Here is a 523279-nt window from a genome sequence, read left to right on the forward strand (position 1 = left end):
TTCTTTTGGAAGGCTTGTGCATCTAGGCAAACTGCAGGGGGTCCAGTGATGTCCTTCAGGTGGCTCAACACTAGCCTCTCAAAGGGTTTCATGACCACTGATGTCAGGGCGACATGTCTATAAACATTCAAACCTCCTCCACTTTGGCATCCGCGAGTTGTTCAGACTTTAAGTCTCTCAAAGTACCATATTTTCCACACTATAAGGCGCACCGGACTATAAGGCGCACCTTCAATGAATGGCCCATTTTAAAACTTTGTCCATATATAAGGCGCACCTTCAATGAATGGCCCATTTTAAAACTTAATCCATATATACATTTGGCCCGCAGGCCGGACTTTGGACACCTGCTGTAGTGGCTCAATATTGGTCCATATAAGGCACACCTGATAAGGCGCACTGTTGGCTTTTGAGAAAATTTGGTTTTTAGGTGCACCTTATAGTGCGGAAACTACAGTGATTAAGATGGTGGATTTGCAAAACAGTTTGGCCACACCCATTACCTTGCTTTGTAGTCCTGCACCAAATGTGACAAATTAGAACAGAGAAAACTGAATAGAGTAAAAAAAAAAAAAAAAAAAATCAGAAAAGTATTTCTGCAACACTTTTAAGGATAGATGACAATCTTTAAGATTGCAAGTGCATAAAATAGAAAAGCAAAAAATGTGGATTGACTATATTTTGTCTACACAATAACTTTAGTTACTCTGTGAAGATGCTTGTCCAATTTTTGTGACTTCATTTTAAGTAAATCATATTAACTGTCACATTAAAGCCAAGATACTACAACAAGACTAAATTAGGAATTACTCCGGTTGATGCATTGCAGTTTTACAAAATCTTCCACGAAAATAAAAGCACCAACTACAATCCTATTGCAGTTTAAACGGTCAATAAAATGAGGCATTGCAACACAAATTTGTTTAAGAATCTTTATTCAGAATTAAAGAGGTGAATTGGTCCAGTTGAAATCTTCCTTGGCTGAGTTGAATCTGCTCTTTGTGCTGAGGAAGATAACATAGTAAACATGTTGCAGAATAATTTGATTGCTAAAGACTCACCTCTTTTCATTCCTTGGATCCCATGAAAACCAGAAATGCCATTACGACGTGGACATTGACCTTTGCAGACATCTTCTGATTTGTCATTTGTGTTGCATACCATTGCATTACAGTGCATGTACATCTGAAATTGATGAGATACATTAATCTGCTGCAAATGCTTGTTTTAGATACTGTCGAGATACCTCATTTTTAAGAATCTCATATTCTTTGGTAAAGGTGAACATCTTGAGAGAGAAACGCTTGAGGTGGGATGGAATGTGGACCCTGTTGTCAGCTGCAACCGGATGGAAAAGTGTAACATAGCTGTCTTCTTGGTTCCCGCAACTGTTGATTCAAAAATAAGACATTAAATCAGTGGAGAGGGGGGAGAAGAGGCATTCAAAACTCCTCACGTGTTCACAATGATATCCCAACTGGGCTGAGAACTTGAGTCTTCATGAGCAGTGGCCCAGCAGCTTTCCAAGATGAGCTCCAGGGAAGGATCATTGGAATGAGTCAGCTCTACCTCGAAGTAGACAGGCTGCCTGAGGTGTTTCACGACTGGGTAATCTTCAGCTTTGTAGAAGTAGTTAAAGGTGTCATCTATGGGGGGGGGGGGAGGAGGAGGAGAATTAAATACTTGCTATTGTACCAAATATTGCATGTTTTTAATACTTACCATGAGCTAGCCTCATTTGCACATTAAGCTGCCCCTGTCCGATTTCAGCCGAGGGGTAAATGCTGCGAGTTTTGTAGCCGAATGAAATAGTCTGAGTGTCATTGACCATGTAGTAGCAGTTGACAGTTTGTCTGGAAGAAATATAATTCATGATTCAGCTGAATTGTTTAGTAAAAAAAGTGCATTAGACATTTTGCCAAACTTGCCTATATTCGGGATCAGAAGCTGACGTGAAAGAAGTTCCTCTGGTGTTGTAATAGAGGCTAATCTCATTTTGGTACTGTATGTAGTTGTCAAAGAACTGGAGACAACACAAGGGTTAAGACTCCAAATTATACAAAGTCAGGAGAAAAAAAAAAACCTTACTGTTCTTGTAGTTCCGCAGCTGTTAGCACTGAACGAGAAATAAGCAAAGCGGTCATCACTGAAGAATGGTTTGCAGGACTTGTCCTTGAGTGTGAGCCAGCTTGGGATGAGGTTAGGAACAGACTCCACCTTGACAGCCAAAGCAGTTATGGTTCCATTGGGGTAGCACACTGAGGACACAAGGGATGTCAAAGGTCAACCAATTTATTGACAGTGAACTAGTTTGCCATACCAGTGGTGGTCAAAGGGAAGTTGCAGGTCAAGTGGAGATCAGCAAGCATCCAGTTGTTGGTAGTCTCCCAAAGAAGCACGTCAAGTCTTGCTCGGACTGAATCTGAAGTTATGCGCTGTGGAAATAAGACGTTTAAAAAAAAAAAAAAAAGGTGGAAGTCTTTTGTATCATAGCGCTTACCTCAAAAACGATCTGCTTGGCAAGAAAAGAAACCACAAGGGTGAGGTGCGTTTCATTCCCTTGCAGTCTGAAAGCTTGCTCCAGCTCAGGAGTTAGTGGCTTGTATCCAACCAGAGTCTCAAAGTTCTTGCCTTGACTGCCAAACGTCACTTCAACGTAGAACATACTCTGATCACAAGTGCCTCTGATTGTAGGAAGTACTTAAGGAGGAAAAGAGTTGAATCAACCTCATGTTATAAATGCAAAACAGAAAAAAAAATGTCTTACCAACATCCTGTAGAGAAGCAGTGACCTCCACAGGGTGAGCAAAAGGAATTGCTTCAGGCTGAATCAAGAAGCCAAAGACTAATGCGAGTGTGTAGGTTGTAACCAAGGGCTCAGAATTCTGCAGATATGGAAAAATTAATCATCTACATAACCCATCTAGAGAAACTAGTCCACATACATGTTTGAGGACTTCAGCGACAGCAAAAGGAACTTTCAGAGCGAAGCTTTTTGTGCCACCAGGATGTCTGCGCTCTTGCACAACAAAGCCTTTCGCTCCAAACTCTTCCACAGAGTACGTGCCGGTAGCGACTGTGAGGTTCTTGAGCTCCACATCATCCAGGAAGGTGCCCACATGGATGGTGAATAACCTCTCTTCCGCATCGGTCACTAGGAAAGTGTTAATTAGTAAAGATACTCTTCACTAAAACTTTTGGAAATGGAGTCTTACAGTCAACAGCTTGAGGTGACCTGGGCATAAGAGGTGTGGTGATGGGGAAGAGAATCGTATATCTTGTTTCTTCATTAGATCTTTCAGCCCGCCACAGGACTTCAAGCATTGGCTCGACTGTGTAGGTGATGTGGTACTGGTAATCTGGGGCATGACTCTGCAATTAAATAGCACTTTTTAAATAAGTCATAGAGTCATAAAAGGGGCGCAGCACTCCGAACCTTGTTGTAGCCATCAGGGGAACCCACGGGGAGCTCAACAACGATGTGAAAGTCCGTAGCGGACAGAGCGTAGCCCCGTCCGGCCATCTGACGGCGATCCATACGCTGTCCGTTGATGCCCATGGACATCTCGAGAATCTTCATGCTACCATCTAGAAGTGGAGTCACACGGCGAGGGACGTGCCATGAGATCATATCTTCGGTGAAGAGTACGCCACCTGTCAAAAAAAAAAGTTATTACACTGAAGGGGGAGATTTTCTTTTTATTAAACTCACCTGTAGGGCAAGCAGCCGCCATGTTCATCACAGTCACACCTTCAGGTGTTTCATGGTAGGTGCTAACTTTGAGAATCTCCATTGGGACTCCAGCCACCTTAAAAAAAAACAAAAAATGTTATTCCAGAGTCATTTACATCTAAGGTTTAGTTTACCACTTACATCTTCAGCGTAAGTTTCTGCTGTACTATAAGGGCTTCGCACAACAAGACGGCTCACTGAGGTCATGACACTGTACCCAGCTTGTTCAGCTTCACCCTTCAGCATCACTACCGGCTCAGGAGTGTAGAACGTCATCTTCCAGATCCCAGACTGACTGGAGGCCTATTAAAGAGATTTACTTTAATTGCAATATTAAGCTCACAGCCAGTTAACAATGTTCTAATCCACATACACTAGGGATAGTATTCTTCAAATAGTCATCTTGATGAAGTGGCGCCATGTACTTTGACACCTAGAGGGAACAAACTCATTAAACGTGAAATTTTCCATGCAGTAGTTGCAAAAGCCACCTACTTCCATGTAGTTTCTGTCACAAAGAATCTCTCTAGAGGCCCAGCGGGTGTAGCTGCAAGTCTTCATCACATTATGGGAAACTACATTTGAGGGTCTATTGCTGTACATTCGCAGTCTGAGGCCGACATTAAAGGTCTTGTCATCCTATGAACAACAGATGCTGATTTGTTAGACTAAAATTTGGTTGTTAGACTGAAATGAGCCAATATGATCAAAATACTTTGTTGTCCACAAAGCAGCCCATCAGTGATGTGTAGATTCTGGTGTTGCCCCATGGGTCAGACTCCATGCTGTAGCCACACTGAGCAGCCAAGGCAGGTGTTAGCACAATGTGTCGTGAACCATCTAGAAGGGTGAAGGCAACCATTTTTGTTTAAATAAATTATCAAACCTGAGACATTTCCAAAAGAAGTTAACTAGACATACTGATGGCCTCCACTTCCAGTTGGTTTCCTACAGCCAGGGCTTTGTCCAGCGAGAGCCTCATCAGATTCCCCACACAATCAGATCTTAAACCACCTGAGGTAGAAGACACTTATTAGACACAAAAAGGATTAAAAACTACTCACCAACTAACTCACTTGGATCTGTGTGACTTTTAGAGTTCAGCTTTGCTTGACTCAAGGTGATTACCACAGCCAGCAGGCTCCATATCAGTCTTCAAGAATAAACATATTAGACACAAGAACACAGCGCAAAGAAAAAAACTGATATACTTACATATTTAGCATTTTGCAATCAGTCTGAGTACAGCCAAAAACCAACACCATCACAGGAAAAGAAATGCTTGCGGAGCTTGGCACTCAAAGACCAGCATGCCCCACCAAGTCTGAAGTGAAGAAGGGGCTGACTGCTCAAGTTAGGCCCAACTACCCTTTTTATATTACTCGCAATTATGATGCACAGGTGAGCTGCATCACTAACCAAGTCCCCACCCCAAAGACAGACACGCCCACACCTACACAAAATACATTAAAAAAAAAAAACAGCAGTTACACAAAATTATTTAATTTTCGACAAAAATATGGACATAAAGTCATTCCAAGAGTCTCACAAAATATTTTTCATTCATGTTTTAATAAGTTATGTACATAAACAACACTGGTTGGACACAAATGTTCACAAACATCAATATCCTCTCTTCGTTTTGTCCTGTTGGTCCAACAGAGTCCGCCGAAGGCCGACTTTGGCGTCTTCAAAGGCTTCATTGAGCTTTAAAGCTTGTTGGAAATCCTTAATGGCGTTCTCAAAAAACCCTGTAAGACATAAAGAGGAAAGGAAGTGGATGCTTTTTAAAGGGTTGAATCAGCATTTGCAAGTTCTCAGAAGGGTTTGGCTTTGTAAATACATAGCGCCATCTAGTGTCCTCAGGAATCCAACAATGTTGAAAATAGATGGAAATGTTTAACCTGTACCTATATTCTAATTATGAGTCTACATGTTAGTAGCATTTTTAATGACAAATTATCCATATCTAGGATTATAATTCACATGAATACAATTAAGCCTCAATTTATTCATTCATTGAGGTAAATAGTTCTAACAATTTAGACACGGACAGGGACGTACAAGTACGTATGATATTTAAATATTGTATTTTTGACGTTTTTCTAAAACGCCGTATTGTATAATTATTATACTATTATACTATAATAGTTCCTAAGGTGATTTATTTTGAAGGCCGTTGTTAGAAACCGGAAGTGGTTGAAGTTTACCACGTCAAGCGTCTGCTCTTACCCAGTCTATAATGTATTAGTCCTCTATTGTAGAACGCTACTTCAAACTTGTCGTCCGCCTTTATGGCTGAGGTGTAATCCTCGAGCGCTTCGTCAAAATCCACTCGCAAATACTTTATTTGGCCGCGGTTGTTGTAAGCGGTCGCCAAACAAGAAGCTTCACATTCCCTGTGAAAACAAGGTGAAAGCATTACATTCGATTGCTAAGTGTCAGAAATCTTAATTACCCTAATTAGTCAACAAACAACAACCTGGAATGTAGGCAGGACGAAATGAACTTGTTATAAAGCTCTTCTGCCATTTTGAAATTCTGTTTTTTAAACTCTACGTTGGCATTTTGGAATATTTGTAAACACTCGTCCGCCATTGTTGTCGGATGTGACGTTGGCCAATAGCATTAACATCCGTCTTTTAGTGGGCGTGGCTAAATGCTACTAGGGCGCAATAACAATAACAAACTCTATCCCTAATGTGCTGAATATTAATTATATTTTATTAATATTAATTAATATTAAGAGTCTTCACTGTGTTCATTACAAATGTGTGTGTGTGTGTGTGTGTGTGTAATTGTCACAGTTTTTGTTCCTTATGTAACCCCCCCTGTTTAATTTCAATTTATCAATTTTCGCCTATCCTTAATTGTTTCTATAGTGTGGAGCTAGAGGCCATCCCATCTGACTGACTTCACATCATCACTGAGTGGGACTTGATGTCACTGCACTGAGGTCACGCAAGAAAACCACTACAAGGTCAATAACTGGTCTTCAAGGCTTTATTTTACAGCCATCACTTTTTCTTTCCTTCTTATTATTAGGGTAGCGGGTGAGTAGGAGCTCACTCCAGACAAAATTCAGACTACACCCTAACTATACTATACAAATAACTATTCCAGTTTAGTTTAGGTGGGTTTTATTGCAACTGTGAGACATCCTCACCCAATTTTCACAGTGAAGCTAACAGCTGTTGGGGTAAAATGCAGAGGTCAACTGGCGGCCATGCGTGCGCTTCCTTTTTGTGCTTCATTTATCTCCACACTGTGTGAAGCCCAAGGTTGGACTTATAGTCCTGGAAGGTAATGACTGTTGCTTATTTTTCTGTGAAAAGGAAAATAATCTGCTAAACCAAAGATCCATATTTTCCAAAGGTTGTATTTTTTTTATTGTAGTTATTTATTCTTGTTTTGTTGTTGAAGCCATCTTTAAAGTCAGTACTTTAATAGGAAACACAATGCAAACTAAATTTATAATAGAGTGACAATGTTACAATATTATAAGATACATTATAAAGGTACAAAAACAGAGTTTAAATTTGTAATCAGACAACAGATGTAACATAATTGTCTTTAAAGACAAGTGGAGTAAATATAGTATATATATATATATTTTCCTAGTTAATGCATGTTTTCCCTCATAATCAAATAGATGCGCTTTTCCATTTGTTTCAATGAGATGTTATGTTCTGGGCTGGCTCAATTTCTACTGAAGCGAAGGATTTACTTGGAAGACATGACGCCACATGAACTTGAAGTAAACGTTGTCCGGCGCGCAGCTGTGAAACTGACACTGCCGCTCAGTGCCTTAAATGTATCTCTGTGCTGCGGTATGCAGTTGAGAGACTTGACACAAAGTGTTCAAGTCCAAACGCACCCATCCATCACGTGCTGTCAGTCAGTCAGTCAGCCCTTTTATTCTTTACCTATAAATAATTTACAGTTGAGCATAATATTCATTTGCTCTAAAATTCTTGAATAGTTTTTTTTTTATTATTGGCTGAGGGTTGAAATAATACATCCTTATACCTGTAAAAAAATTTCCCTCATGGATACAAACACCTAAATCAATTTTTCTGTATGCGTTCGTTGTTTTTCCCTTTCCCGGAACTCCTTGCCTGGAGTCTTTACGATATCTTTTCCACTTCGCGGAGACATGCCAGTCACATTCGTCTTATCCCTGTGTGTGATAAAAATGAAAGCCGGCGAGGTGGCAAACAAACAGAAAGTAGCTGTCTAGTAAAAGAGGAGACACGAGTAGACTGGAGGTAAATGTTGACTCGCGAGGGCGCACACAGAAGACGCTCTGTGTCCGACAAACAAGCCTACCTGTCCCGGGGCTCACCTTTGACCCCTGAAGATTGCATAGAGCAACATTCAAGGTGCTAACAGTGCATGGTGATGAAAACATGTTGTTCTTGTCAGATGAGCGCAACATCACATATTAGCACTGATGACGAGGCGTTGAATTACGAGTAAAACAGTAGATGATAATGTTTTCCGACAAGTCAAAATATTTATATCACACGCCCAAAAAAGCTCCCACCTCTTGCGTTCTCACTCACACAAAGTAGCATTATCCTAAAGAAATTCACCATTAATGCTACCCAAGAAAGATATAGTGTACAATATTGTTTTTATTCATCGATTATTAGTTGGCAATTTGTGACCATCCACCCATTATATTAATCTTTGTATAGTTTTGATTATTTAAAAAGTCTGTTCCACTAAATGTAGATTTTTCTGAAGCTTGTTTTAGGCTAAAAATTTGGCAAGCTACACAAAGGAAAATCTGTTGTCTTCTGTCATTGTTCAAGTTTATTTAAGTTCATTCTTTAAAAAGACAAAATATTCCTGGTGAGCTTATCGTGTTTTTTTATTCAAACAAAAGACACATTGTATGTATCAGCTCATAATATTAATTGACCAGCTTTAATATACATTTAAAAATAGAATAGTGTTACCGTTAGCATAAAAAATAGCACAGTTTAAATGCAAATATATATATATATATATATATACCACAACGTGCAGGCATTTTTATAATATCGAAACAAAAGCAAAACAAACCATAATGCACACGTGTGCAGTTGAGGTCACATAATGTTATTGCAGATTTGACTTGTCTGTGGCGTTTCAGTAACGATGAACGGTAGACGTGATTAGTTTCTCCACGCTCCACAAATGCTTGACATCCATCCAGCAGCTATGGAGCAGCACATGTGCGCCTTGCAGCGGTCCATGTCTCCGACACCCCACTGTGCATGTAAAGCAAATAAATGGAAAGGGTCACACTGTCTTTCACTGAGCGTCGACACTAACCCCTTTGTCGAGCGTCACACACGGCCCAGCGCCTCCTCAAGGCGTTCTATTCTCCCTGCTACGTCAGCGAGTGGCCTCTGAAGTCAAGGAAAGTCTGCAAATGCTTTTACTAGTACTGTATTTTCCGCACTATAAGGCGCAACTAAAAACCTCAAATTTTCTCAAAAGCCGCCTTATAATCAGGTGCGCCTTATATATGGACCAATATTGAGCCACTACAGCAGGCGTGTCCAAAGTCCGGCCCGCGGGCCAAATGTATATTTCTTATAAATGGACAAAGTTTTAAAATGGGCCATTCATTGAAGGTGCGCCTTATAATGCGGTGCGCCTTATATATGGACAAAGTTTTCAAATGGGCCATTCATTGAAGGTGCGCCTTATAATCCGGTGCGCCTTATAGTGCGGAAAATACGGTACATTAGATTGTAAAGTGCAGATTCTAACAAGAAGGATATGCTTGGCAGTAAGCTGCTGCATGGTAACCTGCGTCTGCTTCTGGAAAGCCAGTCTGGCTTCACACTTGCATGGATCCACAACCACCGCCTTCACCTCTGCATCACAATCAAGACATTGTGTTACGTTATTCAGAGTTATCTTACGTTTTATGATATTATCAGCTTACGTTTCAGGGAACATGTTCTCTGGTCGGCATTGAGGATATAACCGGTGCGGCACTTGCAGTAATAGGAGGCAACGTTGTTGACACAAATGTGCTCGCAGTCGTTTCCGGTGCTGCAGGGGTCCATACCTAGACCGGGATTAAAGGAAGGGCATACTAAACAAAAACATATATAAGTACGATATGAACTCTTTAAAAAAGTTTAAAGCTTTTTTGAGCCTCAAATTTTTTTTGGTATTAATTGTGGAGTTCTAATCAGGTTCTAGTGCTGACATCTGCAGTCCATATCGGGGTTTTTTTTTCTTTTAAATTTATTCTGGTTTGGAAAAGATCCTAAGCGTAGAATTCCCCCTCGTTAGACTGTAGGTGTCTCCGAGTGTGCCACTAGAAAAGGGGTTAATGGTAGACCAAGATCTCTGGGGGTGCCGTCTTTGTCCTACCACACAGGGTCTCCCGAAACTTGGAGGCGAGCTTCTCAATAACACCGTAGGTCTCCACGTAGAAGACGTGGTCTTCCAGAGGCAAGCTGGCCATCTGCTTCAGAGACGCCATGTCGGCGCGGTCCACCCCGATAGCGTAGATCTCGATGCCTTGGGCGCGGGCCGTGGCGGAGATCTCCTCCACGTGGTCCTGAGGCCTCCCGTCCGTCACGATGATTGCCACTTTGGCAATGTTCCGAGAATGAGGCCGGGCTCCGGACTCCTCGGTGAAAGCTTCCTTGACGGCCGTCTCGATGGCCAGGCCCGTCATGGTGCCGGCGGCCAGGGGCTCGATGCGGGAGATGGCTTTCTTCATGTCGGCCTTGTTGAAGTGGTCTTTAAGCAGGAACTCGATCTTGACCGTGCTGGCGTAGTTGACCACGGCCAATCTGGTGGCGTCCGTGCCAACCACCAACGTGTCGACCATAAGCGCCAGGAACGTCTTGACCTTCTCAAAATCACTGGGGCGGATGCTCCGTGAGCTGTCAATGATGAAGACCAGGTCCAAGAGGCGGCTCGTGCACTCAGACTCTGGTGACTCTGGTGATCAACATGGCAGCATTAAGGCTATCTCAGTGTTACGTGGGTAGTTCTCGGCTCAGATACAAGCATTGTGGCTCAAACATTGGAAAGAGCGACCAACACATTGAACCATGAGGAACTGACTTTTCATCCTGTTTGAGATGCACAGAGAACATTCTGGCTTTGTGCATCGTCTCCAGAAGATTGTCAAATGATTCATTCATTTCACATTGGTCTTATCCTTTCATCCTGAATGAAAAGGATACCAGACAAAAAAAAAAAAAGACGTCACATGTTAAGATGGACTTGGAATTTTTGCTCCTCCCAGTCACATACATTCAAACATTTGGACGTACCATCAAATCCAGCTACATACATCTTAGCTCCTATTCTCCAAGCGACAACTGGTGTGGCTTGATTTATGTCATGGAAAATGTGAGCAAGTGATGCATTTGTAGTTTTGTTAGGGTTCCATGCAAGTTAAACATTTATTTAATGGCGTCAAATATATTTTGGGAGAGAAATTAAAATAATAATATTTCAGTTACGTGGTCTACCATTTTTTAATATATATTTAAAAAAAAATAATCATTCGAATATTACCATTCAATATGAGTGGCATTAACTACAAATGCAAAAAGAAATCAACTTTGATGATTAAGCAAACCTGACTTGGTAATAGTCTACCTGTCTTCACAGGACTGGTGGTGAAGCCGCTTTGGGTACTGACCGGTGCTCTCCACTGGTGCCAAAGTGGTGCTCGCTGCTGGCGTGGTGCTTGCGGTCGTCGTCGGCGGCACAGTCGGTGCCGTCGTGGTTAGTCGTTGGGTTGGAGGGACGGTTGAGAGATCTACCAAAGGTTTAGTTGCCACCGTGGATCTGGTCGGACACGGGATTTTGGGGTAATAATAACCTTTGGGTATATGTTGAGGGTGGTGCACTACAGGTGGGGTAAGACCATGGGGCACCTGTAGATGCCCTTTGAATTTGTGCGGATAGGACCACATAGGGACCGAGGGTCTGTGGTAAGTCACTGGAGGAGATAATGGAAAAGGTCGATACACTACCGGTGGAGAGATCCTCGGTGGCTGGTAGTGGTAGTGATAATCTCCTCTATACGTGTAGTCACCTCTGTGAACTACAGGGCCACCAAAGAGGAGATCATTAGTAGGTCAAAAAGAAGATTGTGTAAGTTGACATGGTCAAACACCAAAGCCGCATTCCATTGTTCAGTTCGCGAGAAGATCTTGATCAGGTTTCCATTGAAAGAACTGATCTGCACTACATGGTGGAAATGAGGCTTTAGTAACTTTCAGTGACTTTAAAGTACAAAAATGTTACTCCACCACAAGCTTTGTTGTTTTAATAACGTTAGGTAATCATTATTACTTTGCTAATGGTGGCTTAAGACTTTTGCTGGCAAACTAAACAAAAGTGAAGAATTTTTGGTTTGTGTGCTGGCAGGATTACTTCATTAGCAATTTATCGGTGCAGGACATGGAAAATAGTTTTGTGAAGTCCCAGTTTTTTAAGTAATCCAGCTAACACATAAAGAACTTTAGTGGTGGTAGCAACCACTTTCTCAAAGATTAGTGGAATTAGGAACGTACGTTGTTTGCAACAAGTTAAGACTTAATACAAAACTTTGCTGCCCAATCAACAGCAATCTAATAATTCTTTTTCATGTAATTTTTTTTTTTAAATTGGACAGCGATGAAAAGTACATTTAATGCTGTGCACAAGACATACCGAATTTATTTAATTTTTTTACATTACTGGATATACAGTATGTTCTTTGTGACGATTAGTTAGAACTGCTTTTCAATGAAAATACTGCACACGTATTCAGATAATACCTATTTGACTTTCATTATAATAATTGCATCCTGCATCATTTTCTTTAGATGGAGAGCTGAACATACTTGCTGGGTCGAGCGTCCTCGTGGGTGGTCGTCCATTGTTTCTGCTGTGCGCAAAGCTCTGTGCATTCATCTGGTAGGTGGCCAACACGTCGCCGAGCATTAAGGAGGTGCCGCACACAAGACCCCACAGCCAGTACTTCATCATCCTCATCACAATTGGCACGGGTGGTCTCCTCTCCGGGTCCCGAAGCTCCTCATATGAGGAGGCCCGAGGGCAACACGTCACAAATACGTTTCGGTGAGGGGGCTGGGTCACATGACCTCCTGGCCTCTGTGAAGGATGGCATGCAGGGTGGTCGAACTAACAGTAGCAAGTTGTCAAATGCAATCCAGCAAAGAGGGTCACGTCAAGGTCATACAATTAACAAAAGTCGATATTTGCATTTATATGTTGTTCTGTGAAGCGGCACACTCGGAGCTAACTAACAGGCATCGATTAGGAGTAAGGCTTTTATTTATTGGATTCCATAATGGTACTTTATTACAGTTTGCAACCTAACTCCAAGTTAATACAAAGGACAGCTTAGACAGGATGGGTTTCCCCAAATTAACACTGACAAATAGTCAAAAGTATGGTCTCAACTCTTTATTGAAGACAAATATAATAAAGTGGGTATAATGGAATGGAACAAAAGAAACTTGGTTAAGTAATGGGAGGGCATGCAACAACAAATGTTTCACGACAGATGAGTTGAACGTCAAGCTGGTGGCAAAGCAACTTTCTTTCTCCCTCCCTCATTGCTGGAAAACTAGCTGGCAGCAGAATGTGATGTAAACATCGGCGCTGGTGGTAGTGATGGTAGTGAACCACAGCAAAGCTAAATAAATAACCCCAAAAAATAGTGCTGTGGCGTGCTTCCCGAAACCGAGACGCGACTGTTCTTAAGTCTTAACAAGATCAACGACTAAAGAGCTACAATAAGTGGGTTGTCAGTCTACATGAGGATGATGCTGGATTGTTGACTGCATTGGATTGAAACATTAAATGAAAGTCATCTTTGCGGAAAATATGGAAGTAGATAACAGGTGGAGAGGGTTAGTGAGGGAATGTAGAAATGCATTTGGCGGCTTGTGTTGTCCACAGTGGGCTGGTCCTTAAGACATGGGCATGTAAGGCGGAGGAGGGTCCTTGTCGGGCATGTTTACTGCCATCTCGTAGGTGGGCAGATCCGACTGCGTGGAATACAGAAAGACAAATGCAAGTCATGACAGGTCAGTTCGTGCATTTATTATTTTATTTGGAAAAAAAATCTTGCTGAGTCCTTAAATCACAGGTGTAAATGTCAATCTCTATTTCATATTGTTTGTTAGAAGGGTACAGAAAAGTGCATGATTGTGATTAGGCTGCCCCCTGCTGGCCAAGCCTGCACATAACAAATGACGCAGGAATTAAATATAATTCCGTCATTTGGAAACACAATAGTATTGTTGTGCGACAGATGCGTGCTCACAAACCTGGGCCTCATTCTCAAAGGAGAGGAAAACGGCGACATCCGGTTTGTTCCTGTTGTTGATGTACTTGTAGCAGTTCCACACACAGTTCATCAAATAGGCCTGCAAAAAAAAAAAAAAAAAATCAATACATAAATGAGACTTCGATCATCTCAACTACAGTAAATACCCGATGTGATCAGTGGTTCCTAAAATCTTCACCCCGACTGACAAGCGCTATAGAAAAATGGATGGCACTTTTACCTTGAGGACAATAAGGAAGGTGAACAGGATGAGCACGAAGAAAAACAGGAACCGAGAATCCAGAGACAGGAGGTTATCCTTGTACGGGAAATCCGGCTGAGGAAATAGTGAGGGGGAAAATCAATTAGTTTCAAAGGTAAATTCACATACTGTCAAGAACTAGTGGAGACTAACCAGCTGGTCCAGGTACTCCTGTATCCGAGGCAAATAGGTGAGAGAGCTGCAGGCCACCAGGCAGCTTAACGCAAAGTCGAACATCTGGTAGCAGAAGAACGGGATGAGAAGCCCACTGCGATGCTGGAGACAAAACAAGAACATTTGTCTTGTGACAATTTTCAGGCCGACTAAATAAATGTGGACTTACTGTAATGGCGCCATACAGCAACATAGCACTAATAGTGACCATCAGCAGAGAAATGGCCAATCCGGCACCGGCATTACCTGGTTGAAAACAAGAGAGAGCATTTTTAATATGGCATTTCCCAACTTTTATTGAGTAATCACACATTTACAAATCATTCTATTTCTGACTTTACCACTACATTGAGTTATTGATTAACTACAGTGTGTTCCAGTTGCAGTTCAAATCCAGGTCACCTCACCACAGGAATGAAACACTGGCCTAAATAGAGAAACCCCTTTATCAAACTGATACTGGTTAGTAGTCCAGCAATTGAACCTACCTGACATCCTGTCAGATGTTAAGTAATGGTCAATAACTGCATACTGTAAGTTGACAGAGGGAACGCTTTCCGGATGAGTTGCGGCAACCGTTAGCAGGATCCCCATCAACAAGTTGATCACCTGCGGAGGGAACAATTCAAATCACGATTAGCAATAACATCAACAATCTGCTTGGTGTACAGTACAGAACACGAAATCGTTATCGGTTGCTTCAACTTGCTAGCTATGACGTTAAACGACCTACATAACCGGTTACCCTTCTGCGATTACTAGTGTTGTTATCAATACATTCCACATCATGTTTTTTTTTATTTTTTATACAGCGATGTTAAAAGATAACGCTTAAATTGGGACAATTGTTTGCTAACGTTAGCATTTACGGCTAACATGAGATTCATCCTTTGTTTGGAAAGATCAAGGCCATTTTCGGAATAAATAACCGAGAATATCTGTTACACATGACACGAATCGTTTCGAAGATAAGCTTTGAATCAATCTATCGATTTTTATTACGTACCATGTACCATGTTCCGAGGATGATCGTCCCCGTCCGGACATGACAACAACCGCAGCATCTGGTGCTGTACAGTTTGTCTCGACTGAGTTTAAAGTGCTGCATTTCCACTGTAGTATCGGTAGAGAGTCCCCAATATATGTATGTAAAAAAATATTCTACAGTGAAGCGGGGAAAGAAAGCCTCCCCTTGACAGTTCCACTTCCACCTCTCTCTGGATGAAAACAAACACCCGGAAGTGGAAATATGTATGGCACGTCAGAAAGGTCGAAATATATTGCATCGCAATCACACTAGATTACGAACATTACGAAATTTCGGAACAGATCATTTATCATTGCAACAATGCGTTTAAGATTACAACGTAATTTACATAATAATGATGTGTTAATTTTGCACAGGACCCAAATATGCTGACTTGTTTTTAATTGCATGGCAAACATATTGTTATGGGAAAATAATCATTACATTAAAATTAGTAAAGATTAACGCACATTGATCCAAATGCACTCAAACAGACAAATTCGGTGCTGTTATTATCAAAAACATTATATGGAGAATTGGAAAATTTCAACTTCCGGGTGACACGGGAACGCAGCACAGGCACTCCGATGGAACGTGAATGAGAAGCTAAGCTTGTTTACATAGCTGACCGAGCTACAATGCTTATAAGAATAACGTTATGTTTGCCAAATATCTACCAATTAAGACGAAAATAGCTTGTGAGGGAAAAGCACCGTCATACCTAATGCTCGGTGACCGTCAATTAAGGCAATATTCCTAAATGAGCTCAAGAGGCCTTTGAATCCGCGGTGTTTGGGTGAGTCCGAGGATTAAGGTGATAACACCTTGCAGATCCCGGATCATTGTACAGCCTTGTAAGGCGAGCTTGTCCATTATTCTGACGGCTGGGAGCTAACCATGTCACAATTGGGACCCCCTCCCCGATGGCGGAATTGTCCCAGAAGAGGACAACCAGTGGCAGGTAACAGCCGATCTCCAATAAGCCTCATTTACATGACCAAGTTTATGCAGCTCGTCACGTTGCATTGTCTACATTTGTTATAGTTTGCTGTTTGTGAAATTATACATGTTTTCACTCTCTGAGGTACTATTGCATTTAACATCAATTAAAAAAATATCGTAACAAAGAGGCACTTGTCCTGTGTCGTTGCACGCTAGCATCACAACATGCTAACATTTGCGAGCAGTTGCGTTTGGAAAACAGGAGTTTTGAGTGATTGCTCTGAGGCACGGTAAAACCATGCATTTTGGCCACCCGATGCTAATATTATCAATTTTAATTGATCACGTTGTTGGTTGTGTTTGGGTATTTTGATAACGCCTTTTAAAAAGGCTAGATGCTATTGCTACTTGCAGCATTGTCCGTCTCACGTGTCAAAACAAACCGAGTCCACGCATGCGCACAATGTGGTTTACGTTGCTTTGTGTACATTATGCGTAAAAAAATAGAATTAATCGTCCATCATTATGCGTTTATTAACTGTACGAATGTCACAACGTCTTCTAAATAAATGTTGCCCCTTTCTTACATTTTCTGTTTTCTATGTGTGTACTTTAACTTTGTATTGAGATGGCCTGGTCATCATTAGGGTTGCACAGGGAGAACATGCAAACTCCACACACTGTGGCAGACATGTTTACCAATTGTCCACCATGCTGCCCTTTTTATTTGTTTTCACCAGGTAAATTCTTGCCTATGAAAACTATGCTGGGTCCCCGATATGATGACCAAGTTGCAGAGGAGAACCGATTTTACCCAAGCATGCTGTCTAACTACTTGAAGAGTCTAAATGTAAGGAACCTTTAAATCACTACTTTTTGTCACTGATATTCATAACAAACAATTTTTTGTTCCACTTTAGGTAAAAATGGGTTTGCTCGTGGATTTGACGAACACGACTCGCTTCTACGACCGCAACGACATTGAAAAGGATGGGGTCAAATACTTTAAACTACAGTGTAAAGGGTACGTGATGATTTATTGCATTGTTTGTCAATATGTAACCTGGGATTGGCTGATGACCAATTCAGGGTCAGCTAGAATAGAGTCCAGCTTCTCCGCAGCCCTAATCAGGACAACAGTTATAGAAAATGGAGTACAGTACAACGAGGTAACGGTTACCGTATTTTCCGCACTATAGGGCGCACTTAAAAGCTTATAATTTACAGCTCCATCTAGTGGATGCAGAACACAACCCTAGTCAACCCCAGTTTAATACAGTAGCTTCTATTCTATGCGCCTTTTAATCCGGTGCGCCCTATATATGAAAAAAAAATTAGAATAAAAATTCTGCCTTATAGTGCAGAAAATACTGTAGCATATCTGCCTAACAGTATAAAGGGTTTTTGGTTCGAATCTCCACTCTGACCTTCCTGGTGGCGTTTCCTTCCCCATTCCAAAAACATTGCATGTTAAGTATGGGAAGATTCTAAATTGTCTACTCTAAATGTATGAATATGACACTCGTGAAAAATGTGCTAATGAAAATGCATGATTCTGTAGTATTGTACGCTTTCCACCTCGTTTTTCCCCAGTCACGGAGAATGTCCTTCTACAGAGACGACTGCTACGTTCGTCCGACTCTGTGAACATTTCATAGAGAAGAATTCCACGGACCTAATAGGTGAGGATTGAGACGGTAGTATTGTTAGCAAAGTTTGAAATACTAAATAATATAATAAATCCCTGCGTGGTTCAGATTTTTATTGAAAATGCAGCCAGACAGAACAAGAATTGTGCAGGGACCGAGATTTTTCCGCCCAGTGAGCTGACCTGATCATAAACACAGTGAAAGGTTCACTTTCAGCCAATAGGGGGCTCTCTTCCTCCTTTTTAGAGCACCTTGAAATGAAAGCCCACCAGATTGATTTTAACAAACCCCTGTGTGCCTTCTACACAAACTGCTTCAACATAAGCTGCATGTGAGTGTGTCCAATCTTTAGTTCCCTGGTGATTATGCTTTTTTTTTTTTTTTTTTTCCTGTCCAGAACAGACAGCGCAATTTGGCACTCGAGTCAGTTCATTAACGTATAAAGTAGGGAGCGACGTTGCCGGGTAAACCTTTTGCGCACAGGGCGTGCAGTATAAAGACTGTCCTTTGGGATATTGTACGTGTAAGAGGGCAATTCAAGTTTAATATAGCTCGAAATGATGTATTGCTCAACCCCGCCTCCTTCCCAGTGGACTTCAATTTAGCTTTCAAGACCAGCTAGACTTCTCTGCTGCGAACAGTTAAAACAATCTGAGTGGTACTTGCTTATAGATGCCACAAGATGGCGACAAATAAACTTTTGTCTAAATGAAGCGCCTCAGGTCTCTTCAACATAGTTCCTTGACACCAAATTGCCACAAGTGTTGTTTTGTCATGCCTTCTCCTACAAGTGCTTTATTAATAATACTCTAATTTGTGTTGTTCTGACTTTATTCCTGAGTATTCCTTGTTAATGAAGCCATTCATATTTGATTATTGTGCTGTTTCCTTGATGTTCCAAAGGTGTCCACTGCACTCATGGGTTCAATCGGACCGGCTTTTTGATATGTGCTTATCTGGTGGAGAAGATGGATTGGAGGTAAGCGGGAAAGGCCATTTATTGAACACTAGGATGCCTCCCACCAAGCCCCGCCCCTTAAAGGCATCAACCAGATCGACACAACAATTCTTACAGTATTTTCTATACATTCTGTACATGTAATATGTCACAGTTGTTTGCCATGTGTTTAAATATTGTGTTTTGGTCAATTTGATTGGTTCCACCCACAATCTGGTTGCAAAAGCTCTTCCGTGACACGCATACAGTGTTTTCCAATCCTCTTTCATCAACCAGTTCTCCTCTCTCAATTATTACCGTATGTCCGACGAGACTAAAACGTCACTATCAATCAACGCAGGCAACCGGCAAGCAGACCTGTTAGCAGAGCTTATCGCTGTCATGCCAAATATTTTTTATGTCTCATCGTGGTGGGTGGGATGGAGGGGGCGGGGGGTGGGGTCTTTAGACAGAGGTGGGGCAGGTCGACTGAGAATGCCTGGAAGCTGCTGTAGACCATGTAGGCCGATGAAACCCTCCCACCACCCACTATTTCCTGAGTAATGAATATTCCCAAAGCATTAGGCTCATCCTGTGTGTTGACAGATAATGCGACTATCAGATGAACTTCTCGCAGGCTGATTTTCTCCACCCCTCCATTTGTAGCCGCCAAGTATGACTAAATAGTATCATTTACAAAAGTCATCCATCATTGATTCACATTTCTTGCCTCAAATGTTACACATATACATGTTTTATAAAGTCAACTCGTGAAGTTCAAATACCCAATCCAGCTCTTGTTCATTGTACAGCTTCTGGTCAGTGTGCGAGTCGAAATAGATAATCCCGCCTGCGTTTACTCTTATCAGTGTGGAAGCAGCCGTCGCAGCTTTCGCCCAGGCCCGGGCCCCCGGGATCTACAAGGGTGACTACCTCAAAGAGCTTTACCGTCGTTACGGCGATGAGGAGGACGCGCCCGCCGCCCCGACGCTGCCCGAGTGGTGCTTTGAGGACGACGCCGGGGAATCGGATGACGACGGCAACGCGCCGAAGCAGGAGTCCGGGCCCAGCTCGTCCGGGTCGACGCCCGGGAAGAGAAAGAAGGAGAAGCTCAAACTGGTAACAAAATACAAGAATGTTGATGATGTTTTCCAGACACTAAGAACAACCGCTTGGCACGGTAAAACTCGGTGTGGGAGGGAGAGGTTGCGACACACGTTTCTTTCTTTCATCCATCCTCCCAGGGCGCTGTATTCCTCGAAGGCGTCACGGTGAAAGGTGTCACACAGGTCACCACGCAGCCCAAACTAGGCGAGATCCAAAGAATGTGTCAAGAGATGGCCGAGTGGAACAAGTAAGTCCTTTTCTTTTGTTCTCCTCCCGCGGCTGCCCCTCCTGGGAAAAGGTGTGTTGCACACAGTATGTGGGTGTATTGTGAGAATCTCATTTCTCTTCAGTCACCATTTTTTTTATTTTTTTTCTCCCCTTAATCCTGACACTTTGAAACAGGCGAGAGAGTCAGGAATAGATTTTCCTTATGACAAAAAAAATGCAGCTGCAGCTTTTTAATGAAATGGCAGAGACGGAAGGAACAGTCAACATTATCTCCAGTTTTTTGCTCTCTTCAAAGTTATTTTACCTGTATGGATGTTATTAAACAACTGTGAGAATAAAGTTACACATATAATGTTTATGTCAGCATAAACTGAGAAGATTCTTTGTTCTCTTCACCCATTATCTTCTTGACAGTGGCCTGAAATAAAACATGGCTGACACAGTGTGTTCCTTTTGCTTGCAGGTCTGGTTTTCCTGGTGCTCAGCCTGTGTCAATGGATCGGCAAAACCTTAGTTTCCTCGAGCAGCGTCCTTACAAAGTCAGCTGGAAAGCTGACGGAACCCGGTGAGTCTTGACAATATGAAATTTGCTTGATTTTGGAAATATTTGAGTTGATGGAGTCTTACCTCAAACCATGAATTCATATTTGCTTGCAGAGAGGGTGTACGAAAATATTTAAAATGCTAGTTAACCATGATTGTTGGGGTGTCTGGTAATGAATGGCAAGGAACAAATGTCTTGTTTACTGTCACATAACCAAGTAAATCTGGTTTTATGTCTCTGTTGCAAGTGCAGAGAAAGTTTTTTTTTTTTTTTTTTAGTACAATATATTCTGTCTTGCAGGTGAAATGTGCTTGCTGCTTGTGAATGTTTCATGACCTCAGAATTATATTGATGCTTTAATTTCCAGGAGGAGAGACAGAATAGCTATGAGTGAGACCGCTAGCTACAAGTGTCAGTAAATGAAAGTTTGGGCTTTTTAAAAGTCTCCTCAAATTATTCTGCGTTCCTCCTCTGTGGCCTGATTTTCCTCCGGCATCCTCAAAGACTAAAACAAGAATATCTCAATTAATCAAAGAGCAGCCTAACAGGCTGAATACAAAATGAGTCAACACTCAGCACATAGTTATATAAAAAGTCTACACACCCTGGTAGGTTTTTGTGATGTGCAAAAAATGAGGCCAAGGTAAAACTGTGTCAAAACTTTTGTGCCTTTAATATGACATAACCTGTGCAACTCCATGTTTTTAGGGGGAGGATAAAAATAAAAAGTGTAGATAACCTGGTTGCATAAATATGAGACGCCTCCAATTTTTGTTGCAGCATTATCCTTTTTGGGTTGGAGAGGTTACTGGTCGAAATAAATGGACTGGACAGGAACGACAATGTTTGCAGGATGTCACAGTTGATCTATTTCCGAGCATTTTGGGAAAATCCCACATAAGAGAGCAGTCTTGCACGTTGCTGCACTGGTAATGAAGAGCAAAGCTCTTAGATCTCAGCCCCCCCCCATGCTCATCTGTCAGCGGACTTGACAATGGTAAGATGACACGATGGTCGTCGGCGGCTCATTAGGGCTCAAGTGCAATGGGATGGCGGCTTGAAGATTGAAGAGGGAGGGACACCAAATCGGGTCTTATCACGAAGAATATTTTCACCTATTATCAGATGTTACGAACATTCTGTCGACAGATCGATGTGAATAAGGTGAAAGCTTAATGAAGAGGACCACAAGGCACGAATGGTCTCCCCTCTACATGAAAATGACAAAGTGGCCCAATTAGACAACGGCTTCTGCTCACTGCATATATGTTTGCCTTTGGAGCAGATACTAGAGAGTCTCTGTTTGATACTCAGACTGGTCCTTTTTAAGAACCCGTCGCACTCGAGCGCCTCTGTGTCAGCGTGCATCATTATTAGTCAGAACTTTTCAAACCTCCTCCTGAGCACAGTCTGCAACTCGGCATCGCGTTTTCATCTTTTGGATGTTTTGATCGTGTTTCTACTCCCACCTCAAGCACCTTTTTCTTGAAAAATATATATATATATAGCTAGCCAACGCTCCCTAGACACTGTTGTTTCTTTACCCTCCCACGTTTTTTGGTTTCTCTCTGCTCTTTCCAGAAGAAAATTAGAAAAGAATTCAAGGAGTAAAATTGGCTTTTTAATTACTTGGATATAAATAGTCGGTTCATTTGCATGAAAGACGACCTCCCCCCTAAAAATAATCTAATTTCAAGGAGGCAAAAGTAGAGTGTAATAATCCTTGGGATTATTGACAAAAATGTGAATGTCTCCCATTATGCATGTTCAATTTATTTCAGGGGCTTTTCAACTCCACCACTTTCTATTACAACGATAACTCTCCACCTCTACAGAAAAACAATCTAATGTTTTGCAGTGGTGCCAATCAGCGTCTCAGAATAACCCGTGTTGACAAAAGTACGCAATTTTTGTCAGCTCATTAATGAAAATAAGAGTCATACATCAGTCAAAGCATGATTAAATGATCATCTGGTGTGGTATTTGATGCCGGGCTCATCCTTGGCGGCTTGTCAAGTTTCCCCCCTCTTGGAACCATCTGGTATTGATATTTATCACATCTCATCCTTTTTGTGGAAACGATAGGGAGGCACAGCAGGTACGAGCGATCCATATCATCACCGGGGATGTCATTTGAAATCGATCACAGCTTTGTGACCTTGTTTTCCCGACGGGAGCGCATTTTGACATCCTGTTTTCTCTCTTGAGTGTAAATATCTTCAATGTTCATGTCACAAATCCCCTCCAAATTTTTAAGAAGCAAATAATTAGTCTCTATTTTGGAGTGCATTGGTTACGCTACTTAACCTTTGAAAAAAAATGTTGCTTGTTATGCTTTATTTCTAATCCTTGCTTTATTACTGCGTGGGATTTGCTTTTGTTAAAGAGCAGCAGCCAGGCTTGGAATACTAATGGAATTTTTAAGAGGTGTGCAATGAAGCCACCATATTGTTTAACATTTGGGAGACATTTTAAAGTCAAGTCAGGCTCACCGTGACTGTGTTCTTTCCCCGCATCAACTTCGCTCAAAAGACTTTACAGGCTATTCAAATCGGAGGGAAATTGACAAGTCATTATTTCGACACGATTTACTCTTTTATGGATCGGAAAAGCTGCAAGTCAAAATTGAATGCTGCTGTTTGCATCTCGGAGTCTTATCCTTGAATTTCCTGTTGATTTTGATTTGTTAGCCTGTCAAGTTTTCATGGTCCCCTAATAAATTAAATTTTGCTCTATGCAGAGGTTTAATTTTGGAAAGTTATTATACACGTGTACTTATTTCTGTAGGGACTGGCAATTGAGTAATGACTGCTGTGTGGCTGAATTTGAAATATTATATATATATAGTATATATATATATATTTAAATATTATATATATATATATATATAAATATTTTATATATATATATTTAAATATATATATATTTATATTTAAATATTTTATATATATATATATATTTAAATATATATATATAAATATTTAAGGCGCCATCTTGAGGCCATGTTGGAAAGTCTGTAGTGTCTTTATGCAGTAATTCTCCCTTTGCTGTGTTGCAGATCAGCGTGTCAGCAAAGTCTTAATGTCTTAATTGAGATTTTCCCAAATTAAAGCCTTTGTTATCCTCCAAACTGACACTTAATCCTCAATGGCATTGCTTAAGCATCCACAAACAATGCAAGATTTGGAAATATTTCGAGAGAATATCATGCCTATCCCATCCATGCAAGTACCGTATTTTCCGGGCTATAAGTCGCTCCGGAGTACAAATCGCACCAGCTATAAAATGCATAATAAAGGAAAAAAAAAACATGGAAAAGTCATATCGGAATACAAGTCGCACTTTTGGGGGGGACTTTATTTGACAAAATCCAACACCAAGAACAGACATGAAAAGGCAACAACAGGCTAAACGATACGGTATGCTAAGACTGCCACTCACAACGGCGCCATACCCAAAAAAAAAAGTATATATAAGCGTGATTATAAGTCGCATCCCTGGCCAAACTATGAAAAAACCTGCGATTTATAGTCCGGGAAATATGGTACTCATAATCCAATCTCCTCCCAACAGGTACATGATGGTGATCAACGGGCGAGATGAAGTTTTCATGATTGACAGAGACAATACGGTCTTCCACATAGCCAATTTAGAGTTTCCTTTCCGGAAAGATCTACGTGTCCATCTTGCAAATACTCTTTTGGATGGGGTAAGTTTTCCTTTTTCATCATATTTGCTATTCTTTGTCATAATTGTATTCCACGCAATGTCAACGCTGCTTCAGAAAATTCGATCAGTCTGTGTGTGGGGACTGGAACAGCATCACTAACCCTTCATAACCTTACCATCCTGTCCGTGCTGCTCACTGTTGCAGATAATTGATGTGGGTTTCTAAAACCTCGGGCCAAAGATGTTGCAGTGTGCCAGTTGAGCCTCTCACATATATATAGCTGAAATAGAAATCATCCTCCCATGTCCTGGGGGAACGTCTAATGGAAGACTTCCTGCTACTGATTCCTTTTTCTTTTGTCCTCGATGTTGTCGCGATGTGATGCTACGAGGTGTGACCTCACCCTACGATACCAAGCTTTCGTAGGGAACCAATTTTTGTACTGATTGCTGGTAAGCTTGCGCATGACTAATCGAGTCATTAATTAACGGTTGATAATTGGTGCTTTGCCTTGATGATGAAGCACTTGGGGCTCAGTCGGGGGTCCATTTATTTAACTCTTGAAACGGCGTCATCGGCAGTCGCATCTTGGTGCCAGTGACCCTGTTGAATTGAGTACCGTATTTTCCGCACTATAAGGCGCACCTAAAAACCTCAAATTTTCTCAAAAGCCGACAGTGCGGCTTATAATCAGGTGCGCCTTATATATGGACCAATATTGAGCCACTACAGCAGGCGTGTCCAAAGTCCGGCCCATGGGCCAAATGTCTTATATATGGACAAAGTTTTAAAATGGGCCATTCATTGAAGGTGCGCCTTATAATCCAGTGCGCCTTATATATGGACAAAGTTTTAAAATGGGCCATTCATTGAAGGTGCGCCTTACAATCCGGTGCGCCTTATAGTGCAGAAAATACGGTAGCTTAATTTAGACAAAAGTAGTCTTTTACCACCGTCTTGTAGCATTTATAGGCAATTATTTCGGAATAATTCTGTACATTCTAGTTGGACCTATCTGATGCATTTATCTGTTCACGTTTCTGTCATGTCCCCTTAAGCCCAGGTGTGTTGAGATTGCTCTAAGAACCGTTTGACTCTTGTGTATTTGTATCTGTTTATGCTTCTGGCTCTTTGTTCCCAGAGAGAGGATGTGTTTTTCCTATTTATAGTGAGCAATGTTCAAGTCCTGCTGCTTTCTCTGATAGGTTTCGTCTTCCCCCGCAGGCATTGGTCTTTGTTTACCGTCTGTTTTTGTCTCTTTACCAACCGTAGTCCAATTTCATAACTGGATGGCAACATAATGGCAGCTTCCATTGGTCACGCTAATGTCCATAGCGATGCTTCATTGAGCCAGATGTTTAGTGATGGCTCTTCTCGCATCGTTTCACACTTTGCCAGCCACACCCACAAATCACGTCACAAAGCGCATATCCCATTCATTTCCCTGTCCGCTGTCAAATGAGATGCACAATCTCGTTAACCGGAGGGATGGATACCACCGATCGCTCTTTACGTTTCGAATCTGAAGAAGCGGACACTGACACATATCGGGAAAGTATTGCCACACCTCTGAGCCAGAGTTCTACTGAGAGAATTGAATCGAATAGTCTTATCTGTGCAGTGTGCTTTCCTCCAACGAAGGGCGAAAGACTATATTTCCAAAGAACTTAATTCGTCCTTTGCCGGACCGCCGAAATATATTGTCTGATTTCAAACCACAAACAAACACATTAATCCTGGATATGTGCTGTGAGATTATTCATGTGAGGCTCAGTTTTTGTCAGCCATGGCAAGTCTGCTACCTTTTTTTTTTCTTTCATTGAAGTCTGCAATTTCAGGAGGAAAAAAAAAGTTGGAAGCATTAATATTTCATGAGCTCAGAACACGTCCTGGCTAAGTCTGCAATTCCTGCAAATCCATCCTCGGTGGTCATCACGCCGTTGCGAACGAGTTTTGAACACACCGATGGTCTGTCTGCTCAGAGCTTTGCATAATTGATACTTTGTGCTATTTCCGTCTCATGTCCCTCTTCGGTCTGACATCACCCCATGCACATGCTCAATATTTTCCAGTAATGCACTCTTCGATACATCTCTATCTCATCACTGGAGTCTTTTGTCTTTTCTTCGCAGGAGATGATCATTGACAAGGTGAATGGTCAGCCCGTCCCTCGCTATCTGATATATGACATCATCAAATTCAACGTGAGTAGTCGAATAAGAATCCCTCATCTTTTCTTTGCCATTTTTATGCTGAGATCCAGCTGCATTAAAGCCCTAACAAGACAAAGAAGAGAGGCTCCATCAGTTGGCTAATTAAAGATGCGGTGACATCAGTGGAGGAAATGTCAACAATGTGGCATTCACTTACACACAGCTATCTAGTCTTGGGATATTTTTGTGTCGGTGCCGTCGTCGACACACAGAAAAAAACAATTTTTAAAAGATTTTTTTATGGTGTATTGAATTCACAAATGATGCAAGAGTGCTATAAGCCGGTGTCCTAAAACAGGAAACAAAGCAATCAGTTTGATTTCTTAGCCGCTCAGGGCAGAGCTGTTCATTCCAATGAGCTCTGCATTATTTGACGCAGTCTACAGTTTGCCTGCTGGGTCTCAACTCCGCAACACACACACACACACACACACACACACTCACACACTTTACACCCCTGTCGAATCATTGTCAACTTTTAAGTGTAGCCGTTTGACTTTGCAGCTTTTAGTTCATTACTTCAAATACTGTATTTTCCGGACTATAAGGCGCACCTTCAATGAATGGCCCATTTTAAAACTGTGTCCTTATATAAGGCGCACCGGACTATAAGGCGCACCATTAATGCACCATGTCGGATTTTTAATCCAAATCATTCTCCATTTTATCTTTTTTATTTCAACTTCAGACACAACAAATGACTTTATAATGACAAAATAATGATCCATAGTCTTTTTGATTCATGATTCATAGTCTTCAGCGGGCCACTTATGATTGATTTCATGACACAATGCTCCAGGCCAGTTTAAATTTAGGAATTTGGTCCATATATAAGGCGCACCGGACTATAAGGCTTTTAAGAAAAGTTTAGGTTTTTAGGTGCGCCTTATAGTCCGGAAAATACGGTAGTCAAATATGAATTGAAACCTATGATCATGCAGCCATTAGTTTGCTCCTACTATATTTGTCACAATCTATTCCCTCTTGAGGACATTACGGGGCTGGCAACACAACCTCCCTAGCTGTAAACGAATTCATCTACCAGGCTGATCTGTATTCTGCTAACAGCAATCAGGCTGGCACTGAAACAAACAAGCTTACAATTATCAAGCTTAACCAAGCGACGACTCCTTTCCACTTCGAAAGACTCAAAATGACCCAAAAGGAACAGGAAGCGGAGAAGGTAGCTTTGACCGTTTATTTCTGTCCGCCGCTCCCATCTGCCCATCCATCACCTCAGCAAGTGACTCAATGAAGACACCGGCAATGTCTTTTGTAGGATGTTTGGCAGCAGTTAGTAGCTCCACATGACTGCACCAAGCTAGCGCTCGAGCGCTGTTGTTATTGATCTGAGTTTGCCATCATTAGCCTTCTTCCTTATCTGTAGCAGGGTGCCCCTTGGCGCTGAGGCCTCATTTTAAGTGTATTCAAAGGAACATGAAGACCACCTGCTTGGTCCGTGGTCTAATGTAAAACTCAAGTCGTTTGCAACGGCAGGCCTGCCGGAGCCCTGGGATTCTTTTGATTAACGTATAATTGTGAGTGCGTGCTCTCACGCTACCTTAGGATCGTTCTGATTTCCTCATACATTTCAGGAGAAATAAATGTTGCCGGTATACTTCATCTGTGATATTTCCCACACACAATAAATGCAGTCATCATTCATTAAAATGTTCAAATCTTTCAAAATAAGTCATGAGTCAGTAAATATAAAATAGCATTGATCCCGGAGTTGTATTTTTCGACATGTAATGACTAAACCTTAATTAAAGCAACCCTTGTATTAAAAAATAAATAAAATCCAAAACAATATTAAGGAAAATTCATCTATTATTGATGGTGCATTGCTGTTTCTAGTGCAATGTCTCTATGATAAAACCTGCACTTTACTCCCTTGACTAGTTTGAGCACATATTGCATCACCATTGCTAAACTGCCCATAATACTGTGCACCTGTCAGTCAAAAGAACTTTGAACTCAAACACAAAAAAAAAAATTCTTAGCTTATTTTCAAGTTCTTACTTGTTGGGGCAGTTTCAGTGTATTACTGTTGCATTCAAAGTCATCTATCGTATTTTCCGCACTATAAGACGCACCGGATTATAAGGCGCACCTTCAATGAATGGCCCATTTTAAAACTTTGTTCATATATATAAGGCGCACCGGATTATAAAGCGCTTAGAATAAATAACTCAACGTTGCTCAAACGTTATTGCAATCACAATATAGTAACACTCGAAATAGTGAAAACAATAACAGTATATCAATAACTCAACGTTGCTCAAACGTTAATATCACACAACACACAAAATAAACACGTAAAGCTTACTTTAATAAGTTAGTCCTCATCCAATCCATATTGGTCCATATATAAGGCGCACCTGATTATAAGGCGCACTGTCAGCTTTTGAGAAAATTGGAGGATTTTAGGTGCGCCTTATAGTGCGGAAAATACGGTACTTTGTTTTTAAATGTTGCAAATTTAAAGCGAATTTGATGGACCGGATTTTATTGCGATTTGGGTCATTCTTATGTAGAACCCTGCTTACTTTAAGTCTTGTATTTTAAGATTGCAATAATCAATTATTCAAACTAGCAATCTTTAACCTCTGCCGGATTTGAAGACCAGTCTGCTCCATTTTGTGTGTAGCTCAGGCGCCTTGACTCAACCACACTTACATCTTGCACTGTCCTTATGACACCGCTGTGGGACACCCAACCAGCTTTTCCTCAGTATTTCCGCATTTATCGACATCCCAAACAACATGCCACACATTCATAAATTTTATGAATTATGATTGTCTGTGGAAATTGATTCATTTTCCAGTGGAATCAAAGCAGGGTTTTTTTTTTGTAAACATGAGTTTGGCACACCAGACAACCCATCGAATTATAACATCTAATTCTAAATGATGATTGGCCACCCACCTCTGCTTGCACAGTCAACAAACATCGCTTTCCTTCTTCACTCTCCAATGATTACTTCTAAAGCTCTTGAGTAGTGACCTTTTATGCAGGTACCAAGCAGAATACTAATACAAGCAACACTCTACCGTCCTGCTCTCTGTGCCCTGATATAGATATTGAGCCAAGTTCCTGGTAAATAGTCGAGTTCAGATAAGTTACGTAATAAGAAGTGCAATACAGTCGATTCAGTTGGTGATTGTCACCAAAACAAACTGCAAAGATGCAAATGTAAGGAAACTTGATGGGATGGACGAACGAAAAGATAGGATGTCACTGGGACCTTGTCAGGAAGTGTAGTGCATCTGTTAAATTGAAATTCGGCATGAAGGAAGGAAGAGAAGATGTAATACGGTTTTATGGTGGCTATTCCTGGATTGGCAGCTGCATATTGAAACAACTCTAAATTATTTACAGCAGCAGGACAGGAGCATATTTAGATGGAATGACAATGATCTGGCTCAAGGGAGGTGCCGAAATGTTGTTACCAAATGTTCGGATCGCCATCTGTAGCCAATACTGCAAGGAACATGTTGTCATGGTAACCAAACAAACTCGATTTCACAGCACTGGTTTTTTTGCGGTGTATGTTTAAAACATGTATTTAATGTCAAGTTGGAAGAATTTCAATATTGATTCAGCTGCTTTTTGTCTTTGACATACTTTGTCAAGATGTTCTTAATTTGATGGTTTTTCGACCTTGATTGAAATTTTCTATGTTTCAGGGACAAAGCGTGGGTCAGTGTGATTTCAATAGACGCTTGCTATGCATGGAAAAAGAGATCATTTCTCCACGGATGGAAAAGATGAAGACCGGACAGATTGACAAAACGAAGGAGCCCTTCAGTGTTCGAAATAAGCCGTTCTTCGACATTCAGGCATCACGCAAGGTAAATAATTCAGGGCTTTTTTTTTCACCATATACTTCCATCCTTTTTTTTTTTCTCTTTGACATGCAAGCACAAACTTGAGATACAGTGCCAGTGAACTCAACTCACAAGCAGCACTTTGTTAATAATTCTAATCATCACATATGTATCTTAGCCTTTAGTCTGTTCGATTAGTGTTAATAATAACAAATAAGAAGAAGAGAAGCACGTATGTAATATTCCTTTGACCTACTCACGGTCATATATTCTTTATCCTCAGCAAGGAACAGAGAAAATCCATGAGTTAATCTTTTCAACTTGTCAAGGCGTCATTGTGCAATGTTTTAGATGCAATTGGTGCTACCTGAAAAAATGGGCAGACAACAGAGGTATTTGAAATAAATACACCATGGGGAGAGAAAAGTAAACAAAAAAGTTTTTCGTCTCTGTTTGGAGTTGATGAATTACCCTCGGGGGTTATTTCTGGGGAGAGAATAGCTAAAACCCGCCAGGGTCCACCAAAGGTGAGTTGTGTTTGATGGTGAGATAAAATTGTTGGTCTTTTCCGACCAAGAGATGAAAGCGGACTCTAAACCAGCTTGTGTTGCTACTCGAATTTGTCGGAAAGATATATGGTTCAGGCAAGGAGAGCAATTTCCGACAACGGAGCAGAGTAACTCTTGCGCAACACCTAATTAGGGTGTCAATAATAATAAACACGGAGGCATGTCATTTACATTTCTGTCGAGAATTTTGAAAAAGTGGTCGGTTGAAAGTGTACTTTTCATTAGAAGCTCTTTACTCTGTGTCATGTCAGTGAGATTATATTGGCATAATGTTGAAATGATCATTTCCAAAGAGACAATCGCAGCCCGACAAACCGGAGGCAGCAGATTTGATTTACGACGTTGTTGCCTTCACCTGCTTCATTTGAATAATTTATAAATAATCTCTGATTCTTCCTCAGAAAGCAATTAGGGTTTGTCTGCTGTATTTCCTTCTTTTATCTTGGTTTTTGTCCAATAAATATTCTTCCCATTCTTGGTCTCAGTCGGGCTGTGCCTTTGGGGAAAGTCCGAATGCAGCTTTGAAACCCTCTCCAACACATTTGAGCCATTTTCAAAGTTGTACTTGTGCTCTTACATCAGGTCTTGGAGAGGTCAGAGCGTAATTTATTTTGTGTTTTGCTGGAGCCGAGATCGATCGGAAAACTTCGGCCCTGCATTTCTGCTAATACTGAGGATTTGCGGACAGGGTGAGATTGGGAGAAGCGTCGCTCGCTGCGCCGAGACTGATACCGAAACCTTTTGAACCATTTCGACTTGTACCTCTGAATGGTTTTGTTATCTGTATTATAATATGAGAGGGGGGGGGGGGGGGGTCGCATCCCTCCCACCCTTTTCGGATCACTGGAGCGTTTTAAGCTCTTTTGTGTTTATCAGTGGCCATCTGGTTGCCATACAGCCATATCTCTGTTATGTGGGATGTTAATGTCGGGGGGGGGAGCTGGTCTCTGGTTCTCATTCATAGTAGCACAATCCTCCACTTTATGATATATTTACAGCAGATTCCGGTTTGGGGGGGCAATTCAGAGTTGTGTGCTGGCCTTTGTCTGTTGCTAGGTTGATGTTTTTTCATGGCTGGACACTTCAAGTCCTCGTTTCCCTTCCAAATGACTCCCCTTTCTTCTTTTTTGCTTCTTCCGCTCACCCAATTATCGTTTGGTATACAGGATTCCCACATTTGCACAGCGGTGATATATTTTTGGGGGGGGGTTGAATAGAATTGCTGCTCAGGAAATGAAAGTTGGACTGGCGAAATAATTGAAAAAGCAATCGGGAGCCAAGACTTGGAAAAAGAGGGCATTGGTTATAGGGTAAAAATTTATTTTATTTTTTTCCCTTTGGATAGTTTGTCAAATCTTCTGTTTGTTGCTGTTAATTGCGTAATACTCACTCACCATCTGGTCTCGGTTGTACTTGCTTCCTGAACTGTAGCCTTGGCAAAGATTTGGATCGTCCCAAGTTTATTGTCTAGCTGTGCTAGCGGCATCGCTCGCATGCCATCTGTTGCAAGTAAAGTAATACAATGACCGTTATGGGATTTTATGCACACAGTAGTAGCTGACCAATTTGTAGAAAAATAAACACAAATTTGTTGCAGAAGTGAAACGTAGGTTGACTTCACAATAAGCAGCCGCAAATATTCCAAAACGATGATTAATGTTATGTTTGGTAGCTGTCCGCTGCCTTTATTTATTTATTTTAAATGGAATATTAAGTCTTGATTCTATCTGGCTGTATAAAGTTGTTTTCATATTGCTCATAAGGGGACTGAGCAACCTCTGTGCCCTTTTTTTCATTTTCCCCCTGAATATTTTTTAAAATGACTGGTGGTAGTAGTTAGACAGCATCTTCACCCAGAGGTTCTTTGTGATGTTATCTCTTTTTAATAACAAATAAAAAAAAAGACTGATGGTGTCTTTGATTTTAATAAAGACAAAATTTGGGCGTTAGCAACTTATCCATAAATTGCAATGTTAATTTGTCTTCAATAACCTGTTCATTTATCACGATTAATTAAATGACCTTTGATTATTAAATGACCCATGTTCTGTATTGAGAGAAAAACTTCAAAATTAGCACCAGAGATGCTAATGGCCTGATCCATTTCTTCTCGCCAACACAATCGTGACACACGGAAGCTTTTGACACCTCTGTGTCGACTTATTATTTTTTCACACGTGAGTCCAAATCTTCTTCTTCTCCTGCCAAATCTGGTGATTTGTATTAGCCAAAAAGACATCAATTACCCCTTTCGGGCATGTCTCATTACCTGAGTGTGATCTGTCTGCAGCTTCCTCGTGACTTCACTGACCTCACACTCGTGCTGTCAAGCCTTTTGCTAGAGGAGATGAGAAAAGCCAGACCTGTGGCAAGACCTTACAGTCATATAATAAACATCCCTCTTCACCTGAATTTAATATCTGCACCCACTCACAGAAGGACATTACGCAGTTAATGAAGCACGAACATACATATTTTTGCAAAAGGTGAATACTCCACGTCTCATCAGCAATATACTTTGGTGATTTCTATTATTGCTTTATTATTCCCATTATGCACATTTTCCCTTTTCCTTGCCACAAAAATTGCCGCGCAATACTATATGTGCTGAATTTATTCCGAAAGTTAATTCATCGAAAGAAATGGCTAGCGACTTTTACAGACTGCATAACAGAATTAAAATCCAGCGCTTTGGTAACCCTGCATACACTCTACGACTTTTTATTTATTTAACAAACAACTACACTGGATTTGCAGGGCCGTTCACAATAAGCCCGAGAGTAGCGTCGAGCAACAACCGCCCTGTAGCTTGACTGGAATATCAATCCATCCTCTCCGCCTTTGATTCAACCTCCCCACACATAAGCCACCCCTGAGCAGAAGAGGAACAGACAGCGCAAGGACACGACAACACAAGAGACTCGAGGAATAGAGACTGCAAAGTAGCAGTTGACGTGGGTGCTTCTCGGGCACGGGAAATTAGCCTTTGTAATAAATCCCTGTAGGGGAAGTAGAGTTTAATGCAATGATCCCACTTTGATTGGCTATTAAAAAATCTTGAGGAGGATTGACTAGTACTGGAGGTGAATGGCATCGCTTCATTGTGTGCACTGTTGGCAACTACTGTATTTTCCGGACTATAAGGCGCACCTAAAAGCCTAGAATTTTCTCAAAAGTCTCGCTTTATAGTCCGGTGCGCCTTATATATGGACCAAATTCCTAAATTTAAACTGGCCCGAAGCATTGTGTCATGAAATCAATCATAAGTGGCCCGCTGAAGCCTATGAATCATGAATCAAAAAGACGATGGATCATTATTTTGTGATGATAAAGTAATTTGTTGCGTCTGACGTTGAAATAAAAAAGATAAAATGGAGAATGATTTGATTTGGATTAAAAATCTGACATGATGCATTAATGGTGCGCCTTATAGTCCGGTGCGCCTTATATAAGGACAAAATTCTGAAATGGGCCATTCATTGAAATTGCGCCTTATAGTCCAGTGCGCCTTATAGTCCGGAAAATACGGTAGTGTAAAAGTAATGGAGACTAAATTTGGAAAATGAAATGCTTCTATTTTTCTTCCCAAAGAGCTTTAACGTGAAAGCAGTTCCACTGCCCTCCCTCTTCTCCACTTAATCCTTTCAAGAAGCTAGGGCTTTGAGTGGAAGTCTTCTTTTTGCTCTTCTCTCCATCCAAGTTCACCGTGTGGAGCCAAAGTGGTGGGTGGGTGTGCTAAGATGGCAAGAGAAGTGAAATGGAACCCCGAGATCTCACCGCCCACTTGCCAGTCCCGCTCAAAGACGGCATTTCTTTTGAGTCTGCCTCTCTTGCCTTCTCCGTGTCAGCGAGATTGTCAAGTTTGCTGTGATCACTTGGGACTTATTCATCGGTTTCAAGAGCGCCACTGTGGCTTCTACAAATTCACAACATAATTGAGTTGCCGTTTAAGTGTATGCAGCAGGTCACGGTCTTCATTTTCTCTAATCTAAAAATGTCTTGAAAGCATTTTCTATATAGTCCTCCCCACCATAGAACCTCAGCTTTTGTCTTTGATAAGAAAAGACATGATTTGTCAGGAATACCGTATTTTCCGCACTATAAGGCGCACTGGATTATAAGGCGTCCCTTCAATGAATGGCCCATTTTAAAACTTTGTCCATATATCAGGCGCACCGGATTATAAAGCGCACCTTCAATGAATGGCCCATTTGAAAACTTTGTCCATATATAAGATATATACATTTGGCCCGCGGGCTGGACTTTGGACACGCCTGCTGTAGTGGCTCAATATTGGTCCATATATAAGGCGCACCTGATTATAAGGCGCTCTGTCGGCTTTTGAGAAAATTGGAGGTTTTCAGGTGCGCCTTATAGTGCGGAAAATACGGTACATTAAATCCAAATGCGGTTACACGATGCCATGATTTGTGGTTCTTGCGACTGAGGTTATTAGTTTGTCTGGCTTGGTTCAGAGACAGGATGGATGATGATCCGTCTTCTCCTGCATGTTAAGTGTCTCTCTATATCTGATGAAACCAGCGAGTCCACGTGCTCTCGATGACTCCCTTGATTGAAATGTCAGCCATGTACAAGAGTGGAGGCATGCTGATTAATTTATGTTAATGTTTTTTGTCTTGACGACTCACTTCGTTATTCAGTTATTGAGTCGTGGTGAGTAAAGAAGCAAGTCTGCTTTATTGTCGATTTCTTCACATGCCAAGACACACAAAGAAATCGAAATTACGTTCCCGCTATCCCACGGTGACAAGACACAGTACGCAATATACATACAAGTAAACGACACAAAAAAATAAAAACAAGAAGGCACAAACAATCAATAAATAAGAGTGATGAATAAATAATAAATAAACAAATAACATAATAAGTAAGAGGAGCAAAAATGGAGACGCTCTCAATGGTGCCACGGTAGAATGTAGTCATGACGGCCGGAGGAGCACTTGCTCGCCTGAGTTTCCGCAGGAAGTACAGGCGGCGCTGAGCCTTCTTCGCCAGTGATGCGGTGTTGGTGGACCAGGAGAGATCCTGGTGCTGCTCACTCTCTCCACCACAGCACCGTCGATGGTCAGCGGCAGGTGTTGGGTGTGACCCTTCCGGAGGTCAACAACGATCTCCTTGGTCTTGTTGACGTTCAGCAGGAAGTTGTTGTCCCTGCACCACGTGGTCAGAAGGTCCCAAGTTTGGAGCTAGTAAAGGAGATGATATCCTGGTTAAATATCAGGTGCCTTGCCCGAGGTGTCATTTTTTGCCTTAACTCATTATGATCGCCCGAGGTTAGACATGATACCTGCTGCTTTGTGGATGAATGCATTTCATGTTTATTGATCAAAGCAATTTCCTGGTTGTCTAAACTTTGCTTCTTGAATACATAAAAGCAGAATTTCCACATTGTATGTCATCAGAATCAACTCTAATATGATTTTTTACATGTGTTTTGTAATAGTCTTCCCTTTTTTGTTGGAGTTGTTCCGCTGCATTTATTGTTTGCCCTTTAAAGTGGATTTTATCGGATGCCGTCTCGTGATGTGCAATCATATATTGGAGTGGCTATTTCGTTTCATATTACAGGCGAGACTTTTCCAAGGCATATGATACTGTTTGAGATTGATTTTCTATCCCCCTTTGCAGCAGCAGCAGTACGCTTCTCCTCATACCACTACTGTTTCCGATTTTTAATTCATCCCTAACATTTGTCACACAGTGTCATCGTTTTTTTTTTCTTCCTGGCTAGTAAAACAATTGATTGGAACAACCCTCCCCTAAAATATTAGTTTTTCAACTGTTGTTTGCAAAGTCATTTTCCTCATTCCTGTTTTCACTCTTCAGTGTTTTCGATTTTTATTTTTTTTCTGGAGCTTTATAACGCTATGCTGTGTTTACGCTTCACGTTTCAGATAATGTGTTGTTATTGTACAATATTGCGGCTTTCCCGGAGGCTGCTAGTGTCTTCTTCATACATAGATTCCTTTTTCTCGGCTTTGCAAAAGGAATGAAATACGTTCCTTGCATGCATCAGTCGTCGGTTATCTGTCAAGGTTTGTCATTTATAAAGACAATGAATCCGTTTTCTCCGAAGGCTGGCTCTTTCACAAGTTCCAAATAAAACCTTTTGTGTCCTTTGTTGTAGAGAAGTCAGATTGATTTATCTTTTTATTTTTTATTTTTTAGCTCTTGGAAGGCAGTTTTACATCGCAGGTCAGCCACGAAGTTGATGGCCTCATCTTCCAGCCGTGCGGGGTAAGTAAGACCTCCTCGAGAGTCGGGTGATAATGCAGGTGCACTACTTTTGCCTTGTTATTCTTACTGTTATTATAAATAAATTGAAATAACTACAGTAACACCAGCCCACAGTTTATGACTTAACATTTTTTTGCATTTACAGTAATTACCGTATTTTCCGCACTATAAGGCGCACCGGATTATAAGGCGCACCTTCAATGAATGGCCCATTTTAAAACGTTGTCCATAAATAAGTCCATATATTTGGACACGCCTGCTGTAGTGGCTCAATATTGGTCCATATAAAAGGCGCACCTGATTATAAGGCGCACTGTCGGCTTTTGAGAAAATTGGAGGGTTTTATGTGCGCCTTATAGTGCGGAAAATACGGTAAACCTAATTCTTGGTCTAGTGGCTGCCTCACTCAGACAATTTTGACCGAGGTCAGTTTCAGTTCAGTGAAAACACATGTTTGTTTTGTTGCATTATTTACCAGCTCCAATGATTTGCTTTATTATCCGAGCAAGTTGCCATCTGGTTTCCGTTGCAGTGATTGTATCCATCACGGTGTCAAAACGAAATGAATAACGCGTCGAGTGCGAAATCACCGCATGATATCAACGCAACGTTGTTCATCGCCTGTGACCTTTGTTTATATATTAATACTAAACCGTGATGGATTCCATAAATCATGATACATTCCAAAAACCGGTCCAAATATTCCCTTGCCTATCATGACCGTGCGCAGTTTGTATCTGAAAATTGTAAAGTTAAGCAAGGACATGGCCATCGTCTCTACTGTGCGCTCAAGACAGGCCACGAGATGAAACAGTTTCTCTTGCGCCGTATTGAATTTACAAACTCCGCTCAATCCTAAAAAGAAATTGCTTTTGGATTTAGAAGAGTGGTGGGACTTTTGTGCTGCCAGTTATTGATTTGAGGGCTTATTTTCACTGATGGTTCCGTGGATTTGGATTGATCAAGTCTGGCCAATAGAGGAAGCTGTTGCAAACGCTCCAGCTGCACCATTTTCATCAGCATTAAATGTCAGTCAGCCTCTGAAAAAGAGAAAAATATAGAATTTGAGTGTAAATAGCTGGTCTGGTCCAAATCATATCGCAGCCTTGGAGGCTTTCTGCCAATTTACATTAGGAAACACAATTTTGTCTCACTCAATAAATCCTCTCATTAAAACGCATTTATTTTTCTGACCTTTTCGCTTCAACACGTGGCTTATTGATTGACACAGAGGGGACTCATTCGTCAGATTCCCAAGTTGATTTGTAAATAACATTTTACAGTCAGTACAGTACCGTTGCGAAGCTTATCGGGTTTTTTTTCCCCCTCACTCTTTCCTGCAAGTGAAAACTAAAGAGCTCTGTCTCATCCGGTGCAAATATGGATTGTAAAGGATCAAATAGAGGCAAGCTATTTCAGGACTTAAAAGGGGGTAGCAAATCTCTGATCTGCAGCTTGTCACCTTCTCTGTTTGCTGCACTCTCCAGCTTCTACTATAGTCGCCCCCCCTATGTAATTTATCTCCCCATAGTGACTTCAAGGAAAAGGGGGTATGGTTTGGTCGCGCCGACAATATGGGATTTACCGTCGTGACCACAAAATGGAGTCAACGATGTTAATGTTGTTTACGTGGCACATATCCATCCACGCTGACATAACGCTGCCTATGAATTCATTCAGTGGCGCAATTGTCCCTCATGCATAACGTTCTGTTTTGCACCGAGGTGCAAAATGCCCGGCAACGAAAGCTCGTAATGGGAATTAGGTTGGATTTACATAACTTGCGTATTCTAATTGAACAACAAATGAACAGAATAAAATTACACATGCATTTGATTATTTCTAATATGTAACAGATAAGCAAACCTTTGAACCGAACGTGTCATTAAAAGAGGCAATTTGAATCCCACCGCGATTGGTTTGAAAGAAAAGCGTTAGCCATGATGTCATAGGTGTCAGCAAAAGGTGCTATTTATAGGGTCTATTTTCTCAGGAGCTTAAAGCGTTTTTATTTGCCTGCAGTGAGTTACTATGACACATCAGATTTGCTTGGACTTCATATTGCCAGCTCCGTTCCATTCCTAGGATCTCCTGAGAAATCCTGTCTGGTTTGCAGACATCTTTCCTCGGAGTATACTTTTGTTACCGGGCAACCTGACAGTGATAGAATCTGATCATCTCATCCCGCCTCCACTCACAGTGCCTTTACATTTCTCATTATTCCGCTGCTCATCATAAATGTCACACGAATAATCAAGGATGTGAAGGCAAGGCTGCTGAAGCACATTCAAGATGACTGAAAAGACTTTTGTTTTATGTTCTGATACAACTCTGCAGTTTTATAATAATGTCCACTATATATATATATATATATATATATATTTATTTATTTATAAATATATATAAAAATATATATAAAAATATATATATATTTTTTTTCAACCAATCATGTTGTATATAAAAAATATATATGTATATAAATATATATAAAAAAATATATATATATTTTTTTCAACCAATCATGTTGTCGGCAGAGGTACAAGCCCGGCAGGTGTGATGACATCTTGAAATGGAAGCCCCCAAACCTCAACTCGGTGGACTTTCGCCTCAAGATCACAAAAGTCGGAGGAGAAGGGTACGTAAGCCTTCCATTCATCCGAAATTGAATTGTCATTCATCTTCCCTGTGTCTGTTTCTCACACTTAACCCCCACCGTCTTTCTTTTCCCATCGCCTCGGGGGAACAATTCCACTGCGATAATGCACAGAATTGCGTATTTTCACCGAATATTTACTTTTAAAAAGCTTTACGTGCACAGAGCACGGCTACCCTTCGCGTTTTCTCTTATTTTGTGGTCATCATTCTCTGCAAAATGAATTATTCAGGTGCACTGGTGCTTATCTTTGAGTCCCCCGCCCGCCCTTAAAAAGACTTTCCTGTGCTGTAAAAGGCAATCATTCCCTTGCAGGTGATTAGAGGCTTTCCATGTTTCTTGTAGGCATTAATAGAAAGGTTGCAAATCGGAAGTGGAAGGTTTCATTTTGTTGCAATAACCTGAATCGGAGTTTCGACTGTGTTTTCAAATGATTCCGAGTAGAATTATTCCTCTCTTCTTCCACGTTGATATTGTAGGCTGAAAAAAATAGTACTTTGTTTTTACAGATTTACCAACGTTGTGCATGCAAAAGTAAGAGTAAATCAATTTAATAAATAAGTGATAAAATCAATAATAAATAAATAATAAAAGTAATATAAATAAAGAAATAAAAGAAATAAAAGAAATAAAATGAATAAAATAAATAAAATAAATGAAATAAACAAAAGAAATAACGTTTCAATCTCATTCTAAACATCCTTGAGGAGTAGTAAAGTTAAAATAAATTCCGACAAATCAACTCTACTTTTGGCTGTACATGATAATTATCACATGTTGCCATTTTATGATGTTAAATAGTGCGCGGAAAGTCCAGCTGTGTCTAGCCACGATGAGACAAATAATAGCTGGCGGGGGTTTTCTTTTTTTTTTTTTTTTTTTTTTTTTTTTTTTGTTCTCTCCTGCGTGTCTGGTCTCGGCGCTCGGCTGTGCCACAATGTGCGAGTGCCCTCACGCAGTCCCATCGTGGCAGACTTGACGGTCACGCAGCCGCCTCCTCCGAGAGCCAGGTGACCTCACCGAGCCCCTGCCATCATTCATTGCCAACAGATTGGCCGCTCGTTCCGCCATCAAAGTCGAATCGTGCGTGCTGAGCGCGGGAGAACACAGAGCGCAATCGAGAGTCGTGAGGAATTCATCGGCAGACGCCCTCATCAGACCTGGCTCCATCTTGGACTTTCAAGTCTCTCCTCAGTTACCATCCGAGCGAAACATAGAGACAGACAGACGTGTTTTTCGTCAGCCCACACAATCGATCCTTGAGCCACGTCCTGCCTTGCAGGCTTTGTCGTCATCTAGACGCTGGCACAAAAAGGCAGGCTCTTATTTTTGTATAGCAGGAGGAATGGATCATGCGAAGCAGCCGCGATTCAAACGGGAATCCGGCAAGTCCCTCAAGTCTTGCGTGAACCGATGGATAGCGGCGTTTTGTCCATGGAGGCCATGACTAACAGTTACGTCAATGTGCAATAGGTGTGCAGTGTTTTCAAAATGGATCTGGTTAACCGGCCCATGAGAGGCTTCTTGTTACCATTTGCTTGATTGCGGGGGGAACTCGGGTGACATTACGTCATTTCAATCCATACTTGTGTAAATAACGGATCCACCCTCTGCATAACCTCATCAACGTTAACCACTTTTTTGGGTATTTAACTTTGCCTTGGGTATTCTCATCATTTATTCCAGCTCGGGGTGGCTTGTTTAAAGTTTTATGTACCATAAAAAGCTGCTGACCTTGCCTTTTTTTCCCCCTCACCGTCACCCACGGAGTTGTTAGAGTTGCTTAGCTACTAAAAAAAATGAATACAAATCTGATGTTTTCAAGGTTTGAACAAAAATGTTTTAATCTTGAGTGTGCTTCAAATGTTTTCTTTCATCACAAATCGATCAGACTTTGTTCGATAGAGATGTCATAAAATAAGGATGGACTGCACTCCATTCAAATTGTGTATTTTACCTTTGAATGTTGGCCTTTCGATAGTTGTGTGCTTTTCTTCAAATATTAAGTTGCCTTTTTTCTTTTCCCCCTGCACCAGTAACAACAGCTTTATATTCCATTCCAATCAGGATTTTAACGGTGTCATTTATTTCACTCCAACCCGAAGTTGAGGTGCAATAAAATGAGCCATTCTTGTTTTTTCCGGCACAAATTTGTTATTCAGTTGTATTAATAGAGCAATGACGAGAAAGTACAGATGCATGGGTCCATTACTGCAGCAGGGCCATTTAGCTCTTTTAATGTCCGTCCTTCCTCTCCGTGTTTGCTATTATTACACAGAAAAAGGGGGGGGGGGGGGGTTCTCTTATTTCTTCTCAGCCTTTCGAAGGGGAGTCGCACTGTAGTTTGAGCCATCACTTAGTCACAATACCCCCCTTTGTTTCCGCTCCATGGATGGTTAACGAAAATAAAATAGAAGCCTGCTCTTGAATCTTCGATCCTAATAGAGCTTTGAGTGTCTGCAAATAACAGGCTGATGAGGGAGGATGGTGAGGACTGGAGCAGTGTGTGATTAAGACATCTGTTGGGCTCCATCTCCAAGACGAGACACAAATACGGCACAGACACTTCCATCATACTCGCAAATAAAACTCGCCGAGGTGCGAATGAACTCCGCCGATGGCTCGCGTTGTACTTCTTTTAGATTCTGTACCTTTTTCTCTGATTTACCTCGGCCTTGGATTGTCGACATAATGTCGTTTTCTCTCCGCACGGAGACAGAAGGGCTCACGGGGGGGGTGCAATATCACATTCCCTGCCATTCTGTTACTAGCTGCAAAATGAAAGCAGCGTGATGATGTCTTCGCACCACTCAAGATACTCTTGCACCGTATCTTTTGCGTGGTGTTAAGTACGGTCCGTTTTTGTCTTCGCAGGCTGCTGCCTCAGACCGTCGGCTTGCTTTACGTCGGCAACTACGATCGGCCCTTTGCAAAGATGAAGGTGAGAGAAAGTGTTGCGTGTACTTTCAGTTTAGTTTGTTCCATGACAAAGCTCGTCAACTCAGTCAATCAAATCACATTTTCCCATTGAAATGAATTGAAATGTCGATAATCTGTTCCAGTCCTCTCCCAAAAAATTTTCATGTGCAAACTGCAGCATAAATGTGTTGAGTGTGTGCCCTTAAAGGGCTAACCAGGTAAGTTTTGTGCGTTTCTTTGTTTTTTTTTTCATCATTTTTATAATCGTTTTCAAAATCCTATGCAGAGTGCATACAGTGCCATTTCATCATCAAATTTATAATCATTGAATCACTTGGCATCTTGTTATCTGTTTCATATCAATAGTCAAAGTGGTGACTTGGGTATTTTTTTCAAATTAGCCGCAGAAAGAATAAGACATTTAATCGAGCTTTATATGACACGGGCTGTATTCTTTTTCAATTAACTAGTTTGTTTTTGTTACATTTTAATACGCCAATTCCTGCCTTTACTATTTCCTTATTGAAGCAGTCATTTGCTATTTTTGGGAAAATGTTTGTCATCAAATTCCTGGCGGAAAGCACGGTAGCACGCTTAATTTCCCTGAAGGCATAGATGACGTTCGTGACATTTCCTCATAATGGATTTCATTTGCTATAACATGCCGTCAATTTAAATGGATACACCATTAATTAAATGTTGCCATTCGTCATCTTCTGAACACCGAAGCATATAATTAGGAACGTAATGTCATTTACTGTATTTAATTGTAATTGAAATTAGATGTCACGCTAAAAATCTCCGCCTCATGTGTTTTGCCTTACTTGACTTTTGACCTAACTTAAAGAACCTTTAATCTTAGAATGCAATTCAGAAACGTTGTCTGTTGACTATAAACCCATTTGGTTAGAGAGGATTTTAAGATTTATGAATTATCTGTTTTCTTCAGACTAAATTTCTCCTCAAACAAAAACCTCCATTCTAATAGAGGTCTTATTTTTTCATACCGGACTTCATGAACATCACTCGTGGATATTCAAACGATATCGAGAGGATCTTGCGTCATTAACTTCCTAGTCATCTCTTTGCCTGCCCCAGTGTTAGTTATGTCCATCCATATTTATAAATCAATGTGTTTACGAGCGCCCAGGCTAATTTTATTTCTCATTAGTTATACTGATTAATGTCCTTTGATTTTAAGTTCCATTTTTTAAGCAGACCACACACAAGTACTGGATATGAAACATGTTTGAAATACTCTAATATTGCTATTCACACGATATAATGTAATAAATCTCTCTTTGACACCTATAGGAAGAAATACAAAATATGATAATCCTATTCGAGCTGACTTACCGCCATCATACTTTTGACATGCATTGCCTCGCCTATGCTAATGAGCGTCCGGGAAAGTTGTGTCAATTATTGTTCTTGCTAATGATTCATACTCCTCCTACTTTGGTTCTACTCCCATTTCCTGTTGCACAGCTTCTTAAAGTCTTCAGCTGAAATGGAGTCATTTTTCTAAAGCCCATTTGAACTGATTCTGACCGAGCTCAATTCAACTTTAATAATCTGGCTGACAGACCTTGTCATCAGAAATCAAGTCCGACTTTGAATTTCTTGTTGAACAGCATATTTTTCATACAGGACCTGAATGATCATTGCTTGGAAATCTTCTCTGTGAACTTGATGAATTATTGCATCTCAGCCTGGTTTGCTTTTCAGTATAGAACGCAAAAAATGAATCGAAACATACCCACGACCCAATTAAGGAGCCAATAAGTCACTCATTGTTTGTTCATAACATTTAAATGTAATGAAAACAAGTCACACAAGTTTCCACTTCAATATTTGGACTAATCTTCCTCTCTTTGAATTTCCATGTCCAGTGAGAGCTCAATAAAAATTAAATCCCCCTTCTAAACTCCCCCTCTGAAGTATGATGCCTCTTTTGATGGTGCAAACCCATTTTGTGATCTGCAGTAATGCAACAGCAATAAAATAAAAATTGTCTGCCAAGCTCTCCACTCACTATTAACACACATGCGCTGCCATAAAAAAACAGGTCTGGACAGACGAAGCACCAGGGGTTGTCGAAAAAGTGTCAGCCAACATGTCCACCTGTGCCAGCAGGAAAGACTTCACTTGTCTGCCAGCATGCTGTGCAGAGCTTTCGGAGCTTTGGGTTTCTTCTTCATTCTAGGGCTCAGTTTAAAAAAAAAATCACCCCTCACGTGCATATCAAATCCACAAGTGAACCTTGTTAATTTGTATATCCAAAGCACACTTGATGGAACTTGGCTCTGTGGCTTGTGTTCTCCATCTTCCTCCCTCACACTCATCCTTGCTTCCTGTGTGATATTTGTGGCGCCCCCGCTGTCAGCCCAGATGCCCCACACTCCATGAAGGATGAAGGCCTCGTGTAGAATTCCAGGTTCTGGCCAAACTTGGCTGTTTTTCCTTCGCGTGACCTTTGCTGAATGTCAGTGCGAACCTGGACAACATGCTGTTCCATGGTCTTTGTTGGCATTGCGTTCCCTTTGTGTACCATGACAAAGATAATCGTTTTATTCGGCGTTCGATAATCGTTGGCCATGTTTTGTCGCTCATATCAAATCTCTGAGTGGCACATGATGGGAGAGCTCATCTGTTGTTTGTTTGTTGCATCATCCCAGCGCATTAAATAGTGCCACAACTGAGAAGTCTGTTTTGTTTGATTATGCATTAAAGATTGCCTTTTAAAAACGACGCAAAATCCCTACATGGCAAGATGGCCTCTAGAATACAACGGCTCTATTTGTGGCGGAGTTCTTCCGGCAGGTTGAAGAGGTATCGTAAAAACACGTCGATGCTAAGCAAGGACGTCTAAGAAAAATGAGATGTGGCAGCGGCGTTGACAGTGACGGGCTCTGTTTCAAGCGCTTGAAATGGATCAGATAAGTGAATGAATCATTGTGATTCCAGCCTGAGGTACAAAAAAAAAGCTAATGATGTGAAATTCTGTCCTGCATCCTCTCTGGTTTCATCAATGTCCCTGGCATTGCTTGAGAGTTTGCTTCTGTTCAGCCGGTCGGGCCGATACCATCTCGCCTTCACACAATTGCTTCGTGTAGCCAGGCAACTGACTGGATGTTGTTTTCCTGCGTCGGAGTGTTTGACCTTCACGAAGGTGGGCACGTGCCTTCATGGAGGTGGTCAATGCTGTCATCATGGTTGAGAATGTGACAATGCCTGTTGCTTCCTTATACAGATTGAAGTCTGCAGTTTTTCACATTTCATCAAAACACTTTTTTTTTGCGCTGTCATAGCAAGTCAGGTTTTCAAATTTCAAGACATTTTGAACTCGATGTGTACTCGCTCGCTGAATCGTAGCTGCCAGCCCATGAGCAGTTTCTCAAAGTTGAATAGCGGCTGCCTGCGCCAATATCATCTTTTATGGTAATGAGTATTTAATGTGTTTTTAACACCATGGTCATTGCAGTTAGTGAATTACACAGTCAGATGTGATGCCTTGTCCTCCAAGCCAGATGCAGAATGCTAATACGTAGAAACGGCAAGTCATATTTCAATATTGTCATCCCCCGACCTGCGAAAGTAAAAAGCGGCTGTGTCGTCTGTCGTACGCGCACAGGCCACGAAAGAGCTCAAACTGTACGACAACAAGATCATCGAGTGCAACTTTGCCAACAACAGCTGGGTGTTCATGAGGCAGAGGATAGACAAGAGCTTCCCCAACTCCTACGACACAGCCATGGGTGAGTTATCTTTGTTCTTGCTAAGTGAGCAGCTGTTGTGTAAAATCACATCGAAGAAACTACAAAAGGTAAGTCCAGATTGTGACGTTCTGTTTTACTTCTCAGATTCATTCAGTATCTGTCTGTGGTTTGAAAGATCTGTTCTCTTCATTCATCCGTTATTGTCCTTCAACATTGTTCATTTTCATTCACCTGAACAGATTTAGTACCGTATTTTCCGCACTATAAGGCGCACCTAAAGACCTCCAATTTTCTTAAAAGCCGACAGTGCGCCTTATAATCCGGTGCGCCTTCTATATGGACCAATATGGATTCGTGGATGAGGACTAATTTATTAAAGTAAGCTTTATGTGTTTATTTTGTGTGTTGTGTGATATTAACATTTGAGCAACGTTGAGTTATTTATTCTATGCGCCTTATAATCCGGTGCGCCTTATATATGGACAACATTTTAAAATGGGCCATTCATTGAAGGTGCGCTTTATAATCCAGCGCGCCTTATAGTGCGGAAAATACGGTATTTTCTGGTTGAATGTCAAAGCTCAGCAGTGGTCCACTGAACACACATTCACTGCCAACCCGTCTCCTTCATCCATCGCTTTTTCTTGCCACACTGAAAGTATCCACGTGCTGACTTTACACATGCCAGTACGTACTGATACATTGAAAGGATGACTTGATTGAAGAGGATAAGAAAGCAGGCCTTATTGAGTCTTATGTCTTCAGGCTGCCCGGTGTGCTGATCTAAGAACCTGTAGCAGCTTTTATCTCAAGATAAGAGCGATCGCGCTGCAATTCTGCCCGCTCCATCTAATAATAGGCAGACCATTACAGTCGTCTCCAGCATTTGCTTAGCTGCAACCACGTTTGACATCTTTATGAACAAGTCTGTTCCTGTGCAACTAGCAGGATGTCTTTCAACATAAGCTGGTGGACTCTAAAACACGTGCACAAGCTACAATGTCGGTAATGACCACCGTATTTTCCGCACTATAAGGCGCACCTAAAAACCTCCAATTTTCTCAAAAGCCGACAGTGCGCCTTATAATCCGGTGCGCCTTATATATGGACTAATATTGAGCCACTACAGCAGGCGTGTCCAAAGTCCGGCCCGCAGGCCAAATGTATATATCTTATATATGGACTAAGTTTTAAAATGGGCCATTCATTGAAGGTGAGCCTTATAATCCGGTGCGCCTTATATATGGGCAAAGTTTTAAAATGGGCCATTCATTGAAGGTGCGCCTTATAATCCGGTGCGCCTTATAGTGCGGAAAATACGGTAGTTAGCTCAAGACGATTTACCTGGCCCTCACTATTTACACTAGAATAGGCTAATTGGTATAGAATCGTTAGAATAATCGTAATAGACTAAACGTTAACACCATCAAGACTTGCCATGTCATATTTGGACTGGCAGTAATTAGCCTTTTCATTGTAAGCATTCCAGAATGGCAAGAATGTCTTTCAAATGTCTTTCCACTCCACTGCATGTTTGATTATATGTTTTTTTTGTGTGTGTGTGTGTGTGTGTGTGTGTATTATTTTGTTGCCAAGTGAAATAAGTCACTTCTCTAGAAGTCAACCTCTTGTTACGCCGAAAACAAACTGGAACAAATCCCAAAAGAAGAGCTTTCAATGAAGGCCAAATGCTCATCTGTCACTCATTGTTATCCCGGCTGCTATTGGTTGTCGCCACTCCAGTTAATCTCATTCACCGCCAGCCGTTTTCGATCTTTTGGAGTGATCCGTGACAATACAGTAGTAGAAGCCCTGAAATGTACCTAAAGATTCTTCCTTCATTCCCAAATATAAACCACAGCGAATGAGTTCATAATAGCTCCCACGCAGCGTCGACAAGAATTTCCTCAAGCCGCTCCTTGACGGTTATTCCTCCCACCCCTTGTTTTTTTCCCAGCGGTATGCAAAAGCATCCAGGAACCCGTCACCAAGAAAATCTTGTTGGAATACGTGGACCGTTGCCCTCAAGCAGTCCAAGCCCAAACCCGCAAACACCAAACAGACCCGGATTCTGAGCTAATGCCCCCTCCCCCTCCGAAGAGGCCCAACCGGTCCATCCAATAGACTCTACTGTAGTGAACCAGGTCTGGCCGCTCTGGACTTTTCTACAACCATTGATCATCTTTATCACCAGCCACCACCTGCCTAATGGAAAATCATATTTTAAGGCGTCCATATCCACCCACCAACCTGTCTGTGTGATTACATTTAATTGACCTTGTTTTATTGTTTGTAGTTTTATTTGCTGGCGTCTTGTTCAAATAAACCAAGAAAAAAAAAAAAAACATGTTGAATTTAATTCTGAGCCATTTGCGAAGGTGGTTGATTGCCTTTTTTGTATTTGATTTGCTTTGAAATTTTTATTAACGTTATTAAAAAAAAAGATGTCACTTTGTTTCTGCCACTGCAAGGTTTCGATTTTTCCAACGAAAAGGAGAGCACAAAACAGATCTGGCTCGGATGTGAAGACTCCAAGTTGTCCAAATGAAGGCCATCTGTAGATTTAAAGGCTACACAGATGGGCGGGGATGTAACACAGTGATGACACACACTTCACAGACAGGACGAGTGGAAAATCAATCTGCTCCCCCCAAAAAAAAAAAAAAAAACTACAGCAGAATCTGCTTTTATTTATTTATTTTTTTATCTGAAATGGAGTTTCTTTATTTGACACCGGATGGATTGATTTGACCATTGGTGATTATTATAAATGATATTGTATTTTTTGATGAATTTGAATGAAAATGAAAAAGTCTTTGGTGTAATGGAAATGATGTCTTCACTTTTGTAAGACACGTTTCGTGATGATGAGTAGGAAGTCAATCGTAATGTTTACATGAGACACCGCAATCAAAACTTGTGATCCGAGTCGGAAGATGATGTCACCAAGAATGCTAATCCAGCGAGACTTGTTGGAGAAACAGAATAAATCTGCCCAGATGAGGTGTGCCATCAAATTGATTTAGCGCGACTTCCCCATAGCAAATGTCATTTTTCCTTCGACAGCTAACCATTTGAGACTGAATGAAGTAGTATGCTCCATATTTCCTCACTTGCTTCAAGATGCAATGAATCAACAGTTTTAACATACATTTAGGGGGGGGGGTTGTCTTCTTCACCTACTGATATATTGGCGATGGCCACTCTTTATTCCTTCCGCCTTCCTTATCCAGATCCCCAAAGTAACGTATTTTCCGGACTATAAGGCGCACCGGACTATAAGGCGCACCTTCAATGAATGGCCCATTTTAAAACTGTGTCCTTATATAAGGCGCACCGGACTATAAGGCGCACCATTAATGCATCATGTCAGATTTTTAAATCCAAATCAAATCATTCTCCATTTTATCTTTTTATTTCAACTTCAGACGCAACAAATGACTTTATAATCACAAAATAATGATCTATAGTCTTTTTGATTCATAGTCTTCAGCGGGCCACTTATGATTGATTTCATGACACAATGCTTCGGGCCAGTTTAAATTTAGGAATTTGGTCCATATATAAGGCGCACCGGACTACAAGGCGCACTGTCGGCTTTTGAGAAAGGTTTAGGTTTTTAGGTGCGCCTTATAGTCCGGAAAATACGGTACATTTAGGGGATTGTCTTCTTCACCTACTGATATATTCCGCTGAGTGGAGAAAAAAAAAAAATCTGTTGACCTACTTGATGTAGTCAATACAATTACCTTGAATATTTCTATTTGCATGTAAAGAAAAAAGATGCAGAAATAGGTTTGAAATCTGCGTCTCCAGCACAGATGTTATTTTCTGTCTTTTTTGGGGAGCAGAATGTGTGTTTATTTTGAGACGGAGGCTGACGCAGTTGGGTTTAGTCACGCCGTGTGCAGGATGTAGTGAATGTAAGTCATTGGAGTGGAGGCTGGAACAAATCAAGTGTGCATGTGTTTTAAGGCCCTGCCACAGGCGGACTGTTGTTGTAATAGCGGAGATGGATGAGATGCACTCGCGAGGTGGCCCGACCCCTTCCGGGCTGCACTTGGAAGTTAGCTGACTCTCATCACCTTCACCTTTTTTGCAGTGACAATGCTTCACTGGGAATATCCTTAGCATTAATAACGCCAAGTGGTTTCTCAGGCTGTGATGTGAACATGGAAACACAACCGGGTGAGCGCAGGTGGCACCGCCGACATTATGAGACTCGGCGTTCTCTCTCGGTTAGGGCGCCGCAACCCGTGAAGCACATATTAAATCATCTTTCTTAATCTACATGCTCAATATGTTGTCGGTCAGGGAAGATGGCCAAGCAGTCATTGGTCGTCATTGCTCCGTAAACTAGCACATTGTGTCCTTTATCAGGTGGCTTGTAATAACACGTTTGATGCGATTAATACGCTTAGATTGGAAATTTAATTGCAGACATTTTTTCCAGGCTTTATTCAGGGAGTCAGGGCACCACTAATCTATTATCACATATTGCTCCTCGCAGTCCCATTTGAGGGAAAAGGTGATAACGCCACTGATGTGGAGGGGGAGGAGGTGAGCAATTAGGAGGTGGTGGTTTGTCTCCATCATTTTCCGCATTGTTTCCATGGATATGTTAATGCCCATTTGGACTCACAGCTTTTAACAACAACACGACACGTATTATATTAGGTCTTGAGCCACTGAGTCCCAAGTACCATGGCGCACAACTGTGTAACTTATAAATAAAAATGTTATGGTGCGGAGTTTGATCTTGGAAGAAATGAACGCAATATGTTGAAATTAGAACAAATTGGTATTGTGTGGGTGTGTATATTCTGGAGAATGTTAATTTGTTAGAAAGAGCAAAAATGATTTTTTTAAAAAGTTATCAAATAAATTAATTAAATTAATTATGAGAGATATTTTAATCAAGCTAAACATAGTCTATTAACGCAAGAAAGACATCTTCAAACGTTTAATTTCACAGTAGCTGCACAGCAGTAAAAATTGCAATTTTCATTTTTGATAGACCTCCTATTTGTAGCTGTGGGCATTTGCTTCTATTAATTATGACTTCATGCATGTCAAAGTAATTGAGGAAATGGCCCACGCAGGCCACAAAAGCAATCGCTGGACTAAATTGATTGTAAACAACTCACAAAGTAAACGCCATATTTTTGGAGAACAAAAGTGGAAAGTCATTTATTGCCAACACCCACCCCGACAATAGGTTTTGTATGGAACTATGGTTCTTACACGCACTCAAGTTAATAGAGTAAAGAAAAAGGTTGAATAGCATTTTGCTTTTTCCACCCTTTCCATCTCCGCTTGCAGGATGCTAACAAAATTGCTTCGCACCAAATTTGAAGGTGGACGTGCAACAAATTTTGATTTAAGGGTGATGACGTAAAGTGCCTGTGTGTTATTTTCTTCAGACTAACATGAAACATTCAAATTAAATAGCAAATATGCTGAATTTGTTTTCTTATATGAATTTCTTAATTATTTAAATAACTATGGTGACTACAATTTTTAATACTGGTGGACAAGCCAGGACACATCTCATATTATATTGTCCAGGCTAGCTTTTTGTTTTGTTGACTACGCATATTTACAGCTGTTAATTTGTAGTTACTGCAGGAGCTTAAAAGTAAATTAAATTACATCTGGGGGCCTTTAAGGCAATGTAAAATGTAATTATTGCTTTTAAGATGCCGATCTGCAGTCACTCAAGTAAAGAGGAGACTGATTTCATTTCATTGGATTTCAGTGATGAAAGGAGACATTTATGTTTTTATGGGCTAAAGCTTCAAGAAAATGAAGTGGACTTTCCTTGGAAAGCATCACCATGATTTTCTTGAGTGTTTCGTATAACAGCGGCATCTTTGGGAAGCCATGTCGATATCAATTTTATAATTCAGACTGTTCGAATCTCTTACTGTCCGTCATCCACAAAAGACCAACTTCTCTTTGCTAAAAGAAAATATTCAAGCTTTTTGTCCCATTTTATATGACATTTACTGTACTGAGTTTCATCACTATGTCCGGGAGGGAAACAATAACTGCCGTGCATGTCCCACAATGGAAACAAGTTTGACACTACTGTTGTACAGTGTTAAAATGAAATACACTGAAACCTCAAAGGTCAAAAGCAATCCGTTCTACAACACTGCTGACCTCTCATTTTCAAATACAATTTCCCCCCAAGTAAATAACAGAAACGGTCACCATTATAGAACTGTACTGGCAGTGTCCCATACAATTCCTCGATGTACACAAAAAATAAATTACAGCACACTATAGCATTCACTTATCACACTGGTTGAAATCAGTCTGGATTTTTTTAGGCAAATGCAGTTTACAATTTGTTTTTTAAGCAATGAGCAACAATTTGTACTTGTATGGGGTGTGTGGTGATATACTGTAAAAAAATAATCTGTTGCAAATTAGTAAACGTGGTTTTACACCTCAACATTTGCAATTATTAGCCCGCTGCCGCTAGTAATTATTCCATTTGCCATCATGTGAAGGTGACAGATGAAAACATGAAGAGCAAACATTTGGTTTTTTTACTCAGTTGACTGCTTGCAGAAAATAACCCTGTGAGATTTGTAGTGATGAAGTCTTCAAACATGCAGGTCAAGCTTTTGAGGACACACCATGAAAAATACATTTTGTTCATCCTCTTGGCAATGTGCATCAGGGAAAATAAGCAGCTTTATAGATGCCAGTCATGCCTGTTAAGCCATATCTGATTTTAGATTGGGGAAGGAACATTTCACACTAAACCTTGTTTTTTTTAAATGTAGAACCTTTTGTTGTTCACAATATAGTTTGTAAAAAATGTAGGCTATACATCACACACGTCATTATGGTTGTAATACACACTAAAGTAAGTTAGGTTATTTTGTTTTTCATGTCCTCTTGCTAACAATAATTGTCCCTGCAGGTAATGAAGCTTGAAGTCTGGAATCACCTAAAATTGGTCATCAACACCTGCAGACTATAAAAAAAAAATTAGATTTTTGTAGTAAAATCTGTTCTGACAACAACAAAAAAACTAATCTATTAAATTGTTGTTTTTCTACATCCCCGGAAATGTATTCTAAACAAGAAATCTTCACATTCAACTCAGCAGTCATGCTCACAACCGGAACAAATGCTCCGGCACTAAAGTGTGTCGTGAAATTGCAAAACTAATCGCAAATGGCCACATTTTTAAATTAGAATTCGAATGGTCTAAGCTCTCTTTGACAATTGGACATAAGGTTGACGTTTTTCTTCTCTCATCCTGTATGCATGGGTGTCAAAGTGCTGTTCGTCAAATTGACAATCTACACTCAAGGTCAGGTTTGACGGCTCGGTCCGAATGTAAAAAACACCCCCCCCAACCCCTTTTAGTGAAAATGTTTCTCATTCATGGCAGTAATTTGCCTTCTTTGTCATTAGAACCCATTAGAGATAATAGAACATCTAAAAACGGGCACATCATGGCTGAGAGAACACTCGCGCCGACATCCTGTTTTGTATTTCAATGATTCTCATATCAAACCAGAATTCAGATTGGCTGAGGGTTTTCCAACCAAAACTGACCCCTAGCTATCTGTAAAGGTTTTAAACATCATTAGAAAATCATAAAAACCTGTTGTGAAATAACCAAGCTGCAGAATGAATATTGAATATGTGACAAAAGTTAAATCCATGCCATAATAGTGTGAGATCCCCAAAATATTCTCAGCTCAATATTGGACCATTAACAAAATGCACCAGAGGAAGCAAAGGGCAGATTTATTAATACTTTCTTTAGATTCAGATGATATTTTTACCATTAAAGGAAATGCTAAATTCGAAATGGCAAACCGTTTTTGATTTCTTTTCCAATGTCACTTGGCTCAAAGCGCCGTTAATGTCACAGCAGAACTTTTTTTTGAACAGGTTCCTGCTGTCCCCCTCTACGGGAATGCTTTTGATTTCTGTCAGGCAAACCTCTCCTCGGCTTCCAGACACACTAATGACACGGCCTGGAGTCATTGGCGGGCTCTTTGATACACGACGGTGAGCTGAGAAATGCCAGGCTTCATTCAGCCCTAAGCGTTTTGCCTTTTACTTTTTTTTCTAGGCCTTTTTTTATTGATTGCGGCAGTTTTGAAAAAGATAAAAATAGATTATCCCCCCGCCATTCCCAAAAAAATTTAATATGTAGTTGCTGCATAGGGACAATTCAGTAGGCTATCATACAAAGCTCATTTTTCCTCCATATTATTTTAAAATAACCTGTACAAATCATTTAAGAGAGAGTATGGTGCCCTGAGCAGGGTTATACATTTTTTATTTTTTATTATATATTTTTTATTATAGGACAATATGTTCTCTCTTTTAGCTTTTTTTTTTTTTTTTCAAATGCCTATTTGTTTTTATTTTCTTTCATTGACGAAACAGGTTATCCAATTTTTGTTATTTCGTATCTAGTTTTTATTAACTATAATAACCTTGGAGACCAATATTGGGGTTCCGGAAAGAGATGCCCAGACGTGAGTTGAGCGCATTACGTAAGCTTTGTGGTGGGAAGAACCTAAGAGGGAACAGCATTAAGTGGAGTGAGACTGTGAATGTCCTCCAGCAGGTCATTTTTCGAGACAAATGGTCAAACATGACAAGCAAAATGAACCGAAATCACCTCATCTGTCATCTATCGTGAATCACTCGAAAATGTCTGGCCTCAGTTTATGATGTCGGACAATTTTGGCTCCAAGACATGATCTCTAATCGGCTTGAATGCAAAAAAAGAAAAAAAAATATGGACCCCGGCTTGTTCTTTGTAATGATTATGGACAAAACGCTGCATATGGCACCAGGATGGAATATTTTAACATTTTGCTTAATTTCCCAATGAATAATGCATGGCTCTTTGTACTAAAGGTCAGGCATATGCCACGAGTTCATGCTTGGCTAAAATCTATAATACTTTTTATCCAAAGCCTGCTCAGCCTATAATTGTGAATTTGAACTTTTCCTAATACATATTTAAACATTTGCGAACATTGCCACCATTTGCAGTATAGTCCAATGTGTTTGAATTAAGGACGGGAGTATTCATTTGTGTTTATTTTCCTCCTGTCCATTGGACAAGCCAAAATACCGTATTTTCCGGACTATAAGGCGCACCGGACTATAAGGCGCACCTTCAATGAATGGCCCATTTTAATCCAAATCAAATCATTCTCCATTTTATCTTTTTTATTTCAACTTCAGACGCAACAAATTACTTTATAATCACAAAATAAGGATCCAGTCTTTTTGATTCATGATTCATAGTCTTCAGCAGGCCACTTCTGATTGATTTCATGACACAATGCTTTGGGCCAGTTTAAATTTAGGAATTTGGTCCATATATAAGGCGCACCGGACTATAAGGCGCACTGTCGGCTTTTGAGAAAATTTTAGGTTTTTAGATGCGCCTTATAGTCCGGAAAATACGGTAATGGAAAAAAAATCTGAAATTAATTGCATAGTTCATGATTAAATTAGTCGACTGTAAATGCTGTACATCTTGAACGAATTCTTTGTTGGTGATGTATAAATGCTACTGGTCTATTCATGTCCATCCAAACTCTTAAGGCTAATCTGAATCTCTCGCTCTTGAAAATGCCCAATGTAGGTAGCAAAGAGCATTTTTCTTTTCCATGTAATCTTTCCTGATGCGGTAACCCCCCCCCCCCCCCCCCTTTGTTTTCCATTTACTGTGCACAAATAAGCACCCTTCAACATGCCGCCTTGTCAATTTCGTCACACCTCCTCCTCAACCATCAAAAGTTTGCCAAAGTTTCCATGCATACATTAAGGCAAGACGTGGAAAATGACAGCCTTTCCACCCTTTTTTCAGCTTGTCTACCACCTAATTTCCAACAAACTAGACAACAACCTGTATTATAAATGATGTGGTTGCGCAAGTGTGCACACCCTCTTATAAACGCCAACGTGGCTGCAATCACATTTCAACTCATGTTAAATGGGAGTCAGCATGTACATACCTGCTCGAATTTAACGGACCTCTGATTAACCCCAAATCAATTTCAGTTGTCTTCTATTCCTGACATTTTTGGGATTTTGGTCCAATTTCTTAAAGTCACACAATCCTGGGATTTCAACAGGGGTGTGTAGACTTTATATACCCGGCCGGCTCCACTTGGATCAATCAAAATACCGTATTTTCCGCACTATAAGGCGCACCGGATTATAAGGCGCACCTTCAATGAATGGCCCATTTTAAAACTTTGTCCATATATAAGGCGCACCAGATTATAAGGCGCACCTTCAATGAATGGCCCATTTGAAAACTTTGTCCATATATAAGATATATACATTTGGCCCGCGGGCCGGACTTTGGACACGCCTGCTGTAGTGGCTCAATATTGGTCCATATATAAGGTGCACCTGATTATAAGGCGCACTGTCGGCTTTTGATAAAATGGGAGGTTTTTAGGTGCGCCTTATCGTGCGGAAAATACGGTAGCTACTTTTCTACAAAATACTCTTCTTTCATACCCACTTATAAACTGCCCTCCATTTGTCCCCACCTATTTACGTACCTTCCTCCCTCCCAATCAGTCCATACCCATCTATTTACCCACCCATTAATCTTCTATCCCACCAATCTTATTTCCTACCTGCCCAATCGGCTGACCTGCTTCCCTTACTACTTGCATGTCAACTGTCCCATATCTCTTCGTAAAGGTACTATATTCTGTCTCATGTACATTAGACAGTGAATTGTGTTCTCCATCCCTGAGGAACAGTGGCAAGTCGCCCTGGATTGATTTGGATCTTGTGTAAGTGCTTTAGGCAACGAAAGCAACTGGAAATTAATCATGTACTGTATATTTTTAGCTGTTGGAGGAAACTGGAGCAAGACCCACAAATACATGGGAAAACACGCAGGACAACTTTCTTGCTGGGAAGCACTTTTGTTAACCACCGTTTTCCTCGGAAAGCTTCTCCTAACTTACCTGTTTATCTACATCTAAAATCTAGTCACTGATTTCATTTCCCCTTTGTTCATTCGATTAGATCCTTACAGAGGGAGCTGCCGTAATTACAAACTATTATGAATTAAAAAGGAAATGTCAACTTTGTTAACCACTATTGGTCTGAATAATGGCTTTGATTAAACATTACAACTTCACGATTGCAATCGTGTTTCTTTCGGCCATTTTAATTAGAAAAACAATTTTGTGATGAAAGTGAACCCCAGCTGAAATATTAAAGGGAAGCCACATATATTATAAGAGTGAAGTTTAAGGAAGCTTAACTTAAGAGAGAATGGTAAACAGTTGAGGGAAGTGACATGAATCACAATTAGTTGCATCAGAGCTTTAAAGTTGAGCTGCTGTGTTCACCTGGAGTCTGGTTTGCACACTGAACAGAGGTAAAACTCTCCAAGCAGACATTAGTATGCACTTTGCGTCTAGACGCCCCGATGTAATCGACAAAAGGAACATTTACCTTCTGCAATTTTTTCTTTTTTTTTCTTTTGATGAGATGCAGAGGAGGGTGAGACTTTAATTACTGTTCACGGGGATCTGGGACACCACAGCAAAAACAGTCCCAGTCACATGATTTTAAAAAAAAAGTAGAATTTAATGAGACTAGAGAAAATACATTTTGGCCTTAAACTAATGCAGGATTTTAGAAGAATTTTTAGTCGTTGGAAGTTATACCGAAAAAAAAATCTATTGAACAATGAAGCAATGTAGAGAGCACAGACTGTCATTGATGGGCCTGTCTGTCTTTATTTAAAGCCATCCAAATGTGCGAATGTACAAGTACAGCGTGTGAATGTTCTAGTATGTAACACATTGCGCAAAACGCACAAATCCACGTCTGCCCATTATTTTTACATCGCAGCGGGAAATCTTGCTCACTAATTAAGTCCGGCCCAAGTGCATATGTGCGTTTATATCTATCTATCTATTTCCATTGTCCCTTCTCAATATAATTATAAGTGACTCCTGCAGACTTAGACTCGACTGGCAATGCGGCTTTAATAAGTGGTGGGTTTGTTTATGAGGGTCTCCTGACCGTGAAGCTCAGATCCCCGTGACCATGTACGACAAGGAGGCCTGCTATTATGCAGGAAGCCGTAGCACCACTTATTGGAAGTGGATGTTGTTGCCATGACGCCAGAGCTTCAGAAGTGTTAAACGGAGCAGATGTTAACTGTTTTCCACACCTTTTTTTCCTTTTGAAGGCCGTGTCCTCGCCTCGGTCTTCATCATGCCTGCACCTCCCAGTCATCGGCGTTTGCTGATGCGGAATCGGCTTCCTCGTACCTATTCGCATCTCCTTGGGATAATTGGCTGAGAACATTTTGTTATTATTTGCCGCCTTCTTCCTCTGTTGTCAAATCCATCCCTGTGGATGAAATGATGATGTTCTGCTTTTGTTTGCGCTCAACCTTGGCTGTGTCATTTAGATCCCCTCCGTAGTTGTCATGCCAACGGCATATCTAAGGCCGTCGTGCCGATTCGACGGAGGGTTGGGAACGGTTGCGCTTCACAGACGGGCAGGTACGCGCAGCCGCTCGGTCCACGCGTTGTCGTCTTTTGGCAAGATTTGGTAACGACAGATTGCAAAGAGATGCTCAAATTATGTATCGAGAGCGAAATGACTGACAAACAGTGCCAAGTTCCATTTCATTTATGGATAGACATCAATTTGTGCCTGGAGCACATTACAAATACCGGATGAAAGAAATTAGGCCGGTTAATTAGGTGAAATGACTGCATGTATTAGAAGATAGGACATCCGTGCATATTTAAAAAATAAATGGCACTATACATACAGTAACTGTAACAGACAATTTTTGGGGGCCCCAAATTCCTGGAAAACCTGCATCATACTATGCAAGTACAATTTACATCCTCTGAAGATAAAGTACAAGAACATAAAAATCACTTCAGATACACGGTTGCATAAATTACTGTACTTTCCCGAGTATGTCCATTACCCAAGGGGTTGTTTTTCAAATAAAAATGAAGCTGACTATACCATTTTTATAGCATCTTATAACGGTCGACAATAACGTTGTCTCCCTTGTTGCTAGAGAGATGTGACTTAATGAATTCCTGGACAGATGGAACCGCCCGTCCGTCCTTTTCCACTGCAAGGTCGGCCGTCCTGGTCTCACACCTCATGCAGGATGTGTTACACCGGGACATCCAGGCCATCTGCACCCCCTTCTGCCTCCCCCCCCAAAATCCCAAACCAAGGTGATCTCACACTGGTCCTCAGCCCCCTCCCTTCACCAAAATTGCTTTTAAGAAAGCTCAAAGTCACTCAACCTTTTCAAACTATCAAATATAAATGTTCATACAGAAGTTCCTAGACGAAATAGTTTTAGGGCACCTCCTTGAGTGGTGATAAATATTCTGTTTAGTCAAAGCCAGTCGTATTCCCAAAATGGCTGTCAAAAATGGAAAGAAATGTCACTGCAGTTGGAGATAAGGTTTATCACTCCTGCAAGGTGCCTTACTGAGTTATTGTCCATCTGAAAAGCTGCCGTTAATTTAACTGGTACGTGAATGGGCCAGGCTTGATTCAATACAGAAAGAAACTTTGAAGTTACTAAAGCTATTCAGCTCCGTCACAATGTTGCGGTGGACCGAGGAGACGAGGCCCTCTCGGAGGAGAAGGCGCCAATAGAAAATGGAAATGAAGTAGAAAGAGGAAATAAACACGGATAAGGAAGAAAGATGGCGGACGACGTTTCTTTCCGAAGGGTTCAAGTCGACCCAGAAGATGGGCAACCTTTAAATTGGTTGCCAGAATACATTTACTGAGAACTGAAGCACCAGCTGCATTGTTCTTCCAAATAGGTTCTATCAGGCAAGATAGCTCCTTCTCACTTGGCAACTGGACTAACACTCCAGACAAGTTTAGACTTGCACTAAGATTATTTCTGCCACTTTCCGGTCCAGGATGAAATGGCAGACAGGAGGAAAGTAGGACCAAAAAGCAAATAAAGGACAAAAGATGCCAGGACTGTATTTATTTTGATCATTATCATCTAACACCAGATCGTCCAAAAAACTCTAATAATCCAAACAAGCTTGTTTTTAATAACTTCATTATTAGAGTCGCATTGTGCTTTATTAGCAAGGATGACTGACGTGTGATTCTCATTTTATGAGCTAGTCACCATGGAGTTATCACAGGAAAGTCAATCCAAGTCTAGTTTGATTTCCTTGGCTGCCAAGAAATCAATGGAATTGATTGGTAACTGCTGCCACAGGATATTTAGTGACTGATGTAAATGGGAGGAGATTGTCCTTCAACAAAGACCAGTGCTTGGTCAAGATCACAGAAAATATGCAAATGAAATGATTCACTTTTGAAATGACTGATTATTGTGGTTGTTAGTGACAAAGATGTTTAAAGTGATTGTTTTCATCCCAAAAAAATGCTGTTTTTTTTTCATGTAACATGCCAGACAAGCTGGCAACTTTATTTATTTTGCCTTCTTGCATTTGCCATATTTGCACAAATGGTGGCCAAGCCTGCTTATTTACTCAACTGCAGATGGAGGGGACTTCTGCTAGGGGGGGGTTAACATCCAACTGCTTGCAGTTCCTTACGAACGCGCTTTGTCTCATCAGTTTCTTCTCCCGCCATGTCGAGTACTATACGCCTTTGATTGGCGGCAAATCAAGCACTTTTGAGGTCCAACCTCGCGCCAGACTTGCACAGAAATAGAGCCCTGCTGCCTCCACACAAGGTAAGCTCATTAATACTTCACAATTACTGTAAGTTTCCAATCATTTCAGCCTGCTTATGCAATTCGGTAGGTACTCCTGTTTTGGTTAGCAACTGAAATGGAAATCTTCTGAATTGAAACAAAGACCTTTTTTTTTTTTTCTTTCAGTAATAGGCACACTGTGAAATACCTATTAGCACATCTGCTTCAAATTTCACTAAACTATGACGATGACCTTATCTCAATTGACTCCTGATGCTTTGTGCGAACATACACAAGTTGGAGCGTCTGTCACCTTGCAACAAACATCGATGCTACCCATGCACAGACGGCCTTTATTGGCTGGTTGGATTTAATTAAATCCCTCCATCACCAACGCTAATAGAAGTTCATTAATCGCAGTACGAACCAACCGATGGTGCAGCTGTTCCAATATGGACGCTTTACTCATTTCACTCGTGTGCTTGCATCGTTCTCAACGATAAAAAACACAGAATTAGGAGAAAGGACTGAGCTTTTTCATGAAATGCATGTCAAGTATTTCCAGGCACATTTGACACGTGAAACCCTTAATCACCAATTTAGCCTGAAAACCTTAATCACCAGTTTAGCCTATTTGGAAAAATGCTAATCTTCAGATCAGCAAAATACCAATAGGAGTAAAGATTAATGCCATGTTCTGTTTCTCCCTCAGAGTCACGGTGTGTGCTCCAACGAGGCTTAAAAACCCCCGAAGGGAAGATGTAAAAAAGTCACCGACCAAATTCAGTGTCACGTTAATGTGAGGCCAGAGGCGGGGAAGGAAGCACTTAACACGTCACATATTAACCTCTGGATTACATTCCATTAATTAGTGGCCTAAGCTTCCTCCAATGCTCAGACCAAACACATTACGCAGAAGTTTTGTGTATTCCTACGACAGACTTAACTGTATTGTTTTTGCTTTTCCTCTCTTCTCACTGATAGATGGATCCAGAGTGAGTCAGTGGAGGACAAAATGTTATGTAGCACAGATGGCCAGAAGCTTTTGCCTGAGCCACCGCTTATTGCTCACTAACAGGTTAGGATGCCAAAGGAATGAGTGGAAACTGTCACAACGTTTGGGGGGGCTGCAAATGATCGTCTATTAAATGTAACTTTTGAGTTGGGCAGTGCGCAGGTTGTTTGCTAAGCAGATGCAGCGATTTGCATTTTTTAAATAACATCAATGGAAAAGAACTCCACTGCTGTTAATTAGATTCAAATAATTAACATTCATTATTTAACAAATGACAAATTAATTGGGATGGGATATTTATCGACGTACTCTGGTGCATGTGAATGGCAACAAACTACCCAAGAAGGTGCTGGAGAAATTGCGGCGTGCTGAATTTACATGCTGTGAGTCAGAAAGAGACACGATTTCAACATCGATAGATGTGATGGTCCTTTTTACCATGCATGAGGATCACTACTGAGTCATGGCCAAAAAAAACTTTTTTTACTCATTAAAATTTGTACTCAGCTGAATGACAATTGTACAACAAAGGCCATGTTTGCCCGTTTTCCAAAACGCTAATTCAGCCCTTGTGTCAAAAACAAAAAAGGCTGACATGACTTTGTGATGTTTGCCAAATAAACACATGGAAATCAGATGCTTAGAGATTTGCAAAGCCACTTGACAAAGGTTAATTGGTCACTTAACACACGCACGTACGACCGCCCGCACACACACACACACACACTGTTGAAAAGAATTTTATTTGTCTTGTTCCAAATTGACTTCAGCACTGATGGCAAAAATTAAGTTGGCCAATTAACTTTTTTTTTTTTTTTTATTTCAAGATGGCAGCCCCCAGCAAAGTTATCAACTCATTACCATATTGGCCCGAATATAAGATGAGGTTTTTTTCATTGAAATAAAACTGAAAAAGGGGGGGTCGTCTTATAATTGGGGTCGTCTTATATTCGGGCCAATACGGTAATTGGTTTGTCTGACATTGCCTTATTGAATTTAAATGAAAGTAAGGTCAATTATGAAGTATTGTAAATTCCTCAGTGAAAATGACATCAATATGGGTAGAGGTGAGTCATTCTTTTTAATTATTTTTTTTTCCCCATCGCTATGTGGCAACTAGTAGCAGGACTGGAGCTAAACCAATCATTTCATTGGCTGTTTTGACGTGTTCTGGTTTCAATTCTATTAAAAGCTTGCAAGCCCCCAACCCCCATAGTCAGGCTTCTAATTTTAATGTAATTTTTTTTGTATTTGATGCTTTATTTGTCTGAACTCGGCGATCTGCATTGAAGAAAGCAGCCTGGGAATTCAAGTAGGATTTCTGTGCGTGTGCACTGACTGGCCGGCCAGCTTGGAAAGTGGATGCAGGCACGTGACGTAGCTTAGAGGGAGCGACGCCTTATAAAAAGTGAGAGGACTGTGGAGAGCACAGAGGAGCCGCGCTCGCATCCTCCAACAGGAGAACCACTTCAACGCGCACACTAAAACTAGTCGAATTTGCATGAAAAATGGCAACCAAGCTTCCTTTGTATTAAACCACACTTTGTTTTTGCTTCTTTTGACCAAATCTTAGAAAAGGCTGGATGTTGCGCTTCTGCCTTGGATTAACGCGCAAAGATAAAAGGGCGGATCTGTGCACCGGAGGGAATTATGTAAGGTAAAACATCATTTGAATCTTTTGGTGCTTTTTTTTTTCTTCATCTCATTTATATTTGTTTTGATTATTCTAATGCATTAGCGGGGGTTTCTACATTAAAGTACATTATGTTTCCACAATTTTGGAACTAATTACTAAATGGCATCAGTAAGTGCCATACTGAAGTTTGTTCTTTAAAATCTTTAAAATAATGCACGAGATTTTAGTGAGGTTTTAAGCCTGACAGAAATGCATGTATATAAATCTAATATCAGGGAAAAAAATGCTGATCATATATCAAATAGAAAAAGTGTGAAATTTGTTGAAATGTTTGTTACTCAAAAGCAATGCTGCCCCCCCCCCCCCCTCTTGCTGCAATTATTGTATACTACTCAAAACATTAGATATACTGTACCTGCAAAAAAATATTTAGATAGATAAATGTTTTTAAGCCCCCCAGCATCAAATGTACACACGGATGTGTTATGTGCATGGAGAGCAGCGTCCTCATGGGAGAAAAATGAACCTCACCAAGATATTGACTCAAATTGATTTTTTAAACTACATAATTCCATTTGATTTGTAGTAATGCATTAATGTAAATGTTGTTTATTGGGTCTCAGAAGTACTGCTGCAGCCCCCTATTAAAAATACATCTACTGACCAAAACATTAGGTACACCTGCACAAAAATTCCATTTGTATGCAAGAGGTGTGTCTAATATTTTAAATGAGATCCACAATAACAAGCATATAACATCAGGTATGTTATTTATTTATTTTCTTTAAATATTCAAATAAAAATAACGGCAGGTGTTAAAATGTATAGTTTTTTTTTTTTTCCCCCGTTCTGCTGCATCCCCCGTTTGGAAAAACATCTACAGGCATTAAATGCACGTCAATGCCTGCCATCTAGTGGTGATTGGTGATATTACAACTTAAAACTAAAGTCGAACCTTGCATAATGATGACAAATGCGATTCAAAAAAGTGGATCAATCATTCGTGGTGTTCCTAATGTGATCACCCCGACCATGTCTGAGACAAATGTCCGTCCGTTTCCAGGTTGGTGTAGGTTGGTCCTCTCGTCTCTCCCAGCAACATGCAGTCCGTGCTGGATGCTGTGGCCGACACCACCTTCCGGACTATCACCTCTGGTTTACAATATCTGGGTTCCAATGACGCCAACTACGATGAGGCCGCCAGTGAAGTGGACTTCAAGGGCGTGTTCTCCCTGCAGAAGCCCTTGTCCTCCTTCCGCAGCAACGCCTTCCCTGACAAGATCCCCCCTGACGAGGAGCTGATCCTCAGGGGATTCTACCCCACCAATGCCACAGAGCTCCTGTCCAACCGGACCACGTTCCGGGACGAGGGCAATAACATCCAATGCGGGGAGAACTTCATGGACATGGAGTGCTTCATGATTCTGACGCCCAGTCAGCAGCTGGCCGTGGCCGTCATGTCGCTCACCCTTGGGACCTTCACGGTCCTGGAGAACCTGGTGGTGCTCTGCGTGATCCTGCAGTCGCGCACCCTCCGCTGCAGGCCCTCCTACCACTTCATCGGCAGCCTGGCCGTGGCCGACCTGCTGGGCAGCGTCATCTTCGTCTACAGCTTCTTGGACTTCCACGTGTTCCACCGGAAAGACAGCCCCAACGTGTTTCTCTTCAAGCTGGGCGGAGTGACGGCGTCGTTCACCGCGTCTGTCGGCAGCCTCTTCCTCACCGCCATCGACCGCTACATCTCCATCCACCGACCTTTGGCCTACAGGCGTATCGTGACCCGGACCAAGGCGGTCATCGCCTTTTGCATGATGTGGACCATCTCCATCGTCATCGCCGTGCTACCTCTGTTGGGCTGGAACTGTAAGCGCCTCAAGTCCGTGTGCTCCGACATATTCCCCCTCATCGACGAGAACTACCTGCTCTTCTGGATCGGGGTGACCAGCGTGCTGGTTCTTTTCATCATCTACGCCTACATCTACATCCTGTGGAAAGCCCATCACCACGCCGTGCGCATGCTGAGCCGCACCTCCCAGAAGAGCCTGGTGGTGTACTCGGCGGACGGCACCAAGGTTCAGACCACGCGCCCCGAGCAGGCCCGCATGGACATACGCCTGGCCAAGACTCTGGTGCTCATTCTGGCGGTGCTGATCATCTGCTGGGGTCCCGTGCTGGCCATCATGGTCTACGACCTCTTCTGGAGGATGGACGACGACATCAAGACGGTGTTTGCTTTCTGCAGCATGCTCTGCCTGCTCAACTCCACCGTCAACCCCATCATCTACGCCCTGAGGAGCAAGGACCTGAGGCACGCCTTCCTCAGCTCGTGTCACGCCTGCCGGGGCAGCGGCCAGCAGCTGGACAACAGCCTCGAATCGGACTGCCAGAACCGCAACATCTCGGCCAACAGGGCCGCCGAGAGCTGCGTGAAGACCACTGTGAAAATAGCCAAAGTAACAATGTCAGTGTCCACGGAGACATCTGCCGAAGCCGTGTAACTGGCTGCCCAGATTCGAGGAAAGTGGGGAAACCAGATTTGAAAAAAAGGATCATTTTGCGTTGTAGTAGAGCAGACAATCCTTCGTTTGATGACTCGCGTGTGAAATTTGGCAGAAATACTCACTGCGAGGCTTACTTTAACAAAAAAGGCGCTAGCCACCTGTTTTCTTGATATCTGTCCATATCAATTGATTTTTTTTTTTTAGGACTATTTCAAAACATTTGTTCAAAGAATTACTGGGTGAAAACGATGACTGCAGTGGTTCAGTTTCCACTTCCGTGCAAATGGGAGTTTGAATGGTTCTTTTTTCTTAAATTGTGACTTACAGACACCAAATTTCATTCATTTCTTTATCATCAACTGAATGATTCTGGCCTGAAAAGAAATAAATCTAGCATTGTTAGTGTGTGAGCACAATGTGTGCCCAAGTGCCAAAATGGTGTTACAAGGTCAGACTGGAAAGAATTCTTCAGTTGACTTTCATGATAGTCCAATTAGTGAATGCATTTTATATTTTTGTACTGTGACTTCAGGTTTTGAAAACAATGTATTGTCACGTTGGGAACAAGGGGCTACTGACATTTTGAATTCCACACGGCTTACTGTGTGCCATTTGCACCATGAATACAAGAAATAGTCACTTTCTTTTCCTCTCTCTTTCTCTCTCTCTCTGGCCTTGAGTTTCTCACAGGCGTTTATGTACATACATTCTCACTCTCTTTTTATACTTCTGACAACACTCAGTGAGTGGCAAGTGTGCAAGGGAGTGTGTGAAATGAATGGTGAGGTGTGCAATGTGGGGGGAAAAAAGCGCTTCTAACTCGACAAAAAAATAAATAAATGCAGCTTTTTTTTTCAATATGTGGTAAGAACTATTTTTTTTAATGAATGGTGGTGAGCACCATTGTATAATTGTATCTATTTGTTTATTTGCTCGCCGTTGGAGATTGTAGAGTGTTACAATCAGCAAGTGCACAGTGTTATAATGCAAGAATAGTGTCGCAATTAGGGATGGGCATTTTTACAAGAATGTTTTTGAAATATACAGTTTATTAGATCCAATCTTTGAATGTTCTGAACTCCTATGCCCAGACCAGACTCATATAGAGCTGAAAAAAAGGGGACATGACAATCAATCAATTGATTATCTATTGCCCATCCCTAATTGAAATCCTAACGCTCAGCTATTTGTGTGGGCAAATATTTTGAACAATAAAAATGGGCGAGGGCGCAGTGTGCTGGTCACAACTGTGCGAGCTGCTTTCATCTCATGTCTGCTTTTACTAGATTGTATGTGTGTAATATTTTGTGACTTGGTGATGTAGTTCCAACCCAAAGCCTTTAAAGAATCATTCCAGTGAGTTGTATCCAGTGCTACTGTCGCAGCAGGTCATTTTTGTTGTTTGTTGCGTAAAGCCACCCATACTCTGGCCTCTAGTGAAGTAATCTTAGCGTAATGGAATTATTGTCTGCTGTTCATTTTATGTGTAGAAATAAAATGGATGAGGGGTGTTGGCACTTACAAAAGAATGACAGAATTTCCCCAAATAAGCAATGTAGTGCTTTTTATTCTAGGAAATTGACAGCACAATTGTTTTTCTGTAGGTTTTTCTATTGATGTGACGCTATCCATAACAGCTCTGTACCAGTAAATGCTTCTGCTGCTTCTTGTATTCTTGAATAGTGAAGACTAAAAAAAAATGTCAACTGTCAAGTGACTTTCTGTACAGTGGTGGGAACGTGAAGAATCCTCAAAACTACAAAAAAAAAGTCACAATCGCTCAAGTGTTTTTAATATTCCTGTTTCAATAAAGTCACAGCTAATTGTCATTGTCTGAAGCTATTTGATCATTTCAAAATGATAAACATCAGGGTTGCATCAAAGAAGTGAAAAGCATAAGTATGAACAGTTGTTTGTCTGTAAATATGATTTCTTATTACCTTCACGGTCTACTCTGCTCTATCTTACACACAGCCATTATAAGGACAAAGTAAAAGGAGGGATGGATGGAGAATCTTCAGAATGTACGATTTTAGCGCCATCTAGTGGTTCTTTTTATGTATTATTGCTCAGCCATAGATAGATAGCGATTGGTATATATTCATATATATATATATATATGTGCTTTAGTTTAAATTGTACAGTATAGAGTACTGTACACAGTACTCCTAGTACATGTAAGAATAGTTAAATTATTACCAATTCAATTGGCAAATTAGTTTGTTTTTAATTATTTTCAAATCATTTCGAAAAACTTTCTTTAAAACGTAGAGGAAGTGTATTTCACTGATATTGATTGTTTATTAAGAAAATCGTTCACCAACTTCTCCCCGCGGGGTTTGTTGCCAAACAACTACAGTACAATATTTTTAAAAGAAGGCGTCGACGGAGTTGTCGGGAAATGTAGTATTCAAATGCGCAAAGCACAAACGATCACGAGTTCTAAAAACTACACTTCCCAGCATTTGGGGCGGCTTCTCGCGCATGCGCAGTACAGTGATGAAAACTACACGACGCGAAGCCGGCCGACCGTTGAACCGTCGTGTTTATCTTCCATAGCGTCGAAATATCTGCTTTCATCTGACGATACGCTGTAGCTAAGACGTTTCGTTGTGTCTGCTTTGTTTCAAAACACGTTTATTCATCTAAATCAAGTACCATCGGTCAACAAAAAGAAGCGAGAGACGAGAAAGTTGCAATTTATCATCACACCCAGTAGCTGGAGAAGGAGAGCTAGCAGCAGCGGCGTCGTCTCATATCCGGATCGTCACAAAACGGGAAGATTCGAGCTTCTTGTGTCTTGTTGGGGGTTTAGAGTTTAGCGAAATGGCGTGTGGGGCTACGCTGAAGAGGACTCTGGATTTTGACCCATTAATGATCCAGGCTTCCCCCAAGAGGAGGAGGTGCGCCCCGATACGGTCTCCCGTCACCTCGCCTCAGAAGTACCTCCGTCTGGAGCCTTCGCCGTTCGGACAAGTGTCGTCCAGACTCACCACAGGTTTGTCTTTTTATGCCTTCAAAAGTGTTTCATTTGACAGAGTTAGACTCCTAACTGTTGCCAATGATGAGCTTGAGATAGCAAGCTGTGGTATGCTGAAATGGACTCCAATCTCATTGACAATTGAAATCTGTTATTGATTTTGTCTTACGCGTTGACTCTAAAGTGAATCGTGGTTTTGTTTCCGTCACAGAGCAAATTCTGCACAACATCAAACAGGAGTATAAGCGGCTCAAACGGCGAAACTTGGACACGTATTTCCAACAAGTAGACGGCTTCTCGACTCTGGATCTTCTCAATGTCCCCAGTGCATCTTCCCCATCAGGTAACAGTTGAACTCTTAGGGTGGATTTACACTATAAAGTCCAAGTGGCCCAATTCTGGATTGTCATGACACTGCAGAATTAGTTTGATTATATATAGAGCAGCAATAGAATAATCAATTTAAAAAAACAACCTCTATTTACAGCTAGGCTGCAAAATAATCATGCCCCATTATACGGCATTCCAAATTATGCAAATAATTTACTCTGATTTCTACAAATGCAATTGGCATCATTTTCAAGTCATCAAAAGTTATGAGAATAATTTAAAATGTTTTCAAACAAACCTCCCAATGGTAACTATTCATTTCCCCAAATTAAAATGGAGTTTCTGTTCTTTTCATAATCTGACTGTTCTCTCTTGTCTGGATCTTTTGATTTTGTATTAACTGTGAGATTTCTTCTCCGGACAGGTTCTTGCTCAGGTGCGTCCTCCCCCACCAAGAAGGAGCAGCCTTTATTTTCCCTTCGGCAAGTTGGAATGATCTGTGAAAGACTACTAAAGGAGCGCGAGGATAACATTCGAGAGGAGTATGATGAGATTCTGACCACAAAATTAGCAGGTATGATGAACACAGTATTTCCTCACAATGAGAGTCATGTTAACTTTTTTTTTTTTTTTTTAACAAACAGAGCAGTATGATGCCTTTGTCAAGTTCACGCATGATCAGCTCATGCGAAGGTTTGGAGAACAACCTGCCAGCTGTGAGTTTTCTTTTTCCTTTCACGTTTCTCTATGAAATTGCATTTCACGTAACATATCAGGACGTATATACTCCATATGTATAATTTGTGGCATTCAGTTAACTGAATAAAACATCCTCTGGTGTTGTCGCCCATCACTAGATGTTTCTTGAGTGGACATGGAGAATAATTGAATCTGCTGGATGCTGGAGTGGTCCATTTGGACTTTGTCCCAGCTGTGCCATATCGCCTCCCAGTGGACTTGATGGACTAGTCTGTGGCTTTTACGTTTCTGCTGTTGCTGCTGCCGTTTAGGAGGACTCCCCTGCTGTTGTTGTGTCTGACCTTCCGTGACTTCCCAAAGTGGCCTCGCAACATTTCTTTGGCTTTCTTCTCTGGAGGCCTTCACATATTCAAGGGCAACTGCCACCGTAATTCAATTCTGTTCTCAGTTGTTCTTGTTTTACAAATGGAAATTTAGTTTGTACTTTTTGAAAAAGGGATTAGATCCTGTCAAAGGGAGCTTTCACACTAGACTCGATGGATTAGAGAATGATTTTTTTTTTTTTTTACACCAGACAACAGGCATTTATTGCATCTGCATTACACTGACTTTTACTCAAAACACCAAAACATTTGCTTGTTGTAATAGAGGAGGGGGTCTTAAAATCTCAAGAACTAATAAACTGTTTTTACAGTCACGTCTTTGTGATTACCTGGTTTCAATGGAGGTATTGAACACAAATTTGTTTGACCACATTATTTTCCAGCACACACTGCAAATTTTTTTTTATTATTGGATTATCATGGTCAGCTGACAGAGATAAAAAAAATGAATTTTACAAGCACCTTGGTATTTTTCTCTTTAGAAATTGACTTGAGCCCTTAGGCTATTAGGCTAAGGATGTATATTTCACAAATAATATGTAGAAATATTGGGAGTATCCATTTTAAGTCAAGTCAACAATTCATTTAACAATCTGCACAATATTCATCAGAATGTGCTTTCTTGTTTTTAGCACCAGACATTTAAAATTCATGTATATCCAATTCTTTCCAAAACACAAGAAATGGGTTTTGAAATGCCAATCTAACATTGTTTTTTCATCGAACATTTTACAACAATACAGAATAAAAGGTCTACAAATAGAAATGTGATCATCGAACTCCGCGCATGCGCACTTTGACGTCACGGTAACACGGCCTCTGATTGGGCGAGATACCGGAAAACATTTAATTAACAGGACGCGTTTGTTCTCTAACCATGTGAAAGGCACCATGAGCCTATTAGTGTAGTCGTCTTTTCTAATCATGTGAAGGCACCATGTGCATATTCGTGTAATTATTACATGCATGCTTTTAATTTTAGAACTGTAGAGTTCACAACCTAGGATATGGCTTCTTTTTTCGGACGAGCATAGCAGCGAAGGTAATGAGAACAGGTGACACTGCTTGGAAACATAACATTTCTTCAGGGGAAAGTTAAATGTAGTTGAATTGTATTGTTCTCTATAAAAAAAATAAAAATCTTGTATGTACTTGTTTTTACTTTGTGTGCAGCTGGGCAGGACACTGCATCAGTCTGATGACCTCTTCATACCGGCTCTTTCGGCTGTCCCAGTCTTTAAGAAACAGTAAAGCGTTTTCTATTTGCCCTCCACACTCTTTACAGTTGAACCTTTCAACACATTTTCTAAAGCTTTGTGTAACTTTTCTTTTTAGGCAGACTGCTGACTTGAGGCTATCAATTAGCATTTTAAGAACGAATGGGGCTTTACCAGCAAGTGGGGACATCCAGATGCAAACAGAACACTTGGCTAAGCAGGTAGGATTGATCAGCCACAGAACAAATAAGATAATTCGTATCATATTTTCCCTCCAATAACAATAGAGCAATTTAATATTTTGTGGCGGACCTCAGGACCAGGCCTGCAGTTAGTGGGATAATATATTTGTCCTTTGTGATGTTTTGTTTTTGATGACTTGTATCTAGTGACAGTTATTGGCAGACAGTCATGGAATAAAGTGTGTTCCTCACTTCTGCCACAATGTTTTTTTTTTGTTTTTTTTGCGTCCTACACACACATGCACACTTGAGTGGTATGTGGTTGCTGTTTTCTTGGGTACTCAGACCCAACTAGTAAATGTGTGCCTTTTCTAGATCCAAGTCAAAAACATGCAATCGGCCTTTTTTCTACTAAGTCCTTAATTCTCCAATATAATTTTCAGTTAAAGCGAGACAGCTTGGTGGAGGATATAGCGATAGGAAGTGCTGTAATCAACTTCACAATTAACCGCAAACTTCTTGCTCAGGTTTGTATTATTGTTATTATTTACCAGTATTATTGACTATGTCTCGTGTTCCTAACCCGTCACCTCTGTCCTTTTTCTGTTCTAGAAAATACTGGAACCGTTAGGAACGGGACACCACGGCAAAATTGAGCTTCACAGTGAACTTTTTAATTCTCTTAAGAAGGGAACGACATTAGTAGAGTACAGGTATGTTTTCCAATATAACACATGTAATGTCTCATAGTTTCTCAGCAAACAGTGATACACGTATGTGTTGTAGCTCTCCAAACATTGCCAAAAAGTTCCACGCAGGACACTTGCGATCTACAATTATAGGTGAATTATAATATAAGCACAATAATAAAAATGAAAATCAGATGAGGGTAGCTCAGACTCTTTGTGCAGGGAACTTCATTGCCAACTTGAAGGAGTCTCTTGGGAACAAAGTTATTCGAATGAACTACCTTGTAGACTGGGGAATGCAGTTTGGTGAGTGATTATGATGGAAAAGAAATGAAGTGCTGAACACATGTTTTTGCTGGTTTAATCAAATCCTTCACTGTTGTGGAAATTTGCCGTACTTGTTCTCCTCAACCTTTTTTTTTTCCAGGTTTGCTGGGAGCTGGATTCAGCCAGTTTGGCAGCAAGGAGCAATTAAAAGAAAATCCTTTACAGCATTTATTCGAGGTGAAAATTCATATTCTGTAAACAGTAAATGTTTTTGTTTCTTTTGTTTTTTTGTTTTTATAGTATAATCAGGGTTCCCTTGATACCTTAAAAATTTCAAGACATTGAATTCATAAATAAGAACCACCCTAAAAACAATGCCTTAGTTGGTTTTAAATAAATACACACAAAAGTGTTAAAAAATGCAAACACATGACAAATATGATATTGTAATTACTGGTTGTCTTACAAGATGAAACTTTGGCACCATCTTGTGGCATCTTGGTGCCAAACAACTGCAGCATCTTTCCCTAACAGCTCGACTGAACTTTGCATGTCAGGTTTAAGCTAATTTTAGCCATTTTACTTTCCAAACACAAATATTTCTTTTCAAGGATCACATATATTGTATGTTTTGCAGGTATATGTAAAGGTCAACAAAGAAGCAGAGCACAACGAGGAAACCATGCTGGCGGCCAGGGACTTCTATCGGCAGCTGGAGCAGAACGAGACTCGCGCCGTGTCACTATGGCAACAGTTCAGGGACATCACTGTGAGCGAGTATCAGCATGTTTACCAGGTACAACCCGGTGCTCCGTCTCTTGTTGTGTAGCCCAGCGTCATATTGATGATGTTTTTGGACTGTCAGCGGTTAGGGGTCCACTTTGATGTCTACTCGGGGGAGTCCTTTCACCAGGAGAGAGTCCAGGAGGTGGTACGGCAGTTGCAGAACAGAGGCCTGTTAAAGACCACAGAGTATGTGGATCAGTAATCGCTAATATGCATTTGTTTCATGGCGATAGTCAGCCAATTGATGAGTAAAAGTTTTGCAGGAAGGGGACCGGCATAGTGGATCTCTCAGTCGGAGACCTGAGCAACGTGTGTACTGTCCTTCGCAGCGACGGCACAAGCCTCTACATCACCAGGTTGCTGCCGTTCGTAACAAATTCAGATGGAGAAAGTTCAACCCAGTGAAACTTACAATTTGCCACATAGCATAAAATGTAACACTTGGTCCTTGAAAGCAGTCGACAGCTCATGGATGAAATTGTGATTTCATCAGTGGAATGTTGTGAATTTCAATACCTCTCGCTTTTGGTTATTACATGGCCATTGGAGGAGTCCACTGATTTGTTTTTGTTTCAGGGACATTGCAGCAGCCATTGACCGGGAAGAAAAGTACCATTTTGATGAGATGATTTATGTGGTAAGGACATTTTTTTTTTTTTTTTTTTTAAACTAATTATAGTGTTAACTCAGGCCAGATTATTTTATAATAGTATATATGACCTCTTTTAAAATCAGCAAAAAAAAAAAAAAAAAAAAAATTTCCTGCACATATTACAATGCAACACAAAAAAAAGAAGAGAAAATAAAGCTTTTTTTTTCTCTCTCAATGTTTCTTGTTGTAAAGTTAAAACAAGTTCTTCCTACAATTTGATCTGGTTTGACTTGAGGTCATTCTCTTTTGTAGACAAAATGTAGTTTGTCTACTGGCTTTTTCTGGTATCTCACTGATGCCTGTCAAACACAGATCTAGCTGTATAGATTAGTTATGCAAACATGGCACCCAGTACATGTTTTGTTAAAGGGCGTCAAGCGCAAATGCAAGTCAGCATGCTAACGATGACATTGTTTGTCATTTTTCAAGACAGATAAAAGTCAAACACATCACTTTCAGCAGTTGTTCCAGATCTTGCAAGTGATGGGACATTCCTGGGCTGACAGGTAGATGGACACACACTCACACACAAAAGAAGCTACTCTATGTTATCTTAGCATTTAGAACTTCTTCAACAAGTCTAGCGTTTGCACAGGTGTCATCATGTGCCCTTCGGCCTGGTGAAGGGCATGAAGACCCGGACCGGAGAGGTGGTCTTCTTAGAGGACATTCTGGACGAGGCTCGTGCCAGAATGTTGAACAATATGAGCCATTCAAAAAGTACAACTGCCTCTTTTGGTTGCATCTTATTTTCCTGTCAAATCTTGTGTCAAGGTTTCCTCATTCATGTCTTGCAGTGACAAAGGAAATGGACGATCCGGAAGACACCGCGCAGAAAGTGGGAATTAGTGCGTTAATAGTCCAGGTGAACGACAACGTGTCGAGCCTTTACTGTGGTGGGTCTACTTATTTTCAAAATGAATGAAGATAAAAATAACCCCATAAATGTGTTTTAGGATTTCAAAGGTCCACTGCAGGGGGACTACAAGTTTGACTGGGACAAGATGCTGCAGGCTCAGGGAGACACGGGCGTTTTCCTCCAGTACACGCATGCACGCCTCTGCAGGTGCGTTAACAGACATTGAGATGTTTGTCGCTAATCAAAACAGCAGCACCGATTGAGGCATGTAAGGTCTCTCAAGTGGAATGTGGAACTAGATCTCCAGAGCTTTGTGAATCTTTCGAATTGTTTCAAGCAGTTGAGAAATGTGGACTGAGGTATACGTAAATACTCCTCTTGATGCAGTTTAATACGCATGAATGACGACATCGACGCCGCGACATTCGACGCGTCGCTTCTAAGCGAGCAGTCGGGCGTCTCCGTTCTTCAGCATCTCCTCCGGTAAGTTCAACAACTTGCCATTCTTATTCAGAGTTTCCCCATCAAAACACGGCCCTTGTGTCTTCCCACAGCTATGATGAGGTGTTGTACCAGTCGGCGCAGCATCTGCAACCCAAACACTTACTCAACTTCCTGTTGAAGCTGTGGTAAGGCCCAACGAGGATGTTATGGTGTGAGATGTTTGGAGACTGGTGGATTCTCAAACAAGGAGTATTGCTCTCTTGCAGCCACCTGACCGCCTCGGCACACAGAGACCTGCCAGTCAAAGGGAGCCCGCAGCAGGTCGCTCAGGTAAAAAAAAAAAAAAAAAAAAAAAGGTTAATTCTATCTACCTGGTTGTGCAAAACCATCGGAAAATCTATCCATCCATAGCTTCTTTCAGAGGGCCATTATGACTGTCAACCCAAATAAATGTATGAGCACCGCATATTATATACAGTAAAGGCTACAAAACAAACCGACAAATAACTCGTTTTCAAATCAGACGAGAAGAAACTGGTCAAATATTAAAAAAAAAATAAAATGTTAAAAATGAAGACAATTTGTAATTCTAGTAATGATACGAATTTGATGCACAATTTGTCTTCGCGGGCCACATAAAATGTTGTAGCGGGCCGTATCTGGCCCTAGGCCTTGGGTATGACACCTATGATTTAAACCCTAGTTTGAAACCCTAACTCTAGTATGAACCCTAGTTTGAAACCCTAACCCTAGCTTTAAACCCTACTTTGAAACTGTAACCCTAGTTTTAAACCCTATTTTGAAACCATAACCCTAGCTTTAAAGCCTACTTTGAAACGCTAACTCCAGTATGAAACCCTATTCTGAAGCCCCTGAGCCTGGCTTTAAAGCCCTTTGAAACCCTAACTCCAGTATGAAACCCTACTCTGAAGCCCCTGAGCCTGGCTTTAAAGCCTACTTTGAAACCCTAACTCCAGTATGAAACCCTACTCTGAAGCCCCTGAGCCTGGCTTTAAAGCCTACTTTGAAACCCTAACTCCAGTATGAAACCCTACTCTGAAGCCCCTGAGCCTGGCTTTACAGCCTACTTTGAAACCCTAACTCCAGTATGAAACCCTACTCTGAAGCCCCTGAGCCTGGCTTTAAAGCCTACTTTGAAACCCTAACTCCTGTATGAAACCCTACTCTGAAGAGCCTGGCTTTAAAGCCTACTTTGAAACCCTAACCCTACTCTGAAGCCCCTGAGCCTGGCTTTAAAGCCTACTTTGAAACCCTAACTCCAGTATGAAACCCTACTCTGAAGCCCCTGAGCCTGGCTTTAAAGCCTACTTTGAAACCCTAACTCCAGTATGAAACCCTACTCTGAAGCCCCTGAGCCTGGCTTTAAAGCCTACTTTGAAACCCTAACTCCAGTATGAAACCCTACTCTGAAGCCCCTGAGCCTGGCTTTACAGCCTACTTTGAAACCCTAACTCCAGTATGAAACCCTACTCTGAAGCCCCTGAGCCTGGCTTTAAAGCCTACTTTGAAACCCTAACTCCTGTATGAAACCCTACTCTGAAGAGCCTGGCTTTAAAGCCTACTTTGAAACCCTAACCCTACTCTGAAGCCCCTGAGCCTGGCTTTAAAGCCTACTTTGAAACCCTAACTCCAGTATGAAACCCTACTCTGAAGCCCCTGAGCCTGGCTTTAAAGCCTACTTTGAAACCCTAACTCCAGTATGAAACCCTACTCTGAAGCCCCTGAGCCTGGCTTTAAAGCCTACTTTGAAACCCTAACCCTACTCTGAAGCCCCTGAGCCTGGCCTTAAAGCCTACTTTGAAACCCTAACTCCTGTATGAAACCCTACTCTGAAGCCCCTGAGCCTGGCCTTAAACCCTAATTTGAAACCCTACTCTGAAGCCCCTGAGCCTGGCTTTAAAGCCTACTTTGAAACCCTAACTCCAGTATGAAACCCTACTCTGAAGCCCCTGAGCCTAGCTTTAAAGCCTACTTTGAAACCCTAACTCCAGTATGAAACCCTACTCTGAAGCCCTGAGCCTGGCTTTAAAGCCTACTTTGAAACCCTAACTGCTGTATGAAACCCTACTCTGAAGCCCCTGAGCCTGGCTTTAAAGCCTACTTTGAAACCCTAACTCCAGTATGAAACCCGACTCTGAAGCCCCTGAGCCTGGCTTTAAAGCCTACTTTGAAACCCTAACCCTACTCTGAAGCCCCTGAGCCTGGCTTTAAAGCCTACTTTGAAACCCTAACTCCAGTATGAAACCCTACTCTGAAGCCCCTGAGCCTGGCTTTAAAGCCTACTTTGAAACCCTAACCCTACGCTGAAGCCCCTGAGCCTGGCCTTAAAGCCTACTTTGAAACCCTAACTCCAGTATGAAACCCTACTCTGAAGCCCCTGAGCCTGGCTTTAAAGCCTACTTTGAAACCCTAACTCCAGTATGAAACCCTACTCTGAAGCCCCTGAGCCTGGCTTTAAAGCCTACTTTGAAACCCTAACTCCAGTATGAAACCCTACTCTGAAGCCCCTGAGCCTGGCTGTAAAGCCTACTTTGAAACCCTAACCCTACTCTGAAGCCCCTGAGCCTGGCCTTAAAGCCTACTTTGAAACCCTAACTCCTGTATGAAACCCTACTCTGAAGCCCCTGAGCCTGGCCTTAAAGCCTACTTTGAAACCCTACTCTGAAGCCCCTGAGCCTGGCTTTAAAGCCTACTTTGAAACCCTAACTCCAGTATGAAACCCTACTCTGAAGCCCCTGAGCCTAGCTTTAAAGCCTACTTTGAAACCCTACTCCAGTATGAAACCCTACTCTGAAGCCCTGAGCCTGGCTTTAAAGCCTACTTTGAAACCCTAACTGCTGTATGAACCCCTACTCTGAAGCCCCTGAGCCTGGCTTTAAAGCCTACTTTGAAACCCTAACTCCAGTATGAAACCCGACTCTGAAGCCCCTGAGCCTGGCTTTAAAGCCTACTTTGAAACCCTAACCCTACTCTGAAGCCCCTGAGCCTGGCTTTAAAGCCTACTTTGAAACCCTAACTCCAGTATGAAACCCTACTCTGAAGCCCCTGAGCCTGGCTTTAAAGCCTACTTTGAAACCCTAACCCTACGCTGAAGCCCCTGAGCCTGGCCTTAAAGCCTACTTTGAAACCCTAACTCCAGTATGAAACCCTACTCTGAAGCCCCTGAGCCTGGCTTTAAAGCCTACTTTGAAACCCTAACTCCAGTATGAAACCCTACTCTGAAGCCCCTGAGCCTGGCTTTAAAGCCTACTTTGAAACCCTAACTCCAGTATGAAACCCTACTCTGAAGCCCCTGAGCCTGGCTTTAAAGCCTACTTTGAAACCCTAACCCTACTCTGAAGCCCCTGAGCCTGGCCTTAAAGCCTACTTTGAAACCCTAACTCCTGTATGAAACCCTACTCTGAAGCCCCTGAGCCTGGCCTTAAAGCCTACTTTGAAACCCTACTCTGAAGCCCCTGAGCCTGGCTTTAAAGCCTACTTTGAAACCCTAACTCCAGTATGAAACCCTACTCTGAAGCCCCTGAGCCTGGCTTTAAAGCCTACTTTGAAACCCTAACTCCAGTATGAAACCCTACTCTGAAGCCCTGAGCCTGGCTTTAAAGCCTACTTTGAAACCCTAACTCCAGTATGAAACCCTACTCTGAAGCCCTGAGCCTGGCTTTAAAGCCTACTTTGAAACCCTAACTGCTGTATGAAACCCTACTCTGAAGCCCCTGAGCCTGGCTTTAAAGCCTACTTTGAAACCCTAACCCTACTCTGAAGCCCCTGAGCCTGGCTTTAAAGCCTACTTTGAAACCCCAACTCCAGTATGAAACCCTACTCTGAAGCCCCTGAGCCTGGCTTTAAAGCCTACTTTGAAACCCTAACCCTACTCTGAAGCCCCTGAGCCTGGCTTTAAAGCCTACTTTGAAACCCTAACTCCGGTATGAAACCCTACTCTGAAGCCCCTGAGCCTGGCTTTAAAGCCTACTTTGAAACCCTAACTCCGGTATGAAACCCTACTCTGAAGCCCCTGAGCCTGGCTTTAAAGCCTACTTTGAAACCCTAACTCCAGTATGAAACCCTACTCTGGAGCCCCTGAGCCTAGCGTTAAAGCCTACTTTGAAACCCTAACTCCAGTATGAAACCCTACTCTGGAGCCCCTGAGCACAGCTTTAAACCCTACTTTGAAACCCTAACTCTAGATGACTGTAAAAAGTAACAGTACTTGCATTTTGATATTTGTTTCCTACCTTATTAAAACAATTAAGATTCTAAATAAATAAATAAAAATAATAATTCACAACTTAGTCATATTTACAAAGGGTGGAGTATAAACTAATCTGTGTCTTTTTGGAATGCTCACAGGCAAGGAAGAGACTATTCAGCGGGACCTGCTCAGTACTAGCCAACGGGATGAGAATCCTTGGCATCATCCCAGTGGATAAGATGTAAACATTCAACTTAATCGCAACTTCCATTATTAGTTATTTCCAAACTACAAGACTGTCCCTCTGTACATTAGGAATACAATTCCAAACTTTGTCTCGTTGTAAATGCGTGCACTCCAATTTGGCATTTTACTGACACAAAATAGAAAACACAGGTGATGACATCTCCACTGTGTGATGTGCTCTTGTCATTTCAAGTATGAAAACAATTCTGTACATTCATAATCAAGTGGTACACAAGTTGGAGGGGGGAAAAACATCGAAATCAATGACAGGTGCAGTTGTTGGTCCTTATGTTTTTCTAACAGTGCGACCTCTGACATTTTAACAAATGATAAGCTATGTACACAAGTTTTCAGTTTATGACCCCGCCCCCAAAAAATCACTTTGCATTGCTTCACTTACCCTTTGCACAGACAGAATCCACATAATGGGATTCTTATAGAATGATTAAAAGAAAAACACAAAGAAAATAGTTTATTGGCTCGGGTGGTGGCAGGACTTCTCCTCCTCAGTCCATGTGGAAGAGGGACCCGATAGTGAGTGGGCCAAGTCACACAGTAACCAGATTCTGTTTGGACTCTCCGTTGGCCTGTTCCTGTCTGAGTGTGGACGTGTCCTGCTTTGGAAGGCCGTACAAATAGATGGACAGGCACACCAGGGTGGCACCCAACATGAATGTGGTTGCTGTTGGAGAAGCCAGAACATCAGGAAGTTAAATTCAACAGCCTAAACACACTGTACATATTGACAATGATCAAAAAAGTACCTCGATTATTTCCTAATGGTCAGACTTAGGGCTTTTATTTTGTTGCATAATTTTGGGGAGTGGTTCTAATGTTCCTATGTTGAATCTGTATTGTATTTGCATTTTGAATTCAACAGCTGAAAGAAATGAACTTTTGTAACCCTCAATGAAGCAATACTTCAGGGTGCAAGCCTAAAAGTTCATCTCTGACCCAGTACGTGACTTGTAGATGTTCGACACCTGCATGGCTTAACAAGAAAACATACTGAAGAGCAACAATAGGAAGGAGGATTATCTTACTTATGTGCAATCCAAACAAGAAGACGGACGCCAAGGTGGAAAGGACGATGGCGGCCGCCGCCGAGAAGCCCTTCATGATGTTGTCGGTGTACTTGACCACGACGGACGTGTACAGGCCTCCCACGCTCGCCAGGACTGCCAGAGAGATGAAGTCAAGCACAGCCAAGAAAGGTGGCCCACAAAGTCTCTGCCATTATTATACTCACAAACGACAAAGCACACCCAGGGCGTGTATCCAAAAAAGAAGCCTTTTTCTAGGACCTTCTCGCCGTCCGTCACCACCACGCCCATGAAGGTAATGGCGATACCCGACACGTACATCTGGATGTTCCTCACCCACAGCGACGTGTCGGAGCTCTTCAGCACCTTCTCAAAGTACACACCTGAAGCACAGTTAGATGGAGTTACAACAGAGCCGAAGAAAGTCATGTGGCTGGTCGGTGGCTACCTGCAAAGCCGGAGCACACTACAGCGATAATGATGGCAATGAAGCCAACAAGACGGTTTTGCTCAATCTGGACAGAAGAAGATGTGAAGAAGGCTGTGTTCAGAATCACTAGTATCGACTTAATGGGGAAAAAAAAAAATCTGAAAAGACAGCTGTGGTAAGTTAAAAAGTTTGCTAGTGAAAGTTTATATCATAAAATTGAACAACGATATAATATTTCAAAAATTATACTGATTGAACAAATGGAGTTGGAGACATACTTGGACTTCGGCGGCATCTCCGGGTTTCCATTGCACGAGGATAACCCCCATTAACAGCAAAAAGATGGCCACACACTGCCTCTTGCTGAGGGTCCGGTTCAGCATCAAGAACATGCACAGTGCCGTGCATGGGATCTTCAGCTGATAAGTCACCTGCACACAGAAACATGGCAAGTGATCAGGTTGTGGACTTTTTGTATGATCTGATCAATTGGAGTATGACTGACTGATTGTTGCAATTCGTGTGATCTTTTCTTCAAGCAGGTTCTTCCAGGTTGACCTTACCTGATAAATTGCAGCATCAAGGTTGCTCAATGCCAGGAATGCCATGTTGTTCTGGACCGCGTACACCACAGATGGTACACTCAGCTTCAGCAACCCTCTCGGGTTGCACAGTACGTACTCCTTGATGGCACCCAGCAGCTTTCCTGGGCTTCTGGTTTCTCTGAGAAGTCAATTGAATGGGTGCAGGGGAAAATCTCAATCGCTCTCTTCCGGGATGCAGACTGGTCGTTCGAGATCACTTACCTTGCTAACATCCCAATGCTCAGTACTAGTTTGATAACTTCGGTGAGACACACGGCGGTGGTGGAAAAGTACAAAACCTCGGACGAGAAAGTCCTCGTGTAGCGGAGAGTGACCGTGTATGCGGCCGCCACCAGAGTCATCACAGTCAGGCAGTACAGCTTGAAAACCAGGCTCCCATTCTCTGAGAGGCGGACGGAAGTGTTATTAACTCGTCATTACAGTCACTGGCTAAAAGTAACATGTCAGTAAAGTACAACTAGTGTCTTAAGTCTTCCTGTAATTTCCATTATTGTGATCGGATCGCGATGGTTAGCTTTCACCGGTTAGCTAAATGTGTGCGTGTGGGTGAAACTCACCGCCGCCCATTGTTGTTGTGATGTGTCCGTCCGCGTTGGAAGGTTAAATCATCTTTTTTTGTCGTGAAAAAGTAGCAAGTCGGTGGGAAAACATACGCTTTAAAGCGTTTCCGATACAATCACAGGTATATTTTGGGCTGCACTTCAAAACGGGACGAGGACGGCCCACCATGACGATGGCGTCGTCACCGGAAGTAGTGTTGGCTTGTGAGTGAACGATTCGTTCAAAAGAACAAATCTTTTCAGTTCATATGACTTCAACCAGTAGGTGTCGGTAATGCTCATTGTAGCTGGTGCCACCTCGCCGTAAAACAAAACGAAGAAGAAAGACATTAGATTGCTGGTTTGAAATGTACTTTTATTATTATTTTAATAAACATTTATGTTGAAACCTGTCTGGTGTTTTATTCCTTGTTTTTATTTTTTTGGACATGAAAACATAAAAATCTGACATTTGGTTAACTGCTGTATATGACAATATGTACATGTTTTACATTGTGTAATATGTGTTGGTGTCCCCCAAAATAAAGAGCAAGTAGTCAAATACACATTCTTGACACATACAAAATGCATAAAGTTATTAGGTACACCTGAAAATGGCGGTGTACCTAATGGAGTGTCTGTGTGATGTCACCGATCAAACAGCCAATCAGAAAGTGGGGGTGAGGGCGGGTGTGGCACTTTTCACTTTCAGTTAAGCTTTGGCCAAGAATTTTCCCTAATGAAGTGGCCTCTTATTAGGTACACCTGAAAATGGCGGTGTACCTAATGGCGTGTCCAAGTGACGTCACAGATCAACCAGCCAATCAGAAAGTGGGGGTGAGGGCGGGTGTGGCACTTTTCATTTAAACCAAGGGTGTCGACCTCCAGTCCTCGAGGGGCCGCGTTCCAATATGTTTTCCAAGTGACCCTCGTTAAGCGCACCTGCGTGAAAAGTTTTAGCTCATTTCACGTTCCGCAGGAGCTAAAACTTTTCACGCAGGTGCACTTAACGAGGGAATCACACGGACACTCCATTAGGTACACCGCCATTTTCAAGTGTACCTAATAACAGGCCACTTTCATGGTCAAAGGTCACCGGTGTCAAGCGCTAGTCCTCGGGGCCGCGTTCCAACATGTTTTCCAAGTGACCCTCGTTAAGCGCACCTGCGTGAAAAGTTTTAGCTACTTTCATGTTCTGCAGGAGCTAAAACTTTTCACGCAGGTGCACTTAACGAGGGAATCACACGGACACTCCATTAGGTACACCGCCATTTTCAAGTGTACCTAATAACAGGCCACTTTATTAGGGAAATATCATGGTCAAAGGTCACAGGTGTCAAGCTCTAGTCCTCGGGGCCGCGTTCCAACATGTTTGCCAAGTGACCCTCGTTAAGCGCACCTGCGTGAAAAGTTTTAGCTACTTTCATGTTCTGCAGGAGCTAAAACTTTTCACGCAGGTGCACTTAACGAGGGAATCACACGGACACTCCATTAGGTACACCGCCATTTTCAAGTGTACCTAATAACAGGCCACTTTATTAGGGATATATCATGGTCAAAGGTCACAGGTGTCAAGCTGTAGTCCTCGGGGCCGCGTTCCAACATGTTTTCCAAGTGACCCTCGTTAAGCGCACCTGCGTGAAAAGTTTTTGGTCACTTTCACGTTCCGCAGGAGCTAAAACTTTTCACGCAGGTGCACTTAACGAGGTAATCACACGGACACTCCATTAGGTACACCGCCATTTTCAAGTGTACCTAATAACAGGCCACTTTATTAGGGAAATATCATGGTCAAAGGTCACAGGTGTCAAGCTCTAGTCCTCGGGGCCGCGTTCCAACATGTTTGCCAAGTGACCCTCGTTAAGCGCACCTGCGTGAAAAGTTTTAGCTACTTTCATGTTCTGCAGGAGCTAAAACTTTTCACGCAGGTGCACTTAACGAGGGAATCACACGGACACTCCATTAGGTACACCGCCATTTTCAAGTGTACCGAATAACAGGCCACTTTATTAGGGATATATCATGGTCAAAGGTCACAGGTGTCAAGCTGTAGTCCTCGGGGCCGCGTTCCAACATGTTTTCCAAGTGACCCTCGTTAAACACACCTGCGTGAAAAGTTTTAGCTACTTTCATGTTCTGCAGGAGCTAAAACTTTTCACGCAGGTGCACTTAACGAGGGAATCTTGGAAAACATGTTGGAATGCGGCCCCGAGGACTGGAGTTTGACACCTGTGACCTTTGACCATAATAATTCCCTAATAAAGTGGCCTGTTATTAGGTACACTTGAAAATGGCGGTGTACCTAATGGAGTGTCCGAGTGACGTCACAGATCAAACAGCCAATCAGAAAGTGGGGGTGAGGGCGGGTGTGGCACTTTTCACTTTCAGTTAAGCTTTGGCCGTGACACTTCCCTAATGAAGTGGCCTCTTATTAGGTACACCTCATGGACACTTTAATAGGTACACACGAGGTAAAAAAAAAAAAAAAAGTGTAGCTGAATAAATAGGAAAGTGCAGCTAACGATTCGGTGAACGATTCTAAAGATTCCATTCACTTAAAAGAACTGGAATGCACATCACTAACCGGAAGTGTATTGACTGCCATCTTGCGTTGCCACTTGCTAAGTGCGCTCGCTCTTTCCTCAGTGAAAATGCCACAGTGTCGTGTACGGTTGCAACAATAAATATGGAAGGAATTTTAGATGTACCCTGTTGTGCTTTTTATGTCATCAAAATGAGGTATTCAGACGTATGACTTTATTATGCCAAATATACAGTCCATCAACTTGTCAACAGGAATCAATTATACATATGATATCAGGGGGCAACTTAAGTTGAACTGTCATGAAAAAATATCAAGTCACCAGATAACCAAGTGACAGCATCAAGGTGAAATAAAATAATTTCTTAAGTGACCCAAAATATACTCTCCACAGAAACATCAGCAAACGTCACTGTTGAACATGGTCGTTTCTTTCAGATGCACCTTCTCGGTAATGTCTGTTGAATATGATGAAATTCAAAGCATTCTAAAGAGAAATGGAAGCCATGGTGTTGTTACACTTTTCACAAGCACCTCCTCATGTTTGAACCTCTCCTTCAAACTGTGATGTTTAGGTTGCTGTTGTCGGGACTCCCCCAGCATGCTGACTTTGCAGCACACTCTCACGAGTTGACCGTGGGCCCGTGCTCAAAGCCCTCGCTCTCCCTCACCAAGGCCCTCTCCAGGATGACTCGGCCCTCCTTGTATCGCTGACTTTCCTCTGTGGCAAATTCATACATCCAGCCCAGCTTGCTGTTGCAGTTTTTGCAGCTGACGTCACGCACCATGTGTCTTCCCGTCAGCATGACCCTGTCTTGAACCTCACTGTGCTGTAGATTTACAACCTGGGTACAGAACAGAAAACATTCTACAATTTCAGAGCTGAATCCCCCCCCAAAACGATCAGATGGCAGCTCTGCCTCCACAAGGGAACACCTTGTTGAACAAAAAGGCCCGACCAGTAGCTCCAGTGAAGCGAGTGGAGATCAGCTCGGCTCGGTTGGTCAGAATAGTGTCACAGTTGGCACAGGAGAACAGGCAAATGCCTCCAATGTGGTCCAAGAAGATGCGGCCCATCGTGCACTTCATCAAACAACACAAGATGAGAAGATGCAACACACAGACACACGAGCCATTCATGGTTAATGCATTTTTTGAGTGACACATTTCTAAATGAACATATGAACACTTTCCTGACTTTTGCAGCTTCAATCATTTTGGCGAAATAATGCATTTGACGGCTACGACGCCAGCAAAGATGAAAGATCCAGGAGGACATTTAAGCTTGAACACTGAGTCGAGTTAGGTCTAAATTGTAGCCGATAGCAGCCGATAGCAGCTCTGTTATAAATGTGTCATCCTTGACCACGTCAAAAAATAAAATAAATAATATTACCTGTATGTTTACAGAGTCAGGCAACGACAAACGGGAAGGACGTGCAACATTTCCTACCTTCCTTGCAAGATATTTAAAGAAGAGATACGATTGAGTGAGCTTTTTGAAACGTTGCAAAATCGATTTCGTTTTGTGCTCAATGTCAACAAAACCGACGTTTAAAAGGGAGTGAGGGAGTCACGAGGGCGTTTGTTGACGTCCTCCATTTCCTTCTTCGTTCCTGGCAGACTATGTGACGCACAATCTCTGCAGATTCATGAAACGGTGTTTCGTGTTGTCGCCGTCTTGTGGACAACTGTAGTAAATACACGTATGCAATTCAAAATTGGCTAAGTATACAAATAAAACTAATGTACGCCTGCACAAGCTAAATATTAACGCTATTTTCTGAATGAGTTAGAATAAAAAAAAACGTTGCAAATCGATTTCGTTTTGTGCTCAATGTCAACAAAACCGACGTTTAAAAGGGAGTGAGGGAGTCACGAGGGCGTTTGTTGACGTCCTCCGTTTTCTTCTTCGTTCCTGGCAGACTATGTGACGCACAATCTCTGCAGATTCATGAAACGGTGTTTCGTGTTGTCGCCGTCTTGTGGACAACTGTAGTAAATATACGTATGCCATTTAAAATTGGCTAAGTATACAAATAAAACTAATGTACGCTTGCACAAGCTAAATATTAAAGCTATTTTCTGAATGAGTTAGAATTAAAAAAAAAACCTTTTAAACTGCTCGTTATCAAAAAATATGGAAAAATCAAATGCAGTCTAAATTTGATGTGTAGACATACATACATAAATGTCTCTAATTTTGGGGGTAAGATTTTGTTGCACTTTTATCATTGATGGTTTTATAAAGAGTCTTAAAATAATTCTTTGACTTCAATGATGTCCGTTGAACAAGAGAATCAGGCCCACCCCCTTTGGACGTATTTATGATACCTATCATCGACTATAGTCTGGTACAACTGATAATAGACATTTAGCACCTTACTGCCTGATAGAGTCGACTCAGAAGAAGGACTTCAGGAGAGACGAACAATAAAAATAATTTTTTGGAAAAAAAAAAGGGGATTTTTGATGAAGATGATTCCACTGTTTTTTGCAGCCACCTTCCTCAAGTTCTCCTCATGGGCAACAGGTCTGTTAAAAAGAGAAAGACAAAAACTTATATAGTCATAAAAATATATATTCTTTTTTTTTTTTTTTTTTAGTAAATGGTCTGCCTTGTGATCAGATGCTCCAATCTCAGCAACCTCCACTGAACGGTATGAAGAGCACATTATGGAGTGTATGGAGTTGATGCATAATCCAAAATAATTTTGTTTCTTAAATAGTAAACAGTGTAAAGCCTGCAGACATAGCGGTTTTAGCCTCGATTGGACTGCACATGCACAGGTGACCTTTATTTTTGACTTTTTTTTTCATCATTATTATTTAATTGATGCGTATTTTATTTGCCTTCAGCACCGGGTTATCCACTGTCGTATCAAAACTTCAAGGTGAATTTTCAACCTTTATACATTTTACATTGCTTAGAAGATTTGTACTGATACTGAACAGTGGTTGACCGAATTACACTTGACACCAAAAAATACAATTTTTTTTTTTTTTTTTAATGAACATTTGAGTCTTTTTTCCCCCCACTATCAGAATTGATGAGCATGTACAATCCTGCACTGATTGATACTTATTTGGAGGAAGCAGATATGACTGGAGCCAGGTAAACCTGTTTCTCTAAAATCATATGACAATTGCTTACAATTTGAAGTTGAAATGTTCTTGTAGCACACTAGTGGAGCAAGCAGAAGAGGCATCACTCCATCTCCAGAACAATCAGGTATATTTCAGATCCAATCCAATGCAATTCATACTTCATCTAATGAGCATTTGAAAATTCGGATTATTTCAATTTCAGCATTCTTGGAAGCTGGTGCTTCTTTTTGTGCAAGTGGACCAGCTCTGTGCACGTGACCAACAGGAGGTGACGACCACAGCTCTGCAATAATGTCAATCAAATTGGCAATCCAATTCCGAGATTCGATAAGAATGCATTTGACTTAACAATCAAAACATTACACTGCATTCAAAGCTTCTGAATATAAATGACGTTGAGTTACACCTCCTTGAATGAAGTTTAGCGTGTAACCTGCAACCTCAGCTTTCACAAGAACTTTCTGTCCATGCTGCTTTCTACTTTGACAGTCGAGTCAGCACTTTTGGAGACATGAAGCAAGCCGTACCATAAAAACAGGGCTCATGGTGATGCGTGCTGAGATAAAGGAAAAGGTTCACGGCGTCTCTGCGCACGTTGTGCTTGTTCTTACAGGTCGAGGCTGTTATCAGATCAGTGCGTGGTGAGGTGGACGCTGCTTTACAGCTGCTGCATGCTCAGGTTGGCTTTACATGATATCTTCTATCTCATCTTCTTGTTATCGCCATCCTGATTTCTTCATTTTGTCTGATTGTCCAATTGTGCTGCAGATGAAGCGGACTCTGGTCAGTGTTGCGTTATGGGATGGAGAGAGCTACACTTTCCAAAGAAAGTATGTGCTTAGCAAATGATTGAAAGCGAGTACACGCCTCGCATATTTATGATCATTCTCACCTTCATTTCTGTTGTTGATCAAATCAGATTTTCCTCTCATGCATGATCCGATGTATTTATTCTTATGGATGAATTCATTTTGCCCTCAAAGGTTATGCCCAGGTCTGGAAGAAAATCAAGGTGGAGAGGTCAGACTTTTAAAAGCCATGCTGACTCATGCCTTGCAGGTTCGTGTCATTCTCTGTTTGGCTCTTTACTCGAGTACTACAAAATTAAACGACTGTATACATTTTATTTGTAACATTTTCCAAGACGACAACGGAACTTTGCTGCAGCAAGTCACTTGCATGATTTGTTTCAGGCATCTCTGTATGAGCTCATGACAGAGAGAAACTGGGACAGAGAAGACTTCAGTGTTATCGTGCAGGATAAACCTCTTGTCAGACACCTCGCTTCTGCTAACGTGAGTACTTTCATTTCTGGGTTACTAAGCAACCATTGATTGATTTGGTTCTATTGATTGTGTGGAGGTATTCCTATTTGTTTTTTCTTGTGGGAAATTACACTCATGTTATTTTGTATGAAATTCCTTTCACCAAGTATTCTTGGATTGTAGTTTAGTCGTGGCAGAATAAAATGAAATAAAATGAAATAAAATGAAATAAAATGAAATAAAATGAAATAAAATGAAATAAAATGAAATTCTTGGATTGTAGTTTAGTCGTGGTAGAATATAATAAAATAAAATTCTTGGATTGTAGTTTAGTGGTGGTAGAATAAAATGAAATAAAATGAAATTCTTGTATTGTAGTTTAGTCGTGGTAGAATAAAATAAAATACAATTCTTAGATTGTAGTTTCGTCGTGGTAGAATAAAATAAAATAAAATAGTGAGTAGCAATCCATGAAACGAATGTTTGGTTCCTGACAAATTGGAGAGCGAGCAACTGCTAAGAGTGACAAAAAATGTTGAACATGACATTTTGTGACAATCACTTCTAGTACCACAATGTTCATTGTTGTCCTCGGTGCAGAGCGGGAAGTCACAAGCGTCCCATGAAACTGATAAACTGATGGTGCAGTTGTGGACAAACCTGGTGAGGCCTAACCCAAACGTCAGCGATGCGCCTTCCTTCCTTCCATCCATCCATCCGGCCGCACTCAGCCATTGTCAAACGTGTCTTTCAGCTGCAGCCTGCGAGCGACAAACAGAACACCGATGACAACGGAAACATCATTACGTTGCAATGTCCAACTATCGTGAGTACATGTACATCCACACTTTTGATTAGTCAGGTCAAATGTATTGCAAATTTCTCCCGCCCTTAAAGGACCGGCCCTTCCTGAGGACAGAGGGGAACTCTCCTACAAATGACAGCAGCAAGACTTCTCCTCTCATTTCTCCTGTAAGTCGCCTTTTTGTGTTAACTTGAAGCCAAATGGGAGCTTTTGAGGCAGCGTTGTGCGTTTCTTGTTTGGTTCTCACTCTGGATGTGCTGCGTGCGTGCGCCCAGGATATGGGCACAACCATGCATTGTGAGGACATCGGCCCTTCCGTCTCCACACCCAACTCTGGTAAATGTTGATTTCATATAGGTTGCTTAATTGTGTGGAACTGTAGTAATTGTGGCTTTTTGTGTTTTATCAGTGCATGAGCTAAGGCCAGGCGATATACGGGTGGTGGCTGCTGTTGGAGACTCTCTGACAGTGAGTGACAAAAATGATGAAGATGGAAAATATTTGATAAACTATTTAAGTATGGTTGTCAATTAGTGCCATCTGATAAGAATGGAAAGAACAATTTAGTTAAATGTAATATTTTTGTGCTAGGCAGGGAATGGAATAGCATCCAGCCCAACAAACGTCCTGGATGTCCTGACTCAATATCGAGGTTTATCTTGGAGGTGCCTTACTCTTGACTACTTGAATTAACATTTTTCAAATTCCTCTTTTTAGTCTGCCAATTAACATGTTTCAATCTCTGCAGTGTTGGTGGAGACGAAAACCTCACGACCGTAACAACTCTGCCCAGTGAGTGAATTCTTAACTTGCATTGCACATCAAGCTGCATTAAAACCTTTCCGTTTTGTTTTAATAGATATATTAAAGCATTTTAATGCCAACGTGACGGGTTTCTCTGTTGGCCGGGGGAAACAATCCACGCCTCAGGCTTTTCTCAACCAGGCTGTGGCTGGAGCAAAAAGCAAGTAAGTCCTCCCTGACTTCATTATTTGGCACTTTATACTTATCAATTACATTGTTAAATGTGCTTTTTTCTAATCATTCTTGTTTTTTTAAAAATTTGTATTAAATAGGGACGTGCCATCTCAAGTGCGCACCCTTGTGGCGCGGATGAAGAATGACTCCGTAAGTCTTACTGCTGTATAAATTGTACAATTATAAACGGCTAACATTTAATACGCCTTTGATATTTGCTTCCCATGCAGAGCATCAACTTCAAATCCGACTGGAAAGTGATCACTTTGTTTGTAGGTGGGAACGACATCTGTGACTACTGCTACAATTCGGTGAGTACCTTCTGTCAATGAAGCCCAAAAAAAAAAAAGCACATACAAAAAGCTTCACTCTTCTTCATTTACAGCTCTTCTTCTCAGTGGAAAATTATGTCAAAAATGTCAGAGAAAGCCTGGATTATCTACACAAAGAGGTAAACTAGACACAGCGCCGCTGGAGTTTCAGTGTTTTGACGGCAAGCGTCTCCTGCAGGTTCCACGAGCTCTTGTCAACTTAATCGAACCCCTGGACATTATCCCCTTGAGAAAAATGCACGTGGACGCCTCATTGAAATGCCCTACCTGGCTCGTCAAGTGAGTATCACAGCATGTGTCACCATGACGACCACCAATCATCTGTCCTTTTGCAGTTTTCTGTGCCCTTGTGTCATCTTACCAAAGCCCACCTCGACCTCACTGGAAAAACTGGAGAACCTAAACAGACAATATCAGGTAAGACGGAGCAGAAAGCCAAACTGGAACATCGACGACAATGTTTTTCTCCGACTCACAGCTGATGCTGAACGAACTGGTGGAGTCCAATCGTTACGACACCCGGCCGGACTTCACTGTGGTCATTCAGCCTTTTTTCAGAGAAATCATGGTTCCCATATTACCAGTCAGTATTCCTGCAAATATGGTGAAGATTGCATGATTAGATTAGGTCTCAGTTAAACGCTCTGTCACAGGACGGCCGCCCCGATCGCTCGTACTTCAGTGCCGACTGTTTCCACCTGAGCCAGAAGGCCCACACTCAGATGGCTCGCTCCTTGTGGAACAACATGGTAGCAATCAAACTGACCATATCTTCCATAATGTGCACATCTGAATGCATTTCGCAATTTGATTGTATCCAGAATGGCTTTACAACACCAATACTGAAATATTTGAATATTGTTCCTCTTGATCTGTTTTTCCAGCTGGAACCACTAGGAAATAAAACATCCTTTCAAGATTTTCGCAAAGACATTCAACTGAAATGTCCCTCAAAGGTAGGCCAGTTTAATCCGTGCCATGAGATTTTTTTTTTTTTCCTCCCGTGCTTTGCTTCAATTAAGGTTAGGAAACTAAGATTACAGATTAAATTGTTTGTTCACAGACTTCCCCATTTATCCGCACTTATCGCAACAGCAACTACACGTACGCTCCTCCTCCACCAACACCAGCACCTAATACAGTAAGCAATAATGAATGGAAATTTCAATCAACAGTTGAGGGTTAATAACGACTATTTGCTTTGGTCTCCAGAACTGGGGAAGTGATTTCTCCTGTGTGGACCTTGCTCCATCTCCCTCTGTGCCAACATCAGGTGCATGCATACGGCGTGAAATGATATCAGTCAATATGTGATAATAAGCTACCAGGAAATACTCAACACAACCTTCTATTATGTCCATAGTTCACAAGCTCAGACCAGCGGACATCAAGGTGGTGGCGGCAGTGGGAGACTCGACAACGGTTGGTGTCCAAATGAATAAATGACTGTAACAATAAAGTTCATAACCTCAGCAATTACTTGTCATTGAGCTAGTAAAGACTCTCATAAATTTGTTATCAGCTCACACTTGTTATCAGTCCCGTTCATTTCTCCACAGGCTGGCACGGGGGCTAAAGCCAAGAATCTGTTGGAGCTCAGTCGGGAATATAAAGGCGTGTCTTGGAGGTAGAGTAAACCAAATCATCAATTTTGAAAGACAGCTATGCTTACAACTGACGTGTTGTTGTTCACCCGTAGCATTGGAGGAGACCGCACACTGGACACCGTAACAACACTACCAAGTATGTTGATAAGGACTGACTAGAATGTCTTCTTGAAGACATTGACACACCTTCCTGTCCTTTCATTTCACAAATCATCCTCACAGACATCCTAAGAAAGTTCAACTCAGCCCTCAAAGGCTTCTCCAAAGGTCAAGGTTCAAGACAGAATGGCTTCAACATGGCCACAACAGGAGCCAAAACCTCGTATGTGACGATATTTACTTCTTTTTAATAACCGGGTTCTTAAAGGTGCATTCAGGAACCTGTGAAGAATCAGACTAAAGTGTTTATGGTTGTCGTCGCCTTAGCTCATTTTTACATCTGGCCTGTCATAGGGACATCCAAATGCAAATCCAAATTCTCATAAAGGCCATGCGAGAACACAAGGTGAGAACTCTTATAAGTTGTTGTTATGGCGCTCTAATGGTTTGTGGCCATACAGGAGGTGAACTTTGACAAGGACTGGAAACTTCTCACAATATTTGTAGGGGCGAAAGACCTTTGCCAATACTGCACTGACCAAGTAAGTGTTGAAGGAAACACGATTTGCCTTCGAAAAATATACAATTATTTCACACTATTGTCCACAGATTCAAATAAACTATGAAACAGTTGCTAACCAACTGACAGTCTCTCTTAGATTACAGGATGTTGCTAATAAATTTGTCTTGATGTTTTCTCCAGAACAATCTGTCACCGAGTAATTACAGTCACAATCTAATGCTCGCGTTGGACGAACTTTACCAAGAGGTGAGTGGAATGAATTCAACATGTCTTGGTGTTTCCAAACAGCACTAACATTTGTGTCTGTGCAGGTACCCAGGCTGTTGGTCAATCTAGTGGGGATAATGCAAATGGACACGATAAAGCAAGTCAAGAAAAACACTCTGGGATGCTCCTTGCTGCAGAGGTTTGTTTTGAACATTTACATTCAGATTTCCTTTCAGCAAATAGAGTGTTTTTCTTTTTGCAGAACAATCTGCCCTTGTGTTATCAACCCAACTGAAAACTCCCCAGAGATAAAGGAGATAAAACAAATCAACCTTGAATACCAGGTAATACCCCCCCTCCCCTCAACTCCTTAAAAACACTCATTGCTATTGTTTCATCATAGGCTGAAATCCATAATCTTATTTCTGGATCTCGTTATGATGGGAAAGAAGATTTTGCTGTTGTTCTTCAGCCATTTTTACACAATTTCTTCATCCCTAATATAGGGGTAAGTAAATGGGGGGGGGAAAAAAAAAAACCCTAATGAGAATCAATCCAAATTGTGACTTTGGTGTTTTTTTTTCTAAGGAAGGGGAGGTAGACACCACTTTCTTCTCTGTGGACTGTTTTCAAATCAGTGAGCGAACTCATGCAGAGATGGCCATCGGGCTCTGGAATAACATGGCGAGTAATCCAGTCATCCACTTTTCTTTAAATGGATGGAATTTTGTTCTAAATGTATGTTGTTATTTTTTTACAGTTGGAGCCTGTAGGTAGGAAACAAGCTTACAACAACTTCACCTATGACCGCTCCAAGATTCACTGTCCCACGGAGGTACTGTATGAGCGCAAAGCAAAATCAGATGGCATAGGTCAGGTAGATTCTGATAGCAACAGATAACGGCTATAAACATTGATTACATCGCATATCACACAGCAAACGGGATGATCGAAGAATAAAAAGTATATAAAGCAATAATGTTTCATTGTAAAAGCCAGGTAATATATTCAAAATGGCTGTGCCATGTGCAGAATATTATTATAGTGGCAATAGTAATAGAAAGTTAAGATGAAGACTTTCAGTAGGGGGAATAATTTGGAGCTCCATTTAAATTTAATTTTTGATTTTTTTTTAAAAAAGTTGTACTTGATTAATAGTTATATAAGTATAATTAGTTTGACAGTAAAATCAATTAAAAAAAGTCTAGTGCACTTATTTAATGCCACAGTTTCCCAATTTTTATTATTTCCCCAACAGGCTAGTCCCTTCATCTTCACCAAAGTCAACAGCGCGTCTCCTCCAACTTGGACAACCACGACGGCCGCCTCCCATCCCACGACCTCGCCAAACAGTACGGCAACCGGGTTTGTGCCCCTGTGCGCGACCCCCCAGCCGCTGTGGCTTCCAATTGTAGTGGGAGTTGTTAGCTTACTGGTGGGAATCACTTCTGCCTGGTTCGTGTGCTCTTTCATACTAGCTAAAAGACACAAGACAGAGTGCCAGGTAGAATTGCGAGCAGTAGCATTGTAATGCAATTAAATACTATTAGCATTGTGATAAGCAGGACATGCACCCAATTAGCTACAAATGATCAAGCCCCCAGTCTAACTCTCTGCTGCTATATTTTAAAGCACTGACTCCAAACTACTCTGCAGCGAGAGCTCATGTACTAAAATAAATAAAAATACATAAATAATATGAAATATTGAAATCTTTTGTATGTATCTTTCCTTAGTTTATCATTGACTTGATATTTAAATGTTTTATATTTTGTATGATTAATGTACAGTGTTAATAAAAACTCGATGTAACTTACTGTATTTTTTTGTAATTTCCATGTTTGTTCTATGGGTGAAAGATACATTTTTACATGACACGAACCATTGAAATTTATTCCGGCAACCGAATTCCCCTGATGTTTGTTGAGTGTATCTGAACAAACACATGAAAATACAAAGTAGTACAGTATACAGATTGAGAATAATAATTTATTCATCCAAATTGAGTTGACTTACTACTCTACATTAAATACGAAATACATATTAAAGAGTGACAACTTTCTTTTGGGCATCAGCCTAATTTTTCCTTTTAAATCTTGATTAAATTGACTCTGGTGTAAGTACAACATATCATTTATGATATTAGCATATGTGATGCATGTGACGCTACATACGAACGTCAGTCGGACTTGAGGGCTTGCAGCACCGACTGAGGCACTCTGCTGACGTAGTGCTCGTGGTTTCTGAGCGTGGCAAGAACGCCGCCGGAGTTTACGCGCTTCACATCGGCGTCGTAGCGGTACGGATTATTATGCACGTCCGTCAGCTTACCTGGTAGACAAAAAAAAAAAAAAGAGAACACATGAATGAGTGGAGCTGAATGAATGAAGTGTTGAATCCAAAGTGATCTTTCGTGCCTCCAACGCAGTGCAGAAGAACTTCGGGAGCACACGTGTCCCATTTCTTGGTTCCTGGACTTGCAAAGACGTAAGCGGATGCTTTTCCCTCAATAAGCTGGATGATCTGGAAACAAATAACAAATAATCACATTTTGTCAAAACAGAAAGACATCCAAATGGCAAAATGTTATTTCAAAGTTGAAAGTCAAGGACATCTTACCTTGTTTCCTGCACCACCGACTCGTAAAACCTCATGAGGTTCCATGGCATTGACGCAGTCTGTTATAAGCTTGCTGCTATGAGAACGGGTGGTGGTCACAATGCGTTTGTTGTCCGGAACTTCTTGCAGCTGAAATCCAAAGGCACCCAGGCCCAGCATTGCCCACATGGTTCTTCCCAAACACGCCCCTGGCCCAAGCTGACAAGAGAGAAGCGTCTTGAGTCAAGTGTCACCAAAAGCGAGAAGCATTGGCAATTGATTTTGGTCAGAACCTGGTAATTGTAGAAAGGCTGGTTGATGACACCTGCGATGGCTCTGCCTGCATAGGCAATTCCGATCAACACCGTGACATTATCCAGAAGACCTGAAGAACATGCAATATATTATGACTGATAGACATTTAGAGCAAACTACAACATTAACACTAATAAATACTAACTAAATGATTTAACAACTTACAGTAACTATTCTAAAAAATAGGTGTGCAAATCAAAAATTGAAATCAAGTTAGTCAAGAACAACCTAAAATGTGAATCTAATAAATGTGTGGTCTTTGAAAAAAAATAAAAAATACTACACTTACATTTAATTCTGTTAATTCAACGTTGTGAAATGCAATGACTTTCTAAGTGGTCATAAAAATTGCATTAAGTTTCAACATACTGTATCTGCCAACAGTACAAATAATCACCCTTTGCTTATCAATAACTAAAGGTAATAGAGTATTTGTAGAAAGTGAACTCACCTTCAGTGTACTCCTTTGTGCCATCTACTGGATCCACCCACACAACTAGCTAATATTTTGAGAAGACACAAACGGAAAAAAAAAACACCTAAGGTTGAATTAAGTTCGATATACCGCAAGAGGTATTTGGACAACGGCTGACTTCGAAAAATAATCCACAGAACTTCTGTAACAGAAGTAAATAATATTCTGAAGGAATTGAATATTCTTCAGATGTCAAAATTACAGAAGTAATTGGCCAAACGTGACAAAGTGAAGTTACCGCAGTAACTGACCCAGAGTTTAAGTTACCTCTCTTTCTGGAACGGATAACTCAGAGTTTCCCTCATTTCAGGGTTAATTTTCACATAACCCTTTTCTGGAATACCCCTCTGGGCTGACTATACATTTAAATAATAACATGGCTGCAAATAGTTTCAAAACATACAGGTTGTTACCTCCTCCTCTTTCACTCCACTATATTCAGCTGGACAAACATTCAGAAGGATTTCTTCTGCCTGGCCATTTTCTATCAGGTCCTCCGTAACCTCCTCAGCTGGGAGTTCCTGCATGGAGTCGTTTGTTTATAAATCCATCCATTATCTTTGTGCATTATAGCCTATGATTAATGTAACATTCAGATTTTGGGAAGACACAAAACGAAATGCACTCACCTCCTCGGCAATGATAGTAATTTTAGGGAAGCGTCTGGACAGTGAAGCACATATGCTCCGCTGTGCAAGTCTATCAGCAAGTGTCTGCAGATCATGGGCTCCCTCCTTCAAGCAAATGGGGAAACAAATGAGTCTCGTTTTTGACACATTCATGGACATCCCTCACCTTCTCCACTATGCCGAGTTCTCCGCGTTGAAGTACTTTTCTCACTATTTCTCCAGCTTTCTCGGCCACAGTGTAAGCCGACGCCACCAAACGAAGTAGCACAGCTGGACTCCCTGACATTGCTTAAGGAACAATACAGCGAAAAAGACACGCTAAAAGTCTGTCTATAATATCGTTGCATTACATTTATAATAGACAACAAACGACGGACAGTTGTTCACTTTAAAGAGAAGCTAGCATGCAGAAATACTAACGATTGCTACAGAAATACACGAGAAATAAGTAGCAATGCAGAAGGAATACTTACTGGTGTAGGCAAATTCACAAGGAAAAGCTTTCAATTATCGTAAATGAATTTGAAATGGAGCCAGCAAACATTCGTCCAATGTAGTTCCAGCCGGGCAAAAGCACTCCCTAACAGATGGGCGTCTCTCTTGTGCAATAAAGTACTTTAAATTAAATAAACCACCACTATTTCATGTTGTGAAAATCAATTATGACAGCATGATTTTTATCACGGCTCTATAACAACATTAACATTGCGGAATCGTCGATAAACTAAACCCGGAAGTGGGAGTCGCTGTAAATGTGTGAGTATTGACCCAAAGAAAACAAACAAAAAAACCTTAACCCGGAAGTGAAATCGGGTATGTCTTCCGCGTTTAGTACGTAAGAATGCAACACTGCCTTTGGTGGACGTTTGATGAACTTCAATTCCCCATGCTATAAACCTTAAAAAAGTAATTTTAAGTATCTCTCCTTTCAGCAAAAATGACACATATTACGGAAATGTGAAACAGTCATTTAAATAGCAGCCAACAGACAAATTACATTCATTGACATTACTGTTTCAAGTCAAGATTCACGGGCAATGCATTTCATCTATTTGCAAGGGGCCTATAGCCCATTTCTGCTTCCATCTGCTCTGCAGTGAGAGCGCCCGGCAGCGGCTCACAGTTCGGATTGAAGACAGAATATGCGCTCATCTCCTCAGGCTCCCGATCCTCCGGGTCACGAAGTCCCTCGTACATCCAGTAGAAAAGGGAGATGACGAAAAATGCCCAGCCGAACTCCAGCTCCACAAAAAAGCTGAGCAGCATCACCCAGATCAGGACTTTGAGTAGGGTGATGTTGGAGCAGTGAAATCTTCTTGTGGACAGCCATCTCCCCCACGAGCTGTCCAGCATCCAGTCCCCACAGGGCTGTGGGAACACAAGAATCCTCTTATTTCAGTCTTTCAACAATAAAGTCACATTTCTGCAGTCCTTCGTGGATGCAAATGGATTATTATTGCATTGTTTCAAAGTAAGACATTTGCAAACACCTGGTTTTAATTTGGTAAACAATACTTATGCCAATTTACTGACAAGGTACTGATCAAAAGTCTCAAATAATGACAACCAAAGCTTGTTTAGATATGGAGAGCTAAGTACGGGCAAGCTTGTCGCCATAGTAACGAAATGTTTGAGTACGGAGTTCAGCAAGGGAAGAAAGTGTGTAAAATAAATACAATTCCTTATCCTTGGTTTATTTTGACACAAGCACACGGTTTCAAGCAGTCCAAGTAGCTCTTATTTGTGAAGAGCTACTTGGACTGCTTGAAACGCTTTAAAAACACAATTATTCACCTCATCTTGGGAGCTCTGGTTTGGATTTTGCTCATCAAGTGGAGTTGACGCCGCTTCCGCGATTGTTGGGGGAATACCGGTGCCTTGCTCCCGACCGGAACCCCTTTTAGACTGCCGCCGAGCCCTGAAATCTGCAAGCTTCCGCTCCATTTGGAAAATAAACTGTCACGATTTTGTCAGCAGACGCTGAAGTTCATCCATCAAGCTCGTCGACACCTTCAACGTTCAAATGTGCTTTGACTGCCACGTATCGACGTCTTAGTGACATTTCCGTGTGACCACTCTGACGTTGTTTACTTTAGCCAGCTCGTTTGCCTGAAAGCAGGATTTGCTGTCGTAAAACGCCTGTCGCTAACCTGTACCGTCGTCGCACGAAGCTATTTTGCTTGCTTTGTTTTGTTTTCATCGTTGTGGTGAGTTGGATCCTAAAATACTACATTTGCAGATTTATTATTTTTATTATCAGTTATGTGTTTTGTAGAAGAACTTGGGGTTAACGAGACATCGTCGATACGTCAACTCCAACCACACCTAATTCACGTCAACTATTCCACACTATTTTATTTATCACGATAAATTTTACAGTTTGCGTTAGTCTGACGTATGGCAGTCAAGCATAATAGATACGTGATGTGACGTTTTGCACGGAACAGATGACAACTCGATATCGTCATTAACCTTAAGATATCGACCGAATTCAATCCATATGACTGCTTCTCCTTTTACGTCGGGTTATTATGTGTGCGACAATACAGAATAATTGCAATCGTGTGTTTCGTCAGTCTCTTTCCAGACATGGCCTCTGCACCAGCACAGCAGCCTACCCTGACTGTGGAGCAGACAAGAGGTAAGTATATTATATTATATCATACATACATACATGCATAGTACAGTTGTTCCACTTCACTGAGGTATGCATTACTTAGGCATAGTAACTTACTATGGGTTTTTGTGTTTGTGTCCTAGTGGTACTCAGCGAGGTGATACAGGCTTTCTCTGTTCCGGAAAACGCGGTGAGGATGGAAGAGGCGAGGGAGAGCGCATGCAACGACATGGGCAAGATGCTGCAGCTGGTGCTCCCCGTGGCCACGCTCATTCAACAGGAAGTCATCAAAGCGTACGGCTTCAACAATGAAGGAGAAGGTGACGTCAAAATGCAGGTGGTCCTCGGTTTACGTTGATTCGTTCCTACGCGGCAACGGAAACCGAATTTCGGTGCAAGTCGGAACAATAAAAATGGACTTTAAATATACGAAACGTGTGTCTGGAGACCGTCGTAAACCGAGGACCCCCTGAAATTGAAAATCCACGACACACTAGTTCTGCAGGCCCATTATGTGAGGCTTGGAATGTTGTGGATTGGTCAAGAAAGATAAAGAAAGGGCTATAAAATTGGAAATTCTGTGAAAATGTGCTAATGTTTGGGTAAAGTTTAAATAATTGGGATTTGTAGAGAAATTTCAAAGTAGTCCAAAAAGTGTTTTAACCTCAGATCTGAATTTCATTTAAGGTGTCCTGAAGTTTGCCCGATTGGTCAAGATTTATGAAACCCAGGATCCTGAAATAGCAGCCATGTCAACCAAACTCAAGTCTCTCCTCCTGCCACCTCTGTCCACACCACCCATAGGTGGCGCCATTCCAGCCTCATAAGAATGATACTAATCCAGAGGCTCAGTGTCAATGTCACTTTCTTTGAAAGGAAACATACATTATGAAAAACTTGTGTGACACCATTGTCATTTCATGAACTATATATATATACTGCGTATTTATCACATTTCCATGAACCAAATTTCCACATGACTTTGTATACCATGCCATATGCAAATAAATGTCATTGTTTTTATGTATTCTGAGAGTTTCTTTAACACAATTGTGCACACAATTAAACATTAGTGCATCTAAAATCTACCCCATCCTTTATATGTATGTATTCATAATAGTTGCTTTTATTTCCAGTACCCAATTCATAAAATTTAAAAGGTAATAGTTTTATGCAGACAAATTAGACCTTTATTTTTGCATTAAGTCTCAGGCAACAACTTGACAACTTTAAAAAAAATAAAAATAAACACTGACCCTGACATGTTCCTCAGACAAATAGGATTAAAAACAATATTCAGTTTATGTCTAAGTTTGGCAGGCAATGAATGTGACCATTACAAACAAACATGATGAGGCTTAACGGCCAAGATAAATAATGCTAGTGTCCCTATAGTCACCTTTAAAGTGCTCATTTTCTTCAAAAAGAAATTCAGTGCAAACCAGTAGTTCAAAGCCCACCAAAGTTCTGTGAGATTTATGGATTTATCATTAAAAAAAAAAAAAAATGGTTGTGCAGTCAGTGCAACAAACCTGCTTGCTTATCTTACCCAGCGTGAGCAACGCCGTTAGAGAAACTACTACTGGGGACTTGCAAGGCAACACGGAGCGTAAAAAATAATCGCAGAGTCATGTTACAGTCACACAGTCGACACTATAGGTAGTGGCTACCTCCATCTCAAAGTGACGAAATATGCTTTCGACATAACGTAGTACTTTATGCCAGTCTGGACCTTCATCCGTCAGCATCTCGTCCACCGACTGCCGCACGGTAACCATGAAAGTGCAAAATAAACATTAGCAGGGTCAAAACAATATTAATGAGGATAATCCCTCACCAGAGTAGCTTTGATCCCAATGGACTCTCCTGTCCGAAAAGCAAGATTTAAATTTTCTTTCTGGAGGGAGGAATAAATGGCATTGGAGAAGAAAAGCAGCTTTTACAAAAATGTCAACCATCTTGTGTTACTCCTACCTTTTCTGCCGGGTTGAGACTGTTGTAAGGGATACGAGAAGGCAGATAGTTATGATACAAAGCACAGAAGGCCAAACCGTCCACCCAACAAGTGCTGAAGTTTGTGATCTCAATGTACTGGAAATGAAAATGCTCATTTGAGTATGCATGAACACTCCCAAACACTCATTTGCAATCTCCAACCTGATAGCCTCTGGTGCGACTTTGACATTGGTTCAACATGACCTGTCTTGTGCTGCAGTGACGTCGCGGCGGAGCGCGTGTCGATTCCGGAGGTCTGGAAAAGAAGTCAAATGTGCTTCCGACTTTGCTTACTGTTCGATTCATTCAAAGCCGTACTCACTTGATAACAACATCTGAGTGTGGGTTTTCTTCCTGTTTTCCTGCAACATATAAAAACAAAAGTTGGTGTTCAAATTGTTTGGTCTCAGGGGCAGTTGGGGTACAAATTACCCAGAAGTGGCTTTGTGTATGCGGCTTCCATTTGACGTTTGGACGCATAGGAGAGGACATTTGCTTTGGATGAAGTCTCCGAATCTCCAACAGTCTTCACTAACACTGTAAGAGTTTTTTTTGAGGGGGAAATTGGATATTCTTTTGGCTATACCGCAACTTAATGTGAAGTACACTGCTAATATATTGTGCTTGCATCTCAAAATAATGAAGTTAAAAATCTTTTGCGTCAGTCTTAGTATTACCTGTCTGACAACCTGACAAGTTGTCCTGCCGCTTTAAAAGATGAGACAGCTTCCTCCCTCGCGTTGGCTCTTCTTTCTGCCAATTAAAAAAATATATATAATAATAATAATTCTAATTAACATGAGCAATTTTTTTTTTACATTAAATGGGTTCTGTATGAACTCCATGCACTGTACCTTCGGTAATGGCAATGTGGATCTTGTTTTTATCGAGTTATTGTTATGAGAGTCAAGAGGCAATTGGAGACGGGGCACATTCCTGAGGGAGAAAAGTAAATATGAAAAAGTGCAAGCATGAAATCCAATACAAGACAGATTGGGAACTTACAAAGACCTTTCAGATGACATCAAGGTCTTCTTTGGATCACTCGCACCTCCATTTTTTTTCTGCAGAGCATCCACGTACGCCTTTCCTCTACCCCTTGCTGTCAGCTGCGTGCTTGCTGACTTTGGGGCATCCTTCTCATCAGAAGCTTCATGCTCCTCTTGTTTTTTCACACTTCCCACGTCAACCTTCGCCATAAAATTGCTCAATTTCATCTCATGTCGCCCCGCAGGGTTGCTTTTGTCTTCTGTGAACCTTCCATCCATTTTCTCCTGCTTTTTTTCCAGTGAGGACAGTTGAAATGACTTGTCCGTGTGTTTGGAGCGTAGACGTTGCAGCTCCCGCTGAGTCTCTTGCAGCTTTTCGTGGGTCTGGGCCAGCTGCTGCTGCAAACATCTGCGGTCCTCCTGGAGCTCGATGAGGGCCTGATCCGATTCCGTCCGCATCCGCTCAGCCGCGGAAACAGTCACCAGCAGGTCCAACTGGAATTGCTCCCACTCTGACTTCTCATTCTGTAGAACAAAAATAAATAAATTCCAAGGCCTTACAAAATTCAACAAGTTTGCAGAGGGGACTCACCTTTAGAGTCTCCTGCAGGATGTTCACGTCCTCAGCCAGTTTGTCTCTCTCTGTTATCAGATGTCTGACCAGTTCTGACAAGATAAAGAAAATGTCAAATTAATGTTAATGAGAATAAATGCTGATGAATGTCTAGCGAGGGTTTTTTATTTTTTTATGTGCTGCCATCTTGTGGAATCAATTGTAATTTTTAGACTAACAACACCACACGAGCAGGATTCGAATCCCAATCCCAGTGTCCAAGGTCACATTAAATCTGAGCCAACCAACAAGACTGGGAGCTAAAAAGACGTGGCCTACCTACAGCTTCCGTGGTGGCATCCGTGCTGAGGTTGAGGCCCAGCATGGTGCGGTGAGGCTCCATCAGGCCCGGCAAGGCTTGACTCAGCTCCTCTCCGGACGTCTCGGCCGCAGCCTGGGGCTCCAGCCCGCTGTCGTTCTCCAGCCCGCTGTCGTTCTCCTGCCAGCTCTGCTCTAACGGCCATACCCTGGACGAATGCTCCGATGTCAGGCTGCAAAGATTGATGGCCGGGGCCTCGTCGTGGCTCGCCACTTCGCCTCTCTCATCCGAAGAATTTTCGTTGCTCAAAACGGCCCATTCGGAGGGTTGTGTCACTGCCAAGCTGGTACCCAGGGAGGCGTCGGCGGCCATTTTGAGCGAGGGTGTTTGCGACTTGTTGGCGAAGCTTGCGGAGGACATGGCCAGGGCTGCCAGATCCGTCTCAGAGGGCATTGCGAGAGCTTGGAAGAACTCCAAAGGAGAACCTGAGTGCAGGGAAAGGAAGGTTAAAGGTTAAAAGGAGTGTAGCAAACGTCCACGTTATAACGTGCTCACTAACACTCACGCTCATTCACTCCAAAAAATACCCAATCATTATTTCGTTCACTCATTTGTAATGTGTAATTTTGTTTTAGAGTGTGTGCATTAAAAACATTTATTTAAAACAAATATTGTGTGGAGTCAGATATCTCCATCATCTCACTGGCTTGCAAGAAAACAAATCTGACAAAACATTTTAAAGGATAGACTGATTTAATTTTTAATTTGGGAAAGTTACTTAGGAAAAATCAGACTAAAATATTGTGTGGGACTTTTCTGGAGAACGTTATGCACCTGCTGAGGAGCTGTAGTTCATATTCCCCATTTTGATGCAGGATTAGATGATGTCTGGACAAGAGGGAGGCAATCTAAAAGGGAAAAATAAAAAAAGATGACTTTGAACAGTGCATATATATATATAAATATATATATATATATTTTAGCAATACAAGTATTACAAGATTCTGCATTATTAAAAACATGGCAACTCTGAAGCGACAGCAAAATGACAATCAACTAGAATCCTTTCCATTTCCAATGTCCTTGATTGACCTCATAGTGTGACGTTGGCGACATATTAAACGTGTCAACATTCATCGGCTGCAATGACGCGCTGGTGTGAGAATTGCTCCTTTTCAAAACCGATTCGGACTTTTGCAGGAATCTTAGTGTGAAAATGGAGTGGCTCCAGAGAGCACAAACTCCTCGTCCCAAAACTACATTTTAATGATTAAATACGCAACAGTGAGACATTCACACACACTCGTACCTTTGCACGTTTTTCACTTCCTGGGCCGGTTCAAGCCAAGCGTCCACGCCTGCAGATCTATCTCCGGCCCCTCCTCGAAATCCACGAAAATGACGTGCATGGTTGCTCTAATGTGCATAGAGCTTTAGATATGCAGGCGCCATTCCGAAGTTAATGCGGACTCTGAAGCTGCACGGTCAGCACTCCAAAACTGCTACTTCCTCGTCAAAAAAAAAAAAAAAAAAAAAGACGGAGGAACAGGCGCAGCAATGCAGTTCGGTTTTTATGATAAAACGATCAGGGGAAACGGTCAAATTAGTAAGTCTGAATAAATACGCACTATTTTTTTTCTTAACACGTATTATTGAAAAAGCTACAACAAATAAGTAAATAGCTTCAACAAAATATTACCTGTGCAACGTATATAACTTACCCAGAACATTTCGGACGTGTTTCTTTTATTTACAGGTAGAGTTCAACACCTGACAATGAAACAAAGGAAATCAGAAGCCTGAAAAACGTCACATCCGGAAAATTGAATCACGAAAAGTGTTTCGGTAAAAGGAATTACATGGGTAGCTTGAGAGTGAGATGTTACTCCTGAATATCACATATAAATGTAGGTTTAAAAAATAAATAACCATAAATGGTACGTAAAAAGCAAAAATAAATAAATGAAGGAATAAATACAAAGTCCAATCACACTTTGCAAGGCGTATTGAAATGAATTAGAATATTGTAGAAAAGTGCATTTGTTAAACTAGTAAAAAACAACTGAATTAATCTATATTTTGTAGATTAACATATATTTTATAGCTCGCCATTTCTGACCTATTTTCTACATAAATGATTTTTCGTAGGCTTTAAGATTTAAATAATCGAAATTCGAAAACATAATTGAAAAAAGAACTATATATATTTTTTCTACTTTAAGTCAAATCCAAATGGTGTTAAAAGAAGAAGCTATATTTGTTCTGCCCACCCCCAATTATCGACATAATAGCAAAGAAGCTGGTAAGAGTCATCGAATGTTTTGTGATTGTCCTACAGTACCATGGACAGCGAAAGCGGCAACAGTGGTGAAATGTTGCCATCTAGCGGCCAATCCTTAACACGCACAAGAACGTAAACTGCTAATTATGAGCAAGACAATTTACACATAAAAGACGATTTTAACTTTTTAGATCACATTTTATTTGCAAAATGTAACGTTTATACAAATAGGGAATGTTTAGTTATTTAATGAGAAAGGAAATTTGTGTTTAGTAAATAATTTATCTGCTTTAACTGCTTTGTGGCAGTATAATGAAAAAGTCGGTTTACTATCCTTTTAAACGACGCCACATTTATGAAACCATATATTTGTGTTTTGTATCTTGTTTGGTGGTGTGGATAATTTAAATAGAAAGAAACAAGACATATTGGCAATTTAACAATGCATTGATTCAAGCGTGAGTCGAGTTTGGAGGAACCATCCACAACCACAACAGAATGGCACCTCCTCCTCATGCTGGTCAGCAGCCTGCTCACATGCTGTTGTGGGAGGCCATCCCATTCTTCAACCACAATTTGTCAGCTTGTGGGGCAAGTGGTGTCCTTTGGAGGCTGGCTTTCAGTCCCAGACTGAAGAGGCCTAAGTGCTCCGGACGCTGTGCAGAATCGGACCCTGTTGGCGTCTCGTCTCCTTGTTTTGATATTTTAATTTGATTTATTCTATAATTTTATTATTGTGCAAGTCCACCTAACCCTAACAATTAAATTCAAATGAGGTGGCATTTAATTTCTATCCAACATCAAAATGACGATTTCGTTCACACAGAGGCGTTTTAGTGCGTCTGTCTATTTATAGAAGTTGCTAAGAAGTTGTGACTGCATCACAACATCCTTGCAAGTGTGCTTGCAGACTTTAGAGGGGTGGGAATAAAAATGGCGTCAGACGCGATCGGGAGCGTTACACCGCATCTGGACGAGTTCTGCACACATCCATGCACGCAAGATGCCTCGAGACTCTCGCCACCTCCTCGCGACGTGGAATCACGCGCACGTTCCCCGTGGGAATAACTGACCATCGCGGACATGATTGCCGCTCGCCGGTGGTGGAAGAACCTCGTCAGAAAGTGACCTTCGCCGTGAAAGGAACATGTCAGCCATGAAGAAGGTAACGAACCTGCAGCCAAAGCGTGTTTTTCCTGATAGATCACGTGGGCATGCACACCAGAGGGTGGAAAATAAAAAGTTGTGCAAAAATCTCAATGGTGTGAGTGTGAATGGATGGCATCAAGTACAGGTATCTCCACTATGAATTGAGCGTCCCCCCCATTAAGCCAATGTTTACTGTACTGAAGTGACTCAGCCGTATTGAACACATGTCTTTGTGTCACAGGTGTTGCCATGGTTACTCCAGACTCACTGCTGCCTTTTCGTGGACAAAGATTCAGGTAAGATGTAGTGTTTCTTTCAGCAACGCAGTCTTGATAGATACATTTGGTGATTTTTTTTTTTTTTTTCATGGGATTTTGACCAATTTGATAAATGTGAGAGACTCCACACATGCACATGATTGTTTTCAGCCGAGGTCACAGAAAGTTCGGAAGCATGGATAGAAACAAGGCAAGGGATGTGCTCCTGCTCTGACTTCTTTTGCTTGGCCGCTTATTAGATTCTGTATTTTGTATTTGAAGTACGAGGATGAAAGGTTAAGAGTTCAGATGTGGTCATTTTTTAACAGTACACCGCCACAATGTAGTACCACTAAGTGGCAGTGTTTTCCTGAATAACATAGGACTGCATCGTTTTTAACCACATCTGCCAAGACACTTTCAATATCTGAATTCCCAACATCATTTCAGCATAGTGTATGACAACTCGAAATGTGTCAAGCGAAAGAAAGGATCCTCGATTTTAATGGAACAATGATGCTCCTTTACAGTTTAAGTTTGCATCGATTCCACACTTAATTTTTTAGGCTTTCGTCTCAAACATTTTAGTATGGATTTTATGTTCATCGTTATCATCTCATTGTTTAACACAAAAGTCACTATTGTGAGCAAAAGTATTTTTTTTTTTTACCCAAATATTGATTTCATTCATCATGAAGGATTAACTCCCATTTCTCTGTTGGCCTTGTGTTGTCCTTGTGTCTTCGATCTGCCTTCGTTTACTCCTCAAGAGAACAACGCTCGCATTTCTCTTGAGCACGACCTGCACTCAATGGGAATGCCAATGAGCTGCACTCATGGCTTCAAATCAACCCAAAAAAGATATTTGTGCCATTTTCATATTGTCTCTTGACCCCAAAGTTCTGCTGTGCTGCGGGGCACAAAAGAGGCTGATTAAGTAAAAGAAATGTTAGACTGGGTGGACTTTCAAGTTCTAGTTTGGAAAAGGATTGGTCAAGGTATAACAATGAACAACAATGGGACTGAGTAGAGCAAAGATCTCTAAAAAAGTTGTGGGCATCCTTTTAGAAGAAAACAAAATTGGATATGTCAGAATTTTGTCATTCGGTGAAAAAAAAAAATAAAAAAAAAAAATAAAAATAATAATGCCATAATCAGCATACCAAGTGCAAAACATATATATATTATTCAGATTTGTAGCAAAATGAAAGTGTCCGTTCCTTGGCATAACACCAAATCGTTGACAGAGATGAAGTAGTTGTTACAGAATCCAGCTCATTACCATGAAACAAACTTGCATAGCAATCAGTGGAGCAACAAACTCTGCCAAAGTCCAACAATCCCAATTTGGATCACTTCCAAATGATGCATTTTTTATATAAAACTTTAGAATAAAAGACACAATTGGTGGATCCTTGATAAATATCCACCCAATGTCCATCAGCTCCCACAAATCAAATACCCCAAATTTAGAGGACATAAATTGAGACATTTTTTTTTTTTTTACTTGTTTAAATATAGATTTTTGTCACCTCTTCCAGCCATGTATGCTATAGTTATTACGGAGTGCTTTTAAAAATAGATACATAGATAATAATAATTCATTGAATGAATTAATTTCAGAGATTTACTGATGTCATTTTTATTAACAAAAAAAACCCAATGACATCCACACATCTGGAAAGCTCAGAATCAGCCACCAAAATTGTGGTGCACCACATTTTAGACCTGCTCTTAGTTAGTCTAAATTCTGTCACCAAATTGTCAGGCCATGAAAAAAACTTCCATTTCATTTGACTGGTTGTGACGTCATCTTGGCGACAGTGACGATAGGTGATGTTGGCCGAGGCTTTAAGGAGCTTGACGTTTGGTAACATACACTAGTCAGAGATTATCACCTGTGACTCATCAAGTGCTAACAAACCACCACCACCGCCTGGACACAAGCGAGGAGAAGGTTTAAATGCAGACTGTGAGGAAGGGATGTCAGCATGCATGCTGATGGGGCTCCAAGCAAGCGCATGGTGCAACAGCGCTGCAGAATCCTGAATCCAGCGCCTTGGAGAATCCGCGTCCTTGTTTTGCGGTGATGTGCGGGAGCCTGTGAAACAAGCAGCTCACACTACTGCAGTGGAGGAGTAAATGCGGAGCCCAACAGTGCTCCAGGTGATCCACAGCAGCCCAGCCCGGCACGCTGCTGTCTCCTCTTGCCTTCCCTCTCCTCCTCCTCCTCCTCCTTCCCCCTCCCCCTCCTCCTCCTTCTCCTCCTCCGTCTATGCTCCGTTCGTCTGAGGGCTTTGCAAAAAAAACCAAAAAAAAAACGGAGCAGAATAGCAGAGGAGAAACCCCGCTTGCCCATCTCTGATGTGAAACACCTTCTCGGCTGGCGGCAGCTTCCCAGTCATCGTGTGATGACACACAGCGTATGTGCTCCAATGCCTCGGCAACATAGGCTCGCTGCACGGTAAGACGGCTCCTCCACATTATTTATTTTTTTCCCCACAAAACTGTTGCATTGTGAATTGGTAGATGAGAAGTTGCTATGTCTGCATGTCCTTAGCATCTGTAGCTTTTGATTTGGGTGAAGAGGCTCCTCCACTCATTCACAATGTTCAGGTGTGTGTCCATACGCAGTATCTGTGTGTGACAGAATCCAAAAAAGGATGGGGAGGGATTGCCCCTCATCCATGCTTTTCCGTGAGCAACAAGGGGATTTTTATCTCAACTATCTGACCAAACAGCTTAACATCATTCACACTGCGACTTTTTTTTTGTGCTCCAAATTATTTAATGATATTGGATTCAACATTTCTATTGATTTGGTTGGCGCCAGAGGGGAGCTGAATAACCTAACATCTCAATACATTGTGATTTGACAAAGTGACTTTAAGGAGAGGTGAGAGGGGGCTAAAGGAATACCAAGTCGCCATTTGTCCGATTTTGGGAATTCTGCTGGTCAGCTCAAAGCCTGACGTGACCTCATGAAGGTTCAGCCTATATTCTCGCATCCAAATTAGTTCTGGCTAATAAACTTGATGCTGCAGTGATATCAAAAATCCAACCCCCTGCTGTTTGAGAGGGCTTCAGGCGTTTTGGATTCCTGCGGGTGAGTGGGTGTCTAAGCTAAAACACTTGTGCTATAATTATGTACAAACTGGGCGCAAAAGAAAAGTCAAGCTGCATTGCTCATGAACTGAAGGCACCATAAAACCTGGATGGAAAACTATTAGTTTGTGGTTATATCCCGTTACGTATGTTATGGGACTACTGCCCTCGTTTAAACTTCTGACTGCTGTGGTAAAAGGCACGAAGATTCAAAAGTGATGTACTGTATTACGCAAGAAGTCGATTTTGAGATTATTTATTGATTTGCCATGTTTTGGCTCTACCAAGTTCTATGGCGGTTGATATTTGGTTTGCTATGTGAGTTTTGGAGGCAATCAAAAATTGATTGTGTTTAATCCCAATTAACTGCATTTTACAATGTACATGCTCAAATGTTTTTTTTTTGGCTCGGTGGTCTTTCAAAGTGTGTTCGAATGGTCTGAGAATAACCGCAATCCTACTTTTCCATTTTTAATCCTCACAAGTGCTTCTTTGGAACATGACCATGTTAGGTAGTGAGCAAGGCTTGTGTGGGGGTGTACGAGTGAGTGGAAGGGTGAGTTTGAGAGTATTCAGAGAAGTCCGCTTCAGCATAACTTATGATGGATATGTGTGTTGACAACATAAACGGACGTTATGTCTTCTTTGTGTATACGCTAAAGTATCAACCTGGCCCAAGCTTGAATTTCCCACTGCACCATTTATTTCTTGGCACCAGACCGACTCTGTCATTGTCACCAAAGCATCTGCCGATAAAAGGGCTTTTCCATCATGACACCTCTGCTTGTAGCACACGACCGACACAAATCGACAAACCCATTCAACTCCCAAGCTTGTACGTTACGTCACATATTATTACGTCAGATCAACTTTTACACACGTAAAAATACAATCAACTTCGGAGCTTCCGGAGGAAAACCCTTCAGCGGGTGCGTGCTGTAGGTAAAAAAAAAATAAATGTTGCAGTTATTAGTACAATCACCCTCCTGGTGTGTGGTGCTATGGTTTGGCTTCCCTAATGAGGACTAGATTCATCTTCAGTCTCTGACAGTATGCTGAGCGGGAAATGTTGCTCTCCAGCCTGTTTCCATGGAGATGCTCACGGTGCTGTAGCACCCCACCACACAACCAAACCACTCCCCCCCACCACCCCGCTTCTGCTGTACATTCCAGCAAAGAGTGCCGCTTCATAAGACGGATCTGGGCCAGTGTGTGTGTGTGTTTGTGCGGGGGGGGGGGGGGGGGGGGGATAATAACGGTGTGTTCAAGTGCTGCATATTTCCACATGTGTTTTGTTGTTTGCTGTCAGTGAGTGTGTTGTCTCTCATGCTGTCAGTCATACTCTTTTAACATGGGTGGGTGTGTCATCAAGGCTGAATTACCAAGCAATCGTCAATATTGACAAACCGTAAAAGCTAATGTACTGTGTGTCCTATATATATATATGTGTGTGTGTGTGTGTGTGTGTGTGTGTGTGTGAGCAAGACACATTGTGAGTCAGAGGAACAGAGCGAGGCGAGGGTGGAGAGTGCCATCGGGAGAGTGAGAGGGTGAAGAAGGTCAGAAGCGGAGACGACCAATGACAAAAAGACCCTTCGTGTAATGGATGCCCAAAATGGTCGTTAAGCTTTCACGTGGATAGTTTAAAGTCTTTTAAGATTTATAGGTACTTGATTTTTGCTTGCAAGTCCTTGACATAAAAAAAAGAAGTCTCCACCATTGCAGTAATTTAGATCAATTTAAAGAATAGCATAGACATTGCACAAGTAAGTAAGATACAAAATTTTATTGCCACTAATTACACTGTCGCATTAAATGATGGGTATTGCAGATTAAACACTAAATTTCCTCTCACGCATTTAGAGACCAAAATAATCACGTATTGCTACAATAAGGACAACGCAGATATTGTACTTTAACGAAAAGCAATGTTTCCAAAACTTTCTTTCCTTTCTGCATTCTCTGCATACAAAGGCAATAATAGCGAATTAATTGTCTTGTGAAATACAAAAACGAAACACAGCCACTCTGCGTGATGGGAAAAATGATCGGACTGCCTTCCTCCATGTTTTGTAACACTCTCATGTGTTTGTTGTTTTTTTGGGAACAGAGTCTGCAAATCGTGATAGGGGCTCATCTCATTACAAAGATGTACTCTGCATTTTCTTTTCGAGTGTGTGTGAGTTGACATTACCAGATGGCTTTGACTCCTCTTTAGTGTCATGCTACTCGCTGCGTGTTAATAGTCAAAGTGCTCTGATTCACACTGGGTACAAGCACCTACCAGGTGCTATGTGTCCACATGGAGAACTTAGAGCGCTAATGTTATTGTGCTAAATCCCAATTTGCTTGTTCAGGCAAGTTTTTATTTTTTTTGGTCCACAAGCCATATAAAGACTGAGCTGTGTATTATTTTGCATTACATTTAAAATGGGCACTTGGACATTGTAAATAAAGATGCCACTCGTCAGTGTGTAGCATCACTTTCCGCTCCTGCTCGTCATTCATTGAGATCACGTAAAGGTTGTTTGGAGATTAATAAAAAGGGAGGCACGGTCTGGCGGATGATGGAATAACCACGGTTGCCTGGATACTGTGAGACAGCAGAGAAAACACTCCAGCCGGGTCGTATTGTCTTGCGAAAGCAACCGAATGCTTTTTGAAGGACATTTGTCAACAGGTTGGTTTGTGAAGCTTGAGTCACATCATGTCCTTGTAGAGTTTCCTACAACCTGAGTGACTATGTAAATATGTCTAAATTATTACAGCAACTTTTGGTGACATTATTCTAAAGATGGATGTGTCGTGACGGGCCCTTCTTTGTGCTTCTGTGATTCCTGGGCTCTTTGAGAGACTGACTGTGACCTTGGGAGGAAGCCAAAGTGACTGGGCCTGTCCGGATGACACGGACACTTGCAGCCAGCTGTCCCTTAGTTTGGGAGCAGCACCCGTTAATGAGTCAGCCACTTCAAATCGAGTGGCGTGATCAAGTTATCTGCCTCATTTTTGGGTTGCCAAAAGAGGCAATTCAAGTTGTTGCAGCTTCATTCGCCTTATGGAGTAGGATCTTAGCTTTTTCAAATGGCACAGTTGAAGGCTTAATCCCCTCAAGTTCCGACTTGTAGTAACCATTGAGACCAATGTCTGAATGCACTTATGATGTTCTATGATACTATTTTTTACACCCTTTCATTACACAGTCAAACTCATTTTTGGCGCGGGCTGCAACATAGTCAATGTACCGTATTTTCCGCACTATAAGGCGTACCTAAAAACCTCAAATTTCTCAAAAGCCAACGGTGCGCCTTATATATGGACCAATATTGAGCCACTACAGCAGGCGTGTCCAAAGTCCGGCCCGCAGGCCAAATGTATATATCTTACGTATGGACAAAGTTTTAAAATGGGCCATTCATTGAAGGTACGCCTTATAATCCGGTGCGCATTATCTATGGACAAAGTTTTAAAATGGGCCATTCATTGAAGGTACGCCTTATAATCCGGTGCGCTTTATAGTGCGGAAAATACAGTAGTCACTATGACTGTCAATGCCTTCTATTATGTCTTATAGGCTACACAACAAACTGCTAACTAGTTTTGAAATCAGAGAATAGTAAAAATTCCTCAAATATTTAAAAAAATATGAATGGTAAAAAAAATTGCTAGTAATATCTCTATTTTTTTTAAACGTGAAGACAATTCGTATTGACACATGAAGTCGATGCACAATTTGTCTTTGAGAGACACATAAAATGATGTGGTGGGCCGTGTCTGGCCCCCGGGCCACAAGTTTGACACCGATGCATTACATCGTCAGGAAGTTATTTTGTTTTCCAACAAGGTATAATTTAGCCTGTAATGTTGAAAGATAAAATTGAATTAAAAACATGACACATCAAGACACCACTGCAGGTTAATACGGAAATTTAAAATCATATTGTCCATAAATACCCAGTGAAACGGGTAATGAATCACAGCACTAAATATATGAATAATAAAAGTGCTTTGTCAGTTTCTCTGGCTCATAGCTGTGCCGCTGTGGTAGCCATTTAGTCATGGTCGATCTGTTTAAAAGCCGGCAAAGACAAGGGAATTAGCAATGAGAGAAGGGCATGGATTGTTTCAGCTTGCCTGCCAAAATATGCAAATGGTGTCACAGGAGATCTGAATGTCACCTCAAAAGACGACGGTCTCCATTCACGCGTATGTGAGTGACCAGCCAAGGTGTGTTTGTCGTCTGCGTGTGTTTTGATTTATCTCAAACTCGCATGCCTGAAGGTAAATTGGACACCGCAGAAGCACACTTGAGATGTATTTTGGCACAGTTAGAAGCAGAGTCACACAAATTGCAAAGCCGGTTTTATAATATTCGTCGCCACTTTAGAGCGAATCTCTAAATCAATGTGAATATTCAATTATGTGACCTACCGTATTTTCCGCACTATAAGGCGCACCTAGAAACCTCCAAAAGCCGCCAGTGCGCCTTATAATCAGGTGCGCCTTATATATGGACCAATATTGAGCCACTACAGCAGGCGTGTCCAAAGTCCAGCCCGCGGGCCAAATGTATATATCTTATATATGGACAAAGTTTTCAAATGGGCCATTCATTGAAGGTGCGCCTTATAATCCGGTGCGCCTTATATATGGACAAAGTTTTAAAATGGGCCATTCATTGAAGGTGCGCTTTATAATCCGGTGCGCCTTATAGTGCGGAAAATATGGTAATTCAGTTTATTTGCTTTCTGGCTTTAGTCTCATTGTGAAACAGCCTCGGCCCAATTAATTAAAGCAAGCTAACCCAGAGTAACATATGGCCACCATACTGACCGTCTCATTACTTGTCATGACCAAAATGTAAAAGTAATCACCGTCGCAGTCTAATAACATGATAATGGATTCAGAACAACAGCTGATGGTGTCATTATCACAGCATCCTGTTTTTACCTTCATTAGCAGCCTGCCTTGGTGTGCTAACAGAAAGCTAGAGGAGAGAATTCTGCAATTGTCCTTTCACTCCGAGCAAAAATGGAGATAAGTGTGTATATGGAGTGTATGTTTATAGACCTATCGAAATAAACAAAAGCAGAGTTGCCATATAATTTATGCACTTGTTGCCCAGCTTCTTCAAATTGTTCAGATAAATCACTTTCCCTGCGGGAAAATCAATGTGCGGCACACTCGGGCATGAAGCAAACACAGCTATTGGCCCACCAATGAAAACAGAGTTCCCTCACTTAAGGCATAATGTGTTTATGAATGATGCATTAAGGTACAGTCTGTTTAAAACTGTAATTTACTTTCTTTAAAATGAACTGATGTAAGGGTTGGCATATTAGATATAAATATTATTATAAATATACCATTTTGACATATTCAGACTATTTGTTGCTTGGACGACCCAGGCAGCAACGGTACTTTGCACTGAGACTGCGTCTTAATGACGATGGGCACGTGCAACCTATTAAAACTAACAGCTCTCCAAAGTCTTTATGGGAATTATAGTAATGTGCTGTTTCAAATGAATCCGGTTGTGGTAATTGTGGATTTATTTTAATAACGGCAAGAATCGGAGGTGCGGTACTAACTTCACTATGTCAGCAATTAGAGAAAATAATGATGCAATATTGCAATTGCAGGGATCAGAATTTTCTAACACGGATTTAGACTATGAAAGGTAATTAAAGGTTTCGAGGATGAATTGCTCACCTTTACCCCCTGACGCTAACTGTGGCAGTTGTTTGTTATCAGACGTTTAACAGACTAAGTTGGCGACCGAATACAGAAATATTTATATATAAAGAAACTACCAGGATATAATGCTAATTGTGGTTTACAATGAACAATAAATCCCCTTCGGGAATATATATGTACCTCTAAATCCACACAAATCTTGTTTGTACTATGTGATATACGGCTTCCGCATTAAATTTCAGGATAAACCTAAATTGCCCCATCATGTTGCGCAATCCCTTTTATTCATTTCCTCTTATTCTCACCAATGAAGATGCTTGCTAGTTATTTTCGGCTGTGAAATGAAAGTCTTTCAGGCTTTTGCTACTTTTAAAGACTCTCCTAAATGAATTGTGAACTGCATGGCGACAATGTGTTGTGACCATTTCTGGTGATTTTGGAATTTCAGGCCAATCTGCCTTTGTGTGTAAAAGGGAGGCTTTACGGGTGACTAGTGATAAACGACGAGATCCTTATTTGGCCATTTCTTCTGTGTTAGGATGGAGAGAAAAGGAGAGTGTCCAAAAGTGTGAAGCATCACTGTAGCATCAGTCAGTGTCTGCCTTCTGCAACAAGAACAGCGGTAGGCTGAAGTGGGCGGAAAGGAAACGGAATCGGGCCTCTGCTGCAAACTCCCTAACCATTTGAATATGATGTTGCAAGATGGAGCGCTCGTTCCTCTTATATATAACATTTACCGCAATCCTTGTGTATGCATGAGCGCAGGCGACTACTTTTTTTGAGAAGCCGTATTGATTGTTTGTCTTGGTGATGATACACGATATGGAAAGGGGGAATTGGAAAAAAAAGTCATCTGCCTTTTCAGTACATTTTTGATTAAACGGCTTTGTATCAAGGTTAAAACTCATTTGACTGATCACCTGTCAATCACAGAGCTGAGACAGACCCAGGAAACTAATCACATATTTAATCACACATGCGGGGCAATTTAGAATCTTCAATTGGCCTCTATGAAATTGTATAATTGAGATGATGTTTTCACTTTCAGCGTTGGCGGACCGGACCCTTCCCACCTGCCCAATATTGTGCTTCCCTTCGTATTATATTGGCTGATTCAACCGTGTTGTAATGTGTTGCTATTTTGTGTGCAAGACTAATCTGAAGCTTATGCTCGGTCCACAGCAATAAAAAAAAAAAAAACACATGGAGAAAGCATTTTTCACTGCAGTGATTCATGCTCTACAGTTTAGCTGCCTGTTGCTCCGTACGTCCCTGTGGCATTTAGCTAGCTGTGTATTGGTGTGGAGGAGGAAAGCTTCATTTATGCCAAGTTATGCAACCATCTTGGGAAATGCATGGACATGAGATGACTGTAGCAAGGCTGCACGGTTTTAGTTATAGCTAAGCAGCTGGCAGCATGAAGTCAAAAAGCAGAGCATGCAAGTGAGGCTTTCCCCTCTTTTTTTTTTTTTTCTTCTTTCCCCCACTGGCCCTCCCCTCCATGTGTGACATCTTTCTCAGGATGAAAGTGGGTTACAAGCTGCATCAGGTGCTGACAAAAGCAGATTTAAGGTAGTGAGGAAATAGCCTGTGGCGCTTACAACACAATAATGGTTGCCAAAGCTGCAAGGCAAGAAAACTCACCTCTGCATCTCACATGCATTTAGCGCGTGTTCTGGAAATGACGGCGTGTAATTGGAAATGTCAAGTACATTATAGTGGACAAAACATTGGGACACTTGCAGAAAGTAAAAATGGGACCAAATGTGGTTTTGCTGTAGCATTCAGTTCTAGTGTATAAACTGAAATGGAAAATCATTGGGACTACCGTATTTTACGGACTATAAGGCGCACCGGACTATAAGGTGCACCTTCAATGAACGGCCCATTTGAAAACGTTGTCCTGATATAAGGCGCACCGGACTATAAGGCGCACCATTAATGTGTCATGTCAGATTTTTAATCCAAATCAAATCATTCTCCATTTTATCTTTTTTATTTCAACTTCAGATGCAACAAATTACTTTATAATCACAAAATAATGAGCCATAGTCTTTTTGATTCATGATTCATAGTCTTCAGCGGGCCACCTATGATTGATTTCATGACACAATGCTTCGGGCCAGTTTAAATTTAGGAATTTAGTCCATGTATAAGGCGCACCGGACTCTAAGGTCGGCTTTTGAGAAAATTTTAGGTTTTTAGGTGCGCCGGAAAGTCCGGAAAATACGGTAATTATTAAATCATTTCGAGCTACGTCAAAGGTCAGATGTAGAGGGAAGGAGAGATTTTTTGCACCCAGTCTAGTTCATCCCAAAGGTGGAGATGATGTCAGCTATTGAATATTGTCTTCATAAAATAAGGACTTATGATCTCATCCTTGGGATGTTTTAAATCTCTGAATAAGGTCAAAGTGCAAGTCTGTTCAGACCATAACAGTTCAAGCAAATATAAAAGAGAAACATCTCGTCTGTAGGTGTCCCCGGAGTTTTAAATTGGGCAGCCAGATAGAAGTTTGCTCAGACACAAATAGGTCAATCCGGGGTTGACGATCGAGGCTAACTCTCCTCCTATATATCCGCTATTGCAAAGAGAGTGGGCGATATTGTCCGAGCTGAGTTCAGAAACTCATCCTCCCCCTCTACTACTGCCTGCAGAGAATTCAGTGCGATGACACAATAAGTTTGTTTTCTCCCAGTTTGTTGAGCCTGCCAGGATCTTCTGCCTTGATGTCACCTCCCACACATGTGCAAAACTGTACACTGACCACTCGGCTTTGGCCGATAGTGCAGAGCAGTCTGCTGCACGTATTGGATGACCTGAACCTTCAGGGGCTTGTTTATGCTCTTACTTGAGATGAATTTTTTTGAACAAGTTTCCTATAATTCAACAAAATCTTTTTGTCCTCAGCCTTTTGCAGAACCCGCTTAGGGCTTATTGCGTTCTCTAGTATGAGTTTAGTGGTAGCGGGATAATAAATGCAGAAATTTGTTGTTTCTAGATAGATATTGATTAAGAGTTTTACTTTGCTCAATCCTGTCAAGTTGATTGATGAGCGCCCTGGTTGATGAAGTCATTACAGTATGTTCCCAAAACTACATTACAGTGTAAACATGAATCTACACATTCTCATTAGATGTCTGAGCATGTATTGCTTGTCTGCTTTCATTTGATTTAATTTGTAGCCCTAGCAACGCGCTGATGTCAACCACGCTTGAAGGAGTGTGACGCTGACGGACTTCCGGACAGAGATGATGAGTGCAGTGGAAGCAAAAAAGAGAATGCTGCTCACTGAGTTTTCCCAAAAGTAAACCCAGACGTTTCCTTAAAAAAAAAATTGGAACTGCTCAATGTACCATGCTATGCTCTAGTAGCTTTGTCACAATACACACACTACGCGTTCTCAGCCTTTTCTCCGTGGCTCGGATCCACCCAAAACAACCTTGAAAATCCCGGTTACAGAACCTAGGTTTTTCAGCAGCCGTTGCCATGACAACTGTGCAATTTATTTTTGGCTCTTTTCAAATGGTGTGTGAGATCAGAGATCCCGAGTATTATGTAAGAAGGAGTGCACGGTTCTACACTGGGGTTTCCTGCTGCATAGGAGAGTAGTGATTAATGAGCTCAGGGTGCAGGTAAAACGCTGGAAAGTTGGAAAATAGCTCATTCGCCTTTACTACCCACATTGTAACCACTCGACAGTGTCTGAATTTCCTCCTCCTGATTAACAATGTGAGATGATACCAAGAAATGCATCGCATGGTTGCAGGAGGTGCATTTTTAAATTTCTAAAATACCTTTCTTTCTTTTCCTTCACAACAGAGCAGACACCTTGGTCCCGGTCTGGGAAATTCAATGAAGCCAGACGCCTCCCTCCGGCCAGGAACATGAAGGGCTTATCGGGCAGCCGCTCCCAACACCAGATCCCTTTACCCCATGGGCTCGACTACGACCCCTACGTGCATGACTTCCACACGCACCATGGCTCGGACACCCGCCACACCTCCTACCTGCTCAGCCCGACAGAGAGCTGCCCTATGGACTTCCAACATCGCTACTCACCGCGGAGCTCCATTCACTCCGACTGTATGATGATGTCCCCGGTCGTGATGCCTCCCGTCGCCGTGTCCGACCACATCTCCAGCAGCACCTTCCCCCGGATGCACTACAGCTCTCCGTATTATGATTCGGCCACACGGGACGACTGCGTCGCCATAACAGCCTCTGCCACCTCGCCGGCCGTCGCCGCTGCTGCAGCCGCGGCCGCCGCCTCCTCGCACCACGCCGGCACCAAGAGCAATCGCCTCCCCGCCAATCTCTTGGATCAATTTGAGAAGCAAATGCCACTACACCGCGATGGCTTCCACACCTTACAGTACCAGCGTACATCCACCGCCGCCGAACAACGCAGCGAGAGTCCCGGCCGCATCAGACACCTTGTTCATTCGGTCCAGAAGCTCTTCACAAAGTCCCACTCCCTGGAGGGATCGTCCAAGATGAACGGCACAAAAGGCGGCGACATTATAGGAAGCGGATCAGGGAGTTACCATCACCACGGCCATCAGCCTAACAAACACGGCAGCAAGAGGAGCAAGAGCAAAGAACGCAAGCACCGGTCCGGCGGCTGGTGGAGCTCTGACGACAATCTGGATAGTGACAGCACCTACCGTACTCCCAGCGTCATGTCCCGACACCACGGGGAACACATCGCCCATTGTTACCCAGATCCCATACACGGACACCACTTTGGAGAGCTGTCACTCAAGACCTCGAAGAGTAACAACGACGTCAAGTGCATAGCCTGTGACAGTATGGCAATGGCGCCCGAAGGCAAATTCATGAAGCGGAGCTCCTGGTCTACGCTGACAGTTAGCCAGGCAAAGGAGGCCTATAGGAAGTCATCACTCAACCTAGAGAAAACCATGATGCACACCGAGCATAAGCCTTCGCGGACCTGTCACTATCTACAGGTTAGTAAGACGAAAGGATCAAATGTAGCAAAAGTGGTCCGAATATCTGGACGCACAAGCAACTCCCAAGCAGCAGCTGTTGAAAGGGTGTCAATACAGCAGCTCTCTGACTGGCGTTTAACAAGCTTATGAGTCAGCTGGCAGAATCCCTGCAGCTGCCACCTGGCCGCATTGAGCATGTTCTCATGAGAATTCCTTAGGAAGTCACAAAAAATCATTCGTTTTCACAAGCGGCATTGGCAACGAGCAGAAATTTTCAGCCCATTTTTGCGGTCAACTTAGTTTATTTTCCCCGCAATAATAATAATAATAATAATAAATGTGATTGAACGTCTTCGTCTCAAAATGAAATACTGCAGCCTTACCACTTAAAGATTATGTTCACCGAAAAGCAGTCGGCTAAAATGCTAACGTATTAACGAGAGCTTCATTTCTTGGGAGGAAACAACAGACATTTCCCTTCTGTTTTGTGCTTGCTAAGCTATTTAATGACCTGGAAAGTGCATTATTACATTTGGAGATAGAAGCTGAAGTAGACTGGATCTAACTCCCATGGGGGTGTGCTGTGTATCACTTAAATGCCGTCTTTACTTCGGTAGAAGCGAGAGCTTAGGCAACGCTCGTTTAGCTAATTGGGCCCTGTTGTCCTTGTAAATAACTGAAATGTGAAGGCTTTTTTCTTGCCCACAAGGTACCTCAAGACGAGTGGGGAGGATACCCCGGCGAGAAGGATGACGAGATCCCGTGTCGGCGGATGAGGAGCAGTAGCTATGTGAAAGCCATGGGAGAGGTGGACGATGATAGCGGCGATTCCGAAAGCCCCAAGACCTCCCCGCAGAAAAGCGTTCGACCCGATGCGCTGGTCCTCAAGTCAGCCATGCAGAGACCCCATTTCGACACCCATAGGTAGGTCTGGTTTAATGTACCAGTTTGATCATTTTCAGATAACCAGAGCAATCATTTGAGTCATTGAAAGTTTCCTCACAAACTAGAAAGTTCTATAGAATCACATCCCACCCGTCCCTGTTGCTGCGTACGTTTTTATTGCTCTCCATGAGTGTTTGCAGGCAGTGTGAAACAAAGCCAAAATGTGAGAAGGCAGGGAGGCGTCACGCATCTGCCACCCTTCAACCACTTTGCGTCTATTTTCGTTGCTGCGGTCACAGCGGGGTTCTGATTACTCCTACTTTAATTCAAACATACTTCTTTTGTTGTGTTAGAGGGCAATCTCGCTATGGCATATGGTCCAAGGGAAATCGACATATATTCGAATCTATCTAATCAAGTCGATGTGTAACGTCTTATCTCTCAGCCCGGGCTACCGGTTGCACACCATGAGAGAAATGCGGGCCCACCCAAGCGTGACGCTGGACCCGGCCACCACCTTTCATCCGCCGCCCTTCCGCTCTCGCAACCAGAGCTACATGCGCGCTGTCAGCACCCTCAGTCAAGCTAGCTGCGTCAGTCAGGTGAGTGGCAACATGGTAATGCAAATAGATTTATTTTCGATTGTATCTTTAGACGGGTGTGACATTGAGCTAGTCTTATTGGAGGGCGACAGCTAATTGTGTTCTATAGACTGAGATAAATAAGCGTCAATTACCGTATTTTTCGAACTATAAGGCGCGCTTAAAATCTTTTCATTTTCTCAAAAATGCACCTTATAACTAGCCACGCCTTATGTATGAATGTCGAATTTAAGTCGATAAAGTTCGGCTTATTTCTACGAATTTGTTTTCTTTAATTTACAGTAATGCACCTTATACATTGCGCCCTATAGTCCGAAAAAAAATCCTATTTTTTACATGATTGAACTACACTTGAAATTCAATTTTGTCTCAGAATTATGCACACACACAAACAAGCATTCAATGTTCATTTTTGAGTTAACCTACAATTTCATCAGAAAGCCAATCTGCATGTCTTTGATATCTAACTCACTTGTCATCTTGGTCTACCAATGACCTAACTTCCTGACATACCAAATAGCAGACTGCTACTTAGGTCACAAGATTAGCGGCTAGGCACAGGGGCTGTGAGACAAAGCATCATAATTAACCACACATCAACATTTCCAGGTATTTCCCTTTTCATACACCGCTATCAGTTGTGCGAGTCTGTTCTGGAGCTGCTTTGGACCCTGGTGGTTGCCGCAGTAAAATGATTTGTTGAAGTCCGTTAATGGAGAACAAGTAAGAGGAGGGAAAATGTGTTTTTGTCCCAAATCTCAAAGAAGCATCTAAATCATCTTAATATTGACTTGATTAAAAAAGTGAAACATGTAAGTTTACATAAATTATTATTATCAGTATAGGACACTGTGGCAAGAGCAAATACGCCACTTTGAAGCTGAATTTATTTATTTTAGAAATGACTATTAAATGTACCTACTTTGGGGGGGGGCGGGGTTACGGAAGATGAAAAAAAAAAAAATGCTGTGCACTACCAAGCTAACATATTATGTGTGACTGTGTTTTTTTTATTTGATGTTGCCTTTCATGCAGTTTGAAGTTGGTCGGGAATTGTCAGTGGCCATGTCCTTATGCTAACACTCCTTCATATTTGCTGTGCAAAGGGGAAGAATCAAAGTGAGAAAGAGAAAGGAAGAGGAAAAATTAAGGACTGCTATTCCTGTTTTTGTCTCTCAGGTGAGTGAGACTGAGATCAATGGCCAGTTTGAGTCAGTTTGCGAGTCCGTTTTTAGCGAAGTAGAATCCCAGGCTATGGAGGCCTTGGACCTGCCGGGTTCGTTCCGCACTCGAAGCCACAGTTACCTCCGTGCAATACAGGCTGGTTATTCCCAAGATGACGACTGCTTGCCTTCAATGACATCCTCCACTGTCACTTCAACTCTCAGATCCACAACAGGTAAAACAATAACCCGCTAACTGAGAGAGGGCCTAGATTACATAACCTCATGCATCACATGCACAAACTTGACATACCTACATATGTACAGTGGGGAACCCTTGAATTTCTTTTGAGTTTTTTTTTTTAGAGGTTTTTGCATCACCCTGAATGTTTCGATGGATTTGCTTACATGTCTCCATGCATATCTGGATTGCTTAGTTTTTGGGGTGGGAGGGGTCGAGTGCACTCATCACCACACAACAGCACAGCTACATTACATGGCATGTCTACAAAAAAAAAAAAATACAAAAAGGGCCCCGCGCATGTGAAACTGTGGTGTTCTATGTTTACAACAGATGTGTTGTCAGAAGGGCATGGGCAAGGGGTCAGGGAATGGTAGGCTTTTAGAAAATATTTGGGTCAAGACAAACAACTGCTCTGATTGGCTAAAAACTAGAACCATATGATCACATTAAGGTAAGTCGACAAACAAATATATATTCCCTGGCCAGTTGCATTTGCTGTTTACCGTAAAGAGTAAAGCTATGAACCCTATTGAAACATTTTTTTCTTTAAATATGTGCTCACTATAGCCAGCTTTTTTTGTACTTTCCTTTTCTGTCAATTTCAAATGGAAACCGATGTGTGTGTTTATTTTTATTTTTTTGGTTTGTTTCCTGTTCAATTTGGAATTATGTATTTTATTTGAACCGACCAACTTCAGTTTGGTTTCCATCTACAATTTCAGAAGCACTGAGGATACGATAGATGAGTACTCTCCAATCCCACCGTCTTATTTGCTGAACTTGAATTGGCAAATTTACAGCTAACATTTTGGAAGGGCTCCCCTGGTGGTGATTAGCCATCTCCTATCCAAGCTTATCTCTCCTAGGATGCAATATTTACACTGTTCCGAGGAAATAGCGGCCGAGAAATTGTTACTGGGGATTCCTTCAATGAATTTTTTTGACGCTAGCAAACGCTTAGTTTATGTCCGAATTTGATCCCGTGTGGTGCTCTGTAAGGGCAGACGAGCTGCCAACCCCCCCCTCTCCATTTGACCAACCATCTCTTGGGAAAAGAACAACTGGAAGCATCAGTGATGATTGTTGCAGGTATTTTATTAATCCTGAAGCATACATATATCTATGTATATGTGTTTGCACTGCCTTCTCAGTGATTAAAATAGCCGTTAATCGGGTAAACAACTCACTCGATTTGTGACGACAGAAGCAACGCTGACTTTTGTGAGTTGTTTGCAATGTCGCTATTAAGTGTGCGTTAGATATCTGTAAATGGAAATATTTGTATACTTCCCAAAACTTCAACTGCTTTCATTTTTTTTGCATAAAATCGCCACTGTCTCAGATGTATCATACATATGTGAACGTCTTTTTTTCTTTTTTTTTTTCTTCTTCTTCTTCCCATCAAAGTGTGGCTTCTTGTTAAAAAGCGGCGAAGTCTACCCTTTTGGCATTGAGTGTCAGCTGTCTTTGACTGTGGGATTGCAGCCATGAAGTTGGAAGTAGAAGGTCAAATTAGACACCTTGGACCAAATATGTTCAATAGGGTTCATAACTGTTTCTTGGTCCAGTGGCTTGTGGATCGATCACTCTCTTAACATCTTTTCGTTTTGCACTAAATGGCACAAAACTAAAACCTTTTTTTTTTTGGATGAATCCATTCTCAAGTAAGCAAATGCTGATTTGATGATGATTGATGTGTTTGACCCCTTTTCTGTGCTGTGCAGTAAAAAAAAAAAAAAAAAAGATGGCAAGACGCTTGTTATTCTTTGACATGACTGAGAAGGCAGTGTAAAACGTGAAAAGCCTACAGTATGTGAGTTCCGTGACACAATTTTAGATGGTTAAACAGCAAAAGAAAAAGAAGAATACTGAAAAAACATCACAATTGAGTTGTCCGGAATTGCCTGCTGCTGACTCACATACCGTATGCTTGTCATAGATATCTGTAGAAGACTCCAGTTGAGAACCTCAATCCGATCCCACTCCAGCTGTTCCTTTCACCTTGCATATTCAAATTTTTCTTCCAGAGGGATATGATGTTGTGGATGAGACCTCTTTTCTAAATGACGACATGATAGAGGACGATGATGGTGCCAGCTCCTCTGCCTATGCAGAGCTGGAGAGGCTGGAGAGGGAGACGGTGGCCGCTCGCAGCCAGCACAGTACTAGCTCCACCGTAACGGCCATCTCAGTGCCCCCGGCGACACCGCCGTCATACAGGGTCCCCAGTGCCTCACCCATGGCCACAACTGAGCCACCGGTCCCTCAAGCCATCCAGGCCTTCAAGGAATCGGCAAATATGGTGGCCGCCTTCAACATGCAGTGGAAGGATGAGATCTCGGCCATGCGCTACGAGCTAGCCGAGCTCCGGCGAGATGTCTGCGGGGAGCTGAAGACTTTCAACAGCAATTTCTTCAACTTCACTCAGTGCTACAATATGTGGACATTGTGTCGTGAGCCGTGCAGCGACGGCACCACGCAAACGCAAGATCGAGTCTCCGTCGGAATCCAAGCGGGATCCAGCTGGTCCATTCGGCAGCACACGCAGGACAAATCAGTCATGTGTCAACCTGAACCGGCGCCGTTTAGCATCATGGATTTAATGAACCCGCCCCGCATTGAGATCATAGAGGGAACCCCCGAGAGCACACCCGAGGGCTCGGGCAGTCCCGCCAGCCCGCTTCCCATGGAGGACTTCCCGTGGGAGATCAACAAAAAGCAAAGGGTCCCCAAACCGCAAGAAATGTGTGGCCACACAGGCGGTCACAGAAGTGCCAGTCTTGAACTGTGGTGCAGGAAGTACACCAGCGGGCCCATGTCATATATGTCTATGTCATTCTAATCACGCTCATCCGTCACTATCAAGAACCAGGTGAGGTAGCCATGGGAAAACCGATTGAACATCCATAGGCTGTTGTTAGTCCCTTTACTCTCTGTCAGCTGTCAAACAGGTTCCAAAAGTTCTTTTAACAGCCTCCACCTTCAGACTGAGCTGTGAATGTGAGCGAGATGGTAGCTGATCTATAGATCAACAAGTGCCAACAAGAGCAGCATTGTCTTTCCTCAATTGTCTTTTTAAAAAAAAATTTGACTCGAGCAAACATGAGCGACGTAATATCTGACGGTCAGCTGATGAAGTTGGTTTGTCCCTGCACAACGCGGATCTTAACTCGTGTTCATTTCCGTTTCTCCATGTCGAGACTTAACTCCACCGCCTGCGTATACTGTGAATAACTTTATAAACCCTCAAAATTATTTTGTAAAGAATGCATCTATATTTAATTGAAGTTATTTTCATCAAAGCGTCCGTCACACGTCAACCTTTGCTTACTTTTTAAGCCAATTTTGAATATTTCAACACAATAAAGTTGATGTGGGGTTGACCACCAAAATTAGAAACTGTTATCTTTCAAGAAAGTGAAAAAGGACAGTTTGGTTTACAATCCAGTGTAGCTTGCGGTTATGAACCTTCAAATGAAAAGGTCTCACAACATGCAAATGAGGAAAAACAATCAAATGATCACGTAGAACAAATGGTAATGGCTTCAAAAGTTCCATTTAACTTCCTGTCATGTTTGTATATAATGTGTACAATTTTGTATAGATATATCAAATATATTCAAATATTTACTGTACTGGTTGTACTGGTTGCAGGTCAAACATACTGTGTTGGATGAGCAGTTGAGATCGGTTAGTAAAGAATCGTTAACTTTGGTTGGAAACCAAACACAGCACCTTTTTCCAAGTCTTTGAGGTCATTTATTTCTTCATGTCCATCACTTGGGTGGTAGCAATGGTCACTGAAAGTTGATTGCCTCAACAGTCTAAAAAAAAAATCCCAGTTTGAGTTGGTAAAAGTTTGGACAAAATAAAAAGTCCCCCAAATGTAGACAATCAGAGGTGCAGTATGGTACCGGTGAATGTACTGAAACCGCCTCACTAGTGATGGCCAAGCTGGGCTCCTGACTGATCTTAATGGGTAGGAGCCGCTGGTTGACTTTGTCGGTCATGACTTTGGAAATGATAGTAGCCCGTTAGCCGCTAGCATTCCCGATCTTGTTGTCCCGAGATACAGATCGCTGGAGAATTGTGATGTATCACAGCCCTGACTTAAATGTGAACCTGCCAATGGGGACTACTGTGCTGAGTGAGAATGGAGCTTCTTTCCACTTTGTGCAACCAAAAGGCAATCGTTGCAGCAATTCCATCCAAATTTTAATAACATTTTTTTAAAGCAATTTTGTAACATAAAAAAAGCACTAATAAATGACGGTGAGCCTGTTCACATTAAACAAAACAAAAAAAAGTTGTCGCTTTTTCGCTAATTCCATCAAATACATAACAAAAATACAGCAGACTGGCTATTTGCTTCCCATTAAACTCCTATAACTTCCTACAATTGACTTTGCAAGGATGCAACTAGTCAAAACTGACCCAACAGCGCCTCTGCTGGTTGCAGTTGAGTACAGCACACCATTCACCCCCCCCCCCCATCAGTTTCAAATGATCAACAGAATAACTCCAAATGATCTGCTCATCCCCAGCAGTAATAAATTGTTACGCAGAATAATTTTCTTTTGGGTACCGGAACGCATATTTTACAGCAGAACTATGAAATAAAGGGTGATAGATGGCTAAAAGCTCAAATTCATTGTTGCTATAGCCCAAATGTGCAATACTGACAATTTTCTGTTCTATAAATGTCAAATAAAAAGCAGGTTTATCACTATGTCATTGAAGGCACATGACTGTGAAATATATAGCTAATAAAGACTTATGTGTATACAGTATATTGAAAAAAACAAGACATTATTTGAGGGAATTGCAATGGCATTTCTCAACAATATTTTCTCCTTTGCTGGGGGAATGCAAGGTGATTTTAAGGTGCTGGCCAATCATGATGTCTCCAATCTGTATTCATTCATTCTATGCAAATTCTTGGTTCTTTGGTGTATTTTTGGAAGGTTAAGTCATATTGAGTTGCTTGTGATAGAATGGTCTTTTCTTTTTGCTGGCATTTTCTTTTCAAATTATATTGTAGTAAGATAAATGTATTATTTGCAGTTCTTATCACAATCACATCTTTTGCTGGTGAACTTATTTTGTAGTAGCATTATGTACTCACAAGTAGTTTTAAATTGTTGATTTGAAATACAGTCATATTTTTGTATAAAAAAAAAGAAAGAAAGAAAAAGAAAGGAAAAAAAATCAGCCAACCGATTATGATTTATCTTGAGTTTCATCTTAATTTCATCATTTTTCCAAAGATTGTACTCTCGATTTAAAAAAAGAAATGTAGCAACAACATTGGTCTATAAATGAGAATCAGAATAAAAATAGGGAGGAAATCGGGATAGAGAATCTTTTTTTTTTTTAAATTAAATATATAATTGCCTGTTTGTTTATTTATCCCAATACATTTGTTTGAATATTCTGTTGAGGATATGTTGTCACCCAGAGATCTAACAAAATAACTGTGCCAAATGTATTACATACACTTATTAGGACTTATTAAGCTTCTTTTTTTTTCTTCTTTTGGTTCTCTGCTGACTTTCAGGGATTTCACACTGGAATGTTTCATGAATCAGATTCAGTCCATGTTCCAAAACAACATCCCACCCTTTTGAATACAATGGCTTTCGCTTGCATTCGTTAACTCGTGCTTATATTTTGTAAATGAATGAATCATGGATGTAATACTCTTGCTTTCAATTTCCGTTTGCTTACTGTGGTGTTTTTGTGAATTTTTATTCCAAATTTTCTTGGCCTTATGTATTTTTCATAAATTGATATAAAAGATGGAATTAAAAATGCTTACAATGTTTATGCTGATGCTAATTTAATGGGGGTCATAGCTTTACATCCGACAAAACAACACACAACCAGTTGTTTACCCTAAAACACATTAAAAGAGCTCTTCTTAGTCTTTTTTTTTGCTTTTTTTTAAGGAAAGCTGTCATTTTTTGGGTTGGTTATTATTTCCTTTTTCTTTTATTCCCCATTTTAGGCGCCCGTAGCTTAGCTGGGGGGCGTAGAGAGTACGGTAGGTCTGGTAGGGAACAGTTTTATTCTTTCTTTCTTTTATATGTTTCATACATTTTGTCCGACCCATTGACATTTTTCACTTGGTAGGAATGAAAATAATGTCATGTTGTCATGCTAGTGTATTTTAATTGTCTTCATTTTTCTCACCTTCAAGTCAGTGGAACGTTTGTTTAGCAGTAATTGATAAAGGAATAAAAAGAAGTACTGTAGTTGCCATTTTGTTAGCGGTAGCACATTGTATTGATTTATGTTGACAACTTTTCAAAGGATAACTTAAAAGAATGATTTTTTTTCCATAGATTTAGTTTTTATCAGATTATTTTCATTTCTTTAAAATTTACAGTCATCAATTTGAACACTAACGCATCCTCTTTGGTTTAACCATTGAACAGAATTGATTGTGGCGACTATCTTTGTCTTTTAAATAGACTGGCATGCAGTGAGGCAGGTTACGATCAAATAAACAGCTTTGTTCTACAAACCAGCACAAATCAATGCTCTTATTAAAGCCCTGAATAATCATAATAATAGTTTCACTGTTGAAAATCTCAGGTTTGACAAATCACATTGCGTGTGTTAAATTAATTTCTTTCACTCTATGGCCCTTATCGTCATAATTTTGCTCCCTGGCTAATTTTTTGAGTACAGCTTGACAATCTTAAAATTTCTTGCAATCAACACACGCTGATCATTTTAATGTGCAGCAAGGTTAGTATGAGCAACACACACATTACAACATGACAAGTCCAAACAACATGAAATCACATAAACCTAATTTAAGAAAAAATATCTACAAATATACCTCGTTGACACTGATTTGTATTGGTTTGTTGTGAGACTATCATACATGTAAGGTTGCATCCATGGGGGCATCACCACTGTATGTATCTATGTATGTGGCAACCAAACAACATGCTTGTGCAAACCTCTATTTACATTACAGTCAATATATACATAAAAAAAAAAACAGCCTACCTTGTAGAAGAAGTCGAAAATCCAACGGCAGAATCATCAGGTGTCCGAGATGTCCTCTGTCAGATCACTCATACATCTCTTCATCTTCTCACCCATCTTCATCAACCGGCCCTCACGCTCGAGAGAACATGGCGATAATACAGCCAGTGACATGCAGATGCACAAAATAGATATAAGGAACACAATTGGAGGGTGTATATTTTTAGGAACACAACAATCAATAACTTCAATGTTACTGGAGAAAACCCAGCCAGCCATTTTGTTTCTTGAGTTGCAGGTGAGCTGGAGACGATCCCAGCTGACTTTGGAGCAAACAGTAGACTGTTTGCCAACCATGGAGCGACCTTATTGCTCTTATTAAAAAATGCATTTGTGTTGACTGTAATCACCCTCTTTAGGTTTCGACCAAGCAGTAGTTTATTTACCGTGTTTTCCGCACTATAAGGCGCACCTAAAAACCTCCAATTTTCTCAAAAGCCGACAGTGCGCCTTATAATCAGGTGCGCCTTATATATGGACCAATATTGAGCCACTACAGCAGGCGTGTCCAAAGTCCGGCCCGCGGGCCAAATGTATATATCTTATATATGGACAAAGTTTTCAAATGGGCCATTCATTGAAGGTGCGCCTTATAATCCGGTGCGCCTTATAGTGCGGAAAATACGGTAGTTGCATTCTTTACAGTGTTCACATCTTACCGGGTCTCAACATATCCAATCAGTGGCCTAGTGGTAGAGTGTCCGCCCTGAGACTGGAAGGTTGTGGGTTCAAACCCCGGCCGGGTCATACCAAAGACTAAAAAAATGGGACCCATTGCCTCCCTGCTTGGCACTCAGCATTAAGGGTTGGAATTGGGGGGTTAGATCACCAACTGATTCCCGAGCGCGGCACCGCTGCTGCTCACTGCTCCCCTCTCCCCCAGGGGATGGATTAAAATCACACGGGGATGGGTTAAATGCAGAGGACAAATTTCACCACACCCAGGTGTGTGTGTGACGATCATTGGGACTTTAATCTTAATCTTTAATCTTTAAGTACTGCCCAATACGGCTAAGATGACCCCAGGAATCAATTTTTATCTCTTGACTAGGCACAATATTAAAAAGAGGTTGAATTACCATTTATTTGTCAATCAAAATTGATACTATTTTGTTTTGGTTAGGTTCTTTTCCCTCGCAAGGACATAAAGTCACCGCTAAGCAAACGCGCAAAGATGAAATGTTTACCGTCAAACGATTGTTTTTTTTGTGGCTTCGAGGCTTTCGAAGACTACTATTTATTCTAATCTCAATGAACGTATAATTGTCCCCGCAAAGATGAAATGAGGCAGGATTAGCATCACACGCACACCACACAATCACTCTGTTCCATCTCCAGCCCCCATGCTCATGCACAGCTCGTCAGTCATTGCACGTCATTAAGCACCAAGCCGCCCTGATCTGCGTCAGAGCGGCCTCTCACCAGCCTCTCTGCCAGCCCTACATCGCAACTGTGGCAAAGGCGGCGGCGTCTGGCGCGAGTGGACCGGGTCGCACGGCGGGCGGGGAGTGACTATTTCAATTGTTGCGACCATCATTTTGTCCAGATCACCAAAAAATGGACAGTATTTCGTATATGGTCCGTTCTAGTCATACTTAATATCGAGACCTTGTCTGTCATTGTGTCAAATTGTACTCTACATGCTGTAATACAGCAAGTAATGATGTAAAAAGAAACAAAATGAAGGCACTCAGATTTGTCTTTGTTTAAATCCTAATTAGCTGATCTGATGCAACGCGAAATTCCCAAAATTGGATTCTTGTCTCGTGAATATGTGTATGTATTGTACATGAAGATAACATGTCTGTTTTTGACATTATGCATGCGTAGTATGATATCATGATACATGGGCAACATAGATTTTAATTCAGCATTTTGTCGAGCATTTAGATTTTTTTTTAAGGCAGTATTTGAAAGCCGACAGCTAAAATAAAAAATTGTTTTGTCTGAAATATTTGCCCACTGTATGATGACGTTGGAAATTGTAAAAGAAACACAGGTAAAAAAATGGACAACCAGAGCTATTTCATATTAGCAGTATTAAAATGTCACCAATCAAGCTCAGTCAATCCAGAATAACTGTGTTCCTTTCCTGACCGATGTAACAAATGCAAGGAAAACACGTCAATAATTGCTTTGGAATTCAGTCTGCTTTGCTATGTAAATGTAGTCCGCGAGCGTTTTTATCTGTGTCACACTTGGCCGAGTCTCCAATAACTGGCTCTGCTTGGCTCTTGCAGGCATTCAGTTTCGTCTCCCTACTTCGTGCAGTGTGGACCGTGCTCAGCCACCGCAAGGTACCAGTCAGTCGTCATCATTTAGATCTGATCCAGTGTAGGAAGGTTATTTTTCTTTTCTTGCTTTGAGTCAGTTAGTCCGAAATCATTTTTAATGAATTCTAAAAAAAGAAAATCCAGTCGCTGTGCTCTTTCGTTTGCAGTCTTTCAGCTGATGGCCAAGTCTGTATGTAAGATGCTCAGTGTTGAAAATGAAGTCAGATGGCTCCAAAGTGTATAAATAGACAATGTGGTGTTTCAATATTGCCTGAGTCACAAAGCTTCCATTTGGAAGCCACCCACAGTCTCCTGCAGCACTGCAGCCTCTTCAAGTTGGAAGGAAGTCAAGTCTGTGATGGGATTTGTCTTAACAGAATTCCGCTGGTTTTGTTGCACTTAATTAGCTCTCAGCCAAGTAGTCTGAGTGTGTGTGTGTGTGTGTGTGCTGTGACTACAATTGTTAACATTGATGTGTGTTTTAGCAGGCAACAGATCGCCTTGCGTTATCTCAACTTAATGAATTTTAACCATTTCTGAGCTCCCATTGTGCTTTTTAGTCGCTTGCCTTTGGTGATGTTTTTTTTCTCCTCCCATTAAGTTTGGCTTGTATTCATTTTTCCATCCTTCTTTTGCCTTTTCCTCGTCCTGTCATCCTGCTTGTGCTATCCAGCGGTGTCATATCCTCCTAGTTACAAGAAGACCCCACCTCCCGTGCCCCCGCGCGCCACCACCAAGCCTCTTATCTCTGTGACAGCCCAGAGCAGCACTGAATCCACCCAAGATGCCTACCAGGACGGGAGGCAACCCCGAGGCGGTCTGTGGGCCACCGACAGCCTCGGACGTCCCATCTACAGCTCCATGGACAGCCTGGACAGCTCCAAAGCCGTCACGATGGCCATGGAGTCTGCGGCGCCCAAGAGGCACGCATCTTTGGGCAGCCACAGCTCCATCCAGACTTGCGACAAAGCCGTGTTGGTATCCAAGGCGGAAGAGTACCTCAAAACTCCAAGATCCTCCATCGGGATACAGGCACGTACAGCATAACCACGAAACTACAATCGTCTTGAATCTCAATCGACTGTCAATTTGCGGCGGGTCTTCAACAGGTGGAAACTGCGACAGAATCCGAGACTGAAAGCAAAGGTCTTCCTCAGTTTCACTCTATAGGTATCCAGGTGGAGGATCACAAAAGGTATGTGGTGCCACCACTTTGACATTTCATCACGTCCAGGAGTTGCACGTCAATTCTAATCACATGACCTCCGCACGTTTAGGCGAGGTCGGGTGAAGCGGTCCAACAGCGTTACCACCGCCGTGCAAGCCGACATGGAGCTAGAGGGCTTCCCCTCCATGGAGGACAAGGGTCTGCAGTTCGGTGGCGCTTTTGGGCGCCACTCTGAGCCGAGCACCCCCACGCAGTACGGGGCCATCCGTACAGTGCGCACACAAGGCCTGTTTAGCTACAGGGAGGACTACCGGACCTCCAGCGGGCCCCCCAGCCCGCAGCCTGCACCCTGGCTTGTTGAACCCAGCCTGGAGGCCAGCGAGACGGGTCGAGTGTCTCCTCTTCGCAGGGACGGCAGCTGGTTCATGCAGCTTCTTCACAATGAATCCAAAAGGATGGAGGGATGGTGTAAAGAGATGGAGGGGGAGGCGGAGGAACACGATCTGACGGAGGAGAGTGAGCATCTTTTTGGTTTTCTCTTCAATCTGACTGGAGTTGATTGTGTCTTGAATATCTCTACGTTTGCAGTTCTAGGAAAAATCCGGAGTGCGGTGGGAAGCGCTCAGCTGCTCATGTCCCAAAAGTTTCAGCAGTTTTACTGGCTATGTCAGCAAAATCTGGTGAGTGATGGACAACAAAACCTTGATGTACTATTGACAAGCCCCCCCATGCTTTTAATTTGCTTCTTAGAGAGTTGCATTATGGGAAAACATATCCTTCTCTGCCTGAGCTTTGACAATCTGGTTCGCCCTCCAGCAATAGACCGCAGCAATCGATAGAGGAACAGTCCCTTCGCCGCTGTCGAGCCATCTGAAAACGAAAGGGGAATTCCAATCGGAAGCATTTGAGCCCTTCCATTAATGCACAAAGGCAGCAGTTTGAAATTGAGCCTTAGACTCGGAATAATGGACTGCCACTGTATTCTTTGTCCTCAAGTCCACAGTGGCTACAGAGCACACACTGACCGCAACGTTATGACCACCTGACACAATCCATTATCATCAGAAGGGTAAAATAAATAAAAGAATAATTATCTACATTTATAGAGACAATAAAATCGAATTTGCCCAATGAGCACAAATCATCAACAGGTGTCCATGAAGTAGCCACAGCACATCATTTCAAACGACTGCAAATGGACCATAAAAATAAACTAATATGAACAGTTTAATGAATAAAAATACTCACCGAGACAAAGTCCATCATTTTATGTCTTTACGAGGTTTAATTAGATTAAAATCTCGTGTTGCATGTATGTGTGTGACAGATAATTCATCGATTTATGTCTCTTGCTCGTTGAAGCTCTTTCATACCTGTTTGAGGCAACAATGACCATAAAATACATAAATTCGTAACAGAATAAAAATAAAAACATTCAAAATAAGCACAAAAAAAAGCATAAAATAGCCAGGCGTTTGAGAAAGTTTACCTGTGCATTTTCTTCTTGACGTAATGCATGACGTGAAGTGGCACGATTGGTGCTTTACTGCCTCCTAGTGGCAGTCAAGGTAAAAAGGCTTGTTTGTTGGTTTGACTATGAACTGAGTTGATTGACGCAAAATATAGCCACTAAAGTGTGTGTTGCTCTCTTCTTTCCTTCTTTCCCTATTTCTTTTTTGTTTTCTCTTCTTTTCTTAAAACAAGGACCCAAGCGCCATGCCCAGACCCACATCTCAGGACCTGGCCGGATTCTGGGACCTCTTGCAGCTTTCCATTGAAGACGTCACTGCCAAATTTGAAGAGCTGCAGCAGATCAAGAGCAACAAGTGGCAACTGCTGGGGAGTCCTGAGAAGAAGGTATCGAAAATTGGAACTCCATAACCGTTTCCATGGAGATGTGTTTCATATCTTCTTGTCTTTCCAAAGGATCGAAAGTGGATTCCCCCTCTGACCAGGAGGCCCAGCAGGGGCCGTGGCGGGGTCATGCGAGAGCGATCGCTGGATCTCCAGGACCGCCAGCGCCAGGAGGCCCGCAGACGGCTCATGGCCGCCAAGCGAGCGGCTTCGTTCAGACAGAACTCAGCTACCGAGCGAGCCGACAGCATCGAGATCTACATCCCGGAAGCTCAGACGAGGCTTTGAGGTCCACGGATTCATCCTTGATTTTCTCTTTGCTCATTTTTTGGTTTCTTCATTCAACACCAGCTCCCGGCATCACATCTTGCTTCCGTCGCCCACTTTAAGATGTGTTGCCATTCTTTCGATTCTTACGCTTCTAGATTTTTTTTCAAAATTCAGCCTCCAAATCAATTCAACTCCTAATTCTGAGGAGTGTGGTGCTTGCAGCAAGCTCAAACGTTCCAACTTTAGCCTTTTAGAGCTGCTATTGCCCCAAATCAACACCTGATTTCAATATTTTCTGTACTTTCAATAATATTTGGTACACTGAGAGTTTGTTAGTCAAGTTGTAATTGTTCCTCTCTCTAAAAAAAAAATCACTTTCAACTTCAGTTCTTTCAACCTTCATCCATTTGATTCATGGAACTCATTTTGCTGCTGGATGCGTTCACGTTGCAGAACACATTCGTCTACGAACTCGAGAGATTGCGCAAGAGGGGAGTACAGAACAGCATTTTTTGCGCCTTACGATATTCATGTTTGTATTTCCAAGGGAAATGTAGTTTATGGAGCTCACGTGATAATGTTGCAGTTGAATTGCAAAGGACGGTTGATGGTTTTTTTTTTTTTTTTCCCTCCATGCCATTCTATTCGGATATTGTGACAAATTGCAAATTTGCATTTGGTATTGACGGGATTGTTGGTTGATTTAACAGAGCATTTGTATGGGTTGATTAGGGCATGCTCCCACGCTGCAACCTTTAGCTCAGATTACGCACACACACACACACACACACACAAAACATCATTTAGTCAACAAAGGGTGCAAATGACACTTTAACACTCGTCAGTTACTCTAGTCAACGGTGCTGCTTTTTACTCTCCAAGTGTTGTCCTTAACCCGGGCCTATGCGCGCACAGACACACTCAAGGACTTTTTAAAACAGAGATTTATCAACATGGTGCCCGTTTGTCTCTGCGCTGGTTGTGTGTGTGTGTGCTCCAATGTGACGTTAGGAAGGATCATCTTTGCAATGCGTTTGCCCAAAATAGTCTTTCGGTTTCTATAATAATGGCAGAAAAGCTCTCATGCTATGTTAGCACTAGCCTATCCAGTAAACTAAATGTACCTATAAAGTGACAGCTTCATAATCCTTAAGATTGTTCACTTGTAATTAGGTGAGTTGTGCCGTTTGTTCCCATGGCAACCACAGAGCCCTCACTTACTTCAGTAGTTTGTGGTTGGTGGACCAGCCAGGACAAGGAAATAAAAAAAAAGATTGGGATTGCCACAAATCTTAGCTGTAGTTCTTGCCAAAGGTGTCTCGTGGTATATAGGTCAGGGTTCTCAGTCAAGTTCTTCCACACCAAACTCATAAGAGCGTGCCAGACAAGGACTTTTCTCATAACCTCCCACAAAAGTGTCCAAAATGTCTTCTTGGTGTGCTTGGAGGAGAAAAAAAAAAAAGACGGATGGGCCACTAAGGAGCCCAGTACCATTTCTTAATACAACATTAATGAATTTAAATCATAGAACATAGAGACCATATAGATTTTGCCTATTTCACTGAATTCCATACTAACAACATAAAATGATAAAATATTTAATTGATCTGGTTGAATTGTTTTGGGTTTTGTAAATCAGTCACAATAATGCATGTGAATTTCCCGATGAAAATCAGCTTCTGAATTTTGATTAGTGGATGGAGGGAAGGTTGGCAGTGTGTGTTCTAAACATCGGCGAGTTCTTTCCTGCATCACACACACACACAGCAATTGTAGGACAACAACTACCTATTCAAGCATAGGTGTGTGTGTGTTTGTGTATTTGTAGTGTTGTGTAGTGAGGAATTTACAGGGTTTTAGATAGTGGGGTTAAAAAGACGTGCACCATGTGACTTGCACACAGTAACTGGTATCATGCGGGGCTATTAGTACATATTAAATAATCATGATATCATATATGTGCATAAGCCAAAAATATTTGCTATAATGGGGCTTGGGCAACTATGTACATGACAATTCCTCAGGTGCCTTATGGCGTTGTGCATGTTGATGGTTACCGCTGCTGCTGCGACTTCTTCTTAGCGTTATAAAGGGCTGTAAACTGGTTCGAGTCAGATTTAAGTCGGAGGCACTGCAACATTCAAATCCACACTTCATCATGTGTTATAAGAGCGCGAGAGGAAAAGCATCAGGGTTTTCCTAGAGTGATTTTAAAATATTTCAAATATATCTTTATAGTTTTAGAGTGCAAGGGAGAGAGGGAATAAGACCTTTGCAAACATTTGCTCTTACTTTGAATGACCATCAGTCTTCTGTGATATCGCTTAACTGTTGTTTGGGTGGTTTTTAAATCACTAAATTCTCAATAAACAAAAACAACTGGTTAACAGTAATCGGGGATAAATGTTTTTGATACACCAATGCAAATAACATTTTATCCGATTGATTAATGTAATAATCGATAAAATAATCTAAACATATTGACAGCCCTAGAGAAGGACAATTTAAAAATGTAACTTAAAATTAAATTTGAAAGTAATCGGGGATAAATGTTTTAAATACACTAATGCAAATAACATTTTATCCGATTATTCGATTCATTAATGTTATAATCGATAAAATAATCTAAACATATTAAAAAATGACAGCCCCAGAGTAGGACAATTTTAAAATGTAACTTAAATTTAAATTTGAAAGTAATCGGGGATAAATGTTTTAAATGCACTAATGCAAATATTTTATCCGATTATTCGATTCATTTATGTAATAATCGATAAAATAATCTTAACATATTAAAAAAATGACAGCCCTAGAGTAGGACAATTTAAAAATGCAACAAATTTAAAATTAAATTTATCTGCTGTGATTGTTTTTTTTTTTATACGGACAACAGGAACGTGAAACGCTAATAGGCTCGTCTTGTTACCTCACTGCATGGTCATAGAGGGCTCGTGGCAAACTCGGCAGGTGGGCTTGGAGGCCAAGTCTGCGTACTATGCACCATTAGTATGTTTGTGTTTTCGGGAGGACAGTGGAGGTTACGATTTAACTTTTAAATCGACCTACTTTGACGCGCCAACTGAATCAGTGAACATCAAAAAGTTGAAACTGGTGCTCAATGTATGTTTTTTAGGTTCATTCAGACAATCGACACACTCACACACACTAACCCCAACTGATTGATCTTTAATTGAGAAGCATTTACTAGTTTTGTGCACTGCAAAGATGTCCTTCACTTGTCGTGCTCTCTCTTCTTATAAAATCATGGATGACATCACCCCATCGTCGACACCCGGCTTTATCTGCTCCTCAAGCAATAAGCTTAGTTTACATGCTTAATAGCTGGGTGGTACTTCAATTTCTTTTTCATTTTTCAATCATCCCACACTCTGCTTTTCAGAACAATATTGATATGATTATGTCACCGCTTCCAGAAGCCCACTTGAACCCACTCACAAGCATTGTTAGTATATATATTTTTTATATAATAATTTCATTATGAGGAGAGAGAGCAGTCACACTGTTGTTTGCCTTTGATGGAGAAGTGTGTCGTGTTGTGGACGTTGGTAGAAAAAAAAATGATTTAATTTAAAAAAAAAAAAAGGCCTTTTAAAGGGTTTTGGAATTATAAGAAATGTGATGGCATAAAGATGGTAATTGTAATTCTATTTTGAAATGTTGAGAAAAATGGATATAAATGCCAAATATTCTGTATTTGTACAAAAACTATATACATATATAAATATATATATAATATATGCCTAATTTGAATGGAACTATTTTACGCGCTTGACCATGTTTTTGTTGTTTCAAGGAGTTCTTTTTTGTCCACATGATTTTATAGGCTCTTCAGATAGCATGCAGGGTAGTGAAAATGAATGTATTATTTAGTGTTTGATTGCTGCTCACTATTACAGCATTCTACAGATTGGTTAGTGTTTATAAGATTCTTTTCAAAATGAATATTTCCTTTAAGAGGTTTCTTTACCCCGGGCACATTTACCGTACATTTTGGATCCAACAATTCATTTTTTTTTTTTCCTTCTTGCTTTGTGTTTAAAAGTATAATTTGAGTCTTTAAAACTACTGCCGTCCACCGTGTGTAAATAAAGATGCAAATTAAACTTTTTGAAGAAAACATGGGGGTTGTGCGGCATTTGCTTGTAATTATAAACATTCCAACCTTCCCTGTTGTCATAGTAACAGGTCGGCTCTTTTCAAAAGTTATTTTTACTGTACAGTGAACCTGTATGCCTTTTTTTTTTTTTGGTGGAAATGTTTTGCTGTGGGAGGCCACCAGGACAAGATAGAAGTCATCAATCAGGAATTGGTTCACCTTCTGGGGAAGAGATGCAACTCACCTATGGTCAAGCAGAAGATCTGAAGAAATGCATTTTCTTGATGATCTCCCGGCTGGCCTGGGATCTCTCCGAATGTGGATCAGTGGATGAAAATGGAGGGATGAAAGAAGAGTCCGGAAAAGGTCAGTTACAAATAACATCAATGAAGTGATTGTCGGTGTGATTATTTAAACTAGAGTCTTTTTGAAAGCAGTGATCTGTTTTTATTTTATTACAGCAAAGAAGCCAAACATTACAGACAATAACTATGAATATTGACTTTATAATCAGACTGGCTTGGCAGCAAACGTCACTCATTGTTGACCGTGGTTGTCACTCTAATTGCGCCCTTTCACTATTGCTTGACATCCTTTTTTTTTTTTTTTTTTTTTTTTTTTTAAACGGAAAAAAAATATATACCAGGAACATAAAAACAATTCCGATTCCATCGAGAGAATTAACATTAAACATTTGTTTGTACAAAGTGTAACATTTTGTCCGTCCGATAAATCTCAACATTAGAGCCTTACTAGTATGTATAGGATGCAACCTCACTAGAGCCAAAAAAATCTTATATTCTATATACAAACTTTTTTTTTTTTTTTTTTTGCCTCAATGGAGCTTGTGCAAAACAGAAACACATCAGTCACCACAAGTCAACATCGTATCGGTTAAGCGAGGATGCATTCGACAAAGTCTGCTCTCCATCCAGGATGCCGCTTGAAACAATAACTCCAAAAAAAAAAAAAATGTTTAGGCACAAGCGTCGCTTTCGCTGCTGGCGGGACAGAAAACAGCACATCCCATTCGGACCTTGAGCTCAAATACTGCACTGAGCACGACGGGGGGTGGGGGGGGGGGCTGAATTTTTTTTTTTTCTTCACCAAATAAAGCACAATAACGTCACAGGCTCATTTTGAATCAAAACAAGACAATACTACAGAGTAAATACTTAAAAACAAAAAAAACTAGCGTACCTCTAATGCTCCGATATACAGCTTGTTCTTACACTCTCCGCTCACTGGTTGGCCCGTTACATCGTGGCGCTTGACGGTGTTGGCGAAGCGAAGAATGATTGTTCTCAGAAGCAAGTAAACAATAAATACGAACAATGTGCTTCAACCGTATACACATATTTACAACAAGTCTTTGGCTTATGAATAAAACATCCGCGGCGACATAACGAGAGAGAAAATGTCGCTTAGGCCGCCAGTGCACAAAGTAAACGAAGCCAAGGGATACCGCTAATGCTCCAAGTGAACCAATCAGACTGCGGCGCTAATTACTAATTACTCCTTCTCTCTCCAAGGACCTCCATTGTGATAAATTGAAAGCGTGTTGGGCCCAGCCCTGGAGTACAATGCAATAAAAACTCAAATGTGCTTTAAAATAAAAAATCAGTCCAAATAAGAAAAAAAACCCCGACACAAATAAAAATAAAAATCACATTTCTTTTGACTACAAGTTTTTCTTCATGACGTGAAAAAATAAAAATAAAAAAAGCCTAATAATACTCAACATGTAAACTATCTTTTGAGTCAGTCTCTCGAAGTGATCTTTCGGTTAGTTAACGCGTTTAAGGGACTGATTCTGTTTGCTCCAAAAGAGCTTCAAGAGAACATTGTGATGATGGTGATCATCTCAAGCTGGTGGCAGTTACGGAGCGTGGAGAGAGACTAAACATCGTTTTGACTTGTGGGCCCCTCACATCCAGGGGGCTCACTGGCACTCAAGAAGCTGTACAATTTCAGCATAAAGGAGCTTTCAAAGTCTCCTCGGCACACATCCATAAGACTGACTTGGTCTGGAAGGACTAGCCAGGGTTTTCCTGCTCTCCTTCGCCATCTTCCCACTTGTTTAAGAGGACTCGATGAACTCCAGTGCAAGGTCGTAGCAGAACCTGTACTGCTCCTGTAGACACACCACAAACGTCAGATTTGTGTATTCCCATCTAAAATGTGTTTTTTAATGTTTTGGCCTTACCGGAGCGTCCACCATGTTGGGTTTGCTGTTCCTTAATGTTTTGACGGCGTGGAAGACGTCAACCACGCTCTGCCTCTTGGCCATCTCGCACACAATGCTGCTGGCACAGAACACGCCACTGCGCCCGCCGCCGTTTCTTCACAAACACAACAAGGAAGTTAGTTTTGGTTTGTGTTCTCCATCAATTGACTCCAAAATAATCAATTCAATTCTATAGTTCATTCAAGTTTGAGCAGTTATTATTGCGTCATGTTTCCCCGAATACGCAAAAACGTGAATTAGGAAGGGTTACGTGTGCTCCCCTAGTGGTAGGCTAAGAAATGAACCGCCATTCGCCAACGTTGAATCTTTGCCAAGCGCTTACTCACAGGCAATGGACGATGGTTCTTCCCTCCCCCTCCTCTCCCTCATGCTGCCACTGGTCCACCTGCAGGATGAGCTTCAGGAAGGACCTCTTGGAGGCCGGGACCTCCCTGTGACCCGCCCAGCCCAAGTACTGGAACTGACGAACCATCAAGTAGCCTTCCTGAGGCTAACACATCAATGGATAGCGACGGTTAGGTGGGTGTGACATGTGACTACAGCGTTTGAATACTCACTCTTGTGAGGTTGCAGACTCTGAACAGCCTGCTGATCACATCACAGTCCATCGAGCAGGACATACATTCGACCTGGACGGGCCCGTAACGCAACATGCCTTCTTCCGGCCAGTACTGGGGACAGCCCTGTGGAGACAACTCAGCATTAGATTTGAAAAACACACACTTAGGTAATTTTTGGACTATAAGCCGCACTGGACTATAAGCCGCACCAGCTAAAACCCGTGATTCCGGGTTCAAAAGTCGCGCTTTATAGTCGGAGATTTACGGTACTCTGCAGTCACCAGTGTCCCAACGTACCTGCGCTAGGTCAATCTCATTGAGCATCACCAGACTGGTGCATCCGTAGTCGTACACCAGGCGCCAAAAGTCTTTGACCGTATTGGGCAGCGGGTGCTGGGTGACGATGAAGGCGGCCGGCTGTCTGTAGCTCTGAAGGTAAACAACAAAGAAAGAAAAAAAAATGTCCGGTCATAATAGGTGACACGCAAACAGGGTAGCTTAATCATCTAGATGTTTGATCATGCAGGGGTGGTGGTGAGTAGCATGCGCCACATAAACATCGACGAGGGTCCACTTGATATTCCGTCGACATAAAACGTGTCGTAATGAACCGACGCTATACAGCCAGCCAATGGTAGTGGGGGGGGGCATGTGAACTCGGGCGTTTATGGCAAGACATTGAACGTGGTGGAAAGACAGCAAAGCCATGAAACAAATCCAGTATTGGAATATTTGAAGTGAAATCCCATTACCTGGAACTCCTCTGACAGCTTGGTTAGAGAGAGGCCAAAGGCAAGTTTAACTAAGACGCAAATACTACAAACTCAAGTCCATCAGATTGAATCACAATCCTACTACGTTGGCCCTGAAAGTTGGGTTTTCATTACTCACCATGAAAATAGAACCATGCAGCCATTAGCAAGTCCTCACCTCACAAGTCACACTATCAAAAATATTCATGAGAATTTAATAGGATGGCAGAGGAAAAGAACGACTGGATATTTGACATAAAAAAATGATTGTTTTTGTATCGAAGCAAGTTTTAGACTCCATAATACTAAAATCACTTTAGAGTTCTTTCCTAATGGCAGTGGATTGCTTTCCATCGACATCCTTCTAATTTCTCATGTAAACAAGCCGCACTATGTCACTCCCAAGAAACTGCACAATAAATATTTCGTTTTTTTTTTAATTGAAACCTGGATTTGTCTCTAGCTTTCTTGTGTGCTTAAACCACAAACACAGCATCACACAAACAGGGAGGGGAGACTGTATGTGTGAATAATAAACACATGCATCGATATCTTTGCATGTTTTCTACTGGTCAAAAGTTTTAGAACAACCTCCATTTCTCAGTTAGGCATTTTTAGGTATGCAGATTTTTTTTAGGCTTCTAAAATGTTTGACCAGTGGTGTCTTCATGAAGTATTCTACCTTTTACTTATCAAACAGTGTTAAGGCACTATATCGTACAATGTCCAACGGAATGTATTGTTCGTGGGAACTTACATCCATGAGCGCCGCGTTGATGTAATTGCTACTTTCGCCATCGATCGTGATGAGGAAGGGCAGACATCTGTCAGGCGGAAGTCCGTCCATGAAGCGGTTCTTATCTTGGTTCCTAGGCAACAACGCGATGCTGCAGTCTTCAGGCTGAGGCTGAGGAGTCACTGAGTTTAAAGTCTGGAGGACAAAATCATTCATATGAGTTCATTGTGTTCCAAACAAAAGGGCAAAATATGTGCATGGGTGAGTGAGTTGAGTCATTTTGAAGAAAGAAACATTACTTGAAATTCGTCCTTCAGGTGGGACGAGTTGGTCTGGGAGTCGATACGGATGAGCTCATAGAAAGCTGCTTTGAACTCACAGACGGGAATGGCCGTTTCCCCGCAGAGACACGCCTCTAAGATGGCATCGTGGATGAATATGTACTGCTCCTGGAGAATGCACGAGACGCCCGTGTTTTACCATCACACACGCGTGCACACACGTTTTGAAGAAAACAATAATCGCTGACTGCGACAACTTGTTGGGGGTGAGAAAACATACAGTGAGTGAGGTGGAGTGGATGGCGGGTGGAATTATGGAGATGATCAACGAAGACTCAAATTAACATTTTCCAAGTCACTTCTAAAATGAATTTCGAAAGGTAAAGTATTTACTAATCGAAGTGTTCCAATGAGGGTTTAAAAAATATAAATTTCAGCATTACAAAATTGGGTCTAAAAGATAGCTGTAAAATGTAAATAAAAAAGTTTTGTCTGGCAATGCCAATATAGGATTAATTTATCTTTATCAATTCTATTTCAAGAAAGCAGTAATCAGATTGTAAACAACTGCTGTTTTTAAGCTACCACTAGATGGCAGTAAATGACTAATCAAAAGCTAATCCAAATCAAGTTGGGAATTTTTAGCTCTAAAACTGGAAAATAACTTGACCTCTATGGCTTTTTTTGGTCATCTTTTTGACCTTCATGACACTGGTGTGAGTGCACATCACAAACAAAGAGATGAAAGATGTTATGGATGTGGTCGTCCCTTCAGCCTGTACCGTTGCGTGTCCCGAGTCCAACAGTGCGTTGTTTACCGTGTCTGCCCCTAGCATGTTGATGCGGATGGATGATGGGTAATGCAGTCACCTCAGTCTGTACCATGTTGATCCTCCTGGACCGAAGCGCCTTGACGCAGTTGTAGATGTCCACCACGCCTTCCCTCTCTGCCATGTCCAACATGATGTCAATGACTATGAAGCAGCCTGTGCGTCCTGCCCCGGCACTGTACATGGACCACAAAAAATTAATTTCTATTCTCACATTTGAACGGATGTCGAGTTTTTTTATTTATTTTTTTTTACCTGCAGTGGACCACAATAGGCCCGGCAGAGGGTGGATTGGAAATTTTAACCCTACGGATGAAGGAAAGCAATCCCGTGGCGTGATACGGAACACCGTGATCGGGCCAGCCTGTGAAGTGGAACTGCTTGACTTCTCGCACTTCGTTGAATCCACGCTAAGGAGAAAAAAAAAAAAAGAATGATGAAAATGTGATCGTTTCAAATCATTCCCTATCTAGTGCCTTCGACTCACCCTCTCCAATGTGAACGTGCGGACCACATATTCAGCAAGCGGCTCCACTTCCACAAAGGTCACCTTGAAGTCACCGTACACCTCGGCATCATCTGGCCAGTACTTGTAACACTTCACCTGTCCAACAAAAAACCAAGCACACAAAACTAGTATCAACTGTCCGAAAGATATTTTTAATCACCGAGAAGAGAAAGAGCAACTTACCCTTCCGACCTCGACCAGATTGGTCACCATGACGATACAGGCCGACTGTTCTTGCCACACCATCCTCCAGAAGTCATACACGGTCTCGTGCACGGGGCCTGCAAATGCAAACCATCTTTAGGACATTATAACATCTTCTAACATGACTTTGTATTGTTATAAATATCATTTGCTCACCCTGAGTAGCAATGTAGTGGCTTGGTCTCTGATAACCCTGGAAAAAAAGGTGAATTTTAGTCACATTTCAACGAGATTGTCAAATAAAATAGCAGCTTAGGTTTCTCCCAGCCAACATTAAGAGCATCATCTCCAAGATTTACATCTAGGCATTTATTATGTGGTTAAAAGGAAAGGGATGAGTATTTAAGATTCAATCATTGCTGATATATTTAACAGATGAAAAACGTGTCACCTTTACAACATGAGACACAAAAAGGGAGTAGCGATAGTGGTGCAAAGAGAGGGAAGAAAAAAAAAAAAGTAGCACGAGATGAGGTGAAATCTCTCCAAAACGTGAAAAGTGGAGACAAGAGCTTGGCCTTGAGCATTTGACGACTTGGTGCATGGATGGATGTAAATGAATGGAAGAGTCCACAGTGATACTTACATCCCTGTACAGCCAAATCTACAGGCCAAGCCACAGGCAGAAAGAACGAGTGGAAGAAAGGAAGGAAGGAAGCAAGGAAAGAAAGAGAGCACAATCATGTCAGTGAGCGTCAACCAGAAACAGAAAAGTTGCATTGACATGACATGTGGATGGACATGAAAAGACAAAACACACAAAAAAAAACTAGAATTAGATGAAATAGAAAGGACAATTTTTTTTTTTTATTCATAAAATTCTGAGATCGCTGTCTTAATTATAAATTTGAAGCATCAGGAAGTGCCCAGTCTATAAATTCTACTTCTAGAGTGGCAAGCAAGCAATCTTATAACAAGATTTTACAGAACATAACCAAAACAAGTTGTTGTAAAGGTGACTGCAGGTGAAATGAAAATGGTTGAAGATGATGGATGGAAAAACAAAAAAAAAAGGTTTGATTTCAGTTACTTGTCCAGCGTGGTGAATGTAATCAAAATAATCAATACTTTTATCTGCTAAATAAACAAATGTTATACATCCAAATACATTTTTCAAAGAATACATTCTGAGATGCGTGAAAATGGGAGCAATGGGATGTCTTGGAGATGCAATTAAAGGTAGAGAGGCCTGACATACGAGCGAGGGAGTGTGGTTTCGTTGGTTTCGTTGGGAGCCAATAGTAGCATTCGGAGCGTTTCCACTTACATCGATGTAGTTGGCGTTGATGTAGTCGGAGGAGGGGTCATCTTCCATGGGCTGGAGAATAACCCGTGAATGATCATCTGGAGATAGAGACAGAAGGACACAATGGAAAGGAGGAGATATGGAAAGAGAAAAAAAAAAAAGTGAGATGGATGAAAAGAAACAACCATCAATACATGTTGTGTATCTTTTTCTATTGTGTTGCTCCATTTCTTCTTTTCTCCAATTCATTCTCCTGGAATTTAAAAAATTATGCAATATTGATTTCTTTTTTTTTGCTCACAGGCTATTATGTTGCCATATCGGTTCTTGGTGCGGTTTTGCTCTTTCTTTGCCACGTCCCAGGTTGCTGACTGGCCTTCGAAAAAACTCTGCATCACCAACAACACACACAAAATAGAAAACATGATTTACAAATATAAATACAACAGCAAATTTGATTTTCCTGCGGACTTACTTCGTACTCCTCCTTAAAGCCATAGCTGTCGGACGTCTTCATCAAGTTAATGTGCTGCAAGAGGTCGGCCACTCTGATGGCGGGGTGGAGCTGTCCCGTCTGATAAGGAGATTCGGTGCCTTCGCAGTGATAGCGGGGCACATCTAGAAGTCTGCTGTTCTCTGCCGCTGATGCGCTATGATTCTCGTCTGTGTGTGTAAGGAGGAGATCATTTGAGGTTAAAGCTGGCAACTAGGTGAATCCATTCAAATGTATTTCCAATTACCGTATTTCCCGGACTACAAGGCGCACCGGACTAGAAGGCGCAGCTTCAATGAATGGCCCATTTTCAAACTTTGTCCTTATACAAGGCGCACCGGACTATAAGGTGCACCATTAATGCATCATGTCAGATTTTTAATCCAAATCATTCTCCATTTTATCTTTTTTATTTCAACTTTAGACGCAACAAATGACTTTATAATCACAAAATAATGATCCATCGTCTTTTTAATTCATAGTCTTCAGCGGGCCACTTATGATTGATTTCATGACACAATGCTTTTGGCCAGTTTAAATTTAGGAATTTGGTCCATACATAAGGCGCACTGTCGGCTTTTGAGAAAATTTTAGGTTTTTAGGTGCGCCTTATCGTCCGGAAAATACAACATGTTATTATCAGCTTGCTTATTATTATTTTTACATTTTGATGCCTACCTGTGATTGGAACTACATATCCAAGCAGCAAGGGAAAAATAAAACAAATCAGACTGTGGGATAAGCGTAATTTCACATAGGGTCACATGGAATGAATGATGTCACCGCAGACCGGTTGGGAATGGGGAAATGGTTACTAGTGATAGATGATGAGGCATAAAAAAAAAATCGGAACTATAGTGACGAAAAGCACACTTTTATTTTGGCCGACATTGTCGTGCCATTGTGAGGTTACTGCGTATAATCTCGAAGCTACACAACCTGATGTTGTGTATTGCATCCACCCACCCGACGCTTTCCTTTTGCTCCGAGGACTTGTTAGCTCATTAACGACTGCTAAGCTTTGTTATTGCCCTCGTCAGGCCAATTAACGCTAAACCTGACCTGACAGCGTCTTTCAATTCGACTTCTCCGCTACTCCCTCCGATCCCGTGACGTGATAACCCGGGACAGGGTGGAACAGCAGCTTTCAGTCTGAATTAAAGGTTACGAAAAAACATGATCAACACAGTTTGGTGGCTCTTGGGAGATTTTGGACGCCTTGTGGGTGCGTTCCAAAGGATCGAAACCAACAACTGGGGCGAGTGTTTGGCACAAATGAAATCTTTCATGAGTCCAGAGTAAATACCACAGATGCCAGTATTGACAACACACTCCTTCTCAAGCATCCGAATCTGTTGCTTTTGCAGGGCTGGGAATTAAACGCCTCTCAAAACCAGTCAAAAATATGGAAATAATTAGGTCACGGGGGAGTAGGGGTTGTAATTACGCAGACTATCCAAAATGCTCAGCGGGAACGAGAAAAACATTGACGTAAGTGTAAACACAGTCTGCTTGGCTGCGAGGAGTTACGTTTTCACACGAGAGCGACTCAACGACGTCTTGTTTTGATATCTTACTCCGCAAGGCTCAAATACGCCACATTGCGACTTGAGCCTCAACTTTCCCATACGCTCGCCAAGAAGAGACTCCGAGATTGAATTAGATGCTGATGAGATCAGGCATTGTAAATGGGAACTGCTTGTAACGGCAAAATGATGCAAGGGGACGTACAAGACAAGGAAAGACTGAGACTGAAGATGACGGTGACGGGTGACCGCTACGGGCTGTTTGCTGGGGTGAGAAATGTGACACATTCAACCGACTGGGGGGTTGGGGGGGTCTCACCTAACACAGCAGTGGGGACCAGCGGATCGTTGGGCACTGCGGGGGAGGAAGCATCGCAATTTTACACTCCCACAACTGATTTGAAAATAGGATGGACTACCGAAAGCAGATGTTTCGCAACGTCATGTGTTCATATTTAGAAGAAATCAATTGTACATCTGTTGTTGTGCGTGTCCATGAAGGTCACCGCCATGGGGTCCTCGGCGTGCAGAGTGCTCTGATCGGCGTAGCTGCGGTCCATGGCGTTCACCATATGTGTCATTTCCTGCCGGGTGGTTCCGATGGCATCCTTACGCTTTTTGGCCAGCTTCCTGTCACAGGGGTAAAAAAAAAAAAAAAAAGACCATCGGAGTCAGGTAACATTCAAATGATTTATCAGCTGGCCTGCAGGACACTGCCTCACTTTATTTATCTGGCATTTATCCGAGCAATTTATAGTTTCAAAACGACTTTCTCCAACAATATCTAGCCAAGCTGTGGGCTGCAGGCGACTGATTCAAGATGCAGAGGAAAAAGAGGAGAGGAAGAAAACAAAGAGGAGGAAAAGAAACAGGCAAGGATGGCCAATGTGAAAAGAGCAAATGGCAGCATGTACCCGGGCTCAACCCAAGGAGCGAAAATAACCCTTGACCTCGGTCGGGTTAGCCAAAGAACTTCCCAGAGGAATGTTGTGTGAATTAAATTAGTCCATTTGAAATAAGGCAGCAAGGTACGGCATTTGCTAAACACACCATACAGAGGTCATATCGAGTCGAGCATTATGAGAGGAGCACTTCAGGATCGATGCATCGAAATATTTTTCTCCGCAGGCTGTTCTCGAATAATACAGTAAAAATAAATTTGTATTTGGGAAAAGGCACAGACAAATCAAAGTATTTCCAGGAGAAGTAAACAAGTTTGATATGTGAATAAAAACTGATGAGTATTCCCAGGAGAGACTTTGAGCATGACAAAGCATGCAGGAAAGTCCTACACCCAGAGCCATAGTATATGTATCACTTCAGACAACTTCCAATCCATGAATGTGATTCCAATTCCACGTCTTGATACCGTGACGGTAGAAATTTGGATTCAATTTGAAAGTTCCTTCAAATAAGTTGCCAAACTGATACGCTTATACGGCTCTGACCTCTTCCCAATAGACAGGTGGGAAACATGCTTTTGATTTTTTTTTTTTCCGTTACCTCGTTTGCTCTCAAAACACACCACCGCTAAGGCCACAGAAAAACATGACGCACCCACAGATCCAGACCCTTCATTCTGACCAAGTTACGCAAAAAATGTCGGAAGAAAACAGGACAAGCTACAGAGATAAAGATTTTTTTTTTTCCCACAGCCAAACCCCCACAGGAACGAAACAAAAAAAGCCTCAAACAGAACGCAGTTGTTCACATCCCCGTGTTCACGATACCTGTGACTTGATGGGTGGATGGATGGTCACATGACTTACATGCACACAGAGCTACAAGTCACAAGTGCAGCATTCTTTTTTCAAATAACACGCTCAGGCCCGTGTGGTCCCACTCTGGCCTGCTTTTGAAGACAGCTCGTCTGCCTCAGAGCGACTTTGGAACATGTGGAGGACACCGAGGGCTGAGGGCAATTCACATTCAGTTCAGTCCTTTTGGATTATGTCTGTGTTGCTACCCCCCCCCCCCCCCCCTCATTCACTCAGTGCTATTAAATATGTAAAAAAAAAAAAAATTGAATGCAAAAAGCTGATATGACTTGAGGCGGCAGTGAATTGTCCCCCACCCTGGGCAGGGCGTCAATGAGGATGGCTTTGGCTGGTTGGTCAGAGCGAAAATGTGTTGTGTCTTGAAAAAAGTATACTGCATCTTTAAAAAAAAACAAAAAAAAAAAACATCTAGCCACTAATTAGCCCAGTGAGAGATCAGCAGTTGGACACGGCTGATTGTTGGCTCGCTTGTTGTTTACTTACAGGTAATAAGAGTACGAATAGTAGGTCCTCCTGGGGTTGTGAGCCAATCAGAAAGCAAAGAGACATAAGGTTCATGAATATGCAAATGAGGACAATACCGTCCTCTCCCAATCAGCAACAACAGAAACAGAAGAAAGCATCTTCGGGTCATGCAAAAACAAAAACGGGTTGTTTTCAACATGAAGGGCTTTTCCCAGAAATTTCCGCTTCAAAGCTGAAAACAAATGACCTGAAAGTATTTACGAGTAACAATGAACTCAATATAAGCTGCTAAGAATCCTTGCAATAGTCTGCTGCCACTATTCATCCTCCAGATTGGATATTCATTTGATGCTTTGGCATCTTGTCCCACCATTTTAAAGATGCAGTATTGCTCAAAATTGGAAGAAGGTTCAATGACAATGGATATTGATCTCCCCAAAGATTCTCTAGCAGAAAACACTCGTCATGATATGATCAATATTCTCAAAAGCAAATAGAAATCAACCTAATGTGTGTTATTGCTTGGCTACAGTTCACAAGCTCATAAATGATGCACTTAAATTGTTTATTATTTCTGCACTTCTATTTATGCAAAGTCACTGTTGACTTTTGAAAAAAGGGGCGCAGTGTACCTTTCAGGGTTTGATTTTATTAAGCTGCAATGCCTTTGTAAGGCCACATGGTGATGCTCTGCACCAAACTATCACTCAATCCTCTCCTAAGTATTATATTGAGTCAGTGAAAAAAAGATTTGACACTTTACCAACATGCTGATGACCTTTTTCCTCTTAACTTTCTTAACCCAAGTGCCGTATTATTAACCAAACAACCTGAGTGAGCTGATTAGTCTAGTGTGAAATCTGAATTCATTTTGTAGTTGTAGACATTCAAAAATGTCAACAATTCTTCTAGAGTGGTTAGATCTCTTTGTGTCCATCCAAATCTCTCACAGCACCAAACCATAACATGTCATCTTCTCATTTTCTTGTTTGTCTATTTCCCAAAAAAGTGTTTCTACAGGGAGATCAACGTTCATGGTGGATGAATGGAAGATGGCGGAACTACAGCAAATACTGAGACCAATAAAACAAGAGAATGAATTCACATTTTTCGTTCCTCATTTCGCCTGCATGTGAGTGAGCGTCGGGAAGGTTTGGGCGAGGTGCCACTCACCTTTTCTTGACCAATAAGATGGCTACCAGCACCAGCAGTATGAAGACGAGGACACCTGCGCTGATGCCGGCGATCTTCACCACGCGGTCCGTCTGCTTAGCGGGGTCGGGGATGACTTCTGGTTCCTCGGTCGCACCTTGAGAAGAATGACGAGTTATCGGTTTGGTGCTTCTCACCGTTGATTTTAATAAATTGAAATCGATGATTTGTTATTTATGGGAAATGATAATCAAGTCACATCTTTTCTATTAAATGATATCTTAGTGAGGTTCAAAAGTAATAAAAAAAAAAAAAAAAAAGCACATTTAACATTTTCACTCCAATTCATTAGAACTGTGCAGCCTTCCGTAAAGCAAATGTCACATGGGAAAAATACCAAATTAAAAGTACATTTAAAAGGCATGTGTGCGCTTTATATCGAGTGATTATCGAGACTTTTAATATTCCTGCCAGCATAAATACCATGGTAACTGTCATTCATAATGCAAATCTAGCCAACAATATTTCACTTTGTTATGAATATCCGCAGTGTTGCCGTTTTAATAAGTACAGAACATATCGTCGGGTAGTTTTCCTGTTGATCACAAAAGCACAAGGTTGTTTTGATGTTCCTAATCTCTAGGTAGTGATCTCATAACACCATAATAGTCCCGTATTGCTCTAAGTGCATTACGATAATCCAAATAATCCAAAATAAAGACAAATGCAAAACTAGATTTTATGCCGCATATCCATCGAGCCCTAATCCACTTACAAAGCAAAATATCAACAAGATCAACATAATCTCTTTTTCTTTTTTGGATCAGCGTATGGTTTTTGTTGTCAAATTGTTTGAAATCTTTAGAAATGCGACATTATGTAATGTTACTATACAGCGACGGTATCAATTCTATTAAGACGACAGGACACACAAGCGTCCAGTCGAATACAGAAAAAGTATTTACAAGGTTCCAAGTATGACCTCATAATGCCGGCAGTATCTTTTAATTCCTGTACAAAATTATTCAGGTCAGTACACAAACACCCATAAATATATATACAGGAAACACTGTCTTCCAGCCACTTTTCATAATTTCTTCGCATTTGTATCGGAATTACATTCTTATCCTACAAGACAGGGGGACAATCTCCACCCACCGTCCTGTCGAACATCACGCCATCAATACAATATCCATTTTAGAGGGCCCTCACTCTGGAATGAGCTACCAATCCATATTCGATCCATATCTTCACAGGTTGCTTTTAGAAAGCACCTGAAACACCACCTTCTCCACTCATGATCCTACCAGTCCAAAATTACTCCACCGCACTCAGCTGATCCATACTAAGAACATCAACTTAAACCACTATTTATACCCTGATTCTTCCTTGTTTTGTTATTTTCTGTTTGCAGTTCTTCTGCTTCCGCTCAGCTATTTTCTTACCTGGTGTTTTTTGATTGTTTCAACATCACTAAAGTGTCAAATTTTGTTTCTCTTGTTTCTCATTTTGTATAGTGTATTTGTTTATGTATGTATACGTTCACTTTCGTATATATGCATATATAAATATGACGATTTAATATTTAGCTAGTTATGCTTGTGTTTATTCATTGATGTTTATTCATTTATATATATATATATATATATTATTATTATTTTTTTTCTTTCTTAAACACTTGAATAATATTTGATGTCACAGCACTTTGTTTGTTGTGCACTTTGATTATACAGGAGTGGAGCTCCTTACAAGCCCTAGGCTTCGTCTCCCTCCCTGCACTGTTATTTGTTATAATAATATGTGCTAAACAATAAACTAAACTAAAAAAAAAAACTAAACACTCCCAGGGAGCAAAAAGTCCCCGAGGCAGTGATGACAATACACAATAGGCAAGATGAACTAATAGGACCACCAACACTTAATCCAACCTCCTGGATGCACGCCTCGGCGCTCACGAACTCGCAGACGGGCAGAGAGAGAAAGGAAGGGACAGTTGTCTGACCTCTGCGACCTTTCGTGCGCCTTACTCCCACATGACTGCAGGAAAACTTCAATTCTCGTATTTCCAACTCGCCATCGGAATAATGACCTATTTAATACTCACAACTACTTGCAATATGATGACACTAGCAACGTGAGCTTCCTTGATTGTTCTCCTATTTGAGAGGGAAACTGAGACACCGTTGAAAATGGAATTGAGCCACCACTTGGGGACTTTCGGTATTCTTTGTGTGAACTTTCATGGTCCACGTGTCCTCAAAGTGAACCTACGGCCAGAAAGCATTTGATCCCGCCCCCTCCCATGCATTTTTAAAAACAAATAAAACCTTGGAGGAACTGTTGAGCACTCAAAACACGCTCCGATCCCTCACGTCAGAGTAACTCGAGTGGAAAGGCTTAAGCTCCGCCCCACGGCCGCCTCCATGGTTGTGAGTTAGGCCTGCTTTTAATTTCACTTTGCTATGATTCTTTACCCTTGGAATGTTTGACAAACAAGCCGGATTTTTTTAAAATAATACCCTGTGTTGTCTATTTGGTGGGCAACCATGTAATAAATAAATAATATATATATATATTTTATATATATAGAGAGAGAGAGAGAGAGTTTGTTTTTATATATATTGTTTGCTTTTATATATATTGTTTGTTTTTTGTTGTTTGTTTTTTATTTTTTTTGTTCTTTAAATCATGTTCGAAATAAAGATTCATTCATTCATATACACGTATACAAAAATACATATATATATATATATATATATATATATAAAGAAAAAGAAAAAATATTGATAAATCTGGATAATAGATAAAGAATAATGATTGCACCAAGAACCAACGGCATCTCTCTATCCAGCTGTCTGGCAGTTATGGAATACACAACTACATCCACTTTAATGGTTCTTCCGGCGGTCATTAAGGCTGATTGTACTCGAAATAATGTCCCTTTTTACAGTCTAGTTTAACAATCCTTCAAGGTCTAGCAGGGCAAAGAGAAGACTGTCAGTTCACTAAAGCCTGAAAAAACTCTTTTTTTATTTTATGATAACGACACCATTGCTTGTGTGCGCCGACTATGACCTATCCATTTAGCCTCAAGATGACGTTAAAACTATGAACTAGCTACAGTCGATTCACAATTCAACACCAGGCATGGATCTTTTCCCTTTTCATATTGTCATCTTTTGTTAACATGGCTCCTAATCCAGCCCCCCCCCACACCGCGCCCCGCCTCCCTATTTATCCGTTAGCTATGTCACCCGATCCATCTTTTCCTCAAAAACAAATCTCCGTCTGAGTTTTCCGGTTCAATAAGCACGTTTTAAAACCAGTGTATTAGGCTGTCAAACATATGGACCCGGATAAAAAAAAAAAAAAACCATCACAACCCCACACACAAATACATCTCGCTGTCTAGCATTATATCTCTAATACCCATAATGTGGATGTCCGCTTTTATGGAACACTCTGGTGTTGCTAAGAGGATAAGAAGTTGTTAATGCAGTTCACAACAATCTGTTATTAATAGGAAAAAAAAAAACATTGAAAGAAAAATCGACTGATTTCATTTTGACACGACTACCCGACAGTATTTGGAACCTGACACTTTCTCAATAGAAGGGAATGAATTAAATGCTGCTCTTACCTTTAGTAGCAAGCCTCAAACACTGGGTTTTAGTTTCCTAAAGGAAAAAGACACAAAATAAAATGTGAGGTCTGCTGGCAGGATTTAACAGGAAGTGTGTGTGATATTATTTATATTTATTACCTGTATTGTGTCAGTCACTAGGAAGTGTGTGTGATATTACAATATACAGGACTGTCTCAGAAAATTTGAATATTGTGATAAAGGTTTTTATTTTCTGTAATGCAATTAAAAAAAAAAAAAGGCATACATTCTGGATTCATTACAAATCAACTGAAATATTGCAAGCCTTTTATTAATTGAATTTTATTTTTTTTAATTGCATTACAGAAAATAAAACTTGATCACATTATTCTAATTTTCCGAGACAGTCCTGTATTTGTTACTTATTGTGTCCGTCCCTCTAAGAACTAAACTAGCTTACCAGGAGTCATATTTTACCGCTGTCCGTATCCACTGGTTTTCAAAAGCCTGCGTCTGCGCTGCTTCTCTCTCTCTCTCTCTCTCTCTCTCTCTCTCTCCCTGCCTGCTTTCCACTTGCTTTCTTTCTTCACCTGTTCAACCTGCTCTTGTCACTCGTGTGGGAAATACACCATCCACTCCTCTGATCATATCTGTGATTTTGGCCCATTTTGCATCACCTCAGATGAGATTCTTCAATTTCTTTGCACTATTCTCCTGTTTTGCTCTTTTCTCTACATGACTGTAAAACGACCAGTGGGCACGGGACACATTTTTAACGACAATATGCAACCAAAAATATCAAAAAATATAAGTCAGTAAACTGGATTTTTTTTTTTCTTTTGGAAAGCATTTAAGTCCCTAAGAAGCTTTGAGCAAATAATGGATTTACCCGCTCAGTGCTGCTAACAGCTTGAAAGTAGATGTTGTAGTTCTTCCTGGGAGCCAATGGGGGATTCCAAAAACCCTGAGGATTAAAAAAGCAATTGACCATCAGACAATAGTTTCACTTGATGTGGGGGAAACTTCTCCAAACATGCACATCATGCCTGGTATGTCTTGTTGTCTCCGACTGTGAATGGGAGGGGCTCGGGGAGGTTGCTGGGGGACAGTTGAGCGGCATAATAATACGGCGATCCACCAGTCGATGCGCTGTGATAAGAAACTGGAACCTGGATGAGCAAAACAACTTCAGTTTATGATCTTGGGCTCCAGAATAAGCATTTAGTGAAACTAGATTATATTTGAAAAAATGAGTCTACTACACATAAAACTACCTCAAAACAGTCAGAGGAGGCTTGTCGACGTGCTCGCCGTGGATTCACTTCCTCCACTACGATCTGGTATGCGCTATAAGAAAAAGCATCAGTCTGTAGCTGCAGATTTACAGAATTATGAAAAATGAACAGTATAGATCTAAAGGTAAATATTTCTTATACCGTATTTTCCGCACTATAAGGCGCACCTAAAAACCTCGCATTTTCTCAAAAGCCAACAGTGCGCCTTATAATCAGGTGTGCCTTATATATGGACCAATATTGAGCCACTACAGCAGGCGTGTCCAAAGTCCGGCCCACGGGCCAAATGTATATATCTTATATATGGACAAATTTTAAAATGGGCCATTCATTGAAGGTGCGCCTTATAATCCGATGCGCCTTATATATGGACAAAGTTTTAAAATGGGCCATTCATTGAAGGTGCGCCTTATAATCCGGTGCGCCTTATAGTGCGGAAAATACGGTACTATGCTAAATATGGATATAGCTGTATTACCTTATAGGTGCTCCTTTGGCCTGCGCAGGTTTGAGCAAAACCGTGATGGTTGTTGCGGTTTCATTGAGAAAGGCCTCTGAGCCATCATACTCGTCGATGGTTGGCGCTAAAGACAGATTACTCGGTTACATCACTAACAATTCTGAATAATATTCATAGAGGTGATAAATTGACAACAAACAGATTTCCTACCTGAAATGTTAGTCGTGACATTTAGAGTGGTCGCAGGACCGAATCCCTTGGAGGTGGATGCTCGTATGGAGAGCTGGTAAGTGACCCCCGGGTGCAACTGGGAGAAGAGATGGTGGGTAGCGTTGGAGGGCAGAGCCGTCAGTCCCGGCCGCTGCAGTGGCACTGACGGGTCGAAAGAGCGCAGGCCGCTGTAGCTGATCTGAAAGATGGAGATAGATGATCTTTAGAATAGGTGCTAGTGGCGGGGGCGATCGATGGTGAATTTATTCTTCACCTCATATTGTGTGATGATTCCATTTGGCTCTGATGGTTCCTTCCAGTGAAGAAGAATTCTATCCTCAAATGGCGTGGCTCTTACAGACTGAGTGGGAACTGCACCGGGAACTGTTAAAGACAGAAAGGCGTTACTTGGATTATGCTACCCATAAGTGAGTCCCAAAAAAAAAAACAATCCTACCATCTTCATCTGTTTGAATAATCGTTTCATCGCTCTCTTTGCGTCCCTCTGGATTGGTCAAAATCATCTTCAGACTGACGTTGGTGTACGGTGGCAAACTTCCTACGATATGACGCGGTGCTGCAAAGAAGAAAGTTTCAGACCGTGGATTGCGTAACTATGTCGTGAGACAGACCCTAAGGTACCTTTCGGGTCCATGTCCAGACAATCGGCCTTGCTGTGGTTGTTGGCTGTCATGTAGTGGTAACAGATGGTGACGTTGAAGGTGTGACAGCGGGTGATGTTGTAACCCAATGATTCCCAATCCACGGCTATCAGGCGGGACTTGGTCTCGGCGATCTTCAGCCTCTTCGGAGTACGCATGGGTTCTAAAAAAAAAAAAATGAAATTGTCCAAATTGGGCCATGTCAGCATTTGGATAGCCTACGCATCATGCGTTTCCTCATTAAGTTCCACGCTTGAATGACGACCCATCGACCTGCCATCTTGTTACAAGCACATCGGACATCCCTTTTTATTTAAAAGGCACAGCTACAACTCACTCAGCAGTTATCCTATTCAGCAAGAATTAAACCACGATTTATAGTTGCGTGTGTTAGCAGTTCCTGGCATTAATGTAATTACGCTAAAACAGTTACTGGAAAACAAGATACAAAAGTGCATGGTTTGTGAAAAAGATTTGTTTTCTTTTGAGTGTTAAAATGTGAAAAAAAAAAAAAGATTTGTTTTTCATATTTTAACAAAAACAAATCTTTTATAACAATATGTAAAAAATAGAATATACTATATAAAACATTGAATTTTTTATTATTATTTTTTTTCTTTCGAGTGTTACAATGTGAAAAAATGATTTGTTTTTCATATTTTAACAATAACAAATCATTTATTCGTTTATTTCAAACGTGAAAAAAAATAAGATTACTGTACACAAATGAAGACAAAAATAATATATATATATATATATAAACTAAAAGAGTAGCAAGCAAGATATAACCAAAAAAGAAACCATAAATCATATTCACATGCCTGAAAATATATATTATAAAATATATTTATAACAATATATAAAAAATACAATATACTATATCAAACAAATATGCATCTCCGTTGTTTGACTGTTCCAAAACCAAACCCAAGCTAGTGTTAAATGCAGAAAAAAAGTTTTCTGCCTCCCTCCAGTGCAAGTCTTCCCTCTTAGAGGTGACAGCACAAGGACACCAACTTGTCGCTTCTGTTGACAAGCCGTTATCTGTCCGTCGCTCAGCGCACATGCAAGACACATCACTGACACACTGTTATTACCCATAAATATGTGTGTGGCTGTGTGTCTCCAACCATAACTCTGGCTAAGCGTTCACAAAGTGTGTCCCTCAGGTTTGGGCTAATCTTAAATTGACCTACGATTAGGGTCACGATTGTTTACGGCCGGGTAGGCGAAGAGTCTCCATGACACGATTGTAAATCAATGTAATCTCCTCTGAATTGTGCACGTTACATCCGAACCCTCCGTAGCACTGATAAGAATGTATCGTCAAGGGCGGGTCACGCATTCGCACGTGGTTGACATTCCGATTTAAATGGCTCACGTGAAGGCGTGAGAAAAAAACAAAACAAAAAGGAAATAAAAAAAATAAAAAAAGATGGAGATGAAGGGAAGTCGACACCTCCTCGGCAGGTAATCGCCAGCCGGGAAAACGTCATTGGCCGTTAATGTGGAAAGCTGTTCATGGGTGGATGACATTTAAATCGTCCAATCTTGCCCATCTGTCTCGACACTTCCATTTTGTTTGTTTTTTCCATTGGCCAAATCAATAATAAAGCAACTGATTGCAGAGTGCGCCGATGCTTACGTCAAAGATGGGGGACATTTATTTATTTTTTTGCTCTTTCTCTGTTCTGCTTGATTATCCTCAGGTTACCTTGTTGCAGTTAGTTTACTGGCTTTTTTATTTAAGCATCACACCAAAGGTTGCCTTGGTGAAAAACATATCCATCAAGTCCAAACCTGATTGGACTGCCTTCCTGAGATATTGAAGGTCAAACATTTCAAACAGCCTGCTCGATTCTGATATATTTATTATTTTCTATTTTCCAAGTTTCATCATCAACTTCGATCTTTTTTTGAATGATAGCGTTTGCACTTGAGTTCATTCCATCCAAACCAAACAAAGCTCTGCTTATTTCCCAAGCAATAACGTTGCTCATCCACATCTATTTACTCAAGAAATAACCAAGTCGTTTAAGAGAGAAAATTAAACCGAGGCAAAAGGGAGCAAAGGAAAGATAAAAAGTCTGGAACGTGGCCCAAAGTCAGACGGGACCTGGTCCACTGAAAAAAAACACAGAGGCTGCCTTGTCCCCTTTCCCCCTCCTCCGGTACAGACAAACGGTTGGATTCATGTTGGAACTAAAAAGGCTTTGTTCTCCACAGTCGGGAGCTTTGGAAAAACAACAATGCCAATAAACACCCAACAATAACACCAAGGACGGCGAGCGTCCTATCAGCCCAACCCAGAGGTTGGTATTAAACAACACAAAACAAAAGCGGTGGAATGAAGCGAAATGAAATGGAAGTACACTGAGGATAAAACAAAACAACAACAAATAATCTCAACGGAAAGCCTTGGGAGAAGAAACCAGGCTGTATGTAGCCAGAGGCCCATGGAATCAACAACAACAAAAAAAAATGCATTTGAAGAAGGATAGGAGTGGGAGGAAGCAGAAAAGGTTGCCGGGAGATGGGGCCAAATTCGAGTTAATCTGTCCAATTAGTTCTTGGTAATCCTTCCACTGTCACGAGGAAGAAATGAAAGTCATTCCTTCCGTATTAGGAACTCACATCTCCGCCTCTCTTTTGGGCCTTCAAGATGCAGATTTGCAAGATTTCATCGTCGGGTGTTCTTACGACAGGTAGTCAAAAAAATGAAACCCCTGTTTATCAACTCGGTTATTAAATCTGCAGTCTCTGAGCGGGTTTAATTCCCTTAAAGGTACAGTGTATTTTTTTTTTTTCCAAGGGTCTTCGACTAAAATGAACCCTACCCCCGACTCAACTATAAAGAAGCACAAGTGATGTAGTATCCAGTATTCGAGTGTGGCTCCTGTAAAGAGAGAGATGAGACTTTTGCGCTTCCATTTTTTCGATTAATCCATGTGATGCTGAGCTTGTGCGGCAATAGCAGAAATACTGCGACTCCCCTCTACTCTGTGTGTGTGTGTCTCACTATGGAGGTTCAGACTTTTGGATTAAAAGCTACTTCATCAGCCACAAACTCTTCACTCCAACACTATTATTTTTCACTCTTCAGACAAGAGCAATAAATCACCACAGAGGGAAAAATCGAGAGAAGTGTGTGTGTGCGAGATAAAAAAAATAAAATGATGACGGAATAATTACTGTCATCTCAACATTGATGACTTTGTAATTAACACAAGTGGATTCAGCTATTTATTTAAGTTGCCTGTTATATTTATGTTTATTTTGCATTTGCCTTTAAAGTTTCGCTTTAAATATTCCACAAACTACAGGGGGCGGGATGAGACAAACTTAAGCAAACAGGGAAGGCAAAGGCAACATTTTCATTCAAATCAACTAATCACATCTGTACAAAAAAATGTTGGTTCCAAAATTTCATAAAAAAAAAAAAACTATTGATGCAAATCTCAGTTATAATAATTCTTAGCCCAAGCAAATGTCTACTACTTAGTGAACAAAGGGCTTCATTTCAAGTGAATTCATTGTGTGCTGATGAACTGATAGCCACGCATTGTGTCGATTTTAATGAGTTACCATCGTTCACGCAAACGATTAATTTACATTCCATCCCAAAAAGAAACTGCTCAATACAGCGAGGGAAGTTCCTCGCTTTCCGTAAACACGCAAAACATCGGTTGGCGGACATCAGTCAGGCCCCGCAGTTATGAATTTTCATCTCTTTTTCATTTTCCTTCACAAGTTTCATCATTCTCACAGCCCCCGTCTCGCCGCTCGTGCTCCTTCACTCCTGTGTATTTTCATCATCTCCCATCATTGCCCGCCTCATTCTGTTTCTCATTGCTTTTTCTTCTGAGTCCCCCCCCCTCGCTCTGCCCCCCCCCCTCCCCCCTCAGGCCAGCTGTGTTTTTATTTCACACGTTTATTTCTACAAATGTCAGACAGGGTTTCTGCCCTCTGTCTATTGATCCACTGGGAGAATAATATGGAATGAGAAAAGAGGGGAGGGAGGGATGAAGTGGAAGACATGAATCTGGAGCAAGTTGAAGAGCGTTGTGGATATGATCTTCAATTAATTCCATTTTTTGATTGTATATTATTTTTCATTGTTTCCTACCTGCACATTTTGTCCGTGTGATGAGCGGCGGTCCGGCTTTGCCTGTCCCGCCCTCTCCCGGTCGGGTGAGTAAGACTCTGATCTCATACTCGGTGTCGGGGTCGAGATGCCATAATTTATAATTGGGGGAGTTGACTGCATGGGTCTCTATCCAACTGCCTGACGTCATGCGGTACTCCACCTTTGGAAAAATTCAACATGAAATATATTCCTGTTATGTTTTGAAATGAGATCAGAACACAAAAAGCTTGGTTACAGATTTACTATCCTAAAAAAATATATATATACACACCTCTTTGAGTATAATAGGACCATCTCCAAAGATGGAGTTGGCATTGAGCTGAATCAGCAGGTAGGTAGGCCCGACGCCGAGCAGCTGCGGTGGGGCGATGGGGTGCGGAGGCTCTGGGGAGAGAAAAACAATGAATAGGATCAACATCAAGAAAGATTCAGAGAGTCACATGGGAATGACACTAAAACAAAGAAACAACAAAAAGGAACGGGGGGGAGTCTGGGGATACATGACAGTCGCGGTGATACAGTCTTGGAAAAGATGCAGGATTAATTACCGTAAATGTCCGACTATAAGCCGCTACTTTTTTCTCAAATTTTGAACCCTGAATCATGAAGTTTATTTTATAGTCCAGTGCGGCTTATAGTCTGAAAATTACGGTAATCTGATTGTGGAAATGTTACAAATGAGTTTCTTTCATAACACCTTATAAAAAAATATATAAAAAAAATCAAGCTAATTCACCAATTTCTTGTTTCCCAGTATTAATAATATCCTGCTACATTGTATTTATAAAGTGCTGCACATTACATCATTTAGATTTATTTTCAAACGGCAGCTTGCAGAGGTGATGTTTTATGCATCGCTTGTGTTTCCTTGTATACCGGTGGCTGCATTGAATTCTAATGATCATAATCTTAAAGCAACTTTTTGATATGCAGCTCATCAAAAGACGATGTACCTTCAGAAGAAGGCATCCGAAAAAAGGCTTTGAATAGCAGTGGCGACTACAAACGTGAGGGAAATGTGATTTATTTTGTTTTGAATGGTTTCAAATAATCAAGTCGCACAATAAGCAGAACCGCATCAATAAATGTTATGCTCAGGATTTTTATTCCTCATCTCTTCTCGTGTGCACATGCGTGTTTGTTTGTGTTGAATGCGGCTGTCAGGCTGAAAAGATATGAAACACTGCCGTTTGACAGTTTGCTAGCCTGAATTCAGATAATGAATGTTGAAGCTAGTTCAGAAAACCCATGACGTCCGCAACGTGTCAACTCGCGACTGCGTCAAATCAAACAAAAAACAACATGATGGGGAAATAAAAAGCAAAAGATTCATAAATAGTTCAATCTGTATGTTAATGAGAATTCAAATTTGTGTGCCACTTTGAAACCTAAAACATAAATAATGAAAAGATAAATAAAGCAGGACGACGTTTAAGTGGGTCATCGTGCGACTCGGGAGAAAACAGAGCTGAAGTCTTGCTTTGGATTTTCTTTTTGTTTTCTCATTATTTGACATTTGTACAGTTGACCTAAAAATGATGAATGGTGTTGTTGTGACGAGACGACTTTGTTGTCACAATCTTTTGGATTATTAATCATGTGTGAATCCATTTTCGGGGTCACATGTAAATTACCGTATTTTCCCGACTATAAGGCGCAGCTAAAATTTAGTCTTCACAAAGTACTCGAGACGGACATTTGACCTCCGCAACAGCAGAGGATGTGCGTCTGGCAGTGACGATCAACAAGCGGAAAGCTGCTCTTGAAGCACCTGGAGCTCCAGCTGTCACTATCATTTGGATGAGTAAGCATGTTTGAGGTTGTAAGAGCAACCAAAAAAGAAGTTGTCCACGACAGGCCGGGACAATATAGGACATCTGTATGGAATCACGCATGTATGTGTGTGTGACAATAATATTGCAGGAGTTTTTCAGGCCATGGCTTGCATATAATGCAAGCTGGCATTGCAGTGTGTGTGTGTGTGTGTGTGTGTCATTGTCGGAACCAGAGGGCAAGACTATAAGACAACAACAACAACTGACAAACTCCAATATGATTACTAAGCACACACAATAAAAGGTTCTTTCACTTTCTTAAGACTTCCCAACATTTACTTTGGGAATGTTCTTGACAAGCCCGGAGCAGATATGTGGACTGGGCCTGTGTGCACTTGCTTGCAGGCATTTCATTTGTCATATCTTAATTTCCCCGCAAACTCGGTCGATCTCACAATATATTTGAAAACGGGAAAAAACAGTGTAAACACGGTATTAATGCAGATTCCGTCCATGTACATATGTACTGCATACATATTCAAAGTGCATACTTTATTAATAGGTAAAAAAAAAAAAAAAGTTCAATATTTCTTTGATTTCCCCTCAGCTTCTCATTCCTAATAAATAAACATGAAGTGGCGCCCCGTGCACATACACGCTAGCTGCTGTCATTTCTTTATTGTGATACCCTTCGCACATCCAGATGGGATTATTTTTTATTTTTTTTGCTTATATCCCTCAGAGATGCACAAACATCTTTTTCACAGCATGCAAGAGCCCCTTGATTTCAAGTGTACCATTCACTTGCTGAGCCTGAATGTATTTTCATCATTATCGTGATCTAGATGGGTGGCAGTCATGATTAGACACGAGAACCCTGCCGCGCAGCTCACTTACCCTTTATTATTATTATTTTTTTTACATCTGTCACATATTAAATTTAAAAAAATAAAAAATGCTGTCTTTCTTTGGAGTCAACTTCATCTTTCTTCTTATTAAAACGTCGTGATTTCTTCCACCACTGCCAACATCATCTGCAGAATAACAACTACGAGCCCTCCGTTTACATATTCAGACATTATTCTGATATGAGCACTGTATATTCTCTGGATAATGAGCCGACTATTTACATTTACCTTTTTCCCCCCTCCACCCTCCCTTCCCTCTCGATTCTCCTCGCCCCCTCCCTTTCTGTCACTCCGGGATGCCTCTTGCCTTTAGCCCTGCCCTGCCTGGGAGATAATCTGAATATGGATAGCGATTCAATGTCAATGAATAAAGAATCTTGTGGCAAGCACACATGGGTGACATCCTATTAACCACATGTCAACTTGCACATGACAGATGAAGCACGCATAACACGCAGGCGCAGGCACACGAGTCAATATTATTCCAGATACATTTTTCGATCGGGCAAAGACAGAAGATCCATGATACCGGTTTTAAATGAACCCTCACCTCTGACGATAAGACCGGCAAAGTTCGACACCCCCGATCCGCGCTCCGACTGGGTGACGCAGCGATACAGATCTTGATCCTGATTGGTGACTTCGTTGAGATGGAATGAGGCAGAGAATCGTCGGTGGTTGATGTTCTTTCGCTGAGACACGGGGATATCTTTTCCGTTTCGCCGCTATGGAGCCAAGATGGGGAACGAGTTGAACAATCTTGATCATGGAAGCAAGTATTCTTGCGTGTCTTTACCTGCAGCCAGAGTTTACTGTTGGATGTGTCTCGCCCGGTAGCGATACACTGAAAGGTGGCGTTCTGACCGGCGTTGACCTCAACGTCTCCGAGACGCAAAAAATGAGGGGATTTATCTGAAATAAATCAAACCACATTGGTTAATAACCCTTTGCAAGTTCCCACAAAGACACAGCACAGGTACAAACAATCCGTACACTTTAGGACATTTTCGAACCCGTGGCGATATGTTCCCTATTACCGCGATTAGATTTTAGAGGAGTCAGAAGATTCCCGCAGCCCAACATTGCCACTGGCTGCTAAGATCGCTGTCACAATGTCACAGCTTCTAATACTTAAGCACCACACTAAGGTATGGAATAAGCCTTTTGAACCCCCCGAAGAGGCTGTGAGTCTATTTTTATTCCAGGGAGGCGATTGCAATCATAGATAACAGCTGAAAACACACAAACACACACAGACACACAAACCTGTGTGTGTGTGTGTCCTGAAATGCAGCTGTGAAGAATGAATGCTTCTACTGTGGAAGTTGCCGCTCTCGATTAAGAGTTGCTCCTCTCTTAATATTCATTCGCACCACTTCCAGGTCACTTTACTGACAAAATTTGACAACCTCAAACAGAGCCAGGGTACGAATGGTACATTCGAGTATTATGACTTCCAAATCAATAAGTCTTTTTACGAGTCAGGCCGGGCGACTCGACGCATGCCGGCAAAGGGCTTGGATTGCTTTCATTCCTGCCCGTCGAGTTTTTTTTTTTTTGGATGAACTTGCACACGTGCACGAGTGGCAGTGCGGAAACAGCAAGAGGGGGTTAGAACGTAACGTGAATTTAAAAAGGAGCGTGACCCTCATCACTTTGCTGTCAGCGCAGGACAAGTCGGCTACTGTTCACTGCGCGTGTGTGTGCGGGTGTGTGTGCATTAAGAGAAAGAGAGCTGAGTGGTCAGAATCTTCCGTCTCCACCATTGACCTAATACCGTTTCATTTCCCGCTTCACCCATCCCAATTTCTCCCTCCTCGCCGTCTTCCCTCCCGTGTTTTTACAACATGTCTCCTCTTGCCGCATCCCTGCCTTCCCCGAGTCACCTTCCGCTCATTCCCACTTATCTGTCCGTTCGACTGCGACAGAAACCATCCCCGGTTCAGTCTAATTAGTGGCCGAAGCTATAAGCGTCGACTCAGCGAACTACAACTAATTGCCGGCATGCTAATGACTCACCGCATGGGTAGCTGAGCACCTGAATGTCATCTATAACGATGAAGCCGGTTTTCCTGTCCGATGCCTCCGCTTCAAATATGACCTGTGGGCAGAGAAGGGGGGGGGGGGCATTAGGCATATAGAAATAATTTATTTATTTATTACCATTATTTATTATCTTTTTTTTTTAACTACCGTAATTTTCGGACTATAAGCCGCACCAGCTAGAACACGTGATTCCGGGTTCAAAATTTGCGAAAAAAGTCTTATCGTCCGAAATTTACGGTATTTTAAGTGTGTTGCTGTTTACATGAAATCGAGGTACAAAAGTTACAACGAGATGAAGTTGGCGAACACCCCTGAGGAGGGCTAGATAACAATATGACTACCTCTCTTGCTGCTTGGATTTATATATTCAGTCCAACAACCCGCCAAGATTAATAGTTCTTCCTGTTGGACCACAGTAATCTCCTTCGGTACACATAAAACACCTGACAGATAAATGATTAAAAAAAACTAATAGAAGCCACTGCGGGAAAGGCAGAAGAATAAACCTTAGTATATACACTGTATGCTTCTCATTCCGCTTCGCTCCTTCTCTCTTTACGCTTTCCCATTTCATTGCATTCTCACGGTTTCTTTTTCCCAATCTGCATTAATGTGGCCAGACTGCGAGGCCAATGTGACCTCCAATTTGACACATACCATGGCAGGGGAGACGATAAATCGCCGTTTCGACACTATATAGAAGTAATATACCAGCAAGTTATTTTTAAAATAAATAGGGAAGAAGTCAGAAATACTGCAATAGAAAATAATGACGCTGATGATTTACAGAAATTGGAGTCTTTGGAAATGTTTTTTTGGCTCTACTAACAAATATCAATTGCATTTTTTGCAACAACCATTCACATGTATGGACAATTTTGAGTACTGAACATGTAAGAGGGAAAGAACCAGTTGCTGTCATTCATCACCCTCGGCGAGAACACGCTTTCACAGCTGCCTTGGCTTCGACCAACTCAAAACGACTCACAGGAGCACACGCAAAAGCTAAAATATGAATCTGATCATTGGAGAATCTATCGTTTGTGCAAGTGCGGGCGTTTACCTCCCCAGCCTCATTATCATGCAAGCTGAAATGCCAACAGAAGCATGTTTGAACATGAGACGGTGGCATCATCACCTCCACCCAAAGAACCTGTTTCATACCCTGAAAAAACTCCGTAAGCCCTCAGCAAACAAGAATTGATTACGTTCAATTACAACATGTTGACACTTGCGTTTACTTCTCCCCTCGGTCACCGGGGGGGGGGGGGAGATGGGTGAGGCATGGGCACCAGATGGGTCATTTGGAAGATTCTTCCACCCTTCACTTTACAGTCGCGCCCAAGATTGGGTCCCAAGGCTACATATTTCAATCAGGAAGTGTTTGCGCATGCCCTGGCACTGACACTCATCTGCAGCGACACCCTTCAACTATTTCGATATCTGCAAACGACACCAACCTCTAAAATTTGCCAAAACGTACACATATATTCTTGACTGTTTTCCATACTGACTTTCAAATAACAAAATAAATGCAGCAATTGGGGACACCAATGCAAGCGCACGGTCAACCCCCATGGCTTCGCACTACGTCTTTCTTGCCTGATCGTCACCTCCTGAGCCTCAGTCAACACAAATAAATCACTAGCATGCCTCACAGCATGAGATGTTTGTTTTTGAAGCTGTGTGTAGCATCTGCTATGTCCATGTGAACACCAAAGAAAAAAAACTCAAAGTACTTTTTTAGTCATTATCTAGACATCCAAACTGGTTTGACAGCAAAAAAAAAAACTCACAATCTATTCCAATCATCCAACTCAACGGTTTCAATTCCCACACAATAAAATCAAACAGTGGACAAAACTTCCTGCCAGCTGTTCCAATACATTTGCACAAACAAAAATCAGCAAACACAGATGTTAGTGGTAAAAGGAGGCGGCAGTTTACCTGGTATTCATTGGGCCAAAAGGTGGAGATGGCCAGCTCGGCCTTCAGCCAGTCTTTACCTGAAAAGTCAACAGAGGTCAAGTGTCACCCCGCTGTAAGAAATGTTAACCACATGAGAATTTCATTGTGCCTTACCGGTGTATGTTGTTACATTCCAGATCGGATTGGCAAGGGGACCCTTGTTAACCTGCAGACCCAAGGAAGGAACCAAACCAAAATAATCATTATTATTCCACATATTATTGGTGAAATAAAGATATACAATACCTTCACTCGGACATTAAGCGTCCCGGGAGTGGAGCCATCAGCGCTGGTGAGTAGATAGTTGAAGTCAATACAGTGAGTGTCATTCTCCTTCATCACCGGGAGCTGAAACCTGGCCTGCTCCCCAATATGATGCTGAGACCCGTCCACGTACATGTAGGAACCTGGACAAAGGAACATCGGTTGATATATGCAATAATATTCCGACAATTTCTATGTTGTTAAGCAGACGCATAAAATACTGTGCTGAAATTGTGTCGAGACAAAGGCAGCTCTGGTACAATATGAACGCTACACGCTATAGGAGAGTAGCGATTATCTAGTCATTGTTCGGATAATCTATTGCTGCCGGCGATAATAGGAGGGAGGTCAAACAGTAGCATATTTTTAATTAAAGCATACAAAAACGTCTACCGTATTTTCCGGACTATAAGGCGCACCGGATTATAAGGCGCACCTTCAGTGAATGGCCCATTTTAAAACTTTGTCCTTATATAAGGCGCAGCGGACTATAAAGCGCACCATTAATGCATCGTGTCAGATTTTTAATCCAAATCAAATCATTCTCCATTTTATCTTTTTTATTTCAACTTCAGACGCAACAAATGACTTTAAATTCACAAAATAATGATCCATCGTCTTTTTGATTCATGATTCATAGTCTTCAGTGGGCCACTTATGATTAATTTCATGACACAATGCTTCGGGCCAGTTTAAATTTAGGAATTTGGTCCATATATAAGGCGCACCGGACTATAAGGCGCATGGTCGGATTTTGAGAAAATTTTATGTTTTTAGGTGCGCCTTATAGTCCGGAAAATACGGTACATTGGCAGCGCGCACGAGCACTGTATGTCAATCATTGGTCGTTTCATCTCTCTTTACACACTGACAGTTGTGTCTCTCAATGACTTTTTTTTTTAATGAGTGATCCTACTTGAATTTTGAAAACAACCAACAGGAAGCAGAATGGCTTGATCCAAACTGGACGCCATGCACGTGGTCTTGAGAAACGCTCTAATATTAGTCTTGCAAAACACGCAATAGGTGTCACTGCTGTTCCTTCTGATACTTGATGACACGAGGTGGATTGAAGACGCCAAGTTTGTGTGCTAGCTAAAAATACAGGGATCAGTCACAGACCCAGATATGTCACAACACATGCCATGGCATGATAGGTTTCACTTGATACAACTAAATTGGAGCAACTTTTTTGAACAGGTAAAACAAATTGATTCTGATGAAGTCTCGGGAGGGAACAACCGTTAAGACAAAAATGCCGTTCTCTTATGTATGTGAGGTTAACGGAACATTTCTACCACCAAACTGTAAAACTGCCAATATCCTGTCTTTGAAAGGCTGATGTCGAAAACGGACATTAATGGAATGACGACACAAAGTAACAAAGCTAAAAATACCCCTGAGACGGAATTAAGACCTAGATCTGTCACATCAGAGCCGGAAAATTGAAGTTAAAACGGATGACGCCTTTTTCTTCAACAATAACATCTTCCTTTTAGTATTAAGCCTGCTATATAAATAAATATTTATTTGGAAGAAATTGAAGTAACAGCATTTTTGCACCTCCAAGCCTGTTGTTCCACTCTCCTCCTCCACAGATGGCAAAAAAAAAAAAAGAGACGTGACGAGAAGCCAAATAGGTTTGAAGTGGGGCTCGCTGACAACACCGTGAGTCAGGAGTACCTACTTTGGGTGGGTGACTCACGCCGTCTCAGCCTGTCAATGTTCGACTGGCACGCTTCGCAAAATGCCAGCCAACGTAGTGCCGTGGCGCCAACACCAAATCTCGTGGCGATAACACGGATGAGTCTTATCGCCATTGCAAAAACCCTTCCAGGAGTACTTAACAGACACTTCTATAAGAGTTAGCTAAATGCCAGAGAGGTTGGTTTTTAATAACGATAAGCAAGACATATATATAGCGTTGCGTTGTCATGGTAACAAAGTCAATCTTTTCCAGCTGCGATCACTGGTTTACTAAAAACATTTTTTTTTTGCAAGACCAGCTTACTCAACATTGCACGCGTGTTTTTACTTAAGAGACTTTTCACATTGTAAAGTGGGCAACCTTCCCTGTTCCCCTCTTTTGATTAATGACCTCCTGTTCTTAATTAGACCCTCAACCCCGAGGCAAGAAATTTTTAATTCCCCCCTCATCATCACCATCATGGAAAAACACAACAGATTACAGAGGGGGGGGGGGGAGTGTGAGTAGAATGTGTTTTAATTGCTTTACTAATGTGAGACCAGGACAAATATCACGGAAATATCCTCTTAATGGCGGCAAAGTAAGAAAACGTGGCGATACAAAACAAAATGGAGCCACTACCAAATTCTTCAACTGGTTGGGTCCACATTATTGCTAATTCTTAACATATTTGCAAATGAAGAAAAAAATATATACCGTAATTTCCGGACTATAAGGCGCACCGGATTATAAACCGCACCAGCTAAGACTCAAAATTTGCGAAACAAAGTCGCAGTTTATAGTCCGAAATTTACGGTAGTCTCACCTTTGGGCAGGTATGGGGATATGTAGGGCACTTCCTGGGTGTTGATGTGAGTCCAGTCAAAGTCGTCATAAGGATCTTGTTGGTAGTCACATTTGGAGAAGCCATCGTCAAACGTGCAGCTTCCTGTAGAAGCAGAACAAAAACGATTGGGCATTGGAGCGGAAGAGAGAAATGTCTGCAAGCTTGAATTAAGACAAAAGGTAATCGACCAAACTTTGCAATGCATCTCCATGTAATATTTCCGAGATGATTAATAGAGCACCACGAGTGGGAGCTCCAACAGTCATCCATCAAGGTTAGACACAATCACCCCTGACTCAATCATCAGCAGCCTTCAAGCGGATCATCTGAGCCCATCACCACCTCTGGGCAGGCGTGTGTGAGCTGGCCGCTGCAGGAACAGGGACAGCACCCCCCACTCTTCTAAACAGGAAGTCTCGCTAATACAGAGAGACGCTGCTTGTCCCTGGTGGCCAGCAGACCCAATCAACTCGCGATGATACGTGGCTGATAGGAATGGCGCGCTGATTACAAGCGGCCGTCTGATTCATTGACCTCGGAGCGTTACGTGGTTTGTGTTAATAACACAGCTCCGAGGCATCATACAAAAGAAAAGTTAAGTACCATCTGATACAAGTCTTTAATTGTTAGTGGGGACCAGGATTAGATGACTCCTCATGTTAGCTGCAATATGGTGTCAATAAGTACCATCCAGAATTCGGTTTCATCAAACCAAGAGACCAAACATGACAGCTGATGATTGATTAAGTGACTAATAACCAGCTTTGCAGATCATAATGATCCATTGTTCAGCACAAGATTAAAAAATGTGAGGAAAAAAAAAAGAAAACTTGAATGCAAATGAACTAATAGACAATTTCACATGAACGCTGTGGAGAATGCAAATTTGCTTTTTGTTCTCAACCATCTCATCTTCTGGTACATCTTGCTTTATCGCTACGGCGACCTAGGGCGGGCGGGCTGCAGCGCGCCATGATGTCGAGCATAACGACAGGCCTTGAGATCCCCCACCGATCCGAGTGGGAGCTCCAGTGGGAGACCAAGAGGAGACAGCCGCTGCCGCAGGAGAAACGCGTTAACGTCAAACTAAGTGACTGTTTTCGGCTGCCGGCCGCATCGCTGGCTGTGACTCACGGCCTCCGAGACGCATTGGATCACATTCCTCTTGGCGTTCTTTGGGGAAAAACCAGCCCGGGCTCCGTGCATTTCAGTCCAGTTCCGTTCGGTTTTGTTAAGTCTTTGTCACAACGACTTAATTCGTGGAGATGCCACTTTGTGCGTGGAGTGCGCCACTGACAACACGCATTTTTCAGCTTAACTCGGAAGCTAATTCGGCTGATCTTGAAATGTGATGACTTTGTGACCCCGCCGCTTGTGCGTCAGTTTACATGTTGCTGTCTGGTAGTTCTCTGCAAAGTGTGCATGGCCCTGCTTTGAGTCCACAGTAACCTTGTGTAGATTTGAGGTTAGGGACTTGCAAGACAGCTTCACTTTATAAGGTATAGCCATGTAATCTATTGGAATCAAATACAGCACTGTCTAAAAGGTATTCATGGTGCATCTGGAAACTATTCACAGGTTTGCTCATTCCTCTTTGCAACATGGCTTATAATCCATCAGACTTGATGGAGAGCATGTGCGCACAGCCATTTTTGGATCTCTTCGGAGATGTTCAATCGGATTCAAGTGTGGGCTCAAGAACATTCAGTCCTGAAGCCACTTTGTATCTTGTCATTATTGTGCTGGGAAAAGACATCGACCCAGTCTAAGGTCAAGAGCACTTTGGAGTAGCTTTTTCAAACAACATGCTATCATCAACTGCGGGGATGATATGGTCAGGTACCGTATTTTCCGCACTACAAGGCGCACCGGATTAGAGGGCGCACCTTCAATGAATAGCCCATTTTAAAACTTTGTCCATATATAAGGCGCAGCGGATTATAAGGCGCACCTTCAATGAATGGCCCATTTTAAAACTTTGTCCATATATAAGATATATACCGTAATTTTCGGACTATAAGTCGCGGTTTTTTTCATAGTTTCGGTGGGGGGGCGACTTATACTCAGGAGCGACTTATATACATATATATGGTTTTTTTCACTTTTTTGGGCATTTTATGGCTGGTGCGACTTATACTCCGGTGCGACTTATAGTCCGAAAATTACGGTACATTTGGTCCGTGGGCCGGACTTTGGACACGCCTGCTGTAGTGGCTCAATATTGGTCCATATATAAGGCGCACCTGATTATTTTGAGAAAATTGGAGGTTTTTAGGTGCGCTTTATAGTGCGGAAAATACGGTAATGAGCGTTGCCTGGTTTCCTCCAAACGTGATGACTGGCGTTCATGCCAACGATTCATTCCTCATCACAACAGAGATTTTAGTCTCATCGAGCGTTTGGCAAATAATATCACAAATTGCAAAACAAATCGGTCTCATGTAACGACATAAATTGGAGAAAATCTCACCAACGTACAATCCTACACCACTGCGCTACAACGAGGTTTAATGGTGGGCTCATGTTATCGACTTACTCGAAGGTTTGTATATCAATCGTGTGCTTTCTACACTTGAAATTGGAACACAAGAGGGGAAGTGAAATACCAGATGGCAGGAGATTGATGAGGTAAATTCCCACCATGTTAAACTTTACAAGTGGGAGGGGCATGAGATCACACACACATTGAGCAAAACTCAACAAAAGCAACAATTAAAATGGGATGCAATAAAAGTGTATACCGTCCTTTTTAAGTACATTTAAACAGCATGTGTGTATGGTTTGAAAAATTTCAAAGTATAAGCACGAGCTCGTATCCAGATGGGGTCATTATGCCCCTTGCCCATTACTCCATTCACAAGGACACTGAGCGAGAGAAAACGACTGCATGCTAATCACTTCCTAATCAGCTTCTGGGATTGGCTGCCTAGCTAATGAAATAATGGCGACTCATTTGCATAATAAAATAATTAGAGAAATTTGATAACCGCTCAAGGGCAGAGGGGGCAATATACGCGCGGTGACAAAGGACGGGTGCAATTTTCAACGGCGGCAAGACATTTGTCCCTGTCACTCAAAATGATTTTGCAGTTATTTGTAAATGACCCCGACCTCCAAAAGGTCAAACGCAAGTGAAACACGGTTCTATCTAGGTTACCCCACGGGAGCCTCCAACAGAGCGTGTTAACCATGTTAATAGCTCATAATTAACTTGGATCACTCTTATGAGATAGGTTATAGTTGGTTCGTTTGCTAAATCTTGATTTCTGCTCCTATAAACATATTGAAGCATGATGGAAGCTGTTGAATATTCGAGTTATCTGAAATTAGAGAAACTTCAAGAGTGCATCAAAATGCAGAAACCCGCTTTTTGCATGCTTTTGGTATTCATTTCCTCTCCTCCATTCTTACTCGCAGTCAAAACAATAAAAATCCTCTGCATCACTCATGTGAAATTTATTTACTGAAGGATGGTGTCATCATAGTTTAATAACATCCACTGGTTTGAAATGAAAACAATGCATTTTAGATGAAGACTCCGAAAAACAGAGTTCAAGTAAAGACTATTTATGCACTAGGATGAAAAACATTATGATAGTTAATAAATTTCGAATCACTTCGATATACGTATATATGACACCAGAGTACTTCATCTCGTTTAATACGGTCTCAGTTTCGAGCCTTACTTTTTTTTCTTTAACCAAGTTTAAGTTATACTTCTTCCCACTCCTTTTCAGGCATGTGAATATGATTTATGGTTTCTTTTTTTGGTTATATCTTGGTTGCTACTCTTTTAGTTTATATATAAATATATATATAATTTTTTTTGTCTTTTCATTTGTGTACAGTAATCTTTTTTTTTCACGTTTCAAACAAATGAAAAAATAAAATAATCATATAATTAAGTTGATCTGTTTCTGTAATGTTTTTGTTCCTCTGAAAGCAGATGGCACTAATTTGCAAATTGCAGAAAAATTGATGTCATGCAAAAATCCCGTTCCGGAAACGTAAGACTTCCCAGACAAAAACCCACAATTGACATTGAGCGCAAAGTTCCATCTTATCATTTGCTCCATGTCATCTTTGCTTTTGTCTTCCGCACCCCTTGTCTGACAATAGGTGAAATTAACCTGAAATGATACAAGGTGACATCAGAGGCAGACACACACTCCTACGAACACACACACGCCCTCCTCGCTCTTTCTCCTGTCACGCTTCAGTGGCCCTTGCAGCACAGTGCCATCAAAGCCAGGGAACCAACACACACACACACACGCTAGCATGTGCAGTCATATAACCAAATACACACAACTGGCACTGGAAAAACACACATGAACACACTCAGAGCTGTACTTTAATTGGTAATGCTGAAGGCAGAAGAATTTCTCCTTCATCTCACAATGCTGTAATTGAATCTATGATGTGTGTGCTCACAAGTGTGTGTTCTGCTGATTCAGGAGTTTCCATTGAAAGTAAAAGAGCAAATGTGTGTTTTTCATTTCTGGCCCTTTCCACCCTCCCGACTATCCTCCCTCAACCTCGTCCTGTTCCTCTCTTGGGGTTTAAAGCCATTTTTTATTTCCCCCTCCGACACAACTTGCAGCAATCGTAATCATTATTTGTAATATACTGATAAAAAGCTTCCAAGGGGCTGATGTCGTTATTTGGAACAGCTATGACCTCGTTCGCTGCATGTTTCAGCGTTTTGAGACCAAAACTTGGCCTCGTTCTGAAGGTTTGGACAAAAGTTTGCTTCAAAACAAATCGAAGATGCATTTTATTAGGAACTTGACCGAGTGACAGGCTTCTGCCTTGGAATGTTATGTCTCGGACAATTCTTGGTGCCGAGGAGACCAGACAGGATTGGGGAAAAAGACCCCGAGGCTTATCTTCACTACCCATCCCCCCCTTTTGTGCCTTTGCTACTCGTGAGTTCACCCAAAAAAAATCCAGGAGGGGTGGCGGGAGGGGTCAGATTTCAGTCCTCTTCTCAGGAAAGTCGACACTTAGCCCGGTTGCCCACATGATGTCTCTAATCGGTGTGGTACGACTTAGAAGTGCTCAGTCAACAGCTCGCCATAAAATACGGGAAGGCATTGTGAAATTTGGCATGATGGAGTGTTCCGTCAAGCATGACAAGGTAAACATTTGCCACCGCAGCAAAGTGGAGAGTGGATGACGGCATCATGAAACTCCACCATCAGAAGCTATGTATGATTCCGAATGAGGAGGGGAGGGGGGGACGATTAAGCCCTTTGGCAACCCTTAGCTCCGCTCTCAGAACTGAGAGCACAGCTGGTAATTTCGTATCGAAATCCCCAAACGACATGTCTGAACCAGCTAGTTCCCTCCTCCCTTTTTACCGCACCCTTGACCTCAAAATGCTGACTGACTGACTCAGGAGCAACGTTAGCTTTTTTTTTTTTTCCGTTTCAAGCATGAATCACTTTTTATCTCCCTAACATCCGTGTTTTAATCGTGACTGTAATACGACAACATAATGCTTTCGCCATTGCGGAAGATTTGAATGGGCTGATCACTGGGCGGACAGGATGCAGTGAGTCTTTTAAGCCAATTGGACCGGAGCTAAGGTTTTGGACTGGAAAACAGGTCTGGAGTGGATGAGATAAGCAGAGAACAAACCCACGTTAAATGCCAACCCACACACTCAAATTGAAATAGGGGGGTAAATTATGAGAAACCTGAGATGAGGATGATTCCTACTATCAGGAGAAAAATATCGCTATCAGTTGTCGGGTAGACTAAATTGCCCGGGCTGACCTCTCCAATTGACCAGTTGGTCCAAAAGCTGACCAATTTACTCGGCGAACAGCGGGTGGGATTTAGTCGATCCTGTGCTTGTGCAGCAGAAGCATTTCTGTTGTTCAAGCCTGGCCCAGCTAAAAGCGGTTCCCCGCACCAACATACAAAGAATAACCTGAAACAGCAGAGCGGGACGGCGGTGGAGCCGGGAGGGGGGCAACAAATTGTAAACACTGGAAATAATAAATACAATCATAGACTTAAAAGAAGAAACTGCACCAAAAATAACAATTGGAAAAATGTTTGTTGGACCTGTGAGACCCGCTTAAAAAATTAATTATATAAGCCAAACATGAAAGATATATTGTCAGATGAGCTCTTTTATCTGTGTTTGTGACACAGTTCTGTCTCACAACAAAAGATAGCTAACGATAGCATTTAGAGTCCTGGTGGAAATGTAACTTCTCACTCCTAGCACAGACAAAAAGCAAATCTCAGATGTTTCAAAACAAAACAAATACATGAGGGGATCCAACAGATAGAAGCCAGGCAAGAAACATCTCATCAGGGGTTTACTGAGTTAAACAATCATTTTTGTTTGGATGTCAGATTTGGTAGTAGGAGGGTTGGAAAAAAAAAATAATCCAATTGGATATCCCAAGTGGCTTGACCCTGTTTCTAAAACCGGTTTAGAATTCAATGTTACTTAATGTAAATGATTTGAATTCAGCAAACGTATGACGTAGGTGCGTGGTGACTAAAGACGGGGAGTGGCCATTGTGAAATTCAAACGTTCTTAGAGTGAGTCCAACCGGTTTCTAACTCGGGTTACAGTGCCTCGGGCTGACACATCCACGAAAACCCAGACAGTATTGTTCAATGTGGCCATTTTGGCTTTGTTCCACTGTCTCAGTTCATGCTCACAATGAGGACAACAAACAAATATACGGGCTAGTTTGAGATGTACAACTTCCCTTCACGACACGATTATTCAAACTGATTTTCTAAATCGATTAACACTCTTTTATTGTCCGCCATTTTGACGAGGGAGTTAATGGCACTGGATTGTAATGTTCTAAATGGCGGTGTTGTCAGAAAAGAACCCAAATACAGAAAATGACACAAACACATGATGAACAAGGACGCGAGTCCCCCCGTTAAACACGCATACTCGTATCGTTTTTCCGCGCTTGCACAAATATGGCTATCACTTGTATTCCATCTGACAGCCAAAAGTGTCTCCTGTAAGCAGAAACTGTTCCCCGACCTTGTCAGAGAAACCCGACCATTGATTTGAGGACGGTAATTCATGAATTGCTCTGCGGCGTCTCCGTATAAATGTGTCAGGAAAAATATATATATAATGAACAAGAAAACACTTTTGTCATACAAGAATCCTGCACGGCCTTGAAAACAACTCGCGGTATTTGCGGCGACTGAATGCTGATCACAACTAAATGGGTTCATTATTCACTCGCTACAGAACAAACTGATAATGAATAGATGTACGCTGCGTGCGGAGTTCAATACAAACCCAAGAGACTGAAAATTATTTTCTGGGTGGTGGAGGACAGGAGGGGGGGGGGGGGGGCAGCTATGTGTCAGTTTCATGGGGAGTGATGATTTTTTTTTGCCCTGTTGCCCCGGGACACCAGACCCGTGTCCTGGTTCCTTCTCAGCCATGGATTCTGCCAAAGGGCCTTTTTACATTTTACCATTAGGGAAGGACAACTAGAAGAGGGCACCACTGAAGCATACACGCATCCTTTTCCAGGTCCGCCAGACCTTGAGACAGACACTGAACATGATCGCCAAAGTACACTCCAATGGTACAACAAGAAGATGATAAAAGGTTTGAATCTTTTTATTATATCCTGATAGGAAAAATGGCTGAAATTCTGGAACTTTCCCACACCATAGTCTTCATCTCCCTTTGTTCCCTCAACATTCCGACATGTTGAAAAGCTCTCAGCCCATCCGTACCAAATGACGTGCCAATTAATTAAAACGGTTTGTGTTTGTTCCGTGAACTGTTAGTGGACCTTGATAATGGAAAACATGTGAAGACTGGCTGCATTGTCAAAATCCAATCTATGAATACATTTTCATCACGACACCTCTTAGAATTTGAAAATTATAACAAATAGATATCAAGATAACATTAAGTTATTTTTTTCAAGGAGAAGAGGCTTGCTCCACTTTGGATAGTTACAGAATAACAACAACAACAAAAAAGGCCATTCTTTGAAGAGCACAGTCTTCTTCTTGCCCATGTTAATGTAAGTAATCCATGTGGACAGGATGCTTTGTTCTACGCTGGGAGAGCCAGTTAGAGCAGCATGGAGACCGAGAGAGGGATCACCTGCTTTAAATGTCCACGTCTACACTAATAGTCTTTAAGTCCAAGAGATGGAAGTCAAATCAATGTTTTTTTAATGGAAGCAGGTACACACGATGCAAAAATGTTATCGAAAATTTAGTTGGAAAAATATGTACTGTACAAGAGGCCCTGTGTGTAATGGTGCCATGCCCGGAGGGGTTGAAGTCTGTAGAGGCAAGATTTAAAATGTGCATGTATGCCTGCACATATCTCTCGGAGTGTGTGATGGTATGCCAAGGGTGTAGAAATAAAAAAAAAGGGGGGGGGGGGCACTCAAACAAGTTGAAGAGCAAAAAGCAGCTTCCTTGGACTGAATGCACAGCCGTGGGCAATTTGAGTGTGGATGTGAATGTGCATGTGTGAGTGTTGGCCTGGGGCGATGTGATTGTGTGTGAGGAGTGGACTTGGGAAGAGTAAATGTCCATACAAACATGCTTGGAGTAGTATTCTTTTGCAGCTTATGGCTCAATTTTAAAATAAAGTTGTCATGTGTTTAAAAAAAAAAAAATCACATAGTATTCTTTTGCATCTTATGGCTTAATTTCAAAATAAAGTTGTCATGTGTTTAAAAATAAAAATCTGCTGTTTAATGGACATTTTGGCATTTAAATATATTTAAATGTTTGTATTATTTTCAAAAAAATGTGCCAATGTTTTCCTTTTTTTTTTTACTGCAAATGAATATCAGTTATCGGCTTCCTTAACCTTAATAATCTGTATTTACTAATAAATGATATACTTATTGGTTTGCATATCAGTCTCATCGAAGTGGCACATTTGGTGTAATTGGATAAGAGACCTGTAATATTAAACGCATGTAAGACTATAGTGAAACTTTATCCGGAATAAAAGTTAACTTTTGCAGTTAGCATTGAGTAAGCGTCCTCGCAGCTCGTGTAACAAACACACCACTTGATGTTTAGAATATTAAAAGGCTAAATCTGTCGGTAACAGCAGAAAGGCTGAATGGTGCACATTCCACCATTCCAGCTCGGGCTGATTTCATTATAGATAAATCTCATTTATCTATTCAATCTCTCGCTCCTATCTGTCTGTCACATTCTATTTCTCTCCCTTTATTCCTGCCGATGTGTGTCATTTCCCCACTTTCAGGCTCTCCCTATTTTTTTGGGGGTATACTTCTCTTGGCTCTTTATCTTCCTCCATTTAAGTCGCTCCATCTACACACTCCGTGTCATCTGTTGAATGCAATTGGTAAGCATATACCGTATTTTGCGGACTATAAGGTGCACCGCATTATAAGGCGCACCTTCAATGAATGGCCCATTTTAAAACTTTGTCCTTTTTAAAGGCGCACCGGACTATAAGGCGCACCATTAATGCATCATGTCAGATTTTTAATCCAAATCATTCTCCATTTTATCTTTTGTTTTTCAACTTCAGACGCAACAAATTATTTTATAATCACAAAATAATGATCCATCATCTTTTTGATTCATGATAGTCTTCAGCGGGCCACTTGTGATTGATTTCATGACACAATGCTTCGGGCCAGTTTAAATTTAGGAATTTGGTCCATATATAAGGCGCACCGGATTATAAGGCGCACTGTCGGCTTTTGAGAAAATTTTCGGTTTTTAGGTGCGCCTTATAATCCGGAAAATACGGGATATGAAGAGGAGCACTGACACTGGAGGGGAATAGAAGCCAAGAGATGCTGGGGAGGAAAAAAAGGGGAGGGGGGTGGTCTTTGAAAACAATAGTCTACCAGAGACCTCACAATGAATTCACCTCTCACTCTACACTCGTTTTTTGCGCACCTCTGATACAAGCTGGTCTCTGTAATACAATAAAAAAAACCTTGGCTTAGCTCTGTCTGTCTGTGTGTGTGTGGGGAGGCAACTTCTACTCCCAACTCTCAGTCTCATCATTGCAGTTCTTCCACCGAGGTGTGTTTCAATAAATCACGCTGTCGCCCGTGCGCACACACGCGCTTGGTCTCTGCTTAATAAGCTGTATTCAGAGCTCCTAGAAGCTGAAACGGCACAAAACGAGAGGATTTTCTTTTCTTTGGTGCTTTGCTCTTTACACTCGGCGTCCTACTCTTTTTGTAATTTTCCTATTGTGCTTCTATTTAATGCACAGGTGTCAAACACAAGGCCCGGGGGGCCCAGATACGGCCCGCCACATCATTTTATGTGGCCCGCAAAGACAAATTGTGCATCAAATACATATGTCAACGCTAAAATTACAAATTGTTTTCCCTTTTGAAAAAATAGCTATATTGCGAGCATTTTTTTTTTTTTTTGTGAAATATTTAAACAGTTTTTATTGGTCTCTGTTTTGAAAACTAGTTACTCACTAGTTGTGCAGTTTACACTATATATGAGACATCCACACATTTGGATTTCAATGGCCCGCCGAAGGAAACTATGACGCGAACCGCGACAAAAATAAGTTTGACAACCCTGATTTAACGTAATGACGGCAGATATTGTGAGCACCTGAAGGATGAACAACGTGTTCCGATCCTTTTGCTCACCCAAATGTGAACTGGGTCCAACCTATGTCACACTTTGGTGTCATGTCTGCATGTTCTTTTCTGTATCACATTCATTCCTCACGCCGCATGTGAGGAATCTGTCGCTGCTCCAAAACCATGTCAAACATAGACAGGACAGATGGAGAGGAAGCAGACAAGTGTGGAAAAAGAGCAAAGAGGGTCAGGGTGGAGGGAAGAGGGGGGGGGAGAATGGACACCTGGACCAATCCTGAGGCCCTGCGGGGAGGTGGAAGGAAGGAGGATGGGTTGCACGGTGACGGGACTCTCCCAGCTGTAACCTGTGTGTGTGTGTGTTCCATATGTGCACTAGTGCTGCAGGAGTTTACCAGGGGGTTGTAACAGATGGGATTATAGAGACACTCAAATGACAAGCCATCAGCGTCACGTAACCACAAGTTCTCAGGTTCTGCCACCTCAACTCGGCAGAGACTGAATCAATTTGAATTCTTTCTGCCAAAGATTGTGTTCGGGCAACCTTCGCCTGAAAAAGCTCTGCGCAACTGTTGTTCAAATGGAAAAAAAAAAAAAAAAAGATGTAGTCACTTAAAAGACTGAAAGCTATTGACGCAAGAGGCTGGTTGAGCTTTAACAACAATGCTTTTCCTTTCTACTTTTTCGTCAGAGTGGATCCTTCATAGAGCAATTGTGTCAAATGTGCCCCCCCCCCCGCCGCCATCAACCCGCAACTCGACACACGTACGCACTACAAAACACTTTGTGCAGGTAAACAGGCTCTCCGTGAGCATGAGGCAGGTGAAAGGGTTAATGGCGGCCATTGAGATTCAAACCTACTGCAAAAGCAAGCGCATATCTGTCCGTCCGTCTGTCAGAGAGGAGCATCGAACTCTGACCTGTCGTTTAGGCTAACGGAAATCCCCGCATGCATAATGAATGAACAACCTCGAAGTCAACAGGGAGCAAGTATCACACAGACAAGCATGTCATTCTGTTTTTTTGTTTTAAATTTACAGGGTTTTTTTTTGCTGTCCACCATCACGAACCAAAAACTGGATTTTCAATAAGGAGGACAAACAGTGAAGAAATAAAATGGAGTATTTTATGGTAACATCATCCTTGGGAGGACTCCACAAAACAATTGTTCCCTGGAATTTAATTTAAAAAAAAAAAAAGAAACTAAATCAAGCCTTGACAAAATACCTCAAATACCAAAAAAAAGCCAAGGTTAAATGAAAAAAAAAATCAAATAACCTCACATTCCAGACACAAGCACACAAAGCCACCTCATCAAACTCTTCCCAGCTTCATCAAAAAGTGATTAAAATCTTTTTGAACACATGTTAAGACAAGTCTCGCTGGTGCAATGGAAATATTTGTTGCTAAATCTACTCTGGAAAAAAAAAAACTGCTTCAATTTGTCGACCAACTCTTGAAGATATGAACAATTTGTGATTCATTTGCCGCCAGTCGGCCATTACACGAGAAGTTAGTCACGGCATTACGGAACTTAAGTAGTCATTTTACCCTCCACTTCATCTTACTGGGCCTGCCAGAAGCGAAAGAATGCGAAAGAGAAACAGACCCCTGAAACACAAACAAAGTGACCTCAGAGTAGAAACCAGTGAACTCTTCGTTTGCAGCCAGTTAGCAGAGTAAGCAAATACACCTAACGGGATTGTAGGTCAAAGTCCATTTCTCTACACTCAGAATGAAAATAGGCTAATGATTCTAGATTAAAGTCATACACCCCGACTCCAGCCTGGTCTGGTTCCCACATGTGTGACTAAGTATTTCGTCAAGAAGTAGGACGGAGGGGGGGGAGGGATTGGCTGAGCTCTATCAATCACGCAAACTTTCCCTCCTCCCCCTCTTATCAGCAGATATGAAGCAGCTCAGGAATGAAAGAGTGCAGCTGCAAGTTTGTGTCACTTTGCTGTGTTCTTTCAGAGTTCCTTATCACACTCCAAGTCACGATTGCTTCTTCTCCCACGCACGCACTTCTCTGCCCACCTATCTTCTAAATCGCAGGTGTCAAACCCAAGGCCCGGGGGCCCAGATACGGCCCGCCAGATCATTTTATGTGGCCCACGAAAACAAATTGTGCATCAAATTCGTGTCATTACTAGAATTGCAAATTGTCATCACTTTTAATAATTTTTTAGAAAATATTTGACTAGTTTTTACTCGTCTGATTTGAAAACGAGTTATTTGTCAATTTGTTTTGTAGCTTTTACTGTGTATAACATGAGGTGCTCATACATTTATTTGGGTTGACAGTCATAATGGCCCTCCCAAAGAAGCTATGAAAAAACTGAGTTTGACACCCCTGTTCTAAATCATATACTCCCGTTTCACCTCGTATTTCATAAAAGTGCCAAAAAGTGTCACTGGTTTTTATTTTATAGTTAATATGATTCAAGAGTTGTGTCTGTTTCATTTCTTCTTAAGTGCTGAGTCATTATTGCGCAATTCAAAATTGCGTGAGGTGCATCATGCACAATCATTGAAAACTATCCAATGGCGATTGAATGAATGAATGAATGAATGGTGGTGACAGGCCGAAACATGGCCATGGCCTTGTACGCCCAGGCAAGGACACACACCGAGAAGTGTACGCTAAACGCGAGTCATACTTGACCACGCTAAAGTATAAGTGGTAAGTTTGGGGCCAGTGAAAGGGGAAAGTGCGGCTAACCTAAACCACATGTGGCTCCCGCTGTTTAGCAATCCATGTGTGAAGAGTGAAAACAAGAGAAAAGCTCCCACTACTGCTTCAAAGGTGGACTTAACCAAATTCAACAGTGCCATTAATCCGACTAGACTAAGTAATTTGAAGTTAAGGTAGTCGTCTGTGTGCGTCTGTGTGTGTGTGTGTTTGTGAGTCTAAATGCAAGAGACATCTTATGTCATGGTGAGGCATCGTTGTATCTGCTAACTGTTACGCCGACAAGACAGCTCCCTTTGCATGCAAACACACACACACACGCACACACACACAAATTCTTCCTCATAGACACTTTATTTACCTTTGGCCCAGTAAGAGACATGGTGACGGTTAACTGAGTCACTTAATACAATAAAAGAGTGAGTGATAAAGACAAAAGCGAGTGTGAAAGAAGAAACGAAGCAGGGAGGAAGACCAACCAAAGCATTCCAGAAGAAGGTTGAGAGACGACGGCAAAGATAAAGAAAGGCAATACTAAGAGACCTTGGCAAGATTTGAGCGAAGGGAAAATGAAAAAAGTGCGAAGAAACTGTTATTTGGGTTTTCAGTTTGAAAATCACACAGCAGGAACATTTTATGTGCAACACACCGCTTCTTCTCAAATTAATATTTTTCTGAAACAAAACAAAGAGGATATATTTAGTTTCTTGTGACCCCAAAAGTTACGGCGCGCTTTGCCTTATTTATTTCCAGGAGGATTAACCGGGATTTCCGAATCTCCGTGTCGCTCCCCTGTTAATATGACCTACTTTGCTATTTACTATTCCACCTTTAAAATAATCCGCGTACTTTATCCGTGTAATGCAACACCATTCCATCGGGATTCGGCCGCACAAAATCCCACCCTAGCTCTTGTTGGGAGGGGAAAGACGGGAAAATGGAGAGGAGAACAAAGCGGGGGAAGGGTTGTGTTGTTTTTTTGTTAGTGAGTAATAAATTCCAAGAGAAGGTGATATGAAGAGGTGAGAAGGGGCCAGCAGACACAGTGGAGTCAGCTTAGTTGAAATATCACAGTAGCGTAAGAATTCAACCACGCCGCCTTGTATATACCGTATTTTCCGCACTATAAGGCGCACTGGATTATAAGGCGCACCTTCAATGAATGGCCCATTTTAAAACTTTGTCCATATATTTGGACACGGCTGCTGTAGTGACTCAATATTGGTCCATATATAAGGCGCACCTGATTATAAGGCGCACTGTCGGCTTTTGAGAAAATTTGAGGTTTTTAGGTGCGCCTTATCGTGCGGAAAACACGGTAACTAAAAGAACTCACTGCAGTATTCAAAGTAGGACTTGTCAGCCATTTTGAGCTCCACAACTGATATCATCGTCGCTTCTGACAGAGCGCCCCCAACATGAAGATATAAAGTCGAGTTGGGATATGATAATCTTAATGGAGCGGTCATCCGTCTGTAAGCCCCAGATTCTCCGAGAGAGAGGAGGGTTTAAATATCTCAAAAGCTTTCCAAGCTATCTCCAAAGCAAATCAGCTTAAAGAGGAGACTTACTGGACATGAATGTAAAGACAAGTCCAAATGGGGTGGTTGAGAGGGTCTGAAGAACAAACATCCCCTCTGGGATTTTCTCATGACTGCTATCGGGAACGAGACCGGCGCAAGTGCCCCGTAGGCTGCTTAGGGGCTACTTTGGTGCCGGACGTGTGTGAAGCTGCTTTCATGACAGATGTCGTCCTAACTGGACTAATGGAAAGCACTTCAAGCAATGCCCACAGCTACATACGCGCTAAAGAGCCCTTTGGCGGCGAGCTACCTGAAGCCTCTTATAAAGGGAAAAAAAAAAAAAAAAAGTCAAATAAAATGGATGATTTATCACCCGCTTGAAGAGATGCAACTTTAAAGTCAGTTTCTTAACTTGCCGTGTCTAATTTATCTCTCGAGCCGATGGCCTAAAAATAAACACTCTTTTTAGGCACTCTTTGGAGAAATTCCTATTGACATGCTATTTATATACGCTCTTTATATAATGATAGTCATTGGCCGATTCATTGCTCGCTTAAAATCTTAGCTTGGCTACACTTGAACCAAGTGTGTCATCAGGTTTTCCAAACCCTATTCGTGGGTTGGCTTGACCTCAGAATCAGATGCGGGATATCGCCAGAGTTGGTGAAGCTGTGACAACAGGAACGTCATAGCTGAGGCTAACTTCTTATTTTAATCTTAATATGATTGCTTACAGGAACAGAATGAACAAAAAAGAGCCAAAAGGAAGCAAATCACAAAATCATTGTTTCAGGGACTGTGTCGAGTTGAAATCTACTGAGATTAGTTGGAACACATGTAAAAGCTGCCAAAGAGCCCTGTCCTGCATAATGTGAACTGACAGTATTTCTGCACGGCTGCACTTCCATTAAGTCTGTTATTTTTGTCTTAAATAATGTTTTACAGAGGGAACGACACAATCCGCAGCACACCTATGATTTTTTTTTTTTTAAATGACTCAACACAAAATTACGTTTTAGTATGGTTAGTAATGACACCACAGTTTGAAGACTGATGACGAAGAACGAACAAAAAGTAAAAGAATCCCAAAATAAAAGGTGGAGATGAGACGATTTGATGATGGTGGAGCTCAGCAATTAGCTGGCTTATTGAAACTCACCTTTTTCTGAGCGCCCAATGTGAGCTGGATCCAAGAAAGCAACAGAGGAGGGGGGGGGGGACATTTAAACAGAATTAGATAAATAGCATGCACATAACGTCATCCATTCACTTGACCAGTACAAGTTAACAAGAGACCAAACCTGAATTTGAAAAACCACAATTTTGAAACTTAATCTGACACCAGGCTGTAAATATTTAACGGAAGTGAAGTGAGCTTTGCACATGTTCCCTTACACCAAATTAAACCAACACATGGTTAACCCCCCCCACCTGCCACCTGACCTTTAACCTTTCCTCCCTTACACTTGTGCTAACACTTGTGCTAACCTTGAAAATACTCCAAATTTGCACTTTTTGTAAAAACAAAAACAAAAAACACGCCTTTGTCGTGTGAACATTTACACCCTGCAATGTAATTAATCATCTGAGCGCTGATGACTTAATCTGTCATTTCACCAGTTTTTTTAGGCTTCTCTGTACAGACAGCTGTGACCTGAACCCAACAGGGCACCAATGAGATAGATGACACTTTACCAACACCATCATTCATCAGGGATATGAGCTTTCCTGAATTCTGGATCGGCTTGCAAAAACTCTCCCCTCCATTTCCATCAGCACCTTCCATGTTGATCTCCTGACTAATTGCTTGGCACCCTTCATGTGACATTTGCACTGGACTGACAGTCGTGGGAAGTATTTGTCACTAGAGTACATTTGAAAGATTTCACACTACTGGAAGATTAAGCTACTGGCTATCATGCTCACTTTGGAAAATGAGAGTAAGATTCAGCGTTAAGAGACTGGAAGGTCACACTATTTGCGTCTTTCCGTGCAAAAAAAAAAAAAAACCCTCCGATTCATTCGAGCACACCAAGTCTAATGAGGGATTAGCTAATGAATTCTCTGAGCAGATTAATTACATTTTCCACACGCGCGTGTGGGTGCCTACAGACACCCCCCCCCCCTTCCCCAAACCAAGCGAGCCGGTACTTTCAAGAGATTTTTTTTTTTTTTTTTAATCTGCAACCAAATTGAAATCCATAGAAAGAGATGTGCTTTGAGCAGAGAGGCGTTTGATTTGAGCACAAGACATTAAGGAAGATGGGCACGGCGGCAGACTGGAGGCATTACTTTTAACAAGAAAATAAATAAAACCCTTCTTTGATTTGGCCACAGTTGAACGAGGAAGGGATTTTCACGGGAATCAAAATGAAAAGCAAGTATTTCACATGCTTCTCTGTGTCACTTTACTACAGAAGGCTTATAAAAGAACCACACTGCCTCTTCTCACACACTCACACACACACAGAGCGGATATGACAGAAAAACACACAGATGCACCCCTCCTGCCGTTTTCACAGTCTCTTGAGTGGACGAGATGCCCACGGCCAAAAACCAATGGTTGCATGTTGTTTTTTTTCTTCTTCTCCTCCTCCTCCTCCTCCTCACTTTCTCTCCCTCTTCCCTCATGTCTTTTTTTTTGCCGAGGAAAAACACATTTCTGTTTCATCTTCCAAAAAGGCTCCGTCAAGTCATTATAATTAAACCAACTTTGTACTTGGACTCCAAATGCAAAAGCACGATTTACAATTCTAATTAAACCGGCTATGTGATTCGACCAGGGAAGCTAATGGAACGCAATTATCGCACTTCATTAAGATTAAAGACACTGTCAACGTGGGTCAGTGCATTTTGAGAAGTTGTCACATCGACACGCACTCGCTTATTGACATTGTAAAAAGCAGCGCAGCAGACACGCCGGACCACATTTATTACTCGGAGCGTGGAAGGTGATAAGCCGAAACGAGGTTGCCGCAGAGCAGCCGTGATAAGCGCGGATGCCAGAGAGAGACCACGTTCATCGTTTAATACGGCCTAATTTCATTGGGACATTATAAAACGGGGAGAAGTAGAAATGGTAAATGTGATTTGGAGAAACAATCCCACAGCAATCGGACAGCTTTAATTCTTTCTCAACTGATCTGCAGTCCATTTCAAGGAGACGTGTGACATCTCAAAGCCTAATTTGACGAATCACAGCTTTGGTTTTCAATGTAATGACGGCAAATGTGCCCAAAATGACAGTGCTCTTAAATGCAATTTTTAGTCCAACCAATGCTGGAAAAAAAATATCACAGCAAACTTTTTACATCAAGTACCACCTCAAAAAATAATATGGCCTACCATTATTGAAAACACTCATTAGATTGAATACTATCATAATGACTTCTTAAAACAGGTTGAATACATTTAATTCAGCAATACTATCACTTACCACCAGAGGGAGCCTGCATACTACTAGTGGCATTTATTATACCACATTTTGAAAACCACTGATCCAAGCAATTTTGTCAGAAAAGTGGCAACACAATTACACTTTTTACTGAAGAAGACTTAAATCGAGCAATACCTAACACTTGACTTGGTGACACCATGTTGCCACTCAAAATGTTAATCTTCAAAAGGTGAGCGATTCATGGCAATGGTTCACTTTTTGGACTTGCAAACATTTTAAAGCATTGCCTGTATAGTTGTTAAATGAATAATGGTGACCTTTGACCCTGGGAAATTGTCCTGAAATTAAAACAACTTGAAAGTCAACCAGCATAACAGGACAGACCACTCAATTTCGGGGGTTCCACTGTATTCATTCCCCAGTTTAGAAAAAAAAATGTTTTTTCTCGCACCACATTTACAACGACCCACCTCTAGGCCATGTAAAGCAGCACCTCGTATTTACTTGCAAATTAACTGTGTTCGCATTCCCAGGGAGGCCTCAAAGAAATTCCACACATTTGTTGCCCTGCAGACCAAATGGCCCCCGGGGAGGGGCACCAGGGGAGTAGTTAGGGGATGGAAGGCTGGGCTAGAGGAAGGAGGGGCAGGGCAATAAAGCTCGAAGAAGTGGTAATTAATGTGTAATTTTTATGCAAATCATCAACGAGCCTAGGCTTGCTGGAGCCGACATTTTCCTCCCCCTCGTACAGTTTCTGATCATGCCCAGCACATAAATGAAGCGTGGTGTGGGCAAGTCACCTTTAATAAAGCTTTAGTGAGGTCAGATTGGAGGTCAGCTCATACAAATACAGTACACTACATACACACACTGGATCTAGGAATTGCAGAGTATATTGAAATGTTCCACAACTATAACTCCATGTCACAATATTTCCATATTTTGCAAACAATAGCAATGGTATCACTATATAGGTAACGTGTGGTCATCATTTTAAGACAGTTACTGCACAAAAAATTAAGTCTTGTAAGAAAAATGGCATTGAGCAGTTTAATCAAAAACTGTATTGAAAACACGACAGTTAAAAATAATTGTGCTGTATACGCATAGAATTGAAAGTCAATGCAAAGAAATCTAAATCTGGAGATATTTCTGTGCATATAACCTTTTAACATTTTAATAAATGCAGTCAGCCCATGACGGTTGCAACATGCACAGTAATCAATCGCACTATCTGGATACATTAATTTATATGATTGACTTTAAACCTGAACAGCAATAAAAAATAAAAAGCGAGTAAATAATCAACTAAACATACGTCATTTGTCAAAAGAACTTTTTGCACGTTTCTTTTAGCCCTTTTAAGTGGTTATGTTAAAAGTGGCTTTGATCAGTAAACTTTATTTTTGCAGAACCAAATAGTGAAAATTAAATGACAACGCACAGCTTGGCCAACTGCCATGCACCAATGAACGTCACTTTACATTTAGCGCGTCCCGTGCCATAAATTAAAATTATTTTCGACGCCGATAACGACACTTTTGCAGAAATAAGACTTAATATTTACGCGTTGCGGCATGAATATGCATTTTCAAACATTTCAAAGACAATACAGCAAGCGCGCAGGTAGTTGCCAACTTTTTCGGCTCCGCCTAAAAATACTTACCTGGCAGGAACTCGCTTAAATTCAAGAGTTTCCCTGAATGAACAAACGATTTTGCACGACTACAGACAAACGTGGTTTTTTTTTTTCCTGCCTTACCTGGTGCTATCTGGCCGGAGATGCCCGCAACAAAAAGGAGCAGGAGTCCCAGCAAAAGAGAGAAAAGTGTATCCATGTTTTAAACGGAGTCCGGGCGAGCGTCTGGAACAGTTTCCCCCAAAAAGTTTGTGCTTCTTTCGCGAGTTTCTCCGTCTGCGAGTGTCTCTGTGGACGTTTCTTACGACAATTTGTTTTTTATTATTCCTGCATCCGCAGCCGAGTCGAGCGCTCCATTCTGTCCTTTCGCTTTTCTGGCTTTCGGCTTCCCCAACGCGCTCGCTCACTAGGACGCCACACTTTGAGTGAGGATGCGCGTGCGCGACGCAGAGTAGACAAGCGAGCGGCGGCGTGCACGCGCGTGATGGCGTGACGTCACGTGATCGGGGAAAAAATGGTTGCGCACCAAAAAACAACAAAAAAAAGTGAAGAATTATCGGCATGACGTCTGAAAGGTTGATGTGTGGAGTTGAAATCAGGGGTGGATTTCAGTTTAGCATCACTAAGATAAAACAACTGGACAAAAACAATCATTTTATAGTTTATTGTTTTGGGCAAAATTTGATTACATTTTGTTGAACTCATGGATAAATTCCCATAATTACGTCACAATGCCAGAAAACGGTTGAAGGGATGAATCAATGTGACATCACAAAGCGTTAGTTGCAAAATGGAGAACAGCCCTAGGCAAATTATGTGTGACCAAAAACCTGAACTATTGACATAAGAAAAAGGAAAGAAATTGTGAAATGTAAAGAAGAGTGACTCTTTGGTGTGATGTCATTAAAAAAACTGTTCAAAAGAGCCCTGGGTGAATTCTCACCTTGACATCACAATACCAGAAACACTTAAGAGTTGAAAACTAATACTTGGCGTGACATCACTAAGATAAAAACATTGAAATACACTAACACTTTGCTCAAAAAACACAAATGTCACAATGCCAGCAAGTGAATTCCCAGCGCGATGTCACAAAGGCCGAACGCGGTTGCTCAAAACAAAGGAACACTTTGTGGCATTGAGAACGGGAGTGGCATTACAAAGGCAGAGCGTGCTTGATCAAAAAATTATTTCATTCATTCTGCTTTATAATCTGCCACAAAGTTATAGCTGTGATGGTTTACGAGTTGAAAAAGCATAAAGGGGCGTTTACACACAATTCAGAGGAACAAAATTGAAAAATCAAAGACGAAATACAGGAAGCCATTTTGAGATTTTTTTTAAAACCAAATTATTGCTTTCAAGATCTCGCTCCGCTGTGGTGCTTCAGTCCAAGCATGACCTTGATGCTAATTTCTTCAAATGCCACAAATCTGCACTTAACTACTCCTCTGTGCATTCCTCACAATTATATTATTAACTTGTCAATGTTCAACACATTTCCTGCAAGGTAAATAACTCACTCAGATGCCACCAATAGCGGCGACAACATGTCAAAGCCAGGTTGAATAAACATCATGATGAATAAAAAATTTTTTTTTTTATGAATTCTTGCACACTATAAATACAGCTTGTGGAAATGTAGGGAGACAACAATAAATATAGTCTGAGAGTTTTTATCTTCAGGCAGTGGCCCTCTTGCATATAGAAAATGCGAGCACCCTTTTCTTGCTCTCCGAGACAGGAATATTTGCATAGACAATCTTCGTCTGGATCTAGAGGAGCAATACCTCTAATAAGGTTATTACAGCAGCTAGATTGCTGGTGCGCACTGGCGAGTTTGTTGTTCTCTCTATGTGGATTTCTGCCCTGGAATCATCCAGCAAATTAGCCAGTTTCCTGTCGCCATGTCCCTCTCCTTTTCCAAAAACATGGACTTTATATAGAAACACACAAGACATGTCAGAATTGTCGACAGCATTACAACATAACAGGGTGCTGTGAACTGGCAACATACTGCTTGACAGAAAGTCAAAAAGTCATCAAAAATTAAAATAAACAAGCAAACAAACAAACAAATAAATAAATAATATAAAAACGAAACAAAAATATACTCAAAATAATTAGAATAACCTGAGATACTGGATGATAGTATATGGAGGCATGAAGTTGTCTCTTGGTCTTTCACAACTCTGGTTCCTAATGTTATAACTCAAATCTAGTCTAAATTAGTGCAACAGCAACTACCGTATTTTCCGGACTGTAAGGCGCACCTAAAAACCTCAAATTTTCTCAAGCGCCAACAGTGCGCCTTATAGCCCGGTGCGCCTTATATATGGACCAAAATCCTAAATTTAAACTGGCCCAAAGCATTGTGTCATGAAATCAATCCTAAGTGTCCCGCTGAAGACTATGAATCATAAATCAAAAAGACTATGGATCATTATTTTGTGATTATAAAGTCATTTGTTGCGTCTGAAGTTGAAATAAAAAAGATAAAATGGAGAATGATTTGATTTGGATTAAAAATCTGACATGATGCATTAATGGTGCGCCTTATAGTCCGGTGCGCCTTATATAAGGACCAAGTTTTAAAATGGGCCATTCATTGAATGTGCGCCTTATAGTCCGGTGCGCCTTATAGTTCGGAAAATACGCTAATTGACAGACTTTTACTTTGCTCTTATTTTTTAGGATTTGTCAAATTTAGACAAGGCATTAGTCGACAGTATGTTCAATTTGTGCTCTCATGTGAACGATGTGTAGTATTTGCGTCCAGTTCTGAAGCCTTAGCCGCTTAAACAGTACAGCTACACAAAAGCGTGTTTACATTAGGAAGAAATATGAGGAGACTTTCGTTAGTCTTTGCCAAGTTATTTTGACACCCGTTCAGATCTCAGGTATGCAACCTGGTGTGGGAATGTATAAACACACTTGCCCACAAATATGCACTTGTGCATACCATACACTCTAACCAACAAGCCAGTTTTTCAGCTCGTCATTTAACAAGCTTTTGTAATTTGCCCGTGCAGACAATTATTCTAAACCCGCCCGACGACTATCAACTAACAAACATTCCTACAAAGTAAAACCTCGCCGCATCCAATAGGATGCTACAAAAGCCAAGCATAGCATTGTCTCCCAGCTTTTCCTATGCATTTTATTTTTTTTCATCCTGGCTACTTTATGCATGCTATTCCCAAAGCGGCAAGTCAACCACTAGGACGAGGGATTAGTCCAAACGACCACAGCCAGCTTTTGGCTGCAGTGCTTTGCCAGGCGCACGGTTGGTTGTGTTTTTGTCAAGACTTCACAGGAAGCTGCAAATATGAAGTGAATTTGTTGCAGACTTGTGTTTTGTTTTAAACAAACATAAAATGCAAACAGTTGGTGTAAGACAGGAACCAAGAGTGGAATTAGGACACAAGGTCAACTAAAGCAATGATAGAAATGTGGAGAATGCGACTTTTTTTTTGTTCAACACTGAAAAAATAAACTAAAAAGTTGCAATGTTACATAAAAAAAATAAAAAAATAACACAACTGTGGACTCTTTGGAGTCTCCAATTAACATGACATTCATATTTTGGATTATAGGAGAAAACTGGAGAAAAAAACCCCATGAAATTTATTTGAGTCAAAATTTAAACCTTTAGAAATATTTTCATTCTATAATTGCATTCCAAGTCCAACCCAGCCTGCATGTTTGGGGCAATGCCCACTTGACTGTTCTGCCGTTACCATGACAGTGCCCACCAATGCCAGGCCAACACCGTATGGTTGCTATGGTAACTTTTTTGGTGCCAATTCCGGTGAGCCAGGTGTGTGTGCCAGCTGGTAATGACAGGTGGATGGTGGGAGTGTGTGTTGTGTCTGTTTTGGAGCTGATAATCACAAACAGTGAGTCTCCAGGAGACAAAATAAGCCAGGGTGGAATGAAACACGGCTTATGGGTCTACCACAGACAGAATAGAACCACTGCTGTGTTTTTTCTTTTTTACTCACTCTTAAGCGATGACATTTAGAAGCGTCCATGCTGAAGTGTGCCTTCACAGATTCTCAGCTCTTTGCTGAGGAACGATGCCGATGCAGACCGCCAACAACTGCCAACATTTTGGCATGAAACTCTCTCGCATGACCAACCAACTGTCAGCGAATCTTAGATTATTTGTTATTTACTGCCGATTGGTTTGCTTGCCAAAACATAGCAGTCCAAATAATGACTAATAATTACCCTTTTATCAAGCAATTTTATCGTGTTGACTTGTTTTCTTCGACAATCGATTGCTACGTAATTAAAAAAAAAAATCCACTTTTTATAATAATGTCAACATCATCTTGTGTCTTGCCACAGTGCCTCATCTGTAACAAAATGAACACTCAACCATCTCTATCATCATTGTTGTGCGTGGACATTGCCCGCCCACACAGTCGCCCTTGTACAACATCACGTGGCCAAAGGGGTAAACTTAGTGCAATGATTAGATAATCGTGGTTTTTTTTCCCATCAGTTGTCATAAACAAGGACAAATAGATTCTCTTGTGTTGCAGAAACGTTAGTGCTAATTTGTCCGGCTGATACTAATTTGTAATAATAATCCCTTTTTTCTGACGTCTTTGGAGATATGCATACTTAGCTACATTTCCAGGGTTACATCCTTGAAGCCCTTATCGAAAACGTTTGACTCTGTTTCCTTTTTAAGCAGTGAAAGAATTTCATTTGTATCTACCGTATTTTCCGCACTATAAGGCGCACCTAAAAACCTCCAATTTTCTCAAGTGCGCCTTATAATCCGGTGCGCCTTATATATGGACCAATACGGATTCGTGGATGAGGACTAATTTAGTAAAGTAAGCTTTACGTGTTTATTTTGTGTGTTGTGTCATATTAACGTTTGAGCAATGTTGAGTTATTGATATATTGTTTTCACTATTTCGAGTTTTACTATATTGTGATTGCATTAACGTTTGAGCAACGTTGAGTTATTTATTCTATGCGCCTTATAATCTGGTGCGCTTTACATATGGATAAAGTTTTAAAATGGGCCATTCATTGAAGGTGCGCCTTATAATCCGGTGCGCCTTATAGTGCGGAAAATACGGTATTTAAGAGGGTGGGCAATTTGTGCCCATTCAATAATATGCTTAAACTGGACAGCAAAGCTAGCGAATAAATGCTGAAATGGTTTTCCACAGTGGACGCACATCACATATCAATCAGGTGTGTCTTTTGACCATTTGAAGAAGCAGTCCTCAACAGCAGCCTTGATTGCTTTGATGAGCTACATCATGCTTTCTAATCCATCCCGTCTTCTGCCGAATCTGAGCGCGCAGATGCCAAAGATGGATCAATGAATGCAATGATGTTTTTTATAAGTGAGGGTGTTAGAAGTAACACGCGTCACACTGCGGCCTCATCAAGTGTCGGTTGAAGCACGCAGGGATGCTGATTCGGGAGGCGAGCGGCTAGCGCGTAATGTGAAAAAGATGCACTTGATTTGCTACATGAATTAGCCCATTCGTGTGAAAATGGATGAATAATTCAGAAATTCACACTGAGCGGAGAACTTTTTCAGCGGCGCAAAACAAATACGGAAAACAACACAATCCGAAAAATGCAACTTTAAAGCCACACAAAATTTTTGCAACCTAAATGAATCCATTTTTTCTTATGTTGCCTTATTTTGTAATTAGGAAATATCTTAAGGGGGAGATTTGAACTTTAAATCCACTTTTCCTTAATCTTGCAACTCAGTTATTGAGCTCTTTTATCAGATTTCATTCCAAGTCGTAGGAAGTTGGATCTGCTAAAACTGAGATAAAAATGAATCGAGTTTACCTTTTAACCTCAGAAACCTCATCCACCCGGTCAGACATAATTCAAAATCAATATTTGCTATTGGACGGACTACAGTAGAATCCTGGAAGGTTTGAAAAATATTGGCTGACAGCAGTGCTGACAAAAACATTCTACTTGTGAATTCAGCTATCTTGTGTCAAATTCCTTTCCGAGAAATCATTCTTTTTTTTTTTTAAACAACTATTTTTTATTATTTTTTTAAATGATACTTGCCCTCCTGTAGATTGATTGAAGGGGGCGAATGTCACAGTCGGATGCTTTCTTCTCCAAAGATCAAATGATGGATTAAAACCCGAATTTAGGGGTTAGAAGGTTTATAATCGTCATTGACGGTGTGCCAGAAAAGACGTGATAAATGACATTAGGCTTCTGTTTGCTCTTGCCAGGGGATGTGTGTGTGTCACCATAAATTTTGGAGTGTGTTTTCCCACAGAGAGCAAGCGAGGTAAATTCATATCAGTCTGTTTTTGCCAAAGGGGTGGTAATTATGGCACTTTTTAATAACTGTGCTTTATAATCATTTAGTGCTGATGTTGCATAAACACACACACACACACATTGGAGAACAACACACATGCTCATCTCTTGAGGCGCAAATGAATTCAGATGTGATAGGCACTGGAGCTTAACTAAAAGGGAAGCAGGGAGATGGATGGATGGTTGGATAGATAGATGGATGGTTGGATAAGGAGGCGGGATAGAAAGGCGAGAAAAGTTTGACGCAAAATAATCAGTCTTGCGTTACAATACTGTTCTGCATAGATCAGTTCTCATCATTGTGTTTTGGGAATATTTTCAATTCCTCCAATGGAGTGTTGTTTTTATTGAGTGAGTAACTCGAACACAAAAATCGGAGGTGGTGGAGACGTTCGTGAACTGAGGCTACATTCAAACCTTGTTAGCTTGTTGCATCTCAAACCCGAGTGGCATTATTGAGATGATTAAAGTAGACGTTGGTTATTTTAGCTCAAGGGCGCCCCTTACAGTTGTGGTTGTAAATCGGCACGCCATTATTATTTTCAAAGGAACCCGTGTTCAAACATGGCTTTTGTAAATTTACTCATGCAGAAATGTTAGCATAAGCAAGTCTGAACATTAGCATTGGTACTTGGAACTCTGAGACGTCACAGGGTCTAATACACGGGTGTCAAACTCAAGGCCCGGGGGCCAGATACGGCCAGCCACATCATTTTATGTGGCCCGCGAAGACAAATTGTGCATCAAATCCGTGTGTCGGTCTTTTTTTTTTAAATATTTGACCAGTTTTTACTCGTCTGATTTGAAAACGAGTTATTTGTCAGTTTGTTTTGTAGCTTTTACTGTATATAATGAGGTGCTCATACATTTATTTGGGTTGACAGTCATAATGGCCCTCCCAAAGAAGCTATGACTACAATGTGGCCCGCCAAAAAAATTATTTTGACACCCCTGGTCTAATATAAATGCTTTTTTGAATATGGCGCACAATGCCATATGTCATTCACCCCACGACCTCAAGATGAGTCTTTATATTTGGCTTCTGTTAAAGGTCTTTATTCTCCTCAATAAGCTTTCACTTTGCGAGTTAGAGCAGGACTCTCCCCCTTTCTTTGCCGCTCACAAGTTTGGACAGGTACTGAGCGCAGCAGCGCTGAGTGAATTGGTTGCTGAGATGGGTCATTAGCTTTTCGCCCTCCACCATCGATCTGCAGCGGGAGAGCGAGAGAGCGAGCGCCGATCGACGCCGTCGCGGCGTTTCAAATTGAGACGATCGAGGGGAGAATCAACCAACGAATGGAGTGGCTCCAACAGGGTTGGCCAGGTTAAATTGATTAAACTGTCCAGAATGCTTTGTTTTAACTTAATGTCACGGGGGCCCCAGTAAGTGTGCTTGATAGGGCGGCCATCTTGTGAATGGCATCGTCCAGAGGTTTTCAAAATTGTCTATTACAATTATTTTTAATTTCAAATTAGAGGCACAAAGCAAGGACAGAGATGTCAGATATTTTATTTTTATTTAGTATTATTATTATTATGATGATCCAAAAATGACCCAAAGTGATTTTTTTTTTTAATTGCTAACTTCTCCTTTAAGTGGACCTCTAACTTTTAATTGAATCCGCCTAGTAAAGTCAGTTTCTCTCAGATATTTTATTTTAGTTTAATATTATTATTATAAATTTTTTTAACAGATGATCCAAAAAAATGACCCAAAGTGATTATTTTTTTTAATTGCGAACTTCTCCTTTAAGTGGACCTCTTTCACTTTTAATTGAATCCGCCTAGTAAAGTCAGTTTCTCTTGCAAATCCATAAAACCACAACAGAGGATTAGTTGGCTCTTGCTTTGCCCAAATACTGAGCTCAATTAACAACTCCGAGGAAGAAGAAGCCTGAATGTCATTCTAATTAATTCTATTGCAAAGTTCTCGCTGAGAATTGAACAGAGAAGTATTCTAACAAAGATGAGAGAAAGGCGGCCTAATTCACTTCAAAATGTTCAGTTTCCAGTGGCATGGTCCCCTGCAATTTCTCCATTTACATCTTTAGCCACTCTCCAAACCTTTGTAAAATTGTCTTTGCATGAAGCCATAGTAAGTCCTTTTAGCTACACATCGACTAAAACACATCAGTCCGCTCCACTCATCCCCACCAACGTCGTTCCGATCTTAATGAGCTGTGACATCACTCTCTCGCTGTTCTAACGTCCTGTGACATCACCGCTGCCGCGCTTACTTGATTAAAATGCTGGCAGCCTTCAGGAAGTCGAAATAAGATCCCAATCCAATCACGCCTCGCCTTAATGGCATTAGGAGCCGCCATTGGCTTGCTGCTTGCGCCGTAACCTGATTAGCGCTGAAGTAGTTTGATGTTAATGAGATTTGCTCTTATTGGTGTCTGATCACATCACATCACATCATTTATGCACGGGTGTTCACATAAATACACACATACGTACACTTCAGTAAAGAGGTGAATATATTAAATTATATTCAAGCATTGCAGTGCAATAAAAGACACCCGGACCTGATCAGCAATAAAGGGGAATGAAAGGGAAAAAAATTCATCGTGATCGAAGGTTTGGGGCCGAAGGAGTAGAGATTTGTTGCTTTGTAATATTTTCTGTGGTCAATCATGTGGAAAGGAAGAGACAAAACAACATCCATCCCAGCAGAGTGCTCATTTATTCCCATCACATCCATGTAGGTCAGACTTTTCACTTCTGATCAACACTTTAAAAAAAAGTGTTCCATTTGTTTTCTTATGCTGTGTATGCTGTGTAAGGTCACAAAAGTGCACAAACGTCTTGGGCCTTTACTCTGCTAGCATAATAGCTAGTGCTAACAAAAACACACATATATATATATATACAGCATTTCATCTCTAGTTGCCTTACTCTTGTTGTTTTTAACATGTTTTCACAATCTTCTTTACTCTATGCTATTGTTTTAATTTGGTTTTAACTTGTTTTTAACTCTTGTAAAGTGACCTTGAGTGACCTGAAAGGCGCTTCTAAATTAAATGTATTATTATTATTATATGCCCCCCCCCCACCGCAACTAAACGCATACATTTTGACATTTCGTATAACAGTACTCTTATTCATATATTCTTTATCCTCTATGAGGAGCAGACTATACAGTGCAGTATCCGTCAGTTTTCTACTGCCCCCATGTGGCTAATGCAGGGAGCGCTTCAACTGTTTAATTGTTCTTAATTCCATTTAATTGATGTTTTATGGGGGGCTGGAATGAATTAATGGCATCCCCTGTCATTTAAATGGGGAACGATTATTTGAGATACGTAATTTGAGTGACAATAAAATATAAAAGTCTTTGTCAGCTCGAAGCAAACATGGCAAATGTCAACATCTTTTTATCTGCCACGTCCGAAAATGAACAAACTTAATTTCCGCCGGATGTAATCGTCATTCCTCTTGACAAGCTTGTTTTGTTGTAACAATTCCATGCACACTGTTTTAATCGTTTCTTTCCAATTAAATCGTGTTTCAGTTGTTGAGTTAACAAGCCATCGTTGTTGTAGCCCCTGAAAATGCAATTAATGAATGTAATTGCACATTGTGGCTCTTATAGGGTTGTAAAATTAATAAAGGAATGACTGAGTCTGGTTTTATACGAGAAGAATTCACATTTCCGTGCTTCACAATTTGGGTTTATAATGGAAAATAGTGTGTGCAGCCTCCAGTAAATACACAAAGGGAATACAACATCAAAACAAACTGGACACCATTGATTGGTGGTGAGCGACATTTAATGCGGGTTTGCTCAAACAATACAAACATAACAAAACAAGACCACGCTTTGTGGTTTGGTGTTCACCATCCTATTTTAATAGTTGATCACACAGTAAGACAAGCTTCTGTGTGAACATGTTAGGTGCCGGGTTCCTATCTCCTCTATGAGCTGAAATTCAATCTCTTCTTTTCACTCCCTGATCCCCTTATAATTAATCAAGCATGCAATTATACCAGAGAAAAGAAAGAGTGGGAGAATAAAATAAAAATGGTGTGCTGCGGGAAAGAGCCGTGTAGGAAAAAGTGGCTTTCTCTTGAAAGGTGATAATAAGTAGACCTTAAAAGTACAAATGAAAGTGTCAACCAGTGCACTCCCCCCCTCCCCTTCCTGCTCCGTCTTGTGCTTGGCTAATAAGGGAAGTCAGTGCGGACGACATGTCGAAACAACGCTGCGCTTCTTGTAACATCTTTCCACCTCCTTTCCTTTCCTGACACCTGGCTGCCTTTGTTGCCCCCCCCCCCTCCCCGCCTCTAATAAACACGCTGACCCCCTTCTCCTGCTGATTTTCCACCCATCCAGACTCCATTATCCACAACATTAATTCTAGCTTGTTATCAAAGCTTTTGATAAGTCGGCTCTCCACCAATTGAAATGTCACTTATTATGCTAATCATACACTCTTTTGTATCAAAAGCCACTATATTGTTCCAGACAAGTTTTATTATCCTCTCCTCTGCTCTCATTACAGAAAAAAAAAACAAAAAAAACACACTTGTGTCAAGAGGAGATAACAGCCCAGGATGAATTAGCCAAAAAGTCAAGAGTTCCTTTTTGACATTATAGCAATAAAACAAAAGATCACATTTCATTATGTCTGGGTTGTATTAAGAATCATTCCTGCATGACACATCCAAACCAAGAAAAATGTGACAGTTAATAAAAAAATAAAAAAAGACATTTGTGATCTTTGTTTTCAGTATGTGGCTGCTTTATTACAAGCAGAAGATTCACCATGACTCTTTTAATGAGAAACTATATTACAGAAAAAGAGAACTAAAAATTGATAGTGATGCAAGGACGCCCGGGGATCGTGCCTATTGTCTTGTCCACCACAGAGCACTCATTGTTGCTAATCCACTTAGGCACAGCGGGGTAGCACTCACACACTGTTATGTTGCTATTACTTGCTATGACATTTATTATCTATTAAGACTTTCTATGCAGCAAACTTTTCCTTTTTGGAGAAATAGAATGATTTTAATGATAAAAAGCTTGACGTTGCCCACAATAAGGGAACTACGAAAATGTCATGTGCATTCACTTAAGGCATTTTAGCGGAATGCTCACAGCAATTTTCAATGTGGTTCTGAATCATTGTCGCATTGTGTGTCGTTTGAATAGCGACAATTAATCTTCATGTTCAACACTGTCGTCGTTTCATCACTGCGTTGTTGTGCGACTGCGGTTTCGGGCAAATGAAAGGGAAAAAACAATAAAGAGGAAAAAAGAAAAAAAGACAATTGTTCGGCTTCACTTCACAAGAAAATGTGCAGGTTTAATTAACATGTTCTTAGTCAGGGTTTTAGAAGAAAACAACAGGAAAGCAATTTAAAATAAATGTAACATGTTTTTAAGAGGAGTTACAACAATAATACAACAACACGGATTTAACTGGCTGCTTTAAACATCTGGAGGTAGCTTACAGTTGACCTCACGCTATAATGTCATGTAAACAGCCTTTTTTAATCTTACAAATAACACACATGGTCATTTGTCATGTAGCTGTTTTGGCAACAAGTCAGGAGGGACCATTGTGGAAACTGTACGCTCAGTCGGGGGGGGGGGGCAAGTTGGATGTGAGTGACTACCCCCACCGTCTCTTCACTTGATCATGCAATATTACCTCTTTAATAGATAAAGTCCAAAAGTGCTGAGCTGTACTTTTCCCGCCGCTAAACCAGACCATCTATCTCAGTAAGCGTGGAAGCTGCTATTTTTGCAGGAAATTACCATCGAGCCTTTACTTTCCTACCAAATGATCACATTAGCCTTTGTGCACTGCCATTTCCACTCTAGCCTTTTTAATTGTTAATAAAATAGTTGGAATCATTAGTGAGATGATTTAAGATCTCCTCTGGGGGTGTTAAGACTTCATGGGAGACATTCACTCCTGAATGTCTTGAAGCTGAGATGATGGTTACAACTAGGACTGCATCATTTTCTCAAATTTTATGGAATTTATAATGTGATACATACATACATACATACAGTGTTGATCGAGTTAGCAACCAGCTCTAATAGCCACTCAGTGACAGGTTGAAATACCGTATTTTCCGCACTATAAGGCGCACTGGATTATAAGACGCACCTTCAATGAATGGCCCATTTTGAAACTTTGTCCATATATAAGATATATACATTTGGCCCGCGGGCCGGACTTTGGACACACCTGCTGTAGTGGCTCAATATTGGTCCATATATAAGGCGCACCTGATTATAAGGCGCACTGTCAGCTTTTGAGAAAATTGGAGGTTTTTAGGTGCGCCTTATAGTGCGGAAAATACGGTACCTGAAAACATACATACACACACAAAAGGATCATCCCGGCTCATGCTAGTGAACCGGATTAAGCTAACAGATGCAGAGAAGCAATATCACTAATGACTCAACCATAATGCACAAATACACACATCGTCGTGTGTGTGTAAGTAGCCTACATTTACGGTATGTGTGTCAGATGATCTGGGTTTGATGCTATTAAATTTAATCAGCATCTGTCTGTCCACACCACAGCTGCTGAAGCATAGCACTAGTTTTATATTATCATTTTATATTATATGTTAAAGAAAATATATTTTAAGTAGTTGGGTTGACTAGAAACAGATATTTAAATATATTGTTTCTTAAATCATTATAAGCCAAGCCTATTTAATTATCATAATGCTCTCATTATGATGCCACGCAATATTGTAATTTTCTTGTTTATATTTGTTTAATCCTGTGGGTTGCCTGGCCACAAATTCCTATTTGCTTGCCAACACGGCTCAGATTAAAAGGGGCAAACCTGTCTGGTGAAATATGGAAATAAATAGAAACCAAATATCTACATTCCGAAGAAATGCAAGGAAGTGTTTTGATCTGCCTGCCTTAAAAGGATATGGTAGGGATGAAGAATCAAATTTTTTTTTTGGGGGGGAGCTGATGGCAAATTCTGGCAGTGTCACCACGAAGTGGGTTACAGCCAAACGAGTTATGTGGGGAGGCAGAGAGTTGGAAATTGCCGGAGCTGTGGACAGGTTAGATAAAGCTAAGTCTAGCCAAGGATGAGTTAACTTAACCAATGAGTAAGCGCAGACGAGGAGGATGTCAATATTTATATATCTGACATCTCACCAAAGTGGCTCTACTCATGTACCAGCTGTGTAGAAAGCATTAAACATCTTTGATTTATTTATTTAAAAAAAATATATATAAAATTTAAATATCAAGAGGCCTTAATGTAAAAAATACCACTATAGCAGATAATCTGGACCCACCATTGGATCAATCTTTCGAAGTCCTTATGAAATTTGAACCCGCCGCTCTCGTCTTTATGGTAATGTCACCTCACTTAATGCGGCTGATGTGAAAATGTGGACCAACTTAGTGTCGAAATAAAAAATGGCCACATTAGCCTCCTCCTGACCTTGCCTTGCGATATATTGCATGGACTGACACTATCTCAATTCTCTCTTAACAAGCTGTGTGTTTCTTTTAGCTTGACTCTGATGCAAAACAAAATGGATGCTTTTACCTAATGCTAACACCCTTAAGGTTATCCTCATGACCATTGGATCAGCTTCACTTTTGGCATCTTGCATGGAGTATGCTTGCACAAACACGCCCACACAAGCAGGGCATCACAAATAATGAGCCTATGGCACTCCAAATTTATACACGAGTGCCGAGTCTCTGTGGGCCAGATGTGTGTATGTGTGTGTGTGTTGGATTAACAAAGTTGGCAGTCAGCACAAAGCTTCTTATCCTGCCGGAGTTAATTCACTTAGCACGCTACGTCTCCCTCTACTATCTTTGTCTCCCTCTTCACCTTTCCAACTGTTGCTTTTCCTCGCCATCTTCTCATCACTGCACTCGTTTTTTGTCTGTTTCTTTCGTTTGCAAGCTACAGGTTTTTTTTTTTTAAATTTTCTACCTCCGTCAGCTGAATTGGTGTTGGAAAACGTCCCATGCCTGTGGCTGTAAAAGCCCTGTGCTGATAAACGGGGACATTACTAATGAGGCTTCTTTCGGCTTTGAAAGTTGAGTAAAGGTGACTCAATGTGACTGGGGCTTTAATTTTTGTTTCAACTATTTTGTTTTTCACAATTCAGTACCACCTTTCAGCTAATTGTGGTTAATGATATACAAAGGTTCAATTCCTTCAATAAACATTTTCTCTTGATTTACCATTACGCAAAAAAAAAATAAAAAAATATTAGCAATTATGTTGCGGTGTTATACAGGACTGTCTCAGAAAATTTGAATATTGTGATAAAGTTCTTTATTTTCTGTAATGCAATTAAAAAAACAAAAAATTAATAAAAGGCTTGCAATATTTCAGTTGATTTGTAATGAATCCAGAATGTACGACAGTTTTTTTTTTTTTTTTAAATTGCATTACAGAAAATAAAAAACTTTATCACAATATTCTAATTTTCTGAGACAGTCCTGTAGGATATTTTTACACAAATGGTACTCAAGTCATTTATCGTATTCTTTATCCTCTGTAAAGAACAACAGTTGGATACAAATAGGGTATCTTCAAAAAGGGAAATAAACAAGTTGCCCAACAACATAATTATAGATATTTTTTACCAATATATTTTAGTTGTACAGCCACTAAATGAAGGTACCACAAAAGGCATCACTTCATGATCACTATTTTATTTTTCAGTTATTATGCTTTCCGTATTCCATATTCATGTGTTCTCACTGTGTGGGATGCTGTAATTACTCGAGCGATGCCATAAACCTCCAGGGACATAGGAGTCAAAGACACTTGTGATAAATGAAGCTGTTTATGATAAAGAAGCCAGATATTACACCACGTGAGGTGAATTTGTATGCGGACTGCAGCATTCAATCCATTTTTGACACTTGTTTTTTTTCCCAATTACTTGTGCACTTTCCAAAAATCACTGCAATGCTCACCGAACATTTCTTTAGAAAGCAAAAGACTTTGATTACCGCCACAAGGCTTTTCATTGTTTCCATAGCAAAGTCTGGTACAAAAAGATTTTTTTTTTTTATCTATTAAAGGAGTATCTGCGCACAAAAGAGAAGGTCTTTTCATTCACATCTTTGTGGTGGCGGAGCAAAATTGGTCGACAACTTTTCCCAAGTTTGACATAGGAAAAAAAAAAAACCCCAAGGCCGAATTCGAATGAATGTGGTATGAAGGTTCGACAGCTAGTTAGCATGACTACCACCGTTCTGAAAAAAACTCTTTGGGTGTATTTTGGGGTTAAATAAATACATTTAAAAAATACAATAAAAAATACAATAAATAAATAAATAAATCATGACACTTTTTCACCAAATAGGTCCACAAAGTGCTTCTTTCAAACACACAATATTCACAATATAATGTTCCTCCCGACCCTGAATGGAATAAATGGTATCGAAATCAGATTGAAATAAATTAATATGGCTTTACGGCAAACTGTGCATTACCTAAATTAGTTTAACAACAAAAGCAGAATTCAGCCATACAGCACTTTTCAAAGGGAAGGGATAAATTACATAATTGGCGAGGGCATCAACCATCTTCTAATTAGCGCCTAGAGCAATTCAAATTGTAGTTCAATTATAAACACAACCTTTGTGAACTGAAAAAGCCTCACGCAGATGCATTTGGATTAAGCTGATGATTTGTCTCTTTTCAAATCATATTTGATAAATAAATAGCTCGTCTCGGTTAAAGAACTTTAACAATAAAGGTTTCATGACAAACATTTTGAGTTGGATTCCAAATTTGCTTGGGAGTCAATCAACATCACTAAACTGTTTGACTAGAATGCGAGGAATGCCTAAATTCACAAAATTAAAAACCAAAGCAACCAAACCAAAACATGAAAGCTTGGTGATGCACGATGATGACAAAAACAACAAACCAGGAAAGGAAACTGACGAGCCAACAAGGCTCACTTGGACAAGACACGAGTGGCTGGAAGGAGCTGATTGGTCAGTTGGGATGTGACCCGAACGCTTAGGGAAGACACAGGAAAACATGAGAAATACTGTGGTGAAAAAAAAAAATCCAGGTGGGAAAGTGGAGAAATGATTAAATATCAGCAGTTTGTTTGAACAAAGACTGAATTTATTTAGAGGATGAATAGATGAAGATATATTTGGCGTCAGGCCAAGGGAGCCCGAGGAAAAATAAGAAGCGCCTTGGCACATCATCAAGTGAGCTGCCGTGGAGGTGCGAGTTAGGAGGCGAAAAAGGAGAAAAAGCCAACGAAGGACAGGCCCGACCTTTTTGGCTGCGGGAGGCCGAAGAAGGATGATGGAGAGATCAGAGGAGACGGCGAGCTGCTTTGATGGAGCGTCAGTGTTTTGGATGTTGGAACATGGCGACGTGTAGCCTCGCCGTGAGAGCGGCGGAAGCACATCACAAGGCAGACATGCACACACTCACGTCGCACTTTGATGTGGGGAAAAACGGGATGCTCGGGATGAAAGCGGCTCGGGAGGAATGTGGCGCTCAAGTACGCGATGACCCCCTGCGCCAAGCGCCATCCGACGTCCCACCCTCCCTCTGTCACTTCTACTTTCTCTCTGTGGTCCTGCCAGTTAATTCCTAATTGACTACTCTGACAATTTCAATCGCAGCAAGCCTCGGGGAGCGGGCAATGAAAACCCGACGATCCGAGGCGGTCTTTTCAACTCCAGCCAGTGAGGCCTTGTAATGTTGAGCACTATTTTCCAATGCTTTATATTTTTAACAAAATATCGTCTGTAAACTTCCCTAGAGGATGTATTCAAATATCGCTCTATCAGCACCTGAACGATCATTTCAGCATATGCTCCATGCAACCCCGAAAAAGTGATTTCTATGCCAGATGGGAATTAATCGGCACAAGCAGGAACAGACCGGTTTTACTTTTAATTAACTGGAGGCCATTTTTTCAGGTTATATCCTTGAACACTAAACAGGAAAGAAATAGCAGAATTTTGTTCGATGAAAACAAATTTGAACTTTTATAACAATAATTCCACCTAAAATGTATTTAGGGGGCGGCTCGGTGGCGCACTGGGTAGCACGTCCGCCTCACAGTTAGGAGGGTGCGGGTTCGATTCCACCTCCGGCCCTCCCTGTGTGGAGTTTGCATGTTCTCCTCGGGCCCGCGTGGGTTTTCTCCGGGCACTCCGGTTTCCTCCCACATCCCAAAACCATGCTTGGTAGGCCGATTGAGCACTCCAAATTGTCCCTAGGTGTGAGTGCGAGTGCGTATGGTTGTTTGTCTCTGTGTGCCCTGCGATTGGCTGGCAACCGGTTCAGGGTGTCCCCCGCCTACTGCCCGATGACGGCTGGGATAGGCTCCAGCACGCCCGCGACCCCCGTGGGGACTAAGCGGTACAGAAAATGGATGGATGTATTTAGGGTTCATTAGAATCACTTTAAATTGTTGCAGGTGTCCACTGACTAAACATGACTTGGAATCTGATCGGCTTATTATCAACACTTCAGTTATGAGAGGGTGTGCACACTTATGCAAACACATGATATCACCTGATATGACATTCTGGATGGATGGATGGTATGCACTTATATGGATTTTTGTGTACGACGTTTTGTTTATATCTCTAATGTGGATTCAATCCAGATTCGATCAACCTAATTCAGCATGAAGCAGCACTCCACAAGCAAAGTGAGTTTATTTAATTACCACAGGTCTGTGTGTCTTATCTGCGCTGGACAAACGGTTGCGTTAAGTCATTAACAAGCAGTTGGAATTCAAACCGACCTTTATCCTATTCCCAAGATGGCTGCCTTAAGAGCTTGAGAAAGATTATGAATTTTTTTTTGGCAACAATTTTCCCTCCTCAATAAAAACTTTATGAAGCTGGCATCCAGTGAGTTATATTGGCAGCGATAAAGCAGCACGGGGAAATTCATATTTTCTGTTTAATGGCAGATAAAACTGTTGTTCTTTTTTTTCCATTTTGGGTCATCCGTCAGCCCTTCAACAAATAGAGTCATACTTTTAATGTGCTCCATTTATGGGACTCACTAAATCCTCAATTACAGCATTTTAATATGCCTTGGTATTTTAGTGTGTTTTACTTAACCTGCTGTTTATTGTGACCTTTGACCCAGAGCTAATGAATAACCAATCTAAAAGGGATTTTTAAATTCAATGTATAGAAGAATAAATAAAAAGCTACAATCAGGGTTTAGTATGTGTTATATTTTCGGGGCAAGGAGAAAAGAAGAGACTGGTCGCCAGCCAATTGCAGGACACTAATAAAAAAAATAATAGACGTCCATCAGTTCAGCCTCGGTTTCCTGGCGTGTGTTTGTTTCCGAGTCTGAGGGTCACAGTTCCATCACCGCAGTCACTCAGCGGAAGAACACTTCAACATGAGTGCAGCAATTGAGCACGCCTCCAAATTCACAGCATAATAAGCTATTTGCATTACACGGAGCACAAGGATGCAATCCAGTCGGCGCTTTATTTGATTAGAAGTAGGGCGCAGCGTACACGGCGCCGCATTGTTCGCTCATATTTAAACACAATTGGAGCAGATGAAATGCGCCGCACGCCAAATGCCTTTTCAATGCTGCAAAGTGCTTGGCGCTGAAATAGAAGTCATTTGTGCTTTGTATTTGTATACTTGCCAGGAGAAGATCTCTTTGTTGCTGGCGTGATACATTTATTGTTCAATTTTCTTTGTTATTAATCAAGCACGGCCTGCAAAAAACCTGACCAAAATGTTTATTGTAATGCAAATTTTAATTATTTTTTTTTACCTCTTGAGTCAGCATGTGTTGAGTGTTGCAGGGCAGCAGGAGGAGCCCTAAAACAGTTGTCAAGTTGGACCCAAACTTCTGCTTTCTTCATAGGACAACATCCCCACATGTTCCATTCAGACCTAGAGAAGAAGGAGGAGAGAAAGGAAGCAGAGGAGGAGGAGTGTAAAGTTTGCTTCAACTCTTTGCTTGCACCACTCTTTGCTTGCTTCTCCAAAAAACCTCAGGCGGGACAAACATGACGCGGCTCGGGCTGCTGGTGCTCCTCGCCGCGTTGCTATGGCAATGTGGCCACGCGCAGCAAAGAGGTGAGCGTCTACTTGTCTGTCTATACGTCGCTATGCAAGAGCACATTCATGATGAGGTCACGTTAGATTTTGGTTTAATGAGCTAATTAGTCAGTAGCAACCTTCTCAAGAAACACAAGCATCTCGGCGTATCTCAAGATATTTTTTCATATAATTTGAATGGAGAATCACATACAATTAGCCACTCAGCATGTTTCTCTTAATTCTATACCCGCAACTTAAAACCAATCAGAAATACACATTTTAATTTTACTTTGAATTATTCGACACGGTAAAGGCAAATCAAACACTTTTACATTGTTTATATATCACAATTATATCATAAACTGCACGTATTATATGTAAAAGTACGAAATGAGATTTATATTTCAGGATGGTTACATTGAAGGAGGTTTGAAATTCACTTTGATCATCCATGCTAGTGTAATTGAATGTTCCTCTTAATACAATGAAAAATATTAATTAGAAGTTATCTTCAAAGTAATTACAGATGTGTTTATCAGATTATGTTAATGCAAATTCAACGAAGGTGTGCTGAATGACTTCTGAGCTCCCCGAGGCATCATTGAGAGTGTGATGTGAATCCAGTGTTTCTCCCTCTCTCTCTTTTTTTTTTTTACTCTTCAGGCCATTAGAGAAATCAATATTTTCATGAGATGGATCCATCTCAATGTTGTGTTGCTGAAACATGTTGATCGCGCCTTTGCTTTGTTAATGTGAAAGCTGCCACGCTTAGTTGGATGGGTTTGATAGAAGAAGCCTCCACTGGGAAATCTCTCAAACTTTCTCAACTCGGAAAGCCAAACTTACGCCAAGTAATTGATGGTTTCTCAAAAATAAGTGAAGGGGAAAAAAAAATATGATGAGTGGAAGGACCCACTTAAGCATTTGAAAGTAGTCCACATGCATTTTCCGATGTATCATTGTTCGTGTGTATATTTAATTTAGCGTTTTCCTTTTGGGCCCACAAAAAAAAACCTGCACATGCTCTGCAGAACAAAATCTTTTTTTTTTTTTCTTTGTGGGCGCATGCACACTCCCTGCTTTGTTGTCAGAGCCACACTGATAATGCTAAGGAGAAAATCAATAGTTAATTCTTCCAGGGACACAATAGCTTGCTCTGCCCACCTCGGCTTTGCTTTCGTGAAAGGAAAGATAGAAGGCGGGCACGAGTTGATGAATTAGTAAGTGCGTGTGTGTTTGTGTGTTGATAGTGGCGCCTGCATCTTTTCTGTTTACCAACACAACATATCTACATGTACAATTTAGGGCCAGACATTTTAAACATACCGTATTTTCCGCACTATAAGGCGCACCGGATTATAAGGCGCACCTTCAATGAATGGCCCATTTTAAAACTTTGTCCATATATTAAATATATACATTTGACCCGCGGGCCGGACTTTGGACACGCCTGCTGTAGTGGCTCAATATTGGGCCATATATAAGGCGCACCTGATTATAAGGCGGCTTTTGAGAAAATTGGAGGTTTTTAGGTGCGCCTTATAGTGTGGAAAATACGGTAACTGCAATCCCTGTATTTTTTTCATATTATTCCAAAAATACATCCAAATATTGGCCTTGATGTGCTTTTGATGCACTCACGGGAAAAATGAGCATCTTGTTGTCTTGTTCCTCTTCACCTGTTTGAATGTGAAGTGTGTGGGTAGCTCAACCTATAGCCCTCATCTTCCAAACACTTGAGGGCTATTTAAATACGAGGACTCTCTGATGACTCTTGTTTGCAAATCAACGAGGTTTTTAGTTTGACTCATTTTCAGACACCTCCATATAGTTACTCATTGAAAAAAAAATGTGGTAGTAAAACTTTCGTGATTCGCTGGTTTGACCTTGTGGTTAGCCTGACACAGTACGCCCACTGACCCTTACAGGCCTGCAGCTGCAAAGAGTTGATCCCCCCCCTGTCCTTGCTCCTTCTCTGGATGTTGTTTTCCCCTCTCTGATCTGTCCACATGCTTATATTTTGCCAAGAAAGCTTCCTGGGGTAACACATGGTGTCAATAATGACCCCCCCCCCCCTACGCACACATGCATCCCCTCCTCCGCTGCATCCTCTCATGCTTACTACTTTCTCCAGCCGTTCCTCAGACTCCTCGTTGGTGTATCCTTTCACTGACAAATAACATTTGTACATGCTTTATGAAATCCGGATGGACTATAACTTGATATTAAAAAAAAAACAAAAAAAACATCAAACATGTTTCCCTGATGGATTCAGGTACCATTTTCACATTTCCACCCATCAAAAGCTTTCTGCACTTTTGTGTTGTACCATTTCATCATTTCACCCGTCTTTACTGCTCGCTCGCTCCCTCCCCTTCCCATTCCCTCCACTCCACTACTCATCTCTTTCTCCACCTCCTCAGCAGCCTCCCTTTCATCTTGGAGTTAGAGCGTGGCTCACAACCTCTGCAGCCATAGCCTAGATCTATGTTTGGCCTCACTTTATTTGTCTCCCCTGCTCGTAGTTTGCTGCTGGTTGGTTCAACACAGCAGTTGGCTAAGGCATTCACTGATAGTCAAGTGAAAAATAACAAAAAATGACCAGATTCGCTTCAGATAGACAAATGCTCTTTGGCTTTTTTTTTTTTGCTCACCTCTGTCAATTTCAAAGGTGGCTGTTTTATGTTGGAAGTATGGATTCATCTGGTTTTTAGTAGACCGCTGGTTATGCTCAACACATGCTCACAGCATGTATTGGTATCATGGGAGGCGATTCCCAGCCGAAGGTTTGTTGTTGCATCTGTTGGTTTGGTGTGTGGTCATGCTGTGATGATTTTTTTTTTTTGGTCCCGACCTTCAATATTAAGTTGAACTCTAACCTCTCACACTCCTGATCTTTGACCCTTTTGAATTGCCTCATGTTATAATAACCTTACCCTGCTGCGTGGTCCTAGCTCTAAAGGCCTGATCTCCTCTAGAAGTAAAAACGAAGTTTGACTTGATCAATGTGTTTTACAAGCGTGTTGCAAGTTTGTATTTAAATGACTTAGTACCTTTCCAAAGCTCATGAAATAGAAAATGAATTCACCTCTAAGAAAATCTGCCACTTGCGACCTCATCTGTCCATTAAACTCAACCAGTCATTGGAATGTTCGCAGTAATAGAACGGATGGTTGGTTCTAATTTTATTTCCATACATATTTTTTTTAATTGGTTACCGTATTTTCCGCACTATAAGGCGCACCTAAAAACCTCCAAATTTCTCAAAAGCTGACAGTGCGCCTTATAATCAGGTGCGCCTTATATATGGACCAATATTGAGCCACTACAGCAGGCGTGTCCAAAGTCCGGCCCGCTGGCCAAATGTATATATCTTATATATGGACAAAGTTTTAAAATGGGCCATTCATTGAAGGTGCGCCTTATAATCCGGTGCGCCTTATATATGGACAAAGTTTTAAAATGGGCCATTCATTGAAGGTGCGCCTTATAATCCGGTGCGCCTTATAGTGCGGAAAATACGGCACTTTGAATTAAAAAAAAAAAAATCACTCAAATTGTTTGAAAAGTGAATCACTGAATCAGACTCCTGATATCTGTATTTGCTGGCAGATATGTATGCAGTGCACATCGACACTTTGCAACTAACCTTCTAGGTAGCATTGAATTCAAGCACACACATACACACACACACACAGACGCACACACCAAAAGAGAAAGCAAACAGAAAAGCCATTATTTTCTTGCTGAATGTTTGTGTGATTCCGCTGATAAAGCATCAGGTAGAATAAGAGTCTATCAGAACAGCCTGGTTGGTTAGAAGGCATTTATAAACCGGTTCCCTATGTGTGTGTTTGTGTGCACCCACACAGCTAAGGAAATACTGCGAGAAGTGGAGCTAAGGTGGCAGGAAAAAAAAAAAAGTTTCTGCATACATTTTGATTTTCTATTATTCCTGTGGCTTTTGTCACTGAAGCTGTGTGTACACAGACAGAGGGAGAGGTCTGTATTCAGAATTTCACATTTCCATTAGCTTTTCCATTTTTGTGGTCCAAGGTAAACCCACAGAGAGGCCAATGCAGAGCAAATGTTCGCGTTTGACAAAAAGATGAAAAATGTGTGTGTGTGTGTGTGTGTGTGTGTGTGTGTGTGTGTGTGCCGGAACACTAATAGACTGGCTGCATCTGGGAATTAGGTGCAAGGTTATGAGTTACTAGTCCACAATGTCACTTTGCTGTTGAGGACACAATAAGTATATTTGGCTTGGTCGTAATATGTTGCTTTATTAATTATTATCCGCACGACCTTAAGGAGAAAAAGTCCCGAGTCAGCGGTGAAGACTTGTATAGCTAAAAGACTAGCGAGCTAAGACAGGCTTTAATATCAGTGAGTTATTTGGATGTTTCTCTTCTTGCTGACCTTGTTTGGACGTGCCGAGGATAGCCGACCTAAGCGTTTAGACGGTGGGTGGTCCGTCAGCACATTTATTCTCAGAGAAACCCACTGCTCGGTTAAAGCAAATCAAGACGTTCATTGTTTGTGGGGACGCCTTGAATAAAGGCCCTTTTTTGTCTTGTTTGTATTCGCTGAGCTCATTCTGTTGAGAACTAAAGCCCCAAGAAACACATTCTAAGGGGGATCTTGCATCTTACCTGCCAATGTTATGCACAGCAGACATTAATGATCCGACAACAGATCTCCAAAAAGCTCCGACTTATCTCGGTTTGCGGATGCTTTAGTGAGCAAATAACACCTGACCCTCTGGGAAATATCTTTGGGGGTATACTCTGATCTTCAAATTAAGTTCCGCACACCCAGGTATTATAACAATACTGCTGCGACCTTAATGTCAGCATTATCCCCTGTACGAGAACTTTTTGTCTGGTGAAATGACCCACTGAACATTTTCCCACAGTAGACTTTGGCCAAAGATGAATGCAGATTTGAACGGAAACATCTATCAGGGTCTTGCGTAAGCTAATGAAAATAATGTCACGGGGAAAGTGCGCGGTAATCACGGCTGAAGGCGGATCAAGAAAATATTGTGTTAGCTGGTCTGTGTATTTTGTACATTTCATCACTATTTCACAACAAACGTGTCATCATCGTATCTCTACAGCAATAAAACCATGTTGTATTCCGTGCTTTGCTGTATGACTATTTTTTTTTTTGTGCTGCCGGGCACATGTCCATTCGTAAAGCATTTCTCATATTGGAAATTCCTTCCAGGGACTGAGACTGAATGACTTCACAACGCAAAGTGTCGTAATCGGGAATCCAGATTTCATCCACTTGCTCACCCTGAATAATCTCTCCTGTTTATTTACGTTCAACTTTTTCATTTTCTCAATTCCATCATCGAACGATCGCATTTCATGATTGACCAATTTCTTCTATCTTGATTGATTCACTTGTGTCTTTTTCTTTTGACCCTCCATCTGCTCTCCCCCTTTTTTTTTTTTCTCTTCCTCTCACTCCTGCCCATAGGGGCTCATTCATAACCTGTACCCTTTACCCACCAAGCTATTAGGTTTTGCTAACAGTGATATCCATTGGGTGAAAATCAATGTCTATCCAGGGAGCAGTTTGTCCGTAGTGCCACTGTAATGAATGCTATGCGCTCCGCTACACGAGCGTGGAAACACACTTTTCTTTCACACACAATGGCGCGAGTACACTCAGTCGTGTTCTCGTCTTGTTTCAACTTCGTATGAATTTGTGAGTTGACGAAAAATAAATTGCAAAACCCCAAAGAAAACTCAACCACATTAACGACGTAATCAATTCCATCGGGCCAAACACAATCAGACCAGCTATTAGCAGAAGTCATCAGCGAGGCCCAAAATCAGTGAGTCAGCATCCTGGAGTTCAGCTCTGCCCTGATCAATAGTCATCTTTTAATACTGCGTGAGAGCCCAGAATTAAAAGCATTGAACGCAGACATCACTTGAACTGATTGTTTTAATCGTTTTCACTTGAAAGTCACTTGGGATAAGGAGGATATTATTTCCATTATAGCCACAATGACCTAAGTTGACCTACTTTTGGGTTCTATAGTACCGTATTTTCCGCACTATAAGGCGCACCGGATTATAAGGCGCACCTTCAATGAATGGCCCATTTTAAAACTTTGTCCATATATAAGATATATGCATTTGGCCCGCGGGCCAGACTTTGGACACACCTGCTGTAGTGGCTCAATATTGGTCCATATATAAGGCGCACCTGAGTACAAGGCGGCTTTTGAGAAAATTGGAGGTTTTTAGGTGCGCCTTATAGTGTGGAAAATACGGTAATTCTGGTGTACCAGGAAGGACACATCACCTGTTTCGCTAGCCTGGGTTGTGATCATCTGAACCGCAAATTATCATAATTTCCAGACTTTTCGGCAGACGCGGTCACAAGCGTGTGAACGTTTCACTGCGGCCGGATATCCAAACCCTGTTTTTGATTAACATCTGTCTTTTTATTCATTCTGGCTTGCAACGATTGTAGCTCATGCTCACGTCGTTGGCTGACATCTGTTAACAGGCTGTGAAGTGCTTCACTTAGAGTGGGGAGTACAGTGCAAAAATGTAAGATTAGTTTAAAAAAAAAAAAAGAAAATGAGAAAGGACTCCGAAAAATAAAAGAGACATGAGAGCTGAAAAGATTTAAATGAATGCTATTAAGGTTTGTTGCCTGTTTTGTTTTGTTCAATCTCCTCTGTAACTCCTTTTGCAAAACTCATGCACATCCATCTGGATTTCCAATTACCCAGAATCCCTTGTGGACCCCACTGGCCTCATCCAGAAAATGATGTTATTTCCTGGCCTGTCAAGACTAAATGTACTAAGTCCGAAAGAGCATGTGCACACTCATCTACAAAAAAAACCGGAATACTGACATTGTTAAGCCACAAGTCATCCCGTACTTGCTGTCTTTTTTTTTTTCATGCATTGTAAATTTGTTGGGGTACCAATGTGCTCAGCAAAACATTACTGTCAAAACATTCCGATAACTCTCCCAAAGTCTTTTGAGGTTGCTCCGCGTAAGACCTTGAGATCTTCAAAAGTTTTGTCACACCATTAACGTATGCAAACCCCGCCGCCGTCTCGATTTTGTTGTGATCACAAAAGTGTTATGAGCTTGGAGTGCCTCAGTGACGACAAGGTCAAAATGTGGATCGCTAAGCCAGACTTTTCAGTCAAAGTCGGAGCAATCGGCAGCGAGGGCGGTTTTGACTGCTGAGCTAAAGATAAATACCAAAAGTCATATTGTCATTCTCGCCTATGCCCGTGTGTATGTCGGGTTATAGCAGTTGTAGCTATGAGAAGATTAGATTCTTCAGCGGTAATAAATCTTGACTAGTCCAGAGATCAAGTTGCTCTCCTGTAAATCTGCTCAATGGCATGTTTTCATTACCAAGCCCAACATATTCCACATATCCCCCCCCCAGACAGTGTAAATGTGTGTATTTGTTTGTGTGTGTGTGTGTGTGTGTGTGTGTTGTAGCCTTGGCTGATGATAGGGTGAGTGCAACACAAGGCTAACCCAGATGAGTTCCTACTTAAATCATACATGTGCATTTCAGAGGTGCTTGGGGATGATTTAACAATGTCCACTGCCTCATCAGGTATGATGAGTGTGTGTGCGTGTGTGTGTAGAGGGACTTCTCGTAACACGGCTTGATAGATTTACTACTAGCTGTCCTGAACAGGCTTAAATCACTCCAACCACTTATCCAGGAGTAATTGAAAGATTCTGGCTGGACTTTTTTTTTTAAGATCCGACTTCGTATCGTTTCAATGCGGAACAAATGTAGGTGTTTGATTGACTGCCTGTCCAAAATATATATTTCCAGTTTTGATGTCTGCGCTTGACAATGTTGTCTCTTCTTGTCTGCAATGTGGATTTAATTGCTGAGAGAACCACAGGGCATCAATCCCCTCTTCAGGGAGGGAGGGGGAGTAGGGGGGGGGGGGGGGATTACCGTCTTTAACTCGGTGGTTTTCCTGTTTAGTCTGACTTTATGACTGTCTGGGAGAGGACATCATTTACAAAGATCAACCCCAGCACAAATATCCAAACACTAAATTGTGAATGTGTGATTGTTTTTCTCTGTGTGGGAGAGAAAAAAAATGGATGGAACCTCCGAGGCATTTAACGTAGGTGTATTAAGTAATATCAGATCATTTGATACTTGAATATATATAACGTTGTTACTGTGGCAGATTTATGATAGTCACAAGGGCTTTGCCGTTGGAGATGCGGTGCCATTGTGAGTCTAATTGGAAAAAAGCAGGGAAGTGGGTGGGGGGAATATTCTGACCTTTCTGATCCGCCCACATTTGCTCTCTGTTTTTTATTTTGTTTGTTTAATAAATAATTCAAGGCAGTATTTCTACAAAGGGTGACTGTTTGCTCGAGGTTTTCATTTCGGAGCTTCATTTCAGACTCGGACCACAGGCCGAGGCAGGAAGTCCGAGTGAGAGGAGGATGTTGACTTAGTTTTTAATTTCTCCTAAAACCCCCTGGAGGTGGGGCGAGAAGTGACCACCAGATGTAGAAGGAAAGACATTTTTATTGCGTAGAAGTTAAAAAGCTATTTTTATTAACACCACTGTATCCCAGATTTGTATCCAAATCGTTCTTTTCGGCAATGTGATGTAATAAATCGGATAACTGCTGCCTGCCACTTTGAAATATGACAACAATAGTTCAGCAAAATAAAGACACAAATGGTCACGTGATTGTCGGCAGCCTTTCGCATATATTGCGTTTTTATATTTGTTTTCCGTAATAGATTTCCACAAGCATAATTAAGAATTTTTTTTTTTCATGGAAGCCTTTATTTTTTTCCCGAGCCTTAGATCATGAGTCTAATCTGATTGCACCCGATATGTTACCACTGTATTTGTCCCTTATTAAACTTCATGAATAAAACATGAAAAGCAAGTTATAAAAAAATAAATAAATAAAAGCAGCAATGATGCAGAGTATTAATGAGTCCTGCTGTTTTCAGTTGGCTGGAGGGATTTAATGAAGCGACTGGATGGTTTTGTATATCACCAAAGCAGCTTGTGAGCCTCAGACAAAATCTGATTTCATGGTTTTTGTCGCATTTTGTCTCCTTGTGATAATTTATGTACATCTGCTGGCTGGGGCCTAATTTCATTCCAATAATTAATGTTTGACATCCTGTTTGTCCTATATTTCATCAATTTTAGATCTTTGGTATGCACAATTGTCAGGTTCTTTTGAAATTATATTTTGTGGTTAATATTTTCCATCACCTTTTAGTCAACAGTACGGTTGGATTACCAAAGGATATAGAAACGTAAATATATGTCACTGTTATGAATTTGTTGTCGTCACGGATTTCTTTTTCCTTGTTAATATATTAAGCCCAAAATTCCGACATATTAAAATTCTCATCCGGGGCATTCCCATGAGAATACACAGAATTGCTGAGGTATGGAAGTTGTTGTTACTTTTCAATTTCCATTTCAGCTCTCATTGAGAGAAGTTCCTCGACCTCATGTAAATGAGACCTTCAGATGTTTGCATTCATCTGGATCCTCTCCCGTCTGGTTAAGTTCTCGTCCAAATGATTCGGACATTTGCATTCTGGCATTGCTCCTTTGAATAATGTCGAGGGTTTGAAGTGTACACGAGAGATTTTCTTATGATACGCAGAGATCAGAGAGGTTAGGTTGTATGTTTGTGCAGATCTCCGTGTGGCTCACTTGTTTGCTTTGTGCATGTCAAACTTGACTTGATCCATATTTTAGCCGTTTTATGGACACTTACAGGGAAAGTATAACATGGAGTAAAACTTCAGTTCTTAATATGAAAAATAATTCCGATATATCGCGGTCTTGTTATCAATCCGAGTATCTTGAGGTGATTGCAATGTCCTTTCCAAACAGGAAATGAGTTTTGTTCTGCTGCTGTTTTCCAGATAGCGTCTGGTTTGTTGTTTGCGTTAAGTGAAGTCGACTATCTTCTCACTCCGAGTGCGTAAATATTATTGAAAAGAGAAAAATCGGCTTTACCGTATAGCGGTTTGCGTGTCTGAACATTTATCACAACTGTTTGTTTAGGGATGAATAATGCCGCAAAAAGCTCGATTATTTTTCTTTTTTTTTTTTTTAAACGGAACGGCTAACTGTGCCCGTCAGTTTTCCGAACTCTATTTGCTGCCTAGCATTTTTCATTTTGGGGGTTTATACTTGCACACAACTTTTTCTAAGTAGATGCATTCACATTTTCCGTATACTACGTGCGAATAAAGCCGATTATAGTAGTCTCATCCCTCATCTCTCCCCCAGCCTTGACCCTTTTAAACAACACTATCGTTCTCTGAGAATCCTTCCATCCATCTCGGCATCTTCATCAATCTTTCCATACCCCCACCCAGCCTGGAACGCTCAAGTGCTGGAGGAAGGAGGTGCACAGAGAGATGATCCCGTCTTTCCTCACCTCCTTTTTATTCCATCATGCTTACATCTAGCCCCCAAAACTCAACAATAACACATCCATCACACACACACAAACACACACAGTGGGACACACACACTATGAAGACTCATCTTCTCTCATGACAGAAGCAGCAAACATCGTTTCCCTGCACATTGTAATAAAGAAACCTTGGGGACATTTTCGGCTTTAATGTGGATTGATCTCCATTACTACTGTCTTGTTTTAGTGACGATATTGATCAAGTTCCCTGGCTCACTATTCTCTAGTCCAGTGTTTCCCAACCTTTATTGAGCCAAGGCGCATATTTTACACGGAGTAACACACAGGCAAGTTTCTTTGGTCTTGAGGGCAGCGAGACAAAAACGAAGAACCTGAAGGCAGAAGGATTTGAAATCCGATCCCTGCGTCCATTGTTTTGCTCTCTTTTCATCACCCATGTAACCCACGACCAAATCGGGATGAGTCATCACCAAGCCATTAAGTATTCACTAAAATTCCCTGAGGATGTTTTGGCTGGTCGACCAATTTTCCAGGCAATTAAAGTAATTGATGACAAAATGTCTTCTAAGAAAATCTGGAAGGCCCAGTCAATTTGATGCCCCAAGAAAGAAAGAACATTAAATTAGTAAATTTAGCATCTAGTTATCATCTATTTTGTTGTTAAATATTTTCCATTAACAGTAGCACTGAGTTTTTATTGGACATAATATCAAAGATGATGCGTGTGAGAACATTTCGAAAAGATTATTTGGATGTCTCCAATGTTCTTCACAGTTCGACAATATTTGACATCTGCTCCAACAGCTGCTCTCATCTGGACACACACGCACTCCATTTCTGGTTCACACGTTTTTCTTTTTTTTACATTTCTATGTATCTGTGTTTATATTTTCGTGGTAGTGCACCTGTTGAAAAATGACTCGTCCCGCTCGGACCAGACTCGGATATTTGACATTTCATGCTTCTCATGTTCGGTATGTGTGTCTGATGTTTGCCAGACCGTCACATGTTGAGAATTGAATATATATAAATATATACCGTATTTTCCGCACTATAAGGTGCACCTAAAAACCTCCAATTTTCTGAAAAGCCGACGGTGCGCCTTATATATGGACCAATATTGAGCCACTACAGCAGGCGTGTCCAAAGTTTTAAAATGGGCCATTCATTGAAGGTGCGCCTTATAATCTGGTGCGCCTTATAGTGCGGAAAATACGGTAAATATTTGCTGTATTTGTAATTTTTTCATTCTAGGTTTATTCCCGGCTGTTTTGAACTTGGCGACCATGGCGAATATTACAGCCAACGCTACATGTGGTCTATCTGGGCCGGAGATGTTCTGTAAACTAGTAGAACATGTACCAGGTCAGCCTATAAGAAACCCACAATGTCGAGTCTGCAATCAGAACAGCGCAAAACCATTTGGTAAGAGAGACTCTCCATCTTGTATTTTCCCAAAACAAATTTCTGGAGGACTACTGCTATGTTTGTCAACAGAGCGCCACCCGATCGAATATGCTATTGATGGGACCAACCGTTGGTGGCAAAGTCCATCCATCAAGAATGGAAGGGAGTACCACCATGTGACGATCACGTTGGACTTGAAACAGGTACAAAAGAAGCCAAACTGCAATGTCAGCATGAAATCAAATCACATTTGGGACTCCATCATCTCTGGATGGAAATTGTATCGCTGACAATACCCATTTAGCTCTTTGGAAGTTGGGGTTATTTTCAAAAGAGCTTTTAAAACCAGGTCATGTACCTCTATTGTCCTAGTCAAGCTTCCATAGAGTGCCACAGATTGACAATCGATTATAAAAGTTGAGTGCGGGCTCGACGATAATAATCATCTCCATTCACAGTGCGGGTTCTTTAAGAGCTTTTTAATGCTAGAGATGTTCTTTCTCTTGGCGACCACCTTCTGAGCCAACTTATTTTTAAAAGGCCACATTTTTCTGAGTCATATTTGAGCTCATGCTCCTGGGTGCAAATATGTGCCGGATATTGTTAATTTAGATGGATGTTAGATCAAGTCAAGTCAAGTCAAGTTTATTTATATAGCCCTAAATCACAGGCAAGTCTCAAAGGGCTTCACATATCCAAAAAATGGACAATTATTCCCAAACATCCCCTGATCTTAAACTCCCAGGAGGGCAAGGAAAAATAAGGAGATGATGAAATGTGGACCAAAAAAGGGTTTTCTGTCTATAATATCAACAGCCGCAACTTTTCTAAGACTGCTTAAATCAAGTCATTACTTTCCTTTATAACATCGCTATTAACATTTTTGTGAAATTTTGAACCACTTCACAATTCTGGTAAATTGCAGTTATTATGGAAATGATTCGTGGACAGTTTGATGAATGTGGTTTAATGATACACTGATTGGCGGAAGGCGGGAGCTGAAGCTTTCAGAGCGATCGGGATTGCGAAAGCAGCTGTCAATCAAAGTACTTTTAATATCCACACATTATGAATACCACAATACGCACTTTGCTCTTCTGCAATCTCTTCATTACTAAAGCAGAAAAAACTAATAAAACCAGTTTCAGAACCCTATTTGAATTTTTTCCACACAGTACTGCAACATTCGAAATGTCTTTGTGCAGAAACGTTGCAATAAGACGACTCCATGGTGAATATCTGCTACTTCCTTGCCTGCAACTTTGCCAAGGAATAAAATTGGCTGCGTCAAGAAGCGGGCCAGAAACGCCTTTATTAGTCCAGTGAGATGTTAACACATTTCCAGTGACTGTAAATTTCGAGGGCTTGTCTTGTGGCAGATGCACCTGTCAGTTTGTCTCTTGTTTTTTTATGTTAGCATCCCAGAACTGACTTTGCTTGCATAACCGTTCTCAGTCTCATAATTAACTCCTTTTAACGATTAATTCGGATTTTCACTATCGTGTGTCCATCAGTGGTATGTAAACAACATCTGTTCCTCGTCCGAAATTGTTTGTCCGAAGCTTAGAGACATAACATGTATTCCTTACAGTTTGTTTAATGGCAGGCTACCCTAAAACACTGGATGAAGGCCTTAAATGGTCAGCTGGAGGAGTAAAAGAAATCCTTGAAAGAGCTCGTTTGGCACCACTTTTAGCTGTGGTTAAATCTTTTGAATGCTTTGTGATAATGAAACGATTGCTGGATTGTCATCTGAATATGAGCAAATTTGTTGTTTTTGGAGAATCCAGATGTGAGGTTTTGTCAAAGCAGTTATCTGTATTTGGGGAAAACTTTGTACAGGACGTTCGAGTATGCAATCTTTTTTTATGTCCATTCTTCCAAGAGAACATTTTTAAGGTCCCATGTCACTGATGTTGGAGGAGAAAGCCAGACAATTTTTTTTAGTTTTAGTTTGGCCCAAACATGTTTGATGGTTAGTTTTTACTTGTCTTGATTTTGTAAATAAATATATCTTAATGTTTTTGGTAGATTAAAAATGGTATCGAATACCTGTACAATTCAATCCGTCCACAGTAGCACTTTTAATGATAATTTATTTTTCATTTGAATATTTTGGAGAAATAAATCATTAACGTGTTGACGCCATGTTAATTCATGGACTTGGAAATGAATCAAAGCTTACTCTGATATGAATACAGCACATGTGAAAATCTCTCTTTTGTACGTTGTATGAGTAACTGCTATCAGCTTACTCTGAAATGTAACACACACACACACACACACACTGCTTGCACCACTGCAATGTGATACTGCTGCCCACATCAAAAGATGACTCTCATTGAATTGAGTTTAGACTGTTGTGTATTAACCTATCGTATTTTCCGGACTATAAGGCGCACCTAAAAACCTAAAATCTTCTCAAAAGCCGACAGTGCGCCTTATAGTCCGGTGCGCCTTATATATGGGCCAAATTCCTAAATTTAAACTGTCCCGAAGCATTGTGTCATGAAATCAATCATAAGTGGCCCGCTGAAGACTATGAATCATGAATCAAAAAGACTATGGCTCATTATTTTGTGATTATAAAGTCATTTGTTGCATCTGAAGTTGAAATAAAAAAGATAAAATGGAGAATGTTTTGATTTGGATTAAAAATCTGACATGCTGCATTAATGGTGTGCCTTATAGTCCGGTGCGCCTTATAGTCCGGAAAATACGGTACTTATGTTGACAACATTGAATGAGCATTTTATGACTAAATTTTTCCAACACCAGTGGACCTTAGAGAAAATATTACATCCTTAATCGAAAGCATTTATGTGGTGTAGAAATGGTTATTGGGCTTCCCCCGTTTTCTTAAGTGAGGCATATCTGTAATCATCATCCATATGTAAACACAAGTATGCTTAAAACATCATTAATCTTTATATTTTCAGGTTTTTCAGATAGCCTACGTGATCATTAAGGCTGCCAACTCGCCTCGCCCGGGTAAGCGTTGCATTGCATCATCATTATTTAAAAAGCACTATTTTGGACCACAAAAAGATTTACGGGGAAGCACATTAAAAAGTTCATATTCAGCATATATCGTCATTGCCTTGGGAATACAATGAATATCTTGAAAATATTTCCTTCTGCAGGTAACTGGATCTTGGAGCGTTCAATAGATGGCGAGACCTTTGAACCGTGGCAGTTCTTCGCTCTCACAGATACCGAGTGTCTAACCAGGTTTAACATGAATCCGAGGACGGGACCTCCATCATACACCAGAGATGATGAAGTTATCTGCACATCTTTTTATTCTAAGATTCACCCTTTGGAGAACGGCGAGGTATATGGATTACATTGTAGTGATCATCTTAAGGGGATGAAAGATTAGCATTCACAAATAGATTACTAAATGAAATAATTGTCTTTGTTTTCCCGAGCAGGTCAGGCGGAGGACATTTAAAAAAAATAAATTCAGTGTGATAACTAAAATGGTTATTTCAGACAACGTTAGATTGTACATAAGTAAAATACTTCTGACGACAGTGGTTGCTTATTTATATGTATATAAAAAAGATGTTTAGAATTGTCTTGCTGTAATTATGTGCGATGTAAAAGTGGAATAATAACTGACATTAAGGAACTGAAGGCTTCAGGATGCACACACACACACATTTGCAACACGGGCCTCTAATTGTATTTGCCTGTCTGGATACGTGTGCACATTTCCCCATGTGTGTGTGTGTTTATCCTGTACATGTGTGTTTGTGTGTGTGTCCTGTGGGAGAACACTGGAGGGGAGGGTGTGTGTGTGTGTGAGCGAAGAGATGTCAAGAGCCGCAAGTAACGGAGGAGTCTGAATGTGCCGAGTGTGTGCGTGCATGCTTGTGGTTGACAGCTCCCGAGCCGTCTGATCACAGTGCAACTATAATGAGTCACACACACACACACACACACACACACAGACACACACACACACACACGCACGCACACTGTCACTCATAACACGTTCACACCTACACAGCAATCTTCCAAGTGTGCAGCTTGCACCCATCAAGTACCCCCCCGCCCCATTTCTCTCATTGCCACACACACACACACACACACACACACACACACACACACACACACACCACACACACACACACACACACACACACACACACACACACACACACACACACACACACACACACACACACACACACACACACACACACACACACACACACACACACACACACACACACACACACACACACACACACACACACACACCTTTGGCAAAATTGACGATTTTTTGACAGATGCCAAATGTTGTTTTTGGCCACATTAGTAAGATGGGCTGACAAAAGTATGTTGTTGACAATGCTCTTAATGGACATCAATAAAATAAAAAAAATACCATATATTTAGAATTATGAAAACGGTGCTAATACATAAATAAATAATCTTTGCCTTCCATAGATCCACACCTCTTTAATCAATGGCCGTCCCAGCGCGGATGACCCGTCCTCGACCCTGCTTAACTTCACCTCGGCCCGCTACATCCGACTGGTGCTTCAGAGGATCAGAACGCTCAACGCCGACCTCATGACGCTGACACTGCGCGACCCCAAAGATATCGACGCTATCGTAACGAGACGGGTGAGAGACTGAAAACAAATCATTTGAATGTCCTCATATTTATGAATGTTCTAATGTTGTTCCTCCTCAGTACTATTATTCCATTAAGGATATTTCAGTGGGAGGGATGTGCATCTGTTACGGTCACGCCAAGGCCTGTCCACTCAACAGAATTACCAAGGTAAACCTCTCCTTCACATGTCAAGAAAAAAAACTTTTTATTCCCACAGGGGACTCAGGTGTTGTCTGGCACGTCATTTCAAAAGAGTGTTTGAAAGTAGACACCTGATCTTTCACGATTTATGGCCTCTTGACCTGTGTGTGTATCCTCAGGCCTCATGTGACGGTTATGTTACACTCTCTCGCTCGCAAGACGATGAGGTCATTGAATTCATCTGATGTTATGCAGTTCCAGTTTATTTGAGAATTTTTCACCACAGTTTTATCATAGAGAAATATATCCCTAAGGGGAGGGGGGGGGGGGGGGGGCGATCAATGCATATATTCAAATTTTTATGCATTGGTCCATAATTAATTATGATTAATTTATACATAAAATGTACTGAATTAATTTCCATCACAGAATGCATAACTAGCATTACAGTTAATTATTGGGGAATATTTTAAAATGATTTAATCATCACTAGACAGTTATATTTTAATAGGCTATATTTTATATTGCCGTAGTTTTCTTGCCTTAGTCCCACATCTCCCGCTTAAAAACAGCTCCATGAACCGCTGACCCGTATTTCATTATTCATTACATCCAAGCAATTATTTTCTATTCTTATTTTCTTTTCCAATACAGCTTGACTGATTTTTTGGTGAGATATTTAATTCTTCTACACCAAGGGTGTCAAACTCATTTTTTTCACGGGCCGCATTGTAGTCATAGCTTCTTTCGGAGGGCCATTATGACCCAAATAAATGTATGAGCTCCTCATATTATATACAGTAAAAGCGACAAAACAAACTGACAAATAACTCAATTTCAAATCAGATGAGTAAAAACTGGTCAAATATTTAAAAAAAAAAAAAGGATATTAAAAGTGAAGACAATTTGCAATTCTAGTAATGACACACGAATTTCTCGCACAATTTGTCTTTGCGGGCCACATAAAATGATATGGCGGGCCGTATCTGGGCCCCCGGGCCTTGAGTTTGACACCTGCGTTCTCCACGGTCACCCATCGTCGCAATTAAGGCCCGGGCAGATGTTGAGAGGGCAGATCCGATTGAGACCTGCGAGCTGATTTGTCACTGATTTTCCGCGGAACATCTGTTAGGAAGCGCGCTCAGCATAAAAAGCAAGCCGAAGCCAAAAAAGCTGCAGCGTTTTGCCTCCGATAAAAGTGAGGGGGATACCCAGTCATGCCAAACTAACCAAACTTGGCTCCGCGTTGTGCTATTGTACTCGTTTCAATCTGGAAGCTTCTCCTCATCGACCAATTTACAGCAAGTACTAAATTGAATTAGTAAGCCTCCAAATTGGCAGATGTCGTCCATTCGAGTATGGTCCCCCAACTGTGTTATGATTTCTTTCCTCTCAGGAAGGTGCTAGTGAAGCCATTTGTTACCAGCTGATAATGTGGAAAGGAACACAAGACCTTTTTATTGCTCTCCCTTGTGAATACATTATTATTTGATAGGCCACTTACAGATTCCCGTAATTACATTTTGCAGACGTCTATTTGAACATTTAGTTGAGCCACATGAAGCCGCATTTTTATTTGCTGGATGAAGATACCTGATGCTGAGATTCTTCTAAATATCACAATCAACATAAAATCTTTGTTGCTATATTTTAAGATTTGATTTCTTATGCAGAAGTTTAGCTGCGAATGTGAACACAACACATGCGGCGAGAGCTGCGATCGTTGTTGCCCTGGTTACCACCAACAAGCCTGGATGGCCGGCACCTTCGTCATTCGACATATTTGTGAGAGTAAGTTGAAACGAAAGGTTTTTTTTCATGGTATCTTTTTTTTTTTTTACACATTTGGTCAGTTGATCATGGCAGGCAAAAAAAAAATGGAATTTATGATACATTTTTCCAAGAACCTCATCATAATTCTAGCAGCAATTATATCTAACTACCGCCATGGAAATGATTCCCGATTCAATATTAGTGACTTCATTTATCAGAAAATGAAACCAATTCAATATATAAATATGATCCAACTTTTCACCAACTCCTTCTGACAGCACCGCTGATCAGTTAAACACTGACTGATCACAATATGAAAAGAAACAATCAAGTGCATTGTGTCATCACCTTTCCAATCCTTTTGAGAAGTGATCAAATGCTGTGTGGGGGGGGGGAGCTGTTGAATGGCAGCCCACGGGGATGCCGGCGTACAAGAGATGCTATTGCCAGATGTAATAATCTGGCGGCATCTTAACACCGCATCGGTGCCAAGCGCGAGATCAAACCCAGAGCGTGGTCCTCCATCGATCTCGAGATCAAACCGGCCGTTCTCTTCCCCTTTGCTATTATTCCATCATTGCCTTATTGAATATGCAGTGCGAGCCTGCTAATCATCTCTGATGTCTGCATTCATGTAGAAGCCAACTCCACACAGAAGTTGTTTTCCTCACTCTACCTTTTATGCAAGAACCACACGTGAGACAGTTTGCCCATTTTACGCTTGCAAGTGGAGAAAACCAGGGTGATCATGATCAGTGCAGAGGGTCTTAGCGATTTGTTTTACAAGGTTGTGGAAAACAGATATCAGTGGAGCATTTTTAGATAACTCAGCAAGAATGTTTCCACGTCATTTGGAAAAGGGAATGTGGAAAGTTTCAACGAGTCAAGGGAAGGTAGAAGGTTTTAACAAATGATTCTAGTCAACGTTCCAACATAATCATACGATCAAAAGAATTTGTCAATCCGAACAGAAGTGCATGGGTGAGGAGAGGAGGTCAAAGGTCAAATTACACATTTAAGACACGTTTAGTACTTGTCATGTATTTGAAACATTAACTTTTTTTTTTGCTTGCTTTGCTTTTTTTTTTCTCTCTAACACTTTGCGCTTTATCGACCACATTACCGTTCCAGAGGGACTGCTGGTTGGAAGCTAATGAAAAAAAACACATATGCATGGAAATCAGTGGTAGTCTTTACATCCATTCAACAATGTTCTACAGTGCTTGTCCTGATTAGGGTCATGGGTGAGCTGGACCCTATCACAGCTAATTTAGAAGTGGGGACATCCTTGGAAGGGTTGCTAACCATTCCCAGTGCATTGCTTGAAAGTTCAACCCTATAATGACGTTCCAGCCGATGAACCGAACCGAACCGTGAAAACTACTATCCTTTTAGTCTTGCACATAAAAATGTTCCTCTTTTTGGATCATTAAATCTTTGAATGCACCAACAACAAATCAATGAAGAGAGTTTGTGGAAATGTGTGGATTGATAGTGACTAAGCATATACAAAATCAATAAGACATATTTCCAGAAATAGACGACAAGCAAAATTGTTCCGCTTGCGAGCAGCCTTTCCCGAGACCCAACTTTTTAGAATGAACAAATCATCCTTCCGTGTTGTTTATAATGCCTAAAAGAAAAAGTGTTAATAACTTCTGTTCTTACTTTTAGAATGTAACTGCCACGGGAAGGCTGACGAATGCTACTTTAATCAGACTGTAGCTGACCTTTCGCTCAGCCTGGATGTCCAAGGTCAGTACCGAGGCGGCGGGGTGTGTATTTCATGCCGTGACAACACGGATGGCATCAACTGCCAGACCTGCGTTACCGGCTATTACAGACCTGCAGGAGTAAGTAAAGTCGAATTTCAACATTAGCTTATGTGAGTCAATGACTTCATATTCATTGTTTTTGTTCTGTCGAGGTGGACGCCGAGGATGACGAGCCTTGCATTCCTTGCTCATGTGACTCGCATGGTTCGATTGGTCTAACTTGTATTGAGGATGCAAGCAAGGCGACGTCTTGTAAGTAAAAGAAAAAAAAAAAATCCCCTGGAAAAAAAACATCTGTTGGTTCATTTATAATATTTTATTCTTAATCATGTTGTGAATGTGCAGTGTGTGATTTAAAAAAAAAAGACTCAAGTTAAGTGAAAGCATTTCTATTGGGATGTTTTCATGGTTTCATGAAAAATTACAAGAAGTCCACATTTTCTTTGATAGCAAAATTCAATCAAATTGGTTAAATATTTAAGAAATGAAGAAAAAATTCTTTCACAAGAAAATGATTATTGAAAAAAAATCTATAAATTCTAGGCCAAACTGTGATTTTTCAGGTTTGTAATTTTTTTTACAAGCCGCAGACACTTCAGAGAAAGAACAACTTCACCCTTACACGCTTGTTTTTAAAAATATGTGTGTGCTTGTGTTTGCGTCTGTGTGTCTGACTGACAGCCCAGCCACCAGGGTCATGCCGTTGTAAGGAAGGCTTTGGCGGCCTGCGATGTGACAGGTAACACACACACACACACACACAGACACACACAGATAGTGACAGGTGAGCTGAACCTTTCAGCTGTTGTCTGTTCCAATTAGTCTTTGGAAATTGCCTTCAAAGTTTTCATTAAAACTTGGAATGATTTACCAACAAGCTGCAATTGAGACCACCTTTTAAGCTCACTAAATAAAAGCTGATTTTCATTTCTTTTGTAGCATTATTTTACTCATGCGGTCAAATTTATTCCGTCACCTTAAATCATATAATCTTCATGTAAACCAACAATTAAAGCCTGTAAAATAAGCAGCGTCGTCAACTCATTTTTAACAGCCAATTTTCTGTTGGCACTTAATTATTCGTAATGTCTCCTCTGTTTTGCAAGGTCAGCTGTTTATCTATAGTTTACGCTTTTTTTTTTTTAATACTCATCATGTTCATCTTTGGTGTTATTAAATCCATTTGTCTTCAGATGTGCAATTGGTTATAAGGACTACCCTGACTGTCAGCCGTGTAACTGCAGCGTTGAGGGAAGCAGCAACAATGACCCGTGTACTTCACCCTGCTTGTGCAAGGTCAAACACACTACACACACACACACACACACAAATAAGAACTATCAAGACTATCCATTACAGTGTGTCAGTTTCTATTCGACACAGTGGCACAATGCAAACATAAAAAAGTCATGGGAGGAAAAATAGGATGTCATTTCTTTTCTGCTTACGTCCTCATTGTCTTTTTTTTTTTTCCAACAGGAGAATGTGGAAGGAGCAAATTGCGGCCGCTGCAAACTCGGCTTCTACAATCTCCAGCGCGACAATCCCCGCGGCTGCGAGAAATGTTCTTGCATGGGCGTAGTGAGCCAGTGCTCTGCCTCCACGTGGGTTTATCAGAATGTAAGAAATGGCACACAAACTATGATTAGGATTATCTGCCTTTCACAAGCAAACATTGTTCTATACTCGGGTGGGAGGAGGCGGTGGAATCCGCGGCGGGTGCTAAACGGCGGTTTAGGATCCAAGTGCAGACACAGACAGCTGCTAAGTAAGATAAGTGAAGTTATTATTACACAGAAAAAGGAATATAAAGAGGAACTGGAGAAAGGGATGAACCCGTTTTCACCCGTCAGTTGACCAAGCTGGACGGTGTCAATTCAGGAAGAGCACCTAAGAGAAACCAGGAAAAAAAAACGAGACGGAACGAGAGGCGAAAGGAAGAAAACAGTCTGACTGACAGGCGGTGATGGGACGAGGGGAACGTTGACAGCATGGCAGCTTCGATTTAGACACTGATAGTGAACGCGTGTTCCAAAGGGGAAGCCAAGGTCAGGTTAATTGCACGACCGATGTGTGGCTGACATGTTCTTCACACCCAAACACATCAGTACGGAACTTTCAAGGCCCAATAAGTCTTCCATATACCGTAATTTTCGGACTATAAGTCGCACCGGAGTATAAGTCGCACCAGCCATAAAATGCCCAAAAAAGTGAAAAAAACCCATATATATGTATATAAGTCGCTCCTGAGTATAAGTCGCCCCCCCACCCAAACTATGAAAAAAAACCGCGACTTATAGTCCGAAAATTACGGTATTATTACATCTTTTTTTTTTTTTTAATACAGGAGAGCACACTGACTGGTTGGTACTTGAGCGGAGATTCTGGACGAATCGTGTGGCCCATTCACAGAGTGACACCTCAATATCTAAGTGTCCACCATGCAGATGTTGTGGAAAGCCTTGGCTCTGCTTACTACTGGAATACACCTGACTCGTATTTGGGAAACAAGGTGAGAGAATGTTTTGTCAAATGGAGACATGATTAGACTCGTAACACTTGCGCTGGCAAATAGCCAGAGTCCGTACTTGTGAAGCGGAGCTGTTCTTCCACAGCCTGTGATGTCATAGCTCGGAGGAAGAGACTGCCGACTGCATTTCATTACTTCGCCGCCCGCGGGCTCCCGGCTTGTCATTTCATTTAGTTGTCTGTACTTCTTCGTTCCCCCGACCATCCCGGTTTCGTTTTGTGGGCCCCCCTCGTCTCTCTCCAGGACGCCCATTTTCTCGACTCCTGTGCCTCTCGAATCTCCTCTCAGTTCTTTCTGATCTTAAGCCCGCTCATCTTCTCTGTCTTTTTTTAGAATAAATATCGTTTGGCTTGTTGAACTTCAAAATAAGCTTTCTTCGTTTTGCACGCAGATTTGGAATTCTTTTGGAGTTTCCGAATAGTAAACTGTCCAAGATTCAGCCTGCAAACCTTTGGGAAGTTTCAATGACACTTAAAACACTTTTGAAATCCTAAAAAAAAAAAAAAGATCCTCACCCCTGAGCTACAAAAATCTTTTGACGTCACACAGCCACCAAAACAATCGTCAACAAGGAAGAGAATAACAACCCAATAAAGAAAAGAAGAATCCAGACACATATAAGAAACTTCAAATCAATCACTAAGAATTGTGAGAGTTGAAGAGTTGTGGAGTGAAGTTTAATCTATCCCATTGGGGGAACCTGGGGGCTATTATGGATTCGGAGTCATTTGTCTTCCATTGTCTTCGAGCTGTGTGTGTTCAGATTGTGTATATATCATTGGAAATAAAACATCTTCTCAACTGCAAGCGGCTGTACTGCACTTTCAAGGGATAAAAGCATACAAATACTCAAACCCTTATCAGTCCGATAATTGTCTTTTCGAGGCATCGAAAGCAGAACTGATGCATCTGAACATGAGAAACAAATGGCGCTGTCTGCTCTGTCTGTGTGTACACGCTATGAAAAAGTGATTATCTGCTTCAGTCAAGGATCGTGTTACAGAGATACTCTGACTTGACACACACACACACACACACACAACGTAGTCCCGTTACTTTCGAGCGTGTCATTTGAAGTGACTCGTGTAATGACAAGCTAGCCGTGGCCGTCTAAGTATATGCGTGACAATTCCCTCAATTCATGCATGACCTGCTGTGTCGTTCCAGTCGAGGATGCTCATTGGCCCGTCGGCGCGCTTAGTGGATGCTTATTGGTCCAGAAAGCATGTTGGGTATTTTATTGCTTGTCTGGGTCCAAGAAGTGCTCATTCACAAGAATGCTTATTTGTCAGAAACAATGGCTGCTGATGACATCACACCATCACTGGCTAAACAGTAGTCAAGTAGACTACCGTATTTTCCGCACTATAAGGCGCACCGGATTATGAGGCGCACCTTCAATGAATGGCACATTTTAAAACTTTGTTCGTATATAAGGCGCGCCGGATTATAAGGCGCATAGAATAAATAACTCAACGTTGCTCAAACGTTAATGCAATCACAATATAGTAACACTCGAAATAGTGAAAACAATATATCAATAACTCAACGTTGCTGAAACGTTAATATCACACAACACACAAACATGTAAAGCTTACTTTAATAAATTAGTCCTCATCCACGAATCCATATTGGTCCATATATAAAGCGCACCGGATTATAAGGCGCACTGTCGGCTTTTGAGAAAATTGGGAATTTTTAGGTGCGCCTTATAGTGCGGAAAATACGGTAATTGCTTCCGTCCACCTTGTAAAGCTTACTTTAATAAATTAGTCCTCATCCACGAATCGACATTGGTCCATATATAAGGCGCACCGGATTATAAGGCACAATGTCGGCTTTTGAGAAAATTGGAGCTTTTTAGGTGCGCCTTATAGTGCGGAAAATACGGTAATTGCTTCCATCCACCTTGTAAACTCACACATTTGCTGTCACTCCAAATAAAGGCGGAAAAGCAGGAATGAGGACAGACACTTGTTGGGAAAGGAGTGACAGATGGAGACAAACCAAATGGATCCTCACTGAATATAAACTCTGCAAAAAACCCAACATTGCCTTTCGTGTCAGAGTATTTAAAGTTAGTGTGACTGTTTTGATCAAATTTATCTTCCCTGCATGGTGCCTTGTCCAATAACAAGGCAAACGCAAGGCAGAACCATGCTCCTGTTTGTGTCCCTGTGACATATCAGTTTGATAAATGAAATCACTTCTTTTTTTTTTTCCCATGTGAGAAAATGTTTATCTGCCAGGATCGCAAGCCGTCGCCAGCTTGAAGAGAATGGATGTGTGAGACATTGGTGTGCGCGTCACTCCCAATCTGCTCACGATGGCATGAGATGGATTTGCCCCATTCCACTTTCTTTTCTCCTCTCATTCCTTCTTCATTTTTTCACCACTTACATGGCTGAAATGCCGGCCTTACATCAATCACTTTAGATTTGTGCCGCTTTTTGTCAGCCGAATAATTTGCTGTCTCACACACGCATTTGTGTGTCTGTAAAATGTGTGCACGTCAGTCCTATGGTCCCCATGGAAAAATAAATCGTTACTCCCGATACTATTCAAAAATATATTCATCACTGAAACATAATACAACAGCATATACAGTCTAGGAGAATTATGGGATCTCTGGTTTGATGTAGTCGATATCATATAATTATAGGAATACTTTTTACAACTTCATATTGAAGTCCCGAATTTGTCAACTTCAGTCATGGTGGAGTAAACAAGCAAACAAAACATTTAAGCACAACAAACTAATTTTATGAATTTTATAAGGTTCACATTAAGGCAGTGGTGTCAAATTAATTTTTGACACGGGCCGCATTGTTTCCCAGGAAGGGTCATTATGTCAACATTTTCGATATACAACAAAGTGAACTAGTTTTGAAATCAGAGACTAGTAAAAACTGTTCAGATATTTTAAAAATACGAAATATTTTTTAAAGTGAAGACAATTTGTAATTTTAGTAATGACACAAAGTTGATGCTAAATCTGTCTTGGAGGGCCACATAAAATTAGATGGAGGGCCGCATCTGGCCCCCGGGCCTTGAGTTTGACACCAATGCATTAAGCTTTGTCATTCAGGTCTCTTTGCTAAACATGTCGAGGATGTACGGACGTAATAAATATAGGTCAGAATACTGTTTCTCATTTTTTGAATCATCATCTGCGTTCTTAACGATCTTCCTCTTGCTCAGGTATTAAGTGCTCATAGTGATAAAATCATACGCTTTACAATTCCATATCGGTTGGGTTCATTTATGTAAAAAGATACTTTTTTTCAACTAGCCGTGCTTTCCTCGTATGTGAACTTTCTGATTGGGGTTCTGACCGTAAGGAGGATACCTTCTTCCTCTCTATTTCGGTCACCAGAGTTAATAACAGGCTTAGTGAGCTCTCAAGGGGGATCGCGCTGATGTCTTTTGTAGCTGCCAGTGTGTCAGTGCCACTATTGTTCTTTTGTTTCGGTCCACTCTAATTCCATTCGCCCCCATGCTTTCAGCTTTTCTTGCTCTTTTCTGCTCCCCACGGTGGCTCTCTTTTATTTCCTCTCCCCAGTGCAGAGATTCGGTCATTAGGTTGCCATGGCAGAGTCTTTGATTACCTTCCGCATTCAATGTCTGAAATTGAGAAAGTTCTGAGCATTGAACGGGATACTCTTTTCCTTCTACATGCTTAGAATTCCTGGAAAAATACTCAACACCGTATTTTCCGGACTATAAGGCGCACCTAAAAACCTAAAATTTTCTAGAAAGCCGAAAGTGCGCCTTATAGTCCGGTGCGCCTTATATATGGACCAAATTCCTAAATTTAAACTGGCCCAAAGCATTGTGTCATCAAATCAATCATAAGTGGCCCGCTGAAGACTATGAATCATGAATCAAAAAGACTATGGCTCATTATTTTGTGATGATAAAGTAATTTGTCGCGTCTGAAGTTGAAATAAAAAAAGATAAAATGGAGAATTATTTGCTTTGAATTAAAAATCTGACATGATGCATTAATGGTGCGCCTTATAGTCCGGTGCGCCTTATATAAGGACAAAGTTTGAAAATGGGCCATTCATTGAAGGTGCGCCTTATAGTCCGGTGCGCCTTATAGTCCGGAAAATACGGTATATATATTTTGGGGGGGGTTTTCGGTTTTATAGTCTTGTATCAGCATTCACACTATTACGGTAATAGCCAATTTGTCGTCTTGTGTTGTGTACGTTCACAGTACCGCTATTAAGTGCTGGCTCCATTTGATGAGATGGTACATCCATACTGGAGGGCATGTTGGTTAATCGTGAGGGAGATGATGCAACCCCTTCACGCTAGCTCTACAATGCCTTTCAACTATGATTTTACTGCCGTCCAGAGTCCAAATCAGCAAATGGGGTTAGATAGAGAATAAGTGTTAGTCAATAAAATGATCAGTACAGTGTGTGTGTGTTTTCATTCAGCTGTGAAATAGGTGATTCCTCCTCCAGGTCTAAGAATGAGTGGAAAAGATGGAAGAGGTTTATAGAGGTATTAAATCCACTTCTATACCCCCCCCCTGCAACTTTCCCGCGCAGTTTTTTTTTGCTCATCCCCAACATCGTCCCTTTCTATCTGGTTTTATGGCCGTCTTACGCCTTCACCCCCCTTGTATGACGGTTCAGGTTGCAGAGAGAGGAATGAATTCCGCCATGATGCTGACACAGCGTTGTGCTATCTACTGTAAAGCCGATTCTGTATCGTTGACAGAAATCCTCTTATTGCGTTTATACAGTATATAAAGATTTGTGAATGACAAAACATCAATCACTAGTTGGGTTACACGGGTTTTACAACTTTGGAACTTTGAGTTCAAATATGGTATTCTGAGCTCTAATGCTTCACATGCAAACATATCCTAATTATCTTCAAAGTGACAGAGGGCTGTATGATATTCATGCTCCAGCAGTGCACCGTGTCTGCATTTTAATATCAAGCATTAAAGCATGTAATTAAATATTTGTTTTCTTAATGGCTAGGATTTACAAGACATTATTTCTCCTGTTATTGGCATCGCCAATGTAGGCAGGCCAACAAAAGTGCAGAATCAGCAAATCCTGTTAATAAACAGACAATGCACGGTAATTGGGAATCCAAAGTTTTTTCGAGGGATATTTCAGCACATTGCTTTTTTTCCCCCACAGACTTCTTTTTGTCTTATAATTTAGAAGAAAAGCGTGTTTACATTTTTTGTTGTATATTTTTTTCCAGCTACCCGCATATGGAGGCACCATGGTGTACACTGTGTCTTACACTATAGATCAGCAGGAACAGGGTATTAGAGTCACTTCAGAGCCAGACCTTATCATTGAGGTAAGTGTTCGAAACAAAATATATATATATATAATATATATATATATATATATATATATAAATTATTATTTCCTCATGGAGTATTTTTAAATGGCTGCTCCCACAATTGTTACTATAACCACTGGATAAGTTTTATTCTCTGGATGCATGCACACGACTTGCAATTGAAATCTTTGAGTAAATAAAATGGTTGAGAGGAAACCAAATGAAAGACAAAGGTATCGAAAAAGTGAAAGATGTAGAATCAGCTAATGTTATTTAAAGACATGTCAGTGAGCGTGACAGACTGCGAGGGGGAGGAGGAATACAAGTGTCGGCCTTGTTGTCAACAAAAAGCTGCTCGGAACGATGACAATAACCAACCACCTACATGCTGTCAAGCTGCTCGCTGTCTCTCTCTTTGCTGTCTGTCTCTCGGCAGTCAATCCGCCGCGACATGCCGTATTTTTCTAACAGTCACCAACAAGCACGCTAACATATGCATTGTAAGCATCTCCGATTCTTTCATACATGGCCACTCACACTCACATTTACTCTACGAACAATTTAAAGTCATTTAGAAATGTGTTTTGGAGATGTTGGACGACACTGGAACGGAGAAAACCACTCAGACACTGCGGCAGACGTGCTAACCACCGTGCGTCCTCAAATCAAATAAAAAGACAATTGCAGTACTTTAATTCTTGTCTTGTGGCCTTTCAGTGTTGTGCTGTAATGATAAATAATTTAGTACCTCTGTTGACTGTGACACAAACAAAAGTATCATATTTCCTCAACTCATGACCATCACTCAAATTTCTACCATGTACAAATTAGTCCGTTTTGCGTTATATTATATATACCGTAATTTTCGGACTATAAGTCGCGGTTTTTTTTCATAGTTTGGGTGGGGGGGCGACTTATACTCAGGAGCGACTTATATACATATATATGGTTTTTTTTCACTTTTTTGGGCATTTTATGGCTGGTGCGACTTATACTCCGGTGCGACTTATAGTCCGAAAATTACGGTAGATGTATATATTTTTAATTTACTAACATGGATATATATATATAAAAATCTACATGAAAACAAAAAAAAACACGACACTGCCGACTTGAATAAGACAAAATAAAAAAATAAAAATTTAAAAACATACATTAAATTAGACCACACTTGTCTATCTGCTGCAAATGTGTCTTTCAATAGTCCATTATTTCCAGTAGACTAGTGTGTTTGAATGTTCTAGATTGTAATTGTAGTTCCTCTCTTCCGTACCTCGGCCCATAAACCGTAAGCGGCATATGCGTCCACCTCAGCACAACTTCAGCTATCCGTCTCCCTTTGTGCCTTCCATTTCCTTTCTCAATTAGTTGTTATTTAATGGCTTATTGGCACGGCGGGCTCACATTGTCCCTCCCTTCTCTCTCCATCAGCGCTTGTCACTCTGCGTTAACCGCTACATGCCATTGATCTCTGCTCAACAAGAGATCATCAAATAGGAAGCTAAATTCCGTTTGGTCAAATCTGTTTGCGAATATTATCAGAACTTGTAGCTCTAAAATAAGATTACTCTCTGGCAGGGTGGTGGGATCAAGATTATGGACAGAAGGTACGGACGACCCGTATATCCGACTTCACCGAGTACCAACAGGATCGCTCTCCTTCCTGAGAACTTCCTGCTTTCAGATACTGCTCAGCCAATCAGTCGCAGGGACTTTATGAGTGTCTTGGCAAACATGACCAGACTGATGGTCAGAGCCTCTTACAGTACAGAACCAAGTGCTGTGTACAGGTACAGGAACAGGAACGCCACCACTCAATGGACCGCAATTAGCTTGAATAAATGATGGATTCAAAAATTGTAAATATTTTGTCTTTGTTTAGACTCCACTTATTCTCCATGCAAGTAGGTCATCCATTTGCCAAAGGAGAAAGAACAGCATCGGCTGTCGAAATGTGCCCGTGTCCGCCCGGATATGCTGGAACGTCATGTGAGGTAAACACATTTAAAGGGAATCTTCACTCTTAATATAAATTACAGAGAAACTATGGCAAGAAAATAATCAACCTAACATTTAATTTGATTTTAGGCTTGTGTCGCTGGATTCCGACGAGTGGATGGAAACTTGTACAATGGCGTGTGTGAAGCGTGTCAATGTCACGGCCATGCCACAGAATGCCACCAAATCACAGGACACTGCCTGGTAAAATATTTTTTGCCCCCTTTTGAATGCTACTGCCTAAGGAATAACGTAATTCAGGGCCAATGAATGGAGGCGTATACATCACAGTATCGAATAGCAGTCCTCTCAAGGCAATAAACACCATCAGAGCAAGTGTTAGAAAATAAATAGCTCACCTGTCCCTAATGAGCCACACATTACTACAAACTACTTCCAAAAAGAAACAAGCACCATCTAAACGCTATTTGACAAACATCGTGGCAGCTTGGTGGGTGTTTTTTTTTTTTTTTTTACCGTATTTTCCGCACTATAAGGCGCACCTTCAATGAATGGCCCATTTTCAAACTTTGTCCATATATAAGATATATACATTTGGCCCGCGTGCCGGACTTTGGACACGCCTGCTGTAGTGGCTCAATATTGGTCCATATACAAGGCGCACCTGATTATAAGGCGCCCTGTCAGCTTTTTGAGAAGATTTGAGGTTTTTAGGTGCGCCTTATAGTGCGGAAAATACGGTACTCGCTAGACCACACCTCGTATCAGGTGTGAGATGGTTTGACAGTTAATCACACATATGTGCGCACGTTTTACATATTCCTCCACAGTGATTGACAGAGCAATAGATGCCCACAGCAGAGTGACTTGAATATTCTTGCGACTCTGCAGGTTAACGCAGCGTGTGCTTGTGTCGAGATATTTGATTGAAAGAGGAAATGTACTGGAACATACATACATACGCTTTAAAAGAATCATTTCCCATTTTTTTGGACATCAGGAAAGGGAACTGTATTTTATCGTTCCCATATAAATGAAAATGCAGAGTGTGACACTTATTTCTAAGCAGTGCATGTGATGAAAGCATTTTCTAAATTGAATTAGCACCGTGTTTGACTTTCACTAATACTCCGATTTGCTGCTTGATTATGAAGCACATCGGTTACAAAGTTCCGGCTCATCTCGTTGAGGCCCTAAGTGCTTGGTTACTATGGTAACAAAAGGCGATCTGATGCTCATCCTGTACCACATCATTAACCTTCGGTTCCTCCGGTATGTTTATCCTCTCGGCTGCCGGCCTCATAATGATCTGTGAAAAGCATCTGATAGAAACCTTTGTGTCGCTCTTTGAGTGCTTTTTGTGATTCTATTAACCCTTGACCTTTGCCTCCAAAATACAAAATATACAAAAATAATGTTTTCTTTGTGTTCATAAATAAACACAAATTGGATCATTTCAGGTGATCATCATCTTTAATGATTTTTTTTAACCATGGTTGGGAATCACTAATGTGAGCTTTATTTTATATTTACTCCAGGATTGTTCCCACCACACCGCAGGCCCTTACTGTGAGACGTGCCAGCCCGGTTACTACGGCGATGCCACCCACGGGTCAGCTACAGATTGTCAGCCGTGCGCCTGCCCTCTCAATTTGCCCAGTAACAAGTAAGTTATCTCGACTAATTCTAAAAATTGCCATCAAATGACTCAATCTATCCCTGCTGACCTTTGAGTGGCACTCGATTCCTTCTTGGACTTCTCATCTTCTCTGCCCTTTTTGTTCTTTTGTCTTTTTTTTTTTTTTTTAAGCATCACAGAAAAACAGCTGCTGCCTGGTTGTTGAGCTCAAATATCAACAGAGCAGTTGGCGTAAATGTCATCGAAGATCCACCCGAAAATCTGGTGATTCCATCCTTTGAAAGGAAGGAAGTTAAAACCTCTTGGCGTGTTGCCCCTACTCTATTTTTAATTCCCGTATTTTCCACACTATAAGGCGCACCTAAAAACCTCCAATTTTCTCAAGTGCGCCTTATAATCCAGTGCGCCTTATATATGGACCAATATGGATTCGTGGATGAGGACTAATTTATTAAAGTAAGCTTTACGTGTTTATTTTGCATGTTGTGTGATATTAACGTTTGAGCAACGTTGAGTTATTGATATATCGTTATTATTTTCACTATTTCGAGTGTTACTATATTGTGATCGCATTAACGTTTGAGCAACATTGAGTTATTTATTCTAAGCGCTTTATAATCCGGTGCGCCTTATATATGGACAAAGTTTTAAAATGGGCCATCCATTGAAGGTGCGCCTTATAGTGCGGAAAATACGGTACCACAAATAATGATAACTCTGAGGATTTTAGTTTGTATTCTTTTTTTATATGACATCACACACCGTCTCTCCCTCCTACCACACAGCAGCTGAGAATTTTCATGATGCTGTGGCGATTAGTCTTGTCCGAACTGCCTCTCCAGAGCTAAAGAGAGACACATCTCTCATTCAGTCTGCCGCCCCCGGCCCCTCCCATCTTCCCGTTCACCTCCCCTTGCAGTAATAATAGCCTGGAGGTGCCAGGCCTACCCCCCCCCCCCCCCTTAAAAATAGCCCCTCTATTCCCTTGCACCGAAACCTGTCACTCAAACAGCCAGTCAACCAGGCAGACTGTTCCACTTTGCAATAATGTCAAAGATCTTATTAATGCATATAAAAAAAAATGTACGGTGATTTAAGGAAAATCAATCCGAAATCAGTTGTGGTTGCTTTTCATTTCCACCTGGGCTCAATTACTGACATCATAAGCACGCTTCAAATTATTTCTCTCAGTTACCCAGCATGCCATCTAATCTCGTTTACTTGTGCTCTTAAGAAAATGAATCAATAATTTTCTGTATATATATATATATATGTCAATCTCAGTTTTCTTCCCCTTTCTAATCGGAGTCATCTCTGATGCCATGTTTTTTTTCTTGATGAGTTGATGTTATGTTTATTTTTAATTACTTCTCCCATCCATCACAAATGAGATCAGTTTGATATGGTTTTTAATTTACATCCTTTGAAAAAATATTATACGCACGGTACAGTATATTAAAGCAATATTCTGCCTTTGGGTAACTTTCAATTTTAATTGGCACTTTCACAGAAATATGACAGTTACTATTTATTGTTATAGACGTCACTTCAGCTTTTCACGAGCTGTTCATAATATTTTCGTTACATTATTTAATTTTATAAGTTAAAAATTGTAAAAATGACTCACAGAATGATGTAACACAATTTGCAAATCTGATTTTGTATATCTTTTTGCAAATACGTACTAAATTTCATTATTATATTCAGTGGCAATACAATATTTGCCAACACTTTCGCAAACTATTGAACGAGAATTTATTCTGTTTTGTGTACACGGGTCAGTTGCGCTCACACCGTCAGCTAATGAACCAGTCTGGGCTCGGAACCTGATCCAACAGAACTATCTATAGTTCCTGGAAGTGGGAGGGTCTCACAAAATCTCTCTCACTCACACAGTCTCCATTTGGGGCACAGTTTGAGCAGAGGTTTTGTAAAACCCAAGTGTCCAGCATGCTGCAAGTGTGAACGTGAGAACATCCAAGTGAAAGTGGAGACACGGGCGTGTATATCCAAGGGATCCGAACAATGGCCCTAACCTATCTCTGTCCTCTGGTCCTTATCGTCATCCTCGCCGTCCCGCTCTCTGCTGTGGGACAACGTCACGGAATCAACAATAAACAACTTGGGCGTCCTGACAACAGTTTCAGCCCAACCTGCCACCTTGGAGAGCGAGGAGAGCTTCTGTGTGACCAATGTCAGCTTGGATACACTGGACCAAGATGTGACAGGTAACATACACAAAGTATGAATATGTGATTCAAGAGCTGCTCTTCATTGTTGTTTTCCTCCACTATCTTTTCCTCTCATCAGTTGCAGTCAATCAATGACAAAAAATCCTCAGTGATCCGATAATAGCCCGTCAGGTTGTCTCTTCTTAAGCTACCCATCCGCTTTGAAGCTAACTTTCTTCGTAATGGACAGCTTGTGTAAGCCTTCCTGACAGTATGTTGTCAGCTGTATTGTGTAAAACCCTCATTTGCATGACATCCCAAAACACACAGAGAAAATTGATTCTCACTTACACCGCACATAAAGAAAAATAAAATGACCGTATTGGCCCGAATATAAGACGGTGGTTTTTTGCATTGAAATAAGAAGTGGGGGTCGTCTTACATTCGGGGTCCATTCACGTCGCTATATATCTTTAAAGCGAATGCTGAACTTAACTCCCCAGGTCACGAAGAATAAAAATAACGGTAGCACAAAGAAGAAAAATAAAAAATAGCGGTAAGAAAGAAAAGAGAAGAAAACAAGAGAAGAGATAACAGAAAATGGAGACAGTTTTTGCATGATTTGAATGAGGCAAATCAATAGTCTTGAAAAAGAGGGGGGTCGTCTTATAATCAGGGTCGTCTTATATTCGGGCCATTACGGTAGTTCTATTAAAAGTCTGCCTAACTGTGAGTATTAGTCTGCATGCTGGATGACACGTGGAGTAAATACAGACGAACCCCTTTAGGCATGATGGATTGGGCAAAAGGTGAAATATTGTAGTAGTATTCAGAATGTAGAAATAGAATATAAATACAATAAGTTGCAGTTGCTATGTTGCCCCCCCCCCCCAGCTAGCTGGCCTGCATAGTCTGCGTTCCTGACTCTGCTGCCCACAGCAGAATCTCTAAGTCTGCCCTTTTAGTCTTTTTATAAACACCATCAGCCAAAGGGGTGAGGCAAAATAACTGGCTGCCATTCCAGACTTTTAATGGCAGATGGGCTTCGTCGATGTCCCTGTTCCGGAACACACCAGTGACGAATTTGGACTGGTACCAAAATTGCGGGCGATCCATTTAGTTGTAGTCAACTGTGTTAAGTGTTGAAAAAAATGCTGACACACTTAACGTGAGAGAAAGAACGAAAATGGCAGACAAAAACTGAGAGGAAGCGGGAACTAAATAGGATATTTAATAAATACAAAACAAAGTTGTTGTTTTGTTTTTTTCCGGGAATGTTGAACAATGTAGCCTCTGTGGTCTTTATCAAGTGAATCCACTGACAGATAAATCGGCAAAATGTCCTTGTTAACTTTCTCCGGGCCATTACGATTTAATTTACCATAAAGGTCAGAATATTTTTTTTTGGGTGGTGGCTCACCTGATTGCACAAGTTGAGAGAAAATAAAAAGGTCATCAATTGTGGTGGTGCTATGTCTGACATTGTTCTTAGAAATGTTAAAATGCCAAACATTCACAATTGTCTCCGTTCATCCGGGGACATATGCGTAACTTGCCTTCTCATTTTCGGAACCCACAAGTATAAATAGTGTCACTTCCCTAGACGTTCTTTTAAAATGAAACTTCATCAAGATGGGAATAGAATGAAACAGGGCACAGTAGTAAATAAAAGTCTTAATATTTTTCCTCCTAATTTTTTTTACCTTGCCGTTACACACATGCACACACACACAAACACACAAAAGCTAATAAAGCAGCTCTATTGAGGGTCAGCGGTAATAATGGCTGTCTGCTCTTGACTCTTTCCCAGTCTCTCCTCTCTAAACTCAATTCTCTCTCCAATCTGAAGACCCTTTTCTTTTCCTCTTGTCATCCTCTACCCCCCCCCCCCTATCAATATCACCCACCCTCAATTTAGCTTTGTTTTATTCCTTGGTTTTGCTTCCTCCCAGATGCTCCAACGGGTATTTCGGACAACCCGCAATCCCGGGAGGTTCCTGCCGACCCTGCGATTGCAACGGTAACCTGGACCTGTCTACACCCGGCAGCTGTGATCCAATCACAGGCCGGTGTCTGCACTGTCGTCATGGTTACGGCGGCGTGGCTTGCGACACTTGTGATGATGGCTTCTTCGGCGATGCCGTCATTGCGAAAAACTGTCAGCGTAAGTTTGGTTAATTGTCCAACTTTTTGTCAATTGTCCAACTGATAAGTGATAGGTGACCCCCCCCCCCCCCCCACACTACTAGTGATGGGCGGGTAAAGCACAAAGACTATTTGACTATTAATGAATGTTTGATAGTTCTTTGTTGTGTAGCCGTTTTCCTTCCACCCGGGCTAAATGGTTATTGATTGATCGGCCTGATCTATGGCACTACTCCAATGCTGATTGGCTGCTCATGTCTTGGAGATGGAGGTTTCTTATTGATCCCGTGCAAATGACAAAAGACTAGCAGGAATTATTAAAAGACAATAACTCTCTTTCGCTCTTTCTGCCTCTCTTTATCACTCCAAGTCTTAATGAATTTTATTGAGTGGTGCCGCAGAGTTGAGGGCATGTCCATTTGTGTTCCATTAGACTGTAAAAATGCCACAGTTTTTTAGTTTGTTTTGAGGTCAGATTTCAAATCCCTCCGGTCGACATTAACGCATGGTTTCATTCATTTCTTTTATTTTTTTCAAAGTGAGCCTGGAATGATGTGTCTGAGGATTCAATTCGATAACAATATAACACCAACTATTTTTCATTTCGGGAAAGGTCTTCTAGACATGGTGAGGTAGAAATGTAGAAAAAAGTGGATACGTAAAAGGTTCCTCCCTTTGACTTAATGATGTAGATCACAGGTGTCAAACTCAAGGCCCGGGGGCCAGATACGGCCCGACACATCATTTTATGTGGCCCGCGAAGACAAATTGGGCATCAAATTCGTGTGTCGTTACTAGAATTGCAAATTGTCTTCACTTTTAATATCTTTTTTTTTTTAAATATTTGACCAGTTTTTACTCGTCTCATTTGAAAACGAGTTATTTGTCAGTTTGTTTTGTAGCTTTTACTGTTTCTAATATGAGGTGCTCATACATTTATTTGGGTTGACAGTCATAATGGCCCTCCCAAAGAAGCTTTGACTACAATGCGGCCCGCCAAAAAAATGAGTTTGACACCCCTGATGCAGATCAATAAATCCTTTGGGATCATTTCAAAACCGCACAATTTAGGATTGTTCCTAATGTTATGCAAACATTATTATCCACTTCATCAAAGGACAAAAAAGAAATTGCAGAAAAAGCCCACATTTCAGACCCACAACAAGGCTTGTGGCGACTGACAGAATGGAGTCCAGATGGTCCCCCCAAAGGGTGAAACCAGAGGGGCGAGAGACTGAGCGAGCGAGTGTGTGAAGTTGTTGTTTTTTTTTATATATACGTGCACTTGTATGCTTTTTTTCATCTTTTGCATGTTTGAATGTGTAGGTGTACGCATGTAATGTCTGCCTCGTTGCATTTGTGTGTAAAGCCCAAATGTCGTGTTCTGATTGATGTGTCTTTCTCTGTGTGAGTATGGACATCTGCTGGAGCCTTTTTTTTTTTTTTTTTTTTTTTTCCCCGTCACTTTCTCAGCCCACACTCAGGTCCGTCCGTCTGTCTGCTTTGCATCGAGCAAGAGACGAGCGAGTACGTGTATGGCAATGTGAGGCGAGCTCCTTTTTCTTTAGATTTTTTTTTTTGTTAGTGTTTATTCGTCGTGTGTGTGACAACCTCATTTGCCAGATGGAAGTTGTGATGCTCCGGCTTTTAATTGCGCTTCTAAGATTCTGATTGGTGTGTGTGTTTGTGAAGTTTCTGCAGTACAACTTAAATGCACACGAGTTTAAATAAAGTTATGGGGCAAACTGGGCATATATTAAAAAAGTGAAATGCTTAACTTATTTGGACTCTGTTGCTAACCAAAACAGCAGCACGGAGGGAGTAGCAACAACTCTTGGATGAACTTAAAGTTGATAACATTTTTAAATAAGCACATTCCTTTCATCTTATAGAATTTAACCTCTTTTTTTTCCAAAAGAAAATATGTCCGTGAAGATTTTGTTTTGAAATAAGAATCATAAAAGATTTATATTCTATTGAAAATACATTGAATGAAGTCAAAAGTCATTCGGAATGGCATCTTGTTCCTCAAGTAAACAATATTAAGCCTGAATAGAAAATATTTGCCTCAAGCAACTTAATGGTGCCTGTTTATTATAATATAGAAGCAATTTTAAATTGCCCCTCCAGATTCCGTTACAAAGACCAAAGTAAACATTTGCTTTTCGCTACTTTTCTGCCTTGGAAATCTTTCAAGACTGAAGAAAACATTCATAAATGTCGTTCTAATATAGACTCGATTCGTCATATTTCTAAACTAAAGACACTTCTAGCCTTAAGACTTGATTTAGAAAGAGGGGCGCTGTAATTAAGTGGATGTCAACAGCTAATCCCGCAGACGACTTTAAGCGCATTAAAGTAGTGTGAAGCGAACTCTTAAATTCCAACTAATTGATGCAAAATATGACTCTTCTCTTCCTGTTGCAGCGTGTCGTTGCCATATTAATGGTTCCATCTCACAAGTCTGCAATAAGGAGAGCGGGCGGTGCCAGTGCAGGGAAAATGTGGTTGGACGCCATTGTGACGATTGCTTGGTAAGTCTTTTGGCACGCTAACAGTGTCTCTCACATTTTTTTTTATTGTTATTGTATTATCACAGGAAGTACATTTGGATCTTGTCTCCTTTTTATTTATTTAATTTATTTAATTTATTTAATTTATTTTATTTATTTTATTTATTTTATTTATTTTATTATTTTGATGATCTGTGTTACGATTGGTCCAGCCTAATTACTGGTGGGATGGTGAGCGTCACGAGTGCGTGGCCTGCCGCTGCACCCACCTGGGCTCCGTCTCTCAACACTGCGACCTTGAGGGCCGCTGTCTGTGTCGCCCGGGATTTGCGGGCACGCGCTGCGACCAGCGTCGCCAAGGTTACGAGAGACGGGAGACGCGACGCCCAGTGGAGCGCGTCCCCGTGGAGGCCGTGCAGAGAAGATGGGGCGGCCCGGCTCGCTCAGGGGGTTGCCCTCGTGGGGCCTACTGGCCCAGTGCAGCGGTAAAACTGCACGGGAGTGACGGTGGCATGGTTGAGTGAATATTGAGATTTGCAGTTTTGATTAATATGGGTGACCTTAGTATTTAGTTATAAGAAACTGACACACTTACTAAAGATCTTTGAGTTGAGGTTGCAAATGTCCAAATCCTGTTGTGTGCCTTTGACGTGTTCATTTGAGTGACTCGATTTCCTTTGGTTGTGGCCTGACCCAGTTGGATGACCGAATCGGGCAGGGGTGTCAAACTCATTTTTTTCGCCGGCCGCATTGTAGTCATAGCTTCTTTGGGAGGGCCATTATGAAATTTATGAGCACCTCATATTATATACAGTAAAAGCTACAAAACAAACCGACAAATAACACGTTTTCAAATTAGACGAGTAAAAACTGGTCAAATATTTTAAAAAAAGATATTATTAAAAGTGAAGACAATTTGTAAATTCTAGTAAGGACACACGAATTTGATGCACGATTTGTCTTTGCGGGCCACATAAAATGATGTGGCGGGCCGTATCTGGCCCCCGGGCCTTGAGTTTGACACCTGTGTAATAGGGCCTTGTTTTTATGTGTAATGTTATTTATATACAGCGTACACAGAGCTGTAGACAATCCAGCGTGCAGTGAATTTTGCTACACATTAAATCCTTCGGAGGTCTCGCCCTCTCTTCTCACCTTGCCCGTTTTTATCTCTAGGCTCAAACGTACGGCCTGGCCACAGGTGGACAGTGCGTGCCCTGTCACTGTAACTCCTTTGGCTCCAAATCGTTTGACTGCGACGAAAACGGTCAGTGTCGATGCCAGCCGGGTGTCACCGGACCGAAATGTGACCGCTGCTCACGAGGATTCTTCAACTTCCAGGAGGGGGGGTGTACACGTAAGCATGAGCTAGATTGACGAGAAATATTTTGTTTGTTTTGAAATCAGCATAATAATTTGAGATGTTCAGATGTATGGATCATACCCTCCAAATATTCAACACCGCAGGGAGCAGATGTGCTAAACTCTATTTACACCGGACTAAAATGAGGATTAAGAGTGGCGACTATGAATAGCGCTTCATATCTCCTTATGCAAGATGTCAAGGATGCCAAGCACAATCGAGAGCCAAGAACAAGCAGCACCAAACACAGCCAGCTTAGTCACACGGCGTCATCACAAATGAGAAGCTTTGGATTTATTTGCTTTGATGAAGAAGATGTTTGTGTTTATTTCACGTCACGGCTAATTTACTGTGAGACAAGTCGGGAGTTAAGTATCTTACTAGAAATGTGACGGTTTGTACTCGTGAACCAGGTGCATGTACCGTATTTTCCGCACTATAAGGCGAGTTATTTATTCTATGCGCTTTATAATCCGGTGCGCCTTATATATGGACAAAGTTTTAAAATGTGCCATTCATTGAAGGTGCGCCTTATAGTGCGGAAAATACGGTAATTAAAAAAAAAAAAACATTGGATATATTGGAAATTTTATATTACTCCAAAAAAATGATGCATTATGGTTTGAATATTTCTGCTCTGCTCTGTCACAGCATGTCTCTGCAGCCATGTGGGCAATAACTGTGACGCCAACACGGGCCAGTGTATCTGTCCTCCAAACACACTTGGCGAGAGGTGCGACCGCTGCGCCCCAAACCACTGGGGCCACGATATCATGACGGGATGCAAGGTAGCATGACCACCAAATGCTCAATGTCATTTATCATGCACAGTTTGGGAACAAAGAAGCCAGCTGGGAAGTAGTTGCAAGTCAGGCTGAACAATTCCAAAATTAGACTGTTACTTTGACTTTTTATTCCTGCATGTGTGTGCAGGAATGTGGCTGTAGTGTGGTGGGCTCAGTGAGGCAGCAATGCAACATCAACACAGGCTGCTGCCTTTGCCATGACTCCTTCAGAGGAGAGAAATGCAACGAATGTCAGCTAGGCTACAGAGACTTTCCTCAGGTAAATAATATGAACTATCAGTTTCTTGAATTATCTGGAGTTAGTGTTTAATATCCATCCATTTTCTATACTGCTTGTCCCCACGGGGGTCACGGGCGTGGCCAGCCAATCACAGGGCACACAACCATCCACATTTGCACTCACACCTAGGGCCTATTTGGAGTGCTCAATCGCCCTAACAATCATGTTTTTGGGATGTGGGAAGAAACCGGGGTGCCCGGAGACAACCCACGCAGGCACGGGGACAACATGCAAACTCCACACAGGGAGGGCAGGAGGTGGAATCGAACCCGCACCCTCCTAACTATGAGGCAGACGTGCTAACCAATGCACCACCAAGTGACCCTATTATTTTTAGTTTTAGTTTTAGTATTATTAGTATTATTATTAATGTCTTATTTCTTATATATTTTTAATTTATTTTATTTTAGTTTTAGTTTTGTTTTTAGTTTTAGTATTATTAGTATTATTAGTATTATTAATGTCATTTTCTGTACTGCTTGTCTCCACCGTGCCGCCTTTATTATTATTATTATTATTATTAATGGAAATAAAGTGTGTATTTTCCTAACAGTGCACCACGTGCGAGTGTAACATCTCCGGATCGGAAAAAGAGACATGTGACCTTGAGCGAGGGATTTGCGCCTGTGCGGATCGAACCGGGAAGTGCAGCTGCAAGGTCTACATGTGATTCTCATTATGAATTATTTCCAAAAAACATAATACACATAAATGACAATAAATCTTTGATCTGTTTGTTTGTTTTTTTAAGGAAAACGTGATGGGCGACCACTGTGACCATTGCAAGCCCAACACTTTTGGATTGTCCCTGCAAAATCCGTTCGGCTGCAGCAAATGTTACTGTTACGGTTTGACGCACTCCTGCATCGAGTCGCAAGGTCTCATTAGGATGTGGGTGAGTTATCATAAATGTTGACATTATTTATCTTTGTTTGTTTATAAGTAGAAACCAGTCAGCATTCAGTTCATATATTTACATTTTTCAAATTGGATACATGTTGGGTTGTCATGGCAATTGAAATAAGGTTTCGCGTGTGTGACCATCTCTCTTGTTAAGTCACAGGTAAGCTTAATAGAGTTCACATCCTGTCTTTCCAAACAAATACACTCTTCTTGAGAGCCTCGTATCTACACTTTAGGACCTCAGGGATACAAAACATAAAAAAAAAAAAAAAAAAAAAACCCTGCTGAGCACCATCAGATGAATCTTCTTTTAAAACCACTCCGCTCAACCTTATCCCAGAGTCAATAATGAACCACTGATATCATTCGCGTTACTGAAATGAAAAATAAAATGGAGACAGAGACGATGAAAACTACTCCAGGCTGTGGGTAATAAATATTATTCACACGTGATCCATGAAGGAGTCCAACGGTAACAACACTTGCAAACTGTGGATTATTTCAAATCCAGGCTAATCTCAACACGACAAATTGTAAAGTAGGCATAAATTCTACCTATGAACAAAACGTGAATAAGCTTCATAACGCCTTCAGATATTTCAATATTTTTCCAATGCACCATAGCAGGCTAATATTTTTTACGTTTTGCATTGCAGCTAACGCTGAGGCCGGAGCAGACTGTGCTCCCCCTGGTGGACAAAAGCAGTATTGTTGAGACGCATACAGGCGTAAGCTTCCAACACCCGGAGATCCTCGCAAACTCTGAGCTGGTCACCACGGTTCTTTCGGAGCCTTACTACTGGAAACTACCACAACAGTTCCGAGGTTCCATGGTAGGAAACGTAGAATTCTTTTTTTTAATTGTATGTTGATATTGAACCATCCCCAACATTAGATCACAGCATACGGCGGGAAGTTGAAGTACGCTGTCTACTACGAGGCCAGAGATGAAACCGGGCCTTCCTCATACGAGCCGCAGGTCATCATTAAGGGCGGAGCTAACCACAACATCGTGATGACACGTCACGTAACTGGACTCCAGATGGGTCAGCTCACACGGCACGAGATTGACATGACAGAGGTATGTTACGTCTTTCAGGATCTCCAAAAAAAAGTTTCATATATGTTTTGTTTCTGTTTACAGTTTGAGTGGAGGCATGCAGATGGACAACTAATGTCACGCCATGATTTCATGGATGTTTTGTACTATGTGGACTACGTCCTCATTAAGGCATCACATGGCAACCAGATGAGACACAGCCGGTAAAACGCAAATAGAAAATGTCACAAATTGTCATATCTGAACTAAACATTATTTTGTGTGCATCAAAGTATTTCAGAAATAAGTCTCACTGTGGCGGAAGCGGGCACACCAACCCGGGAGAGTGAAAAAGCCTACCAAATCGAAAAATGCGAATGTCCACTTGGGTATTCCGGATTGTCCTGTGAGGTGCGTCTGCAAGCGACTAGCCACAAACAAAACCAAAAAAATAATATGCTGGTCTCTTTTCAACTTTTTGAGCAAAAATAAACTTTTGAGTTGAATGTCGGCGCTTTAAATTGCTGCCTGTGTTTTGCTTTGCCTCGCTGGGATTAGTCCCCTCCGTTCAATTGTGATCTTTGTCAAACCAATTCAACTGAGTCCGGCTTCTCTTCTTAAGCCACCGAGGGCTAAGCCAATTTTTAGTTGAGTGAGGATTTTCTATTGAGACACACAAACCGCAGTTCTACTAGGTGATGGTCATCAATTTGTACTTTGGAAATGTTTTAAAACTCGGTGCTGGTGCTTACCCAAAAATTCAACGGACTATGCGTTTTGACTTTCTGACAAACCTGAAGGCGAATAATAAAGTGTAGCTCAACTTCAAACTTTGCCAACAGATGGTTTGTAGCCACTGCCGTTATTAAAGTATTTTGAAAATGGGCATTTAGCGCAAGCGGAGGAAGCAGATGGCTCTTTAAAAGGACTTCATTAATTATTGCTGAACACACATGGATGGCGAGTTACCTTGCATATCCGTGCGCACGCTTGTGCGTGTGTTATTGTGTGTTCAAAAGTCACCGAGGGGAATAACCCTTAATTGGCTTTATGTGTGAAAGCGGAGGTCAACAGTCGCCTTGAGAAATCGCAATTTAGGATAATTACGAGCCCGTGAGTAGCGTTTTCTTCGCTCTGTGCGACTTCCATTATCATTTGATTATGACCGTGGGAATAAAGGAAAAGATCTGATGCTCGACAAGGTCCTTGTATGTACCGTATTTTCCGCACTATAAGGCGCACCGGATCAATGAATGGCCCATTTTAAAATTTTGTCCGTATATAAGGCGCACCGGATTATAAGGCGCACCTTCAATGAATGACCCATTTTAAAACTTTGTCCATATATAAGATATATACATTTGGCCCGCGGGCCGGACTTTGGACACGCCTGCTGTAGTGGCTCAATATTGGTCCATATATAAGGCGCACCTGATTATAAGGCGCACTGTCGGCTTTTGAGAAAATTGGAGGTTTTTCGGTGCGCCTTATAGTGTGGAAAATACGGTACCTCGCCTGCTTTGTTGAATCTTCACTCATTTGGGGTCTCTGTGCTTTTTATGGCCTTCTGTCTGTTTCTACGCAGGAGTGTGCTGCAGGTTTCTACCGCCTTCGCAGCGGCTCGCACACATCTGCTCCGGCCTCCAGGGTCCCCACTGCAGTGGGGATGGGCAGCTGCGTTCAGTGCCAGTGCAGCGGCCACTCCACCACCTGTGACCCTGACACATCCGTATGCCAGGTAGCTTGTGTGCCTATGGGACAGGGGGGAGATACTTTGGGGTGAGGCAACCATATGCCAGGTAGCTTCTGGAAAAGAGATTAAGGTGAGGCTAAGAAAAGAAGTTTAATTAGCCTCTGTGTAATTAACAGGTGTTGGTTTCTTCATATTTCATAATTTTACAGTCCACATGGCAGAAAATTGGCAAAGTTTTTGAATGTAAAAAAAAAAAAAAACTCAATTCCTCAAGTTTAACATTTTTGGACCTAGCATGGAACTTCTTTTGTTTTGTTTTTACATTCCTTTTCAGTCTTATTTTATTTCCACTTCCGTTCTGCCTCACAGCCATTTCTCTTCTCCTCGGCCCGTTTTCATTGCGCCTTCCATAACAGCGTCATTAGAATTTTCTAACCGAGCGAGCCAAATTGAAAACGCTAAACGAGTTTGTTTCTGGGGTAATTAGCAGTAACAAGGAACACAGGAAGTTAATGGAAATGCAACTTCCTGTTGCAGCTGATTGAAGGTCTCATTTTAATGAACAAAAAAAAACAAGCGCAACAAGTCATGACCCTGCATGGGCTCCCAAATCTGAGAACCTAAATATTAGGAACACGTCTATGCATGACGTAATGCAGTTCAATCGCTCACTGTGTGTCCATTGTGACATATTTACGTCACACAAGAACTGCCAAGACAACACGGAGGGGGATCACTGTGAACGCTGTGCTCCCGGGTTCTACGGCGTGGTCCGAGGATCCCGTGATGACTGCAAACCTTGCGCCTGCCCACTTACTACTCCCGGGAACAAGTATGTATTATTCTGCACTTATTTACCGTATTTTCCGGACTATAAGGCACACCTTCAATGAATGGCCCATTTTAAAACGTTGTCCTTATATAAGGCGCACCATTGCATCATGTCAGATTTTTAATCCAAATCAAATCCTTCTCCATTTTATCTGTTTTATTTCAACTTCAAACGCTACAAATTACTTTATAATCACAAAATAATGATCCATAGTCTTTTTGATGCATGATTCATAGTCTTCAGCGGGCCACTTATGATTGATTTCATGACACAATGCTTCGGGCCAGTTTAAATTTAGTCCATATATAAGGCGCACTGGACTATAAGGCGCACTGTCGGCTTTTGAGAAAATTTTAGGTTTTTAGGTGCGCCTTATAGTCCGGAAAATACGGTATTTGTTTCGTGACTTGCTATGGAAACTGATCAGAAAAGCTTGTTTATTGAGGTATAAATGTTGATATGTGTTCAACTCTTTATGCGTGTCCAGTTTTAGCCCATTCTGCGTCACCGAAGGCTATGATGACTACCGTTGCACAGCTTGTCCAGAAGGATATGAGGGAAAACACTGCGAAAGGTCAGATCTTTTATGTCCAATTAAGTTTTTGCTTCAGTTTTTTTTTTATTTGGATTCAAATTGAAAATCCAACCTGAATTTGGTCGGTTAATGGCTGCTTATTCTTTTACCACCCAGGTGTTCCAGCGGTTACTATGGTAACCCTCGGATACCTGGTGGTCGATGCGAGGAGTGTAAGTGTTCTCCGTGGGGGGCCTTGCCTGAACCATGTGACCCCGTCACAGGCCAATGCCGGTGCACGTTCGGGTCTTCTGGGAGGTCTTGTGACCAGTGCATGGAAAGGCATGTTTGTGGACCATCTGGGATCATCTGTAAGGACTAACACACATTTGACACTTTTGTGATTATGAATTTGTATTCTTTTTGTGCTAGCTAGCCTAAACTAAAATGATACAGTTCTCTTGGCCGCTTTCCAAAAACACAAAATTGCAAATTGCAACACTTTTGTGTGTTGTGCCCGCGGGCGTCCTTCCTCAGCTCATTTTTTTTTTCCTCCTCCAATCGTTTCTCTGTAGGCGCCGAGAAGCCGGCGTATTCACCTGATATTGCCATTTATGCTTTATTTTACCGAGCAAGTGCAAGTGAGCAGCTTTTACCCGGTTGCCCCGGGAGACAGAGGGGTCTGCATCCGAATTGAAATTCCACTCGTTTAGGCAATAATTTCAATGTCATTTAGAGCTAATTTAAAGTTAATATGATCATAATGGTGAAGCCAATTTAGTTCCATTAGCATGTCTTGATGTGTGTGTACGGGGTAGAGTATAGAAAAAAAGTTTGCAACACAGACGCTGATAAGAAATTGCTGCTAGCTGGTGGCGGAGGTGATTGCGTTCAGGTCGGAGCGTGTGTTCATGCATTAGCTGTGCAATTGTGCTAGCGCACCCCGACACCAAACCAGCTGCCCCCCCCCCCTCCCCCGAAGACTATGATATGAAGTCCTGATGGGCAATCAGATATCAGTTCACCTATTTTCAACAAGGTTTGATTGAAACCGAAGGGAGGTTCTTATTTATTTTTTATTTTCTTCACTGCCATGGAACTTCTAAGGTGAAACCAACAAAACTCTGGTAAAAAGAGACCAAACTAAAGAATTAAAAAAGAAATCACCTCCAGTGATACTTTTAGCATCTCGCTTTAATTTGCATTTAATGTGATGTGTTTCAAATGAGGTCTACCCTAGACCATAGCTCCAGGACAGATTCATTTTATACTACTATAAAATATAAAATATTTAATTTTCCTAATTAAAAGATGTCCATAGGCCTACCACATTGGATTCGAATGCAGATTGAGTTGCGGAACATATAAATGACAATATTGGCATCTGCCATCCGCAATCCACAGCTCACATTAAGGTAATGAAGGATTTCCCATTTGCAGCCTGCACCTGCATGTCACGTGTGTTTTGCAGTTAGCAGTGTGTCTTTAGTAAACATTTAACACAAACCTGCAATTATTACATGGCGATATTTTTTTAGTATGTTTACCCATTTGTTATAGTGATTAATTTCCTGTAATATTGCATGTGGTGATTTAATAACTGATGGGATACTCAAAAGAAGACATTTTGTGCGGAATATGCAAAAGTGGCATTTTCCAGTCATCTTTTCAAATAAGTGATTGGTCGTTATGTTGATCAGTTTGAGTTTTTGATATGATTTCTTTGTCTCTGCACATTTCCGCACGCTCTGGTTCTGTCGTAGATTGATAGAGTAGAAAGTGTTTCGCTTTTAATTTATCTTAGATTCCCCCCCGTTCAGAAACTTTAATTTCTGCAATAAATCAGCCGCTGGCTGTAGAAAGGAAAGGAAAAACATGGTGTGTCTGAACGAGTCCCCTGATGTGCAATTTATGTGCATTCTCAGCCTTGCAGTGTGCGCTCATAACAGGTGCGCTTAGCTCCCTGCGCTGTGTGCTCACGCACGCTGAGGTGTTCAATTGATACTCTCATGGAAAGTCCCTAAAGGTTATGACACTATCTGCTGTAAAAACAAAACAAATTCCACACGTGTAGAGAAGCTATGTTGGCACATTAAAATTAATTCAGCAGTAGGAAGCAAAAAACAATAACTAACTTCAAGTGTGTGTGCACAGCGTGCGACGACGAGTGCACAGGCGTGCTGATCACCGACATGGACCGGCTGTATCGCATCATCACTGACATCACGCTGACCACGCCCCTCCCACCTCCTTACAAGATCCTGTACCGCTTTGAAAACATGACGGAAGAACTCAAGGTGCCATTTGACCCTTGGATACTTCACATCCCTAATTAAAAAATATTAGTTACCGTATTTTCCCGACTATAAGGCGCACCGGACTATAAGGCGCACCTTCAATGAATGGCCCAGTTTAAAACTTTGTCCTTATATAAGGCGCACCGGACTATAAGGCGCACCATTAATGCAGCATGTCAGATTTTGTATCCAAATCATTCTCCATTTTATCTTTTTTATTTCAACTTCAGATGCAACAAATTACTTTATAATCACAAAATAATGATCCATAGTTTTTTTGATGCATGATTCATAGTCTTCAGCGGGCCACTTATGATTGATTTCATGACACAATGCTTCGGGCCAGTTTAAATTTAGGAATTTGGTCCATATATAAGGCGCATCGGACGATAAGGCGCACTGTCGGCTTTTGAGAAAATTTTAGGTTTTTAGGTGCACCTTATAGTCCGGAAAATACTGTAATCAATTATTTCTGTCCCTTCTGCAGCACATGCTATCACCTCAGAAAGCTCCAGAGAGATTACTACAGCTGGCTGACTCCAATTTGGGATCGCTGGTAGTAGAGATGGACCAGTTACACAGCAGGGTATGCACGATTTTGTTGCTTTCCGAGTTCTTCTCTGTCGGTAGTGTCCCTTCCATGGTTCCTGTTGACTATCAATAATTACATACTCATCTGTGATTCATTTCTTGTATTCCAGAATTTTTTTGTTCTGATTGTGTATGGATCCCAGTGGATGAGGTTGCATTTTGTCATGCATAATTCATGTGGTGTATGACAGTGTGAATGTAGACAGTAATCAAAAAGGTCAGGGTACAAAAAAAAAAAAAATACACACTAAAATATTGATGATTCTCACATCATTGTTCATTTGACATGGGAAGTCAACAACGTGTTCATTTATTTAACATTCTTTTGTGTGGGGGGGTGAATGTGTGTCTAGGCAACTAAGGTATCTGCCGATGGAGAACAAGTGGAAGATGATGCCGACAGAATTCAAAAGCGAGCCGAGGTCCTAGAGAAGTTCATCAGGGAAACCTTGCTGGGAACTCAAGGTAGTGCACTAACTTACTTCCATTAATTACCGTATTTTCTGGACTATAAGGCGCACCTAAAAACCTAAACTTTTCTCAAAAGCCGACAGTGCGCCTTATAGTCCGGTGCGCCTTAGAAATGGACCAAATTCCTAAATTTAAACTGGCCCGAAGCATTGTGTCATGAAATCAATCATAAGTGGCCCGCTGAAGACTATGAATCATGCATCAAAAAGACTATGGATCATCATTTTGTGATTATAAAGTCATTTGTTGCGTCTGAAGTTGAAATAAAAAAGATAAAATGGAGAATGATTTGCTTTGGATTAAAAATCTGACATGATGCATTAATGGTGCGCCTTATAGTCCGGTGCGCCGTATATAAGGACAAAGTTTTAAAATGGGCCATTCATTCAAGGTGCGCCTTATAGTCCGGTGTGCCTTATAGTCCGGAAAATACAGTAATGAAATAATTATCAATAATCAATTCCACACACTCCAGAAAATCGTAAGAGCTAACTTTCTGACTTGCACATTCCAACCTTTTTTTTCCGCTCTCTCTACAACACCCTTCTCGCCGATACCTTTACAGATAACACGCTGTAAAACCTGATTGCTGCTCACATAACTGCGATTATAAAAATGGTTATGTTGTCTGGGGTGCAAAGAAAGTGATGAAACTTTCCACTCCTCGTTACCTCTGCTGCAAAGCTCTCTGGCCTTCTGGCTGATCACTGCGTGATTATGGCTGGGTGTGAAGTGTGCGTTGGGTTCTCGGCGGATGATTGAGAGTAGCAATTAGGGACATAATTAGTGGCTATCAAACACACGCAGACTTTAAAGTAATATGCATAAACACAGATGCAAAAGTACACAAATAATACAACCTACACACACACACTTATAGATAATGAGGCAAAGAAATACTGTACACACTCACTGTGTGTGTATGTGTGTTTACCGGATACCGTAATATGATTCCATTCACGTTTTAAGTGTTTAATTGGCTTTTAAATCCCAGCGTGTAATTATACGCCTGTGACCTGACAGTCTCAGCGGGACACACGCATACACTACAGCTGTTCATTAGCGTGATGGCTTTGCTTCTGTAATCACGTCATGTTTACATTTCGGAAAAGAAGAAAGGCCGCATGGCTGTGACCATTCGCGCCCACTCGAAAAAAAAACTTTGATCAGATCGACTGTTGCATTATGTAATGGATACGAGTCGTTTTTTTTCCCCCGATCATATGGCAACATTTTTTTTTTTACGGTTTCAATCAATCCTCATTTAGTGGATTTACCGCAGTTTATCACAGATTAGGTTTGGATTTCATAGACTTTCATTCCGCAAGAGAAATGTAAATACGGCATCTGCCAAAGCTTCGACTGATGCCGAAATTATTCGTGCGTGATTTAATGAGTTTTGATCACATGATGCGATTGTGCTTTTTCTTGTGCCGGCATCAAATTATCCTCTTTTGTCCCCTATTGTAGATAAAAAAAAAAAAACTGTACTTGTAGCAATATTTCACTTTGTGTCCAGACCTCCAATCCAAAGCTGACGAGTTGAACCGAATGCTGGCGCGCAAAGACGGAACGCCGGAAAAAAGTTTGAAGGAGATGAAGGAGGAGATTCAAGCCATGCTGGTTGAGATGAGAAAACGACAGCTGGGAGGGAAATGGCTCATTGCTGACGAAGAGCTGGAGTATGAAAACATGTGCACACTGTACACATACAATTCGATTGTCCACACCCACAACGGCGCAGCCCTCTCTTGCATTATCTTTCTGAATGCTTACGTTCATTTACAATCCGTATAAAAATCAATGAAATAAACGAAAAGGAAGGCACGTTATCAAAGTGAACACATCCGAACAGCTACACATTTCCGAAGAAGCCCCAACTTTGTGCTGATGAAGTCTTTCTGGCGTTTTCGATCAGTAATCTACTCTCTCCCTCCGAACCCGTCCGCCTCTCTCACTTTATCTCTTTAGCGCATTAAACGTTGACGAGGTCGATAAGTTAATTAAAACTATGGCTCCAGGGGGAGACGCAGACATAACGATGCAGAGATACGAGGATAGGGGTGAACGGAGGAGAAACTAAAAGATGGACACAGTATCGGGTGCGGGTGGAAAATAAGGCAAAAGATAAATCGCCCTTGCCACGCTCTTGTCTTTGAGACTGAACCCTGCTCAGAGTTCAACTCACTGTGATCATCTTTATTTTTACTCTTGTTTTTCATCTTGCTGTTCCCCCCCATAGACTTCATTAATGTTATACCAAGTCCAACAAAACCTTGCATGTATCCGCCAAAAAAAATGTACAAAATCCTTCGAGTGGCATCAACTAGGGAGAGGGAGATTCTTCTTGTCTCAGTTAATGCTAATCATGCGTTCAGCGCCTCTGTGGTAAAACGTACAAAATGTTTTCAAAACTCCTTTTCAAAGGTGAGAAGTTTGGTTTTCAAAACAAAAATGTAAAAAAATGTAAAAAATGTGCCTATTGCAAGTAGATACATCATGCATTTTTTTTTTTTTCCCAAACTAATGGTGATGCCCTCTCTCTCCTTCCAGCCTAGCAGAAGAGTTGTTCCAAAAAGTAAAAAGGATGTTCGGCATTCCTCATCAAGCCACAGAAGACCTAAAAGCTGAGGTACTTACAACTAACATTCAACAATCTTGAACTACATTGATGTATTATTATTTATTTACCTTCCTAGATTAATGGCAAGATGTCAGACCATGAGGGCAAACTTCAGGAGGCCCAAGAGCTCCTTCACTCTGCCCGTGAGAAGACCAGGCAGACTGGTTTGCTGGCTGGACAAAACCAAGCCAATCTCACCTTCTTGGAGGTACACTATTGAATAATTATTTGAGTTTTGCTATGATTATAATTCCCTGGCTTGTTTTTTATTTTTATTTTGCAGGGGAGGCATGCTGCGGTCCTTGGGGTGAAACAAGAAGCACAGAAGGTCATTGGGGAAGCAGAAAACCTTCTGGATGACGCCAACCAACTTTCAGACAACATTAATAAAGAGTTAGAGGCACGTTAAAATTGTCGCAAGTGTAAAACATATCCGGTCTAACTCTGGCGCCACATTTGTAGGATGCAGAGGAGATGAGAAGAGATCTCGGTCCTCTTCACGACCAGGTGGATGACAAAGTCCGACACCTGACGGACGGTTTGAGCGGCGGCGGTCTGGCTCATCGTGTACGCGCTGCCGAGGATCACGCGCAACAGCTTAATGAATCCGCCGCAATTTTGGATGGGTAAGTCGCAATGCAAAATTGTAAAAAAAAAAAAATTGACTCTTTTCTGCTCTTCTCACAGAATCTTGGCCGAAGCGAAGAATCTCTCCTTCAATGCAACAGCTGCCTTTAAAGCATACACAAATATTAAAGCCAACATCGACGAAGCAGAGAAAGAGGCAAAGGCGGCCAAACAGACTGCGTCAGAAGCACTGACAATGGTAAGAACCACACAAACCTTTTCTCTTCTGTGTCCATTTTCCATGCCGAATTAGTATTTAAATTTTTTTTTTTTTAAAAAGCTGAAATATTAGAGGGCAAATGTGTAGAAAGCAGTCCTTCCTCCACTTTATGGGAATCCATTTAGCAATGCAAAGTGGTCAATCTGACAGCAGAAAGGTGATATGCAGATGACTTCACCTTTGGATGCCATCTTAAAGCTATTTAATTCACGAGTGGCTTCCAAATCCCGAAGTGTTCTTTGTCACTGATTTTGTGTGTGCATGTGTGTGTCTGCGCAGGCTTTAGGTCCGGAGATCCCAGTGAAGGAGGAAGCTCAAGGTGCCCTTCAGAAGAGTCTCAAGCTGCTTAACCAGGCTAAGCAACTTCATAATGATGTCAAAGGTATTGTGTGCATATGTGCATATACTCAGTATTGAGCAGAAATATAGAATTATGTCTCTCTCTCTCTATATATATATATATATATATATGGAAAAAATAAAATAAAAACATATATAATATAAATAAAGAATATATATTTATAAAGAATACAAAATAATATATAATAAAAAATAATATATATAAATAAGACTTTAAAATGCCATATCTAAGTCCATGAAACAAACAAACAAAAAAACCAACAAACTGAAAAGAGAAAAACAAAAAAGAATGCTTGAAAAGGAATAGGAGGAAGCATAGCTTTTTAGATTCCTACCCCTTTCTCACTTAATCCATCAAACTAATAATTCAACACATCAATCAATAAAACAGAAATAAATCATCCTTTTCTTTTTAAATAAATGTGACCAATTTAGTCACTATTTTTGTGATTTACTAAGGAACGACTGTATATTTGTCCTGCAGACAATGCCGCGACCGTGTCCGGATTGAAGGGCAGAGTCAAGTCGGCAAAAGACCAAACCAAAGACCTGCTCATCGCTATCAATGGAACCATGACAACACTCAAGACAATGCCCAACGGTATGACTCCACAAATACGCTGCCTGACAGTGAAATCAATGAGCGCCTGAATGGAGCTCTGTGGCTTTTCTAAACTAGACTTGACACAAGTTCATAGGTCGCCCGTTCAATAGGATGGATCAGCGTATTTGTAAACATTGTCATCCGGCAGACACCACGGCCAAGTTGGCGGCGACAAAGGCTGTGGCCGCCGAGGCCAACGCTACGGCCATCGACGTCCTGGAGCGCCTGGCGGCCTTGAACTTTCAGGTCGACGGCATTCAGAAGAACTTCAGCCAATTGGCCTATACGGTCAGCGCCGCCAATCAGATGATCCAGGACCCGGATAAAAATAGTAAGTATCTTGTACCGTCGTTAATTGCGATTGTTTTGTCTATCTTGGATTGAATAATTCCAGAAAAAATTCTCAGCAATCTATTTATTTTGTTTCCCTTTTCATATTTTTGACATCATTGCTTATATTTTGCCAAGGTTATATCAAGCCCAAAACAAATTTGCATATTGCATTAACAATGCTGTATAATATTTTGAAATCTATGATGGACTCCTTCTGGTAAATTCTGACCATAATAATTTGACTAAAATATTTTTCTCTGTGTTTGTCCTTTACTCCCACAGCCATAAGTATGTATATCTATTTTACCTCAATATAAAAACCTCAATGGTGCCCCAATACCACGTTGCATTCAATAATCCAACTGGCCTCACTTCCAACATCTCACTTCAATAATTGTCGCAATTTGCATTTATTTTATTTGAACAAAAGGTATTGGAGCGCCATACATTCTTTTTTTTCAAGCTATCAAGTCAAAGTAGCTGCTCCTAATAATAAATAATAATAATGCCTCAGCTCCGCTCCAGCATGAGCTCTACCGCAAAGCATGGAACTCGATTCCGTTTGCCTTTCTCCAGTGTCCATTCCAAATAGTATAGACAAGCTTCTCTTGGAATGCTGAGCTGAGCTGCACTAATTGATTGGCTCTTTCTTTTTCTCCCTCCACCTCCTCCCTTGCTCTTTATTTATCTTGTCTTCCTTCTCTGTGTTAAATCAATGACTGAGTGATTCAGCCGCTTTCAGTATTTGCCCTCTCTTGGTCACGCGCCGCCTCACCTCAGCAGTAAAGTTCTGTATGCCATGACGTGGCTGATTCCGTACCCCGTTGTCTCTTCAATCAGTCCACGCGGCCGGAGCGAAAGTGAAGGATTTAGAGGTTGAAGCCGATAGGCTGTTGGAGAAATTGAAGCCTATCAAAAAGCTAGAGGACAACTTGAGGCGAAACATCTCACAAATCAAGGAACTGATTAACCAAGCCAGGAAACAAGCCAACTCGGTAAGCAAAACTCGAGAACGTTTTGTCAAACCGCACGTGGGATCAGTACAAATTTGACTTTCTCTTTTTTAGATCAAAGTGTCGGTGTCGTCGGGTGGCGACTGTCTGAGGAGTTACCGCCCTGACATCAGGAAGGGCAGGTACAACACCATCATTCTTCACGTCAAAACCACCACGCCTGATAATCTGCTATTCTACCTTGGTTCTGCCAAATATGTGAGTAAAAAAAAAAAAAAAACTCTCAAAGTACCGTATTTTCTGCACTATAAGGCGCACCTAAAAACCTCCAATTTTCTCAAAAGCCGACAGTGCGCCTTATAATCAGGTGCGCCTTATATATAGACCAATATTGAGCCACTACAGCAGGCCTGTCCAAAGTCCGGCCCAAATGTATATATCTTATATATGGACAAAGTTTGAAAATGGGCCATTCATTGAAGGTGCACCTTATAATCCGGTGCGCCTTATAGTGCGGAAAATACGGTAATCCTCAAGCCAACTACACTAAATATGCCCAAATGCATTTATAAACATATATGCATGTTTGTGTGTGTTGACAATTAACAGCTTTTGGTTGCTCTTTGCGTTTAGGTTGATTTCCCCGAAGAAATCAGAGCGTTGCTGCATTTGAGTGCTACAAGCAGTGTGTGTGTGTGACTAAAATTCTTTAACACTAAAACCTTCCGCATGAATGAGCAGCCAGCACGTGTTCACACGAACTTCTAACATTTCACTATTAGTGTATAAAGCTGGCTAAAAAGCAATGATGCTAATGAATAACGGTGGTTCCTTGAAGGGGTGAGGGTGAGAACAAAGATAAGAAGGCGTGTGTGAATGTGTGTCTTCAAATTTCCCTAATAATCTCTAAGTGTGCATAATTCTATGTGAATAATAATGCCAAGAGTGAGCGTTATTCTTCAGCAGCATCTAAATGAGAGCATATGCTCCAAAGCCTCTTATTCATTTTTTTTTTTTCCTCCAACTCATCCATAATCACCACAAAATTAATCAAAATACAAATCGGCTTAAAGAGGCAGCGATGTTAAAATTCTTGAGACTTCACTGAAAGTTTACACTCGTGTTACAGTTCTATTTCATCCGAAAAGTAATGACCTGTTTGTTTAATATTTTCAGGTTGATTTCTTGGCTCTGGAGATGCGAAAGGGCAAAGTGTATTTCCTTTGGGACGTTGGTTCTGGTGTGGGACGAGTAGAATACCCACATCTCACCATCCATGACGGGAACTGGCACAGAATAGAAGCTTCTCGGTAAGAGTTGTGATCTTACATCAGTCCAAACAAGCTCGTTATTTTTCCCCCAAAAGTGGCATGCCGAACTATTTATGTACGCTTCATACGTATTCAGTGTAGCGATGTAGAAGACATCACAGCAAACATCACCCAATTAATTCTCATTTTACGCTTTTTGTCACATCTATACAGACATGCAATCATTAAGTTGAATTTTTAGATAAGAGAAAAAAAGATCTCAGTGGTTCAGAAATACAAATAAGAAACACTCAAAGTAGAAAAAAAGAAACATGAAGGAAGTGGTAAAATATTTTTAAAAAAAACTTCAATTGAGTTTATATTCCAATATTGTTTTTCATGTTCAGCACAAAATCCTGACAACAACCAAAAGTAGAAGCATAAATAAAACCTTAACAACCAGAGGACATCATTTCTTTAACGGAATTACGTTGTTTCACTCGGGAAATCAAACCTTTGCAGCTTTGCCAGCCGCTGGCTCATCCATTTTTTCAGTAAAGTTGTGCACGGGGGTTTAACGTTCCATTTCCCAATTGTTGGACATGACCAAACAACAAATTCAAGGTGGCAGATCAATTTCACTGTACATCTCCGAGGTCCCGCCATGTCGCCACAATCACTTTCCCTCCTCCATCTTTTTACTCTTCTAGTTCATAACGGCTGATTTCATATGACAGAACACGCGTGGTTGTCCAGGAAATGCCTACTAATAAATATAATTATCTCCTAATTTCTGTCCGTCTGCAGTAACGGATTGAACGGTACCATATCAGTGTACCCTCTGGAAGGTCCGAGGGCCGGCGTTGTGCCGAGCCCAAACAGTGCAAACTCACCCGTAACTTACACCATCCTGGACGTGGACCAGAACGCATACCTGTTTGTGGGCGGAATACTCGGCACGGTCAAGGTAACTATAAATCATTGGTGTGATTTGAAACTTTATCATCAATGTCATTTGTTTATCTTGTAGAAAGCGGATGCTGTTAGGACAACAACTTTTACGGGCTGCATGGGAGAAACCTTCCTTGATGGGAAACCAATTGGACTGTGGAACTACAGGGACAGGCAGGGAGACTGCAAAGGATGTGTTGTCAGGTATGCAAAGACTGATTTTTTAATTCTTTTTATATTATATTATTTTATTGTATTTTATTGTATTATTTTTTTTATTTAATTTAATTTTATTATATTATATTATTTTTCTGTTTATTTACAGACTATAAGGTGCACCAGATTATTAGGTGTAGTCTCACTGAATGATTTTTTTTTTTTAGAAATCTCCATATACAGGTTAAAAAATTGATTTTTAAAAAAACGAAAGGATTTTAAGTGCACCTTATATTCCGACATATACGTCACAACATTTTTTTTTTTCCCCCACTGTTTGTTAGCCCCCAGGCATCAAATGGTGAAGGGACCGTCCAGCTGGACGGGGAAGGCTACGCCTCAGTGGCACGACCCACAAGATGGAACCCGAATGTTTCCAGTGTTACATTCAAGTTCCGAACATTCGCTTCCGATGCGCTGCTCATGTATCTGGCAACTGATGACATGGTATGAAAGCTGGATGACATCCTACGATGATTACACAATTTGTATTGATCCATGCAAAATCTCCTGAATGGATCTTCTCTCCATCTTTACTGCCTATAGAAAGACTTTATGTCCTTGGAGCTAGAAGGTGGCAAGGTGAAGATGAACTTTGATCTGGGCTCAGGAGCTGCCAGCGCCATATCAGCTCACCGTCAAAACGACGGACACTGGAAATCCCTCACCATGTCTCGCAACAAAAAGCAAGGTAAACAACGCCAAATACCTCTTCATGAAAATAGAGATTTTGACTTCTGTTCATGAATTATTTGAACAGCCACAGTGACCATCGTGGACATTGACACCAGTGCTGAGGAGAAAATCGGGGCGACGTCTCTGGGAACGGCCACTGGGCTGAACCTCAAGGAGAAGCAGAGTATTTATTTTGGAGGTCTGCCTACCATTGGAAACTACAGGTAAGGCCTGATAAGCAACAGTGGAAGATTCTCGAAAAAAAAAGATAACATTTGTGTTAACGTGCTATTGTGTTTTCTTAACAGCATGAAATCCAGGTAAAGAATACAAGTTCATACTACGCAAAAAGTGTAACTGTAAATTGCTCTCCGCATGAGGCTAGCCACACCGGAGTGCCATTTAGCCCACAATGTGTGTGTGTGTGTGTGTGTGTGTGTACACTTTGTGTATGTCAGTCCCTAATGGCTGTTACTCTTCCGCACAGCGTCTGGAAATCACTTTCTGCCCTTTCTATGTCCACCTGGATGTGTCATTTGTCCTTCCAGTAACAACAGTTTGTGACTTTTTGCAATATTTTACATTGTTATAAAAATAATTGTGTTTTTTTTCGGGGGGGGAGGGCACTCTGACAACCTTCACCAATTCTCAGTGGGACAGCAAATTGTTACAAAAGGTGTGGAAGGTTGTTGAATTCAGTCTAAACTTGGCTTGAATCCAAAATAATGACAACTAATGAAGCCTATTTTTTTTTTTAATAACAAGGACAAATGCCAGATTCAAATTATGCTCACGCTGATTTCAGGTCAATCATACACTGCAAAGCGTTCAAGGCTGAATTAATGAACACATGATCCTATTACATTCGACTTTTAAGAGATTAGAAAGTCTGATGATTCTAATATCGTTCTAGGTCGGAGGTCATGCTAAAGCGCTATGTCGGCTGCCTTCGGGAGATTGAAGTATCCCGAACTCCATATAATCTCCTCAGTAGTTCCGATTACATCGGGGTTACCAAAGGATGTAATGTAGAGGTAAGACTACTTCATTTTTTTATTTCAAATCACATAATACATCTTTTGGGTCATTGTATAACTCAAGCGCAGATCATAATTAATTAGTACAACTTTAATAAATAAAGATTTGTCCTTCATGCTTGTTTACCCCCAAATTACACAAATGCACTCCACAATAGAATTTCAAGGCATTCATCGAGGTTTCTATTAACTAATAGAATTTATTCATGCACTCGAGCAGCCATTTGAAAAGCCCATGTTTGGATACTTTCTATGTTTGTATTAAGAGCCGGGGGTCATTTCCAAGGTCGTCTACTTGAAATAAAATAATTATTCGTATTGTTTCATAGAATCTATACACAGTCAGCTTCTCCAAGCCGGGCTTCGTGGAGCTCGGCGGGTTGTCCCTGGCGGTTGGCACCGAGATCAGCCTGTCGTTCAGCACCCGAGCGGACACTGGAATCTTACTGTTAGCAGTGGGCGGAGCTCCTCCCATTAACCAACAGGTTAGCCATCATCATTTTTATTCAATCACGCATGATGAAATGTAGTTAATTCAAGAAGTGGCCTGAAGAGCTTAGTCAAATGGACACTGATGTCCTCTTCTTTTCTTCTCCACTTTATAAAATCATTTTTATTAAGAGATCAAGCTGGCATTTTATAGCGCTTAAAGTAGCGTGAATATATATATATGGCCCAAAAAAATTAAGCAATCCTGTTCTCCGCAGGTCCGTCACCAAAACGTCATCTCGAAGAGGAAACGAAGACAATCGGGAGAGGTGAGTTAATGGCATGCAGACACACACACACACACACACACTTTCACCAAGTGAATGCATAAGTGCATTTTAATAAGGTCTGCCTTTGCTGACAAATGGACCAGTTTTATCAAACGCAAATTGGATATGGATGCCAATAAACACGCACACACACATACGCAGTGTCCTCCAAACACACACACACCAACAACTATTAAACAAAGCATATGACTTTACCGTCATCGCAATCTCATTCCTTAACGAGGTTTCACGTGCTCGTTAAACTGTACGCACGCTCGCAAATGCACACCAATCATAATTTGTGGATTGTTTGTATTGTTTTATTACATCCACAGTACATCAATATAATGTTTGACACAATGATGGAGACAATCGGCCTCATTTTATAACCGTGCACGGTTTGCGCACAAAATGGGTTGGGGGAATCTCGCCGTGAACGTTGCCCGTGCTTTGCAGGTGTGATTTAGCAAATACAAAATGTGTGTGTGCATGTGTGTGTGAGGACAAAGGGTTACCTCTGGTTTATCAATCATTACTGGTCATTGGGCGCATAAATCTATTTTTACTAACAACGCTGGAAGGGACGGTGTGTGCGCGTGTGACTGTGTGGAAAGGTTAAGCGAGGTTAAGAACACCATCAACTCAACTTGGCCCTGACTAATGGGCGGGGCGGCGGTGGAGGAAAGAGAACAAGAAACAAAAGATGGAGGAGATTTGGAGGTGAAAGTGGGACTTTTGAAGGGCATGACACCATTTGAAAAGAAAATACAGTCTTCGGGAATCGAAAAAACAATTTGGGAGGTGGCCACAGAGGAAAGTGATACGTAAAAATAAACTAAGGCGAGTGTTTGATTTCATGCTAAGCGTGTGAGTCTTTTTCATCTGAACGTATGCCAAGCGGCGCTCTCCGTGTGTGCGCAGGCAGCACAGCGAGCGGCATGTTGTAGCTACATCTCGGTTCAATTTGTCCCCCGACCTCAAATTGAAATTCCATTTTCAAGTGGTAAATTGTCTCCCACTTCGCCCCATGGCACACAGTGAATTAAAATTCAAATGAGCCTGACCTTGCACCGCTGCTCTCTCCCACCTTTTCGGTCTTTCTCTCGCTGCCTCATCTCTCTCTTGCTGTTCTGCTCTCTGCCCTCTCATCCCGTCCCCCCTATTATCCTCTCCTCAGCGTTCCTCTCATCTCTTGTTATCCTTTCCCCAACTCGTCTGCCGCCTCTTCACACTCGTCTCCACTTTCCCCTTTTCGCCACTCTCCGACCCTCTCACTCACCGACATTGTCCACGCACGTTTGCGGCCATTCTTCCCCTCTTTGCCTCTCCGCAAAAGTTTAACACATGCCGCCAAATTCAAGTTGGGAATTAAATGGGTGTGTTTTTCAATTTAACTGGTTTATTTTTTATCAGATGTGAAAGCTGGATTGTGTTCACCTATTCACTTTTAAAAAATATTTTCCGTTGCTCTTTCAAATATCGATCTCCAACATTTCCACTATAAAGGCTTTCTATTTGCTTTAGCGCCATCTTGTGGCAGAATATAAAAGCAGCACTACTTTCCTATCTGAAAAGACTTTGGCACCATCTTGTGGCATCTAAGGAAATTTAAACGCCACATCTTGACTTGTTTTTTTGTGTCCAGAAGGAGCCTTACATCTTTTCATGAGACAATACTGAAGAAATTATTTCTTCAGGGCTGCCCTATGAAAACATACGGTGTATAAACCAATTTCAGTTATCCTAATCCTAACCCTTCAGTGATCTCAAGGCCTATAATGAAGTTCACTCCGTCCTTTCTCCCTCAGCCTTTCCTCTCTGTGATGCTGAACAAAGGCTTACTGGAGGTATTGGTGTTCTCGGGCAGCCACAGTCTGCGTCGAGTCATCAGACGGCCTGAGCAAGGCGTCCTGAATGACGGCAGAGAGCACTCGTTGCGTATCGAGAGACTACCCGGCAGGTCAGCGCATTTCTCCCTAACAGTTTTTCTTCTCCATGAGATGGCAAAGCATTTTGCCTTTTCATCAGATCTTTTGCAGTGCAAGTAGATGAGGAGCCAAAGAGGGAGTCTCCACTTCCTAATGACCAGCCAATCATCTTGCATCGTGTGTTCCTCGGTGGTATTCCTTCTGAGGTGGAGAGGACATCCAACAGGGTCAACGTTCCCTTCCAAGGATGTATATGGAATCTCATGGTCAACTCTGTGTGAGTAACCCCAAAAGCCATCCCGACACAATTTTTCATGTTACCGCATTAAATATTCCTTGATGGTCCAATTGATCACTTCAGTTCATTAGACCTGAGATTTTCACCTTGAACCTGCCGTGTCAGCCTCTGGCGTGACAATGACAATACAGTCTTTGTCACTTTTGTGCCTGGTCTGCAGGATTAGATCTGTCCGAGTGCATAAACATATTCATGACTCTCATCGGGCCTGATTGTCCGTCTCTCACCTCACTCCACCCCTATTAACCCGTCTCCTCCCCATGTGATGCCTCCTCGTCCCTCGCTAGTCCTCCACGTTGGCTGGTTGTCTAGTTTATGGATATTACCGTGTGCGCGGGTTATTGATTTTGTACGTGAATGTAAAATTGACATTTAGAATGATTGCGGTTGAAGTGTACGAATGCAAATATCGACTTGGTTTTCACCTTCTGTTATTAGGATTCTTTTCCATTTCTTCTAACGCACGTCTTGTCCCTGTCACAGTCTGTCAGATTTCTCCCAGGCGGTTTCCTTTGAAAACGCCGAAATCGGCCAGTGTCCCAGCCTTGCCCCGCTCCCTCCTCTTCCCTACCCGACGGACGAGGATGAGAAGGAAGTAGAAACGACCGAACCGCACCGACCCGCGCCCACTCCTGCATTTGTTACATCGCCTCCTGAACTTTCTGCCGTGAGTGATCCAAACACGAACACTTACTAAGGCTTGTTTCTCATCATTATTATTAATATTGAATCATATTGTGGATTCCACTAACATCATAGCGACCTTACCTTATAAAAGAAAATATGTAAGCATATTTGGATTTGAAAACACATATGAACTATAAATATACGTAGGTACAAGGAAATGTATAAATACACGTATATGTATACCGTATTTTCCGCACTATAAGGCGCACCTAAAAACCTCCAATTTTCTCAAAAGCCGACAGTGAGCCTTATAATCAGGTGCGCCTTATATATGGACCAATATTGAGCCGCTACAGCAGGCGTGTCCAAAGTCCGGCCCGCGGGCCAAATGTATATATCTTGTATATGGACAAAGTTTTAAAATGGGTCCTTCATTGAAGGTGCGCTGGTATAATCCGGTGCGCCTTATAGTGTGGAAAATACGGTATATATATATATGCATAGTATATACATACATATATGAGCCGTTCATTTGCTTAACGCTGTCTATTTTGCGCATCATAAAAGTGAATCCATGCACTCTCAGTCACACACTGATTTCCGAGGAATACAATGCAGCTTTCCGTGTTGCCTTAGCGCTCCATTCCGCCGCACTTGTACAGCCCATTAATTGTTCTTTATCGTCCCTTTAGCCTTGAGCCACTAAACACCCTCTCTCGAGTCAACCGTGCGCTGTGAAGTCACACCGATGTGCAAGCTAACTGTGCATGCCAGCTATGCTTTATGGGCCAGCAAGGGCCAAAGCAGGAGCTGCGATGCTAAGAGGCAGTTAGACCATCGCTCAATGCAATATTATACAAAGAAAATGCATTCTAAGCATCATTGCATGGCTAACGCCGCTACTGTGCTTCATGGCTGTATCGTCTTCATCTTCTTCCCCGCCCCCGATGCCTGATAGGAGGTCACTGCAATTGTTGCACCTGCTGCCACACCTACTGCTACACCTACTTCTGCTGAAGCCCCGCCCACTGCTGACACGGTATACACACTTGCATACCAACAGGATTCTTGCAATGGGTATTTTCAGCCCAATTTTGCACCTTTCAGAATTCTTTTAGCCTGACCTTTGACCCCCTCCATCATTTTAAGTTGCCCATCCCTGGCCTGGCCTCTAGCAGTAGAGTAATTGAGAAAAAGTAATTAAGAAGAAGTGGACAGTCCACAAACTATATTTAAGCTACAGTCCATAAATTCTAATTCTTTCCACAGAGCAGCGAGAAGAACTTCCTGTGAGCACAAGTACATAATTAAATGTAGAGCCACACTCATTCGCAGATGACGCAGGTGTACCTAATATTTTGTATACGCACAAAAAATAAGAATGCATTAGCAGGCCACTCTGAATCACGCTCTCTATGAGCTGTATGAATCCGGTCCATCTCAACTTCAAAATACTTGAAGAGCCAGTACTCCAGAAGTTATGGATACAAGGATATTCATCCCGAGAGGGCAATTAGGGATAATAGAATACATCTTGCTTGTTCTAAACTTTACACAGTTGCAGCTCAAAGAGGTTGAAACAGCATGTAATGAGCGCTCATTTACAGTAGGAGCAACATGGCAAATTCTTCTGAGTGGTTCTCTCTGGAGTAATAAAACATTTGGGCTAAAGATAACTGAGCGACTATAAAAATGGCTTCTTTTGACCTTATGATTAGTCTTCTTTGGAGAAAACCTGATGGCAGCACACACACATACAAAATTGTGACTTAATGACTTCACATTCAATCGGCGTGACCTCCAAGAAAAGACGAGCTGCACTGAATGGACGACCATCTCGCTATTGTTAGGCTGATGGAAAACCACAGAGGAGATGAGAGAAAGGGAGGGATGAAGAGGAGAATAAAAGAGGCTAGAAGGAGGACGACAAGGGCCCCGGCCAATGAAGAAGAGGAGGAGAGGACTCTTTCGGAAGACGGCGGCTTGTGCTTTTTTTTGTTGGCTTAATGGAAAGCCGCAGGAGAGGGAGGGGAGGGAAGAATGAGAAGGAAAGAGAGAGCGAGAGAGCTGCTTTTGTCGGAAGGAGGCTGGGTGAGGTGGAGAAAGAGAAGAAAGGCAGAGGTTGAGCAGGAGCGGATATGAAGACAGAGCATGATAAGAGGTGAGTGTCGGCGGTAACAAAGCAAGGTCGCCGTGCGGGGAATGTCTCCACTTGAAAGAGAACAAGAGGAGATTAAGATACACACACACACACACACACACAAACACACACTGAATAGTGTCTCTAAATTCGGTCTCACAAGTATGCAGGTGGTAAACAGGTGATGCTTAGGTTAGACGTCATGTTGGGCTATCAAGTTGAAAGCGAAAATATTAATTAGATCAGGGATGGGCAAGAAAGTGTGAAGACGAGATCAGACTGGATCCAAAAAAAATGAAAGGATGAGCCTAACTGATCAAGATGAGATGAGAAAATAGCAACAGATGATTTCAAGTGATAGGGTGTATTTGTGTTGCAACACTGACACCTTGTGGCCACAACCTTTTCATTGAACTGAGAAATGGGAGAAAAAAAAAACCGGGAAAATCGCCTCTTCAGTGAATACAGCGCACTTTCAATAAGACCTCATCGAGTTATTTATTGAATCCACCAATTATTGTTTCTGACATGTTCTTCATTCTCCAGGACTCATGCCCCTCGGCTGTGGCCCCTGTGGCCCTGGAGAAGTCTTACCAGTTTGGACTGGGAAGGAACAGTCATATGAGCTTTGCCTTCGATGACGCCAAAGTGAGAGAAAGGTTTGTATTTAGAATGGAAATTAGAATTTACAGACGATAACAATCTTTCGTTTTGATTAGTTTAATAAATCGCCCTGTATTTATTTCAGGTTGATTTTGGAGTTCGAGCTGAGGACACATGAGGAATCGGGACTGGTTCTCTACATGGCCAGAATCAACCACGCTGACTTTGTCTCCATTCAGGTATCAAGTAAGAACATTTGTTTCCATTCAGTAGCACTTATTAACTATAAATGTTTGTCATCCACAGATTAAGGATGGACAGGTGTGCCTGGGTTATGACCTCGGTCATGGTAACACATCTGGATGCGTCCCCTACTCCATTAATGATGGGAACTGGCATAAGGTAGGACAACCTCTATCGTAAATTGAATTTAGTGCAAAAATTATTATTATTTCAGATCCGTGTGGCTCGCAGCAAGCAGCGGGCACTCCTGGTGGTGGATGGCCGATACAGCAAACAAATGATTAGCCCCAAAAAGGTTTTCATGACGGTTATTTTATGTTATTGCCAAAGATGCATTTCATCACAAAAATCAATGTGACAATATTGTCATTTTCAGGCTGACCTGTTAGATGTGGTGGGAATGTTGTACGTTGGCGGCCTACCACACAACTACACCACCAAGAGGATCGGGCCGGTAAGGGAAAGTGAAAATAGGAAAAGTAGTACCATATTTTCCGCACTATAAGGCGCACTGGATTATAAGGCGCACCTTCAATGAATGGCCCATTTTAAAACTTTGTCCATATATAAGGCGCACCTTCAATGAATGGCCCATTTTAAAACTTTGTCCATATATAAGGTTTTTACATTTGGCCCGCGGGCCGGACTTTGGACACGCCTGCTGTAGTGGCTCAATATTGGTCCATATATAAGGCGCACCTGATTATAAGGCGCACTGTCGGCTTTTGAGAAAATTGGAGGTTTTTAGGTGCGCCTTATAGTGCGGAAAATACGGTACATAAGAAATGCACAAAATACTGAGAGCGCAAACTTCTGCTTGTAGATTCTTTTCAGCATCAACGGGTGCCTGCGTCGCTTAAAGATGGTGGGAGGTGCCGTCACCACAAAGCCCGCCGCTCCGGGTAAGAATGCTTTTCAAATATCCCAAAAATCAATTCCTACTTATTTGGGTGCATTTATGAGTCATTGTAATCCTTGCGCCAGGTCGTGCCGAGGCGCTTACTGAAGACTTTAAACTTGATATGGAGACGCCAACGTCCAGTCACATGGTCGGGAGATGCTTCTCCGCCACCGAGCCAGGAACTTATTTTGACGGAACCGGATTCTTGAAAGCAGGTACATACATCACATATGATGTGATGCAAACCAAATAAAACCACCTTGTTGGGTTTTTTTTTAACTCTAAATTACTCATTATTTCTAGTGTCCACCTATCGAGTGGGTCTGGATGTGTCCATCGCATTGCAGTTCCGAACCAGCAGAACTAACGGCGTCCTTTTGACCATCAGTAATCAAGGCAACGATGGACTTGGTCTCGAAATTATTCAGGGCCGGGTATGATGAATTATTTGAGATTATACCAAATGATTCGACACTGCCCTAATTTGAACCGCTTCTAGCTGCTCTTCCACGTGGACAACGGCGCCGGACGCATCACGGCGCTGCACGTGCCCGACGGCGACGGGTTCTGTGACGGCCAGTGGCACTCTGTCGTCGCCAACAAGATTCGCCACAGGGTGGAGTTGCTGGTGGATGGGAAGCAGAGTCAAGCTCAGAGTCCCAATGCACGCTCCAACACCTGTGACACCAACGACCCCATTTATGTGGGAGGCTACCCGGGTATGACGCACAAGTTTCATTCACCACAATACCAGACAAAGTTTTACATCTACGTTCTACATGTCTCGTCCAGACGGTGTCCGTCAGGCAGCTCTGACCAGCCGCACGTCCTTCAGAGGTTGCATGAGGAACCTGAAGATCACCAAAGCCTCAAAGACCATGGATGTGCACTTCAACAAGGCTCTGGAAGTCAAAGGAGTGCAACCGCTTTCCTGCCCCGCCATTGCTGCTTAGCAACCAACCGGCCCATTCAACTACTTGCCATTTTCCCTACGCTGGTTAAATGTAACAGATCCATTTGGGTAGGGTCAATAAATATGTAAAAGTGTAACAAAGTACTGTTTTGTGTGTTCGCGCCCTTTCACCCCAGCATTAAATCTACCAATAAGAATAATCAGTATTTGCTGCTATGAACCCCAAAGTCAAAATCACCAACCACCACATTGACTCATTTGACTTGACTGAATGTAATTTCAGAGGTATGTGTTTTGAGTCTAAAATCTCTAATTCACATCTTTCCACACTGTAAAATATCTTAAGGCATAATCCTGCTTGTTTCTTGCTATGCCATTGACCACACAGTTTTAAAAGGTGCTGCTACACAAATGAATAAAGCTTTATTTACTTGATTGTTGACTGGCAGTCTTTCATTTGCAATATCTCTACTATGGCATCTGTTAAATTATTTGAGGAATATTTTCTGTTTAATTTATTGTTCCATGCCGATATAGAAATATTGATTAATTTAGACCGTGTTGTGTAAGTAACCCATTAAAGCGAACAACCACGTTTGGCATTTTGGTAAATTGACACTAAATAAGAAATACACATTGTGATTATCAAAACCGTGATTATCATTCAAATATATAACAGGGAAAATAATCTGGGTTTATTCATTTTACGGTCATTTCTAAGTGTACTTCAATTAATTTTCGGTAGGTGGCGCTACTGCATCAGCAATACGTTTCTTTGCAGCTGCTGCGTCTTAAATTTGCTAAATCGGTTGGTATGTTGGAAATATGTTTATTTTATCACGATCCCCAAACTTTACATGTCAGACAATATTTTCACGGACCGGCCTTTATATAAATAAATATGAAATTTATAATTCTATATAAATACGATGAAATAAAATGATACGACTGGCATAAAAACAAATACAAAGTGCATAAAAATAAAACTCACCATTAAGTTTCTGCTCCGTAGCTTTGTTTTGGTCGCTGTAACCGCAGAAAATCCCGTTGGAAAAGGAAGCAGGATTTTCAGTGCTTTTGTGGCGATCTCGGGATATTCTGCCTTGATTTTAATCCAGTTTTCTTTTTCTTGGAAATTGTAGCCTCTTCTTCTGTCTCCACATTGGGCCTTTTCCTGCAAACGTCTCTTTTTCTTACTCATTTTTGCAAGCTTCGGGACGGGACCGGGACGGGCTTGAATTCACCTGTCAAGAGGCACAGGTGACCCGACGGATGTAATTTGGAGAGAATCCCTAATTTTTTTGATATTTTTTAAAATAAATTCTTACTCATTTATGGTAACTTTGCGGGCTCGACTGGGGAAACATGTCACGTGACCGGGACGAGCGTCTTGACCCGAATTATTTGATCATCGATAATATATAATATCGATTTTTTTTTTTTTTCTGTACGGACCAGTACCGGTCCGCGGCCCGGTGGTTTAAATCACCTGTGAATGCATGCACGTTTGCCCCCGTCCATAATAATAATAGGCCAATCATCTTGTGCATTCCTCTTTTATTATCATTCTTTTTTTTTTACATAAGATAATGCTTATAGAGTTGCCCACTACATTTGAAGCTGTATCTGCATGAGGTGGAATGTTTAGAAGATTGGAATACATTGGAAAAAAATATTTACGCATGTATCATTTGAAGTATTACTGTTTGCGTTTTTGTAGAGTCACCATACAGAGTTGAATTTGTAACCTTCACCATTTGTGCAATGTTCCAGCAGGTGTACTCAAGAGTGGGCAGTCATCCTGAATATTTTCCCTGTCCATCCATCCATAGAAGTTCTAACTCCAGCATTAATCTTATTAAGTTGTCAGCCAATGTTCATTTTCTTTACATCAATTAAAGTAAATGGATGGCTTCAGCAGCTCGCTGCCATAGAAACACGAGTGGAGAAAGAACCCAGTCAGGTGGATTGGACGAGTCCCACTTTTTTGACTGCTTACTTTTGTATTTTTTTTTTTTTTGTCTGTGCCCTCCGCACTGTCAATCTGTTCTCCCAGCTTGGATGATTTATTGCATGCTGTCGGCCTTCTTTAACTCCTCTGGGGAGAGTCACGACCACGTTGGCGGTCCAGTCCAGCGGTGGGGCGCCGTCATGGCCTCCCGCACAAAACCACACATGCCAGGGTCCTTTGGGTACAGAGAATCCAACTCAGATCTGGTCAGGATGACTGCATGAGGCCCGTCAGACGTTTGCCGGTCAACGACTTGCCCTGGAGGTAAAATATTTCTTATAGAAGCAAGAGGACATAAAGTTTGAGAACAATAAACTAAAACCTCACCACACTGCGCGTGAACTTCTCCAGTGAGGTCCGTCGGCCCTGCTCGGTTTCCAACTGCGGGAAGAGAGCAATCAATATGTTGAGTAAGTCTGACAGGTTGTTTTAGTAAACTTAAAAGAAAGCCTTAGTACTAGACATGGTTTTGTTTTGTCATGTGACTTACTAAATTTAACAACACACCTTCTTTCTTGAGTTCAACAGGTCTTGATAGACGTTGGAGCGCAGAAAGCGAGTGTAGCTGTCACTCTTCATCAGTTTGTAGATGTGATCCTGAACGTAGGGAAAACAAAGATTGGAGTAGATGAATTGTGCAACTTACTAGTTGCATCCCTCACCTGTGCGTCCTCATAGCTGTAGCGTCCAGGATCTTTGAGGTTGTGGCTTGTGCGTTCATAGCTGTGAGAGTCCAGATTGATGGAACTGGGAGCTCCTTCGGCCAGGAACTCGGCCCAGATTTCCTCCGCTCTCTGTACTACTTCCTGCTGTGGGATTCTCTTGAGGTCCTGCACTGCCAACCAGAAGCTGTAAAACATTCAAGTTTCAATTTTTTTTATTATTCATCCAGCAAAACAAGAAGCAGAAGGTCGTGCGCTCACCGAAGGTTTTCAGAGCTAAACTCGGACTCCAGGAACTTGAGGAAGAGATCGCGTCCCGCTGGGTCCTTCAGAGCCTCCTCCAGGGAGAAACCCCACTTCTTCACCCTCTGCTGACCAGGCTCCTTGCTTTTAGTCGACAAGAGCAGAGTGAGACGTACTGTACCTTCGTACCACCAAAAATACGTGGACTGCGCAATATTTTAGTTAGTTAGTTAGTTAGTTAGTTAGTTAGTTAGTTAGTTAGTTAGTTAGTTAGTTAGTTAGTTAGTTAGTTAGTTAGTTAGAAAAAACACTGCTACCATTTATTTACCAAAAACCCATGGACTGCACAATTATTTATTTTATTTATTTATTTAAAACAATTTATTCGCAAACGCAGAACATATAAATGCCACAGCCAGGGAATGCAATATACTAATTGTCCTTAAAAATGCACGAAATTAAGAGCAATTTTTTCATCAAATTTCTAAATTGTAGTTTTTAATAATAATAATAATAATAATAATAATAATACATTTGATTTGTAAAGCGCTTTTCATAAAAGAATCTCAAAGTGCTACAGAAACAAGACTAGAAATAAAAACACACAAGAAACCAGAATAAAAGCATAATTCGGGCGGCCAATACCGGTATTGGCAAACTTTGCAAATACTGATACCGCAAAATAAAGCTGGTATCTGCACCGATACATTATATAATATATTTTCCTTTCAGATACCGCACTTCCCTGCAACTTGTTCACTTGCATTTGATTCATTTCATTTCATTTCCATCATGGCGCCAACCATTCAATACTTTGACATTGTCCCTTATTGTCTCCAACACATATGCTGTGATTTGATTTGGATTGATTAATATGAGTGACCTCCGAGTTTTTCTTTAGTGCTCCAGAAAAGAGCCCATTACTCAAAGTAATTACCGGTAAATATCCCACACGGAGCTTTATGGAGCTGTTAAATCTACTGCACTGAGCTCCTTTTATTGGGTCTCGCTGACACCCATTCAGTGCAAAAAGCTGCTCAATTATTTATTTAAAGAATACGTCCGCTTTAAGTCAGCTCGGTGACAAGAAAATGAAGACGTATTCGGATTGTGTGAGTGCATGCAAGAGGCCCTCTATAAATAAATAATCCCAAAAAATGGTCTGTGGGGGGGTAAAAATGACAAATGATCACTGAAGCCACAATTAAAATGACTCGTGAACAGGATTTATTTTCAAAATAGAAGTAAAAAAAAAAAAACTGGTGCTTTTTGAGAGTACCTGGCCTCCAAGTCCCAGAAGGATTGGTCATCGCTAGTCCAAGGGTTAGACGGCTCCTGTGGTGTCACCAAGGGGTCGTACTCCAGGTACTGCTCAGTGTAGCTTATCAGACTGACATCACACAAGAGAGAAAACAAAAATGAAAAATATTTATTTTCATACTTGTGTTTTTCCCCATGTTCACATATTTAAGCACATTGTTCAATCTGTGCATAAAATTGCAATAGCTTATCATATTAGTGGCCATTTCCGTGGCTCTTGGAAGGCCAATTATTTATTTGTGTGTTGTTTATTGGTTGTTAGTTACTAGAGTATTTTTCTCCACTTGTAACAGACATGCGGTTAAAAAATCAATTACAGTCTGATGCTTTGTCGTTAGTGCTCATGATTGATCCTGCACGGCGAGTTGTTTCATGGGCTAACAGTCCAAGCGTGTCTTCTGTCAAGCACCAATTAACTTAGTCCAATGATCCATGTCAGCAGGTTAAATGGTCAAGGAGGCACGGTGGACCACTTGGCAGCCAGTAATGATAGTTTTGCGCTCACTGACTTGACTTTTTGAGAAGCTAAAGTGTCAATATTTCCATGTGGATTTTATGATTTTACCTTTCAGCAACTTTGGACATTTTCATACAGTGCCGATCGAGCTGGGCATTCAGGAATAAGATCTGTATGAAGAAAAAAAAAAAAATGAGACGCTTGAGTTATCTAGAACATCGTTTCAAAATATTACCTCTTTCTCCACATCCTCCTTTGTTCCCTTTCTAGAGTGGTGAGAGGGAGTATGGATTGGACTTCGTGACTGGGTGCCCTCCTCTGCCAAACCATACACTGACTGGTCCCATTGCAGGATGATGAGGAGCACGTCAAAAAGGTCAAAACATGTTTCACTTGTCATGCCGGAAACTTTATCAACAAATAGCATGCACCATTTTTTTTTTTTTTCTCAAACTACTGCAATGAAAAACATTAATTCCAAGGTCAAACTGGGGCCATCATAAAAACTTTATGAACTGTGTAAGACACAGTTGTCAAACTCAAGATACGGCCCGCCACATCATTTTATGTGGCCCGCAAAGACAAATTGTGCATCAAATTCGTGCGTCATTACTAGAACTGCAAATTGTCTTTAATATCTTTTTTGTTAAATATTTGACCAGAGTTATTTGTCAGTTTGTTTTGTAGCTTTTACTGTATATAATATGAGGTGCTCATACATTTATTTTATTTATAATGGCCCTCCCAAAGAAGCTCTGACTACAATGCGGGCCGCCAAAAATATAAGAGTTTGACACCCCTGGTGTAAGAAATGCATTGCAAAAGGGGACATTTGGGGGAAATCCACTATTTTTATATTAAAAATAGATAAAAACACTTGCTCAGTCATCAGGTGTGAAATTAAAACAAGTGGTGTACCAAAACATGGTGTACCTTCTTAACTCTATGGGGATTTTTCATGCGTCTGCATTTCCTGATGTCCATCTCCGTGGTGTTCACACATCCAGGCTGTGGAAATCAACAACATAGACCCTTACTTTTCAACTTTCAGTATGTTGTGCAGGGAGGAGGAGGTGTGAGATAAGGAGTGCAGCAGCATCAATCCCCCCGTGTGCAGTCAGGGGCTTACCACGGGCCGGTGGACATCCCAGAAGGCTCTCTCCTGGCTGTCAAGGATCTTCCTCTCGGTTTTATCTTTTTTCCTGTCAATCCTGCAGAGGAGATGAGTCGGGCTGAGAAATACAACTTATCAACACTAGATGAGGAGAGCGAATCACTACTTGAGGGTTGTGGCGGTTATTACGACTCAAGGGTATGGTGGACTGATATTGACAAGTAATATGGAGGATTTGACAATTTACCAGTCACGTGGATGACAGTTGAGCAAACAATACTGATGTTATTGCTTTTGTTGTACTTGTTGCCATAGTTACAGAGCCCACTTACTTGACCTGGGCCTCAGCCTGCATGTAGATGAACTCCCACTTCCTGGCAAAGGCTCTCTGTAGCCTAGCAAGATTCTCCTATTGAATAAAATGGTTATCTCAAAGACATACAGGAAAAATTCGATATGTCATGGTCACATCTGTTCGCCCAAAGTGGACAAACGGATCAATAAATAATAGGTTGGAGGGAATATTTGGCACCTACCGCCTCATAATCCGCCAGCTCCAGCCTGGTTTTATTCTGCATGGTCCGCTTGCACAGATAGATGGCTGCGGGGGCACACAGGGAGCATTATGAGCTTTCATTTTCACATCCATCTACTCATCCATGCATCTAATACCCTCCTCTTCTTCTAATCACTTTCTCCTCTCTGTTGCTCAGGGATTGTCAGGTCGAGATGTAAAAACTCAGCGGGCTTCTCACGCTTCATCCATCAAGTTGAAGGACACCAAGTGAAATGACGACGGACTAATCTTGTTGACATGTTGCTTCGGTGTGGCGCAGTGTAGTTTATTGTGTTTTTTCAGCCAAATCTTGATATATTGCAATTTTCAATCTGCCAGAGAGGGCCGGGCGCTCCATTACTCTTGTTTGAACATGATCGTTTCCGAGACAAATCATAAACGGGTTTGTTTGTTGTGTTGTTGTTGTTGTTGTGACGCGCTCACTTTCTGCCTGCCTCCGCTTATTCCGGATTTACGCTTCACATCTGCCCACTTCATTCCAAATATGAGTGTTTGAAAGCTTTGGAATTGTTTTAACCAGAAAGGACAACTCAATATTATTCGGTATGATGTTGAAATTCTGTGTGCTGCTGAGGTTGCATTTTGTGAGAGCAGGCAATCAAATCATTCATTATAAAATTGTTATATTAACAATACCGTATTTTCTGGACGATAAGGCGCACCTAAAAACCTCAAATTTTCTCAAAAGCCGACAGTGCGCCTTACAGTCCAGTGCGCCTTATATATGGACCGAATTCTGGCCCGCGGGCCAAATGTGTTGTGTGATATTAACATTATTGATATATTGTTATTGTTTTCACTATTTCAAGTTATTATATTGTGATTGCATTAATGGTGCGCCTTATAGTCCGGTGCACCTTATATATGGACAAAGTTTTAAAATGGGCTATTCATTGAAGGTGCACCTTATAGTCCAGTGCGCCTTATAGTCCGAAAAATACGGTAATTGAAAATGAACACATTTTTACCATAGTCTGTGTTTTCAGGCTCCCAACAATTAGACGGCCAGAAATACGGTGCCTGTGGAAAGAAACCGAGCAAAAAAATGGTGATGTCATTTTCAGTCGATAGTAAGTGGCAAAATGGCCGCCCCTTGAGATAGTTAAAACCGGGTAGATTTTGCGGTTTTATTCATATTCCATAAATGCAATATTAATCAGACTACTGCTTAGACTTACTTAGTAGAACATATTATTGGAAAAAAATATTATTTGTTGATTTACCCTTTAAGAAATGTATATTTATTTTATATTTATATTTATTTATATCTTTTTGTGTATCACCGAAGCTTCTGTAGCAAAACATTCCAGATAAACACACACTGCAAAAATTTAATACAAATTTCAAGTGACGGCTTTTTTTTTTTTTATTTATCATTTGCCAAAACGAAAGCTCGCAGAAATTGCATTGAGGTACGTTCTGATGCTCAATGTGAGTGATCAAAATATTTTCCCTATCTAAATTGAAGCGATTCAAAATAGCTGACTCCAAATCTCCCTGTATGAGAAGAATCCGGGGGATTTGCAGAGGCGAGGGAACATTGCAGCAGCACAATAAAATGAGAGAAAAGCGCAGGATACACAATGGCTCCTTTGGCATTCAAAAAGCGAACTGGCGTCCTACTGTTTTGTTTTGACGTAGCACACGAGCTCTTCTTGAAATTCTATGTCTGTTATTTTTAGACGGTACAGTATTTTCTCGACTGGATTTTTCTGTGGCAGTAAAGTGAAATAAACAGTGATTATTCTTCTGGACTAGCAAGCGTCTCTTCTTTTGTCTTGTACTTTAAAGCCAGAGAAGCAAGGTCAAAGAGCCGCTGTCCGATTTAATTAAAATTGCAGCGCCAAGACGATTTGACACAAAGATGGTTGTAATCTTTCCAGCCTTTGCTGCTGAGGAACAATTTTTTTGTTTTTTTTTAATTAGTACTTCCAGGGTAAAACGCTGTGGCATAATTAACGTGTCACTTCAATCACGCTGTCATATTTGCCGATCATGATAGACGAGAGAAATATCGCTAGCGTTTATCTCCTTTTCTGTCCACGACGTGACTGGCTTACTATCCCGCCTCGCTTTTGGCCGCCACCAACTAAGTCACCTCTAACCCAAACCAGCACTCCTTGTACGCTTGATGAATATTTGATCAGATCACCATTCATTTTTAATAAGGTCACTGGATCCTAACATAGAACTGAGGATCCTGGAAATGGTGGACAAAGCGTTTCATCACCCGGCATGAGATGAGGGTCTCTATTTTAACAATGCTAATCTTCAACTGCTTACCTGAAAACGATAGAAGGTACCATCATCCTTGAGGGAGAGGACATGGTCAGAGATGGGGAAGAAGTAGCCCTGCGCTGCAATGAGGCTTCCGATGTGCATCGCCTCAGCTAGGGATGAAATGATATTTTCAAAACAATAATAATAATCTTGCCGAGGGAAAACATACCTGGGTCTTCAATCGAAAGATTCTTCATCATCCACTGAACAATATCTGTACCTGTGTCAGATCACACACACACACACACTATTACCGTATTGGCCCGAATATAAGACGAGGTTTTTTTCATTGAAATAAAACTGATAAAGGGGGGGGTCGTCTTACATTCGGGGTCTAGACAAAGGCTTTTTTCAAACTTGAGTCTTGAAAAAGAGGGGGTCGTCTTATAATCGGGGTCGTCTTATATTCGGGCCAATACGTTATTGAAACTCCAAAGACCTCTGACAACGTGTCAAGATAATGACACAAAAAAGATATCGATTAACATTTTATTTCAGGGTACTTAACACTGGCTACATCACATCACGTCATTCTTCTACCGCTCTTCCCCCAAAGGAGCTGCTGTTCTATTCTCCATCATTTATTACTTCCATCACACTAAGGCGAACCTCCACCCACGACAGCAGTAAATGCTAGTTTACTGATATCATCGGTTTATAAGGGCAATCCATATGTGCAAGGAGCCAGACAATACGAAACTGTGTAATATGTGAAATTAATGGTTTCTAGCCAATGTTCTCAACCTTAAATCGAGGCCTAGACAATCTGCCAGGTTTTACAGATTTTTTTTCCTCACTTCCACAGCAGCAGCTCCACTGAAGCAGTCAGGGGTTGATTGTCTTGCTTAAGGGCACCTTGACAGCAGGAGGACGGCATGACTCATTTTATTTCCGCGTTCACATTTTCTACGGTGAACGTTTAATCATGTTTTCCTCCAACTTTCCCTTCAGCTAATTTATATATAACCAAAAAGAAAATGTGTGAACCAAACTTACCGGTGACGACACTGGGGATTTTGGTCATGAAACTTTTGACTGTCCTGATGGGAACGCCTTCTATCTCATCCTGGATAAGAGTAACAATGTCTTCAATCTGCAAAGTGGAAAGTCAGTTTACTCTCAATCTGTATCTGGCTTCTTTTTTATGTTGCAACAGAAAGTTAGAAAAAAAGAAAAAATAAATAAATAATAATTACATTAAATAAAAATACTACAAATAATAAAAACATAAACATAAAAATAATAAAAACAATATAAATAATAAAACTAAATGATTCAGTCTAAACTAGTTTGCTCTCTAATTAAAGACAAAATTGTGTCAGCTATCGGCTCGTTTACTCAAACATGACAATTCCAAGAGTGGTACTAAGGCTGCTTTCACGTCACACACAAAAAAATTAAATAAAACAGCAGTCTGACATGTTTCAAAAATGGGGCCTAACTTATGTAAATCTCCAAAAGTGGTGACATTCATAGTCATTTACATCCAGCGCAGATGTTTACAGCCCGTGCGGAAAATCCAACTGACAAGCCTTCTGGTACTATCAAGACCGCTGTCATCCCTGTTTGGAAAAAACACATCCTGGCTGCCTGCCATTGGCTACTGAACATTCCAATCATCATCACCATTCTAACAAGTCTGAATGTTGAGGCAGCTCTCCGAATGACTGCAGCTGCCATGTTACTATCCACTCCCACTTCACAAAAATATGAATCACTTTAAATGTACAAGTTATTTTTATCGGATTTAAAAATACTTCTGACGTAATTCTCAAATCGTCATTGCTAGCAAAAATTACATTGCATTTAAAAACTCAATCAGAGCCCACTTGTGGCTTTCTTGAACACATTAAGCTGCTGAAAGAAAATGTCCTACTTCAAATCGTTCAGAACAAGATTAAATGTGTCTTGCCCAAACCCTGCTGACGCAACATACCGTAAATTTCGGACTATAAGCCGCTACTTTTTTTTCTCAACTTTTGAACCCTGAATCACGAATTGTAGCTGGTGCGGCTTATATCCGGTGCGCCTTATAGTCCGAAAATTACGGTACTCACTTTGCGCCGCTATTTCTAAAAGCTTGTCTGCAGGAAATATCTGCGAAGACCTCAAGGTTCTAAAACAAAAACACTTAGTGTAGCATTAAATCCCTGCAATTTGCAACTGATTGTAAGCTCCTCCTACACAGTCGTGCGTCATTTGCCTCAGCTACTTTAGCTCCTACACACTCAAGTGCTAAGACATTGATTGCATGCTCCTCTGTGGCAAAAGTGCCAATTGCACCTTGATTAGAAAGTCAAGATGGAGCCAAGAAGTTATAGAAGGTTTCTCCTTTATGTACTGTAAAATTACAAATATTACGCAATCTCAAAGTGAACTTGCCATTCATCCAGAGTGGGTGTAATGACTCATAGCGATGATGGAGAATGATCTTTATGTATATGCGAAGGTCAGACACAAGGCCTGACTGACAGTCACAATGGCGATGAGTCTTCCTGGTTTCACGCCAGCGCGCTTGGCAGCCAAGGGGATGTGACGCTTAATGGAAGTGTAATGACGACAGGATGGCTTCTGCACACTTGACTGCCAGTGCGGCTCTGCCTGACAAGCCAAGAGAGATGATCCCGGAAAAATAGATGAGACCAGTCACAACTTCCTGACCGCCAAATAACTTCATGCCTCTCTCGAAAACTAATTGCTTCATTTTTTTTTTTCCCATGAAATGATGAACTACAAAATTGGTGGGGCAACCAACACTTATAATAGAACTTGTGTTTACTCGAAATAAAATTGGATTAATTTCCATAATAACCTCCTGGAATGAAATGTGTTATATTATACTAGTTGTGTATTATTAATGCAGCTTATTTTCCACAATGGCCTAACCCATCCATCATTCTATCTTTGCCAAACAATCTTTTTTTTTTTGACATTGAATGAATTCTAACTCCGTGGAAGGCTTTTTGGCAGGCAACCTTACAGGGCAGCTTATTATTTGGCTTGTCAGGTGAAGGTTGCTGTCCAATCACTCCCCCAAGTCTCCATAATTCTCAATTTCCCAAGTAAATATATTTTTCAACCAGAAAGTATGAATTGGTATTAAAAATAGGTCAGAGATCTCATTTAAAATTGTGGTTTGCTGTCTGGCTCAGCGCAATGCAGCCAAACAGAACGGGAATGTAAATTGAGGGCAAACATTCCCTGGGCAATAATCGACGGAGACAAGTTTTCAGTGCTCCCAGCGGAGGCGAGGGGTTGACCTCTCAAAGACATCCATGCCTAGCCAGAATGTAAGTAAACATCTCGATGGGAGGCTGATTATTTGCTCCCTGTCCCCGTTTGTCCGTTCTCCCTACAGCAAAGCGTGAATGAACATTTTCAATGCGTGTTCCCTTAATGAAAGCAACACCCCAGATGGATCCTTCCATCTTCATTTATAATAATTATCCCAGCTAATGTGACATCCAGGCTTCCTCAAGTTTCACTTTGAGACGGGTAAACAGAACCATGGTCTAATCCAATCGGTTCGGTTCCACCTCCCATGAGGCGGAGGTCTCAACTGTATTTATCCCAGGTCGGAATTGTACCATCATTTCTGAGGCGGGGGGGGGCTGAAAATTGCATTCAGACCACATATCATTGTGAATTAAGGAAAGGCTGGCTCAGCATTTTTGGTGCCTATTTGTACAACAGCTTGGATAAACAAGTGTGAAATAGTGAAACGCTTCAAAATGATCCCGTGGAGAAATACCTCATGGTATTTGCATCTTGTATACAAACTTCATAGATGGAAGCAGGACAGCAAAGAGCAAAGTAATCTTTCCGGGGGTGAAACAAATGAACTAATCCAATTAGTGGCTTTAGTATTCAAGGTAGAACAACAGCAAGCTCATATATCTACCTGGCATCCCGGAGCGTAATCGATTGCACCGATGGCCCCCTGGGACCTTCGGGTGATAGATGGAGAGGCCACACATTAGTCCTCCAGCACTTTTTACCAACCGGGCTCTAGGACAGGCCCATTCATTGTAAGCCCATCTCAAAACCATATCCTTTTCTCGAGAAGATACCCATGGTGGAGATCGTAGAGCTTCCGGGATTTTTAAGCCATTTGTGATGACCCTTGAGTAGCCAATAAAATAAGGGGGAGGGGCAAAAGGAAAGTGCATTGAATCAAACTGAATTGTTCCACTATAAAATGTATCAAGATACGAACCGAATCATCTTTTATTGGACAACGATATCTTTGAAGGAAATGCACCAGGTACAATACTGATTTACATACCGTATTTTCCGCACTATAAGGCGCACCGGATTATAAGGCGCACCTTCAATGAATGGCCCATTTTAAAACTTTGTCCATATATACATTCTGCCCGCGGGCCGGACTTTGGACACGCCTGCTGTAGTGGCTCAATATTGGTCAATATATAAGACGCACCTGATTATAAGGCGCACTGTCGGCTTTAGAGAAAATTGGAGGTTTTCAGGTGCGCCTTATAGTGCGGAAAATACGGTAAATGTAAAATGACAACAGTAAACTCTTGGATCATACCACCCTGAATCGAATCACAATCTGAATCAAATCAAACCAAATGATTCCACTTTACAATTAAACCAACCAGTCTTTATTTCATCCTCCAAGACGTATCGATTCCGAATTACACATCGGCAAGCTCCCTCATTTCCTTGCATATCAAACAAAAAGCACTTTTGACGAGTCGAGCGATGGCAGGAAATTCCCTAATGGACAAGAAGAGGTCCAATTCATGAATGTGGCTTGAGCAGTCAAGGAAAACGTTCACTTTGGAAAGTCGTTTCTTTTCAGTGTGGCGTGGAGAGAGATAGCAAGCGCGCCATTAGTAGGCAAAGCGCTAAACTTTTATTCCCTCGAGGCTGCTGGATGGGAGATTAACGCACCTTTAGTTACTCCACCACTAAACATGCACACATTGTCCATTTATAAGGACTTTTTCTTTTAGGGGGGGGCAATGATAGATGATGTAGGGTCTTAAAAAATAGGAAGACAAAACGTCGCTCTAATATTACCAAGCAGCGAGAAGGTCCAAGAATGCAATATTGAACTGAGTGAGAGAAGATTTTCTTGCGGCCATCAATTATTTATTCTTGCGTGCAAAAATGTGTGAGGAAAATGGATGGCACTAAAACATACATCATGTGGCTATAGAATGATGAATGACAAGAAACAAAAGTCTTGGACAAGGATTGAGATTGGGCCTGATGTCGAGTGGAAGAAAAAGTAGTTCCAACAAACTGCTTATAATTGAGACAAGATCAATAGTGACTTTCCACTGACAAATGACATTTCAAAAATATTTTCAGTTTCATGTGAGAATCCCTTCCAGAGGATAAAAAATCTGCGTTATCGGTATTTCAGTATCGATCGGAGCAACACTTTTGGCTGTGCTCCAGCTCACCAATAACTCGAATGAAGACAAATTGAGATTCATGGTTGTTTTAAAGATGTCCATGTCTACGCAAATCTTATGATCAGCTTTGTCGTGTCTTTTGGACATTCTCTTTCGGACTTATTGCAGCTTTTCATTTTCTACTAGCTGAAGTGATAAAAAGACACCAGCAGTTATTTGTAGGGCAATCGTGAATGGGACTTGATGTTAGCAACTCTTATTAAACTGTTAAAGCTGAGTGGATTCAAGGGATTGAAGGACATTAATTTAAACGGACTGCTACAGGGCAGAATTGTCAGTACTATTTTTTTTTTTATCTCTCTTGGATGCTTTGCTTGCTAAAACCATCAACTGGGTTCATCATAAAACGTTTTATTGAGGTTAAATTTGATTAGGAATGGGTGAGTTCCAATAACAGGTATCGGTGCTGATACCGGTTACTCGATACTAGTATTGCTGCTCTATTATCAGAAACTTGAAATTAGAAGATTGCCATTAATTACAAGCAATTTAAGAAAAATTGTATTAGTATACTATATAGATCTTTATTTAAAATGATCTGTCACTGTTTTTTAAGGGGAAATTTGATGTAAAAAAAAAAAAAAGGTATTTGGTACTTCCTGCTAAATGAAAACCAAACCAAGACTATCACGGCAATGCAAAAACGGGATGATAACATTCCAGCTCATTGGTAACCTCGAAGACAGTTTAATTAGTAAGCAAATGTCACATGCAATTTGAAACACAGTCAAGCGTGATATATCACCAAGCTATACAAGTTACTGCTAAGCCCGTGCAGGTTAATTGGATAGCTTTGACCCCTATAGACAACGCTGCTGCTATATAGACAGACGTGAGAGAGAGCGAGGAAAGAGGCTGTTGGAAGAGATTAGCAACATAACATCAGCATGCACACAGGAGGCAATTAAACTGTTCAAGTAATGGCCAGTCAAACCGTATGTGTTAAGTTAGGTGGAACTTCTGCCGTTACCATGGCAACCCTTGACTGCCAAATTGAAGATGCTGCACAGTGCCATTACATTTTTGGTGAGTAGCACATAACTGTAAATTAAAATGAATACATGAGAAATGTAAAATGTAAAGAAAACAAATACTTCAAATTAAGAATGATTTATCTCATGACATGCTTTCTAGTTGAGTTCTGCCCGACATGATTTTTTTTGTGCGTGTTTATGCGTGAAACTAAATCTTTTAAGACCCACATTTGAATCCCACCAGCTTTGTGGCTGACAAAGTGTGACGGCAGAGGAAGAGTTTTTCCTGTTTATTTTTTTTGAAAGTCCCTACCTGCCAACTACTTGAACTGAAGCCATGCTCGTCTAAAAAATGTCTCCACATCGGTTATTCACAAGTCTGTAAAATGTTTATTTTGAACAAAAAAGCTATATTTGACCATTTCGAAAGGCTATATCAACCTTTTAATTTCCATATTGTTTCATATTTCTTTTACTGCTTCATAGTAGGTGTACAGGGTCGGTTTTGAACACCCACTCCAGTTACCAAATATGATTCGAAGCCAATTAAAGCTGAAGTAGGATTTGTCTTGCAAATAAACCTCCAAGATGCATCACTTGGGATCATTTTAATAGCGCTTGCTTACGTCGAATAGAAAGCGTGAATTGAAGCGTGTGCCGTGCAGCAACTAAGCTACATCCTCCTGAAATGAACCCAAAACTTTAGCTGACTCACTTCAGCCAGCCAGGGCCGCATCTAGGCAGGAAGGACCCGGAGCCGCCCACCATCCGAAAAAAAAAAAAAAAAAAAGATCAATCAGCAGCCACTTTGGCTTGGGGCCAATTACCTGGATTGCCTGGACCATCTCGTCACAGTGAAGCACTCCAATATAGTTTATTCCACCCCTTCCCCCAACATTGTCAGCTTCTCAGCATGCTTGCACTCAGGCACCATTTTTTTTTCCTTCCATTTTTCACACACTAATTCAGAGAGTGACACCGAGTCATTTGTGAGCATGCAGCCTCAGACCTCCCTGCGGGAGCGAGAGCGTTTCTGTCGACAGCTCTCTTTTTCCAAACCACATGGCTTAATGTGTACATTTGCTGTCACCAGTCAGGCTATTTATTTAATACATTTTCATAATTTGGCTGCACCTAGAATCCTTCATTTCCGTGCAGCTTTTTAAAAAGTGGCCCACTCTGCAACGTCTTGGATGCTTTTGCCTCCATTAAAAATTCAAGCAATAGATAGATGATGAAAGAGTCTCAAGAGGGACAATTACGCCCAGAGACATAATGAGGACGGCCGTCCTTGTGCATATTAATGTGTTGTTAGTTGTTTACGCAAACATGAAAGTTTGCAGCATAAACAGTATTTTAAGATTCACTTTTTCAATTATTATACTAAAGTGCCGGCTCAAACTTTGACCAGAACCTGCTTAACTATTTACTCATCTTTCAAAACATCAATTTGACTCAAAGTTGATGACATTTTTCAATAGAACCATTAATGTTACATCAACATATAACCCCACATAACTTTGTTACAGCTTTTCCCTGATATTGATCACTCACTTCCGTAAAAGACTTGTCCGTCAGTTGGCCAATATTCATCCCTATGAAATATTAACACTCTCAGAGCACACTTGCGGGTTAAATGAGAGTTAAGTGCTCCAAACTTTGGAGCTCTTGTGGTTGCTTAAGATGTTAAAGTGGCTCCCTAATGCAAACCAAAATGTGATCAGTGTTGGAATGTTGTAACAGGACTGATGACAAAGGAAAATACAAGCAATTATTTATAGCGCGGAAATGAATGGAACAGGCTTGAATATTGTTGTGCTCGGATCAATGAAGATGGAGCAACATACATTGTGATGCTGATTGATTGCCTGAGGTCTTCATCTTAATGGGCCCAACGCTAGATTCGAGGAAATCTATTCTTATCTCGATTGCTTTTACCGGCTGAGTTTTCTTTCATTTATTCCGAAAGGTGTATCCAAGATAATCATGTCATTCAAACACATCTCTGAATATACAAAGAAAAACTCCATCCCATCTAATCGGAATCGATTACGATGGCAGATGAATATTAACTCGCTATGCTGAGAAATATCCCGTCCTCTCTGCTCTTGCTCGATCAATATTTTGTCGATTGTTATTCATGTCACATTGTGTCTCCGTGTGTGGTCCCTATAACACTTTTTTTTTCTTCCCCAGATCGATACCAGTACAAGTAGCAATTCTCAAGTATACCGATACCAAGTCATCGATACCACTAGTAATTGCAACTTGATTCTAATGATATCATTTTATACCAGGAACATTTTCTTGCCCCTTTTGCACCACTTTGATGCCAACATGGCATTCTAGCAAGCACTGAGCAGCCTTTGACCTTTGACCTTGGGGGTTTAAAACATCTTAGCAAATCAAATCGGTGTGATATATTCATGATATCGTCACTACAAAATGGCTGCAGGTGTGTTTATTTCTCACAAAATATGAAACTCATCCCTTTTCATTTTCACGTCAATACAATGTTTGTTGTGTTCTTGCAGCCCCTTTGTAATTTCGGCCAAATTTTTCACTCCATCCCACTCGAGGCCAGAAAACGTCTGTGTTATTGTTATCCGACAAAACATTATGCTAATCCATTTCAGACTCTGATTATCCGTGGGATTAATTAGGAATTAAACAGTTTGCACTCTGGACAAGGCCAGTGTGTTGACAACAAAGAATGACAGCATCACAAAACCCGGATGAACAACAAACCGTTGGCCTGGCCCACATTGTTTGGCCGTAATTATTATTGCTGGCTGTCCGTGTCCGTGTGAGTCACCATCTGCATCACAAAAGCAGTACATGCGTGTCCGCGCACAAACACAATGCACGTGACACCTCTGGACGAGAGGTGCTAAGATAACCTTTCAATATACAATTTATATATTTACAAAGCTTGACTTGGAATCAAAAATTCGCTGGTCCTCCCACGCTTGCTGCAGCATTTCCCACCTGCGTTTGCATTTGCAGTCCCCTCACCTTCATTCTGTATGAACAAGCAAGTGTTGACAGAGAATCAAGGCCAAGCGGCTTTTTTTTTTTTTTTTTGACACCTGCTGTCAATGTGCAGACCATAGAAATAAAAAAAATAAAAAATTGCCTGAACGCATCAATAAAGCCAACTGGCTGTGCTGTGTGAGAGAGAGAAATGAGCAAACAAGGGAATGGAGCGCGTTGGGAAAGTGATTCACATCAGACTCATTCAAGTGTGACTGCTTGTGCTGCTGTGCTTGGATGTTTGAATAAACTGACACATTCAAGATCAGAGCTTATTTATACTGACTTTTTTTTTTTTTTAAAGTCAACAATCAACTGTCGAGTAAATGTTAATAGAGTTTTTTTATTATTTTTATTTTATTATTATTATTTATTATTTTATACAGTTTATTTCATTTAATTACATTATTTATTGTCATTTTAGAAAGAAAAGATGACCGATAACAAAAATATGGGATATTTTGTGAAATCTGTGTTATTAATAGCACGTTTTTTTGTCCACCATCATTTGATCTAAAAAAAAGTGCTTCAAAGTTTTAACAAGAGAAATTGAAGCTAAGATAAAATTATATAATAAATGATAAAAGGGTGCGACTTATAACCTCATGCGCTATTTATATCCCTAACTTGCTGATCTGTGATTATTTAGCTAAATTGTCAAACTCGGAGAGTTCGATATGAACAAGAATATTCGATTTACTTTAATAATCCAGCATGATGTGGCGCATCCCCAAAACTCGCTCTGTGAATTAAACGCAAGCAGAAACGTGATGCGGATAATAATCTTTTCATCTGGAAATTTGCAATTGAAACCCCTCCAATTAACCTCTCCCCGCTGCCTTGATTCGATTAGCCCGCTGTTTTCTACCTGCTGTCGTGATGAGCGTAGCCGGGCTGAGCTTAGTCATCACGACTCTCACGAGTGGCTTCAAAAATGTGCATTCAAAAATTGCTCGTGGCTACTTCCAGAAATTCCACCCGAAAAGCAGAGGAGAGTTTCAGCAGCGGGTGATTCATGTTTTTGTTCACCACTAAATATCCTGCCAGTGTGAAATTGGCTAATAAATATCCCGGCGTGCTGCAGCGAGCGAGCCCGACTTGGGTTTTATGACTCCAACTCAAAGGATGAACCCTAAAGTCATGGCGAGGTAAAAAGTGTCCAATCTTCCATGTCCATCCCAAAGTAAAGTCATTAAATAATTGATTATAAACACCTCACAGTATCATCCAGAAAATCCGTGGGTGTTAAAATTGAATTATTTCCCTCGATTGATCAACACCATTACGTTAACGATAATGGCTAAAAGATTGACATGTGATCAGTGCTCCGTCTTATGTCGTTCAGAGTGAGAGGAGCGATTAATCATAAGCCAATCTTTGGCATTCAATTTGCAGTTTTCAGTGGATTGTCAATACAATCATCATAAAGCGGGACATTTTTAGGACTCATTCGGCATGTGGTCGAAGAAGATAACCGTCCTTGACAACTATTGTCAGTCTTGTCAGCCTCAAGACTCGTTTTCCATTCTTCTCATTTACCGTATTTTCCGCACTGTAAGGCGCACCTAAAAACCTCCAATTTTCTCAAAAGCCGACAGTGCGCCTTATAATCAGGTGCGCCTTATATATGGACCGATATTGAGCCACTACAGCAGGCGTGTCCAAAGTCCGGCCCACGGGCCAAATGTATGTATCTTATATATGGACAAAGTTTTCAAATGGGCCATTCATTGAAGGTGCGCCTTATAAACCGGTGCGCCTTATATATGGACAAAATTTTAAAATGGGCCATTCATTGAAGGTGCGCCTTATAATCCGGTGCGCCTTATAGTGCGGAAAATACGGTAAAACAAATCCGAGTTTACTCCAGCAGTGATGGAGATTTGTGTCAGTGTGACACAGATAGACACACCCACACAGACTTTCATTTTAAAAAGAGAGGCAGGCAGGTGGACGCATTGGTGGGAGGGTGGGAGGAGAATAAAAATAGGACGAGGAATATCGAGAAGAAGGCAAGCTTGAAGAAAGAAGTGGTCGGAGGAGATGAATGACTCCCCGTAGGCAAGAGCGCTCACTTCCCATTCGAATGATACGCCGCTATCAACTCGTATAATCGGCCTCAGTCTAACCTTTCAACTTCAGAACTTCATCCTCAAAATGTCAGCAGCCAAGATGCTACGCTAGGTGAGCGGCAGGAGGGATCTTGCGTTAATTATGAGGAGAGCTTGTTAGTTTGCATCGCAAAGCTTTGTACGCGGTAAACCGGGAGATCCATTTGCATATTCCTCACCGACTCCCATTCAGGCATGATTGATTACTCATCCGCCGAGATAATGGGACGGCGGTCCGGCCCATGCATATTTCATAGCGGGGCAACCTTTCGCCGAAGAGCGCCAATGTTGGGAATCAGCGAGTTCGTTATCGTTTTTAAAGTGGAACTGCTGAAAGGATGCCGGGAAAATGTTAACACGTCGCTTTTCCTTGGCCCTCACAAACCGCACGTTTGTCGTTTTGGCTGCGCAAGTGCTTTGCTCTCGGCGTACATTAACGACCTTGCGTTAGTCAAGGCCCATGACACCATTTTGTTTCCTTTGTGTTTACTTTTTCACCCGTGGCGCCCTCCTCGACTAAGCATTGTCGGTTAAGTAGTTTTTGTGTCATCCTGTGAGTGATTCTTCCGCTCAACAGAACCGGCTTGCCGGAAGCAATAAACAATCATTAATGTCCCCAACAATCCCGCGGCGTGATTTTACCTGAAGTAACCTTCACCACGGACAAACTCTTCTCCTGCTTTTAATTTCGCTTTCTTTACTTTCATGCTACAATTCTGCCTTGCCTCATCTCCTCTGTCCGGCGCTTTGGTTTCCCTCCCCACTGCCGCGTTCCCATCTCCAACCTGATTCAGCAGCAAGTCATTAATCAAAGCCGACAGCGCCTTACTGGTCTGTGTTACACCCCCACTTTCTCATAACTGGGAACTGATTTCACAAGCGTGATACTGTCAGATAACCTCCGGTCCAGCAACTTGAATCATCAATGACAACTCAAGTCAGAATGAAAAAATATATATTTACCGTATTTTCCGCACTATAAGGCGCACTGGATTATAAGGCGCATCTTCAATGAATGGCCCATTTTAAAACGTTGTCCATATATAAGGCGCACCGGATTATAAGGCGCACCTTCAGTAAATGGCCCACTTTAAAAACAATTGTCCATATATAAGATATATACATTTGGCCCGCGGGCCGGACTTTGTGGTGGCTCAATATTGGTCCATATATAAGGCGCATCTGATTATAAGGCACACTGTCGGCTTTTGAGAAAATTTGAGGTTTTTAGGTGCGCCTTATAGTGCGGAAAATACGGTACTAAATAGTCAAGCTTAGGCTATTTATTATAAAACATTTCAAATTTGCTATCCTGCTGGCTGCTTTGTTTTCTTTGTGTCAACATACCTCAATTGCAGGCTTCTTTCACTCTACCAGCAGCATACTGGAACATGTGAATTATTCAACAATGCACTCAGTGAGTCTTTATTCTGATTGAAAAGTTTGACGCAGATTAGACATGCTTGAGGCCATTTTCCCTTTATTTTCCAGAGGACACAATGATGAAAATATGATTCAAATAGCGTAAATGCCTTCTGCCCATCACTTTTTCTAATCTCCTCCGCCTCGCAATGCTTTATGTTGCTGCACTATACATATAAATAAGTAAATGCGTGCAATTGTTGCCTGCTGGGGAAGCAGTGAGACGTACGGTCGTTACATTAGCCGTGTTATTTTCTGGCTGGTGTGAGGGCCGCATGCAAACGTGGTGTGCGCCGCGGTTCATCTGGCGTGACGACGGGGGCTGACTGTCATGTTCTCGCATTCATTGGCACGACAAACACACACACACTGCGTTACTTTAGGGGGGGTGGTAAGATTGCCTTTGGAATGGAGTCATTTGTTGCTCCCTCGTGAGCATCTACAACGCATACGATATGCTGACATGGAAAGTGGCAGCCTATTTGGGTTGCACCTTTTACAATGATGTAAGTGGTCTGCAAAAAATTCAAACAATAGGCCAGGGGTGTCAAACTCATTTTTTTCGCGGGCTGCATTGTAGTCATAGCTTCTTTGGGAGGGCCATTATGACTGTCAACCCAAATAAATGTATGAGCACCTCATGTTATATACAGTAAAAGCTACAAAACAAACTGACAAATAACTCATTTTCAAATCAGACGAGTAAAAACTGGTCAAATATTAAAAAAATATATATATATATATATATATATATTATTAAAAGTGAAGACAATTTACAATTCTAGTAATGACACACGAATTTGATGCCCAATTTGTCTTCGCGGGCCACATAAAATGATGTGGCGGGCCGTATCTGGCCCCCGGGCCTTGAGTTTGACACCTGTGATCTACACTATACGTGCTCTTTTTTTTTTTTCCACAAAAGCCTTACTATACTATGCATATTTTTACTAAAACAAAAAAAACTTACTATATGGCCTTTTATTTATTTAATTTTTTTTACAAAATGGTTTATAATGAATGGTCATTGTTTTACGGAAAAAAAAAAAAGCCTTACTATTTGGCCTTTTTTATATATATATAAAAAAAAGTCTTACTATATGGCCTTTTTTTTTTTTACAAAAAATGGCCGTTTTATTTTTTACTAAAAAATCCTTACTATATGGCTTTTTTTTTTCCATTTTGCTTAAAAAAAGCCTATATAGACTTTTCTTTTTCTAAAAAGGTTTTACTGTATAGACTTCCCCCCACCCCACCCCAATATAGGCTTATACTATTATTCTTTTTTAAGCCATGGCCAACTAAGTCATTTTGCGTGACTGTTATCCAGAGAAAAAAGTTTCTCAGCGAAACAAGCAGAGCAAGCTAGCGGATCACAGCTGCTGGAGCCTGATATTTCCCTCACGAGCCCGATAAGAGCATCCATCAGATAGCCAGGGAGCCGTACCCATGTTGACTCGCTCTATAATCCAACTTTATTGCAACAATATGTCAATAGAGCACTGATAGTCCCATGAAGATGAATTTTTAACACAAGAGCAAGCCAAGACAATTTGCCCTTACCATTTATCACCAGTCATTTTCACATCTGGAACATATCCTCCGTGATATATCTATATATGTGTCGTTATTGCAGCCTGGCAGTGAAATCTTAAATTTGATACGTTAGCAACTTTTTATTTCTTGTGTCTGACCAGCCCAAAAGACAAATATGGCTTTGAACATCTTAAATCAGCATCTACCTTTCTGTAGACAATCATGTTGGGGGAGTCGTCATCGGGGTCCACGATGCTCAATGACCTCATGGAGAGCAGAGGTCGGGTCGGGGGTGTCTGGGCGTCTTCTTTCGGGTCTTCGACGTCGTCATCGGCCTCAGAGCTCAGCTGTTCCTCACTCTGCTGCTCTTCTTCTTCTTCTGTTTGTTGTCGAGGTTGGATCGGTGCTTCAGCCATGTCCTCACCTTCTGTCTGTCGTCCTCGCCCGTGTCAAGTTATCCTGTCTTCTTTCACAGCGTCACACTCTCAACCTTGCGCTTAATGTACCTCCATTAGGGTTCAGCTGCTACAGAAAAATTATAAAAATAAAATGAATAACATAGAAAAACATCTCCCTAGTTTCCAACCTACAATTTTCTAACCACTCATCCATCCTACCCAAGCTAAACCTTTAATTCCTTAAGTGTGAAAACATTTGTACATTACTCAGAATTTTTATGGAGGTCCTCTGTACTTGTCCAACTGAATTAAAGAAAAGTCTTACTTAAATTTAAAGATTCCACAAAGCACTTAAGTTAAACAGCAATCCCGTAACTAAAATATATATTAGTTATTGAAATGAAAGGTGGTGAGAAGGGAAGGGCTGGACAAGATGGCTGACAGAAATCTGGAATCCAGAAGTGTCTCATCAATTTTTGTAGCAAACTCAACCTTATTTTCTTATTTACCTCTTCAATAAAACAAAATAACAAGCTTCTCTATTGGACATATTGATCCAGTCGGGTATCAGGAGATGCGACCCTCGCCATATTTTTATGTTTGTGCACAATATATTCGATTCTTCCCATAAATTTGGGGGAAGTGAATCATGTAATTACAATATTTGAACAAATAAGAAGCTCCGGGGTGGAAAAAGAAGTAAATTATTGATGTTTGTCTGAATTATTTCTACATCCACAAAACAAAACAGTCAATTAGTTGGTAAAATATCACTTGGAGAAGGAATCTTGCCATATGCTGTATTAATATTATAGGAAGTACACACTGTACTGTTGTTTTATTTCCGTTTTGTTGAAAAATTCATGAATATTGCGCTGTGGGGTGTCTGCCAATTTAGAGTGCTGTACTTCTCTCAAACCGTGTGCGTGCAGATATTCGTCACGTTTCATCACAATAAATAAGTAAAGTAAATAGATGACATTTTTGAAGACCTGGTTAGTAGATCAGCATTCACATCTGTTTGTTTCTGCTTGTGCACACCTTTAGTGAAACATGCCCTGCAGTATGTCGCTTGGTTTCTCAACAGCATCAGTTGGTGGTCCCCTCCAGTCTCCGAGGACCACTTCATAAACACGCAGAGCCACTGGCTGCATCTTAAATTAGACTTTTTTGGTTTTCTCTTTCACACACGCACCAAAATTTGGACTTTTTCCTCTAAGGGGTGTTCTCGCTTTTCTTACCAGCTTGTAATATTAAATTTACATTCATGCAAGCTGCAGACAAACTATGCTCGATTGTTGCAATCTCACACACACACACAAAAAGCTTTTTCATTTTTTATGGTGGTGGTGGTGGTCTTATGGGATGAAATGTAACTTGTTCATACACGCATAACTTCTTTTATTCGGGTGTCACACCTTGGTGCAGAACACTTGACCGAGCATCCTTGGTGACACTAAACATCTGGTACACACACGAACAAAACAGGTATGTGCCACTTCCAAGTTAATATTAGCATTATGACTAAAAATAGACTCGCATTCCAGTCAGTCATCACCTTCTTACCTCACTGGTGTCTTCTCTTCTTCCGATCTCCTCTTCCGTTTCGTGCAGCTCCTAAAATAAACGCTTTGCCACAGACCCTCCGAACACACGCGTGCACTGAGGCAGAGAGTAAGGGAGGGAGGGAGCGTGAGGATGGGCGAGCAAGAGAGAAATGGAGTGTGTAGATGTAGAGAGAGAGAAAGGAGAGTGAATTGAAGAAACAATCAAGACTGATTTTTCCATTCAAATGATTTTCATTGCAAATATTTTCACTCGACTTGATCCGCAAAGATGTTTGATTTCACCCAACTCTTCAAATCAAATAGGATTAATCAATTAAGCAATATCTCCACTCTTTTACATGCTCCCCGCGCCCTATCCAGTCCCTCACTTCCTTTCACACAGATGGAGAGCAGAGAGCCGAGGGGCTAAGCGCTCAGCCGGTGGCAGCTTTTTGGCTGAGCAACCAATGACATCAAAGCGTGTGATGCAACGACATCAACTAAAGAGGAAAAGCGGGCCTACCCTTAGATGTGCTCCAAATGCCGGCCTGCTGCTCTCCTTCTCCACATTCCTGCGAGAGACTTTGCAAAAATCAAACTTAACCACGTATTCTGGTTTTTTTTCCCCCTCGCATTTTTTGTGCAAATGGAAAAAGGATAAGACAAATCGATACTTTGCGGTTAACTGTCGTTTGATACTAATGGACCACTCTTGCCTAAAACACACATGCAACAGTCTACTCATGGATGGAAACCAGAGCTTCTACTCTGGCCCAACTGCATTATTGAGCAAGAGTAAACAGGAAGAGAAGTTCCCACAGGATTGGAAAGTGGTGAGTGTCGCTCTACATTTGATTCGAGTTTACACACAAACACACTTACAGACTCGCCAGGTCAATATGAACTTAACGGGAGAAGTAGCAGTTAGCATCGTCCATCCATTAAGGACCCACACGCTTCAACCATCAGAGGAATGGGACCAGGTGGACTTGAAAATGTTCCTCCAGAAACCACTCACAGGTTCAAGTGATACCTTTTAATGTGAAAAATTCTCCAGCTCTCTTCTGTGTTGAAAATCCTTCCAAGTGATTCAGCCCCCACGTTTTCCACCTGATGATGACTAATCGGCAGCCGCCTCCATCTCCTCTTCTGGAAGCGTGGTGGCCTTAAATGGCTCCTCAGGTGGACAGACTTAAAACAGTACAGGTTGACTGACAGCATACAAATGTGATGAAGATGCTGTACATTTTTTTTTTTAGATGACATCAATCCATTTCATTGATATGATCATGGTTGAAAAACATCATTATTTATTATATTTAATCAAACTTTTTTTTTTTTTTTTTTAAATCTACCGTAAAGGTTTTTTAGATCCAAGTGTTTTGTCGATATGCATATGCAAAAATTCAATCCAATTACTACTTTCCTTTTTTTCTATTAACATAAATGTTTGTGTAGGGAAAAGAGCCACGGCATTTATCAACTTGAGAAACTTTAATACTGTGATCACTGCAAATGTCTGTTTTTCCATACCTTTACATTTTACATAAGACAATAGACGCAGGATTTTAAACAGCATTTTTGTATTCTGTAAAGTTCTACGGTCCATCGTGACTCGGCGAAAACCCTCCTAACTGCAATCACTGACCAAACTGGAACGAGCGTCGATCCAGACAGAATTATTTTCAAACCTTTTCATCCGATTAACCTGGATAGCTTTGGGAAAGAAACTAAATTGGATTTTCCTTTTTTTTTTTTTTAAATTCAAAGAAAAGTCGAGCACTTCCCTCTGTTGGTCAGAAATTGCAATAACAGCTAAACTAAAGAGCAGCAAAGCACATCTCAAGAACAAAGATTGCACAGAATGGATGATGGATCCTTCCCACATTCTTTTTCTAAATACGTAAACTCCATTTTTTGGACAAAAATATGTGCAAAGGGTTTTTTTTTTCATTTTTTTTTTTTTTTTTTACAAAATGGAAACATCGGGGGGGGGGGGGGGGGGGGGGGTTAAAGAGACTAAATGGATGCAAGCAAAACATTTCACTACTCATCTTTTCTTCATTCATAATACAAAAACAAGAGCGCCTTGCATGTACAATGACGTGAATTATTACCTACTTACAATCTGGACAATGCCAATTAATCACGGGAGTGATAGCACATTTTAATTAATTCATGTTTCACAGTATTGGATGACTGAAGATTCTTCATAACGTGGCGCCATCCTAAATACTGACAAGCAATCAACGTCTATAATCTATATAGTGATTCTTAAAACAGAACCATTTTTTTATTTCTAATTTGCTCATCTCTACAAATGGAATTGAGCTCAGGTGCATTTCAATAAATTAGAATATTGGGAAAAAATGTATTTCAGTAGTTCAATTTAAAAAAGAAAATTATTTGAGTCGCTTGAATGTTTCTTTTTTTTTTTAATTAATCCACCAAACCTTTGTACGATATTTTTAATTCATCTCGATGCACCTGTACGTTATGTAAACATGTTAATTTAGTTTCTACATTCGTGCCGAGGAGCCATGTGCAGTCTAGTTGCAAATGCATCAATTCGAAATTCCGTTGATGAGATTCTAAAACTGGGGAAGTTAAATGTTAGTAAGCAAGCAACAATTACATTTTGTTGCAGTTCGACACCTAGCGGGGGAAAAATAGCCGTGGTGTTGCAAGATGAATGATGTTGATTACACACTGCACTGAACTGAATGCAAAAAGGCACACAGACACGTATTTCCACTCAAAATGCCTGAGCCTCCCACAGAGCAGAAAAGTGACATTACTTTTGCAGTGTAACTGTTTCTATGTATCCTAATTGCTGTTGAATGATGGAAATTACCGTAAAATCGCAGCTTCTGACTAACTTTCATGTCCAAAAGTTGTCAATTGTCAGTAAAATAATTTGGCTCTAATTTTTGGTGGTTAAGTGGAGGGAAATTTTTTTGGGGGGCATTTTGAGGAGCAAAGAATATTAAGAATTTGGTCAGATTTCTTTTCTGGGTGGGTTTCAAAATAAATTCCCAATTTACTCCACAAATGATTGTAAAATTATATTATCTTTAGTGACAAGCAATTTTTTTTCCACGCATGGGTGACGAAGAGGAGTGTTTTGCTTTCATGTGTTGCCCAGGTGCTGTTTCAAAAGGCACGTGCGTACGTCCCTGTTTATCCCGGGCGTGACCTTAAATGACCCTAAGTGACAGTAGGCACAGCTGGATAGACTGACGTACATTCACGCTGTGATGCTAGCATTCACATTCACACTCCGAAATTTTCTAGTTCCATACCCTTGGATCTTTTTTTGCCCGAGCATCCTCACGTTCACACACCTGAGGGGAAAGTACACAAGTGAATCGAACAAGCGTGTCGAAAAGCTCAGCTCCCTTTCTCCAAACATCGACCTTTGATTGTCAGTCAAATTCTGATGTGCCACAGTTTTTTTTTTTTTTTTTTAGTCTCGCGGCCCTTTCGATGAATATTCCGAGAAGAAAAATACAAAGTGTACGAACTGGCAGCACGTCGAATAACCATTAGTAGTTGCACTGGTCATCACTAGATGGCGCTGAAAGCAACACGACAGCAGGCTCGAGCACCACGAAACACAACATTACACAGAATGCCTCTAGCCACGATTAAGAAAGAAAGCCATTAAATTATATAGTTACCGAGTTTTTTTTTTTTCTAAACACTGATGTCAGTTGTACTGTACGAATAGAGCAACTTATTCATTGGAATTATAATACAAGGAAATAAATAAACCCTTCATAGTCATCCTCTCCAAAAATTCAAATGATCACAATTCCAGTCTTCTTTATCACAGGAGGAAATTCGCCGCTTTAAAGTGAAGAGGAGATGGAGGCTCATGTTTCGCAGTTCTGTGATGATGAGAATCGTTTTCAAACCTTTCCAGGGATTTCTGTCCTGTCTTCTTCCTATTGCTTTTAAGATACAAAGCGCTCCAGGGTAGAAGTCTTGAAGTTATGGCGTGGCACCGTTGCCAATGGCTTTTAACGTTATTCCTATTGTCGGAGGGGAGGCTGGCCTGTGCTGTCGAGGACGGATCGGGTTGTTGTTGTTGTTATCACCTTCCCAGAGGAAATAACATTGACATTAAAAAAAAAAAAAGTTTTTCTTCAGTGCTGGTCGAAAAAAACAAACAAAAACAATAAAAAACCCTGGGGAGCATTCAAAACAATTGGCGCTGTGCAGGGAGAAAGGTAAAAATCCAGCCTCAGATATTTTCATTCTCCGTTGAGGGGATGAAAAAAAAAAAAAACTTCCCCACAGTTTGGTGGGCAAGCAGCTCATTATGCAAGAATGCTTACATTCTCTGTGCGTTGGAGGAGGTCCACTGAATATCTCAGCTAACCTTCAGTGTGACAGGAAATGGCTTTTGTTCATAATAACTGGCGGTTCCTCAGGTCTACAGAAAGGGGGGCGTGGTTTCCCTTTTGGGTCAAAAACAGGAGCACAGCGAGATGAGCGACTGTTGTGTCCAGCCAATCAGTGACCAGATTTTTAACCGGGGCTGCCGTTCATGTGCCTTGAGGAGTGTCAGTTCATGTCGATGGTGTTGAAGACCCATTCGGTGAACTTCTTCAGCTTGGCGGCGGAGGTCTGAGACTCTTCCTGAAGCCTCTGGTTGTCCTCCCACAGCCTCTTGATCTGAGCCTGAAGTCGCACCTTCTCGTCACGCTCCTGTGAGGTTTTGAAATGGCAGATTGGTTGATTTTTTTTTTCCTACTCGTAATTAGTAAGATGTTCAAAATCAGGAACGGTAAAGTGTGTTGTCGCCCACCTTCTTTAGGTCCTCTTGGAGCATCTTCACCATGGCCTCTAACTTGGTCACCTTCCTCTCCAGTCCTAGATGGCCCTCACTGTGGAGAGAAAATTCGTTTACAGGGAACCTTCTGATCTGCTTCTGCTAACATCTACTTGGACTGAATTCACAGCACACCAATCTTCAATCAAGCGTCATATTTTATGCTAATCTGCTCTATTCTAATATTCAGGAATGGAAAGGTCACCTTGATGCAGGGCGGGACATGGGAGCAGGTTGCAGCTCGATGTGGCTCTGCTGAGGACTGGAGGCACCGCTGCTTCTGTGGTTTGAATCCCCAAACACGTAACTTCTTTGGACTGGAAGGACACGAACGTCCACAAAAGTGTTGTCATCTTGCATCTAACTTGAGTCCAGTCAGATAAAAACCATACCATAGTGTGTGGTTCTTTCACTGTCAAAGGTGTTGGCCACATCCACAAGGTGTGTCCAGTCAAGTGGACTGTCTCTCTCCGACGGGAGGGGCATCAGCTCCTGAGGCAGAGGGCCACGATGACGCTCCACCAAATCCACTAACGACGTGTCGGATGCTGAAAGGTCACCTAGGAGTCAAAGTTTGGATTCAGCGTTTCTTCTATGCGATAACAATACTCCTCTTACCATGAAGTTTGACTCCTAGTTTATAGGAGGGCCTTCGAAGTGGTACCCCACGGGTAGTGGGTGAGCGCGGGAGCGTGGAGCAACTGAAGAGAACATCGGCGCCGAGCGCGGCGTCCATCACGGTGTCGGTCAGCGGCGGAAGGCGCTGGCCGCGGTAGATGCTCTCGTCGGAAAGAGTGCGATGGAGCGAGCGGCGGCGGCTCGGGGCTTGGCTCGGTGGCGATTTCTGGGCATGCTAGAGAGGAACGGATTGAGACTGTCACCCAAATCTGGTTGTAGCTTACAGCTACGAGCCCAACGATACCTTTTCCTTATGTCTGCGGGGCGGGAGCGGGCTATCCTTTGCAGGGTGCCTCTTTACATCTTCTTCAATCGTAGACTTGGCATGGGGCTGTGGAGAGTGCATGTCCCTCAGAGAAGGTCTGGCCGCAGGAGTCGGAATACCCTCCATCCCACTCTCCCCTGGGGATTTCCTGAAATTGCACAAAAGTTAGTTAGGAGCCAAAAGTGATCCAGTTTTAATGCTGGGTGTGTTTTTCTCTGCTGCCACAAGGGGGCAATCATGACGCATTAAAGGAAGGTTGAGTGGGTGGACAAGGACCAAATTAGCAGCCAACAAAAAAAATGAAAAAAGATTGCTCAGTGCAAGTCAAATCCATCGGGTGTGTGAATTTACACTGAAAATAGATCAAATTTGTAAAATCTTTCTTACTTGCGTGTGTCTCCAAAGTCAACGGAATTGATGGTGGAACCAGGCTTCCTCCAGCCTATCAGGTATTTGGACTGAGCTCCCTGGCGAGGGTAAAAGCTCTTTGGTCCAGGAGACACCGAAGACTGGGATGATGGCGGAGTGGTCGAGGAGGTCTCTTCCCGGGGAGAGCCATGTCTGAAATGTGGATAGTTTAGTATTTGCCCATCAAAACAAGTTTTTGCTTTGACCAACCTTGAGTGAGATCCACCTTCACTCAAACTGAAAGTGCTGCTGTCTCTAACAAGGAGATGAGTCGGAGGCGTTCGTCCGGTGCTATCCAGGCTCCTTTCCACCGGAGGAACCGGCGACTCGGCGGCTGCCGGCGACCTCTCCAGCATTCTGCGTCCACCCTCGGTGGGGCTGTGCCACGGCGAGCGATCCCGGCTCTCGCGACCTCCGCTGGGAGCGAGCAGGGACGTGGTGCTGCCGTGATGAGAGTGCGGGTGATTGTGGTGCGAGGCGCCGTACGAGCTGGTGTCGATGCCGCTGTCGGCCGAGGCGCCCTGGAGGTAGCCGCCGCCTCCGAGGCCGTTGGGCTCTGGCTCGCCTTGCTCCCCGCTGGAGGCTCCGCCAGCCCCCATTTCGTACCATTTATCGCTGTCGCTGTGGCCCCCACTGGAAGCCGTGCTTGAAAGCGTATTACTGCTGGAGTGGCCAGAGTAAGGACCGTCCGACTATGCAAACAAAAAAAGAAACATGCAACAATTTAACATTCATACTTGTGAATTTCCATTCCCTGTTGTGACTGCCTTACTTGTTTTCCCCCTATCTATCACACTTATGCCCTTGAGCAAGGCACCAAACAACAGCCTGTTACAACTGTTCACAAGGAAGCAAAACCTCAAGGAACTAGAGACAATAGCATTTAGAGTGAAAACAATTTTTGTGGTTTCTAACCATGCATCAAGTGAAAATGACAGGGTTATACAACAAAACGGCCTAACCACTGCGCAACCAGATAGCATCATGGCTGACTGGGTACTAAAACAATTTGTAGTAGCCTGTACACATAGTCATAAAAAATTAATGATGATGATGATGATGATAGAACTTTATTTATCCCACAGCGGGGAAATTTACTTGTCACACCAGCGTACAAGATAATAATAATAATAAAAATAATAAAAATAATAAGAATAAGAAAGAAGAAAAAGGAAGAAGAGATAGATAAATAAATATATATATATATATATATATATATATATATATATATATATATATATATATATATAAAGAAATTCATAAATGAATGAATAAATGAATAAAAAAAATAAACAAATAAATAAATAAATAAATTTGATTGAATTAAATTAAATTGATCCCACCTGACTGCCTTTCTTCGGAGACAGGTGAATGACCTGCTCCTGTCGTTGAATGCGCGGTCCTCCGGAGTAACCTTGCCCAGATTTAGAGACTGGTGCCTCTGCAAAAAAAAAAAGAACGAAAAAAAAAAAACAGGGTTGGTGGAAAGGACACACATAAAACCCCAAGGTACGACCGGATGACTTTTCATGCCAGTTCTTTATTTAGACGGCTTGTTGTGTATTTTCATGGTGACATCCTACAGGAGACTCAGACACTGTCGCCATTCAGGCTCTGCTGCTTCCAACAGGAAAAACACAAAACACTTGTCATACATCACAAGTAATCGTGTCCATCGACAGCGCCTGCTGGGCCCGTTCTGGGCAAGCTGTGCTGTGTGAATGAACGTGCGTGTAGCAAAAACTCCCGTGGAACATGGGACTGTTGTGTAATTGTCTCCATCTTATGCAATATGGCCTCTGGGAATTGCGGTAACATGACGGAGAGTGCTCAGGGAGTTATCGCAACATCTACCCGGCGTGATTTTACAAATGTGGACATCCTCTCTTATCCTCTCTCACCATTACTCCACACAGTTTTCAGCACACTGCTGCCCACGGGGCGTTTTGTACTCTTTAGAAACGGCCGCCACACTGCCGGCTTGCTCGAGTACAAATAAAGGCGATGTTACTACTTTGGAAAAGGAGATAACGGCCTTCACATTATTAGGCACACCTAAATAATCACATTGCATTCGATACGTCATCTCGACTTTTGTTATCCTTTATGTGACGAGTGTTATTTTTGGACAAAGCCGGGCCACATCTTTATTGCTTTTTTTTTTACTTTTGGGACAAGCCGAAGACGTTAACATAACCGACACCACAGCCAGGGTTGGAACCTGGACTCTCGGTTGACCGAGGATGAACTTTTGCAGCCTGGACCAAAAAAAGACACAAGGGCTTGAAACAAACCACAAAATGAAAGATTGTCTATTTTTCTATGTGATTGCGGGGGTCACAACCGGGTTGGCAACACAAAAGTAGGCTGGCGAACGATCCGCTGGAGTTAAGAGCGAGTGAAGAAGCAGAAAGCGGTGGCCAACGACTCGAGGTCGTCGTTTCGGTGACTGCCGCTGACCATGGCGGACGGATATAAAGAGCATTTGCAAAAAGCTATGCGATGGGAAAGTGTCTGCGAGTAAATGAAAGCAGATGTCCGACAGCTGAATGGGAGGCAACTAGAAAGGGCGGCGGAGATGAAAAACTTGACAAAAGGGAGGGAAGGAAAGTCACACAAGGAGTCGGTCGACTTGCCAACTGTGGGGAGAGGAAGAGGAGGAAATTCCCCTCCTTACCCTCTCCATTAGTAAATCTTAGGGAAAGATACAGGTGAGCAAGAGTTTTGCCATTTCTCGCATTCTCGCCTGCTTGTCTCATTATCCTGCCAGTTTGGTCTCCGTTTGCTGCGGCTTTACCTTTTGAGCATAAGTGGGCGGGGGGGAATTACCTGTTGACCCTCGCTCACCAGCTCCATCCTCCATTCGGGACCAATTAGGGGCGGACTTTCCACTTGACCCGCTCTCGCCAACAACTTGTCTCTCATTGGGCATTGGGGAGTGGCGACTCCCTGCGAACCTGGGGAAAGAAGTGAGTGAATAAATGAAAGAATAAATGAATGAATAAAAAAATAAAAAATAAATAAATGCCGTATTTTCTGCACTATAAGGCGGACCGGATTATAAGGCGCACCTTCAATGAATGGCCCATTTTAAAACTTTGTCCATATATAAGGCGCACCGGATTATAAAGCGCACCTTCAATGAATGGCCCATTTTAAAACTTTGTCCATATATAAGACATTTGGCCCGTGGGCCGGACTTTGGACACACCTGCTGTAGTGGCTCAATATCAGTCCATATACAAGGCGCCCCTGATTATAAGGCGCACTTTTGAGAAAACTTGAGGTTTTTAGGTGCGCCTTATAGTGCGGAAAATACGGTAGAATAAATGCCCTCCTCAACAGAATGTCATATCCAGTTAATGAACTGAAAAGTGATCTGTTTTTTTCTTTTTTGTCCTTCTTGTGCATGCTCTCTATCTTGCTTACTGCTCAGGCATGGACTTCTGTCTCCAGTGGGCTGAGCTGCCGGAGGCGTCGCTAGAACACGACAGGTTACTGGGAGAGCTGCGATTATGAGGCGAGCGACCCAGAGCCAGAGAGGAGGCCAGGCTGTAGCTCTCGCCGCCGGGAGATATCCTGGGAACACAGTCTGGATGAAAAACACTGTTCATGCACATTAAAAAAAAAAAAAAAGTGACATCATACCTCTTGGTGTCCAGGGGGCGACCATCACTGCTGACACTTCGGGGGATGACTGCGCCCCTCTCGAGCCTCTCGGCTGACAAGGTCTTCCCCACTGAACTACCCAGGCTGATGGCCCTGTTGGGCGTGTGAGGCTGTGGTGAAGCAGTCAAGGACTGCTGGGGGCTACTAGATGTCCTCTGCCACTTGTTGTTGTTGCTGCGGAAGGGGAACTTGTATTCAAAGGAGCCGCTATCATTACTGCTGCTCTTGTAGTCGCCCATTGGCATGCGGTAGAGCTCGGAACAGCCCCTGGAAGGAAGGCAAGGAAAGAAGGTAACTGGCTATATGCAAAGAAATAAAGAGCCCCCCCCCTTCACACCGACCTGCGTGGTGTGGCGTCATCGTGCGGCGGGATGATGGAAACGCGCACGGTCACCGAGGTGCGCAGCAAGTCGATCATTTGCTCGTGAGTCAGCGTGGCCACGGAAACTTTACAGATTTCCACCAAGCGACTTCCTTGGCGTAGGCCCGCCTGCCACGCGTAGCCGTACGGCTCCACCTTGTCCAAAAAAGTTACGGCGTCGTTATCGTCCGAAACGAAGGGAAAACTTTGACAATTAAAAATACCTCAGCGACGATGCCTTCGTAATTTACATGGAAGCCGAGCTGTCCAAGGCCGTTTCGACGGAGTGTCATTTCAGAAGTCTCGCAGCCTTTTGTCAGGAACTAGTCATAAGGGGGGGAGAGAGATGGAGAAAAATAAGTCGTTAAAAGTGAAAAAAGTTGGCAGGCTTGTGTGTCGTCTAGCACACAAATCGCAAATGACAGCAGTCATGAACCTGGCATGTGCATTTCTTTCATGTTTCCATAAAAGCTGTTTATGCAACATCTGGTATTCAGGCAGCATGACGATAAGCTGCAAAGTCTTCAACGACGTTCCCCACTAACCTTGCGAGAAATCTTAAAGCTGTGACTAGCTTGGTGAAAATCAAAAATGCTACTGCTCAATTCCCGCTGTGTCAAGTGATGCGATTACCCCGCTTAAGCAAAAAAAAAAAAAAAAAAAAAAAAAAAAAGGAAGCAGACAAATGCTTTCCAATGTTTTTCGCGGATTTGCTTTTGAGTATCTCGACTTAAGTGACAAATCTAGCGCAAGACGCTCCCGAATTATGGCAAACATGAGACGCATGCCAAACAAAAAGTTTCCCCATCCCCCAGCGGCCATCTTTGTGCTCATTCAGCTCCACACATCGATAGTTACACGTTGCCTCATCACACATTTCCCAGCTTGGCCTTAATACATTATTGATTATGTTAGCTGATAGTTGAAGGTTAATATTCACTGTACTATTCTCTCGTTACTGTATGAAGAAGGCTTATTAATCGACTACTTTGGACAATAGTAACTTAATTGCACCACAGCATCAATTTGATCCAAACTAATATAGTTAATTGTCTGCTGCAATTCTGCCAAACCAATAAAGAAAAAGAAACAAGAACACGGGTGGCCCAAGGCTTCCTTTTGCTCCAGGGCAGCCTAAATGATTAAAAATGAACAAATGCGAGATAAAAGTGATACATTTGTTCGCACGAAATCAAACAGCACTGTACATGTGAGCATGTGTGTGGGTAGTAAGACGATAGAGGAAATTAATGTGTTCAAAAGCACTGGGAATTATACAAGACAACACTTTCCCCCCCAACCAGTTTCCATGGCAACAGCTTCTGAAGAGAGAGCGAGAGAATGGCTTTTCTGCATGTGTCGGTGTGGGAGTCACGAGGCGTTTCGAAAATTCCCTCAATCGACCAGTGAGGCACGGGATAGCCAAAGAGCAATCGGGAGAAAAACATCACAATATTGTTGCAAAAAAAAAAAAAATAGTAATAGTAGTCGGCAGACAACAAATGGAAGCCATTATTTCCTAGTCAGACTACTTTAAGTTTGGAGTAATTTGAGTATCATGTTCATCCCTAGTACATATTTTTGTATTTTGTTTTTTTATAGTGCACATTTTACAGCCACTTCTTTTTTCCGGCCTTCCAACAAGTGTAGTTCAGTTCAGTGCACCACAATACTGTTCAGAGCAGTCAACCTTGACCTGGCTTGTGCTTCCACCAAGGGCTGATAAAAATAGTGTGGCGCCAGAGGCCATGCAACATTTTTCTTATTGGATTTGTCTTTCTAATTCGCTAACCAGCCAGAGCAAAACAAAGAGCAGCTTAGCCATGTGTGTAACTTCTCACCTCCAGGCGTTTGATCACCTCTTTGAAATCCTCCGTGTTATTACTGATGCTCCTCAGCGACACGCTTTCTCCCCGCTCGTAGAAAATGCGTTGAGATGCCGGGCTGCTCAGCGTCCAGCCGATCACGTCTTTGGTGGCGCAGTTGAAAACCACGGCTTTTGCGTCTTGATCCAACAGGATGAGGAAATCGTTAGAAATGGCAAGAAGGGCATCGATCTCCCCTCCGGTCCCGGGATCTTCGGCGTGGACCAGCCAGGTGATCGCCCCGAGACTGCGCAACTCGGCTCCCGTGTACGGCCGGCTTTTCTCCTTCTTTTTGTGGGCCAGTGAGATGAAGGGGAACTTTCCGGACGGGTCAATGGGCGTGCTGGTGGTGTGCCGCTCGGCCAGGTCACGCAGGTACTCCTGGCGGGTTCGTGTGGCCATGGCGCGGAACTTGTGAGACTTGTGGGCGGCGTTCTCGGCATTGATGACCTTGGCGAGTAGGAAGTCCCGAAACACAGAGGACTTGGGGAAAGTCACGCCCTCAGGGATAGGAGGTCCGAACGAAGGCATGTCTTTAGAACGGGTCACGGCCACACTAGATAGAGGACGACAAGTATTATCAATACAATGTCCATGCATATCAAATCATAATTGTCTTAACTCTAACCCATTTTTTTCAAAATGTAAAGAAAAAAATAAACTGCAGAATCTATTTGTCAAATATTTGGCTGCTCTTCAGGCCCTTTTATAACTTCTTGCCTGCACTCTCACTAAAGGGGCCTTTTAAATTGCCTTCCCAGGATGTTTTTTTTTTCCGTCTGGTATGTCAGGAACTCGGTCGAGCAGGCATTGGGAGGAAAGAGAGAAGAATGAACGGAGACGCCGCACTTCCAAAACTACAAGCCACGGTCAGAGAATATCTTGAGTTGGAGGAAAAATGCAGCAGGAAATAACACTGGGGTGCTAAAAAAACATACCGTATTTTCCGGACTATAAGGCGCACCTAAAAACATTTTCTCAAAAGCCGACAGTGCGCCTTATAGTCCGGTGCGCCTTATATATAGACCGAATTCCTAAATTTAAACTGGCCCGAAGCATTGTGTCATGAAATCAATCATAAGTGGACCGCTGAAGACTATGAATCATGAATCAAAAAGACTATGGCTCATTATTTTGTGATTATGAAGTAATTTGTTGCGTCTGAAGTTGAAATAAAAAAGATAAAATGGAGAATGATTTGATTTAGATTAAAAATCTGACATGATGCATTAATGGTGCGCTTTATAGTCCGGTGCGCCTTATATAAGGACAGAATTTTAAAATGGGCCATTCATTGAAGGTGCGCCTTATAGTCCGGAAAATACAGTACCTAAATAGCCACGTGTGTGATTTAAACATAAAACTCAAAAGCTCCAGAGGGACATTCATTGCCCGTCTCAATCTCTTGTTTGGTACCATAGGTAATAATTGCTAGGTGACTCGGGGAGGATGTCAAAGCAGTCATCCCCCCCCCACACACACACACACATCCCTGCTGACATTCGGCACCCATGTTGACATCATGGATCACTTTGTCTAATAAGCAACTCTAGCTAATAAGTCGCCCACGGGTTTCTAAATAAACCCCCGAGACACCCTGTTCTGCATTCAATTACACAAACAATCGCTCGCTTGCACACACTCGTCTGTGGCGGGTTGGCAAGAACTCGAGAATAGTCGATAGCAGAAAGTCAATCGTAAACACGGAGCTGGATATCCGTACGAAGAATATCCTCGACATGACCTGGCTTTTATCAGGGGAGAGGCTTTTATTTGTATAAAATTCACATTCTTTTCCTGACAGTGTTTGCTTTACACCACTCCCTCCCGCTCATACTTCTCAGGTCAGTTGTTAAGATGAGGGAATTTTAAAATGTAAAAAGAAACGAAAAATACAAAAACCTTCTCTGCATGCAGAAATATTTTCTTTAAAAATTCCATGGTAAATTTCAGCGTCATAAGTGCCATTTTATTTTTTTTGCGTGTGGCATTCATTGTTCAACTGAAACAAAAACATTCTTACTGTTACTTCAATTGTAACCACTCAGCGACAATGGCAATAAACCGCACACATAAATGAATCACATATTGAAGTGGCATGCATAAATACGACCAATACCAATTTTGGCCTTTTGGATTCTTCCTCTACATCATTACAACCCTCACTCAATACACTGAACTGGAGTTCTAAAAGCACTTGTACTCAAACACCTGTGAGTCAGTCAACCCAAAACCCGTGACTCATCTCGGACAACGAAGGGGAGGGAAAGCGAGCTGCCGAATGCGAAGACGAGCGAGCCTGAGTATATGAACTGAACGGGTGACACTCGTCGAGAAGGACAAGAATGCATTCACTCAGCATTTGCTGACTTGCTCTTGTCTCTTCATTCATGTGTGTGTGTTGTTGCTAAGTAACCAAGTAGCCCCATGGGGTGCAATTAAGAGCTAACACAATGTATGTACTCAGACCGCAATTAAAAGATGGTCAAAGGAGAAGTATGGGAATAAAAGAATAGTTTGCCCATTGTGGCAGTTTTGAGCAGGAAATGGAAGTCTTCAAAAATTCATTTAATTTCGCATGTGGATTGAGATCTCACCTGTAAGCCGTATTGTCCGAACAAGGGTTGTGTGCCCGGACCACCACAAAGACATGTTGGAAGTGTGAGCGAATGTTTTTGGGGGTGAAGGGGAGCGCTCCGGGTTCTTGGAATACAATGGTGACGATGTCATTTCCAATGTGGCGCTTCCGTAGCAGCTGGAAACAAGAGTCGGAAGGAAAAATTAGAGACAAGATGATGAGTGAGAAATCACAGCAGAACTTACTTGCTGTTTATTGTTGGGCGTATAAGGAAGCATGGTGGACACGTGGAACATGATTTCATAATCCTTGTGAGTCGTGTACAAGGAGTGCGTGCCAGTCGAGTCAGCTGAAAGAAACACAATTGAGTGTGGAATTGCGCATCCTTCTCCACTAAACGGTAATACGACAAGCAAATTAGCGATTATGGAGGTAGTTCAATTAAAAAAAACACTTTTGGAAGTTTGTTAAATTGCATTTCCTTTGAAACGATTTATCATTATGATAATAATGATAGCGAACATGCTTTTAATGCTAATAATCACCTCCGCCATGGATGGAAGTTCTGCTCAGGCATCAAAAAAAAAAGGAAAAAAAGCTCTTAATTTGTTTTATAGGTACATACTTTTAGCGTCCAACTGGGCCCGGTACTTTGAAAAGCCTTTGAGTCGAACCCTCTCCCCGAGAAGATGAAGAAACTCCTCCAGCGCTGGTCCGGCTGATTCATTGTTGTACATTTCTTCCTCGCTGCTCTGGCCTGACATGCAGTACATCACTCCCACTTTGCGCTGGAAACTCAGCTACCGGGAAGAACATCATAAACAGTGGTGATTACAAATCAATTCAAATGAAAGGACTTATTCATATTCCGCTTTACCCCTTGCTCGTCCAGCTTCATGAGCTGCTCGGTGACCTTGGGCGTGTTGAGTGCCAGGCGCAGGCAGTGAACGTTCAGCTCGGGCACCAGGTACTCCAACACTTCTTTGAGGGGCAAGCCTCTTGCTAAGCCGTGTTTCGATGTAGAAGGCACTGCATCTTCGATGATGGAGCCTCGCAGGGTGTTTAACTGGACACGGCAAAACGTGAACAAGCAAGATTAGATAGCCCAATATTATAGCATAGCATACTAAATGCATATTTATTATATTATATTATATACACATACCGTATTTTCCGGACTATAAGGCGCACCAGACTATAAGGCGCACCTTGAATGAATGGCCCATTTTAAGACTTTGTCCTTATACAAGGCGCACCGGACTATAAGGCGCACCATTAATGCATTACGTCAGATTTTTAATCCAAATCAAATCATTCTCCATTTGATCTTTTTTATTTCAACTTCAGATGCAACAGATTGCTTTCTAATCACAAAATACTGATCCATAGTCTTTTTGATGCATGATTCATAGTCTTCAGCGGGCCACTTATGATTGATTTCATGACACAATGCTTCGGGCCAGTTTAAATTTAGGAATTTGGTCCATATATAAGGGGCACTGGACTATAAGGCGGCTTTTGAGAAAATTTTAGGTTTTTAGGTGCGCCTTATAGTCCGGAAAATACGGTATATTATTTACATATCTATGATACATATATATATATTATAATCATTCGCGAGTACACAAAATGGACAAACTGCCACCATCCCCTTTCCTCAAGTTCTAAGGGGAGAAGCACTCTGCAGAGAGGACAATACTTTCCCCTCAATGGACACGGGATGTCTCTCTTTGGCATCGTTGCATCTCACTCACTCCTACAACGACAATATCTATACCTAGTCGGCTCGCCGCACTGAAAATAGCAATTAGAGCGACAAGAGAAAGGCACGGCGAGAGAAGAAAATGGAAGAAAACATGCATGCACGGATCGTGCGTCATCCTTGGAGACTCGTAGGGCTATTAGTCAGAGCGTGCTTCAAAATGAATGAAAGGCTTTTTTTTTTTTTTTCATCTTTCTACACAAATACCTTTGGCGCTATTTTTGTCTTGTTGGGCTGTGAAATGGCACAGCTCAAAACCTTCGCAGATGAAGGCTGAAGAAGATGGTGGGTGGGTGTTTACCCGAGGGAACGGCAACTCTGGCACCGAGCATGCGTCTATAGGAGAGCACTATCTCGATGCTCATACATATTGAGAACAAAGTAAAAGAAGTGTAAACGCCTCATCTCCAATTACCTCGCTCGTTCGAAAAATGACCCGGTAGTTGTACTGCTGTCCATGCTCCTTATGTTCCTCCAGCTTCTCCCTCCTGAGACTCACAGCCACCGGGCCTAAGTTCTCGTCCACCCCTAAGTAGTTCCAGTGTTCTGGGGAAGAAGAAAGTAAGAGGAAAAGGGGGAGGGGGGAAAAATCCATATTTTACATTTTGTTAATATGGCCTATGACATTTTGCTTACCTCGGAGGTAGAAGTACTTTCGATAGTAATAGGCTCCGAGGTCGACGTGTTCCACGATATATCTTTTGGAGCGGTCAGCATGTTGACTCACGCCGTCTTTCATGGCTTCCAGGACGGCGACACCGGCGTTTGTAAAATGGCTTGTGAGGGCAGCTTCCAACGGACCTTCTTCTGGACTGCCGGCAGAATTGCTTGAGCTTCCACCGCTGCCGATGCTGCCTTGCTATAAAGACCAAGAAAGATGGAGGTCCGACTCGATTGTCGTACGGTATCTCTCGCGCTTGCGCTAAACTTACTTGTTTCGCAGGAGTGATGTTCCTCTCTCCCTCTCCACCAATCTCGTTCCGAAAACACGGGCAGCTGAGCACAAGGTCGTTGCTCTTGTCGTCACCCGGGTCCAAGGCCGGATTGATCCCGTGTCCTCCTACCCCATCCTTGCTCAATTCTTCTTGTGAGCCGCAGGGTGAAGCGTAGACGACGCTCTGACTGGAAGAGAGCGATGATGTCGCCGAAGCAGAAGCGGCGGCGGCGGCCGAGGCCCCCGTCGTGGTGTTCTTGCGTTTGGCTCCCGACTGCCGGCTTTGGATGGCCTCATTGAGGTCAAAGAGTAACGAGTTGACGTCAAAATGGGCAAAGCCTTTTTGACACAACCAAGGTTTGGGAGGGGGTAAACTCTCATCCCCTTTAACTCCATCCTCAGCGTCCGAGCCAGCTCTTGAAGTGTCACCCTCGACCTTCACACTGCGCAATTTGCGGAATATCGACTCGCCGCCCGTCTCCGACTTGGACCTCCTTTTCAAGTGCTTCTCTCGTTCTTTGAGACGACTGGCGGGACTACCTCTGGCTGGTCCCAAGGAGCCATCGGGCAAATCCAGGGCGCTCTGTTTCACAGGTGCGACGGTGAGCAGCTCGGTTAACCTTTCCGGTGCGGGACTCCGTTGATCGGGGGCCTCGGATGACTGATATCCTTTGAGCATGTCAAAAAAACTCTCCCCTGAGACGCCGTGTTTATCTATGGATGAGGTGCTGCCGTACTCTCGGTGCATGGGAGTCCACCCGGAGAATGACCAGCCCTCGTTACCGTCCACGTCCAGTTCGCTTATCGTTATATCGCTGTTACTCCGCTGACGGATTCGCCTCATCCCCTTACGGGGCGAGCCGAGATAACCGTCGGGTGACAAAAAGCGGTTATCCTTCCCCTTCATCTGCATCTTGTTCTTCAGCGTGTTCTGGATGTTGCGGAGCATGGACGAGTCTTGAGGGCTGATGAGATGTCCCAGCTTGGCTGATAAATGACTGTGGGCCGCGACGGCTGAGACGCCGCCCCCTCCTCCACCGCCGCTTCCCACAAGTCGTTCTCGATCTCCACTTCCTGATCCAGAGGAGCTGGTGGTGGTGGAGCTGGGTGAGTCCGTTTCCACTGTGATATGCCAAACACCTCCTCCTCCTCCATCTTTTCTCGGGGGCCAGTCAGCCACTCGAGCCCGAACCCCCATCTTCGGGACTCCGGGGTTGGTGCCAGTGGTGGAGGAGGAAGAAATGTGCGCACTCTCACTGCGGGGCGGTGGCGCCCCTCCATTGGGCAGACGCAGTCGGCGAGTGTAAAACTCATCAGTAGCTGGCACTGAGCCCCCGACGGAACGCTCTGTCTGGGAACGCTTCAGGCTGGTCATGATGACGTTAGGGTTCAGGGGTAGAGTGGGGGTCTTGCTGAATTTAGTTTGGGTTTAACATAATGTCCACGGACAGAAGTGATGACGCTTGAAAACACATTTGGTCCTGGAAAGAGAAAGAAAAACTTTAGTTTCATTGGTCGTCTTTTGAAAGTATTCAAAATAGGCAAGCAAGAAAATGTTGCTGATTTTTAAAATGGGCCATTCATTGAAGGTGCGCCTTATAATCCGGTGCGCCTTATATATGGACAAATATTTAAAATGGGCCATTCATTGAAGGTGCGCCTTATAATCCGGTGCGCTTTATAGTGCGGAAAATACGGTAATTGAACAATATCAGTATCAAACTATCAGGTATTTCCCTGTTGGTGGTTGTTCAGCAATGTTTGCTTTTCCAGACAAAGGTTTGGCATCAAACAGTGTTTGAAGCCGGTAGTTACAACCTCAAAGGCGAGTACTTCCCTTTTTTTTTTTTTGTCTGTGAATGTATGGCGCCTACGTGAGAGATGAGTCGTGGAACCATTTGATATGCTAAATAACCCTTTCGGAGATAATGTGAGTTCCAGAGACTTCAAATATATTTAAATGATCTCGTGCGAGGATCAGTCGACATGTGAAATGTTACGTAATTATTTGTAGGAGGACATTTGGATTTTAAAGTGGAATGATTCCATTCAGTTTGATTCCGTGGGATCACGTCTTGTTATTACAGTGACATCATCCCTTACACGATTGTTTCTATTATTTTTTTGGGCTGCCATTCAAGGTTGTGCCAGTAGTATGGGCATCACTATTCCAATGATTCACAAACACCTGATGATCATAAAACAGCACGACAGATTGCTTGACAGGAAACCATGACAGGAAATATGAAAGGCAATTGAAAGGCTTCAAGCAAAATGATGGTTTAATACACACACAACAGGTGTGCAGTCAAATGCAAATCCCAGAGAGTAAACAAGGATAAGCGCCACTTTTGGATTACAAAAGAGCAAAGAAAGAATGATTCAACGGTGAATAAGAATGCATCACACAGTGTCGTGTGTTTCCTTCATTCGACGCAACCTTTGTCAGTTGGACACCTGTTTCAAAGATATTACGCACGTAATCGGTGAGTCAATTTGAGTCTAGACGTGTATTGTCTTCAAATGTAAGAGACTGTATCTGTAATTTATCAAAGTCCACATTATAACGAGGCAACAAGAAAAGCATTTTAAAAAAAAAAAAAACCAAGTATAGTTTTCTTCCCTCTAGCAAATTCACTCACCCAACTGAAATGTCTCAGATAAAAAGAAGTCAATGCAGATATGCCGACGACCTGATGTCGAATGAAAACAATAAGTCGTGTTCTTAAAGCTCCAGCCACTTAAAAGCCGCACGGTGTTTCATCTCAACTTGTCTGAATGCAGGGGTGAGGAAATGGAGGAAGATAAGAAAAAGGCGGAAAATAAATCAAACATTATTCTCTTTGAAAGCTGCAAAGTAGCAGACGAGCCAAGTGACGGGCGTTTGGGCTCAGAGCTTTTCAAAGTGAAAGAGTAATTGTGTGGAAAGATAAATTGCATTTATTTATTTATTTATCAAACTACTTCCTGCTGGGCTTAAATGTGGGACGTGGGATCTGCTCTATATGGCTGAGTGAAATCTAAAGAAGGGCCGCATTTTGTTGTCTTTTCTCACATGGGTGAAAATGTCATTTTGAAATTTCCCAATTGTGACCAGCAGGTGGTAAGAGTCTGTGCCAATAAAAACGAGGTGACGATGATGCTAAAGAAGGAAGGGGTGCGTTTAGAGAGGACGTCAACGCAAAGGTAAGTGCCACTTAGTATTTGAAGGCCACAGGACAGGGAAGAAAAAAATAAATAAAAATCACAAATGATGATGGCGTCATCGCAAGCATGATGCAAGTATGAAGAGCTAATAATAGTACAGTACAATACATTACAGTTTTGATACAAGAAATCACATTTTGATATCTTATTTAGATTGCATTTCTTATGTCACCATCAGAAATGTGTCAAAAAAGGGTGCCACTAAATTGAAATAACCTAAGAAGTAACACGCTTATGATTTACAAAGAGAAAAACAAAGCCAATCAATTGACAAAGGCAAAAAAGCAAACAAGTCAGCTGTGCTCTAACAGCGATGATTAAAGCCACTTCTCTGCGAGAGCCTCCTCCACAAGAGCCCTCTAATCTGTGCCAATCAGGTGACGTCGAGCAGACGGTTTTTTTGTCGCACCGGGATTCAGTACCCCCCCCCCCCCACATCCTCCTCCTCATTTCAACAGCCAATGCAGACCCCTTATTGCTAACGGCTAAATCAGGCATAGCAAAGAAGGATGACAGAAATAGCAGTGTTGAGTGGTGAATAATAGCGACAAGGAGCTTTGGTTTAATTAACATTGAGATTGGGCGATGCTGCAGAGAACATGAGATAAGGGACATTTATGAATGATCTACATTAGGCAGTGGGTCCCAAAGAAAACCAAGACCAACAATAGCCAAACTTCTAAGTCTAGTTGGGACACTTGGAAATGAAAAGAATAGCATTTCAATTGAGTTGGTGACCACATGAGAAGACAGGTGCTGATTTCCAAACTGGCACATTCTGCGTGGGAATGTGAGTTGGAAGTGTGGAGAGAAGAGGAGTGTGTAGGACACAAGCAAGATGTGGAAGAAATAAGGTGGACTATAAGGAACCAAATGTGAGTCCTACAAAATGGCTAACAAAAAAAGCTCGGGCTTGATTTGAAGAGGCTGCTGCGGTGATGTCGTCAAATATGTAAATGGGGTTCCTTCCTTCCTGCTCTGCAGCCGAGGGAGCCGTCTCACATTCCGACAGGAAGCACATCTCAGCCGCTTCCTGCTTGTGCTTCAGGAAGTGAAAGGTTGCACGCAGAATGCATGCATGAGGCCTGTTAAGTTACGCTGAGCAGACACATTTTAAGCCTCCGCCATGAGCATAAATGCAAAGTACATGTCGAATTATTTTGTCCTGCAACTAGAAGGAACCAATTTTTTTAAATTATTTTTATTTATTTTATTTTTTATTATATTCATTTTTATCATATTTACTTTTATTTTTTTTTATTATTTAAAATCATTTGTCTGAAAATAAGAATCTAATAAATAGCATTCAGAAGACATTATGAAACTAATTGAAATAATAGAAGGAACGGTTTGCAAAGTTTGCAAAAAATCATTAGCTGCCAGGTAGCCGAGCATTTGTGGCCAATTATCACGGGTAAAAAAGGATGAGCCAGATAAGATGGTGCCATCGAAATCCTGAGTAGGAGGTGCTATGATTGCGGCGGGACTGGAGAGGCACACGCTCATTTGCGCCTACAGCCAAGAGCGTTCGATTGATAACGAATGGGCTGCAACGAGGTGGCGGAGCGAGAGAGAGGGAGACATAATGGGGGGGGGGGGGGGGGGGAGCGAGATAGATTCCTCACTCAATATGAGAGTCCGTGGGAGGAGATGAGTGAGACAGCACGTGGGAACGGGCGACATAGATGCTGCGAGGGGCCGAGTCGTTGGTCCATCAAGTCGACCCTTTCAAGCGGCTATCTCTCCAAAGCACAGACGGACGGGCAGAAGTAATAATGATAAAAGCCCTGCGAGAACATCTCAGCCTGCACTATAAGTGACTTACTTTCCAAGGGCATGCCTGGCTTACTCAGGGGGCCATAACATTTGACAGGGAGGCGGGGCACATTCCGCGCCACCGCATTACCTTTATCTAATTTGCCGGAGTTTTTTTTTTACGTCGTTCTCCTCGCTCTCCATCATCTATGTCTCTCACGCTTCCCTTACATACTGTCTGTTTCCATGTTGTCGACGAGAGCGTGGGAGGAGAGCGCCATTGCTGGGCTGGAGGAGGAGGAGGAGGAGGTGAGAGATAAGAGAATAGAAAGCAGAGAGGAGAATAAATACTTTCAGGGTGAAGAACCTCTTTCGTTAGGAAAAACAAAACATGCTATTTTCCCATCTCGTGGACAAGGACCGCCCCCTTTTTACCACACCAATAACAATTGATCTGAAAGCACACAAAAGGGATGTGGAAATTCTTTCAACAAGGAGAAAGTCACGAAAAGAAAATCGGACATTTCTTACTCACCATGACTCCACTTGTTGCTTTTCCAGAAGAAACTATCCCTTGGCTGTTTTTGCATGCTGGCGTTAAGCCTAATGAGGCTTGCTAATGGGACATTTATGCCAGTCATGGGGAAACCTCCAACTCTATGCAAACTTGGAAAACAGACACACAGCTGCTCTGTAAATGCACACACTCGCGTGCACGCGCGTGCTGAATCAACAAAATTTTTCTGGAAATTTTTCGTATTACGGCTCACACCAAACACAAGTTATTTCCAGCGCCTTAACCTCGGTTGACTTTTTTTTTTTTGAAGGCTTTGATTAAAAACTATGTGGTCCTTGGCTTGGATTCCCGTAGACATCTTGACAATACAAATCATGCCTGGGCAGAGTCAAGCTGGAGCTCAAGTTGCAGGTCATAAAACAGATAGTGTCCAGATGTTTGGCAGGACACAAAATGCAGGGGAACATTTTTCGCTCTCTCCTTGTCAGCTACTGAAAAACACCGGCCATCCAACGTTTGTATCTCGAGGTCATATCAAATCTCCATTGTCCTAGTTGAAGAGCTCTTCACCGCCATTTTTTTTTTTTTTTTTTAAACATTCTTCTGTCAAAAGGACACAAGCCTTAATTTTGAGTGCGACTACTTCTTTGCAGCGTTAAGAAGTCCTGAACATGTTATCTCACTTGAGTTTAAATGTGAGTAGGAATGTGTGACGCCTTGTGGGAACAGTGTGGCAAAAGCTTGATAATGACGCTGCTAAATTAGCGCTACAACATCTCAAAGCGGACAAAACTCCTTCGGCACTAAATGTCCCACATACAGTATACGCTGCCAACATATTCCCGATTTACACTAAGCAAGAAGTGCATAGTCACGGTATACACACTTTAGAGCTGACACTATTGAATATTTTTAGAAACGATTATAGTATCGGTTAATCGAATGATTGTTTTGTGATCAAATAATTTATAAAAATAAAATAAAATTGAAGAAAATAGAGGAAAAGAAAAAGAAAAGACAAAGAAACAGAAAAAGACAAAGACAAAAAGAAAAGAAAAAAAAGAAAAAGAAAAAAGAAAGAAAAGAAAAAAGAAGAAAAAAGAAAGAAAAGAAAAAAAGACAAAGAAATAAAATTTTAAAAAATAATTCAAAAACAACTGACAAGTGTAGGTTTAATGGCTGTGAGAAACCATGAGCAAGGTTTCCTTCATAATCGCTGCTGCAAGGGTGTTGGGGGGGGTCCAAGGTGGCAGACAGCTCTGAGACTGACAGATGTGAGGCTCTGCATGTCTCAAAGGGGAACCGAGAAAGGCCTTTCAGTAAAAGGTCCGCTGCTAAGCTTTCTGAGCAGTGGCCTTAGACCTGCAGCTCAATGAATGAAAGGGTCATGCCATCGCTTGACGAAGGGAATGCGGGGGGGGGGGGGGGGGATTTTCCAAACATCCCGAAGATTGATTTGCTACACAACTTCAAAACCTCAGCTGGAATACCTTGCGTAATTCTCAAATGCAACCTAATAGCTTTAAGTCTTTTTCTTATAGTTCAAGGACTGGCAACACCAGCGTTTCAACATGTCTCCGCTGTCATGGCAACAAGGCGAGAAGAGCGAGGGCTGGTGTTGCAGTTTTATGTTTCGCCCATTTAATCGGTACTTCTCCACATGATCCATTTGAACCTGTTCGACGCCACAGTCAAACCGCAAAAAATCTGACGATGCGGGAGACAATGAAAGAGATGTTCCTGTCAAAAGCCCAACTTCTAAGCCCAATAATATCTTCACCAACAGGTGAAGATATTGTTTCCACATAACAGAGCACAGCTGGGTGCATGAAATGTTACATAAGAGAGCTCCACCTCCGCAGGCGCTGTTCACACCACCCCTCCTACTACTCTGCCTCCCACTCGTGCACCGTTGGCTATTTGCAGGCAGAGGTGCCTTGCGAGATGACAGCACTCCAACCAACTGCTCAACTTTGAAAGACGAACAGTGCGCACGTTCAAATTTATACGCTCGCTAAATCGCGATTCAGTTTTATTGCCGACGTGTCCGTAATCGGCTCGTGGATTCTCTGAAAAAGTGCGATTTGCTTAAACACTTCGAACCACTCGTCCCCTGCGGTGAAGCTGGTTTCACATCTTGGAAAATTTTGTTACCAAGCAATACTTGCCCAAAGTAGGACTGCACTTGTTGCCTGGCAACATTGGTTCATTGAATCTAAAACCAAGGGTGCTTTGAGCGCTAACCCTGTAGATGCTTCCCATGTGGATCGAATGATGATCTCTAATAACTAAATGAAATGCTTTAATTTGACAATTTAACGCGTGCAAATATTAACGACAGTTTAAAGTTTGTGTGGCAATTTTTGAGTTGCTTCAATTCCCAGCCCACCGAATAAAAGTCTCTATTTCCCGCATGTTTATGTTTTGAGTCAAAAAAAAAAAAAAAAGGGAAACTGGGGAAAAACAGGTCATGCAAGATACAATTGCAGCTCAATTATCATTTTGTAACTAAACAGAGGACAATAACAGTAAGGCAGTATTATTCACTGGAAATGATGCTATCATTGACTAAATTGAATAAATACTGGATTTAAACTTGAATATAAAATAAAGTCATTCATGAATTGGTACTGTCATAAGTCAAGAACCCCCATGTAATTTTATTTATTTTTATTTATTTTTTTTTTAACTACCTAGGGGCGGCTTGGTGGCGCACTGGTTAGCACGTCCGCCTCACAGTTAGGAGGGTGAGGGTTCGATTCCACCTCCTGTGTGGAGTTTGCATGTTCTCCCCGTGCCCGCGTGGGTTTTCTCCGGGGTTTCCTCCCACATCCCAAAAACATGCTTGGTAGGCCGATTGAGCACTCCAAATTGCCCCTAGGTGCGAGTGGGGCTCCAGCACACCCGCGACCCCCAAAGCGGTACAGAAAATGGATGGATGGATGGATGGATGTCGGCGACCTACTTATAAAAGTCTGTGCTCGTCCACACTTGCTTCCCGAGCCACCACACCACTACTAAATTTCTAGACGCCCGCTAAAGCCAAATGAAAGCCGCAGTTTGCGCTACCTCCCGCATCTCCTGTCCATAAAACCATTGATTGAAGCTCTACCTCACAGCTGGAAAGATGGAGTCAAGTCATTAGTGTAAACCTGCAGAAATCAATGATGGAAACGGTTTAAAGCACTCTTAGAATCATTGGATGGGGGAAAGAAAAAATTCTTTTTGATGGGAATCTGAGATCTATTCAATTTAAGATGAGGACACCAGAATTGCCAACATGACCCACCTCACGTCTCCATTCCGCTGAAGTGAGCAAAGGGAAACATCAAGTTGCAGTGAGCACTGACAAGCGTGGCACGCCACTTTCCGGTTTTGGCTTTCTGCTTCCACCACCTGCAAGGCAGATGTTGAAGACACTGGCATCGTGACCTCATTTTTTTTTTTTTCTTCTCTGATAGACTTGCTGAACATCAGTGGAATCGTCACATTTTTCTCGTCTGTGAAATACGATTCACCAAAACGCACACGGAGGACACAACATTCCGATATCCTTCAAGATGTTTTTCATTATGAGGCTTTTTTTCCCGTGTGTTTATTTTTATTGGCGGCGCAAAGGTGCCATTAATGAGTAGCTTGACTGTTAACCAATTACAGAAGGTTTATTTAAAGTCCTCGTGAATGAGCATTCATGCTGTTTTGTAATCCGATCGTTAACACATAGCAGGCAATTCACCGGCACGACTCAATGGGAGACACAGAATGAGATGTGGAGGGGGTTCCCCGATTAATCGATGGAATAATCGATAGGATAATATTAATAAAATACAAGGCGATTCATTTGCTCATTTGTTGTCGATTATTCTTGACACCTCTACAGCTATCACGTCTGTACACTGGAACATCTGTAGCCATCAAGTGGTGTCAGAGAAGAATCTCTTCCTCTACTGCCTCCGAGCCGGGAAGCCAACGTAACGACAAAGTGACAAGAAAGACATTTCGGAGTTCTGCCTGGATTTGGGAAACAGATGGCAAAGCAGTTGGTGGGAATTTCAGCAACACTTCCATAAATGTTGGATGCTGTGAGTTACAGACTTACTAGACGACAGTTTGGAGAGTGACTTGAAGTTAGCAAATTTACATTGGAGACTTATCTGTTATTTGTTCCTGGTTTTACAATTGCAGGGCATCGGAGAATTGTCCTCATAATGTGTGACTCAGCTGTTCTCAGGATTCTCCATCTGTGAGTTTGTTCGGTTTACTTTGGTATTGAATAGTATGGAATCACCTCTTTTTCAATTTTGCTTATCTGTCAATTTTAACACGCAAGCTTGTTTGATAATCAATTGCACCAGTTTGATGGAAGGAAGTGACAAAGAAGTCTTAGTCGGAGATGATATCTATGTGAATGACTGAGCAGAAATATTTGTTTCTGCTTTTGTTCCCATGCTCATCATCTTGAAGAGGTCTTAGCCACACTTGGTGTTGATCAACTTTTTGTGAACAAAGCCACTTTCAACTTCTGTGACTGTTGTTGAGCATTTAAGCTCCATCTGTGTGTGATGTTTGACAAGAGGGAGGGAGCTCGAACTGCATTTATCACGCTATTTAGCAACGAGCAAAGACTAGCTGGCCGCCATATGTTTGTGTCACAAAATGTTGGACATTTTCACAATGAACCAAAGGTTAAATTAATCTTCTAGAAATGTTTTAATGACAATTTTGGGGTAATTTTTGTGAAACTTGCTATTCTCTAACAATGAGCTGGAACAAGTGATCGATCCATGAATCCAATAAAACGTTTTCTGGTTTAATTAAAATTGTTTCTACTTTTTATCATGCTGTTCACATTCTGACACCCACCACAGAAAAACTGAAGGAACTTAAAATCGATGACCCGTGATTGCTAGAAGTACAAATAAAATACACATCAAGCCTCAACAAATCACAAAGGTATTAAGAAGAAAAAAAAAAGAAGAAAATAATTCATTCTGGCAAAATAAAATTTGGAAAAAAAAATTTGCAACATATTTGTTAACCTTGGTATTTCACATGTGAGCAAAACATTCCTTAAACAAGTGGCACTCACAGTTGAATCAGGTAATTAAACATTGGCCAAAATGAACAAATAAAGAACAGCGATGGAATGTGCGTGTTAGGAGAGATAGGGTGATCCAAGAAGACAGGAATGATAAAAGTCATTTTCCTGGCATGCCTTCACAACAGGAAGGAAGCAAGATGAGGAAAGTCACTGTGTGACGGTTCAAGGGAATTGTGGGAGGTGGAGTCACGCAAGGAGAAGCAATTGCCATCACACAGCAGGAAGGAATCCGAAAAGATAGTTGCAGGGCAATGCACATGAACTTTTTTGAACTATTTTACTAGACAAGTCAAAGTGCATTCTTCTACCATGGACCAGATGGATAACAGCAAACAATGATGTTTTCCATTCATGCAACTATAAAAACAAGAATCCCATTTATCTCCATTATTGAATTTATGACACCATTCAAAGCTGGAAATGGCTTCGACAGCCGACCATTTTGATTGATGAAGAATCAGCAGAGCAGTCACAAACATCCACGACATATTGCTCAGCACTTTGATTACCCGAATATGATCATCAAATGATCAATTCCAAAATATAATATAACCGGACAATACACAAGATGCAACGCGAAGATGTGACTAAATCATCTGCTAGTGGCAGATGCATCGTCTCCACGGATAGGCTGGACAAACACAGAAAAGCAGAGGAGTGCCTCCTGCAAGGCATCCAAATTTACCTTCTTGATCGTCACTCTTCCAAATATTTCCGAATTCATCCAAGAGTAACTGCAAATCATAGTTTCGATGTTTTGCGTGTCATTTTAAAGACAAATAAATCCAACGCGGTTGCATATGATAGGACTCGTAATTAAATGCACCTGATAGTTAGTAGATTTAAATCAAATGTTATTGACTGACATCTAAACTTTTTCCGCTCAGTTTAGTCTGCAGGAAGCGCAAACATATTGAAATGCAGACTGAAGCGACCCGCAAACTAAAAGGACCGAATGCACCGATAAAAAAAAATAAAAATAATAATACGTGCATGGAGCGTGCTGATATGTTTATAAGATGAGTGTCAGCGTGAACTCACCTTTTCATTCACTGCACCTTTGCGCTGCAACCTTTTCCTTTCGTTCGCGTGGGAGGAAATGAGCAAAATTCACCCCCTCACCAATCGGTCGCTTTTGTTCATTGAAGAAAATAAATGCACATAAAGGACGTCGAGTGAAAAAAATCCGTTTGGTGAGTCTGCTGCCCGTTCACTACGCCTGCCGCTTCTGCTGTGTTCAAATCAGAAGTTCATCCAAAGTTGCAGAAATACGCTCCGCCTCTCATCATCGATGAGGTCACCAGCCTCTCCGGCTATACGTGAAATATCGCGAGAACAAGCGGAGCGTTTTTAGGGTGTGCCCAATAATCTCGCGATATCGGATAAGCGAGATTTGTGCTATGGAGACAGGAAGCAATGTTGCCGTGGCAACATAACCTAAAACAAATCTGGGATCATTTTAGTTCAATAAACTTTTATAAGTTGTCAATGAGGTTAATACTGCGGTCTAAATTATATGAAGGATATGTTTAAAAAGAAGAAAAGCAAAAGAAAAGCCGATATAAAACAGAATAACAGCGTCGGCGCTAATAAATAATTATCTCATCTTTATTTTGGCATCACATTATTTCAGGAGAAATGTTTATTAAGATGTCACAGACTCGGGGCGACCACCTCTAGATTACCCAGAGAGTGGAATTCCTGTATGTGTTCCCCCAAAAAAGTGGGGGGGACCGAAAGAATAGAGCCCATTCACGGCGCTCCACTCAAGCGGCACTCCAACACTAATGGAGATTGACGTGAAGAAAGGCGACAAGTTGTTTTCACATGCGCTGCTTCTTTTCACCGCTTGCAGACAGTGTGTGTGTGTGTGCTCTGGAAAAATTGGATGCACTTTTTTTTTTGGAGTGGGGAGACAAGTGTGTCTCATTAGGAGTGTGTGTAATTGCAATCTTGTTGCATTGTTATCACTTAGTCGTCATTGCCAGACAGTGGGAAAGAACAATAAATGTAATTATGCTCGTTTTTTTTTTTTTTTTACAAAATGATTCAGGTTCATAATAAAGTCCCCCCCAAAAAGCTGAACATTCATACAAAGCATCAATCACGACTGGGGCTCATCTCATTTTGAATGACGTCTGACACATTTGCTTAATTGCTTCCAATTTTACAACACAGCATGTTTAGCTGACTTTGGGGGAATGGCTGGTATTCCAACCCATAGCCACTGAGACAATTCCACTACGCTGCTCGCCATTGAAACTCAATTAAATGCAATCGGTTGAAATTAAAGCAATTGAAACAAACATCTCAAATGAAAGACAGCGGGTGGATTACATTATATATTATGGATATCGAATTCCATCCACGTGCCTTTGGGCACAATATAAGGGCAAAACAGCTTCTCTGTTTGTTTGTTTTCATGCTAGCTGCAGGGAATCAAATCACATAATGCATTTAGTCAGAAAACAGATGTCTTATCGTAACTCGATGTTTTCCTTGCCAGTGCTGCTAACCACTATTCAGTATTCAACCAACATTTTCGGAGAAAGAAAGGTCATACAAAATGTCAGCGTTTGAAACTGTCACTGTGCATGGTGTCACACCAACACCAAAATCAGCTGCAGTTCCAGTTCACTACAGAAAATGAATGGCCGGATAAAATACGAGAGGAGCGAGCGGGAGACAGTGCTGTGTGGGTTCAGCCGGCATTGTCCATTTAAAAGCCGGGCTTATGCATTAGTTATGAATCCCGTTAAGACTTTTACTTACTCGGACCGGAGTGCATCTCTTGAGGTGCAAGTGCCAGATGAGGGTGTCAAAACATTTTAGGGGCTGTCAAACTCTTTCCAAGCTCTTTGCAGAAACGCATGTTGGGGAAGAGGTGGAGGCATATCGAGAATTCAAAGTATTTTCTCGTATGCCGCACACACAGTCGGGAGAATGTGACTCACTCTGGTGTGAAAGCACAGCGCAGTTGTGGGTGGATGACATCACAACCCCCTGCAGAGAGAAAAAAGGGCCTAGGAGTTGGACGCAGTTCAAGATTCCATATAGAGCCCCCCCCCCCTTACACTCACACGTCTTAAGATATAGAAGCACACTCTTCCTCTCCTCCATTTCACCCATCACACGTGAGCACATTTTCTCACCAGAAGTAGCACATATTGTCCCGAGGAGACACTCCAGGTGTTATGTTGTGGATTTCCAAACTCACATGAGGTGCAGAAGAGGAAAGGGGGGGGGCTGAGACAGCGGTTGGCCAGGATACGGACACGCTCTGACAGGATTTAGGGGGGGGCTGAGGTTGGAAAATAGGACGGGAGCATGCAACAGATGTTGAGAGGTGTCATGTTTTGTTTTTTTATGAGCAGTTGGTCCGATGATGTGCATTGAGCAGGTTCGCCCCCCCGCCACCCCCCCACCCGCCTGCACCTGCAATGACAGCTCAAACACAGGGAGAGTCAGTCACTGTCATGGACCCCCGCCCCAACGACAGCATCACAGTACATTCTGCATTCAAGTGAAAGAACACTCTCACGCTCACTCAGTAATGCGATTGAGGAGAAGGCGGCGAGATTAGAGCTTGATCTCAAAGACAAGTTGCTGATGCAGTGATTCACAACCAATAGCAGATTGGGGATCTTTTTTTTCAGTAGAGAGGAACTTCTTTTTTTGGTCCAAACTGAGAAGCAAGAGCTTTCTTTATGAGCGCAAATCTTTAATTTCACAGCTCTTGTGATTGATTATAAAAGCACACTCGTCAGCAGAGCGTTGTCTGATACAAGCGACGTGTGACAAAATATGGTTCAAACTCTGGGGAAGAAAAGTGAGTCTAAAGCGGGGTACATATCCTGAACGAGGACAAGCAATGTAGAAGATGGATTTTTAAAATGTGAGATAGGTAATGTGAAATAAATCGGCACCAACCAGTGTCTCTGCCAATACTGTCATAAAAATGCTCCGATACTACAACACCCGAGACTTGACTCATCTGACACATGCTATTCTCTCCTCCTTGGTGTGGACTTTGACAGATATCAAACAGCACAATCCAAAGCGTATCAGACAAAAGTCCATTAGCTTGATGCTAACACTAAATATGAAACACTATAGACAGGCTAGTGCCGATATCACACTGCTGGATTTTCCTTGCAGTGTTCGACTTTAATGTCGCTGGAAGGCAAGGGTGTGCTTCCTCCTACTCAGTTCCATTTCAGACAAGTACAGGTGGCATGAAAAGATGGACAAAAGGGATTCAGTGGTTGTTCACGCTTTACTTCCACCCACACCCCTCTGTCTATTTTCTCCCATGATGGCAACAAGCTGCAGCTCTCTTTGGAAGGAGGGCTGGACGAGAGTCTGGATCGGTCGGCAGGGTGCACCAACACTTTATTAAAACTGTGAGTCGGGTATTTGAGGATTAGTAGCATGCGCCAGCCTGTCGTCGTCGTCATCTCCCGGGAAATACAGGCAGTGGACACTAATTAGATCTCTGCATGAAAATGAGATTCCTGTGTTTGCTAGTTTGACAGCGTGTTAGTATTTTATTTATGCATCAGGAAAACATCAAAAGCTTCGTCCAGCTTGGATTTTGATGACAAAATAACCTTGTAATTAAAACAAATGATGAATATTATTGGCAGAAATAAAAGGCCCGTGAAACGAATCATGTACCATCTGATCTTTATTTTTCCGGATTGATTCAGACACTCACAAGGCCACATTTGCTTCAACCATGACTGAACTCTCGGAACTCTTAAAATCTTCATGCTAACGTGTTGTCATCTTATGTACTAAAGCTGTCAAATCAATGGAAATGGATTAGGGAGGTGCCTTATTTCCTTCCTTACATGACAGTTGAGTATTTAATAGTGTACTAAATGTACTCGGTTACCCTGCACGCGGCTATGTGGACACGCGTGGGTGGAATGTGTCGCTGTGCACGTTCACAATATGTGTGTGTGTGTGTCACTCGGTCTTGGTACTGCTCGATAGCGAGCTGTCATATCAGTGCCACATGCATATTCATAAAGATGCATGCTAATGTCACCTCTGGGCCTTTAACGAGTTAACATGAACAACTCGGGTGAGGTGATGGATAAAAGCTTTGCAGCTTTTTTTTTTCCTCCCTCGGAGAACAGAGTCAATATCACTAGCGGTTTCATTGAATGAGATGAAATAGCTTGTTTAGGAAGAAATAGGACATTGCTGTAAATGCAGTATAATACAGGACATTACTGTATGTTGCAGCTGCCATCTAGTGGTCATATTAGGAAGCGACATAAATAAATAAAAATTGCAAAATCGAAAGGCAGTATAATTATTATTGGCATAAGAGTGAGAAAAGGTCTAAATACTTTCAAGAGCTACAACAGGGAGAAAAATAATTATATTAAAATATATTATATATATATCTATTTATATTATTATATATATTATTATATATATTGTAAAGATTAAAATAATAATAATAATATTTTTTAAATAGCAAATCTATATCTTTGTCAAGCAAAGTGGCATGTTAATGTATCTCCAAGTCTCTCCATAAATAAGAAAACACACAATTTTAAATCTGTGAGCATTTACTCATAAACATGTGACAATTTAATAATATGCTGCATTCAGCTTGTACAATGTCATATATTTTCACAAATACAGGAAAGTAGATTTGAAGAAGGAAGATTTTTTTTTTTTAAACAACACATCTGCATTATGATTCCGGAGTTTACGATCCAGACCCCCCCCCCCACACACACACACACACACACAAACAGTCATTTCAAGTCCACAAGTAGCGTTTAAGAATACGAAAGAGGATGCGCACAAAGTGGATGTTCATTCTGTCTCCGAGAGGCATCTCTGGTTGAATCATAATTGAATTTACAGCCAGCTGATTTTTTTAACTTCACTGAAGTTGCAATCAAATCAAATTTCCGTGCAAAAACTTGTCTCCAGAACAGGTGAGAATTTTTTTCCAAAGCTTTTGAAAACCATCATTGTGGGCCTCTACATTCAATTCATAAATTCTGCATTTTGGAAAAATCTGCTATTCCCAATTTAAAAGGAAGATTTCACTAATGCTCCCTAGCTGATGTACTAAAGAGGACAAAGAGCGCACTGAGACACTGACCTGAAATTGGAGGAGGTCCAATAAATGCTCAAAGGGCTTTCCACGATACAATTTCCGACAGGGTTCTGTCATTCTCGTCACAATTAACACCAGCAGCCTTTCCCCTGGTCGGCGGACCCCCCGTCACACAATCCCTCCTCTTCCTCCAGAGCAGCCAGGTTCAGCTCGTCGTTCTGAGACATCCGCAGAAGGTCCAGGTCCTTCTTGTTGGCCGCCAGCACTTGCTCGGATAGCCGTGTAAAAGTCTTGATGGAGCAAAAGAGAGAGAGAGAGACAAGATCAATAATGGTGATTGTTTTGGTGGAATATTTTTTGTCGTTGAAAACTTTCTCACCTCTGTTATGTTATGATTGGTGAAGGCACTTGTCTCGAAAAAATCCATTCCATAAGCTCGGGCCAGCTGGAGGATGCACATGCATGTAGGGTTGTTATTCCTTCTCACGTACGATGGACATTAGATGGAAAACCACTGCACGACTCACAAAATGACAGATATTCACCAATAGGCAACACATACCTTGACCCCTTGCTCTGTGGGCACCTGCCTCTTGGTCACCTCATCCGACTTGTTCCCGACCAGGATCTTCTGGACCTTTTCTGGAGCGTACTAGCAATTACAGGAATGAGAAATGGAGAGCACAACTAAAAACATATAGTGACTGTAGATCAGACAGTTGAGCCAGAAATGAAGTTGAAGCCACACACAACCAACGACTTCGTTAAAAAAATGATGCAATCAAATCAAACGCCACTCACCTCGTCCACATCACTGGCCCACTTCATGATGTGCTGAAAGGAGCGTTCGCTCGTGATGTCGTAGACCAGGAAAATTCCCTGAGGGCAGATCAGAGATTGCAAGATTTTAATTACCAAGACACCAGATAAATTGCGTAAACTAGTTGTGGGAGGCATTAAAAAGAACACCGTCTTCCAATTTCATTATCAGTTTTCCAAGTGAATAGAAAATTCTATTCTGTGCAGCCTGCGGGCGCAATTCCACAGTGACAGTACTTGTTAGCAAGATTAACATCAACGTGCTTTTCCTATCTGCAACAAACACAGAATTACTACCTGAGCTCGCCTGTAGTACTGCTTGGTGATGGTCTGGTAGCGTTCCTGGCCTGCAGTGTCCCTGGGGAACCAAAATATGATTTCACAAAACCTTGACTGTGGACAGTATGATAAACATTGGCTACAATAAAGTGGTAAACTACAGAACAGAATCCCGTTTGTCAAAATCTTCCCCGTGACTCGAGGTTTGCGACTGGGGTGACCGTGGCCCCCATTGGCAACCGCATAGGTCCACCCCTGCTCCTGCACTACATAGTGAAACTAGAATATTGTACTACCGTATTTTCCGCACTATAAAGCGCACCTAAAAACCTCCGATTTTCTCAAAAGCCGCCTTATAATCCGGTGCGCCTTATATATGGACCAATATGGATTCGTGGATGAGGACTAATTTATTAAAGTACGTTTTACGTGTTTATTTTGTGTGTTGTGTGATATTAACGTTTGAGCAATGTTGAGTTATTGATATATTGTTATTGTTTTCACTATTTCAAGTGTTACTATATTGTGATTGCATTCACGTTTGAGCAACGTTGAGTTATTTATTCTATGCGCCTTATAATCCGGTGCACCTTATATATGAACAAAGTTTTAAAATGGGCCACTCATTGAAGGTGCGCCTTATAATCCGGTGCGCCTTATAGTGCGGAAAATACGGTAATAGAAACTCAATATCACCCACGTTGTGAATGCTTACCAAATCTGGATTCGCACTTTGATACCATCTATTAGCAGTGTCTTCATTTTGAAGTCAATGCCTGCAGGAGACAATATGTGTGAATAAACAGAGTTGCACCTTGAGAGAATCGTAGCCATTCAAGGCTACATTTTGCATACAACTTTAGCATTGAACGCCTTCCTTGTTATTTTTTTCGCCTCCGCGGAGTATAAAGTCAAACCGCACCACTTCTACATACCACATTGTATTCCCTGAGAAGTCAATTAACAGCTTATCTCGGTTAAACTGACTCACACCAAGTGGTCAAGCATCCTGGAGGAGAGCCTACTGACTTTAATGGAAAAGGGAGAAGGTAAGTATGGAGTGCAATGATGCTCCAATTGAGTGATGCAGCAAGAGTTCACTGACATTGCGGCATCGTTAGCACTGTGTCTGTACAGCGAGGGTCTCGTTAGAGTCCCCAAGAGCCGCATAGCAACCCGGGCTTATTCTTGAGTTTACGACTCCAAAACTTTACATTCGTTAACAACGCGTGTAATTAAGAGCAATCTTTCGTAGCCGTGCTTCCAGTAAATCTTAAGATTGAATTTCCGCGGCTTAGACGCTGCTTTGGAACAATAGGGGAAGGGAACAATACGGCAGACTGCACTTAATGGAAGATGGCAGAGCTTGGCAATCAGCGGAGTGAAGGCCTCGCGTAAACCGAGGGGAACAAATCCCAAAGTGACTTGACAAATGAACCGAGCGTGTTGCGGCATTCGCTATAGATGAGGTGGTGACATTCCTCACTGTGTTGGTGGACAAGGCTGTGGACTGGCTCATGGAAGGAACAATATTTTTTAAATTGTTTCTATTTACAATGTGGATGTTTAAGCTTTTTTTTTTTTTTTGCTCCCGCCTAAACTAATCACGCTTTTGTTTTGTAAGATAAATAAAGCACAAAAGTGGACAAGAAGATTGATGACTTAGTGGAAGGAAAGACTTACTGGAATCCTTCTGTCACAGTGAAGGCTGAGAAATTATTTATTGATCCCGAGGCGAGAAGGACATTGAGAGAAGCCACTCAAGATCCCGCTACACCTTTCCTTGGACTTTTGTGAGGTCAGTTAAAGCTTGGCGACGGTCTAATATAATATTACAGGCTCCCACTAAACTCGGGGACGGACTATTCTGGGCGGCAGTCATTTATTATTGATGTGGGAAGATGTAGAGTGCATTCATTTTTTGATATACAGTAGAGAGAATACAGAACAACACAAAGGTTCTACTGGCGTCACAGTTATACTTCAGTCAAAACAATTTTTATATTCACGGCAACACACAGTGAGACTTTTATTATGGAGACATGGTTCCATTTTAAGGCAATATTGTGTGTAATGTATTCTGAAGTTATCTCTGTGGGACTTTAACATTGCTCAATGTCTGCCTCATTATTCACGAAATAGAATCCAAGGTCCTTTCTCACCTCTCCATTTGAAAATATAGGCCAAAAGCAATAGAGATGAATGCCCTACATTACAGACACCCAGTCCCCCTTATGGCAAATCCTTGGCCCCAGTCAGAACCAAAGTGGTCTGGTATCACCACTGTGGTGACCCTAAAAAGGATCATGAATGAATGGTTTATTTCAGCATTCAAAAAAATGATTCACATAGTGATATTATTATTTTTCTAAATTAATGATAAATAATAATACTTGATTTTTAATTGCAGCAGTTAAGTTTGAATCTAAAGAGAAAGAGCATCACCTCGGACATGGAAAGTTGAGCGATGGGAGGAATCTTCCAGGTAACAATTTTGTCTGTATTATATCGTAGAAATGTTGCGGGTTCGAATCATGGCTGGATTAGTCGCCAGCCAATCACAGGAAAAATTGTAAAACACAATTTAACGCAACCGTAATGGAAACATTCATTCATTCATGTGATCACCCCTCTGTATTACATATAAAATGTATTTTGGAAGAAAAACCTGCCAGTTTGTTCTGGTTGAGCCCATATTCCAAATATAGTGGATCTTACCTATGGTTGAAATGTGAGACGGGTGAAATTCATTGTCGGTGAATCTGCACAGCAAACATGTTTTTCCAACCCCGGAGTCTCCGAGAAGCAGGAGTCGGAAGAGCACATCGTACTGCTTAGCCATGATGTTGAATTAAAAGAAAAGGGAGGAAAGGAAGTGAATAAAAGCTGCCAGTCGGCTAACTCAGCGACAAATGGCTCCCTTTCCACTCACGGGCCATGTCTGCTTCAATGGGCAATGTCAGAACGTGTTTCTTGTTGTGGACTGCAAGACAAAACAAGGATGCTCGAGGCAGCCTCCTCTGCCTCCAGTGGGTGCGGTGAATCACTATCAAGCAAAAAGAATGACATAGTTAGTGACTTCCGGTTATTGCTTTTGACAATTTGGGATAAATCCGGATAGATCCGTTCAAATAAATTTAAACTATATCGCGTGTCATGTTAGAAGAAAAATCCAACCGTATTAGGATGATAAGTTGCTTGCTTTCGTAATACCGTTCCGCTATCTTTTGTACTTTATTTTGAAATGCCAACCCATCTTTTTCCGGTTCATATCAATGAAACGCGAATGATTTAAAGATATTTTATAAAATTGTGTCTTAGACGCCTGTGCAAACCCACAACTAAAATATAATTACAACTACTTACTTGACTTGAATTAATCAACGCGTGCAATGGAGTTATAAAGCACTTTTAAGTATCAACGCCGAAATATTTTGTACCCTTGGTAACCCCGTATTGGCTAAGCAACGTCATTTCCGCTCACACCAACCCCAACAGGAAGTGAGCGCGGCAGCGTGAAAGTGAGTGGAAACCAAGTCAAAACAAACCTTTCCGATTTCTTCTTGATCATCATGGACGGTGTACAGACTCCTTTGCGGTGTTTTCGGGAGTGTCACTCCGCTGAAATGTTTGCGGATGACGGGTTGGGAACTGTTACCTCACGGGAGCAGGTAAGAGGCGATTAGCCCTCCTGGATGATAGAATGCTAAATCTGCCTCAGATGACGGGCGTCATTTGTGTTTGCACTAACCGTGTATGCATGCGCTAATTATTAAGAGTAATGTATCGTGTTTTTAAATGATTGATTTTCTGTTTCTTCCTTGTTTCCAACAGAAAAGGGTCGAGCGGAGCATTGAAGAAGTCATCAACGTTTACAAGCAAATCCACAGCATACCACAGTAAGTTTCATTACTTCCTTATTAAAATGCATAATTCCAAACGGCAAGTATGAATCGTTTCTAAAACTTGCAGTAACGATGCTTTTGTCATATTTTTGAAAATGACAGCCTCATTTATTCGTTGAGCAGGAGCAGGCAATGTTTGGTACAATACTGCCACCCGCTGGTCAACTCGAGTCATTGTATTGGGAAATAATTGCGCGCAAGTTATTCTATATCTAAATTATGATAGATGAATTGTCAAAATAAATTGAATTCTCTGTGTGTCGTCATATTTGAAAAACAACATTCAACTGCATGGCAGTGATTTTGGTAGGTTTGCAACTTAGCACATATTGCCCCATTTCAAATTTGTAATATGCCTTTATTAAACGGTAAGTTTTGAAACACTTTAGGCAGCAAGAATAATGAATAAGGAACATAAGTAAAAAAAAAAATCCATATCTCACACCTGTACCTTCCTTTTCTGTGTTTCCATGACAACCGACGAGTTTCCCTCATTGGATGATGTGACACATCCAAGAGAATATTTATGTATAAAAACATTGTTGCAAAATACTAAGACAATATTGAGCCCCTATCTGTTGCCTACTTAAAAAAAATGGCTTAAATGTGGCTTCTTATGACCATTTTGTCAAATATTGGCATCAAGGTGTGAAATTGCACTAATAGAGTTGATTAGCATGCCTATTTACGCTCATGGAGTAATGACTCTGCTTTTACTGGTTGCACTTGCTGCGATTATGACACATTAGCAAGCGTGCTGTCACTATCCATGATCACTTGGGCGCGTCAATCATCCCACGTGTTCTCGTGCTATTAGCGGTCGCCTCTCAACAGGGCTGAATCATAATTTCTATGACAACTGCATCATCCAACTTTTTTTAGATCGGCCGTGTTAAATACGACGCAGTACTTTTTCTTCGGTTTTGATTTTTATGCTGATCTTATTGGGGGACACAAGCACGCTTCAATTTCAATTGTTTCTCCACAGGCCAACTTTGCTGCGGGAGCAACACTACCAGTATCTCAAGAAAGGCTTACGGCATTTATCAGACTCTTACGAGGTAACGATGTCAAAGTCGTGCAATAATCGCTGCCGCTTCATTTTTACCTCGGGTCATTATCAATTATTTCAAAATTTCAGCTGTAAAGGTTTTCGTTCATTTAAGGTGAATACTGAAAGTTCTCATCTATCGTTATTTATGATTTTGTGTCCGTGTAGTGCCTGGACGCAAGCAGACCGTGGCTTTGCTTCTGGATTCTTCACAGTCTGGAGTTACTCGAGGAACCTGTTCCTGCCGCCGTGGCCTCGGAGTGAGTAGAAGGGAATTCATTTGTGGGGAAAAAAATATTTCACTACTTACTGTCGCTGTTTGCTTCCAATACAGTGTGTGTCAGTTCCTGGCTCGATGTCAGAGCACGACGGGGGGGTTCGGTGGCGGACCCTCACAACATCCCCATCTGGCGCCCACCTACGCCGCCGTCAACGCCCTCTGCATCATCGGCACAGAGGAAGCTTACAACGTTATCGATAGGTAGACGGTTGTTATCCTTTTGATGGGATCATTGTACCGTAATATTTCTGCTCGATTCCAGGGAGAAGTTGTTAGATTTCCTATGGTCGGTGAAGCAGCCAGACGGTTCCTTTGTGATGCATGTGGGAGGGGAGGTGGACGTCAGGTGAGACTTCAACCTCTTCTCGGGCACAATATATTTGATTTGTAATGACTGCGTGCCTTCACAGGAGTGCGTATTGTGCGGCCTCCGTGGCATCGCTGACCAACATCATCACACCCAAACTGTTCGAAGACACCACCAACTGGATCATCAGGTAAGCGGGGCGCCATTTTTGATTGGTATTCATTCACGACCACTCAATTGTGGGTTTTTGCGCAGTTGTCAGAACTGGGAGGGCGGCCTCAGCGGGGTGCCGGGTCTGGAGGCTCACGGCGGGTACACGTTCTGCGGCACGGCTGCACTGGTCATACTGGGAAAAGAGCACATGCTGGATCTCAAAGCTTTATTGGTGAGAAACAGAAACCTTACGAGTCGGAGCAAAACCCTCTTAAAATACTTTTACCTCCTCTCATCTCAGAGGTGGGTCGTCAGCCGACAGATGCGTTTCGAAGGAGGCTTCCAGGGCCGCTGCAACAAACTGGTGGACGGCTGCTACTCCTATTGGCAGGCTGGGCTACTTCCACTCCTACATAGAGCCTTCTTCAAAGAAGGTAACGGGCTTCCGCTCATTGCAATATCGAGTTTGACTCACCGGTTTTGCGCAGGCGAGTCGGAGCTGAGTCGACATCGGTGGATGTTTGAGCAGCAAGCCTTGCAGGAGTACATCCTCCTCTGCTGCCAGAACCCAACCGGGGGGCTACTAGATAAGCCTGGCAAGTCAGTATGACACAAAGCAAACAATCGCATGAACACAAGATAATACTAAAAATGGTTTGACGCCTCGTTTTTGTCCCGTCCAGATCTCGAGACTTTTACCATACGTGCTATTGCCTGAGCGGCCTTTCCATAGCGCAGCACTTTGGGAACACAGACAGCCATCATGAGAGCATCCTCGGCAAGGAGCAGAACAGATTGGTGAGGCTGGAGTCATCTACTAAGCCTTTCGAGTTGTCATACTTTGGTAGTCTTTATTTTGAGCAAAAATGGCCTGTGCCTGCATTTTTAATGTTCTTGCAAATGGAGAATGAGAAGCTTTGACAGATGTTGAGGCGTTGGCTGGGGTTGAGAAGTGAAGTCATCGAAATTGCGGGGGACATAAGAGTGTACATGTGGTTTCACTTCAAAAAAATGTGAAGGGCACCAGCTGCCGTGTCACTTTGACATTTTCCGTTTCGTCATCGGCACCTTCGGCTGGCGACAGCCACCAAGTCCATTACACATGCTGCTTGTGTTGTAAATTTCTTTGTGGTGGCGGTGTTACAACAGGTTACCTGTTAGCGCAATTTCCAAAAGCGCTATGAGTGACGGGGCTTCATCCACAGCGCTGTGGTAAAAACACATCCACTTTTGTTCTTCTTTGTAGGCTCCAACTCATCCGGTTTACAACATCTGTCCAGAGAAGGTGGCTCAGGCTTTGCAGCACTTTCACCGCTTGCCCGTCCCGAAGGAAAACTCCTCGGCTGACCATCGGTCCTAGTTTATAGTTGCTTGGTGGTGAGGAAAGAAGACTGGAAGCAGCAAAAAAAAAAAAAAGGATTTTTGATGCCTTTTGTTATCATTCTGGGATAAAACGGTTTCAGTATGGCTGACGTTAATAAATATTTCTCTGCGATTTACTTCACATCTCACCACAACTGAATAATCCCAAGAAGAGCGTTAAAGGATAAAATAGTTTATTTTATAGTCTCATATTAAAGGTAGGCCTCAACTTTTGCAAGACAATTGTAGGCAGTATGTACAACATACTTGTAATTTCCATGGAATGGAATCAGACAAAGACCCGATACACTAATCATATCCTCCTGAATGGAAAAGAAAATGGAAATGTGCAGACACATTCTTCCTAGACACTCAAAAAATGTTTTTTAACTTGGGGAAGGTTCAGCAACTTCGTAGAGCACAACACATTAACGTGGGGTGGGGGGGGGGGGGGGCTTCATTGGCTTCCATGTACTTCAAACGACAGGAGCTAATTTGGAACATTCCGGTTTTAGGTGATATCGTGTGACCTGTGAGATGACTACAAAATGCATAACGTACATTTGATCTTGAAAACATCCAATTATTGTCTTTTTTTTTTTTGTCTATCAAACAAGCTGCCTAATGTGTTCAGCCACCTAAAGTCATTCCCTACTTCAAGCTAAAGGACAAAATACAATACAAGTTTAGGAATATTCAAAATCTTTCAAAACATCAATTTCAACAATAGGAACTTTTTTTTTTCTTTCTTTCTCATAAACAAATGTGTTGCAGCAGAAAACATCTGCAATCCAGTGGGCCTGAGGTGGGTGTCACTAAACATTTTTCCTTGGAGGGTCGTCACATTCTTATGTGGAAGAAAAAAAAAAAAAAAAAAAAGCTACAAATGTACCATATGTTTGTGGTACTTCAACTTGTTTGGAACAATTCTTTAGGGTCAACAAAATACAGAGGACCCCCTACAAATTTGCAAATCGGAGAGTTGACATTTTCAATTGAACGCCTGATGCTAATATTTAAGGTGGACAATTAATGTAGGAATTACAATCAACTAGGTAGTGTCAACTATTCGTAGTCGGGTGAGGTCCCTAACGATACCATTTGCAGCCAATAGCCAGGTCCACTGCACAAGTCATCTAACGGTGCTTAGGAGTAAACCTGCTATGCACACAAACGCAGGGCGGGGGAACATGAAAAAGTTCTGAAGTAACCAAGCTGCCTCATTTTGGGGTTTTGGATTGTTGCGAGAAGAAAATATTAAGGGAGGGGGTAGAGAGTTGTTGAAAGGCTCCCATTTTGCTGGCCTCCCCCCTCCTTGTTCGAGGAGGTGATTGTGGTGGCGGTGGTGAGGAGTTTGGAAGGGGGTCATGAGTCTCCAGTGCCAGCCCACCCGGTTGGAGGGGCGCAAGAACAGTGGGTGTCAGGTGGAAAGGTCAAAGAGCCCCGTTTAAAGGCTTCCTCTGGCTCGCTTTTCCCGCGAGGCGGTAACTCCGGCCCTTTCACCTGCTTTTTTTTTTGGAGCGCGTTCTAGCTGGCCTCGACGCGCAGCTTCTTGCGGTTGGGAGGCTCCTCGGGTTCCGACTCGGAGCTGGAGTCGGAGCCGCCGTCGAACGCGGACACGGCGCTGCCTTTTGGGTTGGTGTAGAGGCTGCTGTCGGATGACGAGTAGTTGGCCTGGAGCTGCGCCGAGCCCTTCACTTTCTCCAGGGCGCGCACTGGACGGACCACAGAGAAGCTTCCAATCAGTTCAACTTATCAACCGAGAGACGCAAAGATGGAGCATTTACCTTGCTGCTCCAGCAGCGCGTTTTGCCTCTTCAGGTCGTCAATGTCCTGCTGGTGCGTGTGATTTTTTCGCCTCATGTACTGGATGTACTCTGTGGCTTTGTCTAGGATTTGAGCTCGAGACGCCTGTTTGGTAGACTGCTGTTAGTGACACATGCAAAAGAGAAGTGATGTTGTGTGCAGAGAAATTCACCTTTCACAAATGTATACAAAACATACATGATTGGTGTAAAGGGAAAGTCAAGTCAAAGTGTTGCCGTCCTGATTGAGATTGCGTTTATGGAATGTGACTTGGTTTTATGGATCTCAGCGGGCGGCCATTTTGGCCTCGTACGGCCACTTGCTGTGCGTGGCCGCGTGCCAAAAGGGCTCAGGTGACGACCACTCACCTGTTTTCTGGATTCGGTCATGTGACGTTGGCAACATTTTGATTTGACTTCCGCTTCAATGAGCACACAAGTATAGACAATGCACCGATTACAATGAGAACCCGTTTTACTTTTTAGCTCAAGGTTGGATTTAGACTGCGGGCATTCATTCTAAAATGATTTCTTTCCTTTTTTGTTTTTTTTTACAGTTACAGAACACCTAAACAAGCTTCCTGCACAATAATGACTAAAACAATAACACATAGCCAGAATAAGCGACCCGAGTGAAAATACATCTCATCAATTCATCGCCAAGCTAATATTCGCCACTTCTGGCTGCATGACAGCAACACGACTCCCACTCCGCCCTCCCAGCATCGAACCGTCCACCCACCCAGCTGGTTTCTAGGGGAGGGCTAGTAACGTTCTCCACGTCGCCAATGTCAAAACAGGAAGAGAGTAGCGACATTTCCTCGTAATAACTTCCTGACGCCGGTCCAAGCGCTTCGACATGCAGCTTCTACCGTCTGCTCTCCGCTCACACACGCATACATTTAGCTCTCAATGTACACTACTCTAGCCATTACCTCGTCTCATAATTCAAGTGACATTGAACAAACAGAATGAAAGGGAAGAAAAAAAATTCTCTTACACTGTTGGGTTGCTCACCAGTACTGTTACCAACCTTTTCTCCCTGCAAGGCAGGCACAGAGTCCCGGAGGCTGTGAAAGCTGTCTTTGATGTGGTCCCTACGCTTGCGCTCCAACGCATTGTGGTGTGCCCGTTTGTCTGCCTGCAATGAGAGTCACAAGGCCTTCAGCGCCGGCAGCGTGGGTCGGAGCACGGACAGCAGGACGGGAAAACCCGCCTGCTGCCGAGTGCTGTTCTGCATTTTTTTTTTTTTTTTAAACAACTAACATAGAAAAGTACTGACAGATTGGGACAATGCGCAGAGGCTGACTTATTAATGAGAAAAAGCTCAATATTCTCCAATAATTGACTTAATTTGAAAATCCATATCTACCGTATTTTCCGGACTATAAGGCGCACCTTCAATGAATGGCCCATTTTAAAACTTTGTCCTTATATAAGGCGCACCATTAATGCATCATGTCAGATTTTTAATCCAAATCAAATCATTCTCCATTTTATCTTTTTTTATTTCAACTTCAGACGCGACAAATTACTTTATAATCACAAAATAATGATCCATAGTCTTTTTGATTCATGAGTCATAGGCTTCAGGGGGCCACTTATGATTGATTTCATGACACAATGCTTCGGGCCAGTTTAAATTGAGGAATTTGGTCCGTATATAAGGCGCACCGGACTATAAGGCGCACTGTCGGCTTTTGAGAAAATGTTTGGTTTTTAGGTGCGCCTTATAGTCCGGAAAATACGGTACTCTCAAAGCAAGTCACTTAAATTGGGAAAGACTCCAGTTTGTTGTTTTTCTACCATTGTACCATTCACTCACATTCACACCTAAGGGCAGTCTGCAATTACTCCAAACATGGAGTACACACAACAAATCCAAGTTCAACAAGACACCTCATGCATGTATATAGCCTGAAGAGAAAATGATGGGTCTCGTCCAACTAAAGAGTAATAAACCTCAATGTGTGTGCATGTCACGTGGCGGGTTTGGGACTGTCAGCGTTTTCCTTGAGTGTGAAATGATAATTCCTTCTCAAAATGAAACTAAACTGAACACGATAGCATGTGATTACAGTCCCGGCAGCCATTTTCCTGCTGGCACGATAAGTAGATGGAAGACAAGCTCGAACCTGTGTAAGACTACATCCCACATCAATGGAGCAACATGCCTGCTTTAAAGATTTGAGCAGGTCCATACGCACGATAGCATTCTTCATGAATGGGTGCACCTCTCAACTTTAGAAAAATCAAGGGGAAGTGGAAAAATATGCATCGCATTAAACGACTACTATTGAAAACGTGAGTGCTGAGTTGCAGCACAGCACATATGACAAACAGGTGTCCAATTACAGCGCCACCATTATAAGTCTGTCATAAAACAGGTACCTTTTTTTTCTCCATCCTGTGGCCCTACACGCTAGGTGAGCTGCTCCCTCCATTCTATTCATACCTGACTGTGGCATGTATTGTAAGTGCACCGAGTGGGTGAGAGGAAGAACGGGTAAGTGCTGCTTCTTGGCGAGGAAAATAAAGCCTGGCGTAAAACCGACCCCCAAAAAAACCCACTCTTGTGCAACAATATGAACATGTCCTCATTTGGGTCATTAGTGAGCTGCTGCCCATCCCAGCTGACTTTGGTCGAAAGCTGGGTACACCCTGGATTGGTCGCCAGCCAATTACTGGGTACATATAGACAAACAAACACTCACACTCACACCAATTTAGAGTATCGGTGTCATATTCAATGCCCTTATTTGGTCGGCCTTATCCCTTAATGTGGCCCGCTGAATTGTACAATACGAAGCAATGTATCAACCTCTGCAAAGCAAATAGAATTACATTAATATGGTTACATTGGAGACATAAGTAATCATGCATTCGAATTGAACTGGTGGTGCCGTCGTGCAGGGTGTGCGTGTGCGTGCATGTGTTGTTTTCTCCCCTCACCACTATGTTGTGCAGTTAGCTATAACGTCATTCATCTGAGCCTGCCAGCCCCACAGAGGGATGTCGAGAAGACTGACTGGATCTAATCACAAGCTGCAACACAGGAAAACATCCCGCTGCAGCCCTTCCTGACACGAAGGCTTTCCCCTCTCTATGCATGCATGCACGCATCTTTTCGAGCGTCGTTCTACGCCATGGATGCAGCAGTAGATGTCAAACAAGATCTCTCTGTTGAGGTGACCTCGATGTGCAAAAGCGGAATCCCCTTGTCGTGCTAAGAAGCACCAGGATTTGCACTCGGCGTATTTATTGGTGAAAATAATAACCGATGGATAATGACAAAAGGCTGTGCAGCTCTCGGTAAAGCTTTTGGTCTAAATATAGCCGTCGTGTTACCGTGTACACGCAGGATAGGGAATACCCTGCCTGCAATGCATAACATAGTCCCAGCCATGCATTTATTGCCTTCCATAAACAAGAAATATGGAGGTCTTATCTCGCTCGATCATATGACCCATCGCTTTCGCATTCGATTTTAAAGTCCGCCTACGCCTGAATACTAAATATCGTATGTTCTTGAAAACAACAAAAATGGCAAAAACAACAAAAAAAGGAACAACATAACCTCAATAACGTGCAGTAAAATAATTATAGTAAATGGACAAATTCCCCCCACAGCATTACGCACCACATTGTGATATCTCGGTGAGTCTTCCTGCAAAAAAAAACAGAACAAAAAGTACAATTGTAGCCATAATTGTTCAGAAACGTAACCGTTTCACCGAAGCTGCTTGAATGTAATCAACAATGTAGTCATTTAAATGCTTCTGACCACAGAAAACTAGCACTTCTTTTATTTTTTTTCAAATATTTATCAGTGAAGCACCGCGACCCAGCTTATCGGGGAGCTAACGCTAGCAGATGAGCTACTTCGGCTAGAGGGGGAAAAAACGACATAAAAAGCGAAATACAAACACTAAAAAGCGTAGAAATGCGTCATACTCACGTCACTATCGACTTCGATATCATCGTTATCACTCATTCTTCGATCAAATGGTCAAATTTAAAGGAACGCGTGGCTCAAAAACAACATGGATCGGTTTGGCAGCCCAGCGGCGCTCCTACAGACGGGCTGCTAGTAGTTGCTACTCACTCACACGTTCTGTTTAGACAGAATCGAGGTAGACCATCTCCACGTGACTAAACTCCACACACCAAGCTACCGTCGTTCATTGCGCATGCGCCATATCCAAGGGGTTTCTGGGAATTGTAGTTTTTCCTAGATGAGAAGTCGAAAGATATTGCACTAACTAGTGTAAAAATGTAAAATTGAACTCACGGTAATCTAAAAATAATTGTTGGACTCAAAAGGTTTCATGCTCGCTTAAATATACAAATTGTTTATATGCCAACAGTTACGTGAGTCTGTTTGTTAAACTACATTTCCCATCAGGTATTTAGCGCAGATGCTTACGTTACAACGCCCCCTTTAGCCGATAGCTTTGTGGTAAATGTAGTTTTTTAGTTGTAGTTTTTTGTTACGGGGAAAAACAGGGCCAGAGCAGACACGTGGAAAGGCACAACCCTCGAAAAATCCAAAACACTGAAACTGTAAGGCGACCTCATATGACATGACTTATATTTTCACATCTTTGGACTCATATAACACACACATCTGTTTTTCATGTTTCATTCTTCTAAAATGCATTTTATCTTTTATGCATCTTTTATGCAAGCTGCAAGGGTTCAATTCCCACCAAGAGACGGTGCAAATATTAGTTTGTCCTTTCCACATGTGTACTGTGATAAATTGGCTGACCTGAACTGAAAATGGATAGATAGAAAAAAAAATAATAATAATAATGAGGGACTTCTATATTTGTGAGGGATAATAAACAGGGTTTGGGTTGCGGGACAAACTGTGAATAATCTGCTCAGGTTTTACCTTTTTTTTTGGTCAAAATTGTACTATAGATAAGGAGCTTACATTATGGATTAGTTTCAGCTCAGTAAATGTGTAAATAAATAAATAACGAAATGCCCCTCAGCAGGTCACGAGGCCACAGCAGCTGTGGGCGACACCCTGCCCTCCATCAATGAAGAAAAGCTTCCACTCATCCTGTGTGTTAACCTCTCATACTGTATTTAACATAGTTGTGTCCCGTAGCAGCAGAGGCAAACAAGGTCACTCCTATTTACTCGAAAGGGTCACAACACAATGGGGCCATGCTTTTGCTGCGTGGTCGTCAGCAATCACATTTACATGGTGAATATGATCACGAGCCTTCACTCTGATCACAAACAAACCTCGCCACACCCTCGTCGCTAATCTCTACCCCCTTGGCCTTTGCGGGTTTCTGGAGACAATTCAAATCCCACGAGGTCACGACCTGCAGGTTGGCTGGTCAAGAGTGTGCATTGATTAGTCGTGTCTGGAGCTGCAGAGAGAAAATAAAAAAACTCAGGCATGTGATGCAGGGAACTGTAATTATAGCACTCAAGAGGCTGATCAGTTCACCACCCCTCCCCCCATGTCTTTACAGGGATTGTGGCCTGTTTATCCACCATGCCCTCCTTTGGCCCCCTACCATGCACTAACTGGAAAACACAGAGAGGACCTATGCCTTGACCATGATGTGTGATGGATGAAAGGATGGATGGTTCAGTAACTAGCTAGCTAGATACTATACAGGTATATTGCATGCAGTGTACACTTTCTCCCCTCAGAAACGCATTTCAGCATCATAAGTGCTTCATTTTGCTCTGCAGGAGATTTTACAGGCAGAGCATGAAAGTCATCAGCAACCTTGGCACTAATATTGGACTAACAGTCTGTCGAGCGTGGCCATCGCATGCAGCGTTTGTTCTTGGCACTGGTTACTGTGGTGTGCTGCTAACCAATGACTCATAAACAGCATCATGGTCATCGGACTCAATTAAAGCTGTGAAAAGAAAATCTCATTTGTATTTGTTTTCATGCTAATTGCATGCTGTCGTTTCATGTCATTATATAAGAATTGTGTAGTTTAATGTAAATGCATGACCAATACGTTAGATCTTTTGCAGTATGGTCCAAAAGTAGCGTTTTTGTTTGGAAATAACAGGGTGGGTCAGTCACCGCCTACATACCAAGAAAACTACTGTACTCACGCTTACTGCCTAAATGTTTTTTTGTTCCACTTTCTTTTCCAACACTGTTAAAAATAGTACAAATCATTCATGATTTATAACTGAAATATTTGTTTTAATTATATAGCAGAAGCGTAAATGCGGATCAACAGAATTCTTCTGATTTGCGTGGCAGGAGTTCAAGCTAGTGGGAGGTCAGACTGACACAAATTATATATTTTTTCCTCTCAACGATTTAAAACATGTTCCAGGTTTCTCAATAAAAGCTCACTGACATTCTCTGGTGATAATACACCAAGAATAAATAACTTACAGCGCAGTAATAATATAATAATTGCTTCTCTCTATTGTACATTAAAATAAAAAAGCTAAAAACAAGAGAAAACAGCACCACCAAGTGGTTAATTGTTGTACCTGCACATTTATAGTGGAATATTTATTTGAATTAAGATACACAAACCCATTTATGTGAGACAGATCTGCTAAACAATAGTGCCCAAATGAGTTTTTGTTACCCCAGCTATGCTGAGCTCTGTTGCAGGCCTCGCCCTGTGCAAGAAACATGCACTAGATGGCACCTGTGCACGACCATAAAGTGCACCAGTGAGAGTGAGAAGCATAAAAGTCAGTGTCGATGGAAGAAGATTAGTCTTGGGGAGCGGAGGAGAAGAGGTGCACATGCTTTGAGAGGTAAACAACACAAGCGTGTAAGAATCTGTCTGTGTGTTTTTTTCAGAGAGGTCCACATGGGACTTTTCGATCACTTTACACAGAGTGACCTCTTGGAGAAGGTGTGTAATTGTCACCTTCACAATAATTCACATGTGATGGAGAGAAACACTTGAGGATTTTCTTACCGTCAAAAGTGTTTCTTCTCTTTTTAAAGGTGATAGACAGTGCAGGAGTTTGCCTGCAGGGAGGATGTGATTGTCAGTGAAGATTTTTGTTTTTTCTCTGTTATTAAGTGCAAAGATCCAAAAACAATATGTTTGGCTTTCATGAAAGAAGAAACACTGACAATTATTCAATATGTTGGTTACTCAAAATGTCGATTTGAATTTATATGCACTTTATTTGTAAGTAAATCATCATTCTACTTAGCAAAATATTTTCAAAGTAATGAACTGCGCACAATGAATATTAGGATAAAGGTCCGCCGCGTGTGTACTATGAACTGATGGCCACTGATTACTACTCTCAAGCAAAGCACCTCTTATCAATAAAACTGTGACCTTTCTGCCTGTTGCAGAAAAGCATTTCTTAACTTTAAAAAAGTACTCTGTGAGATTGTTCTAAGATTTTAAACAATAATGTCTGTTTCTTTGTATCGTCTGTCTTAGTTCATTGCGCACAAATCACATCGCGGGCTGGTTGTGGGATTCCGATCCAATGCAAACTACCATGGACGCCTTCAACATGACATCCATAAACAGCACTGTCCTTTTTAAGCCCTTTTTGTCGCCCGTGGTGGACAAAACTATTAACGTGCTCATGGTGATTGTCTTATTCATCACCATGATCTCACTGGGATGCACCATGGAGGTGTCCAAGATCAAGGTGACTCCAGCAGCTCTTTCACTTGATTCTGACAATTGACTATTAATCACATTCTCATCCCAGGGTCACATCGTGAAACCTAAAGGGGTTGTAATTGCAGTCCTGGCCCAGTATTGCGTCATGCCACTTACAGCATTTTGCTTAGCCAAGGTTGGTTTGATGGTCACATAATACCTAAACGCTAATGATGAGATAATAATTAACTCAGACAAAGGAGATGTTTACCATGATTGCTGCTTCCAGGGCTTCCACCTAGCTAACATGGCGGCTGTGGTGGTCTTGATTTGTGGGTGCTGCCCAGGAGGAACCCTTTCCAACATCTTGGCGTTGGCTATAAATGGAGATATGAACCTAAGGTATACAGCACACACATGCATAGTTGATTATTGTATTTCACTAAACAGTTCAACAACCTTAATGATGCACATTAGAGTTGACTGACCCGCATGGTCATAAAACGCTGATACTGTAATATTTATCACAACGTGGGAAAGCAAAGCCTTGTCGGCCATTCACCCCGATGGGGTCCTCCTTTATCAAGAAAAAAGGTGTGTCCTGTGTTCTTCAGTGCATTCCTGCTGTTGTGGATCTTGTCCACAACTGGGAATTATTGTGTGAAGGTGATAAATTAAAGAGGAGATGTTATATGCGCTCCCACAAGTTTTTTTTTTTTTTTTACAGTGTATTTTGAAGGTTTGAAGTTACATGTTCCTCTCCACAGCATTGTGATGACGTCCTGTTCCACCTTGCTGGCTCTGGGCATGATGCCGCTCCTACTCTACCTTTACTGTCAGGGGTTTGGCGACCTGCAGAACGCCATTCCCTACGTTGACATCACCGTGTCGCTGGCCATGATCCTCGTGCCCTGTGGCATTGGTATCTTCATCAACCACTATAGGCCGCAATACTCCAAGATCATCACCAAGGTCTGTTGTATCACAAAGACTAGATAGTACAAAAATATGTACGACTCAATCAACAGCAAAAATTATATCTACTCTCAGATAGGTCTGACCATCATGTCCATCTCCTCCGTGGCGATTGCCGTGGTGGCCACCGTAGCGATCCGCAGCGCCATCCTAGTGGTGATGTCTCCTCCCCTTTTGGCCACTGGCGCCGTCATGCCATTCATCGGGTTCACCTTCGGCTACGTCATTTCGTCCATCTTCAGACTCAGCCAAGCGTGAGTGAGATAAAAAAAAGCTTGTTCCTGAATTGGGGCATTAGGTGGAGGAAATTATGAACGGTTCCAATTTAATAACTTGAACAGGGGTGTGTAGACTTTTTATATTCACCTCAGTTACAAATATATATTCGCCACCATTTTCTGCTGAGCACCACCCTTAAGTGCTCATGACTTATGAATGTATTCTCCTGAACGACTGCCTAGGGAGAGGAGGACTGTCGCCATGGAAACAGGCTGCCAGAACATTCAGCTATGCGCAACCATTCTGAAGCTGGCCTTTCCACCGGAAGTGATTGGCCCGCTCTTCCTCTTCCCGATGGTGTACATATCCTTCCAGTTGTTGGAGGCCATTGCGCTTATCATCATCTACAGATGCCACCAGAGGCTCAAGAAAAAAGGCAAAGGTAAGGAACAGCCATTTGGGTTTTTTTTCCTTATAGGAAATTAGAGACATTTGCGTTGGCTTCATACAGTACAATGGAGGCTATCAGCATGTTAAATAAAACTAAATTGCAACTTAATAGGGCAGAAATTAGTAGAAAAATTCATAATTGGGTCTGTGCACTGTTTGACCAACAGATGCATATCAGCCTGCCATGACTGATGCCGGACTGAAAGCATTTTCAGAAGGGACGGTATGACAGCCGGGCCAGATTTCCCTTATGTTGGACTTGAAACATTCATGTTCGGACTTCCGTGTTGACTGCTTTGCAATAAATTTTCACCATTACTACTTACAGTTGCCGTTCAGTGATGATGTTGGAAGTGTGAAAGGTTGTCTGCATCTAAGCTTCACCTCCCAGCGACACTGAACAGGATAATGGTACACTGTAGTGGCTGGATATTCACAATGACAAAGGGAGAGTGTGTAACACTGTTAAAACTGCTTTAATAAGTACGGCATTTCCCCACATACATTTTCCCTATTTTTATTGAAAACAAGACCCTCATATACAAAAGGCATCATGAATTCAAGCATCCAAAAACCAATAGTGACTCACCAGAGAGGGCAGGAGAACAGGGTGACTCAAGAGGAAGAACATAAATGGCAAGAGACCTTGTTTACTTATCAAAAACAACTAACAATCACTTTGAAGAAAGAAAAAAAAAAAAAAAAGCATACCTTTCTACCCAAGCTTGATATTTTCTTAAACAGTGTTGAGCTTTAACAAACCTTGAACGGAGTCTCCCAAGACAATAGGGGGTGAGTTAAGGCTGGCTTTCGGTGGAAGGGGAAAGAGAGTGTGAACGAGAGCCATGGCCTTTATCATGAGAAGGAGAAGGAGGAAGAGGGTTAGCAGAGAGGGAATGTTTGTTTGGATCGATTGACTTGGAGTTAGTGGGGGATGCATTGCTGGTTGGGGAGCCGCTACGGGAGCGACTGCTGCGTTTGGCCGGGCTGCCGGAGCGCCTGGGGCTGCCGGAGCGCCTGGGACTGCCGGAGCGCCTGGGACTGCCGGAGCGCCTGGGACTGCCGGAGCGCCTGGGACTGCCGGAGCGCCTGGGACTGCCGGAGCGCCCGGGACTGCCGGAGCGCCTCGGACTGCCGGAGCGCCTCGGACTGCCGGAGCGCCTCGGACTGCCGGAGCGCCCGGGACTGCCGGAGCGCCTGGGACTACCGGAGCGCCTGGGACTGCCAGACCGCCTGGGACTGCCTGATGAAGAGCGACCACGGGACCGGGATCGTGAGTGGGAGCGAGATGAACTCCTGGAGCGGGAACGGCTTTTGGACCTTTAGAAGGCAACAACAGTGAAGAATAACTTTCGTAAGAAGGTAGTCATTTAAGATTGACACGCACGTAATCGAGATAGCAGGCAGGTACATTAAAATAAAAGAGAGAACAATAAATGTAAATTCTCAAGGAAAGGTCACCTCTTCTGGGCTGCCTCAATGAGCTTTATTTTTCTCCCATTGAACTCCTTTCCAGACAGCTTCTCAAGAGCATTTTTCAGGTCGCTGTAAGAGGCAAACTCAACCACCCTGGAAAGATAAAGACAAGACGTTTCCTGGGTCAGTTCACAGTCATACACTTTAAACACGAGAAAATGACTGCAACGCACCCTTCGTTGAGTTTCGGTCGATGTGCATCTGCAAAAGTGACCTCTCCTGCTTGCCTCATGAAATCTTTCAGGTCCTACACAAGCAAACGGCGGTTAATGCTGGAAGAGACTCAGGACAGTCGGTCAATCGAATTGTCAAAAGAAGAGATGGATTATAACTACCGAGGCTACACGAGGGGGCCAGGAACCTCAAACCTCTCAATCGGCCGTGTCTTCAACACGACCGCGTTTAGGACCCAAACACAACCATGTAAAATTTAGGCTCAGCCAATTCGCTGCAGTTTTGAGATTCTTGGGCCGCACTCGAATTCAAACTACAAAGAGATGAACACCATCTGCATGAATTAAAATGCAGTGGCGCCACTTGGGCAGAATTTGGCGCAACGAGCCCCGTTTATTTTGAGGGCTCGACACCGGGACCCGCCCCTGCCTCGGCACCCCGCGTCAGCAAAGAGAGTGAACAGGGTGGAAGAGAGGAAACTACTACCTGAGAGCGAACCCCTTTGGGGTAACAGCAGATTATATCCACAGGCACCGGGGAGGCATTTGCACGCGCGCTCTCTCTCTCTCGCGATGTGTGGGACCACCAGAGTGGGGAGGGGAGGTGGGGATATCGATCGATTGATCGATCGACTGAAGCCCCCTCAATTTAACGAACCATCGATCAACTCGGCCTTCGACTCGCGCTCTCTCCTCTGCTTTCTCTCTGTCAACTCTCTGTTTTCTCTCCCACTGCCTGGCGCCCCCTGCCTTGGACAGTGGGCGTTGAAAGTGAGTGAAGGGGCCACCAGCGCTTCCCCTCGAGTGAGGAGCGAGCAGGCTTCAACTAGTAGGAGTAGGACAGACTGGCTGACAGCACAGGCTCAACCCAGACAGAAGGACCCAGAAGGGGTTAACTCCACCATAAGCGAGTTCTTCCACATGACACAACAGTCAGGCTGGCAAATAAAGGGGTGAAGAATTGGTTAAAATTGGAACAAAGGAACAGATTACTTGTGCTTTGTTTTTTGCTGTGTCTTAATTTTTATTATATAAGAAAAATAGAATATAAAAACGTGATGCAATCGTATTAGCATAATTTAGGCAAAACTACAATATTTTGACTAGAAATTCTACATTTACAGGAATTATTAAAGAGGCCTAAAGATGTTCTCACAGCATTTTTCGGTGTACAAGATACTCGCTTCGAATGAATTAAAAAAAAAGAAAAAAAAAGAAAAAGAAATAAAGTGGCAATACTGACCTGCCAGCTGACACGGGAGGACAAGTTCTCCACAATCAGACGATTCTCAGTACGCATCGGAGGCGGGTTGCGACTGAAACAATGAGACGTCATGAAAATGGCCATACAACGTTCCTAGATTTATGAAGAAGTAAGAATATGTGATACCTCCGATTGTTCTGTTCGCCTCGATCATAACGATCTGGGAAGCGGCCTCCGCCACCGCCGCCGCCACCGCCTCCTCTACCTCCTCTGCCGGGGTGTTGACGTCCACGAGCAATCTCGATGGTCACTCTGATATCACAGACAATAAAAAAAATTGAGCTTTACAGCATATTGAACGTGTCAAACGTCAAGGGTCCCATCCTGCCTGGGGTTAAAATGTTGGGTTAAACAATTGTTTCCAGATAGGTTATATTAAATCAACCAAACCAAAACCACAGATAGGCCATATATAGCCCATGAGCCGAGATTTCCAAACCTTGCATTAAATTGGCCACAGCAAATAAACTACTCACCTTTCATTACACAGTTCTTTGCCATCAAGATCATACACCGCATCTTCAGCATCTCTGGGATCCTCAAATTCCTGCATTAAATAAAGTACAGAACAAGAATTATTCTATACAGGTCTGGTCTGATATAATTCCTTTTTTTTTGTACCTTCGTACATTTTAGAACCCCCCCCCCTAAAAATAACGTTTATTTAAGTAGTTGTACTTCTACTTGACCACCGTTATTTATTTTATTCAAATAATTCCAATCTCAGTACACTTCGAGTGTGAGCATTGACGTATCCACTAATAAGCAATTAAATGTAGTTTTTAAAATAAAGCATCCTTTGAATAAATCTTATATCTTACTCACCACAAAGCCAAAACCTCTTTTGAGATCGATGTCTCGGATGCGTCCGTACCCTTTGAAGAATCTCTCCACATCTTTCTCCCTGGCTGAGGGGTTTAGTCGGCCGATGAATATGCGAGATCCACTCATCTTGAAAGCTGCGGCTCTAAATGTGAACAAACAAACATAATTCGCAAAGATATAATAGTAATACAAGTTAATGTTCTGGCGCTGTTCTCAGTTCTCGTCATTCCGCACGCAAGCTAGCGCGGCCTAGCTAGCATCGAAAAATAAACCAAGAATACAGAGATAGCTAGTCACGTATGTGATGAGCTGTGCGTGTCGTTTTAACCATTAACCACGAATCCTCGAGTTTAATAATGATAATAGTAATATTAATCATAAATACCTTGAGCGTTTGAGGGGATGTTCGGATCGTCAAGAGAGCAGTCAAAGACTAAACAAAATGGAACCCGTGCATGCGCCTTTCTTTTCCGCCCATGTGACACCGAATGCGGAGGCCGGAAAAGGCCGGAAAAGGCCGGAAAAAGCCGAAGTCCGGAGATCGGCAATGTTTTTTTTTTTTTTAATCGTAGTTATTTCACATTCGTACCACCAGGGGTCCTTCCCATACAATCCATGATTAAGACAGGAAACTGCATTGTACAAGTATTTTAGCACAATAGTTTGACCCATTGATAATTTCTATTTATTATTTTGACACTACATGGCCAATATAACTAAGTGACAGTTAATCAACATTCTAGCTGGCTTACATAAACTTGAATAAAGGACACATCATTCACATTCAAAAGAAAGCTTTATTTAGAAAGTTATATACACACTGTAAAATTAAATTAAACTTTATACAAATATTAAATTAATATTCTCACACCCACTGCCATGTACAGGGGAAGATCAGAAGCTGAAAGCATTCAAACCAAGAATGAAAGTGTACTGTAAGAGACACTGTACAACAGTGCCTCTCAACACAATGTAAATTGCTTTTGTTTTTTTGTTTTTTCAACTTTAACCCCATAATTGTTTACGCCAGGTAGCGAAGAGAAGCAATTACGAAACACAGAGGCGCATAAAAATCATCAGTGTCATCATCACAGTAGCTGGAAAACAAGGGAAGGACCAAAAAGGATGGACGTTAATTTTTGACGACAAAATAAACAGTGATGAATAAAGACAATTGTATGCATAGAATAGAAAAAAATCAAAGTAAGGCCTTTGGGAAAACAGAAAATGTTGCAATAGTGAAAAAGCAATCGCCAAAGTGGATGCTTAAGATGATACATGGGGGGGGGGAAAAAAGTACAGGTCTAAGGCAACATTCTGTTAGCAATAATAATGAAAAGCCAAGAAAGTTCAGATAACTCACATCGGGTTTGATATTTTTTTGGGAGGGGTGTGGGGGTCATGCTGTGTTCATGATGGACAGCTCAACCACAAAAAACATCTAATGACATTAAGATTTTTAAATATGCTCTTGACTTTAGGATTTTATGCGCTGGGGCCAGGGTATACAAAAGATAATTATTCCACTTTTTATTTCACTGCAACCAGCTGCAGTTATGTCAGTAATGCACAAATGTGGTATTTTCTTTTCAGTGTGATGGCGGGTGACAAGCCGGTCGGCATAAATATCGATTCATAATACAATGGGGCTCATTGCTGTACTATTGGAGCGTTTTTGATGTTTTCATGAAACGTTGGTGAAGTATCACGAAATATTGCCTCTAATCTGAGGAGCGGGCGCTCAATAAATGGCTGGCGGATTTGATTGAAAGGAAATACACAGACGCACACAGTCAGACTCGTCAAAGCAGAACAAACCGAGCGGCACGTCAAACAATAAATACGGAAGAAACATTTTGTCCGAGCGAGTTGTAAATTTAGATGTAATCGTGACCCAATTAGCTCTTAGATAAACCAGGATCTCCGCGCTTCTCGGAACCAAGACAACAATCAATCCTACTTATGCCTCAGAAGAGGAAAGAAAGCTCTTCCAGGTTTCTCGAAGCAGGTGCTTTCAACTCATCCATATGCTGGATGTTGCCTGGATACAGAGACGGCTAGCGAGAGAGATACATACAGAAGAGGCTTCATGCTTAATTCAGAGTTGGGCCACAGCGGCAGTGACAGCCGTCACTAAAAACAACATGCAGCATTCACAAAGAGGGCCGCAACACCCCAACCGCAACTCTTCAAGTACGTACAGCGGGAAGACAATTCGGAATACTATAGGGCCAGGAGCTTCACGTTTCCTGTTTTGAATCCATTGATCGCTATATCAGACGGAGAGCCTCTGTCAACTATAATATAGAGGAGGAGGGTGTAGCCCATAGCCTTGACTAAGTATTTGAATTGTATACAAAGGCTGGAAAGGATTTTTCTTTTTTGCTAATGAGGTGGCGCCGCTTTGTCTCGAGTTGGCTCCTCTGGCGTTCCATCACTGCTTGTGGTGCAGGATGTACTGGTTGATGGCTTTGTTGTGCATTGGTAGCAGAAGCGGTTGCACGGGGTTAGTCCTGTCTCTGCTGACGTGAGGGGTGTTTGAGGACGTGGGGGTTGACAGACACACTCGGTCCTGGTCAGCAGAGAGAGAGAGAGACGGGAGATCGCTGCTAGCACGCTGGCAGGATTCATGCTTCCTTCAGCAAGGGAATATCTGCAGGGAGACAGGACATGGGATTCAGAAAAAATTGTCTAAGTGTATTGTATTTTTATTCCGATTGTATTTACCATCAGAAAAGTCATCCGCAGAGGTGACAGAGAGCAGACTGTGCTGGTCGCTGCTCTCAGAGTCTCTCCGAAGAGGTAGAGGGGCTGCACACGCACCCCCAGGGTGCTCTCGAGCCCACGATGACGATGAAGAAGAGGAAGGAGCCTGATGAACAAGCACCGTCTCGGCGTGATGGTGGGCGGGGAATGAGGAAGAAGAGGTGGATGGCAAACACAAGTCTAAGTCTCTGTGGTGGTGGCATTCGCTGGGATCTTGGCCTCCTGTGGCCCCTTGGGGGAGACCCTCAGATAGAACGATAGGGACTCTGGACTCCGGAGGAGCTGGAGGAGGTGGAGCAGGAGGAGGAGGGCCTGACCCATTTCCATACACAGCTTCTTCATATGAGGGCAGTGCCACCTGAACTCCCTCAACCATGATGGAACCAGGTTGGCCTGAGATTCCTTGCTCCCTCCTGACGGCCAGACAGACATAGCGAGTGAAACAAGCGGAAAGGCAGGCCAGACATGGCGTCACAAAAGCAGGGTCAGGTGGAAAGGTACTGTGCAGTCACGTGTGTTGCATACCACAGAAGTGGGTGGAGGCCATTAGCCTTGCCTGAACAATCCCTTTATGTTGCACGTGGCTCAAACTAAAGTAGCTTTCAATCATTAAAGTCACAGATGGAAACAAAAACGATGCTAACTTTCTCTGGTATTTCCAGATTGCAAAACAAGTAGGCAGATTTTCACATATTTTTCAACAAATACAGATCTGCTTTGTCTCCGTGTGGTGAAATGGAGGCTCTTTACGAGAACCAATATCAAAGTGCGGTCGGTGCAGCACTAAAGCGTTCGAGGAGAGAACACGTCAATTAAAAAAAAAAAAAGTTCGAACCTCTTAAAAGATATAACAAGAGCGAGTCGCAGAGCCACGGTAAGATACGGATCAAAATGGATGGGCAATGTGACCCCGAATGAGGATGACACTTTATTTAGCAGTTTTATTGTAGCAATCGGTTGGATGAAGACAGCTTTACTGGCAACGGATTTGCAGTCGGCTCCATTATGGCAAGCAGCTCAAGGAGTCAGACCCAATGTTTTGAAAGAAGTGTACCGTATTTTCCGCACTATAAAGGCGCACCTAAAAACCTCCAATTTTCTCAAAAGCCGACAGTGCGCCTTATAATCAGGTGCGCCTTATATATGGACCACTACTGAGCCACTACAGCAGGTGTGTCCAAAGTCCGTCCCGCGGGCCAAATGTATATATCTTATATATGGACAAAGTTTTAAAATGGGCCATTCATTGAAGGTGCGCCTTATAATCCGGTGCGCCTTATATATGGACAAAATTTTAAAATGGGCCATTCATTGAAGGTGCGCCTTATAATCCGGCGCGCCTTATAGTGCGGAAAATACGGCAATATGCCGAGGTCAAGACATTTTACAATAATAAGATTTTTTTTTACGATTGGTATGACAATGATTTTTCTTACCTGCTGTGATGGAACGACTTGAGTTTAGGTTGCACAAGCACAAACAGCACGACTAAAAGCAAGATGAGCGCCACTGAGCTAGCAGTGGACGCCACGATAGACAGCGCTGGTATGCCGAGTGGAGAGCTGGGCTCCTTGTCTGTGGGATGAACCAGGATTGAGCTGGAATGTCGCACAAATACTAGTTGGCTAAAATCAAAATTGTGTCTGGGTGACAAACCTTGGGTGAGTCGGCAGCTGATCTGCATGGGACTATCCCATTCTCCGTTCTCGCAGGTGAGAAACTTGTAGTCGGCTTTCAGAGCGTAGCCCTCGTCGCAGAAGTACTCGATGACGGTTTTGTGGGTGAGCCGGTGGCAGCCGGGCGGGTGGCAACGGTAGCCGCCATTTTCCGGTTCATTGGGAGGCAAACACACTGGAGACACAGCGGAGAGTCATTTTCATAATCAGAAACAAAATATAACTAGAGTCTGGGTGAAATTATGATTTAATGATCTCGCTCTTTGGCAACTATCTAGGTCAAGACACTTTTCAAACTCCGCCCTTCTTAGGATCAACTCTATTCCGTTTTATTGAGTTGTTATCATTGTTACATTAATGGCTTTACTACACATGGGTGAAGGCAGATAGGCTTTGACCTGAACCTGGTCCATGGTTCAAAAAGATTTGTTTTCCATGAAACCCAAGCAGTCCTGACCCACTCACCATTGCTTTTAATGCAGCGTGGGGGTTGACTGAACCACGATCCGGAACTGTCACAAATAATGCTGGTAGGTCCATCTGCAATGTATCCAGGCTCACAGCCATAGGTCAAAACAGCGCCCGCTGGAAAGGAGTCCCTGTTAGCCTCGGTCAGGTTCAGCAGGTCTCCGTGCTGCACGGCGGGTGGCTGCGCACAACCTACACCAAAACAGAAACATGTCAGGAATTGGAATTAGATGACTGCTGCAGAGACAATAAAAATAAATACAAGATTTTTCGGTATGCTAGTCATCCTTCAACTGCAATATGTGGAATACTTCATTTTTCTGAACGTCATTTGACGCCACAAAGGAGAGCGAGGCACCGTATCAAAATGGCAGGAGTGGTGGAGACGACCCCGCTTAGTACTATCGCGACCTCAAGCACCTTAAGTGGATTCAAAACAGGATGTGAATAGTTTCGCTTTATTCATTAAACTATTTGCTGAACTGTAGACTGAGATATAATCTTGGGGACTGTGAGGACAAGCCCAAAAAAAAAAAAAAAAAACCCACATTTGGAACTGTGAATGTCCTGCTCGGTCGAGCAGGTCCGACTTGATATCCAAGCACTTATGTAAACGAGAGGTTTTACTTTCATTTCTACTCAAACCGTTCGACGTGTGCGACTAAGTTCCACGCATACCAAGATGCATTGCGAAGAGTCTAAGATTTCCGGGAGGGGAATAAACAAGCTGAATATCCCAAGAAAACATATTTATAAAAGATAAAAACACCTCAACGCGAGTTCTTTTCTTGAATCAACACAACCATTGCGAGAAACTATTTTCCCAGAACAACTCATCCTATTTCCTGCAATCTCCGAGGAAAAATTGGACTCTAGACTGTCGGGGCAAAATTGTAAACAAACACATTAAACCAAGTGTTTATTTCCTGAATCCGTCTAGGGACTCATTTGGAGGTTCTTTGTGTACTAAAAACAAAGCCAAGTAGACCAAAACAAGTGGATATCATTTGCGTACACGTGTTGTGCACACCAATCATCGTAGACAAACATGTTATGAGCCTTGAACATAACTTGATAACTTAAAGAACATGTTGTGAGTCATAAAGTGTTCTCATTCAAGTCCTCGCTACTCGTTGTGTAACTGGAGGCTGTAATGATTAAACGCCGAGCGAGAGAGAGAAGACGAGAGGGTGCTAATGGGATGAGGGAAGGTGATGAATTGGTGACCTCGAGCTGTGAGTCTGCAGGGGACGCAAAAGACTCTTTTCTTCCAAACAAAACATAATCACAACAATGTCCATTCTATATGTACCGTAAATCTCGGACTATAAGTCGCTACTTTTGTCTCAGATTTTGAACCCTGATCACAACAATGTCCATTCTATATGAACCGTAAATTTCGGACGATTAGCCGCTACTTTTTTCTCAAATTTTGAACCCTGAATCACAATTTTTAGCTGGTGCGGCTTATAGTCCGATGCGGGTTTATAGTCCAGAAATTACGGTAAATGTGCTGATAAAAACAAAGGAATGTTAATTATTGCTATCAACAGAACTTTTTTTTTTTTTTTTAACTAGCCGATTATTACTAAATTTTCTGTCCTGCGTTATAGGACAACAATGCTAACTCCCCAGGGCTAAAAGTCAGGCACACAGATCATTTCGCCGAGGTTAGTGGGTGCAGTCGAAACGAACCCTGAAGCCAGGAAAATGTGAATCCGTTGTGGTCCTTATAAGAAACCCAGTCAGCCAAGCTTCCTTTCTCATGCCAGGAAAAGCTTGTGCTGTTCATACAGAAGCTCTAGGGAGCAAATGTCATTATAGCGCTGGGCAATTTAGCCCAAGAGACCACATCAGATGAATTCATAAAAATGAATACACTTCAAGTGAATTTTAACGCTACAGTGCAGATGGCTATTTCCTGCATTCGGTGTGTAAAAATAAGTGTTAATGTTTTTGTTTCTTTTTCTAAATAACTATCAACCCCTCATAGCATTTAAAAAATGTCTGGTGCAGCTTGTGAACTAACAAGCAGAAGAAGTTAAAGCTATAAGAGCACTGTTTTGAACATGCACACTGCCCGGAGGAAGTTGCGCCCATAATTAACGCAAAGGGGGGAGGGCTGGATATGTTGAAAAAGAGAGAGCGAGAGAGCGAGAGAAAGAGAGAGACTTGGGGGTGGAGTCTGTTTATGACCGGGAGAACAAGGAAGTAACCGCAGAAATCCAGTTGTGTTAAGAAACATGCTCGTGGACATTCTCTTTCATCCAGGTCATTTGTTTCTCAGGGTATTGAATCAATCGAAACCGAACTGTTTTGAAAAACGTTTCGACTCCCACCTGAGAAGGCTTACATTCTTACAACAAGGCTTGGTTCGGACTGGCCTGTGTCAACAAAAGGCAAATTGGTTGAACTATTGAAGCAATACTATCTTGGTTTAGTTCCAGTATCGGTCTTTTTCTTTTATGGAAAAGACAGATGGGAAAAAAAAAACACTCAGCAATACCAGTTCACCCCACCCTGGTTTGTTCCAATGAAGAAGAGAATGAGTCACTGTTAAAACACAAAATGTTCTCTCACAAGTCTGATGTCAGCTTGATGAACAAGAGAACGTATTGGAGGGGAATACAAATACCGTATTTTCCGGACTATAAGGCGTACCGGACTATAAGGCGCACCTTCAATGAATGGCCCATTTTAAAACTTTGTCCTTATATAATCCATAGACTCGCTCAAACATGGCGAATAAAAATTCTTGAATCTTGAATAAGGCGCACCGGACTATAAGGCGCACCATTTCAGATTTTGAATCCAAATCAAATCATTCTCCATTTTATCTTTTTGATTTCAACTTCAGACGCAACAAATGACTTCATAATCACAAAATAATGATCCATAGTCTTTTTGATTCATGATTCATAGTCTTCAGCGGGCCACTTATGATTGATTTCATGACACAATGCTTCGGGGCCAGTTTAAATTTAGGAATTTGGTTCATATATAAGGCGCACCGGACTATAAGGCGCACTGTCGGCTTTTGAGACAATTGTAGGTTTTTAGGTGCGCCTTATAGTCCGGAAAATACGGTAAAATAAAAAAAGAAAAATGGCAGAACTACTGAATAAACACAGTAGATGTGTTGTTTCCATTTGTGGCCGTTTTTGTGGCCGTGACAAATTCATGACAAATCCACTTGCGACACTGTCATGTCCTGCCCCTTGGTGAGCAACAAGAACTGAAAACATGTAAACACACCAAGAACACTCGATCCCTAGGCCTAACATCCTTCTCCGGGGCATTATAGGGGGACATACAGGGTGGGTTGGGGGGTGTTAAAATCCCCCGATTTATTCTGAAGTGCCCGCCTGGCTGTGAATAACTCCCTTTCCCCATCTGTTACCAATGGCACCAGCCTACATAGCGCTGGAGGGGGGTTAGATTGGGGAAAACACCATTGGGGAGGGGAGGAGGGGGGGGTTCAAACGGTCTTTCCCTCAAGGCAAATTAAAATTCTAATTATCCTCTATTACAAGCTGTGAGCGCTCTAAAGCAGATCAGATACTGATGACTTTTGCAACCAGCTGTTTGGATGCTCTCCTGAACAATAGGCCCGAAATTCGTGTGTGTGTGTTGTGAATAGGGGGAATTTATGTGTGGGTTGGATTAAGATTAAAACCCTAAAGGATGATGATGATGCTCTCTTTGGCCTTGTAAATATGTTTTTTGTTGTTGCTCTACAGAGCTGCTGTTTTCCATGAAATTTGTTGTTTTAGATGTTTTTTTTTCCACTTCCAGGTTTGCCAGTTAGCCAAAATGTTGTAATCAATACACATATAAATTAAAATAAATAAAAGAAGAAATTAAATAAAAAAAATACGAAGAAAAGGCCTTAATTTGTCATATAAAATATTAAATACCGATAAAGCCCTCTCTATTTAAAAAGGCAAAAACAAACAATAAGAGCAGCATTTTATGTGGCAACTATACATGAATAATAAATTACAATGTCACAATAACTATCTGTTATTTATTCTTTCTTCGCTGTTGTAATGAAACTCACACTTTGACTTCCAACTGGTCAAATATATGTAATATTGGACAACTAATATTTAGCTAAGCATTAAGAGACACTTCATGTTTACCCTGATAATGGATGAATAGACAAAACACAACTGCACCACAAGGGGGGGGGGGAGTGGAAAAAAGATAAAACCGTTTGAACTGAACCACAAAGATCTAAAACCAGCCCTCGAAAAACATCAGAAACTCTTAAACAGCTGTGGTTTTCAAAAAATAAATCTGTCCTTGTAAGGGGACTCAAGTGCAAACATTACACATCCACCCAGGGAGAAGGAAACATCCCCCACCTCACCCATCCGCCCCTGCGGTGTTGCAATGTATTGAGGCGAGCCACGTGTGCTGCTGCGATTGCATCCCATTGTTCTTCAGGGTTCCTCCCTGAAGAACAACAGACACTTTTTGCATTTGAAGGCGTCCGATATGCATGCGAGTCCAAAGCGGTTGAGGGCACTATTGTGTGGGCCCCCCCCCCCCTAAAAAAAAAAACTCCAACACACTGACCTGAAGAACAGATGGGATAAAGGCAAACAGTGAGTCTCTTCTATCATCCTCAACACTGAGGACAGCTGGGAGGCAGAATTCCTTCCTCTCAGCTTACAGGGGGGGGGAACAAAAGAGTGATGGGGACCCCCCCCCCTTTCCTTTGCACATGTGTTGAGCACACTCTCCATTTGCCCCTCCCAGACTGTCAGTGTGACAACTGTGAGCTGATCATATTTCAGAAGGCAAACCCCTGCCAGCCTGCAAAAGGGTTGAGGACATTTGCCGAAGGTGAAAGGCAGCACGATTAATCGAGTCTGGCACCTTCCCATCCGAGTCAAATAACCTCTGCAAACCTTCAGAATGGTTTTTTTTTTTAAAAATGCGTCCAATACAGTGACCAAAATCAATAGTGCTATTAAACGGAGGAGTCAGTGTGAAGCTGTTAATTTCCCTTCAATTTACAGAGTAATAATAAACAGCACATAAATATGCTGCTCCAACTGGGGAGAGACCATTTACAAAAAAAAAAAAACGGCTGCACCCCACATCTGCATTGTCTTTGCTTTTGTTTGATTGAAAAAACAAAAACATAAATGTGCCTTTCACTGCTGTCACTACACATAAAAAATTCAAGTTAACTGAGAAAGCGCCACACGATGAGGCATGGGAGCCGACAGCTCAAAAACTAAACAGGAAGTAATAGAGACAGGAAATAGACGTGATGTTTGTGAGATATTCTATAAGGGCATTTCGAGGAAGAACTAGCCACCGTTGATAATGTCAGAAAAACAAGTCGCCAGTTACATTTAACTCGTTCGCTGCTATAGACGTCAAAGTTCTATTTTTAACCGAGCTGGCGGTGAATGAGTTTCCGCAGTCTACGCGAAAACCACCAAAGAAGCAGCAGCAATACTGACGATGTTTGCGAAGGGGTGAGTTGAGTAAAACCGAAGGGCACGGCGCCTTGTCACATGACAGCAATCGAGAAAAATGCAGCAAGATAGTGCATGTACTTCCCCTCAGCTCATAATCAATCCGTCAGAAGAGCGACTCGCTTTGTTTCCCTTATGCACTCACTATGCTTCGCTGGAAGAGTGTGCACGTTTTTATGATAAAAGCGTCCAACAATGCTGATGCTAGACGGAAACTAAAATAGAATCGATCCATAATGTTGTAAAGAGAAGTGCGGTCGATTAGGGCTTAGCCAGGCGAATTTCGGGACACCTAGCACTTCGAAGCGACTGTACTTTGGAACGCATTGTGCATAGTTTTATCATCTGTAAGTTTCGGGGTCATTAAGTACTTAAGTAGAGGAGAATAAAAATCAAGATTGAGACGACCTACAAGCAGCAGAAGAAGTCAGCTGGATGCGTCATTAGAGTTGCCCAAGGCCTTGCGGAATGGAAATGTCTAAAGCAGTCGGTGTCAGGGTTGTGAATCTTGATGACTTGTTTCAACGAGTTATGTTGACATACAGTGTGATCCAACTCCATACTTTTTGCTTTTTTTACCAGGTCTGTGAAGAAGAACTCTTTTAAAATGGAAGATGAACGACCGTATTTTCCGGACTATAAGGCACACTTAAAAACCTAAAATTGTCTCAAAAGCCAGCCTTATAGTCCGGTGCGCCTTATATACGGACCAAATTCCTAAATTTAAACTGGCCTGAAGCATTGCGTCATGAAATCTATCATAATTGGCCTGCTGAAGACTATGAATCATGAATCAAAAAGACTACGGATCATTATTTTGTGATTATAAAGTAATTTTGTTGCGTCTGAAGTTGGAATAAAAAAGATAGAATGGAGAATGATTTGATTTGGATTAAAAATCTGACATGATGCATTAATGGTGCGCCTTATAGTCCGGTGCGCCTTATATAAGGACAAAGTTTTAAAATGGGCCATTCATTGAAGGTGCGCCTTATAGTCCGGTGCGCCTTATAGTCCGGAAAATACGGTACATCTTCAATAGTGTATAGAAAAATAACAAGAAGAAAATTATATAGTGGAGACTATGACGAACGAGAAATGTATTTCAGAGTCAAGTCTGGGAGAAAAAAAAAAGGCCAAATGCAGGCAAGAAGACAAGAGAAGAGACTGGGGGATATATATATAGCAGCTCATTAGTCAGGGATGACTTCTACTCAGCAGGCTGATCCCTTAGATGACGCCCATTGGAAATTATTATGACTGCCTGGTGCTTCGACCGCACATCTTTCACCGGGAAACAATTTAGTAACTAGCGCTGCATAACCGCCACTGGCTTACTTTATATATAAACAGTCATATGATCAAAACTTGTGCCCCTAAAAATCTTTTGTTTATCGTCGCAGCAACATCTCCCAACTGTTCAAAGTGAAAATAATGTGATGTTTCGCCTTGCTGCTCAATTTGCTTCCATGGAGCATTTTGTTGTCCGGCGAGGTGGTTTAATGTTCCCTTTAGGGCTAGATTGGATTGGAAAGCTGTTAAATGACACACATGGGGGGGGGGCTGAAGGATTCAACCCCAAATGGTCCCCTGGTCTCACCTGGATAATGATTGAAATGAAAACGCTGAGAGATATCTTGGGGGCAAGGGCAACGCTGTGTTGGTAATTGCAGGCTGGTGATCGAGTGGAGCTACAGCTTGCAGTGGTTTGGCCTGTGGCTTCCAACACCCCCCTCAAAGCCCTCTTTGTTCTCCAGTTTCAGAGCGGGGTGGGGTGGGGGGGTCGTCGTCGACATACTGCCTTGGCCTGCATGCCTACAAACCGCCAGGATAACAGGACTTCGGGGATTAATCCTCTGCAGTTAATTGTGCAGGAGCTATTGTCCCCAGGCTTCAGTGTTTGTTAAAAAAAAATACCCAAGCGGATTTTTTTTTTCTTCTCCAGATGTATATTTGACCTTTTATAGCATTTTTAGCTCTAGCCCAAGGACAGCCATTTCCTGTTCTCACATGTAAATATTAGCAACACAGCGGGGTCTGTTTGTGGGAGACTTATGTGGGTTTTGGTGTTTAGTTGATCTACTTAACTGGACCCATAAAAACACGATGTGAGCCTCCTGACACACAATGCTGTTACAGCAGAAAACAAGATCATGTGAATAAAACCCAGCTGAGTCTTTAGTCTTGAAGATCTGACTCACCGTCTACGGCAAAGACTATCATTAGTCGGACGGCTCGGCAACTTCGGCTGCAGAACTTTTGCATTTTCAGGCCCCAAAATGCTGTTGACAAATATAATTCACGATAAACTGATGCAACTTGAAGCAAGACTGCATGTTCTACTCCAAAAGTGTCTCCTTTCTGCAAAACGGAAGACTTTCGTTTCCATTTCGATTCCAGCCGCATGCTGGCATTTGTATGAGACTGGAAAAAGCTCGCCGGCAGTGATGGGATTTTATATTCATGAAAATGTCCAGTGCAATTCCCGCCCGTCCCTGAAATCTGTCACCTGAGTGAATTATGTATATTTCATTACAAACATCTAGCTAGCTTATGTTCATTTGGAGGCTTTTTACTTTTTACGCCACGATGAGGTTGCTTGTTATTATTGCACATCGAATGAATCAAGGTGGACATTGTTATTAAAGCAATTGAAAAATTGCACATCATAAAACTAAATGCAAGGCTTAAAAATATGTCAGGGGCGAGCAAAAAGCTGAGCAGACACACACACACGTGATCCACGGATTTAAAGCTACATTTAGCCCGGACTAGCTTTGGCAGTGTATTGGACCCTGAACGTGAGCGTCAGAAAAATCACGTGTTACATAAGAGAGCCGCTCCACAATGCCACCTCCCTCTTTTCCTATTGTGTTGCACACACACACCTATTCACACAAACACATAGATTTATTCAAGGAATTCAGGAAAACCTATTAACACTTTGCAGCAACGGGCAGACAAACATTAACCACCCTATTTAAATGAACACATCCATAGTCGGCGCCCTGAACCCGGCAGCAAGGACATCTGGCACATTTCACGAGCCTGCCTTTGTGTGTGTGTGCGAGGGTGCTTGCAGATGGCGTGTGCTTGTGTGTGTGTAGGAGGGACATCAGAGCGCTGAAGTGAACGCCTGCGATGTCAACAATGTCGTATTTTATCATACGAGTGTGGAGTCCTTGATCAAACCAACTTAGGTTGTATTTTTTTTTTTTGTCCTATTGAGGTATGAAATCGAACCTGGATTGGTGCAGGCGAAAATCCAACGCTTGCATGAATTGTCACATCTGATTATAAACATATGACTGGCTCTCCATTTCACCGACTGGCTGATGGGACTGTTATGATTCATTAAGGCACTGGTGTCAAACTCAAGGCCCGGGGGCCCAGATACGGCCCGCCACATCATTTTACGTGGCCGGCGAAGACAAATTGTGCATCAAATTCGTGTGTCATTACTAGAATTGCAAATTGTCTTCACTTTTAATATCTTTTTTTTTTTTTTTAATATTTGACCAGTTTTTACTCGTCTGATTTGAAAACGAGTTTGTTTTGTAGCTTTTACTGTATATAATATGAGGCGCTCATACATTTATTTGAGTTGACAGTCATAATGGCCATCCGAAAGAAGCTATGACTACAATGCGGCCCGCGGAAAAAACGAGTTTGACACCCCTGCATTAAGGTGATGAACTGCTGAGTGACCCAAGGGTGAAAGGTCAGTGGAACCCGGTTAAATTTGCAATTTTGTTTTTGTGTGTGTCTTACCTGATGCGTGGCCATAGGGGAGCACGGTGAAGAGGAGGAGAAGTGTGAGGAAGGCCAGTCTGGAGGATAGAGAGGAGGAGGAGGAGGAGGAGAGGGAGGATGGGGCTCTCGTATGTAACGCTACCATTCCATTGCACATCTTTTCCTCCAACAACCGGCAAGAGTCCGCTACGGCTTAACCTGTTCCATGAACACAGAGAGAGAAAGAAAAAAAAACAGTCAGGGTTTATTATCCACGTTCAGGATCAGATTATGTAACGATGGGGGGGATGGAGAACGATATTCAGATTAGAAACCGTAGCGAAACTGAAAATTGCCGCTAATTGATTACTGCATGACTCGAGTTCCGGAGGCTTTGAGTCCGAAACATTGGCAGCACAAAAAAACTCCCGTAGTCGACCTTCTGTCCGAACTCTTGGCTTTCAACCAAGATCGAAATAAACTAACGGTTAATGCTCCGGTAGCGATGACGCAACAGGAAAACAAATCCCAGCTGGCAATGACCAAGCAGCATTACAGACACGTGAAAGGTAGGCGGGACGATTAATTGACGCCAGCGTGTTTATTTTGGGACGAGCACCTGCTTATTGAGATGGGTGGTGCGGCATGTGACGGTAATGGCGACGAGGAATGCAACATGACATGATGGGTGTGGCGTTTTATTCAACCATAATCATGCAATACTTTAAGGTGTCAAACTCAAGGTGCAGGGGCCAGACTCGGCCCACCACATCGTTCTATGCGGCCCGCGGAGCGAAATCACGTGTGCTGATTTTGTGCTTCTTGCTAAAATACTCAAACTGCAAATTGTCTTTGCTTTTAATGACACTGAGCGAGGATTTTCAAATCTCACTTTTAAAATAAATGTACCGTAATTTTCCGACTATAAGTCGCGTTTTTTTTCATAGTTTGGGTGGGGGGGGCGACTTATACTCAGGAGCGATTTATATACATATATATGTTTTTTTTTTCACTTTTATGGGCATTTTATGGCTGGTGCGACTTATACTCCGGTGCGATTTATAGTCCGAAAATTGCGGTAAATAAAAAATTATATTTCGAAACTAATCATGAAAATTGGGCTAATTATAAATAAAGTTTGCAATCGAATCAAATCTCAGCCCTCTGAATTGTAATCAAATTGAATTATGAGGAAGCTTTCCCACCCTGATGATCCAACTGGTCTTTATTACATCGTTGAGACTGCTGCAGACTACTCTAAATCTTGCCACGGTTGCTACTGAGAGATTGTGAAGAGGGAGCAGTATTTGTTATCTATGTGGAACTTCCAGACAGAGAGAGAGTGAGTGAAGGGGGGGGGGGGGTACACATGGCTGCTGAGCTAATGGCAACCGTAATGGCAAGGTTACAATTTGAGGGCAGCGGATATGATTGCAGATCTGCTGTACGGCCACTTGACAGATGACCCAGAGCTGCTTTGATGGCGATACTGTCAACACGTGACTTCAAGCACGACATCAGGCTCCAAATAACAGTAGTAGGAGTTGCTGACGCTAATCCGGTGTCACTAGCCTCTTCAAAACACCCTTAAGGGGCTGTCTTTTTATTATTATTCAATGTCTACGTGTGAAAATGCACACAGGGCACATTAATACCATGTTGTGTGAAAAACACAAAGACAGTAAGACTCTGATCTGGGTCTGATTCGGAGACATTGAGGTTGAGATCAACTGTAAAGAAAAGTACAGTAATCCCTCGTTTATCGCGGATAATTGGTTCCAAAAACCACCTGCGATAAGTGAAATCCGCAAAGTACGGTCACCAATAAGAAGTACTTGGCAGGCTAACGAGTTAGCGGAAAGACTAACCCTAACCCTAACGTGAAAACGGACTTCTAAAGGAATGTAAATGAACATTTGGAGCAATACTACATTGTCCTAAAGGTTAGACACGTTTCGTCAATTAAGAAGTTTTATTTTGACTTTGAAATGCTTTTTTAATTTGGTAAAAAATCCACGATGTAGTGAAGTGGCGATAAACGAAACGCGAAGTAGCGACGGATCACTGTAATTCCAATATTAAGGACAATCTAAAGTCAAACGGAGAAAAAAAATATAAGCTTTTCAAGATTCTGCTGGGAAGGCATTTCTAATGAAAGCTTGCGCTCTTGGGGAGGTCATCGTAATATTGAGCGGCCTCGATGTTTGCAAAGTGAAAAGTTAAGCATGTCAATTAATTTCGCACATTCAGATAAGTCATGAACTACACGATGAGGTATCGAATGCAAAAGTGAAGAAATGATAGATTCTAAAAAGACTTGTGACAGCCCTTGTTTGAGCCAGCATATGTTTGCTGACAGTGCACGAAGAAATGTGCAAAAAAAAAAAACTCCCACTTGCCACTTTATTTAAATTGTGTTTTCATGCAGGTTCACGCAGGGTGGCATCTATAACTAAAGCATTGGGGGGGGGGTTACCACGAGAAATATGCAGCGCTGTGTCGTTTTGGAAGCAGGATTTGAGCATATGATTAAAGTGCTTGAGCTGCATTTTAATATCCTCTCTACATCCCATCTCAGCATGTTGGAGGATGCTAACCACAAACGTGCTAAACCAAAAACGTGTCCGGTAAATCAACGGTCTAATCTGTTCACACGCCACGTGCAATTACGTCACCGTAATGATTATCGGGCATGGTGGGAGTATATCGATAACACCTCACTTCATCCTGTTTGCTGCCGATGCTATCGCTAAAGTTGTTGCGCCATTGTGCATCGCAGAATAGCAAGACGACTACTTACAGCGACACTAAATATAATGAGAAAAATGGAAAGTAACCATTTGAAATCCCAATACGAGTCAATCATCAACCATTTAGTATGTATACAATAAAGGTCAAAGAACTGTGTAAACAAACACCTCAAACGACCAGATCGATATAAATACACATTTGTTTAGTGCATTTAGGCTCTTCTAATCAATGATGTAAATTGTTGAAACTATAAAACAGTTGTTTATTTAGTTTAACAATTTATTTGTTGCAGGATATTGCCAGTGTCTCTTCCATGTGATGTTGACGTCTGACGTGTTTCTATTACCGTTCTTATGACTAAATTAATGGTCGAACAGTAACAAATAATGGTGTAAGATGTTAAACTAGACAACTGTCCACTTCAGACACCAGTCTGACAAGCACCCATCCAGCAGGCTGTTACCGCAGCCTTTCAGCTGCCTGCAGCTCCGTGAATGCAAGCGGTCCAAGGAAAGCAGCAGCACAGGCATGGACAGAAAGCAGTCATTGTGCCAAAGAAACAGCCGAGAGGATATTTCCACCCGATAGGCCCCAACGCTACCGCACTTGGTAGAGGCCTGTGGATGGAACGCAAAGATGAAACTTTGCATGGCACAGACTCGTCACTCTTTGTGATTGGTATGAAGTGAACCAATGCAAACGTTGCATAAAAAGCAAAAAAGTAGAGTATTATTATCCAATGCTGACAAGTATGAAAAAAGAAAGGCTGAGGCCAGACAAAAAAAAAAAACTTTTGATCAAAGTCTGGGCGCAAAGGTGTCAAAACACCACAGTGCAATATTATGTAAAATCCATTATGATGTCTATGTATGTATGTGTGTGTGTGTGTGTGTGTGTGTATTTATATATACACATTTTAGCTATGCCAAATTCGGAATTAGAATTAAATCCAATCTTTATTGTACTCGTTCACATTTCGAAAACAAATGCGACTTCTGATGTGACGCACATTCGCACAAAACAGTCCGACAAAATGACGTCACACGGTATTTACGTTAGTTTTTTCCCCCCCGGAAATAAACTTGGTGCTGCGTTTAATTACTGAAATAAACTTTAATTACTCATTTCAGAATGCGGACTGGAAAGACTGGGGGGAGTTAAAATATTTATAAACTTTCCACTTTGATAAATGTTAAAATGCCACTTATAAGTTGGGCCGACAGTTTGATCCAAGACCAAGCTGCAGACCAACCATCATTGTGTTCAACCTTAGGTTCCACTATGCCAGAAAAAAATAACCTTTGGCACAATCTGAAGAACATTTCATCATACCCAAAGTCGCCCTTAAGTTTGTTGCGTTCTTCTCCTTTTTCCTTTGCTTTGTCATGATTACATTAGAACCAGACAGGCAGTAATCACTTCCATCCTCGAGTACGGTAAGTGCGTGACGTTTTTGTCCTTTCCAGCAAAGAGGAAACGGACTCACACTGTATTCATGGAACAAAAGGACAGTGGTGTTAGGGGGAACACATGAGCAACCCCACCAATGTCAACACCAGAAATGATCACTTCCAATTCGCAGAAGACGTCCAGCCGCCTTCGCAGCAGTCAGTCAGTCAGTCACACGCTCGGACACGTGCAAATGTACTGCGAGATATTTAAACAAAGAACGTGATGGGTTGCCGAGAAAACACGCACACGCACACGCACGTATGTATGAACATGAACACACGCTCAAAGCAGAAAACAATAAAAAAAAGAAAAAGCTATCAATAATAAAATCTGTGGATTAATGACAGCATTGTTGTATCGCTGTTTTGGTCTCGTTTAATTAACAGTACTGTAGTAGCAACTTTAGAAATACTAGATTTTATTTTATTCTTATAAAAAAAAAAAAAAAAAAAAACGGGACCAAATGCAGCTCTCGTAATGGCCTTTCCCTGCTTGGTATGTAAAATAAAAAACGACTTACCGACAATAGGTAACCAGCGACGAGCGCTCCTCCTTTATTCACATTCGACGCATTTAACCGTAGTGTAAGCGAACACACACGACGCAGTAAGGTGACGGGAAAAATGATGAAATGGTGTCGTGTCCGTCGTTGTATTTCCCCCGCGACGAGCTGTTGTTTCCTTGTCCTCGGCTCGGATCGGGTCGCCAGTTCTTTATTTTAGGTGAGCGGAAACACTCGCAGTGTGAGAACCCGACCAGCTGCCTCGCTCTCGCGCGGTTTCCATGGCTACTCCGTGAAAAGGGCGTGTCCTAATCTGTCAAGTCATCCTTCAAAATTAAAGCGAGACCCTTCAGCGTAAGAGCATATAGAGACAAAGAAAAATGAGCGAAACACACAAAGGGATGACAATTTTAAATAATGCCAATGTATTAATGTATGAACAGCTTTTGTTTTTGTAAATTATTGTATGTACTGTTCTTTTTTACGGCAATTACACTCGTTTTTGGGGTAATTTGGGATTTATTATAATCCTATTTCAATGCACTGCTATCGTGTCAGTGCCCTAAAGATGTCCAGACTAAAGAAAGACATTTTTAGACATTTATTATAGATATTCCAGACAATGCTGCTCTCTAGCGGCTACCAAGAATACTCAACAAAAAGTAGCGAGTGTTTATTTTAGAGCTACGATTTTTTTTAAAAGAACCCAAAAAAATAATGATTAAAAAAAAAAGGAGGGGTTATTTTAGTTTACGTTGAAACGAATACAAATTAAGTGTAGAAAATATTATTTCTGACTGGTTTCATATTTCCGGGTGCGTACCACTGTCACCTAGATTAAACAACACAAACGTTGATTCCCTTGTAAAAATTTAGGTTCCAAAATAAGACGTTTCTTCAAGTCGTGTTGATGAAAATAAAGTAAACCCTTCCAACTGTTTAAACAAAAAAGTAATAGGAGCGTTTCGGAAAATACACCTTCTTTTTTCTCTTAAGTGGTTCCTTCCTAGCTTCCGTTGCACTGTGCAACATCACTTTGCCACCAATATTTATGTTTTAAAAAGGTATGATTTTATTGCTTTTGCAAGGAGAGGTATTTGAGGGTGTGTGTTTGCGTGGCTTCCGATGCGCGTCCCTGTTTAAATCTTCCCTCGAACGAAGCAAAAGAACGATCATCAAGTTTTAACTTGTATGTTTTCCATGCAAATCAATCTTAAGACGTTCTGCAAAACTGCAAAACTAGATGTGACTTTTCCCTGAGTTTCTTCGAACTAGTCCAACAAAACGGTGGTGGACTGCGTGAGCATGAACTTTAACCCAGTTACGTCACTGCGGTCTTTGTTTATGCTCTTGAGCGGGATCAAAATGTCAGTTGTAAGCAAAGGGGACGTTTCAACATCATTATTATTGTATATATATCAGGGAAATTGTTTCGATATTGTATTCATGCACGTCCGGCATATTAAATGCATGTCATATTAAATAATGTTCAAACAATTTGTATAAAATAATTTACAGATGACTTTTTTATTTAAAATTGCAAAGAGCCTTTAAAATGCTCAGTATATCATTAAATCTATTTCGTTTACTTATTTGTTGTTTCAACTACTGTCTTTCCAAGCCGATTTTGAAAATGCATAATTCCTTTGACCTTTTCTCTTTTCCTAACGTAGGCCAAACAGATACTCAAATGTGTCATCTTGATTGTTTTGACAGACGCTGTGGCAACGACAACGAAAGCAATTTGTGTGTCACAAATCGGACTTTAATGGCTCAGATCCGTCTCAAAATCCTCCCCGGGGTCCGCTGTCTGTTTGACAAACTGGTTCAAGTCAAAGTTGAGGGTCTCGCACCCCACAAACAAGTGGAATTAAGGTCGAGGTTAGTCGACGACAAAGGGGTGATTTTCAAAGCCTCTGCCCTCTACCAAGCAGATGAAAACGGTCTGGTAGATGTGAGTAGCGGCCTCTCTCTTGGAGGAAGTTACACTGGAGTGGAGCCGATGGGTTTATGGTGGTCCATGGCGCCAGGAACCCCCCACAAAAAATTTGTGAAGAAAAACGTACTGACCCCAACTCTCGTGGAGATAGCAGTGCACAATAGCGGCACAGGGGAAATGTTAGTTTCTGAAACCAATGAGAGAGAATACATGATGGAGGGCATGAGGAGAATTCCTGTGCGAGAAGGACGTGTGCGAGGAGTCCTCTTCATACCACCAGGTTTGTGTGTTTGCTGTAGTTTGGTAAATAATTGCAGGGCCATTTAATTACAACTGAAAACTGACTATTATTTCTATCAGTATTCTTTCCACCCACCTTTATTCTCTTGTATAATTTCAGGGACGGGGCCATTTCCTGGCATTATAGATTTATATACTTTAGGCGGAGGCCTTAATGAGCAACGAGCCAGCCTCTTGGCAAACAAAGGTTTTGTTGTTTTGGCTTTAGCCTATTATGGCTACCAGGATTTACCCAAAAATCCTAAGAACTTGGATTTGGAATACTTTGAAGAGGCTGCAAATTTTGTACAGAAACATCCAGAGGTTAGTAAATGAGTTAGAAGAGATTTGATTTTGATAACAATAACACATTGCAGTATTCTGTGTCTTTTGTTTTGCAGGTTCGAGGTCCTGGGATAGGCGTGGTCTCAATGTCCCATAGTGTTGCTTTGGCATTGTCAATGGCGTCCTATTTCTCCGGAATTACCGCAACCGTTTGTATAAATGGCTGCAATGGAAATACTGTAATTCCACTACATTACAAAGACATTGTTATGCCGCCACTCCGACCTGCAATATGGAAAGCAAGAATTAGGAAATCTTGGCTGATTGATATCCATGATGTCACGCCAGATCCAAGCCTGAAAAAAAATCGCGCGTCTTTGATTCCCATCGAGAAGGCCGACTGCCACTTCCTGTTTGCTGTTTCCGAAGACGACCGCAACTGGAACAGTGTTTTGTTTGCCAAACGAGCCGCTGAGATTTTGAAAAGCCACGGCAAAGAATCCTTTCAAGTGGTTTCTTACCCCAAGGCTGGACACTTTTTGGAAGTTCCTCACATGCCATTTTGTCCGTCTTCCTTCCATGCTGCAGTGGGAAGAGCGGTGGCCTTTGGTGGGGAGCCAAAAGCCCACTCGGCAGCTCAGCTGGACCTGTGGGAACGAGTCCAAGAGTTCCTTAAGAGACACTTAAACACCATGAGCACTTACTAGCAAGCATCAAGCGTGCTAGGCATCCAAGATTCACATATTTTGCACAAAATTAGGTCAATGCAACTATGATGAGTAAATAAAGGTCTAAAAGTTGATGCTATTTGAATTCAAGATCAACTAAGAAAAATATTTATCATCATGTTAACTGTCCCTATCTTTGTGTGTGCGTTGTATTCCGGCCATTTGCACAAACCAAAGAGGAATGTCGCAAGCTGCTGTGAGAGAACAAACGGAACAAGGTAATAATATTTCTTTGAGCAAGTCAACAAGTCCAGCTAAACCTTAGCCAACCATAATCAATACAGTAACTCAGGGGTGTCAAACTCATTTTTTTGGCGGGCCGCATTGTAGTCATGGCTTCTTTCAGAGGGCCATTATGACTGTCAACCCAAATAAATCTATGAGCACCTCATATTATATACAGTAAAAGCTACAAAACAAACTGACAAATAACTCGTTTTCAAATCTGACGAGTAAAAACTGGTCAAATGTTTTTAAAAAAAAGATATTAAAAGTGAAGACAATTTGCAATTCTAGTAATGACACACGAATTTGATGCACACTTTGTCTTCGCGGGCCACATCAAATGATGTGGCGGGCCGTATCTGGGCCCCCGGGCCTTGAGTTTGACACCTGTGCAGTAACTGAGAACTGTGTTCAACATAAGACTCAAAATTGACAGGCCGTATACATTAAAGAAAACAAATATGTGAAGTCACGACAAAGAAAAACTTTCATAATATCACTTTGATTCGATTTGAAGTGCATCACTCTGCAATTTTGGTATCATAGAGGAGGAGGAGCGCCCCCTTCACGCCCCCCCCCCCCCTCCTTGCCAGTCGCGCGTGTCGCGTTGTGAAATATTCATTATTCGTGGGATCTCCACACCAGCCAGTCGACCAATGGGCAACCTCTCACGGTGCAGTAGGAGTCTGGCAACAACAGAGAGAACGAGAAGAAGAGAAGCAAGCTAAATCTACGAAATGGACACATCGGATCCATCCGCGCACTCCGGTGCGCATGGACATACATGACTGCTTTTTTGTCTTTTGCACTCAGTGATGCAAAAAATGTTTTTTCTTCATTTCGAATTTTGCTGCAATCTTGGCCATGCGCTGCGTCCTACAATGTTTCTGTTGAAGCGTTCAGAATAAAAAACAGGATCACGATATGGATAGTGTGACTTGGGCTGCAATGGTCGGAGACGGCGCAGCCAACATGACAGCTGCTCATATCTGGCTGAGTGTCCTCAATTCCTCCAGCCATCCACCCGCCGAGGGGACAGCGCTGGACGACCGAGACCAGCTGATCCGGGAGCAAGCCTACCGGGACTTCACCACTGCCGTCCAGGTTCTCATCCTCATAGGGTCGCTACTCGGTAAGGCTGGATAAATATATGCTATATGCGCCCCTGTGATTGCTCCCGATCCATTCCAAAAGGAGGTTAGGTGTGATGTGAGTATAAATATGTTTATAAATATAAGTCTATATTAATATACAATATTGTATTGCAATTGATTGGTGACCACTCAAGGGTCGCTCGCCCATGACCTTAATGAGGACAAGCACCATAGAAAAAAATACCTGGGTGGTTATTTATGTCTAAAATAGGTTAAAATCACTGAATAAAAAATAATATCAAGGGAACTGGAGAGGGGAAAACAGCTCATTAGTTCTGCTCATAACTCTGAGCTTTATTTTTAATTTGTACATTATAAAACAGCAAAATGTGTGCCTACTTAAATATTTTAACTGGCATGGAAATAAGATCCACAAACTGTACCCACTTGTGCAGTATTACAGTCCCATTGATAAAAAAAAAAGTCTCATTCACAGGACTATATTTAAAAATATGTGACACATCCTAATGAGGTTTCACAGTTTGGATAATATTGACTCAGGCTGCTAAGTGTCGTCACAATATTTGTCGCTTTGCCTTCACACTACCTAATTAGCAAACCCTCTGTTAATAATAACATGAGGTCCCCCAAAGATATTTGTAATTAGTATACAATTGCTATTTTGTAATATATTTGAGCACAAATGTCCACAGCAGGAGGATTTGCCAACATTTCCTCCAAAATATATACACATAAATAAATAATATATGAAGTAAATGTGTATCATTTTTGAAATAATTCAAACCGTTGTTGTTTGAGAATTACATTGTAAAAGGCATTTCAATGGTTGTCTAATGCATGGCCATGATTTAATTTGATTTCCTTTGTGAAATTAAAAGTATTGTGCTGTTACTGAAACAACTCAGAGGGTGCGATTTCTCCTTATTATATTTCCATGCCTCACAATTAAAGGACATAATACCGTATTGGCCCGAATATAAGACGGCCCCGATTATAATACGACCCCCTCTTTTTCAAGACTCAAGTTTGAAAAAAGACTTTGTCTAGACCCCGAATGTAAGACGACCCCCCTCTTTTTCAGTTTTATTTCAATGCAAAAAATCTTATATTCGGGCCAATACGGTAATGCTTTCATTCAGAATATTTAATTTCTTTTCCACATCAGCTTCAGTGACCTGTTTGTGAACCGTGTCATCATGTAACATCTTACGTGACATCTGGCGAGCTAGCTAATGATGTTCTTCCTCCGCCAGGCATGTTTAGACACTTGGAATCGAATGTTATGATGTGATTTAAAAGCTCTTCGTTCTGTTCCCCGTAGGAAACGCCACCGTCGTGTGGTGCACCTGCTCCACAAACGTCTTCAAATCCGTAACCAATCGCTTCATCCAAAACTTGGCTTGCACGGGCATCTGCGCCGGACTGGTTTGCGTTCCCTTCGACGTGGCGCTGGGTTCCAGTCCTCATTGCTGCTGGTGGCTTCACACGCTCTTACTCTGCAAGACCATCAAGTTCCTTCACAAACTCTTCTGCTCGGTCACTGTGCTCAATTTCAGCGCCATTGCGCTCGACAGGTCCGTTCATGTTAAAAAATTAGAAATATAAGAAGCACATTTGCTATTTAGGACAAAGTACTCCAGAAAAGAGATTGATGGATACAATGGTGTTAAAAATAACCACTTTGAAACCCCTACTGACCATTAAATGCTATTTGAATTTAGCCGGTGGTTACCTCCCACTCGCTTCACTCAGTTTGAAAGTGCACTTCAGAGACGTGAAAGGTTTAAACGCATTCAAGCGATGCCCGTTAAGCTCTTAATTGCTTGACCTGAAGTACGTCACTGTCAAACAATGCTGCTTTCGAACGTCGATGCTTCGATCTGAAACTGAGCAATGCGTCGGCTCATTTGAAAAATGCTCTTACCGCGATATGATTTCTTTTAAAATGGTGGCGCTTTGATAAAGTTGCCTATCGCGTGTGTATTGGCTTGTGTTTACACAGCTGGACCCGTGTGGTTGACTTTGACACCACTGCTTGAAATTGTCCATATGTGTGAATGTGAGTGTGAACTATATGTGCCTCATAACTGGCTACATGTGAAGTTACAGCTGCACCTATATAAAGAAATGACGGCTGATTAATTGTCTATTGTATCTCCAGATACTATTCAGTGCTATACCCACTGGAAAGGAAGATCTCAGATGCAAGATCCAGGGATCTGGTCATCTACATTTGGGTCCACGCAGTGGTGGTGAGTCTCCCCGTGTTTGCCGTGACCAACGTCACCGACGTGTACGTGACGTCGTCCTGCTCAGAAGACCACGCCCGTTCCCTGGGGCACACGCTCTATGTGTTCGTTTACAACGTCACCACGGTCATCCTCCCTCTGGCGTTGGTTTTCTTCTTCATGCTGCTCATCCGGAGAGCGCTCAGCGCTAGTCAGAAAAAGAAGGTGATCATCGCAGCCTTGCGGACGCCGCAGAACAGCATCTCCATCCCGTACGTGTCTCAACGGGAGGCCGAACTGCACGCCAGTCTCCTGGCGGTCGTGCTGGCTTTCACTGCCTGCAGCGCCCCCTATGGGGCGTTAGTTGTCTATCGCACACTTTTGGTAGACCCCAAAGAGGTGCCGGCATCTCTGTATCTCACAGCCTTATGGCTTCCTAAGGTGTCCCTCCTCACCAACCCGCTTTTGTTCCTGACTGTTAATCGCTCGGCACGCCACGGTTGCCTGGAACTGCTAGCCAGGATCCAGAGACGCTACAGCCGACGGAACATGGTTAGCACAGGGGCTCTGGCGTCTCTGGGCGGGGAGGTTGTGATAGGAGAACCGGTAGGACTGGAGACAGCGGGTCGTTCTGGAAGCCAACTTCTGGAGATGTTCAACATCGGACAACAGCATATTTTCCGGCCCTCCGAGGAAGAAGAGGAAAATGTAGCCAACGAGATCCCGACTCAGGGGTTAGATGAGGATCAGGAGAACGGATCTCGACAAAGAGGCGTCCGGGCACACGGAATGACCAAAAACGATCTGTTGCAGAGACACGGAGGCGGGCTCACAAATGACGACACCCCCCCCTTGGCGGCGCCGCGCTCATCTCCAGTTCACACGTGCGCTTATACCTCCTCGTCACAGGTGGCGCCAGCTACGCTTCCAGAAACAAAAGACCCAACCCAGTTTGGGTTCGGACCCTTTGAATTGCCCCCTCAATGGTTACCTGAGACCAGGAACAGCAAGAAGAGGTTGCTTCCGCCATTGGGTAACACACCCGAGGAGCTCATCCAGACCAAGTTGCCCAAACCGCGGCCCGAAAGGCGAATAAGCAGGAATAATAAGGTCAGCACCATCTCGGCTGTTGACCCTTGAACTCTGCATAAAATAAAAAAATGCACTTCAACAGCGGGACTGGGTCTATGCAGAATGTCCTGCTCTCTTTGGGCCGCACCTAAACCTGTTTACATTTTTCACAATATATTAAAAGTGGCACTGCTCGAATAAACTCGATATGAAACGTCTTTGTACAGTACATTTTGTTTTGCCGTGTCTGCTTGTCCGATCAATACAATCAAGTGTTCTGTCACTGTGATGGAGGCATATTTTGATAAATCAGCATTTTTTAAAACATTCTAACAATGTACCATGTTTAAAAGATCTTATGTAGTAGATGTTGTCATCGTTTGTACTTTTTGTGTCAGTAATTGCTGATGTACATTATGCAAATACAAACAACAAACCCTGAGCTTTTCAGATCTTCTGTTGTGTAATTGGAGCAGGCAAATCGTCGAGGTTGATACTGCAATTCAACTGTCATCGGATGTTATTGATTTTCCTCAGGCTTAAAAAAAAAAAAATCAATGTCGCTCGGCACACAATTCTACTTCACAACATCTGTTTCTCCATTTGTCATTGTTACTGTACCTGTGTCTCCATGGTAACGCATATAGACAACACGTCTCAACCTGACCAGCAAATATTTATCAAGCTCTAACATACACTCGGGGTCTAGCACAATACCTTGCTGTGTCTACAAATAACCTGAACCTGCATCATCTGCTCTGTGCTGTTATCATCACATTGGGCTAGCATACAACGCCTGACTGCACAATAGCTACCATTAAAAAGGGGAAAAAGGAGATGAGGAATAGATTTATGATGTTGTACTGGGTTGAAAAACCCTGCTCATTACAACAACTGGACTAAAAATAGATCTCTTGATGATGACCTATAACCTTTTGACGTATAAAAATAAGTACCGTATTTTCCGCACTATAAGGCGCACCGGATTATAAAGCGCACCTTCAATGAATGGCCCATTTTAAAACTTTGTCCATATATAAGGCGCACCGGATTATAAAGTGCATAGAATAAATAACTCAACGTTGCTCAAACGTTAATGCAATCACAATGTAGTAACACTCGAAATAGTGAAAACAATAACAATATATCAATAACTCAACGTTGCTCAAATGTTAATATCACACAACACACAAAATAAACACGTAAAGCTTACTTTAATAAATTAGTCCTCATCCACGAATCTATATTGGTCCATATATAAAGCGCACCGGATTATAAGGCGCACTGTCGGCTTTTGAGATAATTGGAGGTTTTTAGGTGCGCCTTATAGTGCAGAAAATACGGTAAATAAAAAGATAAATAAATATACAATATTGTTAATGTGGGGCAATAGTTGATTATGTCATAACTTGCTATTGCATGATCTTAATCAGTCAAAACTGAATGCGGCTGGATTAGGAAGGATTATTTAAATGCATGCAAAAGATTTATAAGGTTTTGTGGGAGCCCATTAATTGGTTAGAGCAAATGAAAATAAGATATTTACTCCACTCCATACAAAATTACTACTTTGTGTTATAATTGACAAAATTCATCCTATTATTTTTATTATCTTTTATTATTTTTTTACTCTATTGAGACCACCACTCTAGAAAATCGTTGGATGTAATATTCCATTGAATCTTGAATGTTCAAGGATGGATGCTGACTGACTCTATTTGTAATCCTTGAACTGTAAAGCCATCTTGAAGGTAGACATTTGAGATCTCTATTGAATTTGTCCGTGCTGCTGAAATACAGCTGTAGTGGTTTTCGGAGAGAGAAAGCGCCAAAGGAATTCTAGTCGCCATTCTTTATGCAAATTAGAGCCGCTGTATCTTTATTTAATGTAATCTGCTTTACAGAAAAACCAAGCGCATGATGAATGTTTGCGGCATGACTGCAGCAGAACAAAGTCGCCATTTAAACATTTGATGTGTTCAAATAATTCAGCCTTATTGGCATCTTCCACACAGGATGTCGAGCTGAGAAAACCACTGTGCACTGGAGCAGCTAAACGTGTTGTGCAAACAAAGCATCCACTAAAATAATCATTGTCTGACCTGTGTTTGTCGCTTTGGAAACAAAAATGGATCAAAAATGTTGAATAAGAATTTAGTTGGTTGTTTTTCTGACCTCGTTTTCCCTTTGAGCCCCCAAAAAACTAAACAATAGTGTCACGTTGTTTGGTGGCCATTTGTCACCTAACAAAGTCATTTTTGACTGAGCTGTAAAGTTCAATGGAAGCTGTTGGTTAGGTAACATGTACTGGCGCCATGTGCCCATTGTTGAGGATAATCCACACGGTAAGGATTTTAAAAGAAAAAAAAAATCAGTACCTCATTAATTTTAATATATAAAATATATAAAATATATTAAAAAATATATATATATATACATATATGTATAAAAAAAAATATATATATATAGTACCTCGAGTAATTGATAAAACATTTTTAGTGGTGTAATTTATTCCACCATATTGTAATTCAAATGAATGAACAAAAGCAGCAGCGCATCATTACTCGCGATTGGCTCGTGCAAATGGCCAGCCGTGATTATTTTTGACGATCACACACTTTATTTTAATTCAAGAACATTAATCTCCAAATGCATGACACGTGTGTCTGGATGGACTCGTTCACAAACAATTGCATGAAGGGCATTGAATGATGAAAGACTTTTTTTCTTTTCTTTTCAACTTGATCTCCCCTCCACTCTAACCATTACTCACAATAACTACAGCAATGAGCAAGTTAATTAATATGGTTGCCTAGCAACAGGTAACCCAGATACGGAAGAGTACATCCTGTGGCAGCTACAGTTTGCTCACTGTGAACTTCCCCACCAAAAAAAAACACTTGAGGTGACATGTTCATGGAACAAACAATTCTAATGGCTCTTTTTATAATCTAGAAAAATTTCCCATATTCAGGAAGGCTCTGCCCCATAATCACATCAACACACGCAGAATCTAAGAACCAATAAAGAAGTTGTATAAAATATGCAAGAAACTGCAAGCTGTAGCTTCTCACTTCTTAATCATTATACCATAATAATGGATTCAAATACACAGATGCATCATTATTATTATTTCAGAGGCAGATTTATTTCTTATGTGAGCAGTTGTTTTCATTCAATCTTTAGCGATCATCAAAAAACACATCTGCTCTCTCATTGTATGCAATATTATGGAAGAAATATGTTTTTTTTGTGCTATTATGGATGATGACTCTCAGGAGTGAGTAAAGTGCGTATGAGGAAGAAGACAGGCAAGAGGAACAAATTGGCTCTCTTCAGGTGAATGGTGACTATCGAACATCACCTAGGCAACGCTTATTTCCGAGAAGAGTAGCGAGGCTGAAAACCGGTAACGGCCTCGCTATTAATTGACAGGAGAGCATAGCAGGACTGCATATACTTTAGATGGATGTAGAAAATAAAAATAAAACGGATTGTGATTCCAAGTATCAGAGCAGAGATACACAACTCTGTGGCGCGTCGTGGTCCTACTTTTACACAAACTCTTTGTGGTGATGGATTCAGAGCGACGATGAAACAAATCAATTATCATGTCAGCAGATAAATGTAGGGAGCTGCTGACCTTTGCCTCCAATTTATAAGAGCAATCCAAATTGTTTTCTTTCTCTTCTGTGCTGAGTCAATAGTAACATCTGTGAAATGTTGACATGTTTACGTTGACTTTTGCATTTTGTTTAGGTGTTTTTTTGGTTTTGCTTTCCTGGGTTCCATGTCTGTCTTATTTGCTGGTTCGGTTTTGGTTTCCAAATAGATCAAGCTATAAAAATAAATAAATAAATCCTTTTACCATATTTAATTGCCTATTACATTTTCAAAAATACTGCACTGCGATAGTCGTATCGTTGACTGCACCTAGTATGATGCATTAGGAAAAACAAAAAGCAAAATTGATCATATCTCCCTCCAGTAGAGGGCAGTAGTGCATAATATTTGAATGCAGTAGCACCTGCAGAAAATACATCATTCAATTTTATTTCAACAAGATAGACAGGTTGCGTAGGGATGAGCTCAGATAGAAGAAATTGTTGTTGTGCTACTTGGAATCATGGAAAAAACTAAATGGATTCATTTTTATTCGTGATGACTTTATGTTGTTTTTACCTTTAGTTTGTCACGTTTGCCACAATTTCTTCACCGTTTAGTGACAGAGTGAGTGTTGCTTTGGAATTAATGAGTCACTAACGGTCACACGTGAGGCGTTTGGGTTTTAATCAATAGAGTGTTATTATTAAGCGGTTTAGGAAAAAAAAGGCTCACAGCCATTTTTTTTTCTCTTTACCATATGTCAAGTTTGATCATAATTAAAAAAAAATCATGTGATGAACACTCATTGCAGTTGTTTCCAATCACTCAAGTCAAAAGGTGAATGCTTGTGCGTCCACACAAACGTGCGGCGCAATGTGAATTTTGTTTCCCTCACAAACTGGCAAGGACCTCGTGTCCTAATTTGCGGCACCCGAGTTATGGATGGAAAAAGTGAGCTTGGGCAAATGATGGAGAACGGCGTGCGGTGCCATGCAAAAAAAAACAACAACTGCAAATTTAAAGGCCTCGGTTACCTGCACATCCTCATCTTAATGCGATCTGGAACATTACAACACAATATCTTAAAAAAACTCACACACACAGGTTCAGGTCAAGGTCAAATGCACTGCTGATGGAGATCTTCCTCCAAATCCCTTGGTAGGCACATGGCAGGGCAAATGGACCCCAATGATGATGTCATGCCAACAAAGACTTTTTTTGTGCTACTGTGCAGAAACAAACATGCAACAAGTCCTGTTACGGATTACGTTACGAGGAAAATCCGTTGCATGACCAAAACTGTTTCCTTATGTGTTGAAGTTTTGGCCATTAAGGTCTTAATTAGCCATTGCATGGACATTTGTGGGTAGGTATGGATCGGCTGTCTAAATTTATTTTGGTCAAATGTATTTTTGTTGTTGTTTAAAAAAAAGCTTATAAAAAAAAAAGGATGTGATGTGTTGTCAGACAAAATAAATGCTTTGACAATCGTAAGCGACTTTTTGTTTGTTTATCTTTTACTGCTGCTAACTGCCATTATAGTTTTTTTTGGGGTTCTTTTTGGCAGGCTAACATTAAACAAGTCAGATTGATTTTGGATCGCTGACACTTGTTGTCCATTGGCATCATCCACAGTTGCCGCCATTGAGAAAAACTCAAATAGCTAAACAAATTCCATTCCATGACACATTAAACCTCAGATCTGCTAGTTAGAACAAAATGTTCCGTATTTTGGCGTCTTCTGACCGACAACTTGATGTGTCAAGCTGGTTTGAAATGTGAGCTGCCAAAAATATATTTAAGGTACCCTCATGAACAATAAGGTCAACTGGAGCCAAGAAGGAAATTAGATGTCTGTAAATAGCGTTGGCCTCTCTGTGGGTTCCCAAACTCTCATGACCCTTTTTCATATCAAGCATAGCAATTTCATTCACAATCCGGAATTCATTTTGGGGACTTGAATATAGTGTACATTTAAATAATCACCATGCATGGCTCTTTATTCCAATCCGTGACGCACTTGGATTAAAAAAAAAACCCACAGGTGTTTCCTTATTAAAATAAAATGTCTGATGAATTTCTTTTTTTCCGTAGTTATAACGGCCCAAATCCATCAAATGCTTAATGATCTACTTGCTTACTTCCTAATGTCCCAATTTGAGCACTGTTCTATTTATTTAACTAATTTCAGGAAGTCACATTCTGCGGTAAAAACCAGTCTGCGTAACTTTGGAGGCAGTGTTTTTCTTCCCTGGCACGTGCGGGACGTCCAGGAAAGGTTTGACCTCTGGACTTGTTGTCAAACCTCGGCAGCCGTGTCCTGTCATGTGACGCACGAGTGGCATGTTTTGGACTAACCGAAGACAACGTGATCCCCAAAACAAGTGACAGCAGCGAAGGTGCAAAGGTCGCTCAAGAAATCTTTTCATCAGAAGTTGACATCCAGATTTTGTTTATGTTTACTTGAATCCGTGACTATGAAGTCACGGTCATCCGATGAGTGTACAACTCTGACCGCATCCTGGAAGTAACCAATTAACCATAATGATAGGTCCGGGTTTTTAAATCTTCATGGAGACACAACAAACAAGAAGTGTGAGGATAATGACCGAGCCATTACCTCTGTATTATTTTGAAATAAAAAAAAAAAACCATGCTCAAGGGAGGACCTTCATTCCTTGATGACACATGAGTACCGTATTTTCCGCACTATAAGGCGCACCGGATTATAAGGCGGACCTTCAATGAATGGCCCATTTTAAAACTTTGTCCATATATAAGATATATACATTTGGCCCGCGGGCCGGACTTTGGGCACGCCTGCTGTAGTGGCTCAATATTGGTCCATATATAAGGCGCTCCTGATTATAAGGCGGCTTTTGAGAAAATTGGAGGTTTTTAGGTGCGCCTTATAGTGCGGAAAATACGGTAGCTTGAAAAAAATAATACAGACAAAAACAAATGCAGCTTCACAGAAGATATTCAGTTTGGGGACCTATGCATTGAACTTTAATCTTCATCATACATAAAATAAGAAACTCCATTGCAGGCCCTGATGGTGACGTCAGTTCTTATACTGCCACTGTTTGACTGGCTTCCCACCAAATAAGTTCCTCACCCCTATACCAACCCTTGGCCTTTAATCCAGTATCCCACCGCGGTTTATCAAATGGGAGACGAGGCCGCCCTCAGGACTCCACTCTCCCGGCCACATTTAGACATCACGCCCTGTCATCAAAATGTCAGTCACCGCTATATGTTTAATCAACAATAAAAGGCATATAAGTCCCAACTTGGAATTTGCATTGATATGTCCTGATCAGGTATTTGGATCCCGTGAATGATCTATTTCCCTATTTAGTATCGTCTTTCGCAGATTGTTGACTCAGCACAAATCTAATTATTGGAAAACGAGCTGCTAGGTTGTAAATTTACATGCGGATACCCGCAAGGCTTTTGGAAGCGCTCGTGTATTAAATGTCGAGCTATGTGGTTAGATGTCTTGTCATAAATGTGGCAATTTTGAGGCCCATGGGGAATACGGTATAAGCAGGTTATGATTTAATGGAGACATTTGACGATAATGGATGGTTAACTTGTTCGACTTGAAATAGAAATAGGAAGTGGATGACGCCGCCATCTGTATCTGCTCTGGCTCAACTTGTGGATGCGTGGAAAAAATATATCTTATATGAGGTTCTACAGTTTAAAATGAGGTCAAAGTTCATACCTTCTCATAATTACAGTAAAGGTAAATTAAAGCATTTTCAAGAGTGAATGAGTCATAAATTATACTTTGGGAATGACAAAGCAAAAGTAGGATTTAATTTAGGTGGTAGGAACTGTGAGTGAATGAATTCCATTGTTTGTTGTTGTAAGAATGAAAGTAGCCAGTAGTTTGCTTCAAAGTGCTAATGAAAGTCACATCCATGGCAAACAGTGTGCAGGGCTACTTGTCGTGTTTATTTAAGCTTCAGCTGCATGTGGCTTCCACTTCGGAGTGTGTTGGCAGTCGCACTCATCGAGAATCTTTCCTCGGCACGTGACGACGGCTTCAACCACTACACTCTACAAAGCGTTCAATGTCCGCGGTGTAACAAAAGGGCAAGCATCGGTGCACCTTGTTCTGATCGAGGAACAATGTGAAAAGAAAAGGTGTGCTTGATTGCAAAGCCAAAGGAAGTAGCCAAAATTTCCGTAAGAACAAAGTCAGACCGTTCCCGTGTAGATCTGCAACGTATTAAACACATTGGATGGAGCTCTAACGTTATTTTCGCTTTCAGGCTATAATGATGACCAGACATGACAAATAAAAATGTAAAGAGACTCTTTCAACCTGAGAAAAATGTGATGTTTTTTGTTTTTTAGGATTTAAAAACATCACCTTCCCCAAAAAATACCTCAGTGGTTCCATAAAGAACGGAAACTTGTAAACCTCAGAAGTTCACTGGAAAGTATGCAGTTTAAAAAAAAAAGAAAACAGCTTTTAGCTTGCGACAAACTGAACACAAGGAGCAATTAGAATCCTTAGATGAGAGATACAAATACCGTATTTTCCGCACTATAAGGCACACCTAAAAACCTCCAATTTTCTCAAAAGCCGACAGTGCGCCTTATAATCCGGTGCGCCTTATACATGGACCAATATGGATTCGTGGATGAGGACTAACTTATTAAAGTAAGCTTTACGTGTTTATTTTGTGTGTTGTGTGATATTAACGTTTGATCAACATTGAGTTATTGATATATTGTTATTGTTTTCACTATTTCGAGTGTTCTTATATTGTGATTGCATGAACGTTTGAGCAACGTTGAGTTATTTATTCTATGCGCCTTATAATCCGGTGCGCCTTATATATGGACAAAGTTTTAAAATGGGCCATTCATTGAAGGTGCGCCTTATAATCCGGTGCGCCTTATAGTGCGGAAAATACGGTACAGTTTTTTTCTAAAATATTTAGACTGAGTCTTGTCTCACTGCTCTGTTACATCCTTTTGTTTCCCCTCGGGACATGGCAACCCCAACGCTTCAAATTTGGCCCTGATGTTGCGGTTTTGGCACTCACACTCATAATTTGTCCCCTGTCGCGTCATGTCATGGTGGATTGCTATACTCAGATTTACTTTTCAAATGTGGTCACAGTGGTAAAAATGACATGAAAGTGATGTATTGCATTTTAACCCAAAGCAAATTATAATATTCACTGAACCTCACGATGCATATCGTCTATGCAAGGTATAAATTTACTCTCTGGTGGAAATGTAATGATGGTTGAAACAGGATAGGTGGGTCTCAAAAAATGATGATGCTAAGGAGACACAGGAAGGACGTCTCCTGTAATGCTGAAGTAGAAGTTGCACGCAGTTCACCTCACAGGTCATGTGAGAATGGAGTCAAAAAAGAGACGCTGTGGTTATCAGGAAGTCCCTCCCTCCCTCCCAGTGGAGATATATATACACAACACTCCGGAGGCTATAATCACGGTTTCTTCTACTATGTCTTTAGAATTGCGGAATGAAAGTGTTTATCATGAGCTTGTGGACGGGAATAAGTCAGTACAACATGAAACAGCCCTCTGCTGGTCAAACTGGAGCTACACATTGACTTGAGGGATATTTTGAGTCAGGAGCCTCAGCGTCTATTTTGAGAGTCTTTCCAAACTCTCTAATCATAGGAACATGAAGGCTCCTGTTAATTTTTTTTTTTTGCTGAGCTGATGGTAAAAAATGAACAGTTTGAGAACAGCTGCATATACACTCAGTGAAAGGTTTAGTGGGTACACCTGCACAAAAAATGTCTGATGTGACAGCCAAAGTGAGTTTTGAGCTAGCAAAAGTGACTTAGAGTGACTTGTTGCCTGCCTTGAGTGTGTGCATGGAGAGAAAGCCAGACAGCATGGCATACATTTTGCTACAAATGTCATTTGAGTAAAACTTGCTCAGAGGTATCAAAGTACAGAAAGAAAGTAAAAACACTGCCACAGTTTGACTTAAGTCACATTTGTACACATGGTTCTCATCAATTGGAATAAGCTCCGCCCACATATACCTGCCGTCTAATTAGAAACACCTGTGACTAAAGCCAAACTTTTCGTTATTATTGAGATTGCGAAGCTTGATACTTGTTTTGAAACTGGAACTTGCAGATTTTGAAAGAGTCCATTGTTCACGATTTGGATTGATGGACTCAATCAGTCTTTGAGTTGTCAAGCGGATGAAAAAGTCCAGCTCGTTAATCAAATGTGCTTCCTTGTTTTGAATGTCTTCAGAATAGCCATTATAGATGCTGGCTGGACAACATTGTTTTGTCTGATATGAGATCACGTCTGCTTCTGGCCCCTCACCCAAACACAGCCCAAGGGGGTCTCCAATGGGAGGTGGCCGGGCCCTCCCTGAAATGGGTGACATGGCTGTCAAACAAAATCCCAGTGCTTCTCTAAGTCCTGGTTGCCAGGGCAGGACATAAGGAATGTCACCAGGCGACAAAAGACGATTAGTGACCTGATTTCTCCATACTCTGACATTGGTGAGTTTGCATTCTTGCATGGGAATTTTTGCCGGTTTGGTCTGGACAAAGACAAAGTTGTCTTCCACACATTGTTGCAACCTTTGAAAAATCTCTCAATCTACAAAAATGAAAAATGACCTTTATTGCAATGCAATGACATACTAAAACCATGGGTCAGACCTAAAATTGATTTCATGATTGCAAATGCATTTTTATCTAGATTGTGAACAGCTAAACAAGAATATAATCAATGCTAGTCAATTGTTAGCTAAGAGGTCTCAACTACCAAGTTACGTCACTCTATTAGGAGATATAGTAAAGTGCTTGTTTACAGACATAAATTGTCTACTTTTAAATGACCCTTTGTTTTGATTAATGACCGTTTGTGCACCTCAGTGACTAAATCTCCTTAGTCGTGGTGCTACAGTAGCTAATGTGCTAATCTCTCACTTAATCTGTATTAGACCCTCTCAGTGTAATTTTGTTTTGTGTCATTGTGACACCCTGCAGATTACTGATACTCCTGGGTGATGAAGTGGAGCAATTTTTTCAAACTCCTTCTTTTGATCCTATCCTTTAAGAGGAGAGACATTTTGCATTTTGTATTTTCTTTTATGTGTACCTTGAAACAAAAGGCCTTAATCTTATTTAAGAGGGTTATTTTTCTGAGACAAAACACTTCCTGTTGCAGATTAGGGGGTTCAATTCAGGCTTGGTTGAAAGAAGTTCACGACTGAACTCACTCTTTTATGATGGAAAAATATAGATGTAACCGTAGTGACATTAAATCAAAATGTTTTTGAAACTTTATGCCATGCAATAGTGCAAGTTCAACCTGTGGCTTTACTCTGCTTTAAATATTTGCTGCTTCCACAGCATATTTTTAGTTCCAAGTTTCACTTGGGCTTACTTATATAAGCTTTTTTATGCCTTTATATACAAAAAAAAGTAACGATTTGGGTTAACCATTACCTTGAGATAAAATGCAGTGTCTGTGTTTTCTATTTGCACACATTCACCACCTGAACCCGCGGCATCACGCACATTAATTGAGTGGTCACTCAAAACAGATCACACCTGCACAATGCACACCCAGTCTGGCTAGTCTGCGCCAACCATATTGGATTTTAACTGCATGCAGGCCATCCAGAAGCCCGACATTAGGAGTTCCCCCAGGCATTCCCAGACAGTTGGCAGAGAGAAGAAAACAGATGCTCTTGCTCTCTCTCGCATTAGCTACAAACACTAGTTATTTTTATTATACATTATATTTTATTATATATTATTATTTTATATCATTATTTTATATTTTTTAAATTTTTATATAATTATTTTATATTTTTTATACTTTTATATAATTAGATAATTATAATTTTATATATATATATATATATGCAATTCAAATAAAGGACAAATTGTAATAAAATGTTACGCCAACTATTGCACCGTTGCCTTCCGAAAGAAACGATCCCATTTTACTTTGTAGAAGAACTCGAGCGAAATAGCTAGTTTGTACTTTTCACAGTCTGTGTTGTATGCCAAGAGGCGTGGACCACACGTTTCAGACCCGCAGCTGTTTTGTTTTTAGCTCTTATGACCCATCGAAAGCTTATTTGTGGTCCACTGAAAACCACCCACTGCTTTCAACATGTCCCGCTTAACTCGAGACACGATAGCTACAGATTTGAAAAGATCATTTCCACACTGATAATCACGGGCAACAAGATGGCTGTGTTAGATTACACTTTATACTGGAGACTAATTTGTCTTTACGGAAATTTTGTATCTCGATTGCACAACAGTTTGAAATGGATTAATTGATGTGACAGGATGTAAACTTTACTTTTTAAATATTTGGTTAGTCAATTGAATTCGATACAACCTGGAGCATTGAGGTACTGGAAAAAGCCAGATCATGTTTGCCTCTTTGTGGTTGTCATGCTTCCGAAACAGTTGTGTAGATAACAACATAACTACATGCTGGCTAAGTGAGCGGAACACTTGAAAAGTTCAACAATATAATTACAGGAGGTGGAGAACAGATAAAAATATCAACAATTTATATCGAGGAAAAAAAAATCTTAAGGATGACGTTATTCACTTTGGGCTCGAAAATACTAAATACCATAATTGGATAATTGATGGGAAGGGCCGAAAAGTTGCACAAACTTTCAGTTCGAAACAAAAACAATATATACCGTATTTTCCGCACTATAAGGCGCACCGGATTATAAGGCGCACCTTCAATGAATGGCCCATTTTGAAACTTTGTTCATATATAAGGCGCATCGGATTATAAAGCGCATAGAATAAATAACTCAACGTTGCACAAACGTTAATGCAATCGCAATATAGTAACACTCGAAATAGTGAAAACAATAACAATATATCAATAACTCAACGTTGCTCAAATGTTAATATCACACAACACACAAAATAAACACGTAAAGCTTACTTTAATAAGTTAGTCCTCATCCATGAATCCATATTGGTCCATATAGAAGGCGCACTGGATTACAAGGCGCACTGTTGGCTTTTGAGAAAATTGGAGGTTTTTAGGTGCGCCTTATAGTGCGGAAAATACGGTACTCACAATACTTGCTTAAATTGTATTCTTTTCATAAGTTTTGATACTTGGAAGAATCTGACTGACCATCAAACTCTCAGCCTCCATATAATTATTTTTTTCCTTATTTTGTCTGGTGCTAAATGAAAGACACTGAATAGGACTGTACCACTACAGCACTTTTCATCCTTGCATGTCTCATTTGAAAAAGTTTTTTCTTTTACACAAAATAAAATTGTATTCTCCTTGAAATTTATACATCCACTCCAAATGACTCTAAATGTCTCCAAACACGTTTCCATACTTGTTAGACCAACCTGTGTATTCTTTGTGTACATGTGCAGCTGCAGCACCGTATAAGGAGCCCACTGTTCTTTTAGACGGACACGTTCTGAGCCGGAGTCTGTAAATAATCCATGGAATGTCTGTAATTAGTTCAGTAATCATAAGCTCAAGGAAATCTGTAGACTTTATCGCTGTGTGAAAGTCTTCAGTGTGCACGTCTCCGCCACTCGACTCGATTCTAAACGAGTGAAGCAAAACAGAAAAAAGACGGACAAATGATCATCAATTGATATTTCCCATATCTTCTCTCAGCAGGTTGGCATACTATAAACCAAATGTGTTCCTCAAGCATTCCCTGTGCGTTCCCTCACCTGACCCGACATAGCATCTCCATCTTGTCAACCTGCAAAATACCGTGAGATTTAACAAGATGGATTTAGTAGATCAGCAAAAAATGTCTCTGGCGTGGAACGACGGGACGACGGTGCTCTTCGCACTTTCTAAATTTGTGTTACACCGCCTTGAAAGTGTTTGTTGTGACTCAGCAACGGGTGAAAATTCACACATCAACGCAAAAATGCCTCCCTTGCCTCCACTGGGAGGCTGAAGGGGACCCAGCGGAGGAGTGTCCATTATCAAGCTATTCCATCTGCCCTCGGTGTTGAGAGCTTCTCCAAGGTGCACAACAGCCGGTTGGCTCGGACGGAGAAAGGACTCTATTCTTCTCTCCGAGCTTTGGTTTCTGTGCTCCTTTTGTCCCGCGTCCCCGATGGAGGATTGCAAATGGGACCGAGGGAACCCGATACTTTTCACGTTTCTCATCACCCCTGTCAGGACTTGTTGGATTGAATCCCACAGGTGCAATGGCACCAAAAGTTTTGCATTTACTAACCAGTTCTTCTATCAGATGGGCTGCTAAGTGCCAGTTAAGCACATTTGCAGAAAGCACCTCCATCCACATTCTCCGATGCTGACTGTCCCACATAGCATGGCACAAGGTTGTGGAAGACTTTGGCACTTGGAAGTGGAAAGCTGGCTTGTCACAGTTCGAAATGCCCACATCAGTCACTCCTGTGAGGCTCATGCAGACGTTGGAACTTTGCTTCTCCTCCGTCATTTCTTTCCTGGCTCGGACAAGTGAAGCATATTGACCTCAACTATTCAAAGAGATTCCAATCAAAGGCGCTTTTTCACTGACAAGATCTTTCGTGGTAGCAAGACTGAATGTAAAATGGCATCCAATGACATGGTGGTTGCAACTAACCTTTAAGATCAAGATGTCATGATTTTGGTTTTGATCATGTTTTTCCCGGCGTGCATTTTGTTCTAATTACCTTCTTTCTGTACCGTATTTTCCGCACTATAAGGCGCACCTAAAAACCTCCAATTTTCTCAAAACAGTGCGCCTTATAATCAGGTGCGCCTTATATATGGACCAATATTGAGCCACTACAGCAGGCGTGTCCAAAGTCCGGCCCGCGGGCCAAATGTCTTATATATGGACAAAGTTTTAAAATGGGCCATTCATTGAAGGTGCGCCTTATAATCCGGTGCGCCTTATAGTGCGGAAGATACGGTATTTGTTTCCATTCATTCCGTTTCTTGCCAGCCTTGCGTTTGCCAATTAGCTCGCTCGGCCTTTGGTGTGTCTGTCATCCAGGTGATCCTTGTGGTCTAACCAGTTTGCTTGTATTTAGTGACCTGGTTTCGTTCAGCCTTTGCCAGTCCATTGCTTCTGTTTCTAGTGTTGTTGCAGCTCAACGTCCTCTTGGTCATGATTATTTATATATTGAGTTTTTATTTTTGTTTTTAAGCCTGATTTTGCATCCACAAATTTCAAATCAAATCAATTTCCGCTTATATCCGACATCACCCCACGCACACGCGCAACACAAAAGTTGAGTTATTTCCATCTTGGCCTCATGCACAACATGTGGCTTGTGGAGGGGGTTTGCTAGTGGTGCAGCAGCTATCCCTAATATTTCTCACCTTTGTGTGGAGACTGAGGGGGTTGCCGAGTTTGTGGTAAAAAAAACGCAGAGGACTTCCTCTGGCTTGGCTGACGAGGTTGTCGGCGTCACTTATTGCAAACTCTTTTTGGCCTTCAGTTGTTCATTCATGAACTTCCATTCACTTTTGAATTAAATCGATTTTTCTACGTTTGACATTATTGATGATCGGGTCAGACGTCTGTGCTGTGCTGACGTCTGCAGTGGTGATGTAACATAATACAAGGTCAAGGCCAGATGGGATGGAAGAGTCGCTGGATCAGCCTAACAGTAGCACGGCGTCCTCACAGCAGGAAATGAAAAGCCTTTTCTTCTTCCTCCACTCTCTCCGTCATCTTTCATCTGTTTCCAGTTGACTTAAATGCACTGTGATTGTGTCGGGGGGGGGGGATTACTGCTTTTTGTTGGATGGAGGCTAGAGAGCAGATTTTTCGAAGCAATTGTGAAGTTGGTGACTCAGTATTCTTTGCTGATGTTATATTATGATGACATTCTGTTAAAAATAAAATTGACAATATTCAGATATTTGCAGGTTGACTTAGGGTGATGACTTTTTTTTTTTTTTACATGTGCCTGTTGAGAAATAAGATACTGGACAAAATTCTGGCAGGTTCCACATCCTCAGAATATCTTCCCTTCTCAAAGTTGTTGTTCTCAGCCCTAAATGGAGCTTGGTGAGAAAAAATGGTCTTACAAAAGGCCTCACCATTGTTATTTTTTCCTCCCCCATATAATCAAAATTTCAGAAAATGCAAATAGGCACAATGCTACCACATGGAAACATGATCAGGTCTAACAACCTGATGCAACAACCAAGTCACTTTAGACCAGTTCCGGAGCTCAGACGACTCTTTTCTAACATTTTGCAGTTATGCAATTTAACGACTATTTTCGCTTTCAATGCACACTCATCATTTTGGTGTTATCACGTCCTTAATAAGAACAGGTAAGGCAGAAAAAAAAAAACAAATTCCAGGTTTATTTTCAGCAACTTCATATTATCTGAGTGTCAAATTCTGTATATTCAGGTGGTGGTATTTGGTGGTGGTCCTCCTCTTAACACAACACACAGGCAGTTTGAGGTCAGTCCGGTAGCTCCGCAGTCCGTCCACTTCTTTGTGAGAATTACAGAGGCTAAATAAGACTTCTGTTCCATTCATCAGCACTTTGGTGCAACACTTCAAGGCTGATCGTTCGTTGACTATTACTGAGAGAGAGGGGGGGGGTCTTTTTAAAGGAATATCAAAGAACCTTGGCGGTAATTGGGTGGGTCTTTTGCAGCTCGGCTCTGTCATTATTTAAGGAGGTGTTTGGGTGTGTGGACCGGAAGGTTGCAAAATAGTACACTCTTTTTAAATTCTCGCCATCAAGCAAAGATAAAAATATGGGGCATGATTTGCAGATTTTTTTTTCCCGATAAATTTAGTTTTGATTCATGTTTTTTTTTGCAAAACTGTCACTATTACAACCTTAATTGCATGTAAAGCTTTTTGGGAACATTTTTATTTTCCGTGACAACAGATGGTGTTCGACTTTCAAGGTTACACTGGCATGATAAAGTTCAAGGGTCTCTTCTCTCTTCCATTGAAGCCTTAAATGGTGCAAAAGTAAACACAGGCGCACCTGTGTGAGAACTGCAGCGGCCATTACGGAGAGCCCGATTGGTGTATTGCAAGTATTTGACTTCCCTTGGACGGCACTTGTGACAATGAACTTGCAATAGTTTGACCTTGGCCATCCCGAAGCACAAGATCAGTCTTGTCGAACGTGCTCACCTGGTTCGCTGAAGTTAAAGTGCAGAAGTGGATGTTACATTCCTCATGTGGCCTTCATCACCTCGAGACTTGACGATGCAATTCTATCTGGGTCTTACCAACACGACTTCAACAAAAAGCATACAACACCATCATGAGACTTTTAACTATTTATTATCTTGAAGTACGTTACAAAATAATCATGAATTAAAAAAAACAGCATCGGAGCATTTTTACAACTAAGAACATGTTTACAGACAAGCAAAACTAATTGTACAAAAATAATGATAATATAGATAAACAAAACCCACACCCCTCCCTCCCCCCAAAATAAAAATGGTAACGAATACAACATCCTCACCTCAGTGTGCAAACCGTTTATACAGATGGATCGGTGCCCTTTTGTACGGCAACAAATCCCGATAAATTATTTAAATAGCATTTATCTACACACGCTCATTGACCTCTTACAAACTGCTAAGAACAAAACAACAATAATTTATCTGCTAAAAACAGCACTGGACAGATACGATAAAGCAAAAATATTCTTTAATTAAAAAGAAGAAGAAGAAGAAGACATCTCCCATTTTACTGGCCTTCTTGCTGGGGTCGTTTTGGGAGCTGGTTGTTATTCAATTTACAATTCTTTCAAGGAAAAATAAATGTTTGTGTTGATCAACTGCAATGAGGTAATATTTGTACATCATTTAATTCGTTTCGCTACATGCTAAATAGTTGTATCAAAACCAAACCAGAATTATTTGCGAGATGCGAATTTGGATTTGATAAGAGCAACACATCCAGTTTCTGAAACCTGATGACTCCTAATTTTCTTACTGTTTATCAGATCGATTTTGTACTTTTTCAAAGTATTATTTTTTTTTGCCTACACTGTAGGCAAGAGTCAATAAATTACATGTATTTACATCATACCAAATTCAAACCTCAAAAGATGAAATTAATAAGTCTTGTTCTTGACATGATGGAGGGAATGCAGACTTTTTTCTTCTTTTTTTTTTTTTTTTTTTTTTACAAGATGCTCATTTTACCTGAGAGTTGTTAAACAATTCAGGACTGACACAATTCCATTTTGCATATTGTACTATGTTGATTTTTGGATAACATTTCTCCTTTTCTTGGGTTTTCATGGAGTCTTAGGTACGCACAAGCATGAACGCAAACTACAACAGATTCCTAAAATGTTACTGCTGCCATCATCTGAGTCCTCCAAAAGTATCTATGCAACCTGGTAAAGCAAATGGAATATATATATACTCAGTCTTTTCTTTGGGATGTCCATCTGGAGGGTGAGAAGGTGAGGAAGGCTGAAGAGAAAAAGCTGAGAGGATGTTAAAAAAAAAAGTTTGGAAGTGCATAGTTGTCTACGGGGAGCTCGAGTCGCACAGAAATGAATGAGGTCTTTCAGAAAGTAAGGAGAGCTGGGACAGAAAGGTGCCGGTGTCCTACAGGCAAAGGTGGGAGGGAGGGAGGGAGGGGAATATTTTCCTTTTTCTCTCCAGCTTTCCCCACTCTCGCGGAAGGGTGGAGGAGAAGGGCACTCTGATCCTCAAACGGTACTCAGCCATTTGGTTTTGGGCCCAAAGCGGCTTCACGTTACCCCTAAGGCCGCCCACATGCCCTTGCACGCATTGCACAAGAAAGCATTGTGGAGATAATTCAGTCCCTGGATTTAATGAGAGAATAAAAAAATAGTTCATACTACTAAAAGGTGCATTCCTCAGAACATCTAGCGCTGTGCGTTTATCCATCTGTGAAAAGAAAGAAAAATGAAGTATGACTTGGAGGTTCCACTGAATAATTAATGGAGACCAAAGTCCTTACCTCTACACTCATACTTGAGGTCTGAGAAGTAAACCATCTCCTGGGAGAAGACAAAAAGACCTAGCCTGCCGCCGGCATATGTTTTGTCATACATGCTACCAGAATCTGCCATGATCTTCTTTCCTTCGTACATGACAACCCTGAGTGGGAAGATGTTGGTGAGCAATGATCAAATCCATCCGACCTTCAATTTATTCATCTGCCCACCTGATAAGGCCCGTTCTTGGTCTGTGGATCAGATGCCATCTGTAGGCGGTGTAATCTTTCCATCCGACATTCTTAGGGTCATGCCAGAGGGTGCGGACCTAAAGCAGGCAAAAATAATTATTGATCTTCTAATCCTCATGAAGACATCATCAGTCACGAGAATGAACACTCTACCTGTCCTGGGGTATTCCCGGTATGCCACAGGGCATTCCTGAGATGTTCTCCTGGGCCAGTGGTGGAATTGACCACTTTGATTGACAAGCCAGAGTAGCCTTGGGCTTTTGTGGGTTTGTTGGACCAGTAGGTCTGAGTGATCTGCTTCCACATGACCACATAGAACCTGGAGCTCGACTGGTAACCAAACACAAAGCCGGCATAGTCATCATCCCTCTCGGTGTTGATGAAGAAGGTCCCACTGAAGTCCACGGCATTGAACTCATGGTATCCTACAAAAAAAGACTCAAGTTAGAGAACATTTAATGAATCATAACAATATTTCGACTTACCAACAGCAATTCCAGGGTCACAGTTGACGGTTTGAACGAGTTCTTTACCCTGGTGACGAACCACCCAGTTGGGATCGATCTGGGAAGTGCCTTTAGGGTCTAGAGGAACCATTTGGAATTTGCGGAAATCTGTCTCGCTAATGTCAAAGTTCTCTGGACACACGTCGTAGATATCTGGAACATTGTCTTGGTCAAAATCGTCTTTACACGCATCTCCACGGCCATCACCTGCAAAAAGAAAACGATTGGGTATGCAGATTCGATTTCAATCCCCAATTTCATCGTCCTCACCATCTGAGTCAAGCTGGTCGGGATTATGTGCCAGTCTGCAATTGTCCTTGTCATCCGGGATGCCGTCGTTGTCGTCGTCGTGGTCACATGCGTCTCCTTTGCCGTCCTTGTCGTGATCAGCCTGATTAGCATTGGGGATGTACGGGCAGTTGTCCAGATTGTTCTGGTGTCCGTCCTCATCAATATCCTGGTTGCTGTCACACTTATCTCCCACACGATCATCATCTGAATCCACCTGCAATGCAAAACGATCGAATGAGAGATTAGGATTGCCGGGATAAAAAGTATGTCTTCAAAATTTCTGCTTGAGGATAATTTGGGTAAATTGCGTTTTTACTCCATGTCTAGACTTGCCTTTTAAAATTCCGAAAAGTGGAAATTTTCAAACACCCTTGTCCGTTGCATTCCTTCTTCCCAGTGTAGCATAGCACAGGTGCATTGAGCTATAATATCCCGCTGAGGGCCTCTTTTTTTTTTAACATCAATGGCCCATTGAAAAGACCCCTGACTCCCGCCACGCCCTTTTGAACGGATGTGCCCTTAAGCTCTACGTGACCATCTAGTGTCTCGCTCTCTTTTTTTCAAACGCTCTCACCCTGTCTGGCGTGTGAATCTCTCGCAATCCAAAGCATGCTGAGCTAAGACGAAAGAATTTTTATTGTTGTTGCTGGGTGAGCTGGAAGGAAAAGAGGAAGGAGGAGTCCACACATACCTGATCGGGATTATGTTCCAGAGGGCAGTTATCGCACATATCTCCCACCCCGTCCAAATCTGTGTCTCTCTGGTCCACATTGTACACATAGGGACAGTTGTCCTTTTCGTTAAGTATGCCTGGAGAATGAACAGAAAGCGTTATTCCGAAAATCCCGCTTGGATGAGTCCTTCTTACCATCTCCATCTATGTCCACGGCGCAGGCGTCTCCTTCTCCGTTGTTGTCCGTGTCGGTTTGGTCGGGGTTGCTATTATAAGGGCAGTTGTCACAACGATCGCCGACGTCGTCGCGGTCGTAGTCGTACTGCCTCGGGTTGAAGATGAACGGACAGTTGTCCTGTGTGGGTGATAAAGAGATGTTTTTATGGGTATGTATTCAGGTGCAGGTTCTCGCCATCTGCACTTCAGACTGACTGAGTGCATCTATTTAGAAGGAAGGAGGTCCATGGAATGAAAAGGTGCTTTATTTTTAGGTCACTTGGAATTTGCGCACAGTCGAGTCCCTTCAGACTCGTACCTCAGTGATAGAATTTGAGTTTTTGGCCAGGGAAAACATTTGCTTTCCCCTCCGAGCCCCGCCTTCTATCCATTGCACATGAATGATGAACATAAAAACCGTAGTCAGTTGCACCGCTACTCACTCTGTCATCAGGAATGCCATCGTTGTCATCATCAATGTCACAAGCATCTCCAATGCCGTCCTTATCGTAATCTTCTTGTCCAGAGTTGGGCAGGTTGGGGCAGTTGTCCTGGATTCACAGAACGATCAGCTACCTATGCAAAAATATTGTTTGATAACTTTCTACTTACCTTTTTGCAGTGGTAGGTGGCATTCTCCACACAAACCAAGTCAGCATTGGGCCAACCGTCCAGATCGGTGTCTTCTCCACATATGTGTCCATTGCCAGCATAGCCTGGTTTGCACTCGCATCGGAACATCGGTTCCGAGAAATGCCCGAGGTAGTTACAGCGTGCGTGCTTGTTACAGTTGTGGCTTCCATCCAGGCATGGGTTTCGAGGAGAGCATACCTGTAAAAGGGAGTCATGGTTGCAAAGTCGAAATCTACGTCCTGTCGATTTTTTTTTTGTACATACCTGTTTGGTAGCAGCAGCTTGCTCCACACCTTTACCAAATGGTTGAGGTCCTGAGTAACGCGGTGGGCAGGGAAGACAATTGTAGCCGGGATTTGTGTTCTCACAGCGGTGCACACCGTTGAACTCGAAGCAAGCATCGGGAACTTCCTTGCACTGTTTTGTTGATTGTTGAAATATAAGTGACAGCAGATGCAAGCAGCTAAGAAGTACCGTATTTTCCGCACTATAAGGCGCACCTAAAAACCTCCAATTTTCTCAAGTGCGCCTTATAATCCGGTGCGCCTTATATATGGATTCGTGGATGAGGACTAACTTATTAAAGTAAGCTATACATGTTTATTTTGTGTGTTGTGTGATATTAACGTTTGAGCAACGTCGAGTTATTTATTCTATGCGCCTTATAATCCGGTGCGCCTTATATATGGACAACGTTTTAAAATGGGCCATTCATTGAAGGTGCGCCTTATAATCCGGTGCGCCTTATAGTGCGGAAAATACGGTATTTGGTGAAATGTTTACCTCATCAAGGTCTTTACATTTGATTCCATTGCCGGTATAACCGACGGGACATTTTCCACACTTCCAGGAGCCGTCAGGGTAACTGGTGCACTTGGCCCCAGCGAAACAAGGATTTGATAGGCATCCATCTGGAAACAAAGATCAAGGTTGGATACGTATAACTGGGTATGTTTTGGTCTAAAGATCCAGTTCCTCACCAATTGGACATGTTTGCTTGTTGCACGTCTGAGTTTCTTTCCCGTCACCAACGCAGTCTTTGCCGTTGTATTGTGGCGCGGGGTCATTGCATAGGCGTTTACGAATTTGCGCTCCGCCTCCACATGTAACGGTGCACGTATCCCACGGCGACCAGGGTCCCCAGTTGCCGTTAACTGATGAACACAAGGAAGAAAGGTTTGATTTGCTTTTGTTGTTCGAGAAATGAGCTTACAAGTACGAGGAGATTCGAAACTGACTCGGGCATGAAGACTTTTGACACTTTTCCGTTTGGCGACCTTCTCCCACACAGTCCTTGCCTCCAAGTTGGGGGGTTGGGGAATTGCAGAGACGGATTCGAGTGATGACACCGGCCCCGCAGGTAACCGAGCACGAGGACCACGGTGACCAATGGCTCCAGCTGCCATCCTGCTCGACTGAGCATCCAAGAAAAAGCAGATATTAGAAACCAAAGTTGGTATCACATTTCGGGTCCAACTTACAGCGCTTATCACACTCCTGGAGGTAGCAATCCCGAGTCTGCACGGAGGTGCCCTCGCAGTTATTATTGATACGATCACAAGATCGTCCACGCTGCTGGATGCCCCGCCCACATGACACGGAACAATGGGTCCATTCAGACCACGGCGACCAGCCGTCCTCTGCATAGTCGCTCGCTGAGAAGGAGGGAGACGGCAAGACACAATGAAAGAGGTAGCAGAGAATGTGGCATCCCCCAACATAACACCCTCAAGCTTCAATGAGCACAGAAAATCAGAGACTAGTGGCCGAGATCCACATAAATGTTTATTCTGGTTTTTCGGCACAGGTATGACTAACATGTCACTCATGTGGATGAGGTCTTTACCAAACAGTCAATTTTCTTTCCCCCACTTGAAGCAATTTGGTTAAATTGCAGCCATCTCAACTTTAAGAATTCAAAGATGTTTTTGGAACACAAAGCACCAATGTTCCAAACACATAAGTACCCCTTTTATTTTTTCCAACATGAGCGCACTTAAGTCATCTCTAAAATTAACATACTTTCTCTTGAACAGAAAGCTTTACATGTGGGGGAAATATTTGTGGTTTTTATATGGGAAATTACACAGAATTTCTTTAGGGAATGACTAGAGCTGTGTTTCAATGACTACCCCTTCCAGATTTTAGCTGACACAGCATTTATAGTACTGCACGGCATGTTTGTGCAGCTGTAATTAAAATGTACAGTGGACCCTATCATGGTTTGTTTGTATTTACCAAAATAATTATAGGAAATAAATTGTTGCATTATAAAAAAAAAAAAAAAAAATTCTTGAGGTTTGCTGAGGTATTTCAAATTATATTTATGATGCGTATTGTATCGTTAAATTCGTTTTGAATATAATTACGGATGAAAAAATGCTTACGTGTTCCACAGCGTGGGCAACACTCTCCATCTGGAACAGTTGCGTTAGCACACGGAATTAGGGGACATGAGATCTTGCGACACACTGTTGCCGAGTTCTGCAATAAAAAAACTGTTGTTTATGTTTTGCACCACAAAGATTTTTTTTTAAATGTCACTAAAGGGACAATGAAGTCTTGTTGCATAACCGAGTGATTTTGATCCATTTCCGTGCAACAAAATCCTCTTGGAATAATTTCCCAAATCTGGCATGCCAGAATAAAATCCAGGTGTGTGTCTGCAAATGTAGACCCCTGCTGGCACCAGTCACTCTACTGGTGGGAATGAAGCCAAACCCCCTCATAAAAAGAAACTGGTTTAAGATGGCATACCTGACAAGTGCACTCGGTGCAGTCGTCGACGGTCCACTCGTCTCTATTTTTGTGCACGATGCCGTTATGGATGCAGACTCCGCTATGGATGCCGATGCGAGTTTTAATCAGCTTGTTCTCGTTTGTCTGCAAGACAAACATATTGTAAGTGAATAAAAAGCACAATTAAATGCTTCTTTTTGCTAAATGTGTTTCCTGCTCACCAGTTTGCGGAGCTCAATGGACAGCTCCTTCACCACCACACCAAGACCCTTAAGCTCCTTGAACATGCTGACCAGGTCCTCACAGGAGAAGCCACAGACCATCTGCAGATCTTCAAGACAGAAAAAAAAAATCATGTTTCCTTCCTTTTTAGTATCCACATGAGAGATTCCTCACCTTTGGTTTTATGACCAGTGTACTCCGTCCTGATAGCTGAGGAGCCGTTAAGATTCTCGATGATCATTGAATCTGGCGCTGGAGGTAGAGCAAAACCACACATCACATGAAATAAGTGCTCCTACAACTCAAGCTTGATGATTTATTTTCACTACACAGCTAAGGACACCCCGGGGAATTGTTTTTATGCAGCCAAATATTATATTAGGGCAAATGATAGCGTTGAGGATGACATAAAGCAGACAGGACGTGAGAGGGAGGATAAACATACTGGTGATAAATTACTCACAACTTTGGCATCCCTTGTTGCGGAGGATGGCGTCCAAGCTTGTTCCAAAAACGAAGCGCACGTTTTGAAGGACCCCCTGCAAACACGAGAGTGGAAGTTAAGCTATAAAATGTTGCGCAACTGCATTTTTATTTATCAATCATTATAGTCTCGTTTGCATATTTATGAGACGCTTTTTTTTTTTTAGCCTACTTTTCATGCATGCATTATTACACGAGGATAAATTCCGTCCGTATGCGTATTTTTGCGCACTTGGAACACTTTTACGCACGTGGATAAGAACATTTCTTTACTCTTTTCCCGTTTTTTTTTTTAGTGTGTCGTATTCACCATGAAACGATCCTTCACGGCACCTTTCCCGATCCTGAGTTGCGCACTTGCAGGCGTCTCCTGGGTCAGGATGCTCTGGATCGGCGCGTCCAGCTCGGCGTTGTTGACCTCCTCGCATCCTGCGTAAAGTTGAGCCCGGTCCTCCTGCACAAACAGCGTGATGTTCTTCCAATGGCCAGTGGCGAGATCCGCATCTTCGATGGAGACCAAATGCTGCTTCTTCTCGGTGGAGAAAACAATGTCCAAAGTGTTCGCCTTCCCATTGGACACGATTTCAAATACTGGACCGGAACCGTCCTTCTTCTCTATGGTCAGGAGGCTACCCCGGGTGCGTTTGGCTTGCTTGAAGTTGAGTAGCAAGAGGAAGCCCCTCTCGGCGTGGATGGAGTCGATCAGGTCCCGGAGGGCGCGCTCGGGGACCGGGGGGATCAGGTCCGGGTTGAGGATCTTGTAGGCGGGGCTGTACGGATCGTCTCCTTTCACCTGATTCACTCCGTGGTTCTTCTTAGGGACTTGGACCAACTCGAACAAGTCGTACACGCTGTTGTCTTCTCCACTCTCTGTGATTGTATAATTTGAAATTGCGCTCAATATATTTATTATTTGCTTTTCTTTACAACAGGAAAAAAAACCTCTTAACAAACATCAAGTAATAAATTTCACGTTCAAATGGATCACCTGCTATTCTGGCCGCTTCACAAGTCCAAAGCATCAATAACAAAAATATCCCCGTCAGCTTCATGATGAGACAACTTAACTACCTAGGACAAAAATAATCAAATAAAATGATAAATTTACTATCAAAGTTCATGCAAACATTGTTCCACCCAATCAAATATTTACTCACCTGTTTAGAAAAAATCCAAAGAATCGATAAAAATTAGAGGGGGAAATTACAAAAATAATAAAAATCCGGAAATAATCCTTAGGAATTGGTATGTAGGCCTAATATTTTGGGGGAAAATAAAACAAAAGGTCCACTGGACATCAGCAACATTGAGACATTTTATGGAGAAAAATGAGTCCTGAATGTGATCAGTCGCAATAAAAAGCCCCTTATAAGCTGAAGGGGGACAAAGTGCTATTTAAATAGTTTAATGCCATTCCCAACAAGTGGCCTCGTCCAATCAGGGGTGAGAAAAGAAGGGTCGAGTTTATCATCCATCGGAGAGAGAGAGAGAGAGCGAGAGAGAGAGGGAGAGGGAGAGGGAGAGAGAGAGAGAGAGAGATATTTATTACAAATTCCCATAACGAAAAATGCTATTTAAGTGTTTTATCAATGTGTTTACATTATTGTGCCTGCAGTTGCACTCATTCAATTAATAGACAGTATGTGGTATTAAGTTAAATTCTAACATTAAATATTGATTCTAATTATGCCTGATTAAGCTATTAAGTTATATTCTAACATTAAATATTAATTTTTATTATGCCTGATTCATAAAGCCAGTGTGTTGTGATTTGTAGGCCGTATACAGAAAAGTGATCACAAACAGGTACTATTAACTGGACAGCAATAAATGCATGCAGTTCCGTTTTGAACCGCCAGGAGTCGACAAAACACAGTAACCTGAGGTAATGGTTAAATTGAGGTGTCTGGGTGCAAACTAAAGTGCAGGGCACGAGTGTACTCTTCGACTAAGTGTACTGAATGACAACTGAGAGATTTTCACTGCTTGTTGACAACTTGAAAGAAATCAAACGACTGAGTGAGTAATCTATCCACACGTCACATCAAAAAAGATTATGGTGCACAAGGTGCGCATAAAAGCACCTGAACGTTGCGCATGCACTTAAATGCACTCATGACTCGGCATGATACTTTTTACAAGAGACATGAAATGCAACGGGCTGACTCTGCAACTCAAATATGTCTAGGAATGTATCTTCAGTCTATTATCAGGTCACGGCGCACCAGCTTCTTTTTATAGGCTTCCATGGACAATGTCATTTACATTCCAGAGGAAATAGACATGATGGTGTTCCCAAACATATGCCCAGAGGTTGTTTTGATTTAATTTGTGAGTTTGCATTAAAAAACAACAACTTTAAAACGCTGTTTCCATTTTAGATTTTTTTTTTTTTAAAAGAAACATTAAAAACAATCATTGGCTTTGCATGCAATATTGCCGTAAAACTTGAAGCTTTGACTATAGGCCAAGTGATGTAAAAAAAGAAAAGAAAAAAATATCAATGGTGAGGTTAAGTTGAGGCCAAAATTTATTGACTTGAAAGAATGAAAACCATCAAATGTATCACTGCTTCTTTAAATATGGAGAACTATTATGGACCCAATAAATTACAACATCGGACACTTTAAGAACCCCAAATTTTGTTTTTTGTTCGACATGAATATAATTTATTGAGAATTTCAAACATCCTTTTACAGCTCTGCGTACATTCCTTGGATAAACCAACACAAACTGTGGTGACCCAGCAATAAACTGTTGTCAGCTGACCTTATTTGGAGACATAGAAAGGTCACCTGCCACATACCCATTCCCGGCATACCTTTGCAACATTCATAAATATCAAGGGAGCATTTTTCTTCATACCATATGGCCAGTTGAGTCACGCAATGCAAAGACTCCTTCGTAATCAGTCGGAGAAATATTAGATCTTTATGAAACATAATTCTTGGAACCGCGCAAGAGCCCCGAACCATTTTCTAATAACATCACTGTTGTCTTGTTGCATTAACAACACGTCTAAGAAGATCTCTGGTGACCCTGTCATGGTCACCAGGTTAGGAGGTTGGGAGTGAGAGGACCTTTCAGGACCTATTTAGCGCATGAGTGAGCAACTGACGGTTCAATAGAGCCTCCAACCAGGGAGGGGCTCCCTCATCAGACATTGACATTGCTCCCTGTTGTCAATCTTCATATATGGGAACATTAGGATGTCATCAAAAGCACTTCCCAAATAAATTTTTATATTAAATAATTCTAATTTGCTATCTGCGCCTTTCAATTGGCATTTGTGGGCTAAAGAAATTAGAAAGGGGGTGGCTGAGGTCCTCATAACAAACAAAACTAACAAAAAACAAAGATGAAACATTTTGGATTCAATACTAAAGATAAAATGCTAAACAAACCAGACACAAACATTAACCTGCTTAGCTGCCCAGACTGACCTAAAAAAACAAAACAAACAAAAAAGTGGGCAACCCAAATATCCCATCCATCAATTTTCTGGGTCGCTTGTCCTCATTAGGGTCACGAGTATCGAGTATCACAAGCTGTCATTTGCATTCCTTAGTATCAGCAAGTTGTTTATTTTGGCCAAAAAGTGGGTTATTTTAAAACATACCAACAGCAGAGTGATAAATACCTCCCAGGCTATCTAGTTTAGTACCTCCTCTCGAGTCCCACTTGACAAAAAGCAGATTTGCACTAACGCTGGTGTTGATGGAGTTGCTGAGCAACGATGCGATGCAGGACACTCGAGGGTAACACAGGGAGCTGTTTCAGGGTTATGACCACAAACTAAAGACTAGAGCCAAAAGAGAAGCTCTTAGATGTTGATATGCACACAGTCGGCCATTGTATTGTGTCAAGGACGTTGCATAAACTTTGGCAAAACCGCAATCAAACAAATGTAAAGGTGACGTGCAAAGTTATAAAAACATTGTGTGGTAATTGTATTTCATAATAAGGGCTTCAAAATCAATTTAATGCAACGCTGATTTGAAATAATCTGTTGTCGCCATGGCGACGTCAGGTAATCACCATTAGAGTTGGCTTTGTTGTTGGAGCCTATCACAGCAAAAAAAAGTATTGATTAACATCTACAAGGTTCTTAGCGATATAATATGTAAATATGATACACAACTTTATCTGCCCTCGTTATTGCTATAATCTGAAGTGGAGCCTCGCTGAGATTAAACACTGAATGTCCTTCGATGTTTTTGTTGCTGATAAAACAGAGATGTTGATTGTTGGCGCCGCCAGACACCGGCGCTTAAATAAGGAAAACACTCTGAGTCTTGATAAATATGCTGTTAACCAAAGTGACTGGACAAAAAATAAAAATAAATATAAAACTAAAAATTAAATTAAAAATAAATTAAATTTAAATTGGATTAATTAAAACCACATTCACTGATAACAACATGAAAAAAAAAAAATCCAAACGCTCAACTGATTGCAAGTTGAGGTTGGAAGCCACAACCTCTGACTGCTTGGCTGATGTGCTAACCGCACGTGCCGCCATGTTGTCCAAAAGAGACAAACAGTGACTGCAATTTCTGGAACTCTTATGTTGGATACTTCCCATGTTAATTGATGAAAATATGTGGATTTACTGGAAATTGGGGCAAGGGGGAGGTTATACAATTTGTTATCTGGTTTGGCTGATGATATGAAACAACCAATATAATGATAAAAAAAAAAAAAACGCAATTGAAGACTTGCTAATTCCATTCAATTTTTTATTGTTCTTCAGCAAAGTGACTGAACAATTGTTTTTATCTTCTACCGTTCTTTCCGTGCTTTTAACGTGGTTAAGGTGGAATGAGGAAATAAGATTTAATCAAAAACTTGGACTGTGGTAGTGAATATCTGAAGAGTGTTGAGTGTCCCTGACATGAGAACACAGGATGATGTGTTTGGAAAGAGCAAAGCCTGAAATGTTGCCTACGAGCGCTGTTTGCTCTCCTTTAATCTGCGTCTTTTTTTTTTTTTTTTCCGTGGAGATGTCAAAATAAACAAACCGCAATCTTCTTCCTCAAGGAGAAACTGGAAAAGTTCTGTCCTTGTAGGGATGGCGTGAAGTCCCTCAATTGAATCCAAAACATGTGTTCACATCGTGAGATGGACGGTTTTACTCCATTACAAATGGCAGTTGAAAATCTTTTTTTTTTCTGCTTGGCTTGTTTTGTGATAAGAACAGCCGGATTTCCGACATTAGGTAATCAAATCGTTTATTTGGGTGTGCGGCAGTGTTTTTTCCTGACTGTCACGGCCTTAAACTGCTTGTTGGACCTTAGGGCGGGAAAAGCGATACATTTTTTACAATAACTCAGACTTTGATTTAATATTTTTTATTTATATTTATGGTTAACGCTTAGACTGTCACTGACAAAATGTGTTTTTTTAAAATATTTTTTTTGCATCTCTTTGCATTTAAGGTGCTTTGTAGCTCACACACTTGCAATACGTCCACAGGTACCGTATTTTCCGCACTATAAGGCGCCCCTAAAAACCTCTAATTTTCTCAAAAGCCGACAGTGCGCCTTATAATCAGGTGCGCCTTATATATGGACCAATATTGAGCCACTACAGCAGGCGTGTCCAAATTCCGGCCCGCGGGCCAAATGTATACATCTTATATATGGACAAAGTTTTCAAATGGGCCATTCATTGAAGGTGCGCCTTATAATCCGGTGCGCCTTATATATGGACAAATTTTTAAAATGGGCCATTCATTGAAAGTGCGCTTTATAATCCGGTGTGCCTTATAGTGCGGAAAATACGGTAGTTGATGAATTTTTGCCATTTTGTTGCCTAAGTAGCACCACGTGTTGCACATGTGCTCCAGCTGTTCTGTGCACGCCATATCATGGAGGTGTTTGCTTCTGTTTTGAAACATTCCATCATCATGAAATAATTGGAGTATCAACCTCGAAATCACGCCTGGATAGTTTCCGTCTGTGACGAAGGTGATGCAGTGATAATCCCATAATGTTGCTATGGTGACAAAATAGGCTGAAATGATTGATGAGTAGAATGAATTTGGAAGTATTTTCAGATCAGGCATCTTGTTTTGTTGGCGGAACTACAAAAAGCTTCTTGAAAGATGCTGAACATGCAGACAAACAATGGACGGAAAAAAATCATCAGATGCTATCGGAGGGAGTCGGAAAGGAAATGGCACGCCACTTAACGCACCCCTTGGGTGTGTTCTGGATGGGAGCAAGAATGTGAAGAATGTCGGATCGGACATCTCAGCAAGACGCTTTCATGGTAGAGACCCGTGGATTGATGTAAAGTTAATATTTGGACTTTGTTTTTCCTCTGAAGTGTGAAGCAATTTTAAAAATTCAATAACTTGGAGCTTTTGGACAAAAAGGAACTGCACCAAGCATTTTGTTGAGTATTATTTTGATCACCTGAACAAATATTGCCTTGTTTTCTTTTTTTTTTGGTTTCCTGTTTCTTTTTGTGAAGCAAGCACGTTGCCCACGCAAGCACAGTGCTCACGTTGCATGCCCTGTGAGTGAGCATTTTGATTCACGCTGAGGCATATTTTGCACAGTTAATTTAGCGGGAATAAGAAACAGCTCGGCATCAATTTTCTTTCAATGGCACGTCTGGGTTTGTAGTTTTGCCCATAATTGGGCATCACATTTATGCTGTGAGGACATTGGAGCATCACGTGGAAGAAGAATATTTATTGTTATAAATAGACGCATATTCATAAAATGATGTATGGCAATGCCTGACTCAGCAATTTTGGGAAAGTTTGATAATTATTCCCCACACCTTAATCAAAACATAACTGGGAGGATATTGCGTCATCTCAAAAGATGAAACGTATGTATTGCATACAGTCACATTTTGAGTATGATTTGACTCATAATTTGATTATTATTTTGTTTCTTCGAGATGTAGCATTGGTGATTTCATGTTTGTTTTTTTTTCTGAGCAACGGTATAACGTAAACATCAAAAGAAACTTTCCAAACAATTTGAAAATGGATGTTAAATTGCACCTCATGTTTTTATGAGCTCACTTTGGGCTTGATTCGGTTTGACTAATTTGGAAATATTAGAAGTTGTTTGGAAATGTTCTTGTTTTACTCATTCCCTCTTGGATTTCCACAATGTTGGGGATTATTAGCTCCCAGAATCCTTAGTTACCCCCAAACTGTCTGGACGTCTGTGATCAAGCGCTACAACGACAGCTTCTGCCGTGATTCATTTAATATGGGCTTCTTGCAGAGTTGTGGCCGCTGCAGTCTTTCAAATTGTCACCACTAATAATAGCGGATGAGCCCACTTTTATGGCGGTGTTTGCGTTAAAATTACAGCTTGCGTGCCGCTATAGTGTTGGCTCGTGGATCCAGAGGACGGTGGGGAACCACAGCTCCTCGGGAAATATTATGTGCAAACATATCAATTTCTGGGTTAAATATAATATTTGGATGTGTCTTTTCCTTTTTACTGACATGTTGCGCGAGATGTATCATTTTCTATTTAGGTGGTCACGAGTAGATTTCCAGCTGCAAAAAAAAAAAGACATTTTTGCTTGCATACTTTGGAGGGTTCTTCCCAACCTGAACCAGACTTGAACCAGGTTCTTGTTTCATTCTCCTCAAAACATCTGAAGCTGATTCAAACAACGTTGTGGTCAGTTCATTAAGACCAGAAGACACTATCAGCATCCCAATTTCTTTTCACTCTGAATCCCTCCGATGACTTGCCACCAATTCCTCCTCCCCTTGTGAAAGCAGCATTGTGTGTGTGACTTTTTTCTCAGCACATTAAAGTGGTCTGAGGGAAACAATCTTAATGTGGCTGATACCGTGCCATCAGCCTATTTGCCGTGTGTTCTCAATAACAGGAAGTCAGGAGAAATGAGTTCTCCCATAATTACAACATGCTTGTTTTCCCTTCCTCTCCATATAATGTTCTTGGGGGTAAACTCGCCTCAAAGGACGGAATGTTAAATCTCATATCAGAAAAGGGCTTCCATAATAAAACGGCACTAGTTTAATAAACTTCTAATATTCCAGGTATATGGATATAAACAAAGGAGTGATATTTGCTTTTGGGGATCTGTGATAGCATCAAGAGCAACATAAATTAAATATTAACAATAAAGGTTGTCGATGCATCGTTAGTTGTCTTGCGTCGTTAATTTAGTATCTCATCGCCTGACCTTCTTAGCAAGAAATGGACAACTATGAGCAGTTGAGGATTATATCTTGAACACAGACAGATGTTCTTCTGTGCTGTGAGCTATTTTCCACATTTAATTTCATTTTTAACCGCAATTACAATTTCACAAAGTGGAGGGCAACATTAAGACACAGACAGTCTGTGAGCAATAAACGGGTTATTCATATACCAAAGCCATACAATAACAAAACAAAAATGAAAGAAAATGTAATTGGTGGATTTCAATGGCCTGATCTGCGCCTCCCCACTCTCATGTTTGAACTTTTATATAATGATTACATAATGTAATATACAGCAAGTATTTTGCAAGAGTTTATATATCGTAAATTGCAACTCGTATGATGGATTTGACTTCCCAGGGACAGAGGTCTTGGAATTTCATTTATTTCTACTCCCATGGTGGTGGGCTTTTGATCCCACTTTGAGTTTTATGCAAGAATACAGTTTACCTTTGATTCAACTTGAATATCTTCATCAAGGGAGCTTTTACTTTCACACATCTCAAATGTGACACTCTTTCACTTACAATTCATTCACGCTTGCATGCATCATTAAAGCGCTTAGTGGCCGACCCGAGGAGACCGAGCAGGAGAAAGAGTCTGTTGTAGAGCAGACGGCTATAAAAGAAAGCAAAAAGAATTAGTGTGTGATTGGCGGTGAGAAATCCCACTGAAGTATGAGAAGTGGGATTAGAAAGTGAATATAGCGATGACCACCATGTTGCCCAGCTAGACGCTGTAATTACACACGTTGTGACTGATGCCATGATTACTCAAGAGGAAGGAGATACTGACAGTAATAGTTGGGAAAATATGAACTACAATGACAGGCTGTGGTCATCACTTTCATCACTTTCCTCGAGATTATTTCAGCATCAAATTTGAAGTCATTATATAAAGGTACAGAAATTGCTATGTTGAAGCCACTGTGGCTGGAATAACACACAATTCCGATCTTCATGAGAGATTATCCTTTTTATAGATGTCACATTTTCAAGAACTCCCCCAAAAAATTCGGATTGTCTTAAAACCGGAGGTTTTATTTGAAGATGTTTGAAATGACATAGAAAAGCAAAGCTTTGATTTCGCAGCGTTGTTGCCGTGGCGACGCACTGTTTACCGTGTATAATTATTTATGTGATTTAATTTGATATGTTTTTGTAAAGCACTTTGTTATGGCAAATGCTGTCGTGAAAACGTTAAATAAAAGATGTTCTTGTATTTTATTGCATCGTAGTGTGCCAATGGAATTTCCTTAAATCGAAATTTTGCACAGACGATTGGGTTCAAAAGAAATCATGCAGGCAGTGAACTTTCACAAAATGAGGCAGCCTGATCACTGTTGCGTAAGAGACCAGAATTAGTCGATGTGGGGGGTCGTGTTATCAATTAACAAAGCCACGCAGGCTCATTCCAAATCCCTCTACAACACTTTTTCTGGAAGCAGTGCAGGTCTGTTGGCTTCCGTGTTGCTTTGATACGAAGATTACGGTATGAGAGCAGCTTTTATGGTTGATGTCCTCCGAGGTAGCCAAAGAACTTGCCTGTGTCCGTTTAAATGTGCCAAAGAGGGTCATTGTTTCCTTATAATCCAGCTACAAGATTAAATCATGAGCCGGGAGAGAAAATCATTTAAGGATTCTCAAATTATTTTGTTAGGTTTGAATTCGATTTTTTTCACGAAACTTACTTCCATATGCACAATCAAAAGATTTTATCTTGCAGTCTTCTCAAATGAACGCTAAGAAAACCCATTTAGCTAATGATGCACAATATAAACTTGTAACATCCTGTTAGTATTTCCAGACTATTTAAATTACATTCCCAGACCGTGACAGTCTTTTGTTCCATCTGCACCCTCTGTTTCTTTTAATATTCAAATTTGACAAAAACATTTAGTGGCGATCGCTAAACTTTCATTGGTGGAAATATGATAATTTCCCAGACCCTTTTGACGCCTCTATTTGCTGAAGCTGAATTGCATAATATTCGAAAACATCCGCCATGTTTGTTCGAACCATGTCCGACTCCACTGGAAACATCAACACTTCGAGAAATTTATTTTGCCCTATCCCTCAAATTGGATTGATTCTTCCTGAAAGCAACCATGGTGGACAAAAGGGCGTTTGTGTCCAAAAAATGTTTGTGTTCAAGGGCACCGTGCTGCCAATAATGAGAATTGTGTTTACCTACATTTTAAATTATCATTATTATTATTATTATCATTATGATTATATTTTGTCAAAGGGACAGTGTGGGTCAACCTAATCCATTTCATTTGGAGAATTTTTTTTTTTTATAATTTTGGGAATGTTTTTGCTGTCAGATTTCTGTTCTTGGAAATTAATTTCTTGCTTCTGCGTCTTATGATCCTTCTGAACCTTATAACTCTTGAGTCAGTTTTGAACTTGCTGATGGGATTTGCGCTGCCGGAGTTCACTTGGGTTAGCTTCCATCACATCTGGCGTCGAGCACTCGGACACACTGAGCAGGCGGCAAGTGTGAGATAAGGCAAATAAAAGTCGACAGAACAAATCACAGCGGCCTTCCGTTAGGTTGCGCTCGAGCAAATTGTGATGGAATGTGTGCTTTTCAGCACTCCCAGTGCGATTGCATCGAAACCAAAACAGATCCCGGCGTTCCGGCTGTTACTGAGCAGTGGCCCTGCTCCCCCCCCCTCCCTCCTGTTCACATAATAATTAAGAGAATGCTGTGGAAGGTTCATTTGGGTCAGTGTATAATGAGCTACTTCAGAAATGCTTTATGAGTACAATGAGATTTCTCAATTTAAATGATGAATATAATGAATGATTCACAGAAAATATGACCAACAATGATGATTGAATGAAATGTATTTAATGGTATTTCAAGGTATATGGTAAAAATAAAAACTAGTACAACTCATTCAGTATTCCACATGCATAAATATATTGACGTGCTAAATGTTTTGCAATCTACCTCCAGTTTCAAATTCAAGCAGGAAGAAGCACGAGTTCCAGGGATTATCCGAGATCATCTTGAGTGCGGAAGAGAAAGTATACAAGTTAAACTGCAGCCGCAAAGAACATTGTAAGAAATACATCATCGTAAATACTTGCATTTACTTCTTCATAATATTTAAAACAATTTATTTTAATTCTTTCCGCAGCTGATTATGTTCAATATGTTTTAGATGTAAAAGGTTCCCCATAATCAAGGTCGTTGTACGTTTATCATTATTGTAAAAAAAAAAAAATCTTTTACAGAAGGACTTTATGAGTAGGAAGTCAGTACTTGCCGTGCGGACTGGACTGATTTAAAAACAGAGACCATCAAAGCCTTTAGGTGTCCAGCCAGCCAAGGTAAGACGATTTGAAGATAATTGTTATGTAATCCATACTGTTTGGACGTTACATAACCACGCCAAGATTTGGAGGACACACCTCTGAGATGAACCAGATGTCGGCGCATTTATTCAGGCAACACACTGGATTCATTGAGCTCTAAGGAGGTCCCACATATCCTGTCCACAGGGACTTTGCTTGTGTGCCGGTGCGGTTTGGACTTCTGCGTAGCGCTAGAGACATTTCTCGGATTCGCCGACTGAGTGCATTTTGTAATGTCAATTTTTTTTTTTAGCAGATTAAAACAACGTCAACCCATAATTGGATATGAATCAACCATCCATTTACTACTTAGCAACGTTTTTGTGATTCATTTTCTATATTCAAATTTATATATCAATAGTACGCTTCATACTTACCGTATTTTCCGCTATAAGGCGCACTGGATTATAAACCGCACCTTCAATGAATGGCCCATTTTAAAACTTTGTCCATATATAAGATATATACATTTGGCCCGCGGGCCGGACTTTGGACACGCCTGCTGTAGTGGCTCAATATTGGTCCGTATATAAGGCGCACCTGATTATAAGGCGCACTGTCGGCTTTTGAGAAAATTGGAGGTTTTTAGTTGCGCCTTATAGTGCGGAAAATACGGTACTTACGTCCATTTTATGGACGCACAAATTACTTATCGGAATACCAGTGACCTTTCTTGGACGTATCAGCACACATTGTACCAGACAACCATTCACACTCACACCGACTGTCAGAGTCTGAAGTTCCCTGAGCTGTATCTCGGTTTCACATCGATGTGCATGTTACACTTGTCTGTTGAGCTTCCGTCCTTCACTTGTGAAAAGGACAAGACCTGTGAAGTGCTCAGCCTCGGGTAGAAATTTACTCTTTTGTGTCAATAGGGCCACCGTAGTTGTATTTTTATGAATCATGACAACAGCTGATAGCTTTAATAGTCATTTTATTTTTTTCTGATTTATTTCAACCAGCATGTATTCTCGGTGATAGAGGATAGTCATGCCCTAAATATTTGTGTTTGTATGCCAAAGTGTCGCTATTTGTTTCTAATTTGACAATAATCAGCGCATTAAAGGCTTGTTGATTGGTTCAGTTTGCTGTCGTAATGAGAGGCCGGGTGGGCAACACCGTCCACTGTCTCTTGCTAGCTCATTAGACAGTCCCTTGCAATGTTTTACCGTAAAAACTATTTGATTACGCAAATGTTGAGCCAAAGAATGAAAAGACAAAGCAGCTTGACGTCATCGGGTTCAAGCGATTAAATGGCAATTTGTACTCTGTGTACACTCTGAGATTGTACAAAACTGCCTCAGTATGCTCATGAGTGGTTTAGCGAGAATAACTGTCATTATTTATGTGTGCGCAGCCATTAAAAAGGACGTCCTAATATTGACTGTTACGTCAGCGTTCCCCCAAATAAACAACAAATGCATTCCCATCTCTCTCCTAAGAAACACTCCTCGGACTGGGCCTTGTACAAAATGGTGACTAACGAAACGTATGTGATTAATTGCGAGCAAAACCTCAAATGTCTCAGTAACGTCCATACTTGTCCGCGGATCAGGTTGTGGAACAGATCCACAGACAATAAAACTCAAGACGAGTCTTCCCCTTAAGTGTGTCTAATAGTTATATCGTCATGTCATCCTGAGACTTATTGATGCCACATCACTTGAGAATTCTGGGAAGTTAAAGCTGTTCTCTGTCTTGGTTGTCTTTCATCAGAGGAATATGCTTGGCAACCTTAAGACATTTCCAATGTCTTGATTTGAGTTAGGAAAGCTTGGAAAGCATGCCAGCCAAACGTGGAAAGTTGATTTATAGTTTTGGAATTTATTAGAAAGCTTACCAATGGGCTTTATGGCTAAGATAATAAAATAAAAAATGGACATACCGGATTTTCCGGACTATAAGGCGCACCGGACTATAAGGCGCACCATTAAAGCATCATGTCAGATTTTTAATCCAAAGCAAATCATTCTCCATTTTATCTTTTTTATTTCAACTTCAGACGCAACAAATGACTTTATAATCACAAAATAATGATCCATAGTCTTTTTGATTCATAGTCTTCAGCGGGCCACTTATGATTGATTTCATGACACAATGCTTCGGGCCAGTTTAAATTTAGGAATTTGGTCCATATATAAGGCGCACCGGACTATAAGGCGCACTGTCGGCTTTTGAGTAAATTTGAGGTTTTTGGTGCGCCTTATAGTCCGGAAATACGGTATATATAATGACTTACACACACTTACATCCGTGATTGCAGTAACTTGCCATCATCTGACACATTCCAGAATTGTTTCTCGAGCTCCACGCAACTAAGCGTCACTTAACTAAATGCGGAATGTCAACATTCATTGAACCGAAATACACCCACACGTCAGACTTCCTGTTAACAGCCCTCAAGCGTTTTCCCACTACTTCTTCCAACAAGAAAACAGCATGATTGAGAGTTTTAATAGCGTCTCCAAAAGTGTAAAATGGGATTTAAAAGAATTTATTTTTCTCTCCACTCCCACCAAGAAAGTTTCATTGTCATCTGTCAGCTCAACAGTTTGGTTGATTTTGATGAAGGATCTAAATTTGAAGCTGAGCCAATATTATTGCGAGTTAATTCCTTGACGATATCGAAAAGCAAAGATAATAGGACTGCGGTTACACTTGCGAATGGTTAAAAATAAACATTCATTTTCATTGCGAGGTTGTTTGTTACATTGGAAAATGTGTGTGTGTGTTTTCCACCAGCGTTGTGTTTGATCGCATAAACATATCGACTTCAACACATGTTCACCATGACATACACGAAACATTACACTCGGTGTGTCCTTGGGTTTCCCCAATTTGTGCGGCCTCATCTCCTCGCATCTCCACTCCGTCCCGACTGTTTACGTTTCTTTAAAACGTCTAGTGAGGTCAGGCTGAAGTTGGCTTAACTTTTTTCGTGTGGTTTCCAGTCGTCTGCACTTGGCTGCCCCTCGCTGACAAAAATGGAAAAGGTCCACACAAACCAGCTCTTGAAATTGTCAGTGACTGTCAAACAGAGACGAAACAAAGACGGCGTATCTGCTCCAAAAATGTCTCCACTTACTGTCCGAGGAATTTCCTCTCTTCACATGATGAATTTGGGAGAGAGCAGTTTCACACACGTGGGATGTTAGAGGGCGCCTGACCGAAGCTACTAAAACACATCAAAGTGGCGAGGGAAGGGAGGGACAAGACTTTCCTTGCTTACTGGGCAAATGCAGGGGGCTCTATCTTTATGAAGAATGATAAGACTGTGCAGGACCCCCCCCCTCATCTGAGTCATTACAAGTCTGCAACGTGACCTTTGTGGAATCCTTAACACATGTTGCACAGGATCGCTAATAAAACTGGTAGCATCAAAATTGAATGAACTAAAGTGAATTAAATTACCAAAGTAAACACGCTTTATTCAATACTTATTCCCAGTATGATTTTATTCTGCAAAAATGTTCAGGGAATGATATGTATGTCTTATGATGATTAATTGCAGGTCAATCCTTTATTTGTCCCGCTGTTGGGAAATTCATAACCTTCGGGTTAATATCCAAACACTGCTGTGTCATGTGAATGCTAGCAATGAAAGAAAAACAATCCAATCAAGAAATAATGAAGCAAAACAGAAGCAATATTTGGCTGCCTTGAACTGATGTCAATTTCGGGGCCAGAAATGAAGTAATCGTAAGAACAAAGAGCTTTGTTTACTTTCAGTGAGTAGTTTTAGCATCTGGAATGCTGCTTAGGATCGTAGTCAGTGGCCGTTGGTGAAGTTGGTTTTCTTGCACATTTTTGTCTACCAAATACTTAAAATGTATGAATTATTATTAGTTAATATTACTATTATTAGTAGTAGTAGTCGTAGTAGTAGTAGTAGTAGTAGTAGTAGCACACATTTTAATTTTTATTTTAATAATCATAATAATAATAATAATAATAATTCTTCTTTTTCTTCTTCTTCTTCTACGTCTTCTTATTATTATTATTATTATTAGTAGTAGTAGTAGTAGTAGTAGTACACATTTTAATTTTTATTTTAATAATAATAATTCTTTTTCTTCTTCTTCATATTATTATTGTTATTGTTATTGTTATTGTTATTATTGGATGGATGAAATTTTTTTTTCGAGTCCTGTCTTTCGTTCTATGCACATTTTTAAACTATCTGAGTAGGAGGTCTAGCAGTAGCGGTGATAAACACATGGTTAAGACAATCAGTAGCTCACTGTCTCCAGGAATGTATGGCTAGTTGATCTCGTGGTGGCCTTCACTGCCAAGACAGAATGATGTCACTGACTAGACACTTAATATGTGGTCTGAACCTTCTTGTGAGGTAGTCAAACAGGCATCATGTACTTGAAGGAGTTGAGTGGAATCACATGCTATTGCTATTTTATGAAGCTTCACCAGTTTACCTTGGTTATCCAGGGCTTTGTCCCCCCCCCCACAAAAAAATTCAAATATCACACTATTTGAGCACAATTACTACATTCCAATACCAATCTCTCATTCAAGTTGGTGATTGAAGAGAATGTGTAATAACTCCAATGACTGAAAAGAAGTCAGAGCCAAAACATTTATGTTAATAGATTCCATGAAAAACTAGGTACATACAAAACAACACGACTGGGGTGGGACTTGTAATTTTTTACCACAGTTATACATGAATATTAATAATTGTAGGTTGGTTTGTTTGTGCAAGGCTTTGTGTGTGTGTGTCTCGCAAATTCACATTCCTCATTCCGTTCCAAAACTAAATGAGGAGTGTGGAAGGCAGCAGCTCGGACTGCTGCCAGACAGAACAAAAGTCTTGTTGTGTCTGCTTCATTTTGTCTTCCGCCTCTTCCTTCCCAATCGTCTACCACTGACGATCAAGATTGTGATGTTGTTTTTGGGAATTAACATTCATTCAAATGGATTGTTATTGTATTATACAAGTGACTCACTGAGGTTGAAGGTTTTCACTAACTAATCTCAGCCCGATATAATGTTTAACAAAAATGAGAAACCCTCCACAGAGTTTAATCATTATCAGTTTCGATGCTTTAGATATGAAACTATATTAAATGAACTATGATGACCTCGCTGGCATTCATTGCACAAATATTGACAGAATCCTTTGGCAGCATCTATTTTTGTAGGATTCCAACAGCAGTGCAAAAATGATGATGTATTAAAAGATTCTTACCTGAGAAACAACCATAATTTTTTTGGACAGTGAAATAAAACATTTTATTGGGAAGAACTGACAGGCTAGATGTAGTAAAGATGATTCTTTGGTCATAAATGGATACTTGTGTGCCCCACCTGACCCGTCTCTGACACTTTTTCTTCACCGCCAAAACCTCGTCTCTCACAGAGCCTTCGGTGTTCGCTGCCCTTTGAAACAATATTTTGACAAGGTGAGGCGTTTTCTGGATGTTAAGGTGAAAGGTTGGCAAAATAAATCAAAGCAAGTCAGCGCGCGCTTCATAGTCACAGTGGTAAACGTGCGATGTTCAGGGGAGACACAGAAGACTTTTCATCTTCCGAGCCTCTCATTGGTTAAATCCTGATGAGATGACTAGTCCTGCTTTTATATTATAACCGTGCCTTTATCAATAGAATTGCATATACCGTATTTTCCGGACTATAAGGCGCACCTAAAAACCCAGAATTTTCTCAAAAACCGACAGTGCGCCTTATAGTCCGGTGCGCCTTATATATGGACCAAATTCCTAAATTTAAACTGGCCCAAAGCATTGTGTCATGAAATCAATCATAAGTGGCCCACTGAAGACTATGAATCATGAATCAAAAAGACTATGGATCATTATTTTGTGATTATAAAGTCATTTGTTGCGTCTGAAGTTGAAATAAAAAAGATAAAATGGAGAATGATTTGATTTGGATTCAAAATCTGACATGATGCATTAATGGTGCGCCTTATAGTCCGGTGCGCCTTATATAAGGACAAAGTTTTAAAATGGACCATTCATTGAAGGTGCGCCTTATAGTCCGGTGTACCTTATAGTCCGGAAAATACGGTATTTGTTTTTCCTGGTAGTAGGGAGCAAGGCAATATTCATGGAGAGTAATGCTAGCAATTAGCCACCTAGCATGCTGCCTTATTTTGGTAAATTGTGTGGCCTGGTGCAGCCATCACATAAGCCAGACCAGGGTTTAGTGTTCTCAACCATATTTTTTGCAATATGAACTGTATTGCTCGGTGGAAACTTGGATAATGGTGTTCTACTCACCCAACCGTTGTCTTTTGATAATAAAGTCTGGGCTTTCCTTAGGAATCTGCCCAGACAGGACTCTCGATCCTTGTCTTTGAACAAACACCGGTTTCCCATTAGGGAATACTTGGCATGGGGAAAAAAAAGCCACAGGGATGGTGCGTTCAAAATCGTACGGGAGCCCGGCGTTCCTCACCTCACGCACTGATGAGAGAAGGAAGTTTAAAAAGGGTGTTTGGGTCAGTCTGACTCAAAATGGCGAAGGCTCTTCCCGATTCTTCCCACCGAAATTATTACCGTCAATTGATGGGTGGACTCCAGATGTTGGATTAGCTTTTCTTACGATATTTATTTCACGTATCGAATGTCGGTTACAGAGAAGGAAAGAGAGAGTGCAGTTTGAACATAACAAGCGAACTGTTGATTCAGAATTTAATTGCATCTTCTCCCTCCCCCAAAAAAGACTTCACAGATCTTCACAGCTAATAAATCACTCTTAACGGCCCTTCCCGTGCTACATCCCTTCTACTTCCTTCGAGTGAACAGCTTGTCCATCTCACCTCTCCAAAATAAACACCGGTTGTCCATATTACGATATTCTTGGCATGGACCACATCAATTGGGCACCAATGTCCGGCAACACTTCCAGCCAACTTCTCCAGAGTCCAACAGTTAGAGACTGAGACCTCCAGTTCAGACCTTCAAACCTTTCAACCTTCTCCGATTTAGAAGCTCTTTGTGGAACTCTGAAGGCTGAGTGTTTGATGGAGGTCTTCTTGGGCAAACTTAAATTTCCATATGCATATGTGAAGTTTGACCAGCTGCAGTTATCTAACCATAACTTCCACTTCCTCGTTGGATGGATTCACCTCTTGAGCTTTGAACTTCACAGGGTCACACCTGTGGCACATAGTGTTTTTATTCACTGTGAAGCGAATAATTGGGTCCACTGTGAAGCGATGTTGACCTCAAGAACCACCATCTCCTCTGCAGGTGTACTATAAAGAAATATCTGTTTGCCCTCTCCCTGTTTCATCATTCAGGTATCAGGAGAAGGAAAATCAGCGGGGCTGAACTTTGAGGGTTTCATGACACCTTGACAAATCACTCGCTGCAAACTCTCGTGCTTCCCTTTTTCTAAATCTCCCATCTGCCTTCATTCATGCCTGGAATGTTTTCTCAAAGATGGAAAATAAACCACTATATTCCAGCGCTCGGCTACTAAATCTATACACACGGCTCTTGCGTTAAGCGTGAGATTCTGGGCATTAGGGATGAAGAAGAATGCACAGGAGCTTATGTGCAATTGTAAATTTACCTCCCTTGGAAATGTTTCGTCGCTGGGTTTGTGCGTGTCTTGCGTTCCTCGGGTGTTATGGTTTCATTCGCTCCGCTCACAGTTCAATCTTCTGCAGACGCTCCATCATAACCAACCGGCGAGGGGTTCACTGCTTAGTAGGGCCTCTTAAAATATCCATGTGACCATCAGCATCTCTTACATACAGGATCTGGTCTAAACACAACTGGTTTTAATCACACTAATCCACCCTTGGAAAAATGTGTTTTCCTGTGTAAAATTAGGAGGGAACTGAAACATTCCAGTAAATTTTACCTGCTCGGGCTACTCGCATTTGCTTTGGCAGTCGCTTGGCTGGGTGTTTCTCTTTGTTACATAATAAAATGTAACAAAAGATGGAAAGTTGATGATAAAAATTGGAAAATGATTATTTCTGCAAAAGTAAGCAACCGACATAAAGGAACCCTTCAGTTAAATTTGACGAGGATATCGGTAGCTTTTTCCATTTTAGGCTACTTGTCAACATTTATTTCCTGTCTGATTACAATCCTGCAAATCTTGATTGACCTGACTGGAATATTGTTGAAATGTATCTACAATCTTTACCAAAATTCCACTCTCAATCCCAGAATTTGGATTTACTTCTGGGAAATATAGACAATAACATGTAAACTTGTGCGCACGTGTGTTTACACAGAATGAGCCCAAAAAATTATAATTGTATATTTTCTGTAACATGACTTTATAATAACGAAGAACATTCATTCATATACCGGAAATGTGTCCATTGTTAAACCTATCCTTCTAAAATATCCCAAAGCACAATAGATAACCACTCACGCACAGCAAAAATGTTATTTCGATGGAGGATTTTCAAGATTAGCGTAACAGATTAGAAACTGTATCATATTGAAAATAAAATGCCATTAAACCACAGGAAGTCTCTCTCGATAGCTGTAAGTGGAGAACACAAACATTGACCAAACTCCTGAAAAGAATTACTGTAGAAATCAAATGTAAAAGAGAAGATTATTGAAAAATAATAGCATACAAACGATTCACACTTCCTATTGAGGAGTGTTTATGAACATTTACCGTATTTTCCGCACTATAAGGCGCACCGGATTATAAGGCGCACCTTCAACGAATGGCCCATTTTAAAACTTTGTCCATATATAAGATATATACGTTTGGCCCTCGGGCCGGACTTTGGACACGCCTGCTGTAGTGGCTCAATATTGGTCCATATGTAAGGCGCACCTGATTATAAGGCGGCTTTTGAGAAAATTGGAGGTTTTTAGGTGCGCCTTATAGTGCGGAAAATACAATATTCAGCTGTGATAGTTTGCAAAGCCCCAACGTCATCCATACATAATAAGGAAGCTGCCTTGTGTTTTCTCTCCCCTCGAGTCCCCACAAAGTCTGTTTTCAGAGTTTCTCGAGGCTTAGCACACATGTGACATGTGTAGCATATATTGACACACTGGACGGGGTGTGTTATTGAGAGATGTCAGTTCGAGGAACACCGCGAGTGAGTCGTAGGTGGGTCTGTGTGTTTAGGATCAACTGGGCTTTCTTTTTCTTAGTACTATGTTGTCCGTCGGCTTAGTGCACCCTAGTGTAAGTCTGCCTCCTCCATCTTTCATCGTGAACGTAAACAATGGACACGTGTGTGTGAGTGTCAGCACGCTCACGGAACACTTGTGCTTTGTTGACCTGGTTGGCCCTTCAGTAAATCTACAAACTTCTGTGAGGACTGGAGAGGATCCTGTCACGCTATATTCCTGAAATCATTGGTGCATTAAATCATATTGAAATGAGTGGTTTGACTTTTTTCATGGGCCCAATTTAATTTTGGCCTATTTAAAGAAATCAAATCTGCTATTAGAATTTTTGCTATGTGTGACAAATCATATTGTGCCTGCAAAAAAAAAAATATATATATATATCTCTATATATATAGATATATATATATATTTGTTTTATATTTTATATATACCGTAAATTTCGGACTATAAGCCGCGACTTTTTTTGCACATTTTGAACCCGGAATCACGAGTTTTAGCTGGTGCGGCTTATAGTCCGGTGCGCCTTATAGTCCGAAAATGACATATATTAGTTCTGTACATTTGTCACAAATCGCCGTAGACAGCTAAAGGAAAATATGATGAGGAGGTTTTTCTTCATCTCCCTGAGCATAGTGTTGCTCTGTCTGAAGCCAAACCCTAAAAAACCCATAGCCTCATTAAAGTTACGTAAGAGTCCAACAGATGCTCACTGTGACTGTCCCTTTAGCCTAGCTCTGTCGCTTTTCTAAATCCAACAATCCACTATGTCACCTGGTTGTTCTTCTTCTGATGAGCATACTAGAGACTATAAAAAGAAATACCAAGAATCCCAACTGCCCACCTCCCTTTTGTGTGGTTCTGTAACATATCTGGTGGTAAGGTGGGTGGTAATTGGGTATGTGTGAGAGTGGCCCATCGTAGCCGGCTGGAAAATCCAGACAGAGCGAGGCTTTGTACGAGGTCCACTCAGTGGACTCGCACAAACCGGGCTCACCATCCTGACTTTACCTCGATATCTGGCATGATGATTCTACTTACATCTCTATTTTTTAGATGTTCCTCCTCATATATTTAGTAAACATCCAATTTTGTATTTCCTACCATTTGTCCTGTTCAGGATCACGTGTCAGCTGGAGCGACAAACAAACAACCATTCACAAAAATGGGGAAAATGTGCAAATTCCACTCAGAGGGGTCTGCCGTGCATACATAAGGTAAATATTAGTTTAGTTCCGGTGGGGAAACTTCCTGAGTCTTAGAACAAATAGTTTCCTTGTGTTGTTTGCTTCATCTTACCAGAAAAATATGGTTTCTCTAATTCTGTTTTTCTAGCAGATATTTTTTGATCAATCTGTAAACTAATTTCCAATCACATCGGTCAATTATTAGATTATTTAAATAAAATGTGCTGTACAAACCGTGCACTTCAATTGTGTATTTCTGATGGAGTGTAAATTTATCTTATCACCTGCACTGTAATTTCCCAAGAGAAAATAATTCAAGACCTGGGAATATAATCTCTGGATATGATTTTGCAAACATTTAACGAGCTAAATGACTTCAACAGAAAGCTCGCACATCTGCCGAGTGTTCTAAAATATTTTCCCCTTTCGATCGGCTGCAAATTACACATTTTTCCACCTGCCAAATTTGCTTCTGTCTCCGTGATTGACAGACAAGTTGTTTTCATCATTATGCAATGGCAAGTAACTCGCTGGAAAGAGAAACTGGCAAAGACTTTTAATCAAATTACTGATTTTCTCTCACATGTGAAAATAAACACATTGTTCTTTTTCTGCACACAAAAAAGAAAATGAGCAAAACCACATTTGATCTTTCGAAGAATCGACCGGGGTGTCCTAAGATCTCAGATGTGTTTAGCATGTGTGACAAAAAAGATATTGAAGTCACTAACACTTTTGCATGTTACCTCTCGGCCAAACACGGGTTGATCCCCATATGGAGTACATGAAGAGCCACTGAAGAGGCCTTTTCACAAAACATCTCTTCCCATCTGTTCCCGTCTGCAGGTCTAATCCTCCCTGTCTCGGCATGAATCAACTCTAAATTTTGCTTATTTGCCAGCTCTCGCTGTTTACCTTCCATCGGAGGTTTAACCGGCATTTGCAAAGCTTGCACAAGCAGCTCATCAAAGAGTCACTGAAAAGCTCTTGATCACAAAGAGATTCTCGTTTTAGCTACGTAAACATTGTCGTGTACTGGATCTTACTAGCGACTGAATTTTTCTATAAAGTTACCGTATTTTTCAGACTAAAAGTCGCTCCGGAGTACAAGTCGCATCAGCCATAAAATGCACAATAAAGAGGAAAAAAAAACATATATAAGGCGCATTTTGGGGGAAATTTATTTGACAAAATCCAACTTATACTCCGAAAAATACGGTAATTTAAAAAATATATATTTTCTGCATCCACTACTGCTTCCTCATTGGTCATAGCATAAAAGAAGGAATTCTGGCACCAATCTAGTATTTGTCTTTGTGCCATCTTGCCTTAGTTGCCCCAACCCCATGCGCCACCTTTGAGTCGCCCAACATCAAGCAACGTCCAGATTGTCATCGAAGCCAGTTACATCATATTTAATTATCCGAAAGGTCGACCTTTCATCAGCTCCTGGTCATTCGCCGATAACAGTACATTCCTCAAGGGCCTTACCTGGGTAATGTGATCCCCGAAAATATTCTAGCTGCCTGATTAAATTGTGTTTTTCTACACTCATGAGCACAAAAGAAAGATGAGATGAAGCTCGCTGATGAACACAATGATAACAGTTTGGGTCTGATCGTTCGTTCCACTCGTATCTGAGATGTCTGGGTAATTCATATCATTCATGGATGGAGCCTAACAGGAGGACAGGGAGGAATTTTCTGCTGTTTAAGTCTCATGACCCAGGATACTCTTGCGATAATAACAGTTCAGAAGGCTTAGGGATTAATCAGTCCAAGCAGGAATGCGGGATAGAAAGTGTGAGGAGTAAGAGGGCTTGCAAACATACCAAGAAATATTTAAAAAGCAAAATATGGTTTATTTTCTATATTTGAGCTGGGAATAAGAAAGGTCAAGCCTTCATGTGAGATTTGCTATGTCACCGATGATGGATTTTTTGTGGGATTTTTTAATTTTTAACAAATAAGATCAGCAACTTACTGGTTTGGTTTTGTGTATGCTGTCAATCTGGTCTGGTCGAGTTTATGTGTCGGATTTGGGATCCAGCAACCCACACACGCTGTATACAGACAAACCCTAAAATGAGGTGGTCTGTTTTGTCATCAAGGGGAGAGCGATAAATTTCTGCTCCAGTTCAAAGAGTTTGATGTTTGTTATTCTTCACTTCACCACCAAACACTTACAAACCCAGGAAGTGACTGAAGCATGACAGTCTGGGCTCTTAAAAACTGGATTGAAACAAAACATAATGATAACTTAATATGCTCATTTTTTCATTTGTACTTGATGTTGACCAACTTTTTCCCAACACATTCCAAAATAGGGTTAATTGAAGACTTCACGTTTCGACTAAAGTCATATGTTTTATCTCACCTGTTACCGAAATGAGGAAAAGCCCTAAAATGGATGGTTGAAGTTTCTTACAACCTGTAGGTGATTTATTCACATCTGCTTCCCACATTGCCTTTTGTTCGTTTGCAGTCTCAAGTCATATTTTGACTAGTAGCTGGACCGACGGTCGTGACCTGGTCAGCTTTGGTGTCAGGTCCGCACCTGCATAAATCTTTCCTCTTGTTATTCGCACGTTCTACGAGCAGGAGGAAGCAAAGCTGTTCCAGACATTCCCGTGTGGTTCGGTGACAAATCTGTTTAGTTCTGCATGGGAAGTGTTAGCGTGCTTGAATGCAAATAAAAACATTTAGCGAGAGTGCCCACTGTCTTCCTCACTGCCTCGATTGTTACTTTTTTCTAAGCATCCATAGGTCAGGGTCAAGCTGCTGCCCTCAAGCAGATTTAACCTTTATGGACATATGAGTGTAACTGCACAATCTATTTCCTGTGGCTTTCATGTAATGTTTTTAGAAAATACCAAAGTAATGAATTTTTTTTTCAAAAGATCCCAAGCCAAGGTAGACTCGTAAATTCAAACAATAAATCTTTCCTGTAAAAATATTTGACTATAATGGGATCCTCAATATGTCCTACAGTAGTTCTTGGAAATGTTTTACAGCTTCAGCTGTGGGAGCACTTTATCACGATTTGATGTATGTACATGCCGTGAACGTATACAAGAGTGCTTGTATTGGCCAAAAACATGTTTGATGTCCTCTCAAATGGTCATGGTGATGGATGAAGGAGTTCATGATCATGTTATTCTCTGCAGGGGGGGGCACCGGTCACAATGAAATGTACTTACATATTGGCAGTTCTGAGAATCATATGTCAAAAGGGAAAAGGCTTGAGTAGTATTTGAATGTGAAATGTGGCATCTGAGATACCTTGATTTACTTGCATGCAATATTTGTTATAATTTTTATGAGCGTAAAAATATTCAATAAAATATGATGACCATGCAAAGTGGACTGACTGAAAAGTTGCCTCAATAGATGGATACTAGAATTTCAAGTAATTATGGATAAACACTGACATCTACCGTTGGAAAATGGAAAGGCTTTCAAAAGTATGGCATGGAGACCTGCGGGGGAAAAAACTGCAAATAAATATTTGAGTTCATTTAGCTGACAATTTATGCTGAGCCCTAGCTTGCAATTAGAAGTCATCCTCAAAAAAAAAAAAGCAAACGTGTAATGAGAATACAGTGACATGAGATTAACCATGATGAATATTGGCAAATAAGATTTTAATAAGATTTTGATTCCACAACTGTGGCAACAACAAAAAAAGCAAACGTGGAATGAGAATACAGTGAGAGGAGATTAACCATGATGAATATTGGCAAATAAGATTTTAATAAGATGTTTATTGTACTCTTTGGAGATTGATTTAAGTAATTACACTCCTTGCGTCCGAATAATTTGACAGTTATGTTGAACTTGCTGCAACCTTTCCCCTGCAGACATATTTGGTTCTCCTTTGATTTGCAGCCTGTGGACAAGGATCCCAATTCATCCATGGTGGCAGAGAGCCGCTGTGAGAACAGAGATGTAGTGTACCAAACGGCTCTTGCAGCCTTACATAATGTCAACACAAATAGCATCATTAACTTCCAAAGGATTCACGTAAATTCAAAAGCGGCAGGCCAAAGTGCATGCCTGAAAAAATTGCCTCAAAAAATTAAACACACTGATTTGTTTTATCAAGACTGTCTGTGGAAGATAATGCAGAATATATATTTAAACAAATAAAAATGAGATACTATATATAATATAGCGCCAACTGTTGGACATCTTTAGAATTGTTTCCAAAGATGTCCAGCAGTGGGCGCTAAAACCTCAAATTTATCAATCCCACAATCCCCGCACACCGGCGGTGGATGCATTTGAATGATTCAAAAACTTCTGTAACGATAGCAAACGTTCAACAACAGTTGGCCTTGGACGGTGTAACCCGTTTTTCACGTTTTTGGATTTACAATCTCGAAGAGATCAGATGTCACCTGATAAAATGCTTCGGTTGGTATTTAAATGCGATGTTTGAATCTCGCTAGTGGCTCGGAATTGTTGTTTGTGATAGTTAAGTTGAAAGGCTAAGCGGACAGTTTGCTCAGACTTAGCAGCCTAGCTAAGTTGCTAAATTGCCTGGCTAAGCTCAATGCTAATCTGTGGCTAGCTGCAGACTTTAAAGTTTGCTAACGCGTCGATTAATGTTACGAAATGAAATGTTGTATGTGTCGTTTGATTTTCTGTCGACCTGTCGTTGTTGTTAGCATGGTTGAGCGAAGTGTCTTATCGTAAGTGGGACATGTTTCGCTAATTAAGCTAATGCTAATACGAGTAGCGCAATAGCAAAGCCAATATGTTTACATTTGGCGTGTTGTTTTTCTTTTCTTTTTTTGTCTCGTCTGTATAGCTATGATCTAAAATTGATTCTACTAAAAGAAACATTTGCTCATGTGATTTAATCTCGCAAACATTCCTCCATACTTTCTCCTCCTTTATAGTGTACCTAAATTGTGATATGCGTTTCTATCAACGGCAATTCTCAAAGGTCAAGAAGAAAAAGACCAATGGCCTCTTGTGATTTCGCCTACATCTGTCAAAGACCATGAAGCAGGTATGGAGCTTGTCGGCGACTAACATGCCATATTGTGTAAACAGTGTGGTGTGTTTAGAAATTCCTGATGACAGTAAAACTAGTGCATTGTCGTGCAAGTGGTATTGTTGCGGTAGAGACGTGGCCATAGTGGCCTCATCCCCTATCCTTCTGTTTTAGGTGGATATTAGAAATAAGGACCAATTAGATAAGGAAAGGTGAGTCTATGATCTATGCTTTTAGGGATTTGTCGCACAGTTAACCCCTTTTAGTCACTGGACCTGTAAAACACCCCTTTCTAGTTTTGTTGTGACTTATGATTCTTACAATGATGTCAAATGCAACATGTTTTCCCCCCCCCCCCCTGTTACCAGACTCCTTGTGCACAGTCCAGGCAAGGAAAAGAGACCCTCATTTTGCAGGAGGAAGAGTTCTCTATCCCTGGAAGTGGGCTTGAAGCTGCACCGTAAAACATCCAATGTTGGTCGAGCCCGTAACACCGGCATGGCCAATAAAGAAAATGAGGTGACATGCTCGGATTTGCGGGGCAATCGCTACAGAGATAACTGCAGGCCGACTGTGAATGCAGCAGGGGCCTCTAAGATGGCGGGGCCCGCTTCCAAGTACAGTGACTTCACTGAGGTCAGAATACCAGTCGAAGCTTCAATTTGAGACATCCGTTTGCTTTACTAACATTGTTGTTTTTCAATAGCTATCAAAGGACCATGAAGCAGTGTCTCATATCCTCTTCGGAAGGAACCTTCGACTTAAAGTGGCCCTAACGCTATGGCGAAGGAACGCCAGTGAATTAGTGGCTTATCTAATCGTGTACATTTTCTCTTCGTAATGCACATGTTATTTTTAATGTTGATTGAAAACGTAATTTAATGCTTTATAATCCACAGAATTCAAGATAGAGGAGTGCTGCTTGATCTGTTACCTGTCATAACAAATAAGTATGTTTCTTTGATTTTAAGGAGCATGTTGTAAGATTAGAGCAAAAAGCAGCACAAGAAATCATGGGCAATTTTTCTTTTTTTTTGTCTTCAGCCTTCAAAGTGAAGCATCTTGTTTTTCAATCGGATGCTGCGTTGACCTCATACCCCAAGTCAAAATGATTCTTTCCGGTAAATACGAAGAGTAAGTGTCGCTATTGAAGTCCATCATTCTTCAGAAACCATAACTGATCTTAGCTGTTGACATTTTGCTTTGGATTAGACACATAATTGTGGGTTTACACTGGGTCCAAGCTGTCATCAGGAAATGGTGGCCAGACCTTTCAAAGCCAGAGAAAATACTGCGGGACAGTTTGGACAACAGGTGGGAGCTGCATGTTGTTGTGGGAAAAAGACCAAAGTCAACGCTTGTTGCGTTGGTGATTTTTCCATTTCTTCCTTCCCACTACAGGAACATTGTAGTCTTGAAGCAACGTCTAAGGGACTTGTGGAAGGACGGAGCCAGGCTATGTCTGGTTTCAGGTTCTACTGGAGACCTGGCAAAGGTGAGGGGAAAAAGGTCATGTCGTTAGGTGTTTACCAAAATGTTAGTTGACGTTTATCAGACCAAGTAAAGCTGTTAATCTTGTTTACATGCTTAATTTCCATCTTACTGAATGTGTCACAATTAGCAGTGACTTACTGTCAGGAAAGTGAACGACCTTTGTCCCCGATCTCTTTTGCAGGCCGTTGAGGCATACGTCCTTCAGCTGCCCTGACTTGTCCATGTAGCACTCCAGGGATGTGACCACTACTTACTGGATCACGGCTACGTTGTAGCGTTAATGGCATCTGACGTATGGACTGGATTATGGTTTTGTTAGTCGAAACCAACTGAAAATGAACCTGACACATCAAAACAACTCCTTATTGCTGGAGAAGAATGCAGGACTGGGAGCCTATTTCTGCAGCAGAAGCACAGCAGGTGACTGCTTCACATTGAAGTGGACCGTTTCAGGACAGGGGGACATATCGTGGACCTCCATGAGACTGGATATGTCGTGCCAAGCTACTTGTCTCCCACTCACCGCTTGTCATCGAATGCAAATGCACACGGATTCTTGAATGGCCCAAAGTTTGGATGTTTTTAACCTGCGTTATTTGGAATTGGGAACTTGGAAGTTGCAACAGTCTTAAGTTATGAGTGTGCATCTTGTGTGTCTTCCATGTGTGTCGTTTGAACTTGGTTCCAAGACAAGTTATTATTTTCATCTTTTAAATAAATTTGATAGAAATGTATTTATTGTGTTTATTGTGGTGGCTGTTTATAAGGGCTATCTTAAAAATATTCCAAAAAGGGTCAAAATATAAAACACCTACTGATATAATTGTAAATCAAAATAAGCGCCTTTATTACGATCATGACAGGACGTTTGTGTATTTTAGGTTTGAACAATAAAGCTTTTTACTCTGAAGTGACGTCATCGTAACGTGCCAGCTGCTTCTGTGTGGTTCCTGCCTTGAAAAACAGTTTCATGTTGACCCGCTCGCCTTTTTAAGCAAACTTTTATTTAATATTGACAGTTACAATGTTCAATTTGGGAAGAATACAGCTCTCATGGTTTTTGGTTCTGGCCGCGGTAGTCGTAGCTTCGTGTTTCACCGATGTGGAAACTGGGCCTGGTGCAGGTGTATCGACTCAGACCACCCCAGATCGGTTTAAAGTCGAGGGAAGGGCGATCGTACCAGGGGTAAAAACACAAGATTGGGTCTCCACAGCTCGAGTTCTTGTAGACGGTGAAGACTACGTGGGCTTTATGAGGTAAACAACAACAGATAAACACACGCTGACGTAGTAAGTGTGCAAAGTAGCATTAGCATGCTAGCTAGTTTACACCGAGCAAATTTGACATTACCCGGCCTCCACACTACTTTCAGGATTTGTTAGTTACTGCAAAAATGATCGACTAGTCTTGATTTTATGGAACTTCGTGCTTTGATCAGCGTGCTAGCTAATGCTGTCATAACAAACTACAACGACAGAGTCGTTTGGCTTTGGGAAGGAAACGTACATTTGTATATAACGTCAAACGAACGCTTGCAAAACAAGTACAGACTGAATTCCTTCCTATTTATCTCTGAGGTATAAAGGTCATTGTCAGATTGTAATAATGTGTAAAATTCCGTTAAAATAATCGGGAGCTTAAGATCAGGGGATGCTTTGAGAATAATTGTCAATTTGTTTTGTATATGTGAAGCCTTTTGAGACTGCTTGTGATTTAGGGCTATATAAATAAACCTGACTTGACTTGACTTGACTTAATTAGACGTGATAAGGTGCAACAATATTCTTTTTCTCTGTGTACCAGTGGATGGATTTACAAACAAGTTATTAAGTGTAGTGTATTAAATTTGTTTTGCACTTGTGTTTCAGGACTGATGGCAGTTTTGCAGTCAATGACGTCCCCTCCGGATCTTACGTTGTCGAAATTGTCACCCCAGGGTACCGATTTGAGCCGGTGCGTGTTGACATCACATCCAAGGGGAAAATGCGGTAAGTGCTTTGCATTAAACTTTTCGTTAGTTTGTTTACAAATCTTTTCCTTTCGATTTAATAACTCATCATGTACGATACTGTCTTGTTTGTTTTTAACAGAGCACGGCTTGTGAACTACATTAAGACTTCAGAAGTGATCCGCCAGCCATATCCTCTCCAAATAAGAGCTAGTGGCATTCACACCTACTTCATGAAGAGGGAAACCTGGGGCTGGACTGATTTCCTCATGAACCCAATGGTATGTTCAAACTTGTTATTCACTACTAAATCATCTAATTTCTAAGCATTAAAGTTTAAAAAAACAACAACTTGATTTTAAACAAACGCTGTAATAACTTATATGTCCCGATGGGGGCGCTGTGGTCATAGACTACCATGTTTCTTGCCCTGTATTTTAATTTTCAAACTTTGTTGCTCATGCAGGTTATGATGATGGTGTTGCCATTGCTGATTATTGTTCTACTGCCCAAAGTGGTCAATACTAATGACCCAGAAATGAGAAAGGTAAGAAAACTCTAAAGAGTGAGAGGATGTCACTAAAGGTCATTGAATTGGAACCTGCTTTCCTCACAGGAAATGGAGCAATCCATGAACATGCTGAACCCCAACCCTGAGCTCCCAGATGTATCTGAGCTCATGACAAAGCTCTTCTCTGGCTCCAAGGGTTCCAGCAAAGCGGGTGGTAGCAGTAAGGGCACCAGGCCGGCTGTCAAGAGGAGGTAGTGCGCATACCTCATATGCCTGAAAAGCGCGTCAAGTCATGGGTGCAGAATTTTTAGGTGTCTTCCCCCCCCCCTCCTCATTGTACTGGGTTTGTTGTACAGTTCTCTATGTGAACAGATGTTAACTATTTAAAATCTACAGATGTGTTTTTGTTTATAAAGTTCTAACAGAAATCCATTCACGTGCAGTTTTTCTTCATTTCCTGCTGATTCTTAATCTGCTGTGTGGTAATCCTTTGGTGTGCTTTGCTGCTAATTTCCACAACCTTGAATCATAACATCTATACATATTGAGATTTTTTTTTTTCCAGTAATATGACAGTGAATGATGACTTGAATTAATTTTTAGGACCGAAAAGCTTGGATAAATAAATTGGAACGGTATATAAAAACAGTGTTTTGTGTCAAACACCCAATTTTGTGTGTATTGTGAATTCTGGAGCATAAAAATGGTGTTACGATACCTAAAAAAATTGCCTCACTCCCACAGAAATTTAATAGTGGATTGGACAAAGCAAAATTAAAAAAATTTCAGATACAGCTCTTGTATTGGTACTCATTCAAGTGTGCATGAGTGAAACTTAATTTTCTCAAGCCAAGACAAAACAGCACTTATATCTCTGATGTAAGTTTAATAACTTAAACATTATACGTATATCAGGACACAGGCAGTGACAAAATTATAATTCTGACAGAATTTGTATTTCTTGTTTTTTACACTTTTTCACTTTCACTAAACTGCACAGACAATTACCACAGATTCAATCACGACATGTAATTTGACCTCTGAGCAGAACAGAAGGCACAGAGTTTGACGTTACATCATCAAATGGCATAAAAGTGATATTATTCTTTTAATAACAGCATCAAACATCAACCACAGAGAAATACTGCAAGCCAGGCGTTACTGATACTACACCTGATATTTCTGATTTCTGTACTTTTAATATGAATGTTGTAAAGCAGCATACTTATGTCACGTTAGCACTGTCGGAAGTAATGCAGATCAAGAGATTAGCCCTTGGAACAAAATGCACCGCAACTACTATAATAAAAAGAAGAAAAAAAACAGTCAATAATACAAGTCATTAAATCTATATGATTCATTCACAGGATAAATCATTTTTAACAATTCAAGCCTACATTGTGTCAGGTGTGTATTATGGAATTTCACATTTAAAAAAACATGCAGCCTTCATGATTCCATATTTGGGTGGCAACTAATTCTTAAGCTACACTAATTAAAAAAATAAACTTGCTCCAATTTCTGACTAATTTTCATATTTTAGAAACCATTCTGATTTCACCCCAAGATAAATTCACATGCAGCACTTCATGCCGACCACACAGGAAGAGCGACGAGATGACAAAGCGACCGATGTGACATACTGGCAGACGTTGGTAGTCTACTGGTTCTTCGTACTGACCGACTCAACCGTGATTACCCATCAAGTCATTTTATTGTTGACATTTGCATTCTGTCCACACCAGTACAGCTTGTCCTCACCTCTCTTTCTCTTCCACTGGCACAGAAGAAGCATCCGGAATGTCTTCTGGAAGGTTTTGTTGCACAAGGCGTAACACATGGGGTTGACGGTGCTGTTTACGTAGCAAAGCCAGTAGCCCAGGTGCCAGAGGGACGTCGGGATGCACGTGGCGCAGAATGTGGAGATCAGCACCATGATGTTATAAGGAGTCCATGTCAGGATGAACGCCAGGAGAATGGCGCTGAGCGTCTGGGCGGCTTTCTTCTCCTTCACCAGAACCATTCGCTTCCTCTTGGTGATCTGGTTCTTCAGGTCCATCGGTTTGGAGGTAGTGGAGGAGGAAGGTGAGGCGTTTTTCTGCTCGGCGTCAGGACGTCGAGGAGATGCAGGTGCAGGACTTCCTCTTTTACCCTTGGAGCCAGGTGTGAACTTAAAGGAAGTATACTTCTTGCTGCTCTCGGAGGGTGTTGAAAAATACTCTTCTGCGTAATTCGTCACTTGGCCGTTCTTATCGTTTTGATCCCTCAAAGATCCTTGCGGGGTCTCCATGGAAACGTGATGCTCGTCTTCGTCAGATGAGGAGTAGCTAAAGGAAGCGATTTGGTCAGCTTTCACCCACGCTTCATCGGACCTAATGGTGGTTTTCGTGGCGTTACTTTGGTTGGAGGACGACCAAGAGGCCTGGCTCCTTTCTCGCCTCTCTCTGGTGAAATGGAAGCAAGAGTGAATCATAGTTTTCTGCGGTTTGGCTCCTTCTGAGACACGGTCGCTTGTGAGTCCTTGCAGTTCTGCCAGATCCTTTGTCCGCCTCTGTGTCTCCTTGTAGATCCTACAGTAGAGAATTGTCATGACTGAGACTGGGATGTAGAAAGCAGCAATGGCGGTCCCAAATGTGATCACTGGCTCTGTTAAAAACTGAATCTGGCATTGGTCCTTGGATTCCTTTTGTTCCCCTACAATGTACTTCCAGCACAGAATTGGTGGTGCCCACAGGACAAATGATACAAGCCATGCAAGACCTATCATGAGGGCGGCTCTCCTCGGAGTCCTCTTAGCCCTGTAAGTCAGCGGCCTTGTGATGGAGAAATATCTGTCAAAGCTGATGACCAGTAAATTCATAACTGAAGCGTTGCTAGCGACATAGTCCACAGCTAGCCAGAGATCACATGCGAGGCTTCCTAAGGACCAGTAGCCCATCAGTATATATGTCGTGTACAAGTTCATGGAGAGCACTCCTATAATGAGATCTGCAAAAGCCAAACTAAGTAGGTAATAGTTGTTTACTGTCTTCAGCTGGCTGTTGACTTTGAAGGATACCATGACCAGAACGTTACCAACGATTGTGATCAAGCTGACAATGGCAGAGACGGTTGCTATGGTGATAACTTCCCAAAGGCTATGAGGGGCAGAGTGAATATGCGTCGTGTTGGCAAAAGTGCTGTTTGGAGGATAGACATCCATGGTGGTGTGCTATTTGTTTTGCACGGAAGGTAGTTGAAATATTAGATGGAAAGTCTTTGTTGCAGCTTCACGGGGAATAGAATATGTCCTGTAAAATAGAAGGAAAATATCAATACACAAAGATAAATATAAAGACCACTAAAACACCACCAAATTTGACAACAAATGACTTTTTTTTCCAGATTTTTTTTCACATTATTTATTTATTTATTATTATTTTTTTTTTATTTTTTTTATTCAAATAGACACTAATAAAGCATATGTTTCTGCGCTGGCGTAAATAGCTAATTGAGTGTTTACTTTTACTATTGTATAATTTATTACCTGTTATTCAAATTACATTTAGATCAAATTGTTGTGAATTATCTCGATTTCGAAAACATTAATGAATAGCGGAACCAATATCAAACTGCATCGCGTGTTAGCAGGGCACTATTAATCAGGACACAAAACAAAACTTATAGTGCTACACTTAAAGCCGTCCGGCTGTCAAATCAGACTGTCATGGAAGGCAGACCGAATAGAGGCAGAGGAGGAGGTTGGAAAAGAGGTGGCCGCGGTGGAAACGATGGCGATAAATGTGGCAGTGATCACAGAGGAAGAGGCAGAGGAGGTCACCACCGTGGCCGGGGCAGAAAAGATTATCATCGCGGTCGTGGACGTGGAGGAGATGCAAATGCAGCGGAATTCCAACACTGGGTAAATGAGCCCGCTTTACCAAACCACCCGAAATTCTGAGCATGTTTTCATAATATTGCTTGTTGAATTCCTGCAAAATGCAGTGAAATATAATATAAATATAATATAAATATAATTCAAAGCAAATGCAGCCATTTCCATTTCACCCATTCCAGACACACAGTTTTAATACTTTTTTCATTGTAATTTACTGTTTAGTGCATTTAACAGCTACGAATAATCCACACCTGCTCATTTAATTAAATTAATACACTTTATCAGTGATTAGTTTCTAATATATGATTTGATAGCAATTTGATTATTATTGCTATAATAAAAAAAAATGGATAACCTGTCATTACTTTCACAAATCGTGGCCAGTACATTACTTTCAAGATGCAATGATTAGTCCACAACTGATCATTTCTTAAATTATTAGCTAAACAAACAAATATTATATTAATATTATTTTATTTTCTCATGCGTGACGGACTAGTCTAATATTAATTCATGTTTGTGAATTTTCTGCACTGTCAAGCCTTTTTTCAATGGCTTCCACGTCAGCATCTGATCAAATAAAAAATCACATCGGTCCTCATAATGCGCTGTAGAGGTAATTCAAGTAATCTCACCTTTTTGTGTCGTTTGATTAAGGCTAAATAATCAAACACTTGAATTATGTACACATGTGATCACTTAGCGCTTGAACAGCATCCGATGGGCTTTGTTTGCCTTGAAAATGACTTGGAGGATTCTTCATTTCGGCTGGCAGCTTCTGTCAACTAATCATCCCGTTGTTGTAATGGCAGAGTCAGAAAAGAAACAATAGGAGCTCAGTGATTGCAATCAAATAAATCTCCCTTGAGATTTCTGGACTCCTTGATTGCAATCATATGAAAATACACCTCTGCTTTGCTTCATGCTGACTGTGGGAAGAATAAAGCTAAATGTGCCGAATGAACGTCTCTGCCTGTGATCATTCATTTGGAATTTCAATTGGTTTGCAAACTGACACATTATATAATGCATGATAGTCAATTGATGGTTATATTACTTTATTCTGTGGGTGCATTGATTATAGCATATATCCATCGTTTCTAATTCAAATTTGCACCATTTTTCAGAATCAAGTTGAGGGTGACGCTCCTGAAGAGGCTCACAGCATCGTTTTCTCCAGGAGGAAACTGGAGTCCAACTGGGACCGTTATGAGGACTCGGAGAAGCAGGAAATCCCTGACAATATGCCCACGATTAGAGGAACTGACTACCATGTCCTTTTGGGCTCCGCAGGTGAGATTTGTTATGAAGGTTTGTGTCTTGTTTGTTTATCATGCAGGCTCAACCATGTGTCTCCACTTTATGTTTTACTACTTTACTTCCTTAGATAAACAAATGAAAATTGCCCCCCGGTGTCAAATATTCCAACTGCACTTGTCTCAGTAATCCTAATTAGCGAAAAGGAAATGTGTGTTGTCTTCAGCGCCCTTTTTAATTGTCTTGTATGGACAGTGTTTTCAGATGGCTGCAAAAAAAAACATCCTTATCATTTGAAAGAAAAAAACAACAACATTGTTTGCTCTTCTCAGACTCAACAGTTTGTAGTAACGTTTCCTCGTAAAAGTACAGAACTGTAAATGTGCATGTATGTTTTATCATGTGTGAAGAACAAAGTTATAAGGTAAGGTTGAATCTGTATTTAATTATTTTTTTTTAATCTTGCCTTTTTTTGTCTCAATTTGAAGTGAGTGTGAAATGACCTAAAACCTCAATCCGAATTTCAGGCCAAGTTGCCTCCGATGTGCATCACTATTTTTGACCTGTGTCATTTCAAATATAGCTGTGACCTACACTTTAGTAGCTGAGCAAAAGATGGATTTTGACACTGTCAACTGTGTGCACTCCTCCTTTAGGATTTAACCAATATATCAAGGGTGAGACCAATTAGAATAACCAAATTGTGCATATTGATATCTGAACTGTGTTTGTAAAAACAATTATTATTAAGGAAGCAACACAGTAACCACCTACATCAGGGTTCAATAATAATAATAATAATAATAGTAATAATTGTGTTATCAGCATTAGCATCTAAGGTCATGCCAATTCTACTCCTATTGTGCTTATCCGGAAATAATAGCTTAATAGTTAAATTTTGACAAAAATGTATGTTTGTGATTGATAAATAACTGGCATTTGGTTAAATTTGAGTGTTTCTGGGGAAAAATTACTTATTACATTATCTTGGAAGGTGATGAATTGAATGTAATTCCATTTCTTCGTCCTTCAAATGACTTTGGTATTGCATAAAATTCTTCTAGCTCCACCAGTGACTAACAGGATTTGTTTTTAACCCCAATATTTTCAATACCTTATTTATTAAACTGTTCAAATTGCTGTTGTAGCTTTCCATTAAGTTGTAGAACATCCAATACATTATTTGTAATCAATTATGGGATCTTTCAGATGAGTGTGACCTTTGTTTTTTTTAGTCTCCCACTATTTTTATTGTTTGGAGAGCATTACAATGATGCATCAAACTCCGACTTTCGCTCGTAGCGCACATGGCAAAGGTGCCCTCGCGACTTGTGCAGCTCAGTATTTCTTGTCTGTTATTTTTTTTTGCCCACATTGTCAGATTAGTCATACCGTACAACGAGAGGCCAACGCTCTCTCCGGGATGCTTAATTGTATGTGGGAGGCAATGTTTTTCTCGCCAATTAAGATAGCCCTGATATCAGCAATGCAGCATCAAAATGTCAATTTGCAGCTTTGTAGTAATACACAGCACAAATGAGCCTTCTCGAGTTGTAGAATTGTCCAATGTCCTACTACCAAGATTCTCACAGACACAAATGAGGTCCCACGCCTCCTAAGCAGTTGGGTACCTGAATGTCTACACCGTTTATTCCTAATGATAATCCAGGATGAAGGGTATTAAGAGGAAATGTTTTTTTTTTTTGTGTAGATCTCAGGGAGGTAAAAAGAAGACAGTTAGCATTCAAACGCTTCTTGAATACGAATTCTTTTTTTATTGAATGCAGTTTTTGACTTCATGTTTTTATTGCCTCATCGATGCCTATTATGTAGCACCTGCAGCTGACCCAAACACTCCATGTGCTTTTTTATTCTCGCACTGTGATTTATTCTGCTTTCAATCACGTCAAGCACAAAGGTTCGCTGTAAACCTCTTTCATTGCTTCCCTAAGGCCGAGGCTATCAAGGAAGCAACCCTGACCGATATCGGTACTCGAAATACTTCAAGGCCGATGTCTTTTGAAATAGACTTTGCCGTTGCCTGAAGAAGCAATCAGGAAACAGACGAGCGTTCTGCGCCACTGCGATTGTTAAATTAAAAGGCATTATTCTCAATTCCATGCGACGTCCGGAGGAGTTAATTGCTGTCAACTATTTGGTAACCCAGAGGCGGCTTTTATCTCCTCAGGTTTCCGTCCAATCATTGCTGGGGGTTGATTGCGCTGTTGCCATGGGGAATGTTGCCATCCTCTCGTTCAAGGCGTGGCATACTTATATGAGTGGCGGGATTGACTTATTTACATCCTAACGCCGTTCACATTAGCAGGAGGATCAATTCGACTCCCCCACAGCCGTAGTTTACCGAGGCCTCTAATGGACACCTATCAAGGCTCAATCATAATGAGAGAAAAGGAAATCACATTAGCACATCGGTGGTTCACTTAACTGGACGCTCGTCCTAACTGATATGAATAGCAGCAATCACGCCTTCATTTCTATGTTCCGGTGTTGTTATGGATACTTCATTAGATGTGGACGCAATGGCCGATCGGAACACTTTGGGAAGAAAAACCTTCCGGGCACTCTGTCGTTTTTTTTTCCCGCTGATGATAGTGAAGCTGGTGGAAGAAGGCGTGAGACTAAAAACGGCAGCTTTGATCAGAGACACTTCAGCTACCAGCCTACGGAACAGTCTACACGTGGTCATCTTTAAATACCACTTGTTCACTTAGGGGGAGTGTTATGTAGGCTTTTTTTGGAACAGGGACACCACTTTTTTTTTTTTACAAAAGTCAAGTTTTAAATGTGTATTAGTTCTATCTATCTATGTATCTATCTATCTATCTATGTATCTATCTATCTATCTATCTATCTATCTATCTATCTATCTATCTATCTATCTATCTATCTATCTATCTATCTATCTATCTATCTATCTATCTATCTATCTATCTATCTATCTATCTATCTATCTATCTATCTATCCATCCATCCATCCATCCATCCATCCATCCATCCATCCATCCATCCATCCATCCATCCATCCATCCATCCATCCATCCATCCATCCATCCATCCATCCATCCATCCATCCATCCATCCATCCATCCATCCATCCATCCATCCATCCATCCATCCATCCATCCATCCATCCATCCATCCATCCATCCATCCATCCATCCATCCACCTATCTAGAACACAGGTGTCAAACTCAAGGCCCGGGGGCCCAGATACGGCCCGCCACATCATTTTATGTGGCCCGCAAATTGTGCATCAAATTCGTGTGTCATTACTAGAATTGCAAATTGTCTTCACTTTTAATATCTTTTTTTTTTTTTTTTTTAATATTTGACCAGTTTCTACTCGTCTGATTTGAAAACGAGTTATTGTCAGTTTGTTTTGTAGCTTTTACTGTATATAATATGAGGTGCTCATACATTTATTTGGGTTGACAGTCATAATGGCCCTCCCAAAGAAGCTATGACTACAATGCGGCCCGTGAAAAAAATGAGTTTGTCACCCCTGATCTAGAATATATAGAATAGACCAGGATGAATAATTTCCATCACAATTAACATCTGAAAGCCGGATCAGTTCTTGTCAAACGATTGTAGGAATCTTTAGGCACTTTTTGCAAAATCAGGACTATTTGCAGCCTTACTGAATAATTCAAGCATGGAAGTAGTGTGATGTGAGCCATGTGGTCTCCCGCCCACATATATATTTTTTAATGATACTTAAAATCTAATCAGCCCGGTCGTCATACCTCCCACTCCAAAAAAGAGACAGGCACGACACCGCCACGCACATTCTTTCAAGATGTCCGAGGTTAATGATCATGTTTGTATCTTGCATGGAAATTGGCGATACAAAATGTACTATGCACTTTGAACTATTACCAATCTGACAGCTCAACACTTTTTTTCAACGCTTTAACACCAGCTGCTCAATTAACAATATTATGATTTTATTTCAAACAGAAAATCTTAATTTGACCGGACAGCTAAACCTGTGGGAAGTGTTCATGTGTTTAATTTCCTGTCATAATACCCACTTCAAACAGAATATATACTCACCCCTCGTGGCTTTGTCGGAAAACAATCCTCCAGCGTTAAATGGGCACTGGGCCAGTTCTTTGATATTGTCAAAAAAAAAATTTCCCTTGACTCCTTCCGCCTGGCAGAGTTTCTGACTCCCTCTGGCTTTTTTGCCTTTCTCACTGTAGCGCTTTGATTCCCTCTCTGAGCATTCGCTTCACACCTTCCCTCGCCGGCTCTTCGGTCCCCTCCCTTGCTCGCTCTCGCTGACTTTGTTGATCGCCGCTCGCCTCTCCAACGAGGTGAAAAAACACTCTTGTCAAATACCCGCTGGTCATCCCGACGTCGCACATCCTCATCAGTTGCTAAGGAGCTTCAATATCGTGCTGAATCGTCCAACTCTATTTCTGGGATCGGATGCAACAGCTGTTTTCTGTGGCTAGGGGCCACGTCGGTGCCGTTGAACGCCTTTTCTCCAGAAAATTGTCCTAGGCAGTCAGAAAATCTTCTGAGGAGACCCGAGAAAGCTTCGAAAATGGTTTTCACTCACCCCGCAAACTTTTTGAACTCCATCCTCAATGCTGCAAGAATATTTCTTCCCATGCGAGGATCCTCCTGTCCTCAGCCAAATTGCTGATTCTCCACTATTAGAGCCAAAGCCCACGCGTCTGATAGCCTCATCCTCTACCGGGGCTACTGAGCAACATGGAAGAGGATGGAGGAAAAGGTGAGGTGGAGGAGTAGAAGGAGTAGAGTGAAGCATATGGTGGGAGGAGTCTGAGGAGGAGTCAGTGTCAATGTCATCCACAAAACTACTAAGCACCTGTTGTGCAATATAGTTTAACATACTATTTACCTTCGATTGGTAATTGGTGCCATTGTGTTGGGAGTTGTTTGCACTTTTAAACTCACAACTCCGACCAAGATTCAAGAATTTTTTATTGGCCATGTTTGAGCATGCTATCCCCTGTTGTCTGCTTAATGGGCTTCATGCTGGGATGAGAAATCCCTGCCGAGAATTAGTAACGGTGTTAATAGCTATCGCACATGATCACATTTCAAGCCTCCTGTAACATTCATGGCTGACTTCAACTATTTCGTTTTATTGAACACAACGAGCAAGCTATGCTTTTGTTTTCGATGAGTAAATACACGACATGGAATCAATGAGTTTTGCTCATCAACATTAGACAGGCAGCTAAAATGTATATAAAAAAAAAATCTAATGGTAATTCAGCTAATGCCCTGGCGAAATTGCTTCATTGACTTTATGTATTTGCTTTTTATTTTTATTTTTGGTTTACTCTACCGTCTGCTACCAGGTCGTCATTGTATCAGCATTTCTATTCTCAATTGCCCAACCTGGACAAATGAATTCATTTTATTTTCACTGTTAGTAATTCCCAAATGGCAATTATGTCAAATCAGGGCATTTTGGAAAGAAAAACTAAATGAGTCATTCGGGATTCTTTTACCTCAATTCAAGATAATTGTTTTGAGCGATTCTCATCTCCCACATTGATGCTCCCTATTATGTGCTAAATAACAGTAGTCACGCCAAGAGAAGCCTTTCACCTTGTCACATTTCTTTCTATTTAATGTTACATTTGGCTATTTTATATTTCCTAAAGTTCAAGTTTGACAAGGACCCAAAGTGCAGCGGCAGAAACGCAATTCACTGTTTGTCGCTCACCTTCGTCAATCGCAACGATAAGTAGGAAACAATCACTATCGACAGCCACCTTTGTTCAATTAAATGTATTGTAACATCCATTCATCAGCTCTACCGAGGAGGTTTTCGTGTCGCTAACCGCTTTGTTTGTTTGCAGTTGGTGAATAATGCATGACTCTTGATGACTAAATTGGTCTGAACAAAAGGTGGACAATTTGTTCTAGAAGTCGGAGGCTTGGCCTTGGCTCGGATTCATCGTTTTGCTCCCTAGTCATTTTATTAGGCTGTAATCACGTAAACATAACATTTCACAAAAAAATAACGGCGAAGTATTCACTGCATTCACTTTTGCGTCTCATTTTATGCTCACAGTTTCTTGTGCGTGCATTTTTTTTTTTTCTTTTCTTCCTATGCTAAAAATCTATATGCGACGATCAAAGATGATATTATGGTTGGCTGTCACAAATTGATGGTTTGGAAGCAGTGGAGATGCCATAAAATGAGGCCTCCCGATGGGTTTATTGACTAAGTTTGAGGCAAGATCGCGGCTAATTTGACAGCTTCTGCAGCTTTTCCACTTTGAATGTATAACAGGCACATTCTCGAGGGAAATTTCCTAAGTGTTAATTTTTTTTTTTTTGCGTGGATTTCAATTACTCTTCAAAACGCGCGGAAGGAAAAATAAAGAAATGCTTTTACAGTTTATTTCAGCTACCGGCATGTTGCGAGGGCTTTTGAGAATTAAACCTCATATGTGCATCAATGATAGTTTAGTACCATAATTATGTAATTAGCTTAATTTAGTATTAGTTTCATCTTCATCTCCATTTTGTTTAATTAAAGCGCTGATGAGGAATCAAATTAAATTCTTCTCGTGACCCATTTTTGAGACAAAACATTTGTAAATTGGGAAAACTCGAAGTGAATTTGTCGCCCGTATGAAGTCCTATGGGGGGGTGTCTAAGTCTTCTGGTACTTTGGTGCTGTTCAAGGCCAAGTACCAAGTCTTTATTTAGCTTTCAGTTGGTGCATTGTTCTTCCTCTGTCTCCTCTGAATGTGAGAAGAAACACTGATAGTCTGTTGTCTCTTTTGTTTTCAAGTTGAAAAATATACCGTTGCGGTTCACAAGTTTAGGGTTTCATTTTTTGTAATCGTGTCTTCTAGGTTTGGTTTCTACTTTCAATCAGTTTGTTTTCTCCACGGCTTAGATCGCAATTTTGTGGCTGAGTCGGAGTTTATTTCAAAATGCAATTGTATTCAATTAATTGGAAAAAACATTTGCGGAAGCGCATTTTTTTTTGGAGGACTTAAAATTTAAATTGAAAGGAATCCTCTGAGTTCTTTCATGTTGCTTCCAACAGTCTGCACACTAATAAAACCCATTCCTAATGAGAATAAAGCCCCGAGTGAATTGAGGTTCCTCTGCTCTGACTTTGACATCCGCACAATCACCATTGCAAAGTAAATAGCTTCAGCTTCTTGATTTCACCGCCTGGTTTACTCAGGACTTTAATTGCAATTAGCTCAAGCAGTGATTTATCGATGTGTACAGACTTTTCTGTTCCCTGTCTTGTTGTCCTAATTGGCTTAGTCAAAAAGGCGTGACGGGGAGTCTGCTGGAGGTACCATAGCATTAAGTTTGCAATTTTTTTTGTTTGTTTGTTTGCTTGTAATTTCTCCGGTAAGTGTCGACCATCCCGACACTAAAGTTACAATTAATAACAGACATGCAAAAGCAAACATGCATCCATTCCACCTCCCTAAGTTCTTGTCTTTTTAGAAGTTTGGCAGAAGATTCTTGTTGCCATGGCTATGTCAGTGCTTACTGACTAGCTGAGTTGCGATTTCCATGATAAAAGGTTCACAATGTCAAAGGGACTGCTGAGTTGTTGTTTTTTTTCATTTTATTTATTTATTTTTATTTTCCATCCTGCTGCAGATTTTCACTGACACAATTATATTTATTCACTTGATGGAATGTCTGCAAAATTGAGTTGTGATGCCTCCATTTCTGATTGCATTTGACGAAGTACTGACATTTCAAACTAACGATTGTTCTGAAGTCCATTTTTTTGGAGCCAGTTTCAATGAGTGATTAGTCGTACAACTTTGGGTCATTGATAGATCGGTCCATCGGTCGTTGAGACTTGCTTGTTTGTCAGCATCGCTGTAGACCAGCAGCTGTTAAAGGATTTCACCCCGCTGTCCCGTCAAGCTGACTTTCTTCAGCCACCTCCTTTCTATTCAGACGTCATTTCTCTCTGTGCCAGCGAGAAAAAGCCCCCCCTGCAGACTCTCCTTTTTGACCCCCATCACTCCCTGTTCAGCAAAGCACTCAAGGACAACTTGCAGATGGTCCCGAGCGCCACACGTCTGCAATATCGTGCACGTTGGGCAGGCTGTGAGTGACGAGCGCTCTTCTATCAGGTCTCCAGCTGAGCGTCCATCTGTGCTTGTCACACTGACCTGCGTCTACTGTTTGTGACTACACCTGCTGAGTTTCGAATTAGTGTGGCCTTTTTTGGGGAGCAAGGGGAAACCGTCATTTGGCTTAGTCTTATTTTCTCGTCCTTCTTGTTTAAAAGTCGGCGGTGTCGAGCTCATTTTTGTCACATATACGAACGTCTGATATTATATACAGTATAGGCTACATAACAAACTGATAAATATCTCATCAAATCAGAGACTTGTAAAAACAGTTCAAAATGATAAAAAGATGAATGGTAATAAATACCGCGAGTAACATCTCTTTTTTTTTTTTTTTTTTAAAGTGAAGACGATTTGCAATTTTTGTATTGACACATAAAGTTGCACAATTTGTCTTTGGAGGCCAAATATAATTATAGTTTGACACCAGTGTTTAAACTAAACCACCTGTCCCTTCTTCTCTGTTAAAACCAAACTGTGCATCTTGTGTTTGCAGCCCTTGTTCGGAAGTAAACATAATAGTAGTTTTGAATGAGGTTAATTTTTCACCCGAATGCAGTGCCGAGTGGCTGACCTTTGACCTTGCAGCACATCGGCTGTGTCTCTATGTACTTAATAGTTGGCGAGTCACTTCATGTCTCAAGGGCCAACAACAACAATGGGATTCGATTTTCGGTGCGTGAAATCTGAGATGCGACCTTACACATTAACGTGCTTGTGTTTTTCTAATTCTTTCATTTGTTCTTATGACACCTACAAGATAGGAGTGCCATTGCTTAATAGATTCCACCTCAATCAAAAAAAAAAAGGCAGGCCGTATTTGGTGGTGAGGGGCTTTTGTAACTTTTGTAATGTAATGTAACCTTAAAGGTTGAACATGATCTGTTGTGGGTCCAACCTAAGCGAAAAGAAAATTGTAGATTGCACCTTCATTTTGTCTGCACCTGTTTATTGAACATGAAATTGCATACTCCTGCTTGCATGTGGAGATGAGCGTAATTATTACGAGAGCTTTGAAGAGCCCTTCAGACCCGACGGCCAGTACCTGTTCTTGTTTCGCAGTCCTAGTGGGTGATGCATTCCAGCATGTCCATTGGCACATCAATCGCCTTTCACGCTATAAAAGATGTTAACAATTTGGGTCTGGCGCACGAGCGTGCTTCTGCAGCTTTCTAACTTGTTGACAACTCAACCTCTGTGTTAATTTGCTTCCGAGTGCCCTCAGCGGGTTTGTTTTGGAAACAAAATGGCGGCACACGTTGACTGTTTACGCAATGCTATTGATTGCTTATGCAAAGGTTGATTATTTCGTTTTGTTTCTTTATCTGGGAAAGGACAAATGTGCTATGATGCAGAGGAATCAGTTGGTTCTCTACATGGCTTAAGTTTTTTAATCAAATGCTCTTTCGCTGTCATTTTTAGGGGATTGCTTCACTCAATTCCGCTTTTCTGAAGAAAAAGACTGGGAGACGGATACATCTTCATCCACTCAGGTAAATCCAAGGATGCAGTCATATGCTTATTGTTATAGTTTTTTAATGGGGTAAATTACAGTCTTAGCGGATTAATGTGTAGTCTGCCTCTTGATTGAATGTACCGTATTTTCCGCACTGTAAGGCGCACCTAAAAACCTCCAATTTTCTCAAAAGCCGACCTTATAATCAGGTGCGCCTTATATATGGACCAATATTGAGCCACTACAGCAGGCGTGTCCAAAGTCCGGCCTGCGGGTCAAATGTATATATCTCATATATGGACAAAGTTTTAAAATGGGCCATTCATTGAAGGTGCGCCTTATAATCCGGTGCGGAAAATACGGTATTCACCACATATTCACCAAGATGTATCTTGTGTTTTTCTCTTGTTGTTGTTCTAGATGTCTACTTTGTTTGTGGACCTCCCAGCATTGGCTCAGGTTCTTGAACAAGTGCCTCTTCATCAGAGGCTCAACTTGGAAGCTGAGCTAGTTCAGGTATGGCGTTAAATTGCACACGAGAGCATTCAAGAAGATTATTTGTTCCCTCTTGAGGAACATATACTTTGTGCAGGATTAATGACACCGGAGAACACGCTGAAATTAAAAGTTTTATGAGAAGACAAGAACAACAAAAATCAATAGAAATAAATTGTTTGGACAAGGATTAGTTGAACTCTGTCTTCAGTACACTGAGGATTTTATAGGTTAAAACACTCAAGATTACTTTGGCTGTTGGAGCACTTCTGCTTTCCAATAATTGCAACAAACATGAGGATTTAAATTGCAAAAAAGTTCAGTGTGGTGTAGCGTCTTGACACCCGTGAAGATTATTAAACCTGCCGAGCGTTGACATTAAGACATCTGTGTGAAAATATGGAGTTTTTTTATTCCAGGTTTCAACACCAGTCAACTCGCCCACAACGACTTTGGCCTCCAAACAGGAGACGGCCAAGCTGCCCTCATTAACACCATCGGCCGTACCTTCAAAAGACCCGAGCACCAAGACTTTAGGCTTTGTTGCCAGCTCCGACTTGCAGGCTCCCTCGAGTGTTGTTACGGCCTCGGCGGACGAGCTGGATGACGAGCTGGACCAGCTGCTCACTTTAGCGAAACCACTGAACCCTGTCTCAGGAGACCAGTCTGTCAACGTTGAGAGCGCTGTTGTGATGAAAGGTTCGTACTCCGGATGATAATGAGTACAGTCCGTTATGCACATGAGTATTTCCTCTGAAGAGCTAATCAAATAATGAACCAAATTGATGACAGAATCTCCAAATGTTCTGAACGTTTTTTTTTTTCCCCCAAGTATCATTTGAGTTATGCTATCCCATGAGGAGGTCTACACATTAAAAAAAAAGGCAAAATCTTAGCTTGGCACATCACATTTTTTTTTTTGTCGAATATGTGTCCTGGCAATTAAAAAAAATGTACAACAGACTATTTAATGTCTCCCAAGTCGGACTTTGAACTGAATCAGGGGTGCTTCTGCTCTTTTCAATTTAGCAGTTCACTCTAATTTGCCTCGATGCTAATCAACAACCAATTGCTCTTAATATGCTCATTGTTAGTTGCTTAGCTTCTTGTCCTGAGGGGGGTAAAAAAAAAAAAAAAAAAAAAACATCCCTGATATGTTCTTTCAATCTGTAGATTGTGACACAGTCACTGAGGTACAAACAGAAGAGAAGATGGAGGAGCCCAAAGACAACATTACCGCACCCCCTGAGTCCGCTTCTGTCAAGCAGGAAATGACTGAGGAGGACTTGGAGGACTGGTTGGACAGTATGATCTCCTGACCATTGCAGAGATGTAGATCATGGAAAGAAAAGGAGCTACAAGCAAAAAACCTGCAGGAGTGAAAACCCCCAAAACATGCATGGTAACGTCTCTTTCAAAATGTTGAATCCAATAGTCACACTGTTTTACAAATGTATTCAGTGAACCGCTGAGTGAAAATACAAATTCCACTTTTTTTCCACAAGGTTTTGCTTTTGTCTAAAATACTGTCGGGGCTGCGTGCAAACAAGTAGCCACTTGCCTCGCCTAGTTGCAGTGCCCTAGCTCCGGCCGTGGTTGTCATGGTAACAAACGGCTTTTTACATCTTGGGGGAAAGAATGCACAAGGGGATTGGCTCGTGAAAGTGACGAGTCATGCTTTATTGCCTCAATTAACTTTATTCATTTCCGTCCTCTCGTTCACATCAATGCAAAACTACTACATGTGTGTATATAATGTAAACTTCCATAAAACAGCAGCTGATTTGCCCATCAATGGCTTTTTTTTTTTTTCTTTTGTTTTCTGTTTGGCTCTTCTACGGTGGTAACAATTGCAGACAGGCAGATTAATAAAACAAATTGAGCAACATTTACACAACATTTATACTTTTTTTTTTCTTTAACACAAAAGCCACAAAATTAGCATAAGTGTAATCGCTGTGTGTGTCAAGAGGGACAAACTTTTTGCATAGTTTCTCAAAAGGCACTTAAAGTGTATCATAAAGTGACCAGTCATGTTTACAACAGGTTTTAAAAGGCAGATATGAAGTTTCATTTCTATGTCAGTGGTGATCAAAAAGAAATATTCCATAGCAAGTTTCACATGCATCAAACAATTCGGACTGAGCAAATGAAAAGGTGAGAAAACGTTGCATATAAGAGGCACCATGGCATTTTAGTACCAATATGGATGCCTCCTATCAATCCAAATTCAGTATCTTTTTTATTTTTGCTACATTTATCAGCAGGATTTCCAGTAAACTAGAGTGAAGTTCACAGTCTGTGTCAGATCGAGAAAAAAAAAAAAAATTCACCAGATTAAGGCAGCCGTCTTTTAGCCCAACTGGTCCTCATATTGCTTCCGGAAACAGTCTCCGGTCGGGAAGAAGTCCCAGCATCTTTCCTGGTACATCTTCCACACATACGACTCCTGGAGGGGAAAAGGAGATGGTTATAGCGCCACCTGTTGCTGTGGCATGTCTGGCGTTTATGCAGACTGACATTTCAGGTAAGGAAGATTTATTTTTTCTTGGTATATTGTAATAATTGTTTTGGATACCCTTGTAGAGAGTGGAAATCGCCCAAATTGCCTAAATGTTCATGAGACACTGTTATACGGTGCACAACCTTATAAGACTAATAAGAACATTATGAAGCATCACATTCATATTCCAAAATGGATTCTATTTCAGTAAAGCGATACGTTGGCGTCCATCAGTATCGTGTTAAGATTCCGCTGGACGAGTTGAGTGTTTCAAAATGAGAAATCAAATCTGATATTGTCATTCAAATTCGAAAAGCGGATTGGATGACATGCATGATATGAAACCCTCTCTGTTGTCACGATTGATTTTTGTCTTGCCTGGTCTTATTGTGGGCTTTGAGAATTTCTGCTAAATGACACTGAAACATCTTTCAAGGAGGCCGACAACAAGTCAAAAAAGTCCAAGTAAACCCACACATTGTTTCCTCCTCCTGCAAAGCTACACTTATGCAACCCATCAAGTGGGCAGAAACAAGTGAAAGCTACAAACAGAAGGGTCAGGAACATGAGTGTCTTTTTTTCATCTTTCTTTAGATATCGCAGGGCAGAGCTCTTGTGAGTTTAAATTCAAATATTCCGTCTAGTTATCATCACGTACCTGGCCTGTGTGTTCTGTCTCATCCTTGTTGATCAGGTACATCAGAAAGAACCTGCAGAAGGGAAGTAGAGTCAGACACATTTTTGGTTTTGTATTTTTTGAAGGTTAGCATTGCTTACAGGTAGTTTGCAAGGTTGTGCTCCTGTAAGGTGTGAGTTTCAAAACCGTGAGGCGTCCGATCAAAGTAGTCGTTCCCGATGCCACAGATGAAGCATTTGGTCTAAAAGACAAACAGAATTAGCTTCATTTTCAAAGTATTGTCTTCCGCTAGCCAATTCATACTCTCGTGCAAGGGTGTTAACTTACCTCCATGTCCTCCTTCACTTGCTCCTGCTGGTCTCTCAGCTCACCAAAGGCATCAATGATCAAACCTGCAAGGAGGGTGATTGAACGTGACACTTAACTAAAGACGGAACGGTTTTTTAAGATTAGGCCAGGAACGTTGCGATACCCTGAATGATGGCCAGCAAGATGACAATGACAAAGAAGAAGAAGGTGATGTCAAAAAGGATGCGGTAGAGCTCGTAAGGGTCTCCAGCCGGGTCCTCCAACTCATCACCGATACCCCCCCCAGCTCTTACACCCACGTACATGTGGAAGAGATAGCACTGTTGCAAGGAAGAAAATAAAAACAGGAAATGCAGTCTGTTAAGTAAGATTGTAAGGAGAACAGATTTGACTTTATATGTGTTCAAAGCGTTCAATGTGACGGTTGAAAAGTTAAGAGGCAACCATTCCTCAAAATATGAATGGGATTCCATTCAAAAGCCAAAAAATGTTTTTCTTTCTCAAATATGGCCTTGCTCAAGTCCGTGATTGCTTTCTTCCACAAAAGCTTAGTTATCTGTTTTTTTTTTAAAATCGGTATTTTCAATTTGTAAAGGTACCGTCATCATGTCGTCACACTTCATGTCCGGCTCGTCTTCGTCCTCGCTCTTATTGTAGAACCTTCTGAAGAAGTTGAAGGCTACCACTGTGTAGAGATACACAACCACTGCCAGCAGACCCACTGTCAGCACCAACTGTCAGAAAAAAAGAGGAATTCATAAAATTTGTTTCCCAATTGTTTTGTAGTCAAAATAAATTAATTTAAGATAATGGCATGACACCCTCACACTAAAAATATCAAAATAAGATTTGAAGGATAGCTCAGCTGACCCAGAATGTAAAAATTCTCTCCTGTGGCTCCCTCTGCTGGTGGAAATACATACTTGCTTGCCATTGTGAGTGACTGAAGACAGGATGGTCCGGAGAGTCTTGAAGCCCATGGCAATGTCCAGCAGGTGGGCAGCAAAGAAGAAGTTGTTGAAGTGTCCAAAAATGGACATAATAGTGTACCAGATCAGATACAGGAAAGACTGTAAAAGAAAAATGCACAATATGTGATGAAAACTAGTCAACAAAACTAACTTCCTTAGTAACTTACATTGTCAGTCAAAACCACTCCCAATTTCCAAATGTGATATTTTGTGTCAATTGAGCTGAGCCTGTCAACAACAACAAAAAAATATTTTAATATTATTATTGTTTTAGAACAAAATAGATGCAAAAGATTTTCTGAAGCAGCTGTGTTCTCACCAGGAGAGCAGGGAAGCTTCCTTCTCGACAGTCTCCACGGTGGGGTCAAAGTCCAGAGCACTCTTATCCAGGCCTAAGAGCTCGGCGATGCGCTCGGCTCCATATAAGTCCCCGTATTTGTTAATCACCTACACACACAGGAAGGTAAAGCGGTTGAGCCAGTGATGTCACAGATAGGCCATGTATAGACTTTCTGCCATTATTATTAATATAGACACCAAAAAAGGGGAAAAAATCTTTATAAAATGTCATTTTGGGCAAAATTCATATTAAGGGTGAGGATTTTTAACAAACACATGATGATCGTATGATTATGTGGACCTTGCGTTTGATGAACTTGTCCCAGTAGTTATTTGGAAAAGACCTAGAGTAAAAAATGGAAACCACAAGGAAAAAATATCGTTAGTGATTCATGGAGTTGAAAGTCAGTCGTTAAAAAGATTTGCTTTGACTTACGGGGTGTTGATAACCAGTCGATCCCACTGGCCTTTAATATCCTCATCAGATGGTTGCTCGGTGATGTACAAGCCATCAAACTCCAGCTTCCTGGCTATCTCCTTCTCTCGCTTGAACACCACCAAAGGAACCTAAAGTTTAAACAATCGGTGTCATAAAAACCCTGACATTTTTTTTATTGTAAAAACCAGTCGAGATGCGTAAGAAACAAAAACACAAATAAGGGACGGACGAGGATAGAGATGATGGTTTGTGATGTTCCTCACCTTCAGACAGTAGTATCCCACCAAACACACGAGGGAGATGACTGTGTGGAATATAGCCAGGAAACGCAGGGTTGGCAACATGTAGCCCGTGCTCTCTTGGAGAACAAACTCATCCATGTCAAAGAGCGTGTCCTCGTCATCCTTCTCCCAATGATTCTCATCGTCTCCTTCTTCCTCTGCCGTGACCTAAGTTCAAAAAAATGCAGTCAAATTTTTATACACTGGAGTATTTTTTTATTTTTCCCCTTCCAATGTAGACAAATGAGATCATCCATACTTGAAATTTTTTGTTTTGTTTACCTTGTAGAAGAGCAAAATGAAGTTGATGGCGAAACAGACAAACAGAGCCAGGAAACGCAGATTGTAGAAGTTGCGAGCCAGGTAATTCTGTCAAGAAGATACATGAGATCCATTGAGATGAGCGGTGTCACGATTAATCGACAACAAATCGATTAGCAAATTAATCGTCTCCTATTTTAACAATTGTTTAGGGGGATTTTTTTTTTATCCAAATTTTCTGATTCCAGGATCTCAAAAGTCTGGTACAGATAAAATAATGTGTCATCTGGGGTCTTACCAGCATTTTGGTCAGATAGACATCCAGCGTGGAAAAGACTTTGGACATGAAGGCAGGAGAAGCTTCTTTGGGTCGACTTGATTTCGCTTTGGGTTTCTCCTCAGCCGGTGGCTCCTTGGCTTCCTCTTTCTTAGCTTGATCTTCCTTCTCTTGGTTCTCTGTGCTGTGTGTGTGTCATTGTTGTTAGAATCTGACAGTTCTGTACTTTTCCCTAAATACTCACTCTGCTTTCTCAGGTTCACTCTCAGGAGATTCATCAGCCTTGGCAGCAGTTTTCTACATGACAGAGAAAATGATTACCGTAATTTTCGGACTAGTAGTCGCTCCGGAGTACAAGTCGCATCAGCCATAAAATGCCCAAAAAAGTGAAAAAAACAAGTCGCCCCCCCCACCCACTATGAAAAAAACCGCGACTTATAGTCCGAAAAGTACGGTACTCAGCAGAGATATTGATGAGATGATTTCAATGAAAAGTGATGAGTTCAGTTAGGAATAACAAACCTTGGGGTCTGTGGTGGAGGTCTCACTATTGAGTTCAGAGACATCCCCCAGTCCGTGCTCCACAAGTTTTCCGCCTTCCCTCTTGGGCACGTTCAGCATGTCCAGCATCGTGTCAACCTCAGCTATGTCTGCCGGTGGAACCATAGTTGCGTCAGAGGTTCCCGAAGACTCTACGGCCTCTAATTTCTCTCCTTCAACGGTATCTCCGTGGATGCCAAATTGAGTGGGATCGGGCATATTTCCAAGGATATCTGTCACTTTGATGTTCTTGGCACCTTCGACCAAACCGCCGCCGAACATGGAAGACCAGATGACGTGGAAGAAACCAAATATGAGACTAGCGATTCCTTTGAAGAAGCCAGTGAAGAGCATCCAGACGAAAGAGAAGCAGCATGTGATTATTTCCCTTATGCTCAGCTTCTTGAGTTTCCTGAGCTTCTTGCGGATATTTTTCACGGAAACAATTTGGCGCGCGTGATGCAACTTCTTCACGATTGATCGACACGCAGAAGTAAAAGCGGAGGCAGATTCTGAGGAGCCGTCTTCTCCAGCCAATTCATCCAGGATGGTGAATCCCTCCTCCTCTTCCTCCTCCTCCTGTTGCTCCACAGCATCAGGTTCCGAGATCTGCGAGGCTAGTTGCATCTCAAAAATGGTGTCCTCACAAAAATTGACAAACATCTCCATCTTCTCACTCTCGCCTCCCTCGTTGACCACGTCAAAAATGAACTGGCGCTTGGACTCTTTGACTTGAGGCTTCTCCCATTGCTCTCGGCTGGATTCGCTTATCTCAAAGTACACCCGCTCGATGCGTTTTGCACTGCCGTTGATTTCGATACGCCCCAGGTAGGGCTCGAAGTAGCTCAGCACACTCTCGGCCAGATCCAAGAAGGCGGCGAGTCGGGGATCGTGCGGCATGTGCTCGGAAAGGTTCGTCAGCAACACGGCCACATTGAAGCCGATGTCTTTGGCTGGTTCGTGGAATCGCTCCACAAATTCCTTGTAGTTGAACATGTCGTTCTCGTCGGCCTCGGCGCAAGAAAGCAGGAAGTCGATCTCCGATTGGCTGTACTGCTTTTGGCTCTCCATGGATTTCTGAAACTCTTTCTTTGAGATAACTCCCTTGCACTCGGGGTCGTACTCCTTGAAATTGTCCGACGTTGTTAAGTCCTTCAGCTTGAGGAACATATCAAAGAATTTCAGGATCATCTCGACGTTGTTCGAAGACTCCACCAGGGTGTCCACCATCTGCTTCCCGATTGTTCCATTCACAACGTTACCTGGAAAGGTAACGCGTGTTTTCATAAAGTTGCACCATCATCAATTCAGTCCACCATCTATTTTACCTTCTAGCAGAGACAGCAGCATGACAACCATGTCTTTCTGCAAATCCATAAGTTCCTTTAGCAGTTCTATCTGACTGGCATCCTACAGGGACATACAAGATGTGGTGTCCTCAAAGAAAATAATTACAATCAAAGCAGTAAGCAAAAAGTACCTGAGACAGTTTCATCTGCATGTTGGCAAAAACATGCAAGAAGCCCACCACTGCATCCCACAATCTGCTGTGAGCAAGACTCTGCTGGTTCCCAATACAAGGGCCCTGAAAGAATGCTCATCATTAGAATAAAAGTTGATTTATAACTTATTAACTTTGTTACCTGGATATATTCAGTCAAGGAGTTGAATATCTGCTTAGCCACCGATAACGCTTTGGAGAAATTAACTTTGCCAGTTTCATCAATGATGTCTTTGCCAGAGTAGTACCAGTAGAAGTCACTGATCGATTCCTAAAATGGAAGACAATATTATAAAATCTCTTGTTTTTTATTTTTTATTTTTCGATTTGTGCTCTAAACTCACCTGAAGGCGGAGCAAGTAGTCAACAGTGCTGATAATGATGTTGACCGTGGTTGTGTTTCCAGTTTGAGTTCTCAGGAAGTTCTGGAACTCTAATGGAAAACCATATTTATTGTTTTTAAGTGAGTTAATAATAATAATTAAAAAAAAAAAAAAAGTCATAAACTTACCCCCATTGTGCCCCTCACAAAGAAGTTGCAAAAACCGGAACAGATCTTTTGTAAACTCGTCATTCAGTAACACCTTGGAACCTTTTGAAAAACAGTGTTTTCAATTTACACATTTTCTTCTTAACTTAATGTAACAATTTCCCGAGAAGCAATGCGTACAAAAGCAAGCAGCAGAGGTTATATGTTGAAAAATAATATTTCAAGCTTAGTGGCCTTTAGATTGTAGGTCGATGAAGGATTCATCGTTTCAGATAAGAGCTGAGAACACACAAAGGTACAAACATTCACTTCAAATTCAGATCAAATAATCCAGCCAACAAAGCCATAAGTATTAAAAATCAAGATGAGTTCTGTAAAGCCGATATAGCCATCTTGGGGAACTTTAACCCATCCTTATAATTAAGGACGATTAAGTTATTTGTAGAATTAAATGTTAATAAAAAGGAATGAATGGGAACAGAAATAACACAAAGTATTAGCAATAGCATCAATTATTTGGCATGCATTAAGTCGTAGAGCGTTATGGAGACATTCATTATGAAGCATAAGCATATGAAGATGATCTTAATTAGTTATTTACCCCGCTCAGTGTGGACTGCCATCGATGTTTTTATTTTTGTAATGAGAGGAAAGAGACAAACAATATATGAAGACATATGATGACAGCGAATTACAATACAAAGAATTATGGAGAATACATTGGAGCCATGCAGTTAAAAACTAATTCCAGAAAAACCCGCCTATGAAATGTGTTTCTTCATGATACAAGAAAATTTCATCGTAACAAACGCGAGGAAGTAACAGTGAATTGTTAAACTCGACGACTGAATAATGAGAGACTCACATAGATGAGAAAAAAAAGCAATGTTTTTTTTTTGTTGCTGTTAAAATCACCTTGTTTGTGTTTTAAGACCTTTTTTTTATAATTAATTTTTTTTTCTTTAAAACACAATAGACTCATCCAAATAACATCCATCAAGACTTACCTGAACCTTCCTCTGTCACCATGCCGAGTCCCTCTGCCTTATTCTGTCTCTCAAATGCATTCAAGTCCAGGACACTATCAGAAAGAAATCCACAAGTTCTACATTCCAGAGTACTTTTTTTTTTTCATCGTATGAATAATGAAACACAACTATACCTGCACGACTGCATCAGTCCTGAGAGGCTTTTAAAAAAGCTTGCGTCTCTTTTCTCTTTCAAGTAATCGAGCATTTTCTGTGTGGGGACGGGGGGCAAAATGAGTAGTTACAGCATGCTACCGTAAATTTCGGTCTATAAGCCGCCACTTTTTCCGCAAATTTTGAACCCTGAATCACAAGTTTTAGCTGGTGCGGCTTATAGTCGGGTGCGGCTTATAGTCCGCCATCACATGTATGCACACTTACTTGCTGAACTTGCACATTGCCTCCGTTTAAGATGGAAATGCCGAGTTTGAGGGTACAAGTCACCATCGAGCCCAGGTGTCCTGATAAAATGAGTCCGATAAGAAACCGCCGACAAAAAAAAAGTGCATTTTTAAACAAACTGCCAGCATTTTTCACCTTTGCTAGCGCTAATCATCTGCAACACCATCTCGGCCGCCCCGCGAGCGTGAAGCCGAGCCTGCTGGTAGAGAATCTTCTGTTTTTCCATCTCCTTTTCCTGATGGTCATTAGACACACAGACAGTTGATAAAATGACCTTTTTTGAATCATCTCACAGTAATTATGGGCTGAGGCCCGCACCTCAAACGTCTTCTCTTTCTCTTCTTCATCCTCTTCTTCCTCATCCTCTGCACAGCTCTGCGAACATGTACATTCTGTTCATCTAGTTTTTTTTTTTCTGATTACTTCATAGGTGAATAGAACGAGGCCGACCTTTGCCATCATGTCAGCATATGCAATATATAAAGGATCTTCTTCTAAGTGACTGAAACAAGAGATGTTAAGGTAAGAAAAAAACATTGCATCATAGATTTCTGTTTATTCCACTACAGCACCTTCTTTCCGTTAGAGCGTTGTGGCTAAAATGGAGGATGAGTTGGTGTAAAGGATCTGGCTGGACTTCAGCCACCTCTTCTTCATCCTCCTCCACAATTTTCATGGGAGTTTTCTGCATAGCCCCAAAAAAATGCAAACAGTGAGATCTAGCATAATTTGAAGTGCAGCAACCAATTATTTTTATCCCATTACCACCTTCATTAATTAGCATGTTCAATGTGACTCATGCAGATGCATTTGGTCATGGCCAGATGAATCGTGGGAAGGACAAAATGAGTAAAAAGGGGGGTTTACAAACACGTGCATGTTATAGCAAACAGCCATCCGATGATAAAATGGACTTGATGACATCCCGAATCGCTAACTGTTTAAATGACGAGGTCACGAAAGTTTGGGGAAAAATCACTTGACCGTGTGATTGATTTGTAAATATTTGCATCAAAACTAAACGTATCCTGCATCTCACGGGCCCGGACCTAAAATGAAAGTAACCTTTCCGTAATCATGTCAGCAAATGAAAACGACTCTTGACGACAAATTTCTGAAGGCTCGATGACGTTTGCGTTGAGCTTGAGCTTGTATGATCTCGCGAGCATGCCACTGACGTCACGTCCACAGAGCCTACTTGATCACGCGACAGACTTACAGAAAACAGCCAAAAAGGACAACTGATGGGTTGGATCCAGATCTGACAGCCAACAACATGGAGCGACGGTGTCTAGCAAGCGGCCCCTCCTTACCACTGCTGTTAAAATGGTATAGCCTGGCTTTCTAGAGCTGTGAGCGCCAGAGCTGACCCTGCGTCTCCTGAGTCCATCATGCAGTCTTTGCCCTCGAGCCGATCTCTGTTTGAAGGCTTTGCCACACCTAGAACGGGGCGCCCTGGATGCTTTGGGCGAGGTTCGCTCCCAAGACTCGAGGGGCACGGAGCTAAAGAGGCGATCGGCGGGCAGGACTGGCAGAGGGGTGCCAACGCAGGGCACGCGGGACACGGGCGAGGGCCGCCCAGTACTTACTGCCAAATCCTGAACTAGCTTTTCCTCAAAGGAGTACTCCTCTGCCTCTATCCATATTCTTTGATAGGCCGGGATGAAGAGGTTGATAGCACGATGCCTGGGAAAGGGGGAGGCAGTGGGAAGGGATGGAGGGGAGGGAGGTAAAGTGGCATTAAGGAGGGTTCTGGTGAGGTTTGGAAGGTGATAGAAAGGAAAGATGAAAGGTGGGAAGGGGAGCTTCCATAATAGTGCATCTCAGGCAGGGTGGTGTGGGATACACTGGCTTTTCTGACTGGTCATAAATTGAAATAGAATCTGTCGGATTGAAAAATACAATTCCGAAACATAAACACTGAAATCAACTCTGAGAAAAAGAAAATACAAGAAAAACGACTTCCTACCTCCTGCCTTTTTTTTTTTTTTTTACTTTCAAGGGACAATTCTGCAATTTTTGACTCATTCTAAATGACCAATCAGAATCAACAGTGCTGCAAGAACTGGCCGTTCGGCGCATATCTGTCGACAGCCCGGTGGATGAAAAGGAGGAGGGGGGTTGAACGGATGAAACATTCGCCCCATACTTTCACTTTACCGTCAGCAGCGAGAACAAGCGGTCAAAGCTGTAGGCTTTGAATGCCCTTTCCAGCCAAACCTCCCGATAGCCATTCAGGAAGTAATTATTATTTTTGTATCTGAGGGGAGGGATGAGGTCGTATTATGCAAGAAAACAACACAGAGGAGATCATGTCATTAGGGAGGTGGTGAGGTTTATCATGGCCACACTGTTTGTTATTTAAAGTTAGCCTGAGAAGAAACAAATGGTCACTTCAATCATTATTCACATTGTCTTTTTTATTCTTATTATTATTATTAAGCAGGGAGACTCTTACCTAGGTAGATTATAAAGGGGGGCCATTCGAAAGCAGGCCACCACAGCCCGTTTACGTTGTTTGGACAGCAGCTTCTGCCACGCACACTTTTTATTTCTTAAAGGCTGCTCCACCTGTACAGCAAAAACAGCGAAATAAATTCTGCTCATGTAAATAAAAAGGCTAATGATATAATGTCGTGCAATTATTATTTTGATCGTATTCAACAGCATACATATTGTGTTATTGTTTTTTTACCTGTTCCAGATGGAAAACTGCGGCCGAGATGCTCTGAACCCGATCCACCGTGTGTTCCGGGTTAACTGGCTCGTCACTCTTCATGGTGATATCTTTGTAGAGGTTCAGCTGCCACTGGACTGCCGGGTCATCAGACTGTAGGTAACGCGTGATCATGACGGTAGAACATTTGATACAGCGTTTATTTTACATGGATTACTGAAGGAGCTCATGAGTCTGATTACCGTATTTTCCGGACTATAAGGCGCACCTTCAATGAAAGGCCCATTTTAAAACTTTGTCCTTATGTAAGGCGCACCGGACTATAAGGCGCACCATTAATGCATCATGTCAGATTTTTAATCCAAATCAAATGATTCTCCATCTTATCTTTTTTATTTCACCTTCAGACGCAACAAATTACTTTATAATCACAAAGTAATGATCCATAGTCTTTTTGATTCATAATTCGTAGTCTTCAGCGGGCCACTTATGATTGTTTTCATGACACAATGCTTCGGGCCAGTTTAAATTTAGGAATTTTGGTCCATATATAAGGCCTTATAGTCCAGAAAATACGGTAAACTACATTTGAAAGTGATGACATCCGATTTACCTTGTCCTGCAGATGAAGGTTCTGGCGCAAGTAGTCCTTCACTTCATCATCAGTATCTTTCTAAGACCAAAAGAGAACATATAACTCGTCTCCATGGAAAACTACAATTCTTTTAGAATGAGATAAAAGTCCAACAATGAGAATGATTGATCAATAAAAATGGCCACTAAAACAAGAGCTCATAAGGAAATGTTAAAGGGGTAGGCCCACCAAACTGTAACGGGTCTTAGCCAAGGAGATGAGCTCCTGGTCCCCTGGCGTGCACATGTTGAGGCCGATGGGCAGCATCTTCTTCAGCGCGGCCACAATCAAAGAGGTGTGGATGGAGTAGTACTCGCCACGACGACGCTTGTGCTTCCTCTCCTGGTCGCCACCAGACTATAAAATACAACTTATTTCCCCCCTATTTCAACGATGCAATAAACTCCCTGTTATGTGCAATAGTTAATGGTCCATTTTGTTTATATCAGAATAATAGAACAGTGTCTCAGGCATCCATTGGACCTGGAAATATAGTTGTCACAATAATATTTGATGTTGCATATTTACCTTGGACAGTTTTGCCTGGCCTTCTCCAGTGAGCAAGCCCAAATTATTGATCTCATTCTGCACGACAAAATTTTGCTCCTCGCGTTTAAAATTCTAAGGTCAGCAAAAGAGAGAATGATTATTTAGCAGAGTTTGTCAGGATAAAATGCTAGCTTGGTGAATAACATGACTTACATGCGACTTGCACCAGAGGATGAAGATATCTGCCACCATTCGAAAGAGCTCAGTGGAGTCGGTATCAGGCTCCTTAAGCCATCTCGATCTGGTGCAGACCAAAAGATGATTATTGCGTTTAAGCTCAGTTAAATCAGTGCAAGATAAATACATGATATGGATTGTACCTGTTGATGTCGACATAGCGAATAAGCATGGGGTAGAAGGCATAAAGGTCTCGGCAGAGCACGGCAAACTCGTCCAAGATGAGAAGCTCTGCCTCCTGATTGTCACTTTTGCTGTCAGCCTTCAATAATTCCTCCTCAGACACAACCTATCAATGATCATAAAATGATAACAGTGGTGAATCAGAGGAAATGATGAAACAAGTTGCTCCTACCTTCACCGTCTTCTTCTTCAGTTTCTCAAGTGTTGGTAAAAAGTGGGTTCTCAGCAGACCAGCTTCTGCTTTACTGATGATGGGCTGAGAGTAGACTACATATGGAAAAAATCGGGTTTTAGTCTCTTTGTAGACATATTGCTTTGTCTAACTGCCTACCTGCAATCCTCTTCATCCAGGGGGCATCCTCAATGCCCAGGTTGTTGTTGAGGAGCTTGAGAATGTTCCCGAGAATGATGCTGAGGTGCTCTGATGTCACCATGGTGCAGCACTCGCCACTCGCAGGTGGGTTTTCAGGACCTTTTTCCCACCAGTAGGACAGGTAGTTGCACAGCATGGGCAGGATCACTTCAATCACCTGCAGGAGAAAATCAGCAAAGCTGAAATACAAATTCAATCGAATAGATTTTTCTTTGGATAGTCCCAAGATCAAATACCGTATTTTCCGGATTATAAGGCGCACCTTCAATGAATGGCCCATTCTAAATATTTGTCCTTATATAAGGCGGACCGGACTATAAGGCGCACCATTAATGCATCATGTCAGATTTTTCATCCAAATCAAATCATTCTCCATTTTATCTTTTTTATTTCAACTTCAGACGCAACAAATGACTTTATAATCACAAAATAATGATCCATAGTCTTTTTGATTCATGATTCATAGTCTTCAGCGGGCCACTTATGATTGATTTCATGACACAATGCTTGGGGCCAGTTTAAATTGAGGAATTTGGTCCATATATAAGGCGCACTGGCGGCTTTTGAGAAAATGTTAGGTTTTTAGGTGCGCCTTATAGTCCAGAAAATACGGTATTTAAACAGCCAATTTTTGACCTGCGGCATCTCATTGTAGCGGGCACCAGTCTCCGAGACATCGTTGACATCCTTAAGCAGCTTGTCAAGACGAGGCATCTCCGGACACATTTCCTCCACCGTATCAGGCATACTTAAGACTAGGGAGGTAAAACTATCGTTTAAAAAAAACATGTTGCAGTCATTTTGACAAGGTTTATAAGTGGGCACTGACTGGCCCTCTCGCGTGGTGTCTTGGTGTTGAAGACGGACAGTGGATTGTGGGTGTTGAGATGAGGTTCCAGGAAAGCTACAGGCATGGCGCCCACTAGAGTGGCCAGGCTCTCACCAAGTGCTGGCAGATACCTGCAAGCCAACATGGATAGTGTGTACAGTCCATCTAAAATTAAAAACAATGACAGTCATTTGACAAATTTGAGTTAACTACCTTGAACATACTGACGTTTCAATCGATACTACATCAAGGGAAAAAGCACTACTTTTGTCTAATTGACGCTCCTCAATTCAATTCAATAAGATAGCAAAAAATATTTTTTAGGTAAAAACAAAAACAGTCAATCATGTGTTGTGAGATTGGTGTACTTTGACAATATAGATGAAGGTGTACCTTTCCACAAAAATGTTCTTTCCTGTACCCAGATAGTAGTAACAAGTAAGGATTCGGTAGCAGGACAGCTGAACGTCATCCACTGAAACACAAATCCAACGTATAGTTTCAATCTACTCATTTTTATCAACAAATAAAATGCAGACGGAGTCAATGTTGGAGCTGGAAATAGAAACTCACACAGCAGGTCCACTCCAAAATCATGTGTTTTGATGTGATCAAATACGGCAGTGAGGATAGGCACAAGCGCAACAGTCACGTAGTGAATGCTCTGACTGACGCTCTTCATCTGGGCACGCGACTGCATGAACTTCCCCAGTTTGAGCATCTCTAGAAGCTTCTCCAGGTCTTCAGCTGCATTATCAAAGAAGGTCCGAAACCCTGCTTTGACCAGTTCTGTACCTGACTTCATCACTGTTCTGAGAAACCAATTGCGCAGAATTAAATGCGATGCAAACACTTATGTATCGTCTCGGGGAAAAAAAATGAAATATACTTGCCTGGTGTCAAGTGAGTGAGTTAGAATATGAAGGCAGCTCACCATCATTGAAGAGTCACTTCCTGTGATAGAAAATGTCTTTAGCAATGTAGTAGCATCCTTTTGATAATTCAATTACCGTATTTTCCGCACTATAAGGCGCACCGGATTATAAGGCGCACCTTCAATGAATGGCCCATTTTAAAACTTTGTCCATATATAAGATGTATACATTTGGCCCGCGGGCCGAACTTTGGACACGCCTGCTGTAGTGGCTCAATATTGGTCCATATATAAGGTGCACCTGATTATAAGGCGCACTGTCGGCTTTTGAGAAAATTGGAGGTTTTTAGGTGCGCCTTATAGTGCGGAAAATACGGTAGCATGACTATAAGATGCAAGAAAGAGATGGTGAAAGAGGCACAGCCTTACCAAAGAGAGAAATCCTGTGTCTGACAAGAGCTGCCAGTTTACAGAAAAGGCTGGAAAAGACAGATTAGATAGCGGAGGAAAATATCGAAGGGAATTTTGTCATGCAATGAAAGTAGAGAAGAAATCAAACATCTACAACATGGTACCTTGTGACCATCTCTTTTTCTTTGTTGGAAGCATAGCCGCAGCTGCTAAGGTTCTTGCTAGGCGTGGACAAAAAGTAGAGGCAGTGGTTCTTAAAAGTCTGATCCGTCAGCGGGAGCAACACCTGAACACAACGTGAGGCGTTTAGTGACAACATCAGAGGAAGGAACGGGGAATATCTTTCCAGACCTTAGCAAAGAACTTGATTTCTTGGTCATGAGGTGATTTGTCAGTCTTCCCGCTGGTGGCCATTGCCTCTGAAAGGACAGCAGGCAATGTATTCCTTCCTGTATTTGAAATCTTATGAACTCACCAAGGTGTGCGATAAACTCCTGCGCAGAGTCGACACATTTGAGCAGCCTCTTGAGAAACTTGTAGGCAAAACGCTTCTCCATGGATGAAGAGTCCTGCTCCATGTCTTTCAGACCTCTGTGATATGAGCCATTAAAATTGGTGACTGACATAATTCCAGAAACTCGATTGTCTTGGAAAATCAGTCAGACCTTGTTATGGAATAGCCGCTTATCTGCAGGAACTTGAAGAGCTCCTGGGCCTTCTCTCGATCTCTGTACTTCTCTTTAGCAGTCAGGGTATCATAGGGTACCAGCAGTGGGTGGCTCCCTCCTCCTGGTGGGACACATCAATTCATAATCAACATGGACAAAAAAAATTCTAAAATCAAGATTTTCTAAAAATAGAGTACCGTATTTTCCGCACTATAAGGCGCACCTAAAAACCTCCAGTTTTCTCAAAAGTGCGCCTTATAATCCGGTGCGCCTTATATATGGACCAACATTGAGTCACTACAGCAGTCGTGTCCAAATATATGGACTTATATATGGACAAAGTTTTAAAATGGGCCATTCATTGAAGGTGCCCCTTATAATCCGGTGCGCCTTATATATGGACAAAGTTTTAAAATGGGCCATTCATTGAAGGTGCGCCTTATAATCCGGTGCGCCTTATAGTGCAGAAAATACGGTAACCACAATATATCATAACATACCTTTGCTCATGAGTTCACTTTTCTTCTTCTTGGCCCAGATGTTGTGATAATTTTCTGCAATCACCTCAACCATGCCCTGGAGGTAACAAAATGTGGCAAATGACTTTTGTATAAATAAAGTCGAAAGCTGTCTAATATAGTGGAGGTGATCTCGATATCAGAGACAAAAACTAACCTGCAGCTCTCTGGACAACGTGAAATTGTGCAGGTCTATTGGAGCAGGAGTGTATCCATTGACCTAAAAAGTGAATTGAGCAAATATTTGAGAGCGGCTGTATCATTATATCATTTGCATGATAAGGATTACCTGCGTCTCTGAGATCTTTCGCTGTTTCTCACTTTCCCGTTGTTGGAACAAGGCTTCTCCCTCCTTGGTCTTCTCAATGTTCCAATCCATGGCCAGCATGCTCTTCAACGACTCCCTCGCCGGCCATCGGTAAGTTTCTTTTTCCTACCAAAATGCTTGTGTTTATTTCCGACTGCCACCTGGTAAAAACTATTTTTACCATTTACCTTTTCGCTTAGAGATTTGTAAGGCTTTAGCAGTGGATGCTTTTTGGCATGTTCATCCATACTATCTCCATGTTTCCACCCTGCTGACACCTAGAGGAGCATGAGGATGTTCAACACAAAACATACCGTATTTTCCGGATTATAAGGTGCATCTAAAAAGCTAAAATGTTCTCAAAAGCCGACAGTGCGCCTTATAGTCCTTATATATGGACCAAATTCCTAAATTTAAACTGGCCTGAAGCATTGTGTCATGAAATCAATCATAAGTGGCCCGCTGAAGACTATGAATCATGAATCAAAAAGACTATGGATCATTATTTTGTGATTATAAAGTAATTTGTTGCATCTGAAGTTGAAATAAAAAAGATAAAATGCAGAATGATTTGATTTGGATTAAAAATCCGACATGATGCATTAATGGTGCGCCTTATAGTCCGGTGCGCCTTATATAAGGACAAAGTTTTAAAACGGGCCATTCATTGAAGGTGCGCCTTATAGTCCGGAAAATACGGTAATTCCCTCAAGTGTGAACATGACGTCTCGACATCTGCCTGGACCAACCTTCTCTGAAGACCACTTGTCATGGGAATGCTCTGCATATTTGTTGGCAATGTATTCAAGTTTTTCAGGTAAGGAGATACTGCAAAGAGAGTATCAGGAATTAACGGGACATTTTATGACTAATTTACAGCGCTCTGAAAATGTGTAACTCGTAAACATTCCGAAAAGAAATCGTTCATTTTATTATCTGCCGTTTGGTTCAGTGTTGATCTCGAGGTCAGCACTCACTTGGCAGTATTGATGGGTTTGGGGTCAAAGTTTCCCTGTGCATCGACGGACGCTTGGTTCTCCAATGTTGTTCCTAAACTGGCATCCACAAAGTCAGGTGGCAGGGCTCCAGCAATGGCACAAAGGCAGGAGTTGGCCATTTTGAAGAGTTCACCATCATATTTCTATGAAGAGAGGTCATCCAGCTGTTATACAGGTCTACTCAGCGACTGCATGGATGAAGTCAGTGAGGAAGAGCAATAAGTGGAAAGGGTTGGCCTGTCACGGATTGATAAAAGATTCATGTGTTTTAGCACCATGGCTCACTGCTGCCTCATTGAGCTTTCACTTCACTTGCTCTGATTTCTAAGAAGTTCTCAAATTTGAGGCCAGCGGGTTCCCAAACAGCAAACAGAGGACAGGTGTTAGATAATCCGAAGAAAATGACACCTTTTGAGAGAGTGAGTCAAAAATTCCCCAGAAGAGTTTCTTGGTGAGAAGGAGTTCCTCCTCTGAGGCTGTGCCAAAGGTGTTCATCCCAGATGGCAGACAATAATACTTCCAGTTCTGTTCGTAGTGGTTGGTCAGCAGCTGCAGATTAAAACACAGAAAAAACTTAACAGAGATCTTAAGTGGCTGTTTACGTTACTTTAAGGGTACGAGCCAAACAAAAGACCGTAGGATTGTCACGCTTGCAGTTTTCTGGCAGCTGAGCAGCATCAGCACGATTTATTCTCAGTGCCAATGTGGAATTGATTCTGTATTCAGAATCTTACCCTTAGAGGGATGCTGCAGTATTCCGTGAGCATGGGAACATCAAACACCAAGCGTCTGAGCAGCTGCTGCATCATGGAGGGACGCAGATGCCTGTCAAAATGTACATGAATGAATTAGGACTGTAACTATTGAATTTTTTTTTTTTTTTTAGAATCGATTATTCTATTGATTTTTTTCCTTCGATTAATCGGATATAATCTTATTGGTGTTAAAGTTCATTCGAAAATATTTTCCCTGATAACTGTTTATTAATGTTTTTATTACTTTTGAGAGTTTGGGATTTGGGCAATCTTGTTAAAAAAAAAGACAATTTCTTGACTATTAAAATGCGAGTTGATTAATTTGATAATCAATCTGTTGTCGATTAATCGTTTAAATTGGACATTTCTAGAATGAAGATATGAAATGTAGGTCAAACAAAACATACTGTGGCAAATATAGATTAAAGGTATCTTCTGCAAACTTACTTGCAGATAGTTAGCAGGCACTCCTGAATAACATCTCTCTGTGCTTTGGTGAGTGAACGTCCTTTGGAGAGGCGATAGATGGTTTGAATGGTGGCGTCGATCAGCTGGGCGTAGTGCTCCGAGTTGGCGAACAAGGCAGCGCAGCGGGTCAGCAGAGGCAGCAGAGCTGAGCCGATGTACCTGTTCATGGCTAACGCCGTCTCAGTGGTACTAAGCACTTCCTGTTTGAAAATATAAAATGATGTACTCCAATAAATGTATGTACCGTATTTTCCGGACTATAAGGCGCACCGGACTATAAGGCGCACCTTCAATGAATGGCTCATTTTAAAACTTTGTCCTTATATAAGGCGCACCGGACTATAAGGCGCACCATTAATGCATCATGTCAGATTTTTAATCCAAATCAAATCATTCTCCATTTTATCTTTTTGATTTCAACTTCAGACGCAACAAATGACTTTATAATCACAAAATAATGATCCATAGTGTTTTTGATTCATGAGTCAGTCTTCAGCGGGCCACTTATGATTGATTTCATGACACAATGCTTCGGGCCAGTTTAAATTTAGGAATTTGGTCCATATATAAGGCGCACTGGACTATAAGGCGCACTGTCGGCTTTTGAGAAAATTTTAGGTTTTTAGGTGCGCCTTATAATCCGGAAAATACAGTATATAATATTTTTGTTTGGCCAAGATGATTTTGGATCCTTGACGGAAAAAATATTTGGCCCGTATTTACCGTGTCTAAAGAGGCAGCAGTTTGGAGGTCGGGCAGGAAGCCGACCTCCAACAGCTGGAGGAGAAAGCTTTGGTCCTCGATGCCGTACACCCTGTCCAGGAAGAGCACCATGGGGGCCTTGTGATCCGGACAGAAACAGGCTGACATATCTGGTTCGGTCACTTGGCCATCTGTGGTTTAGGCAGGTGTTAGTTAATTGTTGCGGGTGTTGGGAGCGGGCAACTTAATGACTTAATAAAGCAACACACCTTTATTCACGACAGGCTTTGTGAGGGGTATGCTGATGACGCCAACCAAATCTGTGGTGGGCACCAGCGAGCGTAGAATGGCTCGAATACGCAGCGCTTCACCTTTACCTTCATTGATGAGCTGTTTGAGACATTCAGGTGAGAAACTCTTCATTTGTGTTCAATCTAATAGGATGATATTTTTTAAAGCCTTACATGCATCTCTGGAGCACAGCGACCTAGCAGGTCAATGAGGGCAGAGTAGAAGGACATGATAGCGTTGCCCATATGGATTATTTCCTCCTCTTCTTCACCAGATCTTAATAACATAATGTTGGAAACTATAAATGTTACATGACGATGAATAATCTGCTCTACAAGTCACCTAGCTATGTTAAGATCACAGTTTTGGATGAAGAAAATGGATTCTCACCCAGTGGTGATGGCAGCTGAGGGTTTGGGCAGGTCTAGAGCAGGATCCTTCGATATCTTGATGGCTTCTTTCATAGCCGCTAAAAGACCCTGACCCCCTTCTCCTCTCAGAGCAGGACCGAAACACTCAGGACGTCGGATCAGCAGCTTCACCACCACATTGGCGTTTTCCTCGACACTCTCACCTGACAAGGCGGTAATATTTGATTCGGAATGAAGATGAATTTTAATAACTGTCATTCACTTACCATTGCAGAAGACTGCAAACCTCAGGAAGGACAGGTATCGCTCCCCTTCGATGGGGTTCCACCCAAGATCTGGGTAACCCTTGGCAACCAGCATGGCACAACTCTGAAGACCACATCCTGCAAGGTACGTCACCACCTACACACACACACATGCGTACACACACACACACTTTCAATTTGACTCCAGAACATTTTAGTGACTGTCAGTGACAGTTAGTTTGATGGATTTGCTGAGCAAGCGCCGTCTCCCGGTACAAAGTCAGACTTAATTTTATATATATTTTAATAAACTGAACATTTACATTTTGAACTCGAAGGCGATATGGGTGCCCGAGAACATGGCTTCTCTAAATTCAATATGTGATGTATAGCCTCATGAAATTGAAACGGTGAGCGTTAAACAGTTTCCAATCCGAGCAAAGCTCACCTTTTCTAGATCTGGTTCCTCCAGGGCCAAAGCAAGCCCGTTGTTGTCCATCACTGATGATGCGGCAACATCCAGCGGCGTGGAACCCCGCATCGCTTCAGAGGCTACAAAAGCACAAGTTTACATACACTAAATCATCTTTTTACATTTGTAACTCTGCCAGGATGGATTAAAAACATCACCACTACCTACCCAGACCAACACTGCTGTTCTCCAGCAGGTAGCTGAGATGATCAAACATGGCTTTCTGGTTCTGGCGGCTAATACGGCAAAAATAGCACAAAAAGCGACAACAGCTTGCAACCATTTTGGGGAAGGCAATTTCCTGTGGATGGAAAAAAAAGATGTTACTAGCGTGAACCTGATTTGTTAGCATGCTTGAGTGAAAACCAACCTGAGACTTGTCTCCTCCTAGCACATTGACCATGACCTGCATGACAGTTTCATGCATGCCCAAAACTCTCATGAGGTTTGGATGCTGGTAGAAAACCTTATTGTTCATAATGTCCCTAAAACAGATGATTTGTGGAGGTCAGTTCATTCTGTCCACACTCAATAAATTCAGGAAAGACTTCATGGTCCTACCCCAGTCCATCAATCATCAGCTTTTCCTCCTCCATGCCCATGCGAACAGACAGCAGAGACCTGATCTGACCCAGCGAGGCCAGTAGGTTAATAGCATCCTGCACGGACGCGTCACTGATGGTGTAGGACTTCTTCATGGCCCGAAGAAGCTCCCCGATGCCGTCATACTGCCTCCTTAGCAAGCTGAACATTACTCGGACCAGCTCGGGATCCTGCATGTGAGTCTCCTGGGCCCAGGTGCTTATAGTCTGGGAGATAAGCTCCTTTAGATTGGCTGAGGAATGGAAGAGGAGGAGAATAAACTTGGGTTGCGTGAGGAGAGCATCATGAATTCAGTTTGATCAGAACCACGTGATCAGAAAAGGTGAGCGAGGTCACCGAGTCGTTCCCGAATCACATCTTTCCACTTTTGAAACTTTCAATCATTCACAACCCGCGCGGGAGTCTGCCATTAAAATTGATACGAGTGTCTTACACAGAATGTCCATTAGTCTTCTTGTATGCAGAACAGAACATTGACATTTCTCTCAGCCAAAGAATAAAAACGGAACAGTCAGGCAGCATTGTATTTTTGGAATTTGCGAAACCATTGCCCGTCTAAATATAGTCACCGTGTTTAAACTAAAGAATGGCTCACTGGGGGATGCTTGCTCTTTCTCTTCAGGTTCCTCTTCAGTCTTCTGAGGCGGACCCTTGATCTTGTACAGCAAGGCCAGGAGACGACCTTTAATTGATGTGTCCTGCTCTACTTCGTCCTCCTCCACCGGGATTCCTGCAAGGAGAGATGCATTTCAGTGAGATGGTCTCCATTCCAACCAGTAAAGGAGCGTTTTATTTGTTTGTTTTAAACGGCATGCACATTTTATATCAGCAGCCGGCGTGGACTCACCACAGTGCAGCTGCAGTTCTTCATGGAAGGCAATGAGTTCTTCCTGCAGGTCCTCAGGACAGGGGCAGTCATTGCCTGTGGTGAAGTTCAACAGGATGTTGATCTAAAGGAAACAGAAGAAGGAGCTAAAACAAGTGAGGGCAAATATGATTTTAAAAAAGTGGCTTTCAATTATACAATGTTTTTACGTTACAGTCTTCCAAAGAAACAATAATGAAAGAAAGGGAAGGGATTCAAATTGATATGTATTTATATCATATTCATTTATATTTATTTAATATATTTGCAAACAGATGGGAAAAACCAAAGACCATCCTTTCATTTATAAAATGAATAAATTTAGAAATTTATAAATAATATATTTTATAAATTTATAAAAATGTATAAAAATTATTTTTCATTTATAAAAGGTTATTGCCACCACCGCTACTAACCTTGAAATGAGCTTGTACACTATAGATCCTTTTATTAAAACATGTATTGCTTCGGGTCTATACTCTGAATGTAAATGTTTGGAGACTGAGAGCAGGTAACTCCCCAAATTCAATTTAGTCTAACATGCCCAAGATAGTCTTTGGGAATACAAATGAAGTCTTGCAGTGACCAGATTTTTTCTCCCCGGCGATATAACATTGTAACATGTCAATGGCGTCATTACCTGCTCTTGTGGAGGTGAGCGGAACTCTTTGGTCTTCTTGGCCGTGACGGCGGCGGACATGTTGAGCGCCAGCATGAGCTCATTGTAGCGGAATTTCTGGTTGTACTGCAGCTTGGACACAAAGTTGTCGGAGAAGGAGACGATGGCTTCGATGCGGTGCTTCAGCTCGCAGTCGCAGAAGTAATGCAGTAGCTCGCACATCTGAAAAGAAAGGAAGTCATTTCAAAAAAATGTGCAACTCATTGACGACTCCTCTCACCTGCCGTTTGACGGACTCAGGCAAAGACTTCTCCAGAAGGCCCCGGACCGTCGCCTTGCTCTCCTTGGCCTCTCCTTCTCCCCCCTCCGTGGCCTTCTCCTCACTCTTGCTCACATTCTCTCCGGTAACAGCCACTTCATCCACCTTTGCCTCCTCACCCTCCCCAAACACGTTGGGATCAATCAAGAGGAGAATCAATCTCACCTCCTCGCTATTTAAGACACCCATGATTAACAAGGTTCCGATTAGCTTGAGGATGGGCACAAACTGGTACTCCACGCTCCCGCCCACCGGGTCCCTTATATGGATGCCACCGCCCTGCACGGCCTCAGTAAGCATACTGATGGCCTTCTCTTTTAAGATGCCCAGGGGTATCTGAGGACTGTGGAGATACTGCTGGCGCTTGGTGCAGACGATCCCGGTGGGAGAGAAATTGACGCGGGGCTTCAGGGACGTGCTCAAGCTCACGCCGGGTAGCGAGTGCTTTTTGCTCTCATCGGGGAACAGCTTGATTGAGCGGGTCTCATCCGTCACAGGGATGATGAACTCATTGTTCATCATTAGGCGAGCCTCTTTTGCCGTTTCGAGATGAATGCTGGAAGCACGAGGAACAATCAGTGGCGCCATTAATAAATCTGACTGATCAGCTAACGAACCTGATGAGGACATTGTAGAAGCCTTCCCTCAACATGCCGGAGAGATACTGATTGTCGATGGTGTAGAGGAGCTGAGATTGGTCCAAGTGGCTGCAGAGAGCGTGAGCTACACGGGTGTTACCAAGGGCACAGAGGGCACAGTACAACTTGAGCGTGTGATAATGGAACTTCCTTAAATCTTCATATTCGGATAACTCCAAGATGTCCAAACACCTGAAAGAAGCAGGACTCATGACCAAGAGCTCCAGATAGCTACTTCAAGAGGAGTTTAAATATTTCATTTCACTACAGTCTACCTATTTTCCTCAGGTATATGCACAGCCATTATCTGCAGAGGTTCCAAGCACTGAACAACCCATCCGTGTCTCTCGCTGACTCGAGCCGTCTCCACGCTGAGGAAGGTGTTTGGCATGCGGCTCCACAGCACCGCCGAAATGGTCTGCACGTCCAGTCGCGGCGGGCATTGAGGCACCGGGTTCCTGTGCTCGCTCTTAAACATAGCTGAAGAGATTGGCATGGCATCCTGGCAATAAAAGGGACAGGAGGATGGGAAAGGATATCAAGGTATTTCTCCTTTCCATATTTGATTGTATCTGCTGAGACTCAACAAATGTGCTTAGAAAGAATTGTTTAGAGTCTTTCTAAACTTTAGAATTTAAAATTCAGCATCTAATCTAGTAGCCGGTGAGATACAAACCTTAATCTTGACAAATTCAAACTGAAAGAGGTTTGCACAGGTGGGCCGGACAAACACGGCAGGGAATAGCTTAGTGTTTGTCTCCACCTGGAAACAAGCAAAGTGCAAAAAAAAAAGTCTGCAGGAGTAATTTACTGCAGTGCAAACTTGTTTCCCTTTAAAAAAGACAAATTGCTGGAATGGTTGTTGAATACTAATGTGTCCAGGCAAGTTTATTGTTTTGGAGCTGAGAGCAACACCAGTAGAAATCCTGTCGTTTAGAATGAATTGAATAGAATAAAGTATATACCGTAATTTTCGGACTATAAGTCGCGTTTTTTTTTTCATAGTTTGGGTGGGGGGGCGACTTATACTCAGGAGCGATTTATATACATATATATGTTTTTTTTTTTCACTTTTTTGGGCATTTTATGGCTGGTGCGATTTATACTCCGGTGCGACTTATAGTCCGAAAATTACGGTAGTCCAAAAAAATACAACAATAGACCTTTCTATATTTATGCGCGCCTCATTTTTTACCTGATAAGTGGTAGACAGCTCCTTGCCGTTAGCAGTGAAGGAGACGAGGCCGGTAGCCAGGTCCATCAGACAGCCAATCTCCACGTCAGAGTTGGAGCGGCTGGATGAAGAGGGGCTGACTGCATCCGCCCCGCACACCATATAGCAGTTACTTCTCTGGACACTAATGTCGATAGGAAGAAAAAGAACGCTGAGAGGGCAGACCTCCCTCCCGCCATCATTTGTCTCCATCAACGTCCGATAGGCTACGAGCTTTCATTCAGATCGAGAACTCTTGGGTACTCGCCTCTCATGGACTCGGCCCCTCTCGTCTCCCAAGGTGACGGTGACTGTTCTGGTCTTGTTGAGGTTGAAGTTCTTTGAGTAGTAATGATAGTCCGGCGTGACCCAGCCCACCCACACCAACGCAGGGTCCTGTCCGGCAAACACTCGCACCGAGTGGTAGTACTGTCATGAGCGCAACCCAAAGATTAGACAACTTTACATTGAGTAATTATTAAAGATGTTAAGTCGGATTCAATTTACTGTTGTGATGCTCCCGTAGTCTGTAACCCCGGATTCTTTTGGAGGATGGCTGCGGAGAAGAAATCGTTTAAGCCGACGGAGCAAATCAGCACCGATTTGGAGTTGTAAAGATGCCTGACCTGAGTTTCGATGTTTCCTCAAGTAGCACGTCTGCAGAGAACAACTCCACGGGCATGCTCAGTCGGCAGTAGATCATGTCGTTGTTACTGTTCTGGGTGCCAAATGTCTTGTGGGTGACTTTAAGGCAGGGAGGGCTGTCCACCGTCCCGTCAATCCTCGTCACCTGAGGAAGCCCGAGCGAGTAAATCCAGTACTCAACAACATTATTTATAAATTACCTCAATATCTCTGTGATCCGGGGGCACATTGACAAAAGTGGGCAGGCGTTTGCTGAACCACATCGTGATTTCTCGGTTCATGTTGACAGCGAAGGGCTCAAAGCCTTCTTGAAGGCCACACATGGTGTAATATTTGAAGGTGCTGGCGTCCTTCCCAAGATTCATGCGTCCGATCTGAGACATGCCCACGCTACACACTGGGATAAAACCTAGGGAGGGAGGAGCCAAATGTTTCCCAGTTTCCAACACAGCGGTCACACAACTTCACTGAAGTGAGGAGCCCTCACCGTCTTCCGTGTCAAAGTCAGTGAAGCAAAGCTCGGAGCCTTTGTTGGTAATCAGGAGCTCGCCATTCAGGGTAAAAATAATCGATTTGTCCTCCATGTTGATCATGCATCCCACTACGTCTCCTTTTTTCCACGGATGCCCGAAGTAGCGGCTTCCGGCGTGTAAGCGTCGAGCCTTGAGATAAACAGACCCAATATTTGATATTTGGAGTAAAATTGGAAAATATGTCTCCAAATTCATGGTGGAGACTGTGCTCTACCCTGTATCCATCAAAGACAAAGGCCTGGTCATCTGTTCCAAGTTCCACATCAGGTCTGCAGCCTGGCCTGGCCCAGCCAACCTTCATATCGCCCCCGGTCAGGGTGTCAAACTCAAAGTACCACTTCCCTGTTTTCACCGCGTAAATTTGCTCCACGCGGAAGAATCGGAGAGTCTCAACGCTCTGATTGTCCGTCACGTGGACAGCTGGGAGAAGTCATTCAAAAGAACCTTGTTAACTCTGGATGCAAACTGTTAATATTGAAAAAAAACAAATAAGTTACTTACCCTCCTGGTCTGGAGGGTCGATTTCATACCCATAGCCAACCATGGTCCTGATGGCCTCCCTTAAACTATCTCGATTGGATTTCTTCGTGCGCTCATCAAGTAAAGCATATGGCACCAACCGAGGATTACGCCTGCTTTTTAAATCCTGCCGCAAACAAATTAGTCATTCACTATCAAGTCAACTTCAAGCCAGCAGAATGTGGAACAAACAGATTTCTACCTGCTGGATTCCGTAGGTCCATCCTTGTTTAATTCTGTCTTTGGCCCACACGTTGTGTGCATTCTCCGCTAGCTTATCAACCAGAACCTCCTGACCTACAGTCAGCTTCACATCAGAAAGGTCCAGAGGGGAAGGCTTATAACCATTGGACATCATGTAGCTGGAAACAGAAGATCATGAAGATCATGTTTTGCAAACTCATGAAAAAATGACTTACTCTTTGGGAAGTTTGATTTTCTTCAGATCATCCTCTGCATGAATATTGACCTGGGCGACATGACACCCAAGAGCCACGAGGGTCCTGTGAATAACGTAATATAACGTACATTACATTAATAAAGTGAATAATAATGATAACCATGAAACTAACACTTAGTATATGCATTTGCCAATTTTATCTAATCTATCAATTAAATTTTTACTCCAGCCTATTATAAAATGACAGCCTGCAAATGGTTTTGGAAGTAATGATCGACCAGTACGATGAACCAGACAATTTTTACGAGATCTCTGCGAGGCGAGGTCGCGTAATTGAGCCAAAGCCAATGTTTTAGTATGTATGACAGGAGCCAGCACTTGGCTGACATCGGCTTGAGGAGCAACAGTTTCTTTCAAATCAATACTGAAATTTGCTCAGCAGATGCAAGTCATTACATGCATTTTTCTTGCTCTCACATATAAGATGAGTTTAATAAGGTGGCCTTACTTAAGTGTTTCACTGGACATCTGCAGGTTGTAGTTCCTTTCTGTTTCAGGCAGCTTGGGAAAATCAACAAGGCACGGGTGCTGCCTCTTGTTGTCATCCCGAACCTGAAAATGTTCACACTTGAGGGAATTACCGTATTTTCCGGACTACAAGGCGCACCTTCAATGAATGGCCCGTTTTAAAACTTTGTCCTTATATAAGGCGCACCGGACTATAAGGCGCACCTTTAATGCATCATGTCAGATTTTTAATCCAAATCAAATCATTCTCCATTTTATCTTTTTTATTTCAACTTCAGACGCAACAAATGACTTTATAATCACAAAATAATGATCCATAGTCTTTTTCATTCATGTTTCATAGTCTTCAGCGGGCCACTTATGATTGATTTCATGACACAATGCTTCGGGTCAGTTTAAATTTAGGAATTTGGTCCATATATAAGGCGCACCGGACTATAAGGCGCACTGTCGGCTTTTGAGAAAATGTTAGGTTTTTAGGTGCGCCTTATAGTCTGGAAAATATGGTACATGGCTTCTGCTATACTGCTGCATTGACTGTAGCAAGTGTACCTTTCCATACGCCCATCCGAGCTCGATCTTGTTCATCCCCCACAGTTCGTGAATGTTTTCTGCCAGCTTGTCCCGAATGTTGTCCATGTGAGGCGGAAGAACAACCTGCAGAATGGTTCGGCGAGATGGAGTCGTTTTATTTTTGGCTATTTATGGTTAAGTCATACTTTCCACAAATCAAGCACTTTTGAAACTCGATGAAAATTGAAATTCACCTGGCTGGTGTCAACCGGAGTTGGGATGAAGGAGGCCTGGGAGAGAAACTGGGTCGTTCCTAACAGGTCTCGGACCCCTTCGTGATCCCTCTTGTACTCCTTCACAGGCTCCACGTACATCTTCTCCTTGGGCAGCAGCGCCTCATAACACGGAGAGTACCCAGCGGGGGGCAGGAATTTGAAATCTCCATGGCGTCCACCCAACAAAAAACGCACCCTGATGAAGCAAGAGGTGACAAAACACTCGCGTGACATTCTGCAAGAAAACTTTTTTTTCTCCACAAAATGTTCTGACTCAACTTCACCCGTCCAGTGAAACATACTTGACACCAGCAGAGAAGCTGATAACAGGGAAGAAGAATCCATCCGTGTTAAAGTCTTCAAACATGCCCTGCACGGGCTGACCGTTGATCCGGAAGGACATGCTGGGGGAGCCTAAGTCCAGACAGCAGCTGACCACGTCATCTGAGGTCAGCAGGTGCTGGTTAATGGACGCCACTGCCCGTGGGATGCGACCTGAACATCAAGAGGTACATATATATAGATCTTGTTATTGATTTGATTTAGCACATTTGCCTTGTGGTAGTGAAGCATCCTACCTGACCACAGGTGAAGACCATCAAAGCTGTAAGAGTAGAGATCGTCGCCCACGCCATTGCCTCCCCATCCCTCGCCTCCACCAGGATACGGGGCGTAGCCTTTTGTGTTAGCCCAGCCCACCCTCAGGTGAGTGGCGTCACCCGTGACAAAGTGGTCCACCTGATCGATCACCAGCTCAAAATACCACTTTTTGTATTGGGCCGAGCCTTCGGCCACACCCAAAAAGATGTTGGGCCTCATGCTGCAAGTGAAAGCGGATGTATACATATTATGGAGTAGATTGCAAATCGAGACAATTTTCAGGGCGTACCTTTGAACATCATTGACTAGTCGGGTTTGAAGAAGCAGGTCCCTTTTGGGAAGCAGGTTGTCACATATCAGATTTTGATTGGTTCTCACAGCGCCACCGTTACATACGCAAAGGGAGCACAGGACGTCCAGAATCTGACAGAGAAAGACATTATGCAAATTTGAGGTCATAGCAAAATGATTTAAATGAGTTTTGTTGTTTTCCTCAAGGAGAAAGTTACACTGCTTGACTTTAGATGAGAGAAAAAGAGTTTAAATAAACCAGGGTGCAGTTAATCCTTATTCAACCGTCCTTGAACTATTGGATTGTTTGGTAAAGTAACACATAAATCGTTTGTCTGGCTAAATTGTCCTTGTACTGGGTTTAGTTTTGTTATTGTTACATGGTGGTGAGCTTGCATTCCTAATAAACTTGGGATGGGGGGGCGCAAATATGATGCAGCCGTTTGACACCTTGTGGTTGCGTCCGTGTTTGTACAGCAGAGAGATGATAGATTTGATGTGTCCTCTCTGGATGATGTTCAAGGCCTCTGGACTTTCAATGAGGACACAGTGTAGAACTTCCAGGATGCCTTCAAGAAAGAAAAACATGCATAGATAATTGGACCGGTTCATTGATAATCTTAAAAGCAGCAGGAGTAGCAAAAAAAGCTTTTATACCTGACGATGACTCGAGTCTTTCCAGTTTGCTGACCAACCAGTCCAAGTTCCGAGAAAACTGGGTGCAGTTGTTTCTGTTTCCACGAATTAGTGCGGCTGAGCATAAAAAAAAATCAATATTATCATCCATCCACCCATACATTGCACTAAATCCATTTTCATAATATGTTCATTATTGTGGCAATAGATTGTCGTGCAATGCATCAGACGGAAGTCTGTTTGAAATATTTGGGTTGTTAGTGAAGCCCTGTGAGGCCCTGGCAATGAGTGCAAGGGCACTCAAGGAGAGCAGAGGGTGGGAAGCTGTTGATGACAGAGTTATCCGAAGAAGAACTTCTCAGGGTTACACAGTTAGCATTCATGACTCATTACAGACCCCACGAGAGGAGGCTGATGTCAGCACCTGACTGGCTCGTAATTTGCTAGTCTCATAAGGGTGATTAGGATATCCATGTGCTCTTAGAAAGGACGCTGATTCTAAATGCGGACATTCTGTCCAAGGAAGGGAGGACGCCGAGGTGAAGGAAAAGGAAAGTGGAACAAGCGATATAAAAAAAAAATAAAAAGTGTTAAAAGTTAAAAGGAGAGGATGCAGCGGAGGAAGATGAATTATGGATGTGTAGCCCGGGTCGACAGCTGATGACGCTGAGAGATCCATCACTCGGGTCGGCTTACCCAGCAGCTCGTAGAGGAGGTTGAGGATGTCCTTCCACGCTGCCCCCGCCTCCTCCCCAGCCATCTCCCCAAAGTGGGCGGCACTGTTGAACAGGTTCATCCGGTCGATGCATTTTGACAGGAGGGCCAGCATGCCCTGGGAACAAAAGCACGAGGACAAATATGATTAATCCATCATCAAATTTATGAGAACCTTTTGCTTTGCTTTAATCAGTGTCATTTTTTTGGCATCGAATCATCGAGCCGAGCTCCGCTGGCTTGCTGTTCACCTCCTCTTTGAAGAGGTCCTGACGTTTGATGAGCGAACGCAGGAGACATTGCTTCTCCTCGTGTTCCAGCTCCGAGTCGGGCTGCTTGAAGTACTTTATCAGGTCATTCAGCGTCTGTAGCACCGCCTCCACATAGCCGGCCATCTCCTTTGACTCGCCCGCCGTGGTGCTGTCTAAAGCCCTTTAGGAAAAATGGAAGTTCGTAAAACCGTACAGCTTTGTGTCTTTGAAAATGAGTTTGAGCACCTAGGGATCTACTGTAGGTGGTCAAACTCCAAGAAAGCCTCCTTATTAATCATACTTGATGAAGTTGTTGAAGAGGAACGTCGTATTGCGGATGTTGCGAGCAGCTTGAGACTCTTCGTGCTGACAGCGCTGCAGAGTCAAGCCGTCGTCCATGTGGCCCTCAGAATGCAGGCAGGCCTAAGATAGCAAACAAAGGGTCCAACACAGCAAAAATATGTGTGCCTACTTGATCAACATTTTAAATCAACTTTTAACAACATAGAAACATCCCATGCATTATTTTGTTACCAAAAACATTTTTTAGATTAAAATGTCTCATATTTGAACAACCTATTTTCAATGCTAAATTTGAAACCACAATGATGTTGGGATATTGTGTATAATGTAAAAAAAACAAAAATGAATACAATAACATTAAAATCAACTCATCTTCAATTGAATTACACAACAAATACAAGATAATCAACTTGAATTTGACGCCTGCAAGATATTCCAAAAAATACTGTGTCGTATCATATGCAGGCATACTGAATATGCGAAATTAGCGGCACTTGTTCGACATGCATTTACGCTAATCCAGATGCTTTTGCATACCATAGTAAGTATACATGCATATAATTAGCGCACTGTGGTATGTGCATTTGGAAGGCCTTCATGGTGGTATGCATTCTCTGGATGCTCATCTTTATGGGTGGGGCTCTAACTTGACTGGCTGTAATTAAATACTAGACTCAAGAAGATGGGTAGGCTCGTATAACTTGACCGTAGTCCCCCACGCCGCGTATCAGATTTACCCTTCTTTTCACAGGTCCAAGACGAGATGATTTGGCATCAGGCGCTTGATAGGACAGCCACAATCCGGTTGCCACGTGCATGATGAAGCAGACCGAATCGCCATATTTGATCTCAGGTACACCCATGCCCTCGATGTCTCTCTTTAGACCCGATTCGCTTTTTTCCTGTTAAAACATAAATGAGATAGCACAGGCTGATGGGAAAATAGCAAACGTTCTCCCTGAGGAAAGGTGGAAAATGCTGTACATATTAAAACCAGAACCAAACACAAAAAAAAAGTCATTGACCTTTGGGGATACAGCAGCGTGTGATGAAGTACAACACAAAACTTTGAACTTCATTGAAAGAAACTTTTTGAAATTGGATTTGTTCTCAGGGTAGGCTCGACAAGGACATTGTAGGCCTCTGAGAAAGGGCAAAGGGAGTGTGGGAAAAGGGCAGTAAAAAAAAAACATCCACTAAATCTTGTTAATTTACATGCCTATCGACCATTTTTTTTCCTAATGTGGATTACATTTAGATAAGGAAAGGGAATTTGTCCTGGCCCACTAATGGTAAAATGCTGCAAGTCAGCCAATTACCATGTTTAAGTGTCAGCAGTTGTGAAAAGGCCCCCCAAAGACTTTAGAAGATTATAGACTCTTCTAAGAAGTCTTGAATAAAGTTAGTGGAAGATATTCTGGAGTTGTTGATTTAGCACTGACCTTGGAAGGCCTGAAGCAAAAGGAGGTGACCGTGATGTCGGACCTCTCCCTGTCCTGCAGGACTAGGCCCCGGTCCTCAGTCAGTGCCAGATAATGGCCGGTGGAGAGGTGACGTAGTCGGAAGGCCTGACCCCAGCGAATGTGGCTTCCGCTCCAGCTGAATCACAAGATTTTAAGTTTTTAGATGACTCTTTTAGCTTAGAGGACAAGACCCACTAAAATATCAACTGAGATAGTGACGATGTGTTCATTCAGGTATTCGGAAATTCCACCCACCTGATCCTCAAGGGCTCCAGTCGCCACAGGGAACGTGCTTTTGACGCTCCCTTACCTGCCTCATAGTTGACTATCCTGGGGGGGGGGGGGTCACAATGAAAATAGACTTCTAATCGTAAAATGTTAGCTACATCCAAAGTGAACATTTAAAAAAAAATCCAATTGACAACTAAGATGGACCACAATACCTCTGCTCCTCTTCGCTCCTTTCTGCTCCAGGGATGGTCAAGTTCTCATCGTGGCCACGACAAAGACGCATCACATGACCACCAACCAAATACCCTAACAAATTTGATAAATTTTTTTTTAAAAAAGTCAGCTGTTCCCCTCAAACTTTTACACACAACATTAAGATACGTTTTTAATTTTTTGCAAATGTATTAATAATAAAAACTGCCAAAAGTCCATCGAGGGAATATTGAGCAAAGTCTGTGAATAATATTATACAAGTGTTTCCTTGTTTTATTTTTAATTCATTTGTAAACATTTGAGAAATTGGTAAAGAAATCTGGATTTAAAAAAAAAAAAAAGTTTTCTAAATTAAATTGTTAGATGGGACATGTATATTCATATTATAAATCAGGCCAATTTTTGAATCTTTAGACAGTATGTATATAAAACTTGCCGACAGCCATGTTGCTTGAGGAGCAGGTGGGTTGGACGTTCCACAGGGTTTGCATGAAGGATGCATCCACCTGGATGTTGCTATTAGAGATGGAGAGGTGCTGCACAAAAAAAACCCCACAAATGTTTTAGACAGAATGACCCAGCAGTCTAGTAAAATAGTGACAGTCAGGAAACTCCGGCAAGCACAAAGAATTTACAAATAGCCATCAGAGGAACGGTGAACTCCCAGTGCTGGGATTTGCAAAGATATTAAAGCAACCTCTGCTGCCAAACAGAATGAAATGGCCGCTGGCTAAAAAGCAGCGCTGCATCATCAGCGCTTCCCTGAGTAGCAATACCCAAAGAACTCGCTCATGGAGTTGCCCCAACCTCCCTCCAGGCAAGATTTACAAGTTTGTGGATGCTCAACAAAAGGTGAACATGCTGAGCAACGACTTCCATCTCACGACATGCCCCAAAATGTTTAGTGACGAGCTTACAATGAGCTTTATGAATCCAACATAGCATCAAGCATAGGAAACATCTTTTTTTTCTTAGGATACAAAACTCACGTCGACTTGTGTGGTCACCAACAGTAACGACGCTCTCATTACTTGTGCTTTGAATTGCTTAAGTGCCCCATTCCTCAAAAGAAACACTCCAGCTAAATCCGCTGGAGATTTCCCAGCGGAGGGGACGCAAGTCTCTGGACATTTGCCAGCTTTGCATTAAAAACAAATTTGCCTGTTAAATGGCCACAACTGCTCGATTTTGCTACGCTTGCCAAGTTTTTTGCCGATTTGTCTTCCGCCTGTAACGTTTTTTTTTTCCCTCAACGTTTGCCTTTCTTCCGATTTTGTTTATCTGGGCTATAAATTGAGTTGTGAGGTATAGTCGTGCAGAAAAGACAGAAAGACATTAAAAGGAAATGTGATTTCTATTTCAGATAAGCAGGTATAAAGCTCCCCCTGCGCTGTTCTTGTCACCCGTTGCTTGTGTAGTTTGACAGCGACAGTGAAGCAAAGCTCCAGCTTAACCTCCAGATACACGGGGGAATCCATTTTTAGTTGAGGTGAAAAATAAAAGCAAAGCAGCTGCAATAAGATGACAACGGAGAGTGGCTCAACTGACCAAGTATCTTTCTGTTGACACGCTGACAAGAATCAGGTCGTCTCCGATGCGGACTTTCTCTCCTTCGGATCTCTGCTTGGAGGCCGGGTGGATGGTCCACCAACAGGCCTCTCCTGTTCATACAAACAAGCGCCCATATTAGCAATTACGAGGTGCTGGAATGTACGACAGCTGATAAATGAGACGACCCGCTGGCCAACGTTTGGGTGACTGTCTATTCGAGGCAGCATTTAAAAATAACCATCATATGAGGAAGCGCTTCTGTTGATATATTGTGTCAAGGTTGCTGTTAAGGTCAAACTTGACTCAAAGTGAAGAGAAAGTTCCGAGGTCGGATTGTACCTATGGATTCTTGTTGTAGTCCCACATCGAATGACAACTTGTCTGTCAGAGAACGTGATGTCTTCAAACAGGTCAGGTACTAGAACAAAACATTTACATTAAAGGAAGAAAATCAGCCAAAAATATTTGATATATTACAATACAACCACTATATTGAACATGTTTTTTTTTTAGTTTCTACTCACCATGCCACTGAAGGAGTGGCGCAGGAGGATGGCGTGGCCATAGAGCAAGGTCCGATGTCCGCCTCCTTGACCCGCCTGTCAGAAAATTAAAACATCCTATTCTTTCAAACCTCTAAATACAATTATGCTTGTTGCAGGACTTCCATTTCTGGCAAAACATGAAGAAATAAACATACAACCAGCAAGAGCAAATGCAGTACATGGATAGCCTACAACAAAAGCAACATAGCAAAATTGACCGAAATAAGAATTAAAAAGATAAGATTTCTTCCATCACCACTGAGGTTAATTAATTTAATTTCTGCTTACCTTTTTAATCAACCTCTAGTGGCATAAGGGGGAAAAAAAAGAAGATACTGTAAAACAGTCTGAATTTTAATTAGTGTTCAGTTTTCCTTTCTGTACAGGAGCCTGAATAGACTCACATGTGGACATTTTAAAGTGGTTTCGGAAAAGAAATAGCAATATTGGATGACATTAACATGGACAGTCCTCTTGTGTAGTGTTTGCACTTCTAGAGTTATTTTAGGGATGACAATAAAAAGGAACCCAAACAGACGACAGCAAACAAATATTTGACAAATCCAATTCTGAGGGTTTCATAAAAAAATAAAAAACAGGACAACAGCTGGGAGAGTGGAGGAGGCCGATGGTACACAGCAAGCCAGCCTGTATTTCAGGCTTGATGTGCTGATATTGCCAAGAATGGTGACCTTTGCTTCGCTGACCCTCTCGGTGTACTGTATCCTAAACAACTTGGGGAGGAGGGGGGTGTAAGTTGCATCTTCAAGGAATGATTGTTTCTTAAGAAACACATTTCGAAAGTTGAATACTAAAGGCCCCATTCTTACAGCATTATTTACTTCATTAAATAATGACAAAATTGCCATGCCTAAAATGAACTGCAAAACTTTGGATGTATCTGTCTGCCTCTAGCAATAAGTCACAGTTCCAAAACATCTATGACAAGCTAATTAATCGTCTCTGGACTGACTGGCTGTGCATTAATTTACAAGCCAGGGAGAGCCCACGCAAAAACAAATAAGCTTTAGTTTTTAGGTAAATAAGCCAAAACAATTCCATAAGTATCTCACTGTCAAATGGTTATAAACTAAAAGCGGCACATGCCAAAACTACAATGCTTAGAAATAGACATCACTCCCTTTCGCTTGTTGGTCTGAGCAGATGGACAAAAAAAAAAAAATCGAAGGATTTATGCATCTTTCAGGATCGACAGTCGAGTAACATACCAACCGAAACATTGTAAGCGAGCACGGCGATCGAGCATGGCCAACAAAGACAAATGGAGCCTAATTGGGGAAAGGAGTAAGCAATGGGATTTATTAGCCTCACTACCCGAGTTTGTACTGCAGCCAACGCAGTGTTCTGTTGCCAAAGAGAAAAGCTGCCAGCAGCCGAGGCAGGTGTCCAGCTACGTCCGGCTAATAACAATGCAACACAGGAGACAGAAATAAGCCAATGCATGGTCGTTCACTTGAGGCCAGACCCAAGCCAAGGCGGCACTTTTCAGGTTACAACTATGCTTGCTGCATGCACTAAATCCTGCAGAAAATTTCTATTTCTGCATTTTTCCCCTATTATTTTTCTCCATAGGAAAAATGGAAAAAAATGGGAGGTGTCCCAGAACTGGTTTCGACGACCAGAACCAGAAGTCAGCAAGTCCACCACGCCCCTAAAAATCGGAACAACTGAAACGGTATTTCATTTTTCAGTACTACTTGGCACATGTTTTCAGTATTCCAATGTATGGTGAAGAATTCTTGCCCAGCTCTTGGAGTTCCCAACAAAGCTTCCACTGAATTCACAAATTTGATGACATTGACCTCTAATGTGCATTCGGATGAAATGGCAGGCAAAATGTTGCTGTTATAATTCAGCAGGACTGTGAGAATGTGACGGGTTTACAAAGCAAAGAAGCCCACCAGAGAAACGACTTTAATAGGAAGCCCGTCTCGCTTCTGAGTATCTCGCCTTCTCGATAGATGACTTAATAAACATGCCAAGTGAGCTGGACGGGAGCCGACAAAGAAAAGAGCCAACTGTGCTTTGTATAAATTCAGAGCAGCGATAACGGATGCTGCTGAGCGCTCGCTAATAATTCCCAAAATGACTTTTCATTATCGGTGACTTTTGATATCTCTTTGCAATATATATGAACGTAGTCTGGAAAATGAAAAGTGACAGCATTCCTTGGAATTCAGTGACAGTCCTTGGTGTTAAACCATTCTACAGACGGCTAATAAAGTGCAAAGCGGCTATATCTTGGGAAATTTAGTATTCATTCAATCATTGGCTTTTCGAAATCAGAAATGAGAATTGCTTCATATAATACGTCGTTTCACTTTTATAACCTGAGGGCCTCCTCCACCGTGCGTAACTGCTCACCCCTCCCCTCTCTATAAAAGCGATAATATGGCCGTCAATCAAAACGAGTTTGTAGTTGTTTATTCACGTTGAAATTGATAAACTGGGTTTTTGATTGAAAATTTCAAAGTGGTGCTGACACTAAATCTGACGTTTCATCCTGGAAGGTTTGCAGACTGAAGAAACATTTGAAAGTTTTAATGAAGAGAACTTTATCACAGCTGGCCTACATCAGATGCCCTCAAAAGCTTTCTGCATTTTCAACGCTTTGATGTAAAAGCTGTTTTGTGCGCAACTGTCATCCAAGCCATGCCGGTGAATAACTCCAAGTTGCCACCGATTCGGCTTTTCCGGATGTTTGCGTACACGAGACGTTACTCACCCCCTCGCTGCTTTGTCCGGTGTTCGCCAGCATCTCCTGCAGGGCTCGCACCGACAGCGACTGCTCCAGCACAAAGTTACAAATGCACAGATCCGGAGGAACAGACTGCAGAGTGGAGGCAAGGAGGGAGATGAAGAAAAAGTAGGTCAGATTTTGTAAGCATATACACAAACAAAACTTTTGAAACTCTACTATTTATCTTTGCCAATTGAAAAGTTTGCTTTGAAGAATCTGATAATAGAAAAAAAAATAAAATGTCCATCCTAGCTATCATCTATCACACTGAACCGAATTGAATGAACACGAATGTGCACCGGCGGCCAAATCATTGACTAAATTAAGTGATACAACACTGAGGGCCCAAGCGTAATTAATAGAACTGCAGAGCAAGGAATCGCCCTCGTAAATAAAGTGACGGGCATCCTGGTGTGCTGCCAGCAAGGTGCTGACCATGATGAGGAGCTCTGTTAAATAAAAATCACACAGTAATCTGGCATCCACCTCAAAAAGTATTATTTTGTAAACACCCCTCCCTCCACCTGAAAAAAATAATTAGTCAAGCTTACTTTGACTTTTTTTTTTTGGACCATTTTTTTTTTGTCAGAAGCTGCATCAAAGACCCCAAGCATGCCGCTCATGTTCTCAAACAGAATTTCGGAACTCAAACTGCCAGCAAAGTTGCCTTCCACTTCAACGCTCCAGTAAATGGCCGACAGAACATTTCTTTGAGGGCGAAACATTTTCAATTAAAACGCACACTCCTTTCCATCAAGACATGATGAAGAACTTGTTCAGCACATGAGCCCCCCCTGATGAAACACTGCCGCTTGTGCCCGAGCCAAGCCGATGGCGCCGAGTACCGAACCTGACCCTGTCGCAGTTGAGGGAATGTGTTTTAACTTGAAACCTCCCAGCAGGAGATCTGCTTTAAGTAATTAGCTGTAAGTACGCCATAAAGTAGTCCTCTGTGACAGTGACGGAAACATTTCAGTGTCTTTTGGTTGCTTCTTGGGCTGGTGTTTGGTTCATCTTTAAGCTAAATTATGCCCATAAAAAAGAAATGCATGAAACAGGTGCAGAATGTTCTTTTTGGGGATATTGTTGGAAGCTGCTTGCTACATTCCTCACCTTAGCTTCAGAGGTGGGTTCCAGATAACATAGGCGGTTCCCAAGTCCCTCGGCGGCCAGGCAAAACTTGCGATGCTCCTTTTGAATGGTGGCCACGCTCTGAAGAACCACCTCGTCATCCTGCCGGCAAAAGAGAAATGTCTTTATGACAAAACAGCACAAGAATGATTAAGATTGAAGGTGGAAATTTGCAAAAATGACATTTTTGAATCGCATCGAAACCTGCTACCCCAACCGCATCTAACTAAACAACATCTGCATTCGTCAGACAACAAAAAGGCACCCACGTATTGATTTGTGTGTACATGTTGCATGTTTCTCAGCGTGTGCATGTGTGTTGGGAGTCGATGGTTGCCATGGCGCCCACTCCTCCACGCACAAGTAATAAAAATTCAGTCGATTTAAAAAGCCCCATCCGAAGGTGGGGAATCAGATGCTGGCAATAGTTGGCATGATCATTTGTGGCTCATATGTACAAAATGATTATTTTTAGTCATTTTTTTTTCCTAACAAAAGGCGGTGCCCAATTGTTACAGTAACAAAAACGTGTTAAAGTTGGTTTTGTTTTGTTCTGTTACATAGTGAAAAATATTGTCCATCAATCAATTTTACCGTCCCCTTCTTTAGGCCTAACTTGAGCTTATCCAGAGAATCTAACAAATCTGAGGCAAAGTGATCCTTGCAGCAGCGACGTGACAATCTGCAAGATCACTGAAGAACAGTATCAGGACTAAGTTTAGGGTCTTGGAGGTAAGTGAGGGTCAGGTAGCAGCTCTACCAAGCTGCCAAGAGCAGAGCAGGAACTTGACCCCTTGTCATCCACCAGCTTGACCTCTGCAGCAACACTCAAATCTAACCAGAAGTTTGATTTGTCCTCACAACTTAGTGTTGCATTCTTTTTTTTTTGCATTTGAAGTCTTCTTTATTAGTCTTAGCTTCATTTTTCTTCACCACGCAAACAACCGTGTGCCCTAACAGACAGTGACAGGTGTGCGTTTGTGTGTGAGCATGAGCAGCCCCCGATGGTTCCACTGACCGGCCCGAAACCCGATAACCTTGGCCGCCCTTGCGCAAAGTGTACAAGTGCCATAAACTCCCACGCCGTTGCCCATGTGAACTTGAGAAAAGGTGATTCCGCTCGATCCGTCAGCGCGGCTATTTCCACTTTGCGCCTGCTCACTAGCGATCAACATGAAAACGTTAGTCAACAGTGGCTAATAACTTCATTTAAAATGACGCGTGCCTCTGAATTGACAGCCAGGCGTGTTTTGTTTTTTTTAGCTGTCAGAAGTGTAGGTTATAAAACGAAGATATGCTAATGAGATGGAGAGCAACAGAGCGGTGACAACTACATCCTGATTCGAGAAGGTGTTGCAATGTCAACATTGCGCTAACAACTGGACGTGTGTATCTCACCAGACAGCCTCCAATTATTTATGATAGATTGTGTTCACACCATAAAACGGGAGAAGAAATATGAAATGTTTCGATCAAAAATAAATATCACAGGGACACAGGCCTATCTGTCTCTGTCTTTTAATCCTATTTCATAAATTTACCGTCAGGAAACAATTCGATAGTTATCACTACCTCCTTGTTCCAAATCAATAATCCACCATGTGGATTTCAGCTACGGTTTATAAAAAAAAAAAAAAAAATGAAATAAGCTTCACAAGTCAAGCAAGTTTCGCCCCCGAGTAGTCTCCATGCAGCTCATTTATATGCTGCTCCTGTAACAAATTGGAAATTTCCAGCCTTGGTTAGCATGCATATGGCTTTATAGCAGCTATTCCGCAGACGCACTGAGCATAAGAATCCAGAGCAGAGCTAAATAGAAGGGAACGCTTCTGTTGTGTGAGAGAGGAAGCTGGCACACAAGTACAAGTCAAGACAAGTGCATAAATCAGACGGATCTGTAAAGAATGTGAAACTGGATGAGTTTAATGGACATTTAAAGCAAACACATGTAGTCATGCGCTCCGTGTCCACTATGAAATGCAGGCTGTTGATTTGTATTCATCCCAGTGGCTTAAAAGTAATTTCATCTAGCTATTGGGAAAATGTATTTGGGCATTGTGTTTCAACCTTGTTCATGGGATGAATTAAAATCACTGTATTACAAAGATGGGGTTTAAGTTTGCAGCAAGAATTCATGCCAACCTAGTGGCAGGTGTCCAGCCTGGTCTACTAATCCCTCGTGCAAGCTATTCTAAAATCAAAATGATTATGAAGCCCTCATTTCCAGTCTGAAATGAGTCCATAGTGTACATTAACATATCATTATCATAATGCAACTCTGACACTGAAATGATGGGCATTTATGTAAACGCAATACCACCAAGCTTGATGTGCAGCAAAGGTCAAAAGCATTTTGATCAATAAATCCATAGCCACATTTTCCCACCGCTAGTGTACCAGATACCAAAGTGTGTATGTAGGAAGCTGGTGGCAACAGAAGAAAAGGTGTTAAATAGGACACAGGTGTGAGTCGGCACTGCTGTCATACATTTATTACAAATACTTGTTCATTAATAATCAGCCTATGCGGCAATACTGCATCGTGTGTATAAAAGAAGCGTGTGATTTAGCGATTCGGCCTTCCCCAAACCCACACTCGCGATGAAATTCACACCACCCACCAGCATGTGTAAATGATAGGCATGGCGGTGAACATTCTGTCGCTATTAAAGTCCGAACAGTTGGATTCACATGAAATCCTACCTGTTTGATTCAGATCAGAATCTTGCCTTACTTAACCTTACTAAATATGGAGAAATCCAACAACCCAAAGCAGGTGATTTTTGCTCTTTCAATGCTCTTTGTTTCTCTCGTCGCTGAGGCTTGATAACAAGGCTCACGCCCCTTTTTTTTTTTTTTTTTTTTTGCTGTTGTCATCGGATGACTCAGATGCCACTGTGACACGGGTCAGCACATCGCTGGCATCGCGAGGCTTAGGAGTTGTTAAGAGTCCCTCTCCTGGCACTGAGCGTTAGCAAGTCAAGCCCCCGCATTAACACGCACATACTGTATATATTTACTTATGGGTTTTATAGAGTGACAACACGTTCACACCTTTGTAGATGTCATTAGATGTGAATAATTATAATAGCATATATATATATATATATATAGTCGGGACAAATTTGAAATTGTAGTGCTTAAAGAAATGTAACTAATCAGCATTGCCTGTCACTGATAAATGAACAAAAACACATTTAAGGAAGCTAATAGAATAAGTAAACAGTAAATAACAGCTCATATGTTGATTGACAATAACTCCAAATAGATTGATAAAGGTTGCTTGTCCAATAAGTTTAAGACATGAGAACGACCTTTTGAGGCTACAACAGCATGCAATATGCTAGTTAGCGTCTTAAGTGATTGTTTTTGTTTCATCGTTTGATAATTGACGTCCTAGAAGTGTTTTTATGACAAATATTTACTTTAATTATAATTTTAAGACTGCATTAGTTAGTAGTAGAGGTGGACTAGATATAAATTTGCAATTGAATGGAGATTTTCAAGGTCCCAAAATACAATTTTCCCAAAACAAACAATAAATGTTAATGACCAGATGCAGGGACAATGAAATAATATGATGGGGTTTCTTACATACAACAAATTAGGTAAGGGGGAAAAAATCAGCTCACGCTCCACCCACACGTAAAGAAAGGTAAACAAACACATTGCAGTTCAGCTTTTTTCTTTTGTGTCATGGATGTTTCATTTTAAATCAGTTCTGTGTTTACATTTCTAACAATAGAAACAGGTTGCAGCAGTGACTGGGTGATGCGCTAACAACCTGTCATGGCTGAATACCAGAGAGGCAGATTTCTATATACGTTTCCATTTTGAATTCAAAGGTTAATTGCACTTGCATTCATGTTCCACGCATTATATCGCCTCACATGCGCCTCCAAGGGAAGCTCCGACTCCCGGCATCCGCATGAGTTCTCTTCATGCAACAACACGATAATAATAATAATGGCAAAAGGGGAAAACCCCGACATGCATATCATTTATAAATATATCATAACTCCTGCACACAGTTGGGACCCCCTAAAGCAATCTGCGTCAAACATCCAGTCTCGATTTGCGTGCGCAATCCGTGTGCGCAACTTGTTTCAACTACTTCCAGTGCGCAAATAAGGAGTCGAATGTAGTTGTTGTCAAAAATAATAAAGATCAAAAAAATATTAGGCGTATAAGAGAGAGGATATCCAAAGGTGGGTTTAAGTCCCCCCCCCTTGTTGCACTTGCATACCGGAACCTCATTGACATTCCCCTCGTAGAGTCCAAGTGAACGGGCACAGCGGCCGGCGTATCGTGCACAATTAAATCTTCCCCAACAAAAAAAAACGACCATTATGCATGCAAAAGCAAAACGAATAATCACAAATTCTTACAGTTCTCAAGAACTGGATCTCGTCCTCCCCTTCCCCGCCCTCGGCCATGGCTGCGAAAGAGCCTCACTCGATGGAAGCCACCGCTGACTGTCAGCGAGAAACGCGACGCTGCGCTCCTCAAGCCGTTATTAGCATGGAACTCGTCCAAAGCCATATAGGGAAGACCTGCCGGTAAACTCCCCGCGAGGACCCCCGCCTTCCTTGACTCCCCCTCTCTCCTCCTCCTCCTCCTTCCTCACTCCATCGCTCCTCATCATCCTCATCTTCCTCCTCAGCAGCATCAGCAGTGCTGGACCAGCAACAATCCAACTTGGATTTATTGGTCATAAATAATTTTGGTGGTGTTACTGTTGACTCTAAAAGAAATTATAAACAAATGTGCCTTTGCGTGTTGAGAGGGAAGCATCTTTATGTCTTAATAGTGCACTTCTACAGTTGTGGAAGCACGAGAGGATGCTCTTATGTCTGGCTCTTATTATTATTATTATTATTATGTCTCATAAATATATAGCATCTAGTACCAAATCAAAATACAAATATTACAATGACTTTGTAAGTGCACGGTGTAGAATGGAATTAGGATGGACCTGTTGCAAAGATTTGACCTAAATTTATCTAAATGTAATATAAAAATAATAATAATAAAGTGAAGTCCCTGTAAAGTGAATTCAGACTTGTTTCCAAATATATTTGAAGTACCACATAGCTCCGCCCCTGCATCTAAATGAATAGCTGGTGGCAGATTTATTTGAAAATGTATTTTTAATGGATCATTCCATCTTTAGGGTCGAATTTCTTTCATGTCTTTGATTACGGTAATCAAAGCCAATTTATGGGGCTTTTTTTTTGTTTCAAGTCTTTGTGATGTTTATGATCAATCCTCTGTGAGATCATAAAAGTTATACAAGCTACATTTAGCACTGTGCACTTGATTTTAGACGGTAAAATCCCCTTTACCTGTGCATTTAATTTTTTATATATTTTTTATGTGTGTAATCCATCAGACAGCAATTAGGCACTAAACTCATACTGGTTGCACAGATGACCTAAATAGTGTCAGTCATCTTATTAAGGCATGCTGGACAACCAAATAGACAGGCAACTTTTACATATCCATATTTTGAAGCAGTGTCAGAATGTCTGAAATGGCTTTCTTGTATCTTTTAAATTATAGTTTCAATCAGATTAGATAAGATTTGTGCAACTCCTTACTCAACTCGTCTGCTTCCATATGTTGAGCCAATAGGAAGTATCCAAATATCACCAGATAGCAGTGACTGAGGGAGAAAAGTTCTTCTTGACTCTTGCCAGTTGGTTGCTGCAAGTGAACGATAACTGCTAAAAAAAAAAATACAGGTATGTGTATTAATCATATGTTTGTAGCCATTTGCTTACAATGACAGAGTAGTGCTATCATTTTAAATATTTTTGTACACAATAGAATAAAATCAAAGCAAGGGTGAATTGAAGTTCTGCTCTCTTCTACCAGGTTCTCAACTCAAGTGCAGCATTGCTGATTTAAAGGAACCACCACTCTCTTTTTTTTTTTTAGCCTGTGACTTTTAAATCAAATTATGAAGGGCACCAACGCCTCTTTGCGGCTCTACATCACCATCAATGACATGAACGCTACGAGAGCATCCCTTGGCAGAGGTCTGGCTTCCCACTGTGATGAACCTCAAGACCACCATCCTGAACTAAACGACTTTGACACAAAGGAGGGTCACGTGGAGACGGCCCAACTCGCTCATGCGGACGAATTTAGGTTGCCCAACTCGTCCGTGTGCCTGGGAGAGTTGCTCTGTTGGCACTACCAGAACATGAGCAACCAACAAGGCATGAGGACGATATATGTCAAGAGTTTACCAAAATCCACCAGGATCCAGAAGAGCAGAACAGGCCAGTTTGTTTCCACTGGTACCCCTTTTCTTAACCTCAACGGGATAAAGCTTTCCACCCAAGGATCTTCATGTCTCCGCAGAAAATGTCCTTTGTTGGGCAGAGAGGAAGCGATTGGTCTGTCTGTCTCCGAGACAGACCTCTCTGAATATGACATTTTTGATTTGGAAGCTGAAAGTGAAGATCTTAACCGAATCCTAGGAAGTGCTGTAGCACATGCGATGAGAAAGATTGAAGAGTTGGAAGTGAGTCTCACCAGTTCAAACTTGAGCAAAAGGATTCCAAGAGCTGATTCTCATTCAATGGAAGGAAGACGTATGGATGATGAGACTTTGCATCACCTCCAAATCCGCGAGTATGACAGCCCTCGGCTGGTCAGTGAGCTCTGTTGTTTGGGTGAGGAGCTGAGTGAGAGTCTTCACCAAACCCTCAGGATGGAGGGAGAAAACAAAGAGGACATCTGTGACCAACGTGCAACGTGGAGGAGATCGGGCAAGGACAGCTGGAGTGAAAAGGAGAGCTTCCATCGGACCAATCACAGATGGAGAGAGGCGACGCAGACACGCAGATGCCTCAGGGAATGTGACATCGCTCAAGCTGACCCGCTGTCCTCAGGTAAAAGCAGACAGATGGCCACTTTCGGTATTACGCTATTAGTTTTGCACGTCGTGCTAATGCAGTAATTCAATTATGTTGCATTTTATCCATGTTTTTATTAGGTTTTAAATACACTCCATGAATCTTGGCTAGATATAACAAGTCCTGCAATGCCTTAAGAATTTCCTGGGTGAATTTTTTGTCAAGTAAATATGAACTTTAACTGTCATGGCCTCATGGTGGCAATGTGGTGTCACTGAAAATTTCCAGTGTTTGATTTAAGATCAACTTAAGCCTTAGCTTTGCCTGATGTATTTGTCTAACAGCAGGTTTCCAGTCTTTTTGTCATTCAATGTGCAAATATTTTGAAGGAAAAGTTGCATATTATATTAGGAGTGAGGTTTACCAGAAAAGCCATTACAGTAAGCTGTTGCCAGGCAGAATTTGAGAGAGACACATACATTAAATAGATGGCAAAACCATGAGCAACAGCGTATTGTTCTTTCTGTGTTTGTGATGCCGCTTGTCTTCTCCAAATGAAGATCTGCAGAACCAGGAAGAGTTCTGGCAACAGGAGATGGAGTCTCTGTCGTTCTCTCATCCCTACCAACCCAAGCTCTTTGACTTCCTGCGCATCGCTGACCCCGAAGATGATATCAGTAGGACGCCCACTCCCGTGTTCTTAGAACTTAGGGTGAGTAGAAGGATGAGCTTGATCAGGCCTTGGCATAATTCATGTGATGGGGGCGGGAGGAAAAAAAATCATGTGATCCTGCTCACGTTCAAAGATCTGAAGGTCAAAGATCTTTCAAGCTACACTAAATTCCAGGCAAGGTCCAAAGAACAATGTGGATCGTAATGTTGAGAGGATTTTATTTTTGGTCACTTCATTTAATGGGTTGTATAAATGATATGGACCTGAACCGGTCTCATTTAAAAAAATGCCTTCTCATAACGCTTAATAGCATTGAGATGAAAGTCCTCGTTAAAACGGAATCACCATAACAGTGTCTAAACATGCTGCCCCATCACAGGCCGCCCGCGCTTACGTGCAGGAAATGGCCTCGAATGACAACAAAGAAAGTTTGTCTTCCTTGTGCTTACATAACAAGCGTGTAGGGATTATTAGGTCTCTAAACATTAAAGCTATTTTTTTTATTGTGTGCACGTAGATTAGTTATTGTGTTCACAATTTAGTCTAAAAAAACAAATACAATTTAAAAAAAATTATATTTTAAAAGAAAATAATTATCAAACTATTTTGAGAACTTTTTTAAAAAGTTTTTATGTATTCAGGTAAATTTTAAAAAATAATTGTTTTAAATAATTCTATGTTTAAATAACAATTTAAAAAAATTATATTAAAAAAATAATTATCAAACTATTTTGAGAACTTTTTAAAAAGTTTTTATGTATTCAGGTACATTTAAAAATATATATATATTATTTTAAATCATTCTATTGTTTCAATAAGTCCTATAAAATGTTTGGTTATCCATTTGAGTGTAACTTAAAATCATTATGTACACATTTCTCTCAGTGTTGCTTAATGATGGGTGCAATATAGTCCCGCCCACATGTTTGCTCAAACATTCTAATGCTATTCCATGGGATTATCTGCATTCACCCCTCTTACATAAACATCCCTTGCTTGGAAAGCCACAATGTCCCACTGCGGGACTTTTATTTCCTCGAGCAATTTAAGACAACAACAACGTTGTCCGTCCGGCCGCCACGTAGGCTGCAACAATACTAATAATGGCTTCCGTCTCTCGCCTGCTGGCTATAACATCAAATTATGAGCAAACATAGGTGGGACCTGACAAGTGACAATAAAAATAACCTGTTTGTTGTAGAATTAAAGAAGTTAAGGTGATGTTTAAAATACATTTGCTATCCCTTTCTTCAGACTGCCAAATAATTCATTCATTTATTAGAGCCCATTCTTAACTTTTGAGAAGTTGTGTTTGATCCTAATGAGCAGATGAACCCTCTGATGGGCGTGTTACACGATCCGTGGCAGTCCTGTTTAGCTTCCTGCAACATTGGGTGTGGCCTCCTTCCATCTGTTCCTTGTGGCTTTCTCCGACTTGCATCAGGGTGCCGTGTTAAACGGCCATCGGGAGAGACGACGCAGGTTTCCATCTGCCTCCGGTAATAATAGGATTCTACTGGGATGAGGGCCAACATGATGGAAGTTTACAGGAGGTCAGAAGGAGCGGCGAGGAAGAACTTCAACATGCCACGTCAGGTTTAAGGACATGGAGACGTTCACCGAGTGGATTTGACTGCAGGCAGCCCTGTGCGATAAACATCTGTTTCCATTTTTAGGCGAAGAAAATGAATGCTCCTGTTTGACATGAGGGAAAGTTCTGGATATGCGTTTTTCCTCTCATGTCTGTCAACGGATCAGGATTGGTCGTAGCTTCCTGGAAAGGAAAATTGATCTTCTCTGACTTTTTAACTTCCTTTTGCAAATGGAACTGCAGTCACCCCTCCTCACATTTTTTAGGGCCATCCCGGTTGACCACCATGTGGACGATCTGAGAATAAAGCTGAAGAAAAAGGCCAATATGGCTTTTAAGGCAAATTCAACGGAGGACAGCGATGACTCTTTCCCGTATGTTATGTATCTTGCAGGAAGAGAAGAACCGATGACCTACGACCTTGACGGCGAATCAGGAAGTAACTCAACAGAGGAGATAAAAGATCGATTTAATATAGGAGAAAAAGTTCATGATTTAATAAACCCAGAACAACTTATTGACATAAACCCCGAAAATATCTCCTCTGTGGATGGCCAATTTGAAAATGTTCATTGTTTGACAACCACAAAACGTCCAAATATAGATTGTAAATGTCATGAACAGATTGCAGAAGATCCCAGAGGCCGTGAAGATATGCAAATGATATGCACTCACAAGGAATTCACAAATTTGAATGATATTGAAAGTGACGAAGCTGCTTTGAATAGCGTTCCCAATTCCAAACGGGTCTTGATTACCGTGACTCGGACAGAACGTTCTGCTGAAGAGGAGGTCGAGTTGAAAGTGGACCCAACATTTGAGCAAAAGGAGCAAACCAATCAACCCTCCTCAGACTGCTCACCACATGCTGTCATATCTTCACAAAATATCCCTTCACCTGGAAACCTCTCCCAAGGCTCCCCCATAGACAAGCCCATCCCTGTCCTCTTTGGTGGTAGAGTGCTGAGAAAGAACGTGGTCGGACCCGGGCATGACACTTTGGCTCAAATCCAACCTTTAAATGGAGGCGTGAAGACGACAAACCTCCCTGATAAGCAAGGAAGCTTCTTGGATCAATTGTCATTGTTGAATCCTAACAGAAGGCCTGATGTGATGGAGGAAAAAGCAGAACTTCTTGCACAAGAACAAACAGAACCCAAGCGGAATATGACTGAAGGTGGTCAACATCTGCAGATGGGAGACTTTAAAGCTAAGGAGGACACAAAAGCACCTGTATCAGGTGCAGAAGCAGCTTTCCATGCATTCAAAGCTTTTTTTACACCAAAGCCATTGAGGAAGGAACCCACAGAGAACCGAGACGCAGCCAGAAAGATGACCTGGACGGAAAAAGATGCGCTGAAAGCATTTTTTGAAAGAACTTCCTTCAAGACTTCTAAAGCTGCATCTACAGTATGAAGGGTTTCTGATACACAATCAATTTCGCTGGCCTATTTAAAATACAAATATAATTTGAAATTATTTTTTTACAGTCAAAAGAAGTACTAGCTATCATTCCAATATGATGGTTTATTATTATGTTTCCTAAACAATCTTTTTTTCATCCATCCAGTCAGAAGCAAGCGGTCCAGTAGAAGGAGAAGAACGAACTCCTGGACGTCTCCAAGCAGTCTGGCCTCCACCGCGAGAGGAGAAAGTTGGTCTCAAATATACCGAAGCAGGTGATGACATACAATTTAAACAACAAGCGGTTAAAACATATTTGTGTATTTGTCTGCATGTAGTATTTAATAACATACATGTCAAGAATTGGGCATTTCATCATGATGATATAAGCACGGCACACAACATCCATCCAAATATTGCATCTTATTAGATTGTCTTGAAAGGTCCAAATGAAATAAAATCAATTGACTTTAGATGCTGCAGTTCTAAAGCATACAGACAGACAAGTGTTTGCTATCATAGAAAATAGTGGTCGTATATTGCACTTCCCTCAAGGTCAACATAAATCCGCCCTGCATGAGTCCACAGCAAACAAAACGAGTGCATTGGGGAAATACTAATTAATGTGCTTTCCAAGTATTTTTTGTCAGCCTTCTGGTAGTTGTGCAGTCTCGCTGAGGTGCTATATGCTCATTAATTGGAGTTTGTCACCCACCACTACAATTCAGATCAACACATCACAAGTTCTCTGCTGGGCCACCGCATGGTCTTTTCCAATGCTTGCTCTGCTGCCCTCAAGCGGTCAAAACCTGTCAGTACAGCTTTTAGATAAACTGACTGAAAATTTCAATTTATCACTCATTGTGATTGTAATGAACTGTAATTTTTTTTTTTTTTAAAAGTCAATAACTTTATTTTGTGTTTTTTTTTAGAGCACCAGGCAGCTGTTTTGCAACTGAAGCGTGAATGCAAAGAGGAAGTAGAGAATTTACAGGTCAGTATGAAGGCTAATTTTTTTGTGTGCATATTTTCCCCTCGTATTTGTATTTAGGTACATAGTTTAACTTTTTTTTTTTTTTACAGTGGCGTAGATTTTGGATTTTCTCTTCCGTCATTCTAAAACCATACTTGTTAAAACCATTGATGAAAGGATGGAATGATTATCTTTGTTGTTCACGATATTTCAGGAGGTCTTCAGCCGGGAACTTTCTAAACTGATTTTACAAAACGAGATCACGGTATCCCGTCTGGAGCGCACCCTGGCTGAGCTGCAGACCAAGCTCTCCCAGCCCAACACTCTCAGACGTGGCGAGCTCAGAGACGTAGCCGTGTCCACGCGAGACGATACATTTCCACACAAAGCCTTTTGCACTGTCTGCATCCAAACTGACAGAGAGACTTTCATCAAATGTGATGACGAGAAGAGTAAAGACTGCATCCAAACTCAGCAGAGGATGAACCCGCAAAAACTTGACTTGACTTCTAGCAGCTTGAGCCTGGCCCATCAATCTGGTGGACACCATGCACCGAACAAGGCTCCTCCACCTCCACCACCACCACCACCTCCACCTCCACCGCAACTGTTGACCCACAAACAAACATCGAAAGCCCCTCCGCCGCCTCCACCTCCGCCCCCACCACCTCCACCTGCTCCATTTCTGTCCGATGCAGCTCCTCCACCACCTCCACCCCCTCCATTCACTTCAACCTGTTTATCCGCAACTTCCAGAAAACCTATGGTGGAGCCTTCACGTCCCATGAAGCCTCTATACTGGACCAGAATTCAGATTGAGGACAAGTATGTGTCCATTAATCATGTGGAAAAACAAATGCATCATCAAAGACAGACAAATAAAACGTTTTTAAACAAAGCAGTTAATAAAAAAAAAAAATACTGTAAATACTGTTTTTGTCTCTTTCTCAGGAACAACACACTGTGGAATGTTTTGGAAGAACCGCCGATCATGAATGCAGCTGAGTTTGAAGATCTCTTTGCCAAAACCACCACACGACTCAAGAGAAAACCACTGGTAGAGAATTATGAGAAGGCAAAAGCCAGGAAGGTAATTTAAAAGAAAGAAAATATTATTGACATGTCGTTATTAAGGCGGCATGGCGGATTATTGTTTACCACATGTGCCTCACAGTCCTGATGTTTAGGATTACAATCTAGGCTCCAGCCTTCCTGTGTAGATTTTACATGTTTTGACCCCGAACCTCAGACCTGTGAGGCAGACTAAACACTATGCTGCTTCTTTCTCATATATCTTAACGAGAACCATGCATCAAAATATACGCACCACGGCTCCTGTGTGTGTGTTTCTGTGTGTGTTAGATCATTAAGCTGCTGGACGGTAAGCGCTCTCAAGCTGTGGGCATCCTCATATCAAGCCTCCACCTAGAGATGAAAGATATCCAACAAGGTCAGTCAGGAAGTTTGACCTTTAAGAGTGTTCTGTAACTTTATTTTATTTCCTCTAGCTGTTTTAACTGTGGATAACTCTGTGGTGGATCTTGAGACCATTGAGGCGCTGTATGAAAATGTATGTACAGTATCACACAAGACTATTGTGTATTTAAATGGAAGTGAAAAAATGTAAATGTCCACCAGAGAGCTCAGCCAGACGAGCTGGAGAAAATCAAAACACATTACAGCACATCCAAGGAAGAGGAGGTTAAACTCTTGGACAAACCTGAGCAGTCAGTATAAACACAACATAAGTGCGATTAATTGCGTGTGGATAATATCACGATGGTTTTCCGTGTTGTGCAGGTTCCTGTATGAGCTCTCGCTGATTCCGGACTTCGCAAGCCGAGCTCGTTGCATCATTTTCAAGGCGGCCTTCAACGATGGGATGGCGTCCATTCAACACAAACTTGACGTTATTGCTTCTGTGTGCAAGGTATGGAGGAAACACCCTTATAAGGGCATGTACTGTATTTTAGTTTATGCATGTCCCCATGAAACTATTTGACTGGTTTGGCTATGACATTGTGTTTCCCCAAAGTGCTATCACTGAATTAATTTTGTATCATTGACTGAACTTTTGACACAAAGGCTCTGCTGGAAAAAGATGGCGTGAAAGAAGTGCTGGGACTCATCTTGGCTTTGGGCAATTACATGAACGGCGGCAGCAGGGTCAGAGGTCAGGCTGATGGCTTCGGTCTGGAGATTCTTCCAAAACTCAAAGATGTCAAGAGCAGGGTACTGACATGGTCAAATAGAGTCAATATTTTAGTGGAACTGATGGATGTTCTTAAATAATGTGATGAATCCTCCATTTTTTCCCCCCCACTAGGACAATCGCATGAGTTTGGTCGACTATGTTGTGTCATATTACCTTCACAATTTTGACAAGGTAAGCAAAAGACATACAAATCCAAATGTGTTCTGTGCTTTCATGCTAATGTTGATTTGCCAGAATGCGGGAACAGAGAAAAGTGCATTTCCACTTCCTGAACCTCAAGATGTCTTCCTGGCAGCACAGCTTAATTTTGAGGACCTCAACGCAGAGCTAAAAAGGATTGGACGAGATCTCGCGGGTATGTCATTTCACTTGTGAGACCTTTCTTGGAAATCCTTTACAAAAAAAAAAAAAAGAAGAACCCCCTACAAATGTTTCCTCGCAAAACAAATGAGACTGCGTGAGCAGAAAAGAATCGGCGGTGGTTTTGTTGTGTGTTTTTGTTTTAAAAAAAAAAAAAACGTTTGTGTAACTCTATCACTGCGGAGTTTCCCCATGTCACTAAATCTCCGTCTGGCAGCATTTTTCCTCCAACACCCCCAAAATCAATCCAGTTCTTATTCTGGCTTCCCATCACCGGCCTCTGTAAATGTTTATACTTCAAACTAAAGGCCTGAGGTTGTTAATTGCCAAAAGACAAGCTTGTATTTTCCTCATTTTGCAAAAAGAATCCTTGGAGATGCAAACGCTTCGTGTCTGTATCCAGAGACTAGCAGGAGTCTTGCTGCTGATACTGGCCTGGCGCCTTTAAGATCCAGTTTCTAATCCTTGGGCCCATCAGATCTCCCGTTCTTTGTGCGCCAGCCAGTCCTGTCGCCAGTCAACGTAGACTGCAGTTTCCCCACTTATGCAATCTCCAGACCACTCGTATCCGAACCATCTCTGCCCGGGCCTCCACACGGACTAGTAACCATCTCGGCTGTATCGGTCCGGGCTCCGGTGTGGCCCCGAGATGTGTGCCAAAGATTGCTTTCTTTAGCTTTCACCACAGCTTTGGAGTATCGTTTCCATCAAGCCAAACGGGCGCAATCTGCACGGTCCATCGCGGCTTCTCATTGTACCGGCCGTTTGAAGCGCCATCTTCACTCTCCCTAGGTTTGCTTTGGGCTGGGTATCAAAAAAAAACAAAGTTCTGTTTACGTGAGGGTCTACAACCCTCTTCGGTTGGGATATAAGCCACAAATGAAAGAAAGCGTCACCGCACAAAGGAGACAACGATAGCGCCCTCCACAGTTTACACAAATCCCGATTGAAAACAGTATTCTTTTGTAATCTTATCTGGGTGATGTTGATCAAGCGTCAGGGTGGAGGGGGGCAGTCTCTATTATGACTGGCCCGTGCAGACTGGCTCCTCTGATCCACTGATTGGATGCAGGGGAAGAAGAAGTCGCCATCTCAATGAGAATCAAAGTGAGATCTGAGGAAGTTGAGCTGATAAGCTCCTCTCCGTGCCCAGGTAGTTTCCTCCGCGCTCTTCATCTGTTAACGCAACTTTCTGAGGCTTATTGAAATCATAAAAAAAAGCAAAACATCATAACTTAGGAAGACATCTCCTCACGTGACTTCATTTCATCTCGGCATCCATCGTTTTCATCACTGAAGATTAATGAGCCTTTTTTATTGTCTCGACTTGAGGCCATGAAGTCAAACGTCAATAAATAATGTTCATTGATCTGCTGACCATTTATATTGGCTATTTCTAATACGCTAAGTTTTGTGTGTGTTTGGAAAAGGATGTGAAAAGGACATTCAGAAGGTCTGCGCAGACTCCCCTGAGGAACATCTGCAGCCGTTTAAAGACCGAATGGAGACGTTTCTTCTCAGTGGTTAGTGGTTCATTTTTACATAACCAAACAACTGTGAATCACTTGTAGGCTGGAGATGTTTATAATATTTAGCCTAGTGGCCTGCTTCGTAGAAAAGAAATCTAGTGTTTTTCAACTGTGGTTGGGATTTGACACTTTATTAAAAAAAGTATGCAGTGTTTTTCCAAGATATTGACATTCATCAAATAATAATTGCTGTAGACTAATTTGCTGTATTATTTTGTTTTTATTTTTTAGATTTGCTTAAAGATGGCAGAGCACACATAGATGTCACTTTGCAAATGTTGAACTCATCCATCAATCCATTTTTGACACCGTTTATCCCATTTCTTCAAATCCTGCAATGTTCTGTGCACATCACAAACATTTCCATCTGCTCTGAATCCCCGCCTTGAAAAAAAAAAAATAGATTGCAAATGTTTCAAGATGTTTTTCAGTCAAAATCCCAAGTGTAATAAACATCTCGAGAATGTCTGCAAAAGTACCAAAGCCGCGCTATAGAAAATGGAACAACCACCCTTGGAATGTGTTTCTTTGCTTACAAAATAATGTACATTTCTTTTCAGCACGTAAAGAACATGTTGGAGCTTCCTGTCAGTTGATGACAGCACAAAAAAGGTTAGAGAAACAATGGCCACATGAAAAATATGTTGCGGATTGTAGATATATTCATATTAATTTGTATCTGGCTGACCAGCTTCCAGGACTTGTGTGTGTACTTTGGTGTGAAGCCCAAAGCAGGCGAAAAGGAGGTGACGTCCAGTCATTTCTTCATGCTGTGGTTTGAATTTTGTGCCGACTTTAAGGCCAAGTGGAAGCGTGAGAATGGGAACTTCACTAAAGAAAGGCAAGCAGATACACAGAAGTGAAGTGTTTTGGGAATTAGAAAAATATTCTTTTTTTTTTTTTTTTTACTACAGATTAAAAGAGGCCCAGCAGTCAGTGAAGAGAATCACAGCAGAGAAGAAAGTGGAGACCAAAATGATAATCCCAAACAGTTTGGTAAGTGTGGCACATGCCTCAGTCAATGGATTCAATAAATATAATTGGCAACGTATGGAATTTATACAAAGCGTTCCTTTCCTTACACTGATATAATGTTTTATTCCCAACAGAAAGAACGACTGCGTCAGAAAGAGGCGAACATGACCTCAATTTAAGATTTGCACTTAGAGGATGAAACAAAAAAATGCTTTTTTATATATTATAGCCTTACAGTGGAACCTCTCAAGTCCTGAGGTTTGTCCATGCATCCAAATCTTAGTAGTGACTCAATGGGACTAGCCAAAAGTCCCAAGCACATTGATTTGGGCGTAAACCACAGAATCATATTGTATTCGTTAAACATTGAGAGGAAAAAAAAATCAAATATTGCTGTATCTTAATATTCATGCAGCTATGTGTGCAACAAGACTTAATAAGTCAATTCTTTGAATTTTAATTCATAAACATGTTTTGGTTTTTTTGCACTTTCTTGGGAGTATTGCAATAGTAAAGCCACATATTAAGGCGTTTTTGAAAAGTGGATGAATGGGCTCCATTAATTTTTAGTAAAATAAAGATGTCAATATTGTAATAAGTTCCTCTTGTTTTAATAGCAATTCCGGTTGTCAGTCTTGCAAACAGACGCCCAGAGTTTTTGCAAAACGTCCTTTTGAAAAAAAAAAAAAAACCTCCATGTGAGGTTTAATCCGTGTTTATTGTGGTACACCTGCACTGCTTGACGCGCTGGACCCGTTTCTTCCTGGTGTTGGGCGTTTGTCCGGGGCAGAAAAGCGTGTACGTGACCGTGCTGAAGGCTTTCGGTATGCACGCCGAACAGGACTCGAACGCGTTTCCATCCTGGTAAATATGTCGCGGGATGTAGAAGGAATTACATTGGCCATAGCAGAAGCGGTTGATGATGGTTCGGCTCAGGCATCCCTCTTCGTGGATGGTCTGCTTGAGTGGTTGCGTTTTGCACCAGTCCAAACGCAGGTAACGACGTTCCGTGACGTGAAGCGCCTCCTGACTGGATTCCAAAACCTCCTCGGTGATGACTGCAGGGGCCATCCCGCGCGTAATGAATCCGCTGATTGGAGCTGGCAGGCAGCGCTCCGGTTCGTTTGGGTTGGATTTGTTTGGGTGAGGGAAAGTGCCTTGAAAAGTGGCGGCATGCGTACTCCTCGATGCGCTGAGCAACAGAACAACTGTGGAGAAGGTCAGCAAACACGGGCTTCTCATCGTGGAAGCTGAAAGGAAACATTTACGCACAGGTATTACGCACAGATTGCGCACTTCAAATCCATCCATCGCAGTAGTTTAAAGCAATTATAATTTACCTTTTTGCTTCGTTTTTCTGGGAAAATGTTCACGGGCGTCTTTGCTCGGCGTGTTGTATTCTTTTGTGTCTTGTGTGGGGCTTCATGAATGATGATCAACTAACTAGTTCTGGTTAAAAACACGCCCACAACGCTGATCCCGTCTGCCCCCCCACCAGAAAAACACCCACTGTTGTCACTGCTGATATTTTTTTTATTACTTTTGCAAGATAACTGAAGAAAAAAACATTTCTCTCCTTTTAAGATTCATATTGTAGCAGGAGAAGCAGAAACATTAACACCCCCCCATCCATCATTGCTACTGCAAAAAGAATTCACCTCCACTAAAAGATAATGTGACCAAAGTGTACATAAAACAACCAAGTAACATCAGTTTGTGTAGATATGACCTAATTCTGATGATTAAAACAAGTCATTAAGATGTAGAGTACAAAGATTAAACATTGCACAGCTTTATCTCAAGTCATCTGAAATCACATTTGAATTTTCACTTCAACAACAAAAGCACTGATTGGAGGGTAAGTTTTCATAAAAGGAGAATCATACCTTAATCACAATCAACTGAAGTCACTAACTTGTTAAATTCACAAATATTTCCGTTTGTCACATTCCCCTATAAACATCAACAAACAGCAGTTCTGCGACAACTTTGAAATGAACCAAAAAGCCCCCCCCACACACACACACACACAGATACCATTTTAAAATACAGGATGTCTCTGGGATATGTTTTAATTTGTTGCTTTTGTAGTTGCAGTAATGGTTGATGCCTCGTCATTCTGGTCTTCGTAGAAACTAGGAACCGATTTCTTTGCGACAACGTTGTCAAGCCTCTGGCCCCTCAGGTATGGATTTACACTCTGCAGCAAAACATTCCAAATGAACAAAAATCTGCTGATGTGTTTACAAATGTAAACAAAAAGACCACAAAACACTAGTAGATACCCTTTTCTTTCTTTTTGGTCCTCCCTTCAGCTTCTGGTATAAACGCTCCTTGTTCTGAAAAGACAAATCAGTGAGGTAGCACAAATTACACACAAATTTATTTTCAACTTTCTAACCATCATCACCCTCAGATGTCATTTTGTAAAATGTGTTTTGAAGCTTGCAAAAAAAAATAAAAATCATATGTATACTGACCCACTTCATCAGAGCAGGGTACTCATTCCCTGGACCGTAAATGTGACTGTGCTTTTGAAATTCCCGGCTGAAGTCGGCAGTGTCCGGGGCATTTTCCAAACACCCGTCTGCTGCTGGGAATGATGATCAAAATGCATTTTAATTCTCCTCAAAAATATACATTTTTTAATTTATTTTTTACCAGTTTTTCCCTGTGGACAAGGATTTGGAGGATCTGGGTAGCTGTGATCATCGCTTAAGTCTTTGGGAACGTTGTCACCTGCCAGCTCAGCCACTATGTTGGGAATGTTCCCATAGGGACCAAGGTGCTGCAATCCCTCGTGAGCACCACCTTGTGGAGAAAAATGGTTGGTGCGATTAATGGACAAAAATTAAGCATTACAGTACGTGTTATGTTTGATAAGATATTTTTTCATGATAATTTGAGAAATCTTTATAGAAAGATTATACCCTGGATACTCTGTGGCCCGACGATGTTTGTGGCCTGATGGGCAGGATATTCCACCCTGGGCCGAGCGATGCCAAGCTGCTCCATGACGCCGTGCAGAAGCCGCTGGATGTCGGCTTCGGACACCTGGTCTGCCCCGGGGCTACTACGGGCCGGAGCACCGTCCATTTGAAGACACACCAGGAGCCCGAGCAGAATTGACCGCACCGCCGACCTCATCTGCAGGTGCGCAAAACAACCGACGATGCTAAATACGCTGAAAACGTGCATTTTTGTCATTAGGAAAAAAAATGTCAGCTTAGATTATACTAGATTGAAATGTTTTAATAATAAACACAAAATAGAATCGCGTGGACTAAATCTACACGAAATTAGGCCTGCAAATAACCACCATCAATAATTTATAAAAGAACCCTACAACCTGATTTTATTCACACCCATGTAATGTTTTAATTCAAACGTTGCAAATTCATTTCTACCATAATCCAAATAAAGATAAGCCATTTTCTTACCTTGTGTGAATAAAAAAAGACTCGACCGACTGAGCAAGCAGGATGTCCGTCAAGTTACGCTCAACTAACGATTTTTTTGTGGCCTTCAAAGTAAATTTAACGCAATTGATGCATCAAAATGAGCATTTTCTTGCTTTCTGTAAGCACATCACGAGCATGTCTACACTTGCACATTTGACCCCGTTTGCCAAATGCAAACCAAATCGCGAGCTAGATGGAGAGAACGTGCGCGCTTGGTGTATTTTGAAGGAGCTTCGACACTGCACCATTGCATAACAAATTGATGAGAATGGGATGCTTAGAATCAGAAATCCTCTCTTCTGATTGGCTTTTTTTTTTTTTTTTTTTATCCTCCATCCTGCAGCGATGGGTGCAGTGTCAAATTTCAGCTCTGACGAACTCTGCGCAAATAGAAATGTTTGCGTTCTATGACTAGTTTACCATGTCAATAGTAAAAGTAATCCGGATATTTGAAAGACAAGAGGGTTTGAAGTTTCATAGTTTTATTTATGGTTGTAATGTCACATTGTGAGATACATGGCGTACCAGCATCCCAATAGAAAACCGTTTTTAATGACTATGATGGTGTTACATTATAGCTAGAACAATAATTTAAATAAAATCTAAATGTATCAAAGTTTTTAAAAATGCCACAATTGTGTCATAAAGAAATCCGTCGACTCCAAGACGCCAGTTGCAGCTTGCCCACTCCAGTGAACATAGATGCATTCTGTCCTTGGCTCGGGTCAGGGGAAAGACCAAGACGCGTGTCCCTGCAAACAAAACATTTGTGTGGAATGCAAATTTTAGTTCACCACTTAATATATTGCATAACATACCTTTTTATCTTATTAGGTGGAGACGGTTTGCCAGGATTTAAGGCATCCAAGATGGCAGCTCCAGGTGATGAATCTGTTATAGAAGTGGTTAAAAGTTCCATCCGTGAAAGACGCGCAAATTGATTTTCTTTTTCTGATTTACCTTCACTCACGCAGGCCCTAAAAAAGGCAATATTTGGGAACGTCTCCAAGCCGACACTCCTCCTGAGAGTCGGTCTTCCTCGCAAGTCGGACTTCTGGGTTTGCTGATGGTCTGCTGGCCTGACCTTCAGCTTCGCTTGAATCCACGGTACAGTCTTAACAGACCACAAGGCTACATGAATGTAAAACAAACTAAGCGAGTAAAGTACGCAAGGATTGTTTTGGTTGCCGTCTTAACATTGCAACCTTTCAAACTGCGTCTCTTTGGAGTCTTTGAGGATACATCCTCCAGAAGGTGGCAGTTGATCAGGAAGTCCATACTTTCTAGGACAGCCTTTGGAATTACCCCTGGTGAACATCATTCTTGATTTTCAAAAGGCTTTCAGTTTAAAAACTGCAACTATTTGAT

At 41.6% G+C, this 523279-nt stretch overlaps 40 protein-coding genes across 109 annotated transcripts in view; 17 read left to right on the top strand and 23 right to left on the bottom strand.

Moving 5' to 3' along the window:
* Positions 1–921: 921 nt before the first annotated feature.
* Positions 922–5146, bottom strand: LOC119118402. The gene is made up of 21 exons (XM_037245419.1): positions 4949–5146; positions 4810–4886; positions 4655–4747; positions 4449–4573; positions 4229–4372; positions 4107–4166; positions 3875–4036; positions 3713–3809; positions 3437–3654; positions 3216–3372; positions 2946–3154; positions 2768–2885; positions 2501–2700; positions 2321–2435; positions 2089–2258; positions 1929–2023; positions 1723–1853; positions 1457–1646; positions 1247–1388; positions 1062–1185; positions 922–1004 (listed from the first exon to the last, which is right to left on the bottom strand). Exons 1-21 carry the CDS (start codon positions 4996–4998, stop codon positions 934–936), a joined length of 2748 nt encoding a protein of 915 aa, XP_037101314.1. The 5' UTR covers positions 4999–5146; the 3' UTR covers positions 922–933.
* A 140-nt stretch (positions 5147–5286) lies between these two features.
* ttc32 (tetratricopeptide repeat domain 32) lies at positions 5287–6350 on the bottom strand. Its single transcript, XM_037245465.1, has 3 exons — positions 6216–6350; positions 5966–6132; positions 5287–5484 (listed from the first exon to the last, which is right to left on the bottom strand). The coding sequence occupies exons 1-3, from the start codon at positions 6329–6331 to the stop codon at positions 5357–5359; spliced, it is 411 nt and encodes a 136-aa protein (XP_037101360.1). The 5' UTR covers positions 6332–6350; the 3' UTR covers positions 5287–5356.
* On the top strand, positions 6013–49097 carry rngtt (RNA guanylyltransferase and 5'-phosphatase). 2 transcript variants are annotated; one of them, XM_037245424.1, is made up of 18 exons: positions 6013–6145; positions 6616–6713; positions 12580–12670; positions 17197–17306; positions 17377–17480; positions 18050–18138; positions 19009–19084; positions 19912–20161; positions 20287–20396; positions 20841–20942; positions 24495–24630; positions 26724–26795; positions 30494–30658; positions 37393–37461; positions 39996–40096; positions 42989–43055; positions 46668–46791; positions 48710–49097. In XM_037245424.1, exons 4-18 carry the CDS (start codon positions 17211–17213, stop codon positions 48874–48876), a joined length of 1728 nt encoding a protein of 575 aa, XP_037101319.1. In that variant the 5' UTR covers positions 6013–6145; positions 6616–6713; positions 12580–12670; positions 17197–17210; the 3' UTR covers positions 48877–49097. The 2 variants fall into 2 exon arrangements, with proteins under 2 accessions (XP_037101319.1, XP_037101318.1); XM_037245423.1 differs by lacking the exons at positions 6013–6145; positions 6616–6713; positions 12580–12670 and adding an exon at positions 16060–16475.
* On the bottom strand, positions 8884–12974 carry matn3a (matrilin 3a). Its single transcript, XM_037245469.1, is given in 7 exon segments — positions 8884–9125; positions 9511–9606; positions 9678–9803; positions 10115–10693; positions 11363–11420; positions 11422–11813; positions 12598–12974. Coding segments are annotated over 7 exon segments (1458 nt in total). The 5' UTR covers positions 12749–12974; the 3' UTR covers positions 8884–9069.
* On the bottom strand, positions 13169–15729 carry laptm4a (lysosomal protein transmembrane 4 alpha). The gene is made up of 7 exons (XM_037245445.1): positions 15494–15729; positions 14976–15096; positions 14657–14733; positions 14467–14589; positions 14293–14388; positions 14053–14151; positions 13169–13770 (listed from the first exon to the last, which is right to left on the bottom strand). The coding sequence occupies exons 1-7, from the start codon at positions 15593–15595 to the stop codon at positions 13693–13695; spliced, it is 696 nt and encodes a 231-aa protein (XP_037101340.1). The 5' UTR covers positions 15596–15729; the 3' UTR covers positions 13169–13692.
* A 12546-nt stretch (positions 49098–61643) lies between the features above and the next one.
* cnr1 (cannabinoid receptor 1) lies at positions 61644–68455 on the top strand. 3 transcript variants are annotated; one of them, XM_037245433.1, is made up of 3 exons: positions 61644–62552; positions 64063–64146; positions 65189–68455. In XM_037245433.1, the coding sequence occupies exon 3, from the start codon at positions 65226–65228 to the stop codon at positions 66621–66623; it is 1398 nt and encodes a 465-aa protein (XP_037101328.1). In that variant the 5' UTR covers positions 61644–62552; positions 64063–64146; positions 65189–65225; the 3' UTR covers positions 66624–68455. The 3 variants fall into 3 exon arrangements, with proteins under 3 accessions (XP_037101328.1, XP_037101329.1, XP_037101330.1); XM_037245434.1 differs by lacking the exon at positions 61644–62552 and adding an exon at positions 63725–63897; XM_037245435.1 differs by lacking the exon at positions 61644–62552 and having other exon boundaries at positions 63906–64146; positions 65189–66659; positions 66730–68455.
* Positions 68456–69118: 663 nt separating this feature from the next.
* On the top strand, positions 69119–71329 carry LOC119118420 (akirin-2-like). Its single transcript, XM_037245449.1, has 5 exons — positions 69119–69624; positions 69818–69949; positions 70361–70510; positions 70581–70652; positions 70794–71329. The coding sequence occupies exons 1-5, from the start codon at positions 69453–69455 to the stop codon at positions 70802–70804; spliced, it is 537 nt and encodes a 178-aa protein (XP_037101344.1). The 5' UTR covers positions 69119–69452; the 3' UTR covers positions 70805–71329.
* A 505-nt stretch (positions 71330–71834) lies between these two features.
* rars2 (arginyl-tRNA synthetase 2, mitochondrial) lies at positions 71835–81480 on the top strand. Of its 4 annotated transcripts, none has more exons than XM_037245427.1 (21): positions 71835–72060; positions 72192–72265; positions 72354–72456; positions 72861–72944; positions 73030–73130; positions 73204–73259; positions 73329–73412; positions 73534–73610; positions 74011–74169; positions 74239–74345; positions 74423–74515; positions 74736–74796; positions 75241–75317; positions 75407–75531; positions 75609–75676; positions 75768–75877; positions 76058–76153; positions 76225–76299; positions 76381–76444; positions 80483–80587; positions 80678–81480. In XM_037245427.1, exons 3-20 carry the CDS (start codon positions 72430–72432, stop codon positions 80567–80569), a joined length of 1551 nt encoding a protein of 516 aa, XP_037101322.1. In that variant the 5' UTR covers positions 71835–72060; positions 72192–72265; positions 72354–72429; the 3' UTR covers positions 80570–80587; positions 80678–81480. The 4 variants fall into 4 exon arrangements, with proteins under 4 accessions (XP_037101322.1, XP_037101324.1, XP_037101326.1 ...); XM_037245429.1 differs by having other exon boundaries at positions 71850–72073; XM_037245431.1 differs by having other exon boundaries at positions 71850–72073; positions 72358–72456.
* Positions 80725–83428, bottom strand: slc35a1 (solute carrier family 35 member A1). The gene is made up of 8 exons (XM_037245441.1): positions 83206–83428; positions 82850–83030; positions 82607–82766; positions 82322–82474; positions 82062–82128; positions 81820–81996; positions 81614–81748; positions 80725–81252 (listed from the first exon to the last, which is right to left on the bottom strand). The coding sequence occupies exons 1-8, from the start codon at positions 83213–83215 to the stop codon at positions 81119–81121; spliced, it is 1017 nt and encodes a 338-aa protein (XP_037101336.1). The 5' UTR covers positions 83216–83428; the 3' UTR covers positions 80725–81118.
* Positions 83429–85922: 2494 nt separating this feature from the next.
* LOC119118424 (protein yippee-like 5) lies at positions 85923–88237 on the bottom strand. Of its 5 annotated transcripts, XM_037245461.1 has the most exons (4): positions 87183–87399; positions 86928–87089; positions 86666–86812; positions 85923–86574 (listed from the first exon to the last, which is right to left on the bottom strand). In XM_037245461.1, the coding sequence occupies exons 2-4, from the start codon at positions 87006–87008 to the stop codon at positions 86353–86355; spliced, it is 450 nt and encodes a 149-aa protein (XP_037101356.1). In that variant the 5' UTR covers positions 87009–87089; positions 87183–87399; the 3' UTR covers positions 85923–86352. The 5 variants fall into 5 exon arrangements, with proteins under 5 accessions (XP_037101356.1, XP_037101359.1, XP_037101355.1 ...); XM_037245464.1 differs by lacking the exons at positions 86928–87089; positions 87183–87399 and adding an exon at positions 88116–88237; XM_037245460.1 differs by having other exon boundaries at positions 86666–87089; positions 87183–87391.
* Positions 88132–96194, top strand: LOC119118429 (phospholipase B1, membrane-associated-like). The gene is made up of 42 exons (XM_037245468.1): positions 88132–88262; positions 88336–88389; positions 88459–88519; positions 88589–88623; positions 88775–88844; positions 88910–88961; positions 89040–89105; positions 89451–89516; positions 89606–89667; positions 89821–89896; positions 90031–90132; positions 90703–90765; positions 90857–90928; positions 91000–91074; positions 91183–91243; positions 91317–91375; positions 91499–91572; positions 91656–91699; positions 91767–91875; positions 91984–92035; positions 92116–92196; positions 92271–92336; positions 92396–92496; positions 92553–92634; positions 92696–92800; positions 92871–92966; positions 93102–93173; positions 93281–93358; positions 93430–93490; positions 93581–93639; positions 93777–93844; positions 93917–93960; positions 94047–94146; positions 94278–94329; positions 94385–94465; positions 94627–94692; positions 94758–94852; positions 94916–94997; positions 95057–95161; positions 95242–95337; positions 95414–95488; positions 95912–96194. Exons 1-42 carry the CDS (start codon positions 88202–88204, stop codon positions 96182–96184), a joined length of 3252 nt encoding a protein of 1083 aa, XP_037101363.1. The 5' UTR covers positions 88132–88201; the 3' UTR covers positions 96185–96194.
* On the bottom strand, positions 90726–99417 carry bpnt1 (bisphosphate nucleotidase 1). 5 transcript variants are annotated; one of them, XR_005096710.1, is made up of 13 exons: positions 99144–99417; positions 98837–98958; positions 98671–98775; positions 98455–98562; positions 98018–98066; positions 97545–97636; positions 97273–97470; positions 97071–97176; positions 96828–96984; positions 95444–95491; positions 92694–92810; positions 92485–92616; positions 90726–90863 (listed from the first exon to the last, which is right to left on the bottom strand). XR_005096710.1 is itself a non-coding variant. In XM_037245444.1 (10 exons), exons 2-9 carry the CDS (start codon positions 98954–98956, stop codon positions 96833–96835), a joined length of 930 nt encoding a protein of 309 aa, XP_037101339.1. In that variant the 5' UTR covers positions 98957–98958; positions 99144–99417; the 3' UTR covers positions 95387–95491; positions 96828–96832. The 5 variants fall into 5 exon arrangements, 2 of the variants coding, with proteins under 2 accessions (XP_037101339.1, XP_037101338.1); XR_005096708.1 differs by having other exon boundaries at positions 90735–90863; positions 92579–92616; XR_005096709.1 differs by lacking the exon at positions 90726–90863 and having other exon boundaries at positions 91958–92616.
* A 205-nt stretch (positions 99418–99622) lies between these two features.
* Positions 99623–100642, bottom strand: saysd1 (SAYSVFN motif domain containing 1). The gene is made up of 2 exons (XM_037245459.1): positions 100465–100642; positions 99623–100038 (listed from the first exon to the last, which is right to left on the bottom strand). Exons 1-2 carry the CDS (start codon positions 100612–100614, stop codon positions 99715–99717), a joined length of 474 nt encoding a protein of 157 aa, XP_037101354.1. The 5' UTR covers positions 100615–100642; the 3' UTR covers positions 99623–99714.
* Positions 100643–100746: 104 nt separating this feature from the next.
* On the top strand, positions 100747–102314 carry grcc10 (gene rich cluster, C10 gene). The gene is made up of 4 exons (XM_037245466.1): positions 100747–100877; positions 101247–101311; positions 101431–101607; positions 101975–102314. The coding sequence occupies exons 2-4, from the start codon at positions 101260–101262 to the stop codon at positions 102112–102114; spliced, it is 369 nt and encodes a 122-aa protein (XP_037101361.1). The 5' UTR covers positions 100747–100877; positions 101247–101259; the 3' UTR covers positions 102115–102314.
* A 67-nt stretch (positions 102315–102381) lies between these two features.
* LOC119118407 (cytospin-A-like) lies at positions 102382–106797 on the bottom strand. Its single transcript, XM_037245425.1, has 13 exons — positions 106453–106797; positions 105978–106051; positions 105164–105628; positions 104864–104937; positions 104294–104796; positions 104137–104218; positions 103960–104035; positions 103715–103819; positions 103605–103644; positions 103445–103538; positions 103262–103378; positions 103125–103184; positions 102382–103047 (listed from the first exon to the last, which is right to left on the bottom strand). Exons 2-13 carry the CDS (start codon positions 106006–106008, stop codon positions 102916–102918), a joined length of 1779 nt encoding a protein of 592 aa, XP_037101320.1. The 5' UTR covers positions 106009–106051; positions 106453–106797; the 3' UTR covers positions 102382–102915.
* Positions 106798–110675: 3878 nt separating this feature from the next.
* On the top strand, positions 110676–141704 carry LOC119118400 (disks large-associated protein 2). Of its 3 annotated transcripts, none has more exons than XM_037245412.1 (13): positions 110678–111294; positions 121452–122599; positions 123291–123505; positions 123912–124068; positions 125248–125467; positions 131483–131527; positions 134775–134831; positions 135481–135839; positions 135917–136002; positions 136085–136491; positions 136564–136655; positions 137680–137832; positions 137902–141704. In XM_037245412.1, the coding sequence occupies exons 2-13, from the start codon at positions 121517–121519 to the stop codon at positions 138115–138117; spliced, it is 3090 nt and encodes a 1029-aa protein (XP_037101307.1). In that variant the 5' UTR covers positions 110678–111294; positions 121452–121516; the 3' UTR covers positions 138118–141704. The 3 variants fall into 3 exon arrangements, with proteins under 3 accessions (XP_037101309.1, XP_037101307.1, XP_037101308.1); XM_037245413.1 differs by having other exon boundaries at positions 131483–131518; XM_037245414.1 differs by lacking the exons at positions 131483–131527; positions 134775–134831; positions 135481–135839; ... (3 more) ...; positions 137680–137832; positions 137902–141704 and adding an exon at positions 127503–131299 and having other exon boundaries at positions 110676–111294.
* Positions 141705–142653: 949 nt separating this feature from the next.
* Positions 142654–195157, bottom strand: ptprk (protein tyrosine phosphatase receptor type K). 22 transcript variants are annotated; one of them, XM_037245385.1, is made up of 42 exons: positions 194841–195157; positions 190841–190864; positions 174848–174970; positions 172317–172477; positions 172185–172236; positions 172050–172108; positions 170076–170157; positions 168853–168968; positions 168607–168781; positions 165645–165757; positions 165353–165533; positions 161207–161389; positions 161022–161141; positions 160839–160948; positions 160565–160763; positions 160373–160478; positions 159874–159946; positions 159646–159768; positions 159489–159563; positions 158636–158672; positions 155017–155152; positions 153862–153891; positions 152076–152230; positions 151920–151955; positions 150753–150764; positions 150057–150244; positions 149883–149970; positions 149534–149679; positions 148922–148939; positions 148492–148528; positions 148315–148412; positions 148111–148227; positions 147879–148033; positions 147664–147799; positions 146812–146961; positions 146534–146707; positions 145777–145794; positions 145322–145453; positions 145022–145147; positions 144791–144954; positions 144423–144558; positions 142654–144350 (listed from the first exon to the last, which is right to left on the bottom strand). In XM_037245385.1, the coding sequence occupies exons 1-42, from the start codon at positions 194914–194916 to the stop codon at positions 144297–144299; spliced, it is 4494 nt and encodes a 1497-aa protein (XP_037101280.1). In that variant the 5' UTR covers positions 194917–195157; the 3' UTR covers positions 142654–144296. The 22 variants fall into 22 exon arrangements, with proteins under 22 accessions (XP_037101280.1, XP_037101279.1, XP_037101289.1 ...); XM_037245384.1 differs by having other exon boundaries at positions 149883–149979; XM_037245394.1 differs by having other exon boundaries at positions 149603–149679; positions 149883–149982.
* Positions 195158–213960: 18803 nt separating this feature from the next.
* Positions 213961–282051, top strand: lama2 (laminin, alpha 2). Of its 9 annotated transcripts, none has more exons than XM_037245369.1 (75): positions 213961–214134; positions 225817–225987; positions 226060–226172; positions 228909–228960; positions 229113–229303; positions 230428–230607; positions 230678–230767; positions 232414–232531; positions 234188–234366; positions 234441–234540; positions 234970–235027; positions 235482–235584; positions 235768–235908; positions 236636–236800; positions 242054–242155; positions 243719–243930; positions 244023–244134; positions 244229–244342; positions 245638–245765; positions 247880–247966; positions 249862–250073; positions 252482–252588; positions 252780–253052; positions 253744–253924; positions 254582–254718; positions 254864–254995; positions 255570–255674; positions 255768–255911; positions 256576–256752; positions 256815–257000; positions 257064–257182; positions 257252–257369; positions 258544–258696; positions 259359–259483; positions 259971–260057; positions 260175–260368; positions 262152–262294; positions 262782–262880; positions 263239–263350; positions 264876–265038; positions 265910–265988; positions 266056–266187; positions 266263–266379; positions 266442–266605; positions 266667–266805; positions 267106–267208; positions 267671–267787; positions 267939–268121; positions 268406–268411; positions 268964–269118; positions 269191–269334; positions 270253–270386; positions 271134–271293; positions 271357–271481; positions 271778–271940; positions 272040–272184; positions 272254–272392; positions 272477–272488; positions 273082–273202; positions 273535–273690; positions 273913–273963; positions 275772–275923; positions 275992–276168; positions 276673–276856; positions 277775–277855; positions 279503–279615; positions 279705–279798; positions 279866–279961; positions 280017–280097; positions 280179–280256; positions 280626–280704; positions 280787–280918; positions 281007–281137; positions 281203–281422; positions 281496–282051. In XM_037245369.1, the coding sequence occupies exons 1-75, from the start codon at positions 214065–214067 to the stop codon at positions 281654–281656; spliced, it is 9777 nt and encodes a 3258-aa protein (XP_037101264.1). In that variant the 5' UTR covers positions 213961–214064; the 3' UTR covers positions 281657–282051. The 9 variants fall into 9 exon arrangements, with proteins under 9 accessions (XP_037101264.1, XP_037101269.1, XP_037101268.1 ...); XM_037245374.1 differs by having other exon boundaries at positions 260175–260230; XM_037245373.1 differs by lacking the exon at positions 277775–277855.
* A 1108-nt stretch (positions 282052–283159) lies between these two features.
* rgs6 (regulator of G protein signaling 6) lies at positions 283160–306882 on the bottom strand. The gene is made up of 18 exons (XM_037245426.1): positions 306771–306882; positions 305013–305331; positions 291277–291373; positions 290450–290500; positions 290284–290390; positions 288969–289020; positions 287960–288024; positions 287756–287832; positions 287439–287520; positions 287243–287317; positions 286545–286646; positions 286418–286479; positions 285812–285922; positions 284551–284676; positions 284290–284476; positions 284135–284224; positions 283955–284008; positions 283160–283885 (listed from the first exon to the last, which is right to left on the bottom strand). Exons 2-18 carry the CDS (start codon positions 305220–305222, stop codon positions 283835–283837), a joined length of 1599 nt encoding a protein of 532 aa, XP_037101321.1. The 5' UTR covers positions 305223–305331; positions 306771–306882; the 3' UTR covers positions 283160–283834.
* Positions 306883–309710: 2828 nt separating this feature from the next.
* Positions 309711–335939, bottom strand: sipa1l1 (signal-induced proliferation-associated 1 like 1). Of its 4 annotated transcripts, XM_037245382.1 has the most exons (24): positions 335730–335939; positions 324107–325589; positions 323811–324033; positions 323590–323720; positions 322290–322478; positions 322038–322212; positions 321658–321761; positions 321432–321589; positions 318811–319390; positions 317194–317292; positions 316950–317125; positions 316588–316875; positions 316369–316518; positions 315769–315896; positions 314283–314380; positions 313546–313631; positions 313150–313380; positions 312919–313092; positions 312511–312679; positions 312207–312441; positions 311981–312148; positions 311794–311905; positions 311565–311643; positions 309711–311464 (listed from the first exon to the last, which is right to left on the bottom strand). In XM_037245382.1, exons 2-24 carry the CDS (start codon positions 325481–325483, stop codon positions 311321–311323), a joined length of 5274 nt encoding a protein of 1757 aa, XP_037101277.1. In that variant the 5' UTR covers positions 325484–325589; positions 335730–335939; the 3' UTR covers positions 309711–311320. The 4 variants fall into 4 exon arrangements, with proteins under 4 accessions (XP_037101277.1, XP_037101276.1, XP_037101275.1 ...); XM_037245381.1 differs by having other exon boundaries at positions 313150–313631; XM_037245380.1 differs by adding an exon at positions 332877–332983 and having other exon boundaries at positions 312919–313631.
* A 4316-nt stretch (positions 335940–340255) lies between these two features.
* Positions 340256–345561, bottom strand: rab15 (RAB15, member RAS oncogene family). Of its 2 annotated transcripts, XM_037245447.1 has the most exons (9): positions 345423–345561; positions 344807–344920; positions 344593–344704; positions 342590–342650; positions 341893–341953; positions 341578–341655; positions 341339–341428; positions 341156–341221; positions 340256–341066 (listed from the first exon to the last, which is right to left on the bottom strand). In XM_037245447.1, exons 4-9 carry the CDS (start codon positions 342634–342636, stop codon positions 340905–340907), a joined length of 504 nt encoding a protein of 167 aa, XP_037101342.1. In that variant the 5' UTR covers positions 342637–342650; positions 344593–344704; positions 344807–344920; positions 345423–345561; the 3' UTR covers positions 340256–340904. The 2 variants fall into 2 exon arrangements, with proteins under 2 accessions (XP_037101342.1, XP_037101341.1); XM_037245446.1 differs by having other exon boundaries at positions 344593–344920.
* Positions 345349–348986, top strand: fntb (farnesyltransferase, CAAX box, beta). Its single transcript, XM_037245436.1, has 12 exons — positions 345349–345545; positions 345709–345773; positions 346768–346840; positions 346999–347090; positions 347165–347311; positions 347373–347456; positions 347521–347607; positions 347673–347802; positions 347872–348004; positions 348059–348170; positions 348254–348368; positions 348817–348986. The coding sequence occupies exons 1-12, from the start codon at positions 345447–345449 to the stop codon at positions 348928–348930; spliced, it is 1251 nt and encodes a 416-aa protein (XP_037101331.1). The 5' UTR covers positions 345349–345446; the 3' UTR covers positions 348931–348986.
* Positions 348987–349465: 479 nt separating this feature from the next.
* max (myc associated factor X) lies at positions 349466–354895 on the bottom strand. 8 transcript variants are annotated; one of them, XM_037245456.1, is made up of 5 exons: positions 354696–354889; positions 354378–354404; positions 351771–351878; positions 350720–350843; positions 349466–350647 (listed from the first exon to the last, which is right to left on the bottom strand). In XM_037245456.1, the coding sequence occupies exons 1-5, from the start codon at positions 354729–354731 to the stop codon at positions 350460–350462; spliced, it is 483 nt and encodes a 160-aa protein (XP_037101351.1). In that variant the 5' UTR covers positions 354732–354889; the 3' UTR covers positions 349466–350459. The 8 variants fall into 8 exon arrangements, with proteins under 8 accessions (XP_037101351.1, XP_037101347.1, XP_037101346.1 ...); XM_037245452.1 differs by having other exon boundaries at positions 351738–351878; XM_037245451.1 differs by having other exon boundaries at positions 350720–350855; positions 351738–351878.
* A 2586-nt stretch (positions 354896–357481) lies between these two features.
* Positions 357482–360660, top strand: slc10a1 (solute carrier family 10 member 1). Its single transcript, XM_037245442.1, has 8 exons — positions 357482–357508; positions 358159–358375; positions 358439–358525; positions 358619–358731; positions 359097–359301; positions 359380–359558; positions 359766–359965; positions 360141–360660. Exons 2-8 carry the CDS (start codon positions 358208–358210, stop codon positions 360200–360202), a joined length of 1014 nt encoding a protein of 337 aa, XP_037101337.1. The 5' UTR covers positions 357482–357508; positions 358159–358207; the 3' UTR covers positions 360203–360660.
* Positions 360475–364213, bottom strand: srsf5b (serine and arginine rich splicing factor 5b). 2 transcript variants are annotated; one of them, XM_037245440.1, is made up of 9 exons: positions 364097–364213; positions 363712–363853; positions 363363–363433; positions 363013–363138; positions 362866–362938; positions 361623–361696; positions 361435–361542; positions 361009–361293; positions 360475–360972 (listed from the first exon to the last, which is right to left on the bottom strand). In XM_037245440.1, exons 2-9 carry the CDS (start codon positions 363835–363837, stop codon positions 360771–360773), a joined length of 1065 nt encoding a protein of 354 aa, XP_037101335.1. In that variant the 5' UTR covers positions 363838–363853; positions 364097–364213; the 3' UTR covers positions 360475–360770. The 2 variants fall into 2 exon arrangements, with proteins under 2 accessions (XP_037101335.1, XP_037101334.1); XM_037245439.1 differs by having other exon boundaries at positions 360475–361293.
* Positions 364214–364488: 275 nt separating this feature from the next.
* On the bottom strand, positions 364489–382847 carry susd6 (sushi domain containing 6). Its single transcript, XM_037245438.1, has 7 exons — positions 382572–382847; positions 377888–378067; positions 368619–368813; positions 368134–368328; positions 367914–368052; positions 366439–366890; positions 364489–366364 (listed from the first exon to the last, which is right to left on the bottom strand). The coding sequence occupies exons 2-7, from the start codon at positions 378024–378026 to the stop codon at positions 366339–366341; spliced, it is 1146 nt and encodes a 381-aa protein (XP_037101333.1). The 5' UTR covers positions 378027–378067; positions 382572–382847; the 3' UTR covers positions 364489–366338.
* Positions 382848–383519: 672 nt separating this feature from the next.
* Positions 383520–385863, top strand: acot20 (acyl-CoA thioesterase 20). 3 transcript variants are annotated; one of them, XM_037245094.1, is made up of 4 exons: positions 383520–383617; positions 384270–384772; positions 384893–385095; positions 385173–385863. In XM_037245094.1, the coding sequence occupies exons 2-4, from the start codon at positions 384322–384324 to the stop codon at positions 385761–385763; spliced, it is 1245 nt and encodes a 414-aa protein (XP_037100989.1). In that variant the 5' UTR covers positions 383520–383617; positions 384270–384321; the 3' UTR covers positions 385764–385863. The 3 variants fall into 3 exon arrangements, with proteins under 3 accessions (XP_037100989.1, XP_037100990.1, XP_037100988.1); XM_037245095.1 differs by lacking the exon at positions 383520–383617 and adding an exon at positions 383627–383742; XM_037245093.1 differs by lacking the exon at positions 383520–383617 and having other exon boundaries at positions 383757–384772.
* Positions 385864–386599: 736 nt separating this feature from the next.
* On the top strand, positions 386600–390998 carry gpr176 (G protein-coupled receptor 176). Its single transcript, XM_037245104.1, has 3 exons — positions 386600–387141; positions 388446–388698; positions 389286–390998. Exons 1-3 carry the CDS (start codon positions 386934–386936, stop codon positions 390490–390492), a joined length of 1668 nt encoding a protein of 555 aa, XP_037100999.1. The 5' UTR covers positions 386600–386933; the 3' UTR covers positions 390493–390998.
* A 16685-nt stretch (positions 390999–407683) lies between these two features.
* Positions 407684–429756, bottom strand: thbs1b (thrombospondin 1b). Of its 2 annotated transcripts, none has more exons than XM_037244637.1 (23): positions 429647–429756; positions 415973–416055; positions 415295–415854; positions 414965–415040; positions 414676–414753; positions 414501–414610; positions 414298–414423; positions 413928–414024; positions 413022–413195; positions 412779–412955; positions 412521–412694; positions 412324–412451; positions 411805–411957; positions 411520–411738; positions 411351–411458; positions 410887–411046; positions 410710–410828; positions 409998–410232; positions 409707–409934; positions 409375–409646; positions 409201–409298; positions 408994–409133; positions 407684–408920 (listed from the first exon to the last, which is right to left on the bottom strand). In XM_037244637.1, the coding sequence occupies exons 2-23, from the start codon at positions 416034–416036 to the stop codon at positions 408913–408915; spliced, it is 3504 nt and encodes a 1167-aa protein (XP_037100532.1). In that variant the 5' UTR covers positions 416037–416055; positions 429647–429756; the 3' UTR covers positions 407684–408912. The 2 variants fall into 2 exon arrangements, with proteins under 2 accessions (XP_037100532.1, XP_037100531.1); XM_037244636.1 differs by lacking the exon at positions 429647–429756 and adding an exon at positions 416142–416374.
* Positions 429757–441111: 11355 nt separating this feature from the next.
* Positions 441112–444075, top strand: katnbl1 (katanin p80 subunit B-like 1). 2 transcript variants are annotated; one of them, XM_037244682.1, is made up of 10 exons: positions 441112–441261; positions 441750–441862; positions 442022–442059; positions 442216–442483; positions 442554–442669; positions 442747–442797; positions 442892–442981; positions 443060–443161; positions 443249–443342; positions 443523–444075. In XM_037244682.1, exons 2-10 carry the CDS (start codon positions 441854–441856, stop codon positions 443553–443555), a joined length of 801 nt encoding a protein of 266 aa, XP_037100577.1. In that variant the 5' UTR covers positions 441112–441261; positions 441750–441853; the 3' UTR covers positions 443556–444075. The 2 variants fall into 2 exon arrangements, with proteins under 2 accessions (XP_037100577.1, XP_037100578.1); XM_037244683.1 differs by having other exon boundaries at positions 441797–441862.
* A 158-nt stretch (positions 444076–444233) lies between these two features.
* On the top strand, positions 444234–446447 carry emc7 (ER membrane protein complex subunit 7). Its single transcript, XM_037244684.1, has 5 exons — positions 444234–444598; positions 445211–445330; positions 445433–445571; positions 445757–445837; positions 445907–446447. Exons 1-5 carry the CDS (start codon positions 444366–444368, stop codon positions 446054–446056), a joined length of 723 nt encoding a protein of 240 aa, XP_037100579.1. The 5' UTR covers positions 444234–444365; the 3' UTR covers positions 446057–446447.
* A 42-nt stretch (positions 446448–446489) lies between these two features.
* LOC119117994 (muscarinic acetylcholine receptor M5-like) lies at positions 446490–449017 on the bottom strand. The gene has a single exon (XM_037244673.1). The coding sequence runs from the start codon at positions 449001–449003 to the stop codon at positions 447504–447506; it is 1500 nt and encodes a 499-aa protein (XP_037100568.1). The 5' UTR covers positions 449004–449017; the 3' UTR covers positions 446490–447503.
* A 280-nt stretch (positions 449018–449297) lies between these two features.
* aven (apoptosis, caspase activation inhibitor) lies at positions 449298–462912 on the top strand. 3 transcript variants are annotated; one of them, XM_037244679.1, is made up of 7 exons: positions 449298–449702; positions 450806–450971; positions 460496–460566; positions 460950–461045; positions 461444–461723; positions 462198–462445; positions 462530–462912. In XM_037244679.1, exons 1-6 carry the CDS (start codon positions 449508–449510, stop codon positions 462341–462343), a joined length of 954 nt encoding a protein of 317 aa, XP_037100574.1. In that variant the 5' UTR covers positions 449298–449507; the 3' UTR covers positions 462344–462445; positions 462530–462912. The 3 variants fall into 3 exon arrangements, with proteins under 3 accessions (XP_037100574.1, XP_037100576.1, XP_037100575.1); XM_037244681.1 differs by having other exon boundaries at positions 462198–462440; positions 462473–462912; XM_037244680.1 differs by having other exon boundaries at positions 462198–462436; positions 462469–462912.
* ryr3 (ryanodine receptor 3) lies at positions 462824–506387 on the bottom strand. Of its 2 annotated transcripts, XM_037244668.1 has the most exons (106): positions 506253–506387; positions 501847–501966; positions 500719–500823; positions 497952–498026; positions 497767–497845; positions 497425–497537; positions 496313–496412; positions 495876–495969; positions 495688–495762; positions 495412–495568; positions 494707–494871; positions 493968–494089; positions 493667–493847; positions 493398–493533; positions 492723–492818; positions 492516–492634; positions 492064–492197; positions 491753–491994; positions 491477–491669; positions 491154–491370; positions 490939–491043; positions 490367–490470; positions 489878–489961; positions 489661–489820; positions 489441–489585; positions 489154–489359; positions 488894–489068; positions 488607–488815; positions 488388–488551; positions 488269–488317; positions 488030–488190; positions 487744–487906; positions 487225–487311; positions 486824–487050; positions 486528–486740; positions 485872–486466; positions 485613–485813; positions 484955–485057; positions 484703–484837; positions 484066–484339; positions 483875–483989; positions 483673–483805; positions 483481–483584; positions 483054–483189; positions 482807–482990; positions 482590–482692; positions 482395–482515; positions 482147–482316; positions 481403–481623; positions 480935–481025; positions 480609–480749; positions 480180–480343; positions 479952–480030; positions 479391–479480; positions 479185–479328; positions 479053–479115; positions 478878–478953; positions 478375–478498; positions 478185–478300; positions 478061–478128; positions 477874–477995; positions 477728–477777; positions 477318–477378; positions 476998–477236; positions 476818–476899; positions 476425–476555; positions 476232–476350; positions 475554–475752; positions 475395–475489; positions 475183–475328; positions 475016–475103; positions 474842–474934; positions 474503–474670; positions 474293–474352; positions 473698–473832; positions 473461–473573; positions 472592–472688; positions 471575–471687; positions 471453–471504; positions 471321–471377; positions 471138–471237; positions 470982–471061; positions 470735–470811; positions 470580–470653; positions 470174–470188; positions 469594–469674; positions 469427–469515; positions 469225–469353; positions 469062–469166; positions 468910–468991; positions 467564–468843; positions 467286–467338; positions 467063–467225; positions 466786–466872; positions 466486–466671; positions 466220–466350; positions 466085–466127; positions 465764–465891; positions 465612–465672; positions 465397–465543; positions 465073–465207; positions 464637–464793; positions 464492–464556; positions 464305–464405; positions 464186–464237; positions 462824–463473 (listed from the first exon to the last, which is right to left on the bottom strand). In XM_037244668.1, exons 1-106 carry the CDS (start codon positions 506298–506300, stop codon positions 463378–463380), a joined length of 14511 nt encoding a protein of 4836 aa, XP_037100563.1. In that variant the 5' UTR covers positions 506301–506387; the 3' UTR covers positions 462824–463377. The 2 variants fall into 2 exon arrangements, with proteins under 2 accessions (XP_037100563.1, XP_037100564.1); XM_037244669.1 differs by lacking the exon at positions 470174–470188.
* On the top strand, positions 500757–509107 carry LOC119117997. The gene is made up of 3 exons (XM_037244678.1): positions 500757–500863; positions 502474–502596; positions 507742–509107. The coding sequence occupies exon 3, from the start codon at positions 507827–507829 to the stop codon at positions 508832–508834; it is 1008 nt and encodes a 335-aa protein (XP_037100573.1). The 5' UTR covers positions 500757–500863; positions 502474–502596; positions 507742–507826; the 3' UTR covers positions 508835–509107.
* The window catches only part of actc1a (actin alpha cardiac muscle 1a), a 22254-nt gene continuing 3586 nt past the window's right edge, over positions 504612–523279 (bottom strand). The window contains exon 8 of the mRNA XM_037244675.1: positions 504612–504635. The gene's annotated coding sequence lies outside the window, so the exon portion shown is untranslated. The remainder of the gene's footprint in view (positions 504636–523279) is intronic.
* fmn1 (formin 1) lies at positions 509274–519127 on the top strand. Of its 3 annotated transcripts, XM_037244671.1 has the most exons (17): positions 510806–512404; positions 512565–512673; positions 513331–513392; positions 513586–514196; positions 514323–514461; positions 514734–514821; positions 514880–514941; positions 515010–515098; positions 515172–515301; positions 515457–515603; positions 515698–515757; positions 515821–515941; positions 517377–517469; positions 518036–518087; positions 518167–518316; positions 518390–518471; positions 518585–518824. In XM_037244671.1, the coding sequence occupies exons 1-17, from the start codon at positions 511226–511228 to the stop codon at positions 518627–518629; spliced, it is 3219 nt and encodes a 1072-aa protein (XP_037100566.1). In that variant the 5' UTR covers positions 510806–511225; the 3' UTR covers positions 518630–518824. The 3 variants fall into 3 exon arrangements, with proteins under 3 accessions (XP_037100567.1, XP_037100566.1, XP_037100565.1); XM_037244672.1 differs by lacking the exon at positions 510806–512404 and adding an exon at positions 509274–509442 and having other exon boundaries at positions 518390–519127; XM_037244670.1 differs by having other exon boundaries at positions 518390–519127.
* On the bottom strand, positions 517676–519908 carry grem1a (gremlin 1a, DAN family BMP antagonist). 2 transcript variants are annotated; one of them, XM_037244689.1, is made up of 2 exons: positions 519795–519908; positions 517676–519703 (listed from the first exon to the last, which is right to left on the bottom strand). In XM_037244689.1, the coding sequence occupies exon 2, from the start codon at positions 519690–519692 to the stop codon at positions 519156–519158; it is 537 nt and encodes a 178-aa protein (XP_037100584.1). In that variant the 5' UTR covers positions 519693–519703; positions 519795–519908; the 3' UTR covers positions 517676–519155. The 2 variants fall into 2 exon arrangements, with proteins under 2 accessions (XP_037100584.1, XP_037100583.1); XM_037244688.1 differs by having other exon boundaries at positions 517676–519700; positions 519791–519897.
* Positions 520227–521999, bottom strand: LOC119118001 (neuroendocrine protein 7B2). 2 transcript variants are annotated; one of them, XM_037244687.1, is made up of 6 exons: positions 521891–521999; positions 521381–521597; positions 521112–521261; positions 520931–521040; positions 520736–520789; positions 520227–520650 (listed from the first exon to the last, which is right to left on the bottom strand). In XM_037244687.1, exons 2-6 carry the CDS (start codon positions 521595–521597, stop codon positions 520522–520524), a joined length of 660 nt encoding a protein of 219 aa, XP_037100582.1. In that variant the 5' UTR covers positions 521891–521999; the 3' UTR covers positions 520227–520521. The 2 variants fall into 2 exon arrangements, with proteins under 2 accessions (XP_037100582.1, XP_037100581.1); XM_037244686.1 differs by having other exon boundaries at positions 520931–521043; positions 521891–521998.
* Positions 522383–523279, bottom strand: part of LOC119117995 (rho GTPase-activating protein 11B-like) — a 2198-nt gene continuing 1301 nt past the window's right edge. The window contains exons 5-8 of one of the 2 annotated variants that reach the window (XM_037244674.1): positions 523117–523218; positions 522872–523042; positions 522730–522802; positions 522383–522663 (exon numbers count right to left, since the gene is read on the bottom strand). In XM_037244674.1, the coding sequence (XP_037100569.1) occupies positions 522552–522663; positions 522730–522802; positions 522872–523042; positions 523117–523218 (458 nt within the window). In that variant the 3' untranslated portion in view covers positions 522383–522551. The remainder of the gene's footprint in view (positions 522664–522729; positions 522803–522871; positions 523043–523116; positions 523219–523279) is intronic. The other variant, XR_005096636.1, reaches the window with a different exon arrangement.

This window comes from Syngnathus acus, chromosome 24 (genome assembly GCF_901709675.1).
Source record: "Syngnathus acus chromosome 24, fSynAcu1.2, whole genome shotgun sequence".
Classification (NCBI taxonomy): domain Eukaryota; kingdom Metazoa; phylum Chordata; class Actinopteri; order Syngnathiformes; family Syngnathidae; genus Syngnathus; species Syngnathus acus.

Coding starts and splice junctions, on each gene's coding strand:
- emc7 (XM_037244684.1), top strand. CDS start 444,366: ATGTTCAATTTGGGAAGAATACAGCTCTCATGGTTTTTGGTTCTGGCC. Junction 444,599..445,210: donor GACTACGTGGGCTTTATGAG/GTAAACAACAAC, acceptor CTTGTGTTTCAG/GACTGATGGCAGTTTTGCAG. Junction 445,838..445,906: donor ATGACCCAGAAATGAGAAAG/GTAAGAAAACTC, acceptor CTTTCCTCACAG/GAAATGGAGCAATCCATGAA.
- max (XM_037245450.1), bottom strand. CDS start 354,731: ATGAGTGATAACGATGATATCGAAGTCGATAGTGAC. Junction 351,879..354,377: donor CACCGAGATATCACAATGTG/GTGCGTAATGCT, acceptor CTCTCATTGCAG/GCAGACAAACGGGCACACCA. Junction 350,648..350,719: donor CGCGCTGCTGGAGCAGCAAG/GTAAATGCTCCA, acceptor TGGTCCGTCCAG/TGCGCGCCCTGGAGAAAGTG.
- srsf5b (XM_037245439.1), bottom strand. CDS start 363,837: ATGAGTGGATCTCGCATATTCATCGGCCGACTAAACCCCTCAGCCAGG. Junction 362,939..363,012: donor GGCGAACAGAACAATCGGAG/GTATCACATATT, acceptor TCATTGTTTCAG/TCGCAACCCGCCTCCGATGC. Junction 361,697..362,865: donor CCTCCCGTGTCAGCTGGCAG/GTCAGTATTGCC, acceptor TTGCTTGTGTAG/GACCTGAAAGATTTCATGAG.
- ptprk (XM_037245383.1), bottom strand. CDS start 194,916: ATGGATACACTTTTCTCTCTTTTGCTGGGACTCCTGCTCCTTTTTGTT. Junction 172,478..174,847: donor ATCCCCATACCTGCCCAAAG/GTGAGACTACCG, acceptor TCCTTTGTCCAG/GTTCCTACATGTACGTGGAC. Junction 148,228..148,314: donor ATCTGGTCGAGGTCGGAAGG/GTAAGTTGCTCT, acceptor TTTGTTGGACAG/GTGAAGTGTTACAAGTACTG.
- LOC119118420 (XM_037245449.1), top strand. CDS start 69,453: ATGGCGTGTGGGGCTACGCTGAAGAGGACTCTGGATTTTGACCCATTA. Junction 69,625..69,817: donor GTCGTCCAGACTCACCACAG/GTTTGTCTTTTT, acceptor TTTCCGTCACAG/AGCAAATTCTGCACAACATC. Junction 69,950..70,360: donor CAGTGCATCTTCCCCATCAG/GTAACAGTTGAA, acceptor TTCTCCGGACAG/GTTCTTGCTCAGGTGCGTCC.
- LOC119118424 (XM_037245460.1), bottom strand. CDS start 86,896: ATGTGTCACTCAAAAAATGCATTAACCATGAATGGCTCGTGTGTCTGT. Junction 86,575..86,665: donor GGGCCTTTTTGTTCAACAAG/GTGTTCCCTTGT, acceptor TTCTGTACCCAG/GTTGTAAATCTACAGCACAG.
- rngtt (XM_037245423.1), top strand. CDS start 16,412: ATGTCACAATTGGGACCCCCTCCCCGATGGCGGAATTGTCCCAGAAGA. Junction 17,307..17,376: donor ACTACTTGAAGAGTCTAAAT/GTAAGGAACCTT, acceptor GTTCCACTTTAG/GTAAAAATGGGTTTGCTCGT. Junction 40,097..42,988: donor ACAAAAGTCGGAGGAGAAGG/GTACGTAAGCCT, acceptor TTGTCTTCGCAG/GCTGCTGCCTCAGACCGTCG.
- sipa1l1 (XM_037245379.1), bottom strand. CDS start 325,483: ATGACCAGCCTGAAGCGTTCCCAGACAGAGCGTTCCGTCGGGGGCTCA. Junction 316,876..316,949: donor GATGACGCCACACCACGCAG/GTCGGTGTGAAG, acceptor CCTTCCTTCCAG/GGGCTGTTCCGAGCTCTACC. Junction 311,644..311,793: donor ATGTCCCGCCCTGCATCAAG/GTGACCTTTCCA, acceptor TTCTCTCCACAG/TGAGGGCCATCTAGGACTGG.
- rab15 (XM_037245446.1), bottom strand. CDS start 344,716: ATGGCTAAGCAGTACGATGTGCTCTTCCGACTCCTGCTTCTCGGAGAC. Junction 342,651..344,592: donor GTCTCACATTTCAACCATAG/GTAAGATCCACT, acceptor TGTCTCCTGCAG/GCATTGACTTCAAAATGAAG. Junction 341,222..341,338: donor CCACAGAGCAAGGGGTCAAG/GTATGTGTTGCC, acceptor TGCATCCTCCAG/CTGGCCCGAGCTTATGGAAT.
- cnr1 (XM_037245433.1), top strand. CDS start 65,226: ATGCAGTCCGTGCTGGATGCTGTGGCCGACACCACCTTCCGGACTATC.
- aven (XM_037244679.1), top strand. CDS start 449,508: ATGGAAGGCAGACCGAATAGAGGCAGAGGAGGAGGTTGGAAAAGAGGT. Junction 450,972..460,495: donor TGTCCTTTTGGGCTCCGCAG/GTGAGATTTGTT, acceptor TGTCATTTTTAG/GGGATTGCTTCACTCAATTC. Junction 460,567..460,949: donor ATACATCTTCATCCACTCAG/GTAAATCCAAGG, acceptor TTGTTGTTCTAG/ATGTCTACTTTGTTTGTGGA.
- fntb (XM_037245436.1), top strand. CDS start 345,447: ATGGACGGTGTACAGACTCCTTTGCGGTGTTTTCGGGAGTGTCACTCC. Junction 345,774..346,767: donor CAAATCCACAGCATACCACA/GTAAGTTTCATT, acceptor GTTTCTCCACAG/GCCAACTTTGCTGCGGGAGC. Junction 348,005..348,058: donor TAGAGCCTTCTTCAAAGAAG/GTAACGGGCTTC, acceptor GGTTTTGCGCAG/GCGAGTCGGAGCTGAGTCGA.
- LOC119118407 (XM_037245425.1), bottom strand. CDS start 106,008: ATGGGGAATATGAACTACAGCTCCTCAGCAG. Junction 103,645..103,714: donor ATACACAAAGCCACTTCTGG/GTAATTTGTACC, acceptor TATATGTTGCAG/GAAAACAGGAAGAAAACCCA. Junction 103,539..103,604: donor CACTCAGATGTTGTTATCAA/GTGAGTACGGCT, acceptor CTTCTTTTCCAG/ACCTCCGGAATCGACACGCG.
- lama2 (XM_037245369.1), top strand. CDS start 214,065: ATGACGCGGCTCGGGCTGCTGGTGCTCCTCGCCGCGTTGCTATGGCAA. Junction 273,691..273,912: donor CTCCTCCCATTAACCAACAG/GTTAGCCATCAT, acceptor TGTTCTCCGCAG/GTCCGTCACCAAAACGTCAT. Junction 280,257..280,625: donor CCACCAAGAGGATCGGGCCG/GTAAGGGAAAGT, acceptor TTCTGCTTGTAG/ATTCTTTTCAGCATCAACGG.
- LOC119117997 (XM_037244678.1), top strand. CDS start 507,827: ATGAAGGGCACCAACGCCTCTTTGCGGCTCTACATCACCATCAATGAC.
- ttc32 (XM_037245465.1), bottom strand. CDS start 6,331: ATGGCGGACGAGTGTTTACAAATATTCCAAAATGCCAACGTAGAGTTT. Junction 6,133..6,215: donor TCGTCCTGCCTACATTCCAG/GTTGTTGTTTGT, acceptor TTGTTTTCACAG/GGAATGTGAAGCTTCTTGTT. Junction 5,485..5,965: donor ACTAATACATTATAGACTGG/GTAAGAGCAGAC, acceptor TATGTCTTACAG/GGTTTTTTGAGAACGCCATT.
- grcc10 (XM_037245466.1), top strand. CDS start 101,260: ATGGCCTCTGCACCAGCACAGCAGCCTACCCTGACTGTGGAGCAGACA. Junction 101,312..101,430: donor GACTGTGGAGCAGACAAGAG/GTAAGTATATTA, acceptor TTTGTGTCCTAG/TGGTACTCAGCGAGGTGATA. Junction 101,608..101,974: donor CTTCAACAATGAAGGAGAAG/GTGACGTCAAAA, acceptor ATTTCATTTAAG/GTGTCCTGAAGTTTGCCCGA.
- thbs1b (XM_037244637.1), bottom strand. CDS start 416,036: ATGAAGCTGACGGGGATATTTTTGTTATTGATGCTTTGGACTTGTGAA. Junction 414,424..414,500: donor CCATTGAGCTCCGCAAACTG/GTGAGCAGGAAA, acceptor TTTGTCTTGCAG/ACAAACGAGAACAAGCTGAT. Junction 409,299..409,374: donor CCGGGAATACCCCAGGACAG/GTAGAGTGTTCA, acceptor TGCCTGCTTTAG/GTCCGCACCCTCTGGCATGA.
- LOC119118001 (XM_037244686.1), bottom strand. CDS start 521,597: ATGAGGTCGGCGGTGCGGTCAATTCTGCTCGGGCTCCTGGTGTGTCTT. Junction 521,262..521,380: donor CGGGCCACAGAGTATCCAGG/GTATAATCTTTC, acceptor TTTCTCCACAAG/GTGGTGCTCACGAGGGATTG. Junction 521,044..521,111: donor TTGTCCACAGGGAAAAACTG/GTAAAAAATAAA, acceptor CATCATTCCCAG/CAGCAGACGGGTGTTTGGAA.
- saysd1 (XM_037245459.1), bottom strand. CDS start 100,614: ATGGAGCGGAAGCTTGCAGATTTCAGGGCTCGGCGGCAGTCTAAAAGG. Junction 100,039..100,464: donor ACCAGAGCTCCCAAGATGAG/GTGAATAATTGT, acceptor GTGTTCCCACAG/CCCTGTGGGGACTGGATGCT.
- gpr176 (XM_037245104.1), top strand. CDS start 386,934: ATGGATAGTGTGACTTGGGCTGCAATGGTCGGAGACGGCGCAGCCAAC. Junction 387,142..388,445: donor CCTCATAGGGTCGCTACTCG/GTAAGGCTGGAT, acceptor TGTTCCCCGTAG/GAAACGCCACCGTCGTGTGG. Junction 388,699..389,285: donor AGCGCCATTGCGCTCGACAG/GTCCGTTCATGT, acceptor TTGTATCTCCAG/ATACTATTCAGTGCTATACC.
- rgs6 (XM_037245426.1), bottom strand. CDS start 305,222: ATGGCTGAAGCACCGATCCAACCTCGACAACAAACAGAAGAAGAAGAA. Junction 291,374..305,012: donor ACATGATTGTCTACAGAAAG/GTAGATGCTGAT, acceptor TCCACTTTGCAG/ATTGAAGACATTGTTACTCT. Junction 286,480..286,544: donor AGGAGGATGTGGAGAAAGAG/GTAATATTTTGA, acceptor TTCTTCATACAG/ATCTTATTCCTGAATGCCCA.
- LOC119117994 (XM_037244673.1), bottom strand. CDS start 449,003: ATGGATGTCTATCCTCCAAACAGCACTTTTGCCAACACGACGCATATT.
- LOC119118400 (XM_037245412.1), top strand. CDS start 121,517: ATGAAGGGCTTATCGGGCAGCCGCTCCCAACACCAGATCCCTTTACCC. Junction 125,468..131,482: donor AACTCTCAGATCCACAACAG/GTAAAACAATAA, acceptor TCCCCATTTTAG/GCGCCCGTAGCTTAGCTGGG. Junction 136,656..137,679: donor GGCTATGTCAGCAAAATCTG/GTGAGTGATGGA, acceptor TCTTAAAACAAG/GACCCAAGCGCCATGCCCAG.
- katnbl1 (XM_037244682.1), top strand. Junction 442,798..442,891: donor TTACCTGTCATAACAAATAA/GTATGTTTCTTT, acceptor TTTTGTCTTCAG/CCTTCAAAGTGAAGCATCTT. Junction 443,162..443,248: donor CGGGACAGTTTGGACAACAG/GTGGGAGCTGCA, acceptor TTCCCACTACAG/GAACATTGTAGTCTTGAAGC.
- slc10a1 (XM_037245442.1), top strand. CDS start 358,208: ATGCAAACTACCATGGACGCCTTCAACATGACATCCATAAACAGCACT. Junction 358,376..358,438: donor TGGAGGTGTCCAAGATCAAG/GTGACTCCAGCA, acceptor TTCTCATCCCAG/GGTCACATCGTGAAACCTAA. Junction 359,559..359,765: donor ATCTTCAGACTCAGCCAAGC/GTGAGTGAGATA, acceptor ACGACTGCCTAG/GGAGAGGAGGACTGTCGCCA.
- slc35a1 (XM_037245441.1), bottom strand. Junction 82,767..82,849: donor AGCATTGGGATGTTAGCAAG/GTAAGTGATCTC, acceptor TTGACTTCTCAG/AGAAACCAGAAGCCCAGGAA. Junction 82,475..82,606: donor TTGATGCTGCAATTTATCAG/GTAAGGTCAACC, acceptor TTCTGTGTGCAG/GTGACTTATCAGCTGAAGAT.
- rars2 (XM_037245427.1), top strand. CDS start 72,430: ATGCAAACAGAACACTTGGCTAAGCAG. Junction 72,945..73,029: donor ACCGCAAACTTCTTGCTCAG/GTTTGTATTATT, acceptor TTTCTGTTCTAG/AAAATACTGGAACCGTTAGG. Junction 74,170..74,238: donor AGTATCAGCATGTTTACCAG/GTACAACCCGGT, acceptor TTGGACTGTCAG/CGGTTAGGGGTCCACTTTGA.
- fmn1 (XM_037244670.1), top strand. CDS start 511,226: ATGGAACTGCAGTCACCCCTCCTCACATTTTTTAGGGCCATCCCGGTT. Junction 514,462..514,733: donor AGAAGGCAAAAGCCAGGAAG/GTAATTTAAAAG, acceptor TGTGTGTGTTAG/ATCATTAAGCTGCTGGACGG. Junction 517,470..518,035: donor GGAGACGTTTCTTCTCAGTG/GTTAGTGGTTCA, acceptor ATTTCTTTTCAG/CACGTAAAGAACATGTTGGA.
- laptm4a (XM_037245445.1), bottom strand. CDS start 15,595: ATGCAGCACTTTAAACTCAGTCGAGACAAACTGTACAGCACCAGATGC. Junction 14,734..14,975: donor AACATCTGACAGGATGTCAG/GTAGGTTCAATT, acceptor GTTTTCAACCAG/GTAATGCCGGTGCCGGATTG. Junction 14,152..14,292: donor CCTTCCTTATTGTCCTCAAG/GTAAAAGTGCCA, acceptor TTTTTTTTGCAG/GCCTATTTGATGAACTGTGT.
- LOC119118429 (XM_037245468.1), top strand. CDS start 88,202: ATGAAGATGATTCCACTGTTTTTTGCAGCCACCTTCCTCAAGTTCTCC. Junction 88,845..88,909: donor GCAGATATGACTGGAGCCAG/GTAAACCTGTTT, acceptor ATGTTCTTGTAG/CACACTAGTGGAGCAAGCAG. Junction 93,640..93,776: donor CAGTGGGAGACTCGACAACG/GTTGGTGTCCAA, acceptor ATTTCTCCACAG/GCTGGCACGGGGGCTAAAGC.
- LOC119118402 (XM_037245419.1), bottom strand. CDS start 4,998: ATGGTGTTGGTTTTTGGCTGTACTCAGACTGATTGCAAAATGCTAAAT. Junction 4,574..4,654: donor ACTGGAAGTGGAGGCCATCA/GTATGTCTAGTT, acceptor TCACCCTTCTAG/ATGGTTCACGACACATTGTG. Junction 1,186..1,246: donor ATGAGATTCTTAAAAATGAG/GTATCTCGACAG, acceptor CATCAATTTCAG/ATGTACATGCACTGTAATGC.
- acot20 (XM_037245093.1), top strand. CDS start 384,109: ATGCTCAGTATATCATTAAATCTATTTCGTTTACTTATTTGTTGTTTC. Junction 384,773..384,892: donor AGTCCTCTTCATACCACCAG/GTTTGTGTGTTT, acceptor GTATAATTTCAG/GGACGGGGCCATTTCCTGGC. Junction 385,096..385,172: donor TTGTACAGAAACATCCAGAG/GTTAGTAAATGA, acceptor TTTGTTTTGCAG/GTTCGAGGTCCTGGGATAGG.
- ryr3 (XM_037244668.1), bottom strand. CDS start 506,300: ATGGCCGAGGGCGGGGAAGGGGAGGACGAGATCCAGTTCTTGAGAACT. Junction 498,027..500,718: donor CCGGACAAAGCAGCGAGGGG/GTGAGTAACGTC, acceptor ATTTTCTGACAG/GCGGGTCAAGGAGGCGGACA. Junction 497,846..497,951: donor GCCACTCCTTCAGTGGCATG/GTGAGTAGAAAC, acceptor GTTTTGTTCTAG/TACCTGACCTGTTTGAAGAC.
- susd6 (XM_037245438.1), bottom strand. CDS start 378,026: ATGTGCAATGGAATGGTAGCGTTACATACGAGAGCCCCATCCTCCCTC. Junction 368,814..377,887: donor CCCCTATGGCCACGCATCAG/GTAAGACACACA, acceptor GTTTTGGTGTAG/GTTGTGCGCAGCCACCCGCC. Junction 366,365..366,438: donor TGCGGATGACTTTTCTGATG/GTAAATACAATC, acceptor GTCTCCCTGCAG/ATATTCCCTTGCTGAAGGAA.
- grem1a (XM_037244689.1), bottom strand. CDS start 519,692: ATGAGAAGCCCGTGTTTGCTGACCTTCTCCACAGTTGTTCTGTTGCTC.
- bpnt1 (XM_037245444.1), bottom strand. CDS start 98,956: ATGTCAGGGAGTCCAGCTGTGCTACTTCGTTTGGTGGCGTCGGCTTAC. Junction 98,563..98,670: donor TTACTATCATTGCCGAGGAG/GTGAGTGCATTT, acceptor GACTCCATGCAG/GAACTCCCAGCTGAGGAGGT. Junction 97,637..98,017: donor CACAAAGGAGTACACTGAAG/GTGAGTTCACTT, acceptor CATGTTCTTCAG/GTCTTCTGGATAATGTCACG.